At 45.3% G+C, this 576716-nt stretch overlaps 2 protein-coding genes across 6 annotated transcripts; one reads left to right on the forward strand and one right to left on the reverse strand.

The window, feature by feature from the left end:
• Nucleotides 80283-310439, forward strand: JARID2 (jumonji and AT-rich interaction domain containing 2). Of its 4 annotated transcripts, none has more exons than XM_018038767.1 (19): nt 80283-80399; nt 81179-81382; nt 185819-185954; nt 218347-218488; nt 252969-253138; nt 268387-268563; nt 284615-284850; nt 289005-290043; nt 293055-293557; nt 295854-295946; nt 298551-298669; nt 298768-298838; nt 299418-299532; nt 301524-301629; nt 302371-302553; nt 302947-303077; nt 303361-303544; nt 305664-305771; nt 308507-310439. In XM_018038767.1, exons 2-19 carry the CDS (start codon nt 81338-81340, stop codon nt 308657-308659), a joined length of 3711 nt encoding a protein of 1236 aa, XP_017894256.1. In that variant the 5' UTR covers nt 80283-80399; nt 81179-81337; the 3' UTR covers nt 308660-310439. The 4 variants fall into 4 exon arrangements, with proteins under 4 accessions (XP_017894256.1, XP_017894254.1, XP_017894258.1 ...); XM_018038765.1 differs by lacking the exon at nt 80283-80399 and adding an exon at nt 80489-80909; XM_018038768.1 differs by lacking the exons at nt 80283-80399; nt 81179-81382; nt 185819-185954 and adding an exon at nt 209560-209718.
• On the reverse strand, nt 310867-410644 carry DTNBP1 (dystrobrevin binding protein 1). Of its 2 annotated transcripts, XM_018038770.1 has the most exons (10): nt 410456-410644; nt 400243-400296; nt 399113-399163; nt 394035-394095; nt 385078-385210; nt 373515-373647; nt 358362-358384; nt 318324-318479; nt 312399-312542; nt 310867-311241 (listed from the first exon to the last, which is right to left on the reverse strand). In XM_018038770.1, the coding sequence occupies exons 1-10, from the start codon at nt 410509-410511 to the stop codon at nt 311027-311029; spliced, it is 1026 nt and encodes a 341-aa protein (XP_017894259.1). In that variant the 5' UTR covers nt 410512-410644; the 3' UTR covers nt 310867-311026. The 2 variants fall into 2 exon arrangements, with proteins under 2 accessions (XP_017894259.1, XP_017894260.1); XM_018038771.1 differs by lacking the exons at nt 394035-394095; nt 399113-399163; nt 400243-400296 and having other exon boundaries at nt 310870-311241; nt 410456-410540.

Consider the following 576716-nt stretch of genomic DNA (forward strand, 5'->3'; position numbering starts at 1 on the left):
TCGAGCCTGTTCTAAGTCAGCGCAACGTGTTTTCCACTCCAGCAACACCTAACATATGGCATGTGCACTGATGCTGATGAAAACAGTGATTCATCCTTAATCCTTAAAAAACACACACGCACAGTAGACCCTGTGTGGCCTTGGCTCCCCTCCCTGACTGCCCTTCTGTTCTCTGAAACGTCTGTGTGGTCAACCTGCCCGCACCTGGTCTTGCTTGCTCCTCGGCCTCCCTCTCCTGCAGGCTCCCTGCTGGTCTTCTGATCTCTGTCTCTTTCTTTTTCCATTGCTCTTTCTTCTGCTTCCTCACCGTCCCTTCTGGGGATTTCAGCTGCACGTCCTCAGCCTTCTCTGCCATGTAACAACCTTCCCTCTCCTGTCCTGGCCTCAGTGTCCCCAACCTGGTCTGCCCTTTGCCTTGACCATCCTCCCCCATCCTCCACCCCTTGGAAGGAATAGCTCCCTATCTGGGCAGAAGGGAAGAAGGTGAAAGAAAATGTCAGAAACACTGGGTGACGGGATAAGGAGGAGAAATTTGGGGGAAGAAGGGTAACAGGATGGAAACATTGAGAATCACCAACTTTCTCCTGCCCTTTTTTTTTTTTTTTTTTTTTGGAGGGGGCGGGTCACAAGACCCAGCATGTGGGATCTTAGTTCCCCAACCAGGGATCGAACTCAAGCCTCTGTAGTAGAAGCATGGAGTCCTAACCCCTGGACCACCAAGGATGTCCCTCTCCTGCCATTTTGATGTACTTCACAAGGTCTTTTGTTTGGTGCCCAGCAGGGCAGAAGGCACAGGTGTTATATTCTGGGAGAAGACCAAACTTCACCAGCCTTGTAAAAAAAAATAAAAGCAGAAAGAGAAGAATAGAGAGATAAGAAAAGATAAGAATAGAGAGATAAGAAGAAAAGAGAGAGGAAGCGTCAAGGGATAACAGGGGGGAAAGAATAACAACACTCCTCCATCCATGGGATTTTCCAGGCAAGAGTACTGGAGTGGGTTGCCATATCTTTCATCCAGGGGATCTTCCCAACCCAGGGATTGAACCCGGGTCTCCCACATTGTAGGCAGACGCTTTACCATCTGAGCCACCAGGGAAGTCTATCTCATAGCTTAACTCTATTTAAACCAAAGCAGACCTTCATCAGTAGTTAAGCAAACAAGGATAAAAAGAATCATACCTGGAGACAAAGGCAACCAGTCATTGTCACTAAGATTTGGGGTTTAGGCAACCTTGAATTGTGCAAGCAGGAGTGTTCCAAACATTGGTTATTGGTGGAGACTCAAAACACGGTTTCAAAAAAAGGCAGTATGATGCAGAGAAGTCAGAAAAAACTGGGTGAATCCTAGTTCAGTGTAACCTTGGTCAAGTCACAACCTTTCAGAGCTTCAAATAAAGATGAGCATACCTTGCTAGAAGTATATCTCTATTGCAGGATTTTTGTGACAAGTGACAATTTGTGTCAAGTGCCCTGAATACAGTGGATGCTCAATCAGTTGTGGTTGTTATTATTATCACTGTCATCAAAAACAAGACCAGGAGCTGACTGTGGCTCAGATCATGAACTCCTTATTGCCAAATTCAGACTTAAATTGAAGAAAGTAGGGAAAACCGCTAGATCATTCAAGTATGACCTAAATCAAATCCCTTATGATTATACAGTGGAAGTGAGGAATAGATTTAAGGGTCTAGATCTGATAGATAGAGTGCCTGATGAACTATGGAATGAGGTTCGTGACATTGTACAGGAGACAGGGATCAAGACCATCCCCATGAAAAAGAAATGCAAAAAAGCAAAATGGCTCTCTGGGGAGGCCTTACAAATAGCTGTGAAGAGAAGAGAGGCGAAAAGCAAAGGAGAAAAGGAAAAATATAAGCATCTGAATGCAGAGTTCCAAAGAATAGCAAGAAGAGATAAGAAAGCCTTTTTCAGCGATCAATGCAAAAAAATAGAGGAAAAGAACAGAATGGGAAAGGCTAGAGATCTCTTCAAGAAAATTAGAGACACCTAGGGAACATTTCATGCAAAGATGGGCTCGATAAAGGACAGAAATGGTCTGGACCTAACAGAAGCAGAAGATATTAAGAAGAGGTGGCAAAAATACACGGAAGAACTGCACAAAAAAGATCTTCACGACCAAGATAATCATGATGATATGATCACTAATCTAGAGCCAGACATCTTGGAATGTGAAGTCAAGTGGGCCTTAGAAAGCATCACTACGAACAAAGCTAGTGGAGGTGATGGAATTCCAATTGAGCTGTTTCAAATCCTGAAAGATGATGCTGTGAAAGTGCTACACTCAATATGCCAGCAAATTTGGAAAACTCAGCAGTGGCCACAGGACTGGAAAAGGTCAGTTTTCATTCCAATCCCAAAGAAAGGCAATGCCAAAGAATGCTCAAACTACCGCACAATTGCACTCACATCACATGCTAGTAAAGTCATGCTCAAAATTCTCCAAGCCAGGCTTTAGCAATACGTGAACTGTGAACTCCCTGATGCTCAAGCTGGTTTTAGAAAAGGCAGAGGAACCAGAGATCAAATTGCCAACATCTGCTGGATCATGGAAAAAGCAAGAGAGTTCCAGAAAAAACATCTATTTCTGCTTTATTGACTATGCCAAAGCCTTTGACTGTGTGGATCACAATAAACTGTGGAAAATTCTGAAAGAGATGGGAATACCAGACCACCTGACCTGCCTCTTGAGAAATCTGTATGCAGGTCAGGAAGCAACAGTTAGAACAGTACATGGAACAACAGACTGGTTCCAAATAGGAAAAGGAGTACGTATAAGCAGGCTGTATATTGTCACCCTGCTTATTTAACTTCTATGCAGAGTACATCATGAGAAACGCTGGGCTGGAAGAAACACAAGCTGGAATCAAGATTGCTGGGAGAAATATCAATAACCTCAGATATGCAGATGACACCACCCATATGGCAGAAAGTGAAGAGGAACTAAAAAGCCTCTAGATGAAAGTGAAAGAGGAGAGTGAAAAAGTTGGCTTAAAGCTCAACATTCAGAACATGAAGATCATGGCATCTGGTCCCGTCACTTCACGGGAAATAGACGGGGAACCAGTGGAAACAGTGTCAGACTTTATTTTTGAGGGCTCCAAAATCACTGCAGATGGTGACTGCAGCCATGAAATTAAAAGCCGCTTACTCCTTGGAAGAAAAGTTATGACCAATCTAGATAGTATATTCAAAAGCAGAGACATTACTTTGCCAACTAAGGTCCGTCTAGTCAAGGCTATGGTTTTTCCTGTGGTCACGTATGGATGTGAGAGTTGGACTGTGAAGAAGGCTGAGCGCCGAAGAATTGATGCTTTTGAACTGTGGTGTTGGAGAAGACTCTTGAGAGTCCCTTGGACTGCAAGGAGATCCAACCAGTCCATTCTGAAGGAGATCAACCCCGGGATTTCTTTGGAAGGAATGATGCTAAAGCTGAAGCTCCAGTACTTTGGCCACCTCATGCGAAGAGTTGACTCATTGGAAAAGACTCTGATGCTGGGAGGGATTGGGGGCAGGAGGAGAAGGGGACGACAGAGGATGAGATGGCTGGATAGTATCACGGACTCAATGGACGTGAGTCTGAGTGAACTCCGGGAGATGGTGATGGACAGGGAGGCCTGGTGTGCTGCGATTCATGGGGTCGCAAAGAGTCGGACACGACTGAGCAACTGAATTGAACTGATCATTAAAACTCTGCTCTATGGTATAGAATCACAAGGGAAAATTACAATAACCAATAACCTGCAATCTACCAGAAACAAAAGGCACGATCCTAAAAAGACCATAGAAATCCAGCCATTGTGCAGGTCACAAGGCTTTCGTTGGGGGATGTACAAAATTTAAGCACCAGTGGCAGGCTTCAATGCTTTTCCAAGAACAGCCTCTACTAGAATCTGCCCTGGAGGTGGGTGGAGAGGCTGAGTATCAAGCAGGTTGGGGGTAGAGAGAGTCAACCTTATAAGTAGTGGTCAAGTTTCTAAGCCTCCATTCCGCATATATAGAAAAAGGACAGTGATGTACACTGCACCGTATACAAGTTGGAAGATTAAAAATCAATCAGTATACCAAGCCTGTGTTTCCTAGAACATAAGCTCTATGGGATATTAATGTGTGTGTGTGTGCTCTGTCCCTCAGTCGAGTCTGACTCTGCGACCCCATGGACTGTAGCCCACCAGGCTCCTCTGTCCATGGGGTTCTCCAGGCAAGAATACTGGAGTGGGTTGCCATTTCCTACTTCAAGGGATCTTCGCGACCCAGGATCATACCGGTGTCTCCTGCATTGGCAGGCAGATTCTTTACCACTGAGCCACCTGGGAAGCTTAATAAGTGTTACCAAAGTGGGAAAATGCTGGGTCACAAGGAGGTCTCATTTGTCCTTGCGTGGACAGAGAAATGAAAGCAAATTTGCAGTATCTACCAGCATCGCAAATGCACAGACTTCTTGACACAGCAATCCTGCTAATGAGATGCGAGGGAGAGATTCAATTGATTTCTTATTGCAGGACTTCTTCAGACAGGAATGTGATCTGCAGCTTTTCCCAAACATATTTAAATCCAAGCTCCTTTTCTTGTAGAACATCTCCTGGGACTAGTGTTCCAAGGAAGACATTTGGAAACACTAAATTAGATCGTGCATGTGTGAGCTGGTACAGATGGTACTCCATAAGCCTTTTCTTTTCTTCTGATGGTCCCAGGCTTAGCCCGAGCCCTCCTGTCCCATCACCACCATCTGTTCCCTATGACCAAAGTCTCTCTTCTCCCTCGTCAGCTACAAAACACGACACGGTCCAATAACTTCTCCCGGATGTCCTGTCTCTGAAGTGTAGAATCCCTCAGAAGTTTTCTAAAGCTCTTCACTGTTTAGAGCAAAGAGAAATGAAGAATGAAAACATTCTCTCCTCCAGCTCCTTTCTCTGTGTTCACTTCGACTCTGTATGGACTGACAAGGCCAAATACAGCTCAGGCACTAGAGGTGAGCATCGGAGACTCAAAGAGAAATTCACTTGGCAAAGAAAAATTAGTTGATGTATCATGGGTTCTTCAACAGCCAAGTCATGGGAGCAGGGCCTGGGAACTAGAACACAAATCAGAACAGAGACTGGGGAACCGAGAGGGGTTGGACAGAAGCAGCTTCAGGAATGAGCTTCTCTTTCCTTTCTCCTTTTTTTAAAAAGATTTATTTATTTGTTTGTTTACTTTTGGCGGCACTGGGTCTTCATTACTGTGTGCGGGCTTTCTCTAGTTGTGGCCGGTGGGGGCTAGTCTCTAGTTGTGGTCCATGGACTTCTCGTTGCAGTGGCTTCTCTTGTGCAACACGGGCTCTAGGCCGGCAGGCTCAGTAGCTGTGGCTTGTGAGCTCAAGAGTGCTGGCTCAGTAGTTATGGCGTACCGGCTTAGATGTCCTGCAGCACGTGGAAGCGTCCCAGAGCAGGGATCAAACCCCTGTCCCCTGCACTGGCGGGCAGGTTCTTAACCTGGACTACAAGGGAAACTCTCTTTCCTTTCCTGAGTCATCATTAGGCTTTTCCCCTCGGGTCTGATGGGGTGCCAGTGAGAAAATGTGTGACAGGTCAAGGAAGGGAGGAAGAAGGCAGGGGAGTGGTGAGTTTTAAAAGCGGAACATGTTGTACACTCTACATGATGGCGCACAGGTAAATGAGTGGTTCCTCCACTCATGAAATAATTAATGGAAGAAGTACCAGCTAACTAGATAAGATTGAGTACAAATCAGAAAACCATAGTCACTGTTCTTCAAGTAAGAAAATAAAGTTCTTGGCAAGAATCAGATCCAGTTGAGCAAGACAGCCTGTTTGACCAGGTAAGCCGTTCTCCTGTCACAATATCAGTGGGATGTGCCATAAGAGAAACACCTAACTGAATCGCTTTTGTTCCAGTTCCTTCTCAGAGGTGCAGAATCCCAGCAAGGGGTTGGGGGAAGGCCATTCTTCTAGCCAGCATATGTCAATAGACCTGCATTTTGCCCTAATCTGCTCAGAGAGGCTTTCTCTTCCTTTGTTTGGCTTTTTCTCCCCTCTGAGGATTGCCTCATCTCCATCTAGATAGTAGAGATTTTCACTAACTACTCACCAGGGTTTGACACTGACTGTGTAATCTTTAATATTCCTTGAATATGAAACTAACACAATGGAGACTCACAGTATTGTTATTATCTTATTACAGACTGAAAGAAGGAAAAGAAAATTTAACTGTATGCACAGCCAAAAAGATCAATATTTACAAAAGACGCCAATTACTATAATAATTGTGGAGTATCTTATAGAAGACAGTAGAATGTCATACAACTGATGAAGGATGCATAAAATCTTAAAAGAACGTGCTAACTCTGACACACAGGACAAAAAAGAAATGTTGTTTGGCCAAGAAAGATAGATTTAAACGTCAACATATTTAAGGAAAATATTATCAGGAAGATAAATCTTTAACAAGTAAAATATGACCTGCATTCACAACCAAAGATAAAATTTTTAAATTATTCATTGATTTGAATTATGAATACAAATTTCCCCTCTATTTCACTGTAAATAACTGAGAGTTAACTTGAGAGTTAAAATGTTTTCAAAATAAAGGATTTTAACTCAAAAATTTAACTTTTGATAACTTTCTGCAGTACAAAGTGATGGAATTAGGAAAACTAACATTAAGAAATAAAAGCTAATAACAGGAAGAAATAAAATTTGAATGCATTCATGGGTAAATGATTGGAAATGACTGATGCTGGAAAAGATTGAGGCAAGAGGAGAAGGGGGTGACAGAGGATGAGATGGTTGGATGGCATCATCAACTCAATGGACATGAGTCTGAGCAAACTCAGGGTGCTAGTGAAGGACAGTCCATGGGGTCACAAAGAGTCAGACCTGACTTAACAACGGAACAACATTGGGTAAATGAAAGCCATGTTTTCCTAACTGAGGATGAATCTGAGAAGATTCTTTTTTTTTTTTTTTTTTTTGAGAAAATTCTGATTGAAAAGTAACACACACTTCTCCAGAACCTGCTCAATATTATATTTTTTCCTCTAATAACCTTTTGATCTGAGTTCCCCTTCTTCTTTACAAAAGATAACATCTATTCTTTCAAATCACTTCTGTTGGTTAAGATCAGTGAGTTGGAAAGAAGATGATCCTAAACAATTCTGCCTCCAGCTGTGGCAGATTAATTTGTAACAGAGTAACACTCCCCCTAAGAACAATTGAAAACTTCAAGATGGGGAAGAAGAGGCTGTTTGAGGGCATCAGAGTGGTACCAAGGCACCTAGGATCTGAGGGGGCAAAATTCCAGAGAAGTGGGACTCATTGGTTTGAACTTGATATCTGTCAGCTGAAGCAGTTTTTCTCTGCAAGGCATTTGATAATCCAGATCAGCAGAATAGTGATCAAGAAAAAAGAAAACCAGCAATCTGAGTATTATCAGTCAATGCAGGGATCTCACAAAAATGTCTAATTTCAGCTGAATGAAAGTGTCAGTGAAAAAAGCATTACCAACCTTTCCAATAAGCTCTACATGGATATTATGCCCAGCCTTCGTTGGAGTTATCAATTGTCTCCTGAGCCATAATCAGAAGTGAATATTTTTAGACCTTCACAAAATAAACATTATAAGTTAACTCAGTAAACAGTCAAGTTGACCAAAGGTAGAGAGCCTTATGAATGAATCAAAGACAAAAATTCCTTGTGGGTTGGGTTCCCCAGAGGAAGACACTGAGATGGAGTTTGCAGCATAAAATTTTTACTGAGGACCAGCACCTGTGAAAAGAAGATGGGACGATGAAAATGGGCAAATGGGGAGCTGAAGTGTGATGTAGGCTCAGAAACTCTTCAGTTTACCAGGCAGGGAGTTTTAGAGTAAAAGAGTACCATGTGAGTTGGACTCCATTGGACCAAGAGCCACTCTTACCTCCTCTTGTATTAAGTCACGGGATTCAGAATATGGCATGGCCTTGAGTAAGGAAGTCACATACAGATGTGAAAGCTGGACCATAAAGCAGGCAGAGAGCTGAAGGACTCTTGAGAGTCCCTTGGACAGCAAGAAGGTCAAACCAGTTGATCATAAAGGAAGTCAACCCGGAATACTTGTTGGAAGGACTGATGCTAAAGCTGAAGCTCCGATTCTTTGGCCACCTGATACAAAGTGCCAACTCATTGGAAAAGACCCTGCTTCTGGGAAAGATTAAAGGCAGAAGGAGAAGAGGGTGACAGAGGATGAGATGATTGGATGGCATCACCAATTCAATGCACATGAACTTGGGCAAACTCTGAGAGATGGTGAGGGACAGGGAAGCCTGGCATGCTGCAGTCCATGGGGTCACAAAGAGGCGGACAAGAGTTGGCAACTGAACAATAACAAATTGAGCAAGGTGGCTTTCTGCAGATAAAGCAGACCCTGGAGGAGCTGACAGTTGAGGACTTTCTTCTGACCTGTCAGTGCAGCTGGGCAGCAAATCCATCCTAGAAGGAGGAGCTCTTCCGGCACCATCCCTGTTTCCCAGAGCAGGGACAGCCAAGAAAACACAGCACAGGATACTAACAGGGGATGGAGTCAGGGGTGGTGTCGCCCGGGCATGTATCATTCATTCAACATTCCCCAGACTTTCACTGTGGACTTATTCTGAGCCTAGAACTCTACTTTGGATCTTTGGATCCAGCAAAGAAGTTCACATTCTCTCTATCCTCGAAGGATATCCATCCAGCAAGGTAAGGCAGTCCTCTGAGAACAGAAGGCACAGCACCAGGGGGTAAGGCAAGGAGGGCACCATGGGACAGAGGAGGAGCACCTCGCCCAACCAAATGGGGAAAGAGAGCAGGGATCTTCGTAAGTTTCCACGCAAGTGCTTTCTGGTCAGGAGTGTCTGCTGTGTAAGTAACTAAGCATAAGTGGCTGTCTACCGGGGAGCAGGAAATGGCACCCCACTTCAGTATTCTTTCCTGGAGAATCCCATGGACAGAGGAGCCTGGCGGGCTACAGTCCATGAGGTCGCAAAGAGTCGGACACGACTGAAGCGACTTAGCAAGCACGGGGAAGCAGACCCCGGTGATTTTATGGAAATAGTCAAACATAAGGGGCAAAGATGACTTAGCCATCATCCCCAGGAGTCACATGAAGGAGAATCACCATCAGCTTCCCTAGGCTTTGTTTATTCATCTGTAACAAAGGGGAACTCTATTTCAAAGAACAAATTAATTCCCGTGACCTATGTTCACTGTAATTACAAAACTTGGTCAAGATTATAGAAAATCTGAGCTTGGTTCTCCCAGTCGTGGAAGGCTCAGTCAGTTACATTTACAGAGTCTTCTCCAGCAGGAACTGAGAAGGGGGCTGTTTTGTCTTTTTTTTTTTTTTGCAAATGCAGATGCAAAGTTTATTATTAGAGACACAGCACGATGACAAGTGGGACAGCCCATAGAGAAATGGCTTACTGAGATGAGATAGAAGCAAGGCAACAGTGCATACCCAGAGAGAAAGGGTGTGGGCATCCCCTTTAGCAAGGAGGAGACCCTGTCTGTTCCTAGGGTATCTCAGCTTCTAGAACAAATGGGAAATTCCATATGCCCCCCTCCTCCCTTTTTTCCCCCTGCAAAAATCTTTATTGTTTCTGCTTGGTCCAGAGCTTGGCAGAGGGCTTCAAGATGATTAAAATGCTGCCTAGGGGCTGCAGAGAAGGGCTTCAGACAGGAGCCCTGGCCCCAGAAGGCCCACTCAAAGGTGGCCAGGCTCCAGAGGCTCCTAGTCATGTTGAAGGGAGAGCCTTTCCACGAGATACCTGTGCAGGTTGGTCACGTGATCGCCCATCTTCTCCGTGAATTTCTCCTGCTCATCCAGGATGCAGCTTTCCCAGAACCACAGAGGTGGGGGTCTGCTCGGGCAGAACCCAGGGCCCACAGGTCCAAAATGGCCTGGTTCAAGTTTTTCTCCGTGAGAAGGGTGGCTTCCATGGCATCCTGGATTTTCCTTGCTTGTCTTGAGAAGCTTCTGCACGTCCTGGAAGAGGGTGCGGTCACTGCGCTGGTTTTGCATTATTCAAGAGACACTGGGTGCTTCTTCCTGGCCAATTCATGGATAAAGGGGCCCACACCCTCCGGAGCTACATTGTCATGGTCAAAATAGAGCCCCGGGGAGAAAGAGGTGAAGGAGGCCCACAGATGCAGGTTGACCAGGCGGTTGACGGCAGTCTCCACCTGCTGCTGCTGCTGCTAAGTCGCTTCAGTCATGTCCAACTCTGTGTGACCCCATAGACGGCAGCCCACTAGGCTCCCCTGTCCCTGGGATTCTCCAGGCAAGAACACTGGAGTGGGTTGCCATTTCCTTCTCCACTGCATGAAAGGGAAAAGTGAAAGTGAAGTCGCTCAGTCGTGTCCGACTCTTAGTGACCCCATGGACTGCAGCCTCCCAGGCTCCTCCGTCCATGAGATTTTCCAGGCAAGAGTGCTGAGTGGGATGCCATTGCCTTCTCCGAGTCTCCACCTAGGTGAAATAATTCTGATGAATCTGGGAGCTCATGGTTGGTGGGTAATGAGGAGTTAAGCTCAAAAAGTGGTGTTGGCTGGTTCCAGTGATCGAGGACAGTTGAGTGGCTGATTCTGAAGGTTGCGAAAAGAGTTTGGAGTGTGGTCAGAGGCTGCAGCAAGGGGCATCCCTGGGTCCGTTCTGTCCAAACACTGCTAAAGTAGGAGACAGATCCATGGGACCATGGAGCAAAGCTACTGAAAGCTCAGTCTCCCTATGTCAGTTAGTGAGCACAGTAGAGACATTGCCAGTTGGCTAGTGAGCACGGCAGAGACATTTCCATTTGGCTAGTGAGCACAGTAGAGACATTTCCAGTTGGTTAGTGAGCATAGTAGAGACATTGCCAGTTGGCTATCAGCACACTAGGGGTGATTTCCGGGCTTCTCCATCTCCCCCCCACCCCCGGCCTCTTTCCTCCCCTCCTCGCCCTGCCTAGGACCACCTCTGAGCTCAGACTGTGGATTGGAACACCTGTGAGTGCTTCTCCAAGTGGCCAGGGCTTCCTTACCACGTGGCAGCTGGGTTCGCGAGGTGAGCATCCTGAGAGAGAGGGAGCCAGATAGAAGCCACATGACCCTTCGTGACCTCGGCTCAGAGGTCAAACCCTACCACTTCCACTGCATTCTGCCGCAGTTACAAAGATTTTCTCAGGTCCAAAGGTAGGGAACGTGCCCTCTCAATGGGGAAATGTCTACATCGCATTGCAGAAAACAAAAATGAAACGTGGTATGAATATGGCAGATTACATTTTACAAGGGACATCTGTATATATGCCACAACACTCCTATAATGCAGATATAAGGCCTTCCTTGCATTTGCGTCATCAGACATTCCTGACTCTCCCTGTACATTCTTCTCGAAATGCTCAGGAGCTCTGCGAAGAAAGTACATGAGCATATTGGCTCTCCCTTCCATTCCTGCCCAAACTCGGGAGCTGGCGGGGCGGGGGATGCAAAAATGGCAAATTGGGAGTGTTTATCTCAGCAAGCAGGGGACTCACTCTGGCCCTGGGTGACGTGGGAGCAAGGCCACACACAACTGTCATCACTACCACTTGTGTTAGCGTGTCATTTCTGTCCCTTTCATTCCTCTTTCTCATTATTTGTCAAGTATGTTTGGTTAATGTTCTAGGGCCTAAATCTTGGGAAAGAAGACATTATCCGTACAGCATTAAATCTCCACTTTCATTTATTTATGCCAAGGCTCATGGCATTATTAGGAATTTTAAGCTGAATTCATTTACGCCAAGTGGCCCATTTGACAGGAAGTGAATTTCAGGCTAAGTCAGTACTCAGGTAGTCAGTCATTCACCTCAAAGTCAGGATGCAAATCAATTCTTTTTTATTTCAAGGGATGTGTTCTTTAGTCAGAGTTAAAATAATCTAAAGAGAAGAGAAAACTGTCTTCCAACACTCTGAGTGGACTGAAATAAAATCCAGAATGCTTCAGTTCAGTTCAGTTGCTCAGTCATGTCTGACTCTTTGCGACCCCATGAATCGCAGCACACCAGGCCTCCTTGTCCATCACCAACTCCTGGAGTTCACTCAGACTCATGTCCATTGAGTCCGTGATGCCATCCAGCCATCTCATCCTCTGTCGTCCCCTTCTCCTCCTGCCGCCAATCCCTCCCAGCATCAGAGTCTTTTCCAATGAGTCAACTCTTCGCATGAGGTGGCCAAAGTACTGGAGCTTCAGCTTTAGCATCATTCTCTCCAAAGAAATCCCAGGGTTGATCTCCTTTAGAATGGACTGGTTGGATCTCCTTGCAGTCCAAGGGACTCTCAAGAGTCTTCTCCAACACCACAGTTTAAAAGCATCAATTCTTCGGCGCTCAGCCTTCTTCACAGTCCAACTCTCACATCTATACATGACCATTAGGAAAACCATAGCCTTGACTAGATGGACCTTTATTGGCAAAGTAATGTCTCTGCTTTTCAATATGCTATCTAGGTTGCTTAGATTGGGAAAAAAAAAAAAAAGGGGCATTATTCAATTTCCAAGCACAGTACCTCGAATAATGAGTTTAAAGAATTCGTTCTTGCTTTATTATCGGTGTGGCTTTGTAACTGTCCTTTCTGTTTTCTTTATTTCTTGGTGGGAAGATGGGGGAGAATAACTAATGCAAAGGCACCAACTTCTCTTAAGCCATAACTGCTTTCCTGTATCCTAGAGCCTCAAGCTTCCCTGGTGGCTCAGATGGTAAAGAATCCGCCTGCAATGTGGGGGACCTGAGTTCGATCCCTGGGTTGGGAAGATCTCCTGGGGAAGGGAATGGCCACCCACTCCAGTATTATTGCCTGGAGAATCCCAAAGGAGCCTGGCAGGCTACAGTCAATGGGGTCGCAAAGAATCAGACACAACTGAGCGACTTTCACTTTCACTTTCAAAGCCTCAAAAGGAGTTTCTGAAGAAAGTCGGGGGTGGGGGGCAGCGGGGGGAGGTGGGGAGGAGGCAAAAAAATCGAACCTTACCCAGTGGAATTCAGAGAGCTAGAAGTAAAACAGCCTTCAAAGCTGTAACAGATACCTTTCTGGTTTATGACCACATTCTCTAACAGCTGCTGAGGGACATTTTCTGACCAAAAGGCCTGTCAGTATCAATAAGGAAAGACGCGTTCCTCATTGTTCTAGAATCTACGGTGTCTAGGGTTATTGAAACAGATATATACTATAGTTCATACCAGAGGACAGAGAGGGAAACTAAAGATGGAGAAGGAAAAGGGAGCGTGGATTAAAGTGTGGAGTTGCTCCTGGCCCTGCTTTGAACTCTCCCTGGCTTTTTTGGAACTTAACCAAGATCAGACAGGCAATTGCAGCCAGCTCAAGGCCTCTGGTTCTCTGTATAAATTTGGGAGTTGATTTTGAGGTTAAGATTATGACGTTTGGTGGTAACGTTAAACTGGAAAGTATTGCACTCACCTTTTATATTCCCCAAAGAAAGGAGAAACGTCCAGCCATGTAATGAAACTCCTTTCAATCTGACCATTGTGTTAGGAACAGATTTCACACTGAGCAAGTCTTTGCAGCCAGACTCAAATGTTTCCCATTAAGGCCGTGCACGGGTATAAACGTGCAAGGGCCCGCTGCAGAGTGTGCAGTTCTCCAAGCAAATGCACACGCTTGGGGACTTGGAAAGAGTATCAAAACCAGATTCACGGTTGAACACTCGTTTGCACTTCTTGTTGCCATTGCTGAGAGCCTAGACAATGAGAAAGGAAATTCCCTAAACCATCTTGGTGGTGGCAGTAGGGGCGCTGGGGGTGGCAGGGAGACACCCATCTGATTAGGCAGAACATATGTGGCTCAGATTGTTGCAGTCTTAATGCCTGGAATCAGAATTGCTGGTTAGCAGTGGTTGCAACATATCTTACTAGAACCGTTCACAGTCTGGCAACTTGTGATTCAAGGTAAAACAAGTGCTCAAAAATGGAGGTTAGAATGATACACAAAATTTTAGACTATCAAAACAGGAGATTTCTATTCGGAAATCAACTTTTACTACAGTTGGGAAAAAAAACTACATTTTCAGGAAGTTTCAGCTTGTTATAAGATAGCTCTTGTGATTATTTGGGGGGGCTGGAGGGACTTTCCTTCCCTTTGTCTCAGAGCAAATGACAAAACCAAGCACTTCTTACAAAACTAACAAATTATGAGAATTTGTTAAGGCAAATTAACTCCGGGAGTTGGTGATGGACAGGGAGGCCTGGTGTGCTGCAGTCCATGGGGTCTCAAAGAGTCGGACACAACTGAGCGACTGAACTGAACTGAAGGCAAATTAAAGCCCCCAGGTCTAACTGCAGTTATGCTAATGAGAAAAGGGAGGATACTTGTAAGATGCTCTTTTCCTGATTTTAAGAAAGTTTGTAGATGGTATCTTATAAATCCTTTTTGAATAATGGGCCTGGTTATCTCCACTTTATCAGGGGGCATTCAAAGCATCCAAAGATAACTTGCCAAGGTCATAAGATTCCTCAGAGCCACCACCAGAAAAGAGAACCCTTAACAGTGTGTGTGCTGCTCAGAAATCAACTTGGTATGCGCACTGCTGGGAGTAACTTTTGCAGACAATGTACTCGCTGAAGGAAGTGCTGAAATAAGACAGGAAAAGAGAATAAAGAGAAAAATGAAGTCTGATCGGTGGTTCCTCAAAAAACGTTACTTCTGCAACTGTTCAAAAGGAGACAAATCAACTTTACTTCAATTTAAAAAAAGAGAAAGACCATGTTTCACTCTTACAAAGCTTTGACATAATTTAAAACAACTTGCATGACTCAAATACATATTCTAAAAGTTTTCTGTTTCTTTTTTTTCATTGACACATAGTTGATTTATAATATTGTTAGTTTCAGGTGTACAGAAAAGTGATTCAGTTACATATCATTTTTTCAGATTTTTTCATTATAGCTTATTATAAAACATTGAACTTAGTTATCTGCACTATACAGTAATCTACTTCTTATCTATTTTATGTACAGTAGTTTATATCTGTAAATCCCATATTTCCTAGTTTACCCTCCACCCCAATTTCCCCTTTCTAGTTGCACAACTTAAATTTACATTGAATAATTTCACCCAATGTTTCAAACTTACTGTAGTTGCCTTCAGTATTTTAAAGTAATATTTTAAATTGATTTCAATATGTATTATGTCGTGTGAACGTAAATATACTGTTACTTTCTTATATATTGATATAAAAAATATACATATATAGTAAAAAGATATTTACATTACTATTCAGAGTTTGGAGAATTGATTTGCAGTGCTGTAGAAATTATTTCTGTTGCCTGGAATTTATCCAAAGAGTCACTCCTACTTAGTTTGTTTTTTTGTTGTTATTGTTTTTCTGTCAACTTAAATTTTTTTATTTGCTAACAGTACAAATGATTAAGGGGGGAAGGGTGACATTTTTCTCACCTGAGAGCAAAACCAGCATTGAGCAAAACTCTCATTTCTTCTAACTTCTTCTCCCCATTCTTTTTGGTCCCAATTCCAATCATCTTAGACTCTCACCAAAAGGCTCACAGACTCCAGTTTCAGGTGATATTGACCCAGAAGTGTGTGCATTGTCACAGTGAGACTTTTTTGAGTCCAGCAATTTTCCAGGGTCCAAAGGCCATCATTTGTAATGGTAGGATTTCAGGTGCGCTGACAGATGGTAGGGGAACCATTTTTGAAACCAGAGTCGATTTCCCTTCATTCATGTTACTGAAGAAATCTGTTATGTGTAAGACAAGTTCTGAGTACAGGTTTTGATTATTTTTTAGCTTGTCTTAAATTTTAAAAACTTATCAAAGCTGGAATGAGGGTCACGGACTCTTTGAGTCCTTGAATTTCAAACCAGAGACGGACAACCCCCTTTGACCTCTGGGGGCCCCTCTTCACCCCCACTGCTACAGGGGGAAGGGGTGGGGCAAAAAAAGCAAGAAAAACTACAGGCCTGACCACAGGATTTTCCAGGAAGTTCTGCTCTACCTAGAACCCCTCTAGACATGTGGATGGCTGATGCCTATGCGTGCGTGCTAAGTCACTTCAGTCGTGTCTGACTCTTTGTGACCCTATGGACCAGAGTCAGCGAGGCCCCTCCGCCCATGGGGTTCTCCAGGCAGGAATTCTGGAATGGGTTCCCATGCCCTCCTCCAGAGGATCTTCCCTACCCAGGAATCGAACCTGCATATCTTATGTCTACCTGCATTGGCAGACAGGTTCTTTACCACTAGTGACACCTGGGAAGCCCCCTGTGCGTGTAGGTACAATTGAAAAATCCCTTCCTCCATCAATACAATGAAAATATCCTGGAAAAAAGGTTACATCTTATCCAATAACCTGACAGTTTTGTCTCAAGACCTTATACAACAGAAATCCTTAAGGGGTTTGATGAAACTACAGATCTCTGGACCTGAACACTGAATTACTGAAAGAGAACCATGGGCACCAGGGCCCAGGAATTTGAATTACTAACCCAAATTCTCATTTGGTCCTTAGGCGCAGTAACATGTGAACACCTCAGAAATGAAAAGGAAGCAAGAGCAGATGTGGGACCAGGGCTGTACATGGAACAAAGGTAAACATCATAAAGTATGGCCTATTTGACAATTTGAGCTGGTCTTGGAAGGCACGGAGAGGGCCAACAAGGAAAATCAATGAGAAAAAGGCAAGAAAGAGGGCACAGGTTTTATGGACCTGCTACGGGCCTCTGAAATGTTGTCCTGCTTTAACTAGGTCTCAGCCACCTCATCAGGGAAGTGTTGTCATTCTTCCTTTTTTTATTTCCTCTTAATATAAAAAGATTCCTCTCATTACTCAATACATAGAATTTTGCTGTGGGACCATGGGTTTTGTGGAGAGTGAGAAAGGTATTTTTTAACAAATGAATGCTTTGTACTTAATAATCCCCTATCTTTTCCCATGTTAGTTGCTTCAAGGATTTCTACAAAGATGGTACTTTTTTTTTTTTTAATACCACCTCACTTAAAAAAAGCAAAACATTTTAATTCACACAAATATCTTTTACAAACTCTACCCAATATTATTGTGGAAGCTTTGTAGGCTCCAAAGACTGTCATGATTAACCTTCTCTGGATGAAACTTCAGGGATGCGCTCTGAACCCACAAAAGAAATTAAATGCACAGTTAAGACTGATTTTCATCATCAAGTTGCAACAGGGAATTGTCTTTAAAGCCATCTCCTGCTGCCTTCATTAGAGTCTTGATCTCTTGCTGCAAATTTATATTCCTTTGTGGGTTTAAGGCAGATACTGGATATCCTTTTAATCTATATTTATTAAGCGAGCTATTGACGAGTCTCGTTCTGCCACAAATTCATGAACGATGTTCCCATGACCACCCTAGTGGGAGTCTTAAGTGAATACAACATCTTCAGGCTAAGTGGCCATTTTTCACAAGGTAAATGGATGTTTTTTTTAATTGTGCAAGTTAAAAACACATATCCCTTTGACTTGTTTGTTTCACAAGCCCCAATCAAGCAGTAAATAAAAATGTATGCCAATAATAGAACACCTGAAGAAATATCTGTGCTTCCCACCCTGCCCCTTACCCCCCACGCCCTAAACTCCCCGCCCTCTCATTTCCAGAGAGCTTTTCCCAATTAAGGATGTTCTATGTATATGTGAGCCAAGCTTCTGATTAGAAGAAACTCTAACTTAGAGAGGAGGGACGCTTTCCCTGGTTGTGGTCGGCCCTGCTCCGCAGTCTTCCCAGGTGGCTCAGTGGTAAAGAATCCTCCTGCAATGCAGGAGCCACAGGGGATGCAGGTTCGATCCCTGGGTTGCAAAGATCCTCTGGAGGAGGAAATGGCAACCCACTCCTGCATTCTTGCCTGGGAAATCCCATGGACAGAGGAATCTGGCAGGCTACGGTCCAGGGAGTCACATAGAATCGGACACATCTGAGCGATTGAACACGTGTTCTCCACCCTGCGTCACAGGTGAACTGACCTGCACAAACGCCATCTCTCAGGCCCCTTTGCCACTGGCATCCAGATACGTTCAGTCAATGGGGGCACCGGGTGGAGGTTGGGGAGGTGGAGGACAGAAGTCCGAATTTTCCCCCTTCACTTCCTTTTTAGGCGGCATCTTTGGCCATGGCTGCACCTCCCCTGTGGCTGCCGCTCCCCCAGAGCAGCCTCCTGTTGGTGGAACCAAGCTGGAAGGCAGTCAGCAAGGGAGTCTGGAAAATGCCTCTGCAGATCAGCCTGTTGTGCATGGTCCAGAGCAGATCAGGAGAAGTACAAGGCCTGGATCTGAGAACAAACAGAGCCCAGCACAGAGGGCTGACTTAAGACTCACCAGCATCCTCTTTAGCTTGGTAGGGCAAAGAGTGACCGCGACTCTAGTGCAACAGCATGTTGACCAAGTATCAGGAGTTGCGCTTGCTTCTAAGAATGCAAAGAGAAAGAGGATGTGGTCCCAGCTCTTACTGTCTTCAGTTCGAATCCCTGCCCTGCTCCCTTACTTGTCGTTGGCTTTGGGCAACTGACTGGACCGCTCCAAGCCACCTCCTCCTCTTCTGTGAAAGAGGGGAGGTCATAGTAACAACCCCTCCTGGGGTTGTGGTAAGTGTTCCTTGAGATCATTGCTTACAGTAGACATTCAGTGAGCATTTGTTAGATAAAACCGTGCCTAATAGCTAGACACTTAAGAAGTAAAATGGAGTTACACTTCACTGATTGCCCCCCTATTTTAACGCATGGTAGCCCACCACACTCCTCTGTCCACGGGATCCACCGGGCAAGAATACTGGAGAGGGTCACTTTGCCCTCCTCCAGGGGATCTTCCCGACCCAGGGATCGAACCCTTATCTCTTAGTCTGCTAGCATCACCTGGGAAGGATGCATACACCAGCAAGGTGGGGTAAACAGTTTCAACACAATGTGGTAAAGGGCTGTAATAAAGGCACCCACAAAATTGTGCTGGAAACGCAGTAGGGGATGAACCTGTAGAGACCTCACAGAGAAGCTCTGGGGGCATTCCTGGGGGAGGGGGGAGAAGGAGGCAGGGGCCAGAGAGTAAGGCCATCTCAGTAATAACAAAAGCTAACAGGGTTTGAAACTCACTCAGAGCCAGGCTCTGAGCCACTGCTCTCACTGAGTCTTCCTCCATGGAAAGCCCTAGCTCCCTGTGAAACCCATTTTGCAGAGAAAGAGCTGAAGTCTAGGGTTCTAAATAGCATCAAACAACTAGTAAAGGTTAGGGTCAGGATCCAAACCCATGTGCCTGACTCCAAAGTCAATGCTCCAAGGCATAGCAGGTGCCTTCCTGGCTTTATGGGTAGATCATTTTAGTAAGAGTTAACTATTCATAACAGCACAGCAACCACAAAGGACAAATCTGTGTGCTAACATCCGTCAGCCTGTCATCTTGGAGTAACTGCAAGGACAGCCTGACTCTGACAGCACTTAGTGGGGCGACTTTCCTGGGGATCCAGTGGTTAAGACTCCATGCTTCCAAGGCAGGGGGTGCAGGTTCACCCCCAGGTTGGGGAATTGAGACCCCACTGCTGTAGGGTGAGGCCAAAGAATAAAACAATGCAATTAAAAATGAAGACACTAATCCTTTGGGAAGGTCAGAGCTGCATAACCCCAGCTCAGCAGAGGACCAGGGGACAAAGGACTCCACCCTGGGGTGGAGAGAGGTGGGAGGGGGGGGGTGTTGCTGTGGAAAGGGGAAGGGGAGAGGGGAGTCTGTTCTCTAGAAGTAAGCCTAAGCCGGGTGGCTTTGAGAGGGAAGTTAGCCCTTTCAAGATGCCAGGCTAATATAGGGCTTAATTATCACTTCCAGGGTACTGAAGGTGCTCTGACAGTCTCAAGGAGCAAATTTCTCTCTCGAGTGGGAGCCACTGACCAACGCACTTAGGTGTCAATTCTCCTCTCTTTTCTCTTTTCATTGTATTTGTTTATTTTTGGCTGTGCTGGGTCTTCGTTGCTGCTTGCAGGCTTTCTCTGTTTACAGTGGAGGGGTGGGCTACTCTCTAGTTGCAAGTACTTTCTCGTTGCGGCGGCTTCTCTCGTTGCAGGGAACGGGCTCAAGGCCCCAGGCTTCAGGAGTTGTGGTGCACAAGTTGCCCGTGCATGTGGAATCTTCTCAGACCAGGGATCGAACCTGTGTCCCCGGCATTAGCAGTCAGATTCTGAACCACTGGACCACAGGAAGTCCCTTTTCTTTAAAAGTCCAGTTGCTGGATACATCACTGCTCTTCTTAAAAGAAAGTGGGGCAAAATCCTTAACACCTCCCAAGGTGGTATTTAATTTAAAAATTGACTATTTAATTATAGATATTTAATTAACAAATTTCCTGTTTCTCCAATCTTCTGTGTTGCTGCGGGGTGGGGCGAGGGGTGGGGATGAGATATTTTGCAAATAAAAGTAAACCTTTTCTTTGCATTTCAGAGCCACTCAATTATAAACACTGCCACCTGCAAAGCTGGAAATCAGTTCAGCTGCAATCTTCTTTAAAGGGTTTTCAATGCAACTGCTAACCTGTCTAGATGTTTAACTTTCAGGTTTCAAAACCTGTCAGTTAAAACTTGCTTACTGTTACTCCTTTTCTCTGAAGCTACAAGCCTGAAGAGAAATTACGTAGCAAATTAGAAACAAGGAGCTAAGACTTGATAGGAACACAAAAGACCAGAGGATGGGCTGGGGTACAAGAAACTGCAACCCCTGCTCTGGAAATGAATGAGGATTAAAGGGCTCCTCTACTCACCGCCTCTAATAAGGTTGTCCCTTCTCAATCCCGAAGGCCCCAGCCGATCCCTTCACAAGAACACCTGGGCTATTCCGAGAAAAAGACCTTAGTCAGCCTAGCTGTTGGCTGAGTTTACCAGCCAGTTCCGTTAAATGGTAGCATGGGGAGCGCAGGGTGGACTTGGCTCATTAGAAACCCCATTGGGGAAACCCTAAGGCCACCGGGGCTTGTCATTACTGAACCAGTTCTGTGAGCCTGAAAGAGTTAATTCAGCTCCTCAAGGGAAGCAGTACTTCCTGCTCCCTAGGATGAGCCAACCTGGCTCCCAGTTTAACACACTGAGGCTGTCTTTACCCTGCTGCCCCCAGGCTCCCCTCCACTCCAGGCTGAAGGCCCTCTGACAGCTGACAAGCCCATGATGGGCGCCCTGGGAGGGTGGCCTCTCATTCCCCAGTGTGGGCCCTTCTAGGCCTCAGACAGGCTGGGTAATGCTGCGTCAATCCACACACACAAGGAACGGCCAAGGCACAAATCCCTTGACTCTGTGTGCCTGGATTCTAAACCTCCACCCAGAACCTCACAGCACAGCCAGATCAACCTATCATCAAGGGTTAGCTGTGGGCTGGCTGATTTATATCCACTCTTCGCAGTGTATCAGTGGGCACAGAGAGCCCATGTAAGCAGTTCTGCCCAGACTCCCAGCCTGACCCGACGGAGAACACAGGCCATCATCCTCCCAGACCACAGATGTCCTCCTTGCAAGAGAGAAGAGAGCCACAGAGGACACAGAAGTGTTCAATGATTCACACGTTCCCTTCCAGATACTTTTTTAAAAAGCAATTTATTATGAAAAATGTCAAACATAGATCAAAATAGACATATTATACTGGCCCCCTATGTACCTATGACCCAGCTGTGACAATTAATAACTTACAGCTAATTTTATTTCAGCTGTACCCCCAGCCACTCCCCAACTAGGTTATCTTGGAGCGGATCCCAGACTTTCTATCATTTTATCCATAAATATTTCAGTGCATATCTCTAAAAGATAAGGGCTCTTTTTTTTTTTTTAACAAAGCACAAAATAGTTTCTACTCTTAAAAAATACCCCTTTTACATGAACCTTGAGGACACTATGCCAAGCGAAATAAGAGAGTCACAAAAGGACAAATATTTTATAATTCTACTTATATAAGTTTCTTATAGAAGTAATCTCATAGAGACAAAAAGTGAAATGGTGGTGGCCGGGGGCTGGGGGAGGCAGGAATGGGGGTTATTGTTTAATGGGTGCAGTTGCAATTTTGCAGAATTAACAGAGTTCTGTGGCTGGACGGTGGTAAAGGCAGTACAATGTGAATATACTCCACACTACTAAACTGTATGCTGAACTGAAAAAAATGATTGAAATAGTAAATTTTATATTGGTGTCTGTATTTTACCACAATTTCTTTTTTTCAAATGGTAAATTAAAAGTAAAGCCCTTCACATTATCAACTACCCACTAAGCATTTAATTATCTCTGTCATACATTTTGTTCAGTTTGTTTACTTGGATCAGAATCCGCACAAGGTTCACAGACTGTGGTTGTCAGTTCTTGTCTGTTCCCCTGCCATTCATTTTTTCTTTTTTCCCCTCACTGTAATTTATATATTGAAGAAACTTTTCCTATAAAGTTTCCCACAATGCAGATTTTCCAGTTTGCATCCCTATGATGTCCTCCTTTCCATTTTTTTGAAAATTGGAAGTTGGATCAAGAGAGCAGATCAGATTCAAATTTGATATTTGGGGCAAGATCTGTGAATAGATTTGACTATACTACCAAAATGTGAGTGCACAAAGATTAATCAACACACTGTCTTAACCAATTTGGTATGAGCTCTCCACTGCAATTGGCCTTGGGATGGGGACAGAAGAAATAAGAGGAAATAACAGAATCCTTGCCATCAAGGAACCTGCAACCTTGTTAAGAAGGCAAAACTGATAAAACTGAAACAAATAAGTTCAAAACTGTGCTATGACTATAAAAGCCATTTCATTCAAATAGTGAGATCATCTGAAAAAAAAAGGCTTTAGGTCAGATAAAGTTCCTGAAATTGTTCTTGAAAGACTGATAGATTTTGGAAGAAAGCAAGTATTTTAGGAAGTAAAACTATACAAAGAAAAGCAAAGAAGTTGCCTTTTAAGGGTGGGGGGAATGACGACAGAGGGTGATTCACGCAGGTTGGGAATGAGAGAAGAAAGACAGGAAAAGTCAGCAGAGACATGAGTGGGAAGAAATCTACTGATCTCTAGAGATTAAGGCCAATCAGAGGTGACTGGGTTTGGCGTGCTCACCTGGGCAAGATTCTCGAGGTGGGCAAGTGTCATGGGGTTTTGAGAATCTGATTTCCAGTATCTTTTAGTAGAAGAATTGAGGTTTCTCCTTATCCAAATCTTTTCCAACTGAGTTGACCCTTTCTAGAGATGAAACCCCTGAAAAAGAGTTTCATGAGAAATACAGTTAGGATTTGATAAGCTGTAGAGGATTAGCCTCAAATACTCTGGAGGGGAAGATGGGGAACAGATAGAGGGTTATTAATGGCAGCGGACTGACCAAGAGTTGACACTTGGAGCTGCGTGATGGGTCCATGCGGTTCGTGATGCTATCCTCCCTACTTGCGTGTATCTTTGAATCTTCCCATAATAAGAAGTTATTTGTAAACCTATTACTGCTGGGGTCAAGGGTCATTCCCACATCCCATGTTTCCCATGTTATATGAAAAGATTCGCTGGCCCAGAAGATATGGCGCTTGTCTCTTCTGTGACTAAGCTGTTTAACTCTGAGCCAATTACTTCACCTCTGTGGACCTCAATCCTGTCTCTGTAAAATGAGAGGAAAGGGCACAAGAGCTAACATTTATTAAATGCCTACTATGTACAGGAACTGGGCAGTGCACTCACTTTTCGCATGGATGGATGCCGTTTTCTCCATTGTCTCCAAAGTTTCCTTCTGGCCCTGCTGCTGCTGCTGCTGCTGCTAAGTCACTTCAGTCATGTCTGACTCTGTGCGATCCCATAGACGGCAGCCCACCAGGCTCCCCCGTCCCTGGGATTCTCCAGGCAAGAACACTGGAGTGGGTTGCCATTTGATCTGTTTCACTTTCATTTAGTTTTTTTGATGAACCCATGTGGCAGATACCTTGCTATAGGCTTTGGAGAACAGATAGCTCCTATCTTCAAGGATTTTATGATTTAAAAAAGAGAGACTAGTAGGAAAAGTTATAATCCAACTGGCAAATGTTATGGGTAAATGTTACAATAGCTGTTGTTTATTGAACAATAACTACATGGGTAAGATGCTAAATGTTTTACTTTATATATCCCTACAATATGCAGATAGTGATTGCAGCCATGAAATTAAAAGATGCTTACTCCTTGGAAGAAAAGTTATGATCAACCTAGACAGCATACTGAAAAGCAGAGACATTACTTGGCCAACAAATGTCCATCTAGTCAAGGCTATGGTTTTTCCAGTGGTCATGTATGGATGTGAGAGTTGGAATTTGAAGAAAGCTGAGCACCGAAGAATTGATGCTTTTGAACTGTGGAGTTGGAGAAGACTCTTAAGAGTCCCTTGGACTGCAAGGAGATCCAACCAGTCTATGCTAAAGGAGATCAGTTCTGGGTGTTCATTGGAAGGACTGATGCTAAAGCCGAAACTCCAATACTTTGGCCACCTGATGTGAAGAGTTGACTCACTGGAAAAGACTCTGATGCTGGGAGGGATTGGGGACAGGAGGAGAAGGGGACAACAGAGGATGAGATGGCTGGATGGCATCACCGACTCAATGGACATGAGTTTGGTTGAACTCCGGGAGTTGGTGATGGACGGGGAGGCCTGGCATGGTGCGATTCATGGGGTCGCAAACAGTCGGACACGACTGAGCGCCTGAACTGAACTGAACTGAACAGGCAGTTAGGGATAGTAGATGGCTCATCACCACTCCACTATCCCTAGATGTTGTCCTGCCCACATGGCCAAAAAAGGCTCACACCACGTCCTTGTTATAAGCCCCAGGGCAGAGAAAGATGGGATGAAGGGGTGTATCACCTCCCTTTAAGAATGCAACCCAGGAACGGCCAGAATTCATCACAAGGCCACTAGAAGGTACAGAGGTTGCAGGCACTGCCATCACCACGAGGAACGCTGGGGTTCCACGACAAGGAAGACGGGTGGAACATCTGTAGGGGGACCCCCAGCAATCTCTGCCACATCTGTTTTCTTTTTTCTAATTTGAAAATGGAAAACTGATTCACAAAGAGGGAAAACTCCCCTAAACTTACCTGGCCAACACCCACTCATCCCTCCTGTGTTAACTTAAAAGTCACTTCCTCTGAGAAGCCTGCCTGGGGTTTTCCCCTTCATTTCCTTCACCCCCGGTAGCTCCCATCTGAAGGAGACGTCCCTGTGACACTCTGTCAACAGCACTCCTTTCCGAGTGTTTCAACTTACCAGAGTTGAAATTAATGACTCACTGATGTGACTATGTGTGTCATGCCTGCCTCCAGAATGGTTCTCTGAGCTCTGTGAGGCTATGGTTTTTCCAGTGGTCATGTATGGATGTGAGAGTTGGACTGTGAAGAAAGCTGAGCGCCGAAGAATTGATGCTTTTGAACTTTGGTGCTGGAGAAGACTCTTGAGAGTCCCTTGGACTGCGAGGAGATCCAACCAGTCCATTCTAAAGGAGATCAGTCCTGGGTGTTCATTGGAAGGACTGAATCTGTCGTGGTCACATGGACCCTTGGTAAGCACTCAAAGCAAATTTTCTCAAATCAGTTCACAAATAAATGGGAAGGTAGGGGGTTGTGCTCAAGGTCACCCAATTAGTGCCGAACCAAGAATGAAACTGGGTCTTTAAACTCGTTTGTTCTTTCATGCCACACAGCTTTTCCAGGTAACAAAATGAGGACCAGAAGGACAAGGTCACTTACTTGAACTTGTACAGATAAAGTAGCAGGACAGAGCCTGGAATCCAGGATGTTTAAGGCTTAACCCACTTCTCTTTCCACCAAAATATAATAATGCTTTTATTTCCAAACCCATCGAGCTCCTATCTCAGAAAGACTCAGGGTATTCACAGATAGATTCTCCTTCATGGGCATAAACAATTTGCTTAAACTCATTTGAGTTTAAAAGTAAGTCAGAATAACCATATGTAACATGCGAACCTTGATGCGATTCTAGATGGTGGGGGGAATGAGAATAAAGCCTATAAAAGGTGTTTCGGGAACAATTGGAGAAATGTAAATATAGATTATATACTAGATGACAAGTGTTAAACACATGTCAGTGTACTTGGATGTGGTTGAGTAGAAGAATATCTCTTTTCTTAGAAGATGCAGATTACAGTATGGCATGGGATTGAGCAAGAAGTGTTCTGATGGCTACATCATAAGGGACGATCCTACCTCTGAGTTCAGCCCGGAAGACAGTGTCGAGGAGGTGGTTATCAACTCCTCCTGGGGAAGAATGGTCATCTTGACCATCATATAGGTTATTACTGATTGATCATAAATTATTATTTTGATCAGCAGAGACTAAGGCACTTTTCCCCCACAGTCCTGATTGTCTAAAAGACTTCACCTAATCCATTTAGTGACACATGATAATACAACTGCTTTTTAAAAATTCTCTTTACACATCCTGGGTTGGCTCTGTCAAGGAGCACATTACAAGAACATACATTATAGGGTTTCCTTGGTGGCTCAGTAGTAAAGAATCTGCCTGCTGATGTAGAAGACACGGGTTCGATCCCTAAGCCAGGAAGATCCCACATGCTGTGGAACAACTGGGCCCGTGCAGCACAGTTATTGAGCCCGTGCTCTGGGACCTGCAAGTCACAACTACTGAGCCCACGTGCTGCAATTACTGAAGCCAAAGCATCCTGGAGCCTGTGTTCCATGACAAGAGAGGCCGCCGCAATGAGAAGCCTTCCCTCGTACAGCAACTAGAGATTAGCCCCTGTTCTCCACAACTAGAGAAAGCCCATGTGTAGCAACAGAGACCCAGCATAGCCAAAAAAAAATAAAAAATAAAAATATGTTAGAAAATATTCTGTTGCTTTTAAAACATAAGGGACCTCAGCAAAGAAGGCCATGTACTCTTGGCATGCAGTCACACTCTGTTTCTGCTGTCTCTGAGAATCGTTTATGGTTAACACGTGCTGTTTTAATAGCAGGAACTCTTAAACAACTGAAGCTCTCATCTGTGATTGTCCTCTAGAAACAGAAATTCAAATCACAATATTCTAAACTAAGAATTTGTCATTGTTGTTGTTTAGTCACTAAGTTCTGTCCGACTCTTTTGCAACGCTATGGACTGTAGCCCGCCAGGCTCCTCTGTTCACGGAATTCTCCAAGCAAGAATCCTGGAGTGGGTTGCCATTTTCTCCTCCAGGATATCTTCCCGACCCAGGGATCGAACTCACATTTCCTGCCTTGGCAGGGAGATTCTTTACCACTGAGCCACCAGGGAAGCCCAAAGTAACTAATATGCCTCCCATGTGTTTTTCTTTTTCCTGCCTTCTCTTCAAACTTCAATCACCAAATCTGTTATTCAAAAGTTATAGAACTACAATTTTTAAAATAAAGCATTATTAAAGGGAAAAAAAAAACCTGTTAGGTTCTACAAAGATGGTAAGAAGACTCAAAGAAGACTACTAATGCTAATGTTTCACGCTGGTATAGGCAACAAGGGAAGGTCTATAACCTCCATCCCTAGAGAGCACTGAAATAGATTGGACCAGCGCACGCCTTGCACGACTTATGTTTCAGATGTTCTGGGGCAAAGGTCTTAACCACACTTCTTGAAATATCTTCTAGCATTAATATTCTGTTAAAAAATTAAAGCAGACCACAAAAGTGAGGTCAAATTATGTTTGTAGCATTTCTGTGTATATAACAATCAGAAGGAGCCAGATTCAAATATCAAAGTGGGTGACCTTAGGTCGTCTCCAACCATGAAAGTGAAGTGGGGAAAGGGCAGGATGTTTACTGTTGATTAATCGGGGAATAAGCATGAAGCAAAGTAGCCCCTGATGTCTACTGACCTAATGTGTTTTCATCAACGTCTTCAAGATGGGCCCACCATATTACCTTTTATTTAATAAAGCTCCTTAATCAAGATGTGAGCATGAGGAACTTCAAATGTTCCCAGAGAAAGTGAGAGAATGCTGGTAGAATTTATCTGAATGGAAATACCCACTGCTGCTTGAGAAAAGCTTCCAGGATATGACCAATACCCACTGGACCCATCAATTTATGGCCACTCATGAAGCACAAAACCTTAAGATTAGCAATATTTAGGGAGTATAATATAATTAGTATCAGGGAACATCCAGAGGAAAAAGCCATAAATCATTTTAGAATATTAAAAAGTCTAATACAGGAAGTCAGTTAGTTTTTGCCCTCATGTCAGGGACAGCCTCACCATGAATGAGGGCAGACGCGAGGCACATTTTGCAGCAACAGCTGGGAGCAAAGGAGGGAATGGAAACTATCAGCTGCTATGGATTGTTTGCGGAGAAGGCGAAGGCACCCCACTCCAGTACTCTTGCCCGGAAAATCCCATGGACGGAGCAGCAGGAAATGGCAACCCACTCCAGTGTTCTTGCCTGGAGAATCCCAGGGACGGGGGAGCCTGATGGGCTGCAGTCTATGGGGTCGCACAGAGTCGGATACGACTGAAGCGAGTTAGCAGCAGCAGCATGGATTGTTTGTCCCTCTTCAAATGCAGACGTTGAAACCTATTTCCCACAGTGTGATATTATTAGGAGGTGCGGCCTTGGAAGGTTATCAGGTTGAGACCTCTAAAAGCTTCCCTTCTGATGGGGAGAAGGGATAGTTAGGGAGTTTGAGATGGACATGCACAGACTTATATTTAAAATGGATAACCAACAAGAACCTACTGTAGTGCACAGGGAAGTCTGCTTGATGTTATGTGGCAGCTTGGATGGGAGGGGAGTTTGGGGGAGAATGGACACACGTGTATGTATAGCTGAGTTCCTTTGCAGTCCACTTAAAACAGTCACCACATTGTTAATCAGCTGTACTCCAATATAAAATTAAAAGTTTTTTTTATTAAAAAAAAAAAGCTTCCCTTCCCTTCTGCCATGTTAGGACGTAGCTGCAAGACGATTGTCAATCTCTGAATCAGGAAACAGGCCCTCACCAGACACCAAATCTGCTGGTGCATTGATCTTGGACTTCTCAGCCCCTAGAACTGTTTCTATTATTTATAAGCCACCCAGCCTATGCTATTGGCTTATAGGTTCTCAAACGGGCTAAAACACCAACAAATTTGGAAGCATTCTCCTTACACACAGTCGCCTGCATACAGCTGGGCTGCTGACATTACTCTCCTCTATTTTCACCCAAGCCACCCGGGTTAGTTTCCGAAGGCTGCTTTAACAAACCACCGCAAACTGGGTGGCTTAAAACCACAGAAAATATTCTCCCAGAGCTCTGCAGCCTAGAAGTTTGAGATCGCATTGTCAGCAGGACCATGCTCACTCTCCTAACTTCTGCAAACTGCCAGCAATTCCTGGTGCTCCTTGATGCCGTGGTCTGAGTCTTTGTGGCCCCCTCAAAATCCATATATACTGAAACCCTAACCCCCAAAGACAATGATATTGAAGGTGGGGCCCTTGGGAGGTGCCTCCATCCTGAGCATGGAACTCTCATTCCAGAAGAGAGCCCAGAGAGATCCCTACCCCTTCTACCTTGTGAGAATATATAGGCGTCTGAGACCCGGAGAAAAGTCTACAGCCGATCAGCCTCCAGAAATGTGAGAAACGAATTTCTGTTGTCTACAGTCGACAGTGAAAAGGCAATGGCACGCCACTCCAGTGCTCTTGCCTGGAAAATCTCATGGGCAGAGGAGCCTGGGAGGCTGCAGTCCATGGGGTCGCCAAGAGTTGGACACGACTGAGCCACTTCACTTTCACTTTTCCCTTTCATGCACTGGAGAAGGAAATGGCAACCCACTCCAGTGTTCTTGCCTGGAGAATCCCGGGGACGGGGGAGCCTGGTGGGCTGCCGTCTATGGGGTTGCACAGAGTCGGACACGACTGAAGCGACTTAGCAGCACAGCCAACGGTGTTCTGGGATAGCAGCCCAAGTCAACTAACCGGCCAGGGTTGCAGCTGCATCGCCCAAACTGCCTCCAGCCACATGACCATCTTCCTTCTGTACACACAGAAGGTACAAAATATGCCAAAAGGTTGGCCACAATTGCCTCTGTTTAGTGGGATTATGAGAGGTTTTCTCTCGTGCTTCTTCACATAGTGTTCGCCTCTGTATTGTCTGTTTCTGTGCCTTTCCTCTTCTAATATAGACACAAGATATATTGGAGTTAGGACCCACCTTAATCCACTCTAGAGGCTTCCCTGATGGCTCAGATGGTAAAGAATCAGCCTGCAATGCAGGAGACCCGGGTTTGATCCCCAGGTCAGGAAGAGCCTCTAGAGAAGGGGATGGCTAATCACTCCAGGATTCTGGCCTGGAGAATTCTATGGACAGAGGATCCTGGAAGGCCACAGTCCCTGGGCTTGCGAAGAGTCAGACACGATTGAGCGACTCACCTAATCCACTCTGGATGACCGCTCTCTCCTCTAATAGAACTTACAATGTGATCAAGTTCTTAAGTTACATCTTAATTATATCTGCAAAGATCCTAATTCCCTATTCACAGGCACCAGGGGTTAGAACTTCAACACGTCTCCCCACCGCCACCCTCAGCATATTTACTGAGCATCTACATAACTTAGTTAAAAAGAGAAACCTAGGCCAAAAGATTTTTTTTTCTTGCAAGGATTTGGAAAAGAGCAGTTATTATAAAAACAACTCTAAAGACCATTAAATGCTAAAAAAAAAAAACCAAACAAACAACCACAAAAGTTTACGTCAGTGCCGTTTACAAAGTTAGAAAATGCCAAAAAGACGAATTAGCCAATTAAAAGGGTATATAAAAGTAGGATGACCAACTCAACCCTGGTTTGCCCTGGACTCTCTTAAGTTCTGTGTCCTGAGAACCCTCTCCAGACCAAGGCAAATGGAGGTGGTTGGTCACCCTACGGCAATATAGTAGAATACTATGCAACGTTCATTTTTAAAAATGCTAATAAGGACTTTAAATGAGATCAGAAATATTTTTAATATAATGTCAAGCCACGAAGAAAAGCAGAATTCAAAATGCTATACAGCAGTAAAAAATCATAAGCATGTAAATTACAAAAAAACTGGTACAAAATATGCCAAAAGGTTAACCACAATTGCCTCTGTATAGTGGGATTATCAGGGGTTTTCTTTTGTGCTTCTCCATACTTCAGTATTAAATTTTCTATTGATGAATATGTATTGCTTAATCAGGAAAAAAATTAAGGAAAATTTAGAAATAAATTTCTGGATGGAAATTAGCCTTCTAAATTTCTACTACTTTTACACTCACAGAGTAATTTTAAAACAACTATTAATAAGTATTTACTTGGTGCTGAACACTGCTACTCTTTTAATCATTATTCTTTAGAATAAAACTACAACGTAAGTACGGGTGTTATCACCACCTTTGAGATGAAGACACTGGGCCCCACAGAAGTGAAATAATTTACCAGATGGAAATTGAAAGAACTGGGACTCAAGCCCCTAATCTGGACAACTGCTCTGTCCTCTAAGAGAACTTGCAGTGTGATCAAGATCTGTAGCAGAATGTTTAGGCGGTGGTGGTGATTTAGTTGCTCAGTCGTGTCCAATTCTTGCAACCCCATGGACTGTAGCCCGCCAGGCTCCTCTGTCCATGGAATTTCCCAGGCAAGAATACTGGAGTGGGTTGCCACTTCCTTCTCCAGGGGATCTTCCCGACCCAGGGATCAAACCCAGGTCTCCCGCATTGCAAGTGGATTCTTTACCATCTGAGCAACAGGGAAGCTCAGAATGTTTAGAACACCCCAATGTTCCCCCTAAAGTGTTCATGTGATGGGTTTCCCTCGAGCTGCCAAAATATACAACTGAAAGCAAGTTTGATGTGAAGCAGTATAAGTAACACAGAAAATGAAGAGGAGCAGGGACAATTATTAACAGAAAAAGCAAACTTTGTACCGGGAATGAAAACCTATCACATTATACCATATGGCCAAGTTATGATTAACATTTACATAGTAATAACACTGCACATACTTAGTATTGATCCAAACTAAATGACAGTTAAAAACCATATTTGGAGAAAGTACGTGTATCCTCTACTGGGCTGAGGGAGAGACATATGACCTCACTCCTCTATTGGTAAGTCAACTAATAACTCCTGAAACTGAAAACTCAAGAGGCAAACATATGGAAAAACTTATTAAAAATGATGAAGATGAATGTCAAAATAATCAACTAAAATTGTTGGAAGTATCTGTTAGTCACCCAGTTGTGTGTGACTTTTTGTGACCCCATGGACTGTAGCCCACCAGGCTCCTCTGTCCATGGGTTTCACCAGGCAAGAATACTGGAGTGGGTTGCCATTTCCTTCTCCAGGAGATCTTCCCAACCCAGGGATCGAACCTGGGTCTCCTGCATTGCAGGCCAGTTCTTTACCATCTGAGCTACCAGAGAAGCATCTGAGGAGCAGGAAATTGGTAGAGTTGTTTTTAGTAACAACTATTTCATTCTTAAAACTATGTGCATGGATAATTTTAATTAAAATAAAAACTGAAGACAAATTAAAATAACAGTACACATTCATGTGCATGTCTTTGCACTTATGATAAAAGAGTTTATAAAAACTGAGATTTGGAGGTCAATGAAAATGTGTATTTTAAATTTTGGTGCATATTGTACAACCAGGTGGAGAGAGAAATGGCAACCCACTCCAGTATTCTTGCCTGGAGAATCCCATAGACAGAGGAGCCTGGCAGGCTACAGTCCATGGAGTCCCAAAGAGTCGGACAGGACTGAGCAGCTAAGCACACACATACAGCCAGGAACCAGAAGGGTTAGATAAATTTCAGCTATGATCAATAAATCCATGATAATAGTCATTTCTCAGTCTTTCATCAATTTTTCATCCCTGATAATATGATAGAAATATGACATTTAATTTACATTCTTAGATTATTAAAGCTACTTCGCTCAGTAATGATTATATAAATGTGATGCTTATCGGCTATTTTGTTTTAATTCTTTAGTGAAATTGCCTATTTATATCCCTTGCCAACTTTTTCTTTTCTGCTTTCTCTTGTTGATGGGTAAAGGGCTCATTGTGTATGATTAACCTTAAAGTTTGTCACATATTTTGCCAAAAATTTTCCAAATTTGCTTAAGCATTGTGGGGCATAATTAGAAAAACTTTTTCTCTGTCCCCCAAATTATTTTTCAATCATCCATATTTTATAGTACTTCATATTTTATTTGTAATGTCTATCTTTCACCTGTGTGAATTAATACTGTTGATACTGATAAGTCATTCATTTTGAATTAATTTCTGAGTGTTTTACGTTGGCAGGAGGCCCCTGGATCCCTGAGATATATAGCAAAAGCAAACACTGTAATTGTAGATTCCAATTTATTGTGTTTTCTCCATTTTTAGTGGAATTAGAAATACCTTACCCTTATTTTCAGTTTTGATTGCATTCCAATAGCAATCAGTTATCTTAACAGATGAATGACTCTAATTACTTAAACTAAGATTTTAATAATTTTTTGGCATTCAGACTGTGTGCTCATTTTGTGTTCTTGCTGCCATAGTTTTTGAAGTCTCAAAATGGTAAGCATTTTCTAGAAATTGATAGCAAGATGAGGTTTAGAGAAGAAGGAATTTTAGGTGCTTTTTAGCTTCTGTTAGTTATTGATAGAGTAGAGAGAACAAAAGGGTGGGGTGTAACAAGATTTCCTTGCTCTCAACTGCAACTTTCCAAGAAATATTAGAAGAAACAGTGCCCTCAAAGTAATGATGAAAGAGGTGGAACCTTCTCACTAATTTCTGATGTTCCTCATCTAGGTGTGAGCTGTGTAGAACTAAATCGTGTTGTAAATAAATTAGAAATGCCCAGAAACATGAGGACAACTTCACAGACACATACATGCATGAAAGAGAAACTTAATGAAGTCTGTAGACTTAAGAAGGAAATTGCGTTTTCTTAAATTAGAGACAACTTAGTAAATGAAAAAAAAATGTCTACCCACAAATTTTAGCAATCTTAATTGATTTAGGGGGGAGGATATATAAAAATTGTTAAGAGAGGAAATCCTAAGAGTTCTCATCACAGGAAAAAAAAACTTTTTCCGTTATTTTGTATCTATGAGATGATGGATGTTTACTAAATTTCTGGTAATCACTTCATGATGTATGTAGACCAAATTATGCTGTACACCTTAAACTTATATAGTGCTGTATGTCATTATACCTCAATAAAACTAGAAGAAAAAACATTTTAAAAACTGAATATGACAGAATAAAGCACAATAGCTATCCTGATTATTCCATTCACCTGTGAGTAAGAGCAATTCAGCTTAATATAAAAACATCCGTGGAGTGTCTGTTATGTACTAGACACTGGGCTAGGTCTACGGTGATAAAAATAAATGTAGCATGACCCTGACCTAAAGGGACTTACAGTCTGGAAGTTTCCATTAGTTTCGATGCAGATAGATGCACAACGTTCTCTGCAGGTGAACATTCGAGAAGTCTTCTGGGAGGAGCTGATGACTGAGTAAGGGTTAGTCAGGAGAAACTCGCATAGGCAAAGCCACCAAGACATAAACCACAGAGTTCACAGAAGTATTTACAAGAACTTTGCTCTGACAAGAGCGACAGAAGAGAGAAGCGAGTAGGTGAGAAGTCAGTCTGGAAAGTGGATAGAACCTGGAGAAACAGCACCGTATCTTTAGAAGTTATTCTGTGTGTACTGAGGAGGAGCCAGGAGGCAAGGGACAGGAATGGGCAGGTTTCTGAGTGCCCTGGGCCCCAGGTGTCCCTCGTCAGGAGTAACTTGTGTAGGAATCATTAAGTTCTCTCATACTTAGAGGCCTGTAATTCTATAACAAGAAACATAATTGATGTGCCTTATCAATTGATTTATTTTGAAGGGATCAGAATATGCCACCCCAAACATGCTGGTTTGACACAAGGATTGTTTTGAGCTGAAAGCAATTAAGCAGTGGCAAGCACAGAAAGAACACTTGGCCCTCCCCCACCTGCAAAGCAGGTCATAAATTTCCCTTTGTGAGGGTGTCCCCCTCCCCTTTCCTGTAGAAGGAGGAAGAAAACAACTATTATCACTAAAGACAAAGCCGGCACTGAATAGGGTCTGTGTAAACAAACCTTATTAAAATGACCCTTATCTTCTATTAGTTCTCCACCCCTGGCCAACACAACTACCTTCCCACAATTTACCAGCCCGAGGAGCCCAAAGGTCCATATAGTCAAAGCCTTGGTTTTTCCAGTAGTCATGTGTGGATGTGAGAGCTGGACCATAAAGAAGGCTGAGCGCTGAAGAACTGATGCTTTAGAACTGTGGTGTTGGAGAAGACTTTTGAGAGTCTCCCTTGGGGCTGCAAGGAGATCAAACCAGTCCATCCCAAAGGAAATCAGTCCTGAATATTCATTGGAAGGGCTGATGCTAAAGCTGAAGCTCCAATACTTTGGCCACTTGATGGGAAGAACTGACTCATTAAAAAAGCCCCTCATGCTGGGAAAGACTGAAGGCAGGAGGAGAAGGGGACGGCAGAGAATGAGATGGTTAGATGGCATCCTGACTCGATGGACTTGAGTTTGAGCAAGCTCTGGGAAATAGTGAAGGACAGGGGAACCTGGCATGCTGCAGTCTATGGGGTCACAAAGAGTCAGACTTGACTGAGCGACTGAACAACAACAGGATCCCAAACCTTTTTCCTTTGGCTTCCCTGGTGGCTCAGACGGTAAAGCGTCTGCCTGCATGGTGGGAGACCTGGGTTTGATCCCTGGGTCAGGAAGATGCCCTGGAGAAGGAAATGGCAACCCACTCCAATATTCTTGCCTGGAAAATTTCATGGATGGAGGAGTCTGGTGGGCTACAGTTCATGGGGCGGCAAAGAGTCGGACACGACTGAGCAACTTCACTTTCACTTTCACTGCTTCTCCATAGATTTATCACCCTTTGTTAAGAGGGTATAGAAGCCCCATATTTTAATCGCCCCGAGCCACCCATCACTGAGTATTCCCCCGTGTATGCATGTTGCGTGCATACACTGTGTTTATTCTTCTGTTAACCTGTCGTTTGTCAGTTTAATTTGTAGGCTCCAAGTACTGGGCCTAAGAGTATAGAGGAGAAGTTTTTTTCCTATCCAATAGTTCCCACATTTATCCAGGCCTCATACAGGGGGAAAAAGTAGGTATCTTTTATTATTAATATTATTTTATTTGGCGTCTTAGTTGCCTCATGCAAGATCTTTCATTTCAGTGAAGGCCTAGTAGTTCTGACACATGGGCTCACTTGCCGTGCTGCATGTAGGATCTTAGCTCCCCAACCAGGGATCAACCCCCATCCCCTGCATTGCAAGACAGATTCTTTTTTGTTTTGTTTTTATAACTTTTTACTTAGCATTGGGGTATAGCCAATTAATAATGTTGTGATAGTTTCAGGTGAGCAGTGAAGGAACTCAGCCATACATAGACATGTATCCTTTCTCCACCAAACTCCCCTCCCATCCAGGCTGCCACATAACATTGAACAGAGTTCCCTGTACTATAGGTCCTTGTTGGTTATCCATTTTAAATATAGCAGTGTGTATCCATTTTAAATATAGCATCTCAAACCCCCTAACTATCCCTTCCCCTCATCCTTCCCTCTGGCAACCCTAAGCATAAGATGAATTCTTAATCACTGGACCACCAGGAAAGTTCCTGAATATCTTAATAGTAACAGTGGAATTGTGATAGAGACTTAGGGGAAGAAGACTATGTGAAAATGGAGGCAAAAATTAGAGTTATGTTACCACAAGCCAAGGAACACACGCAGTGTCCCAATAAGCTGGAAGAAACAAGGAAGTGTTCTTTTCTAGAGCCTTCAGAGGAAGCATGACGCCGAGGTCACCTTGACTTCAGATATGTAGCCTCCAGAAATGCGAGAGAAGGAATCACTCTTATTTTAAGCCTCTCGGTCAGTGGTACTTTGTTAGGGCACCCTAGGAAACTCACACCACCTCTGTGCTATAACATTATCTTTCCGAGAGGAGGGAACTATGAAGGGAGTGATCTCAGGGAATTCTAGGAGGAGGGGTAGGTTCTCAGGATTGGGGGAGAGTAGAATGTGTGTTTCTGGATCATGCTAGAAGTTTCTTCAAGGTACAGCAGCCAGCACCAGATCTGGGAAAGGCTCATTCTCACCCTCTCCATACCAAGGCGGTCACAAGCCCCTGACTGTGATGAGAATAGATCACTGCCGCACTCAACTCGCCCTGAGAACATCATCCATGGCGGAGAGACACACACTGGTGTGTGTCAGGGCCTGGGGGCTGTGGTCGGGCTGGAGGACCAAGTGGAGGATATCAGGGCAGGCCCCGCTCACCAAAGGGCAGCTCCCCCGGGCCCACCCTGGGTCCTGGGGCCAGCTGTTTCCTGCCTGAAAAGGATGCCTGTCTTGACCGAGCCTGTTAGTGTGGTGTTAGTCGCTCAGTTGTGTCTGAATCTTTCTGACCCCATGGATTGTAACCCATCAGGCTCCCCTATCCACGGAATTCTCCAGGCAAAATTACTCGAATGGGTTGCCACTCATTCCCTTCTCCTGGGGATCCACCCTAGCATCCATAATAAAGTAAAAAGGAGATATCAGGACACTAGAGACTGGTTAACACCCTGAATAGCAGCAGCAAATAAAGTACAGCAATCGAAACAGAGACTTCTCTAACAATTATTTTAAAACACTATAAAAGTGGAACTGTAACATAACAAGAATAAGAATTCAGGTTGAGAGTTAGGTAACCGCCCTGCCCAAGTGGTTATAAGCATGATAATTAACCTCTCTAAACTTCAGTCTCCTTGTCTGTAACACGGGGTTAAAATCCAATTGAAGAATTGTTGAAGGATGAAATGACATCTAAAAGTGCTGTACTGATCATGACTCACTTGGTTCAACTATGCGAAGCCAAGTGAAAGCTATTTTTTAATTTTGACTGCATGGCATAGCTCACAGGATCTCAGCTCCCCAACCAGGAATTGAACCCCAGCCATGGCAGTGGCTGAGTTCCAGAAAAACATCTACTTCTGCTTTATTGACTACGCCGAAGCCTTTGTGTGGATCACAACAAACTGCGGGAAATTCTTAAAGAGATGGGAATACCAGACCACCTGACCTGTCTCCTGAGAAATCTGTATGCAGGTCAAGAAACAACAGTTAGAACTGGACATGGAACAATAGACTGGCTCCAAATCGGGAAAGGAATACGTCAAGGCTGTATCCTGTCACCCTGCTTATTTAACTTATATGCAGAGTACATCATGCGAAATGCCACGCTGGATGAAGCACAAGCTGGAATCAAGATTGCTGGGAGAAATATCAATAACCTCATATATGCAGATGACACCACCCTTATGGCAGAAAGTGAAGAACTAAAGAGCCTTTTGATGAAAGTGAAAGAGGAGAGTGAAAAAGTTGGCTTAAAACTCAGCATTCAAAAAGCTAAGATCATGGTATCCAGTACCATCACTTCATGTCAAATAGATGGGGGAAAAAGTAGGAACAGTGACCTGTTTTCTTTTCTTGGGCTCCAAAATCATTGCAAATAGTATAAGTGCAGCTATGAAATTAAAAGACACTTGCTCTTGGAAGAAAAGATATGACCAACCTAGACAGCATATTAAAAAGCAGAGACATAACTTTGCCGACAAACATCCGTCTAGTCGAAGCTATGGATTTTCCAGTAGTCACATATGGATGTGAAAGTTGGACCATAAACAAGGCTGAGTGCAGAAGAATTGATGCTTTAGAACTGTTGTGTTGGAGAAGACCCTCGAGAGTCCCTTGGGCTGCAAGGAGATAAAACCAGTCAATCCTAAAAGAAATCAGTCCTGAATATTCATTGGAAGGACTGATGCTGAAGCTGAAGTTCCAATACTTTGTCCACCTGATGCGAAGAACTGACTTATTAGAAAAGCCCCTGATGCTGGGAAAGATTGAAGGCAGGAGGAGAAGGGGATGACAGAGGATGAGATGGTTGGATGGCATCACCAACTTGATGGACAAGAGTTTGAGCAAGCTCCGGGAGTTGGTGATGGACAGGGAAGCCTGGCATGCTGCAGTCCATGGGGTCGCAAAGAGCTGGACATGACTGAGCAACCGAACTGAATTGATGTCAGTGAAAGCACTAAATACTAACCACTAGACGAGCAGGGAACTCCCAAAGCTATTTATTTGTTTTAATGGAATTGATTGGCTCCTGCCAACTGGGAGGATATGACTGGGATATGACTGGCTTGAGAAGATACAGGTGCTTACGTGTGAACAAGTTTTCACTTGGTCTACTCTCTCCCCTTCTTGGCTGGCCTTTGTGTATTGTATTTCATTATCTTTCTGTAGTAGGTTTCTTCTATTGTGAGAAAAATGTCTATCACTACTGCCAGGATTTCACAGCCCAGCCCTGCAGTTCAAGTTCAAAAAGGAAGCTCCGGAGTCTTTCTATTATTTCCTGGGAAGGACTCTGATAGGACCTGTTTGGGGCATGTACCCACCCGCATTGCCAGAGTGATTGGCAGTCTGAGTGTCTGGCAAAGGAAAGGGGGGCAAGATAAAAGCAGTCCTCTGTGGAGGGAGAGTTTTTCTGTTTGTTTGTAATTTTATTTGTTTGTTTACTTTTGGCTGTGCTGGGTGTTCACTGCTGTGCAGGTTTAGTTGTGGTGACCGGGGGCTACTCTTTAGTTACAGAGCAAGGGTTTCTCACTGCAACGGCTTCTCTTTGTTTCCAAGAGCCCCTCTGCAGCACGTGGGATCTTCCCGGCCTAGGGATCGAACCACAGCTCCTGCATGGGCAGGCAGATCCTTTATCACTGAGCCACAAGGAAAGTCCGGTGGAAGGAGAGTTTTCAGACTTGTAGGTAGTTTTATGCACAGGGAAATCACACATAGAAAAAAAGTCTACGGGTGTGGACCAAACTACTTTATGTCTAGTGGAGTTATGGTATGTTTGTTTGCTTCTTCACACCTTTTGGTATTTTCTCAAACATTCCTCAAGGAACGGTATTAATCTGACAATAAGGGATTAAAGTGACAGAAACTCATCAGAAAAAGAAACTGTGTTCCTGAGGAAGGGAAGTAGACGCTATACTCCCTCCCAAAATGCGCCGCTTTGGCATGTGGATTATTTTGAGCTGAAGGCAATCAAGACCCAGCAGAACCAAGAACAACTTTCACCTTTCCCTTAACTGCCTAAAAGAATTTAGATAGGGGGCCCTGGCCCAGAAAGAGAGCTATTACCAGAGATAACTCTTTATCTGAAAGACTTACCAGCATGCTAGGGTAAACATCTGATTACCATCTTATCTTCCTGTGAATTACCCTCCTCCCCTTCAGAGCCCCAGTTTCCTCTCCCATTTCTGAGCTCAGGATGGCATAGGAGCCTCAATTGCCTGACTCCCTTTGGGTCTCACATTCTTTTGGGGCTCCCATACATACGAATTTAAATATTTTTCTCCTGTTAATCAGCCTTACATCACTTTAAGTATTAGACCAACCAAAGGACCTAGAAGGATAGATGGAAGTCTTTTTCACCCCGACACTGATGAAACCAGGAAATGTACAGTTTCCATTGGGGCGTCTTGAATATGTGTCAAACCACGAGAAACATGGGAAAATGTAAGTGTCATTTCCAGTCTATAACGTGACTAACTGTAATACATCAAAGACAGAGTTGTCCTGACATGATGGAAGTGGGGAGGGGGCACCCCTCAGAGAAGGGAAAGGTGGTTTTCTGAAGTTTCCACTGGAAAAACAAGCCAAGAACACCCTTCTGTCTCAAGTCAGCTTGCTGTTCCAGGGAGAGTCGCAGTTCCAATGGGCTTCATGGGACTGGATCTGCAGAGAAAGGTCTCTGGAGGGAAGAAGGGGTAGGACCTGTGCCTTTCAGGGATCTGTGTGCTCCCTCCCCGCTTTGCTCTCCTTCCCTGCCTCCCAGCTCTCTCCAGAACCCTTGGCCTCCTCCCTGCACCTACTTCTTCTGGAGGTGGACAATCCTGGTTCTCTAGCCAGGATAATTTCCAGCTGAAATCTGCAAACTAGTGTGGGGAAGAAAGATAATTTTCCTTCTATGCTTCTAGGTTTGGAGGTTGAGACCCCTCCTGAAATAAAAGACAAATTAACAAGAGAAAAACACAGCTATAATAACCTGTATCCCTCCTGTATGGGCCTCCCCTGTGGCTCAGTGGTAGAGAATCCACCTGCAATGCAGGAGGTGCAGGAGACATGGGTTTGAGCCCTGTGTCGGGAAGACCCCCTGGAGTAGGGCATGGCAAACCTCTCCAGCACTCCTGTCTGGAGAATCCCATGGACAGAGGAGCATGGTGGCATACAGTCCATGGGGTCACAAAGAGTCAGACGCAACTGACTAAAGCGACTGAGCACACACATGAATCCCTCCTTTATACATCGGGAAGACCCAAGAAAACCAGACAGCTCCCTGAAATGGGCCAAGCCATCATCTTAAATAGCATCTCCAACTAAAGACGAAAGGAAGATGGGGGATTGGGGAGGCCTGTTATGGAAGATAACCAGGAAAATTATGGAATATTGTTGCGCAGACTTAAATCTGGCACCCTCTTCACTGATGAAAGTCTTTTGGTGATTGAGAGTCCTCTTTCTCTTCCTGGTACAAAGAAGAAGATACCCTACAAATGGAGATTTCCCCTTATAAATGAACATACAAATACTTATGTGAACTTCTGCTGTATTTAGAGCTTCTCATCAGTTCATGCCAAGGACTCACATTTGGGGCGGCATGTTCTACTCATCTTCAGAGCCATTTTTATTTTTGTATGCATTAAAGAAACTCAAAGGGAGCCATTGTGCCTCCAGGGAGGCCCAAGGAGGGAGACCAGAACGAGAGGAGAGAGAAGAGGGGAGTAGCGGCTCAGTGGCACAATGAAGATTGTTCCAGTGAAAGGGAAAGTTCTCGGAGGGACCCTTGGCTTGTGTTTCCTGAGAGAGCAGAGCCTGAAATGAAAACTTCTATGAAAGCGGTTTACATGAAAAGATCTCAGGAAGGAGGCAAGACCAAGAGATTAAGATAAAGAAGGAGGAAAACCCAAATGTCACTTTGCCACTGGGATCAAAGTACTGGAATGTCTTCCCTGTGTACGTGGGCTCAGCCATGTCCTTACTCTTTGTGACCTCATGGAATGCAGCCCATCAGGCTCCTCTGTCCACGGGGTTCTCCAGGCAAGAATACTGGAGTGGGTTGCTGTTTCTTTCTCCAAGGGATCTTCCCCACCCAGGAATCAAACCTGCATCTCCTGCGTCTCCTGCATTGCAGGATTCATTACCTGCTGAGCTTCCAGGGAATTGTGTATTCCCTGTTGCTGCTGCTGCTAAGTCGCTTCAGTCGTGTCCGGCTCTGTGCGACCCCAGAGACGGCGGCCCTCCAGGCTCCCCCATCCCGGAGTGGGTTGCCATTTCCTTCTCCAGTGCATGAAAGTGAAAAGTGAAAGTGAAGTCACTCAGTCGTGTCCGACTCTTAGTGACCCCATGGACTGCAGCCCACCAGGCTCCTCCATCCATGGGGTTTTCCAGGCAAGAGCACTGAAGTGGGGTGCCATTGCCTTCTCCTGTGTCTTCTCTGGACCTCCTGAAAAGAATAAATCGAGACTCGCAGAATGGTTGTGCTGATAAAATTAGAGTTGGGACTGTTTTATCTTTTGCTTCAGGCTTCTTAGTGGATTCAAATTTGGAGAAACCCCCAGGCAGGAAGCAATGTCCCCCCTCTAGGTGTGCACAGCAGGTAGCCACTGTCCTATGAATTGACTTGAAACTCACCTGGGGTGGCCACAGCTGAAAGCAGAAGTGATTCAGAGGGAAGGATATAGAGGGTTTTAAGAAGAAAAATCACAAGGCCCAATTTGTGTTTTTTAAAACTATCACGCTGGCTGCTACTTGGAGAATAGATTTGAGCACAGCCCGGGGGGAAATGGAACCGGTGATGCTGTGGTCAAACACCGACTTTCAAACACAATCTGTTGATGAGACAGAGCCAGGTTTATTGCTTTCTGTGGGGAAGCAGAATGGGATTTGGGCCGTTTTTTGGAAAAGAAAAAGCAAGGTCGAATTTTATGGAGAATTTGAATTGTGACTTAAGATACGCCTTTCAAGCATGGAAGCTCGATTAGAATCATGATATAGCCATTTAGGATTGTTGAAAAATAGCAAAATGAGAATTTTAAAGCAAGGGGCTCATAGAATTCGGGGGTATAAAATGTCTGTTTAATTTTTTAAATTTTATTATTTATTTATTTATTTTTGGCTGTACAGAGTCTCTGTTTCTGTGCGAGCTTTTTCTCGAGTTGCAGCGAGTCAGGGCTACCCTATTTCCTGTGTGTGTGTGGGGGGGTGGGGTTCTAGCTGCCCTGGCATCTCTTGCTGCGAGCACAGGCTCTAGGGCACGCAGGCTTTAATAGTTGTGGCTCCAGAACACAGGCTCGGTAGTTGTGCTCCATGGGGTGTGGGATCTTCCTGGATCAGGGCTCGAACCCATGTCTCCTGCGTTAGCAAGCAGTTTCTTAACCACTAAGCTACCAGGGAAGCCCTGTTGATGTTTTATAGCCAAAATTCAATGGATCTTCCAGGAGGTTCCTATAGGGAACAATCAAATTCTTTGCCTGGGGCAAATATCTCCTGGAAAAGTAAAGTGAAAGTGAAGTCGCTCAGTCGTGTCCGACTCTTTGCGACCCCCTGGACCATAGCCCACCAGGCTCCTCCGTCCATGGGGTTCTCCAGGCAAGAATATTGGAGTGGGTTGCCATTTCCTTCTCCAGGGGATCTTCCTGACCCAGGAATCCAACCCACGTCTCCCGCATTGGAGGCAGACGCTTTAACCTCTGAGCCACCAGGGAAGCCCTGGAAAAGTAGTTATGCTAATGAAGACAAAGGAATAGTAAATTGATAATAAAGTGGACAATTCTGGGAGGGGAAGATTCTTTCCGTTCTCTGAGTCCTGGCTCTGAGTGGAAGGTAAATGGCTTCCTTCCTTGTGTCTTATTATAAAGAGGGAGCCCTGAGGATGGAGAGGAGTCAGTGAATTCGCAGCATATTTGAGGAAGAAAACACAGGACTTCCTGTTGGACCAGATTGTGATATATAGAGAAGAAACCACACCACCTAGAAATCTCCTTAAGACCTTGCAATGAAGGTGCTAAGTAAGCTTGGGCTAGAGGCATAAATTTGGATATCAGTCCAGTTCAGTCACTCAGTTGTGTCCAACTCTTTGCCACCCTATGGACCGCAGCATGCCAGGCTTCCCTGTCCATCACCAACTCCTGGAGCTTGCTCAAACTCAAATCTATCCAGTCGATGATGCCATCCAACCATCTCATCTTCTGTCATCCCCTTCTCCTCCTGCCCTCAATCTTTCCTAGCATCAAGATCTTTTCCAATAAGTCAGTTATTCGCATCAGGTGGCCAAAGTATTGGAGCTTCAGCATCAGTCCTTCCAATGAATAGTCAGGTCTGATTTCCTTTAGGACTGATTGGTTTGATCTCCTTATAGTCCAAGGGACTCTCAAGGGTCTTCTCCAACACCACAGTTCTAAAGCATCAATTCTTCGGTGCTCAGCATGCAATTATTGCTTAAAGCTAAGGGAGAGCCGAAAATCACCTAGTGAGGGCTGCCTTCTCCCAGAGTGTGTATGTCATTATATATTAAAAAAAAAAACAAACAAACAGTCAAAGGATGAAAATCTGGGGTGTTTCTAAGATTCAGAAGCACAGTTCAGTTCAGTTCAGTCGCCCAGTCATGTCTGACTCTTTGTGACCCCCTGAATTGCAGCACACCAGGCCTTCCTGTCCATCACCAACTCCTGGAGTCCACCCAAACTCATGTCCATCGAGTCAGTGATGCCATCCAGCTGTCTCATCCTCTGTCGTCCCCTTCTCTTCCTGCCTCCAATCCCTCCCAACATCAGAGTCTTTTCCAATGAGTCAACTCTGCATGAGGTGGCCAAAGTATTGGAGTTTCAGCTTTAGCATCAGTCCTTCCAAAAAACACCCAGGACTGATCTCGTTTAGAATGGAGTGGTTGGATCTCCTTGCAGTCCAAGGGACTCTCAAGAGTCTTCTCCAACACCACAGGTCGAAAGCAGCAATTCTTTGGTGCTCAGCTTTCTTCACAGTCCAACTCTCACATCCATACATGACCACTGGAAAAACCGTAGCCTTGAATAGACAGATCTTTGTTGGCAAAGTAATGTCTCTGCTTTTCAATATGCTCTCTAGGTTGGTCATAACTTTTCTTCCAAGGAGTAAGCGGCTTTTAATTTCATGGCTGCAATCACCATCTGCAGTGATTTTTGGAGGCCCCCAAAATAAAGTCTGACACTGTTTCCACTGTTTCCCCATCTATTTCCCATGAAGTGATGGGACCAGATGCCATGATCTTCGTTTTCTGAATGTTGAGCTTTAAGCCAACTTCTTCACTCTCCTCTTTCACTTTCATCAAGAGGCTTTTTAGTTCCTCTTCACTTTCTGCCATAAGGGTGGTGTCATCTGCATATCTGAGGTTATTGAGATTTCTCCCAGCAATCTTGATTCCAGCTTGTGCTTCTTCCAGCCCAGCGTTTCTCATGATGTACTCTGCATAGAAGTTAAATAAGCAGGGTGACAATATACAGCCTGCTTATACGTACTCCTTTTCCTATTTGGAACCAGTCTGTTGTTCCATGTACTGTTCTAACTGTTGCTTCCTGACCTGCATATAGGTTTCTCAAGAGGCAGGTCAGGTGGTCTGGTATTCGCATCTCTTCCAGAATTTTCCACAGTTTACTGTGATCCACACAGTCCAAGGCTTTGGCATAGTCAATAAAGCAGAAAGAGATGTTTTTCTGGAACTCTCTTGCTTTTTCCATGATCCAGCGGATGTTGGCAATTTGATCTCTGGTTCCTCTGCCTTTGCTAAAACCAGCTTGAACATCTGGAAGTTCACGGTTCACATACTGCTGAAGCCTGACTTGGAGAATTTTGACCATTACTTTACTAGCGTGTGAGATGAGAGCAATTGTGCAGTAGTTTGAGCATTCTTGAGCTTCCCTGGTGGCTCAGAGGTTAAAGCATTTGCCTCCAACGTGGAAGACCCGGGTTCCATCCCTGGGTCAGGAAGATCCCCTGGAGAAGGAAATGGCAACCCACTCCAGTATGAATGGTCTAGTAGTTTTCCCTACTTTCTTCAATTTAAGTCTGAATTTGGCAATAAGGAGTTCATGATCTGAGACACAGTCAGCTCCCAGTCTTGTTTTTGCTGACTCCATAGAGCTTCTCCATCTTTGGCTGCAAAGAATATAATCAATCTGATTTCAGTGTTGACCATCTGGTGATGTCCATGTGTAGAGTCTTCTCATCTTGTTGGAAGAGGGTGTTTGCTATGACCAGTGCATTCTCTTGGCAAAGCTCTGTTAGCCTTTGCCCTGCTTCATTCCATATTCCAAGGCCAAATTTGCCTATTACTCCAGGTGTTTCTTGACCTCCTACTTTTGCATTCCAGTCCCCTATAATGAAAAGGACATCTTTTTTGGGTGTTAGTTCTAAAAGTTCTTATAGCTCTTCATAGAACCGTTCAACTTCAGCTTCTTCAGCATTACTGGTTGGGGGCATAGGCTTGGGTTACTGTGATATTGAATGGTTTGCCTTGGAATCAAACAGAGATCATTCTGTCATTTTTGAGATTGCATCCAAGTACTGCATTTCAGATTCTTTTGTTGACCATGATGGGTACTCCATTTCTTCTAAGGGATTCCTGCCCACAGTAGTAGATATAATGGTCATCTGAGTTAAATTCACCCATTCCAGTCCATTTTAATTCGCTGATTCCTAGAATGTTGATGTTCACTCTCGCCATCTCCTGTTTGACCACTTGCAGTTTGCCTTGATTCATGGACCTGACATTCCAGGTTCCTATGCAATATTGCTCTTTACAGCATTGGACCTTGCTTCTGTCACCAGTCTCATCCACAACTGGGTATTGTTTTTGCTTTGGCTCCATCCCTTCATTCTTTCTGGAGTTATTTCTCCACTGATCTCCAGTAGCATATTGGACACCTACCGACCTGGGGAGTTCCTCTATCCTATCATTTTGCCTTTTCATACTGTTCATGGGGTTCTCAAGGCAAGAATACTGAAGTGGTTTGCCATTCCCTTCTCCAGTGGACCACATTCTGTCAGACCTCTCTCTCCACCATGACCCGCCCATCTTGGGTGGCCCCACACGGCATGGCTTAGTTTCATTGAGTTAGTTAGACAAGGCTAACTGGTCCATGTGATCAGATTGACTGGTTTTCTGTGATTATGGTTTCAGATGCCTCTCGCAACACCTACTGTCTTACTTGGGTTTCTATTACCTTGGATGTGGAGTATCTCTTCACGGCTGCTCCAGCAAAGTGCACAGTAGTAAGTATCAATGGTGGCACAGTAGTAAGTAGTAAGTATCAATTCTAAATGTATTTATTGATGGCAAATAACAGGAAACTCTAGTTGACTGTGTGTCTTAGATGCAAGTGTATTCTGGTCACATAACATGAAGACTGGAGCTGGACAGCCCAAGAATGAGGCAGCTGCTCCGTTTTTACTTTGGGGACCCAAGTTGTTTTATCGTCCCCCTTTAGAACGTAGATTTCTGTCCTCAAGCTTGTGGCTTTGTGCTCACAAGATGGCAGCTGTATCTTATAGTAAGCAGGAGGGGCCCAGGGCAAGCCTGCCCCTTTGAGCCAAGAAATGAAAACTGCCCAGGAAGCCTTTACTCAGCCAGCATCTTCACTGTCCAGAGTGCGTATCCTCCCAACTCCAAGTGAGTCCAGAAAAGGAAGCCTTAACAGCTTGGGCACTGTGCTGACCTGAACAACACTGGCGGTATATTAGTCGGGATGAGAGAAGGATCAAGTACTGTGTACACAGCTGGTACTATGTGCCACCGGCAGATAATAAGAACCCAGGGGCTTCCCTGGTGGCTCAGTTGTTAAGAATCTGCCTGCCAATGCAGGGGACATGTGTTCGATCCCTGGCCTGCAAAGATCCCACATGGTGCAGAGCAACGAAACCCGTGTGCTGCAACCGCTGAGTCCGTGCTCTAGAGCCCAGGAGCCCTAGGGCCCATTGTCCTCGGCAAGCGAAGCCACTGCAATGAGAAGCCTGCGTACCACCACTAAAGAACAGCCCTCACTCACCACAACTGGACAAGGCCCGCATGCAGCAAAGAAGACCCAGTGCAAATAAGAATAAATAAAATAAATAAAGAACCAAGGAAGGGGGCTGAGGGGTGGTGAGAGAAGGGAAAGGGAAACACTGAGAGTGTACGATGCTTCACAAACCAAAAGAGGATGTTCTTTCAAGGAGGGATCGAGGGGGTCAGATATTCCTCAAGAATATGGGAAAGATGGGGAGGGGGAGAGTACAGGATTTGGGAACATGGAGGTCATTGGGGACAGCGACAAGAGGTAGTACTACAGTGACGTGGAGCCCAGGGGAAGTATACAGAGGAGAAGATGGGAAGTGAGGAAGTGGGGGTTAATTTTATTTTAGAAGTTTTGTTAACGCAAGTTCGTGTGCCCAACGCTCAATGAGGTCAAACAAACTGAAACATCAGAGTTTGTGGAGCAGGGAAAGGCTGACTGCAGGGCCATGCAAGGAGACAGGTGGCTCATGCCCTAGAAAGCCTCTAGCTCCCCAGAGGGTTTCAGCCGAGCATTTTTAAAGGGCAGGTGAGGGAAGGGGGTTTGCAGGGTCTGTGATCAGCTTGTGCACAATTCTCTGATTGGCTGACGGTGAGGGAAGAGGGTGGTGTCACAGGGGTTAGCATTATCAGTCCTTGAGTTCCAGAAGACCTGGGACTGTGCTCATGGTCTTCAAGTACTTACCATCTTCCATTTGGTGGGGATTTTCACATCTGCAAAACAGCTCAGGAAATGTGCATCAAATACTATCATCTAGGTACTTCAGGCTTCTAGGTGGCTCAGTGGTAAAGAAGCCACCTGCCACTGCAGGAGACACTGGTTTGACCCCTAGCTTGGGAAGATCCCCTGGAGAAGGAAATGGCAATCCACCCTAGTATTCTTGCTTGGGAAATCCCATGGACAGAGGAGCCTGATGAGCTGCAGTCCGTGGAGTCGCAGAGAACTAGAGATGACTGAGCGATTAAACAACAGCAACAAGATACTTCAGAGAGGAGCTAAAAAGCAGAGGATATGGGGGAAGGCCCGACAGAGTCCTGCTCAGTTACAGTTGGGCTTGAAAGGGGTAGTTGGGAGGAGAAACGTGTAAAAAGGGAGGGATGTGTTAAGATGGAAAATATTGCCATCTATCTCACTAAATGGCCTTCAGGATACAGCAGATATTAAATAGTTTTAAAACATTAAGTTTCAGGGCCTCCTAAGCCCATTTCTTCCCCAAACCATACAGCATGGTACACAGAATAGGCTTTGGAGGCAGAAAGAGTTAGGTTTGAAACCTAATTCTGCCTAGCTGTGTGATCTCAAGCCAGTTGCTTGACCATCTTTTTGCTCCTGTGTAAAAAGGAACAATCACGGCTCGAAAGCCACGAAAGGATATAGTGAAAAATAAGTAAATAAATAAAGGATATAGTAGCAGTGTTAGTTGCTCAGTCGTGCCTGACTCCTTGCAACCCTGTGGACTGTAGCCCCCCAGGCTCCTCGGTCCATGGGCTGCTCCAGGCAAGAATACTGGAGTGAGTTGTCATTCCCGTCTCCACAGGATCTTCCCAAGTCAGGGATTGAACCTGGGTCTCCTGCATTGCAGGCAAATTCTTTCCAGTCTGAGCCAAGGAAAATGAAAGGATAGAAGCCTGCAAAGTACACATCACAGTGCCTGGCACAGAGTAAATTATGAATAAGAGGCACTCGTATTCTTCTTGAAGGCCAGATCCAGCATTTATATATCAAGGGGCTAAATGAAATTCCCATGAGACAGAAATAACAGACGCTTAATAACGTTTTGTAATTTCCTTTGAGCCAAAGCACAGGAAGACAACCAGGCCCCAAAAGCCGCACTCCTTAATGCATACAACCCAACTCACTCCTTTATGTTTCCCCATTTGTAACTCCGCAGAAAATCATGTACCTGCTTGTCTCTCTGAGGCTCAAAGTATAGCCAGAGGGCTGAGCAGCAGCTGAGCATCTGCCTCCTCCTTGAAATTCAGGGTCAGCAGGAGGACAGACCCGCAAGAACATTTGCAAGGGGAGAGGGTTCTTTGCAAGGCAGATGGAAGAACAAATACTAAGCAAGAAGACACATGGATGCGTACGGATGAAAAAGTGTGTGTCTTGAGAACTCTCAACGTGTGAGCTAACTTCATATTATTCTGACTTTATCATCATTAGGATGCTGTTTACCTTTATTTGCCTCAGTTCTTTGGGGGAAGCAGCATGTGGGGAAGGGGTGGGTCCCAGAAGGAAATTCGGAAGGCATTTGTAGAGCAGAATGAAGGATTCTAATGTCTCTCTCCTGCACACCACCCGGAATGACTCTTGGAGCTCTGATAGAATTACTGAGGATTGATGAAGATGCTTTGGTTTCCGGGGCTTCTGGCAGGAAACAGGGCCCACTGTGCTGCCTTTCCCTCCTCCGGGCAGCCCCAAGAGCCCAAACACTGGAGTCCAGCAGTTCATTTCAGCTCAGTCGTTCAGTCGTGTCCAGCTCTTTGCAACCCATGGACTGCAGCATGCCAGGCTTCTCTGTCCATCACCAACTCCTGGAGCTTGCTCAAACTCATGTCCATTGAGTTGGTGATACCATCCCACCATCTCATCCTCTGTTGTCCCCTTCTCCTCCTGCCTACAATTTTTCCTAGCATCGGGGTCTTTTCCTATGAGTCAGGTTTTCGCATCAGGTGGCCAAAGTATTGGAGCTTCAGCTTCAGCATCAGTCCTTCCAATGAGTACTTAGGACTGATTTCCTTGAGGACTGACTGGTTTGATCTCCTTGCAGTCCAAGGGACTCTCAAGAGTCTTCTCCAACAACACAGCTCAAAAGCATCAATTCTTCGGTGCTCAGCTTTCTTTATAGTCCAACTCTCACATCCATACATGACCACTGGAAAAACCATAGCCTTGACTAGACGGACCTTTGTTGACAAATTAATGTCTCTGCTTTTTAATATGCTGTCTAGGCTGCTGCTGCTGCTGCTAAGTCACTTCAGTCATGTCCGACTCTGTGCGACCCCAGAGATGGCAGCCCATCATGCTCCCCCGTCCCTGGAGTTCTCCAGGCAACAACACTGGAATGGGTTGCCATTTCCTTCTCCAGTGCATGAAAGTGAAAAGTGAAAGTGAAGTCGCTCAGTTGTGTCCGACTCTTAGTGACCCCATGGACTGCAGCATACCAGGCTCCTCCATCCATGGGACTTTCCAGGCAAAAGTACTGGAGTGGGTTGCCATTGCCTTCTCCGGCTGTCTAGGCTAGTCATAGCTTTTCTTCCAAGGAGCAAGCATCTTTTAATTTCATGGCAGCAGTCACCATCTGCAGTGATTTTGGAGCCCAAGAAAATAAAGTCTCTCATTGTTTCCATTGTTTCTTCATCTATTTGCCATAGAGTGATGGGACTGGATGCCATGATCTTAGTTTTTTTAATGTTGAGTCAGCTTTTTCACTCTCCTCTTTCACTTTCATCAAGAGGCTCTTTAGTTCCTCTTCACTTTCTACCATAAGGGTGGTGTCATCTGCATATCTGGGTTTTCCCAGCAATCTTGATTCCAACTTGTGCTTCACTAGCCTGGCATTTCACATGATGTACTCTGCATATAAGTTAAATCAGCAGGGTGACAACATATAGCCTTGACGTACTCCTTTCCCAATTTGGAACCAATCTGTTCTTCTATGTCCAATTCTAACTGTCGCTTCTTGACCTGTATACAGATTTTTCAGGAGGCAAGTAAGGTGGTCTGGTATTTCCATCTCTTGAAGAATTTTCCACAGTTTCTTGTGATCGACACACTCTAAGGCTATGGCATAATCAATAAAGCAGAAGTAAATATTTTTCTAAACTCTCTTGCTTTTTCTATGATCTAACAGATGTTGGCAATCTGATCTCTGGCTCCTCTGCCTTTTCTAAATCCAGCTTGAACATCTGAAATTTCACCATTCATGTACTGCTGAAGCCTGGCTTGGAGAATTTTGAGCATTACTTTGCTAGCATGTGAGATGACTGCAATTGTGCAGTAGTCTGAACATTCTTTGGCACTGACCTTCTTTGGGATTGGAATGAAAACTGACCTTTTCAAGTCTTGTGGCCACTGCTGAGTTTTCCAGACTTGCCGGCATATTGAGTGCAGCACTTTCACAGCATCATCTTTTAGGATTTGAAATAGCTCAACTGGAATTCCATCACCTCCACTAGCTTTGTTTGTAGTGATGCTTCCTAAAGCCCATTTGACTTCACATTCCAGGACATCTGGCTCTAGGTGAGTGATCACACCATCTTGGTTATCTAAGTCATGAAGATCTTTTCTGCAGAGTTCTTCTGTGTGTTCTTGCCACTTCTTTTTAGTATCTTCTACTTCTATTAGGTCCATGCCATTTCTGTCCTTTATTGTGCCCATCTTTGCATGAAATGTTCCCTTGGTATCTCTGATTTTCTTGAGGTGATCTTTAATCTTTCCCATTCCATTGTTTTCCACTATTTCTTTGCAGTGATCTCTGAGGAAGGCTTTCTTATCTCTCCTTGCTATTCTTTGGAACTCTGCATTCAAATGGGTATATCTTTCCCTTTCTCCTTTGCCATTAGTTCTCCTTTCTTCTCGGATATCTGTAAGGCCTCCTTACACAACCATTTTTCCCTTTTGCATTTCTTTTTCTTGGGGGTGGTCTTGATCCCTGCCTCCTGTACAATGTCACAAACCTCATTCCATAGTTCCTCAGGCACTCTATCAGATCTAATCCCTTGAATCTATTTGTCACTTGCACTGTATAATCATAAGGGATTTGATTTAGGTCATACCTGAATGGTCTGTCGTTTTTCCCTACTTTCTTCAATTTAAGTCTGAATTTGGCAATAAGGAGTTCATTATCTGAGCCACAGTCAGCTCCCAGTCTTGTTTTTGCTGACTGTATAGAGCTTCTCCTTCTTTGGCTGCAAAGAATATAACCAATCTGACTTGTGTATTGACCATCTGGTGATGTCCATGTATAGAGTCTTCTCTTGTGTAGAGTCCAGCAGTCTAGGTTCAAATCCTGGCTCGACCCCTTAGTAACCAGGCACCTTCAGTTAACTGTCTTTTTTGTTTGTTTTTGTTGGTATCCCTGGGTGGGCTCAAACCACCTAGGGCAAGTTGCTTAACCTTTCTGAACCTTAGTGTCTTTACCACTAAACACAGTAGTAAAACCAACATCAGTTTCATTATGAAGACTAGAGGAAGCCTCCTAGACAGAGGGCCTGGTTCAGTGTCCAGCACGTAACTGGTGCTCAGACATTCCTTGGCCTTGAGCCCTTTTTCCCCACTGTATGTCGTCTGCTCCCCTTTCTGACACATACGTGGTTGTTGCTTAGTTGCTAAGTCCTGTCTAACCGTTTTGTGACCCTGTGGACTGTAGCACACCAGGCTCCTCTGTCCATGGGCTTTCCCAGGCAAGAATAGAGGAGTGAGTTGCCATTTCCCTCCCCAGGTGATCTTCCAGATCCATGAATTGAAACCGGGTCTCCTGCATTGGCAGGCGGATTTTTTACCACTGAGCCACCTGGGAAGCTCGATACATATGTGCCCCACACATATGGCCTTAGGGATGGGGTGCCCAGGAGTGAGGTTTCTTGTGTTCTCTGGGAAGAAGATGCTGGAATGGGGTTGCGCAGGGAACCTGTGAAAGAAAAGAAACAGGAGCAGGACTGGGCAGCAGGAATCTTTAGACCAGAATGAAGATGTGTGACGAAGCCTGTGCCAAGGGAGCTGTGGAGCAGAGAACGCCCACTAGAGGGTCCCTCATGGGGCAGAAAGAGCCGAGCCCACACGAGGCTCTGTCAACGACCGTGGGCTTCCCGGAGAAGCTGGCTGCCAGCTGAGCTGAGTCCTGCCGACCATCCTGCCTTAAAGGTGCATCTCTGGTCTGTCATGCCTCTGAAAACAAAACTTATTTTTAACACACACTAGTAAATTCATTTTTAAAAGAAACACTAGAAAACTGCTTCTTGGCCTTTTGGCTAAGATCAAATGTAAAAAACATGAAGGAAAATATGTTGGAGGATTTCCTAGCATTCCCAGGGCTGGATCACTGAGTGCAACTGATGGAGAAGGCAGGAGGGAGGAAGAAGAAAGGAAGATGGAGGAGACAGAGCAGGGTCAGAACAGTAAAACAGGAGGGGTGGGGAGAGGAGCCACAGTAACCAGGCTTCTCTGATTCCCAAGCAGACCTAATCTGGGCTCAGGGGAGCGAAGAACCCTAAAGACTTGCATGACTCTATGTCTCCCAGAGTGGATGAACTGTCACCGTGTACACCCTCACCATTGCTGGACTGGGGATGGGAGAGTCTGGGAAAGCAGGGACTCCTTGGCAAAGAAAGCTATCTTACTGAGAAGGAAACAGACAAGAGACGGGGTTTGGAGAAATGCACACATCCTTTACCCTCTAATCTCATTTGAATCTCTAGTAAGGAAACTATTGGGGCTTCCCTGGTGGTTCAGATGGTCAAGAATTTGCCTGTAATGCAGGAGACCTGGGTTCCCAGCTGAGGTTCTGTTGCAATAGAAAGAGCACAAGCAAGCCAAAAGCCCTGGGTGCTAATTCAACTCTGGGTCAAGGAACAGTGCTCTGAGCTGGTCTCAATAAATCTTATCAACCTTGTTTTTTCCCCCTTTATCTTTGAATTGACATGAAATCAAACACATGAAATGATCTCTAAGATTCCTTCCAGCAATGCAGTCCTGGGAGTTATTCATTATCAAGGGGGAATAACCCCCAGAGAATTCCAGATGTCAGGACTAAGTACATAGCCCAAGGCACTTGGACACATATCATTTTCTAAGAAGAAAAAAGGGCAAATATCACAGCAGAGTTGCATCAATGCAGGCTATTAATAGAGAATCAGAACAGGTTGAGTTTGTTTTCTCATGATCATGAATAAGGCCCTTCCCGCACTAGAGGCCGATTTGACGGTTGTCTTTTTGAGAGCCAGGCCTCTCTCCCTTAGGAGAACACAGTCATTTCCCCCTCCATAAAGGGAAAACCTCACACACCCAAACCTGAAATCCTTCCAGTTTAGATGTGTTTTGGGCCCACGGAGGCTTTTATTCCCTCCTTCATGAAATGAATCATGATTAATAATAGCCAGAGGGTGAGGAATTACAGTCATGCCTTATTACTGAAGATGCCTCTTTACCCCAGCCAATGACGAAGCGTTTCATCAACTGGAAACGAGCATCAGCCCCAGAATTTCGCTCTCACGTTCCCAGAGAAGGGCGGTTACTAGGTGCTTGGGAGAGCAGGGGAAGCAAAGTCCAGTTACTCAACTGTGTCGGTCCTTCCCCCTCCTACTTAACTCATGATTCAGCTCTCAGCCACCCCTAAAACCATCCTCTTTTTTCTTTCTCTTTCTTTTTTTTTTTTTTTTGAGCAAGAGAAAATCCAAAAGTTGGTAATGTGAATCAAAATTTCTCAGATGGAAACCAGAATGGATAAAATAAACACTAATTTTCAACAAATTTCCCCTTCTGGGCGTCTGCCCAATCAAATAATCAATAAAAGCCACTTATAGAGAGAGGTGGATGGAGGGAGGCTGAGTGGTTGGTTCTTTTCATCTTGGTTTCACTGCCTTGATTACTTCTTAGGTAGTAAACCAGTAAGTCATCTACAGGCACGGGGGTGCAGGAAAATCATATACAAGAAAGAAAAAAAGAAAAGGGACTGAATCAGCATTCTTGACATATTATCTCTCCAGCCCCAACTCTTCCTTCTGGTTTGAGAACTACTGTTGTCACCACAAGTGCAAATGAGGCTCATTCATTCAGGAGAGCCCGGTTGAGCCTGACCTCTTTACTAACTGGAAGCAGTGGATTGTTAAATTTAATAAGCATATGCACATTTGTTCTAGGAACAAATAGCTTTGGGGTACAATGTAAGATGACCTGCAATGAAAATAAAATATTAAGTGCTTAACATTTTACCATAAAGAGCTGTCTAATGTCAAATTGTGTGGGATTTGATGTCTTATCATTTTGTCCAGCTTCAAATATGTTCTATTGTTGATTTCAGCACCCCACCCCCATCTTCACTGCCAACCGCCATTACCCAGCCCCCCCTTGATGGGTCTTCCTGGTGCCTTTAAATGACTCTGAACCCCCACACAGACAAAAGGAAGTCCATTTTTGATTCACAGAACTGCCCCTTCCTCTCTTTAATTACAGTATATCCAAATGGTAAATGATTTTATTTGCATTTGAAGGAAAAATTCAAAAAGAATTGGGGCTGGGAAGTGGAAATTCTTAAGGGCTTTCCCTAAATATTCTGACAATATAAACCGAAGAGAAGAGGAAGTCTCCAAGATTAGCAAAGGTAGTGATAAACAAAACAAAATAAAATAAATGACAAAAAATTCCAGGATCAGCAGGACATAATGAGAAAAAAAAAGGTGGGGAGACTATCCCAAATTGTTTTCCTCCTTGGCTTCTTTTGTTAGGCGTTCTCCAGATATCGGAGGACAAAGAAGCGTGGTGGGCTGCAGTCCATAGGGTCACAAGATGACTTAGCAACTCAACAACAGCAACTCCTTCTGGCCCATAGGTAGAGCCTCTGGGGCGTCTTTCAGAAAACAATGGTTATTCTCTAAATTCTAAGCTATTCCTTTCATCCTAAAGGCTCCTAAAGACAAACAACGCGCATCCCTCCCTGTTCCACCCTCAGGCACTTTCTTTTAGTCCTGCTATATTTTTAATTCTCCCCAGAACTTTCCAAGATGTGTCCTCTGTAACTTGTCTACCATTAGCGGGTATCGCTTTTGTACCTCGTGCTTTTCCTCCAACGTTCAGGTGAAAGCGAAGGGGGATATCAAACTCGAGAAAGGTTAAACAAAACAAAAAACCTTCGGGTGCTCCAAAACGGGTCTCCAGAGTGACAGGCAAGGTAGTCTGCCTTATCTCTCTGTCCAGTTCAAAGGTATCCATTTAACCGGAGAGCTCAGTTCTGGAGCCTGGATTGGAGTCTTGGATCATTTCTTTCCCTCGTTTATTGGTTTATTTAAAGGTTTTTTTCTTAATTGGCCTAAGCACCTACAATCTGCCAGGCACAAGGCATTTTGCACTTGTAGAGCTTATATTCTGCTGAAGGAGACCAACAGTAATACCAAATATATGTGTATATATATATAGCTGTAATGAAGAACATCTTACACAAAGTAATGTATGAGAATTGGGGTAGAGGTCAGAGACGTTCCTGCCAAGAAACTGACTTTTATGCTAAGACCTGTGGGAAAGTCTCAGATGGGGGGAATCTGAACAGTCCTTCCCAGGAAGGTGAAAATGCAGGAGCTAAATGAGCAGGAACAAGGTGTTTGCTGATTGGTTAGCAAGGTCTTTTGGCTAAGATCAAGTACAGTATGGGGGTTTCCCAGGTGGCACAGTGATAAAGAATACAGCTGCCCATGCAGGAGACAGAAAAGACGAAGGTTCGATCCCTGGGTTGAGAAGAGCCCCTGCAGTAGGAAATGGCAAGCCACTCCATTGTTCTTGCCTGAAAAACTCCACGGACAGAGGAACCTGGTGGGGTACAGTCCATGGACTTGCAAAGAATTAAACACGACTGAGCAACTGAGCACGTACAGCAAGGTACTTTCCTCATAAGGAGCAAAGGGGAATCTTGAGACTTGTGCTGAGCAAACAGGTGTTTGTTGGTTGACCCAGGGATTCCTTTTCTGAAAAAAAAAAAAAAAAAAAAAGCTTAGAAACTTAGTGAATTTTGGTTTGCTGATTCGGGACTGGGCATGAGCGATTCCGTCTTGGGCCCAGTTTGGTTACTTTAAACAAGTACTGTGGGAATTCATTTTTACTCAGATGAATTACATCATCTGACTTACATTTTTCAAAGCCCTCTTTAGGAATTCCCTGGTGGTCTAGTGGTTAGAATTTGGCACTTTCACAGCCATGGCCTGGGTTCAATCCCTGGCAGGGCCAAAAAAAAAAAAGACCACTTTGACCATCAGTTGAATAGAGTCAAGGGAATAGTACCAACTTGGAAACCAGGAATCCAGGTAAGAGGTCAATTAACTAGGTTACTAGCAATTGAAAGGAGTGGACAGTCTCTGATTCCGGGTATATTCTGGTGGTAGAGCCAACAGGATCTGATGAGATTGGCTGCTGGGGTATCCAGAGGAAAGAAGAATCAAAGATGTCTCATAGGTTAATATCTGGAGCAACTGCATAGAAGATGGAGATGTTTACAGAGGTGGAGGTGAGGTGATGAAAAGTTTCTGTGCTTGGTTTTCTCCTTTGAAAAAAGGAGATAATAATACCTACCTCATATACTTGAGGATTCATTAAAAGAAAAAGCTAGGCTCCCGGTATGTGCTCAATTAACTTTAGTTGTCATTGTTCTGTGGCAAGCATTGTGCTGGAAACTGGTTTTCCAAGGTAGATATATCTGCTTTAATGAAGCTTAGAGTTCAATAAAAGATGTTAAATGTTTGGAGAAAGGAGCAGTGAGGGCAGTCAATTTATTCTGGATGTTTACTGCAGAAGGTACAGAAAAACATCAAAAAATGTTTTTTAATTTTTTAAAATGTTTATTTATTTATTTGACTGTGCTGGATCTTTATTTGCAGCATGTGGGATCTAGTTCCCTGATCAGCAATGGAACTCGGTCCCCCTGCACTGGGGGCATGGAGTCTTAGCCGCCGGACCACCAGCGAAGTCCACAGAAAAACATTTTTTATATACAAGAGGAGTCCAGATTGCAGAGTCCAAGACCAAGCAGAGCATTTTCTGCATTTACAATAAATGGTGGGAGCCAATACAGGTTTTGTGGGGTACAATAACCAAACGTGCTGGGACTGTATTTAACACTGTGATCTGATTTACAGCATTTGCAAATTTCTGTGCTATTAATATTCTTATCGTGGCCAGTTTCAGTCTATCAATGTCAACCAGCTCACAAGGCCCTTCCCTGGTGTTCAGTGGTTAAGAATTTGAACTTCCAGTGCAAGGGGCACGGGTTTGATCCCTGGTCAGAGAAATGACTGCCCGCATACAGCACAGTACAGAAAAGAAAAAAAAAGGCAGTTCACAAAGTTCACGAAAATTTAGCAATTGACTCTTGTAAAGCAGTATGAGCAGATTTTAGCTCATCACTGATCATCTAGCGTGCTCAGTAAAGAAGGGAATGATGACCTTTTAGGAAGACAAATCTAGTCTTAAGTGCGCTTCTTTTGTTAGGGGAAGCACACTGATTGAAACCGCCTATCCTGGCCAGGCACCATAGTAACTATTTGCATGAGTTGTTTTCTGACAGGAGATCCTGATAAGGAATACGGAACTGATTAGCCACCACCAACCAGAAGAGTTCGGGAAAGGTCTAAAGGAGACACCGTGTGTCCGTCCCCTAGCTAGCATTCGTCTTGCCTGAGCGATGTGTGCGCCACCAGGAAAGACTGAATTAGAATGATTGGCCAAAAACCACCTGGAAACTAATCCCAACACCATAAAACCCGAGACTGCGAGCCACATGGCAGAGCAGTTCTCCTGGGTTCCCTTACCCTACTGCTCTTCACTCGGGTGCCCTTTCCCAATAAAATCTCTTGCTTTGTCAGCACATGTGTCTCCTCGGACAATTCATTTCCGAGTGTTAGACAAGAGTCCAGTTTCGGGCCCTGGAAGGGGTCCACCTTCCTGCAACACTTTGATAAGAAATAAAGATTGGAGGAAGAAGTTCATTTATTTACTCATAATCCAAAAATAATTATTGAGTACGTCCTATATGTAGGAGAATATGCTATGTACTAAGAATACCTTTATTTGACCATTCGGTAAACAAACAAGGCACCCTAAAACTTACACAGAGCTTACAACCTAGCTGGAGTCCACTGTGGAAATTCAGACTGAGTTGATTAAGCAGGAATAAGTGACGAGTCTGAGTTCTTTAGCAGGATTCATGTCCAGATCTATGATGTGGAAATAGAGGCGGCAAGAAGGCGAAGATCTGCCCCAGCTACTTGTGTGGCAGATGTTTTCCATTAACTGAGAAGTTAGAAGGAGAAGCCTCTACAGGGTAGATGCTCAATAAAAAATTGCTGAATGTGGAAGTGTTTAATATTTGTAACAGAGTGTTCACAGAGTGTTCTAATGCATTTAATTTGCATAGATGAATTGTATGTAGTTCATTGTATAGAAACATACTTTTTTATGTTCATAAGGATGCAGGTGTACTGGGGAGTTCTATAGGATGAGCAATTTGATTTCTCCAACAAATAAATGGTGGGGAAATAAAGAGATTAAAAGAGACATAACAAAAAAATGTATATGTGGAAGTTGTTTAGATTCTGATCTGAATGAACCAGTTTAAGAAAGAAAATCCCAGAAAGATTGAATATAGACAGCATACTAGCTGATGTTAAAGCATTATTGCTGATTTTGGTAGGTATGAAATGGTATGAAGGTTTATGTTTTAGATGGAGCAATAAAGGCACCTTATCTACTATATACATATATATATGGTGGCTCAGAGGTTAAAGTGTCTGCCTGGAATGCAGGAGACCAGGGTTCGATCCCTGGGTCGGGAAGATCCCCTGTAGAAGGAAATGGCAACCCACTCCAGTATTGTTGCCTGGAGAATTCCATGGACAGAGGAACCTGGTGGGCTAGAGTCCATGGGATCACACACAGTCAGACATGACTGAGCAACTAACACAATCTAATTTATTCATGATTCTGCAAATGGAGCTCCTCTTTACTCCCTGGGGTGGCTGTGGTGGTTTACTGGAATGGCAAAATCTGAGATTCCCAAGGTTCAGAATGTGCATATGGCCTCGCTCACTCCTCTGGGCTACAGCCTACAGGGGCTGGCTGATCCTCTGTCTCTCCAGCTGGTCTGTTATCATCTGGTTATCTGGCCCAAATTTCTTTCCATGGCAGCTGACTCCCAAGTGAGGAAAAACAGAAGCTAAGCTCTTAACTTCTGGGTTCAGAAGGCCCAGGATGTCATTTCCAAGACTAATGACACTCTGTTGGTAGAAGCAAGTCATAAGACCCAGACTCGAGACAAGGAGAAACAGATTCCACCTTTTCCTGGGAAGATCACATGTGCAGCGATGGGAGGAGCTGTGGGTGGCCACCCCCGCAGACGATCCTCCACAGGACAGAACCAGATTTGGGCTGTGGAAAGACCAGACTCTCTTTACTGGATGGTAGCTGGGCAGTGTGTGGGCAGAAAGGCCACTTTGGAGGGAATTACCATGGAACAGCAAGAGTCAAAGGTCTAGGTTAATGGTGAGGATGGAGAGACATGGATGAGTTTGAAGGATACTTTATAAGAGGAAGAGGCGGGTGACTGCTTGGCAGTTGGGGCCAGGAGAAACAAAGAGATTGGAGTCAGGAATGACACCAGGGTTTCTCCTTGGTTTTACAGCAGCTGGCCCAAGTTCCCTGACATCCCAACTTAAGAAAGTTATTCTTTATTTATTTTTTTGTTAATTAGCTTTATTTTTGACTGCTCTGGGCCTTTAGTTGCTGTAGTTGGGCTTTCTCTAGTTGCAATGAGCAGAGGCTACCTACCATAGTTGCAGTGTGCAGGCTTCTCATTGCAGCAGCTCTCTTGTAGAACATGGGCTCTAGGGCACACGGGTTTCAGTAGTTGAGGCACATGGGCTCATTCGCCCTGTGGCATCTTCCCGGACCTGGGATAGAACCAGTGTCCCTTGCTTTGCAAGTCAGATTCTTAACCACTAGACCACCAGGGAAGCCCAAGAAAGTTATTCTTATTCCTAAAGGAATTTTGTCTTTCAAAAGTGCTTTGGTCCTGCCAAGGAAGTCTACCAGGTAGGGTTAGCGTGACTCTACAAAATCAAGGTAAACATATTCTGGTTAAAGAGGTTCGGTAGGGTTGCTCTCCATTCGGGCAAGCGTCGAAGAGGCAGCGTGTCTAGTGGCTTGAAAGAATCTGTAGGAGACAGAGCTGGGTCAGCTGGCCCCAATGCAACCTGCTTCTTCTCTTTCCTCTGTGGAGAGGAGTCAGGGTCAAGCTATCTGTCCCTCCTTGACCCTACACCATGGGGCTTTCTCCACTTCATTGAGCAGGAGAGTCAGGCTGCCCTATTTCCTCTCTGACAGGTAGCGCCAGACACCCGCCAGAGCAGAACATGAAAATACCTGAGGTCAGGGAGTGTCTATGGAGACCTTAGTTGCTATTCCTAGAGAGCCAGAATCAGTTTAGAATGCTTTTCAGCATAAAGAATCTTCCTGCAGTGCAGGAGACACAGGTTCCATCCCTGGGTCGGGAAGATCCCCTGGAGAAGGAAATGGCAACTAACTGCAGTATTTTTGCCTGGAGGATTGCAGGGACAGAGAACCCTGGCTGGCTACAGTCCAGTCAGTTCAGTCTTTCAGTTATGTCTGACTCTCTGCGACCCCGTGGACTGCAGCATGCCAGGCTTCCCTGTCCATCACCAACTTCTGGAGCTTGCTCAAACTCATGTCCATCGAGCTGGTGATGCCATCCAACCATCTCATCTTCTGTCACCCGCTTCTCCTCCTGCCTTCAATCTTTTCCAGCATCAGGGTCTTTTCTAATGAGTCATGTCTTCGCATCAGGTGACCAAAGTATTGGAGATTCAGCTTCAGCATCACTCCTTCCAATCAATATTTAGGACTGATTTCCTTTAGGATGGACTGGTTTGATCTTGCAATTCAAGGGACTCTCAAGAGTCTTCTCCAACACCACAGCTCAAAACCACTGATTCTTTGGCGCTCAGCTTTCTTTATAGTCCAACTCTCACATCCATACATAACTACTGGAAAACCGCAGCTTTGACTAAACAGACTTTTGTCAGCAAAGTAATGTCTCTGCTTTTTAGTATGCTGTCTAGGCTGGTCATAGCTTTTCTTCCAAGGAGAAAGCATCTTTTAATTTCATGGCTGCAGTCACCATCTGCAGTGATTTTGGAGCCCCCCAAAAATAAAGTCTGTCACGGTTTCCATTGTTACCTTGTCTATTTCCCATGAAGTGATGGGCCAGGGTGCCATGATCTTAGTTTTCTGAATGTTGAGCTTTAAGCCAACTTTTTCACTCTCCTCTTTCACTTTCATCAGAGGCTCTTTAGTTGTTCTTCACTTTCTGCAGTAAGGGTGGTGTCTTCGGGGTATCTGAGGTTGATATTTCTCCCGGCAGTCTTGATTCCGGGGCTACAGTCCATGGGGCCGCAAAAGCGTTGGGCAGGACTGAGCACGCACACACGAGGAAGCTGAGCCAGGACGGCCTGGGATGACAGACCCACGATCTCCTCTGACAGCTCCATCGGGAAGTCCTGATGCTTTGAATAAGGACTCCTGAGAAAAACAAAAGCCAGACAACCATGTGAGGGGCCCAAGCCTCCCTTCCCCGGTGGCTGGGATGACAAGACAGAAACATCGGGTAGCACTTCCACCGTGCAGCTCCTCACCTTGGCACCTGGCGCTGAAAACCTGGAACCACTGGGTTGTTCATTGATCCCTTCGGCCCTTGGGTCAGTTTAGGTTGTATAAATAGATTCACCTCGATCTTGCACAAAATACAAAACTGGGCTCTTTCCCCCCTCCACCTCTAAGCACTGAAACTAAGTTTTAAGGGAAGAAGAAACAGCTATAGGAACCAAACAAAGCAGCGCAAGAGAACAAACAACGCGTCCAAAAGTGAAACAATCATCTTTCCCCCACCCCCGATTTCCTCCCCAAAACCGGTTTCCCCTCTGAGCTTCCCTATTTCTCTCAGCAGTAACAGCGCTCTCTGAGCCGCCCAGGCTCAAAAGACTACATATTTCATTTTGTTGCTGCTGTTGTTCACATCTACTTATTTTCGGTTGAGCGGGGTCTTCAGAGCTGCTCTCCGACTTTCTCTAGCTGCGGCACACGGGCGTCTCATTGCAGCGGGCTCTCTTGTTGCAGAGCACAGGCTCTAGGGTGCGTAGGCTTCAGCAGTTGGTGCGCATGGGCTCCGGGGTGGTGTATGGGCTTAGCTGCCTTGAGGCATGTGGGATCCCCCCAGACCAGGAATCAAACTGGTGTTCCCTGCATTGCAAGGTGGGTTCTTAACTGATGGACCACCAGGGACGCCCCAAAACTATGTATTTTAAATGTTGGCCCTTTTCTGTTCCTCCACCCACATAACCCTTGACACCAAGTCTTGCTGGTTCTTCCGCTTAAAAGCTCTGTGACATTGCCAGAGTCTTCTTCTTGCCCAGGGTCTGGCCTTTCACCCTTCACCCCTCTAAATGCCCTGCTAGCCTGTCACCTCAGTTCAGACTCCCATAAAAGTAGCCTCTTCAAACTGCTGTCCTGGCCACGCCCACCCATCACTCCATCACGACCTCACGCCTGTCTGTCCATCTTTCTAAGACTCACATCTGGTCAATTGCTCATATTCACCTTTGCCAAAGACAACTGACTGGCTTGTAACTTCTGCACTGCCCCCTGCTCTGTCTTGCTTTGGTGCCTCTGTGTCTGCTGTTCCTCTGTCCACTTTTGCACCTGGCTAACTCCACTCAGTTAGCCACTGAGGGACTCCACTTATGGTGTCCCTTCCTCCGGGAAGCCCTCCCTGATAACCCAGACTAGAAATCCCCACCTCTGCTCCGGTAGTTTTGATGGCACTGCGTGAAGTAGGATATTTGGCCTCGCATCACTGAGCTTCTTCAGGGAGGAGCTGCGCTCTTCCATCTCAGGCCCATAAATGGGACCAAGTATCCTTTCCTTCTCTCCTTCCCAACCTCCAATTCCTTACACACAAGGCTCGCAGTCTACCCCTATCTGCCCTGCCTCCAAGACAGAAGAAATCGTACACCGAAGGGAAAAATTCTTAGCCGAGCTGCCATTCTTGGCTCTGTAGTAAGGAACTGATTAACTCCAACTCTGTCCACTCTAACCCTCTCCCAACTGCGCAGGCACCTGTGGGGCAGGCGCTCACCCTGAGGCTCCTAGAATCTGTCCACATCTTGCCCTAGGCCATCCAGTCCCCTTTGTTCCAGCCCTCCTCTCCCTTTCCCCATTTCTGGGCAGCCCAACCCTCTCGGTGGGGTTTTCTGAAACCCTGCTTGAGCTCTACCCCTCTCCACCCACTGGATCACTCTCTGTCCTTTTCTGAATCCGATGGCCTTTAATCTAATCTAAATCTTTATTTGTACTTAGCTGTCTGTTGCCTTGTGCTGTTCTTTAATCTTTCTAGAGGGTATATTTTTGTTTCAACTAGATACTGGGGCAAGGGTCATTTTTATGGGACTTTTTACTCCTGTCACTATCAATTATCAGGCACATTATAGGCCCTTAGTAAATATTGGGGGCTTGCCTGGTGGCTCAGATGGTAAAGAATCTGGCTGCAATGAGGGAGACCTGGGTTTGATCCCTGGGTTGGGAAGATCCCCGGAAGGAGGGCAAGGCCACCGACTCCAGCATTCTTGCCTGGAGAATCCCCATGGACAGAGGAGCCTTGCGGGCTGCAGTCCACAGGGTCGCAAAGAATTTGACATGACTGGGTGACAAAGCACAGCAGCACAGTATATATTTAGAAAATCATGGGGAAGTATAACATCATGGAAATATACAATCCAGCAAGAACTATATTAAACTTTTATCTTCAGCATACAGTCAAGGGATGGGCAGAAACTAGCAAAGAAGAAACTGCCTTCATGGACTTTACAGCTTAATGAAGAGAGCTAAGACAATCACAAATAAATGTCGTTTTTTTAAAGTTCATTTATTTATTTTTGGCTGTGCTTGTTCTTCACTGCTCCATGGGCTTTCTCAAGTTGTGACGTGTAGACTTCTCTTGTTGCAGAGCACAGGCTGCAGGGCAACCAGGCTTCGGTAGTTGCGACACGTGGGCTCAGAAGCTGTGGCCCCCCGCCCCAGGCTCTAGAGCACAAGCTCAGTGGCTGTGGTACTCGGGCCTAGTTGCTCCTTGGCATGTGGGATCTTTCCAGATCAGGATGGAACCTGTGTTTCATGTGTTAGCAGGCGAATTCTTTACCCCTGAGCCACCAGGGAAGCCCAAATAAACGCCTATTAACACAATGATCTCATTTTTTTCTCTTTTTTTAAACTACAGTTATGGGGTGGGAGGGAGGCTCAAGAGGGAAAGGATATATGTATACATATATAGCCGACTCACACTGTTGTACAGCAGAAACTAATATAACATTGTAAAGCAATTATACGCCAATCTTTTAAAAATTAAAAAAAAAAAAGTAATGAGGTCAACACAATAAATTATGTTTTGAGATCTTGCCAAAAGCAAACAACACACACACCAAAAAAAAAAAAAAAAAAAAAAAAAAAAAAACCCACTACAGTTTTAGAGAGTTATTTATACAGAGATTTACTAGGTAATTTGGGAAACTGAAGTCAAGAAAGGAATTGACAGTTCATATCCTTTTCCATTTTCCACGTTACTCTCCCAAACTTCTGGGAAGTAAAACATCTACCCAAGAAGATAAGCATCACATCCACTGAAGGGCTTGTTAAAACACAGATTGCTGTGCCCTGCCCCTAAAATTTTCATTTCCTGGGATAGGGTAGGGAACCCAGGAATTTGGGATTCTTCTAAGTCCCGAGTGATTCTTGTAGGGCTGGCCTGGGACAGCATGCAGTGTGTCACGGCTGTCGCTGTTTAGGCACTAAGTCCTGTCTGTCTCTTGCAACCCCATGGACGGGCTCCTCTGGCCATGTGATTTCCCAGGCAAGAATACTGGCGTGGGCTGCCATTACAAGACCGTGCTCAAAACCTAATCATGGGGACAATTAAGTTTATTGTTGACAGTTTTTTTTTTTTTTTCTTGTGTGCCTATCTTTTCTTTCAGATAGACTGCAATCTCCCACAAGACAGGGACTATTTTATCATTGTTTTTCTAACCTCCTCAAATCCTCACACAGTTAGACACAGAATGTAATTTAAAACATCTGTGAAAGCTAGAGAAGAAAGAAAATTGGATCCTTCACAGCCAAAATAAAGGCAAAAGAAAATATTTGCATTCTTTCAGGCCTTGGTCAAATTAAAGGAAATAAATAGGACCAGAATTCAGACTAGTGTCTTCCAAGTCGGTCCATTCTCCTCAATAGCATGGAATTCTCGAATTAAAAGGATCATGAGTGAGCTCTACACCTCATGACTCATCCACTCGTTCATTCACCCCAACCCTGAACCAAGCTGAATCAGTTTAAACATGACTGAGCAGCACTCTGCAGGATTTATCACATTTGCGACAGGAAAAACAATCCATTTGGCAGGGAACAAATGATATTACAGGGCCCAAAGGTGAGTAATTGGCCCTAATGACTTGGAAATAAATTTGAATTCACATCGGGTAGGCTGTATAAATATCTACTATTAATATACATCCTAATGCTTGGTGCTTTCAGGAAGGAGGGGAGTAAGTGAATGGGGAGAGGCAGGGGTGAGGAGAGCAGAGAGCATTGTTGTCAGCTGTCCTCTAGCCCCTGGTGCTGTCCCCACTTTCTTCTCCTCCTCAAGCAGGTTAAAACAACTTCTGAAGCGAAGAGAGTACAATTCACAGCCTATTAACCTTGGATTTGGGAAGGTCTGCCACTCCCATGATTCCCCTCGGCAGCTGGTTTTAAAGTCCCAGCTGTGCAGGAGTCACCTCCAGGTCAGTTCCGAGACTTCTGTGTTTGGCTAAGACTGACAAGAATTGCAAGAGTTTCCTGGGGGTCCTGGAAAGGTAATACAGTTGAAGAAAGACTCCTTTGTGGACCAGAGAGGCCAAAGGAATGACACTCCCTGGTATCTGGGATTTATGTCACGCTTTTCCCCGAAGTCTTCAGAGAAATGGGTACGATGGGAATGGTCTTTGTTCAGGGACATCCATTGATTGCATCATAATGAAAATTTTGATTGAGGAACTGTTCCACCCTTCATTTGCATGTATAGTCAAGAGGAGAACAAAATTTCTGCCCTCTTGGAGTTTACGGTCTTGACTGTCTTTCTAAGCTGGGGTGACCCACCCTTGATGGTGGGCCCAGCACTTTCAGTGATAATACTGGGGAAGTTTTAGATAAACCAACCTGAAAGGTAGACTCTTTCCTGGATCCAACCATTCCTGGTCAGGGCTGTCACTCATGAACTTAGGCTCAAGAATCCATAATAGAACTTCCCTGGTGGCATAGAGTGTATGATTCTGCCTGCCAATGAAGGGCACATGTGTTTGATCGCTGGTCCAGGAAGATCCCACATGCTGCAGAGCTACTCAGCCCATATGCCACAACCACTAAGCCTGCGCTCTAGAGCCCTGAGAGCCTCAACTACTGTGCCTGTGTGCCCACACGCTGCAACTATGGAGCTCTCGCACCTAGGGCTTATGCTTCACAACCAGGGCAGTCGCTGCCATGAGAAGCCCATGTATCACAACAAAGAGTAGCCCCCGCTCACTGCAACTAGAAGAAGCCCAAGCAAAAGCAATGAATACCCAGTGCTGCCAAGAGACAAATAAGTGAACGTGTTGTGTGTGTTAGTCGCTCAGTCGTGTCCGACTCTTTGCAAATCCCCAGACTGTAGCCTGCCAGGCTCCTCTGTCCATGGGATTCTCCAGGCAAGAACACTGGAATGGATTGCCATTCCCGTCTCCAGAGGATCTTCCTGACCCAGGGATTGGACCCTGGTCTCCTGCATTGCAGGCAGATTCTTTACCATGTGAGCTATGGGGAATATATTTTTTAAAAAAGAATCCATAATAAATGACTTTTCTTCCTAATACAAAGGACTCTTCTTTCTGTGTCACGTACTACAGGAGGTCTACAATGATATCTGTGTTTCTATGTGGTTTTTCCTTTCAGTTGGCTTTTGTATTTCTAATGTTTGCCTCTCTCAAAATCCATAATAGGGCATAGGACGATTTGATCCATTTTGTTGATAAGAATGATGTGTTATGAAGGATACTTTATTGAAAGTATCATACATATCAACATTTCCTTATTTTGTTTCCTTTGACCTTGCTGGAAGTCTGGTTTGCTAATCTCTGATACTTAATTTATGATAACATATTAATGACTGACAAAATAGTGTAATAATTCTCTCATAGAATCTTTGTTTAAAAATAATAGATCCCTAGATCTTAGAGTGCCTTATCCCAACAGGAGAAATGTTCTTTTCTTTTTAAGAATGATATTCCAGGGACTTCCCTGGTGGTCCAGTGACTAAACTCTTCACTCCCAGTGCAGGAGGCCCAGGTTTGATCCCGGGTCAGGGAAATAGATCCTACATCCTACAACTAAGAGTTCATATGCCATAACTACAGTCATGTCTGACTCTTTGTGACCCCGTGGACTGTAGCCCACCAGGCTCCTCCGTCCATGGGGTTCTCCAGGCAAGAATACTGGAGTGGGTTGCCATTTCCTTCTCCAGGGGATCTTCCCAACCTAGGAATCAAACCCACATCTCCTGCATTGTAGGTAGACGCTTTAACCTCTGAGCCACCAGGGAAACCCGTAAGTAAGACGTAGCTCAGCCAAATAAATAAATATTTTCTAAAAACATGATATTCTAATGGTAGTACTCTAAAGTATGTGGGTCAATTCACTACCTAAAAAGGGCAGCAAATGATCTGTGGTCAACCTTGACCTTAGATTTAAGAAGGGAGATATTTTAAGTGCCCTCTCTTCACCTAAATAATGATTTGGGCCCTGGATAAATAACAAGCCAGTTACCTTTGTAAAGCATTATCTTGGGCTTTCAAAATGATTATTTTTTCTAAACTATATATTAAAAAAATTTTATTTGATTTTTTTAGCTGCTCCACTCACCATGCAGGATCTTAGTTCTCCAATCAGGGACTGAACCTGTGCCCCTATGGTGGAAGCACAGAGTCCTAACCACTGGGCCACCAGGGAAATCCCTCAAAATTATTGATGACTGTTATAAAAATTGAAGTTGAGCTTACATAATCCTACTACAATATAAACCCATCTACGAAACCAGCAGAGTCAAATTCTTTGGCTGCTTCTTTATTTAAAAATTGGGGGAAGAGAAGAAAATTTTTTAGGCAGAAAAAGACATTCAGTGTATTTTTGAAACTCGTCTTTCCCCATTCTTTAGGAGAAGAAACTCTCAGCCAGTTGCAAGTGCTAGATCCTGGGGAAAAGCAGGAACCTAGCATGAAAGCTGGAGGGGACAGGCAGTTTTATAGAAGGGAGGCCCTTGTCGCAGCTGTGGATATCGGACCCATGCTTGGGCAGCAGTCCTGGAAGCCTGAGACGCCTCATCCCTTCTCCCTACCCTGCCCCAAGCCCCACACTTGCGTACCCCAGGAAGTTGTAAATCTTTGGATCCAGTGGGCTGTGGCTAAGAGATCAGGTTCTAGGAGTGCCATCTATAGCGTATCTTAATTTCACTTACTCATCTTGTAAACTCATGTCACAGGGGAAGTGGATGCCACCAGAGAGCCTTACGGCCTATTGCCATTACAAGAAAAACAACTCAACCTCAGGCCCTTTGGGGCACTGGTCATTTTCATTTGAAAGGTAAAATTTACAAGGTAACTATATTAATTTGCTGGGCCTGCTCTAACAAAGTACCAAAGACTGGTTGGCTTAACAACAGAAACGTATGTCCTTATGTGTCAGGAGAAGGGGGCGACAGAGGATGAGATGGTTGGATGGCATCATCAGTTCAATGGACATGAGTCTGAACAAACTCTGGGAGATAGCGAAGGACAGGGAAGCCTGGCGTGCTGCAGTCCATGGGGTCACAAAGAGTCGATACAACTGAGCAGCTGAACAACAACAACATCCTGGAAACTAAAAGTCTAAGACCAAGGCGTCTGCCCACATATTCTCATCGTCTTCTTTTTTAAAGCATTTACTTATTATGTTTATGTTTTTGGCTGCGCCAGGTCTTCATTGCAGGGGATCTTTTTCAGTTGTGACTTGTGAACTCTTAGTTGTGATAAGTGGAATCTAGCTCCCTAACCAGGGATTGAGCCTGGGCCCCCTGCATTAGGAGAAGAGCATCTTAACCACTGGAGCACTAGGGAAGTCCCCAGGGTGTCTTCTTCTGAAACTCTCTCCTTGGCGTGTAGACGACTGTCTTTTCCCTTTGTGTTCACATGGTCTTCCCTCTTTGTATCTGTGTCCTAATTTCCTCTTCTGATAAGTACACCTGTTTTGCTGGATTGGGGACCACTGTAATGACCTCGTTTTAACTTAATTACCTCACTTAGGTTCTATCTCCAAATACAGTCACATTCTGAAATACTGATGATTAGAACTTCAACATTGTAATTTTTGTCGAGGACACAATTCAGTCCATAACAACAGCAGACAAGTATCATTTGTCAGATGAATATATCCACACCGATCTTGAGTTTTAGACTCGCTTTATGAAAATGTCTGGGCGTGTTATATTACTGAAGGAACATGAAATGTTTCATTCCGTCCTCTCTCCTCTTTGGCCATTTCACAAGAGAAGTGCTGGCTGCGAAGTAAAATGGAGATCTCTTAAGTGGCACTTGTCAATCAGTTTCACTTCCTCAATAATTGCAACTTCTTGGTGCGAGCTGACCTCTTTTGAAAGAGCACTCCAGATGCAGAGAATTATTTGTGAACAAAGCGATCGCTGGCACAGTGTCAAATTCCATTCATTTATTTCAGAGGCATTTATGTACCATATGGAGGTACTTAGCTAGGTAAGGGCTAGGTACCTTGTAAGTGGGTAAATGGAGAGTATAAGGAAGGAGATTCTGATCATGTCTCAGGCCTGGAGAAGCCTGGGACAGCTGCAGGCATATTAACATGGCTGAGGGCTTCCCTGGTGGCTCAGCAGTAAAGAATCTGCCTGCCAAGGCAGGAGACACAGGTTTGATCCCTGATTCAGGAAGATTTCACATGTCTCAGAGCCACTAAGCCTGTGTGCCGCAACTATTGAGCCTGTTCTCTAGAGCCTGGGAGCTACAACTACTGAGTCCACGTGCTGCAACTACTGAAGTCCTCGCACCTTGAAGCCACGCCAGTGAAAAGCCCCACACACCCCACCTAGAGGGTAGTCCCTGCTCCCCACAACTAGAGAAAAACCCACAGGGCAGTAAAGACCCCGCACAGCCAAAACTTAAATCAATAAACATGGCTGAGAAATTTCCAAGGGTCTGTGCTGTAGTCATTTCAGAAAATCTAGGCTCTTTCCTCCTGGTTTTTCCTGCCCTCTAGGTTGAGAGAATTTCTTGGGACCTAGTCTGGGTTCCAAGTCGCTTGGGTGATAAGGATTCTCCTATCAGTGGGGACCCTAATCTCCTCTTCAAACATACTGACCCAAACAGAGTGCCTTCAGCGCGACCTGTGACTATCTACCAACCTGTCAGTCTGTCTATCTTTTCATAGGTTTTTGATAAGCATGGCTGTTCATATATCAGGAATACAGCATGACCTGTTGCTCACAATTTTTGCAGTGTGCATCTATGTAAGAATTTACTGCTGTACTTAAAATTTTCAACATGAACCATGTGTAAAATTAGTCTGATTATAAATTACTCAGATTAGTATTGATTTGTATAGAATCATAGAATAGTAGATTTGGGAGGGCATTTAACCCACAGTCTCCTTCTTCACAAGAAAGTAAGGCCTAGCAAAGTGACTTGTCCAAGGTCACAAAAGAACTGAGACTGAGCCCCAAGCCTTCAGATTCCTAGTATAATCTCACCTGTCAGTTCTACTATATTAAATAATCACCTTGATGGTATAGTTTTTCCTCTTTGTCTTTGTCTACAACTATAAATGCCTAAAACCTTCCAAGATACTGCACACTGTTTGAAAGCCCCTCACCTCCCTTATCTCACGCACATGTACACATGGACACAAAAAGGCACTGTCATTCTGTAGTAATAAAGGCCAGATTCTGACAACGTGGGTCCCTTGTCCTTGTCCTGGGTTTCCTGGGCTTCACCTGGGTTCAGCGCCGCCTCCCTTTTCCACACCCCAGGTGCCTTCACATCTGAGGACTCTTGGGCTTTACTTGGCTCCCTCAGGAGAACCGCAAGGAATCAGAGAGGGGACAGCGCAGAGTCAGAGGAGCAATCTAAGCAGGCACTGGGTACTCTTTGGGGGAAAGAATGAACAAACGAGTGAGTCAATCAATGAACAAGTGAAAGCGCAAAGGAAAGGGGGAAATAAAGGGAGGGGAGGCCGACCTGGATTCTTGAGGATGGAGTGGAGTTAAGGAACGGGGTCTCTTCTGTAGTTTGCTGGGGGGCTCAGGACCTGAGCAGCTCATGGCCAGCCCTCAGCTGAGTAGAGCCCAGAAGCCCCCTACTTCCTTCAAATGTCTCCCCTGACATTCCTTTCATGAGGGAAGACTCTTAGTGCTTAGTATGTGTGTTTTGAGGACAGGGTTCATTTTATTCAATTTTATATCCTTTGTTCAACAAATTTTTTTTTTTTCATGAATGCTTGACAACTGAAAGACAAATAACCTACTAATTTCTAGTCACAATGTAACTGCTGATGTCCAATTCTCTTCTATGTGTGTATGTGTGTACGATCAGAAAGAAAAATGGTCCTGGGTTTCTGCAAAAATACGGATGAATCTGGGATTTTGGAAACATTAAGATTTCAGAAAAGAACATAATCTCTGCAGATGTTACAATTTTGCAGGAGATAGGATCTGTTTTTGCTTAGCAGCACATGGAGCCGTGGGCAGAGCGTCTGATATGGATATTAACCAGCATTTCGACTATGTGTCTGTGAAAACCTCAAACTGTGGAAGTTGGGGTGAAGGAGAGGATGTAGCCTGGGGGCTGAGCTGGACTGGTCTCGAATCAAATGCACCTCTAGGTTTCTGATGGTGAACTGATACTTTTTTTTCCTACCTCCCTCCCTTCTGCAGCCCTGACAAAGCGAAGAACTGATGATTCCTTTGGTAGGCTGTGATTGCTACCGCTTTTCTGCCGCCCAGAATGTTTTTCTCCCACCTCTCCTGATAACACATCATGCTCCAGCCCATGTCCATGGTGAGAAACAAGTTTTCTTTGGAGCCATCTTCACCAACTGCTGAGAGAAGAAAGAGCTGCTGAGATGAATAGAGGGAGAAGAAGCAGGAAGGAGGCAGGGGAGATGAGAACATCATTAGTAGCCCTGAAACTAGGAATCTGGACACCTCAGTCAGATGAAGCAAACCCCTCCGCCCCCTTTTTTCCCTTAACTTTTTCATCTGGGCTTCATTTAATTGCAACAGAAGGGATCTTGGTTAATGCAATTCCTTCCCTCTTTCCCTGCCTACTTGTAATTCTCTCTGCCTCAGTTTCCTCATCATGATTCCCTGTGGTTTCCTTGATCACCAATATGATTTCTTCCCCCCAAACACAGAGTGCACTATTATTATAAACAGTAACTTCTATTTTTAGGAACTGCAGGTTTCCCGTCTTGGCTGCCTTACCAGAGAGTTTCTGAATCGGGGCCAGCTCTCTTTCAATAACACAAGACATAATCTAAGCAGAATAGTAATGATAGTCCAGAATTTTTTAGAAAATCCAAAGAACCAAGGACTTTCAGTGATTTGTCTAAACGAGGTCCACTCTCAACCAGGATAAAATATCATTTTATTTTGTCTGGTTTGTGCTCTGGCATTTAACTGAAGCTTAACAAATAAGACTGTAAATTCAGGGACAGGAAGCAGCGAATAACAAAAAGAACTAATGTCTCCTTGACATCACTCACTCTTAAGAAGGCTGGTTACTTCTCAGTTTACCTCCCAGTGTGTTTTAAAATACTCTTGCAAATCTCAGCTTGAAATAGCTGTTCTACCTTCTCTCAATAGAAGCCCCCACCTTCTAAGTACACTGGCTTATAGTTATTTATAAACCTGATGTCAGTCAAAGATTATTTTGTATATCCCTCCTCCTAACTCTCTTCTCCCTACATACCAAGATAGACCTATATAAAATTAGAAACTTCACATAAAGGATTCAGTCACTTAGATAAGAATTATTGTCAGCAATCACTTCTGAAGCATAAATTCATCACATTGGGTGAAGCATGTCTCTGAGACTGTTACATGGATACCAGCTCCTTAAAAAAAAAAAGAAGGCTTCTGTGGCCAAGGTAGTTTGGAAAACTATATGCCTCTTAGGGATTTTAAACTCTACAATAAAGTACCTTTGGGTAAGTTAGAAATTCCAAATCTTTTCCTCAAAGAATCCTTTGCTTTCAGTACCTGGTAACATTTCATGGAATAATGTGTCTTGAATCACATTTTTGAAAACGAGGGAGGTGGCCTACACACAGGATATGGAGGCAAGAGGCCAGGGTTTGACTCCTGGCTGTACAACCCTACTCGTTATATGACTTTGAGCAAATCCGAACCTCTTAATATTTCATTTTCACATTGGAAGAGTGAAGATGATAAGACCCATGTTAATCTGGGTTGTTTTATGGGTTAAACTATATTATTATTGATTGTTCTTTAAGCACTATAACAAGCTATATAAATGAGGTATCATCAGATATCACAGAGAAATATAAGGTTGTATTAGCCAATTAATTGTGTATAAGTATATAAAGATATTTGCCCTAGTAATCCTTACCTAACAATGTATTTAAGTCTACCTGGGGGGGCCAGCACTGAGAGGGGAACAAGGAAGCATAGTCCAAAGGTCAAGGTAGGATTAGAGCAGGTTGGATCCAGAAATTTCTTTGGTGATAACTGAATTTAACCCTTTCATTTTATGTATGATGAAGTGAAGGCCCACAGGGGTAAAATGAATGGCTTAAGGTCACTCAGGATTAATGTTAGGAATATCTGATTCCCACCCAGTGATGGACATTATTGCCCAACGGCTGCCTCAGTATGAGACAAAACATGGCCCCATGAAATTTTCAGTCTAATGAGGTGAGACATACAAATGATATAATCAGAAAACAAGATGATGTGGAGCAAAATTTAAAAGCTCAAAAATGGGGCTGAAGGTAACCATTTGAGATGAGGGATATGTTAATTAGCTTGACTGTAACGGCCATTTCAAAATGGATTTGCATACCCAAACATCGTCTCATACCTTAAATACATATAATTATTATTGTTTTGAAAATAATTTATTTTGGCTGCGCTGGGCCTTAGTTGTGGCACTCAGGCTCTTCCGGGCAGCCTGTGGACTTTTGTAGTTGTGGCATGCTTGTGGGATCTAGTTCCCTGGCCAGGGATTGAACCCAGGGCGCCTGCATTGAGAGTTCAGAGTCCTACCCATTGGACCACCAGCAAAGTCCCTGTAATTTTTATTTTTAAAAAATGTGGCTGAAGTAACAGGGGCAATGAGAATTCAGGAGTGAGGAAGCCCAGGAGCCAGGCTCAACTGGAGGTAAGACGAGCTGGGGCCTTAAGGAGTATACAGCACTATGTTGAATTTGGATACTGAAAGAGGAAAAACAGTGGTGCTTCAAAACAGAATTGGAGATGATAAGTCAACAGACTAAGTGGCTGCCAAATTTTAAATAGTCAGGCATAGTTTGGGTGAAATATACATTAGTAAGCATTACTGGACACTTCCAAATTCTGAGAAGTTTCCTGAGCTTTAGAGAGAATATGAGAAGTAGACAACATGGTCTCTGATTTTAAAAAGCTTATTTCTTTATTTGGAGAGGAGATGGGAATATAAGACAAAATTGGAGAATCTAAGCATGTAAGTATCTTATACAGAGGGCAGTAGGGGAAGATGGGCTGTTAAGGCAGGATTTCTGCAGAAGATAAACCCTGAGTTGTTTCTTAGGAGAAACTTGGAGTTGATTCATGTTTGAAAGCACCTAGGATAACTTGTGTCATTCCTTGCATTAAGAGGGAAGTTTCAATATGCATATAATGTAGGACTGTGCATTATTCTTCTGTCCTTGGTCTTTATTAACTTTTTAATTATTTCCTTGTCGTTTCTTATAGGAAATCAAGTGGAGGGCTAGACTGCTTGATTCAGTATGGTTGCTCATACAGATGTGTACCCAGAATAGTAAGGGCCTGCTTCTATTCCTGTCTGATTTGTTACCTCTTCCTCTTTCACATCCATCATGTTCCCAGTCTTCCTATGATGGATAATTGACCTAATTAAGAGTATAAAAGGTAAGATTAAAGGAATGATATTTAGACTCTGCCCCATTAGTCACCATTCCCTCCAGCTAACCAGTTCCCAAGTCCTGTTGACTTTTGACATTCTAAATATTTCTCAACCTGTTCTCTGCTCTCTCTGCTCTTTCCTCTGCTGCTCTATTCAGATCATAACCATTTCTCATCTTATTTATACTAGTACATTGCAACTGGTTTCTAGCTCTTCCTGCCTCTCTTTTCCTCAATCCTCAACTTCATCTCTCACAATCAGAATCACTTTTCAAACACGCAAAGCCGCTTTATCCCTCTAGTGAAAATCCTTCTGAGCTTCTTTTTAGCTTACAGGCAAAGTCCAACGTGGCATGCAGATCCTTTCTCGTTCAGGCTCCTCTTCACCTCTGTTTCCTCTTTGGTTACTTCTAAAGAAAACTGAGTCCCATGCATGAGTGTGGTGTTTTTTTTTTTTTTAGATCTCAAGGATTTTATTTTTTTAATGCAGTAAAGTTGCTTAGCATACTTTAAACTGCTGAACTCCTACTCATCCTTCAAAACTCCTTCATTCCTGGTCACCTCAGTAATGTATTCCCTTTACCACCTTTTCATAGTTCAAATACAGTACTTTTCAGAGGTATCATAGTCAGTCATGAGTCTGCCTTTTCTACTGAGCCGTGTGCTTCTTAACAAAGGACTTTTGAGTGTTCTGTCTTCAGATGAGATCAGTGGGGGCATGTAGGTCCTGTAGCAACACTGTACCTAGTGAGGTCTTCCCCCACCCTCCTATCCCTCACACCACGACTTGAAGAGGTCAAGATAAGTGCTGGAAGAGGTTAAAATCATCAGGAGAAAGAGTGATAATTCACTGATAGAGGACGAAAAAGAGGGGTAAAAAGACAGGAAAGGTAAAAGGAAGTTCATCAGGAGACAGTTGCTTCCAGAACAGGAAAGGCTTTCAACCCCTAAAAAGACCAGTCTATTTTCCCTTTCAGGGAAAACAACATGAATGTTATCCAAATCTTTTGGAAATGAGCAAATTCCTTCCTTTCGCTTGCCCTCCAGCCTCAACTAGAATGGTTTTTATGTGGTGACCTGGAGTTGGTAGCTCAGCAGGGGAGTTCTCCGCCTGGGGATGGAGAAGCCTAGCCTCAGAGGCTAGCTGAGAGAACCTAGAAGAAACCCACCTTTGTTCTTAAGAATTTTGCCTGAGGAAGGGCAGATCTGACATTAAACCTCCTGAGAGCTGGCTAAAACCCTGAGTGTGAAGTGGAGGCTGCCAGTATACAGGTCATAATAATCAGAAAGTCTCTTGAAACCACCTCATTGTAAAAAGTCACTTGTATAAAGTCACTTGGGTGGCCAGTGTGGAAAAATGGAATCTGTTCTATTGGGTCCTTCAGGATATGTGCCATATGAAGGCACAGAAGGTCATTTATTTTTATGACTGAAATCAACATATGACACATTATTTCAATTTTGAAAGCAGATCTTTTAAAAAAAGGTAAAGTCATAATTAAAAAGCATTTTAAAATAGCACTTTATTGAGAATTCCCCTGCGGCCCAACCGTTAGGACTGTGATTCCACTTCAGGGCCACGGGTTCCATCCCTGATCAGGGAACTAAGATCCAGCATACCATGCTGTGCAGCAAAGGCAAAACTTTATCTGATTTACGGAAATCTTTTAATAACGTGTCTGTTTTTTAGCTGGGCTAACACTATTACATAATCCACTCCATAAGATGTGATGACCACTAATTTGTTGATGAGGAAATCGACCAGCTCAGAAAGGCCATCCCGTACCTTTTAGGAAAGGGCCCTGGGTGGTGTGACAGGTCTCCCAGTTTCTGAGACCTTTCTAGACACTCCTCAAACACTTCAAACACTGCTGCGGATAAAACCTAACGATTATGATACTTCCGACATAAGGAGAATCTAGGGGATGGGAAGGAGAATTGAATGTATAGGAATGAGTATGAAGGCGTACTTAATTTCACTTCTCGTTTCTTAAAAGAACTGCCCGAGAGGAGATCCTTTAAAACATCACTGCTCTACATATACGGTGCGAATAAGGAAATTAACAATGCAGACTGGCTAAGAGAGACTTGAAGTAGCTAATAAAGCGAAGGCCGAAGAGATACACCGGGACCGCCTCCTTCATTTAGATCAACGATTAAATGAGCACAACAGGGGGCAGAGGCAGGTAGAACGCGGGTTCTCGCGTGGCTACCGCGGGTGGTATTCCCGGCAATCGGCGTTCCAGACGCTTCCTCGCGGTGTGCGGGTCTGTGTGGCTCGGACTCCATATTCCACTCGTTTCCCCTCAACGTTGTAGCCTCGCTAACAGGCACTCCAGACGCAAGAGACGCCGGGACCAGCCAAGATCCAGCGCGATCTCTTAAAAGACGGTGATTTTTTTTTTCGTAGGAGGCGGCGGCCGGGGCTTCCCTTTTGGGGTCCCCCCACCCCCGACGCCGTTCTCGCCCGCCAGGCCGCGTGCCGCGCCGGGAGGTGGCCTTTCCGCGAGGTGACCTCGGGCTCCCCCCGAGCCCGACCGCAGCACGCTCCGTGTGGAGACGCGAGGCGGTGTCCTGAGGTGACACCGGCTGTGCCGCCGAGGCAGCAGGCGCCGCCGATCAACTAGTTCGCACCGAGGATTCCTCTTGGTGCGTGGCCCAGTTTTCCTCAGGACGGGCTCCAACCCCTAGCCGACACCGCCCCCCGCGCCGCCACGCTCCGAGGCCTTCCCCCGGGACGCGGCGCGTCCCTCCCCCGCCGCTCGGCGCGGCGCGCGCGCGATTCCTCGATTCCACAGGCGGTTCGCGCCGCGGGTGGGGGCGGGGCGCGCGGGGAGGGGGCCGGCCGCCGCGGGGGAAGGGGGGCCGCGGTCGGGGGCGGGGGCGGGCCGGCGTGGGGAGTTCCTCGCTCGCGGACCACACGCTCTGCGGGCCAATCCCGAGCCAGCCTCGCTCAGTGTCACACGCGGGACACGTCCAAGCGTTTGTTGGCAGGGCCGGCGAGGGGGGCGGGGGCGGGGAGGAGGGGAGGGGAGTTGAGTGACAGGCTTGCGGGGCAGGCTGGGAATTGTAGTTCCCAGCGCTCATGGCCATAGCCATTTTGTAGTCGGGGGACTACAACTTCCAGAAGATCAAGGGGACCATTCTAAGGTGCCCCGGGAATAGGCGGCTCTCCCCGGGGCCAGGAGTCCTGGGGCACTGGCACCCAGCAGCCCGGCTACAGGTAGACACGAGGCGTGGCGGGGGCTAGCGTTGTGGCGGCCGAGGGGTGAGCGGCAAGCTGGGGAAAGGGGGTGAGGTGGAGCGACCGAGCGTGCCATGCATTGAGCTAGGGAGCCTCTCTCAATTCCAGTCTTAGGCTTGGCGTGGGACCGATGCCTGCGGGGTGGCCCTGGAAGGGTTTGTAGAGGCCTCTCGGGTATCTCGTCGACGGGGCCGTGAGGGTCCTCTGGGCTGGGCCAGGGGCGGTCGGCACCGGAGTAGGCGGGCTCCTGGTGGCCCAGCTGTGGGAGTTTTCGGCTGGCGTCCGGCGGGGAATTATCCGAGGAGCCCTAACTTGTATAAAAGCAGAGTCCATTTAAAGTTGGGCTGGATAGCCTCTATCTCATTGGTTAGGGGGCTTGGAAAAAAGAGACTCGGCGAGCCCTCGCTGTGGTGCTGCCGCCGCCGCCGCCGCCGCCGCCGCCGCCGCTGGAGTTGACTCTTCTGCTCGCACTGCTGCTGCAGCACAAACGTGACTTCCAACATTTTTTATTTATCTTTCCCTTTTCTTTTCCAAGATGTAACTACAGCTCAGACACTAAGGACCTTCACGTTTCGCTGATGTAGTTTTTGGAGGAAAAAGGGGGGGGAGTGAAGGGCGTCGGTTTTTTTTGTGTGTGTGTGTTTCGGGGGAAATTTTCCATTATGAGTGTTTTACTAAAGTGATTTTTTTTTTTTGTTTGCTTCGTCTTTGGCTTTTATTTTTTTTTTTTCCCTTCCCAATTTCGGATTTATTTCAAGGCGAATCGGGCTTTGGGGAAAGAGGAAGAAAAGTCGGATTACAAGATCAGCCTCCACCAACAACAATAAAAACCACCAGGATATTTTTTTGCAAATTTCTGACGGCTTTAAATTCATGAAGCAATTGTCCCCTTTTGCAATCAGCATTTGGATCTCAGAATGAGCAAGGAAAGACCCAAGAGGAATATCATCCAGAAGAAATACGTAAGTGCTCCTAACAACACATCCTTTGACTTGTAGTTTTAAGCAATGGCTGTGAATGTCAAGTTTATAGATAATTCTGCAGCTGAAGGGTTTGAAACACAGCGTCCGATAAGGCTGTTTCTTTCTTTTCTGAAAGAAGGCTTTTCAGGCAAAGTCGTGTCTGCCTAGTTTGGATGAAAAAACAGATTGGTGTAGCGATACCTCCAGTGAATAAATTGACCTCGAATGACACAACCATAATCTAGTTTTAGATGAAAGGCAGGGGATTTTGGTGGAGCCTACTCGGGGAAGTGGGGGCTGCGGTAATATAACTAAACTGCATTCTCGGGCGGATTTGTCCCCATATTGCACTTTGCATGCAAATGAGTCTGTTATTATTATTAATGTTATTTGGGAAATCGTGTAACGCGTGTGTGTTGGAAGACCTTTAAGTTGCAATCGAGGGTCCGATTATGGCGATCTTGTTCCTTGCACTGGCACATCAAATTTAATATATGTGGTCGTTTTGGCTTATTTGGTTCGCTACATAAACCAGTTGGGAATCATGTTACAGGGAATGCATTTGTTGGGATTGACTTTAATAATGGGACTGGTTTTGTTTAAAAATTCATGGTTTCCAGTTTTAGGGGGAAAAGACATAGAATATAGTTAACGTTTTTAAGTAGGCATGTGAATGTAAATGTAAGTGACTACAATTAATTTCTCCCAGTTAACTGGGCTTCTGAAATTTGGTGATTATTCCGAGATTTAAATGGTTTGGAATAGTTAAATTTGTTTTGTGCATAGTACAGCTACGTTTTGATTGGCATGGGGAGTGTTTTTGTTTTGTGTGTGGTGGCTTTTTTTTTTTTTAAGTTTGGGGGGAGGGAGAGGAGAGGGGGGACCGAGGATTAACCAAATATGCACTCGAGTGATCGGTGATTAGCTGCATGCTTTAAATCAAAGAACCCATTAAAAAAAGAAAAGGCCGAATGAACACATTAGGAATAATGCAATGTTATAAGAAAGTTTGATTTAACTCGGGTGGACAAATTGGTGTTAATATTTTTCCTTTTTGAGCAGTGTGATGTGTGTAATGGGAGATGACCTTCGGGGCACTGGTTTTGTAAAAAATAGATTTAATGGAAAAGCTGAATACCTCTTCTTGAGGGCTGATCCTAACCTAGACACGTAAACTTCAACTATGAAAGAAATGCAAGGTTAAATAATCAAGCCCAACTTAAAACGCTGCTCCCTAAAGAATTTAAGAATTAAAATACATCCGCATTGCAGAGGGCTGAGGAGAATGCAAAAGACTAGTTTAAACTCGGGCTGTAGAAACTGCAGGGAGACAAGCTTGCCTGCGAGCGTGGACGCCTTCCCGGGGCACGTCCGATCCGGGTGCAGCCACAAAGCAAAAAGGGGGTAGAACTTGGACCAGAGCCACCCCCGCCCCCACCCCAGCCCTCGCTAAGTTGGGGAGCGGCGTGGGGTGGGATTTTTTGTTCCCGGTGGTCAGCGGATTGTGTCGATTCCGGGCGTCCGGCTGTCTGCCGGTGTCTGGCGGCGGCAGCAGGAGGCAGAGCACGAGTTAACGTTCGGGGAGCGGAGCCCGTGTTCCCGACGTGCTTAAGGCGGTGCGGCGGGGGCGGGGGGGGGCGGTGCGCGGGGGTCGCGGCGGGCTGGGCCGGGTCCGGGGCCGCGCGCGGCCTGTAGGGGGCGGGCTGCGGGCTGCGGGCTGCGGGTTCGGGGCGGGCGGCGCGGGCCGGCGGGCGGGCGGGCGAGCCGGTGGGTGGGTGGGGCGCGGGGGCGGTGCGGCCGGTTCGCCTGGGGAGGGGGCGGCGCGGGGCGGGGGCGTGGCGGGGAGGGGGCGGGCAGCGCGCGGCTGCGGCGGGCGCCCCCCAGCGCGCGCACGGCAGAGCATGGCGGCGGCGGCGCGGCCGGCTCCCCGCGGCCTGGCCCGCCGGCTCCAGTGCGGGCCCGGGAGCAACAGGTTAAGCCGGCTAGACGTCAGCGCGCCCCCTCCCCGCCCCCCGGTTCCTCCCCTGCCTCGCGCCGGCCTCCGCCCCCTCCCTCCGCCCCCAGCGGCTCCGGGTTCCCGGACTCTCCGGCCGGGTTCTGTTGTCATTGTGACGTCACAAAGGGACGGGCCCGGGTGGAACCTTCTCCTCCTCCGTGACGTCAAAAGTCGGGCGGGAGGTTCCAGCGCGGCGGGGCTGCGGGGGCGGAGGGAGCGGTGCGGAGGCGGTGGCTGCCGCCGCCGCCGCGCGGGGGGAGGAGGAGGAGGAGGATGCGATCGGCCTCGGCCTTCCGCCCCGAAGCGCTGCACTGCCCTCCAGGTGAGCGCTGGGAGCCTCTGGTCCCCTTGCGAGCGCCCCCGACCCTGCTCTGGTTCCATTTCGGGGGTGGGCAGCAGGGTGGAGACGCCTCCTGTCTGCGAAAACGTTTTCACTTCCTCTGTTTCCAGGTCTGCTGACGGCTGTGGCATTATTGCGGTGGTGGTCGTGCTTTCTCGTCAATGCTTTTGCAAAGCAGGGGAAACTTAAGTGGGGCAGCTTGGCTTTGCAGGAGAACCGCGTGATGGGTTTGGCCACCTTGTCACTTTAAGTCGTGTTGGGGATGTCACGGCAGGACGTGGCGGGGTGATGCTACACAGCATCAGCTGTTGGTTTTTCTGGAAGCCTTGAAACACCAGAGTGGCACTTGTTCGTTATGCCAGTTCTAGGCCTATGGAGTAGTTTAGGGCTTGGGGCAGATTAAGACCAGTCATCGGTAGGTGTGCTTGGAAGAGCACTGAGCTGCAAGTCTAAGGTGTCCTGGGCTCAGTTCTTCAGAATGAGAGCACGAGGGGCGGGAAATCTAGGTTTATTTATTCATATGTAAAATAGAAAAAGTAATACATGCTTTTGCCTTTTCACTTTATCTGAGATCGAGTGCGTGAGATGATGTGCGCGGAAGATGTAAAACTATGCTGTTTCTATGTAAGATGAAATCATTACTTGAGCTGGTGGAAGGCAGCGCATTTCCTACAGTTGGTCTCAAAAGCCTTAGTTGCCTGCCGCGTTGCCATTTAGCTTATTTTAGCAAAACAGAGTTTGGGGGTGGGATTGTAGATGGCAGGCTTTGGGGAAAATGATTATTATATTTCATATTAAATGACGTCTTTGAAAAACTCATAAATTGTAGTGTAATCCTGTCTTAATTGCTGGGCACGATTCCCACTACAGTACCTCAAATAACTGAAAACATTTGCCTTTCAAAGCCCCGATCCACTTGGACAATAAAAAGTTACATGTTTTGCTCTATGGTTATCTTATGCCATTCCTGTCACTCCACTGGTTGGTTATTACTGTCGAGTGTAACAGATAAGATACCTAGACTTAAAAACTATTTGATTATAGAAGGTGTGAGCTTGAAATAAAAATCTATGCCACATGAAGATATGATTCATGCAGTTAGCAGGAAAACAAATTATCAGTTTGATTTCTAGGACAGCTCAAGAAGAATTTGAAACACTAGGCTGTAAATTTTAGGTATTTAATTTTCTGATTTAAAAGTGCAGTATGATTGAAAACTCTGGGAAAAGTTGGTGTTACAAGATTCAAAAGCAGAGTTTACTATAATTGCATAAAATGGTAAAGAGAAAAAGTAGAACTACACCAAAGTGCAGTGGTAGGATTTATAAGTTGGTTCCCCCCACCCCCACCAGTTTTACACCCAATTGATTTATTTATGGTTCTGGGGGAAAAAACGTGCATACCTTATTTAATTGCTGTATTTTTTTCTTTTTTGAGCTGTTTAGGTGGCTTGCTTTTTGTCTGTCTCTAGTAGTAGAGAAAAACCATTCTCTTTTTCACATAAGTCTTTGAGCAGAAACAGTTTAGCAACAATCGTCGTGTGGAGAGATTGTGGAAGGAATACTGCTGTCAAGAGTCCAAAGTGTTACTGAGATTTAAAAAGGAAAAAAAAAGTCTTTAAAAGATGATCCAATTGATGATTTCCTGGGTTATTATTACTTTACTGTAGACAAGTATCTGACTTGTGTGTCCCCCACAGCCATTGGCCCAGAGGGCCAACTAGAATTACTTGGTGCTTAGATGGTTTCATGGCTGTTTCCTGTCATAAGAGGTCAGACCAGTTCTTGTTGGTTGGCTGAGGGCTGTTGACTCACTTCCAGATGCCTTGGAAAGAACTCCAGTGTTAATCTTAATATATATCCTGCTCCAAAGGTTATTTAAAATTTCCTCCTTCAGAAAGAGACAAATTTTTTGAGTATGTAATCAGTGTCTTTCAGATTTTAAATAGAACCCTTCTTTTCTGAGAGGATACGGGAAAGTCATGTTAAGCCTAACATTGAAAAGGCTAAGCTGAACTTTTTTTTTAGTTTAATGAGAGTTTTATTTAACCTAGTATATTGAACACATGATCATTTTGACATATAATCAATACAAATAGAAATCTATACAAATCTACCTTTTTTTTTTCCATCTTGTGTCTTTGAAACCTAGTGTGTATTTTTGATCCTCACAGGACAGCTCAATTTGGACAAGCCATTGCTTCGTGTGACTGAACATACGAAGCTGTCCTACTGAACAGTCCAGATCTGTGTAACCAGAGCTGTATCTCACGTAGCATGGTGTCTTTGTTGGTGAAGAACATCAAGTCCTACAAAATCGAACACTAAAAATTACAGGGCTAATGGAAAAATAAGAATGAAACATGTCACTCAAAACATATGCAACTTTGGTAAAGCGAACCATAATCAGTTAGTAATCTGAATCTGGGAAAATGACATGAAATGCTCAGGTAGGCAGCTCAGACTCCAGAGTGAATTGTAAAAATTGAGAGGTGTTATACTGGCAGTATTTTTATAGAGTACAGCTCATGTTGCCAGGGCAGTATGGATGGAACGATGCTGTTAGCTGCAGGTAGGCATTGTTGTTGGTTTTTTGTTTTTTTGCCTTATGGGTGTTTTTTTTGTGTGTGTGAAGATGAACTTTTGAGTTTTTTGGTAGATGCACACTTTTCTAGTTTACTCCAAGTTTTTTTTTAATTGTAAATGGATGCTGAAGAGATTCTTTAGGTTTATTTTTAAGGTCTGTAGGTTTATTTTAGGGTTTTTAGGTTTATTTTTAAGGTTTGCCCTTGGTCATACTGGTCTGAAGACCTGGCTTTTTAACACTCAGCCATACGTTTTTCAGTCTGAGTAGTTTCCTTTTTGGAATTCTGCTTGTATGGTTCTGGTCTTCCTGTTACTGGTCTGTGTCTAAATCTTTCCCAGGATCGTAGCAACAGGTCTTGCACTAACCACCTTCCACCCGCCCAGCCTACCCAGTTCTTCTGGCTGAAGGACATCCTGGCCGTCACGTCCCTGCATGAAGCTCCCTGCCAGTGGGCAGGCCCGGGGAGTGTGTGCCTCTGTCCCCTTTGGCTCTTACCCATATAGAAGGCTTGCCAAGTGCCAGTTGCTTGTTCCCAAATCTGGTTATTCCAGTTAGACTTATTATTGCAATTTCAGTTAAATATTATATAAACCTTTGAACGAGTGTGACAAGAGAGTTGGTTTCAATGAAAACTTGAAGGTGAATGTTTGGGAACCCTTTATAAAAGTGAATTACTGTAAAAACGAGATTGTTAAATTACATGTGGGCCTGCCATTTAAAAGACTTGGGTGAAATCTGTTAAGATTTCGCACCCATACTGCTTTGCAAGTGGGTCCCTTTTAAGAACCAGGCTTCATTAATGGCTGAACTCCCTTCCCAACAAACAAAAAAGCTTGACGTGGAGTACCACGAATTCTCAAAATTATCTGTAACAAGAACTTCCCTGGTGGTCCGGTGGTTAAGAATCTGCCTTCTAATGCAGAGGACGCTGGTTCGATCCCTGTTCAGGGAACTAAGATCCGACGTGGCCTTGCGGCAGCTGAGCTGGGGCACCACAGTGGATGCCCTTGTGCTGCAGCTGAGACCTTGCCAAATAAATAATCAAAAAAAATCTGTGACTAAAAGCATATTTACGTGTTCATTACGTTCACTTGTATGTATATATGTATATGCTCACCCTATATACATATATATTAAAGATTTACTGCTTAACAGACTTTACGTTAGCTAACCAACTTATGGTCCTTATGAGCTCTAAGAGTGCTTCCATTATATGTAGCCTTAATTCCCAAATATTAAACTAGACTTCTTATCTGGTTATGCCAGGTAGCGTAGATAAAATGCGGGTCAGTTAGTGCGGCCCTGCTGAGGTAATTGTAACACTTTCAGAGTTTGTGTCGTTCTCAGGATGGTGGGGGTTAGAAAGATGAATGATTTTACACTTCATTTATGTGGAGTTCAGAAGCTTGTATCTTGTAATCCAGCAACCTTAATTATTTTGTCTTATTTAGGAGATACCGTAAAGGTCTGTTCCATTTCAGATCCTTAAGCCTGCCTGTTAATGGAAACGACGCATCGAGCTTCAGTTTTTCCTGTATGAACCAGTTTCTCTTGCTTCTTTCCATCTCCCATGTTTCTAGTCTCTTCACACCTCTGACTGCCCGCCCTTCCTCTGCGAACCTTGCTTCCTTTTCCAGGCCCCAGACTTGGTGTTTTGGGTCCCTTTTGTGTATAAAGCCTTCTCCACACTCGCCCCTTCATCTCAGACCACTTTCGTTCCAGGAGGTGGTAACTCGGATGTCTTTGGTCTCCTTTTTTTAAAAAGACAATTTGAGTGAGATTTCTCCTTATCCTTTTAGGATATAATTTTTCTTGACTTCTGACAACCCCCTGGCCTTCTGACAGTCTCCCACTTTTCAGTAAGGGTTTTCCATTCATTTTTGATTCAGAATACAATTGTCGAAAGTAGAGCTGCCCCTGCTCCTGGTTGATTGATCTGCCTGCTTCTGGCACGTCCTGTCCTGCCACCTCTTGCAGGTGGCTTTTGTCTGTCTTGTTCTCTTGTTCTCTTTGTCAGGATGTGTGGGGTGAGGAGGGGCCCACATTTTGCAGAGGTGGATCCCGTTCTCAAGGGCCGGGTCTCGGGCCCACCTGAGTGGGCAGCTGGGCTCTAGCCCAGGGCCCTGTGTTTCTGTTGGGCTTGCTTTCTACTTCCACCTGTCTGTCTGGCCACAGACTTTACTCTTGTGAGGGGCCTCTCCCATGCCTCTTAGGACTTTTCTGCCATTTGAAGAATTGTACCAGAAGAGCTTGGACTGTAGGAAAGACTAGCCTCCTGAGGAGAAGCCCCAGTCAGTGCTGAAATAGCCGCCCACAGTTATTGTTTCTGTAGTGAGCTCACAGGAGAGGAAGGAACTGTTGAATCCATTTTTATAGAAGGGAAAACTGAGGCCAGCAGACCCTGGCCAGGGAGTGAAAGGCTGGATCTCCTCCCCATATTTTAGTCCAGATGAATTGGAGGTAAAAGGAATGATCAGAGTAGCTCCAGGAGGTGGGGAAAAGGACATCATCGAGGCTCTTGGCAGCCTTTGGAGAGGTTTTTTTTCACTGGAGAAAGTTGGGGGTAAGTTGAGGCAGTTTGTCAGCCTCCCCAGCAGGAGTGGATCTGTTGCAAGTGAGTGTTTGTTGTTTTTTTAAACACCAGTTGGTGGAGCTACCCCCCTCTCCCCAGCTGCCTGTCTCCTTAGTCCCGATTGGAAAAAGCCTTGAGGTCCCAGATGCCCTGGGGCCTGGCTGGTACTTGCTCCCTACTTTATTAGGGCCGCCACCCCATCCTCTCCGGTGTGTCTGAGAGCTGACCTGGGCTGTGTTTGCTCTCCAGGCTTCTGAATTCATTTGCTTTTGTAGGGTCTGTGACAAATAGGCTTCGGTGCTTTTTCTGGCAACTTTATTGTTGCCCCTGATTTTTGCTGCTTAGGGGACCACGGGGCGCTGGGGGAAATCATTTCCCCTCAGATCCTCACCAGGGTCTGGGCTGGGCAGTCAACAAAGGCTGCCCGGATGTGTTAATGAGGCTGCGTGAGTAATGAGAACATTACACGTAATTACTCACATAGTCATAGGACGTATGAAGGCCTTAGAAAGGGGAACCCTACTGGCAGTTCTTGGGAGCTGATTCTGAGAGCTGGTGCGGCCTAGAAGGCCTAAATTGGATTTTAAGTTCTAATTTTGTAAGTCTGTCAGGCTCCACCACCCATGAAGAGGTAGGCAGTGAGCACTGAAATACTGGCAGCAGTGTTTAGTTACCAGGAGTCTTAGAAGGTCATCTTGTTCATAGCCACACATTTTGCCCCTTTGTATTCCCTCCATGGCTCTTGTCACGTATTTTCTCTGGGACAAGCAGCAGTATTTTGGGGTAAAGTGTGGGGTAGGTGTTTTCCATCAGGAGACCCTCTGGTTGATGGAACTGAGTCACCCAGGGGGAATGTTGGGAGACTTTTTGGCACCCTGTTTTTGTGGCTCTCTTCTTAAATCTGGGTGGTTCTTCCTCCATTTTTTTTCCCAGCCACTATTTGGGTTAGAGCTTGATCTACAGTGGTTGTGTGTGCTATCTCTTGGTTCTCATTTCTACCAGCTGTTAGAAGTGTTTGGTGCCTGTGGGGGCAGAAACAGGTGCCAGGAGGAAATGAGAAGGGATTAGGGCTGTGCATGTGTTTCTTGCATTTATTCCCTCCCTGGGTTTGCAGGAGGGGCGCTGCATGAATGCGTACTCTGTTTAGCAGCAGTTGGATGTCGACCTTATTAGGACTGGAGTGTTTTGTGCTTTGTGTCCATGCCTCATTGCTTGTATGTGGGCTTGGGGAATTTAATGCCTCAGATTGTGAGGGGCTTGTTCTGAATGTGTAGAGCACCTCTGTGGTCATAGTGGGCAAGATTGGGAATATGAGCCGAGCTCAGGGTTGAGCCCTGTGTTGCGCTGGCTGTGTGACCCTGGGCAAGCCACATAACCTCGCTGAGCTGCTTCCTCACCCGGAAAACTTGTTCCATACACCTCACAGGCTTGTGGCTGGGAGGGTCAGTGAGATTTTTGATGTGAAAGCACTTTGTAAACTGCATGCTATGCACAAATGCTCAAGAAGGTATGATTACACAGTTGGAAATCACCAACCTAGAGATATGAGGCCTGTCAGCAGCCTTCCAGGTTGACTCAGAAATGAATAAATCATATGAATTCTGTGCCTCTTAACAAGCCAAATGAAGAGCAACAACAGAGGCTCTAAAGTCCGTTTTGGAATATAGAACAAAGCTTTAAAGATTAGAAAGTGATTATATTCAGTATCTTGTAATAAACCTGTAATGAAAAGGAATCTGAATAAAAAAATTAAAAAAATGTGTAGCAGAATCACTTTGCTGTACACCTGAAGTTAGCACGGTATTGCTGTACACCCGAAACTGAATCACTTTACTGTACACCTGAAATTAACACAAGGTTGCTGCACACCCGAAACTAACCGAATCACCTTGCTATACACTTGAAACTAACACAATCTAATTAAAAAAAATTTTTAGACAATGATGTGATCTCTTCCCACCCCCCACTCTCTGGTGGTTGAATCTCTTCTGTATTATCCAGCTCTTGATTTCTGAACCTGACGGGGTGGTGAACCAGAGTGACAGATTGAGAATTCAGGTTAGAGGGGCACTGAAGCTTTCCACAGAGATGTTCATCCTGGACCTTGGAGCAGCATTCCTTGCACTTGAACGGTGACTCATCCATCAAGTCTCAGCTAAGTGTGTCCTCAGCACAGTATGCAAAGCCCCTGCTCTGCCTTGAGCTTGGGGCTGCCCTTTCCACTGCAGCTGACTCAGCCTCCTGGTCTTTGCACATCCTGGTTGCTCAGCTTGCTCTGCGGCCGATTGCCTGCCCAGTCCTGCTGAGCCCACCTTGACCGCTCTTGTGACCTGATAGGACAGCTTGCCACTCTCTTCCTCCCATCAGACAGAGCCAAGTCCCCTTTCTGTGAGCCTGCCTCCTCAAAACTACCTCTCTGGAATTGGTGTTTACATGCATCTCACCCTGTTAACGCCACATGAGTAGAGGCTGAATTTTCTGTCATCACACAGTTTAGGAAATATTTACTGGGTATTTAAAATCCTATCCAGTGGTGGGAGGGAATTGGTAAGGATCTAGTGGAAAAAGGTGAGCTTCACTAATCAGAATTTCACAGCTGAGAAAGCAGGTGTCTAGGAACACAGGTTGCGCATTTTACCAGTGACACCGCCAGGGCATGAAACCCAGCCCCTGCTACAGTGGAAGGCCCTCTGGGGATACTGCCTTTGGACCCATTTTTCAGAGATGCGTTCGCCTGCCAGGTGTATCCTCAGTTATCCATGATAACTGCAGTCATTGATTCATTTTCATGGGAAAATAAAATCCACTTGTAATCCCCATATGCAATTGGGCCATTAATGTTTGCCCCTGTTTGAAAATGATTAATTTGTCCTAGAAGTCATTCATTGCAGACAACAACATGAAGGTAAAATCTATTGCAGTCACCTACGGGGCATTCCAGAGAAGGCAATGGCACCCCACTCCAGTACCCTTGCCTGGAAAAGCCCATGGGCGAAGGAGCCTGGTGGGCTGCAGTCCATGGGGTCACTAAGAGTCGGACACGACTGAGCAACGTCACTTTCACTTTTCACTTTGATGCAGTGGAGAAGGAAATGGCAACCCACTCCAGTGTTCTTGCCTGGAGAATCCCAGGGACGGGGGAACCTGGTGGGCTGCCATCTCTGGGGTCGCACAGAGCCGGACACGACTGAAGTGACTCAGCGGCGGCGGCAGCAGCAGCAGCGGGGCGTTCTTGGACTTGTGCAAATCTCGTTTTACATACGTGGCTCTTACTCTTAAGTGATAGTCTCTTCTGGGCTCTTTGCATTTATCTCTCATTTCAGTTACCAAAAGAGGATTCTGCATCATCATTGTTTTAAGATTGTTTATATTTGGTTGTGCTGGGTCTTTGTTCCTGTGCTTGGGCTTTCTCTAGTTGGGGACCAGCAGGGGCTACTTCTCTTGGTGCTGAGCGCGGGCTCTGGGTGTACAGGCTTCAGTAGTTGCCACACGCCGGCTCATTAGTTGTGGCCCGTGGGCTCAGTTGCCTCGAGGCATGTGGGATCTTCCTGGACCAGGGGTGGAACCTGTGTCCCCTGCGCTGGCACGAGGACGCTTATCGACGGTACCACCAGGAAAGTCCCCTGCACTGCTTTCCAATAGCTGCTGGGCACCTGGTCAGCCTGTAGCACAGTTTTCTTGTCTTGTGTGTTCTTGAAGGCTTCTTCACAGTTTGGGGGCCGTTGTCCACAGTGACGTGTGCACTGTGCTTTTCCTGTATCTTTTTGTACTTAATTCCAACTTCCTCGAAGTGAAATGATCACTTTGTGTTACTGGTGTTTATGTTCAGATCCCTTTTAATGGCTGTTTTCTGAGAGAAAGGCTGCACTAATTTATGGCCCCCCAGGTAGTGCCAGGGGGTTTGTTTGTTTGTTGTCTGCTTTTAAAAACCAATACAGGCGCTTGTAACAAGTAGTAAAGATGTCAGTTGGGTTTTATTTAAGTTTCTGTTTTCTTTCCTTGTCCTCTCTCAGGGCATTAGAACTAAATGAGATGAGATATGGGGAAGCACTTTGTAAAACAAAATTGCTCTGAGAACACAGTGTGTTATTAGTTAGGATGACTGTAGCTGTGAAGGGGGAAGGGTCTGTAGGATTGTACAATTACATATTTCTTGTTTAGGAAATGGTTCTTTTGTGAGAACACGATGTAACTTTAAAATGACCCGAAATCCCATTATTTTTACAAGTGATTTCAGCCTTGTTTTGAAGGTGGGCTTTGTATGGTTACAAAGGTCCCACTGGGCTCTGGCTTGAAAGACTGCTGAGTTAGATGCAGCCGATGTGTTTTGGCTGTGTACCATGCTCTCACCCTGTTGTTGTTTAGTATCTTAGTCTTTTGTGAACCATGGACTGCAGCCCACCATGGGATTCTCCAGGCAAGAAGACTGGGGCGGGTAGCCATTGCCTTCGCCAGAGGATCTTCCCTCCCCAGGGATCGAACCTGCGTCTCTTGTGCCTCCTGCATTGCAGATGGATTCTTTACCATTGAGCCACCAGGGAAGCCTCTGACTATGTTAGGAGTTAGAAAATATGACATTGTCCTTGTCCTTAGAGAATTTACGGTTCAGCTGACAGCAGGGATGCCAGACTCTGGGAAGAGAGCAGTTGGTCTCAGATTAATCACTTCCCCTCAATCTCAGTTTCTTCCTGCGTGAAATGGGGAGACTCACACCTTCATTTATTGGCCTCTCAGGGTCATTTTGGGGGAGGTGGAGTTGGATGTTAACATGTGAAGTGTTATGAGCTAGCTATCTAGATCAGATTATTCCTATTTTAGGTCCCACGGGTCTTTGTGGCTGTAGTTCTCTAGCCTCAAGGTTGAAGAGGGAACACCGTGTTTCTGGGTCATCCTTACTGATTTCAGGCTGTCTGGGTTGTCTGAGAAAGGAGATAGAAATGAAAATAACATAGGTGCTTTTCCTTTCGCATTTATGATAAAATGCAGTGTGATGATTTTTATGGCAGACATACCTGTTGATTGTTCCAATGATGGCTTTTTACCGATCTCCCTCCCTCCTCCCCCCGTGTGAGAATGAGGTGGTATCCCAGAACTGCTGAGAAGCACCATTGACAAGTACTTCTGGGTGAACTTGTTTGCCTTCTTTTTCATCCTTCAGTAAAGATGTCGCTTTAGAGATAACTTGGGACTTCGATGTTTATCGGCATTTCCTCGGTTGCCCCTTCTCCATCCTCTGCACAGAGCACTGAGGCACCGTGTGTTCTCTTCGCGGCTTGTGATAGTATCTTGGTGTTGGAGGGGAAAGAGGCAGCATAGTGGGGATGAGCCACGGCCTGGACTCCCAGTTAAGTGGCTAGCACGTGACTCCTACCTGCTGGAGCCGCCGACCCCCGTGCTGGTCCTTGGCTCGTACCAGCTGACTCCTTTCCAGCCTGATCACCCCAAGTGGCGAAGGGGTCTGATACGTGCCAAATGGGCAGTCAACCTGGTTTCTTTTTTAAAAATTTTTATTTACTTTTCAATGTGGCTTATTAATGTGTGAAAATGACGAGACGCTTGGTGTTGCTCAGTAAAGAGCCCGTTCCCGACTCTCACGCGGCCTTTGTCTTCGACATTCAGTTGCATTCACTCCGCAGCCTTTTCGCTGGGGCTTGAGTCGGTGACAGTGTTCTGAGAGGGGTGTTTTTCTGATACAGTTACTTCTGTACACTGCACCTCATTCCGAAAAGGATTCAAGGCCATAATGAGCAGTCATCCTGGGAGCGGACGGTTTTTTCTTTGACCCAAGTGTATTCACTTTCTAAATGCCCGGAGTGACAGCCGGATTAAAATAATGGACTGTGAGCACTAGTCCGCAACCCAGCAGTGTTTGGACTGAGTGGCTTTTTGTTCTGGCTCTGTAAACTTGACCTAAAAATTTAGGTAAAGGTGAGGTTTGTTAAGTAATACTGGTATTGACACCCTGACAGAATTTTTAATGTGGAGGAATTTTAAAGTTCTTTAAAGAAATTTAAAGTTTAAAAAAGAATTTTGAGGTACTCCCCAGTGGTGAGCACATCCTTGAATAGCCGAGATCAGATTTCTGTTTAAATGCCAGTGCAGTTCAATATCACCTTTTCCCACCATACATGGTGCCAGGGAGAGTCTGGATCTAATAAATGTTTTCTTGGGGTAGCAGTTGGTAGATGTGAGTGACTGCATGATTCTGTTCTGTGTCTTTAACAATGTTTGAAGAGTCTCATTCTGTATCATAATCCTCAAAACTGCTGTTAGGATTCCAAACCATTGTGGTTTAAACTTTGCTGGAATCTGAAAGGTGGCGGACGGAGTGAAAGGAAACCTCCTCTAAGTGAAGAACACTTTTGACTTGCCTGCTTGTCCCAGACTCTGGGCGTGTCTTAGCCACAGGCCATGTCTCCTGGTGGAAGAAGGTGGGGGATACTTACTTCTTTCTCCTGGACGGTTTCCCCCCACCCCTACCCCCCACCCCTTGCTCAGCTCAGTATAAACACCATCATGTAGTCCTGCAGAAACTCCTAATACAAATATGGACTTGCAAAGCCCGGAGAAGCGCACGGAGAAGCGCACGGAGAAGCGCACGGAGAAGCGCACGGAGAAGCGCACGGAGAAGCGCACGGAGAAGCGCACGGAGAAGCGCACGGAGAAGCGCACTCTTTTGTACTTGTGATAAGTAAAAACCTCTAATGAGGCCATGAAAATGGGTTTTCTTTTGACTCTGGTAAGCTTGGAAGCACTGGGAGGTGGGAAGGATGGGTCTGACCTGGAAATCTGAGGCTGAAAAGTCTATATGCTTTTTTTTCCCTCCTAACTCCACTTCCTGCTCCAATTATATGAAGCGCTTGCTACCCAGACACTGCTGCTGCTGCTAAGTTGCTTCAGTCGTGTCCGACTCTGTGAGACCCCATAGATGGCAGCCCAGCAGGCTCCCCCGTACCTGGGATTCTCCAGGCAAGAGCACTGGAGAGCCCCAAATGAAACACACTTTCTACTTTTTTTTTTTCCTTTCCGTCTAACATGAGACTTGCTGAAGTTGTCATGTTATTTCTTTCCAGAATTTATTGGAGCACTAGGCAAAACCTCCTGGGAGTATAAATAATGATGATTGTAAAGAACAGTCAGTTTACCAAGGAAGGCCATTATCTTTGACTTGCAAAGGCTTTTACAGCTGAACATTGTTTGCTTACAGTTTAATACAAATGAAGACCTTAATGGTGCCTATTGTAAGAGGAGTTCTTTTACTGTATTTGTACACGGAGGTCATCTCAATAAAGAACAGAACCCCTTGCTCAGTCCTAACTGCCTGTTTCTCCAGATAGGCATTGTTTACTGTCCAGGGAAACCTGGATGGTGCTTCGTGGCTGCCTTTTCCCTCCTATCCACCGCACAGAATCCTCCCTGCTGAGTGTGAAAAGATTTCTAAGGCTGACAAAGTGATTCCGAATGTACTTTTAGAGTCTCTCCTCTAACTGCTTCCTTCCCAATTTCTGAATCCAAAGATGGTTTTAAGACGAATTTACGGGACTAGTCTAAGTAGGCACTGACATCGGATAAATATACTTAAATGGTAGGCTGTCCTGCTCTTGATTAAAGCCCACAGCATAGCTGCAGGGAAATGGGAAGACTGCAGTTGCGCTTTTTATTTTGGGGAGATTAAAGTCGCCCCTCAGCACACTCTTCAGTCTAACTGCAGAGTGTGTATATATGCTTGGCATACGTTGCTGTCCTTGGCTGCTACATCTCTAGCAAAGTGTCAGCCCCTTTTAGCCTTTCTTTTTAGAAACTCTCATATCCTCAACTTATTCCAGTTCTTTTGGCAGTTCTTCAGCTATGTTTCTTTTGGCGTTCCACTGGTGGTTCAAGACGAAAGGCATCCGAGGCATCTCAGTCTTCCCTGAGTGATCTTGGATGTGAATGTGATTTTTTTTTTTTTCCTCCCCCTCTTAAACAGTTCAGTAGTTTTTAGTATATTCGGAGTTGTGCAGCCATCACTGCGATCAATTTTAGAACCTTTTCATCACCCCCAAAGAGAAACTCCATACCCACTGGCAGGCGCTCCACATCTCATCCCAGTTTTTCCAGTCTCTGGCAACTACTAATCTACTTCATGTCTCAGTGAAGTTGCCTATTCTGGACACTTTATGTAAATGTAATCAAACAGTATATAGCCTTTTGTGACTGCCTTCTTTCACTTGGCATGATGTTTTTGAGGTTCTTTCACATTGTAGTGTGTATCCACAAAAAGGACTCAGTTCCTTTTTTTATGGCTGAATAGTACTTCATTTATTTACTGCTCTTTGACCTACAGCCTGCGTCCCTGCACCTCCTGTGTTCTACTCAGCAGAGGGCTGCGTGGGGGCCTCTCCTTTTGGGGTGGCTGCCTTGCCTTTTTGGGGTGTGGTTCTCACTTTCCTCCCTGCCTGACTGCCACTCTTCACTGTGTGTGGGTGTCTCACTGCCTCTCCCCCTTGGCAAGCTCCATTAGGCATGAGGAAGGGGTGGGGCTTGGAATTTCATCATGGGTTGATTGGCTCCCTGTGGGTGCTCAGGTGTTTGGGGTTGTTGTTTTGGCCTTCGGGTGAATCTCTGCATGGCGTTTATCACGTGGTTTTGGGAGGCGCCAGGACTTAAAAACCCTGGCTCCTCTCTGGGAGCCGGGAAGGACTGGGGACCTGTTTTCCTGCATCACCTTTGGTTTTGACTTTGTCCTGGTTGCTGATGTTGATGTTCTTTGCTGCAAGGTACAGGAAAGAGAGCTACTGTCTGCCTAGAAGCTCCCCTGATTTTCTTGCTCCTCCCAAGCCTAGTTTTCCCTAAACAAAAAAATGCTTAAAAAAATCAGAAAAGGCTCTCAGCAAAGTTGTTTAAGAAATGGGAGTTCTTTTAAGGAAGACGGGTGGTGCCATGTTTTGATAGTTCTGATCCCCCCTCCAAACCCCGAGAGTTATTTTTCCCACATTGCTGTGAAATAAAGATGAGGTCAGTTTCCTACTAGAGTCAGGCAATTTTTACTCACGTTCAAGTGCTCATCGAAAGTATGAGGCGATAGAATGGTGGGGACTGAGAAAGCCCCATGACCCAAGGGTGCTGGAGCCCTTTGGTGGACTTGGAGGGTTCTAGTTCTCTGGAAGTGATGGAGATTTGGGGTGGGTGTTTGTGTCTTTCCTGGAAGTTCCTGGTAAGAGGAAGCCAAAGACCAGCATGTTAAGAGTTTGGGGATCTTATTTATCACATACTCCTCAAGTTCAGGGTCACAAAAATTCCTTAGTAACGGGATTAATCAAGCTTTTCACACTCCCTGGTTTTTCTGGTACAACTCAGGTCTAGATTGACTCTTGTGCTCCGGTCATCGATGTTGGCTAAAGGGCAGACGGCTGTATTCACTGTTTTCTCTGTAGTGGCTCAATCACGAAGAATTTGCGAGGTAAGACACCCACCCACCTCACTTTAGAAAGTAGGTGTGAGTGTGTGTGTGTGCATGGATATCTAAGGAGTTGCTGTTTTAAACTTTGCATTGTTGAACTGGAAATCTGTGTTCTGTCTGTCAGCCTGCCTTTGTGTGGTGTACCTATAACCTACGCGCACACTTGTGCCATTTCTAAAGCAAATGCCACTTCCCTCCTCCTAAAATTGCTTATTAGAGCTAATTTTACGAATTGAGTTAGAACTGCCCTATAATATAATGCAGAATATTTCCCAATAATGCCTAGGTTAACAATGATCGTCTTGCTGTATTGTGCAAAAAAGGCTTCTGTTCAGACCCAGCTGGGTTTCAGGCTTAATTCATTGCTCTATGGTGGGATCACCACAGCTGCTGTGGGGCCTTTACAAATGCAAAAAAGCTGTCAGTGTTTGTTTCATCAGCTGCATAAGTGATGAGGCCAAGTTGAGGAATCCATTCCAGTGCGCAGTGTGCAGGCTGTAGCCATTATTGTTTACAGAATTAGTGTGTTGGAGCTTTAAAATAGTTGGCACCTCGACTGCCCTTTAAAAGCACAAGACAAGGGACAGGACCAGTTGGTTGTCCTTGTAATGCTGGCCGGATCCAGCCTAGCCCCTGTCTTGGACAGTTGCTTGCTCCGGGCTGTGCTATGGGACTGACCCTCTTTTGCACAAGGTGGGGGGCGCTGAATACATGTCCATTTAACTCTGCATCTGAAACTTAGGTTTCTATTCTTCTTTTTTTCCCTCATTATTTTCGTGTGTTTTTTCTTGTTATTTTAGTGTTCAGTTGTGTCTGACTCTTTATGACCCCAGGGACTGTAGCCCACCAGGCTCCTCTGTCCTTGGGATTTCCCAAGCAAGAATACTGGAGTGGGCTGCCGTTTCCCTTCTCCAGGGGATCTTCTCCACTCATGGATGGAACTCGGGTCTCCTCCTGCATTGCAGGCCTGTTCTTTACCGTCTGAGTCAGCAGGGAAGCCCACCTGTTACCGTCCATAATTGTAATTGAATTTTAAAGCCTTAGGAATCCTCCTAGCTCCAAAGAGGTGTAGGCCTGTCAGCTGGGACCTCAGGTATCCCTGCAGTAACGTTCCGTTCAGCTCTGTGGGACTCCTTTTGTGAAATGATACTGCTTTGGGAATATTCTCATGTCTCTCTGTGGATTCCGCAGTGAAGGCTACCTCTTGGCTACAGAAGGAACTACCGGACAGGTCACTTTGCAGCCAGCTCGGGGGTGTCCTCAGTGGATGCTGACCCCCTTCCCCAGGGAGCTGGTGTAGCCATGGCAGCGCCTCCAGTCGCTTTTGGGACCCGTGCCCCTGGCATTTCACTGATTTTTGGTTCCCTTCTTGGTTCAGGGGTCTGTCTGAAAGTCATGCCTCAGGGAATTGGAAGGCAGCACTAATGGTGGCCAGTCTGTACAGGTTTTCAAAGTGGAGCTTGTCAGGTCTCTGAGCCAGCGGGGATGACTAATGGTGCTTCTTCCTCCCAGCTGGAAAGGTCCCAAAGTGCTCTCCCATATTCATAAAAAAGATGGCGTGAGGCTCAGGGTCTTCAAATTAAAGGTCAGTACTGCTCAGCTTTATCTCAAATAACTGTCACTTGCGTTCTCCCTCACTCCTTTATGTCTCTCCATTTTTCCCCGCGGGGCATCTGGAGCCGGGAGGACAAATGGGTCCAAGGAGTTCTGTGTGGCGTTTGTGCTGGTGAAGCAGTTTGAGGATCCTGGTTTGTCCTCCCTTGAAGGGAGCTCTCTCGAGGGGAGAGGGTGGTCTCGGACAAGCATGTTTTAACTCTCAGAGTGAACTTCAGTAAGAAAACGCATTCAAACATCCATCTAGATTTTTTAAAAAATATTTATTTGGTTGCGTCAGGTCTTAATTGGAGCTCATGGACTCAGTAGCTGCACAGGCTTAGTTGCTCCATGGCATGGGGAATCTTAGTTCCCCGACTAGGGATCGAACCCATGTCTCTTGCGTTGCAAGGCGAATTCTCAACCAGTAAAGCACCAGGGAAGTCCCCATCTAGATTTTTTTTTTTCTTCCTAAAGCCCCTCCCACTGACCGTGACACTCTTCCTGGAACAGCAGTGGTGAAAAGGAAAATAGCCAACAGTGAGTTCCACTCCTCTGCCCCTGGGGGAGGGGCTGTGTCCTGGGCCTTGTTCCTGCTTGACTGCCCTTCAGGGACCGCACTGGCCCACCTGTTTCTCCTGGCTGGGGCGGGTGTTGTGTATTTTGGCTTTAGGAATCGCTTATCAAAGCCCCTTCTGCTTTTACTATCTTTGTGAGGCAGAAACATGTTCTTGTGTTGGTTTGTTTTAAAGTAACTGCATTCTCTCTGAAAAGTTTTGTGAATGTGTATCTCTGACTCTGTGTGTGTGTGTGTGTGTGTGTGTGTGTGTGTGTGTGTATCTGTATGTCTTCACGTGAATGTCATCTCACCATTCCTGGAGACCTCAGTTGCCTGCCTGTCAGGTAAACTGCTCTAAATGGCACCCTGCTTCGTACCAGCTGAGTCCCCTGGGAGATCACGAGGCCTCAAGTGCTGTGCACTGTGAAATGGGCTGCAGATGCTTCCCTGCAGGAAGCAGAAACTATACTCCCTACAGGATAAATGGGGAAAGCAGGGAAGGTGTGACTGCCTCCCTTCTGCCTGCGCATCAGTGTTTCTCTCTGATGCTGACATGCTGCAGCCCGCTGGATGGCAGGTAGTTTGATAAATGGTTCTCCTTTGACTTTGGGGAGAGGTGGTGAGGTCAGCACACAGCCTGAACTTCCTGGAGTGTCATTCTCCTGACCTCCGGCAGCCCCCAGCCTTCCATGCAGACACAGACACACCCTCAGGCGAGCAGCTTACTAGCACGAGATAGAGAATCCAGTGCCTTTCCTTTTCCCATGTAAAGGTTCAGAGATCTGTTTGAGGGAAAGCAAAAGGTCCGAGGATGCCAGCCACTGGGGATGGAGCCTCTGATTCCTAACCAGCTGGCTGTAGGTGCCCAGGAGGTGCACCCGGGAGGGGTGTCAGCAGTGAAATTGTCGAAGTAGAATGTTGTTTTTAGAATCAGGCTTCAAATGATAGTAAAACACAGAGGCCCACGGGGTGGGCCGAGTCTGGTGAGTTTTCTGGTTGGTTTCAACCCCTGCTGTTGAGTGTCTTTTCGGGAGCCACGTTTCAGGGGCTCTCCTGCCTTCAGAAGTCCGCTGTGATGCAGGAGTGAGATTTCTCCATGGTTTCATCACTGGGACAGTACCTCGCCTTGCGGCTGTTCGTCTGACAGTTCTTTGTTCCTGTCCGCCACCTGGATGGGCCTGGAGGTTGCTGGGCTGCATGCAGGCGGATTTCCACGGGTCTGTGTGTTTCACCTACATTCTGAGGGTGTGGCCTTGTTACTTGGGGCCCTGGAAATAAACCCTGTTTGTCCAAGGGGTCACATGAGGAAAGCTGTTCTGAGTGCATACACGGCCTCCCAGAAGGTTGCCAGTTCAGAGCTCCTCCCTCTTGGCCCTAAAGCCCTAGAGGAGGGGAGGTTAGTCCTATACTCTCTACAGGATAAATGGGAAGTGGACCCCTCCCTGCCCCCGAGGGTGGGGGTGGAAATGAAAGCCTTGCTTATGAAAACTGCTTAACTGCTCCCTGGCCCTTGTGCTGAGGGATGGTGCCGCCACTTTACCCTCTGGAAAGCCCAGACCTATCCCCTGATGCAGAAATTTCATCCAAAACCTCCAGACCCACTCAGGTGACCTGAATTAGCTTTTTAAAAGGGCACAGCTAGGGTTTCGTACACGAGGGCTTTAGCAGCACAACCAAAAGGCTCATCAGCTTTGAGCTCTGCTGCTGACCGTGGTTATTCTGCTGCCAGTAATAGAAACGAAAAAGTTCACTTGCCAAAGTGACTGTCCCAGGAGTTCAGCTTCACTCCGGGCTTCAGTGGTCGGAGGAAAATGGTCGCTACCTCCATGTTCCATTTCTTGCCGACATCAGCGGTGGCGGGACTGCTGGGGGGAGGCCGGGCGAGAAGGGGGTGAAAGAGAACCGCTGAGCAGCGGTTGTGCAGGATGTGTCTGGAAAGGCCCCTGGCTTTAGAAAGGGGGTGGCAGTCACTGAAGCATGGCAAGCCTCCAGAGGCCCTGGGGCTTCCAAACAAAAAAAGGGAGCTTTCTGCTGATTGTACACACACACACACACACACACACACGCGCACACACACACACACACACACACACACACCACACACACACACACACACACACACACACAACACACACACACACACCACACACACACACACACACACACACACACCACACACACACACACACACACACACACACACAACACACACACAACACACACACACACACACACACACACACACACACACACGTCTTCCTCTCCTCCGTCCATCTCCCCTGCTGGTTTGTGAATCTCCCAGTCGGACATTTTTAACATGGGAGCTCTTCTTCCTGGCTCCAGTTGGCAGGATGCTCACAACGCAGCTGCAGAGAATTTTTGTCTCCTTTTCACAGCATCTCACACTGAAAAGTAGTTGTGGGACTAGAAAACAAAATGAAAACTAGAGGGGTTTTCAGACGTGGAAGCCAAGTTTAATTAAAGTCAAGGAAGTTGGGGCTCTGCAACTCTTTTGTTAAGTCTCTCCAAGTCAGGCCTGTGCCCCAGGCAGGCAAGGTGGAAAGTGCCCAGTGGCTGCTCCCAGTTGGGAAGTGGAAGGCCTCCTTGTCTGATCCTTACTTGGGGAACCTCGGAGAGCAGAGTTTATCAGAAGATGTGTGACCCGTCACCTCTTGGCGGCCCCTTTGTTAGGTGCTTGCCTCCTCCTTGGAGGAAGAAGACCTTTCAGGGGCTTCTGTTTCCTCACACTGTCTGAGCCTCCTGCTTCACCTCCAACCCTGGACCAAGCCTCTGGGCTGTAAAACTTGTAAAGAGTAAGAGTTTCTGATGGGGTAACTGCCTTCTCACACTGGCTCTTTAATCCTTTAGTGTACTTTTGGGGGTACCCCTCAGCATTTTCTTGGGTGATGGGTCTTGTACTTCTTGGAGGTTTTATACATAGTCACTGACCAGTGCGTTTGCGAGGATCTCCTCCCTGTTGTCTGCAGTGGTGACTGTAGATGGGGTGGAGCCCAGGCAGGTCCAGAAGTGAGCTGTGGTCAGGTCACCACCTGGATTGTCAACAGGAAGGAAACTGAGAATCTGTCTCACAGATTGAAGAGGCGCATTTAGTATTTGGTGACAGGGCTTTAATTTGAGTTTTGCCCGGAGACTGTTGTACTGTATTTTGGAGTAGTTACCTAGAAACTGTGTAATTGTGTGTTTTATTTTTTTAAAGATTTTTTGTGTGCGTGTGTGATGTGGATCAATTTTTAAAGTCTTTATTGAGTTTGTTACAATAGTGCTTTTTTGTTCGTTTGTTTTGGGCTACGAGTCATGTGGGATCTTAGCTGTCTGACCAGGGATCTAACCTGTACCCTCTGCATTGGAAGGCATAGTCTTATTAATTACTAGACCACGAGGGTGTTTTTATTTTTAAATTTTTTATTGAAAATTTTTATTGAAAATAAAAATTTTTTAAAGATAAGGAGTTGGCACAGGCTAGCTCTGTCAGTAGAGCATGATGAGACTATTAAAGACATAAGGAATTGTATCTTAAAGACACAAGGAATTACATACAAAAGGAACATACTCGTGTTTTTCTGTAGATTCTAGCACTTCTTTTCCAGCTGAGGAAATGATATACTCAGGATCTTTCTTGGGTATTTTCGTGCATTTGATCCTAACCATTTATTAGGTATTCTGACAGTCTTCTCTCGTTTTGTTGGTGTAGAATTGTTGGCTGCAAGGCTGATGTGTCCTGGGGCCTGGAACTTGGAACTGTACTTTTGGACTTGGCAGTGACTGTTGTAGAGGTGTTGGGCTCTGGTTTGGGGTTTTGCTTTGCCTGGAAAAGCTGAAAGTTGTCATGTATGGTGGGAACATTGTGACTTCTGGTCTTCCTAGACATTTGTAGCTCGACTTCTCTTTCACTTTATTCAGCTTTAATTCTGCGAATATTTCTTATTTACTTTGTGTTATTTGTCCAGTTGTGTCTTTTATACTCTAGCGGTGAAGGATGTGGGAGGGAATCCAGGATTGAGACCACGTAAGGTTCTAACCACCTCATGCGAAGAGTTGACTCATTGGAAAAGACTCTGATGGCGGGAGGAGAAGGGGACGACAGAGAATGAGATGGCTAGATGGCATCACCGACTCGATGGATGTGAGTCTGAGTGAACTCCGGGAGTTGGTGATGGACAGGGAGGTCTGGCATGCTGCAATTTATGGGTTTGCAGAGTTGGACATGACTGAGCAACTGAACTGAAGGTTCCAGGAGATTTTTGGCCACTTCACGCCCATCACACAGGGATCTAGTTACAAGGCAGTTTCTCATCCAGTGGGTCTGTGGTGGGCCCGGAGATACTGCCTGTCTTGCAGGCTCTCAGCGGACGGCCCTCGCAAGGGTTTTGATTTTGCAGGTGGTTTGTGCAGTGGTTCTCTCTTCTTTTTTTTCTCCGTGTTTCTGTCTCAACCAGAGCAGCTGGGGAGTTCTCATATAAGATCTCCTCTACCAAAGAAAAGTTTGAAAACTCACCTTAGGGGACGTAACAGGGACTGAAGACCATGGTAGTCATTTTGCTCCAATCGAAAGATGTTTTCAAACAGTGATGGGATTATAAAGCCTCATCATCATTTCATCAAACAGCCTCTTTTGGCCCAATGTCCTATACGCTCTCCTTCCTGAGGCCTTTAATTTTCGCCCTGGAAGGAAGCCTGGTGTTTCCTTATAGACAACTAGTTATAATGCACTGTCTCTGTCATGCCATGTGTTTCCCTAAACTCTGTCGTGTCTCATTAGGTAAACACAGGGCAGGCTCAGGGATTTCTGTGTAGGGCCCTTGCAGTTTTGCTGGGTTCTGTCCAGAGTTCATCCTGAAAGCTTACGTATACATATATATATATTTTTTTTTCTTTTCTTTTTTAAAGAGAAGTTTTTTATTGGAAGGTACCATGGATTCGTACCTACTTAGATGTTTACTGTTAGGGGTGTTTCATCCATTCACACCTTACTGCCCTGTGAAGTGGCTGTTTTCCCCCAAACTGCAGCTGAGGGAGGAAGCAAGGCAGAGGAAAGGGCCAGGGTTGGCCTCCCCGATGCCCAGGGGAGATTTGAATCTTGCTCTGGTTTCACTTGGAAGGCTGTGCTTGTCTTCATCCAGGGGGTCAATGCTGCCTAGGTGTTAGGCAGCCCTGGGTTTCAGTTCTGACTCTTGTCGTTTATGTAATCTGTCTGTGTCTCAGTTTTTTAAAACTGTAAAACCGGAGTCATAAAGAGTGTAGTATATACGTCATGTAATTTTGAATGTTTGGCTCAGATACACATTTTTTTTTTTTACTGAAATATAATAATTATTACTGCTTCCCTAGTAGCTCAGCAATAAAGAATCCGCCTGCAGTGCAGGAGATGCCGTTTGATTCCCGGTCTGGGAAGATCCCGTGGAGAAGGAAATGGCAACCCACTCCAGTATTGTTCCCTGGGAAATCCCATGGACGGAGAAACCTGGTGGGCTACAGTCCATGGGGTCACAGAGGAGTCAGACAAGACTGAGCAACTAAACAACAAATTATTACTACCACACTGTCCCTGGATTTATAAGCCCAGCTCCCTGTGGTTCTGTAGAACGCGTTCTCTCAGGTGTTAAAACCGAATTTTAATGATTTTTAATGATTTAAGTGATTTTTTTCCCCTCAAGATAAAAGATATGATACTAGATTATCATTATATTACATACTGTTAACAGTGTATGAAGCAATACCTAGTAAGTGGCTATTTACAGAGAAAGATGATTCAGAGTTGCTTACTAGATTTTGGCCACTTCACGCCCATCATACAGGGGTCTAGTTACAAGGCAGTTTGTTATCCAGTGGGTCTGTGGTGGGCCCGGAGATACTGCCTGTCTTGCAGGCTTTATTGTACTTGATCCGTTTTGGTGGGTGGTTGGGGGTGGATTCCTTCTGCTTGGGAACATTGCAGTCTCCTCGTATTATTTAATTGTATTTCCTGGTCTCTACCACACTCATGTTCAAAAATCATTTTGACTTTAAAAAATATTTTTAATTTGCTAATAATATTGAATACACATGGTGGGTTCTCTGTAAATTAATTATGTGTGCTGAATTGAATAGCAAAAGGATTAAAGCTTTTAAAAGGGATGTGTTTTATAATCCTTTCTTCTCCTATTTTCCGTCATAGTCGTGTCCACTACTCCCCGTCCCCGTGTCTCCCCTGGGACCAGCTCTTATTTAGAAAAGTAAGGAAGTGATTTTTCAAATAATGGTTGTATTCTTTAAAAAATTGTTTTTAAGGACTTTTTATTTGAAGCATGATTCTTTTAAGGAAATAATGTAAATTAGTAGGACCCTGGTTTTGAATTTCTGAAGATCAGCTTCATTCTTGTGGGGCTACTCACCAAAGAACTTACTGTTGTTTTTTGTATCTCCTTCAGAATAGTCTTATCTTTTCCCTTTCCTATCTTTAAAAAATATTTTTAGACATGAAGTATGTTTCTTGTATTTTATGAGTGTTTAAAGGGATGTCCTTACTGTTGTGCATATTTCTTTAAAGGTGAATGAAGAAACTATTTTTTTTTTGGTTTGTCAAGTAGAGAATGTTGTGATTCTGTGTTCACAGAAAAGCTAAAGGTTTCTATGTATTATCTAGTATTTTGTTCTGAAGAAATGTGTGCTATTTGTAAAGCAGGAAATGTGTGGAGAAAGGGTGATTCAGCAGTGAGTTGGGGTCTGAGATCCAAATTAATTTGCCTTCATTCAGATAATTTAACACAGCCTAGTAACTGATTGTTCCAGAGTCGTTTATTAATGCAGAGCTCAGGATGGGAGAGGGAGAGTTTTAGAACTTGCATCTTTATGTGTGAAGGGGTGATTAGTAGACCAGAGCCAGCAATTCAACTCTTGATTCTGGATTTTTTTTCCTCTTTTTGGTGATCCTTGGCATCTTTAGTCTTTGTAGGGTCTTAGGGTCTAAGAAGGAGATTTTAGAGGTTTCCACTCCTCCTCTTCTTGTTTTTTTTTTCTTTCCTCCCCATTCCTCAACCTCGAAAGTGGGACCCTGAAAAAACTATTGACAATCTGATGGTCTAAAGCTCCACCTGCAGTTAGAAGCTGGTTGTCCTTCTGGAATGTTCTTTGCACAGGAGGCTGCTGGTCCTAGTCTCTGGGCCAGAGGAGGTTTTGGATAGGCCTTTGATTTATGGTCTCCGGAGAGGCCATCAGACTGCAGGAGCCTGTCAGACTTCCCAGTTTGTGTGATAGGGTTAAAAGTGGGTTTTGCGGGGTTACCTGGATCTCTGTGACTTGGGGTCAAGGAAGTATGCAGAGAGCAGGAAGCGCTGTTGAGTCTGCCTTACGGAGATGAGTCTGGGCTGGGCGAGGGTTCAAGAACGGGATGCACGGTGCAAGGGCTAGCACAGACGTGAGCCCTTGGCGTCAGAGGCAGAGACGAGAACAAGCTGGAAAACTCTCCTGACCTCGAAAGAGCTTCTGGAGACAGGCCTTTGGATTTTTGGCGTTTTCTTCTTTCAGAAGGTCTAGTGCGCAGCTGAATTGGGAAAGTGTCCTCCATCCCCAGCTTCTTCATGAGATGCTGATACCAGTTAATTCAGAATCACTTGTAATTGGAAGCAGCTGCTGTTTCCCAGCTGACTAGGTGTTTGAGTCAGATGCTTTGAATTAGCTGGACTTGGATTATTCATATTTTAATTAAAGTCCATTTACCCCCCCCCCCCCCCCCCGGTCTCTTGTCTCTCCAATGGCCAGGCTTTTACAGTAACACATTTGAAATTACAAGCACATCCCAGTAGAAAGGTATAATGTAAGTTCAAGGACTTGCAGTTGATTATGGTCTTGTATTATTAAGTAGTGAATTTAACTGCCCTGCAATTCCCTTTTCTTACCCACTGAACCTTGCTTCTTTAGTGGGGAGATTCCGTTCCGTTTAGGAAAGTTGAGACTTTTGTCTCTTCCCCTCCTCTTGGAACACTGACCCGTTAGCTTAATTGCTTCTGTCGCTGCCATGGGGAAGGTACTGTGAGAAACGGGACGAGCAGTTTTCTGGTGTTTCTCGTCCAGTGGGGTTTGCAAGTCAAGACATGAATAGTGGGGCTTTGGGGCAGTGGGGATATTTTCTTTAAAGGAGAAAAGTTAATGAGTACAGTGGTGAGGCTGTTTAGTGCTTCTGTGTAGATACAAAATGTTCAACAAGGAGCTTCTAGGGGGATAAAAACCAACTGCCTTAATTTTGAGACAAAAAAAGAAAAATTGGATTTCTCTTAGCATTGATGCTGATGAGGAAGAGAGGCAGGAGAGGAGGAGGTGGATGGATTTTGTCTTCATTTCTGTTTCGGTGACTTAATGTTCGACTTGATAAATGTCCTAGTTAATTTAATTTTGTGTCAGTCCCTCGCCTCCCCCTTGAATGTCCAATTTTAGCTGACTTGCAGAAAAACCAGAACAATGCAGACCCATTCGATTTTGCATACCTGTTAAAATGCTTAGGCATTCTCTGTGGTCAGGGACCTTTAAAAGGGCGTAAGAGATGCAATCACTGTCCAGAAGGAGTCCAAAAGTGTCCCTGGAGACAGAAAGCATACATTTGCCGATGCCTTTAGGGAGCTGTGTAAATCTGTGTGTCCCATTGGACTTGGCGAGGTCATATACATATCGAGCACTAGGAGAGCTGAAGGAGGAGGACTGCTAGCTAGGGTGGGTTGGCTCTTTGGAGGCAGAAGGTCATTCCTAGAACAATGAAAGGATCCTTCCATTCCCCTGTCTTTGTGGAGGTGGCCTGAGGATGTCCGCCTAGTTGACAGTCCATTGACTAGAGGTCCCACATCTGCCATCATTTTCCTCTGTGCTTACCCTGCACCGGGGCAGAGATCTTGGGCCCTGTGACATGGAACAAGGGGTTCTGTTGGCCTGTGTGCACGGTCAGGGACAGGAACAGGTGTGCTGGGCTGTCCCTCTCGGGCAGTCTTTGTGTTCATCCATGCCACCTGGCATCTCTGGTGGCTGAGTAACATGAAGTTGCTCTGCTAATTTCTTGGTAATAGGCTTGACACAATTTGACTGTTTTTTGAACTTTCCCCCAACTTAAAAGGCCATCAGCAGGCAAGCCCTAGGTATACTTTTAAGGAAGAGGGAACACATTTGACAAAGCCAAAATTTTGGTACCATGTATTTCATTAGAAAACCACAGTCCCTTCAAATGTCCGTAAGTAAGAGGTCTTTGTGGAATTCTGTTCATGGTAGAAAGCACCACGCTTTGAACTGCCTGGCCTGCTAAACAACAGATTTAAGTATCTAAGAAGATAAACAGTATATATTCTGACATATATGTGAAGCACAATTTAACCTTTTATTTTTATTACCGCTCTTAGCTTTTGAGAGAAGTGTCTGAAGCTGTGTGGGATATAGGATATGGGCTAGAATTGAGCCCATTTCTCTCCATTGTGCATATTTTTGATAATGAGATGATATTTCTGTACCCCAAGATGTCTAGGCGTAGAGATTTTGACCCATTTCTCTCCTGGGTAAAGGTCTTAAGGGTTGTCAGCCAGCCCCTTTCAGGGTACTCAGATGAAAAGAGGAACCACTACTTCAACTGAAATCTCTAATCAAGGTCCAGCAGGCCTCATTTTGCATTTTAAGGTATCTGCTGAACACAATAACTTAATAAGGTAAAATAGTGATTGTTATAAATCAAGTAGCTATTACCGAAGCATCACACATATCTATTTCATGAAGAAAAAGAGGAAGAATGTATATTATATAGCTTACTAGTAGATAAACAAGGATTCCATCTAGTTAGAAATGCTTGGGGAAATTTCAGGAGAAAGTTGGCAAGAACAATATGGATAAATGGAGAGAGCGCAGAAACCATTTTTTTGGGGGGGGGGGGCAGAGTACTGTTGGAGCATGCTGCGGAAGGTGCAAGGGTAAAATTAACCCCAGCAAGAAACGAAAGACCAGTCAGTGTGGCTGGTGATCGGTAATTAAGGGAGGCGCAGTACAGGAGTGGAAGGGTCCACCCCCACGGTCTCATCTGGCAAACCTGCCAGCCTGCTGCAGGAGGGTATTGGTGTGGAGGAGTGGATGGGGCAGAGGTTAAGCAGCTGTTGTAGAAACTCACCGCGGAGCCCAGATTGCTGGGTGCTGGGGACTCCTGGAGTTGGTAGCAGCACCCCAGGCCTAGTCTAGCCCTGGCTGCTGAGTTTTTCATTTTGTGTGAGGTTTTCCCCTGATGGGACTGAAGCCACATGGGCAGAGAGGAGGGAGAAGGATTTTTAAGGAAGGGAGGGGAGGGAGAGAAGGGAGGGGGAGGGATAGAATATTTCTGAATGCAAAGAGTAGGAAAGGGAAATTCTCAGACTGTAAAGAAAAGTGTTCTCAGTCATGTCCTTTTGCCACCCCATGGACTGTAGCTTCTGTCCATGGGATTCTCCAGGAAAGAATACTGGAGTGGGTAGCCATTTCCTTCTCGGGGGGATCTTCCTGACCCAGGGATTGAACCCAAGTCTCTTGCATTGCAGGTGGATTCTTTACCATCTGAACCACCTGAGTATAAAGAAGGCATTCTAATTAAAGGATAAAAAAGAGTTGAGAACTAAGTTTTCAAAATTTGGGAGAGAATCGAATCACCTAGACTTACCCCACTGATGCCCTGAGATACTGGTCCCACCCTGCACTAGGGGAGAAGGACACAGCTGGGATTAGAACCTAGCCTTGTGGGCGCTTGTATTTATTAACTTAAAAAAAGGTTTTCCTTTGCCTTCTCACAGCAGGGATACAGGAGGCCTTGCTGGGTGTGTGTTGAGTGGGGGCTAGTGAAGGATGCAGAAGAGGGGAAGTGGAAAGTGTCCAGGCAAAGAAAAGAGAAGCTGTAGGGCTAAGAGCTGTCTCCCCGAGAAAGCGAAAAAGAGTTTACATTTGGAATGGGACCCAGGGAGGAAATGCTTTGAGATTGGATATTTTTCCCCCGAGAAAGCCTATTTAATTATTATACTCCTGTTGCTGATGGATAGTAAGCTGCTTCCTTTTTTGTTTTTTGCTGCTAACTGTGACTGACCCTCATTTTTGTATCTCCTGACTCATATCTATCGGAAGTTCTCTTCCTGCACAGAGCTAGGGTTTCAGTTGTCTGGTCAGAGGGTGTGTGATTTTCAGTGTTAGTAAGAACTAAAATGTTCTCTGAAATGATTGGTGCACTGCACTCCTACCAGCAACATCTGTGTCCTTGCTGAGGTTTGAAATTGTTAGGTGTTTTGTTTTTTAAAGTGTCCTGAATCTGACTTGCCATGTATATGGATTCATAGTTGAAGTTCATGGCACACCATGCTTCCTATTTTCAGTGGTAGTCTGGGGTCATGAATGTTTTTTTAGCTTCCTTCGTACTTATTTATAAACGCCTCTGTTGACTCCACTTGTGTTAAAATTCTGCTGTCACGTCTCTTCTCCCCCAGCACAACTTTCTTGTACTTAAATTATACCATATTTATCTGCACTTCTGTGTGTTTGAGGTTGTTGCTCATTCGCTTAGTTGTGTCTGACTCTTTGCGACTTCATGGACTGCAGCACACCAGGCTCCCCTGTCCTTCTCTATCTCCTGGGATTTGCTCAGATTTATGTCCACTGAGTCTAGCTAACCATGTCATCCTCTGCCACCCCCTTCTCCTTTTGCCTTCGAAAAGGTGAGATACTGTCTCCTCTAACTTCCCTGTTGCCACAGTCATCTTTCATGGAGAAAAGAAAAAGTTACTTTCCTGCTCAGATCTTCGATAGCTCTCCATTGCTTATGGGAGAAAATCTTAGCTCTTCAAGCATTACCTGAAACCCTTTAGAGCATTGTTAGGCCGGTCTCATCTGCAGCATACATTCCTGTTCATTTTCTGTGCCTTTTCCCGTCAAGGTCATGGTCCTTTACAGCCCTGACTGTGTTGACCTGTCACCATTGGTGAGCTTCTGCTTCCTTGAAAGACGGCGGAGCTCCCGCTGTGTGTTGATACTGCTGATGAGTATCACTAGGTGCCGGTCCCTTGACCTTGTTCTGGGAGAACCTCATGGGCAAAGGCAGTGTTGTTGACAGGCAGATAGTTCTGTGGCGCTTCTTCCGGTGTACTGGCCTGAATGGGTTTTCAGGTCTGCTGGCAGGCAGTTAGTCAGTGTTCATTCTCATTCGCATTTTTAACCTTATCTCAAGGATCCTCCAGTTAAATCTGATTAAATTTCTTGCCTGGACTTCTCATATTATGAGAGATTTCACAGTAGAGAAGTTGAAGGAACACGTGGTGAACACCAGGACCCTCTTCACCCAGACTGCAAGGTGGGCTTCGCGTGACGGGTGTGTGTATTACTCAGTGTCTGCTTCCCTCCTCTTAACTCTTTGACTTTGGACAACTTGAAGGTTGCTGTTGCTTATACATTAAAAAAGGACTTCAGTAGTGTAGCACTTTCAGAAGTATTAAAGAAAAAAAACTTCAATGACTTTGGCTTTTTTCTGCCAAAGTAAATGTTGGCTCTAATTCAGCTGTAGTAATGTAGCTCCTCTCAAATGTGTTCGAGTTAAACTACAGCAGGGCCAAGTTGAGAAATTAGTTTCTCAGTTTTTTTCCTTCCAATTTAGAAAAAAAATTAGATTTTGGATTCTCTTGTTCCTATAAACTTCTTGGTTCTCCCTTCCTTCTCCGTTAAAAGAAAAAAATCACAAAGAATCGGTTGTCAGTGGGAGAAATGACGATCCAGATTCCTAGGAGATTCTTGGTGACAGTCTTCAAATGTGGTGTTTGGACCTATACTGCAGATAGATCATTGAGTGCAGATTCTTCTAAGCCATTGAAGTGGGATACAAAGGGCCAGAACCCTTTGGGTTTTTTTTTCTTTTTTTCGCCATGCCAAGAGGCTCAGGGATCCTAGTTCCCTGAGCAGGGATTGAACCCAGGCCCACAGTAGTGAGAGTGCAGAGTCCCCACCGTTGGACTGCCAGGGAATTCCCAACCCTTTGGTTTTAACTTGTGATCTTTTATTTTCTGCCACTTATGTGTTATCATGAGCTTGGAAATCCAAGTGCTGTGAAGTTACGCCACCAGGTGAGTGATAACTCCGCTTCGTCATGCGTTAGCTGTTACTTGAATGTCTGGTTTGGATGTAGGTTAGAGTTTTAAGTGTGACAGTGTTTGGTTTTTGTAAGTGCAAGAGAGCTGAATATAATCTGCATGTGGGGGCCTTCCCTGGTGGTTCGGTGGTTAAGACTCCAGGCTTCCAACGTAGGGGATGTGAGTTCAGTCCCTCGTCAGGGTTCTGCATGTGGGAGGTGGCTCCCAGGCACTCTGCACAGATGACTTGTAGGAAGTGACTGGTCTGCCAGGTGACCTGTCCAGGACATTTTGTCTTTGGCCCAGATTGTCTGTCTTTTCACTCTGCACTGAATTGTGACTCACGTGGTGACCAAAGGGAAACAATACGAATGCATCATGGATGCAAAATTCAAGTTAATTTAGAGTTTAAGTTTGACTTCAAGGTCAAATTGAGAAGTGTCAAGAGCAAAATGCGTCCCTTGTGCATTCACCACCACCCCCCCCCGCCCTTTTCTTCTCTTTGGCCCGTTTTCAATAGTGGGATCGCGGATCCTGTTGTGTGCTCTAGCCTTTTCTCACGTAACTGTGTCTGTCAGTGTCTCCATGTCATGCTCTAACGCGGTGTACTTCGGACAGGACCTGTGTGCTGTAGTGTATATAGCCACTTGCTCATGATTACCTTCCCAGAAGAGTGCCTGGCATTTAGGAAGCACTCGGTAGACGTTTAGGTTGTTAACTCTGTTTTGTTTACTTAAAATCAGATTTCTTTTGGTACATCTTTCACACACGTGGGCATATTGGCATCGATTTGCTAGGGTATGTGCTCAGTTTTTATAGTTGGACGAGATTATTTTTTTCCCCCTTCGGAAAAGGCTTAACTAATTTATATTTTTACCAACAGTGTATAGAGAATCTTTATTTCCCTTCCTTCTTGCCAATACTTGGTATTATAAAGCTGATTTAGTTTTTGCTAATGAATTACATATGACTCATCACTGTTGGATTTGCATTTCTTTGTATTGAGCATTCTTCATCGGCCTGCTGAGTGTCCATATTTCTTTTGTTCGTGACCTGCCCACTTTTACATATTTTTTCTTACTGCTTTTTGTCAGAGCTCTTTCTGTTCTTTACTTTCAAACATACTGTGTGTACTTGTGCCCTTTGCCCTTCAAGGGCCTCTTTTCTCGTGCGAGTTTTAAACTCCCCTGTAGTCCAGTTCGGCTTTACTTCGCGGGTTTTGCGTCTTGCATAGGAATGCTTTTCTGGCCTTAAGAATGTGAAAGCATTCTGTAAGAAATCATCCTCCTTTTATTACCTCCCATCTAGTTAAATACTACCCTCCAATTTTTTAATCTTCTCTGTACTCTCACATCAGCCACTAAAATGGTATGAAACCTCAGTTCTCTGGGATCTTCCAGTAATGACTTTTTCTGACAGCCACATTTTATGGATATGTTAGGGTTTAGCCCTACTTACATACCCAAAGGCTTAAAATGCACTTTTTAAAGTGTTGGTACTTAATTATTGTCGTGACTCTCATTATCTTGTATTAAATAATATTTTAATGTTCCCATGGAGGTATAGGAAGACAGCTTTGGCCTATGCATCAGTTTCTGTATTCGAAATCCATTTAAATACATGAAAATTATGAGTTTTTTTTAGTTTTTTTTTTAACAAGAGGACGAAATAGAGGGTGGCAGTTATCGTACCATTGTGCTATACACATGCAAGGGAGAGAACTGATAAAACTAGCAGATGAAACTAGGAGCTCTGCCCCTAAATGGCAGCTTTCTCTGCAGTCAGATTCGCTCTGAGAACTGGCTGTGAGTTGCTTGCCTTCATCGGTTGAATGCATTTGCCATCCACAAGGTTTCTTTTAAAGAATGGAACTGCTTTAAGAACTTTTTACAACAACTGCTTTATTTAGCCTTGTATTTTCTCCCATATTTTGAGTTTTTCTGATTTCTTTTGACACTTACTACTTACTGTTGGTACAGTGAATGTGTCTTTCAATCTGTTTTCATCATGTTGGTAATTATAATATGGGAAAGCAGTTAACTAGCCTATTGCTGCGGGAAGTAAAGCTGAAAAGTCCTGATTAAGGGACTGGGCCCCTGTGAGAAGTAAAGTGTCATTTTTTTGGTCTATGAACAAAATGACAACCCATGAAATGGCAATCCATTCCAGTCGTCTTGCCTAGGAGATTCCATGGACAGAGGAGCCTGAAAGGCTATACAGTCCATGGGGTTGCAAAGAGTCAGATATGACTGAGCATGCTTGCACACGCACAGTGGTGTGTTTAATTATTATTATTTCAAGTTAGCAAATGTCTATTGATAACATAATTTACATCATCAAACACCCATTCCAAGTATACAGTTTCTTGAATTTTGACAGTCAAATTCATATTCCCATGTAACCACTACCCAGTTAAAACAGATTTTCATCACTGTAAGTAGTGCCCTCCTGCCGTTTGTAGTTGTCTTCTCTAAGATAAGCATTGCCTGTTTTAATTTTTTTTAACTGAGGTATAATTGCTTTACAGTGGTGTTAGTTTCTGCTGTACAACAAAGGAATAGAGTGTGTATGTCTATATCCTTCCCCTTCCCTCTGAGCCTCCCGCCCCCCACACGCCTTGCCTGTTTTGTACAGCACAGTCCCTTTCAGATTGACCTGTGTTGCTGCATTCATCAGTAGTCCATTCCTTTTTTTATTGCTGAATAATACTCCACTGTATGGACACACCACAGCTCGTTTCTGTTCTTACTGATTGATGCACTTTTGAGTTGTTTCCAGTTTTTGGCTGAGAGTATCTATGAACATTTCAGTTCAAGACTTGGGTGTACTCGGTAGGGTTTCATTTCTCCAGAGTCAGCCAGTCCTTAGGTATGCAATCGGGGTTATAAGTAAGTATGTATTTAACTTCATAAGAAAGCGCCGCACAGCTCTCCACAGCGCTTGCGCTGCCTTGCCGCCCTGCGCAGTCCTGTGGCTCTTGGTCCACTGTCAGCCTTTCTGCTTTCTTTCAGTGGTGAGTAGTGCTGTAGTGCCTGGCCAGAATCAAGTTCTCTAGGTTACTGTAAGTTTGGTTTCCAGATGAGTTTAAAATCAACTCGCATTAGGTTGAGCTTGTACTAAGTAGCATCTTGGCTAGAGTGTTCATCTTCTTTTCTTAGGTTAGAAATGCTCCTTCATTCATGTTCTTGAAGTTTTGACTCTGTTACCAAACCCCTCTTTTCTATGGGGGCGGCAGAGGAGCGGTTATAACTGCTGTTCTCAGGAACTTAAACGGTCTACTTTATCAGCCTGTATCAGACATGAAGTAGCAGTCAAGCAGGAATTTCTTGGACTGGAGGAGGGAGTACTGACCCTCAGATGAAGGGGTGTAGCTGACCTCCTGAGACACCCCAGATCACAGTGGCCTGGGGCAGTGCTTTGGGTGGGCAGGCAGCCTCCTGGCTCTGGGTTGGACTGCTGCCTTACTGCACACACGTGTATATTTTAAAACAATTAAAAAAAAAAAACTTTATAAGCAACACAGAAACTAACCATGGAAGGGCAGAAAAGTTAGCCCTAGCTCCACTGCCCCACACAACTGGTGTAAATGTTTCGCTGTTTTGTTTTTTTTTTTTCAATGCTGTTCTTTGCCTATGGCATATACAATTTTGTTTCTCTATTTTTTTCCGCTAGATATCATCATAAGCATTTCCTCATGTGATTTTCCATAATAACAATTTTTTGGTGCCACTTCAATGCCAGCTCTTCTGAATCAACCCCTTCACTTTAGGTTTTCATAATGAGTGAGTCTGAGGTCTTCCCCAGGTTTGCCAATCCTGTGAGATGAGGCTTTTTATGTTTGTTCTTTCTTCCATAATAACAGTTTAATGGGAAGGCAACTATTGAATGTATTTGTAGCTGCAATTTTCCAAATTTTGTGACTATTTTAGGATATATGACGAACTACACAATTACTAGGTCAATGGAAATGGACATCTTAAAAATATATCTCTTGTGTTTTGCCAAATGACTTCCCAGAAATGTGATACTGCTGCTCCCCAGCAATTGTTGCTCCAAACAGCACCACAGAGCCCCCTGGAATACTTACATTAACACTGTGAAATCCAGAGTCACTTGGAAGTTAGGCTGTAATGTTAACTCAAGGTAGGACATCATTTTAGGAATACTTCCATGTGCAAGTATCAACAGTAATCTGGTGAATGCATTCAGGACTGTTATTTGTGACCAAGCCTGGAAAGTAGTTTGTGTTTGAAAGCTGTGTATCCCTAAAACAGTCTAAGAAACTGGTTAAAAGAAGGTTACCTAGCTACTTCTAGGCTTGTCGGTTTTTAAATTTCTACTGCCCAAATGCTCAGGATTTTGAAATAGTTGAAAATAGAGAGCCATGCCTTTCCCTTCCTAGGCCTGAAGTATGTTTTAATGCTTTTGAACCTGCCCTAGTTCATTCACTTGGGGTCCCTGGACTGGAGTGTCCTGAAGTGTCATTAACCTTTGTGATTGCTGATCTGTGTTTGGGTTTAGGTCACTTGCCTTTTTTCCCCTACAGGTATTGCAGTGATCAGTAGTAATGGAGGACGTGTGTGTGTGCGCGTGCGCGCGCGCGCAGTGATCAGTAGTAATGGAGGACGTGTGTGTGTGCGTGTGCAGTGATCGGGAGTAATGGAGGACGTGTGTGTGTGTGCGCGCGCAGTGATCCGTAGTAATGGAGGATCTGTGTGTGTGTGTGTGCACGTGCACGCGCGCTTGTGCACACGCATGCTCAGTTGTGTCTGACTCTTTGTGATCCCATGGACTGTAGCCTGCCAGGCTCCTCAGGCCATGGGATTTCCCAGGCAAGGATCCTGGAGTAGGTTGCCATTTCCTTCTCCAAGTGATCTTCCTGTCCCAGGGATTGAACTTGTATTGGCAAGTGATTCTTTACCACTGAGCCCCTAGGGAAGCAGGGGAGGCAGGTACACAAACTGGCTATAATACCTCCGGGAACTTAAGGACCACACAGGCCATATTGGAAGCTTTCAGGAAGGAGGTGCCTAACTCTTGTGGGAGTGGAAGTGAGACGGTGGCTTGGGGAGGTCTAGAGGAAGGCAATGTCTTACAAAGGATAAGCAGAAGTTAGGTAAAAGGCTGGGGCTTGAACAGTTAGATGAGCAGGGTCAGGAAAGTGTGTGTCTGTGGCTCCATTCCCCCCTGGCCCCCCGCCAGTCTGCTTTTCTAATCTTGCTGTTTTCAGTCCATAAAGAGAAGTCTTCTTTTGTCTTTGAAGTAACCTATAAAAAGAAAGGCTTTTGTCAGTAACATTTTCACTAGGTTGAAGTGAATGCTGTCTTTTATTATTCTTGGCACACTTCTTGGCATAAGTTAGTGCAGTTGGGCATTTTTAGTGTGTGTTCTAATGGTGTCATTTTTGGATTATTTGAGCTTACAGATTTTGCCAAAGACGATAGCAGCAGCATATCTTTCTAAAGGTGGGGTATTCTGATATCCTCCCATCTCAGAACTCCAAGTGACTCTTTCTCACTTAGTTACTTTGTGGTAGGTTTTAAAAGTTATTTTTAACTGAAAAGTTGTAAAAATAGTACAAAGAAGGTCTGCCATTTACTGTTTTGCCATGTTTGATTGTATTTTTGCTCCTCTGTCCCCGCCCTCCCTGCTGCTTCCTCCCCCCTCCCCATTCTGAACTATTTGGGAGTAAGTTGAAGGTATAATAACGCTTTATCCTCAAGTACTTAGAATATATTTCCTAAAAATAAGAACGTTCTCTTAAAAAACCTTAGTACAGTCATCAGTGAGGAAATTTAATTTTTTTGTATTCAGTTGCTCAGTCGTGTCCAACTCTTTGCAATCCATGGACTGCAGCACTCCAGCCTTACTTGTTCTTTACTATCTCCTGGAGTTTGCTTCAACTCATGTCCATTGAGTCATCCAGCCATCCATTGATGCTGTCCAAGCATCTGATCCTGTTTCCCCCTTCTCTTGCCTTCAGTCTTTCCCAGCATTAGGGTCTTTATCAGTGAGTTCCTCTTTACATCAGGCGACCCAAGTATTAGAGATTCAGCTTCAGAGCCTTGTAATTTCCTGTTCCTGCATCCCTGTAACACATCCCCATAATTCCTTAAGCACTTTCTTTCTTGTTAAAAAACATTTACACTTTTTATTGGAGCATAGCCTATTCACAATGTTGGGATAGTGTCAGGTGCACATCAAAGCGACCCAGCCAAGCACTTTCTTACCTGCTGATACAGTGAGGTCCTCTAGCCTCCTCTTGTACGTTCCTAGTGCTTTATGTATGTTGACGGTTTTATGATTTTCATGCTCTTAAGGTTTAAATATATATTTTTTCCATTTCTCTTTACACTGCAGCGTTGATAGTATCCCAGGTGTCTCCATATTGTGGCCGCTACTTACATCCTCTGACCATCTCCATTTTTGAAGTGTCTCTTCCCAGTTTGGGTAGCTGTAGCAAGTCTCAGAATTCCTAAACTGTGTTAGACTAAAGCATCTTCAGAGGAGTTTCAACCTGATAGTTCTTGTCAGCTGTCCTCACCTACTGTTGATCTGCTTACGCTTTATACGTTCCGCCCTTCCTTGGGCTCTCCTTCTGCATATGGCACACAAGTCTTGTTGGGGGATACTTGGCCTCTGCTCACCAGGGTCAGTAAATACGCTGCATCCCTGTTCTTCCCTCTGGATTGCAGCTGTGGCAAGTCCTAGCCCTCTTTGATTGCTTTTCGGAAGCCTTTCCACAAGTACTAGTGGTAGCCCTACTGATCTGTAAGAATTGGCAGGGGAGTTAAAAAAAATCAGGTATTAGGTTATTTAGTGAACCTTGTATTTTCTCAGTGAATGTAACATGTTAATGTTTTTCCCTTTGAAATGAGCATATATGTATCACAGGAAATTCAGAAAGTTGGAAAAGCTAAGTGACAAAAGAGTAAGTACTGCAAAATTAGTACTTTCACGGTTATTAGACCTGTGCACAGATAGATCTGACAGTTAAATCACGTTTACAGTATAAGACTTTTTATCTTAAAGGACTCTGCTCAGGAACCCTCTGCAGAAACTTATTAACCAAGAGGTTTTGGGGGACTTGATCAAACTTCTCTCTCATATATGACAACAGGAAGTGATGTGATCACAGTGTAATAAAAGATAAACTGTATTTGAATTGTAGCTCAAATCATTTTTTTCAGCTCGTTAATGTGCTTTATTGGATAGCCTGTCTGGGCTCCCATCTATTTTCCCAGTAGTTGAAATATTGTCTTAAAAAGTAACTGCTAGTTTTTGTTAGACAATCTGTAATGGAGCCATATTTCTGTTAAGGGTCTAACAGTTCACTACTACAGTGAGAACTTGACATCCCATGAGTTTCTCTAGTTGTGTTCTCTTAATAACTTAATTGAACACTTGAAACCTCCAAGGATAATAAGGACAATTGCCTTTTTTCAGTTTCTCTGAGCAGACGCCTGTTTTTACCCGATGCACTCAGTACTTTTACAGTGAACATTCATTCACATATTACTTAGAAAAACACCTTCCTCCCCAAACGAAGACCTGACTCAAACCACCAACAAAACTGAGTGAGACAAAGCACCATGGTGTAGCCCACTTGTGTTCTGAGAAATCTGTTCTGTTTTTGGGGGAGCAGGGGAAGGAGGCGTCTGTGGTCAGAATTCTTAGAGAAGGAGAATCACAGTGCACATGAACAGGGCTAAAGGACAGAAACCTGCGTAAGGCCGACACGCCTCACACTTAGTTGATCAGTGAACCCCGATTTTGCATAATATCCCTGGACCTAGAGTTCTCTGGAATGCTCTTTGGGAAAGACCAGAGTAGTGTGTAAAGTGCGTCAGCTGTGTTCTAATCACCCCTCTGCTGCCAGAAACTCACTTGTGAAAACGAGGGTGTCAGTAGGATAAACCAGATTTCAGATTACTCTGCGAGAGGTCCAGGTGTGTGTGACACCAGGAAGATACAGTATTGATCTGTCTCTGGGTGCAGTCATGAGGATGTGGGTCTGTGAGGGTAGCGGGTCAGAATCCCTTTTTTGGGAAGGGGTCAGGTGGTGGTTTTAGAGGGAACAAAACGTGTTGAGGCCCAGCTTTCTGCCGTACTCCCTAAGCCTGCCATCAGCGCTCTGAAGTTGGTATTCTCCCCTTTGCTGTAGCAAGGAATATTCTGCTTAGAGAAGGGATGGAGTGGCGTTCAGAAGTGCGGTTTCCTGGTCTGCGAGGGGGAATAAAAGCAAGTCCACCTCGTTCTGCCCAGACCCGTGGTCTTGGTGTCTCTGTTCCCTTTTCTTTTCCCCCATTGCACTGAAGCTTGGGAGCCATACGGATGGCTCTGCTGTAGTTTCCAGAGCAATCCTCATTGGGCCGGAAGTTATTGAGGCAACCTCTGCTAGTTTCCTCACTTCAGAGGTGGGCGTGGGCGTGCGGGAATGAGATAAGGCGTTTTGCATTGAATCATATTTTCTGTTGGTCTGACTCGCTTGCCTTGAGGCTGATCACTGAGGCTTCTCTTGATCACTACTTGGCTTGCTGCCCCTTAAGAGACTGGAGTTCAGTTCTGCCCGGATCTCAGGTCCTGTGGGCGTGAGCTTCCCAGTAACTCCCTAGGGTGGCTGTCCACACCACCCCCATCACTGCCCTCAACCTGCGGGTTCTGAGATGTCCATACACAGAATCCCAGATTGTTCTGAGATGTGATGTCTAATTTAGTCCAGCATATGTATGGAAAAACCCACTGAGTCCAGAGTGTAGATGTTTATACCTCCATTTGAGGTTTGGATAGTCTGGAACTGTTCTATGAGGACTAAAACCTGTTGGAAAACTCGTCAGGAGTGAAGGTTGAATGTGCTTTTCCTGATTATCTCATGAACATGTGGAAACCTTTGTTTAAAGATAGTCGGCAAGGTCTGATGCAAAATACATTTTAGGGGAAGATGCCTAATAGACGGGTAAAGATGTCTCCATCTTAAAGCTGTGCTCTGTGCAGTGACGGAGGCTGGAGGGCTTGGGAGCAGGAAGGACTGTTCCACTGGGATGGGATAAGTGACACTGAGCTTCAGTCCATCTGGGCTTGCAGCTGACCTCCTTCCCCTCCTGGCTCGCGCTTCCTGAGATGCTGTGCTGCTTCTGAGCTCATTGAGCTCATAAACTGGACCTGTAATTCACCAGCTTGCAAGGCCTTTTTTAACCGCTTGCAGCCAGAGAGTAATGACAACCTTTAAGATTACAGATTGCTCATTTTCAGCCCTTTCTGTTTCAAGTTATGAATAAAATTTATGAACCAATTACTGGATGGTGGAGCCTGTTTGCGAAGACCAGGCTCCCCTATGTTGTCACTGCTGCCGCTCGTGTGTGAGAGAGAGGAGGAGAGACGGGGACAGGTGGAGAAAGGGAGCAGGCCGTCCCCTGGTGTTTCCCCACATCTTGCATTCTTAATTTGAAATAGTTTCTACAGAAGACTTAGGGTTACCCAGACCCCATCAGGGATACCAGTTAGTAGGTAACTCCTCAGTGAGTGAATTTGGGTAAAACAAGAAGCAGACCGTATTGGGGTGGAAAGATTCTGGGTGTAAAAGAACAGAATTACTCCCTACATAGTCTCCCTGTAAACTGAGGACTTAGAGGGAGACATTTAAAGCTGTGTATAGGTAGCTAGGTTTTCAGTAACCATTTCTGAAATGGCTATAATTACTCAAATCCCAGGTCTTTAAAAAGTCCAAAGGCACAGCAGGGTGGTGTAAGGAGGAAAGCTTACAAAATGACAGGGTGTGACTTAAGTTAGCAAATTGGAACCTGAGCCCTTTTTTTACTTAAATTTTTTTCTCTGCAGAGACCAGTGAGAATGTTAGCGTAACTTTAATGCATTTAAAATTAAAAGTAAGTCCATATTAATCACAGGCATTTTACTTTCTGTCACAAGTTCTAGACATTTTGGCTTGAAATCAGTCATCAGCGTGTTCCTTGGATATTTACAGAATCTCATTTATATCTTTATTTCTTTCTAGCCTTTTCACTCAGGATTCATCTGAGTGACAGGGAGTGACATTTATTTATTGACTATGGAGGGTAGGTTACATTAATGGATAATTGCAATCCATCTCCCGTTGTGAGAGGATCACATTAAATGAGGGATGTTGGCCAAATTTTATTTCTTGTATAGATTTAACTGCAGCCTGTAAGCTCTTGAGAGTGGTTTGTGTGGGATGATGCTGTTTTCTTTCCCACCATGGTTTAGTAGGAAGAAAGAATGCATAGTTTTTCTGAATGTTTGCAAGGTAGGGGAAATTACATGGATACTTGAATATGAAATTCAGATCAGGAAGTGAGGCTGCCCCCTTGGTGTGTTGATGGACACGTTTTATTATTAGCCTGTGAAGGAAATGTCTGGTTTGGTGACTTAGGTTGTAATAAGGAGAGTTCCTTATTTTTCTGGAGTAGTAAAAATCTGATTAACATAGATTGTCAGTGTTGGTGAGCTGTATGTTGATGTGTTCTTTTGAGTTACTGGTAACTTAAGGAAAAATATATCTGAAATAGGGAAAAATGGCTTATAAGTTCGCATACATAAGGTAACGATTCATGACATCCAAACATCTATTCATGACATGCTTCATTTTATAATATTTACAAATATGTTTAAGAGTGATGAAGAAAGCTGTTCGTTGCAGCTTTATTAGCTTGAAAACCTAATGCCCCAAGTTCTGCTTTTGCCTCTGTGATATTTAGCGTGGTATGTGTATATGCTTTAGGGTGATTCGGAGGTGGTCCCTGTTTCTTTACTCTCTATATTTTAAAAATTTTGTTAGCTTCATTCATTTTTTTAGTGATTCACTTTTTAAGTTCAAGTAGAATTTCTTATACAACTGAAATGGGGCTTCTTGCTCATTGCCCAGGATGGGGACAGTTTTAATGCAAAGAGAGAGAGAACATCAGATAGTAGTAGACACATTGTGCTCACAGGATTTCTGGTGGTTACTTTTCAAAATTGGTGGCAGTTGTGAACCACAAAGAATTTTCAATAAATTTCCTCTTGCTCACACTTGGCAGAATAAAAAGGTTAATTCTAATTTTTAAATGAAAATTTATAGGAATCTGTGGCAGATCTTTGACTGATTCCTTCACTTCCGTGCCTACACTTGTTTTCTGGTAGAAAGTGTGATGCTGTCCTGAGGCACACAGACGTCCTTATATAGGGCAGCACTTCTCAGACCTGCATGGGAATCACCTGGGGATCTTATTTGCCATCCCTGTTATGGTTCAGGGCTTGAGAATGCCAGGCGGCTCCCAGACTATACTGAGCAGGGCGCCTGGGGAGGGGCCGGGTCTGAGGCCCAGCAGCTGCTGGCGTTGGCTCTTTATCCTTAGGGCTTGATTGTTCTCAAGTTCAGCCCTTTTGCTTGCTTTGCTAACATATTGGAAGGACCCATTTAAAATGTTTGTCACCCTCTTTGCCCAGTCAAATAAGATCTATTGGGAGAAAGTTACCCCCTAAATAATTGTGACTAAAATCTTTAGTATTATTTTTAGTACCGGCCTCAACATCCTGCCCTGAAGAAAGTCCCCAATCCCGTCACCATTAAACTAGGTGATCTCATTGGACGGGCACTTACTGAAGGGAATAGATATTTCTGACTTTGGACACTGCTGTTTCAGGTGCAGACACTACTATGTGTTGTTCATGTTGCTGCTGCTGCTAAGTCGCTTCAGTCGTGTCTGACTCTGTGCGACCCCATAGACGGCAGTCCACCAGGCTCCCCCGTCCCTGGGATTCTCCAGGCAAGAACACTGGAGTGGGTCGCCATTTCCTTCTCCAGGGCATGAAAGTGAAAAATGAAAGTGACGTCGCTCAGTTGTGCCCGACTCTTAGTGACCCCATGGACTGCAGCCTACCAGGCTCCTCCGTCCATGGGATTTTCCAGGCAAGAGTACTGGAGTGGGGTGCCATTGCCTTCTCTGGTTGTTCATGTTAGGTGCCTTCTTTTTGGTTTGCCTGGGGTGAATCCCAGCTGTATGTTCAGTGATAGGTAACCTTGAACCCAGCACTGAACCCTCAGTTCACAGTTTATGGTTTGGAGCACTGGGTCTCAATCCTAGCTGTGCCTCTTATTCAAGCTGGGTGACTTCTAGCAAGTTGCCTAAGTTCTTTGTGCCTCAGTTTCTTCAGATGAGATGATCATATTATCTCCCCAGTGGGGTTAGTCTGTGTCAAGAGCTGTAACCATTGCTAAGTAAGCAGGAGGCAGTGCCTACTCCCCTGGGTAACCAGCCAGCCTGGCTCTCTCTTCATGTCTGGCCCTTGCCCTCCATGCCTCCTTTTTCCCGTCTCCTGAAGTCGGTGGTGGAGGGTAGACATGGTTTTTGATCCTCACTAGAGTTTGAGGGAGATGAGCCTGTACTTCTTGGGTAGTGTCCCAGAGAGCTGACCATTCATTCATTCTTTAGAGGAATAACATGAAGCTGGAGGATTCCCAGTCTGCAATAGCCTTTCCCAGGCTGGCAGGTTGCAGACCCTGGAAGAAGCCAGCTGTTGAGGGTATAGCCCTCTCTGCAGCAACCAGACCATCATCAGATTGCCCTTTACAGAGATGCCTATTTCTGGATGACTGATGCTTTACTTTTGACCTTTGTTCCCTGGCCTTTCCTCCTCTAACCCTTTAATCTTCTCTTAAAGAATCAATCAACGGATATTTTATTGAATATTTTCCCTGTTGGTCCACAGGCTTCTCTGTGGATTTCTGCCCTGAATCCTGCTCTTATCCCATATAAGGATAAGGATCCTGTCCTCCATGGTGGCCCTGGACAGTTTCTTGGGCTTACATTTCAAATGTCTGTGTTCCTAGATGACGGCCGGCAGCCAAGCAGGCTCAGCTTCACCTTGAGTTGTGTGTCTACAGAGCACGTGCTGGTGGCGACAGCCTGGTTCCAGGTGTTCCTGGTGCGGTGCAGAGAGTGGGCCAGCAGCTTGTACACTGTATTTCATCCCCTCAATTGGCTCTTTTCTGTTAGCTAAAGGCTTTTTCAGACCACTTTGGCTGGAACATCAGAAATCTGTCCTGGGGTCATTGCAGCCTCTTGAGTGCCCCTTGGGAGCGAGCACAAGCCTGGGGGTTAGTGGTCCAGGGTTTCTTGCCCATAATTTCCACCTGGAAAATAAGCCCGTCCAAGGATATGGCTGCTCGCTTTTGTAAGGCCTTCTGTCTTTGGAACAGTAGCCATACTGCTAGCATTGCTTATAATAGTTTTGAGGAACTACTTAAAAACTGTCTACTTAGGTTGGCTAGTCCTCTTGAACACACCCCCCTCTGTGAGGTCACTGCGATGGGGCTTCCTCTTATGGTTGAATCTGGGTGCATTCCTGCAGATTTCGCCCCAGGGGCCTGGCTGGGAAAGGGGGTTGCAGGCTGGTGACATTGCTTTACTCTGGAGATAGAGAGACCTCACGGTGCCTTGGGTACTTCCTCCGTTTCACCGCGTTCCAGCCCCTTCTTCACCGTGGTTCAGCTTAGAGTTAACACTAGTTTTCTTCTCTGGTGGTGTTTCCATCTTGGGAGGAGGTTAGGTTGAGGCCGGGATGGGGAAGGGTGAGTAAAGCAGCTTATTTCCCCCTGGACCGTGACCTCGCTGTTGGCTAACAGGCCAGGAGCAGATGTCCTTGTTGACTGAGAGTAAACAGAGTTCAAGGGGGTCTTATGGGTTCCTGGCCTTGGTTTTCTCCCTGATCTCTCTGGATTATTCCCTCAGTACCTAACATTCTGTCTCTAAGAGAGGTGCTTACATTTCAAATGAAGTCTCAGGAATTACTTGGGCAGGGTATGAATGTTTACAAAGAGGTCTCACCATCTCTCTAGGGTACTGTGCTGTGCACAGTATATACATATATACACATACACGTCATTTTGAACATTTTCAGGTTAAGAATTTCCTAGTATTCACCAGTCTGTTGGCAACATTTTTTAAAATGCAAAGAAGAACTCAGTTTACATTTCTCGAGGCCCACTTGTGGGACCAAATAGATTTCTTTTCTAAATGTCAGGTTTTTGAAAGCTGTAGCAGTTAGCAGCAGTTTCTGAAGGCATTCAGTGTTCAGAGTTTCTGCTGGCAGCTAACTTCGGTTTTCATACTTGGAGATTCACAAATGGCAGACACTCTGGGTGCTTTGCAGTCAGGTTGTTGTATTTGGTGTGTATTTGTATGCTGTGTCCTGAGAGTTTTCTGAGTTGATGTACTCAACTCCAGCAGCAGCGACCACAAAATTAAATTACAGCGAGGCAGGGACTTCCCTGGTGGTTCAGTGGCTAAGATTCCAAGCTCCGAATGCAGGGGACTGGAGGTTCGATGCCTCGTCAGGGAACTAGATCCCGAAGGTCGTGACTAAGACCCAGTGCACCCAAGTAAATGAATAAATAAATAAAAACAAATAAATATTTTCTTAAAAAACGAGGCAGGAGTTGTTGGCTTGGCTTAAGGACCTTAAGGATCATTCCATTTAGTCCAAATTCTGAGAAACTGAAAAGAATGCTACCTTCTTTAAACTAGTTTTCAGATGCTTTAAAGAAACGTTGAACTTTCAAGTTGAATTACCTAGATCAAGAAACAATCTTATCAGCCCCTCCCAAGAAAAGTTACCTGTAGTTTAGTTTTGAATTGTTTGGACTTTTAAACAGACATAGGCCCAGGAAGACCTTTTACAAGGGGAAAGACAGACAGCACAACGGTGTAAAGGAATATAGAAGCAAAAGCCGGAGAGACAAAGGGGGTGGAGAACAGAATGAAGGTGGGGAAGGTGGGCGCCATCCTTTCTCCTCACCTCATCCTTCTGCTTTGAATTTTAAATGTCTATTTTCTTTGTTCTGTTTTTAGTCGATGGCAGTTAACTTTTACATTCAAACTTTAAAATTCCTTGGAGCTCTGCCTGGAGGAAGGGGTTGTGGTTTATACAAAACACTTGTGTCTCACCCACAAGGAAATTGGACTTGTCCATTCTGGAATTTCATTATGTAGTATTTATTTGAGGCTGGAGGTTGCTCTAGGTGTTTCTCCTTTTCTGACAGTGGCCTGCTGTGAATCCAGAACACTTGTTTATGGGAGAGGGGGGAGATTTTGTGTATTTCTGTACATTAGCTCATCTCTCGCTTTGATTCTGTGATTAGTTGACTTTCAGACTTAGCACTAGTAGCCAATGAGAAATAACATCCATTGCCCAGATATCCTAGGAGAGCAGAGCCTGGTTTTAGTTAATATGCCCAGTTCATTATAGTGCATAATTCATAAGGTCCAAGAAATCCAGACTCCCAGCCATTGTGGTTTAAAACTTGATTATTTTCTCTGGAGCCAGTAGAGTGACGGCTTGCCACGCTGGAGGCGCTGTCACAGTTTTCCTCCTTCAGAACAGTCTCTGTCCAGTGTCCCTCCTTGAGGTTTCCCAGTCTTTTGAATTGGCACAGGGAAATGGTTTTGTGTTTTGTTTTTTCCCCCATAATGTCCTTTGGCCGTTTCCAGTCATTTCCCTGAAATCCTAGTGAGTCTTGTTGAACTCTTTTGTGTTGCTTTGGGAACCCAACCACCACTTGAAACACCCTTGTTATGATGAAATGCATCCTGAGTTTTAAACAGCCGGTTATAAATGAACTATCAGAAGGTGGACTGCTTGTATTTTTAAAGTCATCTCTTCACCAGCCTTTTTGTTTCCTTGAGTCCTGCATTATTCTCATGAGTTTTGTCCCTCTCTTTAAGTACACATGGAAATGACGACACTGATGGCGTGAAGTTAAATGGCACTTCCTGTGTGCTGGGCGCTTGTCTCAGTGTTGTCCATGTGTTAACCTGTATGATTCTTACAACATCTGTGTTGCATGGTGCTGTGAACTCCGTGATAGGAATGTGGAATATGGAAACAAAAGTCAGAAGGGGCCAAGCTCACAGACTCCTGAGCCTTTTTTTATTGTCCCCCAGAACTTGATGCTGGCACTCAGCTTGTCACTTCACTCATCCCCCTGCCTTTCTAAAGAAACTTTTGTTTAAATAGAAACACAGCATTATTTTCCTCCTTCCTCGACTTTCCTTTTAAAAAAAAAAGGTATCTTTTAGAAACTTACTTCATTTACATATGAACGTTGGTAAAAATTGAGGAAGAGATAATCCTGTCCCCTTGTGGTTAAATAATGACAGTTGATCTGTTGAATACCTTCCTTCTGTAAAAAACAGAGATTAGGCAATTGCAACAAATGTTTTCATTAGAGTCATTTGCTCTTATTACATATATTACAGTGAGGGCCTTAAGCTGTGAGGCTAAGTGAGACCCTCCCCATTTCGCAAAGACAAAATGTCACTGCTGTTGTCGGTGACTGAATCCATCATTTGGTCGACTGGGACTTTTTTGCTTATTGGGGAAATTGATTCTCTTGGGAGCATTTTGTGTGCAGTCGGTATGCTGTGTGCTCTGATAGTTAGGGCAACACAGGAAAAGTTTCGTGGCTTTTCTCCGGTCTCACTTGAAGAGCACTGTGCGGAGCCCTCCGGAGGGCTGACACAGTAGTAGGTGAACACGAGTGACGCCGACCCCGTCTTTCCCCTGCCAGGATCCCTGCCTGCCTCAGCCTCAATGCTTAAAGCCACACAGGGTCGTGTTGGATAGCTCTTTGGGAAGATTCCATGCTGTTGCCATTTCTTTCTCAGGTTGCTTTCTTATCCTCAGAAGGAGCTAAATAAACATAATTCCTATCTAACAGACTTGGTGTTCATCTTCTCTAGGCTAAACCATCTTCTCTATGTTTCCGCAGCCAGTTAAACGCTCCTCCTTCTGGTTGTGGCGATCCTGTCTGAATCCTTCCAAAATCGATAACCTGCATTTTCAGCTTTCTCTGTGTACTAGAGCTCGTGCAATATTTTGCATACCGTTTTGACTCAGCCTCTCTGCTTCTAGGAATTTATTTAGACTTGGCCACAGGGTTGTATCAAGTGTATTTCACTGTGTATCACAGTGAAAAATTGTAACCAGTGGGGGATTGGTTAAATTAGTGAACATCTGTTCCATGCAATCATTAAAATGCTCCGGTAGCAAGAATATTTAATGACATAATGTAGTAAGTGAAAAAAGCAAGTGACAAAATAGTATGTAGAGTTTAATCTTTTGTGGTTATAATAATTCAAATAAAGAGTGTATTTGTTTAGGAAAAGTACTGTAGGAGGAAACACACACAAATACATGCACACCAAAACCAGCAGTATTTTGTCTGAGTGATCAGAATAAGTTTAGTTTAATTTTTGTTTGTTTATCTGAGGAATATTTATTGATCTACCATCTGCCAGGCACTCAGGAGTGAACAGTGGCTGTGACGTTATTCTAGAGGGTGGGGACAAGTGCTTTGATAGACTAGGTGTCCAGGATGCTGTGGGCACAGTTTGGAAGGACAACTCAGACTTCCTGGATGTCACAGTGTAGACACCTGAAGGATAGGAATTCAGCTGATGAAGATGGGATTGAGAGAGCAGTGTCTTCAAGAGTGAAATGGAAGGTCTCACTGTGAAAAATCATGTAGGAGTTTGGGAAGAGGGAGCAATGGTCGAGATAAGGCAGTTTTGTATTTTTTCCAAGAAATATGCATTGCAGTGTAATTTTTAGAAAAAGGCATCTAAAATTTTGGGAAGAAAGAGAGTTGCCGTTTCTTACGAGAAGCCGCTTATCCAGCTGTGGATTGAAACAAGGGAGGGTTTCCACAGATGGACTGGTGGGGCTGGGCTGGGCGTCTCTGGTGAAATGGATGAATACCAGATAGCTAATTTAATTTCTAAGAGTGCTGCTTAGATGCCTTTGCCCCCTGCTACTGGTTAGAGCAAAGCGAGCATGTGATTTATGTAAAAATACATGAAAACGAGCTTTTATCGTAACCCTGCAGAACAGTGTAAAAGCAATGCTTCCTGCTGTAGCCACTTTACAGAATAAAAGTAACAAAATCGGTATTCTTAACAAATGACTAGTCACAGTGGAAAATACTGTCTGCTGAACTTACCATTTACAGATAGCATTAATAAGTGCACCCCTCATCCCCCCATGTTACCCCAACCAAAACTGAAATGGTGGTTTACATGCAAAATGCAAGGCGAGTGGAACAGAGTGGTTCAGAGCCCTGAACTCTGGTGATGGGGTTCTCAGGACGCCATGAGCCATGCTGCTCTCTTTGTACTTTTTGCCAGGTGGTTCTGGAGAGCTGGGGATGGAAATGGGCCTGAGTCTTCTGACTGATCCTTCCCAGGAGGTGGGATTTAACCTCAAACACCCAGGACTCTCTGACCAGATTTAGACCACAATTATTGTCTTAAAAATAGCTCTTGGATGTGACGCCTGCCAGGATGATTTGTAAATCATTTTGTGCCAAAAACTGAGCTGACTTTGGTTTGTGGGCTGCTGGGAACAGGTTCCGATGCTCTGTGTCTCCGCGGGGCCGCCTGCCCTGAGTCCCCTTATGAGACCCCTCGTGGAGTTCTTGTCATGGGAGTGCCAGGGCTGGGTTCCTGTAGGATGCCGAGGTTTGCCATAGCACTTTCTGGAACTCTGGTGGAGTAATTTCTCTCAGACCTTTCCCCGTGGGGCATGGACTGGGGCAGGGGTTCACATCCCCCCACCCCCAGTTGGATGGCCTCCCCCAGGGAAGAGGGTGCTGGTCTCCTGCTTCTTGCCCACCTTGTGGGGAGCCTCCTTCTGTTTGAGACCTCACTGGATTTGAAAAAGGATGAAGACATCTGAGCAAGCCTTTTTTCAGCACAGGTCAATACTGGATTTGCTTTTCTGCCCAGCACAGAAACAAATCCCTTAACATAAACCACAAATCGTATCTGATTCAGCTTGTACAAAGGTGACTTTCTCTCTCTCTTTTTTAAAAGGTGAAATCTGCTTTTTCTTTAAATATCCCAAGGCCTTACAGGGACTTTCTATCATAAATATTTCTTTACTAAGTCACTTTTCACAGCCTCAAACTTGGGGGAATTTCCCCACATTTGGACCCAGTCCCTGAATTGTGTCACCCAAGGTGTGGCTTCTGGCATTGACTTGTGTTTAACACGGGTGGCTGCTTTCCAGAAAAATCAGTTTAACCCAGTGAGTTGTCACAACTGCACCTCCCCTCTTCTTTTTGAAAACAGTTGTAAATTAGTTCAAATGTCTTAAAAGTTTCTCAAAGTTCAGTTTACAACTGCAACTCTTGCAGGCGCACGTTTTGGTAAGTTTTGGTGACTGCCCACACCTGGTATTGTATGTAACACTTCTATCCCCTCAGAGAGGTCCTGCTGACAGATCCCCCCCGCCGCCAGGTCTGGGCCAGTGTTGTAAAGGTTCATGAGAAAGAAGCAATCCTGTGTCTAGGTCTCCTCATTGGAATGCTTTTGAGGTTCATACATGCTGTTTGTACCAATAAGTTCTACCCTTTTATGGCCGAATAGTCTTTTTTTCTTTGTGGTTTTCTTTCTCTTGTCTTTCCTCCTCAGAGGGTCTGGCGGTTCCATTATTGCTCGGAGAGTCCATTTCTTAACTGGGCATTAAGACAAGCTTTAGCATTCACAGACTGAAGAAGCTGAGTACCTGGGGAGCTGATCCAGCCAGATTCCATGCTTACCCCTCCAGATGAGGGAGAGAAACAAGCAGACAATTCAGCAGACCCACACCTTGTTCCTTAGCCTCAGAGCTGAGAGGAAGCACCGGACTTCTCGCTCTTCTCTTTGGTGTCTCTCCCTTAACACAGGCTGCAGCGTGCAGCTGCACAGAATATGGACATTTTTGTTTGTGTTTCATGTTTTGAAACTTCATTTGTGGGGAAGATAATTCAGTGCTGAATATCACAGAGCTCAGCTTGGGTAGCTGTCTCTTTCCTTGGTAACCTCTTTATATCCCCCCCTTTTTTTGGCCGCACCTATGGGATCTTAGTTCCCCAGCCAGGGATCGAACCCATGTCCCCTGCATTGGGAACACGGAGTCCTAACCACTGGACCACCAGGGAAGTGCTCTGCCTGCCTTCCTTGGGTCAGAGCGGGAAGGTGGGCCAGAGCGACCCCAGGTAGGGAAGAGTCACGGAGTCTGGGGTGCAGGAGACTGTCTCCTGGTCTCTGCTGACCTAGCTTTCATCAATGGGAAGGTCCCATCCTCCTGTCCGAGTGGCTCTGTGTGCCTGGTTGGTGTCTGCTGTAACTTCTCTCTTTTTCTGTATGAAGAAAGTGCTGTGTTTAGAGCAGGTGTCCTGGCTGGGGTGTGGGCAGGATGGTGGCTGGGTTGGGAATCCGGGAGTGTGCCAGCTCCACCTCGGCCCAGAGGCTCTGCGTAAATCCTGGGAACCGGGGCGCAGTTTCACAGAGCTGGCCTCTGGGCCTCTTCACTGTGGCCTCACGTTTTCAGGAGAGCCATCTTTCCCGAGAAAACCTGCTGTCCCCACTGAGGTGGCACCAGGGTGCTGCTCAAGTCAAGAGCCGGGCGGGTCCTCAGTGCTTGGGCAGAAGGGGGCGTGTCTGGGGCATGTCCGGGGGCGGTGCTGACCGTCAGTGTCTAGTGTATGGGGTGCTGCACAGCCTCGCAGAAGTGCTGTCTTTTCTCCGTGGCGCTAGTCTTTTGACTTGCAAATCTGGGGAGGAAAGTAAGTGGACTGAAAGTAAGTGGACTTGGTGGGAACAGTCCCTGGTGATTCAAGAAACTTCACTGCATGTCAAGAACCCGTCATTAGAAGCTCATCTCTTCCCACTTGGGATTTCTCAAAGCTGCGGCTTCAGTGCCTTTGCCATCCTAGCCTTCCCCCAACTGGCTGAGCCGGCAGGTGTGGGGCGTGTGGTTACCTTTGTCTTTCTCTTCCCAAACAGCCCTAGGCCCGCTGCTCCCGAAGCCCTCAGGAAGGGCTCAGGCGCTCTTCAGTATCTTGTTTGGGGGAAATAATACTGTGTTTGGGTCCAAGGTATAGCCAACAGAAGTGACCGGTTCTGCATAGCAGCTATTCAGGTGATGGGGTTCACAGGCAAGGACGGCTGTGGGGCCTCCTGAGGTCCAGGCCTGGCTGAAGGGCTGCGAGTGTCCCGGCTGGGCTGGAATCCGGGCCCTGTGGCCCCTGGCTGGCCCGCGCCGCGCTCGCCTCACTGCGCTGCTCTGCTGCCAGGTGCTGTGTTAACGCCACCCTCTTATTTCTAGCGTGTGCCACTGGCTCAGATACCACGCTTGCTACTGCCTCGTCGGTTTAGAGTATAAACTCCGTGAGAGCAGGAAGCTATTTATTCTTGCTCACAGATCCTCCTCAGGCACCTAAAGCGGTGCTTCTTAAGTATTTGTTGAAGGAGCAAATGAGTAAATAGTACTTGGAGATTTGCTGTTGTTCCCTTTCTGACTTCTGGTGTAAGATTTCTCATATGCGTGCTAAATCGCTTCAGTCATGTCTGACTCTTGACGACCCCATGGACTGCAGCCCACCAGGCTCCTCTGTGCATGGGATTCTCCAGGGAAGAATTCTGGAGTGGGTTGCCATGCCCTCCAAGGCAGAGCTTTAGTTCAGTGAATGATACTGAGAGGTGAGTGAAAAGCCATGCACTGGATGTATAACCCGTGCAGTTTCTTTGGTTCTTGTGTGTTGAGGCTTAGAGACCCCCGGAAATGCAGTGGAGGCCTCTTGGATTAGAGAGGAAAGAGGAAGCTTTGAATTCGCAGAATGGCAGAGGGGAACCCAAAAGTTGAGGGGCTGTGAAACAAATGGGCAGAAAGGATTTGTCAGCTGTCATTCTTGGTTTCTGGAGTGTGTTGGTAAAGCAGAATGTCTGCACAGCTGGCCTGCTTTGTTCACTTCTGGCTGCCCCGGCAAAGCCTTTCACAGGAAACACACGAGTGGCACGCTCGTCCAGAGACTGTCACTGTCCTGCCCTAGGTGGATTCTGTCAGAAAGAAGAGTGCAGACTTGTTTTTGTTACAGTCGTTGCTTCCTGAAGACGCCAGCTAGTGGACAGTTTGCAGGATGACAGAGCGTCGGGACTGGCGAGCTGGTCCCTTAGGACTTAGTTCACTTCACTCCATTCTGGGTGGGTTAGCAAAGCTGATGCCTTACTATCCTCCCCCCGCTGCCTGATATCAGCTAGCTTCCCAGGGCAATGAGAGGGACTGTGTGAAGTTACATCTTAAAGCATTACATTTTCAAATGTATCTTGGATCTTAGCAGGGGAAGCATAGCAGAATCAGTTTGACCCTTCAGTTTGCTCATTCTGGAGCCGCCATGCAGCTGGAATACCTTCACGCTTAGGATGGGGTTCGTCCAAGACAGATAAAGTGGCTTCTGGTGCTCCAGGGCTCCCATGAGTCATGCTGGTCCTGAGTTCCTTGAAGAAACGAGTGGAGTTTATGCCCAGTTCCTTCATGTCTTATTCAGTTTGAGTCTTTGAGTCCGGTACTGTAATTGGAAGTGGGAAAAGCAAGTCCTGTGGGGGGGGGTGGGGGTGGGCGGTGTGCCAGCTGGGCCTGGTATCCTGTCCCTACACCAGCACTTGCTGGTACTGACTTGGAATCAGATTTCTTTTTGGCTCCCAAATCTATAAAAGAAGAATGTAATGCTTTAAAAATGAATCTTCTCTTTAGATTGATTTCCTAGTGATGGAAGACTTAGTTAGCTGGAGCTGGAGCTCATTCCCAAGGGCCCTGCCTTTGTTTGATTCTTTTCTGTAAATGTTTAGTGTTTTCTCAACTAATGCCACAAATACAACTAAAACGGTGACCTCTGCACATTTTGAGTCTAAAAATGGAGCTGCTTGCTTGAGAAGCTCTATGAAATGCAGATTCTGTTGTTATTTAGCCAAGGTTCCCAGTTAGGAATCTTTTAAAAGAAAGATTGCATCTGTAATAATTTTAAGGGTTGTTGCTGAGGATGGTAGAACTCCTGATGCTTGGTGCTGCTTGAAAGTGAAGATGTCTTGGGCTGTCGTTGGCAGTAATCAGTATCACGGGAAAAGTGAAAAGCCACCTTGATTTCTTTCCCCTTTTCGAGCACTGGAGGACTGTGAACGATGCTCCCAGAGAAGCAGCACTTATTTCAGTTGGCTGTGCCTGTGGGCGAGGTGACAGAGGGAGAGGATGCTCAGTGAGCTGTGCCTGGGGCGTTTCTCTCTAGACCAGCACCTCAGGTGAATTTTGGGGTGAACCCAGAGGCCCCAGTAGTGTCATTATGTGAAGCACTTGAAGTCCGTGAGACTCCTTGTTGGAGACGTGGAAAATGAATTTCCTCATTGCACAGATTTTCTGTCTGTCTTGGAATGCCATCATCAGTCTCTTTAAAAGAGCCCAGCTCTTGTTCAGTTTTGAACAAACGTTTGAAGCCGTGTGATCAGTTATAAGGATTGCTTGAAGCCTTGAGTTCAAATCTCAGCTCTGCTTCTAGTGGAATGACTGTGGGCAAGTAATTTAGCTTGCCAGCACGTCAGTTTCCTCACTTGTGTTAATAAAAAGAGGATAATAGTAGCTTAGAGTAGCTGGGGGCTTTAGATGAGTGTGTCTGGTCTAGAATGAATCCCTGTAGGCACTAAGTATTAGCAGTTGTGATTTTTATACATTCTTTCCCCACCAGTTATTTATAATTAGAAATGGCACGTTGCCTTAGCATTCAACTTGTTCCTATCAATTTAGCAATAGAATTTTCAAAGTCAGAAATAATTTCTTCCTGTCCCCCTTAAGAAACCCCCTTCAGAAAAGGGGAAAAAACAACTCAGAACCAGTTCAGAAATAAATCAGTCTGTGAAACAATAGCGCATGTCAGTTTTTTCCCCCTTTTACTTGAAAATGCAAATCTCTCAGGATAATAACAATAGTTTGGCTTCTGAGGTGGTTGTGGTTTGGTGTGACTTGGGGAGTCATTTAAGGGTGATGAATGGATTCATAGTAAAGATATGCTTTAGTTTGAAATCTGAGATATTCAGCAGACATTGCCCCGAAAGTCATTTCCCCCAAAACTCCCCAGGAAATTTTTACCTTTACTTTAGGAAACCTAGAGGTTTGCCTCTTGATTTTGCCCTGCTTGCAAGATCAGTGTAGGCGAGTTTTTCCAAAGTTAACCAGTGGGCCCAGAATTCTTACTGGATCATTTCCTCTGAATCCCTGAGCTTTTGGCTTGGCATGTATCTTTTGGATTTTTGTTTGAATTAATTTCTCTTGTTGAGTCAGCTGTGATTGCCTGGGCATTTGTTCTGGGCCCCTGCACTCCAGGCTAGGTGTGTCCCTGGCAGGGGATGAATTACCGTCAAGGACCACACAAAGCTCGGGTGCACAGAGGTGTCTTGGGGTAGGGAGGTGTTGATCCTTGTCAGGGCTTTCTTTTCAGGACCAGCCCTGCTCCCACAGAACTTGTGTGTTTAGGCCTCTCTTCCCCGCAGCACAAGAGGTGGGCACGCAGAGGGAGGCAGAGGAGTTCTGCTGGTGATCCTGGGCATGGAGAATGAGAACGATCCTCAGATAGAGCTTGCTCTGCCTTTGTGTTTTAACCGAAAAGGGAGAGCTGGGCCTGAGGACCAGTGGCTGTAGCAGCATTCGGAGAGGGGAAAAACAGAAGGGAACAGGTTGGACGGAGCTTTGCCCTGGCTCTCTGATCATATGTCCTTCTTGATGTCTGCTGTAGGGTACCTGGGACCTCTTACATGTTCAACAAGAACGTTTTGTGTTTCCTTGTCAACAAGCTTGCTGTGCGCTGGCCGCACAGTTGCTGGGAAGTAGAGGCCAGTAGTCTTGTGCCCTCGTTCCCCTGGAGCCACCCACGCCCTGCTTTTAACCATAAGGCATCTCAGAGGAGCATCATTTGGGGCAGGTCTAATTCCTGGATGTACCTGTGCCAGAGTTGGCTAGTGTCGTTAAGAGAGTATTTTGGGGAGCAGAGACAATGAGGGATGGGAAAGGTAACAAAAACCTCTTGGGATTCCTGGATTGCTCAGGATGTTATAAACAGTAAGTGCTGCCTTTGATCTTAGAGGGTGGTGTGGGGCAGGCAAGAGAGGGGGTGGTGGTTACTGAGAAGAGAGCTGGAGCCAGACAGCCATAATGGCCTGTCCAAAGGCTGCCGTGAGTCCCAGTGGCAAGGAGCTCTGTGCTTGCCACTAATTTCTGTTTTCTTTGCTGTGGTTGGCTTTATTAAAAGGGCATAAGGAAGCAGCCTAGACATTCAGTTCTAATCAGTTTTCTGAGCTAACAGCAGGGAGAACGAAATCAGGCCTTTGGTGATGTCAGAAAGGATGACGGACTGGCTTTAGGGCTTATTCCCTTTCTTGGGGGAGGAGCGATATATATGGAATGTTATAAATCATCAAAGAGATTCAGGAGACAGAAACAGCCTTTTCCTTTTTTTGGAAACCTGGGGTCAACGAGGGGCTGCTGCCTTAAATGTAATTTTCAAAGGATGCCTCTGACAGTCATTGTGTGTAATTTTTTCCTCTACTCAGTTCCAAACTTTTGTTGTTATGTGTGTGAGTGAGATGGATTTACCTGGCTTCCGTTTATGCAACAAAACTTGGAAGTGGGGTCTGTACTGGAGGATAGGAGGGAAAATAGAAGCTGCAGATGGCCCTATAACTTTCTGTGAGGGTAAACCTAGTCAACAGCTGCAAATTATATAAATTAAATTCAATAATCAAGCTTCTGGCTCTCTTGCCTCGTCTACATTTTGATTTTAGAGAAGTTCAGCCCCGTGACTCTTGTCTTCTGTGAACTGGAGGTCAGCACTGAGGTATTTCAGTCACACCCCAGGTAGGCAGTGTGTCTGTGGAAATAGAAGTTGGTGTAATAATTTCAAGTAGGCATAGCTATATTGCTAGAGCCTGGTTAATTTGAGCTCCCCAGATTCTTCCATCCTCACAGTATGTTTTTCAGTATGTTTCAAAAAGATTAGAACTTTGTAGCTGTCCCCTTATCAGCATGGTTCACTTATGATCCTGTGCACGTGTGGATATACAAGGAGAAAGACGCTGGGAGGAAACTTGGGCTGTGCTTGGGGAGGCTTGTGAAGAGAATGGAAAATGCATTGCTATGTTAATTTCCCCCACAACCCCAGTGACTTAATATTTAATCAAGACACAGGTCAAGTCTTGGTTATGTAGCAAGAGTCCAGGCTAGGCTAATCCTGTTGTGTTTCCACCAGAACTGACTTAGAAAGAAAAAGGAAAACCTTGCTTTTAATTAGGCAGCTCATAGGATGTATGGGTGAAAATAGGAAAAATGTAGTTTAAGAACCTCAGTGATTGTACTCTATAAATATTAATTTAGAGTGGATTGGAATCTGGGGAGTTGGACGAGTCTTACTGTGTAAGTAGGTCACAGGTAGAAGGTCAAATGTTGACTGTTCATAATCAGCAGGCTACACAAATGTGATTTGGAGGTTGTTTGGAGCCCTACTGTACTTTAAACGCATCTGGTATTCATTACAATGCAGTTTCTCAACAGGACGAAACTGTATAGCTAATGACATAAAATGTTTCCTCCTTGTCTAATCAGGAATCTTTCTTGAGCAGCTAGATTAGATGTTATTCAGAATGGATAATATAGGAAATAATTACTCACTGTATTTCATTTGTGGAATTAACCACATGGCCTCTAACTTACATATAGTGCTTATGGAGAGAAAGCCAGTGAAGAGCAGGCTCTGATACTTTTAGCCAATGGCATACAGGAATATGATACTGTTTGTGTTTTTTAAAAAACTGCATATGAAATATGATATGTGATTTGGAATTACTTTATGGTTTTGGTACATTTGCCCATCTTGCTTGTGGAGTTTTATGAAATTGCGGTATGTGAAGCTTGGGGAGGAGAGGTGGTGTGTCATAATGAGTAACATTAACTCAAGAAAATGTGTATTGGTTGTATAGGGCAGTGTGCTGGGAACTGGCTTGCCTGCTGTGAGCACATGGAAAATGCCGGAAACTTTCTTACAAGATAACTAGATTTCATTTGCATTTGATTTCTGAATCTTGCCAGTTACAGAAGACCTAGGCCTGTGCCAGTTCATACCCTGTTGAGTTTTACTGTCATTGTTGCAGTTACCCACCTTCTTGTAGGGATAAAGGGCAGTGCCACCTTGTACCTCAAGAAAAAGGAGGTCGTAAAAATTCTTAATCGTTCTTTGTGAGTTGTCTGCTCTGTGTGCTAGCTGAGGCTGTGCCCACACGAGTGTTCAGAATATTAGCTTCAGAACACGCTTCATTCCTCAAAAATGCACGCTTACCCAAGGATTAAGTCACTTCAAATGATGTTTAACAGGGAAAATCAGGTTTGAAAATCTTTTTGGTTGGCTCACAAGGCACTTGGATGTAGCTTTTTATTACTTCTGCTTTCTCTTCACATTCAAGTATTGGAGGCAGTGAAACCAGGCTGTCTGTTCAGAACCAAAGACTGTGAGCAACAGCAGAGTTAACTATTTCATAACTTGCCTGCAGAAGACATATTTCTTCAGCATCTTACGAATAGTTCTTGTCTTTACAGGTTAATTGCTGTGTTCTTTGGGTCAATGGCTAAGCAAAGTAACAACAGCCAAAATACTTTCCTTGATGGGAGAAGTTAGTCAATAATAGCATGAATTCAAACTCCGATCTTATAATTGGAACATTCTTGATTATTAAAATTGGTGTCCAGGAGTTGATGGAAAGTTGGGAAATCTTCAAGTCTGACTGGAGTGAAAAACATGTAAGTGTAATTTGAGACATGCCAAGAAGTATATAAATACAGTGATTGCTCGTGGGACCTGGGCTTTCAAGAAACAGTAAGGACAAGGGGAAGGTATGTGTAGGACCTGTGGTTGTGGTCTTCTACCTGTTTAAAGACAGGATGCTCAGAGTAAGAGCTGTGTTCATTACTGTGTGGACTAATCGAGCATTGCTTTGCAGTGGCCCCTCAGTGTGCTTCCTGGTGCCCAAGAAGGTCCGGAGAGATGCTGAGGTGTGTGTTTTGCATAACATCTTTCTCTTGAGTCCTTATGGGCTCAAGTCCCTGTGGCTCAGACAGTAAAGAATCTGTCTGCAGTGCGGGAGACCTGGGTTCGATCCCTGCGTGGGGAAGATCCCCTGGAGGAGAGAAGGGAAAGGCAACCCACTCCAGTACTCTTGCATGGGAAATCCCGTGGACAGAGGAGCCTGGTGGGCTACAGTGCATGGGGTTGTAAAGAGTCGGACACTGGACACAACTGGGCGACTAACACTCTCACTCCCTTGAGTCCTTGCCTTTCTTCAGAATGGGAGATACGCAGCACCTACCAGGTAAGGATTGTGTTTGAATCACACGAGAAATGCTTGGATAGCCTTGGCATATGTTGAAAGTGTTCAAGGACTGTTTCTGACCTGAAACTCTGGGCAGCATTTTCAGCCAGCACGCAGGGAGTGTCTGTCTGCATCAAGCTGCAGGCTGAACCAAACTTCCTGTGTGTGTGTGCGCGCGCTCAGTCGTGTCCAACTCTGTGTGACCTCACGAACCCACCAGACTCCTCTGTCCGTGAAACTCTCCAGTCAAGAATACTGGAGTGGGTTGCCATTTCCTTCTCCAGGAGACCTTCCCAGCCCAGGATCGAACTGATGTCTCTCGCAGTGGCAGGCGGATTCTTTACCATTGAGCCACCTGGTTATCATTTAGCTGAAAAGATAGCTTTGTCCGAGGTATCTGCAGCATTGGGGGTTGGTGGCGGGAGGAGACTTCAGGGTAGAGAAGGACAGATGATTTCTATTTCCAGATTATGCCCTGAAACAAAACAAAAACTCTCCTCCCCCTGAATTCCAGCATATCAGACATAACCATAATATAAACATAGCAGCATACTCTTAAACCAAAGAGAAGAATTCCAAGCTGTTCTGAATTATCTGGTTCATTTGAGATTGGACTGTGTGATTTGGTCGTTGACTGGGTTACATGCTAAGGTAGTATGCACCAGGACTGTAGTTTGATTTTCCCCACTGCATGGTGGTTGTATTTTCCCCAGCAGATTCATTCTCGTTTTTTCCTTTTCTGCTCCCCTGGGCTGTGGTAAGGAACCTCTTAGATCTGAGTAGGCGGTGGGCTTTTGCCTGCTTGCTGGGCAGGCAGGCACAGCCTGGTTTTCCAGTTGGATTTCTCCTGCCTTCCTTTCTGCATCCGTTGGGTGTCCCTGAGTTGTGTAGGAGTAGCTGTTTTGTGTGTTTTGCCTTTCTGTCCTTACACTCCGACGAATGAGCTGGGGTGTGTGCGCGCGCCTGTATGCACGGGTGCGCCTGAAAGACTCACTGGCTGCAGCACCAGAGAAGCCCAGTCCCAGACTCGGCAGCTTTCATAGATCTGGGGCGACTCTCTGCCACCCCCAGCACCTTGCCTTTCTTCCTTCTGTGCCTTTTCCTTGGGATCATGCTTAGTCCTGCTCTCTAGAACTCAAACCTCAGATGTGACCCTGTCCTCTAGCCTCCTGTGAGCAATTGAAGCATGCCTGGTCTGTATTGATATGCACCATCGATGTGAAATACACCCTGGATTTCCAAGACTTAGTAATATGAAAATAAAGCTAAATCACTTGGGTTTTTTTTTTTTTAACTGAATGAGTCTTTAAATTTTCAATAGTTTAACACACATGATTTCATATAGTCCCATAAAACCCCCTTTTCCCCCCCTACCCCTATGTGGCACCCCCTTTGCCTCCCCACAAAGGCAATTTGTTCTCTAGATCTTAAAAGTCAGTTGATTTTTATATTGACTGCATGTTTAAATGATAATATTTTGGGTATATTTAAGTAAAATATTTTTTAAACCTCACCTGTTTAGCAGTTTTAATGTGACAATTTGGTAACTTAAAATTATTGTGTGGGTCATGTTTTATTTCTGTATAAACAGCACTGGTCTATTGTGTACAGGATTCTTGGGCCCTGAGTAAAGTGGAACATGTATTGAGGTATAATTAGCTTGCAGTAAAATTCATCTATTGTAAGAATTCAGTTCTGCAGAGTTTGATAAATGCACTGAGTCAGATAACTCATCACAGCAAGTGCCCCCCTCTCTAAACACTGAGTTCTTTTCTGGATTTTTTGTGGTTTTTCCAGAATGTCTCATGCAGAATCACACAGCATATAGCCTTTGAGTCGAGTATAGTACCTTCACATATTGGAGATTCATCCATGTTGTTCACACTAGAAGTTCATTTCTGTTTTTTGCTGAGTGGAATTCTGTTGTTGACTTTACCAGTTTCTTAATTTGTGACATTTCGTTGTTTGCAGTATTTGATCATTGTGAATGGAACTGAGACGCACACACACGCGTAACACATGTTTTTGTGAGGTTATCGTGTTTATTGCTAGGTACTTACTGCTAGTGTATGTTTAACTTTATAAGAAAATGCCAGTCTTTTCCAAAGTGACTATATTCTTTATGCATTCCACAAGGAGTGTATGAGGGTTCATGTTTTGCCCTGGAGGGTTCGTTTGTATTTGGTCTTGTCAACTTTTCAGTTTTAGCCATTTTAATAGATAGGTAGTAGAATTTCACCATGGTTTTAATTTGCATTTCCCTAGTGACTAATAGATGTTCAGCATCTTTTCATGTGTGTGTTTGCCCATTTAAAATTGGGTTGTTTTCTTATTATCAAGTATTGAGAATTCTAAAAATGCTGTGGATATGGATCTATTAAGTATGTTTTGTACCTACGTTTTTATTCTGTATGAGTTTGCTTAGGGCTGCTGTAACAAAGTACCACAGACTGAGTGGCTTAAATAATAAGAATTTTCACACAATTATGGAGACCAGGAATCTGAGAACCGGCTGTTTCTCCTGAGGCCTTCCTCCTTAGTTTCAGGTTGCTTTTGCCCTGTATCTTCACATCCTCGTCCTTCTGCACAAGTCCAGACTTCCTCTTTTTATAGGTACGCCAGTCATCATGGAGCAGGCCCCACCCCAATGACCTCATTCTAGCTCGGTCTCCTCTTTAAACTCTGTCTTCAGATGCAGTCACATTCAGAGGTACTTCGGGTTAGGGTAATTGAAGTTTGGGGAGGGATCACAACTCACGCCATGACATTTTTGAACATTTATTGTCATCAGTAGAACAGAACCATTATTATTATTTCAGTGAACTCAACTCCTCCTTTTTATATCCTAAGAAATCTCATGGCAAGGATCATCTTTCCTGTGTTTCTTCTAGGAGTTCAATAATATTTTCTACATTTGCACTCTGACCACTTTTGAAGTTTTGTTTGGGGCAAAGTGTGAGTCAAAGGTGATTTTTTTTTTTTTTTTTTTTAAAATGAGTCTCCTTTTATTTTGGTTTAAAACTCCGAGTCCTTTGGCAAACTCCATGCCCTTGTCTAGGCATTTCAACAACACAGAAGGAAATAAAGTTATAAATTCTCCACCTTGTCCAACCTCTTTCTAGAGGAAATACCTGCAAAGTTTTTCTTTGTAGTGTGTATAATTTCGTCTTCCTCCTCCTCTAGTTTTGAAACTTGCTTTTTTCACTTAATCACAGAAGGCCTTTGAGTCTGTTGGGTTACTTTCCCAAAGGTTGAGAGGGAAGGAGAGAAGGGAAATTCCACAAGGAGAGGTGCTTGTGTGTCATGGAGACCTCATATAGGGGGCATGGCTCAACTTTCATCTTTTTTTCAATAGCTTAACCTACTCCCCCCCCCCCGCCCCCGCTCCCCCATTAACTGCCGGGCTTCCCGTTTTCAGCCCTTGAACATCCTCGTGGATCTGTTTGTGTAAATCTATCTTGTGTCTTTTAAGTAAATGGCTCCATAGGGTAGATGCTTCCAGAGGGAGCCGTGCGGGTGCCTGCAGAGCCAGTCTCCTCTGGGTTCTGTCCCTCTGGTCCCTTCATCCTGTTGGGTCTCCTGAGAGGTTGAGTTGTTTCCTATTTACTTAACAGCGCCCACCTTCCCATTTGGCTTCCTCTTCTAATGCTGTTTTTCTTCCTGTCCCTTTTTTATGAAGACTTTAGAACCTATGCCTTGCACCTGAGCACAGTGCTTTTTTTTAAACTTTGACTTTAAAAAAGTCAAAGAAATTTCTGTGCTAAGAAATTTTGAATGACACCCAGTATCCCTGTGCACTAGCATGTAGCTCAAAACGTTTCGTGAAACTTGGCCTCGTGTTCATTACCATCTGTGAATGTATTTGGATCTGTCCAGTTTTTTTCCTGTTTGATTTGAAAGAAAACTATTTGTCAGGATTCCCCGTGAATTGATCTTTTAGGGGTCAGCAATCTAGAAGGCAGTGCATCCTAGCTGTTCGCCAGTTGCATTGGATTTGACCGTGCGAAGGTTTACGTCTCTTGCCCCTTGCCCCAAGTTCCTGCTGCACAGAGGCTCCTCCTCCTGAGAGTGGTGTGTGCGGGAAGGGGTTTGGGGGACACAGTGTCCTTTCCTGACAACTTTATGCCTCTTTGCACTTGACAGGAGTAGAGGGTCTTTGCTGTGCGTGGTCGCAAGGGGGAGGTCTGCCTTTTGTCACAGACTTTTCTCCCCATCTCGGGGGTTCTGAGAGTCCCTTCCTGGGGAATCTGCAAGGTGAAAAGTATTACTGGCGTAATACCATGGCATTGCATTTCTTTTTCACTCGTTTCCCTCAGATGGGCAGAGGTGAGATAAGGCAGCAGATTGAATTCTTTCATGAGAATCCAGGTTACACCAGACATTAAGGAGACTTCCCGAAGTGCAAAACAGTGCCACATTTTTCAGTAAAATTTTTTTATTTTGGAAAATATAACTTTAATAGGAATGTTATTTATGTTAATGTGTAGTAGTTTAGGTTCTAGGTGAATTAATGTATATTCAAATTTTTTTTCAGTTTTGAGTGTCAGTTTCTAAATACCTGTGTTCCATGTGGAAAACAGCTCTCTGGGTCCTGAGTTTTTCAGAGATCCAGGAGATCCTGAAACCTAGCAGTGTGAGAATTTGGTGGCTCTGCCTACAGTCTGTGTGGTTGAAAACCTTTCTTTCTAGAGGAGCCAGCACCTTCCCTGCTTTAAAGAACATTTGATTATAGGAAATTCCCAACCTACGCCAAAGTAGTGAAAATCGTCTCCTGCACTACCACACCCCCATCTCCTGGCTCCAACATACCCACTGTGTAGTCAGTGTTGTTTCATTTGTAGTGTCTACTTCCACCCCTTGGGTTATAGTAAAAGCAAATTTCAAACACCATTTTTTGTGTGAACATTCCGTTATTAAACTTAAAAGATGAGGATTTTGTTTACAGAAAACATACCCAGCATACCGATCATAGAAATAAGAGGTTTTAATATGAAAAAACTAGTCAGTGTTCAAGTTTCCTCTACTATCTCTCCTTTTTTTTTAAAAGGTTTTAAAATAAAGTCTGTACACTGAGATTGCTTGATAAAACTTCATTATAAATACTCTAATACCCTTACTCCCGCCCTGTAATTTGTTGAGGGACAGGGTCCTCTGTCCTCAGGCCACAGCTGGTGGGTGTGTGTGTGGCCTCATCTCCCAGCAGCCTTTGAGAGGGATCTGCAGGGGTGGACGAGGATTTGCTTCGAGGAGAGACCCAGCCTTGGGTTCACTTCCCGTCGCCACTTTATCCTCTGTGCATTTTTACATTGCAGTCCCTCAGCTGCACTTTTCTTTTGAGTGGATGGGGGTGCATATCTGTGGTATGTGTACTGTTCAATTGGTATCTGGAAACTTCTGCGAGGTCCTTACCTCCCGGGGTCTGTGAATACCCATATGTGGTTGTGGAGTGTGACTGAGCGAGTGGACTGTCTAACCCTGACTGCCCACCTGGAGGGTAGGATCGGACCCTGGGGTCTTAGGTGGTGCAAGTGGGCGCAAGGCTGAAGGCCGTGGCTGCCTCTTCTATCCTGATGCAGAAGATCCCTGGAGCTTGGGAGGCTGCGCTGGGAGGAGGGCAGGGTCCAGGACTTGGAGGAGCTTGTAGAAACAGCCCCCGTGCAATGGTAGAAGATTGTTTCTAGGGCAGTTTTAAAAAAAACTCGGAGTAACACACCTGGAGATGAGCAGGGCCTCAGAGTCTTCTCGCCTCCACTTTTACCTTCTTACCCTTCAGGATTCAGTGTCATTTCCTTTGTGAAGCCTTCTCTGCCCGTGCCCGCTCCGCCCCTCCACCCCCCCGCCCCCCATTAGATGCATCCTCAGTAATGGGGTTACCTCGGTCTTGTTTTCTGTCTCACAGGCCCTTAATTGTTTTCAGAGGTGCCTTTCCCACTCTGCTACCCTGGCCCCTGTTGGTCCATCCTGTTAGAGGGTTGCTGGTGAATATTTGTTTACTATAGGCTGGGCTGCTCAGTAAATGTTGGCGGAAGAAAAGACTCACCCTGAGTGAGAGTTCACACAGGGAAAATTCCAGGAGGTGTAAGGGTCAGCCTCCTGCAGGGAGGGCCTTGCCACAGGATGCCGGCCCTGGTAGGTCCTGACCAAAATGTCCACGAATTTCGCAGTGTTCTGGGCTCATTATTTGGTGTCGTTGGAAGGATTAAATGGTCATACGTGTACAGTGCTAAGAAAATAGCTAAAATCCACTGAATGCTGACTGTTTTTACAGAAGAAGGAGTCGAAGCATGAGGCTGTTATCCAAGTTGCCTAGTGAAGTATTAACATCACCCCAAAGCCAGGACTGTGAGAACGCAGCACACAGTCATAACGAGACTGTGTGCTTTGTGACCTCAGAGCACGAAATTCAAATTGTCAAGCCACCTCGTCCCCCCATTTCACACCGATAGCAGCGTGAGTTTTATGGGGGGTGTGCTGCTGTAGGACGGTTACCCATTGGGCATGTAGAGTGTGAGTGTCCATCACATCTGTAGCTTGAGAGGCCCTCGCCCAGTGAGGATGGGCTGGGGGCGCACAGGCGGCCGGCGTGCAGGAGGCCAGCCAGGAAGGTGACTGGAGGCCCCCAAGTGTGATGCCCTCAATCAAAGTGGGGTTCTTGGTAGGCTCTCATCTTTCCCTTGGGACCAGAGAAGTATCTCTGCACCCATTGTAAATCCGTTGACTCAAGGAAGCATGTAGGTCAGAAATAGTTTTGGAACCCAGAAAAACAGACTGTGTAATGGTCCTAGAATTTAATGGGGCAGAAACAAGTGTCCTTTTGATGCATTTGGTTGCATTATTTGGGATCCCTTAGTCCTGCAGCTCATTTCTTAATGGTCCTCTTACTGTCCCTCATGACTCTGGTCTGGGATCCTCCCAGGGGAGGGGATTGAAGGGAGTGGGTGTGGGTGGGACTGGGGAGGGGTGGGTCTGAAGCCAGCTGCCTCCAGGTCTGCAGGGCGGAGAGGGAGAGTAGACAGCCTGCCTTGATCTAACAAGGGCTTGAGCACGAGGGAGGTGATGTGTTGAACTCTTTAGAGTTCTGCCTTTTCACTCATGGCAGGCTCGCAGTCCACCAGGAAAGTGTGTGTGTGTGTGTGTGTGTGTGTGTGTGTGTGTGTGTGTGTGTGTTGATGGCCTCTTTTGCTGTTGTTTCCATCCTCATTTGGTGGTGTGTGTGCCTCCCTTTCATGAATGAGTTTCCATCTCTAATACGCAGGTTAAAGCACACACTCTGTCTACCTTGTGAAGGTCAGACAGCTTGATGGAGTGTCTCTTCATTTGTCTTCCCAGAGTTGTTAGCCAAGTTTCTGAATTTTGAGATGTTTCCTTCTTTCTCTCACCCACGGAGTACCTTTATTCTTCTTGAGTGTGGGAAATAAAGAACATTGTGTTAGGTTGCAAACGTTTATCTTATTTTTTTGGAAAACATTTTTGTAGAATGCTGGTGGAGGCTTGTGTCATTTCATAGTCCTGATAATCTGAAGCATTCATGTTGTGTAGTTGTTGATGTACATCTCAGTGCAATAGATGGTTAGCAGCATCTTGTCTTTTATACTTCATTTTTCCTGAGTTTTTTACACTTTTTTTTTTTTTTGAGCTTTACTGTAATTAAACTTGGCATTGTTTAAGGAATAATTTGTGATTTCTTTGGCCATGATCTGGAGAAAATGACATGTCTATGCTCTGGGAGTGAATTCTGGTTGAGAACCTTTGTCCTTTGCCTCGCCTTTTTTTTAAAATTTCACGAGTCAGACTGTAACTTTAAAAGAAACTGTAGGAGCTGTTCCCCAGGTTATTCACAAAATGAGTCTTTGTCTGCTTTTTCTTTCACCATCTGGTTGCAAAGCTAAATTGGAATCGTGCTTGTTTTAATTATTTTCTACTTGTGTGGCCAGGAGGTTATTTGGTCTGGCGAGGTTACACTATAAGCTCACGCTCTCATTAACACCACCGCATCCACATCCTGCCCAGCATCAGAATGGTTAAGTTGGTCCACTTGTGTGGCCAGCGCTTGATACAACACAGTGGTCACGACTTAAAATTACCGGAGGAAATGTGGTGTCAGTGTGTGGGTTTTCTTTTTTTCTTTCCCTCCCTCTCTCTCTCTTTTAAATCTCCAATAATGTTAATTAAGTACATTTTTCTTCCAACAGAAATACGATTATAAATGGCTTAGGTTGGCAGTCTTAAGATTAGTGCCTGGTGGTGCTAAAGGGCTTGTGCATCTCAAAAAATTCTATAATAAAGTATTCAGAGCACTTACATTTTGAACACTCCACAGCATGAATAATGGAACTGGGTAGTCAGAAGCTTCTCCATTCAGTCACTTTCTTTTGATGAATCAGCCGAAAGATTCTAATATTGCAGAGAGGTATTGTTTAATACTAGGAAGGTGACATCAAAAGATCTCTTAAAAACATTAAAATATACTGCACTTTCCTGCTTGGGAAGACTGAACAATTCAAAGCTTCAGTGTTTTTAGAAGATGGCTTTATTCAAAGTTCTGCGAAATCCTGTTTGTAGGTTACGAAGAGTACATGTTGATTGTCTTGAGAAGTCAGTAGTGGTTCTGTCCTTCCTCCATTTAAAAAGCACGACAAACATGTAGTCTAGAACAGGGAACGGAGAGCAGAAGAAGCTCCTACAAGAGTGCTCAGAGCTGTCCGTGCAGGCAAGACTTTACCCAACACCCTGCAGTTTGGGAGCGTAGCTGCTAAGGTCACCCATTACAGATGTAACATTCTGCCATAAGAGCCCGCGTCAGGTGAAATTTGGAAAGGCTGGTAAACAGAAGTACTGCCAAACTTAAAGCCAGTAGCTCTGACTTAGTCTTACATCAGAGTGTAGGAGGAAGAAGGTGGGAGGCTTAAGATGGGTAGGAAAAAAAAAAGACCTGCCAAGAAGGACGAGAATATGCCTGTGAAGTTACTTCACTGATGGTTTATTGGTAGTTTACAGGAGGGGATTAAATGATTATTTGAGAAAAACAAATTGTCCATTTGCCTCATGAGTTTAATTTTTAAAGATACAGCTGAGTAGTAATTGGAACTCAAACTTGTCTCATGGTTCTTCCACTAATGAATCAAAATACATGATGTAATAGTGTCAATGTAAGAGAATCACAGTTAAATCTTGAATCTTTATTTTTCTTGAATTAAATCGATGGTCTTTTACAGCAGCGCCGTGGAGAAACAGTTTTATTATCTGGAAAGAGCAACCTGTGAAACCTCTCTTCTAAAGTACCCATAACTTGTAATGGAATATGTGTGGTAGAGAGCATACCTGCCTTGAGCTCCAGGAGAAAAGACCAGAGTGTTAGACATGTAGTGGGTGCCTTGATCTTCTGTCAGCCTGGTAGGCCTTCTGAGCTTAGAGAAGACTTTCTGAGGGACAAGACCCTGCAAAGTTGAGACACAGAACAATTCTTTGCGTGGAGTTGCCCTGAAACACAGACAAATCCAAACTGAGGAAATAAACTTGCGTTCTTGTATTTTACATTGAGTACTCACTTGCAAGCACATTTCCTAAGCTTCTTCCCACTATCATCATCATCTTTTTTTTTGCATAGCACCTTTGTTGACATATAATCCATGTACCATAAAACACACCCTTTTAAAGTATAAAATTCTGTGGTTTTTAGTATGTTCACAGAGTAATGCAACCATCACCACTATCTAATTTCAGAACATTTTTGTCACCCCAAAAGATAGACTTCATTCCTGTTAGCTATCAGCGCCTCTCCCCTCCCTCCCGCCAGCCCGGTAGTCACTGCTGTCTCCTCTGGTGCAGTGGATAGGACTGTTCTGGACATTCATCAAAATGGAATTGTACGACATGTGGCCTTATTTATTGTCTGACTTTTTTTTCCCCCCTTTTTTAACCCATCAGTGTTTTTGAGGTTCATCCACATTGTTCCATGAATCAGCACTTCGTCCCACTTTTATTATTATTATTATTTTTATTGATGTGTGGTTGATGAAGCTGGTAAGTTGCTGGTGTGCAATACAGTGATTTGTAATTTTTAAAGCTAATACTGCATTAATAGTTATTACAAATATTATCTATATTTCCCTTGCCAACCCCTTTACTTTTTAAAATTTTTAGAAAATGTACCTAGCAAATTTTCCAATTTTAGTCATTTTCAGAAGAAAATTCAGTGGACAGCATTCACAGTGTTGTGCAATCATCACCACTGTTGATTTCCCAGAATTCATTCTTATTGCCAGTAATATTGTATTATGAGTAGACCACATTTTATTTAGTCATAAATGACATTTGGTTGTTTTCATTTATTGCACATTATAAATAATCCTGCTATGAGCTTTTGTATACAGGATTTTGTCTGGACAAAGGTTTTCAGTTGTTTTTTTTCAGTTAGGAGTGGAATTGATTGGTGATATGGTGACTCCCTGCCTTTTTTACGTCCTTATTGGAAGAATGTGTATTCCTTTGCCTATTTTTGGATTGGGTGGTTTTTATTGTTGAGTTGTAAGAATTCTTTACGTATCCTGGATACAGGTCCCTTATATGATAAATGACTTAACCAATAATTCCTTCTTCTGTCGTGGAAATGTGGATATATTGGATATCCCTTATTTTCTCAATTCCCTGTGCAATGGTATTAGCAGAAAAGATTATAGCTAGTTTAGCATCCAAACTTGTTCAGGAATGTGTAAGTGGAAAAAAAAGGAAATAAGGTTTATGTGTCACCAGAAATGAGATTCAAAGTTGATGCCATAGCTTACCAAGCGATCAGGGAATCTTGGGCTGAGGCAGGCAAGCCACTGAGGTGGTTGTGCAGAGATCAAACAAGCACCAGAGGAATCTGTTACCCTGCAAGACTTTGTGGAGAAGAGAGGGGCTTTCCTATTGTGCTTATTGGGATGGAAGGACACACAAAACCCAAGTGGGCAAACCTTTAAAGTATGACATTTTACAGCTTGAAGACCATAGCCCCAAAGGAAGGCAAGCAGAGGGGTTTCTCAGACCGTGTGTAAGTCTATACAATGTGCAAACAGGAATTGATCTGACAGCGATGGCGGCCGCCTCTAATTAGAGCCTCTTGATGACATTAGACTGTGTCGCTTCATTACACTAAATCATATATTGACAGACGGCGTCTCTGAAGAGGCATTGTCAGTGTGCTGCACGATGGAGCGAGACTTGACCTTGTCCTTGCAGGGGTTCCGTGGAGGCAACTCTTGTTGCCCAAGGGGGTGTGAGCCCCACTGGAGTTACTTTGAAGTAACTCAGGTCTTAGAGAGTGCATCCCGATAATTCTGTTATACAGATGCCGACGCTTTCTATATTGGATACAGACTTGAAATGTAAGGACTGTTTCCTATTGAAGGGAATAGAGTTTTCATTCCCTGTTTTCACAGCCATTTCTTTTCTGACCCCCTCTTAATTTTCAAGCTGGTCTGGGCTTGGCTTGACTTAACTTCCACAGCAGTTTCTACAGGCTCATTTGGCCAAGTGCTAGTTTCTTCTTCCCTCCTTAAGCCAGCATTTGGAGAGCCCATTGACGACCAGATGGGTCAAGCAGGTACTGGCTATCTGTACCAGTTGATCACCTGGCAGACATTATGTCGTGCTCTGTACGTCTCTTTCTTAGATTCTTAATAGTGAAATACCTGGGGTAGTGTAGAATGTAGAAACAGAAGACCTGTTTGAAACTCTGAAGTAATGATAAAATAAATGTAAATGTAAGACTGGGAAAATTGTAGTTCCTGTGAAAAATCGACTCCTACTGCCCGTTCAAGACCCGGACCATAATAGCATACGACACCACCTAGGATCACGAGGGCTGCTATTAATTTATTTTCATTGGTTTAATTTTCAGAAGTTAATTATATTAAACCAGTGGGGTATATTTAATTTCTCCTTGATGCAGACTATTAAGCACTCACCAACCTTTTTTTCTCTCGTGATTTTGTAAATGGTAATTGAAAGTCAGTACATCTTAGCTCTGTACAACCAGAAGGGGCCCCGGGGAGAACTCTGTCCACACCCCGCGTGTTGTACACCACAGCATCAGAGACATCTGGGTCACCTTGCTCTACGGCGGAGGTCTGCTTTGAACCCTGATGTCTTAGGACAGTCACTGGAGACGTTTGACTGTTCTCCTACTGTTTGCTCCTCTGCATCTTGGGCACCGTTTTCCTTTGTTCTCTTCCTGTCTCTGAGCGCTCTCTAGCGAGCTGCGGGTCCTCTTTCTCTGCTCGCCCCTTGCTGTGCAGGGGTCCCTGCGCCTCTCTTGTCCCATGGGGTCCCCTGTCCTTGTAAGCCACACCCCCCACCCTGTCCCCCCAGCTGTCCATCCACAGTCTGTTGTCCAGGCTGCAGCCATTCCTCCTCGACTTCCCCCTGTTCCTGTTGAACAGCAGTGAGAGCCGCACCCCCTTCTCTTGGTGGAAGTGCTTGTCCCAAGCATGGCCCCTCCATTGTCCTGGAGGACACTGCCAAGGTGTGGCTGGGCTTCTCTCTCTGAAACTGATAATAATAATAGGTGGGGGGCAGTGGGTAGATTGCCTCTGGATGGGGGTGGGGGAGAAGTGTGTCAACTCTGACTTCTCGAATTGTGTTTTATGACCATGTCTCTACAATTTTAGTATGTTGTTAAAAATAGGAACCTGAGGATTAAACACTTTGGCTTTTCCAGTTTTGGAATGAACCGTTACTGTCAGCCTCAGAATTTAATAATTGCTAACATTTAGTTAGAGCTGTAGTGTATACTTCTTAAGCATACATTTAAAACAACATTTGTTGATTCCTGTAGACAATGATAGATGCTAAGGCTTTTGTAAGGGAACCATTTTGCCTGGGGGAAGAATGGTGTACTAATTCCCAAATGTTGAAAACTGCTTTCTGGAGCTTATTAAAAACACCCCCCTCCCCGCCCCGCTCTGTGTTCTGTTAAGCATTGGTTTACTAATAAAATAGTTTTTTCTTTTTTTAATGGTGAAGTTAAAATTTTAGGTGTCAGTTTTCTGCATTTTCAACACAGAACTGCTTTTTCATGCTGTCTAGGCTGTAATGTGCAGTCAGGATTGGGGACTTCTGCCAGGCAAAGGTGAACTGATTTTCTGTATTGATTGTGATTCATGTAAAAACCAAATTAGTTACTTTTAATCACTCCTCTTCCATGCATTCCAAATAAGAGTTGCCTTAATGCAGATGCTGTGTTCTGAGGCAGTGGCTGTGAAGTTGTTAGACTCACGCCTGACTAATCCCCCGTGCCTGTGAGTGCCTGGCCCGCCGTTTCCTCTGTGTCTGTGTCTTCTGTAGCTCTTCCTTCGCAGAGGAAGGAAGGAAGCTGATGACCACTGAGATCGTAGCAGATAGAAGCCATGGACTGGTTTCTGAGCCTGATTCTGACTGTGTGACTTAGGTGACGAGAATGGGGCTCCATTTTTGCCGTGCTGGGTCTTCATTGATGCACAGACTTTTCTTTGATTGCAGTGGGCAGGCTTCTCATGCAGGGCTTCTCTTGCTGCAGAGCACAGGCTCCAGCTCTCTTGGGCTCAGTCGTGGTGGCGCCCCGGCTCGATAGTTGAGGCGCCCCGGCTTGGTTGCTCCAAGGCATGTGGGATCTTCCTGGACCAGGGATAGAACTCGCATCTCCTGCATTGGCTGGTGGATTCCTCACCACTGAGCCACCAGGGAAGCCGAATGGGACTTTTGATTCTTTGCTTTCGTTAGTTGGGCGTGTGCTGTTCCTAGTGTGCAGGAGGAGGAGGTTATTTCCTTGTGAGGATGTGCCAGTCCCTAGGCTGTAAGGTTTCCTCCCCGTCTGGCTGTGAATGGTCATTTTAGTGGGTGAGTGTTGGAGAGTGGTTGATAGATATGTAGGAAACATCTGATTTATCTCGATTTCCATTCATACTACTTGGTGGTGTCCTGGTATGTTTATTGCAATTCCAGCTGTGATAGGGAAGGTAGATTTACGGTGCTGATGCCATGACCTTTATTCCAGCCCTTCTTAGTTCCTTCCAGGTCAGAAATGTGTTTCCTGTGAGTGTGAATGTTGAATAGCTTTAGGTGACACTCCCGGATCTCAGATGATCTTGTGACTTGTCTAGTCCTGAAGTTACCTGTGGGATCTTAACTGAAGTTTGCTTGCAGGCCGTGTGTTGGAGCGTGTCCGTCTCTTTGTGATAATTGAAACCCTCAAAGTCCAGGTCACCTTCAGCAGGCTCCAGTGCTGGCGTACTTCACATACACACCATGACCTTTATAGCTCTTAAAAAAAAAAAAAGGAACAAAAGAGGCTGTTTGCAAAAGGAAGTCTCCTATACCCACGCTATTCTTCCTGCCTGTGTGATGTTACAGAAGTGTTATTTTCACTGTTATGTAAAAGTTCTTGATGGTTTCTTCTCTGTAGTTGTGAGATGTTTCCTATTCAATGGAAAAGTGTGAAATATTCAAGCGGAGCTAGTACCCCCCCTCTCACCCTTTGCCTTTTGCTGAATGTACATATCAATTTTACACGAAGGATTCTCCCTCCTGGGTGCTCTTCCCAACTCACCCACATTCTGAGTGTGGGAAAATTTAACTCCTTTTAAATATAGTTGTGAATTTTCTTTGAAACAGTGGATATAAAATCAACAAAGGCTTCCTTTAAGCAGACAGGCTTTTATTTTCTCTACACCACATGGGGAAGTGGTCACAGTCTGGGCAAGCCCCAGCCCCAAACCTGACATAGGCATTCACCAGAAACGCCTGCTCTTCCCGGGCCCTTCAGAGTTACAGGTGCTCAATAAACAGGACTTAACCACACATCATTGATGGGGCTATCTGTTTTGTGTTTGGGAAAGTTTATATTTACATATAAAGTATCTTCTTTGGGGTAATACTGTATTCTAGGAATTACTGAAGGAGTGCCAATTAATTTTGCCACGAGATTGCTGAATTAGTCATTATTCTTTGGTAAATAGAGATGAGAAATCACATTGAAAGGCTGGGTTTGGAACAGTGCCCAGGCCTGGGCAGAATCACAGTCTCCTTATAGTACCTTCCCTGATAGATAGTCAATAAATGTTTTCAACCAACACAGTTATGTAATTAAATATTATCAGGAGGGTGTGCAGTGCTGAGAATGTCTAAAGTTAGGAATTGCAGAAAGAGGAAGAGTGTAATTTGCTAACAGTTGGACATCCTATTTTGTGTTTGATTTATTTAAAGTAGCTTTTTATATCACATCAGTAGTTTTTATTTTAGAACATTTAGAAACTCTGGTTACTAAAAAACAGAAAAGAAAAATAGCAGCATGTGTACCACTCTGATAATTATTAACATTTTGTATGTATCAGTTTTTCTTTCTTTTTCAGTTAGTGGGCTGAAACATGGAGAGATAAAACAGAAAGAGCCCCCAAAGCATATTGCACACAAGATTTATACAAGTCTTGGTTTAAGGTAACTCCCTGCATGTTTCTCTGTAACCGGCTGCACAGTGTTCCAGAACACGGGGGATGGAGTCGCCCCTGGTCCAGGCTTTGTGCAGTGGGCTCTTCCCCACCTCTCCTTTCCTTAACGGTGCCTACTGGCCCCAGTGGGGGGTGTGGCTGTGCGCGCTTGAAGTGGCCTGACAGATCTTCAGCCACGCAGCTCAGCCACTCTGCTGTGTCTGTTAGGATTTACTAACACCTGGCTTTGGAATAAAGTAGTGAGCCCTCCTCGGAGTTTAGTGCGTCTTCACACTTATTGCCTCAAGTTTAAGAGGAGTGAAGTACTTGGTCGAAAAAGACCCTTTAAAAAAAGTCTTTGGATGCGTCTCCCTGTATAGCTCTTATTCACGGAGACACCCTGTGAAGTTTCCTGGTTGGTTAAAATTATAGACGGTTTCTGTTGACAAAGTGTTTTGTTGACAAAGTATTAGCATCATTCAAGTAAACCCTCATGCTTCCGAGTGAACATTTCTATGTACTGTGCCCTTTTTCTATCCAGATATTTGATTTGTATCCTTATTTGCCCATTACTTAGGCATTTAGCACTAAATTAGTCATTATGTATATGCTTTGATTTTATGCCTGCATTCTAAGATGTGTTAGCCAAGGCTGGGCAAGAAAAATAATGAGATTTCTTGTGAATAACTGCTTCAATTATGCAGTCCTAGTTAGGATTTAAGAAATGCTGTTGTGCATGTTTTTCAAATTTGATTTTCTGATCTTTTGTTTTTTATTCCACTGAGCTGCAAAGGATAGGTGTCATTAACTTCTCCTTATATGCAGCCAGATCAGTCTTACTACCATTTTGGTGGGAATACTTAATGCTGGTGGGATTCAAAGATGGTGAATATTATATTTAAAAAAACCCTCCCGACGCTGGGCTGAGATTAGAGTGAACAGCTGGTTGTATGTTGGAGAGAGTGATCTCTGTGTGTGACACTGGGAGTGTACGTCAGAGAGATGCGGCGTGTGGTTCCGCGAGTGCCTTGGAGCAGGGCGGGCAGCTATGATGTCCTGTCACTGAGCGCTGCGCCAGTTAGCAGATGTTCTGTGAGTTACTGTGGGCCTTCCATTGTTTCTGACTGAAGCAGGGTCTGGTTAAGATCAGAGTGTTTAGACTAAGGCACGTTGATCTTGGCAAAGTAATCGGGAGAGACTGTGAGCCAGGTAGACCAGGAAAAGCCAGTGGTGATTAAAGGGCAAAGCAGTTCACTCCAGTATTCTTGCCTGGGAAATCCCACGGACAGAGGAGCCTGGCAGGCTACAGTCCATGGGGTCACAAAGAGTTGGACACGACTGAGTGACTAAACAACCACCAGCACGATTTTTTAAAAAAAACTAAACATTTAATTTTTTGTAAATGCAAGATTTCAACTTTTATGTTCTCCTGAAATGCAGTTCGGAGCATAGCAGAAGAAACAATTACCGCTCACTATCTTTTATCATATACCTTCATACTTTGCCCCAGAAGCGTTGTTGTTTAACCATTTTTTAGGAATCACATCCTTTCAGTTGAATAATGGATTTTGTAATTTTGAAAAGGGAAAAAAAAAAAGGCAAAGCAGTTAATAATTGGGGAATGGCTTTGGTGTCCTTGACTCATTTTCTGGTCATTCGTCCTGATGTATGCCGCTTTTAGATTTACCTGGGAGGACCTTTTAAACAGCTTCAGAGTATTAAGCCCCATGGTGCTGACCTTGCTGAACTGGGCATCAGAGTTCCCGCCAGCCCTCCTTTCAGCTCCCCAGGGAGATCCTGGAGACAGCTAGCCAGGGGGTTGTCCAGTGGGTTTTGTAGCTTACGCAGCACCGCACTCCTTAGCATTTGTCCTGGAGCTTCAGTTTAGCATACTGTTTGCATGGCTGTGTACTCAGTCTTCTCCGACGCTTTGCGACCCCGTGGACTGAGCCCACCAGGCTCCCCCGTCCTTGGGATTCTTCAGGCAAGAATGCTGGAGCTGGTTGCCGTTTGCTCCTCCAGGGCATCTTCCTGACCCAGGGATTGACCCCGCGTCTCCTGTGTTGGCAGGCCCCTGGAAAGTCCCACCACTCTGTTTACCTAATATTAACTTGATGCATAGGTATACAGAATTGAATTGAAAGTTTAAGTTTTAGGGGAAGTAAATGAAATTCTATCACACTTGGGGAGTAAGTGGTGATTTTATAGTTTCCAGTGGTAGCTGTGAAACTTGCTTTGACTGTAGAAAGTAGTAGTCAAACCTAAAGCACTTTTGGAAAGTAGAAGAAAGAGGTGGCACTCACTACTTCTGTGTGGGTTTGTTTGTTTTTCTTAAATTCAGTGGGTGGTGCTTGATTAGTTAGTTTCCTCTCTTCCATTCTGTCACATGTTCCATGTAACAAAGATGAAATGCTTTGACATACAGAGATTTCCCTGGTTACATTGGAGGTTAGTAGTCAGCCTGGAGTATGTGTAGCTCTGGCTGACTCAGCAGTTGTAATTGAAAACTAGAATTTTTTGGAAAGAGTTTTTTTGAATAAAGTTTATGTGACAGTCTGATGAACTGCTGTTTTCTTAAACAGCTCTATTGAAATATGTTACATACCATACAATCCACCCATTTAAAGTGTGCGTTTCAGTGGTTTTTATAAGTTCTGAAGGCTCTGCATTCATCTCTATAAATCCAGAACATTCCTAGCCCTCAGAAGATCTGATTTTAGAAGTAAACTTTCTATGAAGATAGATTATTCAGTGTTGACTGGTGTTACTTTGATAGGTTCTGTCCTATTTAGCATGTATCTATCTTTATATGTTCTCAGCTGAAAATTTTTAATCTCAGTTTGTCTATCTCTTCTTGGTCTGAAGTTTTCTGTAACACTCAACTGTTAATTAGCTATAAACAGTGTAACTCCCTGCTTAATGCTTTGGACATCGCTCTTTATTTTCATTAATATCATAATTTGTAAGCTGCTGTTTATATCACTGGAGAGTTTTGAAGACTTGGATTATGTGCTGTTTTGGATTATCATCTTCCATCTTCAGTGTTAGTTGAGGATCCATTAATTTTTTGGGGGGCGCAAAGCCTAACTTAATTTTTGATAGAAAGGTGAGTTTGCTGTTATTGCAGAAATCATAAAATGCATGTCAAATGTGACTTCTCTGTGTGGCACTGTTGGTAATTTGGAGTTTTACTATTATTATTAGTAGTTTTGAAGCTTCACTTGTCTTCCAGGCTCAGAGATGCCAGTTGATGTGTGTTCCTACTGCTTTCTTGCTGTGCTTGTCAGAAGTTTCTAGTGTGTGTTCTTGTAGTTTTGTGCTCTGGAGTAGTGACTTACACAGTGCTTATCTGTATAGATGTGTTTCTTTCAGGGTCTTTTCAGGAAGGCCTAGAAGAGATTCAGAAATGCAGTATGATGCAGTGTTAACCATGGCTGTGTATCTGACCCCTTTGGTGAACTACAGAAGTTCAGCACCGTGAGCTCCACCGCCTGGCACTCTGGTTTGGAATAACCAGAGTGGAGCCCCGCTATCATGATTGGAACTGCATCCCAATTTGAGATTGGTTTGTCTTTGGACCGAAAGTCTCAAGGTCGAGCTTATCAATTGATGCTGGTCTGGTCATTGTAGTCCTGTTTTTTTGCCTGTGCAGCTGAGAAAGAGCTTTCGATGGAAATTCGATGGAAATTAGACAGGTGTTTGGAAAAGTAGTCCGTGTCTGGGTGAGGGATAGGATTCAGCTGAAATCCAGTTTATAATTAAATATAGCTGGTGTTTTATTCACATCCTGTTGGGAATGGCATAAGACCATCTGTGCATTTCGTACATTTTATAGCTTTGGTAAACTTACTCTCCCTTATAACTACTTTATTCCCTTTAGAGACAATTTTCTGAAGAGGATTTCCATTTTCTTGTGTTTTCCTAGAGTAGCATGGGGGTAAGGTTCCGGTTTAACACAGCACTCAAGAGCGGCTGTGTTCCTGTTGGGTCCCATCGCGCTCTGGGGAGACTTGCTTTGTGGATTGCTGGGAGATCTGTGTGGGGTTGAACCTCACCCCTCCCACTGCCTCACTGTGCAGTCTGGATCAAGTTAGCCTTCTCTTCATGGGGTGGTTCTGAGAAATAGTTGTGGTCATACATGTAAAATGTATTCAATAGATGTTTATTATTGTTGTTGTTGTTATTCAGCTGTTTGTATTTGAAATAATGAACTCTTATGAACTGAATTTCCTATCTGGTAATGCTACATTCTGTGTTTTGTCAGATGTAGCCGGGAATCTTTGAAGAGGGTCACAGTCTTTCCATCCTGTTTAATGTGCATTGAAGCATCTGTTTGGTGAATGTTACTTTGGTGGCTCAAAGGAGTTTAAATGCACTTCTCAGAGATCCTGACTCACATTAATATATTTGTTTATTCACTAGGAGAATAATTAATTTTTTATTACACAGTAGCTTATAGCAGGTGTTAGAAACTCCTGTCGTTATGGCAATCAGCATTGAACTTTTTTCCTTCACTGTCTGCTGTCTTGTGGTTTTCCACCATTCTTAATTGTCATATATGGTGGAAGTAATTAAATCCATGATTCTCCTCCTCTTGTTACGAATGTCTGCACCTCTTTTAAGTTTTCTCAGCTTTCCCAGATTCTGGTTTCACTTAATGTGCTGATGGTTTTCTGGTTTGTGGGGCAAAATAGTTTGCTTTGGTGTGGCTTTTTTTCCTTCTTCCTTCCTGCTTTTCTGCATTTGGTTGGTGCACCTGTGCACGTAACTCTTAAGGAAAGATTTCCCCTACCTTTATCTGGGAGAGATGTAGAGTCTTCGCCTAAAGAAGCCTTCCTGGCTACCTCCGTGAGCATCACTTGGTATCATTTGTCCTGAATATGCTCCAATGGATGTAAGCATTTGGATGTTTGTAATTCCACATAGGTTTTAAATACGGTTGTCAAATTTATGTAATTGAACCATTTTATATCAGAATAAAGCCAGGTAGAAGAATTTCCTAAAGCTGTATTTGTTACCCGAGCCATTAGGTGATGAAATAAGCTGAGTACACTGGGACACATGTTAGGCAATTAAACATCCAATAGCTACTCTGTTCAAAGATTTGGGGCTCAAGAGTCGAGTGTGTTGATTTAATGCAAGATTTCAGGAAAATGTATGTAGGGGATGTGGAGAATAAAGAAGAGAGCTGCATGCTTCTCATGAGAGATGGTTATTTAAGCAAGGAAGCATTCTTCTAAGTAGTTTAACCTTTTAAGCCTGCAGAATCCATTTTACCTTCCCTGATTATTTATGTGGTTGCTGAGCATTTTTCAGAAGTGTTTCAGTCCTCACGCTGTGTGTATATTGGGAGGAGGTCAATGAAAATGGGACAAAGAGAGAGATTCTCTGATTACACAGATGTCTTTTTAAAAGATATATCATACTTTTATTGTGGTTTAAAAATTTACACATTGTATATGTTGGTGGTAGGGGCTTGAAAATCCATTTTACAGGACAAGGGAATTGTGCCTCAAGTGTGCTGTTTTTCTCTCTGAGTCTGCTGTTTTCTCTCTGAGTCTGCATTTTAGCAGGTTATTCTGTGTGTGTGTGTGTGAGTGTGTGTGTGTGTTGGGGGGCTAGGTCAGTGCTTTTTCTAAAATGTATTTTGGAAACTTCCATTGCCTAGTTCAAGCTTTCCATAAGCTCACAGAACTGGTTTAAAGTTTTAATTTGATTTAATATTTTGTTCCAGATGTTAACCAGCAGATTTTCTTTTCCTTTTGAGTTACACTTGAAAGGGCAGAGAAACTTGCTCTTGCTTTCTACTCAAGTATAAAAATGTCAAACTTCGCATTATCCTTTATTCTTCATTGAAACCATTAGAGGGTAAAAAAGCCCACAGCCAGGCCTCTGCAGACAGGAACAGAGTCCATCTCGATGAGAAGCAGCTGCAGCGGGAGGAGCGGGCTGGGAGAGCCCACCAGGACACACGGCGCTGCTGATGCTTAGTGTTGACTCTGGCCCACCTCGTTGGGTGGGTGGGTGGTTGAGGGGAGTTAAGCCAATTAATGAAACAAAACATTGCTTATTTCAGCAAAAGAGCAGGTCATAGTAAACCATGTGAAGCACATGAGGTGAAAATGGAAGATTTAAGGGCCACAGTTGAGAAGGTTTTTCCATGTCGTGTATTAGGAATGAAAAGCATTTTCAGTGAGATCGCTTAGACCATCTTGTAACATGAACTTCCCCTTCGACCTTGCAGTTGAGATTGCTCTGCTTGTCAGTTTTTTTTTTTAAATAATCCATCCAGGAGGCCACCCATGAGTGATGTGATAGATTAGTACCAGTTCTTTCTGAAGGACCTAGTTGTTATTTTAGTTTTTATTCTCTAATCCAAGATACGACGACTTCCTTTGGGTGATGGAAGATACTGAGCAAAAAAAATGTGAAAATGTTCCGTCTAAGGAATGGAATTTTGTGGGCGGGTAAAATTTTAGTGTCTCCATCCACAGCCACAACCACATCATGTGCCCTAATTACGTGTGTGTGAGTGAAGTGGGTCTGCCTGGGTTATCCAGAGAGAGTGACTAGAGAGTTTTCAGTCAGAACTATTTCCAGCTTGGAAAATTCCCATTTCTATTTCCAGGGTTGTTCATTCTGGAAGTAGAGGGCAAATTAAAGAGCACAGTTTTAGAAGTGGGATTGGGTTTTGGCCCTGGCAGCTTGGTAGCTGCAGTTTTGGCAAAAGATCACCGATGGGTTTGGCCCAGCTCCTGAGGAAATGCTGGAGAGAAAAAGGAAGGGATGGCGTAAAGCCCCCACTCGGCCGCCTCAGGCTGCAGTTTGGTTTGTTATCAGTGAGACTGAGGGAAAGTTGAAGATACAGTGGATCAAACACAGCAGTCATCGTTTCCTGGCCTTCAGCTTTTCTCCCTCAAATCCTGGATGGCTGTGCTTTTGGAGACAAGACACCATGTGAGGCGACCAGTTGTTGCATTCGGCCGTTCGTAAATTTATCGGCCTTTGGATGGTGCAGGTTGTAGCTGTGGTTTCAGAGGTGGTGACGGGCCACTGCATCTGAGAACTGAATGCTGCTTAAGTCTTCTGTATGGTATTCAGTTCTGTGATGGACAGCCTCTGTTCTGATAACTCAGAACTGGGGAGAATTGGGGGAGACGGATCACCTCTGGGCACAGACGGAGTTAGAATCGACACCAGCAGCCGGTCTCGCTTCTGTGCTCCCCGTGACCAGGCCCCTGAGCTGACCGTCTTCCATGAAGAAGGCAAAGCTGTTTGTCTTCGTGCTCTCGCTCACCTGGTTTCTCTCTCTCTGGAGGCTTTCATAAAAATTTGTATCAAGTTTACTGTCTGCCCATCAGATATTCCTTCACTGCAAACATGGAGACCATGCAGCTGTTAGGGTGATTTTTGTAATTACCGTTTTTCTTTGATCCTAAGATGTATTTGGTTTTCATGTTTAGAACAAGAAATACCCAGGTGGCATCTGTGACATGGTGTCCTGGAGCCCGAGCAAGAGCGGGTTTGGGCCTGGTGCTTTATCTTACAACCATACCTTTAATCTATTTCTACGCTCTGTTGGGTGTTGGAATTAATTCCTATTGAAACAGGATTCAGAACGACTTCATTTCAGTGCTGGATCACATCATGAAGTTACTTTCAGTAAACAAGGCACAGAAGTGAAGCAGCAGGCTGTAAATCTGATATTAGTGAAAGAAATAGTTGTTGTGGCCAAAACCTGTGGCACCTAAAAAAAAAAAGAAAGGGGGCCCCCCAGTGGATGAAGTTCTGTTAGGTCCAAAAGGATTGCCTGTTCCAGGGCATCCAGAGATGGGGTGAACAACTGGACTTAACATTCAGGGCAAAACAGTCTGGTATCTTGAGGCCTGATTAGGGGATTGTAAATTGAGAGTGCTGTGTTCTGTCCTAGTGGTGTAGAACGTAATGGGAATTCTTTACTTTTTGGTAAAGAAAGAGGATGCTGCTAAATATGGATGATGAGGAGACTTGAGCTTGCCTTGTGTGGTCAGGGAGCCGAGCATTGGTTAGAGTCTCTGAGTGGGCGTGTGGTTCTGATAGGGGAACCACGTGCTGATACTGAGTTGGAAGAAAACTTTTCCTTCCGGGGCGAGGAAAGACATCTTCAGCCTATAGGGGAAAGGTGACTAGGGATTAGGGGGAATGCGGGCGGGTGGAGCTGTCACACAGACAGCGGATGGTCACACAGACCAGCAGCCCTTCTCCCAGCGCAGGGTGGCCTGGGGGCCTGGGAAGACGTTGGCCTCATGAAAGCCGGTAGTCTGGGTCCTCATCCTGCCTTTCCCGGTGGAATCCAGACAGCCCTTTCTGACCGTTATGTCGGGTTACGTATGTATGTAAGACTGTTTCTAGTTTTCTCTGCTGGCCTCATATGTACATTTTGTGCAGGTGTGTAGGAAGGAGGTACGTTGGTATCACTGAAGCCTGCTTATAACTGTGACCTCTGAGAAGCTGCTATTGCTGGGGGCATGCTGTTGACCACCAGTTTCATATTTGCTGATTTTTTTTTTTTAAAGGAGTGACCATTTAATGGGTTAAACTTGGAAGTTATTCTAGCCTCCTGAAAAGTTGCTGTGTGGTCCCTCTGTACACACGCTTTTGTGCGGCATTATAAATGGGATGTTTTGGCATCGGTGGCGGCTTCATTTGGCAGGGAGAGAGGCAGCCTGAACCATACTCCTGCCGCGGCTTCCAGACTCCCTGGGCTCCTCACTTCGCTCTGCCCATCTCCTCCCAGGAGGCTCTACAGACTCAGCTGGCCTTGGCTGGAGAGTTGGTTTAAAAAAAAAAAAAAGGCAGATGCTCCTGTAGATAAGTTTCTTAAAAAGGAGAGTCACTGCTGAATCTTGAAGCCAGAGGGTATTTCAAGTCCGTGTTGATTTTTCATTAACCCCCGCCCCACCATGAATGGTCTCCCTCGATGCTGTCACAGGGGGCAGTGGAGTTCAGTCTGCCTGCCGGCCCCTCACTGGACAGACAGGCAGGAGTCCCATAAACCCAGTGTTTACCGCCCCCTTATCTTTCCCAGCTCCCCTCCTCCCTGGAACGCTATTTGTTTTCTTACACTCAAATTAATTTATTGACATGTAGTTCTTTGTAACAGAACGCATTGAAGGCTGCTGTAAATCTGCCTGATCGTACTTAGCCGAGACCCCGTGAGGCTCCAGTTCTGAACCACTGCAGCTCTGATTCCCCTCCCCCCGCCTTCTGGTTGCATTGTCCTCTATCTGCGAGTTGTCTCCTAGGAACACACGCCCTGCCGCTGTCCCAGCTCAGGACTCCGGAAGCAGCGGCTTCGAGGAGGGACCCACTTGCCTCTACAGGGTCATGGCTCACTGTACCGAATGGGAGGCCAGTGTCTGGGGCAGGACGCTGCCTCGTCTTGGGGTTTTCTTCCCTTCCCCTGGTGCGTTCTGTCGCTCGGCTCCTCTGACCTGCGGTACGCCTGATGTCTGAAAGTCTGTTGAGTGGGACAGGGGCCCTGTCACATAGGGAACGGATGTTGGATAGAGTGCTTCCAGCTGATGGAGCAGTAGAAAGGTTTTTCCATCGTTTACATCGCAAGGTCTGAATTTTCTGTAAAATACCCATCAAATGGACTGCTTCCCAGGTGGCTCAGTGGTAAAGAATCCACCTGCCAGTGCAGGAGAGTCGGGTTCAATTCCTGGATTGGAAAGATCCCCTGGAGAAGGAATGGTAACCCACTCCAGTATTCATGCCTGGAAAATTCCATGGACAGAGGAGCCTGGCAGGCTACAATCCATGGGGTTGCAAAGAGTTGGACTAAACAACAACCCGTGAAATGTGCAAAGTAGGGCAGTTTTGCAAGCAAATGCAGTGTAGCACAGCAGAGGTTATTTTTTTTTTTTTTTTTAGCAGAGGTTATTAATCGGCATAGGGCACCTTTATTGAGAGAAAGGAATACTTTGTTTTCATTGCTGAGCAGTTCTATTTGTAGATATAACACACTTTTATCCACTCATGATTTGTTGGACGGTTGAGTTGTTTGCACATTTAGCCATTATACACGATGCTGCTGGGAACAGGTCTGTGTGAGTTTTTGTGTGGATGTGCGGTTTCACTTGTGTGTTGGGTATGTATACCTCGGAGTGAAATTGCTGGGTCCTGGGATAACTCCGTTGAACCTTTTTAGGAACAGCCAGGCTGGTTTTCAAAACCATTGCCCCATTTTTCACTCCCACCAAAGTGTGTGATAGATCCAATTTCTCCAGTACTCGCTGCTGTCAGCACTTAGACGCTCGTCTTTTTTGATTATAGCCATCCTGGTGGGTGTGAAGTGGTGTCTCATTGTGGTTTTGATCTGCAGTTCCCTCATGAATGATGCTGTCAAGCATATTTTCATGTGTTTATTATCTATCCGTTCGTGTATCTTGAGTAGAGATCTTGAGGTTAATGCATATCATCTTCTTCTGAGAAAGTTTCAACAGATTCATATGTTAACTTATTTAAATTTCTAGTTTTACTTTGGAACAGAGCAGTCTGGAGATTTCAAAAACAAAACAAAACACCCATCTCTTTCAGAAACAAGACTATCTAAGAAGGGCTCTTTTTGAGTAATAAAATTATTTTTAAAATGTAAAGTTTTAGTCCCAGATCTAGTGCCATTTGATAAGGTAAATTAACAGTTGAAATCCTAGCAGAAAGGGAAGCTCCTGTCACCTGAAATGATCCTCTTCCTAGTGTGCTTCCGACGCTCCTCTTTGTTGAGAAATCAGAAAACCCTTAGACCAGCTTGCCACTCGCTTACCACCTGTGGTTTTAGTACAGAAAAAAGTTTTTAACCAAAGGATTCAGTTACTTTGCTGTTTCTTGGAAACTTTGAGATGGTAGTTCCACCCACTGTTCTTGATCCACTGAGGTTTTCTTGTTTCATTAGCACAAGATCCGAGGACCTAGTTGAGTCTTTCTTTACACTTAAAAAAGAAAAAGCAAATGGAAAAAAAAATTCCCGAGACCACTTTGAGCCTTCTCACCTCTAGCGTAAGATAATGGAGGCGCCTGAATATATTCAGGTCCCCCAGCCTGTTACTTTAAGTGGTAAATGGGGGCGTGCTTAAGTGAAGGGTCTTCAGCAGGGAGATGGGCTGGGCTGGGCTGGTCCAGGTGTGCCTGGTTTTAATCACAAGCATTCTTACATGAGAGAGGTAGGCGCTTCAGAGGCAGAGAGAGAAAAAGGAGAGGGGAAAACAGAGCCTTAGAGATCGGAGTGATGATCTTTGAAGATGAAGGGGCCACAAGCCAGAGAAGCCGAAAAGGCAAGGCATTGGATTTTCCCTTCACAGCTTCGAGAAGAAAACAGCCGTACCAAACACCTCCGCTTTAACCCAGTGAAACTGATTTTGACCTTCTGGCCTTCAGAATCTGTTGTTGTTCAGGCGCTACGTCCTCTCCGACTCTTTGTGAACCCATGGACTGCAGCATGCCAGGCTCCCTTGTCCTTCACTATCTCCTGGAGGTTGCTCAAACTGGTAAGAAAATAAATTTGTGTCTTAAGACACTGGTTTTTGGTAATTGTTAGCATTGGCCATACAGAATGAGGCTGTGTTAACCTTGTTTCCTTGTCCTCATTAACAGGGGTGGACTTGAATTTGTTAGCTTATATGAGTTAAATTACCCCTTTCCTCCTCCTTATTTATTTTTTTATTGTTTTTTTTTGTGATAAAAATAATTAACTGTATCACTGTCAAAAATCAAAGTGTTGAATATATGGAATGCCTCATATATCACCATTGAGTTTTTGCCCCATTACTGGTGGATTCAGCCAGTAATTTAGTTAGGAAACCATATAATATGTGTTCCTATCAAATACGAATTTTACGGGTGATAAATTCTTTGAAGAAAGTCAAAGCAGGTTGTGTGGTAGGGTGGTCGGACAAAGCTTCTTGAAGAAGGTGACATTCAACTGAGACAGGAGCTTTGCAATAAGGGAAGAGCCAGAGAGCGAGAACAGCAGGGGCAAGTGAGCTTGAAGGAGTTATTTGGAATATGGTTTCAAACCATTGCAGACCACAGCAAGAATGCAAAGGAAGAAAATACTGAAAACCGGAACGAATGTTGTGATTATCGTGTCAGTAATTCATTGTGTCCCTTTCTGTGTATCTGGCCTCTAATGTTTGTCGGAACAAGGCTCTGAGGATAGAGGGAGCAAACCCCATGCGCACACATCCTGCCCTTACAGTTAAGAAGTTTATCGGTCTCAGAACGTAATGTAAAGGAATTGTCTCCGTGCGCATTTCACTGATTTTCAGTCTCAGTGATGCATGATGAGCAGTTCCTAATGAACACAGTGGCATCAAAGAAGCTGATATTTCGCTTTGCTTAGGCTGCAATATAATGATATATTTTGTATTTGGAAATTGTTGAACTTTTTACTTGGTGAAAAGTGGTTATGGAGTTGTTTCAGGTACCAGTGGATGGTTTTTACAAGCCTTGTGACCCAGTTTGCCAGTAAAAGTATTTCTAGAACTTTGACATAGGAATGCAGTATTAATAATTTCATTGTTCTCCATATCTCTATTGAGTGTCTTGCTCCTAACATTCTCCATTATGCAGCAGTTCAGAAAGATCTGTCAATCCCGCACCTTCCAACATGGTAACAAGGGACTGCTTTTAGCCTGAGTTGATGATGAAACACTTAAAAGGAGAAGCAAAAGACAGGAAAAAGGACGGAGTTGGGGAGGAGAGGTTATCCTCTACAAAACAACTCTCCTTTTTTAGGTACAGTTAGGGTTTCACAGACTTTTCAGACCATTTTACAAAAACCTTGACCTCAAAGAAAACACTTTAAAAATTACTTAGAATTTGTTTTGAGATTAGCAAATTTAATATTATCAGTTTTGGTTGTTGTGGTGAAATTCACATATTACAAAACTCATCATTTAAATTATTTTAAAATGATGGTTCCAGAGATTCAGAGATTTCTTTGAACAGGTGAAGATGAGAGGGGAGGCTCCAGACTGCTGACTGCTTGGTGTCCTGAGACAGTGGTGCTGGAGCCACTGACAGGCCCTCCCTCTTGCTGTCTGTGTGAGGCAAGCCGCCTGCTTCCGCATCAGTCCGTTATTTCACCTAGAAGGTGAAGGTTGCCTAGAATATGGTCAAGCTCAAAGAGGACGACCCTAAGTGTAGATCACGTGGGTTGCTCTTTGGTTACTGAATCCTGTCCAACTCTTTGCTACCCTGTGGGCTGTAGCCTGCCAGTCTCCTCTGTCCATGGGATTTTCCAGGCAAGAATACTGAAATGGGTTGCCATTCCCTTCTCCCAAGGAGATAACTTGTGATTTTGCAGTAATGAATGTACTATTTTTCCTAGCAGAACATTTCTAGATTAGACTCGTACAGTTTACAGACTGGAGAGGGTTATAAGGCAGGTGCATGGGCTTATTTTTATCCTCTTCCTTCATTATTAGTGTTTTCTGTACTGCCTATCATTGTGGATATGATTTAAACAGTGAACTCAAATTATTGCAAACTGATCACATCGTATCACAGTGGGAGCTATGGTTAGACTGATGGACAAATGCCTTCTAGTTTGTTTGAGAGGGCTTTTTTTTCCCCCTTGGCCTGCGCTGGGTCTTCGTTGCTGCTTAAGGTCTTTCTCTAGTTGCTGCGAGCGAGGGCTTTCTCTAGTTGCTGCTGATGGGCTCTGTCTAGTTGCTGCGAGCGAGGGCTCTCTCTAGTTGCTGCTGATGGGCTCTGTCTAGTTGCTGCGAGTGAGGGCTCTCTCTAGTTGCTGCTCACGGTCTTTCTCTAGTTGCTGTGAGCAAGGGCTCTCTAGTTGCTGCTCACGGGCTACTCTCCAGTTGCTGTGAGCGAGGGCTCTCTCTAGCTGCGGCACATGGGCCTCTCTTCCTGTGGGGGCTTCTCGTGTTGTGGAGCATGGCCTCAGCTGTCCCGTGACATGTGACATCTTCCCAGACCAGTGATCGAGTCCCTGCATTGCCAGGTGGACTCTCAACTACTAGACCACCAGGGAAGTCCTCTCAGGCTGATTTTAAGGAAGAATCTCTCAAAGCAACTTTATTTAGTGATTCTTAAATCGTCTAAAACCTTGGAGTTGATTGGGAAATTTTATGCCAAATGTATGGGAAAGGATAAGTGAGAGTGATGAGAAATAAATCCGTTCTCAAGTATTTTCGTTAGTAATATTTTGTGGGATTTTCCAGAAACTTCAGTTTGTTCTGCAGAAAATGTTCTCTTTGTATTTAAGGGCTACACCCTCTTTGCCTCGGCTGGCTAACCAATGTGTTCCCTCCCCTTGTTTGAGCATCTCACAGATGTGTTTCTTTGCATCTCATTGAGAAGCAATTCCACTTTCCTCCCAGTTTATTGTTGACTGTGTAATTTTGTTTATGATGTTTTTGTTGCTGGTGGTTTTTCTCGTCCCCTGTACTCTGACTCAGGAAGCCCATCTCTTTCTCTATTTATGGTAATTACTAGAGAGCATTTTATTTTGGCCCATGGGGAGTGCCTGCTGTGTTTCTTTGTGTGGGTATGTATGTTACAATTGGAAAGTGTTTTCTGTGAGGTCAGGGCTTTTGTAAAATGGTCTGAAAAGTTTGTCAAACCCTAACTGGCCCTAAAAAAGGAGAATTGTTTCGTAGAGGATAACCTCTCCTCCCCCACCCCTTCTTTTTTCCTGTCTTCTGCTTTTCCTTTTAAGTGTTTCATCATCAACTCTCAGGCTAAAAGCAGTCCCTTGCTATCATGTTGGAAGGTGTGGGATGGACAGATCTTTCTGAACTGCTGCATAATGGAGAATGTTAGGAGCAAGAAGGCAGCAGACCTTCTAGAGACCTCTTACCTGGAAGGAGAAATTGAATTATGTATTAACATGGACAGGAGATCTGACACAGTAGAGCTTGACAGGCCTTGTTCTGAAAGCACAAGAAGAATAAAAGCTTCATTTGTCTCCTACAGGTGACTTAGGGCTGGAATTATTCTGCAGCGGTTGGAGTTTGGGGTTAAGGAGAAACTGAACAGACAAAGGCTTTTCCCTTCTCAGTTTAGTTTTTAGGCCTCTCTGGCAGCTCAGCTGGTAAAGAATCTACCTGCAGTGCAGAAGAACCTGGGTTCGATCCTTGTGTTGGGAAGATCCGCTGGAGAAGCGAACAGCTACCCACTCCAGTATTCTGGCCTGGAAAATCTCAAAGAGCCGGGCACATCCTCCCAGTGATGGGGTTTTAAAGATGATCTGCTTCTCCAGACTCTCCCTCCTGATGTGATTAAATCAGTGAGCAACCATAACCTAGTTTCCCAGTACTTTCACTGAGATAACATTTTGAGCGTTTTATTGGCAAATCAGAACTTGGCTCTGACTCTTGGATATGCAGGGTTGGTTTTCCTCTTCAGTTGGAGGCAGGGAAGCTTTGTGTGGTTTATTCAGTGAGTCAGTTCCTTGAAGGTAGTATGGGTTCGGTTTGTGTTTACGAGAAAGGAACGCTTTAGTATCAGCTAAAACTTTTTCTCGGTTTTAGAGAATACCGAATCCTCAATTTTAGAGGATTAATGTCAAGAAAATAAGTGTATTCAAACATGCTGTGTGTTCTATTTAAATAGCTAACCTGGTTTCCTTAGTTACATGGTTTCTTCCTTTTTTTAAGCTTCATTTCCTCAACAGTTGCTTAGTAAGCTCCTAATGTGCCAGGCTTGCTGTTAGGGAGTTGTTAGGAAATGGGTGATTTTAATGCATTGAGACCAAGTCCATCAAAAATGGGAGTGTCGATGTATGGGTGGTGCCCACACGGAGTTTACCAAAATCTCTGGGCCCCAGCCCTACCCTGGCATTGACTCAGAGCTTGGTGCTGAGGTCTGTCCTTGACAAAGCTTCCCAGGGATTTCCAGGGTGGCTAAGCTCCTGTGCTGCCCAGAGCTGGAACGGCAGTCCACCAGCAGTAGAGGTGGAGGGCTGGTTAGGAGGGTGGAAATGTAGGTTTCCAGGAACCCCCGTTCAGAGTGCTTTTCAGGAGAGAAACTAGGAATTCAAAGAGGAAAAGCACAGTGTAGGTCTGGCAGTGGGCTGTGACTCACAGGTGGGGGCTCTGATAGGAAATAGAATTGACCACGTAGAGGGAATTATTTTCTGTGTTCTTCCTCCCAGTCTTCGGGGCATCTCAAAGAAGTTTCTCTGGATCCTTCCATGATTTCACCTGAGAGCTCACCCGTGTGCAAGCCTCTCTGACTCGTCACCGCTTGAACACTTACCTGGGAGAGCGGGTCTCAGGCCTGCCGCTGCTTAGGGCTAGATGTCATCATTTCCTCATTTGCATGTGAAGCTAAATGTAAGAAGGGGCGTCTGCACCTGTGTTTAAGTGCGTTACGACTTCATGTGGCTACATGGAACTTTCTCACTAGCAGCAGCCCTGGGCCTGCGGTATGGCCCATGCTGAGCAATGGGTTTCTGAGGTCTCCTCTGCCAGATTATTGAAGTTGAAACAGGGCACCATCCAGTGCACATGTTTCTAGAAAGCCTCTGGAGTATGTGAAACATTCCTTTTCTTCCTTCCAGTGTCAGTCCTCTGCCTTCATTCACTGTTTATTTGGAAGCATCATTTTTCCTAAGTCTCTGAAAACCCTTTTGGCCATAAAATGACTTGTCCCGGTCAGGCAGCCTTTACCTGACTTCACCCCTTACTTTCAGCCAAGAGGTGAACTATGTTTTTCTGCCCTTTTGATAAGACTGGAGTCTAGGTTTGATGTTTAACTGAGAGCTGTATTCAGATCCCTAGCTTTGACACGCAGCCTGAACTTTGACCTCTCGCCCACGGTCCGTGTGGACAACTCCGGTTGAGTGTAAGAATGAAGCTCTTGGTTCCTTCCTCGATACTTTGTGTTCCAAAACACTGTTTTCAGAAGTGCTCCCTTTTTTCCTCCAGAAAGGAAAGGAAATGTCCTGAGATGAAAACTTGGGGGTTCACCTTTTGTTTATTCCTGGTTCCTCACATGTTGTATGTCGGCTCTCAGGCAGTTTAGCCCTCACTGCCGCCTGCTGCCTCCTTGGTCCTTACTTCCTGTGGGCAGTGGTCACACCTTCCTTTATCTCCTCTGCACCTATCCCCTCCACCCCCATTCTCCTGTTTTAATCTCAACCCAGCAACCTGTGCGAACTTTTAAAAATATAAATCAAATTTTGTTACTTCTTTGCTCAAAACTTTTCTGTGGTTTTCCATTTGGAGTAAAATTGTCATCTTCCCTCTTCTGGTTTATTCACACACATCACATGAAGTGTAAATGATAAACTTTTACTTCACATCCACTGTGCTCACAACATGGGTTTTCTCTTAGCACTGTGACATGCCAACTTAGGAAGGACTATGACGTTACTTAGAAGGCCTATTTGCTATTCCTAACAGCTGTGCTTGAAAATGAAACTGCTTATATCACCTTTTAGGGGGTCAGCCCTCATGACTTTGGAGGAGCTCTGTCGGTCTGTAGGTAAGCATGAATCTTTGCATTGAATCATTCACTCGTCTATCAGGCTATTTTTATGGAGCTGAAAAAACTGCAGGAAATCTCATTTTGCATGAAAGAAATGAGGGAGCCAGTGAAGGTTTCTGGTTTTGTTTAGGTGGCAGAAATGGTTGTGATCGTCAAAAATGGTTGTGAAATAGTGATATGGTTAAATCTTGTCATTGGACTAGGAACTGAATTCACTGATAGTAAATATCTCAGTTTGAATGAAATTGACATCTCGTACTAAGGGTCCTGGTCACATAGATCATGCATTCTTTGCATTATAAAGACCAAGAGCTGGCCGGGGGTGGGGTGGGTGGAATACTAAAACAGTTGATCATTGAGCCTAATTGTTTTATGTATTTCTTGGTATTAGAGGTTTGAGGTTATACTTTTATCTGTATGTGTTCAGTCTGTTCTTTATTTACTAGTGAGTTATTATTGAAGTCATGATTAATCTTTAGTTAATAAACACCAGTACTTCTGTTTTCTGGTGTCTGTTTTGAGATGGGGCTGCGAAATGAGAGCTGTATCACTGGTCAGTTGTGGGGGCAGGTGTTGGGAGCACTAGTGGGACAAGGACTTAACAACTCTGTGCTAAGTTGGGTAGATGATCATTTTGTAGGTCATACTAGGAAATTTGGAAATGCCCCCTGTCGTAGCCACTGGGAACCTCAGAGGCTTTTGAACTTTGAAAGGAGCCCCAAGGATTGATGGTTTTAGAATGTAAGTGGATGCACTTATTTCCATCATAATCAGAGACTGGGAAGGGCAGAGGAATCAGAGTTGAACGTTTTCAGTTCAGTTGCTCAGTTGTGTTTGACTCTTTGCGACCCATGGATTGCAGCACACCAGGCTTCCCTGTCCATCACCAACTCCAGGAGCTTGCTCAACCTCACGTCCGTCAAGTCGGTAATGCCATCCAGCCATCTCATCCTCGGTCATCCCCTTCTCCTCCCACCTTCAATCTTTCCCAGCATCAGAATCTTTTCCAATGAGTCAGTTCTTCACATCAGGTGGCCAAAGTATTGGAGTTTCAGCTTCAGCATCAGTCCTTCCAATTAATATTTAGGACTGATTTCCTTTAGGATTGAGTGGTTGGATCTCCTTGCAGTCCAAGGGACTCTAAAGAATCTTCCCTAACACCATGGTTCAAAAGCATCAATTCTTTGACTCAGCTTTCTTTATAGTCCAACTTTCACATCCATACATGACTACTGGAAAAACCATAGCTTTGACTAGGCGGACCTTTTTTGGCAGAGTAATGTCACTGCTTTTTAATATGCTGTCTAGGTTGGAGCAAGCATTTTTTAATTTCATGGCTGCAGTCACCAGCTGCAGTTCTGAAGTCCCCCCAAATAAACTCTCTCACCGTTTCCATTGTTTCCCCATCTATTTGCCACGAAGTGAAGGTTTTGGGGGAGAGGAAACAAAAAAACCAGCCAAGAGTCAGGTTTCTAATTATTTGCCTTAGGTTTGGCAATTATAATGTCTTTTCTGGCAGTGAGAACAGTCTTCATGCAGGCGAGGTGGGAGTCAGGTCCCTGGTAGGCTGTATACCTATGATTCTCAGTGTGTTCTCTGACCAGCAGCATCACCTGGGAGAAACTTTGTGGGTGGAACCCACGTATGTGGTTTGTTAAGCTCCAGTGTTTTTTCTCATAGATTCTCAGGTTGGTGGCAGCTCCTTGGTCATATGTTTGTACACAAGGAAACAGAATTCCATAACTGAAATCCAGGTCTCTTACCTCCTGACCACTGTTAATATGTGTTCACTCTATTGAAGAAGTATTGCTGTTGTGTACTAGACTCAGCCCTAGAGGCTGGAAACATGAAGATGAAACAGACCTGGCAAAGCCTCTGGAGTCACATAGACTAGTCTGTCTTAAGCTCCTGTGCATCATTCGGGAATGGTTGAAACGTGGAGTTATCAAACGTGGAGGACAGAGGCACAAGAAACAGTAGGGTGTGACCTGCCACATGCTGGTCTGCATTTTCCATTAGTGGGAAGCGCTGTTTGGAGGGGTGACAGTGTAGCGTGACCAGACAGCCAGTCCCCTGGGAAAGTGTGGACGTTCGTGCTTATTTCCTGGGTGGAGGTTATTTCTGAGCCAGAAAAAGCCAGCAAGTCAAATAAGTCAGCAGGTATTGACAGAGCTCAGCACGTCACCCAGCAGTGTCCCAGGGCCTGGGGGGAGCAACAGAAGTATAAAAATCACCCTAGCCCTTGGTGGCTCAGAGGCCCATGACCTTGGCTGGTCCTGGCAGGAGGCAGGGCAAGTGGTCAGTCTCAGAAGTTTGGGCCACCCGTTGGTACTGGGAGACCGGCTGGTGGGGTGCTGGTTTTTGTCTGTTCTTAAACCCAGAGAAGTTATTTTGCAGGGAAATAATTTAGAACATGATTCGAAGGCATCCTAAAGCAGTGCGTGTCTTTAGGGCTTCCTCGTAGACTGAAGAATCTTGTATTTCATCCTCTGAGTTTCATGTACATTCCCTGCAAATTTGAAAGGTGAGATGTGGCAGAACAAATTGGAACCACTTCCTGAGAGTTATATGGGTAAATGTCAGTTCTTGCCTACTTTAGACTCTGGTTTTCTTGTGCAGGGTATTCTCATGTTCCAGAATTTTCTTGTACCTGTTTTGAAGAGTCTTAGGGCCACAATCAAATGAGTTAGCAAGGAACACAGCCAATTGAAAAACTCCATCTAGTTCATTATCAGTGCTGATCTAGAACAGGAATGAAGGAAACATTCTTTAGCCGGGCTGTCCATTTTGAGAAGCGCGTGGCTGATGAGTTCTTGAAATGTGTCCAGTACAACTTAAGGAACTTAATTTTTAATTTTAATTAAGTCAGTCGTAAATAGCCGCATGTGGCTGGTGACTGCTCTGTTGGATAATGCAGCTTAGAATATGCCATTTGGGGGGTTTGGGGGTATTCTTATTAACATAAAAAGGCTGTAAGGATGAAAAGATCCCAATCAGTCAGAATGCCCTTGGGAACCTACTTGTTAATGATTTATTCCCAGATGAGGCTGTTGGGAGTTGCTCGTTGGCATTGCCGACACAGAATCGTCTCTCATTCTGGTTTCTCTTTCCAAGACCCATGTCAAGTATTTATTTGTAATTTGACTTAATTTCTTCCCCATTTCCTCCACCGAAGGGAGATCACCAGTCCGATTTCTGCCAGTTTCTTGGAGATAATGCCCTCTGGATCGCGAGTCCTTTTTGATTATGTTGAAACAACAAACTGTCAGACCAGGAATTGCAGGGGGTTGAACGCCGTGTGGCATGGTCCCTGCCTGCACCGTTTAACCGTGAACGTGCGCTGCCGCTGCCTTGACAACGGCGGGGTCTGACATGCTCAGACGCAAAAAAGCTGACTTGGCAGCTGCCCAGCAGATTTTTATAAAGGCTCAGTTGGTGGCCGGAGATTCAGGCTGTCAGAGTTGTGTTATGCAATAAATCGTTTTCAGCAGAAGTTCTTAATCCAATTTTGGCTGTAGCTTTTTATTTTATTTTTTTTAAATAGGCAGTAATCAAAGATAAGTACACATTATTTAATGGGAGTTTGGAAGAAGTAAAACCCTCCTTGCATAAGCATTTTCAGTCCGTTTACTTTATCCCTGGAAGCTTGTCTTTCAGAGGAAAATTTCTGCTTGAAGTGCTTTTAATTTAAAACCAAGGCAAAGGAACGTCATTCTCAAGTTCAGTAAGTCAGTGGCTTCCTGGCCATTTATCAGATTTCTAGGTGTGAATGTTCCCCCATTTCTCTTTGATGTTTGAATATTGACAGGTGAACCATTTTATGAAATTAAAAATGAAGATCGAGTTGATTTGAGACATTGAGTTGATTTCCAGTGGAGAAAATATTTTGTTAAAAGTAGAAGAAACAGTAGTTTTAACCTCTTTCTCTTTTCTTTAATATTTTCTCTCTCTCTGGCTCTTTAAATCCTTGTTTGTGTGGAATCGGTGCCAAGAATCAACATCCCTAACAAATTATTACTGTTATTATTTTGGATGCTTTCATTGTTCTCTGAAACTGTTGATGGAAGAGGCTGATATTTCAGACAGCAACAAATTGCATTAAGTAGGGTGATTTAACAGCAGGCATATGCAAAACTTGGGCTCTTGAAAATAAAAGGCATTTATGTAGAGGTTTCCAGACATTCTTCCCTGGAAGGAGGAAAGGGCTATGAGTTTTCTTTCCGCCTCCCTCCTGGAGCCAGTCTTTCACAGTTTTCTTATTGGTAATATCTTTTCAGTCATCAGCGCGCCCCCCCCTCCCCATGTGGCATTTCCGGTTACTGCACCCAGCGTGAGACTGAGCGCTCAAGTTGGGCATTACTTTTCTTTCCTTTTTTTTTTTTTTTAAAAGGAGGTGGAAAATCACAAATTGCTCTACTCTCAGAGCCTTGGCAAAATGAATGGAGATGGAATATATCCACGTGGTGGTGTTGGTAACTCATCTGGTGGCTACTGTAATCCAAACACTTAATTGTTTTCTTAACTCCTGTATCAGTTTTAATGAAGGGATGTCATGTCAGGAGCAGGTCTTTCTGCCTGTGAACATGCATGCTCTCTTCTCTCCCATCCTGCATGCCCCTGTCTGCTTGGTTTACTTACCAGAAGCTCTGACAGGAGCATCTGACTGGCTGCTCCCTCCCCGTGGAAGCAGAGGTGTTTTTTGTGGAACATGGTAGTGTGTGCACATGTCTGCATCCCACGCCCCCCCGCCAGTCCCCACAAGCCATTTAAAATGTTGGTGGGAGGTTCTGGACTTCATTGTAAAATTTATGTCTTGGATACTGGTTTTATTTTCGGTGGTGGTGATGATGTTAAAAATGATCTGCATGGTAATGAAGACCTTTGCTGGAAAGAACCTAGTCCTTGGTTGACTTTTGTCCCAGTTTCTACCAGTTGTCCTGTCATCAGTATTAACAGCGCCCTTGGCTGTGATGATAAATTACTTGGTCATTCATAATGGATGAGGCTCTTAATGCAGTTTGCCCACAAGTAGTGGGAAGTTAACTCTCTTCCATGGGAACTGGTTTCATTTTTATATAGTTGTAATTGTTAGAAAATGTGTGTGTGTCTGTGTTTAGATTGATCAGAAATGGGCTTCCATAGAACCTGGCACCGGAAACCAACCAGGACTGACTGACCTGGAAACCCCTATTGCTTGCACTTCAGTATTTGAGTGCTCGGAAGAGGGTTGGAAGACTCTGCCCAGACCTATGGCTAAGTGGACGACATGGCTTTTCTGTATCAACGACCTGATCAGTTTTGAGACAGTCAATTAGAAGAACTCTTGGTGCAGTTAGAACATGTTAATTCAATAGTCCAGGATTTTGAAGCGAGGGCCATGGAGAGAAAATTTGAATTGTTAGCAAATTCATTTTATATTAAGGCCCTTTGGGGCTTTATTGAAACTGACATTGGTAAGAATTTACGCCATCAATGGAAGTTGGTGTAGGCACTCGAGTACATTTAAAATAGTCATGCATGCCCATGTCTGCAGCCCCAGCCCTTCTCCATGAGGCTGAGTTTGTAGGAGACGGTGGCAATCTGCACCCAACCTATCATGTACCTTCATAAACCTGGCTAAGGAAGAAAGCATCTCATGTTCTTATGTGTCTCTCTGTGTTGGTTTTGGTTTTTGACCAAAAATCATAGAAAAATAATTTGCAACTGGGAGCCGTGAGTTTTGTCGGTTTGGGGCCTTCTTTGGGTTTTGTGGCATGGTAATGGGGGGTACACCCCTTCACCCAACAAATAAAGTCACCTTGGGAGGCTATGGTTAACTGCAAGCTTAATGAGATCCTACTGGGTGATGTGACTACTGAAATATATGCCAACTTTCAGATGGTGCAGAGAAATAGAAATGATCTTATTGCATATGCTGGTCCTCTTCTGGGATATTATTCATATTTGTGTTTAATTCTGTGTCACCTTTAAAGGGAAGTCGTCCCAACGTGGGTAATCGGGGAATGAGAGCTTGAGAGATCACGTCACACTGATTCAAGGAACTCACCACTTCTCAGTGTCCTAACTTTTTTGTTGATTTCATTCTTGCTCTTTGGTCACTTGTTTTTCACTCAGTTACAAGAAGTCAAGGAAAGAGTTCTCAGTATATTAATACAGACTTCTTATTTCTGACAGTAGAAATGGCGACAGTTAGATGGTGGTTAGAAGCATTCATCTAGGGTTTCACCTCATCTTCATCTTTGCCTGTTTTCTGATGGAAGGTAGAAAGTGACCGGAAATGGGCAGGATGGGGCTCGTCTGAAAGTTTACAGCAGAGCTTCTGAAACTTTAATGTGCGCGGGCATCACCAGGGAGTCTTAACCTGAGCCTGCGTCTCTGCAGGCTGCCGAGTAGTTGAGGCGCTGGCAGTCTTTGGAGCGCCGTTGGGTCTCCAGGCTGGCCTGTGGGCTTTGGAGAGCCCTCGGCGGGGCTGTCTGCCGCACGGTGTGTGGTGTCTTCACGCGCTTGCTTTCTGTGCCCCCTTTTCTTACACGTCTGTTACAAAGCTTGGAGCAGCTAGAGGTTATGCTGTCGTTTTTCCTTTCAATGAAAAGATTATGATGAGATACATTCTACTTTAATGCCTGAGCCCTTGCCGTTTTCAGACTTTTTTCAAACAATGGTAGATGTTTTGCAAATGAAAACAAAACCCTGTCACTTGTACTTTCAAAGATCTTATTACTTAGTCTTCCATTTGCCAAAGAAAGTGATTTTTCGAAGTCAGTATCAAAGCAGATCTATGTGATGACTCCCCCCTCCCTCCCTCTGTCTGCCAGCAGATCTAATTTTTTTTCTTTAAATTTCAGTGTTTGCAGAGCATTTTGGGGGGCTTGGTGGGGTAGGAATGAGGATGGGTGGTGTGTCATCTGGGAGTTGACTCTTAAGATTTAGATGGTCTGTTAACCTGGAGGTCTTATCATGGAAACCCCAAATGACAGGAGCTGTTTTTAAATCATTAATGCCATTCGCTCACCAGAACTGGCCACACACTCTGGGCAGCTGAATTTGCATCCGAATGAGACGGCTGGACGCTGGATCAGTGGTGTGACTTCTCCTGTATCTTCCTTTATTAAGCTGACCAGTAAAGCAAATGGGCCGGGGCTGGGTGTGGTGGAGGAAGCCTGCTTTTGTGGAGAAGGGCTTGCTCTCTGCTCTCAGCGCTGCGGTGCAGATCCTGGGTGATTCCCTCTGAGGAACGGGAGAGCCACTAGGCCCACGAAGGTCAACAGGGGATCGTGAGGCTTTTGAACACTGAGGCACCACTGGCTTTTCAGTTGATTTGAAGATAGTGATTTGGGGCTGAATAAGTGAATAGAGAGGTGCGAGGAGATAGAATGAGGGGCTCCTGGGAGACAGGAAGAAGGAGCCTGCAGAGATGGGTGGCAGGGAGAGGAGGAGAGAACCCAGAGGGTCGTTTTGTGAAGGAATCTGGGTAGCGTTTAACTGAGGTGAAGGGACTGTGGGGCAGTGGATTTGGGCTCTGTTAGGCCACGTGGACTTGGAGATGGGCGCTGTCTTCACAGGGAGCTCGCTGGTGGCAGAGGGGTGGTGCATGGGTGTTAGGTCGATGACAAGCTTACCACTGAGAATGCGAGGTGTTGCCCGGCCCTGTTGGAGTCGTCACTGTGGGGCCCTTTTTACGGGGATAGTGTGTTTTCAGTCAAGGAAACTGGAGTGATTTCAGGCCCTGGAAATTTGGCACCAACAGGCTGGGTGTGGGTGGGTGACATGGGAAGCATGATGTTGAGGCAGTCCCGTTTTCAGCATCCTGAGCTCTCGCCCAGTGACGGGAGCTGGGATAACACTGTGAGGAGCAGGAGAAATGACTCTATGGCTGGTTAAATAAGACAGCTACTGGAAAAGGGAAAAGAAGACGGAAGGGCTGGACTTAAAAGGTCATGGAAGCTCCTGGGGCGGGGGCGGGGTTTGCCTTTGGAGTTCCTGACTTCTAATGAGAGAATTAGGCTTGGGCTATGTTCTAAAGCACTCAGTAGAACTTGGATTGTTCAGAACTACAAGAAGGCAAGTGTTAGGCCCCTGAAGTACCTTCTTCTTTCCAGCTTCCTAGGACACCTGGCTTGCAGGGCCCTGTGTGCCTCGTGGCTGGCTGTAAGCCCACCTTGCCAACCTCCCACTAGAGAGGGGTGTGCTCTGAATGTGGGGATTCATCATGACTGCAGCTGTGAACAGCATTTTGAGTTCTAATTTCTAAATCATTACTTAACCCGCTGAGCTTTTGGAGACTCAGCAGAGTTGACTTCTTACCTATTAGGTTTGTGTTTGGCATCAACACTGAGGGAGGTGACAAGTCTTGACCAGCACTCTAGATTCTAAAAGAACTCTTGTGTGTGTGTGTGTGTGGTTTATTTTTTATTTTTAATGTCTAGAAACCCTGTATTCTGAGTCCTAGATTTCCTTCTCCTATATTCATAAGTATCTTGTTGGGCTTCCCTGGTGGTTCAGAAAGTAAAGAATCTGCCTGCAATGCAGGAGACCCGGGTTCGATCCTTGAGTTGGAAAGATCCCCTGGAGAAGGGAATGGCACCCCACTCCAGTATTCTTGCCTGGAGAGTCCCTGGAAGCCTTACAAGTCCATGGGGCTGTAGAAAGTTGACAGGACTGAACAACTAACGCACTATCCAGGTAGGTGTCACGGAGCTGCTGATGCTACTAAGTGAACGTTAAATGTGTCTTCCTTTGCAGAAGTTTTCCTCTCATCAGGTTTGTCTAATTAGACATCAGTCTTCAGGGTGTTTAATCCTCCCTTTGGAAGGCCTGGAGTCAGAATGAAGGCTGCAGTCTGAACAGGAAGCAGTAAATCGTCATAGGAATTTTACATTGAAAGCTGTTTTGGGGGCTTTACAGTTTATAAACTGTGTATGTAGGACATAATCATTTATAATCATGGTCTGGTTTGTTGTGAAGACTTAATTGCTGAGGATAGGAACCTGGGGTGGTGAAGACCACTCTGTCCTGCCTTCCCTGTGCCCTGGAAGGTGGACTTCAGCCCATGAGCATGGCCTCTTCCCAAGGCTGAGACTCACTCAGTTGAAACTGATATGCTAGAGGCACGTTCACGCACACTCAGGGGACTTGCTTGCTGCCAAGAGTGAATTCATTGTGCTTTTCACCTCTTGTGAAGCTGAATCATTGGCCTTTTTGGCAGGTTGGTTCCTTGGGCTCCTCAAGTGGGGTCTGGTCAGAGCACTTGGTTTTCCTGGTTTTCAACCGTGTAGTTGGCTGGCTTCTGGTGACTTGCAGAGTGGTGGTTAAGAAGCTGCGTGCGCTCCTCTCGTGGCATGGAGGCAGAGTCTGCTGGTCGCTTGCAGTCTTCATGTGTGAACTTGAGCACCACCCTGGTCTATAGATGCCTTGGTGCTTTCAGGAGAGCCACTGGGGAGAGAAGGTGTGTCTTCTTCTCCTGGAGGTAATGGAAGGGAAGTCTCGGCAGGTGTGAGGCACAAAGGACACCCCAGGAAAGGTGGAAATCCTGGCTCTTTGCTACCAGGCCTTCTCTTCCCCTTCTTACAGAAGATGGAGAATCACTGTCATTCTAGGAAATCCTGGAAGATTAACAGGAGCACAGCTTCCGTTATGTGGGTTTTAGAGACTGTGTGGTTGGATTTCTGAGATGCAGTGTGTGTTTATGCAGAGTTTAGGAATTTACGAGCTGGAGAATATTTTGGATAATCTACCTCCCTTATCTCTGCGGGAGGAGGCTTTAGTGACTTTAGTGGCAGGGAGTGAAAACCAGTTCTGTAGGGTGTGGAGTGCAGCAGCACCGGCCTGACCCTGACATATTTGGCCTCCTGTTGAACAAAAGGAACCCGAAGAACCAGAACCCCGCTTTGCTGTTGCTCAGTTGCTCAGTCGTTTCTGACTCTTTGCAGCCCCCACGGACTGCAGCATGCCAGGCTTCTCTGTCCGTCACCATCTCCTGAAGTTACTGGGGTGTTAATGTCTTACTTACTTGCTTAAGGCCCCAAGTACCCAAGAAGCCCACAATCCTTCTATCTCTAAATTGAACTCTTAGAAAAATGAAGTCTTGAAGTAGGTGTGTGACTGTAAGCACTTCTCAAATTAGCAGATGTCCACTGTAAGCAGATGTCCACAGGAGAGAACCTGTGAGGGTCTCAGGCTGTGGGAAGCAGCTCTTTAAACCTTGAGAGCCTTCTTGCTGGTTCCCTGATATCAGCCATCTCCAGCCACCTCCATCTTCCCAGACTGGGCCCCGGTCCTGCCCTCTCCCCGCTCGTCTGCAGTCTGTCTTTGCTCTCGGAATTGCCGGAATGGTCCCTGAGTGGGCTGCTGGTTCTTGGTTCCCCCGTACTCCCAGCCCGCCCCTTGTCTTGGTCACTGCTCTCTCAAGCGCTTACACTGGATCTGATACAACAGACTGTTAATTGAGACCTTTGAGACCTGATGGTGTCTGTATTCTTCTTTGGAAAACCACACCCCACCCCGCCATCCCATTTGCTGTTCCACCAAGATCCATTGCCCCTTTTCTGCAGTGGTCTCTCTCCCTCTCACTTTTTTTTTTGTGAATCATTCCCTTAAAAGGCCGGTGCAGATTCAGTTTCATTTCTTCTGACTGAATGGTAAATTCCTTGAAAGCAGCACCAACTCCCAACAACAACATTTCCCAAAGAGTGGGGCACGTGCTTGTGAGGTGCCTACGCTCTGGAATTGCTCACTCTAAAGAGCTCCAGTACAGTGATGCATTACTCTTCCTGTTGTGGCTGCTGTAACACTCTTTTCTAAACTTTGCCAAGAATATAAAACTTCAGTATTACCAGTTAATGACGGGATTTGGGCACGGGGCATGTGAAGGGAGATACTCTTCCAGTCCCGTTACAGCCTGAGGGGTGGCCCTCCAGGACGGACCAGCGCCCTCTCTACAGCATGTAGCTCTCATCTCCGGAACTGGGTCTCAGTTCCGTAATACTTGCTTGGGATTTTTTTTTTTTGAAGTTTATTCTCACTCTTGAACATTTGCTTGCTTTCTTTGAAGTAACGTCCCTCTACCCATTCTTCCTTGTTTCCCCAGGATGACAGTGATGGGATTCCGTGGTCAGAAGAAAGGGTGGTACGTAAAGTCCTTTATTTGTCTCTGAAGGAGTTCAAGAACGCCCAGAAGAGGCAGCACGGGGAAGGCATTCCTGGGAGCCTGAAGGCTGTGAACGGTGAGTTGCCTGTTCTTTCGGGTTGGATGCCGTTCTGGGCCCGGCCTTGTTTCTGAAATGGATGTGCTTGCTCAGGACGGCTTGTGCTCCTCAGGCTGGGCCCCTTAACAGCAATTACCCTGGTTGGGTTTATGGACTCATTTCTCCTTTATATGCTGCATAACATGATTGGCAAGGTGCCTTTGTTAGTCTGTGTCCTGTAGACAAGACCAGGGCTGCGACCTGGTTTCTGCTGTTTGCTGGGTTGTGTGTAGAGCTGGATATACAGGTTTTTCTGGGAGCATCTGTCTTTCTATCCAAGTAGGAGAGCAGAAGCAGCCTTGGATGATCTTGCTGAAATGTGGCCCCTGTTCACAGAGGAAGCAGCGTGAGTCTGTGCTTGCTGCCTGTCTCGCTGTGTGTCTGGCTCGGAGCCTCCCAAGGCCCAGGCCGGTGGCCTGCATGGCAGCGGGCAGACAACACAGGCAGCGCTGCCGTGCATCCAGTGTCCCTCCTCCTGGGTGGTGTCAAGTGGATCCCCGAAGCCCGGAGGGAAACTCGCCCCTGAGTCTGAGTCTGATGTCTCTTTTTGACAGGGTTAGTGTGACTCAGATGGCATCAGCCAGTGAAGGCCGTTTCGGAACAAGCATTTGGTTACTGTTCATATTTTATCTCAAGGGTTGTGGCTGTGGTAGCAGCATTCCACAGCCTCTCTTGTTAATTTCTTAGTTTAAACATGAGTGAATTGACCATGTTCTGCTTGTATTTGAAGTAAGGAAACAAGGAAGAGGAGAACCTAGTACTCTCTCTGCGTCGTCACTGTGATGTTGGAAGTAGTAAAATCATGGCGCATGCTGCTGAGTGACTTCAGGTTGACTTTAGGCTGTGGAGTGTTTTTCCATCCTGCTTAGTTGTGAGGTGATGGGAGCGTCTCGTTGAAACCGGTGCTTCCAGACAAGACCTGCTGGCACTCTCTTCCCGTAGGCGATGGATGGCCTTCCTGAATGCGCCTGGGGTCTGCCCTGCCACCCACTCGTATTCTCCTGGCATTGTGTGACTGAAGGCCAAGCCAGTGTAATGGGGAAAGGCCCTTTCTGAATCCTGCGTGTGTGCGTAATCAAAATAATATGAGTACTCTGTTGCACAGTGCACCACTCAGACCCCCGTTTTGGCATGGGTCTCCTCCAATGGAGGAACCCCACTCATGCCTTGACTGCCTGGAATACAGTAAACGCTAAAGCCCACATCGTTTTAAAGAGCACTTGCGATCAGTCTTGCTGTCATTGTTTCACACTGAGCGTACTGTTCTGCTCTGAGTGTTGGGGAGAGGGTGATTGGGGTGGCATTTTATTGGGTCTGGGGTCGTGGTAGACCAGTGGCTACTGTGGTGTTGAATTTCACTGCTGTGATGAGGCGCGCACTCTCACACTGCTAATCAGGAGTGGTGATGCTTTGGTGCCTTTGGAATTTTTTAATAAATAAAGATCAAACTAACTGGGAAAAAATCAACCTCTAGTACAGAAAGGTAGCCCGGTGTCTGGGATTGAATAGTGGTGAAATTAGGGTAAAAGAACAAAAACTGCAGTAAGGCATTCAGGAAGAGACTAGCCCTGCCAGCTAGTCGGCCAATTGTAGCTCTTGTTTTCATCGGCATAGTCAGGGCTTGACGGTAGTGAGGAAGGAATTTTAAGAAAAGCTGACCTGTGCGTCTTCTCTATTGGGATCATTGAAAACTTTAATTCCGTTGCCTTTCACTCTGATAAAGACTGACTTAGCTCTTTTCTTTCTTTTCCTTCTAAACACCCAGACATCGAGGCTTCTGTCCTTCTGTTGTGAAGTTGCTGTGAGCATGCCCTTTTCTGGTTCGTGTTGCTGTTTGTGCAGGCCGTGTTCCAGGGCCACCTTTTTGCTCTTCCTCATACTCTGTTTCGATAGCAGTTCTAAGTAAACGCATCGCCGTTTTAGAACCTGTGTGTGTTTCAAGAACCCTTTTTTTAAAGGCAGTTCGCATGTTAAACAAATGTGCTTTCTTATTTAGGGGCTACTGGAAAGCATCAGCATCCCAGGTGGCGCTAGTTGTAAAGAATCTGCCTGCCAATGCAGGGGATATAAAAGACGATGGTTCGATCCCTGGGTTGGGAAGACACCCTGGAGAAGGACACAGCAACGCACTCCACTGTGCTTGCCTGGAAAATCCCATGGACAGAGGAGCCTGGCGGGCTATAGTCCGTAGGGTTGCAAAGAGTTGGACGTGACTGAAATGACTTTGCATGCATGCATGTACATAATGGAAAGCATGGAAACTAGACTTGTTACCATGGGAATAAGTCTTTCTGTGTAGGTCCCAGAGTCTGAGTGCTCTTCCTAAGGGGTGTGATTCAGAGAAAGCCGAAATAGCAGGCAGCCTCCGAGACTCTTGGGGAGTAATAAGGATTGTAAGCAGTGTTATCTCTGAATGTGTATATACATATGCTTCTGTGTGTGTGTGTGTGTGTGTGTGTCGAGTTTAGTTGCTCAGTCATGTCCGACTCTTGGTGACCCAAGGACTATGCCTGTACCTGCCAGGCTCCTCTGTCCATTGGTCTCCAGGCAGGAACTCTGGGGTGGGCTGCCACGCCCTTGAGTGGGTGCTGAGTAATCGGCATTCGTGTGCAGTGCAGTGACCTCGTCTGGACCTGGGCCTCACTGCGCCTCACAGCAAGCACTCTCTGGGATTCCTCATCGTGGGCGGGTGACGTTGGGGGTCATGGTGGCGGGGGAGAGTGGTTTCAATAGTCATGCTTTTTCATTTTTCTTTTTATTGTCTCCCATCTTCTCAAGATTCCCTTTCAAAAGTTGAAATAGTTGCATTAGTTTAGTGTTAGCTGTGACAGAAAGGTATCTGGTGGTAGAGTTTGAAGCGGTCTAGTCCTGAACCCTCGCTGGGAGGTGTGGTGGGAAACGGGATGGGACAGCGGGGAGGGCAGGTGCCTGCACCCCGTTCTGGGGGGGTGGTGGTGGGGGAGCTTCTGTCCCCTGTGCTCCCTTTCTCGTGCTTCATGGCGTGGGGGTCATGGGTAGTGGGGTCCACTCTGGGACCCGTGGCATTTGTAAGGGCAAGAAGACGTTCTCGTGGGGGCTGTTTGAGAATTTTCTGTGGTCATGACTCGCTGATGGCACACGGTTCCTTATAATGCAGTAGCAGGATTGTAATTACAGCTCAAGCCACGTAACTTTTTATCCAGTACTGATTTTTGAACCCAGAATGGAAGAGAATGGAAGAAAATGACACCTTATCCTTGCAACAGTGGTATGAGAAAGACGGTGTTTTGTTTTACCCCTGTATTTAAGCAAAGATGTTTCAGAATTACTGGTCTTGCCGGAGTTTCCTGGGAAAAAGCAATTTTAAAACGATTATTTTGAGTTCACAGAATGGGCTTGACATAATTTTTATCTAATTGGGAGGCGAATTGACATCAGTTCCGTGAAATCACGGGCATGCTAGGATGATAAACAAGCAGCCCCCTGCCCTGGCCTCTTGTGTGAGGGGCGCTGTTTGCTTAGAGGGTACACGTAGCAGCTCATTTGGGTGACTGAGCTCAGCTGTCCCACTTGGGCAGGTCTAGTAGAACAGTAAGCCAAGCAGATGTAAGATAGTAGTTCAGTTCAGTTGCTCAGTCGCGTGTGACTCTCTGCAACCCCATGGACTGCAGCACACCAGGCTTCTCTGTTTATCACCAACTCCTGGAGTTTACTCAAACTCATGTCCATCGAGTCAGTGATGCCATCCAGCCATCTCATCCTCTGTTGTCCCCTTCTCTTCTCGCCCTCAGTCTTTCCCAGAATCAGAGTCTTTTCCAATGAGTCAGTTCTTTGCATCAGGTGGCCAAATTATTGGAGCTTTAGCATCAGTCCTTCCAGTGAATATTCAGGACTGATTTCCTTTAGGATTGACTGGTTAGATCTCCTTGCCGTCCAAGGGATTCTCAAGAGTCTTCTCCGACACCACAGTTCAAAAGCATCACTTCTCTCTAACGAGAGACTTCATAATTTATGTCATAAAATCTATGTTTGCCATCAGTCTTGCTTTTGACAAGGGATGATTTTTTTTTTTTTTTCTTTTTGTCTTCCTGGAGGTGGTGAATGTGAGTCTGGGACAGCCCAGTGGGTTGTCTGTGTAGGAATTGCACCCGAGGTGACAGCTTGTTGGCTGTAGCCAGGCTGCTAGGGAGGCAGTGCTCAGATTTCTGCTGGATGCGAGCCCTCTGTCTCCTCGGTGCTAGAGATGGTGCCACTTTTCCCGGCGGTAATAAATTGACAAAAGCTTCTGAGAGCCTGGCAGAGGCCTTGGCCTCGGCCACTCTTTGAGGGCCCTTGGCCCTCTGGGGCTGAAATTAGGGACATTTAAATAATAACATGCTACACCCATAATGAGTACACATAATTACACAGCCAGGGAGGGGAGCTATTAGCTGTCTTTCAATTTCATTTACTTTCTATAAATTTCATCTGAAATCCAGCAAACCCTCTGGCCAGCTAAAGCATCTTGACTAGATTTAAGGGAAACTGGATCTTTTTTCTTAGAAGCTGACAGTAGTTGTGAGAGCGGGAACTTGTATTGCATGCTTGCTCTTTGCCGGTTGTTTATTGTTTTAGCACTTTACCTGTATTTTGCTCATTTAATCTTCAGAACTCACCATTTTATAGACGTAGAGGGAACTTTTAGGGTGATCAGCAATTTGCTTCCCCGACTAGTTCGAGACAGAGCCAGGATTTAAACCCTGGCTTTCTGCATTGAGCTCCCCTGCTTATAATCACCATTGAAATAAATAGAAGTCATTTTGAGACCTGTAAAGATAGGATTCCAAAAATATGAAATCGTAGGAGTACGGTTTTTTTCAAGTAGTTTTTTTTGAAGGAGATACTGTGAAGTCTTTCATGAGCAAGGCTTAGTCAGAAGAGGGGGCAATTCAAGTATTTATTCATGTGAGGGTGGTTCTGGGCTTTATTAGCACTCGTTAGTGAATTGATAGTCAGTGGAAATTAAAAAACTGCATTCCTCCTGACTAGTCACCCCTCTTACATGCAGCTACATTCATTATTACTTTGTGTTTCTTCACCTAGGGATACAAATTTGTAACGTTAATATTGTTGTTGAACCAGCCAAGTGGCAGAGGGCTGCCAGTCGTGTGGAGGATGTGGGGAGACAGGGGTGTTGGCCTTGCTTGTGACAGCCGAGGACCAAAGGTAGAAGGGCAGATTGGGACCCCATCTACAGCCACGCTGCCCTCATGTCTTTTTTAAAAGAGTAGGGTTTTCATTAGACTCTCTTAAAAATCTGAGTTTACTGATGTCTATGGAATGAGACAAGGGCACAGCTCCTGCAAATTCCCTATTTACAGGATGAAATGAAAAAAATGACCTGAGTCAAAATCAAAGCCAGGGCACCTTGTCTGATGAATGAAAGTTTCTTTTTGGGCACATTTGAAATAAATGCCATGGTTGTATGTCTGCCTTCCCCTGTCCTGAAGCTCTCAGATCTTCCACTTCTCAAGACAGTCCCTGTTTCAACAGGAAAAACAATTTCTCCCTCCCTGGTGGCGGTTTTGTTGTTCAGTCACTAAATCATGTCCGGCTCTTCGTGACGCCATGGATGGCAGCACGCTAGGCTTCCCTGTCCTTCACTGTCTGTCTCCTGGACTTTGCCCATTCATGTTCAGGTTGATGTCCATCGAGTTGATGAGTCCATCCATCTCATCCTCAGTTTTCCCCCTTTTCCTCCTGCTCTCAATATTTCCCAGCATCAGGGTCTTTTCAGATGAGTCAGTTCTTCGCGTCGTGAAGGGTGACCAAAGGGTTGGAGCCTCAGCTTTAGCGTCAGTGCTTCCAGTGAATATGCAGGGTTGATTTCCTTTAGGATTGACTGGTTTGATCTCCTTGTTGTCAATGGACTCTGAAGAGTCTTCTCCAGCACCACAGTTTGAAAGCATCAGCTTTCTTTATCGTCCAACTCACATCTGTACATGACTACTGGGAAAACCACACCTTTGACTACACGGATCCTTCTGCTTTTCCAAATGAACTTCTGTGGGTGGCCGTGCTCTTGGGCAGTGAGTTAAACTTTCTCTTAACAGTCCAGCGTCTGAGACGTTTCTCACCTGGGTCCCCTGACAGCACTCCTTGGAAACGAGAGCTGCTTGCGGTGAGGGCAGATAAACCTCTTGAAAACAGCCTACGTTTATTCTTTGTTTAAAAACAAAGCTGCGTGTGTCTTGGAAAGTGGGACAGTTGAGCAAGCGTGATTTCTCTCTCATAGGTGTCCTGTCATCAGTGTGTTCGTGACCCTGAGTAATGCAGGTGGGATGTTTCTGGATAGAGCTCCCATCTGATCAACATTTGATAGGGTTCTTAGTACGTAGGAGGTATTGTAAGTAATAAAGTGGAACTGAAGTTGCTTATTTTGGAGGAGTCAGAATAGCTTATTTTATCTCATCTAAGATGTCATTGAGTGATGGCATTATTATTTTATGAAAGAAAGGAAAAAATGCTTCTAGTTTATCAGTGTAAGCCATCATAATTGTGAGGTGCTTTCTAACAGAAAAATGTCTGAGACTTGGTATCAGTGAAGCACAGCAAAATACAACAAAATGCTTTAAAAAATCAGAGGTGCATGTGACCAACTTGGTGTCAGGCCAATAGGGAGGCAGGTGATGTAAAAGACCCAGTGTTGAGCTCCTGGGAAAAGCTTCTGTAAAGAAGTTGCATTCTGACAGACCTTGAAACTGAGGGCTGCGAGGGCTGCAGGGCGGGACAGGGTGGAGAGGACCAGCCAGTAGACTCGGTCGGCCGGGAGGAGTGATGTCAGTCCAGCAGGGAACGTGGCAGGTGGCAGTGGACGGCCTGCTTGCCCTGCTCTGGCCCCAAGGCAGTGGCGAGCCTTCCTTGGCTTAAGTTAGGGATGGTGAGAGCCAGAAGGGACTTCTGGAGGTATAGAGGTCAGCCGCCTCATTTTACAGAGGAGTAATTTTGAACCTTGCTGGTGAGCTTAACTGGAAGGGATGGATGATGCCGAAGACTGATCGGAACCAGAAATCTATTTTAAATGATGGTAAGACACCAGGCTTCCCAGTCGGCAGGGCCGTGTGCAAAGATTTCACGGAGAGGGAGGGATGGCGGTGCCTGTGGAGGTTGCTGCGTCCTCTCCTGTTTCCCGGCACTAGTGCGTGAGGTCTGCTGCCTCTGGCAGTTCTGCAGCCTCTGTGCTCGCTCCCGTTGCCTCCAGGCCTCTTGGCTTGGACCCGCTGGTAGCAGGAAGAGCACAGCTCATAGGTGTGCCTCGGGGGTGGGGGCACAGGCGTGTGATGTCTGAGTTTGAGAGAGTCCCACGGTGTTTTCCTGCCTGGCCCCGTCCTTAGAGCATCTACCTTTGAGGGGTGTGAAGGCCAGAGGATGGGAACCTGCTGTTCCCATCTGGGATGTTCTTTAAGGCTCTTCCTCCCACTAAGAGTCTGTCTGGTCAGCACCTCCGTCTGCGCACCAGTCCCCTTTTCTCATTGCCCCAGGGACAGCACTCCGGACTGTATTCCTCCTTTCTTTGTCCTTTATTTACTTCTTTACTAGATCTTTCCCATCAGTAGACAGAGCATGTTGCATTGATAGTTTCTCCTATTAAAAATAAACCCTCAGATAATCTATCTCCTTCCTTCTATTCATTTCTGTTCATTCATTACTTTATAGAATTCCTCCAAAGAAAGTGTTCCAAGTCTCTGTCCCTCTGTTACTTATATTCACTTTAATATTCTCTTCCCACCCATTCTGTTTTGAACCCTTAAGAGTCGGGTCACTTTCCAAGGTTGATGCCCAAATCCATTTATCATTCAGTTAGCCGCCCATGTGGCTGCGTTTGACATGACGCGTCTCACCTGAACTCTAGTTGCCTGTCCACCTTCCGGACTTTGTTTTGCTGGTAGGTCTCGTGAGCTTGGGGTGCACCAAGCCAACTCTGTTCAGTCTTATGTGCTCCTGCCTTGCTAGTCAATAAATGCACATTCCATTCTTCTAGTTGCTTTGATCAAAAGCTTGGAATTACCTGGTACTTCCCTCTCTCTTCTTTCCTCCAGATTTCACAAAACCTGTTCATTCTAAGCTCACAGTATCTTCTGAAATTGATTTTGTACCACTGCCACTGGTACACCACCTCTGGTTTGGGCTGAGACTCCTAAAGCTCTCTTTATGAAGCTCTTCTGCCTTTTCCTCTCTCTAGGCAGCAGCCAGTTCCTTGTAAGCAGGAATCGACATGTGCCATGTCCCGCGTTGTGCCCCCATCTCAGCGTGGAAGGCAGACATCCTTACCCTGGACACCGGATGTGGTCCTTCAGCATCTCTCTGGTCCTGTCTGCCTGTCTCTCCCTCACCCCCGTCTCACCTAGTCTAACCTTCCTGCTGCAATTAGTAGTGTACTCTTGCCCCAGAATTTTGTGCTTGCTGATGCTTCTATTTAGAATACCTGTGTGACTTTAAGTACTTTGAGGTTCAGGGTCTTGGTACTGGAGATTTCTTCAAACGTCATTCAAAAATTGTGCCTTTGCCTGTTGCCCTTTAGCTCCTCATCTTGTAATGTTTTTTCTGCGTCGACTCTCTCCCTGCCTGGCATTGTATTGTTTGTTAATTACAAGCTCTCTCCCTGTAGTAGATGGTGAGTTCCAGAAGGGAAACTCTCCGTCCATGTTGGTGGCTGCTGTGTCCACAGCTCCTGGGTGCTCTGCAGAGTGTGTGCTCACCTACACCCTGGACGTGCTCCTCTCTGTTGAGGATTCTCCAGTTCTCCAGACTTCATTTTTGAAATGGCGTGGACCTTGACTTCTAACTCCCTCGCCCCAGATCACAAGCCATGTTGTTTCCTGTTACCAAAACGCAGATTTATTCATAATTGTGATGTGTTTATAAGTCTCATCATCATAATTCTTGGAATTGGGTCGCCCCTTTACCCTTTCTTTCTGAACCACAGTTGTTGAATGCTTGCCTAGGTACAAGCTACATTGATTGGTTATTTTAACTTAAAATTGGGCTTTCTTAGGAAATGTTACTGCTTTTAATTCTCATACAAGTGTTTTACTATCATAACTTCGCGGGTTTGTTTAGTGGGCCTCATATATGGAAAGCAACACCTGTAAAGCTACGTAGCTGAGAATTGGTCAAGTCAGGATCTGAACCCAGGACTCCTGGATCCAGATCTTGCCCCCACCTTTAAGAAAATAAATTTGAGGCAGTCTTTACACTCAGTGAAATCACCTCTCTTAGGTGTGCAGTTCAGTGAGCTGCCAAATATACATACATCCATGTGTTTAGTGTCCATTGTTGATCCAGGACTTTTCCAATCACCCCAGAGAATGGCCCCTCCAGTTCATTTGACTTCTTTAAAGAGTGTATGCACTTGGTGGTTTGTCAGCCTGGCTGTCTCTGTATTTAGAAGCTTCTATGACTTTATATGAGTTTGTGACTTTTACCCAGAATGTGCCAGCTGCTGGACAGTGTCTGTGGAGACTTGAAGGTGCCTCAAAGCCAGAGGCACATGTGTGTCCAGTGAGCAGCTCTTGGAGGTCTTGAGCTTGAATAGGGATCCCATGGTCAGACCGGCTCACGGCTGACACTCACCATCTCAATGGCGGTGCTCGTGGAGTCAGATGCCCCACCCTAAGCCAGCATCACAGTTTTCGTCCGAGCTGCCGTGCATGCCCAGATCAAGTGGGCTTTGAAATGCTTGCTTCTCATCCTCTTCCCTGTCACCTTTCTCTTGTGGCGCCCCCACCACCCGCTTTGTGACACTGTTTTTAGTCTGAGTATTAAGAATACTCAGCCTTGATGTTAATAGTTTAAGACATTCTGGAACTTGCTTTCAAGACCTGGCTTTTCTCCAAAAGCAAGCTAAAGGGGCGTCTGTAAGTCATGTTCCTTCTCTGCTAAGACAGTGTGTTTTCAGTTAGATTTCTTGTGAGGACCCCGTGACCTGCCTGGTGGCCGTGAGGATGCAAAAACATACAGTGGCAGCGTGGTGAGATGGCTGATTGCTGTCTGTTTCCTTGTGACTGTGGTGTAAGCCTGTGTATCAGTCATCCAGTGCTGCCTGAAGAAAATGTCACAGTCTGGGTGGCTTAAAAAAACACAGAACTTTAATTCTTAAGGTTCTGGAGGCTGGAAGTCCAAGATTCAGGGTTCCAGTTGCTTCAGTTCTTGGTGAGAACTGAAGTTCTTGCTTCCTGGCTGAGAGAGAGAGAGTGCTTTGGTTTCTTCGCTTCCCCTTTTTATAAGGACATCACAGCCCAATCAAATTAGGGCCCCACCCTTATGACCTTGTTTAACCTTTGTCACCTCTTTACAAACTCAGTCTTCAGATGGAGTCACATTGGGTGTTGGGGTTTCAATTGGATTTTACGGGGGAGTCACATTGGGTTTGTAACAGTCTCGTATTCGGTAGGGATTTGTGATGGTGACAGTTCTTTTATTTTAGATTAAGTTAATTTCCATGTTAACCTGCACCATCTTTCTCTTCGTGAGACTGGAACAATTTCCTGGCAAGTCAGGAACCTCTGAGGGCTGCTTGACCTCAGAAGACACCGCTCCTCTCAGTTGGGTGGAATTCTTGGACATGCACTTACTGAGTGTTTACTCCTGTGAGACCACGTGGATTGGCCCAAGTCCTTTACTTCACTGGGGGTTGAAACATGGCTCACCTGCACCAGGAGCTGCCTTCCAAGGCCAGGGGCCCTTACAGAGGGCAGACAAGATGTTCTGTAGGCTCTGAGGGATTGGGAGGGGACTGGCAATTGAGATGGCTTAGCAAGGATGCTTCTATCCTTGAGTTTGAAAAAACTCATAGGATAATTTGAAGTTGGGGGGTTCCTGTTCGTAGTACATTTATCCATCCTATGTGTCTGAATGTTATGCCCTAAGTGTAATTTAGGGCAGTGCTTTCTACTCATGTTAACTTCTCAGCAGGTATGGAAAGGAAGGCCCTGCGCGGTCACCAGGTAGGGCTGCACTCGGCCAGAGGACATTTGCCCATGTGAGTTTTCCTGTGTTCATTCTTGGCAGGCAGTGATAGCACCTACCTCTTGCTGCTTGGAGAAAGGCCTCGTGCATTTTCTAAATCTTACATGTTTCATGATTCGAATCCTGTGATATGTGAGTTTATGCAGTTTATAATTGCTATCAGATCAACCACAGTGGACTCTTGCAGTTTTGCTGTGCTTGTGAATTTCTAAGATCCCATTTTCCCCAGATTTAGAGGACCTTTTAACTTGGTTTTTGAAAATAACCTATTATTACTTGAGCCACATAAAATGAGTCCTGTCCAGCATATATTTAAAGCCAGGAGAGTGATAACTGGATATGCTTTGAGGGAAATTACCCTACAGGCCACAAATCCCTTAATTTAGAATTTGTTACTTAATCTCACCTGCTGCCAAATCTCATATATCCTTCTGGCTTTCTCCATGGTCTTTAAGGTCCTTCTGCAGAGTCCCAGATTTAGCTTCCTCATGACTTCTTTCCAGAAAATTGTAAAACTGTGCAGGTTTCTCATTCAGGAGGTTTGGGGACAGTGAGGGAAACAGGAACTGTTCCGTAACCTTAGTCCTGCCTCTGCAGGCAGCACGTCACCAGCGTCAGCTTGGCCTGTCAGCCAGGCTGTCCCTGTCTTGTGCCAAGGAGAGTTTTTAGGGCTCCTCGTGCCAGACATCCTGGGACCTGGGTCCCCCTCTCTGCACCGTCCCTTGGCCTGTCGCTAGTGCCCTTGGCTCGACACGGACAGGGCCTCTTCCCAGCTGCCCTGCCCTGCCCTTGTCTTTTGGGTTATTTCTTAACCAGGTCTGCGCCTCCCTTTGGCAGGTAGGTGGGCATCCTGGTCACGCTTGGCACCTGGTCTTGATGACAGGGGACGCCATCTGGGCTTGAGACTCCAGGCCAGCTTGTGGCAGTGTCTGAAGTGGCAGCTTCCTTCCCATTTTCCAGGGCTCTGCCTTCTGATGCGTGAAGGCAGCCCAAGGTCTCCACGTCGGAAATGTTGAACTGTTGTTTCTGATGCTGTCCTCCTTTCCCATACGATTGGGTGTTTGTGAAGGTGTCAGTTCACTGAATGCAACTTGCTCCCTATCTTCTAGAGGGCTGAGGAGTCCTCTTCAGACATCATCTGGGTGGGTGACATGCCAGTGGACATACTCCAGAATATTCCATCTTGGCATGCAGGGGGGCCTGCTGGTTTCTAGCAGAATCTGAGCTGCAGATTGCCCAGCCTGTACCCGAGTGGCTTTCCCCATCTCATTCGGTCCTTGACCTGACTTTAGACAACCCAGGCTGTTTGGAAAGGCCTTTCCAGTGCTGCCGTTGTAAAGGGTGAGCTGGAAGCTTCTCAGCTGGCACTTTCTGAATTCCTCAGAGGAAAATATTGGCACACACTTCACTCTCTGCCTGAACCCTCCTTATAAATCGAGACGCCAAGAGTTAGGAAGCACAGGGCCAGGTCGAAGTGAGTATGTGTTTAGGGGTGGGGGGAAGGTACTATGTTGTCATCCAAGCTGAGAGATCTGGCTGGTTCCTGATAACAGTCCCATATACTTCCTCCTTCTCCCCATGTTTTGATGTTAATTTTCCTGCCACTGAAAATAGAAGTGTTTAGTGAATGCAATTTACAGTGTTTTTCTTTTTCTGGAGAGCCTTTTCTGCCGAAGATGCAAGTAGCGTTTTTGCTTTGTTTTTTCCTTCTCTTTTACAATTTAAAAAGGAAGGTGGTAGGCTGCTTTATTCAACAAGTGTTGCACCTTTTAAGGAAAGTTTCCTTTTTTTCATTTTTGGCTTTTTTTCCTGTGGTTTTAGGGGACAAGGTGTGGAGATAAGAGGCAGGCACACCATTGATTTATTAGCTTGTTTGTTACCATCTGTCTGCCTCGCACTTCAGTCTGTTGATGGAAAGCCTGATGTGAACGTGCCATGGGGTTGGAGAGATTTCCATCTTCCCAAGTTGTCTGTCTGAATGCAGAGCCTGTGTAATCACGTCTAGCCAGGCCCCCACAGGAGCCTGTGATGTGGCAAGTAACACTTGGGAGAGCATTGGCTTAGTTTCTCTATCCAGCCTTGGACATTCCTACCGCTGCAGACGAAGGTCCTGCAAGGACACTGTCTCCAGCCCTGTCCACGGGGTCAGCCAGCACACTTCCTCCCTCCTGGGGTCTCCCTTTATGGAAGAATTCCAAGGGAACAGGTTAAGATTGCCATCAAGTGGCTACTCTTGGTAGTGATGGGAGGCTGCACCGGCCACCACCACCAGCTGACTTGTCAGACAGTCTCTTCCGATTTCTTAGCCCTTTTGTGGAGCAGATGCGCAGTTAAGAGTGCTTCCCGGCTGAGGAACTGACTGGGTTTCTTGGCGGGTGGTGGGCAGGGTGCGCTCCGTGCATCTGCACATGGTACACCCCCAGTGAGAATCACACGTCAGTGTGCCCCACAACCACGCCGTCCCGGGTAGACGCTGAGACTGGAGCAGGCCCTGGTCTGAGCTCAGGGCCCTGGGGCTGCGAATGCACGCGCTCCAGAGACTTCCTGGAGAGAACTGTTGGCCATTCATTCTCCCACCAGTCTTCGGCCAGGAGGCCACAGCCCTCCAGCTTCTCTCGTGGAAATTGGCGGAAGAGGGTCATGCCGTCGTCTGTGAGTGGGTGGCCCACGGTCCTGCCAGGGGTGAAGGAACTAGCAAACGCGCTTTGGCCACTCTCTCTTGGCTCCTGCTTGGTTGTTTCCCAGCTCTGTCAAGTGGAGGAATAATTTTTTTTCTCAGAGGCAATATTCTCAGGAGTAATGGGATGATTTATTTAAAGTCCTTAGTCCCTGGCAGGAAGGAAGCATTCAAAGGGCAGTTGTTATTGAGGTTCTAGATGTACATTACCTAACCACTTCTCATAAAAGCTGTAGCTGGGTCATAAAACAGCATACTTAAGGGACTGTGTTAAAATCGGTTTGCTTTGTTCCCTGGGTGCCAGCATCCTGTAATTAGACCTCTCCCTAGAACTTGGAGAGTAGAAGCCCTGACCAAGCTTGAAGGAAATGATCCCTGTTTAGTTTCCCCCAGCAGGTCACTCCGCACTGGTGGGAAACCTTGTGTGTGTATGTGCTCAGTTGTGTCTGACTCTTTGTGACCCCGTGGACTGTAGCCTGCCACACTCTTCTGTCCATGGGATTTTCCAGGCAAGAATACCGGAGAGGGTTGCCCTTTCCTTCTCCAGGGGATCTTCTCCGACCCAGGGATCGAACCTGTGTCTCTTATGTCTCCTGCTTTGGCTGGTGGATTCTTTACCAGTGAGTCACCTGGGAACCCCATTGGGAAGCCTGCCTAGTAGGAATAGTGAGAGTTTATATGGGGGGGGAATGCCCCTACCTGGGCACAGAACGCTGGATTCTGTAGTCCCTGAGAGGGCTCTTCCTCAGCTGGCACTTGATAGGCAGAAGAGAATGGATCTATGCCAGCTGTGTTGGGGGGCAGGCAGAGGGAAGATGACTGGAGTGTTCCAGCATGGCGGCTAAACTTAGGGCAGAGTCATGGGAGAAAACTCTCAGGGCTCTGTATTTTCGTCAGCCTTTTAGAAGAGATAGAGGTTATGTTACACTGCAGTCTGTCAAATTAGCCCCAAATGCCTGGATTCCAGCCATTGGACGCAGTATTGGATGCGGCAGAACGCCAATTGGTTGTGATATGCCCTGTCATGGCCCTGTCATTCTGGTCCTACCAGTAGCTGGGTATCGCTGTGAGCAGTCATCCTTCCTCTGGTTTCCTCCTTCAGTAAAAGAAAACCCTTGCCACCCCTTGTCTGTCTTGGTTCTGTTTTAGCGATGGGTGATGACAGGATGTGTTTATGGCAGGCTCATGTTCTTCCAGCTCACTCGATGCCCTGTGCTATTGGGTCACAAGACATTTGGAAGTCTTTGTAGAATTTGGAAGGATGTGGATCTCAGGTAGTAATGTGGAGGAAATGTGCTGGTGGGTGGGGTGTGCGTCCTTCCCCGCCCACAAGAATGCAGGCTGATGGTTTCTCTCTGGAGGTGTGTGTGTGTAGGAACTCAGGCGGGGAGCCCAGAGTCCTCTGTGGGTTCACACCTCTCAGTGCCTAGAGCCTGGAGGGTAGCAAGATTTGAGTCTTAACTCAGAGCCGTTTCATGTGACACTACTTTGTTCCTGAGTCTTAGTTGATGCTTGCTGACCTTTCACCCTCAAGCTACAACAGGATCTCCTAAAACCATTTGTGATGAAAAAAAATCCCCCTTTGGTGCAGTTGCTTTGCACAGAGAAAGTTTTTCTACAGTTCTTAGTTTTCTGAATAAGCTTGTGGCTTTTGAATAGTTCCAACCTCGTTTTCCTTTCTCCCTCCTGCAAGAGCCATCTGTGCTGCCTTGGAGGGGGTTTGTCGGCTCCTGCTCTGTTTGCCCCTCCCCTCCTTGTTGCCTGAAAAGAAGTCCCGTCTGTCTGCCATGCCCTGGGTGTGCTGGGCCTGTGTACTTAGCTCTTAGCAGAGAACAGCACAGAGACGCAGGGGCTGCTGCTGCGTCCCGAGACTAAATGCATGGAAATTCTACAGATCAGCACTAGCCAGCAGAGTTCTCTGTGATGATGGAGACGTGTCATCTCTGCATAGCAGCCACTAGCCAGTTCTGACTCTTGAGTCCTTGAGACCTAGCCCTAGCTGGTCTGGCTAGTTTCAGTTAATTTTAAAAGCCGTGTGTGTGTGTGTGTCTGTGTGTGTGTGTGTGTGTGTCTGTGTGTGTTTAATAGCCACTTGTGACCAGAGTCTACCAAATTAGACCATGAACTTTGGAGAGAGGGCGAGCACAGTAGTGAATTTCTTCTGTCTTCCTGCTCTTGTTGTTTTTGGCTGAAAGCCTTTTTACATACCCCATGTCATCAATTTCAGAAACACTCCCAGCAAAGTGAAATGATAGTAATATTTGTTTCAGATGCCTCTTAGTGTTTTGGGCAGCTTCAGGAGGCCCTTGCCCGTGGTATTGTCATAAAATTCATGTTGTCCTTGACTTCAGTGCAGCAGGTATTCCACTGGCTCCAAAACCCCGCTCTTATTCTTACCTGCCTCTTATCCAGGTTTTCTGTTAGCATCGCGCGTAAGTGATGTTTAAAATAGCTGCATTTTTCCATTAATCAACTTGTTTCGTGGTTGGGTACTGCGTCTATGATGGCAGCGTTTGTATTTAAAGAAATTGATTTTGACTGTGGAAATTTCAGAAATTTATGAAGATTACCTCTGGGGAGAATACTGCTTTTTGTTACTAGTTTGTTTTATTTTCTCTGGTCTGCTTTCTGGACATTTATATTTTTAAAACACAACTTATTTAAAATTGTTTTATGTATGCAATGGAATCTCTACAATTCAAGTTACATTTTCTTTCTTCATGTTCCTAAGTGTTTGAAAATGTGATTTAAAAAAATCCTGTGTAATATTTAATACAATCATGTTCCATATTGAGCATTAGTCTTTAGTATGATACATGATACCTTTAAGGACAATACCACGAAGAATATAACAAAACTGTTAATAGTGATTGATGTAATTTCACGTTGTAAAAAAGAGGATTATAGTTGTGGTTTTTATGTAAAATTATTAGTCACAAACCAAGTTTATCAAAATTAGAGTATCAAAGATAAATAATTTGAGGAATACACAGAACAACTTTACAGGTGTAAATAAATTATTGTCTCCATTTTGTTAAAATCATTAAAAGATTAAATATGTATAAAACATAATGTGAAGGTTAGTGTTAAATTTATGAAAGCTCTAATTTCACCTGAAAACTTGAAGTTAATTCTCAAGAATTCTTTAATTTTGATTCATGAATGCCAGCAAATCAAGTGTATTATAAATTTCACGAGGCATTCCTAGCAAAATACTTTTTTTAAACACAGAGATAAGTATTTGACATATTTTCCTTTCTAGGAAGAAAAGTGGAGGGTTGCCTTTGAAAGCTTGGTAAGATGCAGAATGTGGCCCTCTGAGGTAATAAAGAGTGCTTCAGGCTTATAACGACTCTGAGATGGCCTCAAAAGAAGCACCTTATGTTTTCGACAGGATTCATTAGTCCTGAGCCACTTCTCTAGGCTTATGCTAGATTTTGAGGGTTATTATGAGCAAGAATAAATCCTCTTGGTCAGGAACCTGACAGTCAGGTATGACATTGAATAGCACCTGTAGAGCAGGTGACACTGGCGCTAAAGGCTGAGCAGGATGGGCTGCAGGACCTCCTGGGCAGACAGAGGAGAGACTATCGCCAAAGAAGGAATGGTATGTGCAAAGGCACTGAGGCTTGAGAGTGCAGGGAATGATGGGAACACATCATTGGCTGTGCGTCCCCCCCCCAGGCCAGCTACTCCAGTGCCGTCATGGACCATCATGGGTCGTCCACGTTGCCAGGTTTGAAAACCAAAGCACTGATAGCCAGTCTGTCTATTGCATGGCTTAGAAAGCTGATACAGGAAAGCTTTGTTTCTTTAAAAATAAAAAAATTTAAACCAGTAAAAGAAGCAACGAAATAATAAAGATGAACTACATTGAAATCCTTGCACAAAAATTCTTGTTTCTGTTTAATTTCTTCGTACTACTTCCTAGAAGTGAAATCGCTGATATGAAAGTTGCCATCCCCTTATCAGTATGTTGCCATTCTTGCGGTGTGTGAGGCTGTAGGCTTTGTCAATGTTGTGACCTGCCTCTGTTCTTGGTCTCAGTGCTGCTGTTCAAACAGCGCTTTCTGTTACTTTCTATCCTTAAGGAGGTAAAGTGCCCATGTTGTGATTCTCATCGAAGTCTACTTAATACTACTGTGATTAATTTTCAAAACCACAGTTTTGATACTCTAACTTTGCATCATTTCTCTACCTTTTCAAATCCATTATCTGAATCATTTAAAAAAAAAAAAACATTAGGGACTTCCCTGGTAGCCCAGTGGTTAGGGATCTGCTTGCAATGCAGGGGACACGGGTTCAATCCCTGTTTGGGGAACTAAGATCCTACGTACTGCAGAGCAGCTAAGTTCTTCTGTCACAGTTAAAGATCCTGCATGAGGCAATGAAGCAAAATAAGTTTAAAAGTATTAAAAGCTTGCATATATATGTATCTTCTGTTTCTTTTTACAATCAAATAATTAAAAAGTAACCATTACCCACAAAAATTGTATTTCACTAGCACCAAAGTTTTATTAAGGCATAAAAAGTGAAAGTCACTCTGTCACAACTGACTCTCTGTGGCCCCATGGACTGTAGCCCAGCAGGCTCCTCTATCCATGGGATTCTCCAGGCAGAAATACTGAAGTGGATAGCCATTCCCTTCAGCTTGAACTCGGGTCTGTTGCACTGCACGCAGATTCTTTACCATCTGAGCCACCGTGGAACCCTTTATTAAGGCATGTAGGTAGCCCTTCATAAAGCACTCATCATGTGTCATTGGTACTTGACATCTTAAACCACTGTTGTCCTTATGGCCATTTAACAGATAAGCAAAGTGAGGCACAGAGAGCTTTCATGAGAGCTTAAAGAGTGTTAAAGTTCTTCTTAACAGTTAATGGGAAGTAAAACTAAGATTAGAACCAAGCAACCTTGTCCAAATTATGATATATGTGCTGTGAATAAGTAAGGGTTTTAGTGGTTTAGATGCCCAAATAAACTTTTTTTTTTTTTTTTTAAGTCTGATGGAACATTTTTTCTGATAGCTTATCAACTTGAACCTCCTGGTTTAATTGTAGTTACATTTCAGTGGTATTAGTGAGTAAGTCCATTGTAACCAAGTTTGTTTCACTAGTTACTATACAGTCATCCAACCCAGTTCTCCCTTCTGTGTTCTTGTAATTATTGGTATTATTTTATAATTGTACATTGTGGCCTTGAAGTCACGTTGGCTGTAGGGCCAGCCACATGCATTACACAGTTGAGCGCTGTTGGTGCTTCAGGAATTAGCAAGCCCTCTTGGAAGGGGTCCAAGTCAGACTCCGTATGTACTTAATTCTGGTTGGTATACTGCCAGTGTCTTAACTTTGATTTAAATACAATTTTAACAAGTAATGTTTATTATTAACATAATGACTGCTGCAAAGTGCCCACACTTCAGTAGTATTTTTGAAAGTCAGATATTGGCACAGTGGATCATTTTTCTGTATTGGCTTTTTAAAAATTATTATAATTTAGGTGATATGATCCATACTGTGTGAGTCAGCTCAGCTAACAGAGAAATATCTTTGGACACATGGCTAATGCAGCGCGCTCATTAAAACCCTCTTATTTCCTAGACTTCCTGGACACCGCCACCTTTATTATGCCTTCCTCTCACAGGGAAACCCACTCTACCCTGCCTTCCTATTTAAGTAGCTTTGGTAAATTGCTGTTCATAGCACGTAGCTCGGGCAGTAAGGTGCCCCTGTCACGTGCAGTGGCTGGTATAGGTCGGGAGTTGCAGCGCTTTTGGAGGTTGATCATGGGTGGTAGGGAGAACCCCAGGGTTTGCTCTAACAAAAGACAGGCTTGTCTTTCCTGTTTGAGGTGGATCCCAGCCCTCAATATCGGCTGACTTCCTCGATTGGATACATGAATAAAATAAGGTCTTAATGCTTCTGAGGCAGCAGGTTCTCTTAATTAGCACAGGGTATTATTAGATATCCAGATTTGATTAAGGCAAGCAAATGAATTGTTCTTTCCAATTTTGTCCACCTCCAAGATTTGGGGTTTGCTTCAGCTGTGTATTTTTTAAAATGCTGAGTGCAGCTGGTGGGCTGCTGGAGTTGGCCCAGCTCATTTTGGTTGTGCACGTAGGTGGGTCTTTAATTCTGAGACCTCAGATGTCCTGGCATTGAGGTGCAATAATCAAGTGGAGGGCAGCCTTGTACCTGGCCGGCTGCAGAGCATTTCTTCAGATAGGACATCCTTTCTGAAATTCTGATCTCTTCTAAAGTAGCAGTTGAAGTGACTAGTATTCTGGAGTCTTGAGTAATAAGAGGTCTTCATATTTAAACATTTGGAGGTTCAGTGATACATTACTGGTACACAAGCAAAAAACTGACTTTGGAAACCAGTTTGCTGTTAACTTATAAATTCGAGTATTTGCATATCCAAGAATTTCTAGTAATTTTTACTCTTAGGTGTGTATCTCAGAGGAACCACAGCACTTGCTTGGTAGGGGACAAGCAGAATGATGTTTGCAGCATGGTTCATGATAGTAACAGATCAGCAACACTTTAAATGAACAAGAGAGTCAAAATAAATTGTGAACTGTCCATCCAGTGGGGCTTCCCAGGTGGCATGGTGGTAAAGAGCCTGCCTGCCAATGCGAGAGAGGCAGCTTTGATCCCTGGAGGAGGAACTGGTAACTCGCGCCAGCCTTCTTGCCTGGGAAATCTCATGGACAGAGGAACCTGGTGGGCTACAGGTTCCATGGGGTTACAAAGAGTCAGACACGACTGAGTGAGCACACACACATACACCATGCAATAGAGTGTGATAAACCATAGGGAAAATGACGGGACAGAGTATAAACAGAATCGTGGTGGGATCTTAGTAACCTAATGTTGAGCTGGAAGAAAAATCTTTCTGGGCTTAACATGATGTGATAGCTTTTTTGCGAAGCTAGTAATTGTGCACAGTAAAATAATACACAACTTAGGCATGCATATTTGTGCTGTAACTAAAAAAATAATGAGGCAGGGGGAAGCACAATAGAGAGTGTTTTAGTGATTGAGTTTGCAGACTTTCTCTATTTTATCCAAATCTCACAGAAAAGGGGGCTCGACAGAGTTGCCAGTGTTGGGGGGAGCCTTGTCTTCATTTAAGAATTGAGACTTCCTCAGATCTTTGAATGTTGCAACTTAGCTGGTGATGCTGTCAATCATACTTCGTTTGAATAAAGAAGCAGTCATTGCCAGTCTCCCTTTCTACCCTCCCCTCTTACAGAATTTCAGTACTGAAAGTTGTGATGCTACTGTGAAGCTGAACTTCGCTCTCAGTGTTCTTGTGTATCTCCTGGAGGATGCTGGTCCTTCCAGTCTGTCTGGTGCTGAAGATAGCTTTCCTCTTTGGTAAGACAGTGTTTTAGCTGAACAGTTCAAAACCTACTGAAGTTCACAGCCAGGAGTTCTCCCAGGTCCTCTTCCCGACCCAGCAGCAGAGCACAGGTCAGAGTGGACACACAGGGCTGGCTACGCACATCTTTTAGGGGATAAATCCATAGTCCATAGTCTGATGAATTTGAGCAAATTCTGGGAGAGTGGAGGACAGACGAGCCCACCATGGTGCAGTCCATGGGGTCCCAAAGGGTTAGACACAGCCTGGCACCTGAACAACAAAAAGTGCGTCGTCAGAAGCTGCTCTGCTTTTAGAAGTACGAGCAGCCTGGGGCCCAACATCCTGTTAAAGTGAAAGTGTTAGTCTCTCAGTCATGTCCCACTCTTTGGCTCCTCTGTCCATGGAATTCTCCAGGCAAGAATACCGGAGTGGGTTGCCTTATCTTTTTGACTTTAAATACCTTGTTACTTTTACAGTTGATTGGAAGAGGAAGCCTGGGAGACTAGAGATAGGGAAAGAGCAGAGAGCCCTTACCCACAGGGGCTGTGTCTGAGTGGTCAGAGTGGGGGTGTTAAGCATAGCCATTATCCATTCATGACCGTCAAGCTTCATTTCTGACTGATTGGTTATGTCTTGTGGTTTGTACTTTCTTACTAACCTTTTTTCAAAATTTCCATATATCCCAAACATACCTGCCTCATATCTCCTTTGCAATTCTCCCTTTTGGGTGCTTTTGATTAGGGAAGGCCACTAAGACAAGTCCCAGTACAAAGAAGAGGGACGAGCCAAACAGTCACCCCTTAAATGCCCTTTAATGGACTGTGTATGACTTATGCTGCGGTGGGATACACGCCAAACAGTTGTTCAGCATAATAGGAATAGATTGCACTGGAGAGAGCTGAATGAGGGTCTGTTCTGGGCTCACACTGGGCGTGTAATGGTTGCAGAGGCTTTTCCGGCCCTCTGTCCTACAGGGAGTTTGCATGAGGTTGTTCTGGCGTGTTAGCTTGCCCCTGGCCCCAGAAACCCCAGGTTCTTGGATGGCCTTCTGCTTGTTGAGGATTTACTCACTGTGCTTTTGGTTAAGAACCAGGCCTGCAGAAGCTTCGGTTGACATATCTGTAAAGTGGGGGATTGTACTAGATTATCTCCAAAGGCCTCGCCTGTTTTGGTTTTAAAGTGGTGGAAATTGAGTAGAGGTTTGGGCCAACCATCACCTGCCTCCTGACATTTTTTTTGTTTGAAAGTGAGGCAGGTAGAGATGCCATGGTCATTTAGGAAACAGAGCGGACAAAATGCACTGGCCCTGCAACCAGGACAGATGTGCTTCTAGGGTTTTTTGAAGTCTGAATAACTTGACCTGTGTATGTAAAGCCCAGAAGGGGCTCAGTCAATAGTTAAACAACAACAGCCACAAGCTGAAAGTAGGAAGGCATAAGGGGCATTCCTTCCCCAGCTCCCCTGGATGAGCCTGCTGGTGAAGCTTTCAGTGCCATGTGGCCTCTCTGAGGGTGTCGACCATCTTCTTCCCCTCTGGAGAGGCATAAAGAGGAGAATGTGGACTGGTGTTCAGAGCATGTGCTTTGGACGTGATAATTGCCAGCTGAAGTTCAAAAGCTTCAAAAGCTTTGACTTTAACAATCAAACAGCTTATGACATAGGGAAGGAGATGCGAGCTGCAGTTATCCGGGGCCCAGGGAGCTGGCCAGCCCTGCTGGAATCCTGCCTTTTTCAGACCCCTCTCGGCAGCTGCCAGGCCACAGAGCCCGTTTTGTGAAAGATCCTCAAGGAACAATGAGGGAAAACAGCTTCTGTTTTATTAGATTAGATGAATTTATGTGCCTGGGGGCGGGGTGTCCAGGCGCTGGGGGCGGGGAGGGCAGCCGTGGCCCATGCGGTCATCACTGAAGTGATGGAGCACCCGGGCTGCAGGAATGGGAGGGAGGGGGCGCGCGGGATGGAGGAGGAGGAGCTTGTGGAAAGAGATTTCTGCAGTCTGTCTGGAGAGCTGCCCAGGTTTCCCAGCCAAAAAAACAAATAAAAATAAATAAAAAGCAAGTGCTGAATGACACAGATTATGATATTAAAAAAAAGGATGCCATTGAAAATATGCTAGGACCCCGCGGCTGGGCTGGGGAGGGGGAAGTGTGTGAGCGAGGGTGGGGGGGTGGGGCGGGGGCGAGGAGGGGGAGAGCAGTCTGACCCTGGGCCCAGAGAAGGGTGGACAGTTAAACTGCTCCCATCCAGTTGGGCGCCCCCCCTCCCCATCCCGCCCCACGCCGTGTCAGAGATCCTAAAAATAAGGATTTGTCTGCATTGCAGGTTGAGGAAATTACAGGGTGAAAAGCTATTTGAGCCTTTCCTTTTTCTCATTCTAATTCATCAGGAAGGGGGGGAAAAAAGCCCCAGACCCCTCCTCTTTGGTGTTAGAGTCTCTCGCAGCCACATAAATAACCTTCCCTCCCGGCGCCTCCCCTCCCCCCGGCCGCGCGGAATCTGCACTGGCGGAATCCGCAGGCGCCCGCGTTACGTGCAGGGGAGGATTGTTGACAAGTGCTCCGAGCCTGCCTCGCGCGCGCCTCCCCCTCCTCCCTCCCGTCCTCTGTCCTCCTTCCTCTCTGTCTCTCTGCAATGATCCGGCTCTGAGGATGGCTGCTCCACGGGCCTGTCAGGTGCAGTTTTTGGTGGCTTATCTTGAGGAACCTGGGATAGAAGGTCTGTTCCTATGAATAAAATAAAAAACCAAATAGCTCTAGATTTGTTTCAGGCTGCTGTGGCTTTTGTTGGAGAAATAGGCCTTTTGTGGGTTTCCCTGCTGGGGTCCTGATTAAATCCATTATGGATGGCAAGGTGCTGTATATATGAGAGTATGTTTAAGAAAAAAAAGTGTTGTGATTTGCTTAATATTACTATTCTTTTGGCTTTGGTATCCTCCTTGGGGGCAGTGGTGGTTCCTGCAAAGGCACTGTGGAAATTTACAAGAGAGAATTCATGTCGCTCTTAAAGCATTGAGCTCTGTTGACCATTTTGGCCAAATCTGCAGTTTTAGTCAGGCTTGTATGGATCTCGACCTTTCTCTGGGGACTGAATTGCCATCCAGTGATGGCTGGCCCCCTTTATTTTATTGCTAGTTTCTGTGATCATTTCCCAGCATTTAAAAATAGGTGTTTGATTATAAATTAGTTCATCTTCTGCCATAGCTTTGGTCCCCTTTATAAACAGTATGCATGGTTTTCATTTCCCTTCCTACTTTCTCCGCCTCTGTTCTCTTTCCTTGAAAAATGGAGGAAACTGAGGCCTGTAAACAGAGACTCAGAGATGCTAGGCTAGACCTCAGAGTGTAACCTTTGAGTGCTCTCAGTTCTGCGCCCACGTTTCGTGCATTCACACATGTTTGCATGAGTATAAACAGGTGAATTTCAGCAGCCATCAATTTTAGGTGCCTCGAATCTTTGCCTTGTTGCTGGAGTTCTGCTTTCTGTACTGTTTCCATTACATTTCCACCCCGGAAAGAAGGCAGCTCCAGGAGGCAGTAGGCCTCTCTGAGCTAGCTGGCTGTCTGCAGATTTTTGTTTTTTCTTTTGGGCTTTGAGGATCCCACTTAATCCTTTGTTACAGTCATCTGAGAAGTGGGTGCACAGTTGACTTATCTGCATGTAGCGAGGTACGAGTGCACCGGAAAGCTTGTAACAAAGAGTTGAGGACTTCCATGGGGTCTGTTTTATGGGCTTAGGGAATAAAGACTGCCAGGGATGTTTGGCGTGAGGATGTGGCTGTTTACCTTTCTGAATTAAGTTGTCAGGACACTCAAGTGTTTGGAGTTGTTCCTGTAAGCTAATAACTTTATGGGATTTGTTGATTTGTGTTAAAGCCAGCTTTGTTTAACTTTGTAGAGACTTGTTAATATTGGAGAACTGGTTTCTTTGGATGACTATATTTCGTGGGGTAAATGTAATGACTATATGAAGCTTTCCTATTCTCTCTCTCTCCAAATACACACACACATAGACACGTTTTAATTATAGGTAGAATGTCACTATCTGGGAACATGCCCTGCTTATGGAAAATCTCCCTTTGAGAAGTGCAAATTACAGGATTTATAAAACCAGATTTTGGCGTGTCACCTTATTGGAACAGAAGACTTTGGACACGCTGGTCTTGTTTATCTAAAAGAATTTTGATGGAAATGTGCTGGGTTCTGTTCCGCTGTGTCTGCCTCTAAGTTCCCAGGCTCTGCAGTGGTCCATTGTTCTGCAGCTCATTTTCCACACCAGCCTAAGCCCAACACTGCCTTTAATCACTTCTTTTGAATGTGGACGGCAGTCTTCGACCTCGCGGACGCTCAGCACTGGGCCACTTGTCCAGCACACCCTTTCACTTATCTGGCAAGAGACCTGAGTTTCATGTTTTAGAGGATTTCAAGGATTTGTGCTTTTGATGGACAGTTACAACTAGGTTGACTGGTTGGCCGGTGTAAACACGGCGAGGTCCCGGGATGGGGGCAGGGACCAAGAGAAGGTGTGAGCCTGAGGTGGGAGACTGAGGGCGGCGACTGGACGCAGGTAGAGCTTCTCGTCGCAGAGCAATGAGAATGCTCGTATTTCAGTAATCATTTGTGCTCAAGACACGGCACCTGTTCTGATTGTTGTAGGAATCATTTGAAGGGTGAAGGGTGGGAGGATGGAGAGTGTAGGGAGAAGAGCCTTTGCCCTAAGAAGTGGAGGAGTTGTGCTGACACACACGGGCCCTGCTTACAGCATCGTCACCAGAGCCTCAGTAGCTTCTGGGCCCAGTCAGACATCTTCCCTGGAGATCCCGGGCCCTTCCGGTGGAGGCACTTCTGAATCCAGTGAAGCTCCACTGTGGCATTCTGGTCCTTGCTGGAGCCTCTTCAGTGGCTCCGGTCGGGGCTTGGGGAGGAGAAGCCTCTTGTCTCCTGGTGGTGGTGGCCGCTGGGGTTTAGTCGGCGCAGGGATCTGGCCCACCTTCTGGTGTATGCTTATGGCCGGTCTGCGGGCTTGTTCCCTCTGTGCCTGGAGGTGACGAGCTGCCTCCTGGGCTAGGGTTTCTGTTTGTCTCTCTTCCTGTTCACATCTCTCAAATTTAGTCATTTGCTTGATTCTGAAAAGAGGAGAAAAGGATGAGGGTCAGATACTTTTCCTTGCCTGCCCAGTGGCCCACCTTTTCTGTGACATTATCCCTGTCAGGTTTTGAATGAACATCCTTTCTGAAAAGATGTCCAAGAAGGTTTTGTGGAGAAAAAGTCTGGCTGTGAAGGGTTCCTGGGGGATTCTGTAACCTTCCTGCCTCTGTCTGTCGATTTATGTGCCTGCCTGCCTATCTATCCATCTATCTTATCTATTTGTCCATCTGTCTGTCTCTTTTATTTATCTATCCATTCTTCCATCCATACCGCTCTTGCGCGCGCGCGCTCGCTCTCTCTCTCTCTCTCTCTCTCTCTCTCTCTACTTTCTGGGTGCACTTGCCTCTTGGGGGCTCTTTTGAGGGGCTGCTGGGGCTGTGTTTTCTTGGCTGGAGTGCGGAATCGCCATCGCTGATCTGAGAGCAGACAAAGGGGCGCCCTGGCCTGTCGGGGGCCATCCTCCTGAGGGAAAGGGCTGCGTATCCTCCATGAGCTGAAGGAGTAAACCCTGCTCATTTGTGCTTTGTTGCCCACGAGTGTGGCAGTGACACCATGCCTCACGACTGTGGTCTGTTGTCAGCCACCTTGGTGTTTTGTGGTGGAGAGGGTGTCAGTGGACCGGCCTGGGCTTCGCGTTGCAGACCCCTCTGCCCTGCTCACCCCCTTCGTGGGACCCCAGGATTGCTCCAAGGCTCAGCTGCTGACCCGAGTGTATACAGTTGGGTTTGAACTACATTTTCATGTTGACTCTGTGAAGCTGGCCCCAGCCAGGTTTTCCCCGGCATCCACATGTACAACACAAACAATCTAATTTTTCTTTCAAAATTTGAGTGAAAATAGGCTTTGTTTTCCACTAATCATGGCAGCAAAACAGACATTCTAAGTACCTCAGAGAAGGTCCTACCTCGGCCAAGGGGGCTGCTTTTATGTCTTGCCAGCCCCCTCCCTCAACACACACGCACGCACTGCTGCTGCTGCTGCTGCAAATGAAAGCTCTCTTTGGATGCTTGACTGTTTAATATGTAATGTGATACCTTGTCTCGCAGTGACAGGGTGACAGACGGGCATTGGCTCCATAATACAGAATTACCTTTTGTGCATCTCTTCTTCAACAAAGCTGAATACACTGACTCTCCCTAATATGCTAATACGTTTGGTGTGCTCCAGATGTTTTGGAAGCTCGGGAACAGCTTCAAAGGTCTCCTAGTTTTTCTTTCTCTTTAACCCTTCTCTAGGCCTAGCTTTTGTGAAACAAGAGGCGTTAGATTTTTCCTCCATTGTGTATTTCGTCCTGTATGGGTAGCTAACAGGAGGACTGGGAAAACTTCTTTGTGTCTAAAACATCATAAAATTAGAAGCACCGCCCAGGCTCACCCCCCCTTTCAGAGGTTGGGACAGAGTTTCTTCTCTGCGTATGTTTCTGTTCTGAAATCTGTAGCTGTCATCACCGTTTAGCTGAAGGGATCTTTGGCCTCATTTGTGTTTCAAATGTCCCAGCCCGGTTTATGTTACAGCCAGAGGCAGAAGTTCACGCACACGCACAGGCAGCCCCCAGCTCGGAAGCCCCCTTCCTCTTTGCTGCTGCTGTTCCAGGCTTAGCAAGGACCCGTTCAGGTATATTGCCTTGAAAGCCTTTTCGTTGCTGGCTCACGTGGGAGGTGGGGTGCAGAGCTGCTGAATTCTGTTTCCTCTGGGCTCTAAGCTCCTGAGCACGGGCACTGCCCTCAGGGTGGCCTGTGACTCGCCGCCCTGTCAGCTGATGGTGACTTGCCAAGGTTGGAGGCAGTGCTGAAGCCGCCTTTACCGCAGTGACTTGGAATTTTCAGCTCATATTTATTGCTTTTGTGAAAGACAATAGACGTGGTTTAATTTAAGTTCAACCTACTGAATATTAATAGAGGGGAACGAATGCCCGAGTTGGGGGTGGCGCAGAATGTGTGGGCCTTTCTGCTTCTCCTCTGTTTAACCTCCTCTCCCCACAAAGGTTTGTGTTGTTGAGGGGAGGGGTTTGGAAAAATAAAGCCAGTTTGTGTGTTTGAAGAAGGGGATGCTGTTTGATTCTTTCTCATGGACTAAAAATCATTGTAAAAATTGGTGGCAGGGCTTTGTTCCATCGGGGAGAGGAGAGGCAGCCCGAACTGCTTGCCTGATGTTCTTGTAATGGCTCTTCTGCCCCATGGCGTCGAGATCCATCTTGCTGACCTGGCTCTCCTGGATTGGCAGGTGGTACGAGTTGAATGAAAACCTTCAAAATGAAATAGGGTAGCCGGCACACTGGAGATGTGAAGGGTGGGGTGGGGGTGTGCAGAAAAGAAAAAGCCCAAGTTTATCCAACCATATAGACTGTCTCACTGAAAATAAATGAACATTTTCTCAGTGCTGATGTACAGGCTGGGATACTCAAATCGAAACAGTCAGTCATATGCAGAACACATCAGTTTTACCCCCTGAAAAGGCTGGAAACAGCTGACATCCCCCAGTTCATAGAATGGGCAAGCAGCACCTTTGCGTGTCCCCTGTTTTCCTGATCTGGAAAGTGAATGACAGCCCATCCCTCCCCTAGTTCGGTTGATAGACTTTGTTAATCCTTGAAATGTGGGAAACTTCGGTGTTCTTTCAAGATATCAGTCTGATGAGGGCGTGGAACAATGGACTCAGTACTTTGATTCTTTTTTAATGGAGCTTAGTCTTGACATAGCATTTCAGAGCATTCTCTTCCTCAGCCTGACATTGAGCTCCCATACAGTCAATTAAAATTGCCCCTTTTCATATAAGATTTCATAATTCAGTTTCCTTGAATTTGTGCTTGGGCAGGTTTTCTGTTGTTGTTGAGAAAAGAAACATTAAATCTTTGTTCTGTATGATGTCTCTGAGATGGTGGTTGTTCAGTCGCTCAGTCGTATCCGACTGTTTGTGACCCCATGGACTGCAGCACACCAGGCTTCCCTGTCTCCCGGAGTTTGCTCACACTCATGTGCATTGGGCTGGTGATGCCATCTGACGGTCTCACCTCTGCTGCCCTCTTCTCCTTTTGCCTTCAAATCTTTCCCAGCATCAGGTCTTTTCCAGTGAGTCATATGAACACTTCTCTCCCCTCCCCATTATCTGTTCCCTCCCCATTATTTGTTCCTTTTTAACCATATTTACCATTAGCAGACTTACCAGAGCCTTGTGGTTAAGTATTGTAAGCAGCCCTCTTCCCCTTCACAGAATTGATGATCAGAGGTGAAGAGTGAATGCCCCCGCGGCACTTTGGGTTTGGGTGCCTTACTGTGAGTCGTTAGGACAGCACAAACATAGTCCGTTTCCTGGGATCTGGTGCGCGCTTCCCCAGAGCTTTACCGTGTCTTAGAGCAACTAGATCTCTTGCTGACTGACTCTTGCTTCCCCCTGCAGTAGTGGATCTCAGAATGTGGTCCCCAGAGCAGACAGCATCTTCTGGTGTTAAAAGAGCATGTTAGAAGGGGGCCCTGTGCTTGAACCTCCAGGTGATTGTAACTAGCGCTCCAGCTTGAGGGTCACCGCTCTTCACAGTCTACTGAGGTTCTCCTTGTCACTGAACAGCTGAACTTCTCTCTGCTTTCCTCATTCCTTCACTCATTCACGCATGGGCTGCCTGCTCGCTCAGCAGACCCTTGAGACCTTGCTGTGCACCAGAGGGGAGAGCAAGTGCTTGTTCCCCGACTTCACCCAGCGGCGCCTCCTTCCTGTCTCCTCCTTGTTCCAAACGTAGCTTCAAAATGACCACCTCTCCTTCCTCCTGCGCCACCAGCACCGCCACTGCCTTGGCTTTTGTTTTTAGGCGAGTGCAGATGCCAGCTTCGCTCTCCTGGCTCTGCCGTTGCAGGTTTGCTGGCTCCGGTGATTCATCTTCACTGCCCTCCCCTCTGGCTCGCCCTGCAAGTTCAGGGCTGCACACTGCTGACAGACACACACTGAAATTTAGTGACACACACACTAACTGACATACTGCTAACTGCATGCTGCTAACTGACACACTACTAAAATTTAGATTTGCTGGATTATGCGTCTGTCCCCAGTGCCCTGGCATATGGTAGGTGTGCAGAAAATAGTTATATTTCCTTCCTCCTCTCCCACTTTACTCTCCTTAGAGTCCTTTTGTACTATTGAAAAATGTGAATTCAACCAGGAATACACTTTTTTATTTTAGAGATATATGCCCCTTAAATGTTAATTTCATACAGGTTCCTTAACCAGAGTTTTTCTTTCATATTCAGCACCCTTTTAAGTGTGGTGTTTCATCCACTGACTTATATTCCGTCCCTGGGCTAGTTTGCTAATCTGTGTGTATGAGGGTGCTTGTGTCCTTCTGCTGTCTGGGTGGGCCGTTTGTGTGGTCGTGTTAACACGTCTGGCGTGGAGAGGGGACCAACTCCAACCCAACCCGTTGCATTTCTGCAGGGCTCTCATTCAGTGCTGATCATAGAGATGTTATTTCAACCACATATGTAGTGTTAGTTTTTAGAGCTGCATTAGAAAATCTAAAAGAAGTGGGTAAGACTAATTTAAATGTGTTTGATGTAACCTAATAATTTGTCCAGAATACTTTTAGAATTAATATGAAATTATTTTAGAAATGTTAGTTATAGTGAGTTTTAAATGTGGTTAAATAAAAATAATCATTCATCCTCTTACCCACACCAGCTATATTTCAAATGCTCAGCAGCACCGTGTGACTGGTGGTTACTCTAATGAATAGCACTGCTCTCATCTTTGAAATGTTGGGCACACTTCAACCCTCAGACCCATAGATTTCCCTCCAGTTATGTCTCCTGATTGCCTCATGGTGCACACTCCCCACATTTTTCTCTTTCTCTGGGAAGTTGTCTGTGTTTTCATTTCCATACTGTAGTCATGACTCCCAAAGCCCCAAGTCTAAGTGACAGCCATGGGATTTTATTTACTGCATTGTATTAGATTTCCAACCTTATGTTATTATTCATACTCTGAAATGATGTAAAAACAGATAACTGGGGAAATGCATAAGCAGGCCACGTCCCAGGGTTTCGTTGCAGGATACTGCTTTCTGCCTGCAAATCCGGCTCAGTGTGTGGAATATAGTGTTTATGGCAACTAATAGGAACCACTCTTTAAATGCTTAAGCTAGAAAGAGATTTAATACAGGGACATAAATGCTTACAAACTTGCTCAAAGTGTTGGGAGAACAAAAGACTCCTGCCCTTTTGGCTTTATATAAAAGCCAAGCCCTGTTGCTGTGAGAATGTAGGCACTGTTAGCATTTCTGCCGATGCCCAGAGGCTGGTGACTAGGCAGTGAAAGTGGGGGCCAGTGGCTGTGGACGCTTGGACGGGTACACGCCTCCCATTGGTAGAAACGAAATTGCATCCAGAACCCTGGACTGGATGGAAGGATGTCTGAGCTCTGGAAGGACCAGGCTTTTACTCAGCTACCCATTAGCGTGACCTGGCTGCCAAACAGCTTCCATATCACTTGGTGCAGGCCCTTCTCCAGCTCGGGTTACTGGAAGCACACCCTGGGGCCCTGAGACCCCCTCTTCAGCATGGCACCATGTATGCTGTCATGGAGAATCTTTGTCCTTTTAGACGGTCAGATTCAAACATGGCGACTCTGATGGGAAGGATTGCTATGAAGAGAAAGTTGTCCAGTCAGATTTCTCGTTAGGAACCGATAGATGGCTACAAAGCAATGATTGATGCTTTTTCTTGGGTGGTAGTTACTGTTTCCTGAAGGCAATTCCAAAAAGGGTTTTAGTGTTTCCTGGAGTAAATACGTGGTCCTGGAAGGATAACTAGTTTGAATTGGTAATATGTGAAGTACTTTACTTTCCCCAGTCCTGAAAGATGCTGATGTACTTATGTCTCCTGCCTTGGCAGGCGGGCTCTTTCCCACTAGCGCCACCTGGGAAGCCTAGTTGATGTACTTCAGAAAGAACCCTGTAGTATATTATTATGATAACACATTTCCGCTTGAATCGCTTGCTGTTGGCGTTACTTCTTTGGCAGGCCCTCCAGTCCTGTGTAAGGCCAAAGTAGGGTGAGGTGGGCTTCCCCCTTCCCTTCTCGGGGACCCTACCTCCTGGTTCTCTCCTGCCGAGTTCCTCGTCTGCCCCCATCGGCCACTGTGCAGGGTTAAACTGGGGTAAAGTGCTGCTTCCTGTGACATGTGTTTAAGTGTTTGTCCCCTTTTTTTACCTGTAGGGCTCCTTGGTAATGGCCAGTCTAAGGGATTAGGACCAGCATCAGAACAGTCAGAGAATGAGAAGGACGATGCATCCCAAGTGTCCTCGACTAGCAACGATGTTAGTTCTTCAGATTTTGAAGAAGGGCCGTCGAGGAAAAGGTTAGTACCCAAGGCTGAACATATTCGTGCCTTAAACCAGGGACTTCAAACTAGGTGCCAGTTTTGTCCAAGTGGGAACAAACTTGGCCCCACTCACCCAATCTCCTGATTTTTTTCACATAGGAGCCAGAATTCTGGATTTTTGTATCAAATATCCTGGTTTCTAAATATTGTCCACTAATTATCATAAAAGATGAGTAAAACACACAAAAAATGGTATGAGCCAAACAAAACAAGTTCCTGCTGTAAAAATTGGCCAGAGAGTTGCCAGTTTGTAATTCCTGCCTTTGCTGTTCATTTTAATTGATTTTCATCTTTGTATTCTTTAGTATATTAGATGGTATTTGCCACTACTACAGAGGTGTAAATATGAAGATTTAAATGCGGTGTTTCTAAAAAAAAATTTTCCCCTTGTCAGGAAAGCAAAATCCATTTGGTGTTAACCAAATAAGGAGGTGTGAAATCGGTTCATAGAATTAATTTACCAGCAGGTTTAAAATTTTTTTTTTTTAGTGACTTTCCTAAATAAGCTTAAGATAGCTTGATCAGGAAGTTGGCTATGGTAGTTGGACAAGAGCTGTGGTTTCATGGTCAGACGGTGATAGTGACATTATATAATAACACTTTTAATTGAGTGTTTAAAAAACCCTCTTTTAGTTATCTGCCTTATTTCATGTCTCGTGTATGATGTGATTCCCCCCTGCCCCCATTTAGAATTTATATTTCATTTCATCCCATTTCCGTTCTCATACTCAGTGTTTTCCTGGATGACAAGATTAATTACTTGTTCTTAGAATCTGTTTGTTGGAGAGGATGGGAAAAGGGGAGGAAAATAATCCCCGGTCTGGACTTCTTTGTGTACCCTTTCTGTATACAGAGTTATAGTTAACTTTTCAGAAACCATCTTGATGTGTGTACCTAATGAAGAACTGAATTTGGCAGCAAATAAAGAGGAAAAGACAGTGGTAGCCATGTGTGGATACTTAAAAATCTGTAATAGATCTGCACTTTAGATCTGAAATTGGAGAGCCTTTCGCTGCAAGCCTTTGTTTTCCTGTCGTGCAGTGCCTTCCTTTAGAAAACTCATGGTCTAGAGTCTGTGTTAATTTCTACCACCTTTATCTCTTGCTCCTCAACACTGCATCTTGGAAGGTGTCCTTGGATTTGTTTTTAGTACAGTTAGCAAGTGTGTGTTAGAACTGTCTCTGCCAGTGTCCTGGACCTTGTATGCTTCTCTTTTTAAAGACACTTGGCTGAGTGTCTTAGTGGAAGCCTTTTATGTTTCAGATGCTCTGCGACAGAGATTCTGCCTCAATTTGAAAAGTGCACCATCACAAGAGCAGGGGGTTAAAGGATATGTTTTTATTTTTTTTAAATCACATTTGTAAACATATTGGAATGTGTAATAATACTATCCATGTTTCCAAACATGGGTGGGGTGGGGTGGGGTGGGGTGGGGTGGGGGCAGCTGTGTAGCTAGTAGCATCATGTTCATCTGTGTTTGGAGAACAGAATTCTGTGATTGTGGTTGGAAGTGACAGTGACCAGTACTTTAGCTTTGTGGCTGGCCATCACCTTCACCTCTGCTGGGATTGGTCAGCAAAGGGGTATGAAGACAAGGTCATTGAGCTTCATTCTCTTGGGGTGGGGGTGGGGGGCCCTTTGTCCCTGGCCCCGGGTGCCTTTCTCAGATGGTAGTGCTGCCGGCTTCCTCTTTGCACGGGACTGCGGTGCTGTGTGGCAGCTGTGTGCAAATCAGTCAATTAGCTGTAATTCTCCAGGGGACCAGAAAAGAGAAACTTTGTTCCGGGGAACTTAGGGAAAACTTAACCCATTGCTAATCTGTTTAATTATTAGCGTGCTGAGTACCCTGTTTTACTGAATTAAGGATTCCTGACAGCGTTTTGGGGAGTTACACTCACACTCTACTAGTGAAATCTACCCAGGGATATAGGATAGATTCAGGTTTGACAGGTTAAGCTACATTCAGAGCTGGTCTGGGGTGGCCTGCGTGGCAGAAGGGAGCTTTGTTGTTTATGAAGGGATAGTGTAGGTAGGGTATAAATGTCTTATTGTGTTGCAGGGTACACAGCAAATAAAAAATAACTTTTACTACTTCCTGGCTTTAAAAGAGCTCATTTTGATTGCTTGTTGGTATTTAGCATGAACATTTAGTATAAACTGTATGGTACATGCCCTGCCTTGTCAGGCAGATCCTAGGAACTGGAGTCCGAGTTCCTGAAGCTTTGTCAGTTACTGTCAGACTTCAGTGCCAACCTTCTTAAACATAATATACCTTTTTAAAGAAGCTATGTTGTGTCTGCTGATCCCAAGCCCAGAGTACCTACCTAAACGGTAATTTTGAAATGTTGCTTCAAGCCCTGGGCAGATTGTTGACTAGATTCTGCTTTTTACCTCATGTCTAAAATTCCCCAAAATACGCATGCAGAGAACATCTTCTATGATGGACTTTCTGCGAGAGAACACTTGAGTCCTAAAATTCCAGAGTCATGGTTTATGTATTTATTTCAGAAAAAGTGTTACCTCTCTCTTTAGAATGATAGGAATGCTTGCTTTTTTTGTACAATTAATTGCTCTTTTTAGGTACATGTTTTTAGGGTCACCAGTTAATAATGCCTTTTGTCTTGGTTACAGCGGGGGAAAGAAAGGGAATTTATGTGTTTGTCTTTCTTAAGAAAAATTGAAATCTTAAGTGTAGACTATGCCAGCCTCAGTGTAGACCTTGCCCTAAATTTCCAGCCTGCAAGTTGAAGCAATTCCATTATCTGATTGATGCTTGTAACATGTTTAAGTCTTTAGTCAAAACATCTCATATGTTTGCACTGTTAATTTTCTACCGGAAACCCCTTAAGCTATGTTTGCTCCTGTGTAGTTGCTGCCATTGGATTTACTTAAGTTGGGGGTTTTTTGGCACATAGAAAGCAGTAGAATCTAGAGTTCCAAAGGACTTATTTTCCTGTATTGAGGCAAAAATAAAAGGAATCTCTTAGTTATTAAAAGGTCATCATCTGAAATTCCTCTTTATGAAAGGAGAAGCCAGCCTCTCTAGAAGGTCTTTGCCTGTTGGACGGGCAGAGCAGCCCAGCCATTGAGGGTCTGGAGGACTTGGCACTGGGGGGCTCCTGGGTGTTGGTCTTCTGTTTCTTTTGATCATTGTGGTAGGTGAATTTGATAAGTTATGTTTAAAAATGATACAGTGTAATTAGTTCTTACTGTGTAGAATGGAAACATTAGAGAGACTTTCAGCATTTAATCAACCCCTTTGAATTTGTTGGTGGCCATGCCTGGCTCCTTACCTCCGCCACCTTAAATGGCTTCTCCCATTACACTTGATTATCATCACATTTGGGTTTCCTGCAAGAAGTATCTGAATATCTTTTAGAAACCAGAATGGACAGCTTTTGTCAGTCAGATGTGGATGGACTGTGAGAAAGTTGGAATGGTGCTTATGATCAGGATTGGGGGTGTCTGTGGTGGAAAGGTGTACAAAGAAGTGGATCAAGTGAAAGTGAAGTCGCTCAGTTGTGTCAGACTCTTTGCGACCCTGTGGACTGTAGCCCACCAGGCTTCTCAATCTGTGGGATTCTCCAGGCAAGAATATTGGAATGGATTGCCATTTCCTTCTCCAGGGAATCTTCCCGACCCAGGGATTGAACCCAGGTCTCCCACATTGTAGGTAGACACTTTAACCTCTGAGCCACCAGGGACGTTGGTCAAGGTGTACCTCTAAATGATGGTTCTCAGGGATGTGTCATGGGAACCTTGTATGTGGCTCACTGTCTAAGCGTGTGCGTGGGAGCTGTACCACGTGCCTTCTTCTGGTTTTGTTATCTCTTTGTCACATGCTCTTGGGCAGGCTCTGCAGTGTCACTGGGCCTCGGTTTCCTCATTTGTGAGATACCTGTGATGACGGTAACCACTCCATGAGGGGTTTTGTGTCCTGAACAAGTTGATTCATGAAAAGCTCCCAGGTATATAATAAGGACTGTGTATGAGATACAGTGCTAGCTATCATCAGCCCCTATGACACATGAATTGCTGTATGGGAACATGCAGACTCATTGAAGACTTCTCAGATGTGTTTTAGAGAGAGAGTTTGATTTATGCAAATTGTGATTCATGTCTTTTCTCCGTGGCGCCACCTTCACCACCGTCTGTGGGTTGATGGGAAAGTGTAGGAGTGTGTCCCTCTCTTTTTTTTAAGTTACTGAGTCACAGGAAGGACTGTAATGGTAGAGTGTGAATTTCTTCCATAAAGCTTGGTGTGACCAGGTATTTGCCTACACAGAGCAGGCATGAGGGGGCCAGGCTATAGTTTGTGAAGCCCTTTGGGGTGGTCCCTATTTTTAATAGTACTTAATAGTAAGATGCCCTGACACACTTAGAAAAGCAAACTACAGAAAGAGTAGTTTTTTTGAAAGAAGTGTGTACCATGTAGCTTTTTTTTTTTTTTGAAAAAAGTATGGACCACGCCTCTGCAGGGACAGAAATGTTTTCTTTTTGTTAAACAAAGAGCTGCTGTCTTTTAGTTACTTAGGCCTTTGGTAGTATAACAGTTACGGAGTTCAAAGACAGCCCTGCTCTAGGAGATTGGAGTTTGAATGTGAAGCATTATTTTAAGGCTTAAGACGTGGTGATGTTTAAGTTTTGGAGATGAATATATGTTCAGGGTGATGAGAATTCCCCTAGGCTTTTAATGGGTATTCCTTTTATAGCTGAATTGTCAAGTTTTTCTTATTTCTGTTCTGAGTTACTGTGTTAACATAAAATACTTTGCTACCTCCAAGTTTAGGAGGAAGATAGACCCAAATGCATAGAATACTTGCTTGGCAGCACTCAGTGGTAGAAGTAGGAGTTACTCAATGTGACCCTCTGTAAGAATTAGAATTTTCAAAGCCTTGGTAGTTTCTACATATTTGTTGAACAGAATGCACAAGTAGTATAGCTTAATGTCAAATGCACTATTGAATTCAGAGCTATCTTGACTGAAACATATTTTCTATTTACAGAAAGTAGAAAAGGGGCAAAACTGAGGAACTGAGTGTTATGTGGCACCTTTAATAACCACAGAAAATAATCTGTGGATTTAAATAAATGTAAATAATGTAAATAGAGCCAGGTCTAGCCTGCTTGCTTGCACAGTTTACCCACACAGTTCTCATTTCTGGTGCTCCTCTTCCCTTCCTTTTGATCTAAATTGATCACTGTGGATGCCAGTCAATCCACACCTGACTGACAATACCTGTTGTTTTCCATTGGGTTCTGGTTGTAGGGCTTTAACATTTCTAATTTCTGCTGGTGTTGGATGAATCTTTCAGGTTTTTTATGTCTGATATGGTGTTTCTTTCACCCTCACTTAAAAAAAAAAAAAACTTTTTACTGGGGTTGTAGAATCACATACAATTGTAAGAAATTCTCATTCATTTTTGGAAGGTATTTTTGCTGGGTATAAAATTGTAGGTCAATAGTTCCTCCTCCTCCCCTCCCCGTGGAATTTGTTGAAGGTACAGCTCCACCATCTCCTGGCTTGTAGTGAGTGTCTGGCAGGAGGCCTGCTTCTAAAGGTTATTTGTTTTTGTTTTAATCTATCATGTAATTGGAGAAGGCAATGGCAACCCACTCCTGTATTTTGCCTGGAAAATCCCATGGACAGAGGAGCCTGGTGGGTTACAATCCATGGGGTTACAAAGAGTCAGACATGACTGAACACGCACACAATCATGCAATAGTTTCATATAGTTTTCTTTGATTCTTGTGTTTGAGGTTCATGGAGCTTCTCAGTTCTGGAAAAGATTTCAGTAGCTACAGTTTGCACGTGTGTTCACCTGCTAGGATCTCAGGTGCATGTGTATCCAGGCGCTCCAGGGTGTTTCCACAGCTCATGGATGCTCTGTTCATTTTATTCCAGTCATTTTTTTTCTCTGTGTATTTCATTTTAGATAATTTTGGTCTAAAATCTGCAGACGTGTATTTTCCACCACAGATGTTGTAGTCTTTTTGTCTTTATTGTCTCTCATGATACAGCTTAATCTTTTCTCTACCTTCTTAAACATAGGGAATGGAGTTATAATACATGTTATTAGTGTCTTTGTCTGCTAATCTATCATCTGTGTCACTTAGGGGTCAGTTTGGCTTAATTGGTGTCCCTCCACTCAACGCAGGTCATGTCCTCCTGCTGTTTTGCTTGCCCTAGGGCTCCTTGTTGGATGCCAGGCATCATGAGTTTTCTTCTTTTGGGTTCTGGGTATGTTTGTGTCTCTCTGACTCTTCTCAAGCATTGCTCTAGGGTATGATTAGGTTACCAGGAAACTTTGAGCCTTTTATGCTTTGTTAGGTAGGGCCAGAGAGCAGTATTTGGTATAGGTATAAGTTTTCCCAACTGCTCAGGGAGAACCCTGTGAGTTATGTGAGCCATTTTGGCAAAGCATGGTTCTCAGCCCTGTGTGGGGTTTGGAGAGTGTTCCCTGTGGTCTTTTCTCGTGGAACTTTTCCTTGGGTACTTCTGCACATGTGTTTTCACTACTGCTGCTACTGCTAAGTCACTTCAGTCGTGTCTGACTCTGTGCGACCCCATAGACGACAGCCCACCAGGCTCCCCCGTCCCTGGGATTCTCCAGGCAAGAACACTGGAGTGGGTTGCCATTTCCTTCTCCAATGCGTGAACGTGAAAAGTGAAAGTGAAGTCGCTCAGTCGTGTCCGACTCCTAGTCCTCAGCAAGTACTTGAGGAGGGTCCTCAGCAGATTCCAGAGTTTTCTGTCTGGCTTTGGCCTCTTCAGTGCTCCATCCTGTACACTTTGTTCCTCCCCAAAATCTCAATTCCTTCTCCCCAACTCAGGGATTCCTCTGGATTCTTTTTGCGTTCCCCTTCATGTACTCTGGCCTGAAAATTGTCTCTGGGCAGTCATTTATGTGTCAGGAACCACAGGGTTTAGTTGTGTGATGCCCATTGTCTCGTGTGGATTTTCACTTCTTCAGGCCGGAAGGGGATTCCTGTCCCTATCGCTCTGTCTTAGCCAGAAGCAGAAGTTCCTATCTGTTCTTTGAATGTTGACTGAGAGAAACAGCACAGGAAATGTAACTACCATGTTTGCACTTTGTCTTAGTCACAGTCACAACCTTATGTTTAATTAGTCATCAAAAAAGAAAAAAAAGTGAATTGCATAAGGAGGCCCTCATGCAATCAAAGGGAAGATTTCAAAATAAAGAAGCAGTTGACTTATAAATAGAAAATCTAACTCCATCCAGAGCATGTTGGTAGTAGAAATTCATCTGAGGCCCTAACTGGCTTCTGTTTCAAGTGACTGTTCCGGATAAATCCATGATGACTTGGTGATGATAGTGGGCCCTTCCTCCATCCCTCTGAAGGTTATGCTTTTCACCTGGTTGTTGGGTTTCAGAGGCAAAGGAGGTGGTGCCTGCTCAGGGCATTCCTTCTCCTTTCCTGCTGTTCAAGCTTGGAGGGGAGATTGCATCTCTCAGCTCTACATACCCTGATTAAGTGGCCACCAAGGTGAACCTGAAGGTCGGCGACTCCACTTGAATGGTGGAGAGCTGCAGGAGCCAGAGTTCTCACTGTCCACTGCAGGGTGGCATGTGCTTGGCCCCCCCCTTGGTCATGATTAGGTTCATTCTTCCCTCTAGCAGCATCTCCAGGCTTTGTTCAGACCTTTCCGATCCCACTCAGGATACTGGCAGGCATACTCTCCCGCATCCTCCTTGGTGACATGGGGCCTGGCCCTGGTGTCTGAGGAACCGTGGAAACTATTTTAATAATCAATATAACGTCTGACTGGTTTTGCACATGACATCATTTATGGAGGTTTATGGGATTCCCTGTTGCCTCTTTCTCTCTTGGAATTTTAACTGGCAGATTGTTACCTGTGTGGTGTGATTTGGGGGTTTCAGAACAATCTTCTGCATTGCTTTGGTTTACAAGAAGCAGACCCTTTTCTCATTTAATGAAGCATTTTGTGGAGTCCGCCCGTGTGTTGCTTGTCCATGTTAGGCCCTGTTGACTTTGCACATGACTAATGTCCAAAAAAAGTGTATACAGTCTGTGAAATTCTCCAGGCCAGAATACTGGAGTGGGTAGCTGTTCTCTTCTTCAGCGGATCTTCCCAACTCAGGGATCAAACCCAGGTCTCCCACACTGCAGGTGGATTCTTTACCAGCTGAGCCACAAGGGAAGGCCAAAAAAACAGGGAACGCTTCACAAATTTGCATGTTATCCTTTCACAGGGGCCATGCTAATTTTCTCTATATCGTTCCAATTTTAGTATATGTGCTGCCAAAGAGAGCCATCAGGGAAGTCCCTCGCCACACACTTTATGGAGGTGCAGCCCAGATCTGCAGGAGGATCTGGGTGGCTGGGGAGGTGGGGTGGAGCACAGTTGGAGGAGGCAGCAGGTGGAGCTTGGAGGAATCTGGAACTGGGTGGGGATTGAGGTTCCTTGGTGACTGAGCAACCTTGGGCTCATGTTTTCCAGGACCCTTTTGTGGAACGTACATGGATTTGTTTGGCCTAAATGGCAGGGTGGGTGGCAGGTTCCCTTTGGAATGTTTTCTTTGGACCCTCTACCCTGTGCTTCTAGCAAAGGCACACTCTCAGCACCCAGACCCGGATAAGCAGGGCTGAGGGTGCCTGTGTGCTTTACTGCCCCCTGGCCTAAGCCTCTGTGTGTTATCCTGGATCGGAGAGAGGGGAGGCGGAAGCTGGAGGAAGGGTGTCGTTTCTGATCCCCAGCTGACTCTCACTGGCCTGGCCTTCTTAGGGCTGGGGTCGGGAGGCCTGGGAAGTCAGGAGTGGAGGAGAGTGTCCCAGGGCTCCAGCCTCCTTACCTGCTTCCTCCAGCCCATCCTCTCCTGGGAGAACCTTTCTGCTGCTTCTCTCTGTTTTCCCCTTTCTGGCCCTGTGAACACGTGGCTTTAGCCTCGTGACCCCAACTCCTGACTTCACCTCTGGCCCAGCACTGTTCCTAGGTGTACTCCAGCACCAGGGCTCTCATGAGGCCACCATCCCCAGGACCGGAAGGCAGCCTCTGAAGGCCTTGGTGTCTGTGAGATTTTCTAAACTGTTGGAGTGATGCAGAGTCCCTGCTGCTGCTGCTACTGCTGCTAAGTCGCTTCAGTCGTGTCTGACTCTGTGCGATCCCGGAGACGGCAGCCCACCAGGCTCTCCCGTCCCTGGGATTCTCCAGGCAAGAACACTGGAGTGGGTTGTCATTTCCTTTTCCAATGCTGCTGCTGCTGCTGCTAAGTCGCTTCAGTCGTGTCCGACTCTATGCGACCCCATAGATGACAGCCCACCAGGCTCCGCTGTCCCTTGGATTCTCCAGGAAAGAACACTGGAGTGGTTCGCCATTTCCTTCTCCAATGCGTAAAAGTGAAAGTGAAGTCGCTCAGTCGTGTCCGACTCTTTGTGACCCCATGGACTTCAGCCTACCAGGCTCTTCCATCCATGGGATTTTCCAGGCAAGAGTACTGGATTGGGGTGCCATCGCCTTCTCCAGCAGAGTCCCTGGGTAGCACGTAAATATGTGGAACTGTTGTGTATGCATGCCTGATGGCAAGTGACACCTCTTGATCTTATCAAGTGACAGCTGGGCCTGAGACATCACTAATTGATCCTCTCAGTTTAGATGGTTTAAGGTGAGACATGTTTTTTTCTGGCGTGGTCTTTTAACTAGACCAACTGAATAGACTGGCAGCTCAGGCCCCTTGGAGAGCCTTTCTGTTGCTTGAAAGTGAAAGTGAACATGAATTCGCTCAGTCGTATCCGACTCTTTGCGACCCCGTGGACTGTAGCCTATCAGGCTCCTCCATCCATGGGATTTTCCAGGCAAGAGTGCTGGAATGGCGTGCCATTTCCTTCTCCAGGGGATCTTCCCGACCCAGGAATCGAACCTGGGTCTCCCGCATTGCAGGCAGACGCTTTACTGTCTGAGCCACCCCCAATTTTTCTTCTTAACTCTCCATGCGAGAGACGATCTTCCAAAAGAATTGGCCCTTAGTAGGGCAGCAGTGACAGGTATTTATGTGGCACTTACGGTGTGCTGGCTACTATTCTAAATATTCTAAATTGTTTCCATGTATTAGTCCATTTGATTCTCTCAGCAGTTCTTTTGATGGGTCTTTGAACCTCATTCCCATATTATGAATGAGAAAACTGGGGCACAGAGAAGCGCTTGGGTGTGCTCTGCTAAGAGATGAAGCTCCCAGGTTATTTCAGGATCCAGTCGATGGTTTCTACACCTTGAGAGGAGTAGTAAAGAGCCCACTTGGACTGCTGGTGATGAAGAGAGGTAGACGAGCTCTGCTTTCAAAATACTTGGAGAGGCCCGAGGATGCTGTGTGTGTTAGTCACTCAGTCGTGTCTGACTCTTTGAGACCCTGTGGGCTGTAGCCTGCCAGGCGCCTCTGTCCATGGGATTCTCCAAGCAAGAATACTGGAGTGGGTTGCCGTTTCTTTCTGCAGGGACGTTCCCGGCTCAGGGACTGCACCCAGGTCTCCTGCATTGCAGGCAGATCCTTTACCATCTGAGCCACCAGGGAAGGATTCTGAGGGCTGGGCAAAGTGATGCCTTTGTAAACCTCAGAGGAGTAGGAATCTCAGGGAAGCAGGGCCCAGAAGCACTTATTTCTTCAAGGTTCCAGTTGTTGCCAGGTCCCAGGTGGATCTCAGAGATGGTAGGTTCAGCCTTATTTTCTGCTGCAGGAAATCTCTACACCAGAAGGAAGCAGCAGATCATTTCAAATGCAGCATGTGGAGCACTGTGGAAGACATGACGTCTTTGGGACACTACGGGGTGTCTACGGGAGTTGGGCCAACCTACAGCAAGGTGACACGAACACTCATTAGTTTTTCCTTCTGTAGACTCGTCACTCTTTTAGGCTGTAGATAGATCTTGTGGGGGTACCCCTGTAACTTCCAGACACAGGGTGTCGGGAGCCAGCTTCTTGGCCGAGATCACAAGGAGAGACAGTCCCAGTGCCCCGAGGGCAGTCAACCCCCCCGCTGCTGTGGTGGCGGAGCGTCCATCCTGCGCCAAGCACGCTGGGTGGAGGGCTGTGTGCTGGCGGAGCAGACCTGTGGAAGCAGGGCGAGGCTGAGCCTTGAGGCCTCCTGGGGTCTCTGTGCTCTGTAGCAGGCTGCTTCTGGAAGGCCTGACATGACCAGAGGCCTGCAGGGGGCAGGATGTATTTACTAACTCTTCTGTGCTAACACTTCCTAATGTTTCTATACCAACACGTTTGAGAGAAGAGGTTAGTTGTTATTTTGAAGGGGTCCGTGTGGTTGTGGGGGTAAAATATCAGGCACCAGTCCAGTTTTTCTGTCTCACAGATGCCTCAGGATTGCCACCATCATAGTAGATCTAAGCAGTCATCTGTACTGAGAGTGGGGTGCACCCCACACCCCACCCCGCCTTTCCTGGGCCCACAGAGAGGATGCAGTGGGCTGAGGGTGGGTGGGCTTCACCTTGGAACAGCCTAGGGAGGCAGCCTTGCCCTTGCAACAACTCAGGTGGTTCTTTGAATTAAACACAGTGATGTATCATGGTAATGTAGGTGGGCGCCTGCTGAGCTTTAGCTCTATAAGCCAGGATATGCTGAGAGTCGGGGAACGCATGTCAGCTGGGTGCAGGTTGAACCGACAGCTTGGCTTCTCTCGATGAGAAGAGGGAGCCCGTGGCCTCGCTGTCCTCACCGCCTCCAGGGCATCTTGCTGACCCTCGGGTGGAACCCAGGTCTCCTGTGTTGCAGGCGGGTTCTTTACCACTGAGCCTTCAAGGGAGCCCTAGTTCTTGTTTTGAACCAAAGGAAGAATGGACTTAAACCTAAGAGGGTCTTGGCTAATCGGAAAGGGAGTTGGAGGTATTTGAAAGATACTACTGTTTTTTCTGGTTTTGATTAGGAGACTATTAGAATAAATTAATGTTGGCTCCATCCTTTCTTAACTTTTAAAGTGATGATGGAATTTCCGCTTTGAAGCGCATGTTAAAGCACCATGTATCTGGCCTGGGTAATTTGGGGTGGGGCAGCATTTTGCATTTGGAGTAATAGAGTGTGGAAGTGTAAAGCAGGGAGAGGTGCGTCTTTCGGGCAGTGTGCAGTTTATTTTCAAATTTACTGTTAACTCTTACTTCCTGGGGAGAAGCGAGTGGCGACCCACTCCAGTATCCTTGCGTAGAAAATCCCATGAACAGAGGAAGCTGGTGGGCTACCATCCATGGGGTCACAAAAAGAGTCAGACATGACGTAGCATACATGCAAACGCTAACTACCTTCCTGGAACTGTGTATTAAGCTTTTTCATTAGTAAAACTGGGCCCCTCTTTCCTTAATTCATTATTTTTCCTGCTAGACAGGCGTTCAGTGTAGAGGCGTGTTTGTAGATGCTTAGTTCTTGTGAATGAGCGCGTTCCTCTCTCCTAAGAGGTCAGTTCACGTGGGCTTCAGTGTCAAGGAGGAAATGGGAACACGGAGGCTGCCCCAGAGCATGTGTGTCCTCTGCAGAGTTAGAGATGGACAAGACCCCTTTGATTTAATTGGTCATTAGTTGTTGCCCAGGACAGATCATTAGATACTTGTGGGAAGGGCAGCTGCTCCCAGAATTTTCTTGAGGTTTCTGGTAAGCACACAGGTTTCTGCCGCATTTATTTGTTCTAAGAAAACTGGTAGAGCTTCATTTGAGGCAGTTTTATTTTGGCTGTGGCCATTTCCTTTATCTGTTACCTCGGAGATCTGATTGCTCGGATATCACTTCCACCTCCCATGCAAATGATGGTTTAGCATGCTTTGTGGTTGCCACGGAAACTGGGTACCAGTTTCCTTCCTTCCTCTTCTAGGGACTTAACCTATTTTCAATAGGAATATCTCTGTCACGTGCTTTTCTCCTCCTTGCCTTTTATTACCCCCAAAGGGCAAATATAAACACGCCCCTGATCTTTTCAGTGGTATCTGACCCTCCCAGAAACATCTTACCAGTTCTTAAGTTGTCCTTGATGAAATTGAGAGCAAACACGGAGACACTGGTTCCAGATGTCTCACATGAAAGGCACTAGGTGCTGGGTTTGGAGCCACCTCGTTTGCAAAGGGGGTGACAGCCATTAGTGTCACTTGTGGTTCACACGTGAGTGCTTGTGCAGGGGTTGTCAGACACGGCTTTTTATGCAGAACGTTCCTTGATGTCAGCACCTTACTTGGCTGCTTAGCAGCTCAATTAAAAGCAGTGCACATCATTGCGGCTGAGATGAGAATAGCGTGCTCTTGTCCCCCCCGCCCTTCTCTTCCCCTCCTTCCTTCCCTTTCCTTCATTTGGAGGGTGAAATCGACTGGGTAGAGAGACGCTTGGCTGGAGGGATTCTCAAATACAGACCAAGGAGGGAAGGCAGCAGTTTCAGTGACTTGTCAGCAGCAAGCTTTTGGTTTGTTTCTGCTATGAGAAATTCAGAAATTTAAAGAAGAGATCATAATAATAGATGGGGCTTTACTTCCTGGAATTAGGTAAATATAGGGCAAGAAATTAGGCTCAGTTGCGTTGATCTGAAAACAGAATCTTTCCAGAGTGTAAGCCTCCTCAAATGACTTGAGAGCTTCTCCCACTAGCTCAGAGCCCATCCTGGAGGATGAGTGTGGGCCCAGCAGCATCTGTCCGAGGTGGTGTTTGGGTGGGGGTCAGGGTGGGCACTGGGCGATCATTGATGTCTTCCTGCACTCACTTGACGTTCAAGTGACTTTCAGAGGGTTTGGCCCTCGGCTCCCTCACAGATGGGCCCGTCCTTGTTCATCTTTGTGTCCCAGTGGCTGGCGGAGTGTCTGGTATGTTTTTGCAAAGGTAAACGCATTCTTAAGAGTAGCCAAATAGAGTGTATGGAAAGGGAGTCTTCCTAAAGGAGTCGTTCTGTTCGGGGAGCAGATTGTCCTATTTGGATTATCCAGATCCTTCACGTCCTCTCGGCATATTGGAAGGTAGGTGTGTGTGCTTGTGTGTCTGTTCCTGTGTTGTGTGTGTCTGAAGTGCTGCCCATATGTATTTGGTTTAAAGGGTCAGGAAAGACGAGAGCACACGAACGACCCTGGTTTGTGGTAGTCATGTACTATTCTTTTGTCCCCTCCCAACTTGTTTCTCATCCCTTCTTATTGCTCCTCTGGTTCCATAGCATCTCTTGGGTCCAAAATTCTACACCTATCTATACAGAAACCGACCTATAACTTGTAAAAATGGCTCCTCGGGGCCTCTCTTGTGACCTCTGATGAGGATATAAGCAAGTGCCTTAACTTGTGCTTTCATGGCAGGCTCTCGGATTACTGCGGTATTCTGGTGACTGCATTTATGCCAGCAGTTGTTACTTGGTGATGCCAAGTGAAGGGGCAAAAATGCTGTCTCGTCTGAAGGCCCTGTGGCTCTAGCTTAGTGTTGACTACTATTTCCTAGGATCTTTAGTATTTTAAGATACTTCACTGGATCATCGAATTTCATGATAGTGAACATTCTCTCAGTGATGGTGATTAATATACCTGGCTTTTCCTTACTCTGTTGTCCTCTCCAGTCTTCGCTTTCCCAGAGGTTGAAGACTTAACTTTCTGTCTATTTGTGTTCTAGTTTTTGAAGAAAATTTACTCTGTAAAGCTTTCTATAATCACTTTATAGAAAGCTTCAATTACATGGAATTGGCATTAATGTTAATCCCTGGTGTTGACCATTTATAATAAATGTAGAGAGAGTGAAAACAGAAAAGGAAAACAAGAGCTAGGTCTTAAAAATGAATCTTTGTCCTATTGTTCATACGTGGTTTCAGACATATTTGGAGACGAATGGAGAACTTTTTGAGATGTTGCTTCTTTCATAGGAAGTACTTTTGCATAGCATGTTCTTTGTGGAGTATATAACAGTATAATAGGCAGCTGGTTTACTGAGTCAAATAAATTGTTCTCTGATAATATAACTAAAAAATAACATGAAGCAGGCATTGGCTCTGGTGTTTTCTGATGTAAATCCATTTAGTGGTTATTGGTGGTTATCTCGTGGGAAGGCCGTTTTTGTCATTGCCTGCTTATCTGGCAGTGATAGGATTCCTGGGCCTTCTTTCCAAGCCAGAGCCCACTGGCTGCTGTAGCCTCTCGGGAAAGGAGTGGTCTGTAGAGGGTGCTTCAAGTAGCCATGGGCACAATTCTGGCCAGTCTTGTGGGGAGGGGAGAACTTTATGATCACCCTAGGCTGTATCCATTAACTCACACTCTGCTTTCCCCCGCTATCTTGGAACTGTGCACGATGGGAATCTAGCAGTTTTAAAATGTATGCTGTTTTCAGTCCTTCTTTCTCTAGAACGTTATTGCAGATTTGTTCAGCCTGTTCCTCTGCCCCCAAGAACCACATTGGCATCCGTCGTGACAGCCTGCAGACCATTTGCACTGTAGTCAGCTTGCTCTTCTGGCAAATGCCGTTGTGTAATGCGGACTGGCACTTGGCCTTTCTGGAGCTTGTAGTTATTCCCCTTTGGAGGGGTTGGAGCTCTTTGGCTGTAAAGTCTCCCCTGATTCTTCATTTCTCAGGCCTCCTGCCTTCCAGTCTCGTGGAACAAGGCCGGGGGTAAATAGAGCCCTTCTGGATCATCTGAATGTCAGATCATCCTGGGCCATAGATGAAAAATCTGAGGCTTCGGAAGGATTAGACACTGGGAATCCTCACGGTGAGAATGTCTGGTAATGTTTGCATTGATTTGGAAGCGACTCAAAATGTCCATTGATCTTGTCCTCACAGCCGGATTCTGTGTGCCTCCTGAAAGGTGCCCTCCTGCCCTGAGTTCGGGCTGTTGTTGAAGCGAGAGGGTGAGGCCGTGCAGCTTTCTCTTGGTGCTGGAGGCCTCTGTGTTCTGAAGGTCGTGGCAAGAGATGCCAGCGAGCACGGCAAAGGCATGCTCGTACCTGCCTTCTATGGGGCCCTTTCCATCACTGCCACCGCCTCTACGCCTACTACCTGTGGGGCAAACAAGTGCTTTCCCATGTTGTGCAGATTCCTTTGCTCAAGCCTCAGATGGGCCTGCATGCTGAGTTGCTCAGTCATGTCCCACTCTTTGCAATCCCAGGGACTGTAGCCTGCCAGGCTCCTCTGTCCATGGGATTTTTCAGGCAAGAATACTGGAGTGGGTTGCCATTCCTTCTCCAGGGGGTCTTCCTGACCCAGGGATCGAACCCACCTGCATTGCAGGCGGATTCTTTCCCTGCTGAGCCTCTGGCGAAGCCCGCTGAGATGCACAGGACACACTTCAGTATGTCGGCAGTTTGGGGATAGGAACTTGCTCTTGCTCATGTTCATCACTCTGCTGTGTCTGCCCAGATAGATTCTGTAAAATCGATACTTTAAACAATGAAATTTGTGCACAAAGGAGGTATTGAAAATGGCCAGTATAATTTTCTTTTTCACTGAAGCAACGTGAGAAATGAAGGGACTTAGAGATGTCAGTCCGGAGAGTGACACCCATGGGTTTCCCAGAGAGGTTCTGTCTCCATTGTTGATCCTTAATCTAGGAACCTAGAAACTGCTTTTGTTGAAAGCCCCTTGAGCCAGTAGCTGCACATGCCAGAGGGAAGGGACACACTTCTCTTAGCAAATAAAAGCAGTCAGGAGCCTGTTCCCAGGCATGCCTGGCTGAGGCAGGCAGGCCAACCCTGCTGGGAGCAGCGCCCATTTATGGTGCCACCTTTGAATGGAGAGTTTATCAGAGTGAGAAGACAATCCAGAATTAAAATCACTTTGGACTCAATCTGGTCTTGTTCATTTAAAATAGGAAGTAGATCTTCGATGCCAGCTGCCTCACCATTTAAACGGGCTTCCGCGTCCAGCACCACTGACAGGATTCCCCTGTAGCATGCTGCGGTGGAGAGAGCCGAAGTGTAGGAATCATGGAGATAACTTGCTACTGTGCTGTTGACAGCCACCTAAAGTGTCTGTGCCTCCCTTGATTGTCTGAGCAGTGGTGACCACAGTACCTTACAGGGCTGGCTCTAACCCACCTGAGTGTGTAGGGAACCACCTGCAGGACTTGTTGAAACTCAGCTTGTGGAGTGTCTCCCTCCTCCCCCACCAGTTTCTGATTCCATTGGTCTGAGGTTTTGCATTTCTAATGAGTTCACAGGTGATTCTCCTGCTGCTGGCTGGCGGATCAGTCCGATAGCCACTATACTAAGTGCTTTCCATAGTTTAAAGCTCTGGGCATATTACTGTCCTTCACCAAATACTAAATAACTGTTCTCTGTGGAGTCACTGTGTGAAAGGCCAGAGGTGAAGCCCACGATTCAGAAATCTGAGAGCCGCTCGCTGTCATTAGGTAGATTCAGCCTTTGCTCCCAGAAGTCTTGAGATCTCTCAGCTGTATTCTCCCCTGGTCGCCACTTGATAAGTCTGTGTGACTCCTTTAAGAATTTCAGTGAATCGGATTTTTCTTTCCTTTGGTGAGCTGTGATCATCTTGTTGCTTTCTGCTTTGGGTTCACCTTTGAACAAACCTTTACTCAGCCCCGTGGGTGCAGCGTGGTCCGAATTTGTCTTTCTGCCCTCTTTTTCCCTTTATAGAGAAAGCTGGGGCCTTAGCCGCTCTTGCCATGCCTGCTTGAGATGACGGCTTTTGAGGTCTTTGTCTTGATATGTCTCCAGACAGTTCCTTTCTCAGTTTGTTCATCTGCCTTGTGCAGAAACAGAACCGTGATGTCGTTCCTTCCCTTGCGGTTTATTTGAAATTATTTATAGACAGGTTGCTGGTTGCACGCTACCTCTTCCCCACCCCCACCTCTTTTTTTTTTTTTTTTTCTGGTGCAATTTGACTTTAGGTAGTTGTTTCTTTGTGGTATGTGTGCCCTACCTGAGGGCATACTGAGTGGAAGTGTTTTCCTGCTACCAAAACACTCACCAAAGTGGACAATGGGCTTCCCTGGTGGCTTAGATGGTAAAGAATCTGCCCATATTGTGGGAGATCCAGGTTCGATCCCTGGGCCAGGAAGATCCCCTGGAGGAGGAAATGGCAACCCACTGCAGTATTCTTGCCTGGAAGATCCCACAGACAGAGGAGCCTCGCGGGCTTCGAAGCCCATGGGGTCGCAAAGAGTTGGACACGACTGAGCCCCAAAACTGCCACCACCCCTGTGTTTCTGCAACTGATTTCTTCTTTTGTTTCCTACTTGGTATTCACGCGTGGCGTCTGGCTGCCAGGCAGACAGTGCGATATCCGTCCCATCCCTGTTCTCATGATTCTACCAAGCCTTTTCCCTGCAGCCCTTCCAGGGCCTGTGTGTGAATGTGTGTGTGCACAACAGCGGTGCAGTGGGGGTGAGAATATGTACACGCGGAGGTGCCAGCGCACCTCTCGTTCTCGCCCTGATTCCACATGTTCCAGCTTGCATAGGATTTAATTTAATTTATACCCAGCGGGGGAATCTGCCCGTAAAACACACACACACCTCCATGAGTCTGTCTCCGCCGTTCACTGTGTGCCCAGCAGTTTCTGTGTCTTTAGAAAACATGTTGTGTTTTAGATCAGAGGAGGAGAGATGACACTAACCCTGTCGCTGTCCCTTGGAGCACAGAATCCATGCTTCTAGTCACGTTTGCCGTGAAAGGCAGTGCTATATCCTGATGTTCTCATTTCCATTTTCTCAGTGGCTTTATCTTTTAAAATGATATTGTTGTGTTTTCGGCTCGCGGGTTTCTTTTTGGGAGCGGCGGTGCCTCTAAGCAAGTGTGCACCGAGAGTGGGGTGGAGCAGTTCCCCAGAGGAGATGACTGGGGAGAGGGAATGTCACAGGATTCTTGCAAGGGCAAATAGGGTCAGTTCTCATCTGTGTTTATTTTAACCACTGTCAAGTGTAGAAAGGAATGCATTGGTTTACAGTCACCATGACAACAGAGGCTCCTTCCCACTCCCTGCCCCTCCACAGGCAATGAACCCATTCATTTATCCAAGTGCCTCAAAATTCCATTATGTGCATTCCATGGGCTGTTAATTCAAGCATTTTGAAAGAATGTTATTGTGCATTCTCTAAGAGTATTCAGTAGTGGCTTAATCCTGCTCAGGTCACCAAATACTTGTCGTGAACCACTGTTTCCTCATCTCTCTGGGGGCCATGAGAAGATGGACGGTCAACAATAGAATAGGGCTCCTCGGCTTTCTGTATCTGGGACATTTCTTTGACGTTTTGTGGTCTGTCTTAAATTTTTTCTTTCTGCTCCATGAATAGATTTGGGTTTGTTTTAATAGAAAAATGCTTGATTTAATACCAAGTTAAATCTTTCATTCTGGCTAGTTTAAATTTCTGGGATGTTAGGTTACATTTGAATGTTAGTCATTGGGTCCTGTCTTGTCTCTCTCTCCCCACCCCCACCCCCCAACTTTATTGAGATGTAATTGACATGTAACCTCGTGCAGAGTTCAAGGTGTACAGCCTGATTTGGTGTGTGTATATATTATGGAACGATTACCACAGTAAGGTTGGTTAGTGAATTCGTTGCCTCATGCATTTTCGTTTTTTAATGCACTTTTATTTTTTAATTTAATCTTTCAAGTATATGATATAATATTAACTATAGTCGCCATGGTGCACATTAGATCACTAGAACTTACTCATCTTATAACTGGAAGTTTTTACCTTGGCCACACACGTGCACACACACACACTCGCCAATCTACTCTTGTTTCTCTGAGTTTGGTTTTTTAGATTCCACATGGAAGGATCACACAGTGTTTCTCTTTCTCTGTCTGATTTAGTGTGATACCCTGGGCGACCATCCATGTTGTCACAAATGGCAGAGCTTCCTTTTTTATGGCTGAATAATATTCCAGTACACGGGTCGCACATGTGTTCTTTATTCATACGTCCTGCACATAATGCTGCAGTGGATATGGGGTCACAGGCATCTCTTTGCGATAGCGGCTTCATTTCCTTTGGGTAAACACCCGCACATGGAAGTGCTCGATCACCTAGTAGCTCTGTTCCTTTTTTGAGGAACCTCTGTGGTGTTTTGCAAAGTTAGCTGCACCCATCCACTCTCCCAGTGGCAGTGTGCGAGGGATCTCTCTTCTCCTCAACCTTGCCACAGAGTGTCTTTCTCAGGACGTTTTTCCCTGTCAAGTATTTGTACTTTGTTTTCACAGCCACTTAAAATGAGTTAGGTTCCTGGAAGGATGAGAGCCTGGAGGGCTGAGAGTCCCCTGCTGTATCTGTTTCTTTAAGTTCCACAAAGGTCTGCCTTCAGGCTTCGGGACTGTTTAGTTCAGTTCAGTCGCTCAGTTGTGTCTGACTCTTTGCGACCCCATGAATCACAGCATGCCAGGCCTCCCTGTCCATCACCAGCTCCCGGAGCCTGTTCAAACGCATGTCCATTGAGTCGATGATGCTATCCAACTATCTCATCCTCTCTCGTTCCCTTCTCCTGCCCTCAATCTTTCCCAGCATCAGGGTCTTTTCCAATGAGTCAGTTCTTCATATCAGGTGGCCAAAGTATTGGAGTTTCAGCTTCAGCATTAGTCCTTCCAATGAACATTCGGGACTGATTTTCTTTATGATGGACTGGTTGGATCTCCTTGTGGTCCAAAGAACTCTCAAGAGTCTTCTCCAACTCCACAGTTCAAAAGCATCAATTCTTTGGCACTCAGCATGTTTTATGGTCCAACTCTCACATCCATACATGACTACTGCAAAAACCATAGCTCTTGACTAGATGGACCTTTGTTGGCAAAGTAATGTCTGCTTTTTAATATGCTGTCTAGGTTGGTCATAACTTTCCTTCCAAGGATCAAGTGTCTTTTAATTTCGTGGCTGCAGTTACCATCTGCAGTGATTTTGGAGCCCCAAAACATAAAGTGTCACCTTTTCCCTATCTATTTGGGGCTGTGGGGGGCTCTAAAGGGCCCCCACTCAGCTCTCGGGCCCATGGGAGCCTGGCTGCTCCCCACACCTCTGCTCTCTAACCTGCTGGTTTTATTGTTTCATTGTGGAGCTAATCAGCCCAGAAGCCCAGGGGTGTGAGGTTGTCTTTGTAGTTGTTTGCTTTGAACAGGGAGGTCAGGAAGGAGTAAACTGTACCTTTCTTCCTGGAAAGTTGTCTTCTGGTGAGTGATTGGTTCCCGAGTCTGTTTCTGTCCCAGAGGGAAGTGACTGTGGGGCCGGCTGCGTGATGTGGCCCAGGCCCTGTGGTCAGTTGTCCTGCTCCAGAGGCCTACACTTCAAAGGCAGACGTGGACGGCAAGGCGTTTGCCAGTTCCCTGGGAATCTAGAACACGGAGGTCTGACTTACCTGGTGGCATCAACAGTGCCAACAGTGCATTCTGTTTCTACCTGTAGAACTACTTCATGTAACAATTTCTGTGTTTAAACTTGTGTAACATGAAAAAAGAAAACAATAATTTGTGAGCGGAACCCCTGTGGAAAGACCCTGACGCTGGGAAAGATAGAGGGCAGTAGGAGAAGGGGGTGACGGAGGATGAGGTGGTTGGATGGCATCACCAACCCAGTGGACGTGCTGCTACTGCTGTCGCTTCAGCCGTGTCCGACTCTGTGACCCCAGAGACGGTAGCCACCAGGCTCTCTTGTCCCTGGGATTCTCCAGGCAAAAACACTGGAGTGGGTTGCCATTTCCTTCTCCAGTGCATGAAAGTGAAAAGTGAAAGTGAAGTTGCTCAGTCGTGTCCGACTCTTAGCGACGCCATGGACTGCAGCCCACCAGGCTCCTCCCTCCATGGAATTTTCCAGGCAAGAGTACTGGAATGGGGTACCACTGCCTTCTAAATTATTCCTGCTGCTGCTGCTAAGTCGCTTCAGTAGTGTCTGACTCTGTGCAACCCCATAGACGGCAGCCCATCAGGCTCCACCGTCCCTGGGATTCTCCAGGCAAGAACACTGGAGTGGGTTGCCATTTCCTTCTCCAATGGACGTGAGTTTGAGCAGACTCTGGGCGATGGTGAAGAACAGGGCATGCTGAACCAATCACTCACCAGAAGAAGCCTGGCATGCTGCAGTCCATGGGGTCATAGAGGTCAGGCGTGACTGAGTGAACAGCAACAACCCCTGTGAAATTAGATTGCTGTACTCTGCATCTCAGATGAACTAACCCATTTCAGAAAGCACTGGATAAAATCTGGGATATCTGGAATTGTGTGAAATAGACAAAGATGAACCTGGGGAGGAGCACAGATAGGGACTAAACTGAGGAAGTGAATTGACCATCTTTCTGCAACCCAGTGGGTTCCCAGGGTCAGCTGCTGGCTGTCTTTGTGAGGTTGTTATCACTGGTCTTTGAGGGTATTTTGGAGTCGGAGGGGAAAGGCTGGAAATGTTCTTCTACAGGCTCATTTACAGATTGGTGGAGGTGGGGCCTTGCAGCCCTTCCCAGGGCTGATGGATGGCTGGGAGGGTGGTGTTTGGCATTGTATTGACACAGTGGAAGACCGATGGCTCTTTGATCAAAGAGCATGTTTAGGCTGGTGGAACTGGAGAGACTCCTTCTGAAGTGATTAGCTCTGCACCTCCTGGCCCCCACAGCCTGCCACCCGCATCTTTATGAACAGGATTCAGGTCCGTCCAGCTCACATCCTTGGCATTTTGCTAAAGCCAGCTGTGGTGGTGGGGTGGGGGGAGATGCTTGCACTTTAGTAGCTTCTGTTTCTTTGAGTTAATCATCTGGTTGCAGAGACGGGAAGGATGTCGTTGGTTTCCATGATGCCTCGGCACATCACGTGTTCTGACCATTTGGGAAAATGTGACAGTTTTTCTCTTCTCTACCCCCTCCTTCCTGTCATCCCCACAGCACCCTCCCTTAAACTGCGCCTAGTGTGTGCTCAGTCGCTCAGTTGTGTTCAACTCTTTGCAACCTCATGGAGCCCGCCAGGCTCCTCTGTCCATGGGATCCTCCAGGCAAGAATACTGGGGTGGGTGGCTGTGCTCTTCTCCAGTGGACCTTCCGAACCCCAGGATCGAACTTGCGTCTCCTGCATTGGCAGGCGGGGTCTTCCACTGAGCCACCAAGGGTGCCTTAACCTGAGCCTTGGGATTCTCCTCCTCTCCAGAGGTGGCTCACCCGTGGTGGTGATGCAGCCAGTGAGAAGCAGCAGAAAGGAAGTTCCCTTGGCCGAGTGTTTCATCAGTCAGTCGCAGAGGTTTACTCGTCTCCTGGCCGCGCAGTGGAGTGGGAGAGAGCGCAGGAAGACGGCAGACCCACTAATGGGAAGCATCACAGACACTGATCTTCCTGGTGCGGCAGGACCCGCGGAAGTTAGGTTTGAATTGAGGGTTAAAGAAGACAATCTCAAGGGTTAGTCACTTTTTCAACTTGTAGCTCATAAATGTTGTTGACAGTTCGTTTTATTTACTATTGGTGGTTTCTGGTTTCTATCAGTTAAATTATCTCTACTCAAGCATACCCCCCACCCTCAATTTTCACAATTAATTAGGATCACGTAGAAACTTTGGATTCTCTCCATTTCTTTCCCTTCTCTCTCTCCTTTCTGTTCACTACCCTTCTCTTTTGTAACACCACATGGAGAAAATGAGTGGAACCTGGCCTCTTGGAGGCCTTGTGACAGCGCCTGGGACAGCAAGCAGGTGTACATGCGGCCTTCCTTGGAGGAGATGAGCCGCACTGCAGGCAGCTGCCCTGTGGCTTCATTGTTTCCTGTTTACAGACGGGGAAATGGGCTTGAGCAGGAAGGATTAATGAAGGGCTTAATTGAACTGGAAGTCTTTCAGTCCTTTGGAGTTGCTGAAGTGATGAAGCATACAGCTTGGGGGTTTATCTTGAGTCCTGCCTAAGGAGTTGGACTTTCCTCTGGTTGTTTCCTGGAGCTCAGTGGGAATCAGAATTTGTCAGGGTATTTGAATGTCCCAGATGGAAAGGGGATAACTAGTCATCGACTGCACCCGGTGAAGGAAAGGGCTTGTTAGGATATTTGTGTACCCCGAATCTCGCCTCTTGGGGTTTCTGCTGCTGGCTTTGCTCAAATCCTTAGAAAGCCCTTTGAGCTGCTTTTTTAGCATCTCAGCAAATACAAATGTAACATCTTTGAAAAGGCATGATTAGTCATTCGTCTTATTAACAGCAGGTTGTGTTTGTTAAATGGATATAAGATGACATAGTTGATGACAAGGCTCCTTGTCAGACTGACTTTTCCCCTCTTGGAGAAATTTTGTGATGGAAGTGAGGTCTAGTCAGCAGACACTGTCGCTAGACTCCTGTGAGGGTATGTGTGAGCCACACACATTTATGGTGGGCCTGTGTGTCCTGTAGACGTTTGAGTGCTTGTCATCTGCCACCACCCACAGACGTGACCCTTACCACCTAGCACCCCCTGATTTCAGGTGTAGAGTCAGTGGGCTTCTATCCTGCAGTCAGTCTGGGACTCCCAGGTGGCTGGCAAGGAAGAACTGAGGTTGGCTTTTATTCTGGAAAGGGGCGTCTTAGACCCTCCCCCAGTGGGTTGTTAGGAGTGTGGATGAGAGAGGCTTGTATCTGGGTTGGAAGGTATGAGTCGGCCTCCATTCCCCTGGCCTGTCTGGCTTGAGAGGTCACTCATCTGATTTGATACAGCAGTGCCGGTGGGAAGTGCTGCTTCCTGAGCTGCCATGGGGCGCTGAACGTTGGTGGAAATTCAGCGTGTGTTCAGGGTATTCTAAGCCTTGTTAGAAGGGACAGTGAGTTCTGTGCCATGGCTCCATCTCAGCGCCTCTGAGTTGATACAGTTTCCTGGGTGGTGGTTTAAGCTTCTGGGCCTCTGTTGTGTCTGCGTGTCCCTCAGACTCTGAGCCTGGGCCGAGTCTGGGATGCTGTCAGCTCCCGTTTCTCACTCCCAGCTCGCAAAGCACCAGCGCCGGGCCGGGGTGGGAGTGGGGAGGGTAATGGCTCTCGCGTGCGTTAGTGCTACCAGATTCTTTCATTATGGTCGTGTTTTCTACGTTTAGGCTGCTGTCATAAATCCAGGACTTCTCTTACAGACATTCAGAAGGAGAGTGTGTGGGTTAGAGTGTGTCGCTTCCTCACGGAACAAACTCTCCTCGGCACTCTGGGTGGCGAAAGCATAAGTGACGCCCGTGTTTGGAAAACTACCCGTGACTGTGTTTTAGCCTGCTAAATAAATTTCTGTCAGAACCCCAGAACTGTGAGAACCACGATACGTTACTTTAGTTTTGCCTTTTCTTACTTTTCTGAGTGGTAAAAATCACTTTTAGAGCAAGGAACGTATTTCAGAAAACAGTCCCCTGGACTTTAGCCCTAGGTGTATATTCAGTATATAAAATGTTGAGTTGTGAGTTGCTATGTATTTTCTATATACAAGCAGGGAGCTTGAGTTGTAATTGAGTTGTTGGGTGAAAGGGTATTGCTAACATTGTTCTTCTCTTACTTTCTATAAACAGTGGCTGGTTTTTTAGCCTGCTGTTAGATTTTAGTGCAGGTACTAAACATTGGTTAATGCCAGGCTTGTCATAAATCTGCGAAAGTCCAAATTCCCTTTTCAGAGTTGAGCCCAGACCTGGTGTCTGAAGACTCTCTACTGCCATCTATTGGTGCGTGTGATTGCTGCATGGCATTTCCAGCGGGCGGGGAAGTTGTCCACAATCCGTTTCTGTTTGCCATCCTTTAAATAAAGCAGATCCCTGTCCAAGAGGCAGAGGATGTGTGAAGCTGAAGGAAGCCTACTCCGTGCTTTCAGGGACTAGTTAGAGCTCTGAGCACTGACTGCTTTTGTGCTCTGGTTTGTTCTGTGCTGATGGAGTTTCTAGTCTCCCCCTCCCCCCCCCCCCCCCCCCCCCATGCAGCTCCATGGAGAATCTTTCTTGTGGGAGGTTTCCTCGGGATTGACTTCCCAGTTGCAGTGCTAGGAGTCCGCTGGACTCTGTTGCTTAATGAATGCACTGTGTAGCATGGCAGCATGAATTTCTGAGGGTATTTTTGCTTTCTCTTTCAAAGAAGAAGTAAAACACGATTCCTCCCCTCCCCAGCTGTCGTCTCTGCCAGGACCCGAAGAGTGTTCTGGTCGTTTGCAGCTGGGTATTGAGTAACCTAAAATTGAGAAATTGTTGGGTTTTTTTTGTTGTTGTTGTTGAAATAGTACTTTTAAAAACAGTTGGCAATCCCACCTCAAAAGAGAATAGAAAGGCAGACCTGCGTTTCAGTTGGCTCGTTGAGGCTTTTACAGCTGACCATCCTTTCGATAATTCGTTTGCACCCTGTAACTGTAATACAGTAGTGTATTAGGAATTTCTTTGGCCAGATTCTGGCTGGATTAAGACTTTTAACATCCTTGTGTTGGTCTTCTGACTGGTGTTTATCCTTTTCTTACTTTTGCTGTAAAGAAACAGTTTTTGCTCAAGACTGCCCTGAATGGGACAGACTGTGGAGAAGAGCATTTGCAGCGCCTGCATCCCGGGTTAGGGGTTAGGTCCCCGAGAAGGCGAGGGTTACACCGCCTGAGGGTGGTGAGACCCGTGGCTTTCCATTGGTGGTAAAGTGTAACACATGTGACATTTGTGACTGACAGAACAAAAGGTCTTCGTTGCCGCTTTAATTGTTGATTAATGTTGATCCCTCTCAAATTTGACATGGTTGCTTTCGAGAGCACAAAAGAAGTCAGTGTCAAATATTTTCTTGATCATGACAGTCAGGATTTCCAGGCAGCCTTGGTTCTTTGACATTTGAGGATGCCGCATCAGACTTTAAAAAAAACCCCAAACCCGTAATTGCATCATTTTATTAATGGGATCAAATGTGGGCCTGCATATTACTTTTCATACCATCTGTGTGGGCTCCCAGCCTGAGATTCATGTGCCCAAGTAATGTTTTGCTTAGGAAGACGCTGTATCTTGTAGTTATTTATTCTCCTTTCCCTCCTCTGACCCTTTCCGCCTGAACTAAAGAGAACGGAGGCTCACTTTTCTCGCTGATGCCTGCTTTTTGAGAGGGTGCAGTGTTTGTGAGCATCTGGAGTGTCCGCCTACGTGGCAGTGGTTTGGGTTTGCAGTGCGTGCCTTCTCCTTGGTCTGGCCTTTGGGTAGAGGTGATGAATATACTCATGAGTAGTTAGGTTAGCCTTCCTGAGGGTGTCTCAGGGTTCTGAAGGAAGTTCATGTGTTTTCCTGAATGAGTGATTTACTCCTAATTGGGAGGACTGGGTCTTAGGAAAGCAGAGTGTAGATAGTATTGTTGTTACTAGTTCAAGGGAACTATGGAACAACTTTTGGCACTGTGCCATCTTTTTTTCCCAGGTGGGGAGTGGGGTGAACATCTATATTTAAAATTTTATATTCCTTTCTAAAGTGCAAGCCAGTATATACATCTCAAGATCTGAAAGTTACCATGTTTGCTGTTTTGCCTGACAACCTAGTTAGGAAGTAGGTGCTAACAGTCTTTAGCAGCACAGGCATTTTTGGAAATGTAGGTTTGTGTTTCCCACTTGGCACAGGCAGAAGATCAGAACTTGTCACCTAGGATTATGAAATCATAGATGCAAGAGGATTTATTACAGGAATTACTATATTCACGTTTTAGAGGTGAGGTCAGAGGAGACTGGAGCTAGAAAGACCCTTAGTTGGCTCCTTTTCCTACGAGGTCTGTCCTCCCCCTCCGCTGCCCCGCTTTCCCCAGCAAGGAAATAGAGGCTTATTTTGCCCAGGGTCGTAAGTTGACCTGAACCAAAGCAGCCCAGGTTTTCTGATACCACGGTTCTTTCTCTTGGACCACTCTGACCAAGCAGACCTTTTAAAGATTCATCTCGAAGGAGATTCAACCAAAAACAAGTTTCTTTAGGTAAATCAGGTTCATAGCAAATTTTTACTCTAAATAGCTGCTTGTGTAATTTAATTAAGACAAGTGCTGCAAATATTTAACATCCTGTGGTTTTTAGTGTAAACAAACGATTTCGTCTGTTTCTGTGTGAAGTAGGGCCCCTGAAACCAGTACAACACGATCTCCAGAAGTACCAGAAAGCAGGCATTCCAGGTAGCAAACCTCTGGGAGCCGCCGACCTCCCTTGACCTCCCTTTCTCCCTTTTGGTAGCTGAGACAGAGCACACCCCAGTTGGTGAGACAAGCCCCCATTGTAAGTGTGGGGCTGGGTATGTGAGCGCAGGGGGATGGAGCCGGGGCTTTTTGTCTCTGAGTTTTCTCTGACTTGGTCTGTGCTAGCCTCTGGGTTCACTTGAGGATGTGTTTATTTTCTCTTTACTATACAGGATGTTTACAGCCATCCTGTGTGGTGTGCCCACAACTGCACTCGCATTTGAATTTGGTGGGCAGCCTGCCCTGGGCAAGGGGATATCCCCTGCCCGACCCCCCACAGTCTCCACCACACATACACACTTGGCCAGACACACCCACCCTTGTTTCTTTGACTGGCTGCCAGGTCTGTAGTGTGCGTGTGTGCGTGTGTGTGTGTCTGGGGGTAGAATAGAGTGGGTACTTATTTTGGGGATAGAAACACGGGAATTTTTTTTTGTTTGTTTTGAATAGGCCTTTCAGCAAGTTGGCAAGGCTTCAGGACCAGCTCCCACACTGCCACAAAGAGCCCGGCTATGCTGGTCACTCCGCATTTGCCAGACATAGCATGGCGTCTTTTTTGAATGAACACACAGCCTCCCCTCCCACCCAGGCCTGGCTCTTTGTTTAGAATTGGGATGTAATCTAAATAATTGGATTTACCAGCTTACATTTTTAATATTGGAAAATTAAGTTAATACGACAGTCTCTGGCATACATGGCCCTCTGCGAGGGCAGGCTGGGCATTGCTCTAGACCTAGTGCCCCCTGCTCTCTGCCTTGTCCAGCTGAGTCGTGCGCATACCCGCATCCTCCTTGGGTTTGTAAACCATCAGAAATCCTGGACAGAAACGGAATTTAATTAACCTAGAAATTGCTGTTGTGCCATATTTAGGGCTGCCCTAGAGATTGAGTGCAGATAGCAATAAGCTGGTTAACTCTATGCTGCGGATAACCCCAGAGGAGACTTGGAGACATGCGTCCCCATTCCTTCCCCCACCCCCTTCCCGGGGGCCACTGATGGCAGGCTGCCCTGGAACCTTCTCAGTGCAGGATTTGGGAGGGGGCAGAAGGAGACACCGGCAGAGTGTTACAAAACTAAACAATGTTTGGCCCAGGACGTTGGCAGCTATCAGTGGGTTTTCTTTATAAGCTTCGCCTTGCAATTTATTTGAGAACTTTGAAAATAATGATAGTGTTTATTTTGGTCTGCTGCTTTATTCCCATAAAGGTGCTCTACTTTTTTTCACCTAAGTATGAAATCTATTTGTTGATTTATTTGGGTCAATTTATTTTAAGTGACCAAGCAAAACATTCTTTGGGCTGTTGACCCCCATGCCAACTAATCCCACATCAGAGAAGGATTCTTCTGTGTCCCTTGGGGCATGGAAGAGAAAAGAGAAAGAAGATGGACCCTCTGCTCCCTCCCGCAGCTCATCAGAAAGTACACACAGCCTGAGATGAGTAGTGGTGTTCCCGTGTGCAGGGGTATGTAGCAGGGCCTTCCGCCTGGGCCAGCAGATGGTGGCCTGAGGCCAGCTGTGCTCTGTGTGGATGCGTGCAGTGCAGCGGCACGCCTTGGGGCGGGATGGCACCTTGTAACGCAAGCACAAGTTGACAGACAGGACCTGGTCTTCATCTGCTTTTGTAGACGATGCTCCTAATGGGCAAGTTGCTGCGTAAGTTCTTAGTAAGCAGTGGCAGTGGTTGTGATCAAAACTGACTGCTTCAGCAGACCCTTATGAAACTGGAATAGCGAGACTGAATTCCAGTGGACTTTGGTGGCTTCCCTGGTAGCTCAATTGGTAGAGAATCCACGCGGGAGACCTGGGTTCGATCCCTGGGTTGGGAAGATCCTCTGGAGAAGGGAAAGGCTACCCACTCCAGTATTCTGACATGGAGAATTCCATGGACTGTATAGTCCATGGGGTCGCAAATAGTCGGACAAGACTGAGTGACTTTCATTTTGGTAGCTGTATCCTGGGATGGCCAAGAACTTTACTGGGGGCAGCACCACAGGCGTCTCCTGTAGCTCTTGGGTTTGTTTCACATCCATCCAGCTATCTCCCCGCCCCTCTGGACTGCTCTGCAGTCTGACGCTCTGATCAGAAATGAGGGTAATTCTTGGAGAATGAATGATGAGTTGAGCCGAGCGGTGTTCCTCCCCTCCCTCTCAGCACCTTCGGAAAGCTTGCCCTCAACACACAGCATCCCATACGTGCAGAAAAGGCCATAAGGGGGCGACTGTAGGCAAGCCCGCTCTGTAGGCCCTCGAAGGGCAGAGGGATGAGCGATTGGCCGTGAGGGGCACGGCATTGGAGAGTGGCTCAGTCTCTGTGAGGAGGTGACTTTTGAACAGAGACGTGGGAAACGTGACTTGGTGAAACGCAGCAGACGGGAACGTTCCCCTCGCTGGATTATGGGAAGAAACCAGCCCTGGTGAGATGAAAGGGAAGAACATTCCAGCTGGAGGGAGCAAGGGCCCCTGGGAACCTGGGAGGTGTATTTCTGCATGGAGCTACACTCTGGGGGATCAGATCAGTAAAGCGACTTTCACTTCAACACATTTTCCCCCCTCCCTGTTGGGGCATGTTTGTTTAAATGGGATTCTTAGCAGCAGGGCTGAACTTTGTCGTGACTGGGTTGCCATGGGAGCTTCTGTACCCAGGAGCTTCTAGAGAAGGGACACCCCAGATGGCCTTAACCTTGACAGGGGTTCAGAAAGCAAGCTCTGTGTTTTCTGAGCTTGCTGTCTGAGTTGTTTAGTCCTTTATTTGACTTACCCACATTTATGCCATGAAGGTGAGGAACAGCGATGATTTGATCCAAAACCACGTCTGTACCCTCACCCTCACTGCCTGTTGACTCTGGATTTTAACACACCGTAAATAAGAGGTTACCCTCAATGCGTTTATCTGTATATGCATGTATCTACTCTTCCTCAGTTGCTTTGGCTTGCTGGCAGGTTTGGTTTAGTTGGTTTCGTTGACCTTCCTGGCGCAGAGGACTTTTCTGTAAGGAAAATTTCTTCCTTGATGAGTTAATAAAATATCAACACAGAAGTGAGTCTTGCTCCACTTGACACGCCTGTGGTTTCTGTGGGGGACAGACGCCCTCTGTATTTTCTGCGTTCTGGCTCTTCGTGCATTATCAGTGGGCAGTAAGGACCATCCTGGCTAAACTTCAGCCTGAAAGCCTCTGGCGGTCCCACATTCTGCTGTTTTCTTCCCTGTGGCTCCAGGAACCCCCTGGATAGCTCTGTACTCCCTTAGTTCAACCAATAATTATTTTTGGGGGGCTGCACTGGGTCTTCGTTGCTGTGTGCAGGCTTTCTTTAGTTGCAGCAAGTGGGGCTACCCTCTAGTTGGGGTACGCAGGCTTCTCACTGTGGTTTCTCTTGTTCTGGAGCATGGGCCCTAGGCACAGAGGCTCTGGTTGGTAGTTGCGTGTCACGGGCTGGGTTGCCCCACTGCATGTGAATCTTCCCAGACCAGGGATCGGACCTGTGTCCCCTGCACTGGCAGGACTCTCAACCACTGGGCCAGCAGGGACAGCCTAACCTACATTTTCATTTTTATGTGTTTTCACCTTAGTAATGAAATGGAAGGTGTTCTTGGTCAAAATGTCGCCTGGTGGAGGGGTGAGTGGGTGCCACCTTGTGGTGCCCGGCCGCTGAGTGCTGGCCCTCCTGGAGCTCCACCGCCCTTGGTGGGGGTCTCATCCTGCCTGCCCTCTCCTGCAGCCCAGCCTCCTCCTTTGCACAGCACCTCTGGAGGCAGATAATGTCATTCTTCAGCACATCTGCACCTGCCCACCCTGCTTTCTGTGCTGATTTAGTAACATCCACTCATTTCCTTGTATCAGACATTCTGGAATGAATCGCCTGTCCTGCAAACGTGGCCACGTGGCTAAGAGCACCTCCTCCATGGTTTCCCTGAGTTGTGTCATTCAAACTCTCTTGTCCCGTGGAGCCTGCAAAACAAAGTCACACCTCTGTTAATCCCCCGGGACTCTGCACACAAAGCCAGACCACAGACCTGCCCTTTCTGGGAAGCACAGATTCTTCTGGTCTCTTTAAACAAGATATTGGTTTGTCTGGTTCTTCAGTTCCTGTTTTCATCTGGGTCTCACAAATGCTTAATCACTTGGGAGCTTGGCTTATTCCTCTGAGGAGTAATTTATTTTACTGCTGTCTTTTAATCTCTCATGCCCTTATTTTTCATCGCCTCCCTGAGAAAGTCATCAGGCAAGCAGTGCCTTTACTTGAACAGCGGTCGGCGCGTTTGTCTGTGAGGCTCTGAAGCTGTAGCATGTTCTGCTGTGTCCCGCTCTGCCATCTCTGTTTCGTGTTTGTTTTTCATTCAGGCTGGGCCAGCTTCTCATGATAATGTGTGATATTTGTCGTTGCTGACTTTTGAAAAAGCAACAAACAGTGAACATCCTGTTCATGCACGGGCGGTATTTCTGTAAAGCCCCTTTAATCTGCCGAGCGTGAGCTGTGTCCATTTAAATAAAGATGTACACATCATAAAGTGGTCAATTAAAACCCCTTTCAGCAGGAAAGCATGGTGGGGGTTTTCTTTTCACATGATGGGAAGGTTGGCAGAGAGGAGGAGCTTGTCTGAAGAGGAGCTAGTCGTCTTGGGCTCAGTCCTGCCGAGGGTGCCAGGACCTGGAGAGCGTGTGGCTTGTTGGAGCACTGTCTAGTTTCCTGTATCCTCTCCTTTCTCCAAAGTGATGCTGCCGAGGGCACAGGCTGTGTGCTGCCTGGTGCCAGGGAGTTGAATATAGCAACTGAGTGAGTGGTGAGCACATTTAAATGGTTGAACAGAGTGATGTCTGTTGAATAAATTTGAGCTTGTAGTTCATGTCTTTCATTTTTCCTCTAGAGTAATTTATCTTATAAAAATACCCATTTGTAAAAGACAGAAAATCTAAAGTGATCTCAGTTTGAGAAACACAGCTCTTCTCTGATTTTGAAGCGAACTCTAGACATAGTATCATTTTATTTATAAATACTGATATTTCCTTTTGCGTTTCTAAAAGACAGGGTTTCCCCATTTCCGCATGATTACAACATTATACTAGGAACACCCCCCCCCCCCCCCCCCGCCACACACACACAGTTCCTTTATTTTGTCACATATCCAACCCACCCGCAACCTCCACCCCCAAAAGAAACAGCTCTTAAGTCTCTGAATCAGTCACCCCTTCCCCCTAGCTGATCCTTCTGGAAGGTCAGTCCCTTGGCTTGGTAGGCAAAAGCTAATAGGCAATTTATGATAAAGGTCAAACCAGTTATACAGAGGGTAAAAGTCCTCAGGTGGAGAAAGAAAAATTAACTTTAGAAAAGAAGTAAAGAAACCTTTGCAAAGTTCACTAGGATTCAAGTTAATAGATTGTCTGGCATGTAAGGGGCTAACAGTGGCAGTAATTATCAGAGAACCCACCTGTCAGTGCAGGAGAATAAGAGATGTGGGTTCGATCCCTGAGTTAGGAAGATCCCCTGGAAAGGGCATGACAACTCACTCCAGTATTCTTGCCTGCCATGGAGAAGCCCATGGACTGAGGAGCCTAGTGGGCTACAGTCCACAGGATCACAAAGAGTCAGACATGACTGAAGTGGCTTAGCAACACGCATGCATGCTGACTCATAAAATTGTGTAAATGAACAAGATCGAAGCTGTGATTTGTAGATACCAAGTGGATAAATTAGGGAGTTGATGTCTATGTAGGATGGTAATAGGGAAGAGGCCTGAAGGTAGGTTAGTTAAAGCCAGTTTTTTGAATCCCTCAGGATTTTAGGCTTTCTGTGCAGGCAGAAGGTAACCCATGATTTGGCCATGAATGATGGGTTTTGAATAGACTAGGAAAGTAGATCTCCCCCACCCCCGCCTGTATTATATGCTTTAATTAGTGTAGGGAATTCATGTGGCTGGATTGGAGTCACGAAAGCCTAGAGGTTAGGGCGTAAGACCAGGTGGGTGACAGACCAAGGTGGGTGGAGTGTCCTTACACAGTATGAAGGGGGTCATGCATGTGTTTGTGACAGTATCCTGTGAGTTCAGACTGTTAAGTAAATGTGGCAGGTGGTATACAGAAAGCCGTTAATCCCATATCATCTAATACGGCGTGCTGGTTTTGAAATACCCAGGCACACACATGGTTTGCACAGGCATGAGCTTGTGTGCACACATACACACATGATCATGGTGTATATTATATGTCAGTTTAGAAAACGCAGCCTTTTAAGCAAATTTATTGCCCTTTAAAGCAAGCTTGTGGTTTATTAGAGTGTGTGAGATATACAGAACCTTAATTAGAAACAAAGAATTTGCTTGAAACAAAGAGTCTTTCTTCCCTTTGTGTCATGATTTTATTGCTGCACGTAGATCTATATCTTCTGATCTCCGCTTAATTTCTTTTTAATTTTTTCTTGCTCTTCCAGGCCCAGGCTGCAAGCACAAAGGAAGTTTGCTCAATCCCAGCCGAATAGTCCCAGCACAACTCCAGTCAAGATAGTGGAGCCATTGCTACCCCCTCCAGCTACTCAAATTTCTGACCTCTCTAAAAGGAAGCCTAAGACAGAAGATTTTCTTACCTTTCTCTGCCTTCGAGGTAAGACTCTGTTGCCAGTGTGAGGGGGGCGGCCTGGTTGAAATAAAAGGGACAAGGTGTCACCCCGGGTGTCGGCGTTGACTTTGGTCTCTCTGCTGCACACCTGCGGCTCCCCAGCCTGGTTGACGTGTGAAAGGAGGGGCTCCACCAAGAAGGTACTTGAGTCTTCTTTCTCTTTTCCTCTGGTTCTTTTTTGTTGTTGTTACTGTATTTATTTATTTGGCTGCACTGGGCCTTAGCTGTAGCATATGAGATTTCCTTTCCTGATCAGGGATTGAAGCCAGGCCCCCCGCCCTGGGAGTGTGGGGACTCAGCCACTGGACCACCAGGGAAGTCCCTCCTCTGACGCTTGAATCGCCTTTTTTTGGCTTCTTAGCACACACTGTCGTCATGTGTAGGTTCACGTTTTTATGATTGGCTTCTCCCTGACATCCAGTTAGCACCTCTGTCACCTCACCATCACACACATGCTTTTGCTAACTCGGCTTTCTGTTCTGTAATTTTTATTATTATTATTATTGGTGGGCTGGTTGTGAATGGGTGTGAAGTCCCTTTTCCTTTTGTGTCCTGAGGTCTGGGAATAAGCCACGCTATGGTCGGAGGGTTTATTCCCACGTGTGCTGGCGCGCCGCGGGGCCCCCCCCCCCAACGCCCCCCCATCACACACACTCACTCCTTGGGGAGAAACAGCAGTAGAACCTTCTAAGCGTAGGTAAGAGTGGAAATACATAGGAATGGGACTGATGAACAGGAGGGCATGGTGACGATGCAGTTTTGTAATGAAGGATGAGTTTGGGTTTACATGGCCTCATTTTGGAAACGTGTTTACTCCGGGAACGCAGAGAGGAGAACACAGGGAGGGAAAGGAGGTTTCGGAGTCTCCATTTCGAGCAAGAATATCATAGGAGGGGATTCTTCTCTTAATCCTGCTTGGGGCAGTCTGTCAATCTGTCCTTTGATGGTGCTCAGGTTGGTCACTGATTGCAGGGGAGTCTGTCAGGCTTTTTCACTGTAAGTGGACCCTTGGCAGCCTTTGCAGTTTATATGTACTTCATTGGGAGACTCTTTGAAACTCTATTTCATTTCTCATCAGACTTGATATACTCATTTTTTGGTGTCTGTGTGGACTCATTTCCTGTTTTGTTTAGAAGGTTGTAATTTGTTACTCTCCTTTATTTTGAGATTTGGGTTTCCCAGATCCCGTCAGTGGAGCCCCTGCATGCTGGCACCCTTGCCCTTTGATGTTTTCCTTAGATCCTCCCATCCTGGCCCCCTGGCACAGCAGAGGTCCCCGGGCTCATCTAACGTATCCCCTCCCTCAGGCTTGCCTGGGCCATTTCTCCAAGGAGCCCTGTTTACTCTAAGGAACATCTGCTCTCCTGAAGTTGGGGTCTGGGCCTGAGGTGTGCTCACAGCTATTGGAGGGAAATGCATTGTGTGTGTTTGTGTGTGCTTCCCTGGTGGCTCAGCTGGTAAAGGATCCACCTGCAATGCAGGAGACCCCGGTTCAGTTCCTGGGTTGGGAAGATCCGCTGGAGACGGGATAGGCTACCTACCCCCTCCAATATTCTTGGGCTTCCCTTGTGGCTCAGCTGGTAAAGAATCTTACTTGCAGTGTGGGAGACCTGGGTTGGGAAGATCCCCTGGAGGAGGGCCTGGCAACCCATTCAGTATTCTGGCCTGGAGAATCCCCATGGATAGAGGAGCCTGGCGGGCCGCAGTCCATGGGGTTGCAAAAAGTCGGACACAACTGAGTGACTAAGTACTCATGCATGTGTGCAAGGGCGTGTATGTGCACATGTACACATGTGCTCATTAAGTATATATATTTGTGTCTCTAGATCTGTTAAAATCCACGAGTGAGCACCAGTACCTCTGGTTTTAGTTTAGAACCAAAGGGTTCACTCTGGTTTTCTTTCTTCCGTATTAAACTTGGATTAAGCTGGCTCCTGTTATATCTACAAATTACTTATTGACCCATTTTTTTTTCCAGAGTGTCCCGTGCCCATCTCTGCCGCCACCCTCCCCACGGAGTTCACTTAGCTCCGACCCTATGAGTGTGCTGCCCCATGTGTGAACACGTCTTCACCCTGTTGGGGCTCTCACAACCCACACCAGCTTCTCTGGTTGTTCTTCACCCCCACCCCATCCCACTCAGTTAGCTTTCGGACTGAATTGTTGGCCAAGGGAAGATAAAGGGCTGCGGTTTTTGTTTGACTTTACAGGCTATTGTTAGTCCTGGAGACTCTCAGGACATACAGGAGGAGGGTAATCGTGTTCCGGTGTGGACCACTTGGCCCTCATGAAGGGGAGGTGGGGTGGTAGGGCCTCCTGCCAGCATCTCCCTTGGGTTTGATGTGGCTGCTTGCAGATGGAGCCTAGTGATCCTGAGTGTTGAGAGTGGACAGTGTGAAAGCCCAGCAGGAAAGAGGTGCAGGATTGGCTGTGAAGGGTGAAAGGAAGAGAAGAGGCGAGGGTGACGGGCAGGTGGTGAGGCTGATGTGGGGTGGTGTCATTGGTGATGGAGGGTGAGTGGGACCAGGTGCTTAGAAGGAGGAGTTTGAGCTGAGGGGATCTTAGAGGGGTCAGCAGTGCCTTCAGCAACCAGATGACTCAGGTCACTAATTAAAGCTCTGCATCAGTAGAACTCTTCTGCTGTGTCTCTAATGCCACTGGAGCCAGATCTGCCCTGGAGCCATGCCTGAACTCTTTACTTTCCTACAGGAAGATTCACTGATCGTGCTCTGTTCAGTTCAGTTCAGCTGTTCAGTCCTGTCCAACTCTCTGCGACCCCATGGACTGCAGTACGCCAGGCCTCCCTGTCCATCACCAGCTCCTGGAGCCTACTCAAAGTCATGTCCATTGAGTCGGTGATGCCATCCAGCCATCTCATCCTCTGTCGTCCCCTTCTCCCGCCTTCAGTCTTTCCCAGCATCAGGGTCTTTGCCAGTGAGTCAGTTCTTCGCATCATGTGGCCAAAGTATTGGAGTTTCAGCTTCAACATCAGTCCTTGCTCTATTAGGATGTCAGAAAACTGCTCTGCCGATTATGGGTTTTAGTTCTGAACATTTCTTCCTGTGGAGTGAGTGTGACTTGTTTTTGGAGAGGAATTTGTGTGTGCAACGTGCACCTGTTTGTGCACAATTTTGTAAAATCGTATTTTCTGTGCTTTTGGCGATTGGGGGAGGACCTTGCTCGGAGAGACATGCTTATTATTCAGGTACTTGGCATCTAGGGAAAACATCACATCTGGGGTCTTTGGCATTGACAGACTCTAGACGTAGGAGAATCCTATCTTTTCATAGAGTTTACTTCTTTCACTTGTCAGATGGAACAAACGTTTCAGGAAATGAAACCTAAGATGTTTTTAAAAATAATTTTGGAAAAATGCTCTGAGGCTGGAAAAATATTCCTACATTGATGAGCCAGACAATAAAACAGGTTTTGTTGTTCGTTTTTAATTGATACACAGTAAGGTTCTGACACAGAATGTTGTACTCTCTTATTCCTCCTGAGCTTTTTAGGTTTAAGGTGTTTTGTTTTAAAAGCCTTGAATTTGTGAGGTCAAGTGTGTTTATCTGATACGGCTTTCCTTAAAGCCTCAAACGATAGGTGACACACCGAGTGCCTCGTGTTCCTGGAAATGTGGTGCTTTCTGTGGTATTAGCCAGCGTATTTTAATATGGAATTGTTTGAACCAGTTAAAACTTGCATTTTGAAGTGTACAAGGGTTAAATAGACAATGTCTGTTGTAGTGGCACTTCAATAATTTCCTTTCAGGTTCAAATGCAAAATCAAGTGTTAAACTTTTTTTAGTCATAAAACTACTTCATGTTCCACTAGGGAAGATCAGTGGAAAAGAGGGAGAAATAGGCCAAAAATCAAAAAATCAAAATACCCTTCTCTCCAGTCTCCTAGAGCCAGGCACTGTTTACCACCTCCTCAGTGAAAATACCGCTGAGCCTTCTATGTGCGTATATAAGTCCCACACCCCAAATGGAATTGCATTTTATTTTGGCAATCTGGTTTCCTGTTTCAGTAGCACATAAATACCCATTCCATCGTGTGGGTGACCCATCATTTATCTGATCCTCGACTTACATGTAGATGTATTTCTAACTTGTAGATATCAGCTGCTGGTGACACTTGAATTTGATTAACTTTTTTTTATACCTGCAATCTAATTCTGTTACTGCTTTTCTGGCTGGAGTTCCAAGCCAGACAGAGCTTGTCTGAGCCCCAGACTTCACGTTCAGCCTCAAGAACCGAGCCGCTCTATCACCCTTGGGTGGAAGCAAGCACAGATCCAGTAAAAGCTCAGTATTGACAGGAGAGAAAGCCCAGCTGCAAAAATCATGCCGGAACCGGAGACCTGGAAACGATGTTTGTTGCCAGGGATTGCACATCATCCTTTTCTGTGGTCTTCAGTTATCCAGAAGAGCTTCAGTGCTGATTTGAAGTATGGAAGAGAATGGATCTTGGGATGGAGAGAAAGCTGGCTCATGGAGTTCTTTAAGTCTCGGTGTTTATTACCCATCAGTGACCCCCAGCAAACCCAAGACCCTCCCTTCTCCCCACAGCTTCATTGAAAACTGGGGTGAGGAAAAAACTGTGCCATTAATAATTCTGAGAAGAGTGTGTACATGTCAACACACCAGCCAGTTGTTCAGAGATAAGCTTTAGAGATTAAAAAAAAAAATCTGTCTTAAGGCAGGTAGGGTCCTTTCAGCTGAGTTTGGTAGGACTCTCTTATTTACTGCTACCCTGGTCCCCTGAAACTTCCAAAGAATAAGCAAGCGTGATGGTGCAAGCCAGCCGGTGTGTTTGCTTGCTGTGTCTTTATCTTTAAATGGCTGCTTTGGAGAGGGTCTGCCTGGGTCCTGCCAGAGGCATAATTAGTCTTTTTCTGGGGGTGTAGATCCGCAGAGAAGGGGGGTGTACCATCGCTGCATTTTTTGTCAGTGTTGTTCTTAATGAGTTCTGTCATCTTCTCTTTGTTCTATGACTATTTGCAGATTTGAAAATCGAACAGTGGAGCAGTGGCAGGCTAAATGAGTCTCTTACTTATATTTTTCTCTTTTGGGGGCAGTGCAAATAAAGAGGATTCCCAAAGAGGATCCCTGAAAATACACACCTACATGCTTGCTTCTTCTGACCCTGGGCATCACAGGCCAGCCTCACAGGGAAGAAGAGAGCTATTTTCCAGGAGGAGTTAGTAGGGAAGACACCCCCCCCCCCACCCCCGTCAGCCCTGGTGAAGCAGTCCTTTCTGTTTGGGGACCACTTGCCTTTTGTTTCCCAAGTCCTAGAGAATCTTCAGCAATCACTTGTCATTCAATTGCTAATTACCTCGGCCTCTATTGATCTGTTTTTCAGTGCCAGAAACTAGAAAACAGAGATTACAACAGGAAAGCGTGATGGGGGCAGTGGACTGGGCTGGCACGCAGGTGTCAGGGTGGCTGTGCTGGGCAGAGGGGGCACAGGTGGAGTGGAGGGAAGGGCACCCTGCGCAGGCTCTAGCGGGGAGCTGGCCTTACAAAGAAAGGTCTGCAGAAGCCCCTCCCAAGGCTGGCCGGGTGACTTTGTGGCTTGGAGAGCTGGCCCCTCGTTAAAGCAGGGAGTCTGATGTGTTAGGTGCTGTGGGCCCAGGCTGTGGGCCCGCGGTTCTTTGGCTGACGGGGAGGCCTCACCGGTCTAGACCTTTGTTGAATAAGTTGATCATGGCAGCATCGGAAAAATGGATCGAGGTAACCGAAGCCTAAGCAGTGGGCTGTTGCAGGAAGACAGGCAGGAGGCCGATGGATGCTCATGGATCCTGGGCAGGTGACTTAAAGCTTTCGGCCTCGGTGTCCTCTTTTGTAAAATGGATGTGCAGTCAGCATGTGGTTGCTGTGGAGTTAGACTAAATTGCGGGTGCGAACCAGGCCAGATGGGGCCTGTGGTACCATCCAGCCCCTTGGCATTCCCTGGTAGATTTAGGAGATGAACAGGGAAGGGGAACAGGTTCTTCCAAGTGACACGGAGGAGGGACAGTTTAAAAGACCAGCCAAGGAGAATGCAGGTACCAGAAGAGACAGGCCACCCATGGAACTTTCTCTAAAGACAGTCGCCAGCTTTATCAGCAAGGCATGTGTATTTCGATAGAATTCTGACTTTGGGTATTGAGGTCAATAAATTGTAAGTAGGGCAAATGCAAAAGCCTGGGGTGATTTAGAGGTCACAAAACGAAAGGGGATTAACCTGCTAGAAAGCAATTAAGTAATCCTCCGATTGCGAGGAGCACCATGGCTCTGATAATGAACTTGCTCGAGCGAAATGGGAGTGCTTGATGGAAATCTTTGGGGAGCAGGGACCTTTGTCACAGTGGTACACAACTCTCTTCTGGATGAATCCTTTTGGGGAGGTGTTGCATCTTAATTTTTTGGGAGGGGTAACAGACAAAGTGATGTTCTCGCTACCCTGAGGATTCCAGTGGCTGTCCTCATGATTCTTCACACTAAACCAGCCTTATGTTCCTCATACGCTTGGTTTTCCAACAGAGTCTGTACACTTGGCTGAGTTGTGCTGAGCAAGCAGTTTATTTGCCAGAAGAGTTTATCAGGCTCATTATGAAGAAATATGAAACCATCGGCTCCTGAAGCGCCCAGGAGGGGAGGGATGGGGCCCCTCTAATTGCTCTGTGACCTCGATCGGTTGTTCAGACTCCAAGACGTTTTGCTCAGAGGGTTGGCCGTGCTCCAGGCCAGCTGGCCCCTGACCAGGCTCTGCCCTCCCTGGGGATGAAGCCAGTCCTTGCTCCCTGCCTGTGGCTGCCGGCACCGAGTCAGTGTGCTTCTCAGATTGTCTCCGGCCTCTTCCCTACTTTCTGCTGATTCCCTCAGTCTTTCTCATCCTTTCTGAAATCCCATTTAGAGAATGTCGATGGGGGCGGAAATGTGGAAGTAAGGTTAGTCCTGTTTTGTTTGTGGAGCACCTGGCCGACAGCTGACAGCACTGAAGGGGCCAGTATCCACATCCTAAGGGCACGGTGCCCCTTGCTCTGTATTTACGTCTCTATTAAGGTCCGTGGGCGCTTTCTCCGTAGAGAGAGCACACTTGAGATGGCCTCTGTGTGGCCACAGTGAAGTGAATTTCTGACTTGTTTCCCGCCGTGTACGTGATGGGTGGAAGTTACGTGGGTTGAGCCCACTGCGCTCTCCGTGTGGTGTGACCTGTGCGTTGCGTTCATTTACTTCAGAGAGATCCAGAGACCTTGTTCCATTGCACCAGATGTGTGTTCATGTGTGTTTCAAGCCATGGGTATAGATGACAAGGGGGGAAGGTAGTAGTAAGTCGATTGTTCCAGCTGCTAATCAAAGGCACTTTCTCCCGTCTCTGTGCTCGGCTGGGTCTCCCTGTGAGCTGCGTGTCAGGAGGGAAGGTGGTTTGCGTTGCCGAGTCCCTCACGTCAGGGCTCTTGCAAAGAGAACACGTGCCAGAGAACACGTGCCCTGCTCTGGTGGTGGCGGTGGCGGCTCAGTCGTGTCCGACCCTTGCGACCCCATGAACTGTAGCTCACCAGGCTCCTCTGTTCGTGGGATTTCCCAAGCTCTGCTCTGCTGGAAGGCATTGCCTAAACGTGGGGTCAGGCACCCACACCTGGGAGCTCGTAACTGAAAAGGAGGCCTCTGAGAAGACAGTCGCATCACCACTTCCTCCGTTCTTCCTGGAAGCAGGCTCCCAAGGGCTGAAGTTTTGCAGCCCTCGCAGGTTGCTCTGCCACCTGTTCCCAAATTCCAGACTAGCTACTGAGTTCATTTTGTGTTTCCGTCCTCTTTCTGGGTCCCACCCCATCCTCTCCCAGTGGCCAGTCTGCAGACTCTCCCATTTAGGAAAGCAGGTAGGAAGTAAATCACCTTTGCTCTCACCTGTGGAAGGGGGCAGCCTGCTTTCATAGTTGTGGGTTGTTTTGTTCCTGAGCCGTGTGTCACCCTAAAAGTGGCACTGCCACGTGGGTGTCGAGAGAGCTTTCTCCTTTGTTACCTCACAGCCTTCAGGGTCATCACAGTTGTTACATATGAAGATACTAAGCCCATTGTACAGGCAAGTAAACGTGAGTCTCCCGACAAGTGGGTACATGACTGCCAAGCTGGCATGTCGCCCTGGACTTTCAGACTCCAGGTAGTCCAGTGATTGGCACCCTTGTTTTTATGTGTGTATTAAAAGGAAGATCAGTTTGAGTAGAGGCTCTGTTATCCAGCCTTCTCCGTGTACCATAAGGAACTAGGGGCTCCCTTTGCGTTTGGGCTTTGGCTGGAGGGCTCTTGCCCGAGTCCTGCTGCTTGGTGGTTCCAGAAATGAAGTAGGGTGAATGTTGAAAACTTTGATCATAATATTAATTACCTTTTCTTTTTAGGGCACATGATATTAAATTTCTACTGATATAATAGAGAAAAGTAATTTAAATCATGAAAGTAAATCACTCTAAAGAAAATAGCAGATGGATTTAGTACCCGATCTTAAGAGTTATATGGGAATGGGCGGGGCTTGGGAAACCCTGGTGGAAATTCTTATTCCCTGGTCAATCGTAAAGGCTGAAGTGGAAGAAAGAGACAGACCATCACTCCGTGTGTCACAATTGTCCTGGGCTCTCGCGGCGCTTGTATTAGGTGTGTGGGTGCCTGAGTGTGCAGGGGGAGGGTGGGCCACAGGTGCTTGGGTCAGTGCTGGGTATGTAGACGGTGGGATTAATGGGCCAAGGTTGCACCCACTTTCTCTGATGACTGTTCAGTTTCAAAGGATGGAGCTCTCCTCTCCTAGAACTCAGAAAATCAGTGAATAACTATCTCCCCACCCCTTGCCCAGACCCTACCTGTTCGCTTTGAAGTTTTATTTTTTTAATATGATAAGGGGCTTCCTAGGTGGTGCTGGTGGTAAAGAACTTTACTGCCAGTGCAGGAAACGGAACATCCCTGGGTCGGGAAGACCCCCTGGAATAGGAAATGCAACCCGCTCCTGTGTTCTTACCTAGAGAATTCCATGGAAACGGGAGCCTGGTGGGCTGCAGTCCATGGGGTTGCAAAAAGTTGGACCTGACTGAGCGTCTGAGCACGTGTATAGGGCCTAATTGCTTCCATTCTCTGTGCCTATCCTGAAGATCCATCACAAACATGCCAAATCCGGGGCACAGTGTGTGAGCTCAAGCTACAGAATTTGACTCTCCAGCTAAATGACAGCGGGCGGGGAATCCCTTTAGGGTCTTTTCCAAAATCTAGCAGAACGGGCTATGTTTAGCTTGTTAAGATAAAGAACTGGTCGGGGGAGGGAAGATAATGAGAAAGAGGGCTTGTGTGTACATGATTCACAGAGAAGAATCCAATTTTACAGAAACCGCAGCCCAAATTAGAGAAAGCAAGCTTTTGGATTAAAATGATTTCTGTTGTGGTTGTAACATACCACAGTTTGATTTTTGTCCAGATGAAAACATTTGGTTTTCACTTCAGTAAATATTGTGGAGACATTGCCAACTAATTCTGAAAAGTAATGAAATACGGCTTTGGCAAAGCACAGATGCGTTCTGCACTCCCGATTCCACCGACTGATCCAAGTTCAGACTTTTTTTTTTACGTTTGCTAATGCGCTTGAATAATCAGGAGAGAAAAAGCTGTCTGTGATTTTAATAGAAAACTGTAATTATACGTGTATACCCCCTGCCCCTCATTCCCTATGCCATCCATGCTGCTGGTGCGACCCCATAGACGGCAGCCCACCAGGCTCCCCGTCCCTGGGATTCTCTAGGCAAGAACACTGAAGTGGGTTGCCATTTCCTTCTCCATTGCATGAAAGTGAAAAGTGAAAGTGAAGTCGCTCAGTCGTGACCGACTTTTAGCGACCCCATGGACTGCAGCCCACCAGGCTCCTCTGTCCATGGGATTTTCCAGGGAAGAGTACTGGAGTGGGGTCCCATATCCTTCTCCGATGCCATCCATAACCCTCTTAAAACATTAAAAGCATTCACCTTTCATTGATGACTGCTTTAAAACTACAGCGTTTGTACAGGAGATGTGCTTAGCCGCTCAGTCGTGTCCGACTCTTTGCGAGTCCTGAGGACTGTAGCTCGCCAGGCTCCTCTCTCCATGGGATTCTCCAGGCAAGAATACTGGACTGGGTTGCCAAGCCCTCCTCCAGGGGGTCTTCCCAACCCAGGGATCGAACCCAGGTCTCCTGCACTGCAGGCGGATTCTTTACCTTCTTCTGAGCCACCAGGGAAGCCCATGGCGGAGATAGTAGGAGTTATTCTGTGTGATGAGGTGACCTCTCTGACTTGCTGATTAGCTTCACAAGAGGGGCTGGTACCTACGGAGGGGAGTGAGCCCACCCCAGGAACCAGGTGGGGCCACTCACCCCTTTCTCAGACCCCTTGTTTTTACCGTAGTGGTCTGCCGTGGGAGGGGATGATTTCTCTTCTGGAAGCTTTTCCTTGTTGTATTTCCCATCTCTCCCATCCTATTTTCATCTCTGTAGATCCATGCCCTGTTTTCCTGAATGCTAGGCCCACAATGAGCTTTTCAAAAGTTTACCTCACCTGATGTTTGGAGGCAAAAAGTTTCCCTAATAAATTTTCTAGAGAGGAAGTTTGCTTCTTGAGTGTGAGAATCTATGAGTTGCAGACAATTTTTAATCAAAAATTGTAAAAACACGCAGAGTCTTCTGTTTTCAGATGCTAAATGTTAACTTTCCATGCACACAGCTTCAGTTGGATTAGCAAATGGACCCATTCACCCATTTTATAAGGAGGAAGCGGGTGATTTTACCAGTGATAAATAGTCCAGACTACTGGCTGTTTTCAAGGCTTTGAAATACCCTTTCCTTCATCTGTTTCTGTGTCTAACAGATTCCTCCTCCTTTAAGCTTATTTGTAAAGTAGCTAATCGAGCTTGTATCTTGGCTAAGAAGAGAGAAATGCTCTCTGTGAATGTCTGATCAGTTTGGTTTCTCAGATGCTTTTGGCTCTCTTTTATTTGAGGATCTCCTGCAGTTACTTTCTAGGTATCTAGCAGTCTTTAGCAGTCTTTGTTTCTCTCTCACCTTGGTCATGCCATGTGAGATGATCTTCCTGGTTTTGTGTCAACAACAGAGAAGGAAAAGCTGTTTTTGCTGCTATTTCCTGGGTGCTGTGGTTCCCCTTGATCTGGAATGTTGGCTTGACCCTCTCCATCACTTCTAAGTGGACATGTCAGCGGGTCTTAGAGGGATTACCAGTAGCTGTGTGGTGACTGAGGTTTAGAATATTCAGTGTTGTTGGATTTAGTCTTTTCTGCATGCTTTAACTTGTTAGCAAGGTTAACAAGAGGTACAGGTATGCAGATATCCAGAAAAATTCTGAAGGTGTGTTCCTTCTGGGGGAGAAGCTATAGTTGATGAGGCCACTCCTGAGATTGGCAGTGGCTTTTTAAATGAAACGTGGAAGGTGGTAAGGTTCCACCCAGGCTGTGATGCAGAGAGGAGAATTGGCACAAGCTTATTATTTGAGCCAAGGGCATCCTGACTCTGTTAGTGCTGACCTTTCTGCCCAAGGCTCCTTATGATCAAGCACTGGTCTTTTTCCTCCACTAACCCTTCTTTCATCACAGGAGTCTCTCCATTCCTCTTCTTATTTGAGTACCTGTATTGTCTTTTATTTTGCTGATGCTTTGTCTTTAGGCCCAACCAGCAAGTCATTTAGGAGAGAACCCACATTACTTTTTAGGGTGAAAGCAATCGCTTTTATCCCGTGTGCGCCGCCCGCCCCCCCCCCTCTCCCCCCCCGCCGCCATACTTGTGTCTTTTCCACCTCTTGACTGCAGAGCCAGTCCCATCAGAAAAACCTTATATTATTGTAAGTTTTGCTTTAAGAGTGACTCCCTCAGGGAGCACGCTCCGCACCCCTTCCCTGGTGTTCGCTTCGTACTGCACGTTTCCCTTGTAGAATACGCATCAGGTTACATCACTGTGTACACTTGGCTGAGAAGCTGTTTAAAGAAATGGATTCATGAGTTTGGTTGCTTTCTTCTTTTGTTAAAATTACCCTATTTGCTTTCTGTAGGATATTAATGAAACTTGGGTTCTGAACTGAGCTCCTCAACATTTCCTCTGTTTTAGTTCTTTGGCATAAATTTAGTGCTCACCCCTTTCTCAGAGTCTTGAACATAAGGAATGTGATGCTTCATGTATTGGGTGGCGATTACCTCTTAATTTCTCATGTGGTTCTTGTGGATTTTGCCCAGAACTGGGCAGACTTGCTTTGCTCCCAAATGGCCTCAGTTGCAGTTTATTGCCTTCTCTCCTGATCCTGGTGGGGTGGAGCAAGGCGAGGGGGTACTGGCTTACTTTCTGAAATTCCATCCTGCAATCCTGCTTCCCTCCAATGGAGGGCAGAGTGAGCTGTGGAAGTTACTGCAGGGTCTACACACACACCTGCTCTGTGTGGGACTGTACAATCTGCTTTCTGATTTCAGCTGCTGGTCAGTGCATCCGACACAGTGTGCAGGGAGGCCTTTCTTTGAGAGAAGTTAGGTGTGGCTATTTTGATCTTGAAGGAACCTGAAGAAGTATGTTTAACCTCTTTCTTCTTTTCTGAAGAGGAAAACTTAATGGCTGAGCCTGTCGCTTCCAAGTGTTGAGTCCCCAGCTCTGTCTGACAGCATGTAACGTGTTACTTGATGTCATGTTACATGCTAGAATGAGTTGGCATTTATGGGAAATTTCCTTTCCTTTCTTTATAATTTTTTTGTTAACTCAGAACCTCTTTTTGAGTGCTGAAATAAGGTTTCTTGGTTTTTTTCTTAAATACTTAGATTTATGGGACTTCCCTATTGGTCCAGAGATTTAAGACTTCCCCTTCCAGTGCAGGGGTATGGATTTATCCCTGGTTGAGCAGCTAAGATCCCACATGCCTCATGGCCAAAAACAAAGCATAAAACAGAAAGCAGTTGTGTAATAAATTCAATAAAGATTTTTATTTTTTAAAGTTAGATTTAGGAAGTGACCCTGGAGAAGGCGATGGCACCCCACTCGAGTACTCTTGCCTGGAAAATCCCATAGACGGAGAAGCCTAGTGGGCTGTAGTCCATGGGGTCGCCAAGAGTTGGACACGACTGAGTGACTTCCCTTTCACTTTTTACTTTGATGCATTGGAGAAGGAAATGGCAACCCACTCCAGTGTTCTTGCTTGGAGAATCCCAGGGACGGGGAGCCTGGTGGGCTGCCGTCTATGGCGTCGCACAGAGTCGGACACGACTGAAGTGACTTAGCAGCAGCAGCAACAGCAGGAAATGACCCATCGGTGTAGGTACATTTGGCCTTGGAGGTACTTACTCTGTGTCTCTGTGAATGATATGTTCTGACTGGAAACTTTTTAAGTATGAAGCTGGGAAGGATGGTGTCACTTCTTTTTCTGTTCAACCTTGTACTAGTTGTAAAACCACTTAGTACAAGGGTAAATATACTGTTCTAGTGGGAAAAAGGCCAGCTATTTCCTCCTCCTCTTTTCTTTTTTTTTTTTTAAAGCTGCATCTTCTAACTTCTGCTTGATCAGATGGTTTTCCCCAAAGCCTCTGACAGACCTTCCTTCTGTGGAGAACCTGCTTCTAATTGGAAATGATCAAAGGGGAGAAAACAAAGGAAATGGCTTTGGTCGGAGTGTCTCCAGTGCTTGTCACACACATCCCTTTGGAGTTTCGATTCCATTCAGTGCTGTGGCCCACATAACTTGCGGGCTGGGGTGTTTGAGTATCAGTAGGTCATGCTGACAACAAGTGGAAGGTGCTGTCTTTGCGTTTCCGGGAGCTGGGCAGTCGTGGTTCGCCACTTCAGTGCTCTGAGGCTGCTCGTTCACGTCCATCTCCGTGTTAGAACAGGTAGCCCTGATGCTGGAATGGTTAAATTAGCGATTGTGGTTGAAGTTTGAGATCCAGTTTGGGTAGGAGAGCACGTTCAGTTACTTCAATCTTAACAGATACTCCTGAAGTGTTAGCTCATTCACAGGATGCTGGCAAGAGAAGAAATGAACTTACCATTTATTCTTCTGTTACTTGGTAGCACCTCTCCTCAGGATACTTAATGGGAAAGAAAATGAAAGTTATTCCCAGAAATTAACTCAAGGGTTTCAAAAATTGATCGATTAATTAACCAATTAACTGACTAATTGATTATTTTTTAAAAAATGAACAGCCTTTGGTCCCAAACAGTGTACCAGTGAATGGACAGATCTCCTTCTGAAAATTCATGGTTTAATAAACAACGGTATTGTGCTTCTTTGTAATATTGAGCTTGTTCTGTCTTAGGTTCAGAAGCAAAAACATTTGGAGATGAGGAGGTTAAGGTGTAAAAGGAGTAGGGGATTGGGTTCTATGAAGAGGTTTTTTTGATTTTTAAATTTATTTAAGCCAGTCTTCTAGTTAGTATTATTCAGGAATTTATTTTAATAATTTTACATGTTATTAACCTGATCATAATATCAAAGTAGCTTCCAAATATATTGTAAGTTTGGAATCCATACCTGTCACTCACCCCCTATGAATATGAGACAGATTCCTTTTATAAGGAAATGTCATATTTTGTTTTTATCACTTGTCTCTCTCTCGCTCTCTTTTTTCATTTTACATTCATTTGCTTAAGTTCATACTGTTTAAGTCTAGACGATGTAACCCAAAATAGTCTCATGTCCTTGACACTGTGGGTAGGGTTTTTGTTTGCTCAATTCAGTCTTTGGTGTTTTCCCTACTTCCTTCTCAAAAAGTAGTCAAATGAGATTTTAAAATTTTTTATTTGTTATGTTTGGTGAATGGCATTGTCCCTCCTCCCTGCTGGGGGATTTTGCTTGAAATCTGTTAAAGGGACACAGATAGAGTTCTGTTTCCTGGAGGATGTTTGAAAAATAAAAATGGCAGTAGAGATGAATTCCTTTGTTTTATCTGCTCAGTCATGAGGATTTAAGTTTGTAATTTAGTACACGGGCCCACTTGGGCTTCCCTGGTGGCTCAGCTGGTAACGAATCCGCCTGCAATGCGGGAAACCTGGGTTCAGTCCCTGAGTTGGGAAGATCCTCTGGAGAAGGGAAAGGCTACCCAATTCAGTATTCTGGCCTGGAGAATTCCACAGAGTGTACAGTCCATGAGGTTACAAAGAGTCAGACCCCACTGAGCGACTTTCACTTTCCACTTGAAGTGGGCTCTGGAAGGGGTGGAGACTCAGGCCCGTGTTTATGCCCCTCCTTTTGACCCCGCCAGGTTCTCCTGCGCTGCCCAACAGCATGGTGTATTTCGGAAGCTCTCAGGACGAGGAGGACGTTGAGGAGGAAGATGATGAGACAGAAGACGTCAAAGCAGCCACCAACAACGCTTCATCTTCATGCCAGTCAACCCCCAGGAAAGGGAAAACCCACAAGCATGTTCACAACGGACATGGTAGGTCCACTGTTGAATTTGGATTCAAGATAAAATCCAGAGCTTTGAGTGAAAGGCGGAGTAGGTCATATGTTGAGAAGATGATGAAGGTGCTTTGCATACTTCTTTAAGTACCAGGCACTTAACGGAGAGATTGGCGGTATAAAGTGGTCCAAACAGTTGTGTTCGAGGTAAATAGATTGTTGGATACATATTCTTAAGTTTGTGAAGATGATGGTAAATTCCATAAGACCACAGATGTAGGTGTTGGAGGCGGAAGATATGGCATCCGAACAGGCGTGGTCGAGATGAGTTCATGAAGATGCTGTTGTCATTCACTTACTGTTGTGGTTCCAGCAGTTATCCAGCTTGTGAAATCAGGGGCGTGCATGTGTAGTAGAAACTAGACTCGTTTTCTTCCCCCTGACTGTTAACATTCCAGAGGCAGGACACATAGCCCCAAAAAACAAGAATGAAAGATCGACTGTGAGAAAGAGAAAAGTATAAATGAGTTGACCATGGAAAGTGCCCAGTGGTTTTTCAACAGGGAGCTGACTTAATCAGAGTTATATTTTGAAAAGATTAAGCTGGCATCAATTAAGAGGATTTCATAAAGGGAAATGATTTCAAGAAGAGGAAACCCATCGAAAGGCTATAATTGTAGGCAATTACCTGGCTCAAGGTAACAAGGGACTAAAAGGTGGCAGTATAGATGGGAGGATGTGAGTACAGATAGAGGAATACTGCAGGGGAGGGGCTGAGAGAACCTGAGTAGTAGCTGGATTAGTGTGGGGTGTGGCGGGGGTGGGAAAGGAAGTGAGAGGTGATGGCAGCAGAGGTGATGGCTGCTTTTGGTGAGCTCTTACCCAGGTTCTCTGCTCGAGAGCGTACGTCCCTTGCGACTCACAGAGACCCTAGAATGCAGAGCGTCCTCATCTACAAACGACAGAAAATCGGTGCTGCCAGTGAGTGATGGAGGCAGAGGAAGGTGCGTCTCTTTCTTTTCCTTCATGGCTGAGCACTGGGCTGCTGCTAGTCTTTCTGGACTCGATGGACCTGTAGGACCAGGATCACTTGGGTGCGATGGGAATCTGGCCACCTGCACTGTTGCTGGCATTTCTGCCTTGACAGTTGAATGAGTTTTCATTTGTCCTGCTTCTCATTTAGGTGGCGTAGAGAGATGGCAGGGATGTGACTTAAAGACCTTAGAATTTGTTGAGGAGATGAGGTTAGTAATCTCAGTGTATTGCTCAGTATTTCTCAGCCTCCTTACCTGTAACGAAGGCACTCAGTGAAGTGTTTGTATAGCCTCTGTTAGATAGCTGTGTGTAGACATGTTCATATTAAGGGGTGGCTTCTCTAACTAGTGGGTGGTCTCAGAAATCTCCTTTGTGAGAGACTAGAGAGCTGTTTTCCTTATGATAGATTTTAGGGTGTGTTCATCTACGTTATCTTTTGATCCCATCTACTTCTCTCCAGCAGAGTCACTGGGAGGTGGTCAGGGCAAGAGACGTTTCTTGCTTTATAGTTGAAGAAAGGGAAGACCTGATGTCTTGTACCCATCACTAAAAGTGGCTGATTGCTGCTAAGAGTCAAGGTTTTAGGTGCCCCTGCCCCGGAGGCCGCCATCGTTGTGCAGGGGGCGCGTGTGGATGGTTGTGCTCCGTGGCGGCTCCGGTCTGTGGCGCTGGTGGGGCTGCGCTCCTGTCCGGCTGACAGCGGTGAAGAGCCAGTGCCTGCAGCCCCTGGCTCTGCGTGGTGCTTGTGGCTCTGGAGGGTTTATGTGAGGCCAGTGGAAGGAGGGGGCTGAAGCCAGCTCAGAAATACACAGGCTGTTAGGAAATCTCCTCCAGTTTCACGTGACTCAGAGGAAGTTGTTTTGTTTGTTTTTTTTTTTTTTAAACGAGAAGTCCACTTTGGAAAAAGCCAATTTCAGCCTCAGGTGCAGTATTTTAGAAACATGGTGAGCTTTCAATACCTATTTAGCTGAGCTTATTTACCTACATCCTCTGTGGCATGAAGAAGGCCCAGGACAAGGACACGAACTGCCAACGTCACGTTATTAAAGCGTGACTTAGTGATGCTGGGGAGTAGGTCCCCAGCAGGAGGGTGTAAGGAGATTCCTTAAAACACTGTCTTTACCACCAGAGAAAGGAGTTACTGATATCACAGGGCCATGGCCCCAAAGTGGTGAAACTAGAATGCAGTCATCTTTGAAAACCGAACGTTCAGCTCTGGGATACTGTTCCTTTCACAGCCATTTCTTGATCATTGAAATTATACTGTGACACCAAATTGCGAGATGCACGCTTTTGTTCCCCCACCCTCACCTTTATCCTTTCCCGTAAGGCCTTTATCAGCATCAAACAGTCGTCATGAGCTTCATTTCCTGACCTTTTCAAGGCTTAATTAGCTGTGTGGTAGGCATTTAATTTCTCTGATTCTCGATTTCCTCTTGTATGAAACGAGCAAAGTAGCCAGGATGGGCATTCACTTGTTCCTTCCCTCACTTATTTTTGTTGTCCAGTTGGTCAGTCGTGTCCAGTTCTTCGTGTCCCCATGAACTGCAGCTCACCAGGCTTCCCTGTCTTTCACCATCTCCCGGACCTTGCTCAAACTCGTGTCCTTCATTTATATCCTAGAATAAAGAAATAATCATGGCTGGTGTCTCATGATTTGTTACCGTGGATGTCGGGCATTGCTGTCTGTTCAGGGGAAGTGGCTTTTCCAAGAAGACCCAATTAGCTGGGTGAAGATCCCTAAAATTTTTTTTTTCTCCTCTGAGACAGTAGTATGTTTTTCAGATGAAAAATGTTTACATCCCACCCTGTTTCCATCGGTTTTCCGTCCTCATCCATTCTTTGTCTTCTTGCTCCTGTTTTGACCCATAGGAAACTTGATGCAGGGTTGTGTCCTCTAGAGTGTGAGCTACAGAGAGTGTCAGCAGTGAAGCCCAGGACTCCAGTGGTTCTCATAAGCAGTCAGGACCAGACCCCCGAGAACTCTGTTTCCATGATTAATACATACAGATCAAACATGGCACGATTCCCAAAGCAGTTTAAGCTTGTCTTTCCTGCTTTGTGGTTTTGTTTTGTTCTTTTAATTGAGACTCTTTCTTTTGTAACTATTGAGGAGAATTATTTGGAATTCCTTGTAATGGGATTTAATTATGGGTACCCATCAGTTGCAAAAGTGAATGTTTATTTAAATGTGACGTAAGACTACAGAATGACACAGATATTCCTAAAGAGGGCACGCTTGGGATAGAAAGTTTCCACGGGGGGAGTGCAGGTGGTGTTTACCTCATCTGTTGGCGTGGCCGTGGGCTGGTGGTTGTATCTGTAGAGAGCAGTTGGACGGTAGGTGAGGTGTATGAGGCCGTGGTTCTGGCTTACCCAGGACCAGCGCCAGCCCACTTGTTTCTTCTGTCTGGGGTTCAGAGGAGGCCTCCTTCAAATTCAGAAAAATGGACTTTTCTGGTTCAGGTTCTGAGAGCACCGTCAGGGCCCCAAACTTGACTAGGTGTGTAAGGCACTAGGGCCTGGTCGCCTTTCAGTGAGCAGCAGGCTGGTGCCAGTTGCTGAGCCTCGGGCCGGACCACGTGGACTTGTCCGTCCGCAGCGTGGTGAGAGCGCTCGGTGCAGCGCCTGTGCAGGAGGCCGTGGTGCTCTCGTTCGACTTCCTGTGCTCTCCCGCCCCTCAGCCCCTGCTCCCTGCCTGTGGAGGGTGCTTGGGGAGCATGAGCAAAGAATCATTCTCGAGGTTAAAGTCGGCTCTCTGAGTGCATGGAAAGAGACGATGGGGTGCAGCCTGTGGATGAGAGGAGGGCGTCCCTTTTCTCTGCCCTTCCGTTTTGATCGATTCATTGATAACTTGCCTTAAGTTAATGCCCTCGTTTTCCCAAAAGAAAAATCTACAAGACCGATCATCTCCATTTCCTTTTGATTTGTGACTCAGGTGAGAAATGTGCAAGTGTTAGAGCAGATTTCCTAAACGGGAAGACCTGGGTGAGGCCATCATCACCGGGTAGTCGGGCAGGTTCTCGGGATTGTGGACCTCTTCGCACAAGAGAGTAGGCTGCTGTTTCGTTCTCCATGACACCGGGTTTCTCTCGTCTGGTGGTGCTTCCCGCTGCTTTGTGAGCTGGAGATGTGAGGTGTGTTGGGAGATCCGGCAGCTGTATTCTCCTCCCAGGAGTGAAAGTAAATGCACAGAAGACGTGGGGAACACTTTATCATGGGGGTAGGTTTGGCCCCAAAACCTGATCTGCCTGCAGATCCAGAAAAACGGTTTTATTTAGGCTGTGCTGGTTTGAAGGGAGTAGAACCTAACCAAGCTGCTGGCGGCGTTCTGCTTGGTCTCGTTTCTCCCCTGAACTTGAACCTGTGTGGGCAGGAGCAGGGCCCCTGGAAGCCGATACAGGAGAGCCCTCTCTCCACCTCCCTTCCCCCTCCGTGTCTAACTGGCCGGGCTGGGGCACACCCACATCCCTGGGGGTCTGACCCCTGACCACAGCAGTCCCCTGCAAGAGCCTGGTGTCCTCAGCACGTGTTTAGTTTTGCAGACATTCCAGAGGACCCTGATGTTCTCATTTAATCCACTGGGCATCCTACTGGAAACAGATGTGGTTTATTAAAATACGTGATCTGAAGTGACACGGACGGCATCACGTGTGCTCGTAGCCTCAGCTCCACGAACTCGAAGGTCACAATAGCAACTTCTATTTTGAGGACTCTTCTTCAGTTTCCAAAATACCCCTCCATCTGCAGAGCCTCAGATGATATCCTCACAGGAAAGCACGTAGGCAATCTCTGTATTTGGCCACCAAACACACAATCAAAACTTGCCTCTGAGTATTTGTGTTGCAAGTTGATATTTGAAGTGACTCAGTGTTTGAGAAGTTCTTGTCATTGGTAATTGTTCTTCATCAGGATAAGTGAGGTAGGGTAGAGGAATTAACAACGTTTGTCTAGAAAGAGTCTGGCTTTGGTTTTTCTTATCCTTTCACAGGAGAACTCAGCGAGAGTGGGTTGCTCAGATCAGCCCTATATTGTGTATTCTTCTCATGCTTTTCTTTTTTTTTGCACTTAATGGAAAATGGAAGGAATAGCAGAGACCTCTCTCTTGGTGCGCCTCTGTTTCTGAAGAGGGACATTTCTCACAAGCCTTTGTAAACAGTATGTCATTAGATTCCTAGCTGGAATGATTTCATTGCTTTTGAATTGACACTGGGTGGGTTTCGGGGGGCAGGGTAGGGTGCGGTGCGTTATGTAAGGGCCAAAAATTGGTCATTTGGCCGACTTCACTCGTGTCTGCCCTGGGATCATCTTCGAGGTGCATTCGGCCCCCTGTCTGGGTGGTGGAGGGGTGGGTTGTGTGCGCAGGACCAGGGTTCCTCTGTGTGCCACGAGGAGATGCTGTCCAGCTGTGAAGAGCTTTTTTTCTTTAACTCATGCTTTTGTGGAATATCCTCTTCACCTTTTTTTTAAACCTCCTGCAGCTTGATTATTTTTTTTCCTCCCAGTTGGGGCAGCTGAATCTCCTGAGTTGGAGTATGGGTTCTCCAACAGGTTCTCTTAAAGCCTGTTCTCTTTAAGAGCAGGAGAATATGCAGAGCGGTAAGTGTGTTGCTAGCCCTCCGCTGCCCCCTCATTTGGGGCCACTTGGCCTAGTGGCTGAGAGCAGGATGCCGATGCTTGTTTGCCCAGATGGAGTCACTACTTGAGGCCATTCTACTTTTCTTATCTTTAAAGAGGTAGTAGGCATGCTTTTTCATAGGTTTTTGTGAAGGGTAAATGAGTCGGTGTAGGTTGTGTTTCTCTCTGGTAGAGGGCACCATATTGGCTGTTAATGCTTCATGAGACTGTAAGATCTGGAAGTCTAGAAATAGCCTTGTAGTTGATAAGAGAATCTCAGGAAGCTAGTATGTTTCAGATACCTGGCACACGGTGAGGGCTGCCCCAGAGGGACTGTGAGCACTGAACGTGACTCATGCCCACCCTCAGCACCAGGAGCTGCTCCATGTGTGATGGACAGACCCCACTGAACCGTCCGCCAGGGTGATCAGCTCTCCCTCGTTTCTTGTTTTCCTTCAGCGTTTGCTCTGAGGGTCCACGCAGGCCCTTGGGGGCATGCCTACACCAAGGGCTGCTCTGGCACCTATTTATTTAGCATGCAGATGTCTCTTCCTGGGAATGGCAGGGCCCCTGCTCTGTGGTGAGAGGCTCAGGCAGATTTCAGAGACGGGTGACAGGGGAGATGGGTCTGGTGGTGGAAGAGAAGCTTCTGGCTCGAGTCCACCTTCCTGACCAGGTGTCATTATCCAGTGGTTTAATCTCTTTAGGCCCCAGGTTCCCCATTTGTAAAATGCAGAGAGCACCTGACTCCATTTGGGTTCAGGACAGGCAGGGATGGAATTTCATTTTGGGTTGATGGGGACTTTAAACTTAGCCGTGATGACGGTTGCACAAGTGTGAACATGCCGGAACCCACAGGATGGTGCGCTTTGAATGGACCACATGCTAAATGAATAGCGGCTTACTAAAGAGGAGCAAGTGTCTGTTGTTACTCAGTGAATGACGGATGCGTTCCGCATGGCACCTTGCACTTGGTAGGTTTTCAGAAACAGAGTCTGGATACCATTGTGTTGCTGGCCTCAGGTCTGATGACTCTTCTAAAGAACTGTAATACTCTGCAGTGCTGAAGAAATTAAGACAACGTATTAGATTTTCAGACTCTTTAATCAGTTTTGTAGTTCATGCTCGGCTGGGGTGTGTTTGTATCACATACGTTGTTAATTAAATTGCTGAGCTGTTCACCCAACTGGTCAGTGTTCAGTGTTTCCAGCTACACTCATCCAGCCTGTCTTGAGGGCACGCTTCAGTCACGGGGGAAGTTGTGCTGCTCCCAGAGATTTTAACGTGTGCAGGTAGGATGCCCTTTCCTTTCCTGCCATTCCTTTCCTGGCTGGGGGGCGAGTGGAAGTGTGTGTGGACAATGGCAGACCCACAGACTTTATTTGGAGAACCTTGAAAACAGTCCTTACTACGATACCGATACTGCTGTATTTGGTTTTCTGTACTAATATTTTTATTCTGCATTTTTATCCATTCTCTTATAACTTGTAGAGTTGATCATGTGTATGGAATGCTTTCCAGTTTGACTTCTGTGCACACTTACTTTCCATTCACAGCAGAACCTTAAGATTCCTTGTTCAGGTCCAGAGGTGGGCCAGAGGTCTTGCCACTTCAAAAGTGGTTGACCTTTCAGAATTCATCTCCTTGAATGTAGGGCTTTAGGAAACACCAAGCTGCAAAAAGCACTTTTTTCATTTGCTCTTCAGAGTTATTGCTTATCCCCTGCTGGAGTGTATCTCGTGGCTCTGTGCTGTGTCTCGGTTCTTGAGGGTGACAAAGCATGAGGTTCCTCTCGGCCCACTGCCCCCACTCCTGACGGGTCCTCCTGGGTGTCCTCTGGTCCCCCTGTGGCATGTTGGAGAACACAGGTGCCTTGAGCCAGCTGGTGCGGGGACAGGCGGGGGTCAGTCACCATCCGGCCATTCGTCTTGTCCTTTGCTCTGCTCCTATGGGGGCCAGGTGGGCCAGTAAACCCATTTTTCAATGACAGAAGCCGTTCATCCTGATTGATGGTCTTTCTGATGCCCTGACCTTTATATTATCATAAAGGTCATCTGCTCTTTTCAGACTGCGGTATCTGCAGTTATTAGGATCCTGTGTAAGGAACATGTTTAATTGGCAAATCTGTCCAACTCTGTTGGGTATATTACATTATTGCCCACAGTGTATTCACATTTCTAGATCTTGGTACCCTGGTAGCCAAGTTTTGATTGGAAAAACATTCCGTGACTTACAGATTCAAGTGCTTATAGAGAGAAGAAAATCAGGTTGGCTTTAAAGATTCTTTCAGCAGGTTTGTTTTTCCTGTTATACAATGTAGCCAAAGTGGTAGAATTTGACTGGGTGGAAATTCCAGAGGGCTTTCAGAACATCAAGATAAACCAGGAGAGCTTGCCCGTGACACCAGATCGGGGTGCATGTGGGCTGCCGTAGGTTCCAGCTGTTGCTGGAGCCTCCCAGCCCGAGCAAGACCCTGATGGAGCCGGAGCCGACCTACACATTCTCGCTCTCCAGCTTGACACGTGACTGCTCCAGCCAAGTCAGTGGAGCTGTTTTGGCCCAGGCCAAACCGGGTTGCAGCACTCACACAGCCAGCATTAAAATCCTTTTGAACTGTTGGCACAGGTTGGCGGACACATTCCATTGTTTTCAGACAATAGTGACTCAAAGTTGAACTGGCTCCAGGGAGCAAGTGCGGCTTTTGTACAGTAACAAGGATCTGATGCCAGCCGATTGGTGGGGCCTGCCTTCCCCGAGTCCGGACGCCTTGTAATGACATGAAGCTTACATTTAAATATCTGGCTCCCGATCAGGAACTTGGTGTGTTCCTCTTTTCCTTTCCATAGCACAGTCTTCTCTATTTATAACGATTCTTTTTTCTTTCTTAATTCTTTTGTCCCTTCCTGTTTTGGGGCTGACACAGGGAGCAAGCCTGACTTTATGTAATTTGGGGGTTAGTCCCATCTTCGACCTCCTGTTTCTTTCCTCGTGTGTGTCATGTGGCTGCTGGCAGACCTTCCCGCCCAGCTTTCCATAATGGCTTTTGTCTGTGTTTCTTTTTCAGGGTGAAGGTTAGACACTGGGTCATCACAGGGAGTCATAGAACTTTGGCCAGATGCCATTCACAGGGTCTTTTTTTCTGTTCACCTGATAGAAAAAACTTCCTGGTTTTCAGATGAAGTGCCTTCCTGGTGCTAATAGGATGATTGGGGCTGTACTCTGCTTACGAGGAAGGACTCTTTTCAAGTCTTGTCTTTGCTCTTAGAGCAGGAGCTTTTAAAAAGATTGTGGACTGTAGCCTACCAGGTTCCTCCATCCATGAGATTTTCAAGGCAAGAGTACTGGAGTGTGTTGCTATTTCCTTCTCCAGGGGATCTTCCCAACCCAGGGATCAAACCTGGGTCTCCTGCATTGTAGGCAGATGCTTTACTGTCTGAGCCACCAGGGAAGTCACTAAAAAGATCAACTTTCTTCTGTTTGTCCAGCTTTTTTCTCTGAAGAATGGATAGTGTTTCATGGACTTTTAAGTACTTTAGTGATTCCTGGAGGGCAGATAAGCAGAGGCACCGGTTTGTTCTTCTGAGAATGGAGGCACAGATGGGTTGCAGATCTGGCAGCTAGGAGTCACAACCAGCTGGTCTGGTCCAGCTTGTGTATGGAGTGAGGGTTTTAAAGGCCTGGAGGATCCCCTGGGAATTTTGTCAGGATCTGACTATGTGCACAGAGTCAGATGGGGGACGTGGTTTAGTACAAACCCTCTGGAGGTGTGAGGTCCTCCTTGGAAAGTATGGCTTTCCGCCTTTCACGCAATCAAAGTTTGCTAGTGAAGCTGTTTCTATAGTGACTTCTCTTGCACATTTCTTTTTCATCCCCCATTGGGAGCAAATTTTACCTTCTCGGGCCTGAAGTGACCCTCAGTCAGAATACCCGCCTTTGGATTTAAAGGTTTTGCTTGCCGTGGTATGGAAACCCTTGCTACAGGCCATTTAACTTTCAGAGTGTGTATACAAATCAATATATTTGTTCATTAATGCAGAGCTGTTTGTATCTGAGTATACAGTATAATTTCCTAATACTGTTCCTGGTGATAAACACTTTTTTTCTCTCCTTAAAGTAATGAGTCCAATTATTCCTTTTAATTGGAGGCAGCATGTGTGTGGGTCCTCTGTACATTGAACTTTCTGTCTCATCTTCACAGGGTTTAGGCTTTTCCTGTGAGAGTGGATATTTTTTCCTTTCCTCTTCTGGAGAATCTTACAAGTTAAGACAAAAGATAATTACTTGGAGGAGTAAAACTGCAGGTTCCCACGACACTTAAAATTAATGAGCTGCTGATAACAAAATGCATCTCATCTGAAGCGCCATCATCTCCCCCCCCCCCACCCCCTCACCCCCCCTCACCCCCCAGTTACACTCGAGTTGGCTTTCTGGCTGTGTCTGCCATTTGGGTGGACAGCTGCTCTGAAATAGCGCAGTGGTTACAGGAGTGGATCCTTCAAGAACTCTACCTTTGTTGCAGATCAAAGTCAATGTTGCTCAGTTGTTTCTTTTCAAAATTTTGAAAACCTTCCCCTTTCCCAATTATCTGGTCGAAATGGTCTTTAGCAGAAGCCTGTCCTGTGGTGGGCACTGCTGCCGGTTCAGTTACTATATTCAAGGCACGTGCCTCCCTCCCTTCTGCTGTGATCAGAGGCCACCTCCCCACTCCTGGGGAGGCAGCTTTGGTGCTGGTGGTGTCGGAGCTCCCTGGGGCATTAGAACAGAAGCAGAGCTGTGCTTTCTGTTTCAGAGACATATAAGGCCAGTGAGCAATCCATGCCCCTCACCCCTGGATTTCAGAAAGATGGTGCTGGCTAACCAGTGCCACTCTGAGTTCTTGAAGTCTCCGTCTGGTAACTGACCTCGCCCCATGGTTCACTTGGAGTGGAGCCATCAGCTGTGCGTGTGCAGTGGGCCTCCGCTGCCCCCTGGCCATTGACTCCATCATGGTGTGGTCCATCCCTGCAAACTAACGCCTGCCCAGTGCTCCCTCTGAGGTCCTCTCTAGATTAGTGTTTTGTCACTGAATCCTCCAAGCAACCCTATGAGATAAATAGTAGATTGGAAAACTGAGGCTAAGACAGGAAACCAGTCCAAGGTCAGATGGATGATTTCTCTGGATTTAAATTTAGGTGGCATCATTTTGGAGCCTGGGGGCTTCTCTGGGCGTTCAGACAGTAAAGAATCTGCCTGCAGTGGTTGAGACCTAGATTCCATCCCCGGGTTGGGAAAATCCTCCAGAGAAGGGAATGGCTACCCATTCCAGTTTTTTTTTTGCCCGGGGAATTCCATGGACAGAGGAGCCTGGTGGACTTCAGTCCATGGGGTCACAAAGAGTCAAACACGACTGTGTGACTAACACTAACAAAATTTTGGAACCTGAGCTTTTTGCGGGGTGCGTGGCTATAGAGGTAAGTTCAGGGGCCATCAGAGCTTCGGGAAACCACAAAGTGGTTTAGCTAATAACCAGGGGAAAGACGATCCAGTCTTACTGGTTTCAGGCATCTTGGTCTCGATCTGTTTCTACTCTTAACAACCATTGTGTGGCCTGCAGAAGGCTTTTATGTTGTGGATTTTATTTATTTATATTTACCATATTAAAAGTGCTTCCCTGGTGGCTCAGACGGTAAAGCGTCTGCCTGCAGTGCCGGAGACCTGGGTTCGATCCCTGGGTCAGGAAGATCCCCTGGAGAAGGAAATGGAAACCCATTCCAGTACTTTTGCCTGGGAAATTCCGTGGACAGAGGAGCCTGGTAGGCTACCGTCCACGGGGTCGCAAAGAGTCGGACACGACTGAGCGACTTTACTTACTTACCATGTTAAAATTAAAACTGAGGTGATTTAGAAATATTTACCTATTTAAAAATAACACACATGCGTTCCATGTTGATACAAATAACATTTTCATGTAAAGAAAGGGACTATATTTCCACACCCGAAAAGTTGTAGGCGAGGGAAGTTGCATTGTTTGACTTTTTTGCAAATCTGTTTAATGTCTGACTTAAGAATGTACCTGTCATCTCCTAAGTCCGCTTCTGCGTTCAGTCATATACAAGAAAATCTGTTTCAGACGAAGAGGTGGTTGGAAGAGGGAGGTGCCTTTGTGACAGTTGCATCCTCTGATTTCACACCCAGACCCAACCAGTGGTAGTCTCTTCAAGGTCAGTTGTACTCTGAACCCCGGTTGGTGCCCTGTTAGGTTAGCGTCCGTTGGCTTGCCTTCCGCCGTGAATGGCTGTCTTAGTCACACACAGTTTTATAATGTCTTCGAGCGATCGTTTGGGAATGCCGGTTCACTGGGTTAGCCACCCCCCCTTCCAGTCGTGGGCACCTTCTGGTACGCTGTATCAAGAGTCTCCTCTGTACTAAACTCATTGGGAAAGTCTTTAAGTTTTGAGAGGCTTTTAGACTCATGGTGGCAGATACAGGTTTTCCAAAATTGTCATTTTTGCCTGAAGTCATGAATTCTGTCATTTGACAGCAAAAACTGTTAGTTACTTTATCCTTGACAGGCTCACTTTATTTGTTTTTGAGAAAATAGCTGACAAATAACTATATCGGTTGTCCTTTCAAATAAAAATAGCATTCCATGAAAAAACACAGCTAGCTTGCAGCTTAATCTCAGAAGTCCTTTTCCCTAGAAATAGTCGTCACTCTGATGTTAAGGAGAAGTGCCTCTGTGCGCGCTTCCATTGTATCTCACAGAGTGTGTGTATACTCAAGAGCTGAGATTTAATGCTGTGAACAATTTCTATGATCACTTTCTGAAGTGAACTGACTTTTTCTTTTAAACTGCTGGTAACTGTAATGAGGAATACAGTATTTATTCATATACTTTGGTGCTGCTGCATTGATTTGTGTTAAATGTTGCCACTTGGTGCTGCTGTTTATATTTTTTAAAGTTTTATAGAGATGTAATTTACGTGTCATAAAATTGAATCACAGTGAACAATTTAGTAGTTTTTAGCATATTCACAGAGTTGTGTGGCCATCACCATAGTCAGCTCGAGAACATTTTCATCGCTTTCACCCTGAGAAATCTGTACCCGTTAGGAGCCGCCCCCAGCGCCCGGCAGCTGCTGGCGCTCGCTGCCTCTCTCGCTCACTTACTTGGCTGTGCTGGGTCTTCGTGGCTGTGCAGGCTTTCCTCCTGCACTCAGGGCAGGTGCTCTTTTGTAGGGTGTGGACTTCTCATCTCAGGGGCTTCTCGTGGTGGAGCCCAGGCATTCCTAGGCACGTGGGATTGTCCTGAGCAGGGATCCAGCCCGTGTCTGCTGTCGGCTGATTCTTTACACTGGACCATGAGGGAAGCCCCTCCTTTCTGCCTCTTATGTGTTGGTCTGGTCATCTCATATGAATGGAATCCTGCAGCAGGTGGCCTTTCTTTCTCTTCCCGTGATGTCTCCAAGACCCGCCCGTGCTGGAGCATGCGTCAGTACCCAGCTCCTTTTTACAGATGGGTAGCACCTTGTTTCGTTTAGCTAAATACCAGTTGATGAACCTTCAGATTTCTTCTCCAGTGTTTATTTTTCATATTTGTGCTCTGACCATTTGTATGCACGTTTGTATGTGGACATACTTTTCATTCCTCTTACGTTCATATCTGGGAGTGGAGTTGCTGGGTCATATGGTAACTCTGTTTTGAGGAACTTCCAGACCATTTTCCAGAGTGGCTGCAGCAGTTTGCATCCCTCCCTGCAGGGAATGAGGGCTCACTCTTAGTCCTCACCGGCTCTGCCTTTACGTATCTTTGTAAGCACGGCCCTCCTAGGGGATGTGAAGTCGTGGTTCGTGGTCATTTTGATTTGCATTTCCCTGATGGCTGATCTGTCATTAACTATCACCATCATTGAATAACCAACACAGTGAAAAAGGGAAATACTTTCAGTATAATTATGAAAACATTTTTGACCTAGGAGATCACATGAAAGGGTCTCTGGGTCCCTCAAGGGTCAAGCCGTACATTAAGCTGGTAGAAAATGCTGTGCTTTCAGCATCCTCTTTCTCCTTGCTTGGACAGGACGTTGGCACCACCTCTGTTTGCCCATGAAATAGATACTGGGAGGCAGCCGGGGTCCAGTTGGAAGTTGTGGGAGGTCTGCTCAGGCTTGCTCTTGGGCTGTGTTGAAGCCCATTCTTCTGCGTTGTCAGGGAAGCAGGAAGAGGTCTTGTCCCAATCTGAGAGTACTAACCCGAGACAGGCGTTTTCCAGAAGCAACAGGTAGGTCTTCCCAGATAGTCTCCATTCAGGAGCATGTGGTCCCCAGCCTCTAAGGAAACCAAGGATCCACAGTTTGCCCACACGGCAGGGCTGGGAATTGAACGGCTCACACAGCCTTGTGAAAAGGAACTAATCCCCAGGATAAATTTTTGTAACCAAAATTTTTATAACTGGAGAAGTCAATTCTAGAACTGGTACTTCTGTAATAGCAGACTGCTCATCTTTGTGGCAATAACAAAGCTCAGGAAATACAAAATATTTAAGATTAAAAAGAAAGATGAAACTTCTGTACTGTTTTTCAATAAAGAACGTGCTCACTGCCTAGAAAATTGGTGAACGGTCAAGAATTGCCTGGATTCATGTTCCTTGGCTTGCTTTTTAATCACGTTGAAGTATGACTTATGGATGTTGCTTCTAATTTGTCTGGAAAGCAAGTGCAGATACTGCCAGCTTGGGTATGAAGGATGGATTCTGACAACGTGTAGTTACTTTCACTTAGAATAAATGCCAGCCATTCAGAGCTCTCCATTTTTCTGAGAGTATTGGACAGAGCCTTACACAGCACGGGTCATATACCGTGGTTCAATGCGTCCCATGGGCTTTACCTCTGGATTGAAAGCCTAGTTAGAGTGTGTGGTCGCTGGAGGGTGGGGGAGATCAGGGTTTACATCCAGTCCAGGTAAGGAAAAGGTGAATCTTTTAATCATGCCATGTACAGTGTAATAAAACATGCACTAAAGAAGCAGATCTAAATCAAATCAGAAAACAATTAGGAAACTTCGAGGATTATCTTAACCATCTGATAATATAGGAAAGACTATCTAAGCAAGGAAAGTTTAACAAATGGGTTAGCCGATTTAACAACGTAACAGATGGAAAAAGCAAATGAGAGGAAACTGTCTGCAGTCTGCGAGGCATGCTGTACAAATGGGGGCGACGAAGAAAGTATTCAGAGCCCTGGGAAGGGCATCTCAGAGAAAGACATCATCGTCTCGTGGCCCTGCAGGTTGAACGTCCATGTCTTTAAGCTTCAGAAGAGTTTCAGCTCGGAGGAGGGGTTTTCTCTTCACAGTTGCCTGGCCCCATAGTGCTTTCTGCTGGGGTGCGGTGAGGCAGCCTGGCACGCAGGTGCTCGACGGGCAGGTGGGCACAGGGACCTTTCCAGGACGCTCTGTCAGGAAGTGCTCCAGGAGCCTTTTTAAGATAACAGCTAGGAGCGCCCACTGGCTTCCCCAGCTGTTCTGCCTGGAGCCCACGGGGCCTGGCAGGCCAAGCACAAGTCTGTCCAGGAGTGGAGTCCCAGCTGTAGGCAGAGGAGAAGACTCAGGGCAGTGTTGCCATAGCATTGCCTGTAAAGACCTGAGCGTGCTCTCCGGGGTCTCAGCTCCCTGGGGATGGTGGTGCAGTGGGCATGTGGGGAGCTGGCTCTGAGCGCCATCTGGCGGTCAGGGAGGTGGGCTTGGGGCACAGCAGGACCTTCCAGTGGTGTCCTCTGAGAAATGGGCTCGAGGGCAGGACTGGTCCCTTTGGGTTCAGAGGCTGAGTGACAGCTTGAGTGCGGTCCCTGGGCTGACAGCAAGCACTTCATACTCGCAGGTATTGTGGCTCCTGGAGTAGAAAGGAGCTTGGCTCAGGGCTCTGGAGCCCTGCTCCCCCTCTTCTGTGGGCACCGAGGGGTCAGGAGAAGCAGCTGCATCCTGACCCATGTCCACCAGCCAGATCGGCAGCCTCCCATGCCTTAGTTTAAACTCTGGATCCCTTGTGTCTTCACGCGTGAGGTGGTCATGCTCTTGGAATGTGACTAGTTGGTTTTTTCATTTTAACTCTTCTCTTTTTGTTTAAGGTGTGACGTTGATACTCTAAGGGCTACTGTATATTTGTGCGTATGCTTACCTTTTTGTAGTGATTTTTAAAAAATGGATTTTCTCATTGTTTCAACCAAAGCTCCTAATTCCTAAGCTGCATTGATAACTTTTCTTTGGGTTTCTCTGTGTTTAGGATTATTCCTCTCCTTTGTGGCCGTTTTGTCTGGAGGCTGGGCCTTGAGAGCCTGTGAGATGGGACGCTTGCCCAGCGTGTCTCCCTTCTCCTCCTCCTCCTGTCTGCGGGGTGCGGGGCGCCCAGCAGCAGGCTGCAGCCCCAGCGACTCTGTTCTTCCTCCCTCCCTCCTTTGCAGTTTTCAATGGTTCCAGCAGGTCTTCCCGGGAGAAGGAACCTGTTCAGAAACACAAAAGCAAAGAGGCCACTCCGGCGAAGGAGAAGCACAGCGATGCACGGGCCGACACCCGGAGGGAGCAGGCGTCCGCAAGCCACCCCCCTGCCGCACCCCCCGCGGGCTCCTCGGCCAAGGGGCTCGCCGCTCACCACCACCACCCCCCTCTGCATCGGTCGGCTCAGGACTTACGGAAACAGGTGAGGACTGGCCCTTGCCGACCAGGGACCAAGGCCTGGCCCAGAGGTGCCAGCCTTCCCGCCCGAGGCCACCTGTCTGCTTCACCAAATTCACTGAAGGGGAATGTGAGGAGTAGCCCGAAGCAGTGCGTGTTTCCAGGGCTCGGAAAGCAGGAAGGGACGATCAGAGGTGAGAGAGCCGTGGCCTGGACAGGGCTGCTGGTGCCCGCGCCTCTCCTCAGGTGAAGACAGAGCAGGGCGCGTGGCTGGAGTTGGTCGCTCCCCGGAGGCTGCTGACAGGTGTCCTGGAAGGGCAGCGAGGGGGCGTCCCCTGCCCCGCACTGCGGAGGCCGGGAGCCACACGTTGCCTTGAAACAGGTCTGCAGCCGGCCTACATGTGAACTGTCCCTGGTGGACACCTTGGCGGCTGTGGCAGGACTTCTGAGTGGCCTGCAGGTGGTGATGAGATGGGGTGTGGCCACAGGGGACATGCTCCCCATCCCTCGCCCCGAGGCCACACACTCTGCCCTCCCTGCCCTCACCCCCACCCCCACCCCCCAGCAGATTTCAAGGTGAGATCCAGACCCTTGATCCAGTGGGGGACCCGGGAGGGAGACAGTAGGGGTGAGAGGGGCCTGGAGGCGCGGCGAGACGGGCGCCTGGACCTGGCGGCATCTCGTTAACCCCTCTGCTGCTGCTGTCACTGCCCCTGGAAGGCGGTGAGCTCGCCTCACCAGGAATCATGTCGCAGACAGTTAAGTTGCCCTTAGTGGTACGGGTGGACCGGAGACTCCCTGGCAGGCAGTGTGCGTAGTGACTAAAAGACACTCCTTGTCATGTGAGGGTTGGAATTTCTCCTTCTGCTGAATTGTTCTTTCCCTGTGGTCTTTCTCATTCTTGACAATGTCAGGAACCGTTGTCTCCAAACATGGGGCTGTTCACATGTGGCACGTACAAAGGACTGTGTGTGTACGCGAGTATTACCAGTCTTAACCGTGCGCTGGCAAGCATCACTCAGTTGTCAGTTGGGTGGATGAGGCGAGCATCCTCGTTTAGTTTCCACGGTCCTGAGATCGCCACCTCACGCTTTGACATGTTACCCTGAGATTAAGCAGGTGGGCTTTGCATACTGCCCGCTGAAGTTCCTGCAATACAAACCTCAGTTTTCCTCATGAGAACACTTGAGCGTGGAATTGGCCTTCCTGAGCTGGGTTCCCAGTTTTCAGGATGTAAAGTGCAAGACACACTGTCCATTTGGAGTCCTCATTCCATTTCCAAAGCCGTTGTCCGGACTGGTCCTTGTGCAGAACTTCCCTCCAGATCATTGCTTATGAAAAAACAATTCTGAAAGGGTCCGGAGTGGACAGGGACCTATCTCTGGAGCAGGAATCTCAGGGTGGAATGAATATCTCTCTCAATATCTCTCTTTCAATTTCAGACTCATGAGGCTATGTTGGGTAACCCCCCATCTCGGTTGGTCCAGACTCATCCTCAGCCCCCAGTGCCTGCCTCTGAGTTCAGGGTTTCCCTTTGTCATTGAACAAGAGGGGGTCATGCGGTTGGAGGTGAGAATTAGGGAGTAGCAGGTTCTCCCTGCCTTGGGGTGGCCCCAGCCCCTGTTCCACAGCAGGCTCTCCACCTGGAAGTAGGTGAGAGACCTAGGCAGGCAGACTCCATCATCTGCGTGACTGCAGGAGCCTGGCTGGTTTGCGGGTTCAGGTCTTGTAAGAGGGGCGTCTCCTGCCCTCCCTCCCCTGTCAAGTTCCCCAAGTGGGATGACCCAGGACTCCCAGTTCTAGCTGGGCTCTGAGCGTGACCTTCACCGAGACTTAGGCTGTGATAGTCAACCTGCCTGGGCCCTATTGTTGATTTCGAGCCAGTGATGCCAGCTCCTCTCCCAGGGATATTGTGGGACATGAAAGGGTAATTTTGATACCATCAAATCCCATTAGTTAAGTACTCTGGGGGGAGGAAAAAAAGGGTCGCTAGAAGCCAATTGTAGATTCCTTTGTAACAGCCTGATGCAAGTGATTAGAACCTGACCTTTCATCTTTTCAACTGCATAAAAGACGGAGGCCCGGAGAATACTCGGATCTGTAATCTCAGATATGGTTAATTTTTTTCTGTCGGCCTGAAAGAAGAGATCAGGGGTTGTATGAAATGCAGGTGATGGGGTGAGGGACCTCTGCGTGGGGGTGCCGCTGCCTGTCGGCCCCGGCGCCCCGAGAGCTCACTCTGCTGTCAAGGACGCCCCCGGGGCGCGTGTGTGCTGGGTGGGTGCCTACCCTCCTGAGAGCCCTGGCCCCCGGGGCTCGGGGCATGAGAACTTGGTGTGCGGGGCCTTGCCAGCCTTCCAGGTCCTATTCTCCCAAAGGTGTCAGGTGACACAGGCGTGTGTAACAGCCCTGAACTGCTCCCGGCTGATGATTTGGACGTATGGTAGGTGTTCAACAAAGCAGCATTTCCTCAGCGTAGTGCTTACGTGGTGTGCAGCAAGATAGTAATGGATTTAGGATGAAGAAACAATGGTTCTTACACCTGGCAAGGGTATGGAAATGGTTTCTAGACGCGGTGAGGAGGGTTTTGCATCCGGAGGGGTGTGGGCCAGAGGCCAGGATGCGGCTGTTGTGCATGGTGAGGCTGTGCCCAGCAGGTTGCCCCTGTTCTCGTCTGGGCGCTGAGACGGGCCGTCATGGGAAGAAGAGAACCTGCTCACAAGGGCAGGGCGGAGGGTCTGCTGAGCTGTGGGGCCTCTAGGAGAGGTGCTCACGATCACACATACGGCGGTCGATGGCGCGAGGAGGTTGAGCTTTTCAGACCAGAGGATGAGGAGTCTTCTTCAATATTCTGGAAAATAAAAAGCATCCCGGGAAAGATGTGAGAGGCTCGCCTTGGCTGGAAAACATTAAGGTCTTCGTCTGGGCTTCGTTAGGTCCCACAGGGAGTCCAGGTTGCTCTTTGACCCTGGGGTGTGACTCAGTTGGGAGCCTCAGGAGGGGGCAGGTGCTGTGGAGACCTTGGGCCCTGACCAGGCCGCGGCAGCCTCACCCCTCTGCTCACTGACTCCCAGGGGCCCGCCGCGCCAGCAGGCCTGCCCTCCCGCCCGTAGCCCTGCTGCCTGCCCAGCGGATTCTGTTCATTTAGGCTCATGTGCTGTTTGAGTTGAATTTTGAAGTCCAGATCCCCCAGCCAGCAGTGTTTCTCTTGGGCTCCTTTGCTGCTCCCAGAGCCTGGGCAGAGCCACTCGACTCAATGGCTCCCTCTCGTGGGAGATGGGAGCATGGCAGTTGAGTTCTGGTTGAACTGAGGACAGCTGCGTGTCTGTGCCCCTGGGGTAACCTGAGCTGCAGATGCCAGGCGGGTAGCGGTGGGCCAGCACCTCACTTTCTGCAGAGCTGGGTGATGCGGTATCATTCCCCGCCCCCCAAACCAGCCCGGCAGCGGCTCCTCCTGTGGGCCTGTCATCATTCTTCGGAAATTAATGCTTTTCGGGTGTCTACCTTTGTCACCCCCTGGCCTCTCTTTATAAATGAGGGTGACTTCTGTGTGTCACAAAATTAGTGTGGTGTCCAGGCTGTAAGACAGGTGAAGAGCGACTGACCATTTACCCAGTTCCCACAGAATCGACTGTGGACATTTACAGAGGCGGGAGATGGGTGCCTCCTGGGCAGAAGAGGCTGGGGTGCCAGAGACGTGCAGGGTGTCCAGTGAGGCGCCAGGTGACACATGCCCGCTGCTGGCAGCTGCCCCTCTGGGCGTGGGCATCTGAGCCCCATGAGAGAGCTTGCTCTTTTCTTCCTGTGGCATTTTCTATTTCCCTCTTTACTTATTTAGCGTGGATTTTACCGTCCTGTGGGCAGATCATGCTGAAATATATGGAGCAGAGGGAAAGAACAACCATCTTTTCTCGGAACGGGGGTGTGTGTGTGTAACCGTGTCTTTTCTTGGAACAGGGGTGTGTGTGTGCACGCGCGTGCACCTGTCTCCTTATCAGCACAGCCTTGTGATTGTGTTGGGTGACTGGCAGATAACGTGGAGGCTGTGGTTTGTATGCCTTTGCTGGGACCCCTGTGCCTGCTCCTCACCAGCGGGCGCGGCTGTTGAGCTGGGCCTGGGTGCAGGGTCCCCTGCGCGCAGAAACTGATTGTGCTCTCTGCTCCTCCTGCTGCCCCCAGGTCTCTAAGGTCAACGGAGTCACCCGAATGTCATCTCTGGGTACAAGCGCAACCAGTGCCAAAAAGATGCGCGAAGTCAGACCTTCACCGTCCAAAACTGTGAAGTACACTGCAACGGTGACGAAGGGGACTGTCACATACACCAAAGCCAAGAGAGAACTGGTCAAGGAAACCAAACCCCATCACCACAAGCCCAGTTCCGCTGTCACCCACACAATCTCAGGGAAAACTGAAAGCAGCAATGCAAAAACCCGCAAACAGGTGCTATCCCTCGGGGGGGCGTCCAGGGCCACTGGGCCCGCCGTCAGTGGCCTCAAGGTCAGCGGCAGGTTGAACCCAAAGCCGTGCACTAAGGAGGTGGGGGGGCGGCAGCTGCGGGAGGGGCTCCGGAACTCCAAGCGGAGGCTGGAGGAGGCGCCCCCGGCCGACAAGCCGCAGTCGCCCCCCAAGAAGATGAAGGGGGCCGCGGGCAGCGCCGCCGAGGGCCCCGGCAGGAAGGCAGCCCCGGGCCCCGCCGAGAAGGCGCCGCTTGGCGGCCCTGGGAAGAAGGAGGCGCCCGAGCGGAGCCTGGAGAGGAACCGGCCCAAGCGGGCGGCAGCCGGCAAGGGCCCGCCGGGCAGACAAGCACATGGCAAGCCGGACGGCGGCGCCCCCTGTGAAAATCGTTCTACCTCGCAATCGGAGCCCCTGCCTCGGCCGCACGAGGGGGCGGCCAAGGCCGAGAAGGGGGCCGGCAGGGCCGGGTGGGCGGCCATGGACGAGATCCCCGTGCTGCGGCCGTCGGCCAAGGAGTTCCACGACCCGCTCGTCTACATCGAGTCGGTGCGCCCTCAGGTGGAGAAGTACGGCATGTGCAGGGTGGTCCCGCCCCCGGACTGGCGGCCCGAGTGCAAGCTCAACGACGAGATGCGCTTCGTCACGCAGATCCAGCACATCCACAAGCTGGGCCGGCGCTGGGGCCCCAACGTGCAGCGGCTGGCCTGCATCAAGAAGCACCTCAGGTCTCAGGGCATCGCCATGGACGAGCTCCCGCTCATAGGTAAGGCCCGCGGCGGCCGGCTCCGCACCAGCTCCTCCGCGCGCGTCCGGGCCTGGGGGGAGTCTGAGCCCCGCTTTTTGCAGGTCAGTGTGGTCCTGTGCGCCGCGCCACCCCCCCCCCCCCCCACACACACATACACACCCTCACACACACACACACTCGCACACCCACACACAGAGCCACACCCACAGACAGCCTCACACACACACTCACTCACTCACTCACTCACTCACTCACTCACTCACTCACTCATACTGGGCCACACCTGCTGGCTGCCTGGCTGAGTCCATAGTGGCGTCCAGAGAGAAGGCAGGACTGCTGCACCCTGCCTTCGTCTGCTGGGGCTGCCTTAAGCAAGTACTGCAGTTGGGGGCTAGACCTGCAGGGAGTCGCTTCTCTAGGTCTGGAGCTTGCAAATCTGAGAGCGAGGTGCTGGCAGGGTTCCTTTCTCCTGAGGCCTGTCTCCTTGCCTTGTGGGCAGCCTCCTTCTCCCTTGTCCCCACCTGTTCTCCCCCCCACACAGATTCCTGGCGTCCCTTCTCTTGTTAGAAGGACACCAGTCGCATGGGGTCAGGGCCCATACAGTCGCGTGGGGTCAGGGCCCACCTGATGGCCTCCTTTTGCTGTGATCACCACTTTCAGCACTGCCTCTAAACAGCCACACTTAGGGCCTCCATGCAGGACTGTGGGTGGGTGGCGCTTCAGCCTTCTCTCTCTCTGCCCTCTTCCTTCCTTGCCTCTCGGTTTTCCTGGTGAGAATCAGGTCCCGGTGGAGCCTGTAGCTCCTGGAACCCTGTGGACCCGAGCCCAGGTGCAGCTCTGTGCTGCAGCCGCGCTCACCTCAGTGACTGCTGTTGTGAACAGGTCGGCTGGCATGGTGAGGCCCCGGGCTGGGCACACGCACGGCCCGCCTGGAATCCCCGTCTCCCTCCTCCCCTGCGGGTCCTTGCACCTCCAGGATTAAGGCCTTCCGTCGGGGTGAGCCGGTACCATGGAGTGGTGACCTCACACACCTCTCTTCCGGCTCAGGACCCTGGACAGGAGCAGCGCGGGGCCCACCTCCAGGTTGGAGCAGCCTTTGGCAGGCAGGGAGCAGAGGGGCCGCTGCGGTCACTTAGGTGTCGGGGTGGGCAGTAAGATAGGTTTCCTTGCACCACGGAGGTGTTGCTGTTACTCTCAGCAGATGAGACTCACGTAAATTCAGAGAACGCTTGGCTTGTGGCCCGCTGTCACGGATGTGATCGGAGGTGACGCGGGCTTGGGAGCAGGCTGAGGCGTCGGCATCTCGGGAGTGCGGTGGGGGCTACGCGGGAGACCCAGAGCTGCAGTGGGGCAGCGGATCTTCTGAGCAGTCAGGGCATCGGGTGACGTCAGAGTGGGTTTCCTAAACCTCGGTTCCCACGGCACCAGAAGCCTCGATGTGACTGGGTGTGTTCACACCGTTGCTGTTGGCCCAGGTGTGAAGCCCTGTCCGCGTGGGGGAGGAGCTGGCTGGCCTGCCACCCGCCTTGGGTCTCAGCTCTGCGCTCAGCCTCCTTGCAGCGTGAGGGACTTGGTTTTGAAGGAAGTTTCCCAGCGTCCACAGACTGTTTGCCCCTTCTCTGGGAAGGTGGCGCTTTGTCCCGCAGCGTCCTGTGGTCCTTGAGAGTGCGCTGGTGAGAACAGGAGAAGGGCAACGTGATGCCTTTGCAGAGATATGTCAGGGTGTCTGTGCTGCTGGCTTACAGCGGTGACCTCCTTTCTGGTCAGTCTCTGGTGTGACCCACCTCCCCGTCCACCTCGGCAGGTCCAGGAGGTGCCCAGACCGAGAGCAAGGCCTGCCGCGCGTCTTGGAACCTTGGGCCTTAGGCCCCGACGGCCAAGGTCGGGGCAGGTCTCCTCCTCGACGTGGCCCCTGCTGGCCTCAACCAAGCAACCAGCCAGCGTCCCGCCTGGCACAGCAGGTGGGCTCGGGGTGCCGCTCGCCCGTCCCCGGACATGCTGGCCGGCTGGGCCCGTTGGCGCATGGCTGGCTGAAGTGGTCTGATGCTGTTCTCAGGAGCCCGCTGCTCTTCCCTTCCTTTATTTTATACCAAGGTGTCCCCCCTTCTGAAGATTTGCTCACCTAGCATTCTGTGGGGTGTTTGTCTCCTCACAGCCAGTGGATGATTATTCTGGAAGATGTTTCCTTTTTATTGGCCCAAGGGTGGTTGCTTTTCCAGTTCCCATTGAGACAGTCACTGGGCAGCACTCGCACGTCTGTGGGTCTTGTGCCGTCTCCTGCCTCACGGTTTGTGCAGTCTGATTGAGAGACAGTGAGAAGCAGCCCACACACCTTCAGGGATGAGCAGGGGTGTGAGCAGTGATGGGAGGAGCTGAGGGGCGGACAGAGTCCCGCCTGCCCTCAGGGGGGCCTTGCCCGCTGCCTGGAAGTCTCAGGGGCTGAAGGGAGGTTACTGTGCGTGTGTGTGCGTGCATGCGTGTGTGTGTGGGGGGGGAGGGTTGGGAGGGGAATTGGAACTGATGGTGCGTGCTGGGTGTGTGCGGTTCCCATCCCACAGCCGTTCCAGGCGATGCTGGGCTGCAGAGGTGGCCGAGGGCATGACCTAGGCTCTGCCAGCCCTGCAGAGAAGCCCTGCTCCTTGAGCCGTCCCCCTGCCTCCTAGGGCGTGAGGGGGTGTGCACCTTGCCCCTGCTCCAGCCATGCTGGGTCCTCTCTCCCCAGGGACCGCCTCTCCTTCCTTTCAGGCCTCTGCCTTAAGTGCCCCCTCCTCGGGGCTCCCTGCCCAGGCCACCCTCCTGTGTCAGTTGCTCCTCGGCCTGTCCTGGTCTCTGCCGTCTTAGTGCTAAGATGGTCTCAGCCTTGTCTCTCTAGGCTGGGCGGCCCTGTTTGCTGCTCTGACCCCTGGCCTGGTGGCCTCCCTGGCGCGTGGTGGGCACTGGGTGCCTGTGGACTCTCAGGTGACGGAAGGCGGTCTCGTTCACAGTCCCTTTTACCCGCTGTCGCTGTCTTTTCTCCCCTCGCATCCCAGGAGGCTGTGAGCTCGACCTGGCCTGCTTTTTCCGGCTGATTAACGAGATGGGCGGCATGCAGCAAGTGACGGACCTCAAAAAGTGGAACAAACTCGCAGACATGCTGCGCGTCCCCAGGACCGCCCAGGACCGGCTGGCCAAGCTCCAGGAGGCCTACTGCCAGTACCTGCTCTCCTACGACTCCCTGTCGCCCGAGGAGCACCGGCGCCTGGAGAGGGAGGTGCTGATGGAGAAGGAGAGCCTGGAGCGGCGCAAGGGGCCCCTGGAGGGCCACACGGAGCAGGACTACCATCGCTTCCACCCACTGCCCCGCTTCGAGCCCAAGAACGGGCTCATCAATGGCGTGGCCCACAGGAACGGCTTCCGCAGCAAGCTAAAGGAGGTGGGCCCCGCGCAGCTCAAGACGGGCCGGCGGCGACTCTTTGCTCAGGAAAAGGAGGTGGTGAAGGAGGACGAGGAGGATAAGGGCATCCTCAGCGACTTCCACAAGTGTATATACAAGGTAGGGCCTGCGGGCCTGCCGTGTGCCCTCGCGTGCATGTTGTGGGCCGTGGGACCCCGAGACCCCTGACAGCCGGCCCTGGTCCCATCCCTTGTAGAGAGCCATCTGCAGTCTGGGGCGGAATGAGCGTCTGGACCGGGCTCCTGGGCGCCCAGCTCTGGCCTTGGTGTGGTGCTGAGTTGCTTCAGTTGTGCCTGACTTTGTGCAGCCCCATGGAGTATAGCCTCTCAGGCTCCTCTGTCCATGGGATTCTTCTCCAGGCAGGAATACTGGAGTGGATTGCCTTGCTCTCCTCCAGGGGATCTTCCTGACCCAGGGATCAAACCTGGGTCTCTTACATTTCCTGCATTGGCAGGCAGGTTCTTTACCACTGTGCCACCTGGGAATCGGGCTACATTAAATGTGTGTTCTTGTATACGTGTGCCCACATGCCAGGGACGCAACCTGGGAGGCACAACTCCTCTTTCCGCAGGCTGGGTCTGGGGCTTCTCGTACCCACAGGGACCAGGCCCCCTGCCGCTCCCAGTCACACCCCATGCCACTCGGCACAGCTCTGCTGCTGCCTGCCTGTCATGCGGATCTCCTGGGGAGAGAGCAGGGGTGGCTCCCTGCTTCTGCCCACACCGTGTACCCATCCAGGTATTCCAAGACCCCTTCCTCCGGGGAGCGAGGGGGCATCTCGGTGTCTCCCTGCTTGGCAGCCTGGCTCTGTCCACGGAGGCTGGGCTCCCCCCTCCCTGGCCCTCCAGGGCAATTGGGCCCTAGGCCAGGAGGGGGCACAGGACCCCCAACCTTGATCAGTTCTGCAGGCTCCAGGAGGGCAGGGCCCCTGCGGAAGTTTTGGTGGCCATGCCCACCCACGTGAGCCTGGCCGCGGTGCAGAAACGTGATGCGTGTCTGTGCTTCTGCCCTGATTCGGGCCTCTTTCCTCTGAGTCTGTGCTTCGAGGTCCCTCCCGGCTTCCCTCTGTGTCCTCGCCTCGGTTGGAGTCTCAACCTCCTTTCTGGGGAGAGATGCCTGCTTGCCTGGAGCTTTCCCTGTGACTGGACCCAGGGAAGGTTGGATTTGTGTACATGTGGCTGCAGGCTGGTGGCCGTGGAGGCTGTGTGCACTGAGAGCCGGCCGGGAGCTCATGGTTCCAGATTCTGAGCCCGCTCAGCATCTGGCGATTGACTGTTGGGTGCTGGGTGTCGTCATGTTGAATTACAGGCACCCTGCTTTAGTTGATAGAAAATCAGGCTCTTCCTAGTGGTTCCAACTTTATCTTGTGAGGAATGGCAGGTGAGAAGTTTGGACTTGCGCAGACGTTTCTCTTGGTTAGGAGCCTCAGTTACAGAGCTGATGATGAGATGAGCAGGGTCTGTGACATGACTGTGCCCACTGTCCCTCCAGAGGCAGCTCTGTTCCTGGGGCTGCTCCAGCATCACCTCGTTAGGGGCCCGTCTCCTCTGCCTCTGGCTCATCACACTTGGTGCCATATCCCAGCTCCATTCTGTGCGAGGCCACATTCCCCAGGCAGCCTGAAGGTGCCTCGAGGGCAGAGACACTGTGTGTTTTGAGCACCGCTCCATCTACAGCCCCTTGAATCAGGCCTGGTACATAGTAGGTGCTCAATAAGTACTCCGCAGTCAAGGGGTGAGCGTGCCCAGTCAGGGAGGAGTGGAGGGCTTGCCTGTAGGACGTGCCACCATTCATCCCAGTGGGCGTGTCGTTGGGAATGTTCCTGGGGCACGGTGGCAGAGGTGGGCAGGTTAGGTAATCTGAAGACCCTGCGGGCCCCCCCAGGGGCGTGGAGGGCAGGGGCCTCCCCTGGCGGGAGGAGGACTGGATCCCTCTGGCCCCTACAGATCCCCGAGGCCAGGCTGGTCGCCTGCCCGGTTCTCAAGGGAGGACCCTCAGGGCGGGTCCAGGGTTGCCCCAGGTTTCTCTCCCAGCGTCTCCGGTCCCGAGTTCCAGCCAGTGTCTGTCTGGATGTTGTTGGCTTGTGTCCCGACCAAAGCCTTTCTCCTCCCTCCTCCAGGCTGTCCCCATTGCTCCAGCGATGTTAGTCTTCGCTGAGGCGCCTGGGGCAGTGCGTCCTGCGGGTGCCGAGGGGTCTGGCCGGGGCTGTGGTGGTTGGGGGGTCGCCACCTTCTTGGTCCACACTGAGGGTCCTTCTCGGGAATGTGGTCCCTGCTTCTGTGTTCCTGTCAGCTAGGGACATGGCCCCTGGACACAGGGACATGCGCACGGGGCCCTGACGGGGTAGCCCTGCTTTGTTGCTCCAGCTTGACTCTTGCTTTTGTTTCCTTTCCAGGGAAGGTCTGTTTCTTTAACAACATTTTACCGAACAGCAAGAAATATCATGAACATGTGCTTCAGCAAGGAGCCCGCACCAGCTGAAATTGAGGTGTGTGAGCCAGGCGCCCTCTCTCTGCCTGGAGCTGGGGTGGAGCCCCCGGGCCTCCGTCCCCCGGAGGCAGGTGGAGGGTCCCAAGTCCATCCTCTGGGTCCCGGGCGCGGCCAGAACTTTCAGCTCGGGTTGACCCAAACTTGTTCCGGGTCAGAAAGGAGGTAGTGGAGTGAGCGTGTCCCCCGGGTCCTCCCTGACTGCCCTGTTCGCCCCAGGCAGGCCCCGTGCCGCGCTGGCCGCCTCTCGCCCCTTCTCGCCCTGTCCTCCAGGAGCCTGTTCAGCAGGAGGATGTTTGGAGCCCTGAAACCATGGCTGTGCTTTTTCCTCTCCTGGTTTTCATTTAATGGGATTGGCAGGCTGCCATTTTTGTGCTTCTGCCAGCCCTGTGCCGAGGTGTGTGAGGCTGGGCAGGCGAGCGGGGCTGCGCCCTGGCCCATCAGTGGAGGGGGCTCCGGGGAGGAGGGCAGAGCCCAGGTCTGTCCCCTGGGGGCTCCCGGGTGCTGACGTAGGTGGGCCTGTCCGGGGGCGAGCCCCGACTCCTCTCCGGGCTCAGGGCATGCTGGACGAGCAGGAGAGGGCGCGGGCTGCCTTGGCTTTTGGCCGACGGTGGGTTTCAGACCGCTTCTCTCTCTCCGTGGTCCTAGGCTCCTTTTCTCAGCATGACCACGCTGATGGCCTCGGCCCCTGGCCCTGATGTGACCTGGTGTCCTGGGAGTGGGGCTCGGGGCCCCCCCCCCGGTGTCCATGCCTCGGGCTGCCCCGCCTCCGATGGTGGCCATTGGGAGCCCACGAGGCCTGGCCTGGTGCTCGGGCCCGGGCTCAGTGTTCGGCGTTGGCGCCGTTGTCCTCTCGGTCCCAGGTTCGCACTCTGGGCTGCATGTGTGCCGACCACACGGTGGCCCCTCGGCCCTACCAGAGCCGCGTCCCGTCCCCACAGCGCCGGCGGGTTCTGACCTGGGACGCGTGTGCTCGTCACTGTGGCTTTCGCTGGTTCGCGCTAGTTTCGGGAGAAGTGCCAGAGGAGAGGAGCATGACTCCTGGGGGTGGGTGGTCGTCTGAGCTAGAGAGAGAGGCCTTTGCTTTACAACATAGGTCCTTGTCGGAGTCCCCGAAGGTGGAAGATTGTTGCTGCCTGTCGCCTCCTGCTGGGAAGTTAATTCTGAGGGTCCTGGGTGGTTTTGTTTTCATCGGCGGACGCTCGCTTCACAGTGTGGCGTTGCCTTCTGCCGTGCATCAGCACGAATCGCCGTAGGTACACGGATGTCCCCTCCCTCTTGGACCTTCCTCCCTGAGTGTCTTGATTTTGCTTTAATGTTAATAGTTGCATAATATTTAAGCACAAAAGGAAGATTTGCTAAAATTGGAACCTTTAATCTGTCTGGCTAACTTCTGGATCCTATGAAGGGGCTGGAGCCTCTGCTTGGCCGGTGCTCACCAGGGGAAGGGGCTTCTGGATCCTTCGAAGGGGCTGGAGCCTCTGCTTGGCCGGTGCTCCCCAGCAGAAGGGCCCCCCTTGTGTTGCACGATCCTTCCGCCCCCGCTGTCTTTCTTTGCTCAGCGCACGTTGCTGTGAATCCCGGCAGGCGGCCGACCTGACTGGCCTGGACTGTCTCTGGCCCTTCGGGACCCAGAGCGTTTAATGGTCCAGTTTGTCCTTGAGGTGGGGCCTCTGGCTGCCCCCAGCCTGGCCCCTCGCTGTAGCAGCCGCACACGCAGCGTGGTGGGGGCTGACCCTGGGTGCTCCCTGGAGAGGCTCCAGGAAGCGGGGTTGGCTGAGGCGGGGAGGGCGTTGCTGAGCTTTTGCACTGATGGTTGAAGACGGAACCCTCTCTCCTGTTAGCAAAGCCCGTCCCGACCTGGCGTTTGCCCTGCAATTTTTCAGGTCGTGCCCACCCTTCCCCCGTCTGTTTCATTAGCTTGAGTGGCAGCCTCGGGGGTAGGATGGTCACTTCCCTTGTTTGGGGCTGAGTAGCGTGTCTGCCCAGACGCCTGTCTGGGGGCACTGTGACCACACCTGCAGTGGTGGGGGGGGGCGTCTCCCCTTCCTTTCTGAGTCACTTTCTCCCTCCCTTTCACGGAAGTGATCCTTGATTGCGGTGACGTACGCGTGACATGTGCCACTCAAGCCGTTTTTAGGTGCAGTTCAGCGGCACCAAAATCCTTTGAATGTCATCGTATGACCCACTCCACCACCCGTTTGCAGATTGTCCATCCTCCCAGACTGGAAGTCAGCTCCTGTGAATCACCGAGTCCATGCCAGCCCCTCCGTTCTCTTTTTCTGTCTGACTTCGTCCCGAGTGCCTCACGGGAACGGAATCAGTACTTGTCCTTCTGAGACTGGCTTCTCCACTTAGCGTCATGTCCTTAGGATTCCTGTGTTGTCGCGCGTCAGAATTCCCCTCTCTGAGGCCGAGTTGTATTCGGACGACACCGTACCTTGTGTTGATCCATCTGTCGGTCATGGACCTGACCCCGTGACGCTGGGCGTGCGGTTACTGCCTGCAGCCCCGGCCACCTGGGAGGCCACGGCCCCTAGGTCGCAGGCGGCGGCGGGGCTCTGCAGCCCCGGGCAGCACGGTGCTGATGCCCCTCTCCCCGCAGCAAGAGTACTGGCGGCTCGTGGAGGAGAAGGACTGCCACGTGGCCGTGCACTGCGGCAAGGTGGACACCAACACCCACGGCAGCGGCTTCCCGGTGGGGAAGTCAGAACCGTTTTCAAGGTACCGTTGGACGCTCCTGCCTGGGTCCTGTGGGCCGGACGGCGTCTGTCCGCACTGGTTCGTGCCGGTTCGTGACGCCCCTGTGCTTTCCCCTGCAGACACGGATGGAACCTCACCGTCCTCCCCAATAACACAGGCTCCATCCTGCGTCACCTCGGTGCTGTGCCTGGTAAGCCGGCTGCGGGTTGGAGGGCTGGGGACCACGGTGTGCAGGGTGTGCAGAGACCTCAGGGATTGTTCGAGAAGGGAGAGGAGTCGGGTGTAGTTGGAGTCGATAAAAACGTGGAAAGGTAAACCAAATGCCGATCTGGAAGCTGGGGAGACACCTCCGCTTTCCACCTGGGAGCTTTCAGAGCTGACCTCTGACCCTCTGGGGCTCCTGCCTCACCCGGTAGGAGCGAAACCAGGCGTCCTGTTGGTGCACTGAGGGCCGTCCCCTGGCGGAGGGGCTGCTTTAGACACGGTCCCCTTCCTGGGCCCCTGGCCTTGAGGCCCCACGGGCCACCGTGGTAGGCGTGTCCCTCCTGCCCTCAGTCACTAGTCAGGGTGTTTCCTCACTATTGCTTTGTAACTGTGTCTTTGGATCTTGGTTCCTATATCAGAAGCAGGAAGGAGCACGCGCCTTCTCATTGAGTTGGCCTGGTTCTGATCGCATTTCCTCCTTTTTCTGGCTGGGGAGGCGATTCGATGTCTGTCGCCGTCGCCCTAACTCACGGCTCTCCGTGCCTCCCTGTCCCCTTTGTTCCAGGAGTGACAATTCCCTGGCTGAATATCGGCATGGTCTTTTCTACCTCATGCTGGTCTCGAGACCAAAACCACCTCCCCTACATCGACTACTTACACACGGGTGCTGACTGCATTTGGTGAGTGTGCCGGCTCGCCCCCCTCTCACTCACCGGGGCAGGCGGGCTCGTGCGAGCGCGTCCTGTGCTCCCTGTCAGAGTCTGAGGAGCGCGCTTGGGAGGCGAGCTGGTGGAGAACGTTGTAGTTTGCTCCGGTGATGAGCACGGCCGCGAATCTCTTCCTGGCCATTGTCCGTTGCAGTTGCGGGCTCATACGGGGCTGTCCCTCTCTGAAGTGTCCCCCTCGGGGTTGTTGATGGCCAGGAGTTCGTGTCCTACTGGCGTCAGAAACGAGGAGAGATAGAGCAGGAAGCGGGCCAGGCGTGGCGGCTGCATGGGCTCACGTGAGCGGGCGTCCTCAGCGCCTCCCGGCCCACTCTCTGCACAGAGAGTGGTCTCCCGGAGGTGGAGCTCTGCCGTTGGGGATTAGGAGTTGGTCTGGTTCCCCGGCGTGATCCTTCACTGTCAGGCTCCTCAGTCCCTCTCCGAGCTGGCTCTTCAGCGCCTTTGTTGATGGCGGCAGATGGGAAATCACTGCAAATGATCAGATGTCTTGTTGTCTGACAGGCTACCGGCATCGCATCCATCCCACACTTATTCAGTTTATTGTCCTAGTAGGGTGATTAGCTCCTATATTAAAGTCCTAGAGCCGATGTTCTTACTCCAAGGAGCTGGTGTCGGCAACAGTCTCATCACGGCTCCTCCTGCCTTTGGGCTACCTCGGGGCAACGGGCCGTCGGTATCGGAGCAGGCAGGCCCTCTGCTGGGTTTCCCGTGGTGGGGCCAGGGTCTCAGGCAGCATGGAGGGTCGAAGAGCCGCATAGACTCGGGGTGTGAGCCCCCCGCCCTGTGCCCCTGGTCCTTCATCAGAAAGTGGGGCCACGTGGCCTCGGCCCTGCAGGGAGACAGGGTGAGAGGCTGCGGCCTGCGTGCTGAGTGACTGCTGAGTGAGAGGCAGGGGACTTAAGGCTCTGGAACCTCTGTGCTGCAGGGACAGGTTGCCGGAAAGGATCAGAGGACTTTACGGTGTGGTTTTTCTTAAAACGTGTGAGCGAGGTTAGAAACTCTGGACCTAAGTCAGATCAGCAATAGAATATGTTGGTGTTGAGACAACAAGCCTCTCCAAGAACCTTGACTAGGTTAGTAGTAGTGAGGACCCCCGCCCCGTGGACCGCTCATCACGGGTGCCCTCCCCACCCGGCCTAGGGGAGGTGGGGACGGGCAGCCTGAAGCCCTGCACGTAGCTGTGGGGAGGGCAGGGGGTGGTCAGCTGTCCCCTCTAGCCTGTGGACGGCAGGGCTGAGAGTCCCAGAGCAGGAGGCCAGGGGGAGCCTGCCTCTGTGCAGACCGCTGCCACCAGTGTCTCGAGCGCTGTAGGCGACAGGTGTGTCCCCAGGGGTCCTCCTGGGACCCGAGTCGTCACTCCCTCCCTCCTGCTCCCCGGCCCGCACTGAGGGTCCTGGTTCTTCGAGCTGAGCTGAGGCTGCGTCCTCTCCCACCGGCCCCGCTGGGCTCTTTGGCCCCAGTCAGCGGGGGCCGTGTTGTCTGAGTCCCACCCTGCAGGGCCGCTCCCTCTACCTTGCACAGGCCCTTGGTGTGGGTGGGTTCCACTCTGAGCCCTGGTCCCGCCCCGTCCTCCGTCTGCTGGAGAGAAGGGTCAGGTACCAGCCCAGCAATAAGTCCTTGCTCTGGAGGCTCACAAGAGGCTGTTGAAGCTGCGGACATGTCTGGATCTGATTTATAGGGGCTTTAAATGTCTGGTTTTGGTCTGAAGGCTGCATGGCTTGGGCGTAGGTCGGACCTGCATGCAGGTGGGCATGCTTGTCACGGGGCATAAGTGGCAGAGCTGCCCAGAGAGACCCAGGGCCACTGGGCACATGCCCACCTCCCTTCCTGCAGCTGAGGCCGGTCTCCAGGCAGCTGTGGACCCCTCTCTCTGGGGGAGTATGGAGGGCGGGCTCCCTGGGGAGGGGCCTTGTCAGCAGCCTCCGCCCTGATTCCAAACCGCCCAGGTATTGCATTCCTGCTGAGGAGGAACACAAGCTGGAGGATGTGGTGCACACTCTGCTGCAAGCCAACGGCACCCCCGGCCTGCAGATGCTCGAGAGCAACGTCATGGTAGGGGCTGCGGGCTGGGGCGGCGGGGCCACAGGCTAGGGCGGCGGGGGCCATGGGTGGGGGCCGCGCGGCGGTTTCATTTCCTCACCCCTCGGCTGACCTGCCCCGCAGAACTAGAGGACTGTGAACAACCAATCCAGGGAGCCATCGTAAAAAACTCCTCTTTTATGGAAACACAACTAAAGCACGCTCCTCTCATTGCCCAGGACGTGGGGCCCTTTGACTCGGTTTCGGGCCTGGTGGGTTTGTAAGTGGCGACTGGGGTCGGGCCGGGCACCTGGCACGCTGGGCAGGATCACTGAGGGCTGAGCGCAGAGGCGGCTGGCCTGGCTCTCAGAGCCTGTTGAGTCCTGCTGTGTTCTGACAGCCTGATCTCGGGTCTTCTCTGGCCTCTGCGGCCCTTGTCGGGGTCTTCTCTCTCCCAAGCCCATAGCCGCCGTGCGGTGGGGATTCAGGGCTCTGCTTGTGAGGGTCCCCGATCACCGCTGCCGTGCCCTTATCTCAGGCGTTGCTCCTGGGCCTTTATCAGTTTAGAGCTTCCTCTTCCTTCACTTAGGGGTCACGTCTCTTTTATTTTCTAAAAGAGAAACAGAGAATCTGTAATACAGGACATATTCCGTGTGGGGAGCAGGCTTAAGCCCCGACGCCCGTCTGGAGGGCCGGTGTGGTGGGCCGCTGCCGCAGGCGGTCCTCACGGAAAGCGGGGCAGGAGGCAGGTGGCTCAGCCCCACGTCTCCGCAGATCTCCCCGGAGGTGCTGTGCAGGGAGGGAATCAAGGTGCACAGGACGGTGCAGCAGAGTGGCCAGTTCGTCGTCTGCTTCCCGGGATCCTTCGTGTCCAAAGTCTGCTGTGGCTACAGCGTCTCCGAGACCGTGCACTTCGCCACCACCCAGTGGACGAGCATGGGCTTCGAGACGGCCAAGGTAGGCGGGTGGCCACTCCGCATGTGGCCTGGCGTCCCCCAGTGGGGGTCTTGTTTGTAGATACAGCCTAAGGCGGCTGAGAAGCTCATCTGGGGAGGGAGAATGGCTCCAGGCTGGCTAGCCTCCTGTAAGTTGCTGAGTTCTCTTGCTCAGTCCTGGGCCGTCGCTGCAGAGGTGTGAAAGGCGAACCCTGCCTTTGGCTGGCGGAGGACCTGGGGTCTGCGGTCTTCCTCGGGGGAGACAAGATCATCGTGTGTCTTTTGCATTGCTTTTCATCCAAATGGAATTCAGAATTTGAAAATTCAGATAGCACTGCCTCCCCAGTAAAGGAAACCCTTGATAGCTGCCTAGAAATGAAAATCTGCCCTGAAGGGATGTGACTGCCTCTTTCAGGAGATGAAGCGTCGCCATATAGCTAAGCCATTCTCGATGGAGAAGTTACTCTACCAGATCGCACAAGCGGAAGCAAAAAAGGAAAACGGTTCCACTCTCAGTACCATCTCAGCCCTTCTGGACGAGCTCAGGTAACACGAGACAGTTCTAGGCCGGCCCATCTAGGCTCAGCCAGGCATGGTGAGGGTGCGGTCCGTCCTTTGTGGGGAAGCACTGGCCTCCTGTTCCTGGGGCTCGGCCAGAGGCTGAAGGCTGCAAGTGGTGGCTCTTCTGCGCTTGGCCGTGTGCCCCGCGGTCACAGCAGGCAGAGTGCGGCCGTCCAAGAGGCCTTGGGGCAGGTCTGGCCTTTTGACTTGGGTGCCCAACTGAGGACCCCAGCCCCTGTGGGCCAGCTGACCCCCGGTGTCCTGGCAGGGATACGGAGCTGCGGCAGCGGCGGCAGCTCTTCGAGGCTGGCCTCCACTCCTCCGCCCGCTACGGCAGCCACGACGGCAGCAGCGCCGCGCCCGACGGCAAGAAGAAGCCTCGGAAGTGGCTGCAGCTGGAGACCTCAGAGCGGCGATGCCAGGTGTGCCAGCACCTGTGCTACCTGTCCATGGTGAGCCCCACGCGCGCCCCGCCCGGCCTCCCCGCGGGCTGACTGTGGGCACTCGGCTGCCCCTGCCCGGCCTCCCCGCGGGCTGACTGTGGGGACGTGGCTGCCCCGCCCGGCCTCCCCGCGGGCTGACTGGGCACTCGGCTGCCCCTGCCCGGCCTCCCCGCGGGCTGACTGTGGGGACTCGGCTGCCCCTGCCCGGCCTCCCCGCGGGCTGACTGTGGGGACGCGGCTGCCCCACCCGGCCTCCCCGCGGGCTGACTGTGGGGATGCAGCTCCCTGGCTTTCCTGGCCTCTCCTTAGCTTTCCTGGCCTCTTGAAGCTTCTGTTCAGCTGCGCGGTTGCTCTGATTGCCCCAAGGACTCTGAAGTCTGTCTGGTAAAGCAGCACTTCCTATTCCCAGCTTTCCGTCCCTGGTCGTGGCTGGAAACCAGCGCAGTCCAGCCCTTCTGCCTTCTCTCTTGGCTGTCCCGCAGCCTCCACGACGGGCTTGTCTGACCCAGCCCAGGGCTGAGTTACACGCCTCACGCTCCTACACCCAGCCCAGCCCCCTCCTGCCTCCCTCAGGCAGTTGGCCCCCGCACAGGTCTCTGTAGCTGGTGTTGTAGTTAGCCAGGGCTGCCGTGAACAGCAGAAACGTCTCATAGTTGTAGAGGCTGGGAGTCCCAGGTCAAGGTGTCAGCAAGTTGGTTCTCCCTGAGGCGTCTCCTTGGCATGTAGACATCCACTTCCCCGTGGTGCTCACGGGGCCTTTCCTGTGAGTGCTGCTGTCTTAATCTCTTCTTGTCTTTGAAAGAATGTAAGTCATACGGGACCAGAATCCACCCTACAACCTCATTTTCCCTGCTTCTGTCTCCGATGCTCCTGCTCAGGACCTCCTGAGTTACTGAGGGTTAGGACATCTGCATTTGGGGAGGGGATAATTCAGTGCATGACAACCATGTGTCCCATTTTATGTATGTATTCTATTAGTTTTGTTTTCCCAGAGGCTTTTTAAAAAATACAAATTAGAACCACGCTGTCTTTAAAACAAACAAGCCATAAGAGTTTCACCAGATTTTAGAAATGTTTTGTGGACATCACTCATGAAAGCTGCATAGTTCTGGGTTTGTTCGTCTTGCATTGGAATGGGGTTATACTCGTGGGAAACCATCATTGTAGGTTTCCCATGAGCCTGGGTGACTACTATGACCTTGTGTGGCCCTTGTCCCTTCCCGTGGGTTCCGAGGATGGCATTGTCCCTCAGAAAGCTGACTTTCAGAGTGGTCACCAGTATTTCTTAGCCTGTTATTTAGAAAGCACATACCCTGAATTCACGGGTTAAAGTTCAGGTTTTATTTGTACGTGCTTTTCATTACTTAGGTTATTTACTAAGGGATTTGTGCATTTCTGTTCACTGTTTTGTGTTTTTGTGTGGTTCCATCCTCAGCTTTGAGTCATGTGTTTCTGCCAATAAGCATCATTTCCTTACACCTGCAGCTTGGTTTCTTGTCTCTGCTTAGAAACCTCAAAGACAGGAAACAGGTCTTTCCCAGAGTCCTTCTGAAAGAGCCTGTGATGCTCTTGTCTCTGGTGTGTTAAGGCAGTGTCTCCCCGTTGGTCACACAGAGGGAGGCCAGGCCAGGCCAGGGTGGGGGCGGCACGCAGAGCAGCTCAGGCCAGGTGCAGCTGGGTCCCTGGGATCGGGAGCCGTGCAGGCTGGAGCGTGGACAGAGGCCGGCTCCTCGGGAGGCGCGACTGGCTGGGCTGCCCGAGCCGCTCAGGAGCAGGAGATACTGTCACGAATGTTCAGGGTGACCCTCCTGGCATCTTTTATCCTGCGGGAGGTTTTGAACCAATAGTCTCAGGAGCCCTCAAACCCCGCAGCCCCGGCTGCCACGCTCCGACTCGGGCCAGGAAAGCGCGGAGAAGCCAGAGGGCCGAGGCCGCCGGGCCGCAGCTCCAGCTTGTGATGCCGTGACGTTCAGTTGCTTTTGCAGCAGCATCCTGTGTTTCTGGGCCACAGATGCCTCCAGCCCAGGCAGTGGGCTCCCCTGCTCTGCTCTTGAGAGCCTGCCGCCCTCCTTGGGGCGCCCTTGCCTACCTCGCATGCCTCAGCCGCACTGCCTCTCGCCCCACACAGGTCGTGCAGGAGAACGAGAACGTGGTCTTCTGCCTCGAGTGCGCGCTGCGCCACGTGGAGAAGCAGAAGTCCTGCCGCGGCCTGAAGCTTATGTACCGCTACGACGAGGTCAGTGCCTCCGCAGGGCGACCGCCCGCCCGCGTGGCCCCGCATCCAGCCTGCTTCCAGGCACCTCTGGCCCGATGGGGCTTGATGTGGTGGGGAAGCAGCTCGGTGGGCCGAGACGGGGCTGCCCTGGCCTGGAGAGGCCGGCAGCTGGGGCTGGGGGACTGGCATCCTCGTCCATGCCCCTCACGTCTCGGCACACCCACCCGCAGCGCCCCCAGCCGGCCGTTCACCAGCAGTGTGTGTTGACACGTGGGCGCCCCACTGTTTGCTGAGGGCTGTGCCGTCCCCTCTGGTCGGGGCAGATCCAGGGGGAGAGCGCAGGACTTGGCCCGAGTCGCCTTCCTGCTGGGGCTCCAGGAGTGTCTGGGACACACCGTGAGGATGTCCATGTGCTTCTGCCCACATCGGGGTCCCTCCGTGCAGCGGCTGGGGTGCTGCTGTGGTTTGGGGTATGGTGAACCGTGGGGCCCACGGCCACCCACTGAGCTGCAGGCAGAGCCCGAGGGGGTGGTCCTGGGGTGGTCCTGGAGCGCCCGGGCCCTTGTCGTCACCTGGGGGCCTTGGCAGAGCCAGAGTCTTTTTGCTCCTAAAGCTTTCACCTTCTGAGTAAGTCCTAGTTGCACCCTTTCTAAAAACCCGTCGTCCCCAGAGGTAGGTACAATGTGCCGTCTGTGTGGCCGGTTTCTACCCTTCATTGGGTAAGGGCCGGGTGCTGCCTTCAGCTGCGAGGAGCACCCGGATCTCTGCCCCCAGAGTGGCTGGCACGTGGCCCCCCCCGTCGGCTGTCCACGTGCTTCCAGGCTGCCCTGCGATTGTGGTTTCGGGTGATGTACATGTGTAGCTCCGGGGCACACGGCCCTGCAGTATTTACTCTGCACTGACCCAGAGCCCTTCTTGGGGTCACCTTGGGAGACTGCTGCCGGGACCCCTTTGCCGCTCCTGTCCAGCTGTGAGCCCCGCCTTCAGCGCGGAACCTGCTAGCTACCCCCCGCCCCAGGGAGGCGCATCCCATAGAACACGTCAGAGCCCTAGGTGAGCCAGGCCAGATGCCCAGCCAGGCCTGATTCAGGAGGTTCTGGGGGCGCCCTCATGGGCTCAGGCTGTGGTCAGATTTGATAAGAAGCCTTTGGCTAAATTACAAGATTAGAAAGCTGGAAATAGATCTCTCTGTATCTTCTTTGTCTTTAAAGAGTATGCTCAGCAAAGGCAGTAACCACTTTGCCCTCCCTGCTTCTTCACTTGAACAGCAAATGTCAGAACACGGTTAAAAATAAACCCTCATGTCTGAGTCAGAGCATCTCTGGCAGCGCGCAGGGTGCATCTTAGATGATTCTGAAGCTCGACAAGACGTGGGTTAGTTTCCACCTCCGGCCCATTTTGGAGCTTGGTGTTTTGATGTGACCAGAATCCTGGAAAAGAATCACATCTGTAGGGTCTGTCAGTCTGAAGCTTAATCATTGGTTCTCATGAGTAGGGAAGAGAAGGGTTTTTATAAGCCTCCCACTTTGCCAGTGGCCTAAATTTATTCTAGTAAATGAAAATCACAAATCAGTTCCCTATTGAGCTGAACTATATTATTAATATTTTAATTGGGGAATTTCCAGCTCTGGGTTGGATTCCAGAAGTTGCTCATGAGACCAGAGCCCTTGTTCTGAGCCCTGGCACCCAGCACTCAGGTCCCTGCTGCCCAGCCTTCTGGTCACACAAGCAAAGGTATGACCTCTGGCTACACAGCCTTGCTGCCAAGGCGGCTTTAGCCAAGGTAGCTGATCTTGAAAGCTCGCCTGCTCATTCTTGGTTAGCGTGTGTATTGTAAGTGATTTAAGTGGTGTGCAGCACCCAGCCTGAGCCAGGACTAGGCTGACCCTCAAGCTTGAATGATGGAGTGGCCTCCTGTCCCCGTGGCTTCCTGTTCTGTCCACCCACCCTTGGCTCACACAGGTGCTCTGGAATGTATGTCAGGACACAGCCATTCGGATAGTCTTCCCTGTGGCTCCTTGTAAACCTGGATGGCTGTAAGTTGAGTTGTGTTAACAGTTATACATGGGTTTTTGATGCCAAACAGATAACTGGTTCTCCTGTCCTGTTCGCTCTTTCTTCCCTTTGTTGCGGAGGGAATAACAAGCATTTGTGGACAAGTGTTTGTGTTTATGTGCACGAGTAGGTCAAATAGGTTTCAGTGTAGCCAGAGAAACAAGCAGCTCAGACCCATCCCCATCCAGGGTGCGCGAGTCTTTCCTCACTTCCCAGCTGCCCCCCACCCCGCGTCCCCGATAGTCCCGGAGGCCTCTAGGCCCCTGGAGGTGCACAGGGGCGGCTGCAGGAAGCCCTCTGCTGTGTTGTTTAGGGGGTGAGGGACCTCGATAGGAACACAGCCTTCAGCAACCTGTCCCAGGGTGTGTTGGTTATGGGGCTGCAGAAACTGTTCCCACTTGACTGCCATGGCAGGGGCGGTGCTCCTGGGCTCCCTGAAGGCGGTGGGGGGGGAAGGGGTGGGAGGCTCTGTGCGCCTCTCTGGATTCCACATGAGAAAAGGCAGGTTTCCCCCAGAGAAGGAAAGTTTAATTTAGGTGCCTGGTTAGGGGCTTCCGTCTCAGGAAGTATCGTCCCAACCACAGGCCACCCTGGCCCTCGCCACCCCTGGGCACCGCCGCTGCCGTTTGATGAAGCTGATGGCCTGGGGATGGCGCTCTTCCACCTGCTAATTCTGTGTCTCCTTTTTCAACCCAAAACAGGAACAGATTATCAGCCTGGTCAATCAGATCTGTGGCAAGGTATCTGGTAAAAACGGCAGCATTGAGAACTGTCTCAGTAAACCCACACCAAAAAGAGGGCCCCGCAAGAGAGCCACGGTGGACGTGCCGCCCTCCAGGCTCGCATCCTCCTGAAGACGCCAGCGCCGTGGGCGAGGGATAGACGTTATTTTGTAATTATTATATTCTAGTTTGGAGTACTTGCTGTAGGATACAAGCTGTCTTTGCACTAGCTCTAAAGAAGATTTTCTTCTGGTTTTAGAGAACTAATTTTGTTTTAGCATTAAACTGTTGAACTTTTTTTTGTACTTAGAATACCTAGATACTGCAGTCAGATTTTTGAAACTGCCGTATATTCACTGTTTTAAAACCCTTGAGGGGCTGTATTAATTTGTATCGCCCCTTGTGGCTGACAAAAGCCTTTCTGTTTGATTTTTTTGTTTGTGTTTGTTTTTTTGTTTGTTTGTTTTTTCTTTTGTAATTGTTGGGGGAAAAAAGGCTTTTTAACCCATTTTTGAAGAGGGTGAAGTTTGGAGAACAAATTTTAAAACCATCAGTCATGTGAGCAGATTTTTTTCTAGAGAGGAAAAGGGATAGACACACACACACACACAAAACTTGAAAGAAATGGCTTTACTTGGCTGTCTTCTCTTCTGTCACGTGCAGGATGAGTTTGTAAGTGTAAAACCGGAGAATCCCCATTTTGTTTCTTGGGGCGGTCATGGCAGCTGAAGGCGGACGTTGTTTCCTAACCATAGGCAAAATGAGGAGGTCGGAGCCACTGGGCGCCCTTTACCAGCACTTCACTATGCATCTGTTTAAGGAGAAAGGGGAAGAGAAGAAAGACTGCCTGCCTTGGAGGGGTCACGTGAGGGAAACCTGTGCCTGATTTCATTAGGAAATCCATTCTGTTCTTTTTTGGTGCTGTTGGCTACTTTATCAAAAAACCCTTCAATAGCATCCTTAAGAAAAAAAAAAAAGGAAAAAAAAAGTGATTGAAGCCGGAAGTGCTTCTTTGTCATGGATGTGCAATCTTTCTGACATTCCATCTTCATCTCACCTGTTTGTTTTACACCTTCACAGGTCAGCATTAATTTTTCTTTTTAAACTCGTTTCGTTGGTGATCACATCTAGAGCCACTCGGAGGTCTGCGGTTCTTTTTGAATGTGAAAATGCATCTGCGCTCATCTGGTCTATTTTTTCTCTTCATGTTGTAACAAAAAGAAAGAAAAAAAGGAAAAAAAAAAAAAACCCGTCCCTTTTGTACATACGCCTGTAAATTGTTTCAAATACTTGAGCCTTTTTCTGGGTGGGGGAGGGGAGGGCGCGAGGACAGATGAAGAAAAGCCTTACACTTCCGTTTCTTCATCGGGTGGACTGGATGCTTACAGGGTTTTTCTTGTAACATTTATAAGTGCTGCTTACATCACTGAACAACAACAACAAAAATAATAATGGAGTAGCTGTTGCCCTTCTCCGGTTGTGTGTACAGTATGTGTGGAATAAAAAAGGGAAACTGTTTTCACAAGCTGTTCTTTGTTTCGTGATTGGACTCAGCGATCCCGCAGCTGCCGTGTTGCACTGAGCTGGCCGGCGGGGCCGTCAGCAGCGTCCTGTGGTACTCTCTGTCGGTTGTCGTTGCCGAAGACTGAACTGTGTTGGCGTGTTTAACAGTGACATGAGCAGAGTCGTGGTTCCCAGTGTGCTTGTCTGCTCCATGGCCTTGCTGTGTGCTGGCCCTCTTTTGGACAGTGAACTTCCGCCTACGGCTTGCGGTCTGACGTTTTAATTTATTAGCGCTGCTCTGCACCCTCCCTTGGGAGGGAAGACTTTTCATGTTGTTTATTGCCAGTTTTTTGTTTACTTTTCAGGTTTGTACTACAAGGTTTAATAATAAAACAAAGTTTTTTGGACACCTGTTTGTCTTGTGGAAGATGAGTGAATGAAATCAGCTCTTTTCTGATCAGAGGGCTAAGGGTCCATCCCCTTGGCCAGGGAGTGGTGTGAACACAGAGTTTTAAAATCTCATTTTCTGACAGTGGTGAGTGGTGGTGGGGGAAACACACCGCTCTGTGACCGGGGTCTGGTGAGGAGTGAAACGGCGTGGGGACTGGGCCCATGTTTCCTTTCTCCCTCCCTGCCAGGTGTGCTGTGCTATTAAATAAACTAGGGACTGTTGTTGGACTTGACCATTCTGCCCGAACTCTGTTAGAGCTGAGAAGAGGCCCGATTTCCTACCTGCAAGGGGCTTAGCTCGCCAGCGCCGAGCTGCTGTGGATGCCAAGCTCCCTGGCCCCACCTGCAGGGCGTGTGTATTTAGCAGCCTTTCTGTACAAACTGGCTACGTTTAAAGTTCTCAGACTTTATTGTTAGCTGTTGCAGTCACTTGCCTCACGTCAATTGTGTAAAAACCAAGAGCCCCCCCAGTCCACCCACCTTCACCACGGGTCTCTGTGCACGCTGCATCGTCCTTCAAGGTGGTCGGCGCACAGGCGCCCAGGCTTAGGAGTCGCTGTCGGTGTGTAAGGTGGCAAGGGCGGTGTCCACCTCCACGCCCTCCTCGTCAGACTGGACCACGGGTGACTCCCCGCCTTCACTGGAGTCTCGGGAGGCCGGGTCGGTACCAGGTGAGGATGAGGAAGGTGGTGTGGCTGGGGACTGGGAGGGACTGGGCACCTCGAGAGTGACTGCATCCTGACCGGGGCTTGCCTCAGGCCCTGGGGGAGAGAGCAGAGGAGAGCCCATCACGGAAGTCCTGCATCTCAGCGTTGTTGGCCACGACGAGCATTTGAACTTGCAGCGAATCCAGGGGGCGGAATTTCTCTGTTCCTGTGACGTGCAGGAAGCTCCTGTAGAAGGTGCTGAGCGTGGTGGCTCCCCGAGGCCACCTGGGGCTCCAGCTGACCCTTCTTGCCACCTGTGACAGGTGGAAAGATCCTGAACCCTTCCCACAGCCTCCGGTGATTGCTCAAGACCCAATGGCAAGTTCTGCAGGTGTGACTTGCGTTGCTCATGACCTTGACAAGCCAGGTTTATCTCTTTATAGCCTCTGAACTGATTTCAAGGAAATGGACCTTACGAGAAAAACGCTTGTGGAGCCTCTTACAGGAACCAAAACCTCACACAGGTGATAGGAGTCTTTTCCTGCCACTGGGGAGGGGAGGAAGGAGCTGCTCTGTTGGAAACACAGGTCAAGGGGAAGCCCCCAGGCCTGACTGAGGACATGGAGCCCGTGGTGTGGGACCACCAGGTAGGAGGCAGGTGCTGTGAGGGGCTGGCCTTCCCATCTTTCGGAGTATGGAAGAAACATGTTCTCCATGGCGACAGCCTCAAAGCCCACCCACCCAGGAGGAATGGTCTGAAATTTACAGAGAGGCCAGGTACAGTGCCGGAGCACCAGTAAAGATCTAAATGAACGTGAGATTATGGTAAGTTATTAAATGGAGAGAATATGCCCCCAGGATCGCCACTAGCTTTTAAAACGTAAGCTGACGGCTGAACACACGCCTTGGCCTTGCCCCCAGCATCAAATACCATCTACTGAATAGGGAGGGTGGGGAGCCACACAGACCTCCACCTCCCCAAAATCTAGTGCTTTTAACCACAGAAACCCAAGTCAGACTTTGCAGACAGAGGAAAAAATTAAAATGCAATTTTAAGAAAAATGCCCTGTTTGCTGAAGGTATCTGGGAAAAGCACTGAGAACCTTTGAGAAATCCACGGCTGCGACCGCCAGTGTGTCGTGTGTCCACGTCTGTGACGCCAGACTCTGGGGGAGAGTGGAACAGCTTAGCACACGGTGTCTCACCAAGCCAGAGGGAAATCACGGTGCTTAGAGTGATTATGATTATGTCTGCAGGCTTTTCACCCCTACCTGAGATAGGGGACAGCAGGGTGTTCTCCTCGCCACCAGAATTCAGGAAGACGTCCAGGGCCTCCTGGTCAGAGATATCCATCAGATCCATCTGCTCCAGCATGTCCACGTTCACCTCCATGGACGACATGCTGCCCATGGGCTCTGTGGGGACCGCCACGAGAGGAGGTTAGGTTTGCCCTGGGTGAACTTCCACTGCATTAGGTATTAGCAGGTGGTGTTTTCTGGGTGTAAAATACCTTCTACCTTCCAAATTGATTCTGGAGTAATGTAGTAGTGACATGTCCCAGTTTGGTGGTCTTTAAATCCATCCTGGCTTAACCATGGTTACTGTCACCTCTTAGACCTTCCACAGAAGGTCCTCTTTTCATGCCCAGCCGCGTGCTTGCATGTGCTGAAGGCCACCCTTTCTGCATTAGACAGCTGCAACTCAAAAGAGGCTGACATTCCTGCCAGACACCTGACGGTGGTCGCCTCTAACTTTATTACAGTTCCATTGGGCACCTTCCCTGCCCTTAGGACATTTCTCAGGTCTTCCATCTTAACAACAGATCAAGGTAGGGTCTGCTGCAAGCCGGTGAGTTGGAACTAAGAGCTTCCTGCGGTGAAAGCACAAACTAAGAAAATAACTCAGCCCACCAGCATAAAGACGCTACAGGGCAAGGAGTCTGAGCCTGGTGAGGGGTGTGTCCAGGGTCTGGAGTTCTGCGGTCCAGAAAACTACAAGCCAGGTAGCTTAAGTAGATGGTGCCTGTCACAAGCAGATAGAAATTTCTGGATGTGGACCCATCTTTAACCTGGGTCTCAACAGGAATATAAACTCCACACAAAAGCCAGTCCAGTCTAGAACTTTAACAGCACACACATCCCTGAGAAACAAAGATTAGAATCAGATAAGGAACACTGTCAGAAATCATGACAGGCGTTTGAAAAGAGCCAGATAACTTCCAAATAGGAAAAATCACCGAAATTTAAAACTGTGGCACAAGTTAAAAGTTTTGCTAGTAAACGAGAAGACTGGATAAGTTCTCCACTACATAGCAAAGAAATAAACAAGTGGAAGTATGAAAAAGTGCAGAAGTTTCCCAGTTCAAAATCCAAGTGGAGACGGGATGAGCAGTATTCTAAGCGGCTGATCTAGACTTGCTGCAAGGTCTGACATTCCAGACTAAGGAACAAAATACGTTCCAAGCAAGGCAGATAAACCGTCACCTGAGCTGCAGTGAAATGATGGGCATCAGAGAGAAAAGGCAGATCAGGAAAGAGGAGGAAATGCTGGCGGCTTCTCAGCAGCAGGAGGCAGACTAAAGACCATCTCTTAAATTAGGAGATGTGTGAAATGCCCCCTGAGCCTGCGCTCCGGAGAGGCCAGACCAGCGGAAGTGGCGGGTTCCAGGAGGGAGGGATGTTCAGTGAAGACAGTGTCTTCAGTGTGAGTAAACATAAAGCTCTGAATAGGAAACGCCTAACTCAGGGCATTTACTCCAGCCAGGACCTGATGATGCCGGTGGGACGGGGCACGAGGTGAGAGCTCTGTCCCGTGGGAAGGTAGGAATCTACTCGTCTCTGGGCCCGCAGTGCCCTGCTGGCACAGGTAAAAGGCTGGGGGTGGGGGTGGGGGTGACCCCTGGGACAGCGGAGACGGCCACCCGAGGTAGCAGAGTGGGTGGCACCTGCCATCCGCACCACCCTTGGCTGCCAGAAGTCACAGGGACACCGGGCGGTGCCATCCAAGGGCTCCTGCAAGGCTGGCCTGGCAGGCGAGCCTGCTCCCCTTGGGGCTGCCTCCTGGAGAAGGTGGGGGCACTGCTGGAAGGGGAAGGGGCACACAGGTCTTCTCTGGGGCTGGGGAGGCCTTGGTGGCTCTGGGCTTTTTTTCTTCAGTTTTGAAAGCAGTTTTTTTCTTTCTCTGGCTGTCCTCTTACAAAGGGGAGAAAAAAAAACACTGGACTGAAAAGCATAGGAAACATTTTCAGGAGAGTAGAAAGCACCAGAAAAGGTAGTAACGAAGCCAATTTGATAATTTGTTCTGTGGCAAACCTGGTTCCTTTACCATTTGCTGTGGCCACTTCATCACCGTCTCATTAGGTGCTTTCTAGTTTCCTGAAGATGGAAAATGTTTCACTGGTGATAAAGGTCTAGTTACATTCTGTTTATAGGAGACACTCTTAAAATATTAGAAACATTTAAAATGTAAGGAAAAATAGGAAGTCAGCAAGCAAATAATTAAAGGAGAAAGCTGATATGGCTGTATTACTATCAAACAAAATAGATTTGAAGGGGAAAGAAAAGTAATATTGGGGTAAAGCATAGCATTTAATAATTTTTTTAATTTGATTCACCAGGAAGGTAATTCAAAATTTGGGTGACTATATATTTCGTGATTTTTAAAGTAAAATATGGAAGCATGACAAGGAAAATGTAAGGAGTCCGTAATTGAGGGGGAAAGGAAGGTTTAATGTACCTCTGATAATTAAGTAATCCAAAAGATTAATAGGAAACATCTGAACAGGCCAATTTACAAGTCGTCTGAAACATACACCTACAGATCCTCATGCCCGTCACCTAGAATCTTGTTAACTACACACACAACATGTAAGAGAATGCTCTAAAAGGCCATAGTGTCAGTCGAATCAAAGAAGAAACCTCCTTTTCTAGCCACAATAAGATTTAGTATTTAAAAAACACTTCTAAACAACTTCACAAGTCAAATAAATCTTGATGGAAAAAAAATTAAAAAACCCAGGAGAATATACCAAGAAGAAAGATTAAAGGCACAAGTTAAAAACCTGAGAGATGCAAAATACAAACCTGACCCCAAGGACTGCAAAGACTGTAAGGTATGTGGATCTGAAGATTAGAATCTAAACAAATCCATCGGAAATTCACAAAAGCAAAGCAAACCTCTAGAACCATAAGAGAAAAATAGTTGAGCTCTTCCCCCAGGAAAGCATGGGTCCCTGACAGTGTCAGAAGTAAATTACACCCAACACAGGCCAGATAAGTGGAAGAGTGGGACAGAAAAGGGCCTCAGAAACAGGAATGTACTGAGGCCTCAGAAACACAGTGAGTGGAGGAGAGAATGGTGCGGAGACAGTCACTGCTGTGAAGAACTGCAGTGAGAGCCTTCCTTCTCGATGGACACGGACCAGCTGGCAGTGGCTTGAGGCGCCAAATGGAAACCAGTTGAACTTCTGGAATAAAACAGCATGATGTTCTTATAACATGGAGGGAAGGGCTTCCTAAACAAAAGTGGGCTCAGCTGGTCACATTAAGAATAAACGCGTTTTGCAAAGGCCACATTAGAATACCCACAGATATAATCAGAAAAGTCTGGTAAGACTCTTTAGGTAGACAACCAGTAGAAAGATGGACAGTCAAGGAAATGCAAATTAAAACCAAAATAGAGTGGCAAAAGTTTAAGTATCTGACACAACTAAGTGTTGACAGAGCTTACAGGGCAAGCGTAAACACGTGGGTATCCTGGGGAGCACTGTGAAGGCACCCACTATGGCTGGATAGACGCTCGCCATATGGCCAGGTAATCACTTGCCTAGCGACATACCCTAAAGAAGCGGGTCTCAAGCTGTGGACCCAAGCTGCGAGCTCCTGACAGGACTTTCAAGGTCTCTGCCTCTGCTGCGGGTGCCCTGAAAGTGCTGAGCTCAGCTGAGTGGCGGCACGCAGCTGCTCGTAGCTCCCCTCCCCTTGCGGCCTGCTGTCTCATTATGCTCAGATCTGTGGTGTTTGTCCCTTATGGACTGAGTGTGTGCCCTCCCTCCCAGATTCATACCTTGAGGCCCTAACCCCTTTGGGAGGTGGCTCAGCTGGTAAAGAACCTGCCTGCAATGCAGGAGACCTGGGTTTGATCCCTGGGTGGGAAGATCCCCTGGAGAAGGGAATGGCTACCCATTCCAGTACTCTGGCCTGCAGAATTCCATGGACAGAGGAGCCTGGTGGGCCGCAGTCCATGGGGGGTCACAAAGATTTGGACACGACTGAGTGACTTTGCCACACACACCTTGCAGGGAGGTGATTATTTGAGATGAGGTGCTGAGGGTGGGGCCCTCGGGATGGGAATCACTGCCCTCCTGAGAAGAGACCCCAGAGCCCTCACCAGAACCAAATAAGCTCCAGAACGGCGCGAGAGCCTGTTGTGCATAAGGTGCCAGTCTGAGGTGGAGGCACAGCATCCCGGGAGCCCAGGCTGGCGTCCCTCACCCGTGCCTGCTCCTGAGGACACGCCACAGGGAACAGATGAAGATGACGGCGGGACTCGGGGCAGGCGGACCATGCTTTATCTGCACTGTTGGGCTTCCCTGGTGATACAGTGGCTGAAGACCATGTTCCCAGTGCAGGGGGCCTGGGTTTGATCCCTGGTCAAGGAACTAGATCCCACATGCCGCGACTAAGACCTGGCACAGCTCAGTGAACCCATCAGCACCCAAACGGCACTGCTCCCCTCAATTTATGTCCACACCACAGCCTCCAGTGCCTCTGACACATTCATAACGTGAGTGTCTTCTCTACATGCTTTTCCTTCCTCATTCTTAACCTCTCCTGCAGGGGCACAGAGCTGAATGATGGGGGCCGGAGTGAGGGTAACATTAATTGGGGGCTTCAGTGAGGGGGCAGGGTATGGAGAACAGGGCCAGGCAAGAAGAGGAAGGCTGCGCGCAGACGCATCTGGGAGGGAGCAGGGCTTTCCGAGGGGCTTCCCCGGTGGCGCCAGTGGCAAAGAATCGCCTGCCAGGGCAGGAGACATAAGAGACATGGGTTTGATCCCTGGGTTGGGAAGATCCCCTGGAAGAGGACATGGTAACCCTCCAGTATTCTTACCTGGAGAGTTCCATAGACCTAGAGGAGCCTGGCGGGCTACAGTCCACGGGGTCACAAAGAGTGGACAGGAGTGAAGTTACTTAGCGCACAGGGGTTTGCAAGGCCAGGAAGCCCAGGACACTTATCCACACTGCCCGCTGCTCTGGAGCCGGCCCCTCCACGGACATGAGCATTCGCACATCTAGATGTATAGCACAGCTCCGATTTTTTTTTTTTTTTAGCCATTCTCTTCTCCAGGGGATCTTCCTAACCCAGGGATTGAACCCAAGTCTCCTGCATTGCAAGCAGATTCTTTACCAGCTGAGCCACCAGGAAGCTCAAGAATACTGGAGTGGGTAGCCCATCTCGTCTCCAGCGGATCTTCTCAACCCAGGGATTGAACCAGGGTCTCCTGCATGGCAGGTGGATTCTGTACCAGCCGAGCCACTGGAGAAGCCCCTTACAGAGGCCAGGGATCTTAAATGTCCAATTAGGAAACAGCTAGGCTGCGTCCCGACCGTGCAGATGCCACTCTTAAACTCTTGGAAAGGCTTTTTCATAATGTTGGGGAAGGATCCCCATGCAGCATGAAGGAAGATTAGATACACACAAAAACACCACCCTCAAAGGGCTTCTCTGGCGGCTCAGACGGTAAAGCGTCTGCCTGCGATGCGGGAGACCTGGGTTCAATCCCTGGGTCAGGAAGATCCCCTGGAGAGGGAAATGGCGACCACTCCAGCACTCTTGCCTGGAAAATCCCATGGATGGAGGCGCCTGATAGGCTACAGTCCATGGGGTCGCAAAGACATGACTGAGCGACTTCACTTTCACTTACTTTCACATGGTAATAGGGATTAGTCTGTGCTACAGATTTATGGCTACTATTTGTCTCTTTGCTTTTAAAAAAAAAACAAAAAAACACGTATCCCAGATTTTACCTTCAATGAAAGCCTAGAACTACCTGGAGAGGCAAATACAACAGCAAGACAAGAATGGCAGGTCGCATCCAGTTTAGGTTCTGGTGTAACAAAAGCCCCTGCGGCCTCACCGCAGCCCCACTCCGGGGCAGCACCCCGTGTGCACCCCTCTAGGGGCTCCCCGACTTGCCTCGCCTCTCCATGACCTGCAGGTAGCCCGTGGAGAGGTACTGCTCCATGTCCTCCTGGAAGGCTTCCTCGAAAAACTTCTGCCGCTCCTTCAGCTTCAGCTGCTGGGTCTGCTCCATCTCCAGGACCTTCTGGGAGTGCTCTGCATCGAGTTCAGCTGAGGACGCAGAGAGATCGGAGTCAGGGTTCAGGAACGGATGTAAATACCCACTTGGAGGGTCAATCTCATTGATGAGGCCACCTGCGCATCTGCCTTGACCTCACCCAGCTTGGCCCGGCACACAAGAGATGCCCAGCAAGCATGGGTCACAGCAAGCACGTGGCCACCAGGGTCTGCAAGAAGAGCGCCTGGCCGTGAACCAGCCTCTTGGCTGAGGGGGCTAAGCTTGCAGAGCCTTGTGCTAACTCGTCTGAGCAGAATGGAGGTGTGAGCGGACTCCACACTGGTCCTCATGGTGCAACACAGTGTGTCAAATCAGCATGACGTGCGTTCAACTCCTACAATGTTATATGTCAGTTATATAAAAAAACTCTTCAAGAAAGTACATGGTGTTACCAAGTGATTTTAACCAAAAAGCAAGACCAGAATTTGCAGTGAACAGTGGTCTGTGAGGCCCCACAGGATGGACCTTAATCATTCCCTCCATAAATACTCAGCACTGTGTGCCATAGCCCCCAGGTACAACATGATCCTCTATGCAGAGACTGTGAAAACTTGGTAATGCTGTATATTTTTAACCCCTAATCAGTCGTCAACATTTAGAATACTCTGGATATTCCTGTATCCTGACCATATATGCAATGAATGCGAACCAGTACTAATAGGAAGGTGAATCTTCCCGACTGTACTCACAGGGAAAGGCGACGATGTGCAGTCCCTCACTGACAGTCACTGCACACTCCCGGAATTTACCCTCACCTTGATGTGCGCCTCCTGCCCCCAAACCTCTCTCCCCACAGGGAGATGGTTTGGAAAGAGCACGGGGCTGGCTCGGGCCCTTCCCCTTTTAGCAGATGCTTCTGCACACTACACCACCCCACTTTAGCCCACCTCTGGTTTCTCTGTGAGCTCATCCGTACACCCACGAGATCTTCACTCGAGGTTCATCTCACATGTTTCAAGTTCTCAAGCTCAGGGGGCCTATAAGCTGGCCTAGCACAGGAGTTTCTGGGAACGGAGGCAGCAGTCAGGGCATGCGTATCCTGCCTCCCAGCCGCTGGGTGGGCAACTCTGGAGGCATTCTGAACATGTCTCCGGGATCTTGGTGGGGCTGCAGTGGTGGCCAGCAATGCATCCCTCTGTCAACATTTCCTCCTGGCCCTCTCACCCCTACATCCCTGGATCACCTCCCAAACCACTTGTAGCAAAATCCTCGTCTCAGGCTCTGCTTCCCAAGAAACCCAAGCAAGGATGTCTAGTACCAGCTACAACTAACTGGGCCTTGCTGGGCCTCAGGGAGAGAGAAACTTATTTCATACGGGTGTTGGCAGGATTAAATAGGAGGTAACATGAGAACCACCAGGCACACAGTATTGACCAAGAGCTGATGGCTAATGTTATGACCAGCATTACTATTAGGAACAGGACATGATAGGAAATAGTACCAGAACCTGGATGAGTACGGCATCCCATACTCATGGAGTCACCCCAGCTCTCTCAGCCCTGTGCAGACTCTTCAGAACAAGTCACCTATCAGTGCCCTTAATTAAATGTGCAAGGAATTGAGAGTGTACTTGTAAGAGGGAAAAGGGAATTCAAGAGGATGTCTTTTCATTTATTTCACTTCAGCCATCACCCTATCTGCTCAAATGCTTGAAGACTGCCAAGTGCATTAGAATAAGTCAACCCTCGAATAGATTAAGTATGCTTCAAACACTTCAAACGAAGTTCAATAACTCTTAAAAAAAATTTCCAAAACAGGCAGCTCAGAAACAAAGATCAATGCAGAAATCATCAAAGGGGTTTTCATTAAAGAGTATCTTTTTTATCTTAAGATTTTCTATAGATGTATAATTACGTAACTTGAAAACTTTCTTCTCAAGACTTCTGCCTCAAAAGTCCAATTCTCTCGTGTTTCTGAATGATAAGTCCTGTAGTTTTTATCATAACTCTTCTATGTTGGAATGAAATCTAATCACGTTCCAGCCCTCACAAAAGGTAGGGGATGGTTGGATTAGCAAACTTAAAATGACTTAAAATAACCACTGTTTTAAGTTTTAAGACATGTTCCTAGTTATTTGAAACATCTCCAAGCTCCCTTTGTCATTTCCCACTTTGCTGAATTCTAAGCCAGATTCACTGAGAACTAAGTACATTTACACCAGCCTTGCACTCAGGACAGTCACGACGAAAGCACACAGCAGATGCTACAGATGACCGTCCTGCTAAGCGGCTAAGGACTCACCCCCAGCTAGGTGCCTGAGCAGACGTGTTCTGCTGTGCTGTTTGTTCTGGAATTATCAGTTCAGCTTTTGCCAAGAAACAACTACATTTGGGAGTGGAGAAAGGATGGAAGAACACCAGGGAGTATTTCAAATCTGGAGGTTTAATATCACCTGAATTTGGGAGAATGACTATTGGAAGACATAAATTATAGAACATTTTCTACAAGGAAAAATGACCGCTTGTTCACATCTAAGATGTCATTTATTATACTCGGGAAAACTTGACAAAGATTTAAAGAACTTCAACAACTAGCCTAAAGATTAAAAAGAAAAAAAAAAAAAACCCAAACATTAAAAGATGCTGCCGTTTTTCTACCAGGAGTCAGGCGTAATCGTTTAATTCCATTATCAGCCCAGGCCCGGGTCTCCTTTGATTTCACCTCCAGGTCATTGCTCAAGCTTTATCTGACTGCAACTTCCATTCTAGCCTCCACTATCAATTTCAAACGGATAATTTCTCAAAACAAGAAAAAAAATTCCATTACCAGCAAAGATATAATCAATTCTCAATTATAGGTTTCAATGGGGCATAAAGTGAAAGTGAAGTCGCTCAGTCGTGTCCGACTCTTTGCGACCCCATGGACTGGAGCCCACCAAGCTCCTCCGTCCGTGGGATTCTCCAGGCAAGAATATTGGAGTGGGTTGCCATTTCCTTCTCCAGGGGATCTTCCCAACCCAGGGATCGAACCCGCATTGCAGGCAGATGCTTTAACCTCTGAGCCACCAGGGAAGGGTAGCACAAAATATATCAAATATAAAAAATCCATCAGGTTCATTTCAGGAACAATTTCAACTTATTCCACGACTAAGTCCATTTAACAGAGCTGATAAGTAATAAAAGACAGTGAGGTGTTAATGACTGAAAAAGCCCAGGGCTGCTGGGAAGAAGGAAATGGATGATACAAGGAAAACCAGGACAAACCTCTCTGGTAAAAGGGAGAGTCTCTTTAATACAGAAATGTTAAAAGAGAAAATGATAAAATTTAATATGAGTTATGGAAAATTCTGGCAATCGCTACTTATTTTTAAGATTGAGAACATTTTTCATTCAATATAAATAATTAAGACTAAGAATAAAATTAAAATCCTTTTTTTTTTCCCATTGCATTGCACAGCAGGCGTTCAGGATCTTATTTCCCCTACCAGAGATCAAACCAGTGCCCCTGCATTAGAAGTGCAGTTTTAACCCCTGGAAGCAACTGACAAGAGATTAATTTTCAGAATATACAAACAGCTCATACAGCTCAATATCAAACTAACAGCCCAATGAAAAAAATGAGCAGAAGACCTGAATAGCCATTTCTCCAAAGAAGACATATAGATGGCCAAGAGGCACATAAAAAAGATGTTCAACATCGCTCATTATTAGAGCAACGCAAATCAAAACTACAATGAGCAATGCAGATCAGAACTACCTCACACCAGTCAAAACGGCCCTCATCAAGAAGTCTACAAACAGTAAATGCTGGAGAGGGTGTCGGAGAAAGGGAATGGGAGTTGGTGCAGGCGCTATGGAAAACTGTACGGAGGTCCCTTAAAGAAAACCAACAATAGAACCACCAGGTGACCCAGCAACTCCCTCCTGGGCACACAACCCAGAGGAAACCATAATTCCAAGGGCTGCAGGCAGCCTCGCGGCCACTGCAGCTCTGGTACGCCCTGCAGAGCTTGTTCAGACCTCACCAGTCATATGTGCGCGCATGTGAGTGTACGGGGCGGGGGAGCTCTACGCAGGCTCACGAATAACCACAATCAGGATGTTACTATTACCACAAGGCTCCTCCTGCTGCCCTCTGTAATCACACCCTCCCCCCACCCAAGTCCAAATCTATGATCATCTCATAAAGGTTACGTAAATGAAATCATGTGGTATATATAGTCTTCTGAGGTCGGCTTTCTTCAGCTGGAATTTCCCTGATTCACCTCAGCAGTTGCTCATGTTCATAACTTGTTCCTTTTTGCTGCTGAGCTGTGTCCATGGTTGGGGGGGACCACAGTTAAGTTGGACTAGTCACCCACCGAAGGACACCTGGATATTATGAGTGAAGTTGCGATGAATGTTTGTGTACTAGTTTCCGGATGAAAATAAGTCATTTGAGATAAACACCCAGGACTGTAATTTTTGGGTCATATGGCGAGTGAGTGCACCTTTTGGTTTTGAGAGGAACTGCCAAACTTTTGCAGAGTGGCTCCCATCCCCAGTGTCCGGGTGACCTCTTGCCTTGACATCCTCACCAGCATTTGGTGCTCAGGGAATCATTTCCTTCCCTTCTCCTTCTCCCCAGAGTAGGTGTCTGTCAGAAACAAGGCTTAACTTCCTCTTAATTACTTTCAATAATGGCTACTATTTCAATAGAAAAACATTTGGTTTTAGAAAAATTCTACACAGGAACTGGGGGCTTGTTAGATGAAGACAAAAATATACATGATTTCCTTCCAGTTTTAAAACCCCACCTCTTCTGTATTTTTACCATTTAACAGTTAACTTTTATTTCTATCTCAAATAAGTTTTCACAATAAGGCACACTCAACTATTTTTAAAGTCTCCCCAACCTTCTGCCTCACCTTAAATGAATGCAAATTGTCTCAGATTGGACAAATAGAGCTTTAACTAATACTGTCCTAGAACGGTAGGTTTTAAATATTCATTTAAAATACCAACTTCTCTGCCCTATGTTTCTACAGTTTTTAAGAGTTTTCTGTCTAGCCTTCATCAATAATTAGCTTCCAAGACAGATTAACAGTTATTTTATACCATATATTATTTCTATGCGCATTCAAAAGTATTATAAGAGCTCTTCCCTTATTCCTCAAAATAAGTCTTTTGGGAAAAAAATTCTGTGTATGTTAAAGTCAACATATTTTTAAAAAGCAAGTGAAATGACTTTACAGAACTTTTCTTCACCCTCCCTCCAACACACCCAAGTATGTGCATGTATGCACACACATTTATCAAGAACCAAATGGCACATTTCTTTTACATGCAACTAATAAAGGATAACTCTTACCTCAAATGTAGTAGTTTAGAATAATGACTGGTTTTTCAGACAGAGTAACTCAGACAAGTCATGGCAGTTTGTAAGGAGACGTCACAAAGTTCAGTCCTTCAGGGCAGCTACTGCAGCAGCTGTTTCCTAAACCCATGTCACAGGAAACAGACACTATTCTAGTATCTAAACTTCTGGAACACCTAAAACAATTCAATCAATTACCCTGAAGGAAATGACCACTGTCTAGAGTATTAGCAAAATGGACACTGCAGAGACAGCATGTTCCAGGTCTGCTCAAAGCAGGAAGCTAGAAATGCTCAACTGTACCTTATCTTTAGTGCAGGAACAAGGCAGCTTAGAAGACCCTAGCCTGGCTACTGCTCTCCGCTGGTCACCCCTCCAGGCCTCCAATTTCCCATCTGTTAGAAAGGGGATAGGGTTGGATGATATCCATAAGAAAGTCACTTCCAGCTCTTAAAGAGTATAATTCTATTTTTACTTACTTTTGATTGGGACAGGAAGAAGTCTCCCAAATCCTATCTTTCTTTTTTTGAAAATCAGATTAGCAGTAAGGAATTTAGGACCTTTTAAGACAGTGACATTTCAAGAAAATCAGATTCAACTATTAACAATTTCCTAGAATTTTAAAGTCCTATCTGACAGATTCCTTCATTTTACTTAAGAGTTGTGACCTACTTAATAATTATTGGGGGGTGGGAAAGGTTTATATTGCTATAGGAATCCTTCCAAACTCCACAGTTTGTTGTTGTTGTTAGTACAATTAAACACTCTAGACAAAGTACAAACCAGCTGCTTGTGTCTAAGTATCGAATCAACTATTACAGAGTTCATTCAAAGGCGTGATGGAGATAGTAGGCCTGTAGTGTCATCAAAATCAATTCAAGGGCTGGTGGCAGAGGCCGCTGGATGACTGCGTTCCAGCACTGACTTCCTGACTCAGTACCTGGTCGGGTCAGAGAATTTACATTTCTAACCAATTCCAGGGCGATGCTGCTGCTGCTGGTCCAAGGACCAGACTCAGGGAACCACAGCTCTTGATGAACTACTTCTGTGCATCCACGCTATTCAGATTGTGTACTCTGTACAACTATTTATACAACAGAAAAGAGTAAACATAAGATGGGGAAGCTGCCACAATTCATGGAAATGACAGAAATGTCCTCTCCTAAACTCCAAATATTTACAAAGTCATCTAAAAAGGAAAGTCTCTAGCAGCATAAACATATAAACAACCATGACTTCTCATCAGTCTTCTTCCCTGATGAGACAAGCACCTTCAGAATCAGAGAATGCTATTTTCTCATTCTGTGGAATCCCTTACCAGGCCCTGGCTCTTCATACAGGCCCTGGAGCTTCATACAACAGGAGACAAAAAATGTGACCCTCTGCTCGTTGTCCTGAACCCAGGTCTGACCTAGGGGCGGCGGGTCCTCGTCCTCTCCGTTTGCAGAGACATCATCTCCATTAGACATTCACGTACACAGCGTCATATTACATCTGTGTTTAAAATGATAAACTCTGACAAATAAAGATTAAGAAGAAGAGCATGCACGCAGTGAGATATGACAAAGGGTATGGCAACGCAGGCAGAAGAGATGAAAAATACGTGACAGGTTGGGGTTCAGGACTTGGCGTATGGACTTTGAGGAAATAGAAGCGGGCGCTCGCTCTGACCCCCCCTGCTCATGCCCTTGAAGCAGGTCATAAGGTCCTCATGGGGGGGTGTTCCCTTCCCATACCTACAGGAGAGGAGCATCCTTACCCCCAAGTCACAGAGAAGACTCCAACATGCAGGCGAAGTCTCCTCCAGGTCACTCAGAGCCTCTGTCCCAACAACACTTCTCCCCGAACGTCCACTCTTCATCAAACCTGGCTCAAAAACACTCAAGTCTAACTGTTTCTTCAGGTCTTCATTTCCTTATGAAGGCCCCCAAGTCATGTTAAATTTAACATTAATCTCTATACTTTCCTCCTGCTGATGTTGCCGTTTTAATTTTCAGACTCAGCCAAGGACCCTAAGAGGATAAAGGGAAAACTTTTTTCCTCCCCATACTAACTATCATGCCCAAATACAGGCTAACACATTTTGAAGCATCAATGAAATGAATAATCTGATTTAAAATTACAGGTTACAGACATTAGCACAAGAAGTGAAACTGTTAAATATCAAAATCTAATGGACAAACAAATTATTTCAAGTTTTCAAAGTCCATGGGTATGGAAAAGAATCAAAAGCTAGTTGATGGATTTTTCATAGTAATTCTGGCATCGAAACTTAATCATGTATTTTTTAAAAGGAGGGGCTGAGGGGAAGCTTAGGTAGGTCCCACCAGATTTTAAAACACTTCACAAAACAACAATCTAAACATTATGAAAAACAAAAAGAGATGGGCTGATTATTGGAATGGAAAACCCCCAAGAGAGAGTTGATCATATGCTAAACAAATATAATTCAGGATATATTTGGAACAAATGAGGAAGTAAGGCATTCTGCAATAAGTGACATTGTGAAAATTAGCTCGTTATTTATAAAATCAATTTAAGGGCATACGAGATGAACTAAATAACTGAATACCAAAAACGACATGGAAAAATTAAAAGAAAACCGAATTAAATCTTTAAAGTTACAAGTAAGGGACCTTACACAGTATTGAAGAAATCCACAGATCCTGAGTCACATGAACAGTAAACGTTCTTGGATGTTTAAAAAAATACAATGAAAAGGGAAACAACAGACTGAGGAGAAAGCTGCCGCAAGTGGCAAAAGGCCGTCATTCTTACCATAAACAACAATGACAACCTACTAGAAAAATCAGACCTCAATAAAATCTTTTCAGCAGAAAAAAGACAATTCACAGAAAAAAACTGCTCAGCACAGTATTTTATCAAAGATGAAATACTGTTTTTATCCAACTGCATACTGGCCAATATAAAAACAATTCTGACAAGAGTGAGGTGAGACGCTTTCATTACCAGTGTTTGCATGAAATGAATTGTTAAGAAGACTCGTAAAAAGCAGTCTGATTTTAAAAATCTATACTTTCACCTAAGGGTACCACTTCTGAAGATGCACAGTAAGGACATAACCCAAAAGAGTAAGAGAGGTCCTTCCTTGGTGGTCCAGAGGCTAAGACTCTGCACTCCCAATGCAGGGGGTCTGGGTTTGATTCCTGGTCAGGGAACTATGTCCCACCGTGCCACAACTAAGACACAGTGCAGTCAAGTAAATAAACACATTTTTTTTTTTTAGAATAAAAGGGTTATCTACATAACGAAGCTCATTTCCGCCCTCAGTAGCTTGTGTTACCTTTCCTACCAGCGTTTTTTAAAATTTACTTTTAATTGGAGGATAACCGCTTTGCAATATTGTGCTGGTTTCTGCCATACAACAGTATGAATCATCCATAAGTATACATATGTCCCCTCCTTCTTGGCGCTCCCTCCCACCCCTTGGGTGTCACAGAGCACCAGGTTGAGCTCCCAGTGTTGTACAGCTAGCTAACAGAACATCTTCATTTTAATAGGACACAAGGAAAAAGCAAAGTTGAGGAACTGCTCTTCATCTCCTGTCCCCTGACAGCCCAGGTCAGAACACCGGAATCCGGCTCCCATGGGGCTGACCCCGCCTCCCCCTTAGGAGCTGTCCTGTCCGCAGGGGAGGGGACCCACTGGATGGACAGGCATTTCCCTGCACTCCACTGGTGCAATGCTGGGAGATTCAGATCAGGTTCAGTGTGATGTTACACATTAGCATAAGGATTCTCTAGGCTGATAGAATAATTCAGATGTTAGGTTCTTTAGGCTAAATAACACTGAAGAACACTCAGTAATAGTCAAAACAATTACCTTCAGACATGTTTTCACTTGCGCTGCCTTCATTTCAAATTAAGTAGTTGAAAAATTATAATCTAGAACCATGGTTTTGAACCTTTTCAAGTTTAAGAGTGGGTGCACTTTTATTGCCAATTTACTGAGAGAATGCATGACAACAGAAATCTATTATGAATTCAGGAATACTTTTGAAAGGACTCTGAATTTTATTTCCCACAATATTTACAACAGAAGAGTGCATATATTTCAACTATAAATAGTTACCACACGAGACCCAAAGCTCAACATGCTTTTGGATACCAGCCTCTTATAAAGGTTCCTGTGCCCCAAGGTGGAAACATTCTGCCCTGTAAGGGTCAGTGACAAATCTCAGCACGCTTGAAAGCCCATCATACCTCATTATTTCCAGAAAATACTTTAGAAATGGGGATTTATCACTTTCAGTTATGAGCTGTTGGAGGCTTATGAATGAGTGACTTAACGAATAGATTAGTCCTAGGGATGGCTACCTCGGTCCCCTCCCTCCCTCCACTCTAAGCCCCTCCATGCCTGGAAGCTCAGCTGGGTCTCCTGCAGTGCAGGAGACCTGGGTTCAGTCCCTGGGTTAGGAAGATTCCCTGGAGGAGGGCATGGCAACCCACTCCAGTACTCTTGCCCGGAGAATCCCATGGATAGAGGAGCCTTGCCGGCTACAGTCCATGGGGTGGCACAGAGTCGGACACAGCGGAGCGCCTAAGCACAGCACAGCCAGCTACCAGGGTGGGGCTGAGACATGGATTCCCTGCTTCCCAGACAGGCTGGTGGCACAGCCAGGAGCAATGGCGAGGGATGGGCCTCGAGACCCCAGAGTCCAGAAGGGGAGGCAGAGGCTGCATGAAGAAGGGGCTCAGCACACGGGGCAGCCTGCTTTTCCTTTCAAACTGCTTCCTAAAATTTCACCATTAGAGTCACATATTTAACATTTCTCTTTTATAGAGTTGAGACTATTATGTTTAGGAGTGTTTAGAAATTTTCAACATTCAAAATTTAATGTGAATTAGTGTCTTATGTTTGCTCTCTTCCTAATGCTTCTCTCAGATTAATGGCTCATGCAGATGGGGGGGAAATGGGTAGAAAGACAGATGATCATGAAGAAAGGGGAGTGGCAGGGCAGCCGGGATGGTGGCCTCAGGAGGGAGGCCACAAGGGAAATAAACACCCAGCAGAAGGAGGGACCAGAAAGTGAAAGAGACAAGTACGAAGTGTCAAAGACACACTGTCTTGATTCAAAACTGTGTTCAGAGGTTAGCTTATGCTCTGCTCTTCCTGCTTTCTCTTCAACTATGTTATGGACAGTGAGGACTACTGTCAGAACAGCCTGGAAACTAGACCCCTACTGAGGAGGTATGGCTGAGAAACTGCCTCCCCACTTACACAGGACTTATGGTCAACATCCTAGGGCTCCAACCAACCACGTGCTCTCCCCTGCCCTGTCTGTGACCTGCAGGGCCCCTGGCTCAGAGGTGCTCCACAGCCAACCTCTGGGTTTCAGCTCAACTGCAGCCCCCCTGACAAACACAGGGCCTTTTCAGGCACTCTTTCCTGCTCCCTCCTGCTCTGAGGCATGAGTTTCGCTTGCCTCTGTCTCCCACACCGGACACTAGGTTCCTCGAGGGCAGACACAATGTCTTTTAAAGGGCTGTGGGTATACCACCCCCAAATACACCACCCTGGCAGGGGGATTATTTCCAGCTACGGCTAAAGGCAATATAGAAACAGCGGAAGTGAGAGAAGCTCTTTGGCCTTCCCCTCTCTGAAAGCAGGGTGCAGGGTGCAAAGGAAGCATTTAGTGTAAATTTCCACTTGTAAAGCAGGCTCCCCATTTTCCCTACCAGGCATCAACAGATAAGGCAGCCACTGGAGTCTGCGCAGCAAACCTCACTCAGCGATCCCTGTCTCCCACGAGGTCTGCACACACTCATGTTCCCTGAACTGAGTTTATCACACCCTTTGTTAAAATGGTATATAAACCCCTGGGTATAACTGCTGTTCTGGGTCTTCACTTCTTTTCTACGCAGGCCTCCATGCACACATACAAATTAAAATACTACCATCACATTTAAAAAATATCTGTCCTTTGTCAGGCTGATGCTCATGGTGTAGGTACTAAACCTAAGAGATGGAGGAGACAGTTTCCCCTTCATGTTCAACCTGGTGCCCTCAGTGCCTGGCTGAGTGGTGAATGACCTGGGAACCACCCTGGCAGGAAAAAGGGGCACATGCACAGGTGGATGGTAAGCAGGCTTCCCACTGGCTGCTTGCTGGCAGAGGCATGGAAGGCAGTCACAGCAGGCCGGGTGTTCAAGGCACAGTCACGCAGGAGAAAGACACAGTAGCCCAGGAAAGAGTGCTGTGGCTGAAGGGAAAGACTGGCATCTCATCATGTGTGCTAAGAAGAGACATGCATCGCCAGCAAGGCCAAGAGTGTGAGCCAGGAGTGCCTGCAGCTGGCTCTCGGGGGCTGGCAGTGGACAGTGACATCAGATCAGCCCATAAAACCAGTGCAGCACACATTCAAAAACACCTGAGCTTAACAAGATTCACTTTAATACAGAAATGCCATTACCCAAGGACTACGGAAAAGTTGGCCGAGAATCCTGTAAACCATTAAAAATGGCATTCCAGAGATTTCCCTGGTGGTTTAGCGGCTAGGGCTCCACGCTCCCGACGCAGGGGGCCTAGGTTCGATCCCTGGTTATGGAACTAGATTCCACAGGCTGGGTGCAGACAGGCATTCCAAAAATAATGCCACCCCTAAATGATCAATAAAATACAGCCTCTGAGCCACTCCTTAAAATTCATATTTACAAAATGATGCAGTGAACTTTCCCTTGGGGCTGACAACTGAGAGTGGGCCGAGAAACTGAAAGAGAATTGAGTTTATTCAGAAGCATACAACCGTAAGGATATTTATCCTTTTGATGAAGAGTTCAACATATACATGAGATTATGGGAATTCCCTCATATGTACTCGATGATAAGTACTTAACACAGCAGCACAATCTATAAGAAGCCTATTCTTTTTCAAGAAAAGTCCATAAGCTGAGCTACCACTCCTAAAACAAGACCTGGAGGGTTCTGAAGCTGGGATGACATGACAGGGTCCTTTCCGTGAACTTTCCAGGTAATGGCGATATTCCTTAGAATGAAGCCTTGCCCACCAATCCACTGCATAGAAATACTGTTTTCTTAGGGAACTTCCCCTGTTCTAGGTACAAAGCAGGAACTTAAGAATGATTGTGAAAATAGCAAATGGATGACTAATTACAAGACAGGAGTAAGAAGGCACAGCACTCGGGAAACACCCACTCCAGAAAGAAGTTTAAACAAAAACAGAACTTATTTCAGGTTATCACTTTATTTTTTCATAAGCAGAGGAGAAAAACCAACCAACCAACCAAAAAAGCCTCCAAAGCTTGCTATCTTATGAAAAAGTCTGCCTGAAGGTATAGTAATACAAACTGAATTGACTATATGAAATAGTGGAGCAGCCCTGGGTTTCCGTATTCTTTGAATACATTAGCATATGAACTAAGGCCTTGGATAGAGACATAAGATTTTTAAACCCTTAAAAACACAAACTTCATGTTATGTGTGACGGCACCATACAGATACATGTACATTCTGTTCTCAGTTTGGGTGAGACAGAACCACACAGCGCCTCAGAGGGACAGAAGTGATCCGATCAGCACTTTGCCTCACACTGCCCAGGCCTTTCTCTGTCCTACACCTGCCTTCCCTTGTACACAGGGGGACTCTGATCCTCCATGGTCAAGGCAGTTAATGACGACGCTCTTGGCAACAGGTAGCTCTGCCTTTTCCGCTCAGACAGCTTTGCCAGGACTTAAGTTTGCTTATAAAAACCTACGTGTCCCAGAATCTGATAGTTCATTTCTTACGACGTTTTTTGTTTGTTTGCTGTTTTTTTAAGCCCCTTCTTAATCCTAATTCTTTCCCATTTACCGTCATGGGTATGCACATGAGATGAAATATTTTCAAATTTTCTAGAATTGCTAAATTTTGAGGGTCTAAAAGGTCCTACACTTACCACGTATGCCCTTAAGAAGCTAAAATGACCTGGCAAAGGGATTTCAGCATCACACTGTCTTTCCTTCTTTATAGCAGCATTTCATTACCTCTCTTTCTCTATAACTGAAGTCAAGAGAAGCTTTGGGTTTTCTGTACACTTCAGGAAATTGTAGAAGAGGAAATTTGTTAACAGGTATCAATTTCACAGACAGAATGGAAGCATGTAGGAAAAAATCTATGTTTTAGTTTTCTGAATAAGATACTTCTTACCATCAGGCTAGAAATCCCAGTGCTTTCTGTTGTATTTTGAAAGATTAAGTGAATTTGATTTTTTTGTAATCCCTTTGAGAAATAGTAATTTGCTTCTATTAATTCACTGAGTCAATTAAAGGACACTCTGGAAAAATCAAAGAAAAGATTCTTCCACATTTCGTATTTTAGAACTAAAATTAAAGCTCAGAGTTCAAGTTGATGCTATAGTCCCTGAAAACGTCTCACAATCATCTTTTGTTGAATTGCGGGTTAGAGCTCACAGTTTGTGGCACTGTGATTGTTCTCTCATATTCATCAGACTCAGCCACATTTCCCCTGATAACTCCCTGAATTAACAGTACAGGAGGGTCCATCTGAGACTACTCAATGCTAGACTATAAGCCACTTTTCTACAACAAAGGGACTTGATCTTATGTGTGTGTAGCGTTTAATAAGTACTTACTTTTTTTTTTTTAACATGAAATGGACATAGGAATGAATAACCTGCTTTTAATTTTTTTCCAAAACCTTGTGAAGTAGAAGGAAAACAGTGAAAATGTTCAAACTAAATTGCCGTGTGTGGGTTATTAGGACTATCTCCTTCTGGTAAAGAAAACCCAACAAACAGAACCCAGAAGAGGTGTCTGCTAGGGAACAGAGTAGAAGCCACAGACACTGGCTTACTCGTGCTTTATTATAACCTCCTGGTTGGGAAGCTCAACCATGCAGAGTTTAAGGCAGGTAAGCCCACGAGTGTCCCTAATAGTCCTAATTTTCCCACTTCCCCTGGGTCCAAGCTACCACCATTTCTCACTAGCTGTTCAAGAGCCTCCTAGCGGGTCAGTCAGATCTTCAACAGTCCTCTTCCAATCCTTTCCTGCACAGTAGCCAGAGTGATTATTCTGCATAGCAAACACGGTCATGTCAGAAAGCCTCTGGACACACCTGCTTCACATGGCCTGAACGACCATCACCTCTCCAGTCTCACACGCACCACTCCCTGCCCCTAGCCCGAACGGTCTCCTTCCTCTACCTCCTCAAACTTGACACCATCTCAGACCTCAGCTCTGCACATGCTACTTCCTCTTGCTGGGATCTCTCCCCTCCCCTTTTAGTTCCTACTCAGCTTCCAGACCTCAGCCTAAGTACCACTTCCTCACAGAAGGATTCCATGACCTCCACAATTAAATGAAAGCCACTATATGATAAAACTTCTAGAAGAGAATAAAGTCTCATGGCCTCGAGTCTGGCAAAGAATTCTTAGATATGACAACAAAAGCACAATTCATTACAGTTTTTTTTTTTCAATAAAAGAGACTTCACCAAAATTAAAAACTTTAATGCTTCAAAAGAAATAAATAAGGGAATGAACAACCACAAACTGGAATATTGGCAAACCACATATCTGATAAGGAGCTTGTATCCAAAATACAGAACTCTTTCAACTCAATAAGATAACCTAGTTAAGAAATGGGCAAAATATTTCAGTCGTCATTTAATCAGAGAAACACGAATAGCTAATAAACGCATGAGAAGCTGCTCAACATCGTTAGTCAGTGGACATGTTCAAATCAAAATGATCTGACAGGGAACATACATGTCCTCCACGAGGCAGCGGAGCAGAGTGGACGGAGCACAGCCTTCAAGCGCAAGAGGACAGTGTCCAAACACCTGCTTCACCACTTACTAGATGGGTAATTTTAGAACTAACACCCCCAAAAGATGTCCTTTTCATTATAGGGGACTGGAATGCAAAAGTAGGAAGTCAAGAAACACCTGGAGTAACAGGCAAATTTGGCCTTGGAATGTGGAATGAAGCAGGGCAAAGACTAAGAGAGTTTTGCCAAGAAAATGCACTGGTCATAGCAAACACCCTCTTCCAACAACACAAGAGAAGACTCTACACATGGACATCACCAGATGGTCAACACCGAAATCAGATTGATTATATTCTTTGCAGCCAAAGATGGAGAAGCTCTATACAGTCAACAAAAATAAGACCAGGAGCTGACTGTGGCTCAGATCATGAACTCCTTATTGCCAAATTCAGACTTAATTTGAAGAAAGTAGGAAAAACCGCTAGACCATTCAGGTATGACCTAAATCAAATCCTTTATAATTATACAGTGGAAGTGAGAAATAGATTTAAGGGCCTGGATCTGATAGATAGAGTGCCTGATGAACTACGGACTGAGGTTCGTGACATTGTACAGGAGACAGGGACCAAGACCATCCCCATGGAAAAGAAATGCAAAAAAGCAAAATGGCTGTCTGGGGAGGCCCTACAAATAGCTGTGAAAAGAAGAGAGGCGAAAAGCAAAAGAGAAAAGGAAAGATATAAGCATATGAATGCAGAGTTCCAAAGAATAGCAAGAAGAGATAAGAAAGCCTTCTTCAGCAATCAATGCAAAGAAATCGAGGAAAACAAGAGAATGGGAAAGACTAGAGATCTCTTCAAGAAAATTAGAGATATCAAGGGAACATTTCATGCAAAGATGGGCTCGATAAAGGACAGATATGGTCTGGACCTAACAGAAGCAGAAGATATTAAGAAGAGGTGGCAAGAATACACGGAAGAACTGTACAAAAATGATCTTCACGACCCAGATAATCATGATGGTGTGATCACTAATCTAGAGCCAGACATCTTGGAAAGTGAAGTCAGGTGGGCCTTGGAAAGCATCACTACGAACAAAGCCAGTGGAGGTGATGGAATTCCAGTTGAGCTGTTTCAAACCCTGAAAGATGATGCTGTGAAAGGGCTGCACTCAATATGCCAGCAAATTTGGAAAACTCAGCAGTGGCCATAGGACTGGAAAAGGTCCGTTTTCATTCCAATTCCAAAGAGAGGCAATGCCAAAGAATGCTCAAACTACTGCACAATTGCACTCATCTCACATGCTAGTAAAGTAATGCTCAACATTCTCCAAGCCAGGCTTCAGCAATATGTGAACCGTTAACTCCCTGATGTTCGAGCTGGTTTTAGAAAAGGCAGAGGAACCAGAGATCAAATTGCCAACATCTGCTGGATCATGGAAAAAGCAAGAGAGTTCCAGAAAAACATCTATTTCTGATTTATTGTCTATGCCAAAGCCTTTGACTGTGTGGATCACAATAAACTGCGGAAAATTCTGAAAGAGATGGGAATACCAGACCACCTAACCTGCCTCTTGAGAAATCTGTATGCAGGTCAGGAAGCAACATTTAGAACTGGACATAGACTGGTTCCAAATGGGAAAAGGAGTACGTCAAGGCTGTATATTGTCACCCTGCTTATTTAACTTCTATGCAGAGTACATCATGAGAAATGCTGGACTGGAAGAAGCACATGCTGGAATCAAGATTGCTGGGAGAAATATCAATAACCTCAGATATGCAGATGACACCACCCTATGGCAGAAAGTGAAGAGGAGCTAAAAAACCTCTTGATGAAAGTGAAAGAGGAGAGTGAAAAAGTTGGCTTAAAGCTAAACATTCAGAAAATGAATATCATGGCATCCGGTCCCATCACTTCATGGGAAATAGATGGGGAAACAGTGGAAAGGGTGTCAGACTTTATCTTTTTGGGCTCCAAAATCACTGCAGATGGTGACTGCAGCCATGAAATTAAAAGACGCTTACTTTTTGGAAGAAAAGTTATGACCAACATAGATAGCATATTCAAAAGCAGAGACATGACTTTGCCGACTAAGGTCCGTCTAGTCAAGGCTATGGTTTTTCCTGTGGTCATGTATGGATGTGAGAGTTGGACTGTGAAGAAGGCTGAGTGCCGAAGAATTGATGCTTTTGAACTGTGGTGTTGGAGAAGACTCTTGAGAGTCCCTTGGATGGCAAGGCGATCCAACCAGTCCATTCTGAAGGAGATCAACCCTGGGATTTCTTTGGAAGGAATGATGCTGAAGCGGAAACTCCAGTACTTTGGCCACCTCATGAGAAGAATTGACTCATTGGAAAAGACTCTGATGCTGGGAGGGATTGGGGGCAGGAGGAGAAGGGGATGACTGAGGATGAGATGGCTGGATGGCATCACTGACTCGATGGACGTGAGTCTGAGTGAACTCCAGGAGATGGTGATGGACAGGGAGGCCTGGCGTGCTGTGATTCATGGGGTCGCAAAGAGTCGGACACGACTGAGTGACTGAACTGAAATGAATTCTGGAAAGTTACTTTCAAACCTTTCAAATTCGTAAAACAGGGACAAGGCCGCTAAGGCTGCTTTGAGAATTAACGAGACGTGTCCAACATGGCTCACGTCCCCTTCACGCCACCAAAGCAGCTCTCCTCGTGGGGACCAATGGTCTGCGTGTTGCCAGTTCCAAAAGACCTATTTTAGTCTTCCTATTTCTGAGAAGATGACAAAGCTGCCCACTCTCTCCAAGATCTAGTTACTCCAAATTCTGTTTCTGCTTCCAAAATATCCCGGGAATCCACTTTTGTCTCTTCCACCCCCACAGTCTTCATCCTAGTCCCATCCCTCATCCTTGTATCTGGCCTCTGCTTCTTAACTTAACCCTTCCCATGTGCCTAACCAGAAAACAACAGTCACTTCCCCACATTCTCACTAAGAGTCATCATTTTAAGTTATGAATCCGATGTCACTCCTTTCCCCGGATACGCACACCCGCTACTTACTCTGTCGGCCTTCCCTTGCAGTACGAATGACATCCAAGCTCTTTCGAATTCTCTGTAAGATGCTCTGGGGTCTGGCTTCTGCGGTGGCTCCAGCCTCCGGCAATCTTCACACCTGCCAAGTTCTTTACTTCCCCGTAACCGCTGAACACATGGTTCCTGCTGCTAGAAATTTCTTCCCCCTCCTTTATTCATGTTGGTTTTCTCTTTCTCATTCTTCTGGCTCAGATGATAGTCATCCTTTCCACCCACCTCACCAGTCTAAACTGTGTCCCTGTGATAATGACGGTCATTGCTTGTAAACTGCCTGTCTCTTCCTGCTGGACCCCCCTCCACAAGGGCCTCTCTCCCATCTCTGATGTGTCTGTCTGTACATATGTATGTATATTGTGTATGAACACATGTGTGCATACACTTATTATATGAACATGTACATACTGATACATGTGAACCTACTGGCAAGCAGAGTGCCAAGCACATAGCGGGCAATCAACAAGTGAATTCTAGTATTTACTTTTTGTTAAGGTTTACAGAATAAAACAACCATTAACCTAGGCTTCCAAGTATGTTTCCCAACAGCCTTGAGACAACTTAGGGATTCCCTTCTGTTCCAAATACATTTGTACACCCTGTCTTACTATTTTTCTATCTCTTCCTACTAGACTATCGGCTCCTTGAAAGTAAAATTCTTTTCAACTTCAACTTTCCCAAGCTTAGCAAAGAAACAGGCACAAGTCTTTGTTGAATCAGCAAACACTGATTATAGCAGAAATTTATCTTTCAAAAACCTTATTTTTATTTGGATAACCTTCATAGATACTGATATGCAAATGATCGATTTGGTTTTACTTTGAAGCTTTAAACAGACAGTTAATCAGAAACAGAAAGCCAAACCAGCTATATCATCTCCAAAGAGCCTGATTTCACTTTCCATAAGATATATCTGAACACAAAGGTAATTTAAATTCAAATAATTATTTTTTTAATTAAAAAATCTAAAAGTAAAACACATGGGCTATATACTCTTTCCATGCATGCAGCTAAATCGCTTCAGTTGTGTCCAACTCTGTGCGACCCTATGGACTGCAGCCTGCCAGGCTCCTCTGTCCATGGGATTCTCCAGGCAAGAATACTGGAGTGGATTGCCATGCCCTACTCCAGGGGATCTTCCTGACCCAGGGATAGTACTCACATCTCTTATGTCTAATCTGCATTGGTAGGCAGGTTCTTTACCACTAGCACCACCTGCGAAGCCCCAAAGTGAAGGTGTTAGTGGCTCTTTGTGACCCCATGGACTGTAGCTGGCCAGGCTCCTCTGTCCATGGAATTCTCTAGGCAAGAATTCTGGTGTGGGTAAGCCTTCTCCAAGGTAAGATTCCCTTCTCCAGGGAATCTTCCTGACCCAGAGATGGAACCCGGGTCTCCTACATTGCATACTTTCATCAAATTATATTTTGGTATTGTGACCTACTCTGACTTAGAGATTGACTAAATCAATTCCTGATTTACTAACAATAATCTCGTGGGAATAAACTAAAATTTGAAGCTGATGCAGAAGCCAAAAGAAAAACACACCTCACGCCTTGCCGAGAGACACTCCCATGAAAATGGATTTCCTATTTTCAAATAAAGGCTTACTGAAACAAGGATTTAAATCACTTTTCTGCAAAAACCAGCTCCATTCAAAAATGCATTGTGATGTACAGAATGCTTTCTTTGGCTGTCTCACATTTTTATTTGATGACTGAATAGAGTATTGATAACCAAAATATCCTTTTCTCTTCATTAAAAAATCAATTCTACATATTTGTAGCAATAGAGTTAATAACATTTTTAAGGTGGAAACAGTTGCTCCTCCTTTGCTGCTAAACAAGGACCCGCAGGTGTTTAGCTATATTTCACAGGGTAGCACATGCAGCAACTTGAAATACCAAATAGGGGACACTACTGGAATTTTTGTGTGACGTTTATGGCCAACTTTTGAAAAATTATTATAAAAACAGCAGAAACCTGCTCATTAGCCTAATCTCATTGCCCAAGAGAACAAAAGGAGGACGAAGCAGAGGAGCCTGCAAACATGCCATTTCATCAGCTGCGTGAGGACCGTGGACTCCCTGCCATAACCAAGCCCTATGTTTGCACCTGCCCACTGCTTCCTCTCTGGGCAAGCACCAAAACTCCACCCTCTAAACCAGGGGGCTCACTGGCAGACAAAAAAGTTTACAAATTCTTTCCCCTTTCAACAGGTCCCTGAGACATGCTGATTCTGTCTGTGAAGTAAACACTCTATAAAGTGATCACTGTGTTCTTCCTTGGAGTACTTTACATAAGCTGACTATGCTCACAGACTTTTAGAAATTTCCACTTAAAGAGGGTTAAAGTTTCTGCATAAAATAATAACATTTTAATGTGAACTAAGGCAGTTTGTGAACTGAATGAGACAATATGCAAATAAAGAATAATTCAAAAGCATACTTTTAGTAACCTAGAAATTAGTAAACTAGGTATTACAGAGATATATGTACATACAGAGATATATGACTTAAACTATTCTATTAATAAGTGAAACTTCTATTTCACTTATTAACCTAAAAAACTAACATTACAACCTCTCTATCTTAATGGTACTAAGAAGTTATAACTACTTTAGGTATGATAATCGTGTTGTAGCTAAGTCTTATTTTTTAGAGGTATACATTGAGATACTAATGGAAGAAATTATACCATGTAAGGGAATTTGTTTTCAAAGGATGGGCTGTGTGTTGGCGCTGAAGCAGGGCGATGGGGACGTGGACTTTCACCATGCTCTATTCTGTATATGTCTGATAACTTCCATAACAAAAAGGGGGTGGGGAAGCATAATAATTCTTTTAACTGTCTACTTGATCAAATGAAGGATTTCAGCTAGTCCCAGTTCAAATTTATTCAAAGAACTGTCAATCTAAATTAAGAGACTGATGAGGTCTATTACCTGTCATATTAAACCTCACTGTAATCTCTTTAAAGACTGTAAGCCACTGACCCGTGAAGAAGCGTCCCTCCCCTTGTTCCCTCCACTGTCTCTCTCCTAGTTTCCCTGCCAAGTACTGCTCCCGGGGTTTCAGTAGCCACGTGGGATCCTTTTCCAGATCAGTGCGTACTCACAAGACAGGTGCCCAGAATGCCATAAGCTTAGCGCCACGTGATTGCAAGGAAGTCTGACGGCCTTCCTCTGGGTGCCCTTCCATGTCTGGCAGGTGCCCCCAGAACCCCACACCAGCCGGCGCTGACCCCACAGTTCACTCCTGGTCCTGCAGCTGCTCACTGTCTCCCGGCTACGCTGTGAACTTCCTGATGGGAGCAGACATGAAGTCCTATTCATCTTTACATCCTGCACTTGGACTCGACAGGAGCAGAATAAATGAGGGATGAGAGAATAAATCTATAAATCTCAAAAGTTAGTAGCTCGTTTTAGAACTCAAAATATTCTGTTAGTTTTCTATTGTAATTTCAAGACATTTTTCTAAAAACTATTTTAATACTCTAGTTTAATCTTACTAACACACATTTGTTAAACTGTTTCTGAAACCAAAGTTTTAGTCCTGAAGATACACTTATGATAAAAATAGCCAACTCATATTTATATATGAACAATTACCTTAATCTACAGAGCTCTGCCACTGTTTTCATTTAGAGAGACAGCCCATGGCTAATCAAAAATGGAGAGCTACGAGTCCCATCAATAAGAATTATGATTAGTATGAACTCATAATTAGAGCTTAACATCATTCCAAATTTATTATATGGCTGGTACTATTATTATTTCACTTATTCTCATAAAAGCCCGATGAGATAGGTACCACTATTATTCCCATTTTACAGGTAAGCAAACAGACTCAGAGGTTAAGTCACTTCGCCAAGGATATGCAGCTGTAAGTGATAAAAGGATGCAAAAACCCAGCCCGTGTGCTGAACTGCTGACAACCCCTCCTGTATTTATAACGTACAGAAACTCAGCTCTGTAACCCAGAGAGTTGGACTTGATTCTTCCCTTCTGTATCACTGAGCCTTTTAAGTACAACACACAGAGAGCAAATAATGGAAAACAGGTCACTTATTCTATCTGCCTCATCTCTGCAGTAACAGCAGCTAACTCTTATGTAAATGCCAGGCAGTGCTGAAAGCCCTGTACATGTACCAACTCAGTTAGTCCTTACAGCAATTCAAGGATGTAGGTCCTGCTCTCATCTTCATCTTTCAAAGAGGAAATGGAGGCTCAGAGAGGCTACATAACATGCCCAGGGAGCACGCTGAGCGGCTCCAGATTCTGTGCTCTTAATCACCGGCTCCCGTGCCCAAGAGGAACACGCAACCTGGGCTAAACTAGAATGTGTGCTTTAAGGATTCAGCTTTGTATATCCTCTCTGGAGCAAAGTTACCAGTTTTTATTTGTTTGTTTTTAACTTTGACTATTTTTTTCCAGGTATATTTATTTTATAGTCTAGTTTCAATACCCAAAGTTTCCATCCTGCTACCATATAGGAAATGTCTGATACATGGTACAGAATAAGAGAAAACGAAAGCAAAGGTTTTTATAAATTCAAGAATTTTGGTTTATCAAATCAATAACATGTCTGAGCTAGTCAATGCTAATGAGCTTTTAATATAAGTCATCATAAAGAGTCAACTTTGGAGGAAATGATGTTAACTATCTTGTAATAACCTATAATGGAACAGAATGTAAAAAACGAATATATATTTATGTAGAATTGTAGTGCTGGAGAAGACTCTTGAGAGTCCCGTGGACTGCAAGTAGATCAAACCAGTCAACCCTAAGGGAAATCAACCCTGAATACTCACTGCAAGGACTGAGGCTGAAGCTGAAGCTCTAATACTTTGGTCACTTGAGGCCTACCCATTGGAAAAGACCCTGACGCTGGGAAAGATTGGAGGCAAAAGAAGAAGGGGATGACAGAGGATGAGATGGTTATACAGCAACACCAAGTCAATGGACATGAATCTGAGCAAGCTCCAGGAGATAGTGGAGGACAGAGGATCCTGCCGGGGTACAATCCATGAGGCCGCAAAGAGTCGGACACGACTTAGGGACAATATGTAGATATGCACAACTGAATTACATTGCTGTATACTTGAAACTAACACAACACTGTAAGTCAACTATATTTCAATAAAAAATCCAAACCCCAAACAAATAAATAAATATTGAAATTAAAAGATCTGAAGAGTCATTTTATCAAAGAAGACATCCTAATGGCAAATAAGCACGTTAAAAGATGTTGAATATTATTAGTAATAAGGAAGTGCAAACTAAAACTGCCCCCCAAAACCCTGCCATATTACATACTCACTAAAATGGCTAAAATTTAAAAAGTGGATAAAAATAAGTGTTGATAAGGATGTGGAGCAATGGAAACTCTCATATATTTGACGGTGGGATTGAAAAACAGAAGAGCCACTTTCAAAAGAGTGTGGCAGTTTTTTAAAAAGTAAACATATACTGACCATGAGAAAGCAATCACCGTCCTAGATAGTTCACCCAGAAGAAATGAAAACAGAAATCACAAAAACACTCATCCAAAAAAAGTCAACTTTGCAAAATTCTTAAAAGTGAAAAAACAGAACAGTCACTCTGTAAACAGTTTCTTCTCCTGTACGCAGTTAATGCAAGTTCTCAGCATCATTCTAAAGCATAAGAGAGAGTCTGTCGCTATTGCTAAAAATGTTTTCACAACAGAAAGATGACAAACCCACGTGGTTAAGCACTTCAAAGTGAGCTTGTCTCAGGAGAAGCCCACCGTTCTCCAGAATCTGAGCACAAACTCCAAGGCAGAACCCACGCAGACCGCCTCATCACAAAAACAGAGTTAGAGAAGACAGAGATGGTGCATAAACGGATGGCTGTCCCCCTCCCTCCCTCCCGCGAGCACGGGCCGAGGGCCTGGTGGGTGCCAGGCGCTGCATCAGCGGCGGGGGATGCCAGCACTGGCGGGCTCTTCCTTGGTGGGCACATCCCAGGTATGCAGAGAGTAGATGGCAAGAACAACAAGCACGGGTGTTCACTAAGGGAACCAGCATCACTTCCAGCCCTGAGGGGTTGTGTGGGGGAACCCAAGGCCCCTGAGACAGAGGAAATTAAGTAGGTGAGGGGAGGCAGGTGTCCAGGTCCCAAGACCCGAGGGAAGATGCAAATACATCACTCGTACAACATGGGGTGTCTCATACTGTGGATCTCATTCTGCTCGGAGCATAGTGCTTTCACCAAAAATTATTAGAAGTGAATCCACTGTCATGCTCTCCAACGTATCAATGCTCAGTTGTGTCCGACTCTTTGCAAACCCCTGGACTGCAGCCCGCCAGGCTCCTCTGTCCATGGGATTCTCCAGGCAAGAATATTGGGAGTGGGTTGCCATTGCCTTCTTCAGGGGATCTTCCTGACTCAGGGATCGAACCTGTGTCTCCTGCACTAGGCAGGTTCTTTACCCCTGCGCTACGGGGGAAGCCCAGTCGCGCTCTCCAATGAGCACAGAAATAAGCATCCTCTAGCATAGGGAGCACGGCCCTCAGCAAGCATTCCACCCAAATGCTCAAAAGATGCATGTCAGGGAGCAGGAGGAGAGCAGCCACTCTAAGGAGATACTTGGACATGAGAACATGCAATTCCGTTTGCCAGTTAGCGATGACACCTAGCGATGGCAGCCCAGAAAGAGGAGAGGGGGTTCTGATCTCAGTCGAGGGCTCTCCACCATGGGGCTCTAAGTACTCATTTTTCTGAACACATCATTTAAAACTGGTTTATTCTACAAACACAGTTTTCCGCTATGTGTTCTCCCCTAATACAAAGCACAAAATTTTGCCAACCTAACAGAACCATTTTACTCTAGAAAACAGTAATATCTTCACCCTTGACTCTACACCAACCAAATTAGCGATTTAAAGGCATAGCTCCATCTGACTTTCATGGACTCTAACACTTCTTTGGGCTTTTCCAGTGTGAAATTTGTAAAAAAAAAAAAAAAAGAGAGAGAGAGAGAGAAAAGAAAAGGGGGCAGACACTGTAATATAAGCTTTCTTACCCTAGTTGTGAGAAAATGCACTTGCTCTTTAGATAGAATACAGCAGCCTCTCACAGTAATTACTGACGCTGCACGGGAAATGTGAGAAGACTGAATACGAGAAGATCGAAAGAGTGAAAGAGAAACCCGGAGTCTGCTCACCCTGCAAAGCGGCCGCCACTCTCCAAAGGCACGCGTGCGGGCAAGAGCCCACAGGAGAGCTCCTCCTAGATCCCACGTTGCCGTTTTCCGGCTGGGACTGGCGTTTTCACGTTGGTCTCACAAAAGTGCAAACGGTGGAACTGGCAAAAGTAGCAGTGAAGAAATGCTCCTGCCAAGAGGACCGGGGCAGGAAGGCGGGGAACGATTGGCCATCAAGGTTTGCCTCTCGGCAAAATTGCTTTCAGTGTGACAGTGTTTCTTTTTGAAGTGCTGTTTTCTTTTTTCTTTCTTAACAGATCAGTGAGAAAAACACTTTTCAAAAAACTGTCTGGTTCAAGATAAACCAGCAAGTAATAATACATCCTCAAAGTTTTCAGTACCAAAAACAAACAAACAAACTGTGACGAAGCCGGAGAGGCAAGCATCGACTTTTGGGAAGAATTTTATTGACTCCGTTAAAGAGCCTGCACTTAATCCTGAAGCTCAGTTTTCCAGAATAGTGCATGCAGAATCATCTGTGGTGGCAGAAGTCTTTTAACAGTTATGTATTTACTTGCGCAGTTTCTGTTTGTGTCAAGTGATACTCGTTTTCCATTTATAGTAAGAAGAGTATTTTACTAAAAACGTTTTTGTTGTTGGCTGTGCCACATGGCTTGTGGGATCTTAGTTCCTTGATCAGGGCTCGAAAACCCTGGCCCCTGGCAGTGAAAGTGCTGAGTCCTAACCCCTGGACTGCCAGGGAATTCCCTAAGAAGTGTATTTTAAAATCTCTCTTTAAAATGAATTGACTTAGAGAAAGAAAGTCAGAAGCGGTACAGCCGATATGTGGGTGTGACAAAGTCTGTGACTATGACGCTCTCGTGACTAAAGCTAGGAAGCGGTGCTGGAAGAATCAGGGGCCAATTCGAGGTCTCATGATGTGACTGATGGGAATTCTACCTGAATATCTGAATTTTTAGATGGCTAGTTAGATGGCTCCGCAGTGTTTAGAAGACAGAGTTAAAAGGAATCCAAGCCAGAAGGCAAGGGGACAGGATGCTGCCCTGGGACTCCATCGAGCCAGTGAACACTCGCCGAGTCCTGGGTCAGTCCCTGTCTCTGCGCATGGTGCGCAGCAGAGAAGGGCCAGGTAAGTGAATATCAGGTTTCCATGGAAGAGAAAGAAAAGAAAGGTATGTCATAAAAGAAAGCCAGGTAAAGGGAGAGAGAGAAGAATGCACAACTGAAAACACGGATACCTTTGAGAAGGTAGCGGAAAGACGGGAGCCAGGACTCTGTCTGGAGGAGGAGCAGAGCAGGCAGAGGCCTCAGGAGAAGCCCCAGGCACAGGGGGCGTGCTGGGCCCCCGGGAGGAAGAGTGGGTGGCTGGCGGGGCTGGACGGAGGAGCCGGGAAAGAGCGGGAGGAGGTGAGGTCAGGGGTGGGGGCAAACAGTGGGCTGAGCGAGCAGAGAGAAGGGCACTGTTGTCAGTGCGACGAGAGGCTGCAGGGCATCTGGGGCAAGAAGGCGATACTGGGTGGGGAGGGAGGGAGACAGGAGTGGCAGGGACTGGGCGAGGATGCCACCGGAGCTTCTGCACAGGACTGAGGCAGCCTGGACCTGCTGGTAGAGACAGGAAGATCCGGTCAGATCTGGGATCCAGTTTGGGCTGTTTGGATTTATTGAAGAATCGGATGTGAGGTGAGAGAGCAAGCGCGAGATAAGCAGCATCTTATTTTTCGGTCGTGTGTCTGTCGTGGTCAGAGCCCCAGGAAGAATGAATGGTGGTGTCACTGGGATGACGGAGCGGCCAGGAAGGTGGAAAGATGGGTGTAGAGACCAGGCTCTGCCGTGCTGGGTTGAGGGTTCCTATAGGCACAGCTGTAGAGATCTGAGCTGGTAGTTGGCTATTTCAGTCTAGAATTAAGGGGAGAGGCAGGTGAGGAGCCATTTCATCAGGGAGTCATGAGCATCAGATGGTATTTAAAGCCTTGGAACAGATGAGACCACAGAATGGTGAGTGAAAAGCCCGAGGATGCAGCCCAGAGGTTCTTTCCACCTGGGGTGGGTGGGGGAGGCAGGACAATGAGGCAAAGGAGATGGAAAAATAAGAGTGAAGCCTGGGGACCATCAGAGTAAGCGCGGGACCGTTTACAGCAGCCGGGACACGGAAGCAGCCTAAATGCCCACTGACAGCGGGGAGGATAAAGAAGACGTGGTAACATACATAATGGAATATTACTCAGCCATTAAAAAGAATGAAATAATGCCATTTGCAGCAACGTGGATGGACCTCGAGAGTGTTATACTGGGTGAAGTTAAGTCAGACAGAGAACAGGAAACACTGTATGACATCCCTTATGTGTGGGATCTAAGAAGAAATGATACAAATGAACTTACAAAACAGAGACTCACAGACTTAGAAAATAAACTTGCGGTTGCCTGGGTGAAGGGACAGTTAGGGACTTTGGGAGCGTCATGCATGTAGTGCTATGTTTTAAAACGGATAACCAACAAGGACCTCTTCATCTGTGCAGCACACACTGAGCTCTGCTCAATGTTACACGCCAGCCTGCATGGGAGAGGGGTTTGGGAGAGAACGAATACACGTATATTTATGGCTGAGTCCCTCTGTTGTTCACCTGACGCTACCACGACATTGTTAATTGGCTATATACTCCAATGCCAAATAAGCAGTTTACAGTTCAGAGTAAGTGCTGGAATGATTCAGCAGATGACGCAGGAAGAAAGAGGGAGAAGGTGCCAGAGAAAGGTCCACTGGCTCAGTGGTAAAGAGTCCGCCTGCCAATGCAGGAGACACAGGTTCGCTCCCTGGTCCGGGAGGATTCCACATGCCACAGAGCATCTAAGCTCATGCACCGCAACTGCTGGGAGCCGCAGCTACTTAAGGCTGTGTGCCCTGGAGCCTGTGCTCAGCAGCAAGAAAAGCCAGCGTGATGAGACGCCTGCTCACTGCAACTAGAGAGTAGCCCCTGCGCGCTGCAATGAGAAAGAAATCCGTGCAGCAATGAAGACCCAACACAACCAAAAATCAACAAATAAAAATTTTTAAGTGTAGCCAACAAAATTTGGCACTAAGAGGCTGAGGACTGCAAAGGATGATTTCATAGTACTAGAAAAATTGATTACTTCTACGGCAAAAAACTGATGCTTACTTCACGCTATACGTCAATATAAGTTCCAGATTTGTTAGAGTAAAATCAGCAAATGATAATTAAGCTAGAATAAAAACCAGAAGAGATTACAAGTTAACATTTATTTCTTTGGATTGGGAGAGATCTGTTTAGGCATAAAAACAATGGAGGATGTCATTTTAAAATACCTGTCTGAATACATAGAAATATGAAACTTCCATGTGTAAGAAAAAAGCAAACAAAATTAAAAGGCAAATAACCAAGCTGAGATTTTAAATATCTGTAATACATATGTCAACAATTTGATATCCTTAGTATGTAACATCCTCACTCAAGACCATTAAGCGCACTGAAATCCCACCTGAAAGTGGCCAGAAGCATGAACAAAACAACTCACCAGCATCTATTTCTGTTTATGGCATGAGCACATCTCTCCAAGGAAAGCCACGGCTGACTTTCCTTGGTGACTAGATGGCTCTCCTGTAGGGCTCAGCCAGCCACTTGATTGGCCCTGGCAATCCATAAAAATCATTAGCTATGGACCAGTCTTCTGCGAAAGTGCTAACTCCATCACCTGCCCAAACAGTTTAAACAGCAGAGCTACAAGGCCCTTTAGGTTATTTTCCAGCACGAACCTTCAAAAAACTAAGAGAAAATCATAAGGCTTCATATGAATTCAACACATAAACTCTCTTTTTGAGCCTGACAGGTAAAATCTTCATTTACCTCTTCTTTCGTGGTGCTGGAGTTTAGTTTTACTGGAATCTAGTTTTTCTGAAAGGTATAATTTTTGCTGTCAACTTTATACAGTGTTCCAGCAAAAAGGTAATGAAACAGAACAGCTGTATTTATTCATGATACCAAACACACATGATATACAACGGAAAGTTGTCCTGATACATTTCTAAAAAGACTCTATTGCTATAATTATTGTTTACAGAAGAGTGCTATATACTCATTATAAGAAAGCGCAGAAAGGTAACATTTAAGCACCACAACCCTGATCAAGGCTCTACTTTTTTGCAGTTTAATATCTACCTAAGCTGTTAGAATTACAATCTTCTTCAATATAAAATGTCATCTTTGAGAGTTCTAGGTCATGCCACAGTGTAACATCTTATGACAGTTACTAGAATAAAGAATCAACTAGGTCTTAAAAATAAACTGACTTAGAGACAAAATCGACAGGCAGAATATGAATATTTCTGTACCGTAGGATATAGATACTAACTTTACTAAAATACTAAGCTACATAATATAAATCATCTTTTTAATACACTAACACATATTGACATGTGGAAAAAAAGGAAGCAGAAAAGGAAGCAGGAAAAAAAAAGATCTAGCCAATATTCACCAAGAAGTCAAGATTTTCAGGGAGTAATTTCTTAAAGAATTTAAAAAAAAATTTAATACCAGATTATATCTACATTCAAATATTTACTCACAACCACCATGTTAAGACAGTGTAACTGAGGGAAGAGGAGAAAGTGTCATTTATCATATATTACTGATAAATACTTAAAAAAATAAGCCCTAAGGTTCTCACTCTATTCTTACCAGTTTATCCCTGAACACTTAACAAATAATGACCGGGAATGCAGGAACACCTCAGGGTAGAGTTTCATGAATGCACCAGTGTTAGAATGAATTTCTGAGCTATGATTTTGCTTTGATTAGTGTGTCTACCCTGAGCTTAAAGAGTCTGCCACACTACATGCAAGACAGACTTAAGAAAGGGAGAAGGAAGTTACCTTTTAATTCAAGTTCAACTTTAACATGTAATCTCAGGAACAGAAAAATCACAATAAAGTAAGGAAAAGCTCAGACGACATGTTATTTCTTTCATTTTTTTCCCTTTAGAAACAAGTGGGATCCATCTGACAGGGAATGATACATAACATGTCATAACATGTGCCACCTTAGAGGCATAATATGGAGTTTTTAAAAATGCAATAATTATTAAAAATTATTCTTCAGTAATCTCCATGGGTAGAATAACAAATTACTCAACTGAAAAAAAAAAAGCTACCAGTTAATTTTTAAGGTATAATTTTTGCAGTAAATTCCACAAGTTTAATATCCTTACATGTGCTATTTATTAAAATAAAATATCACAAAACCATTACCAACACATGACAAGAAACACCAAAGTTCTGTAAAATTAGGAAAATAACATAGAGGTTTTAATCTGTATGAAGCATTATTACCTTTCCCAAACCCATTTGGAAAATCAGCCATTTTAGTTGAGCCCAACGCAGCGGCATGCAAGGAACTTTAACTTCACATCGTGTTGGCTATGGCTCACATGTTTAACTACAGTAGCCACTTCTTGGGAAATGCACATACCAGCAGCGAGAGAAGCTGAGTTGGTTTTACGGAGCTGTATGTCAGAAATGGACTCATTACTCTAATGCCTGGCATTTTATATTTATCTTTCAATTATAAAGGTGCTGCCTCATAAAGACGACTGGTGAATTTCACCCGATGGGGCTAAGACACAAAATTATAAGAGCAAAGTCCCAGATTGCCAGGAAACATTTTCCACTTGTTTTAAGTATTAATTTATAGTGACTATCCCTTCTTTGTAATATAAAGAAACAAATAATGCTTTCATTAACACGTTACTAGTTAGAGGTTTCAATCGAGTTGAAATTTTATTTCTGCTTTTTAGTGATGAATCACCGGCACACCACGCAAACACTGCGATGTACCCAAGCATGGAGGTAAACATTTTAAAGGAAAGCAGTGAAGGAAAAAAGCATAAAGTAAAGTTCCACCTACAGGGATTCCTCTGACTATTTTCGGTGAATCCTGGAGATGACATGGATGTGGGCACTGAGCAAGTAGAACTGAGCAGAAGCTCAGGCTGGTCAAGTGAAACCTCCAGTTTACCAGGCAGCTCCCCTGCTGTGCATCTTCTGGGAGCAGAACAAAGGAAGTGAGGCTGGAGCCAGAAGCAGGTTTTTCCAGAGAAATTCTATTAAGCCTGTTAGTTTTCTGCTGATGACTTCGGCAGACATGTATCAGAATCTACTGCCTCTGTACAAGCCAAATGCAAGCTCTCAGGGCTCTGGTGTGCAAAGATGTATGCACGGATCTGGGGCCATACCAAGTGCTGCTCAGAAGGTAGGGGAGAGGCTGAAAACACACTAAACCCGTCTGAGTCCGTCACAGAGGCACAAAGACGCCTTAGTGACAACATACCAGACGAGAGAAGAGACCCAGTGCTCCGCAAGCATTAAGATAAAGGCGAAGAATACAGCTTGCCTCCCAACACAAAGGTATCTTTAAACTCCCCCCAATTCACTTTCAGCACAGCTTTAGCCTAAAGGTTCCTTCAAATTCAGCCACACTCACTGGTAGCTTGGAAGGTGCTATGTATTTTTAATAAGTATCTCAAATCCTCACAATTCCAATAGTTACAGATACTTGTCGACAGTCTCTTCCTGTTTCGAAGTCGTGTGCTCTGAGCCCCCTCGCCGTGGTCCTCTGCACCACAGCTTCACTGTCAGCCACTCTGTGCCCTCAGCCCCTCCCCGTCTGCAGCCTCTTTTCTCCCCCCTTTCACACAAAGGCACTCAAGTTTCTCAGAAATCAATAAACCCTCCTCCCCTCCAGCCTCTCCTCTCTTTTCTCCTCTAAGCCTGTGATTTCGAAAGCCCCGCTCTACTCCCCCATTCACTCAAATGTTTAGTCAGTACCAACGTGCCAGGCACCCGGGTCACACGGGGAATGCGACAGAACCTCCCCCTGGCCCCCTGTCCTCCGCCAGCTGGGTTCTCCTCCCAGCCCACACGGGAACCTCCGTGCTGCTGAAATCGCTCCCAGGACCGTCACCAGTGAACTTTAGTTGACAGACCACATGCCCCTTCTCAGACCATCTTCCCTTCTGTCCTCTCTGTAACAACGTGGCACTGCTTGGCGCTCCCTGAGACACGCCCCGAGACACGCATCCCCACCTCTGCAGCTGACTGGACCCCGCCCCCGACGAGGGGAGCTAGCTCTCTTCTTAAGCCCGTCAGGTGAATTCTAGCGCTTCCTAGACTTCTACCCCCCTCTCCTTTGTTTTCCTCTGCCTGGTCTCACCGAGCAACTGCACCCAGACCCAAGGCTCCCCACCCCCACCCGGGTCAGGCTGCTCCCAATTCCAGCTCACGTCTCTCTCCTGACGTCCAGCAACCCACTGGACACTTCCATCTGTAATGACATCTCAGATTTAATATGCTCAAGACTGAATTCACTCAGCAAGAATAAAATATTTATGAGTAAACTTAACAAAAGAAGTGAGACTTTGCACATTGAAAATAACAGAACACAGCTCAGGAAAATCAAAGCTACAAACATATGAAGATGCATCCATGTTCATGGATTGGAAGACACAATATTATGAAGAGAGTGATTCTCCCCTAACTGAACTAGAAATTCAAAACAATCCCTATCAAAATCCCAGCAGGCTGCTTTTTTTTTTTTTCCCCCTTTGGTAGAAACAGACAAAATGATCCTAAAATTTATACAGAAATGCAAAGGACCTAAAATAGCCAAAATGATTTTGTAAAAGAACAAAGTTTGAAGTTTTATACTTCTCGATTTCAAAACTTATTACAAAAGCTACAATAATTCAGGCAGTGTGGTACTGACAATAAGGAACAAAACTGAAAGTCCAGAAATACACTCTTCTTTACATTTATGGCCACTGGTTTCCTGCGACAGTGCCAAAGCAGTTCAATGGAATGGGAGGAAAAATCTTTTCAAAAAATAGTTCAGAGACAATTGGATATATGTGAAAAACAAAAGCAAAAAAAAACTTGGACTTTTACATTACACAGACACAAAAACTGACCCAAAACGGATCACAGAGCTAGACACAAGAGTCAAGGATATCAAGTGTTAACAAGGGTGAGGAGAAACCACAACCCCTAGACAGCTGGTGGGAATGTAACTGGTACCACCGCTGCAGAGAACAGCTTGGCAGTTTCTTAAAAAGTATAACCTTATCATAGGGCTTCCCTGGTGGATAAGACAGTAAAGAATCTGCTTGCAGTGCAAGAGACCTGGGTTCCATCCCTGGATTGGGAAGATCCCCTGGAGGAGGGCATGGCAACCCACTCCAGTATTCTTGCCTGGAAAATCCCCATGGACAGAGGAGCCTGGCAGGCTACACACCATGGGGTCACAAAGAATCTGACATGACTGAGCAACTAACACACACAACACAACCATATCATATGATCCAGAAACTCCAGTCTTAGTTATATATCCAAGAAAAATGAAAAGATACGTCTACACACAGACTTGCATATGAAAGTCTATAGCAGCACTATTCACAACAGTTCCAAACTGGAGACAATCCAAATGTCCATAAACCAGTGAAAGGATAAACGAACTGCAATAAATTCATACAATGGGACATTAACTCAGCAATAAAAAGAACTGTCTACTGATATATGGCACAACATGGATGAACTCCAAAAATTTAACATGACTAAAAGAATCCAGAAGCAAAAATACAACACATCGCATGACTGCATTCGTATGAAAGGTCCAGAAAAGGAAAGTCTATGGAGATAGAAACTGATTAATGACTGCCTGGGGCTGGGAACACAAAAGGGTACTGAATGCAGAGAGGCAGAAAGGAACGGTTACGGGTGATGAAAATGTTCTAAAACTGTATTCTGATGATGGCTGCACAATTCTATAAATTTACTAAGATTCACTGAATCGTACACTTAAAAATGAATGAAATTTGTGATATGAAAGTCAAATCTCAATAAAACATTTTAAAAAGCATTTCTCTATCAGATATCAAACTGCACTTTTGTGGGGTTACTGGGAACTTGCTTGCATTAATAAACTGATTAATTATTATTATTAATCAACTGATGCTGTACCTCTTCCTCCCAAACCAACAGAATCCACTATGATTCCCTCCCAAATCTGCTCTTCTGCCCGTATTACATTTCCTGGTAAAAGAAAAATCCACCCACATGTCCTAGCCAGAATTCCAGTCATCCTAGACTTCTCACAAGAGTGATGAAATTCTTGATTCTTGAATCTGGGCCTTTCTCTCCATTCTACCACTGCCTTCATTCAAGTAGATGTAGCAGTTTCTCAACGAACCCTTCTTGCTCTAGACTGCTCTTTTCCAATCTGTCTTCAGAAAACCTATGATCCCAGAAAACCTGCTCTATAATGCAGACTGCCTCTTGCTACCCTAAATTGAAACTTCTGGTTCTCCCATCCCTACCTCGTCTCTCTCAGCTACAAGAGTGATTGCTGAGCAGTCTTGCCATGAACAAAAGTGTTTAACATGCACCCCCAAATATGTATATTTATGTACAGGGAGGCCTGGCGTGCTGCGATTCATGGGGTTGCAGAGAGTTGGACACGACTGAGCGACTGAACTGAACTAACGTATACATCAATACCTATCCTTGTTTCTTACAGAATATGCACAAAAATTGAATTATAAAAGGATGACATAAAAAAAGAAACAGGGGTTCCAGTTTTCTTCTCCACTGACATTACTCTGCATACTCATGGGCCTCTTTGGAGACCACTAGTCCAAAGGAAAAAGCCAAAGCTCCTCTGCGTGACATACGAGCTGTGTGGCATGTATGCCCTGCCCACGTCTCAACTTCACCGCTCACTACTGTACCCACGCACCAGATGCTTCAGCACTAACTAACTGCAGTCTCCTCATTGAACAAGAAGTTAAATTTTAACTTGTGCTCTTGAAATAAGCTAAACGTCCCAGCATCTTTGCAGTTGTTCTTTCCTCTTCCTGGAATGTCCTTATTATCGGTTTCTGCCAGCTCAGCATTCGAGTGCCTCTCTCTAAAAGACTGATTACTCCCACCATGGTGTGCTTATTTCTATTTTAATATTTTTGTCATTGTATTAGAATCATATATTTGCCTTTCTATCCTAGAAGCTTTGCCACGGTGCTTTAGCCCCTTGAGGACAGAGGACAGCGGTGTTACCCAACCTGGGTCTCCACTGCCTAAATATTGCCAAATGGCAGCAGAAGAGTTTTGCCTTACGTGTTAAGCTAACTCTTGAATTAACCCAACATGTTCTACCCAAGTTCTCCATCTATCTGTCACATCTAAATTCATGACCTGCTGTGGCTACTGAGCCACTGGTATGGATAATTCATATCTGAGTCACCCAAATAAGCACGACTCCTAATGGCCTCAGAATTCCCCAAGTCAGATGACATCGTCATTTTATGCCTTTTTTTTCACTCAAATTTAGCCATGATCATCACTGGGAACTGCTCTATCTCAACGATGTCAAACTGAAATTCTTTATTTGACCACAAGAAGCGTGGTCAACCATATACTCAACTATCCAAGTGTTTCCCATCTTTAAGGGGAACACCATCCCTGGTACCTCGTATCTTGCTCATTTGACTGGTCTCTTCCGGCCTCTCCTTTCTGGCCTGAATTCCATCGCCAATCATTTTAGTCATGATCTCATTAGCACCCAAGATTACCGTGCTCTGCTGACCCACCGTATATGCTCTTTAATTCCCAGCTTTGTGTTAAGCAAAGCATTATTTGTTTTGGTTTATATTTCTACTTCTGAGCCTAGCCTTGCAAGTTCAGACAGTCTTTCCTTCCACAGATTTTTTCCCCTATGACCTGCCATCCTTTCCTTCTCTAAAGTCTCAGAAAAAGAGATATCCTTGGATCCTCTCCAAGGACAACCTATCTGGGTATTTTTTCTCCATCTTCTCTAGATCTTAATCAAGTCCTTAACATCTTCAACTTCACCTTCTTCCCTGACCTTGACCCTGATTCGATCTCAAGTGACCTTTTCATTTCTTTCCTAAATGCCTCACGTGCTTCTGATTTGCACTCTGGAGTCTCCCTTCACCACTTATCTATTCACTGTCAACTCCAGTGGGATTTCCCCATTCTGCTCAACCTCCCTACGTTACTTCTAGCACTGATGACCACTTCTCCTTTAAGCCTTCTCCTCTCTGGACCTTCCTGTCACAGAGCTGTCTTGGACAGTTTTGATGAGTGCTCTGGCCCTGTACCCTTCATTGGCTTTACTGCAATGGCACCCCACTCCAGTACTCTTGCCTGGAAAATCCCATGTACGGAGGAGCCTGGTGGGCTGCAGTCCATGGGGTCACTAAGAGTCGGACACGACTGAGCGACTTCACTTTCACTGGCCCTGTATCCTTGATTGGCTTTGCTTCCCAGGACAAAGCCTTAAGTGGGATCACACTCCCTCAGGCTGGTCTTAGCCACCTCGCCCCACATTCTCTGGTGACCCACTCACTGTGACAGTGATAACCACTACATCCTGACATGTTTTCACACTGTCAGTCACATTTCTGACATGGCTGGGCAGTGCTATAGTAAAGAGGAGATTACAGTAGATGTCCTCTTATACAACACAACTAGATCCCATGCTGCTCATCTAATTTTTAATAAAGCAGTTAACATAGGCAATCATTAAAAACACACACACATGCAAGTGCTTCCCTGGTGGGCCGGGGGGCGTCAGTTCAGTCCCTGGTCTGGGAAAACCCCACAGGCTGTGGGGCAACTGCTGAGCCCAAGCATCCTAGAGCCGAAGCTCTGCACCCAGAGAAACTGCCGCAATGAGAAGCCCGCGCACGATGACTGGACGGCAGCCTCACTCGCTGCCCCTGCAGACAGCCTGGGCACGGCAGTGACGACCCAGAGCAGCCAAAGCGGAGGCTTTTTAAAAACACAGATACAGACACTTTAACTTAGAATATAACCATACTTTTCTCCTGAGTTCTTTGAGTATAGGTCCACTGGTTGAAAAAAATCCTCGTATAAGCCACCTATTCAGCACTGGATAACATTTCCAGCCTATTTTTAAAAGCAGAACGGGAATTTAAGATGTGAAAAACAATTTGTGTATGGACTCTTTAAGAATTTTTATTATTTTCCCCCAAGTCTTTTCTAATTTCTAATTTAACATTTTACAGTAATTTTTTAAAAAGCTATTTACCTGTATTAGGTCTTCCAAAGCAGGCAACTTAATTTTCTTAAAAACAGCCTCCTTAAAACGGAGGTTTCATCACTTTATCTGGTATTTAATTAAACTGCATATTAAATGCTGATATTTAATTAAACTGCATATTAAATCCTGGAGAAGGTATGGAGAAAAGATCCCCACTGTTGGTGGGAATGTAAATTGGTATAACCACTAGGTCCTTAAAAAAATAAAATAGAACTACTATATGATCCAGCAATCCCATTCCTGGGCATATATCTGGAGAAAACTAATGTAAAAATATACATGCACCCCAATTTATTTACCCTACATGTAGTTATAATAATGGGGTTCCTTCTCACTGAAAATTAAAAAATTAAGACTTTAAAGATCTTACCCTTTTCATATTGTATAATATTCAAGTGACTAACACTAAAGAGTTTAAAGAAAGGCAATATTGGGGAGAAAAGAAAAGACCTTCCTGCTGCCAATATTAAAAAAACAAAACAAATAATGAACTGTTTCAATAATACTGTAGAGATTTGCTAGATATATCTCAAGTGCAAGATAAAGATGAACCCATTAATCTCAATGGAGTACAGAAGGAAGAATCCAGAACTCGGTGGATCACACTGATCTATGTTACTAACCTTGAGGGTTACTAATTTTGCCCCAAAAAGTTAGTCCTTCCCCAACTTAGCAAAAAGCTTCTAAATATAACTACAACTTGAATAAAACAGTTGGAGGAAGCGATGCTTTCTGTTTTCCTGAAATGTAAAAAGGAAAAACAAAGGCAAAAGCAATGTTCAAAAAATAACAAGTTATTATATCTTTGAATGAATTCTCTTCTCCAGTAATGTCTTGGAAGAATAATTATATTTTTTTATTGTAAGCTACACATGCTTTTGAAGTATTAGCAAAATATTCAAGAGGAAAGAATTTTTAATGAATATTAGTTCTTTAAAAAACTAGATATGATACAATAATCCATTTAGGGTTTGTTCTAACTGAGAGCTTTAACTGGCCTGTGGGTGGGTTGGATGTGCTGTTCAATGCTGTACATAATTAGGGATATATGTAAAAACAAGATATTTCTGCATGAATTGAATTATTCTATCAGGTATACACAACACTGTCTATCCTCTTGCAAACTGCTGGTCTCTTTTTCTGGAATGCTGTCATACAAAATGGAAAAAAAAAAGCCTCAGTACTGAGATGCAAGCAAAGTTGACATGTTGCATAATCTGGCTCTCTGCCTGTCTTTTAATATTAACTTGATTTTTTTTTCTTCCCCCAATACAGTATAAGAAGATGCTAGTAGACTAAAAGAAAGGAGGAGAGAGAAAATAACACTTTATGGGGATTTCAAATCTTATTTTAAACCAGTGATGAAAAATACTGTACATGAGTGTGGTTCACAAATTGATTAAGAATAATGATAACCATGATAATACATCAGATCATGATCATTTAACATGGCCCTCAACAAACTGGTGAACTAAATAATTCACTATAACTGCAGCCAAACAGAAACCCAGCCAAGTCAAGATGGTTTAATAACAGATGTAGCAGGAATAAGCCTTTATACCTTTTATCTCAAGTATTAGTTGTTTTCTCTGAAACATCCAAACAGATCACAGAGATAAACAATTCAACTGTAAATAATGTTCTGGAAAATCTTTAACCAGTAACTCAAAAAGTCAATACTAGTTTATAAATGAAACATAATAAACAACAATTCAGAGTCTTCTCAGTTACTGAAATTCTCTGAGAATAGAAATTTCACTACTCAACCTCTAAAGCGTAATTGAAAAGTGGCAAGCTGGAAGGGCTTTGAGCTTCTGAAAGTCTGTGGTTTTCCCTATTTTTCATGAGTGTTTCCAAGAGTCAGCACGACCAAGAATTATTTCTCACACTCACTTGCAAAAGTTCCCTAGAATTAAAAAGCAATGCTAGGCACTTTTAGTGTCTCAGAATATAGCTCAGCAAAGCTTACGATTTTACAGATAAGCTTGAAAAAGGTAAAGAGACTTATCCAAAGTTACAAGACGGTGGCTGAGCAGGACCAGCACTGAAAACCTTGCAGGCAGTTCAGGGGACTCTGGGTTGCCTGCAGGCCACCTCTATCACCATCATCTCTCCGTGAGGCCCAGACTCTCTCTACGCAACAGAAACCAGAATCTTCTCCAATTATGATTCGCAACAACCTCTAAGTCCGCATTATGTCATCCTAACATACTATTTATGATGCCATTAGCAGAAAATCTCACTTGGTACATGTGTTACAGCTGATATCAAAACCACCGTGATTAAATAAATTGACAAAAACGGTATTAAGCAAACTTGCATTTTCTGACGTAAACTGTCTGATTTAAAGAAAAAGGAATGCATTCTTTCATTATCATCAAGAGAAAACATCTGACATCAATTAACTCTCATCTACTTTAAAGTGAAGAATTAAACACAAAATTACCTTTGAAGGTTTCAAGTTCCTTCCTGTAGGAAAAACAAAGAAAACATACATTTATTAATCTACTCCCAATGGAAACTGCTCTTAGATTATAATAAAATATTAAGTACTTTAATTGCTGAGAGTGGTATTTCTGGATGTTCACATGGAGTCCATTACTCTTTGAAATTACCAATACAATTAGCCTAAAGCTACTATTCTCAGTTTTTCTGCTATTACTCTACTAATGGTTCAAAAAAGTTCTACCAAAATTTAAACTATTAAAACACTGAAACACTTAAACAAAACAAAAAAACAGCAGAGTATTTTAATGCCAGCCATGAACCATCTAATATATTTAACTACCAGTTTATAAAAGCAACTTACTTTTCCTTTCATGGATAAATAATAGATTTTTAAAAAATCTTTAATTAAAAATCATTCAAAAGAGGAGCAGTTATTTCCTTTTCTAAATGAAAGGGGAAATCATATATCAAAGGGTTGAAGTCCACAGACCATCCTGTCACAAAAGGGCCAAGCCTCCAGGAAACACTCTGGTGTGTGATTTCGTGTCACTTAGGAATGCTGAAACACAAAGTCTCCTGGGGAGATGTACAGCCACGGAAGATAGATGAACAGTTGTAAAACATTTTTGACAAAGAAGTCAAAAGCAAGTTTTTTTCAGGTTTTCCTTAATAATTTTATGATTATATTTTTCTCACTATCAGTACTAATTAAAAGTAATTTTGAGGAGGCAAATTTATTTGTAAAGGCTTATCCCACTTAAAACATGAGATGTTTGTCTTTTATTTGCAAAATCTAGAGCTATTCTGGATTCTCAAATCAGAATTCCTCATTGCTAATTACAATACCGCTCATGTTCCGAAACAGTTGACTACCATGAACAGCTGGCCAGGAAGGACTGGCAAGCTGCCCGCTGAAAAGCCAGTGTTCTTGAAACAGCCGAGTGGAGGTTCTTAAATCACGTGGTCATATCACTCCTTTTTTTTTTTTCCCCTAAAAATACTAACTCATGATAACATTACTCCAGCGCCAGAGTTCATTAACTAAGGAGTAAAAAAGTTACTTTCAATCCTGTCTTTAATAAGGGTGCAATCATCTCCCTTTGGCCAATAGCCCAGCTTCATTCTTAAAAGATTAGGTAGAAAGTAAACCTGCCTGAAACCTATTTTACATTCCAGTACTTTGGCCACCTCATGAGAAGAGTTGACTCATTGGAAAAGACTCTGATGCTGGGAGGGATTGGGGGCAGGAGGAGAAGGGGATGACCGAGGATGAGATGGCTGGATGGCATCACTGACTCAATGGACGCGAGTCTGAGTGAACTCCGGGAGATGGTGATGGACAGGGAGGCCTGGCGTGCTGCGATTCATGGGGTCGCCAAGAGTCGGACACGACTGAGCGACTGAACTGAACTGAATGAGATGAAGATGCCTGGAGAAGGAAGTGGCAACCCACTGCAATATTCTTCCCTGGGAAACCCCACGGACAGAGGAGTTTGGCAGGCTACAGTTCATGGGGTCGCAAAAGAGTCAGATGTGACTTAGCAACTGAACAACAACAAATGGGATGAATGCTGAAAAGGCCGAAGAGAAAGGCAGCACGTGCCGAAGACAGCATCCTGAGGGGGCACCTTCACGTATCCCTCCAGATGCCCTTGTGTGAGCCACTCCCCATGGCCACCAAGGGGTGGACAGGATGACAGAACACCTGGCTCAGTATTCTTATTTTTTTTTAAATATTTATTTGCCTGTGCCAATCTTAGTTGCAGCATGGGAACGCTTAGAAGTGGCCTGTGGAATCTAGTTCCCTGACCAGGGATCGAACCTGGGCTCCCTGCATTAGAAATGCCGAGGCTTAGCCACTGGACCACCAGGGAAGTCCCTCAGTTCAGTATTCTGAACACTAATTCTCTCTTCTCTGATTACAGTCTTCAGAGAGCCTCTGCTTTCCTTCTTTTGGAACACGAAGCAGTGAAATTTCAAAAAGGCACCTCCTGTTTTAAAAAAAGGTGAAACTGGGAAGAATGATTTCACAGACACTGCTCTTCCCTACTGCTACCCCAAATAACAACCATGGAGCCAAGAATCCAGTGTCTGTGTTAGTAATGAGTCAGTGAAGTGAAAGTCGCTCAGTCGCGTCTGACTCTTTGTGACCCCATGGACTACACAGTCCATGGAATTCTCCAGGCCAGAATACTGGAGTGGGTAGCCTTTCCCTTCGCCAGGGGATCTTTGCAACCCAAGGATCGAACCCAGGTCTCCCTCATTGCAGGCAGATTCTTTACCAGCTGAGCCACAAGGGAAGCCCAGTAATGAGTCATTGCCCTAAGAGCTTTCATTGGAGTTACTGTGCCCACCTTCCAACCTGCTGGCTGCCTCATCAAAACAATGGGAAGTTGCTATGAGAAAAGAGTAAAGGTGAGCAGGGTGCCTCTTTCTAGGCCCTTATTTGCAGAATATCCTGACCCATGGCAATTCAAGAAACTTCCAAGTGACTTTCTTTTAGAAAGTAAGAGAGTCCTGTACCCTATTCCTTAATCAAGGACAGTGGAGGTTGGGGTGGTACAGGTGACTGTGGTTTAAGGTAAAGATCACTATGACGAAAGAATTTTATAAGTTTAAAGACTGATAAAGAAAAGCAAGAAGTGTTGTAATTTTTAGGGCAGACTCCATAATGCCAGAGGCAACAGCATCCAGCAATACAGAAGGTATAAGAGAAGGGAGGGAAGGCAGTCAGGGTCAAAGTGAAGGTGTGGAAGCTGAATGGTGCAGGTTATCTTCAGGAAAGAGCAAGCCCATCAGGACAGCAGGCTGAATGAAGAGAAAGTAGTGGGAGACAAGGTTGAAGAGGCAGAGGCTTCTGAGTGCCAGGCTGAAAGGATCTGCTTTTATTTTTAGCAGGAGAATATCACGAGCAAAGCCATGCTTCAGGAAGAATGTTCTAGCTGTGACGGATAGACGTACTGACAGCGGGGAGAATGAAGCAGGAGTTTGAAGAAGATCTAACTAGTGCCTGGAAAGAGCAAGTGCAGTGGCACCAGCAACAAAGCGTGCTCAGTCATATTCAGCTCCTTTGCGACCCCATGAACTGCAGCCCACCAGGCTCCTCGGTCCATGGGATTCTCCATGCAAGAATACTGGAGTGGGTTGCCATTTCCTCCTCCAGGGCAATGAAGGGAGGGGGTCCAATTCGAAAACGCTGGGGAGAAGAGTCAACAGACCATGGCAGTTGACCCCTGGGGAGAAGTACATATAACCATGAGGGTTCCTGTCTGCATCACTGGAAGCAAAGGGAATTCATCAGCAGAAAACAGGAAGAGGAACAGATTTTGGAGGGCAATGTGTGAGTTCCATTTGGAACATACGAAATAATCTGGGAGGTTGGAACCTAAGGCTGGCGATGTTGAGCCATGACTCCCAACCCCTGTAACCCACTCAAGGACTTAGTTCCCCCACTTCCCACTCAGTCCTGAACCCACTCCAGCTTGGCTTCCAGACCCCAGCTCTGCACAGCGAGACCACCGACAACCACCCTGCTGCCAAAGGCGATGTTCGCTCTCACTTTTCATCCGAATCCCTCAGCAGCAATTGACTCCGCTGGCGATTTCTTGAGAGCATTTTCTCGAGTTTTCCTCCTCCTCTTCCAGTTCCTTCTGCTACTTCCCTGCCCCCTCCAGACCACAAGACGCCAGAGCTCTGCCAGTTTAATCCTGGCCCCCTTCTTAACTTACTTGCTCTCACAAGGCAATTCATCCAGCTCCATGCCCTTAAATGCCATCCACAGGCTCTCGATTTGTACTTCCTGTCTTTATCTCTTCTTGGAGCTCTAGACTCATATGCAACTGCCCATCTGATACCGCTCGGAAGTGAAGCAGGTGTCCCAGCAACACTTGCAAAACAGCCTGTTCTTCCCAGTCTCCCTCACCTCACTCAGGCCGTCACCACTCCTCAAGCTTTGGTAGATCCATCTCCCTCCTTCGCCACATCCAATCCATCAATACAACCTGTTAACTCTATCTCAAAACATGTCCCGAATCCATCCATTTCTGTCCATCACTACTGCTGTCATGATGATAAATGTCACGCCTTGGATAAATACTCATTTTCTTGTACTGAATGTAACCTCTGAGTTTGATCATTCACTCAACAACAACAACAAAATGTATTGTGCCTTAGACACTAGCAATAGTGTTAGCAATAGCAGTAGGAATAATGCTAGGGTTGAGCTATATACGCTCCACAACCTCAAGGAAATTTAGTGAGGGATACAGAAGTAAAGCAACAGTCAGAAACTGGTGTCATAGATAGCACTCTGCTAATGCCAGCCATGCTGAGGATTCTCTAGGAATACAGAGGAGGGGATGACTCACACACCAAGGACCAAGAGGAAAGGCTTCCTGGAGAAGCCAGGGCTGAACTGAGTCTTGAGGGAAAGTGTAAGTGAGGAGGACAGGTAACACTGATGAGAACACCGCAGACACTTTGCTCTTGACCATTAATGTCACCTTCTCGGCTCACCCAAGTGAAAAGGCACAGGTGAGCAGGAGTTTTAAGTTCTGGTCACTCTCCAAACTCTATCAGAAATGGTTAATGGTAATAACCAATATAAAACAGTATCCAAGTTAGTCTTTTCCATGAAGACATCCATCACACCCACATGGCCGTCTCCTCTCATCTCACCTCCTACGGGACTCACGTCCGTCAGTGCAATAACACCTCCTACACTGCCTTGTAACACCATGATTTCCATACAGGTGTCATCCCTATGGGGCTTCCCAGTTGGCATTAGTGGTAAAGAACCCACTGCCAATGCAGGAAACGTAAGAGATGCAGGTTCGATCCCTGGGGCGGGAAGATCCCCTGGAGGAGGGCATGGCAACCCACTCCAGTATTCTTGCCTGGAGAATCCCATGGACAGAGGAGCCTGGCAGGTTATAGAACATAGGGTCGCCAAGAGTCAGACACAACGGAAGTGACTTAGCACACACGCCATCTCTGCAATCACACTGCCGAAATCCTGCAGTGCAAAGGTGATGCGTCATCTGCCCTGACCACACGTGTGCACAGGGTCACACATGACACACACTCAGCAGGCCAGGTTACCAAGGACTCTGGCTGCAGAAGGACTAAACACACCTCTTCTTAAAAGAAGCCCTTATTCTAACTAGGGAGGATTTTACTCTATCAAAAAATAAAAGCTTGGCCATGCAGTAATTCATCTGATATGATAACAACTTGTTTGCCTTTTGCAATTTCAAAACTCTGAGTCTCTTCGTTTCCAAAGTTTAATAATATTTTCAGAAGATCAATTAAGTAGGAAGAATTGAAATACCTCCTTTTAGGTTTTTACTATATTTTAAATTTTACTCAGTTCAGCAAATCCTATCACAAAATTTAGCATGACAAACCCTGAAACTAAAACATTCAACAAATAACACTAGACTCAAAATCTAATAATATTTCCAAAGGGTGAAGCTGCTATTTTATCATTTTATCCACAGGGGTTGAGTTATGAGGGCAGAATAAAAACAAAAAAAAAGCATCATATTAACAAATAAATCCATGGAATGTTGCAAGAAGTATATTAAATCTGTGCATGTATAGAAGTCAACTAAATCAGACCCACAGATGCACACTTAACAGATTGGAGCCCTGGATAAATGTCTCCATAAACACAATCATCTCAGAGATGGAAGGATACTTTCTTTAAACACTAAACTGCTTCCCCAGGACAAACCCATGTTAAAAACCTAACACAATGATTCTAGATGGCAAAATACCATTCAAAATGTAAGGTGCAAGATCAACTCTTTTTTTCCACATCTGAAAATATTTAGGGGCATTTTTTTTTATTGACCAGCAATACTTTTTGCATTAAACACAGTAGAAGAGTGTCCCTTTGTTATGACTGATGCCTGGGAAAGATCTTAAAGATTTCTCTCCTGAAAGACCAGCTACTATCCACTCTTATCTAATCTTTTGTAATCTTTTAAGCATTCTGTAGTCCTGAAGATGTATACCCTTCCTGGCTTGGTAAGTTTGTGGCTGAGAAGTTGGATAAAGTTCTTGGGCTTCCCTTGTCGCTCAGATGGTAAAGAATCTGCCCACAATGCAGGAGATCTGGGTTCGATCCCTGTGTTGGGAAGATCCCCGGAGAAGGAAAAGGCTACCCACTCGAGTATTCTGGCCTGGAGAATTGTCCATGGGGTCACAAAGAGTTAGACACGACTGAGAGACTTTTACTCTCAAGGGCGAGAAGACCTGGCCCAAGTGCTTGAGGTAATTTTCTCAAAACTTTTAGAAGCCCTGTTGTCATCTGCTCCTTACACAGATCCTGCGGAGGGGGTACGTTACAGAATAAGACATCTTTATTACGCAGAATGAGAGGAAGCAACAACCAATAACAGAACCCAAGAGAATAACCAAACTACAGCATCTACAATGGCAGTAGAGAAGAAAACTTAGGATGCCAGTGTTAAAGACAGCTTCAAGAGGCCAGGAAAATAAGGACTGATTTGTCAATGGGCATAGTTACCTAAAGAGTTAAGAAGAGAAATACAGGTTAAATATTTAAAGTGCATCATGGATTTGATCTCCAGAGAAGTCTTAATATGACACAACCTGTAGACCATCTTTCTCTGGCAACCTCAGTTGAACTTTGGTGTGTCATGCATCTTGTCCATTCACAAGCAACCTGTTAGAATGATCGACCTTGTTGACTACTAGCTATTTTTGTAGTTCTAGAAACATTCTTGCTGGGATATGGTTAATTTATTTGGAAACAGCTTGATCTCTTTGATGCTTGCTTTTATGATTAGTTAAGCAGGTCTGGAACGGGGCTCAGTCAAGGGCTAACTGTTGAAGGAAGCTTTCACGAGGAATTTCCCCAGGAATTCTCAGTCTCTGGCTGATGGGCACTGCTAACTAATCCTACTGGGTGTTGGTCCCCTCCTCCTGCACCTCCCTGGGTCGTTTGCTCATGTGAATGACCGGTCCCCTGCTGAACTTTCCGGGGAGCCCTCTGCAGATTCTCAGTATTCCTGCTCTCTGGTTCTGAGCCCTGTAAACTCCAGCAGTCTTGGGATTCCAGACACTCAGCTCCACTCTTCAACTCAGAGGGTCTGCCAGACTCTACCTGGTTTTCCTTCCTGCACGCAGCCTGGAAACTCCTGGCAGAATGCTGGAGCCACCACCGGGCTTGTCTCCTACTGATCAAGGATCACTTCTCTCTGCCCAATGTAAAGTGTCCCAATGAGTGTTATTTCACTTATTGCGTCTGGTTTTTGGCTGGGTCAGGGGGAGAGTCAGTCTGGTTCCATGCTCTTCCACCTGGGGAGGACCCTTTACATAAAAGCACTGCCTGAGGGGACACTCTGCTCATCTATTTCCCATGCAGCACCCAAACCACCCTCCACACAGAACCTCAGGGGCTAGTTAGTTACTGCCTTCCTGCCCGTCTCCACCAGACCTCCTCTTCTGGTTCCAGAGTCACCTTCACCTTGGAGAATGCCACTGGTTCCTCCTTGTCCTATTCTCAGCAAAGCCAGGCCTGTGGCAAGTCTGCCCAGCACAATCCTCTCAACTCTCTGAAATGGAAGAACAGGAATACCCATGATCATGACCTGTCCAGTGGACAGTCATTTCTTGACGCTCAGGAGTTTGGTGGGTTATTCTCTAGAATTTAAGCTGGTCAAATACTACTAAAGACATGCCATTAACATCTCAAATCTATCATTCTTTGCCTTAAAGATTTTTCTAAACTTAGTCTGCGTAATTTCAGATGTGCAGATGACACCACCCGTATGGCAGAAAGCAAAGAGGAACTAAAGAGCCTCTTTTCTAAACTTAGTCTACATAACCTCAGATATGCAGATGACACCACCGTTATGGCAGAAAGTGAAGAGGAACTAAAGAGCCTCTTGAAAAAAATAAAATAAAAAAATAAATAAAGAGCCTCTTGAGGAAAGTGAAAGAGGAAAGTGAAAAAGCTGGCTTAAAACTCAACATTCAAAAAACTAAGATCATGGCATCCAGTCCCATCACTTCATGGCAAATAGATGGGGAAACAATGGAAACAGTGACAGACTTTATTTTCTTGGGCTCCAAAATCTCTGCAGATGATGACTGCAGCCATGAAATTAAAAGACACTTGTTCCTTGGAAGACAAGCTGACTAACCTATACAGCGTTTTAAAAAGCAGAGACATTACTTTGCTGACAATAGTCCAGCTAGTCAAAGCTATGGTTTTCTCAATAGTCATGTATGAATGTGAGAGCTCGATCATAAAGAAGGCTGAGCGCTGAAGAACTGATGCATTTAAACTGTGGTGTTAGAGAAGACTCTTGAGAGTTCCTTGGACTGAGGAGATCAAACCAGTCAATCCTAAAGGAAATAAACCCTGAATATTCATTGAAAGGACTGATGCTGAAGCTTCCATACTTTGGCCATTTGATGCCAAGAGCCAACTCATCGGAAAAAACCCTGGTGCTGGGGAAGATTGAAAGCAAGAGGAGAAGGGAATGACAGAAGATGAGAAGGTTGGATAGCATCACCAACTCAATGGACATGAGTTTGAGCAAGCTCCAGATGATGGTGAAGGACAGGGAAGCCTGGTGTGCTGCAGTCCATGGGGTTGCAAAGAGTCAGACAGGACTGAGGGACTAAAAAACAGCAGCAACAAAACTTAAGTCTACAGTCCACATCAACACAAAGAAGAGCATAGTTCCTTAGCTTTAGCTGTAATACATAAAGGAAAAGGAACAATGACTTTTTCAGAATATGCCTGGACGCTAAATCATATCAACCGAAGCCATGCCCCCCACTCACAAGAGACAGTTTATAAGGGATGACAATTAAGTTTCAAAGCCTAAATGAATTAGTGAAAAATGCTTCTAGAGTTCAGTATGCCCCACAGCAGATTTTAAGTCCAGTGGAAGGCTGTGTTAAAATTATGAGTCATTTATAATTAAGCTAACTTACTAAAATCACACTGTTCTTTAAGATGCAGCTATTTTCAGAGAAATTCTGACGGTATGCTACAAACTGAAGGGGAAAACAAAGGATCTAGAACTCTGGAAGTAAAAAGTATTTTAATTACCTCACTAGCTTATGTATGATTTTAATGTAATTATTATGAAAGAATCTCAACAATCATTCTAAGGAATATTATGGTGGTACTGAAAAGATCACAAACTTAGGGAGGTCTGAATTCTACCTTTCCATTTAGCGCCTCTTCTTCACTCTCCTAACCTTACCTGCTGCTACTCTGCAGGGGAGGGTGTCCACTCCATCCCCGTGCGCTTGCCTCCTTACTCAGGCCTCAGTCCTCATGTGTCCTCCAGGAAGGGCCCTCCCTCCCTACCGTTGTCATATAACCCTGCTTTATTTTCTTCAATACAATTGTCTGAAATTATCCTTTTTTAAAAATCATGTGCACATTTACCGTCTATTTCTCCCTACATCCGTGACTACAAATGCAAATGTTACTCGCTCAATCACGTCCAACTCTTTGAGACTCCATGGACTGTAGCTCACTAGGCTCCTCTGTCCACAGAATTCTCTAGGCAAGAATACTGGAGTGGGTAGCCATTCTCTTCTCCAGGAGATCGAACCCAGGTCTCCTGCATTACAGGCAGATTCTTTACCATCTGAGCCACCTGGGAAGTCAAATGCAAGCTTACTTCCACATCTCAAGTCCATTTCTGTCACTGCTAGCTTAGACAAACCCATGGAAATGGTCTTATGTTCTTTATTTTGGCTCATATAGTCAATATTAATGCTTCTTACTTGGTGAAAAATATATTTCCTATTGGTTATGAAAACCTACACAAGGCATCCAGCAGTTACACTTGTAATGGCTAGCTCGTCTTTTGAACCATCTGACGACCCAACTACTGCTGGTACCAGTACTTGTCTCTCCCTACAGCCATGGTTTATCCACTCTCTGATGTTTTACTACTGATCAAGGCAGTGTCTACTCCTGCCCATAAAAGCAATCAGTCATACTAATATCACTTTATATGCAGAAGAGTTATTACAAAAGCTATTTATGGGTATTTTCCCCCACAACTATACAGCCACTTATATGTCATGTTCATTAGACAATCAGCTAAAGTAGGATATCCTCCTTCCATGCAGAAACACTTAGGGCAATGCAGGCGGGTGCTCAGCCATATCCAACACCATGGACTGTAGCCCCCCAGGCTCCTCTGTCCATGGGATTCTCCAGGTGAGAACACCAGAGTGGTAGCCATTTCCTTCTCCAGGGGATCTTCCTAACCCAGGATTGAACCCACACTTCCTGCTGTGTCTCATGCACTGTGGGCAGATTCTTTACCACTGAGCCACCAGGGAAGTCCACTTAGGGTAAACCACCTATTCAAATGTTTTTCAAGGGTGGATGTACCCCAGGAGGGTTCTAAAGCTCTTTCCCTCTGCCCACACTGAGAATCTGCCATGTAACCCTCATAACTGTTGGGATGGGTCACGTTCCTCCTTTCACAGGGGGCGGGAATTTATCCTCTGTGCCAAGAATGCTTATCAAATACATGATGAAATATCATATATCCACTCTCAACTACAGATGCACTAACACCTGGGATGGATTCTGTTTGTTCCAATGCAACAGTCAGAAACGGACCTGGCCCTAACCTTGGCCCTTAGGCAGTTACATGAGTTCCTGTACTAATAATTCACCCTCTGTCCCAACTCCCACAGCTGCTGCGCGCCCAGTCCCAGTCCCTGATGGGAGTGTGATGAAACAGTGCACTATGGACACGACCAGCGCTGGAGGTGAAGGGGACCTTACCTTTCCGTCCCCTGCTCTCTCCAGCCTCATCAAGTTGTCCGATCCAGATTTTCTGGGAAGCTATGTAGTGGGCGAACACTGTAATGCCCTCACATCATATAGCCAACCCTTGTATTATATGTTATCTCCTCCAGAGCCAGACAAGAAAAATCACTAGTTTAGTTTGTAGGGCTGCTTGTTAAAGAGGAAAGAGGTTTATTTCTAAGGGACTCTTTCCGTGGACCACAGATGTTTAATTTGGGGTTTTGGAAAATTTTTTCAATGGTATACTATAGGATACCAACTCACAGAATTTTAATATACATTACACACAAACTGGTTCTGTAAGCAAGTAGGTTGTGAAGCAGTGAGTCAAACCTATTTCTCTATCATAAGAATTCTCAGAACCCTTAATACACTGACATGTACTACGTGTAATACATTACTATACGTACATGTACTACAAAGTTAAATGAGGCAAATTCAGGGTAAAGTGTTTCTGGAACTTATTTGATCATGGACTTTTATCAGAGGTTATCTTTTCAGTTCTCTGTTTCTGCAAAATACATCAGGAAGTGCTGCAGCTAACAAAAAACAAAAAAATTATGTTTATCAAAATAGTACATGTATATTCCTTAAGTCAAATAGTACCCACAAGGATTCATGATGAAGCAGATTAGTGCCTCACTCAGTGCTCCCCATCTTTCTGTCCCGTTTTTTTTTTAAACCACATCAGGCAGCATGCAAGGTCTTAGTTCCCAGCTGCTGCTGCTGCTAAGTCACTTCAGTCGTGTCCGACTCTGTGCGACCCCAGAGACGGCAGCCCACCAGGCTCCCCCGTCCCTGGGACTCTCCAGGCAAGAACACTGGAGTGGGTTGCCACTTCCTTCTCCAATGCATGAAAGTGAAAAGTGAAAGAGAAGTCGCTCAGTCGTGTCCGACTCTTAATGACCCCATGGACTGCAGCCTACCAGGCTCCTCTGTCCATGGGATTTTCCAGGCAAGAGTACTGGAGTGGGGTGCCACTGCCTTCTCTGTTAGTTCCCAGACCAGGGGTCAAGCTCATGCCCCTTGCACTGGAAGAGCAGACTCTTAACCACTGGACTATAAGGGAAGTCCCTGTCCTGCTTTTTTGAAAGCAGCTACAGTCAGTTCTTCCAGTATTTACCTTCATTTTTTCTAAATAACATGTCAACACTGATATTTATTCATTTTTTCCCATTTTAAATATTGCTTACTGATTTCCTGCTGTGGAAGCTGAGGACTAGCTTCCTTAAACCTCTCCCATCCCTCCACACAAACACACCTCCACTGCATCTTCCCAATAACCTACAATTTTGGCTTGAATCCATATGCCACATTTAATTATTATCAGAATATATATATATATAATCTATAATTGAGCCATGCATTCTTTCTTTTCTTGTAAAACTGCATTTTCTTAGTGTTAACAGTCACCTTATTTGCTTAGTTTTTTAGAAAACATTCCTATCACTAATACATAATAAAACTCTCCAATCAGAGCTTATAAACCCAGCTCAACATGCTCAAGCACACTAGACAGTCTTCGCTGGAAAACATTGCTCCTGGAATCCTCTGGGGGCTCCTCCTGCTTCCGTTTGGGCTGCTCTCCAGACCTGCTGAAGCTTTTCTTCACCCTCATCCTAGGAATTCTGTTTCTCTCCTGAACTGGACAGATGTGCTAAGAGCAGCTCGTCTCTCTTCCACACTCTGTCTTCCTTCTTACTGGTTTAGTCCCTCATTTGTAGAGCATATCTTCCAGCCACCTCCTGATAAAGTCTGCACATGAGCTAAACTGGAGCCCTTGTATGCCTGAAAGTTACTATTTCTTCACACTGGGTGAAACTTTGGCTAAGTAAATAAAGTGAAAGGGAAAGTTGCTCAGTCATATCCAGCTCCTTGCAATCCCATGGACTATACAGTCCATGGAATTCTCCAGGCCAGAATACTGGAGTGGGTAGCCGTTCCCTTTTCCAGAGGATCTTCCCAACCCAGGAATCAAACCCAGGTCTCTCCCCTTGCAAGCGGAGTCTTTACCTGCTGAGCCACAAGGGAAGCCCAAGAATACTGGAGTGGGTAGCCTATCCCTTCTCCAGCATATCTGCCTGATCCAGGAATTGAACCAGGGTAAGTAAATATACAATAAAAATCATTTTCTACTTACAGGGTTGCTGCTGAAAAGTTGCAGTTCCTTAGGACCTACATGAAGGCTTTCGTGATTTTTTATTCTGATTGTAGTGAAATGTACAAAAGTACATACTGAAGATGGCTCTCCCTACTCATTATGTCCTTGGTGGACCCTTTCCAACTCAGTCATATCCTTCAGTTCTGAACAATTTTCTTGTATTACTTCTTTAGTGAATTTGTCTCCTCTTTTTCTCTTCCCTTTCTTTCTCAAGCTCCTAGTATAAAGGACTTAAAAATTAACTCTAATTTTCTAAGCATTCTCAGCTTTTCTAAGTCTTTTTGTTCTCGCATGTAAAGGTTTAACATTATCTTTTGTTCTTTTAAAACAACTTTATTTTTAAATTATTCTTGACTGTACTGGGTCTTCGCTGTGGGGTGCAGGTTTTCTCTAGCTGTCGCGAGAAGGGGACCACGCTTTGCTTCAGGGTGCGGGCTTCTCACCGGGGCGGCTCAGGCTCTAGGCTTCAGCAGTGGGACTCCCCAGTTCTGAGTGCGGGCTCAGCAGTTGTGACACCGGCTTAGTTGCTCCATGGCATGTGGAATCTTCCGGTACCAGGGATTGAACCCGCGTCCCTCCATTGACAGGTGGATTCTTTTCCATTGTACCACCGGGGGAGTCCTAACATCATCTTTTAACGCTTCCCTTAAAGCCTTCTACTTCTGCAATCATGTATTTGATGCCCAAGAGCTGTCTTGTTCTCTAATTATCCCTTCTCTAGAGCATCCTCTTTGTGCCTCATAAATGCAAAATGGTCTCCTGTAAGATACACCTGAGGTTATTAACTAGTTTTTGTTCTTAAGTTTTCTTCTGCTCCCATCATAGTGTCTCATTCCTCTGTGGGTCTTTAAAAATAATTACTATTTTTAATTTATTTTGGCCCTGCTCATCTTGGAACCTTTCTTCAATTGGGTATTACTCCTTAGCTGTGCATTCATACTCAAGAGTGAGGCACCACCAGGCTGATGAGAAGCATGTAGAGAGGGGTGGGGCCCATCATCAGGGGCACTAGGGTGCAGACCCAACTGTTTCATCAGAGACTCCCCAGTGTCCATCCCTGCAGCTCCTTTCTCACAGGCTGGTCAGCTTCTCAGATGACCTCTCCAATTCTCTGCCCAGGGGAGACAAGTTTGACTGCCAGGGGTCTGAGAGGCATCAGAAAGAGGCCTAACGAACGATGTAATCTTTTAAGAAGTCTTTCAAATGCTAGTCAAGAAAAGTTTTACAACAGGATAGAGGAAAGCGAATGGCTTGCCCAAGAGCACAAAATTAGTAGCAGATGGAGCCAGGACTGGGGTCTTCCTACTCTATCAACAGTGCTCTCTTTCTATGACACCGCCGCAGACCTAAAATGATATTTCCGTTACATGACACGTTAGACTTGCCCAGTACACTCTGGCTTTTACTTAAATTACAGATGAGGCTGTTCTCCATACACTTCCTTTTCATTTTGTAACATATAAACTATAATGTACTAATATATCTACTATATCTAAGTCACTGGGTGGGAGTGAAGAATGACAAGTAAAATTTCAGTGTTCCAAATCTTACTCCCCATCTCCAGCTCTGGTTCGCCCAGTGAAAACAGTGGCCATGATAACCGCTATGGCAGGGCACACAGCGCGTCTGGTAAGGGCCGCCTCACGGACTCCTCACCACCATCCAGGAAGCGGGGACACTGCTATCATCACTGTGAGCTACACACGTTGAGGCTAAGAGATTCGATAACTTCCCGAAGGTCTCACAGACAGGAAGTGACAAAGCTGAGCCCCTCTCCACAGCCAGCACTCAGGTTCCTTTTCCTCCTGCTCTAAAGGAAGACAAGAAAAGGAAGCAAAGGGAAAGGGCCACCCAGGATCTGCCGCTCGGAGGACACGAGGTCAGGGGTTCTCCTCTTTCGGACGTTCTGTCTGTTGCACTGCTCCCTCCACTGTTTATCCCATGCTCAGCTTTTCAGAACTCATCTCCATAAAACGGCAACAGGTAGTGATACCAACAAAACAAAACAAAACCAAGCAAAACATGTTTTGGAAAGCTTATTAAAGAGCTTCACCTGAAACCCCTGTCATTTATCACTCCAAACTTATAAAGAGTGGCATGTAAGGTACTGTGGGAAACTTTGAGATTGCACATGAATATCAGGGCCAGTTCCCCAAACTCACCTCTTATTTTTCTTGTAATTTTCCAGTTGTTGGGACTGCATATGTTTGTGTCTCTCTAATTCACACTGTCCACATAAATCCTCCAGATTCAGCAGGTGGTTTTCTACCTCCTCAAAACTAGCCTCTAAATGAGCTGAAAGTATACAAGGTCAAAAAAGGAAATAAACGTCAAAAATCAGAACCCTTGATCATGGAGAAAAGAAAAAGTGTCTAAAAGTTAAAAGTTTGAACTGTTGAGATTATTTTGCATTTATTTAAAATTTTTATTAAACTTTCTTGAAGCAAAATAAAATGTACCAACATTAAAATATATTTCAAATTATTTTTGAGTATATTTTTATATCTCGAACATTTTTAAGACACAACTTCCCAAAATACTTTACACATCATTAACCAGGATAGGGAAACAGAGTATTTTGATTAATCTGATGTTGATATCTTAATGATTGCATATACCACACATGAATAATCAATTTCCAAATAATAAGAATATATAAAAATATAATTAACACAAATTATGCCAAACATAATTTAATATTTGAGATTTGTTACTTTCGCATTGTTTTGCCTTGAACATGATAGACATAAATCTCCAAGGCACTGAGCATGCACTCAGGAAGCATCGCTCACTGTTCACTGCCTTCAACCACTCTACATTGCCTCTAGGCCACAGAACTCGGCAGACGGAGATCCTCTCTGTCAAATCCTTCATTTAGAACACTGAAGTCACAGCCTGCAGAGATTACTTCAGTACCCTGCCCAAGGTCACCTAGCTAGTGATGAGCAGTCAGGGATCAAAACTGAGTCTCTCTTTCACACAATGATTTCCAGTTGATAGGTGCTTAAGTAAACCAAGATTTCACGGCTGCAGGGGTGAGGATCGGTTGTTTTCTTAGACAACAGAAAAGTTTTAGGGGTCAAAAGTTTTAGACCTCAGACAGCATGATGGCCGTCTACCAGGCACTCACCACACGTCCCAGACACTGGGACACAAAGATGAAAAAGGGAAACCGTGTGCTCAGAGAGCTCAAAGTGGCGGGGAGGCATGTTTCAGAGACAACACAGCCTGACAGAGGGTAAGGGCCTGTGAAAACCAAAGGAGAGGCATCTGCCACAGACGGGTGAGTGTGAGACTCGGCAAGAATGTGTGTCATTGGGATCGGGGCAGGGGGAGCAAGCTGGCTGTGCTGCTTTGCAGCCTCAGCTTCATCAAACAGCTAAGATTAAAGGGCGCTGGGTCTAATTCCTTCCCTTAGCCGCTAGACTGCCATGTGACTTTCTAAGTTAGTTTCTGTAGTACCAACATAAGGAGCAAGTTTCAAATTCCATGGACAGAGGAGCCTGGTGGGCCACGGTCCATGGGATCGCAGAGAGTCGGACATGACCGAGCGACCAACACTTTCACTTTTTCTTTTCCAGAATTTCAACTTGCAGTTTTAGGTTTACTAAGATGCAAATTTTGCCTGTTTTAAATGAATTTGTTTGACCCACAGACATTGAATCCTGAAACATACACATTAAAAAAATTTTTTTTTAGCCACATGGTATGGCATGTGGGACCTTAGTTCCCCAGTGAAAGTCACTCAGTCGTGTCCGACTCTACAATCCCATGGACTATACAGTCCATGGAATTCTCCAGGCCAGGATACTGGAGTGGGGAGCCTTTCCCTTCTCCAGGGGATCTTCCCAACCCAGGTCTCCTGCACTGCAGGTTGATTCCGTACCAGCTGAGCCACAAAGAAAGCCCTTAAACTTGGGGGGAAAGTGAAGTTCCCTCCACCCGGTTCCCCAAACAAAGATCAAACCTGCACCCCCTGCATTGGAAGGCAGAGTCTTAATCACTGGACTACCAGGGAACTCCCCACATTTTTTAATATCCTAAATTTTAACTCTACTAAATATTTGTGCTTTTGTACTTGGTAGGGTTTAGGGCTTAAAAATATATGGATTTAGGAGGAAAAATTAAATTTTACTAGAAAGTTAAAACGTTGTAAGTAGTTTAGCACTCCTCTTCAAGAACATTTTAGGTAATGACTTTTATCATAATTGATACATCACTGTAGATCAGTGTAAGTCTGGAAAAGACTGATAATGCAGTTCATAACAGTTTTGAATCTATCTTCAGGGGTCGCATACAACAGCTACTACCTGTGACTATGGAAAGCCTAACCTGAAACAGTAAAAATCTAAGTTTTAATCAATGAAAAATTACATCTAAGATTTTCAGAAATGTCATCAGTGGTACCTGAGGAGTATATATTTGGAAAGGAAAACAGGAAAAATGGTGTTAATGTATCAGTTGCTGTACAGATTATTTTTTGTTATTAAATGGAAAAACGAGTGGGAGCCTCAGCCTGGGAGCTTGTGCTACTGGCCCTAAAGAAGGAGTGTTCCGCTCACTCTGTTAGAACTAGTTTGACAGGGTCTTACAAGACGATCATAGCTAACAGGATTATTTAAAGGCTATTTCACTTTGATTAGTGATAAGAACTAGAATAATTACATTTAATACGGAATCCATTTAGCTCTAAGCTACTTGGTTCCTTTAGCATCATGCATGTTATCCTCAGCATACAGGGGGCTGGGTAACAGAGAGGCTTTGACGTATAGGCCAGCAGTGTGTCCTGGAGCGGGACGGCAACCTGAGACTTAAAGTGCTTGGGAGAGTCCGGGGTCACGTTAGGGCTCCTGCCCAGCTCCCAGTTCTCCCCTTTAGAAGTTTCAAAGGCTCCTGAGGACTTACAGTTTAACTCCCTACCCGAGCATTCAGGGAGCTCTCCCTGCTCAGAGACTACTCTTTTGGCCTCACCACCACCTTTCTTCACGACCACTCATCACTCCAAGGAGGGTCCCGCATGTGCCTGCTTGTCCTGAGCGGTCTTGGCTTCCCCCGCTCCCCAACCCCACATCTCCCTGGCAGGTTCATGTCAGAGCTCTCTCTCCCTCATCTGTGCTTCCACTGACCTATGAACCCTGCCCAGGACTCATACTCTGACATTATACCACTATTTTGCACTCTCATATTTCTCAGCATTCTGTAAATACCTTAAGGGTAAAGACTATATCTTTGCAACATCCAGTCCCATCACTTCATGGCAAATAGATGGGGACAAAGTGGAAGCAGTGACAGATTTCAGTTTCTTGGAGTCACTGCAGACGGTGACTACAGCCACAAAATTAAAAGATGCTTGCTCCTTGGAAGAAAAGCCAGAACAAATCTAGACAGTATATTAAAAAGCAGAAACATTACTTTGCCAAAAAAAGGTCCATTTAGCCAAAGTTATGGTCTTTTCAGTAGTCATGTATGGATCTGAGAGTTGGACTAGAATGAAGGCTGAGCACCGCAGAACTGATGCTTTTGAACTGTGGTGCTGGAGAAGACTCTTGAGAGTCCCTTGGCTGCAAGGAGATCCAAGCAGTCAGTCCTAATGGAAATCAATCCTGAGTATTCACTGGAAGGACTGATGCTGAAGCTGAAGCTCCATACTTTGGTCACCTGATGCAAAGAGCTGACTCACTGGAAAAGACTCTGATGCTGGGAAAATTGAGGGTAGCAGAAGGGGGGCGACACAGGATGAGATGAATGGATGGCGTCATCAACTCAATGGACATGAGTTTGAGCAAACTCAGGAGATGGTGAAGGACAGGGAAGCCTGATGTGCTGCAGTCCATGGGGTCACAACGAGTTGGACACAAATTAGCGCCTGAACAACAACAAAACACCTGGTCTGCTGAATTCAATTAAGAAGGATTTCTGGAGATACAATGATTCTATCACTCTAAAACAAAAAATAATAACCAAGAAAGCAAATCTATGATTCATATTCATCTAATTTACATATGAGGAGGTTATGCTAAATTTTGTCAATGAGCAAATTAAACATGGGCAGAGAACTTTGAAAACACTGTTATCAGTATATTAAGTTAGGCCCCAGTGAGTTAAAGCAGAAGCAGCCATGGAACTTCTCCATTTTAACTCTTATCAGGCTTGAGGTCAGTAATAAAATATATAAGAACTGTACTGATGAACATGAATTTTCTTCCCTTTTTGTATGAAAAACTTTACAAAAATCTGTTTAAATAATAAGCATATATATGGTATGTACTCTGAATATTTTATATTGAATTTAAACAGGCAGAGATTTAATCTCCCCATCATACCCGGCTCATCTGCTAGGAAACAGTCACAGATGTGAGTAAATCTGGTAACTAGACTTAGAACGCGCGTGCATAAGACACTAGCAGGCCTCCACGGACACAAAAGTACCTTCACAAGAAGTTCCGGCCTCACCATCTCGCTCACTATAACAACAGTATATGTCTCAGTTAGCGATCGGTGGGGAGGATGGGTGGAATCTTACTGGGAAGGGCCATCTGGGAGAGCCTGACAGCTGTGCAGGAAACAGCGTCACGGACCCTCGTGTGGAGACCGCCCCAGAGGAAGAGCCGTGCTGTCTGGAATTTTCCTTTGTGCCATTTTCAGATGCATACTATGTGTAGCGTGACCACTGACATATGAAGAGTGGAGCAGCACATTAAAATTCATAACTTCACATTTAATGAGTATTTTCTAGCAAAAATAATTAGCCTCAGGGAACAAAGAAATCTTTGCAAACCCATAGGTCACAGGAGGCCAGGTACTAAACGACCACAAGAGTCTTCTAATGCTTTTGTCACTCTTCATGTGATAGGGTAATGATGGTGTGGTAACAAGGAACTTTGAAGAGTGCATTAAAAATCCATCATGGAACAAATGAGATCTGCGCAGTATATACTAAACCGTGTCGAAAGAGAGCTAATATGCCCCTTGAAGGGTCTAATCTCAGAACGTAACCTGGACCATAAGATAATCTGTTTCATGAAACCGTAAAAACTGTGATAGTCTCCTAGCTAGATGCACTCTCAAATTCTGTTCAGAGAAAGCAGAACGGTAATATATCTGGTCAGGTCAGATTGAAATGAAGAGGCAAGCAAGCTCAGTACAAGGCTGTCATTCTCTTACAGAACTGTGTTATCTAAGAATTAACAGAATCTTCTGTTCTAGATGAAGGTGTCTTTTTAAGTAGCTCATACAATAAACTAAACAACAGAATTCAGAAAAGCTCTTGACAGTTTAGACTTTTAAAATAGGAATAGGATTAGACTACCCTCTAGTGGAAGTTCAGAAGAACTCAATAAATATGTTCCAAACATCTTAACCAGTATCACAGGAAAACGCACAGAACAAGTGTTGTAGGGAAAACCACTAAGCCATACTTTCTTCAGTTTAAGTCTGAATTTTGCAATAGGAGCTCATGCTCTGAGTCGCAGTCAGTCCAATTAGTGACCTGGATAACCACAATGGTGTGGTCACTCACCTAGAGCCAGACATCCTGGAGTGTGAAGTCAAGTAGGCATTAGGAAGCATTACTATGAACAAAGCTAGTGCGTGTGATGGAATTCCAGCTGAACTATTTCATATCCTAAAAGGTGATTCTGTAAAAGCGCTGCACTCAAGATCCCAGCAAATTTGGAAAACTCAACAGTGGCCCGAGGACTAGAAAAGGTCAGTTTTCATTCTAATCCCAAAGAAGCGCAATGCCAAAGAATGTTCTAACTACTGTACAGTTGTACTCATTTCACAGGCTAGCAAAGTAATGCTCAAAATCCTTCAACCTAGGCTTCAACAGTATGTGAACCAAAAACTTCCAGATGTACAAGCTGGATTTTTAAAAAGGCAGAGGAACCAGAGATCAAATTGCCAACATCCATTGGATCACAGAAAAAGTAGGAGAATTCCAGAAACACTTCTATCTCTACTTCATTGACTACACTAAAGCCTTTGACTGTGTGGATCACAACAAATTGGGAAATGCTTAAAGAGATGGGAATACCAAACCACCTTACCTGCCTCCTGAGAAACCTGTATTCAGGTCAAGAAACAACAGTTAGAACCCAATATGGAACAATGGACTGGTTCAAAACTGGGAAAGGAGTACGTCAAGGCTGTCTGTTGTCACCCTGCTTGTTTAACTTACATGCAGAGTACATTGTGCAGCTGAACAACAAGAAAGCGTTGGTGGGTCAGTCGGTACAGAATCCACCGGCAACACAGGAGAGCGTCTGCAGTGCAGAAGACCCAGGGATCAAACCTGGAAGATCCGCTGGAGGAGGAAATGGCAACCCACTCCAGTATTCTTGCCTGGAAAATCCCATGGACAGAGGAGACTGGCGGGCTACAGTCCACCGGGTGGCAAGAGTCGGACATGACTTAGCGCTAAACCAAGAAAGCGTACAGAATCTGGAGGACAATATTCCATTCTATCCTTATACACTATTTTTCAATATACAGAATACTACACTGTTCTTCTCACATTTCACACCAGGGTTTTGTACTCTTAACTACTGTGTTCAGTTCAGTTCAGTTGCTCAGTCGTGTCCGAATCTTTGTGACCCCATGAACTACAGCACACCAGGCCTCCCTGTCCAGCATCAACTCCCGGAGTTCACTCAAACTCATGTGCATCGAGTCAGTGATGCCATCCAGTCATCTCATACTCTGTCGTCCCCTTCTCCTCCTGCCCCCAATCTCTCCCAGTATCAGGGTCTTTTCCAACAAGTCAACTCTTTGCATCAGGTGGCCAAAGTATCAGAATTTCAGCCTCAGCATCAGTCCTTCTAATGAACACCCAGGACTGGTCTCCTTTAGGATGGACTGGTTGGATCTCCTTGCAGTCCAAGGGACTCTCAAGAGTCTTCTCCAACACCACAGTTCAAAAGCATCTATTCTTTGGCACTCAGCTTTCTTCACAGTCCAACTCTCACAGCCATACATGACCACTAAAAAAACCATAGCCTTGACTAGATGGACCTTTGTTGGCAAAGCAATGTCTCTGTTTTTGAATACGCTATCAAGGTTGGTCATAACTTTCCTTCCAAGAAGTAAGCATCTTTTAATTTCATGGCTGCAATCACCATCTGCAGTGATTTTAGAGCCCCCAAAATAAAGTCTAACACTGTTTCCACTGTTTCCCCATCTATTTCCCATGAAGTGATGGGACCAGATGCCATGATCTTCGTTTTCTGAATGTTGAGCTTTAAGCCAACTTTTTCACTCTCCTCTTTCACTTTCATCAAGAGGCTTTTTAGTTCCTCTTCACTTTCTGCCATAAGGGTGGTGTCATCTGCATATCTGAGGTTATTGATATTTCTCCCAGCAATCTTGATTCCAGCTTGTGTTTCTTCCAGCCCAGCATTTCTCATGATGTACTCTGCATAGAAGTTAAATAAGCAGGGTGACAATATACAGCCTTGACGTACTCCTTTTCCTATTTGGAACCAGTCTGTTGTTCCATGTCCAGTTCTAACTGTTGCTTCCTGACCTGCATACAGATTTCTCAAATCTGGGCAGGTCATGTGGTCTGGTATTCCCATCTCTTTCAGAATTTTCCACAGTTTATTGTGATCCACACAGTCAAAGGCTTTGGCATAGTCAATAAAGCAGAAATAGATGTTTTTCTGGAACTCTCTTGCTTTTTCCATGATCCAGCAGATGTTGGCAATTTGATCTCTTGTTCCTCTGCCTTTTCTAAAACCAGCTTGAACATAAGAAGTTCACGGTTCACGTATTGCTGAAGCCTGGCTTGGAGAATTTTGAGCATTACCTTACTAGCGTGTGAGATGAGTGCAATTGTGCGGTAGTTTGAGCATTCTTTGGCATTGCCTTTCTTTGGGATTGGAATGAAAACTGACCTTTTCCAGTGTAGGACAAGCTAAATTGTGTAGCATCCATCCAAATCCTCCTGTCAAAGTCAATGGTTTTGTAAATCTGCAAAGGCCAGAGAGACTCCCAGGAGAAAGTGAGCATCCTGGCGGCAGCTGTCTGGTCTTGTCCACTGCTGTGTCCCCTCAGCCCACAAATGGCACACGGGACCCACAGACGCCTAAGACGTACCAGGCACCCTCCCCTCACTACGGGCCCTCCAGCTACCCTGTGAAGCAGGTTCTCTCATCTTTAATCCTAAAAGCAAAGAAACTAAAGCTTAGAGAAGTCAGGAAACCTGCATGGAGTCTCAGTTAGGAAGCTGGGGAACTGTGGTCCAAACCCAGATCTGAAAGTCAGTTCACAGCCCTTCTTTCCCAATTCCCGGTATACCTTTATTTATTATCTCTTTTTTTTTAAATGACAAGCCTCACCAGTGATTATCTATTACACAGGCTTTGTAAGTTGGATGGATCACATCCCATTAAAAAAACAACATGAGTGGATTATCTGTTCTTACTTAATTCCTGAGAGAGCATGTAATCAGGAGCCATATTTATTAAGCCACAGGATAACACAGCTAAAAGCATCATCAAAGGTTCAAATTGCTCACATCATATTAATCCCTTATTCTTTAATAAGGGCAGACCCTCTAGAGAGCAAGGCAAGACTAAAAGAGTTAAGTGGCCTAGGAAATACAGGGACTGAATGGATATGGTATTAGATTTGACAGAGAAAGGGTAAAAAGTTCAGCGAAGTTAAGAGAATCCTGTGACTACATATAGCTTAGTTACTATTTTCTTCTAAGTAATTTTTATTTTTCATTATTGCTTGACTAAGCCTTGCAGTACTATATTAAAGTAATTAGGTAATGACAAGGAGCATTCTGAGGCTACCCCGCAAAAGGGAAGCTATCAGGGCTCCCCTGGCGGTTCAGCTGGTAAAGAATCTGCCTGCAGTGCAGGAGACCCCGGGTTGAATCCCAAGTCATGAAGATCGCTGGAGAAGGGAAAGGCAGCCCACTCCAGTATTCTTGGGCTTCCCTGGTGGCTCAGCTGGTAAAGAATCCGCCCGCAACACGGGAGACCTGGGTTCCATCCCTGGGTTGGGAAGGTCCCCTGGAGAAGGGAAAGGCTGCCCACTCTGTATGTTGGCCTGGGGGCACAGAGAACAAAGCGGTGGTCGCCAGAGGGGAGGGCGGTGGGGCAGCTGGGTGAAGCGGCTGAGGAGGCTCAGAGGCACAAACTCCCAATTACAGAGCAGCTTATGGGGCGCAATTTACAGTGAAAGGAATGCCACTAATATTAGAGTACCTGTGTGTGGTGGCAGATGGCTACTAGACTTAAAATGGTGATCAATTCATAATGTATATAAAGGGTGAAAAAAAGGGAAAGTTGCTCAGTCGTGTCAGACTCTTTGTAACCCCATGGGATAGACAGTCCATGGAATTCTCCAGGCCAGAATGCTGGAGTGGGTAGCCTTTCCCTTCTCCAGGGAATCCTCCCAAGCCAGGGATTGAATCCAGGTCTCCAGCACTGCAGGAGGATTCTTTACCAGCTGAGCCACCAGGGAAGCCCAAGAATACTGGAGTGAATAGCCTATCCCTTCTCCAGAGGATCTTCCTGACCCAGGAATTGAACTGGGGTCAAGCACTATAAGATACAATGTACACACAGCGTTCATAAGTGTACACTATGTTGTACACCTGAAACTAATATAATACTGCAGGTCAACTATACTTCAATGAAAAATAAGAATTAAATTATTTGGAAGTGACTGTCAAGACTGATACTTCTGCTTTAATTTAATTTGCTTTAATTTAGTTTTAATTTGTCTTTGGTGGTCGATGTTCTCAGATTAGTCAAGACAGAACTCAAGTGAGCATTTGGGAAACCCATTGCATTCATTTAAAAAGTCAAAATGAAAAAAATAATAATAAATAAAAAATAAAAAAAATAAAAAGTCAAAATGCAGTTTCTGAAGACAGTATCACATCACTAAACATCACTTCTTCAGGATAGTAGAATCCTAACTGAGAAGGAAAATACACTATATTCTATCTTAAGTAGAATTAACTATGAGAATAATTAGAACTGAGGCCAAATGCATTTAATCAGCAGAGTGGCATCAAACAAATAACATTTATAAACAGAATTTACTCTTGGCTGGAAAGGAAAGCGGGATAGTATCATAGGTGGATGTCTCTGCAAAGAAATACACAACCATTGAAAAACAAAGACTCAAAGAGATACGGGAAGAGATGCTGAACAGAAAGTGGCTAAAAGGAATATTCCCCCAGTGTCTTGGAGGCTTTTCCTGTCAGTTACCAAAGGCTTGAGAAGGACCATTCCTATACCTACAAGAGGGAAATAAGGCCAGAGGGCCTTCCTCCTAAACCCAGAGTCTCTTTTCCCCTACCCTGCTTTCAGAAATAACAGAACACTGATTCCAGGGCTTCAGGAACGTGAGTCATGGGGTCTGCTGACAGGTGCCACTCCAAATGCCTCATCCTCCATGGAGTACGTCATCACTGCGGCTGGGATCCTGGATGCACACCTTACTGTGTGTGACCCTGAGCAAGTCTCCACCCCTTCCAAGCCCAATTTGCCTAAGCTGTAAAGTGGGATAACAAAAGCTACTTCTGCAGGGATCTTGTGAGGATTGTAAATAATGTCTGTAAAGCACCTAACCATCTCCGACATATAGTAGGCGCTACGAACGTTAGCTTCCCTGGTGGCTCAGATGGTAAAGCGTCTGTCTACAATGCGGGAAACCCGGGTTTGATCCCTGGGTCGGGAAGATACTCTGGAGAAGGAAATGGCAATCCACTCCAGTACTACTGCCTGGAAAACCCCATGGACAGAAGAGCTTGGTAGGCTACAGTCCACGGGGTCGCAAAGAGTCGGACACGACTGAGGGACTTCACTTCACAAACGTTAGCGGCATTCCAAATACCAGTGGGGTTCATTTTATTCACACACACAAGTTTTATGCTTTGTTAATTACTTGCTTTGTAAATCAGCTTTGTTTTGCTTTTAAAAATGTAGTACTGAAAAACAGAAGAGATGGTGGAGTAGCTTTACACCTTCTTAGCTATTAAGACTCAGGTTATTAGCTCAAGAAAGTCATCTCCTATGTAGGTAGTCCCTACCTCTTACTTCACTAAGATCTTAAGCTTGGTTAGAAAATAATAAGCCACAATGTTATACTATGATGTGGCCCTGTCTAGCATAAAAGTCAATTTTCTGAATATAAGCCCAAGAAACAAATATCAGCATGACTCTTCTCAATAAAAACAAAAAATTAATATATAATCTTCCACAAGGTATAAAGTTAGCCTAACAGGTACCCTCATTTAATTGTATCTGTTTAATATTTTATCAGTTTAAGGAGAAAAAAAGAGCGTATTTCAAGACATGAAGCTCTGAGCAAACCCAGTATTAAAAGCAACAACTTCCAGAGTACAGCCTTTAGTCATAACAAAGCCACCATAACCCCTTTCATTTCCTACGTTTACACTTTTAAACAGAGACTTAAAGTCAGAAAAACAACCCCGAGTCACTTTAAGAATCAACAAGAGTATGTTTTCTGAGCAGAACAGAGGCAGAAAAAGGTAGTGGTGTATTTTAAAAATCATTTCCACATTTTAAATCATCGTTTTTTTGTCAAATCATCAGTTAATCAGAATATGAAATTAATTAGAACTATTTCCCTCCAAATCCTGTTAACCAATAAGATTAATGTATTCATAGAAAGCTTTGGACTCACGCCAAATTATTTTCCTTCCTAGAAGCAGCGTCTAGAGGCTAACGGGTAACTTACTCAGACTTGCCGTCAGGGACTCTAAGTCTGCGATGAGGCCTGGAAGCTGCTGAAGCTGCTGCTGCAGGTCCCGGAGGCTCGCCTGCTTCTTCTCCCAGTGCGCGGAGAGCATGACCACCTCGCTGTCCACCCGCTGCAACACGGAAGGGGAGGGTCAGGCCCACGGGACTGCAGACACAGAGCTCAGACCGGCATAATGAGAGCCAGCCCATGTTATCTTTAAAAACCCTTCCACTGGGGTACAGACAACACAATACTCTGAGGAGACTGGCGTTGTTTTCTTTCTTAGAAAAGAACCACCTTAATATCCAGTGCAGAAAAACCTCAAATTACGGGTTGTATCGGTGCATCTTAACCCGGGAAAGAGAAAGTTCAGCCACGACCTTAGAAGTCACTTCTAACTACACCCTGTTTTTAAGTAAACCATGTATTTGCACAATTCAAATCTAGAAGAAATAAAACCGAAAACAGCCACTAACAACTGAAAAGAAAACAAACAAAAACAAACCCCAGACATAATGAATGGGTAATTATTTGCCTTACAAAAGGACTTCTTTTGAAAGAAAAGTTCCCTAATGCATTTAGAATATACCATGATTCAGTTTCCATTTAAACAGGAATGTTCACTGAATAAAGATAAATGGTACTTGTATACGAAGGAATCCCTGAGGCAACTGAACAATTTCAGAAAAAAAGGAGAAAAGGATTTATACTAACAAATTCAGAAGTGAAAGGTTCCTAATAGCAGGGATGTGAGATGCTAGGCTAGCCTAAAAGAATTCTGACTTCTTTTCCAGAAGACTTAAAGAAAATGATAGACAGCAGTTTCTCCCAGACAGTTTTGTTTTGGTTCTAACACGGTGAGAGGGGCAAGGGCCTAGGATAAGATTTGGAAGGAGCATAGAGAGGTCATTTTTTGAAAACATCACTAGTGATGAAGAAGAAGTGTGGAAGATTCCGCATTTTGTACAATAAAGACTGCAAAATTCATTATATAACAAAAGGAAGTATATCTGAACTTTATCTGTAAAATATAAAGTTTTAATATAAAAGAGTTCACAATTAAGTTATATTAAAAAGGGACAACTTACACAACCCATGATGAAGATTCTTCAAGAGTTGAAACACAAATATAACTGATTTTTACTGAATCTCACTAAGGAAAGACCTTTCAGAGGAATAAAAACAGCAAAATAAGATACAAAATCATTTGCATATGGCGCCAGACTGTTTTAGCTTCTACATTTTAATATTCCAGGAATTCATAACATTGAAATAAAAACAACAGAGAGATCAGAAAGCTGCCCTGTTTCCTCACTTTACCCCCACCTCACCCCTCTCCCCATTGTCAGTCAGTCCACGTCGGAGGAGTAACACACACTGTCTCACACACAAGCCTCAGCTGAGCTGGAGAGGCAACACCAAGTGCTCCTCCAGGGGCACGATCATCAATTCTGCATGCTTAAAAATGCCTGTGCCAGCCAGCTTTATAAAGATCCCAGAGAGCAGTTTAAAAAGTACTGAGCATTGCTAACAGATTAATGTGGCTAATACAGCTTCTCTGTGATGCAATAGTAAGAAAATTAGGGCTTGAAATAAGAACCCGTGCCCATAGGATTCATCTGTAATATCCAACAAGCTCCTACTGAACACCTGCTCTTTGCCTGGCTCTGTTTCAGGCACTGAAGATACTGTGGTGAACAAAAAAGGAAAAAAAAAACAAAACAAACTGTGCTTTAGTTTGGAGTAGGTCTCACAAATTCTCTAAGCCTCAGTTTTTAAACACTAATAAAAGAAAAAATAATTTCCTGTATCACAGGGCTGGTGATGATAAAAGGTATTTTTCCTGGTTTATGACATATCTTTTAAAAAGTTTGTTAAATCTTAATTGCAGTGGTTAATTGTGTTAATAATTTGAAAGATCCAGAATAAACGATTTTCAGATATTAATATTTATTACTGAAAAGTAAAATGAAACATAAATATTAAAACTTAAGTACAGTATAGTTCATGCCTTCCACAAAATTCAAAATCATATTCTGTATATAGAATATAAGAAGTGTACATAAGAAGAATCTATCAAAATACATTCAAATATTACTTTAATTTAAAAGAATGGGATATTGAATGGATTTTTCAAAATCATTATCAACAATTATGTAACAAGAGGAAAGCATTTTGAGCATTTTCTATGTGCCAGGTCCTGTGTTAAGCAATTTACATTAAAAACAGAGCAACCTTGTAAACAGAGCAATATTATTACATTCATTTTACAGAAGAAGAAACTGAGGTGCAATGAAGACAAGTCACTTTCTCAAGAGCCACACAGGACCTAGATTGAATCCCATTAATCTGACACTTAAGCCCACACCCTTAATCAATCTTCTAGGGACTGTGTATGCAGGGACACAAAAGGAAGAAAAGTAAAAAGGAGTGAAAGAAAAGGTTCTGAGAAACTGTACTTTAGCTTTACTTAACAAGGAAGGAGCCATCTTCAGAAGGCCAATTTTTCTCCTCTAAGTAAACAGTTCTGAATAAATCCAGATTTAACACCAGAAAATCAAGTTTAAGTAGCAAGACAAACCCACAGTTTGGGCTTGTTCCCAAAGTTACAAATCATCGCAAAAGTCCTTCTGGTAGCCACTGAAGTTAGGGAGAACAAAGAAAAGGCTGGGACCCAAGTGATTTTCAAAATGGGTAATATTGGGGTAATAAAACAATATAAAACCTTTTATATTTGTTAAAAAACAGTTCAGCATTTTGGGGGAATGCTTTCCTGATAGCTCAGTTGGTAAAGAACCCGCCTGCAATGAGGGAGACCTGGGTTTGATCCCTGGGCTGTGAAGATCCCCTGGCTAAGGGAAAGACTACCCACTCCAGTATCCTGGCCTGGAGAATTCCATGGATGAGTCCATGCAGTGGCAAAGAGTCGGACACGACTGAGCGACTTTCACTTTCACTTAGTTCATGTGATTTTGAAACAACTCTGTTTGCTAAGCAGGGTAAATGGTGTTATACCATTTTATGTGAGTCAGCTAGAAACAGAGAGACTCCGTTTATCTGCCCAAGGCCAAAACGTATTACTGCAGAAACCAGGCATTCCCACAACCAGTTCAGTCCACTCCCCACCACAAGCAGAAGAGATCCAAGCTGGAATCCAAAGAGAACGAAGCATGCCTGATTTAACCAGCTTACATACCAAGTTGTTAAAGCATGAGTCTTAAAAGAGTTCAATCTGAAGGCAAGCAAGTGTTTCACAACAATAAAAAGCATAAGCAAATAATGCACTGGAAGTCTAACTTTAGAAAGTTACCCTCAGAATCTAACCCCTAAGTCACTATCAATTTATGTGTTTATTTACCTACTGAGGGAAAAACAAATCAAAGAACTTGTAAAAAAAAAAATCTTGTAGAAAAAGTCTAGACAACAAAGTTACATTGAACAAACTGTTTGCTAAAGCAACATTGCTCTAAATTTTAAGACTATAAATAAGAATTAGCTTTATAGTAGTTAAGTATAAAATAACTTGTCAAAGAAGACTGAATTATCCCTAAGTATATTTGCCCTGGCAGATTGACATTGACTAAAGGCCACTAAAGACACATGAGCATGGCCTGACAAAATACACAATAGAACAGTTTCTTAAAGATATACATTTAAGAAATTTACAGATGTCTCAACAATACATCAGAGAGATTTACAATAAATTTTCATTTTTCAATCTGAGAACTATATTTCTGGAAGCCAATAGTGGCACTTTTGATAAGATAGGGATCTTACAATAAAAAAGTATACAACTATGAAAATATTATGTATTCCCCCCCATATAATACATTCAGCAACAGAACCCCCAGGAAATTCTTTCTCCAACATATTTTAATATGAAATGCTTCTTACAATCAAAAGAACCATCTTTGTTAAAGCTCCTCTATAGGATACAGTCTTCACTGAACATTGTGGGATTCATCCAGATTGATACACGGAGGTATAATGGTTCACTAACTTTCACTGCTGCATAGCATTTGATCTTTTTGCAGCATTTCCCTGAACAGGGATGGAACCTGGGCCCCCTGCACTGGGAGCGTGGGGTCAGCCACTGGACTACCAGGGAAGTCCCTGATCCCATAAATAAAAATTACTCTACAGGGAGACTTTGGGACTGTCTAAAGTTTCAACAGAACCTGCTATAAACATTCTGGAACAAACCTGGTGCACACAGGCAATTTTCGCAAATTAGGTTCCAACGCGTCCCAGGTATTGAGCTCCTCACTGCACCCTCCTTCCCCACCGCCCAGTGGCTCAACTGAGCTGGACCTCCTCCAGCCTAGCCACCTCTGACTTCAGGGCCTCTCATCTATTTGTCACACTTAATGAACAGATGATACCATACCAAAACATCACAGGGCAAAGCGGGGGACACAATGCTACAGAAATCTCCCTAGGAGAACTGTGGTTTCAAAAGCTTTGTGGAATTTCAATTTTTACTTCACGCCAGCTCATTTTTCTAATGTCACTGTGCCAATCGATTTACGCCCCCTAGTTCTAGCTGTTCCCCATCATGCTGCTGGGGAAGGGAAAACTGTCATCAGTGAATAATGACTGTCTGCACAGAAAATTCAAGGCTCCTTAAATGCTTGATAATCTAATGAGTGTAAATCTGAGGTTTTAATTTGTATTTCCTTGCCTTCTAATTGATTTTAAACATGTTTTCACATTTACTGGCCACTCATGCTTTTTGTTCAGGGTAATGTCTGGTCATACCTCTCGTGCACTTTTTAATGGCTTACTGTTCCCTTTTTTTATTAGTGTGCAGAGGTTTTTCATATTTTTTGAACCCTAGCCCTCTGTTTTGTGAACTGCATAACTTTTTCATGGTACTGCTTGATGAACAGAAGATTTGATAAAAATTATCAATATTTTACTTTATGGTTGGTGTTTATTATGCCTTGTTAAAGAAACCTTTCTCTGCCCTGAGATCTTAGCTTGTCCACTATTGTCTAAAAAATGTAGTTTTCCCTTTCACATTTAAATCTGATGGAGCCAAAATCTGAACCAAGATCTTCAGCTTTTATTCAACACTATATTGGAAGTCCTACCCACTACAAAAAGATGAAGAATTGAAAAGACTGGTAGGTTTCTGTTTCTTCCCTTCCATCTTCACAAAACTCCCATCCCAGATGCAAATTATCAGAATAAGACGATTTAGTAAGATGATTGACTATGAAATCAAAGTACTACAAGTCAAATACTGCAGGTTTTGGTAGCTATAAGGACAAGAGTTCCCACTCCAGTACTCTTGCCTGGAAAATCCCATGGATGGAGGAGCCTGGTAGGCTGCAGTTCATGGAGTAGCAACGAGTCGGACACGACTGAGCGACTTCACTTTCACTTTTCACTTTCATGCATTAGAGAAGGAAATGGCAACCCACTCCAGTGTTCTTGCCTGGAGAATCCCAGGGACAGAGGAGCCTGGTAGGTTGCCGTCTATGGGGTTGCACAGAGTCAGACACGACTGAAATGACTTAGCAGCAGCAGCAGAGGACAAAAGTTACCATCTATTAAAAACTTGCTAAAATGTTTTACTCTGAATTAATTTTATCGAATGTATTTTCTGCATCTGATGATCATATATTTTTCTCTTAATTTATTAACATAGTCAACTGCATATAAAAGATTTTCTAATGTTAAGCCAACCTTTCAATCCTGGAATAAACCTGTTTTTTTTTTTTTTTTTAATGCAAGGCTGGATTTAGTTTGTCAACACAGCCATATATAGCAGGTTGTTTCCCAGACAGAACGCTACTTGTTATCATCCAACATTTACAAAGTAAACACAAAGTTCTGGCTCATATTTATATAGGAAAGCTTTACATTTAAGCTTGATATAGATTTTAAAACAATGTGTGAGAAGATTCTCAAATTAAATTTCAGACAACACTGTCAGAATACGAGAATCAAAGACAGCACGAGGAGCCCATCATGAAGGAGAGGCAGGCCCTGCACACTGTGGGGATTGAGGGGCCACAACACTGCACACGAGGCAGCTGGGTGTCAACCAGTGCACATCACAAGCTTGGAGGCGGAAGGCTGTGTCTGAAGCACCTGATGTCCTAACAAACTGCTACCATCTATAGATGTTTTGCTGGTTTTAAACAGAAATATTTAAGAAAGCTGGTGGAGGGCTTGGGGTTGATATGTAGCACATAATGACTTTTCCAATTTAGAGCGTGTCAAGTAGGTTCCTGGATAGAGCGCACAGAACATCTGATTTCCAGAAACAGGCTGCTGAAGTTAAGTGAGAGCTCATATCTCTATTCTGTTTATAGTTTTTGTGTCTGTACTCATGAATGGGACTGGACTCCAATTTCACTTTCTCATACTTTGCTTGTTGGGGTTCAGGATCATGCCCATTGCATGACTGATTCTAGCCTCATGCAATGGCAGGGCAGCTTCCTCTTGTTTCACTTGCTGCACGAGTCTGTCTAACATTGAGATGGTGGATTCTCTGAAAGTCTCATAGAACTCTCCTATATAACTTGGTGGGCCTGGTGCTTTCCTAGTGAAAAGATTAATTATTAACAGTTTCTTTAGTGGCTATAAGATTATTCAGGATTTGTACTGCTTTTAGAATTAGTTTTAGTAAAAGTTTCTGGGCTTTCCCCATGAGTCACAAAATAAAGAATCTGCCTGCAAGGCAGGAGACCTGGGTTCGATTCCTGGGTTGGGAGGATCCCCTGAAGAAGAGAATGGCTACCCACTCTAGTATTCTTGCCTGGGGAATTCCACGGACAGAGGAGCCTGGAGGGCGGTCTACAGTCCATGGGGTCACAGAGTTGGACACAACTGAGCAACCAAAACTTTAGTAAAAATGTCTAGTATTTTGCCATTTTGCCTCTGTTTTCAAATGTGTCCTAGAGTTGTTCACAAACTCTTATCTTTTCACTTTCTGCTATAGCTATAGTTATATTCTTTAATTCTTAAAACTATTCGTCCTTTTATTCTTAATCAATATAATCAGATAGCTACCATATTTTATTGGCTTAGATGGTAAAGCGTCTGCCTACAATGCGGGAGACCCAGGTTTGATCCCTGGGTTGGGAAGATCCTCTGGAGAAGGAAATGGCAACCCACTCCAGTACTCTTGCCTGGAAAATCCCATGAACGGAGGAGCATGGTAGGCTACAGTCCATGGGGTCGCAAAGAGTCGGACACGACTGAGCGACTTTACTTACTTACTTACCATATTTTATTAGTCTTCTAAGAACTTGTGACTTTGTCTAGCGTCTATTGTATTTTTACATTCTATTTCATTTACTTCTCTCATCTTTGTCATCTCTTTCATTCTTCCTTCATGATTTATTCTGTTCTCTGATTCTTAAGTTACATTAGCTCATTGACTTTCAGTCTATGTTTCATCTATAAAATTTCCCTCTAAGTAGTTTTTGACAACTTACACAATACACATGTAGTAATTATTGAACCATAAATGATGCATAATATACATATTTAATTTGCAAACAGACGGATTTTTCAAAGTTCTTTTCCTATACCAACTTTCAGGGTCATTTGCACCAGAATCACAGAATATTCTGTATGACTTGATTTACATGAAACTTGTGAGAACTGCTTTGTGGCCCAGTACATGGTCAGTTTTTAGGTGCTCCAGGTGTACTTTAAAGAATTTATTGCCTCCTTTTGCCAACAGGTAGCTTTTCTTTTCTTTCTTTTTAAAAATGTCCTAAATTATCCTTTCACCAAGAGTATCTAGAGTCTAGGAGTCTAGGAGTCTCAGACTCAGTTCCCCATAGACAAAAATCTCCTATCCCAATAAATCTCTTACTAAGACATTTGTTTTACTATTTGAACCCTGCTTCCACGTTTTTTTTTTTCAACCACTCTCATTTCAGTTCCCTGCTGTTTTTGTTTGCTTGTTTTGGCCCTTTAGGACTTCCCTTAATTTTTGTAAGCTTACTGCATTTAAATTAAAAAAAAAAAAATCTATCCAGCATTTAAGGGTTTTACACTTACAGGACTTTTCACAGTATTCAGTCTGCCTACTGACAGAAGCCTATAGTCTTCCTTTTCCGTAATTTCTAAAGTGAAAGTGAAAGTGAAGTTGCTTAGTCATGTCCGACTCTTTGCGACCCATGGACTCTAGCCCACCAAGCTCCTCTGTCCATGGGATTCTCCAGGCAAGAATACTGGAGTGGGTTGCCATTTTCTTCTCCAGTAATTTCTAAGAGAAACACTAATGCCTAAATTTTATCATGTGTATTACCATGTTCTATGTAACTATTACAGCTTCACTAATTCAGGTAAATGGTAAAGTCAGTTTAAATTAATTAAAAGTCAGAATCACAGATGTGTTTTTAGAAAGAAAGAAAGTTTGACTGACATCAGTAGCAGAATATTTGATCTTGGCTAAAAAAGCTTTAAGTATATATACCAAATAATTTTAATTATAAATCACTTTTATTCATTACACACTCTGTAGAGCTAGAAAATAGGTTGTTTCTCTAAGAAATTAAGGTTGACTCCTGAGATTTTTATATTTATTTGCTAATAAGCAAACTAATGATTTTAAGTAGACTGAGCAAAGTTAAACTGTTGTCCCCACCAAAGGAATTCTTAAATAGTGAGTAGAAAGAAATGACATAATTTACATAAAATGCAAAGGTACCAGACCTCAAATTCAAAGCATTATACCTCGATGAACCGAAGAGTCACTTGCGACTCTAGAATAAAAGTTATAAACTCTCTAAGCTAACTAAATTACTTGACTGAGAAATTACAAAAAAGTGCTTTATTTAGGGTGTTTCATAATCAACTACAAAATTCACTTTAAGATATCCTGTCAAACATTTTAACACAATTATAAATTTAATTTCTTAAAAATAAGCATTTAAGACTGCAAAAGTATATTTTCCCTGTAAGTATAAGACGAGCTGATTCTTTACCTCTCCAGCACTTGCACATTCCTTGGCCCTCCTGTGGAGCGCAGCCCATGTATCTTCATACCTAAGAAAGGCAAAAAATAATAATAATAATAATTCAAAATAAAAGCCACACATTAAAAAAATCCTATCTAAAATACAACCTGTGGTCTCAGAAAGGAAACGCTCAAAAAGTAATGGAGACATTCTGCATACACACAGACATTAACTTGAAGGGGCTTCTAACTGCCAAATCTGGGACACCAGATTTGGTAGAAAAAATAATGGTAGAAATGGGTTAGAGCTCATAGATGAAAACCAACAGCCATGAGCTTATAGTGATTTAAATAAACAAACAAATAAATAAATGGGGCAGACGGGGGAAAACCTCTTCCTTACAGTAGAATTCCAATAAATAATGATAGAAAAAAAAATGAGAAAAATAGAAAATCACCATTTGGTAAACACAATGAATTATTTCAGGCAAGAACTGTAACAGATGCTAAAATTAGTGGGTGAAAATATGAAGAGAAACAGGATATTTTCATAAATTCATCATAAAACTCATAGGGGAATATCAAGGGATCCTGAAAAGCCAAAATAATCTTAAAAAGAAGAACAAAGTTGGAAGACACACACTTCTTAATTTCAAAACATACTAGAAAGCTATAATAATCAAAAGTATGGTACTGGCATAATGGGAGACATATAGGCCAATGAAATAGAACCCAGAAATAAACCCTTGCATGTATGGTCAAATAACTTTTGACAAGTGTGCCAAGATCATTAAATGCGGAAAGGATAGTCTTTTCAACAAATATGCTGGTGCTGGGAAAACTGCATATCCACAGGCAAAAGAATGAAGCTGGACTCTTAACACCATATACAAAAATTAAACAAAAATGGATCAAAAAATCCAAACATAAGACCCAAAACTATAAAATTTTTAGAAGAAAACATGAGCTTCTTGCCATCACATTTGGTAATGATTTCTTGGATATAACACCAAAGGCATAGGCAACAAAGAAAATAAACAAATTGGACTTAATCAAAATTAGACACTTTTGTGCATCAAAGAATACAATCAACAAATAAAAGGCAACCAATAAAATGGAAGAAAATAAATACAAATCACATATTTGACAAATGATTAAAATCCAGAATTAATAGAAAACGCCCAACACTCGACAGTAAAAAAAAAAACTCTATCCAAAAACAGGCAAAGGACTTGAATAGATATTTCTCCAAAGAAGATATATAAATGGCCAATAAGCACATGAGAAGCTCACCATCATCATCATTCAGTTCAGTCGCGCCCTACTCTTTGCGACCCCATTAATCGCAGCATGCCAGGGCTCCTTGTCCATCACCAACTCCTGGAGTTCACCCAAACCCATGTCCATTGTGTTGGTGATGCCATCTAACCATTTCATCCTCTGTTGTCCCCTTCTCCTCCTGCCCTCAATCTTTCCCAGCATCAGGGTCTTTTCCAATGAGTCAGCTCTCCGCATCAGGTGGCCAAAGTATCAGGTGTTTCAGCTTCAACATCAGTCCCTCCAATGAACACCCAGGACTGATCTCCTTTAGGATGGACTGAATCAAAACCACCATGAGACACCACTTCACACCAATGAGAATGGAAACAAAAAAAACTCGGCAAGCCCCAAAACAAGATTTGGTGAGAATATGGAGAAATGGCAACTGGAAAAATGTGCACTGCCCTAGTGGCTCAGATGGTAAAGAATCTGCCTGCAATGCAGGAGACATGGATTCTATCCCTGGGTTGGGAAGATCCCCTGGAGAAGGAAATGGCAGCCCACCGCAGTATTCTTGCTTGAGAATCCCGTGGACAGAGGAGCCTGGCAGGCTGCAGTCCACGGGGTGGCAAACAGTCAGACACGACTGAGCGACTAACACACACACGGGAATATAAAATAGTGCAGCTGCTCAGCAGTATATTGGTTCTTCAAAAAATTAACGTACAATCACCATCTGATTCAGCATTTCCTCTTCTGAGGATACACCACCAAAAAACTGAAAGCTGGGTCATAAAGAGATACTTGCACACCCATGTTCATAGCAGCATTATTCACAACAGCTAAAAAATCAAAGCAACTTGTGCCTATTAATGGATGAAGGTATAAGCAAAATATGGCATATTCATACAATAGGATATTATTCAGCCTGAAAAAGGAAGGAACTTCCTTTGAATTAGTGGTGATGACAGCGGTGATCACTGTGTAATGTACATATCAAATCACTGTGTTGTGTACCAGGAACTAACAAAGTATTGTAGGTCAATTATACTTCAAACACAAGCAAGCAAACAAATAGAGAAAGAGATTAGATTTGTGGTTACCACAGGTGGAGGGACAGGGAATTGAATGAAGGCAGTGAAAAGGTACAAACTTCTAGTTTGTAAGATAAAAGAGTACCAGGAATGTAGTGTACATTATTAATATAATTAACAATACTGAACATTATATATGAAAGTTGCTAGAATAAATTCTGAGTTCTTATCACAAGAAAAACATTTTTTTCTTTTTCTTTTTTATCTATATGAGACGGTGAATGCTCACTAAATTCACTCGTGGCAATTGTCTCATGAAGTAAGTCAAATCATTATGCGGCAATAACTTAAGCTTACATAGAGGTGTATGCCAATTAAATCTCAATAAGACTCGAAAATATATTAAGTGAAATAAGCCAATCACAAGAAGACAAGCGCTGCATGATTCCACCTACAAATGGTACCTAAAGTAGTCAGATTTATAGAAAGAGAACAATGGTTGCCAGTGGCAGAGGTCTGCAAGATGAAAAGCCTCTTGGAGACTGGATGTACAACAGTGTGAATGCGGTTGACATTAGTGTGCTGTACACTTAAAAATGGTTAAGATGGCAAAATTTTATGTTATCGTATTTACACAGTATTTTAACAATCTAAAAAAATTTTATGATTTCGATATTTAAAATGGTCTCTCCTCCACTCAGCACTAGTTTCAGAGAGAAAATACTGTTTCAGTGCAATGAACAGACACATTATAGATATGGCTGTAAATTTTTCAGATAAAGTCCCCAAAAGTACCCCAAAACTACTACACAGAGAAGTCTACACATCTGAAATAAGCAACTTTCAATGAAGCTGTTTCAATTAAATCACTAGATTAAAAAAGTATAAAGATAACATGCAAACAGTATATCACGGATTGATTTGTATTCTACCTCCTTTCAAAGTCACTTGTCTTCCTCACTCAACAAAAAAAACAAGCAGGAAATTAATGTCAAATTAAGCACCTAGAGAAGGAAAAAAAAAATGCCCAGATTCAGCAAGCATAAAAAGAAACTGAATATAAAGCTAGAAAACGGAAAGCAACGGGCAGGCATAGCTGATTGTGCCATGACACACGCAGATAAGGCGAAGGAGCGTACCCTCTGCTGCACACACGGCTACCGCTTGGCCATTAGATGCCACGTCACTAGATACAGAACTGCAGATGATAACACATGCAAACCATACACTTATTTTCATAACAGCTGAGTTTTAATTTAAAGCATAACATTCATGCTTTTAAAGTGCATAATTCACAGCATATTCACAGAGTTGGGGCAACTATCACCACGGATTCCAAAACATTTCATCATCCTGAAAAGAAACCCCATATCCATTAGCAGTCATTACTCATTCCCCTCTCTTCTCCAAATCTTGGCAAACACTATCCTTCTGCCTGTTCCGGACATAGCATATCAATAGAACCATACACTATGTGCCTTTTTTGTTCCATCCTCGCATTTAGCGCAATGTTTTTAAGTTTTATTCAAGATGTGCAAGATGTAGTGTGCCTCAGCACTTCATTCCATTTTGTGGCTGAATAATGTTCCATTGTGTGGAGACACCAAATTATTCATTCATCCTTTGATGAGTATTTGTGCTGTTTCTACTTTTTGGCTATTATGAATGATATTGCTTTATGAATGATACTGGGCTTCCCCTGTGGTTCACGTGGTAAAGAATCCACCTGCAATGCGAGAGACCTGGGTTCGATCCCTGGGTGGGGAAGATCCCCTGGAGGAGGGCATGGAACCCATTCCAGTATCCTAGCCTGGAGAATCCCCATGGACAGGGGAGCCTGAATGAAAGATACTCCTATTATGCACATTTGTGTGCAAATTTTGACATAAATGTAAGTTTTCAATTCTTTTGGTGTGAATTTGCTGGATCACATGGTAATTCTACTCTTAACTTTTTGAGAAAACTAACAAACTGTTTTTCACAGCAGCTGTGCCATTTTACACTCCCACCAGAAGAGCATAAGGGTTCTAACTTCTCCACATCTTTGCCAACACTTGTTGTTTGTCTTTTGGATTATAGGCATGCTAGTGGGTATGAGTGGTATCTCACTGCGGTTGTGGTTTGCCCTTCCCCTTGTGACTAACGACGTTGAGAATTTTTTCATGCGCTTATTCACCATTTGCCCATCTTTTTTACAGAAATGTCTATTCAAATCATTTGCCTATTTCTTCACTGGGTTGTTTGTCTTTTTACTGTTGAGTTATAAAGGTTACTTATAGTCTAGATACAAGTACCTCAAAAGATGTGTAATTTGCAAATATTTTCTCCCCTTCTATGGATTGTTCTTTCACTTTCTTGATAGTATTCTTTAAAGAGCAAAAGGTTTTAATTTTGATAAAGTCCAATTCATCCTTTTTCCCTTTGTCACTTATGCTTTTGATGTCATCTAAGAAAATCATGTACTTGCACATCAACAGAAATGGATTGGAGAAGAAATGGTATAAAATTAAGAATCAAAGTAAGAAAATTATTGAGGACTCAAATCCAGAGTCAATTTTCTTGCAACAAAGAAACCACAAACATAATACAAGCACATGATAAAGCTATCGGTTAGTATATATAATAGTGATCAATATGCTCAAAATCTGAATGGCTTTTGTATTAATCAGTGAAATAAATGTAAAAGCCCCTGAGGGACACAATCTCTATGTTAAGGTAAAAATTTAGTTGTTTTAAGGTGTCTATCTCTAGAATTATAAAACACTTTTAGATAACAGAAGCATACCCTTTTTATTTAAATGAAAACACTTACCTGCTAAGTAATTCTAGTCCAGCAGAGTACTTCGGCAAACATGGGACAGTCCTGCCAAAAGAAACACTTATTTTTATTAAAAACTGATGCTGCTTTAGGCCAACTTACAAAAAGTTACACACAATAATTTTGATGCTGTCAATCATAATGTGGAATATTTTTAAATCGTTAATGACAACTGATCTAAACTTTTAGAAAAACATACTATTATTCTAAAGTTGTTGCTTAGTCACTAAGTTGTGTCCGACTCCCTGGCAACCCTATGGACTGTAGCCCACCAGGCTCCTCTGTCCATGGGATTTCCCAGACAAGAATACTGGAGTGGGTTGCCATTTCCCTCTCCAGGGGATCTTCCTGAGCCAGGGATCAAACCTGTGTCTCCTGCCCTGACAGGTGGGTTCTTTACCACTGAGCCACTGGGAAAGCCCCTATTCCAGAGTTAATATACTGCAACATACTATTAGCCATCACTTTGCCCTGCAGATTTTTAGCACACTATAATACAATAAACACTTTAACAGAATTCTAGCTAACAAGAAAATTTCTTTAAAGCTCCGTATCTCTAGGTTTTTAAAAAAAATTTTGGCTGTGCCAAATGGCACGCAGGATCTTAGTTCCCTCACCAGGGATGCAACCTGTGCTCCCTGCACTGTCAGCGTGGAGTTTAAATCACTGCATCACCAGGGAAGTCCCCACTGCTAGTCTTAAAGTGAAATTTAGTAGTGTGCATTATTTATTTTAAAAAATGAACAAAGCACTGCACAATACTAGTGTTTTCATATAAAACAGACAACACAGCTGAAGAGGCTCACTTGCCAAGTACTGTTTCATTAATAATTTGCTTCTCAACAATGGAGAACTTTTACTTTGCTCTTAATATACAAATAAAAATGATTAATTGTGATCAAATAATCACCGACTGTCATAGAGTAAAACAATTACCTGTCACTTTTTCAACCATTTTACAATTTTATCAGAAAAATTTCCAGGGTTAGAAAATTTAGAAAGAATCAATAAACTGTTTAGTCAGATGCACGAAACAGATGTAATACATTAATTATGCTATCATGACTATAACCAAATATTGTATGAAATTTAAGTCATAGTAAATTAAAACAGCACATGCTTACCTGGGTTTGTTTTTTACTTTAGCTTCTCTTGACTTGTCACTTAAAGTCTTCAGCCTATAATTCAACCAGTATAAAATATCACATTTTTACAGTTTAAGAAATTTTCAAATGCAAATTTCATAGCTGGTAAAATTTCTGGTTGGAAGTCAATACTTTTTCAAGAAAGAATTAAGACAACAAATATTTGTATACTGTACATAAGACACAAGTGGAAAATTCACAGCAAATATTTTTATATTTTTCTTGCCCCAAATCCCTTTTCTAGAAACATTTCCTAAATATGACTGGACTAAAGAAGCATCACTACTCTGGAAACATCAGAAAAAAGACAGTGGCCCCCATATGTGAACTTGATCAGTAATAATACTATCTAAGCAGCACATTTTACAAAATTTATTTTTACTTGAAGGATCATTGCTTTAGAGCATCATGCTGGTTTCTTCTATACATCAACATGAATCAGCCGTAAGTATACACATGTCCCCTCCCTCCTGAACCTCCCTCCAACCTCCCACCCCATCCCAGCCCTCTAGGTCATTACAGAGGCCGTGGTTTGAGTTCTCCGAGTCATACAGCAAATTCCCCGTGGCTAGCTATTCTACATATCCCAGAGTGTGTTTCCACGCTACTCTCTCCATTTGTCCCACCCTCTTCTCCCCCCAACTCCACCCAGCCCCCTCTATGTCCATAAGTCTGTTTTCTTTGTCTAACCAACACATTTTAAAGTGATACTATACTAAGCACTCTCTAAGTGCCAACATTCTGAGCAATTTTAGCTATTGATAAAAAGTTTCTAAAATACATTACAAACCTCTTTCATTAAAGAGGAGTTGGTACATTTTCTGATAATTTAGGGTCATTATCATGAACACCACTGACTGCATTTCACAACAAAACAGTACATTCCTTAGATGTTTCTGAGCTAGGAATGCCTCGTCATTTGCCAACCTGAAACCAATCTACAGTGGTTTGGGGAGTCTGTTCAGGATCCTATAGCAGTTTTTTAAAAATTTAAATTTTCTGTCTCTACCACTGGTCATCGTATCAGCTACAATTTAACTGCTTCTGCTAGCTATTCAACTATAGCAGCCTGTGTGAGTGCTAAGTCGTTTCAGTGACTCTTTGCGACCCTATGGACTGTAACCTGCCGGGCTCCTCTGTCCATGGGATTCTCCAGACAAGAATACTGGAGTGGGTTGCCGTGTCCTCCTCCAGGGGATCTTTCCATCCCAGTGATCGAACCCGCATCTTATATGTCTCCTGCATTGGCAGGCAGGGTTTTTTTTTTTTTTTTTTTTTTTTAACCACTAGTGCCACCTGGGAAGCCTGCTGCTGCTGCTGCTAAGTCGCTTCAGTCATTTCCGACTCTGTGCGACCCCATAAATGGCAGCCAATCAGGCTCCACAGTCCCTGGGATTCTCCAGGCAAGAACAGTGGAGCGGGTTGCCATTTCCTTCTCCAACGCATGAAAGTGAAATGTGAAAGTGAAGTCGCTCTACTCCCCTTCTATTTGCTTTTTTAAATTATTGGCTGGAAAAACTAAATGGGCTAAAAATGCATATGTAAGAAAATTAAATAAGCTTTTCTATATGTAAAACCTGAAGGTCATAAACTTTGTATTATATATATGTGTGTGTGTATATATATATATAATTTGTGTCTTTTTTTAAACTTCACCAGCCCATTTTTACCTACTTTTGACTTGGACTCTATCATATAACAGTCAAAAAGTGAGAACTCAATTACGAGATATTCCCGCATACAATGAAGACATCTGGACATGTTCTTCTTAATCTGATTACTTCTACAAATATTCACTTCTAAACAGTCTGAAGCGTAGGCCACAGTACCCCAGCTAGCCCCACAAAGCCTTCGTAAAGCGGACACAGGAGCTGCCTCTTTACGATGCTCTACTGCAACCTGCCAGAAGCTGTCCTAGCGTGCCAGCTGAGTTGCCCTGTCCCAGCACACCAGCTGAGTTGCCCTGTCCCAGCCCACCAGCTGAGTTGCCCTGTCCCAGCCCACCAGCTGACTCTCCTAGAATGCCCAACCCTCTGCTGTGCACAGCTGTACATGTACGCCTGACAGAGTCGTCCAACTTTTTGGTCGACGGTGCCTAGCTCAAAACCAGAAAGGGACTTCCAATATCAAATGCCATTTTATATTTTTCTTGCCCCAAATCCCTTTTCTAGAAACATTTCCTAAATATGACTGGACTAAAGAAGCCTCACTATTCTGGAAACATCAGAAAAAAGAGAGTGGCCCCCATTTTTCAACAAGTTGTAGTATCAATTTCACACCAAGACTTTTAAAATTATTCTATGCTTTTTCAAAAACTAAAATATTGATGAGATCAATTCCTCTACAATGTTAAAAAAAAAAGACTTAGCAATCTCTCTAATACAAAACTATGTGTAGACATCTCTCCAGATGAGCTGAATTTAGAAAGTCTTACCTGTCCTAGAAAAACAATAAAAAATTTCGAGCTTAGCTTGGAAACCAGTAAATCCAGTTTAGACTAAGATTAAGCAACAGCTCAAGAAAGTTATTTTGACAGCCATTCAACCATTTCCACTCCAAAATCCGAGAAAGGCACTTGGTTGTGACATCTCAGGTAGAATTGTATTAGAACAAATGGACACAGCAGTGCATTATAGTCAAAATGACTCTAGGATTATTTCCAGTGATTTGGGACAATTCATATGGTAACAAGCATATTGAAGCAAACTGCTAAGACCATCTTTGGACCATTCATTGTACAACCGAGAAAATCTCTAGGTTAGTATTTCAAATATTTATGTCTGAAAAAAACTGTAAATTCTCAATTGTAATGTATCAAATTTGGGATTCTCCTCCACACTTCCCCAAAAGAAAAAAAAAAATTGGTTTGGAGTGAAACAGAAAAGAGGAAGCTTACAGGGAGCTGAAACTAAAATTATTGGAAGGGTGAGTAAGCTTCCCCAGGTGGCTCCTTAACAACCATCTGCTTTAAAAATTGGTTTTTAACCAACTATAATGTGTGGAACTTATTTGATCTGGATTTGAACAAATCAACTGTAAAAAGATACTTTTAAGAACCAGGAAATTTGATTTTGGACTGGATAATTGATAATATCATAGAATTAGTATTAATTTTGTTAGGTATGATATTGGCATTGTATTTATATAATGTATTTTTTTAAAGATGAAAATTGATTTATGAGAGAGGTGAGAACTAAGTCTGAGGTTTACTCTATAAACAGTGTTAGTCACTCAGTCATGTCCGAGTCTTTGAGATTCCATGGACTGTAGCCCACCAGGCTCCTCTGTCCACAGGATTCTCCAGGCAAGAATACTGGAGTGGGCTGCCATGCCCTCCTCTAGGGGATCTTCTCAACCCAGGGATTGAACCCAGGTCTTCTGAACTGCAGGTGGATTCTTTGCCATCTGAGCCACCAGGAAAGCTCATACTCTATAAATAAGGGAGAGACTGAGTAAATGTGATAATAATTAACTGTTTTAAATGAATAATGTATATATGGGGCTCACTGTACATATTTTTGTAAATGTTTAAAACATTGTTTAAAAAAAAGTTTGGGGGTTCCCCTGGACACTCAGTGGTTAAGAATCCGCCTGTCAATGCTGGAGGCATGGGTTTGATTCCTGGTCTGTAAAGATCCCACATGCTATGGGACAACTACATCCATGCGCCACAACTACTGAGCCTGCGCTCTAGAGCCTGGCAGCCGCAACAACTCAGTCCACGCACCGCAACTACTGAGCCTGCGCTCTAGAGCCCGGGAGCCACAAGAGAAGCCACCTCAATGAGAAGCCCGTGCAACTTGAGAGTAGCCTCTGCTTGCCGCAACTAGAGAAGAGCTCGCATAGCAACACCCAGCACAGCCAAATAATAGATTTAAAAGTTTTTCAAAGTTTTCATAACAAAAAACAGTCTTGTAGACATTCATCTTTTCTTATCACAGCTTTTCCATGTAAATCATCAATATGCCACATTCAGAATAGAAACTGCTGGAGAAAACAAAGTAGCAAGAAGAAAGTTGGAAACAGTGAAAAGTTAAGGAAAGGATAAAAATAGTCAATGTAACACTTTTTAAGTTGAAAATGTAACAAGTAATCTTCCCAAAAGCAAAAAGGTCCTTTCTGAAGTACATACTCCAAACCCAGAATTCAACTGACAGGAGCTTACCATTTTTATCTGGGGAGAACTCTTAAGTTTCTCACAGTGATTCTGGGCTGGAAACAACCCATTAATCAAGTCCCACAGTGTCTTGCCAAGCTGAGAAGGAAATACTGGTCTGAGTGCAATTCCCCAGTTTCCTAAACCATAAAATAGAAGTATTATACTGACCATTATGATTTGCCACAAGAATTAAAGGAAATTCCGAATATGACTCTGGCAGCAGGCTGTAACTGTAAATTACAGAGGCAATTCAAACAAAAAGTATAATAAAAATGATCACCAAGTATAGTAAAACTGGTAACCATCAAGAAAGCAGCTATGTACATTACAGGGCCAAGGTAAAATAAAACAGATCCCCCAATCCACCAGTTCCCATAAAAGGCTTCTCCTCTGTTCCTAGCCTTCTTCCCAACACAGCACAGCCTCAGGGAGACAGGCTTGCCACAGCTTGAGTGTGTTCACACACAGACTTCGAAGTGAGCCACCTCTCAATTGTTTCCCACTCAAAGCAACCAACGTGCGCTTCAGAGTCCGAAACACTTGCTTTCAAATTCATCATCACACTACAATATTTTGAGATTGTTTCAAAGACTGACCTTTGTTTGACCATAGCACATTTATTTTCTTTAAGCTTTACGGAAAATACTAAGATGGAGACATCTTCTTGAGAAATGGAGATAACTAGCAAAACCTCTGACAAAAAGCTTAAAAAGTAGTTTCACAGAATGAAAGGTGGAGCTCGGCAATGACTGCTGAGCAGGAAATGGCTTTCTGGGCCTGACTCGATGGGATGGGGGACCTCGATGGCATTCCACTTATTTGCACTTCAATGTCCTACTCATCTAAGCCCATCAGCTATTATGAAAGGCCAGGGTGACTGCTTTAAAACACCACAACATGTATTAATTAGCATATTTTGTCCTATAACATTTTCACGCCTCTATTATTTTGAATTTAAATTCTATTTATGAATACAAATCCAATCTATTATATTTTCCCCATTAACTTTTTTTTTTTAACTCAAAATCGGGAAACACAAAAGCATCAATCACACCTAAAAGTGCACAGGACCCCAAAGCTCTGGTGGCTGAGAGACTCACGCAAAAGTCACAGACTCAGGAAGGGGCGAGAACTGTACGCTGTCTCTATCCTAATCACCCTAGAATGCACCCAGTCGGTCCTGACCTCTTTCCTCAGTGTTTCCTGAATTTCCTGCTGCCTCTTGGACTTCGAGACACACTCCCTGTCAACTGCTCCTTCTCTCTCAAAGCTCCTCAACGTCTCTGTTGGTAAACGACATCACTATCCTGGGGGGCTGCAGTCCATGGAGTCGCTCAGAGTCAGACACGACTGAGCGACTTCACTTTCACTTTCACTTTTCACTTTCCTGCATTGGAGAAGGAAATGGCAACCCACTCCAGTGTTCTTGCCTGGAGAATCCCAGGGACAGGGGAGCTTGGTGGGCTGCTGTCTATGGGGTCACACAGAGTCGGACACGACTGAAGTTACTTAGCAGCAGCAGCCAGTCGAGTGTGGGCAGGGCCACTATTTGCTGTCTGGTGTGCATTCTCTGCTGTAACCCCAGGACTCACCAACAGGTGTTAAGTGTTAGCTGCTTACTTGCATCTGAATCTTTGTGACCCCATGGACTCCAGCCCACCAGGTCCCTCTGTCCATGGAATTCTCCAGGCAAGAATGCTGGAGGGGGTAGCCATTGCCTTCTGCAACAGGTCTTCCCAACTCAGTGACTGAGCCTGGATCTCCTGCATTGCAGGCATAGTGCTATAGCATGTCAGCTACTAGGGAAGCCCCATCAACAAGTAAGTGCTCAATAAATATTTTCTAAATGAATTAATTTGCAAAGTACTGATGATGCTCTATTATCAGACACTAACCTTCCATTCCAGGTTCCTCTCCCACAAGAGTTTCATCTCTGAAATCCCTCAGCCAAATCTAGCCTCATCTCTCCTCATTCTTCCAGGCCAGTCTAGAAGTCAGCTCTTCTTTGAAGCATCTCAACTAATGACTCCTCTGAGCTCACAATCCATATCACCTGTATCTTCCACGTTCACTTCCTTCTGCTTTGCTTTGTGTTACCGCCAGGCTAGGGCATTTGGAGAGCAGACACAGTTTTTGTCAAGCTTGTAGCTCCAGGATCTGGCTAAACACACAGACACTGGCAAAGAGCAGGCAAAACTGGGCATGTGGCCTCCTCTATCTTTTTTTTTTTAATAAAATGAAAAAAACTTCTATGATAAGACTTTGACTTCCTAGACTAGTGTCTGACACTTGGTAGGAACTCAGTAATAAGTCAAATTGAATATTAAGGTTTTTTTCCCTGTTTATATTAAAAGGTAAGTAATCAAGGAAGTTGATTGGACTTCCCTGGTAGCTCAGACGGTAAAGCGTCTGCCTACACTGCGGAAGACCCAGATTCAATCCCTGGGTCAGGAAGATCCTCTGGAGAAGGAAATGGCAACCCACTCCAGTACTCTTGCCTGGAAAATCCCATGGACGGAGGAGTGTGGTAGGCTATAGTCCATGGGGTCGCAAAGAGCTGGACACGACTGAGCAACATCACTCACTCAGTCAAGGAAGAGCCAGCATTAAACCTCACCATTTTACCACACCGTGAACTGGACTGTTGGATGCTCTCCTTTGACGTTATGATACTACCGGAGAGGAGAAGAGAAATGAGCACAGCGGGTAGGGCCCGAGGTCAGGGCAGATGGGGCTCAGACCAGAGAGAAGGAAACACCCACTGTCTAGTTGCAACAAGTAACAACTGTGAACTGCTATTCCTCCCTATCCAAAAGCACCCAGAGCATTACAGACAGGAAATGCCAGCCAGTGACAGGCAGCTGTAAACCCTTGGTAAATCTGATTTTCACTTTCCTGAAGGGGTTTGCATGCCTGAATACATCAATCCTCAGGCTGTGGGTCATAACTGCTCTGAAGGTTTTTTTTTTAAAAATCAAAGACCAGAGCAAATTTGAAGAAAGTGCTGCAGTGTGTCCAAAAGTTTCCCTCAGAGTTCAAGCCAGTCCTTAAACAGCAGAGGTTCTCTGTGAACTCTCCAAAAGGCTCCCAGAGCTCCGGGGGACATAAACCCAGGTGAGGATGCACGTAGGTGAGGGGCAGACAGTGAAGCTGGGAGCCAGTCCCGTCTGTCCCTCAGCCCCTGCACCAGATAACCGCCCAGTTAGCCCAGAAGGAAAGCAACATAATTTCTAGGCTATTTTGACTTTGACGTAACTATCATGATGAATAAAATTTGATGAAAAAAGATCTTGAGTCCATGGACAACCTACAGTCCCTTGAAGCTGACTTTTTCCTAAGTTTGAATGGAAGGTTGAAATTCAGTGTTCACACATGCTTTAACCACTAATGTGGCATTCTCCCGGAGAAGGCAATGGCAACCCACTCCAGTACTCTTGCCTGGAAAATCCCATGGATGGAGGAGCCTGGTGGGCTGCAGTCCATGGGGTCGGGAAATTGGGCACGACTGAGAGACTTCACTTCCATGCATTGGAGAAGGAAATGGCAACCCACTCCAGTGTTCTTGCCTGGAGCATCCCAAGGACGGGGGAGCCCGGTGGGCTGCCATCTATGGGGTCGTACAGAGTTGGACACAACTGAAGCGACTTAGCAGCAGTAGCAGTGGCATTCTCTTGTAAGCCTGATAAAGAATATTCCTATTATACTTGAAAAACAGTAAACTGCCTATTTTTCAGCTCCAGTTATATGAATTTCCAGAAACTAAAAATTAGCAGAAAAGTCTCTGAAGACAGGCTGTTGCTCTGGGCTACCGTGAAGCTCCACAGTGAAAGGGCTCAGGGAAGCACCCACCTTTCCCCTACTGAGTTCTGAGGGCAACCCTAATGGTAGACGTTCCAGTTATTTTGTAAGCCAGCTGCTCTGGCATCTATGGGCACCAACAGCAAGTGTTCTAAAGGAATGCTAGGTCCAGTCTGGTGGTTTTGAGAGGCAAGGGCCACGTTGCTTTCATCTCTGAATCCCTCAGTGCCTTCATGCAATATACATGTACTGCTGTGTTTAATTTCACCTTGAGCAGGAGTGATTTCTCTGCCAGGTGACAGGCTCACGGCACACACTGCTGGTCCAATGGCTTGTCGGCTCAGAGTGACCTGTACAAGGAAGCCCATGAAGGGCCTTCACGGAATGGAAGCCCTCTCAGGATTTCCTATCCCAAACTGGCCCCAGTTTCCGTCATGCGTCAGGTAAATTCAGTTTTCAAGAAGGCGTTCTAACCAGATCCCCTCCACCCTTATCTGTAACTCAACCCTCAACTGAGGTTTTCCAGATCTCCCAGGATGGTCTGGGAGAATCCATATTCCTAGGTGAGTTGAACCTTCTCAAGCAAAGTTCAAAGAACGAATGGGTTCAGAGGCAACCACCTGACCTGTAAAGCTTCAGTAGCTGTAACTCTCAGAAGATAGACTGTTACTCATCACGGAATTTCTTGAGGTAATGACAGGAGGGCTGTACCAGATGGGCTTATCTGCAACGTACTGTTCTCCTGCTACCACTGAAGCATTACACCCCAACGTTTCAATAATTCACATTCTGAAAATAAGTTTTTAAATTTAAAAGGGGGGGCGGGGAATCAAGCATGCAACCAATCAAGCACAGGGTCAATCAATGACTCCTAGGACATCTACAATTACCATTCCTAAGGACCCCAAACCAAGACCACCAAAAATGCTTTACATGTAAGTGCTCAAGTATTCGCCTGTCTGTTACTGCTGCTGCTGCTAAGTCGCTTCAGTCGTGTGCGACCCCACAGACTGCAGCCCACCAGGCTCCCCCGTCCCTGGGATTCTCCAGGCAAGAACACTGGAGTGGGTTGCCATTTCCTTCTCCAATGTTACTACTCAGCACCTAAGAGGTAAACCATATAAACATTTTTGTCCACTAAGACACAACTGTAGCTAACATCTTTCTCATCAGAAACGTAAACCATGACGGAGAGGCCCTCATAGGGAGAGCTTTCGTCAACGGATCCGTAATCTAAAGGGGACAGACTCATCCTTTATCAAAGTGACACCCTTTGGGAAGAAATGGAAAAGTTGAATTAAGCACTAATAACAACAGTGACGCAACGTGAGTGCGTTTTACACGTTAGTTCATTCATCCTCACAATAACCCTGTGAGATGAGAACCATCTTCATCATCCCCGTTGTTTTACTGGTCGCAGAGAGTGAGGCAGAGAAACTTGCAGAAACGCGTTGGCTTAAATGGTAGATAGAGGTAAGATCCCAGGGCCCCTGGCGTTAGAGTCTACGCCAAACTGGAATCACCTGGGCGGGGGTGGTCTTTCGAACCCCCATCCTCAGCCTGGTGTAGCTGGTAGCCTTTGCCACCCGGGCACGCACCGGGATGGTTGCCAGGAGATTCCAAGCAAAGTTCAGGAACCGCTAGGTCCGCGTGCGTGTCACCACCAGGGCATGAACAGGATCGCCAGTTCTGGCGTTTCTCTGGCCCGAGAGTTTCTTCACTGAGGCGCTGAACCCGAGGTAGAGAGAGAAATCAAAAGGGGAAGAAAAGGCGCTCAGCCTCCGCGCGCGGGGGCGGACAAAACGCCCGCCGGGCCGCGGCCGTCTGGAGGGGGAGGCGGCCCGAGCCGGCAGGGGTCTCGGCGGCGTGGGAGGGGGCGCAGGGTCGCCGTCCCTCGTGGGGGCGGGGGCGCGCTCGCCTCTCACCCGACCCCTCTCGGGCCGGCCGGATCTGCTGGGGAAGGGTCGCCCGACCCTCGGCCGCCCGCAGCCTTCCGGACCCGCTCCCCGCCCCGGCGCGCGGGTCTGAGCCTGCCCGGCGGAGCCGAAGTTACTTCGTGCGGCCGGGCCGACGCCGGAAAGTTGGCTACTGTCCCCGCCCGGGCGCGGATGGGAGGCCCGGGGTTGGGTGAGGGGAGTGGCGGGCGCGAGATGAGACCCCGGGTGCGCGGAGGCGGCGTCCCGGCTCCCCGGCCCGGCCGTGCGGGCCCCTTTCCGTCCCCCACCGTGTACCCACCCGGAGGTGAAATCCTGCTGCACGCTCAGCAGCCGCTCGCGCAGGGTCTCCAGCATCGCCGCCGCGTCTCCACTGCTCAGGCCACCGCCGCCCCCCTCACCTGTCACCTCACGCCCCGCGGCCCGGCCGGCCCCGCCCCCCGCCCTTGCTCGTCCCCGCGGCGCGGCCCTTCCGCGTCCCCGCCCCGACCCCGCGCGCCGGCCCCGCCCCCAATCCCGCCCTTGCTCGCCCGTGCGGCGCGACCTTTCCGCGTTCCCGCCCCGCTCTTGCTCGCCCCCGCGGCCTGCCCCGCCCCCCGCCCTTGCTCGTCCCCGCGGCGCGGCCACTTCCGCGTTCCCGCCCCGCCCCACGCGGCCCGCGCAGCCGCAGTGGGGCGCGCCGGCTCGGGCTGCGGGAAAAGGGGGCGGTCCTTCCCCGCCGGCGGAGACTGCCCGCCGCTCTGACGCCTTGTTCTCGCCCGAGGTAGGCCCGCTGCCTTTCCTCTTTAAAACAGACGCGGCCGCGTCAAAGAATGCTTTACATTCAGCGGTTCCTTGAGGGAGTGGACCTGTCGCGGACACTCTTCTGGGCACTGGTTCCAGGATCTGAGCCCGCTGGCTCTGACCTTGGATGATGAAAGTTAACCACTCAGAGCTTCGGTGTTTTCGATGAGAAAGTGGCGACTGTTCCGACCGCCTGACTTTCCATTCTTCTGGTCAGCCTGGCCCAGCAGGCTTTCGGGCCTTCGCACCGAAGGCGGCGGCCTTTGTCGTGTCACCCGTGGCTTCCACTTGTTACTCCTCTGATTTTTTTCTCGCCCTCTTGGTGGTTCTCATGCCATTCCTTATCCCAGTCTTAAGACTCCATACTTGCACGCTCTCAGTCCGTTCCTCCTCCTCCTGTTTTAACTGCTTCTCCAGAGGCTGCATCTGCAGCCTCCCCCCCTTCTTGTATGCTCTCTGCCTGGGTTTTTCTATCCATTACAATGCGGTAAATTCTATCAAGGCACGGGCCCGAGATCTCTATCTTCAGCCCAGTCCTCCCTCCCCCTCCTTCAGTTCACACCAATTAACTCCACCTATATCCAACAACCATCTCCAAACCCAAAACACCAAAAATTGAAAATGTGATTGCAAGCTCACTTTCGAACCTAATCCTAGCCTCTTCCATTTCATTAAGTGGCACCACCATCCACCTGGTAGCTCAAGTTAAGCCACCCGAAATTACTCAGTTCTTTTCCCCATCTGCTGAATATTAATTCATCAAGTCCATTCAACTCTACTTCTAAAGTATTGCTAGAACCTGCTCCTCTTTCTCTGTCTTCACTAAAATCACCCTGGTCCAAGACACCATCATCTTTCACCAGGAATACTGAAGGATCTGATTCTCCTCTTTCACCATGAACACCCCCGTAACCCATTCTTGACACAACAGCCAAAGAGAATTATTTTAAAAGAGCAATCAGATCATGTTGCTTTCCTACTTTAAATCCTTCTGTGCTTTTAGGAAAAAAGTCGAACTCCTCACTGGGCTTACAAAGTCTGAAAATTTGAACCCTTCCTGACCTTCTACCTAAAGTACTACTCACCTGTCATTCCTTGACACTTAAGCCACACTAAGAAACTCCAGTACTTTGGCCACCTCATGCCAAGAGCTGAGTCATTGGAAAAGACTTTGATGTTGGGAGGGATTGGGGGCAGGAGGAGAAGGGGATGACAGAGGATGAGATGGCTGGATGGCATCACTGATTGATGGACGAGAATCTGAGTGAACTCCGGTAGTTGGTGATGGATAGGGAGGCCTGGCGTGCTGCGGTTCATGGGGTCGCAAAGAGTCAGACACGACTGAGTAACTGAACTGAACTGAACTGAATCTTTGGTGTGTAGTGTGTTCCCTGAAAATCCTAGGTTCATTTCTTAGGCCTTTTCACATGTTTTCTCCAAACTATCCCACCACTGGCTCTTTTGTGGCATTCGATGTCAGCTTAAATATCATCCTCTAATGTAGATCTTTTCTGATCATTCCAGTTACTGGCCCAATCACTGCCTATACATCCTTTTTCCCAACGTAGTACATAACACTATCTGACACTTTATTTAGTAATTGCTTAATTAAGAAAAAGTTATCTGGGGCTTCCCTGGTGGTCCAGTGGTTAAGAATCTGCCTTGCAATGTAAGGGACACTAGTTCAATCCCTCGTCCCGGAAGATCCCACATGCTGCCGGGAAACTGAGTCTGTATGCCAGAACTACCGAAGCCCTTGAGCCCTAGATCCCATGCTTCACAGCAGGAGCCACTGCGATGGGAAGTCCATGGGCCACCACCAGAGAGTAGCCCTTGCTCGTCACAACTAGAGACAGCTCTGGCTCGCTCAACAGTGAAGACCCAGCACAGCCAAAAATAAATAGATATTTTAAAAGGAAGAAGTTGTTTATTTGCTCACACATTTATTTTAAAACGGGGTCTGAGACTAGGGTGAGGTGGGTAAGGCAGGTGTAAAACTTAAGGGGGAACTAAAAACCTTAATAAATCAAGATAAATAATATTTAAATGCAACATTCAGAAAGTTTTAAATAACGAAAAAAAATTGTGATGAACAAAATATCAACATTTTAAAGACAGGATCTACTAGGGGCTGAGATTGAATGAGGCAAATGAGAGGGGCTGTGTGAGGATAGGCTTTTCCTGGCGGAGCCGTGGTGACTATTCTGATTAGTGGTTTAGGGAATTAGGGACCTGGCACCTTCCTCTCTTTTTCTTGGGTGCAAACATCCAGTAAAGAACAGCCATTCTTCTCCATAAGGACAGGCTGCCGGGCAAGGAGACTGTGGTGACCTGTCCTTTCTGTGACTGGGGAGACAAGTCTTATCCTGAGGTTCTATAATAGGAGTTTTGCTTGTCCATGAACATATGTCTTGTGCTTCATCAGCCTTACCAGAAATGAAAGGGATGGGTGCTTTATGCTGACTGTCTTCTTTCTTAGTTAGTTGAGACAAGTAATAGAGAGGGATGCTGTTTACTGAGTCTCCACCACCCAGAAATAATACCTGGTATAGAGTAAGCGATTGAATGATCCGGGCTATAGAGACAGATTCCTCAGTATCTAGTAGATGGGGAAACCACTGGTACTGAGGAACAATACATAGTTTTCATTTTATTCAATTTAAATAAACTCCTCTGCTCATAAGCTTTCAATTTACTAAGTTTTACAGATTTCAATAAGGCACCAAATCAGATCCAAAAGAGTCTGCCTGTCACTAGAAAATAGCTTTACGCGTGCCCAGTCATTTTTGTCTTGACCACTGCATGGTTAGTCCTTCATTTTGAGATGTTTTATGAACATTCTTAATCCTATCATATCTGATTAACCTCAAAACAGAAGTTTTAAAAGTGCTAAAAAGAGTTATAAGGAAACAAAAGTAAATAAAAAAATTAATGAAAGTAGGAAATGACAACTATGACACGAGTTGTTTTATAGGAATGATTAAGGACCTGAGTTGAAGCATGTGACAAGCTGTGTCAATTTAAGAAACAGTGGTCAGAAACAAGGAAGACTGGCAAAATGAAAAAACAAAATTTTCAAGTACAGAGAACCAACATCAATATTGGAGGCTGTTGTGTGTTAGTCACTCAGTCGTGTTCGAATCTTTGTGACCCCATGGAATGCAGCCCACCAGGCTCCTCTGTCCATGGAATTCTCCAGGCAAGAATACTGGAGTGGGTAGCCATTCCCTTCTTCAGGGGGTTTTCCTGACCCAGGGATCAACCTGGGGTCTCCTGCGTTGTAGGCAGATTCTTTACCACTGAGCCACCAGAGAAGCCCAGGGGGCCATTGGCTTAATCCTATTTCAGCAATTGGTTGAGAGTTGATTTGAGAAGATGATAGCTAAGCATGGAGAAAGTTGTGGTGGTAAAATGTTTGGGGCGAGCACCAAAGCTGCTTAAGGAACTCCCTGTGGCAAGGCTTCCCTGGACCAGCAGCAACAGCAACCCCTGGGAGCTCATAGCCAACTCGGAATCGCAGGCCCCACCCAGACCTACTGAACCAGAATCTGAGGTTTAACAAGATCCCCACGTGATCCATATTCATTTAAATATGAGAAGCACAGCTCTAGGACACGGCAAAGGAAAGGGGCTTCCTAGTCTCAATGGATTCTTACTATAGACAAAGTGATAAATGAAGATTTGGTGGAACTGGAACTAAAGAAAAGATGCTTTACCCAGCAGACTTCATACCACTTTATTGGCAGAGATCTTTCAGAGTAATGGGAAAGGCACTAATGCCATTTGAGTTATAAGAATCTAAGTTAGATTTGTAAAGGTATCTAACTTAGGTTTATAAAGATACCTATAATGTGCTGTTATCGACTTACTTATAATAAAAAACAAGATTTTTGACATCTTTAGTTTCTAAGAATTTAAAGATGCCAAAAGAAAACAAAAACAGTAAATTTTCTTGTGAAACAATTAGTTGTTCTAAGAATAAAGTAAACTAAATAAAGCTAGAAGGTAACATTCTCATGGCATGTTGAAAAAGAAAACAGGAACCAGAGGTGGAGGAAGGGAGTTCCGACAGGAGAGCGAAGATTAGAGCCCAGGTGAACGTAAAAGAAGAGGGACTGTGTGGGAGGGAATCAAAGTTTGAAGGAGGGAGATCACAAACCAACAAGGCAAGTACTGTGTGGAGCAAGACTCCCAGCAAAGTAGGGCATGAGCATTTTCACCATGAGCCACATTGAAAGCAAAGTGAAGGACAGCTCAGCTGCATCAATTTGTTTTGAAATCTCACTGTAAATAAACGTCATCAGGCGCCTAAGCCCATCTTTCCTGCTCACAGTACGTTAGAGGAGGAAACTTCTTTTATTTTTTGTCTATGTAAGAATCTTGCCTGGAACATCCCATGGATGGAGGAGCCTGGTAGGCTGTAGTCCATGGGGTCATGAACAGTCGGACGTGACTGAGCGACTTCCCTTTCACTTTTCACTTTCATGCATTGGAGAAGGAAATGGCAACCCACTCCAGTGTTCTTGCCTGGAGAACCCCAGGGACCGGGGAGCCTGGTGGGCTGCCATCTATGGGGATGCACAGAGTCGGAGCAGCAGCAGGAATCTATATGATATGAAATATTCATTAATAACCAAGTAACTCCATTCATCCAAGTGTAGGGAGGGGTCTACACGAATAGAGGAGAACACATTCTATACTGTCGACAAATAAGTGGTTTTCCCTGGAGAAACTACATCTCAGAAATTACATCTTCTGAACCACTATAGAACAGAAATCTCATCGAGTGGGAGAATTTAATTCAAATTGAAACTTTAAAATAAGAACTACTTACAAAAAAATGATTGAGACAGCTATTATCTATAGTTAAGGATCAGCTTAATATAGGTGGGGGGAGGGGAATCTCAATAATTGAAAAGCACTGAGGAAAAGGGCAAATAGGAGGCCCCAATCCCTAGGAGTCCTCTGTGTCTACAGGAATTGCCCATGTCAGTGGAAACTGATAGGGTGAAACTGATTCTAACAGGAAACTAGAGAGAGCCCTTTAAATGCAGGTAAGTGGAGGATTCTCAACCCTGGCTGCTTTTGAGAATCACTTGGGGAGCATTTAAAAAATGTCAGTGCCCAGTCTCTGTACCCAATCTCTGGAGATGCTGGTTTAGCTGGTCTGAGGCCACACCTCCTCAGCCACAGTGTTAACAGACTTCCCTGTGGATTCTATCTTTGAGGACAATCGAGCTGAGCGCTGAAACCTGAGCTGCCTGTAGGGAACGGCAGCAGAAGCTCTGGCTGGAACAGCAGCTGTGACCTCAGAGTCCCCTGACCTCCCTGACTCCAGGATTCCAGGCTGAATTCCATCCTCACTCTGCCTCTCCTTCAAACAGGCACCTGCCCCATCACTTCATTTGCAACATTTGGGGCACAAGCCACAGGGCTGGCTGGGGGCTGACCCTGAAGCTGTGTATGAAGGAGAGAGTGAGTCCAGGCGCCTCATGGGGGAGGCTGAGGCTCTGCCCAGGTGGATGGAGAACGGGTTTGCTCGAGCTACCCTGGGGCATGCTGCCCCTCAGCCGTGCGGTAAGAATGCTGCACGGTAAAGGAAGAGAACCTCAGGAACTGCCCGTGTTCTGAGACTCGGCTCCTGGAACTGGAAGGTTCCTGCTGTCTTTGAGGAAACCACAAATGTTCTAGTGTCCTGAGCAGCTCTTAGTAGCTGTCATTTCAGAGAAAAAATGGCCCCTGTCCCCTCTCTTGGCGAGTCTTCCAGCCCCATTTATTTCTCTGACCCCTCCACTCTCGTTTTTCACTCTTTCTCTGCCTTGCTCTACCGCAGGACACCTGCCACCTGGTGACTTCAGCTTGGTGCCCTCTCTTTATGCCTCTCCCTCTCTGGCATAGCTGCCAACTGGGCCCCTCCCTGGGTGACCAGAGGAAGGTTCAAGATCATTTCTCCAGTTCTGCTTTTAACAGAAAATGCCTCAGATAAGCAAAGCTCTTTGTACCAGGCAGCCTCATGCTTTCTTTGTCTGCCTGTAGCCCAAGGACCACTCATAGCCCAGTCTACTGTGACCCAGGCTGCAGGGTCAACAGTATAGAACAGGGGCAAGGATTGTTTTCAGCCTCTTTTTCCCCCTAATAGAGGATTGTTTCTTAGACCTAGGAAAGGTGGAAACAAGCTTATAATAACTAAATTAGAGACAAAGTATCCAACGTACCTGGTAATGAAACTTGAGTGCGTGCCTGCATACTAAGCTGCTTCAGTCCTGCCCGACTCTTTGCGGTCCTATGGACTGTAGCCCGCCAGGCTCCTCCGTCCATGGGATTCTCCAGACAAGAATACTGGAGTGGATTGCCATCCTCTCCTCCCGGAGACCTTCTTGGCCCAGAGATTGAACCCAAGCCTCTTACATCATCTCCTGCATTGGCAGGCAGGTTCTTTATCACTAGCGCCACCTGGGAAGCCCCAGTGAAGCTGGTATCGCTTCAGTTCAGAGGTTTACGCATAGTAAGTGATAAGTTTGCAAACACTGCCTTTATGATGTGCTGAGAATCTCAGTGAGGGGAAGGGGGGAGTTCTCCAGAGTTCTCATGGACAAAAACACGGGCCTTCTCTGCTGTAACTACTGTATAATCTCCATTTATATACAGAAATGTAAGTAAACAGATGTATTTGTTGTCTTAATAAACCGTCGTACATGCCAATGAAAAGCCCGGGGCGTACACTGAATGGTTTGTTCCTCCATGATTGGAGTTCTGTTCCTGAAGTGAGTCTAATCACTGTGCTTTATGCAATCCTAATCAGCCGCTGCTCGTCACCTGGCCGTCCCCAGCCAGGGAACACGGCACCAAGCTACAGTGAGCTCACCGATGGAGAACTTCTCATGAAGCCTCAACTCTTTTAAACAGTGGAAATGTCACAGGAGGAAAAGTACTCCTAACAAGAGCCTCATTCAAAACCTCTGAATTGAAGCAACACAAGCTTCATTATCAGGGACACTGGGTACTTTGTCTCTAACTTAGCGATTATAGGCTTATTTCCCCCTTTTATAGGTCTAAGAAACAGCCCCTCATAATCTCCTTCTAGGGAAAAAAAAAAGACCAAAAGCAATTCTTGCCCATGTTTGATACCGGCTGACCCTGCAAGTTGGGTCACAGTAGATGGGGCTGTGACTGGTCCTTGGCCAACCGTGAAGAAGGAAACACTGGGCTCTCAGGCTGAGCATCCGATGGGTTTGGGGGTTCCTTCTCCTGATTGCCCACTGCTTCCTACCATGCTGCCCTCAGTTCTGTGAGGCTGAGTCTTCGGGGTTTTCTATAACATCGTCTACTCAGCAAGTGACTGCTGAGGCCCTGCCCGTGCCCAGCGTGTCACCTTAATGTGACAACAAGGATGGCTGTTACCCACAGAGGCCTCACTGAGGCAGGATTCTAAGCACGCTACATGCATTATTTTGCCCATTTTACAGATGAGGAAATGACGGACAGTAAGGCACCTCCCAACAGGTGAAGAGTTCCTAGTCTAGAGTGGAGGCGGTCAGTGTTTACATGTGGTGATGACAGACAGGTGAAGGGTCACTCGCCTTGACTTTGCTTCAGAAGAAAGAGTCACAAGACGGGGCCTGTTGTTGAGGCTTCCCCCACCACAAGACATTTCAGTCTGGGCACATTGGTGCAAACTAACTCCTGGAAGGTGCACCTGGCTGGTTGGTGAAGTTTGGCATCTGGCCCAGCCTGCCCAGGAGGCTCCTGACATCGGCACCTGGCTCTGTGATGCCTACAGCTCTCCCAACAGGGCTGAGCCCAGCTGGCCTGGCTTCACAGACTGGCAAGACACGAGAGGGAGGGGGCAGAGGAGACAGAGAGCCCGCCTGGGTCAGGAGCAGAGTAAGGGAGCGGGGGGACCTGCCCAGGCCAGGCCCCCTTGCCCTCTGCCCTCTGGAGAGGAATGGGAGAGGGTTACACAGCCCCTGCCTGGGATCCACGATAGAGACTCCCTTTTGTGGGAATAAGAGGATTCCCAGGGTAAATGTGAATCAGAGACCTGGGAGGACTCCAGGCAGGCCTGAAGGAGGGGAGGAAGGCTCAGGTTGGGGAACCCGTCCTCCCCATTGGCCAAGCCGACATGCTCTGCTTCTGTGTTCATTCACAGTGAGTCACCCCAGGTCATTACCAGCCTCACTTCCTCAAACACAGAGGACTAAGGCACTGCCCATCTGAAGTGCAGGAGGACAGACAGCATCTCGAGTCCGCTCCACGACATGGGGGTCTGAGCAGGGCACACAGAGCCCACCAGGGTTTGCCGGTAGAAACAGCCTTTCGTGGGGTCCTAGCTGCAGCACGTGAGATCGTCCCTGTGACACGCGGGGTCTTTTGTTGTGGGGCAAGGGTTCAGCAGTTGCTGGTGGGCGGGCTTGGTTGCCCCGCAGCTCATGGGATCTTAGTTCTCTGACTGGGAATGGAATCTGCGACCCCTGTGTTGGGAGGCAGATTCTTAACCACTGGACCGCCAGGGAAATCCCCAGAAACAGCCTTTCCAAAGCCCCATCTGACTTTTACCCACTTCACACTGAGAAGTCGGACACGACTGAGCGACTTCCCTTTCACTTTTCACTTTCATGCATTGGAGAAGGAAATGGCAACCCACTCCAGTATTCTTGCCTGGAGAATCCCAGGGATAGGGGAGCCTGGTGGGCTGCCATCTTTGGGGTCACACAGAGTTGGACACGACTGAAGTGACTTAGCAGCAGCAGCAGCAGCAGCAGCAGCACTCTCTAAGAAAGGATTTTCAGGAGGGGCGGGTCACACTTCGCAAGGGTCTGTATCATTTTACTGGGAGGAGCACACAGCAAGGTCCGAATGGTGGAGATAGCAAGTCATCTTGAGCAGGTCTTCTGGAAGAATCATTTGCACGACCCCTTATTTTATGTAGGTCAATGCAAACAGGCATCACTTGTTTACAGAGGAAGGGTATAATACGCTTTGGTGGGTGGATCTTAAACCTTGTGGGGAAGAGGTTCACAAATTTGCATAAAATCTGTGCAGATACAGTTGAGTGTCTAACCCCTTCCTCTTTGAAGTCACCCAACATATAAAATATCTCAGGGAGGGTGAGCTGTCTCACTGAGGTCAGACGACAGGAAAACTTCAGGCTAGAGGGACCTCAGGGAGATTACCTTGGAGGAAAAGGGAGTGGGGGAGGTTGGGGCAGACAGGTTTGTGCTGGTCACCTGGGCCCCCAGTGCAGCTTGAATTCTATCAAAAAAAGGCTACTTTGGGCGAAGTGGAGGTTGCATGCATGCATGTGTGAATGTGTGCATCTGTGTGTGAACAGAGGTCTGAGTCACAAAGCCGATCTCGTTGGGAGTCCAGCTGCCTTTAGCAGGAAATAACCAATACCTAATAATTAGGAGTTTTCCTCTAACCTCCTGGGGTTGAAGGTGAATTTTGACTCCAGCCAAGATAAAGCTAATCTGGCTCTTTGAATTAAGACAATCTCTGGGGTTTGGGATTTATTATGGGGGAGGGACCCTACAGAGAGAAGAAAAACCATTCAAGTGATAGGCGAGTTGGAGGCTAATTCGAACAATAATTTTATCTCAAGCTGGTGAAGCAGAATATTCTGGCATCTTGAAGGAGATAGTAAGTCAGAAACGGGTTAGGGCCCCCACCCCTTGCTTGTACTCCTGTGAGGTACAGTCTGGGAGACGTGGGTCCCGAGGATGATTTTTTGAAGTGCCTTGTCTACCCTTGGGGAACCATAAACCATCCTGTCTTCATCTTTTAATCCAGGGCATCGCCACTAAATGTTTGCAATACCTTATTGCATCTTCATTCACGCAGCCCTAAATCAAATCAGATCCGGGAGCTTCTCCCCCAGGCCAAATGGAAATCGGCCAAGGATTGGATCCAATCTTCAAAACGGTCCTCTTTTTTTTTTTTCTCTTCACTGTCACGTCCTTAAGTGCTATTAGCATTTTACCCAAACCTGATGATGTGTTTTGAGTGGGGAGAGAGTTTCCATTAACTCCCTATTTCACCATCACTAAATTTAGCCTTCGATATAAAGTCTCAAGATCTTTGCCCTAAAAATAGCTTGGGGCTGAAATGGAAGCAGAAGTGAGGATCAGTGGCAGCTATGTGTCCTCAGAAACCCACGGATATTCAAGGTCAATAAACTCCCCTGGTCCTGCCTCCGCTTGGCCTTCACCTCCACCCTCTGGGAGTTCAGACACATCACTGCTCTTCCCAATCAGAACTCACCCACGTCAGTGAACACCAGAAAGCATGGACTGGAGGGCTGGGGGGTGGGCGCTACTCACTTTCTGAAACTTTTTGGAAAACTGGCCAATTTTCCTTTGGAATTTTGACCTTATAGTTGTTATTATTATTATTTTTTTTTTTGGTGGGAGAAGAAAACAAATATTTGTGATAGACTTCTTGTCAATAAACTCTATACATAAAGTGCTTTATCAACTACTTTTAGTAAAAATGCTAAATGACAATGGTTGATGTTAAATATATCCTTTTGAGGGCTTCCCTGGTGGCTCAGTGGTAAAGAATTCACCTGCCAAAGCAGGAGACATGGGTTTGGGAAGATCCGAATGCCGCGGAGCAACTAAGCCTGTGCAGCATGACTATTGAGCCTGCGCTCCAAAGCCCAGGAGCCACAACTACTGAAGTCCCCGTGCCCTCGGGCCCGTGCTCTGCAACAAGAGAAGCCACCGCCAGGAGAAGCCCGTGTACCAGAACTAGAGGGGAGCCCCCTGTGGCCACAGCTAGAGAAAAGCCCGCTCAGCAACGGACACCCAGCACAGCCAAAAACAAGTAAATAAGATTATAACATACTTATATATCTATATATATGTATGCATGTATCAGTTCAGTTCGGTCGCTCAGTTGTGTCCGACTCTTTGCGACCCCATGAACCGCAGCACACCAGGCTTCCCTGTCCATCAGCAACTCCCAGAGTTTACTCAAACTCATGTCCATCGAGTTGGTGATGCCATCCAGCCATCTCATCCTCTGTCATCCCCTTCTCCTCCCGCCTTCAATCTTTCCCAGCATCAGGGTCTTTTCCAGTGAGTCAGTTCTTTGCATCAGGTAGCCAAAAAAAAAAAAAAATATATATATATATATATATATGTGTGTGTGTATATATATATATAAATCCTGTTGAAAACTTAAGTTCCAGCTATTAAAATAGCATATCAAAGTGTTTTTTGTTCATTTTTCACAAAACTGAAATTTCCAGCATTCTTAAACTATACACACACACACACACACACACACACACACACACACACACAATTTAAAGACACGGAGAAATGAGTGGGTTGCAGTAGAGTTCCCTGCACTATATTGCAGTCTTATGGGGTCGAGGGGGAAAGTCTGGATTTTAGACTTACTGCCCATGGATACTTCAGTTCTATGTCTTCTGTTTTGCTGAGCAGTAAAATTAGCTGGTTTATTTTTAGATGGTACATTAGAGGCACAATTCTAGGTCGTGACTTTAGCCTAGAGTTCATTTGACAGACAGATGACTCTGGAGAACTCTCCTATTAGCAGCCAATTTGTGAAGAGTCGACGGCAAACAGTCGACGCTATCTACGGTTCTCTTGACCTAAGTCGCTGTAATGCCAGATGGTGAGCCCACAGCACCCTTGCTCTCTCGGCCCGGAGGCTGGTGGTCTGGAAGCTACCAAGCTTCTTCACAGCAGTACTGTTCTGGGGTTCTGAGCTAGGATGATGTGTACAGATGAGCTGACACGGCTAGGTGCATAGATGCCAGCTTCCAAAAACAGCTCTTCATGCTTATTTTCAAAATCTACAATGTTTGCCAATACAAAAACATTGAGGCACACAAAGATTGTCATAAACTGGACCTTAAAAAATTATCACTCTGCAAAACTGGAGTCATTTTTGGCTGAATTTCCAAGTACTGTGTCAATGTTATTTTTTTCTTTTTTCATGTCAGTGTTCTGACTGTTCTTAGTGAACCTCATAATTAGTCATGTGGATGATTTAAGGCCAAAATATATCAGGCTGTATTCTCCCCTTTTACAGTTTTTTAAAAAATTAATAAAGCAATAAGATAAATTAACTGAAGGAGGCACACAGTCTCATTTTCTTACCTTGTAAAGGTGTCATGGGTGTGGCTTTCTTGAAACTTTTATGATACAGACACACGCACAAACACACATACACAGTCCAGTCCAGCTTAACTCTCCACCCTCCGGTCCTCCCCTCCAGGCACAGGCCTGGCCCAGGCTCTCTGGACCCTCCGAGGAAAGAAAGATGGGCAAGTGGATGAGGACTGGGCTGGGCTTTCACTTTTGTTCCTCTGCCCTCTTCGGCTTTTAGGTTCTCCTGGGGGGTGGGGCAGGGAGCTGGCGGACAAACTAAGGGAAAAGGGAAGGATGCTCTATTTAACAGGGCACAGGCAGGATCCTCTGCGGAGACCCGGAGGCCCCCCGCCCACCCCCTGTCCCCAGCAGTGCTCTGACCTGGGCAGTCTGACTCCCCTCTTTTCCCCTTAGCCTCCAGCTCCCTGGCAGACAGCCCTCTGACGGGACCACCTCAGAGGAACACCCCACATCTCTCACGGCCCCTCGGGAGACAGTAAGGCACCCCTTGAGTCAGTTAAGCCCTTGTTTATCTGTACTCCACAGAGGCAGGGGGTTTGAGCCAGTTAGTTAATCAGCCAGACTAAATAAAGAGGCGAGGCAGACATGATAAAGGCCATTGTGCCTCATTAAGGGCTTAACCAAATTACATGCATGAGAAATGAATGTTTGCTTCATGTTGGAACTCCTCAGGTCGCTCAGAATAAATCCCACCAACAAAAAATCACAGAGTCTAAATGATGCGTTATAGACAACACCCCGGCTGAAAAAGCCGTGCTCCTAAGGTTTATGTCAGTGTTTAGAAACCCAAGATGCATCTTCCCCCAACTGCAAAGTTACAAACGGTCATTTAGCTCGAGGCCTCTTCTACAGGTTGCTGGTTTAACCCTTAGGGTGGCTGAATGACAATCGGAGCCCAAATTCTGGTTGGGGAGTGGGGAACCGTTATACGTGTGTTGAGGAGGGTCAATCCTAATGGCCCTCCTCCACCTCAGGGCTCCTCTTCCCCAGGTCTCTGAACCTTCATTTGCCCCAAGCTCTTGCACTTGACCTAGGTCAGCCTGACTTAGCTGGTGCATCCAAATCACCAACCTCCTTCTCCACCTCTTTACTCAAACCCTCACTGAGATGAACAGAAAAGCAAGCAGAATTAATTCTTTAAACTAACATTGGATTTTCTAGTGGCCCTTTCCTTTCTAAGAGTGCTTAGGTCTTTGGAAAAGAGTGTCCGGGATTTTTGCACTGTGTCTGGGACTTCACCTGGCCGTGAGAGTCTGCAGGATAAAGCAGGGTACAAGAAAATTATAGATTATTCTCAAAGGTTGTCTCAGACTGTAATTATTCCTCTTTCTCAACTGCCTTTTAGCCTCTTGGGGCAAAACAAGCCATTTTTGGCAGCACAGCAGCACGCTACTGCCCAGCCCACACCCTGCCCTCCAACCACCTGCCTGATTATTCTAAGACAAGACCCCTCATTTCACTACAGGTATTATTCTTCTGGCGAGTTAATGTTGACTTTTGTAATAGATATGTGTTACTTTCAGCAGTCTACCACCCTTTTACTTTCGTGGGGCAAAACCAATCATTTGGAAGAATCACCTTTCTCCCACTGGGCATATTCATAATGGGATATGTTTAAATAGTGGTCATCTTTTCTCCTGCCAGTGGCCGAGCAAACTAACCCATGCCAGGATTGTTGGTGTCATTCTCCTTAGTGGTGAAAAGACTGAAATTGGTTGGGCTGGTTCATCCTTTCTCGTGGGGATGTTCAGACAAGACCATGTAGTAATCTCTGCTAGCGAGGCCTTCTGGAGGTGACTGGGCCTATCTGTTCGGAATCAGCCCTGTATCCTGCTGAAAGATCCCTTCTGTTCAAGTTGGCCAGAGTTGATTTCAGACACTTGACACAAAGAACCCTGACTAACACAGCTCTCTTGCCCTTCACATGCTCTATCTGTATCATGAACCTGAGTGGGCGTGCTTGCTTAGTCATGTCCGACTCTCTATGACCCCATGGATTGTAGCCCACCAGCCTCCTCTGTCCATGGGGATTCTCCAGGCAGGAATACTGGAGAGAGTTGCCCTGCCATCCTCCAGGGGATCTTCCCAACCCAGGGATCGAACCCAGGTCTCCCTCATTGCAGGCGGATTCTTTACCAGCTGAGCCACCAGGGAAGCTCCCCTAATATCCCACCCGTGGCCAAACCTAGGAAGTCTCTGGATCCCTTTGATGTTTCTGTTATTTGATTTCTAAATGTTGGCTGAAAGACTAGTGAAACCTGTCTGTCTCCTCCCTGTCAACATTTGGTGAGCAGGGTCTTCCACTGCCTCTCAGGCATTTCAGAAACCAGTCTCCCCAGATTCTATTCACTCCCCCGGCCCTGCCTCCCAGAATTACTTAGCAGATTTTATTGCGTTTGTCTGCAAAGCTTTGGTTATATTTGTGCACTCAAAAGAATATGTTATTGGTTGAATTCATACTAATATAATAAAGTGAATTGAAAAATTTAAAGGCAAGTTGGGTGCCATTTTGCATTCATATCCCAGTGAAGCCAAAGACAAAAAGATTGGAGATGCCACAAGTCCAGATAAATGTGGGACTTCCCTGGTGGTCAGGTGGCTAAGACTCCGTGCTCCCAATGCAGGTGGCCTAGGTTCGATCCCTGGTCAGGTAACTAGATCCTGCATGCAGCAATGAAGGTTTCCTCGTGCCTCATCTAAGACCCAGCATAGCCAAAACAGAAAAAAATAAAATAAAAAATCCAAACAAGTGCAAGTTTCATTTGCCCATAAATTCGCTTGCCAGTAAACTTCCATTTATTCACTATGTCCACATTAAAAACTATGCTCCTTATGCTTTTTGAAACTACTGTCAACTGTCTACAATTCCTCAGTGAGCTTAAGGTGTTCCCTTATCAGAGTGTCTTGTCATAGTTACAGGCTGGAAACACTAGGATGCAAAACCAGCTCAAACTAGAGTGTAGGGTGGAGTCAAGAGTCGAATTCAACAGCCCGACTTTAGGGCCACACTGTCTCTCCAAGAAGGAAGGGACTGGGTGTCTTCACACTGAACTTTGCTTGCTTAATATAAGAGGCTGCCAATCTAATCCAAATTCTCCATTCCTCAGTGAAAGTTAACTGTAGTGTGAAACAGAATATTTCTAAATTTCCAAAATGTGGAAAAACTGTTTTGGGGAGTTGAGTGGGCTATGTTCTAGGTGGGCTCCAAACATGGCCCCCAATCCACCACGCATCCGAGTTTCCATGCCCTTGTGCAGTTTCTTCCCCTTGAATCTGGGCTGGTCTTAAGACTTGCTTCTTTTAGCTTGCAAGCTTGGTGCCTATGTAAATTCTGAGGCTGCTTCATAAAGGGGTTTGTAGCTTCTACCTGGGTCTGACCCCCCTCCCCCCGAGACAGTCATGCTGGGAGGAAGGCCAAGTCAGTCACATAGAGAGACCATATGGAGACAGACAGACAGACAGCTGGCCAGCCTCTAGCTCTTCCTTGCATCCCAGTTGAATAGAAGAGGACAAACTAGTGTTGCGATTTTACTTTGTGCCAGACCCTGTGCTGGGCTTCCCTGGTGGCTCAGTGGTAAAGAACCTGTCTGCCAATGCAGGAGATGTGGGTTTGATCCCTGGGTTGGGAAGATCCCGTGGAGAAGGAAATGGCAACCACTCCAGTATTCTTGTCTGGGAAATCCTATGGACAGAGGAGCCTGGTGGGCTACAGGCCACAGGGTCTCAAAGCATCAGACACAACTGAGGAGCACACCCTGTGCCTCTTTCTTTACATAAATTACAGGTGAAAATTATCAGCTTGGAATGCTGGCCGATTTTCTACCACATCACTCTCCCATATTGACGAGGAAAAAGCCCATAATTTCCTGCTTCATTTAAACCTTCTTATCTGCCAACCTGATCTCCCAAACCAAACCACTGGTCTTTCTTTTTCAGAATGGTTTCTCAATACTTGTGATGCAGAATGACCAGAGCAACACAAAATTGGAGAGACTGGAGTTAAAGAGAAGGGTCTTTTCAAAAGAAGTTAAGTCACTTTCATAATAAAGTCTGGGAAAGAGATGGGAGGTGGAGTGGGAGTGACAGAAAAAGCAAGGCAGGGTGGAGAATGTTCTTTGGTAGGAAATGAGAAACTCCAGATGCCAAGGACGTAAGTGAATCAGGTAGAAAAATCAGGCAGCTATGAGAAATACTGCAACTGGTTATGACCGGACTGTCTTTAATGCTGGAGAAATGAATAAAATTGGAATTACTTTCCCATGATGTTTATCCTTTAAATTCTGTTTCTTCCAGAACTGAATCACGTGGGTGAAGGCTTCAGTTATGGCTGCACGTATTATCTCATTTAATTCTTTCAAGAATCTCACATGGTGTGTATTACTGTCCTTATTTAATAGATTCAGAAACTAAGGCTCAGAGAAGTTACATGACTTGTTTAAGGTGATATGGTGTTAAGTGGTAAGGCTGATTTTTAAATCCAGCCCCTCTGACTCCCAAGGCCATGATTTTCCAGCTCACCATCCTGGAGTCAGCTCCCCAACACTATAGCTTCTCTTCACGATACTGTTTCCTTTCTTCTGCTCCTGAACCCACTTTATTGTATATCACAGCATTGTCACTGGGGATCCCGAGGGATATGAAAGTGGAGAAGATGACACAGTAAATACTTATGTGAGTTTTACATGTAAGTTACCTACTTTAAAAATTAGAGACAGCCTGTACTTCCCAGTATTTTGTTAATGTACCACAGCCTGAGTTTATTTACAGTTTCTAATAGCAGGTTTTAAAAAAAAAATGGCACACGTGAGTGTCAGATAATGTAATTGCTTAAAACTTGGTTGTCCTTTATCATTTCAATTCGGTTGGGATCTACTGAGTTTTAAAGCAACAAATTTGACAGAATCTACAGGGAAGATAATATCCCAAGGCTACCTTTGAAAGATACTTTTTAACAATAAAGGCTGCTTCTGTGTGTTACAAAGTCAGATACAAAATGCTTGACAAGAAATGCTTGTCAAGAATACTTGACAAGAGAAGGAGATTGGATTCTGATTCTTTCCCTCTCTTTTTGATGCCAGCAGTTGCCTGCTAACCTTTCCTGATCAGCTTTGTATCTATGTTCCTTTAAAAAGGAGCAAAGCCATTTAGCATTCTCCCGGCACATTTGTGTCTGTCATAATGCAGGTATGCTCTGGGGAAAGAAATGAGAGATGTTAGTCTGTTAGATGAATCAAAACATTCATCCTGAACTTTCATGACCAAAAAAAGAAAAGATGATGTTGCTTCCTAGTGGTATTATGGATTTCCTATTTAAAATGTAAAATTATGATGTTTGGAACGTCCTCTTCAAACAGGAGCCCATATATGAAAGCAAATCCTGATCACACATGAACACACTGCTGGGTGTGTCGGGACATCCACCTTTCGGCAGTGTTCACCTCCAGCAGAGCGGAGGCGTGTGGAGATGGGGACTCAAACAAGCCAGTCTGACAATGTAACAGTCTTGCTTTTCTAATTAAAGATCTGGCAGGAATACTACAATAAGAATTGGCAGTAATCTGTGAATTTTTAACTATTCGTATTTTCTCATGCCTGTTTCTAAAATTCCCTGATGGATGTCAGAATTTTTTTTTTTTTTTAAGGAGTAAGAGAGGTGGGACAGAAAGGGTGGGATAAGCACAGGCTTGGCTTGACCTGGGTTTAAACCCTGGAGCTGAGATTCTTCAGGGGAGTAAGGCTGGGAAATTTCCTTAATGTCTTTGAGATTCTGTTTTCCTGCCTGTAAAATGGAGATAAGAACACCAGCCACAGGTGCTGTCGTGAGGGCCTGAATGACACAACGGGTGACAGTCTGTGTCCGGCCCCGAGACATACATAGGAGGACAAGAAGCCACGAGTTCCCTTCCTTATAACTTCAGAGGTAGAGAGGAAGATAGGGTAGCAAGTTTAGCCTGAAGTCTTAATATCTATATCTGATATCTATTCTTAGATATGTATCTTAGATAATCTTAGATATTCTTAGATATATATCTAGAATCTAATAATATTAGATATTATTATAATTATATTATAATATAATATCTAGATATGATATTATATTGTCTAATATCTAGATATATTATATAATATATAATATCTAGATATATAATCTTATATATCTAATATCTATATATAATATATTAATATCTATATCTAATATATAATATCTATTATATAATATCTATATCTAATATATCTATATATAATATATAATATCTAGATATAATATCTAGATATATAATCTAATGTATATCTAGAATCTATAATATATATATAGAATCTAATATCTATAATATTATAATATCTAGATATTATATAGATCTAATATCTAGATATATAATCTAATATATATCTAGAATCTAATAATCTTAGATATTCTTAGATATATATCTTAATATCTAATATCTATTCTTATTATTTTCTTAGATTTATTAGTAAATGATCATCTTCAAGGCCAAAAAAGTACACTGGGCTTGGAGCCAGAGACCAGCGTTTAATTTCAGGGTCCAGTTAGGACTTCTTAACTTTTTGAAATGTTAGTCATCACAGGAAAAGAAAATACAAATATCAGCATTCATCTCCAAACCACTTGTAGGGTGGTTGTAAATATTAACAAGTAATCAATTACCTTTAAATGCTTTGGAGAATTGCTCTGCACAAGTTTATCATCATGAACACAGAGGAAAAGGTTTATTTGTAAAGTGCAACAATTCTTATGAAACATTTCACTGAAGCTTGAAATATTGTCACCATTGTGTTGAGACGGGAGGGAAGAGGGAAGGGCACGACCTTTGAAGACAGAGCTGTTGAGGATGTGACATAAACTGGTTAGAACCACTGGGCCCCAGATGGCATAAGATTCGACTTCCAGTAGAAAGTTGAAACTCATTATACACTCATTATAATGCATTAGCTAAATGACACACCCAGAGGCGCCAGGACAGTTTGGAGGCCAACCATTAAAAGGCCAAAGGTAGACAGTGGCCCAATTCCTAGAAATCCTTGCCCTTTTCCCAAAACAGTTGAGATAATCCACCCACTTGGTAGCCTGTGAAATAAGCAGCCCAAGAAAACTAACCAGCCTATGTTTCAGTTTTCTCACCTTCTGGGATGGCCCACATTCTGTCCATGGAAGGTGTAATCTAAGTAAACTTGCTCTCTCTTTACTATGGCTGATGCTTAAAGTCCTCCCTGCGCAAAGCCAAGACCCCTCAGCCAGCAACCTGTTCCAGGCACACACCTGAGACCTGGGACATGACCGTTTTCTCGTGCCCCATTTTCCTGCAACATAATGTCCAGTGACATTTGACACAGGGCCATAACCTTCTGAGAAACAGTTATATTAGAAAGAGGAAATGATTCCAAAGCCAGGGGTCCTTGGTGGTGGTTTTACTGTGCTCGTTGAAGCTGTTAAGCTTACGGAAGCTTGTTCTCTGCTTTGACCACAGGATAGCATAAAAGACAGCTTTAATTCTTCTTGCCCACTTAGGACAAATTTTCAAATTTTCAGGGCTTCCCTGGTGGCTCAGATGGTAAAGAATCCGCCTGGAATGCTGGAGACCCGGTTGGATTCCTGGGATGGGAAGATCCCCTGGAGAACGGAATGTTTACCCACTCTAGTATTCTTGCCTTGGAAATCCCATGGACAGAGGAGCCTGGTGGGCTATAGTCCAAGGGGTTGAAAAGAGTCGGACGCGACTGAGCGACTAACACGTCATCTCATATCAGCATTTTCTTAGAGTTGTGTTGCTATATTAAAGTCAATCTGCTGTGGTTCAGTCTTAGAGGCAGCAGGGTGGGGAGGCTTGGAGTCAAGCAGATTTGAATTCCCAACAGTGTCCAGAACTGTGTGGTCTCAGGCAAGTCACTGAGCCACTCTGAGCCTGTTCCATCAACTGCAAAATGGAGGTAATAGTACAGCGTCTTGCAGGAGTTTTGCAAAATTAAAGTTTTAGATATTTAAAGAAGTACAGCACCTGACATACAGTGGGTCCTCATAAATGTTTAGGGGTATAGAGAACAGAAAGTGAAGTCGCTCAGTTGCATCCACCTCTTTGAGACCCCATGGACTGTAGTCTGCCTGGCTCCTCTGTCTGTGGGATTTCCCAGGCAAGAAAACTGGAGTGGGTTGCCATTCCCTTCTCCTGGGGATCTTTCTGACCCAGGGATTGAACCCGGGTCACCCGCATTGTGGGCAGGTTCTTTACCATCTGAGCCACCTACTCACTCATAAGGATTGTTCAGGAAGTTAAAAAAAAATCAAAAGATAAATTATGCTAATGTTAACCTACCCACATTGTGGATGATAGTTTGGATTCAGGATTAGATGTGAAACATCTTTTAAAACATATGCAGAGCAGATAAATTAATATTCACATGCCTTGAGACTCTTAAATTTTCTATTTCCTGACTTCTGGTGTAAAATTTGTAATAAACTGTGTAAGCTTTCTGTATGCTTCCATTTTCCTTTCCTTTTATTTACTTTCAATGAACAAATAAACCCACAGCATTTTCAACCATACTGGTAATTAAAGCTGCAGGGGGATGAGCAATAAAAATGAAACATTGACTCTAGTGATCAAAGGGAAGCCAGAAGCTAGGAGATGCTATGATGAAGCTTCCAGAAGTCATTTAGGCTACTGATATTGCTGGGATGTTATTACATGGTTATCTAGTGGGCAATAACCTCTTCATATATATATATATATATATATATGTACACATATATATTATATATATCATAATAATATAATATATATATGGCATAACTACTTCACCCTTTTGCTAAATCGAAATTGGAGAAATTACCTAGGGCATTCAGCTATTCTCTAGAGAACATACTATTTCTTAATTACCTAACTAGAAAACTTGTGTTCCTCTGGAGAACTCCTGGGACACATTATAAACTGCCTCTCGTGGTGGAGGCTCCAGAGTGACTCTCCCACAGGAAATCAGTTCTCAGGTCCTGATGTGGCCATTTCTCCCTTCCCGGGGCTCCTCCCTCCTGTCCCTTTCTACTCCCACTCATCTAGCGGACTTCCCACCTCCTGGCTTCCATCTCTCCAATTTCTCCCCACATTCACCTGCGTGCGGTCTGCTGACAGTTACCTTCATAAAGCATAAGTCTAAACAGCCAGGGTCTTGCTCAGACACTCTCAGTGTCTCCCCACATCCGATACCAGGTCCAGCCTCCTGCAAACAACAGTTAAGGCCTTCCATGATTTCAGCTCACTTGACACTGAAACTTCAGTTCCAAGGTTTCTGTTATCCCAGCCCCAGTACCTTAGCCTCATACATTCACTTAACCAACATTAAAAAGGACTGCAGATCCCGCACTGGAGGGATGCTTCCAGGGGGCTCAGAGTCTGCAGATGGGCTAAATATTTACAAAAAGTTACTGAATAATGTGCTGTTATACTTATTTACTAGATACTCTGTGAAGATTTCACAAATTCCTATGACGTGCCAGGAATGAGCAAGGCATACGGCCAGAGTGTCTAACGTTCCCTAGAGTCTGCAAAAGCTTCAAAGGGGAAGAGGCTTGAACTGAATACTGAGAGAAGAGCAGATGGCCTCCAGGTGGGGAATTTCAAGCAAGGACAAAGGCCACATTCAGAAAAAAAAAAAAGGGTCTGAGGGTAGGGGGCAAAGTGCACAGATCTCGCTGGGATGGTTCCTCTGGCTGGAGCACAACTTTAACCGATCCCCTTCTTTCCTGGCTCTAAATCCATAGCACACGCGTCTATGTCTGTTGAGTACTAATCATCCTTCGGGCTTCACTGGTGGCTCAGATGGTAAAGAATCCACCTGCAATGTGGGAAACCTAGGTTCTATCCCTGGGTTGGGAAGATCCCCTGGAGGAAGGCATGGTAACCCACTCCAGTATTCTTGCCTGGAAGATCCCCAGAAACAGAGGAGCCTGGTGGGCTGCAGTCCATGGGGTCACAAAGAGTCAGACATCACACACACACACACACACACACACACACACACACACACACATCCCACCCCCCACCCCCATCCCCCCACCCCTCTTCAGGCTCAGCTCAAGGGTCACCTCTTCAGAGAGGCCTTTCCTATTGGTCCAGTCACCAGTCATTTACTCTAACAATGCCTTGTACTTTTTCCTCCTAACACAGGTAACTGTAAGAAGATAATTATTTAGGTAATTATTTAAGGTCTGTCTCTCCCACTATTCCTGGCCCTGACAAACCCCTTCCTGTTATGAAAACCTACCAGTGTTTCAATCAAGTGGATTGCCTACGTCTCACCAGAAATCGTACTATCCTGGTGTGGTGAAGGGGACACTGTATTAAGTGGCAGAATAGCTGGGTTCCAGGCCCTGCTTATCCCCTAAGACGTTCGTTCTTTCCAGCATTCTCTACTGAATTCCTGTTATGTGCAAAGCCCTGAATTACAGGAACAGATCCTGCTTAGGTCTTAAATCAGTATCATGGAGAGAAAACCTAATTTTCCTGGTAGATGAGGATAGTGTTTATCTATTCCAACTGAAAATCATTCTGTGACTATGAATTTGAAAGGTGGGTTGGAACATTGGTCCCTGGAAGGAGAGGTGTAACAAATGAGTAAAAATTTCTAAACCATTTAGGAGATGACGGGGGACGCTAAATTACCATTTACTATCATCATTTGCTGACGCGCTCCAAATTCGGCAGAACGAAAATATTAGAATGAAAGTCAGTCCTTTAACTCAAATGCATGTTTGCTTTCTGTTATTAGCCTTATGTTTCTAATTTCTAGAGAAGCACTAGCTTAGAGGAGGGGCATCCACAGAAGTGGAAACCCAGTCTCTCACCCACGTCTCAACGACCTGTGCTGTCTGACCTGTTTCTTGTTTCCATTTCCCTAGTTAACTTCTTCAGCTACTTGGCGCTCAAAGTTCTCCCTCCTGCGGGAAACAAGCGGAGAGAAATTAGCATCTGCAGCCACTAGAGGGCAGACCTCAGCCTGAGGAAGTCCTTTCCTGGGATGCAGTACCAGTCACATCGCGGCATCTCCCCTGAGTGTCCCCAGAAGGCGCTGCTGCTCTCTTAAGCTGCTTAACACCTGGTCATTTCTGTCACCAGTCCCACAGTTCGTTCCCCGTTTGAACTGCAGCAAAAGCCTACATTATTATAGAGACAAAGTTGGGAGGGGCACCTTATCTTCTTCAAGACACTGCCCTGCATCAGAAGCCTAGGAGGAGTTTTTTTTTTTTTTTTTCCTTTGGAATAAAATTCTGTAACTTGAAATCATCATTGGCATAAAAAGTCCTTAAAAAGTCCTTCAGGGGTGCTGTATTCTTCTGAGCATTGAACCAGAAAGATTAACCAGGAGACGCTGGCCAGTCAAGGTTGAGTGATCTATCAAGAGATGCCAGGGATATTCTCCTGCTATTAGTCAGTTTCTTCAGGGACAGCACGGTGTCAGCGGTCCTTTCCTTTCTCTAGAGAGACAGGCATGATATCAGCTTTGAGATTATACTTCTTACACATACATTCTCGTTGTGTCCCTCGGTTCTACGACAGAGGACTTATGATCATCACAATTTCATTATCTTAAAACTCAGTCTCAGTTTTTTTCCCATTCGATTTCTACTTTAACAATTATAAAATTTCCAAAGGAAGGTGGATGTTAAAAACACGAAATGTTTGATCTGATCATAAGCAGCAGCTCTCCCTCTCTACCCCTCCCGACACTCACCCCTCGTTCTGCAACCCAGAGGTGATCATTCGGAATTCTAAATGACCAGGTCCCCCACATACCTCTAAGGAATGTGCTTATGCTATTGGTTGTTGGTTTATCAAGTCTAAGTGTTAGAGTCTGAATTTCTCTTATAATAGATGAGAATTTAACTTTTTAAAGGAAGCCTTTCACGCAGATGAAAAAATCAAAGCTCAGGAAGTTTAAGGGACTTGTTCAAATTCAATGCCAACAGAACTCACACACCATTAGAACCTATAGAGTAGAAATTAGGGCCTGTGTCTTCTAAGTTAAGAATCCGTGTAATTCCCACCATGTTGTGGGAGCCACTAAAACAGGGCTGACTACCTCACCCTCACCAACCAGGGTTGCAAGCACTTGGTATTCAGCTGCTGAGACTGATATAAGTCCTCTTAAAATGGAGTTGCAAGATGAAATACAAGATGCCCTGTTAAATGAGTTTCAGATAAGAAATAAATATCTTTAAAATATGAAAGTGAAAGTGTTAGTCGCTCAGTCACGTCCAACTCTTTGTAACCCCATGGACTATAGCCCACCAGTCTCTGTCCATGGAATTCTCCAGGCAAGAATACTGGAGTGGGTAGCCATTCCCTTCTCCAGGGGATCTTCCAGACCAAGGGATTGAACCCAGGTCTCCCATAATACAGATTCTTTACTGTCTGAGTCAACAGGGAAGCCGAGTATGTCACAGACATTGCGTGTGTTATGCATGCTGAATTGTTATTTATACTTTTATTTGCTAAATCTGGTGATCCTACCTTAAAAGTATGAATCTAGGCCTTCTACTTACTCTGATTTTAAAATTCTAGAACTATGGATATAGTAAGAAGTCTATGATTAATCCATGACAAAGAAATTTTTCTGAGATTGATATTATTCATGGTTTCCAAATAGATAAAATAAAAGCAAACAAAACAAAAATATAGTGTTTAGGGATATAGACATATAAAATTATTAGAAGAAAAGAAAGCAATTTAGTGACAAAATTCAGGAGAGTAGCTTTTTGGGAATTGGGGGAGATGCCTTAAGGAGTAGTACATAGGGGGCTTCTAAGATAGACCGACAGGGCAGTTGTGCTTATTTCCTGATGGTACATATTTCTATGCACTGTTTGTGGGCTTCCCAGTTGGTGCCAGTGGTAACCAACTGGCGCCATCCCTGAATCTGGAGGATCCCCTATAGAAGGAAATGGTAACCCACTCTGGTATTCTTGCCAGGAAAATGCCATGGGCAGAGGAGCCTGCTTACAGTCCATGGGGTCGCAGAATCAGACATGACTGGGCATACACAGACACACATTTTATTAAAACTACAAAGAAAATAAAAGCATGTTTAGACTCTGGAATGAGACAGACTTAGGCTCTAAACTTAGGCTTAGATTCTTAGCCTCTCTGAGCTTTAGTTTCATCTATAAAACGGGAATGTAGAGAGCAGCATAGAGTATACACACCCCATGTCCTTAGGAAATGTTATTATTAATCAAGTACACATGGGGTAAAGTGGAGCACTGTGCCAGGCCTTCTGCATCCCACTGGGTAAACTTTGGCCAGAAATTGTCTTAGCTTCTGTTGGCCATTGCCTTCTTATCCAAACTCTTTCACTAGGGTGTATTTAAATTCTTGAAACTTGACATCATTTTAATGTTGAAATACTTCTTAAAAATAAACTTCAGCCTGGTAAGAAGCAGACTTGTGAGCTAATGAGATGATGTTTGTAACTAGAGAGTTAAGAAGAAAAGTCAATTCTCTGCTAATGTTAAGGTGTAGCTTCAAAGCACGGGAGACATGTAGGAGAAATCAATGAGGAAAAAGCCTGATTGAAAGAGGCCATCATTGCCACGGACGTGCAAAAAGCAAATTATTTTCCTTAATTGTATATTCACAGAAGTCTTTCCTCTGATATTAAAATTATTCCTCCCAGTGGATAAGTACATTTCTGCAAAACTATGAATCATGATTTTTTTTTGGCATCTCTGAGTATATACTTCTATATTCACTAATATACTGAAGTCTTTTTGACTTATAAAAAGGACCAACTGTCCTTATCCAAAGGTTTAAGATATGATTTAATGTGAAATAAACAGTTCCTTTAAAAAAAAATTTCTGTTTTGGCCATTCTGTGTGTCTCGCGTGATCTTAGTTCTCCGACCGAGGACTGAATCTGGGCCACGCAGGTGAAAGCCTGGAATCTTAACCAGGAAACTCCCAAACAGTGATTTTTTTTTTTCAGTCAGAGAAAGAAAACCTTCAAGTTTAAAGTGATAAATGATGTATTTTTCCTATGTATTCAGAATAGGAGGATTTGCCAATTTAGCAGGAGGTCTCCTACAAAAAATTTATGTTTGTGCACCTTGCATTGAGTTAAAATGCTTCGGGAGTAAAACGTTCAAATACAGATGATTGCTGAGAAGTCATTTCACCTTAAAAAAATATTAATACCCAGTGTTGCCAAAGACATAGTGAAGTGGGCCTTCTTGAACTTTGCTAGTAGAGTGTAACTTGGGAATATTTCTGGAAAGCAATTTGTTAGTATATACTAAGGCCTCTAAATTTTATAGTCTTTGACCTTATAATTTTGCCAGGACTATTTCCTTAAAAACTCTTAAGAGAAATGGCCTCAGTCAACAGGAAACACCCTTCCCTCCTCAAAAGTCTGGGTCCCAGTTCACAGGATAAATGTGCCTGATTATTTATCAAGTATTTCTGATAACAGAGAAAAAGTAAATCATCCACACCTTCCTCAACAGAGAAATGATGAAGTAACTTACTGAGCAGTTATTGTGGAAGACAGACTCACTAAAAGTGTGCTTACCAAGATCTCTATGAAAAGAAAACGCTCACAAGGTTATGTTAAATGAGAAAAGCAGTGTACAAAGGGTACAAAATTATCTCAGCTATGCAAAATATAAAGCTATAGGAATTAAATAAACCAAAATACTATCAAGTGGTAATTTTTAGGTGGTGGGATTCTTTATGCTTTTCTCTGTGGTTCCAATTTTTCTACAGTGAGCACTATTACCATTATAACAAAAACCAAAAAGGTATTTCAAGAAATTCCAAGATGGCAGCATATTTCTATGTTGGTTATACATGAATTGACTCTTGCGTAGGGAGAAAGAAATATTAAATGCATGAATATGATACACCATTTTCAGTTCCTTAAAGCAGGGATAAAACAGCATTTTCTCAGAAAGGATTTGTGCAGCCTATGTTCCTATTAAATTGTATCATTTCACTGTATTGAGAGAATGTCAGTACATGGGTTAAACAAAAGTCATGTTTTCATATTGGTATATGAAGTGACATAAATCTCTTGTCTCTTGGGAGAACATGCAATTTGTAATGCCTATTATTTTTATGTTATTAAACCCATCTCTGTTAATAAGATCTATAATTACTAAGCAGAAAGCATAATGAAGTTGGCTGATTACAAAGGGAGGAGAAGCCAAGTGTTTCAAACCCTCTGACATTTTCTGGTGATGGCCATTGACTACAGCACTGTTTAAAGTAATTTTACTGAGAAAGGAATGTTTACAGAACATTAATTGATGAGCTTATATTGCTTAAGAGCTTTACGTTTCTGAATTTGGATCTCCCTCCTGCCTTGCCATCCCCTACTGTTCAGAATTTTGAGGTGGAAATGGGGTAAAGCAGGAATCCATATCCTAAAATAAAGATGTCAGGTTGGACTTAAAGGGCTGAGATCTGGGGACCCACTAAACCGGGTCTCCCCACAGAGAAACCCTTTACTGGCGGGACTTTGTTGGACTTTTAGGAAGCTTTTTGCTGGGTGTGACTCTCTCACATTAAGTAAATGATGACTTTATAAAGTTTTGCTATTTTTGCATTCCGATTTGAAATGCAGTCTAATGTTCTTATTGAGTATTAAGAAAAGGAAAAGGCCCTATCTTGTATTTTTAAACCTTTGGAGCTTTTTATTTTGAAGTCAATCAAATCAACAATGTGTAGACCCTATGAGTTTCTTTTCCCTTATTCCTTTACATAGAACTCGTATGTGTGTGTGCGAAGTCGCTTCAGTCGGGTCTGACTCTTCATGACCCTGTGGACTGTAGCCCACTATGCTCCTCTGTCCATAGCATTTTCCAGGCAAGAATACTAGAGTGGGTAGCTATGCCCTCCTCTATAGAACTCATATGGAATAGTGGAATTCTTAGTGGCATCTATAGTGGTATCTCTTCTCGTATATTAATAAAAAATCATTTCAGAATTAATCTATTATATCTTACATCATGGCCCACAACAGTCATCATTTCTAGCTACCATTAAATTTGGACCCAAAGACTGAACATCTTAAAGTTACTTCTGAATAAGTAACCCATGCCTTTGTCAATTTCCTAGATAAGATTTCACCCTGAGAAGCTTAAAAATTTGAATCCAGTAGTATACAAGTCTTCTGTTTTCGTTTAATTAATAGCTAATTTGACAAATGTGTTTCATGAGTGACATTCCAAATGATTTGAGGATAAACATAAAAGGGTCATTTTTATGGAGATACGCATGACAGGAGGGAGGGACACAGCCAAGAAATAAATGTGACTATATCTCATATATATGTATATTTATGAATTCCACTCAAATAGGAATTATTTTGAGAAAAACAGAATTTAATTGCTACTATTGTGTTATTACGGAGAAGGCAATGGCACCCCACTCCAGTACTCTTGCCTGGAAAATCCCATGGATGGAGGAGCCTGGAAAGCTGCAGTCCATGGGGTCATTAAGAGTCGGACACGACTGAGCGACTTCTCTTTCACTTTTCACTTTCATGCATTGGAGAAGGAAGTGGCAATCCACTCCAGTGTTCTTGCCTGGAGAATCCCAGGGACGGAGGAGCCTGGTGGGCTGCCATCTATGGGGTCGCACAGAGTCGGACACGACTGAAGCGACTTAGCAGCAGCATTGTGTTATTAAGCTAGTGTCTTAGCTTTAAACTCACACTTCCATTCTTTTATTGACGTGTAGTTGATGTATTAGTTTCATATGTGCAACAAAGTATGACAGTGACACCATTGAGTACATTCTAAAATGCTCACCGTGACAAAGTCCAGTAGCAATCTGTCACTATACAAAATCACTGTAGTATTATTGACTATATTCCTTATGCTGTATATTTGGGAGTTTGCATCTCTTAATCCCCTCCACCTCTTTTGCCCAGCCTCCCACGCCCACCTCCACTGCTCTGGCAACCACCAGTTTACTCTCTGTGAACTGTTCCTGCTTTGTGATGCTGTGATCTACAAACTGCTTTGTCCTTTACTGGCTGGCTCCTTTAGACTCTGCCAGTGGGCAATAGAGGGAGACGATGAGGCTGGAGAGGAAGAGGAGATGCTCCCTGTCCTGTTTGGTTCCTGCTTCTGTCAGGGGCACCGTTGCAACCCTACTTCACCCCCGCAGCAGCAGCTCCTTCCAGAAGCAGCAATTGAATCCAGATGATTCTAGTTTACTGGTTTTCTAAACCTTGGAGAACCAGCCTCATCATGCGCTTTTGGAGACATGACCTCCGTCAACAGGGAATCCCCCTCCTTCCTTCACGGGTCTGGGTCGCAGCTCCCTGTGGACCCTCTCCTAAAGTTTTGTGTTATCTCAACAACTACCCCTCCTCCAAGATCTGAATTCTAGTCTGAGGGACACACTCTGCAAGCTTCTGGGTTTAAATCATTCTGACCTTTTTCTTTAACTCCTCAGTCAGTCCCAGGGTTAGTTGCTGAGTCCTGTGGGGGCCATTGCCATGATACCTGACTCTTTTTGCTTTTTGGTTCTCCAGTATCTGGCTAGTAATTCTTTCCATTGCATTTTGTCTGTTAAAATAACTTGTCTGATTTCTGTCTTCTTTCTGGATCCTAAGAATACAGCTTTTAAAATAGGAAGAGTGGAGTCAATGTTATCCTCATGAAACACCCAAGGCAGGTTGCTGATTACTTCCTGCAGATAAAAAAAATTACTTCTTTGTGTCTAGCTCAGAGACTTTTCCTAATGCTCAACTGACAGGGCTATATAGAAACGAATTCAGAAATATACGTATTTAATCTGCTTCCTGACTGATTTAAAAAATCTGCTGTATGTGTTCAGTTGCTCAGTCATGTCTGATTCTTTCTGACCCCGTGAACTGTAGCCCACCAGGCTCCTCTGTCCTTAGAATGTTCCAGGCAAGAATACTGAGAAGGTTGCCATTTCCTTCTTCAGGGGATCTTCCCAACTAGCATCCCCAGGTGGATGTGTCCAGATTCATAGAATCCGCCTGCAATGAAGGAGACAGGGATTCAACCCCTGGGTCAGGAAGATGATCTGGAGAAGGGAATGGCAACCTACTCCAGTATTTTTGCCTGGGAAATCCCATGGACAGAGAAACCTGATGAGCTATAGTTCATGGGGTCTCAAAGAGTTGGAAACAACTTAGCGATTAAAAACCAAACAGAAAAATGTGAGCCACATATACAACTGAATATTTTCTAGTAGCATATTTAACGTAGTATATCAAAATATTACCATCTTGTCAGGTAATCGACATAAAATCACTGAGGTCTTGTCAAAGACTGAGTGTGTATGTTCCTTCCAAAACTCATATGGTGAAACCTAATCCCCAGTGTGATGGTATCTGAAGCTGGCACCTTTGGGAGGTCTTACATCATGAGAGTGGAGCCCTCATGAACAGGATTAAGGCCCTTTAAGAGACCCCAGAGAGCTCATTGTCCTTTTCACCGTGTGAGGGCACAGGAAGGAGATGGCCATCTATGAAGCAGGCCTTTACCAGACATTGAACCTGCAGGCACCTTCATCCTGGACTTTCCAGTCTCCAGATCTGTGAGAAATGAATTTCTATTGTTTATACGCCACCTAGGATGGCACCCCACTCCAGTACTCTTGCCTGGAAAATCCCATGGACGGAGGAGCCTGGTAGGCTGCAGTCCATGGGGTTGCTAAGAGTTGGGCACAACTGATCGACTTCACTTTCGCTTTTAACTTTCATGCATTGGAGAAGGAAATGGCAACCCACTTCAGTCTTCTTGCCTGGAGAATCCCAGGGACAGCGGAGCCTGGTGGGCTGCCGTCTATGGGGTCGCATAGAGTTGGACACGACTGAAGCAACTTAGCAGCAGCAGCAGGCTATTGTATTTTTGTTACAATAGCACGAACAGACTAAGATACTTTATATTGTTTTTTTCATGTGAAGTCTTCAAAATCTGGTATGTATTTCATATATAGAGAGCCTCACAGTTTGAACCACTAATACTTCATGTGCTCAGCAGACATATATGGTTTGTGGCTATGACATTTGACAGTACAGGTCTAGATTTGTATCTGAGTGGGACTAGAAAGTACATAGTCTTTTTTGCTTAGCTTCTTTCACTCGGCATAATTATGTTGAAATGTATCCATACTGTAGTGTGTATCAGTAGTTTGTTCCTTTTTGTTGCTATGTAATATTCCATTATTTGAAAATGACACACATTGTTTATCCTTTCCCCTGCTGATGGACATTTATTTCTCCCCCTCCAAGGTTTTGGCTATTATAAATAACTCTGCTAGGAATCTTCTTGTTCAACTCTTTGTGTGAACATATATTTTCATTTCTCTAGTGAAAATACCTAGGAGTAAGATGCCTGGTTCGTACAGTATATGTACAGCTTTTTATAAAATTGTCAAGCTGTTTTCCACAGCTGCTACACCATTTACCACTTCCATTAACAATTTATGAAGATTCAATGTTTTATATACCCTCTAATACTTGGTATTGGCAGTCTTTTTAACTTTAGCCATTCTACCAGATGTATGATAGCACTGTGATTTCAATTTTCATTTCCATAATGATTATGTTGAGCACCTTTTCATTTATTTTCTTTTGTAGATCTTTTTCAGTAATATGTCTGTACAAACCGTTTGTCAATTTTTTATCAGGTAACTTGTCTTCTTATTGCTGTAAGAGCTATTTATATAGCTATTTATATATTTATAAATTCTAGAAATCAGTCTTTTCAAATATGTTTTGCAAATGTTTTTCCCCTAATCTATGGCTTGCTCTTTCATTTTCATGGCATTTTGAAAAGCAAAAACTTTAACTTTGGATATTGACTTTAACAGTTTGTACTTTTCTACTCTTATTTAAAAAATCTTTGCCAAGCCCAGAGTTGCTAAATTCTTCTATGTATTCCTTTAGAAGTTTTGTAATGTTGATTCTTACATTTAAGACAAGGATATGTATTCAAATTAAGTTTGAGTTAATTTTTGTATATATTATGAGATAAAGATTGAGGTTCTTTTCTTTTTTTTAATGACTATCCAATTGTTCCAAAATCATTTACTGAAAAGATTATCTTTACCCCCATTGTATTACCTTGGAATCTTTGTTAAAAAATATTTTGGCCACAGATGTATAGAATTATTTCTAGAGCTTCTGTTCTGTTCCATTGATCTTTTTCTCTCTCTTTATATCACACTATCTTCATTATTATAGCTTAATCATAAGTCTTGAAATCAAGTAGAAAGCTCTTCAACTCTTTCTTTTTAAAATTGCTTTGGCTACTCTAGTTGCCTTGCATTTCCATGTAAATTTTAGAGTCAGTCAAGTTTTACAAAAATAAAGCCTAGTGGGATTTTGACTGATATTGCATTTATTCTACAGATCCATTTGGGTGATAACAAAAGACATTCTTACTTTGTTACATTAAAATGCATTTGGTTATCTTGAACTGTGAATAGATTTCACCCACACATGACTTTGTAACATCTTGCATTGGTCATTTGAAAAATATTGGTTCACTTGGTCATGCAGATCTTCCAAATGCTAACACATTTTATTATACAATATATTCATAAAACATAATTCTTTAGTAATTCCACCAATTTCATCAGAAAAGTCTATAAGTACCACGAAGCTGTCAAGCTCTTATCACTGGCAGATACATGCTTTCCAAAACTTCAGAATTTTGCTGGAAAGCATGAATTTTATCATTGGCAAAAAGCACTTTCAGTTGTTTTCCTTGAAGTAACAGGCTCCCTTGTTAGACATTAGAAAATATCTGTCAGATACCCGAGTCTGATAATCCTAGTTTGTCTGTCAGTCATTCTTTCAAATAAAAGTTGTGTTCTATGAAAAAAAAAAAAAAACTAAACTAAAAAACTGGCTAGCTCAGCTTGCAACTCAAACAAAGGTGCTTTTTCTTGTTACAACCCTTGTAAGTCAATCTGCAGCTGAAATGTTTTAGTTGCACTTCTCATTTCATCATATAGAATGCTAAAAAGTTGTGTATGCAATGGCTAAGATTTAATAAAATCAGTATTTTTTACTGACTCATCAAGGACAGTAAGCGCAACTTACTGTGTTGTTGGCAGTGTGTGGTGGTGAAGATGGAGAATTACAATGATGACCAGTGTAACTTGGTGTCACTGCTTTATGTTAAGATGCCAGTGGTGGTTTTGCTTACCATTGCTTTTGCACTATCATCACCAATATCAACATGGTGGGAAAGGCAATTAACATACTGGTATTATTATGAAAAAAAAAAAAAGATGTACACCCGCAGCAGATTCATGTCAATGTATGGCGAAACCGCTACACTACAATACTGTAAAGTAATTAGCTTCCAATTAAAATAAATAAATTTATATTAAAGAAAAAAGAAAAAAATGTAGTTTTGACCTTGTGGACCTCCCATGATAATGTAGGCAACTCGCTCCCTTCCAGGGTTCCTTGGACCAGACTTTAAGAACCACAAGGGTCGCAAAGAGTCGGACACAACTGAGCAACTGAACTCAACTGAACTGAACTGAGGGCACAAAAGGGCAACAAGGAAGGATGTGCCAGGAGGCTTTTTTGAGGGTGAGGCCTGCACTCAGGCTCCATGAATACACGTGTAAGGAGAGGCTTGCCACACAGACCAAGGGGAGAGCAGGAGCCAAGGCACCAGTTGGGAACAGCAGGTCCCCCACCTCAGTTTTGGTCAAGCAAGGGGCAGGGCCCCGAGCTAAGATGCAAGAGACGCAGTGGGGCTGGCCTGCGTGGGAGGAGCTGACCCCCTCCTTCAGCTGATGGAGTGCTCCTGGTGATTTCCAGCAGGGTGCAGGTGCAGTTAGGCGTGTCTGTCAGCTCCCCAGCTCCGCAGCACTGTGGTGAAAGATGCGGGAGGTCTACGCTGGAGAGAGGGAGCTCGCTTAAGAACCTGGGCTCCGTCAAGGTAAGAGATGGTTTAGCGGAACAGATGGTCAGCTAATTAAACACTCAACCCCCCGCCTCCTCATTAATTCCGTCAGAACATTCTAATGAGTGCGTTTGCTCAGGGGACACGATTATATATCCCCTCTAATTCGTGGATGCGGACTTGGACAATAAAGAAGAAAAGCAGCCTTACAAAGCAGACTTGCTGTTTCTATGAGCTGTGTCCTTCCAGGCCCTTCCAGAAATTCCCATGTCTCTTTAGTTTAATCACTTCCTGTAAACTGGGGAAGGGAAAGCAAAGGGCATGGGTAGAAGTGGGTTTACAAGCCACATTTAATTGTTTCCCGAATGAGCATAACTGGGATGCTATTATAGAGGTCCAAGGTCACAGAATTAATTTTTTCCTTGCTTTCATTACATTGTTTATATTTCTGTGTCTATGCAAGGGCACACACATGTGCTCGAGTCCATATACAGCATTCATTTGCACATTTTAACCCTGCTTTCCTCGGCTGCCCCCTCGTCCAAATCTCTTTTTAGCTCTTCTCAGCTTCTCCAATGACTGCTCACTACTCTTAACCCATTAAGACTGACCTCTTACAATCCATTTTATACACTATATCCATAGTGATCTTTTAAAAATATAAATCAGATTATATTGTTTGCCTGCTTACAATCCTCTAGTGACATCCTGTCCCACATAAGAAAAAATTCAAAATATGCATATTGTTCTTCAAGACCCTGCCTACCTACCTACCTCCCTCCGGCTGGCCTCTCTGACCACTTCTCTCCCATCATGAATTGCCTGGCTCACCAAGATCTCATCACCCTGGCTTTGGCGGGTTTCCATCTCGGGCCCTTTACACCCACTGTTGTCTCTGCAGGGCGTGTCATCCCCCTGCAGTTGTCCATGTCCCTCTGGGTCCTTGGCTTCCCTAGTGGCTCAGACAGTAAATGCCTCTGCCTGCAATGCAGGAGACCTGGGTTTGATCCCCGGGTCAGGAAGATCCCCTGGAGAAGGAAATGGCAACCCACTCCAGTACTCTTGCCTGGAAAATTCCATGGATGGAGGAGCTTGGTGGGCTACAGTCCATGGGGTCCAAAAGAGTCGGACATGACTGAGCAACTTCACTTTCTCTCTAGGTCCTAACAGATCAGAGGAAGCTCCTCTCCTGATCACCTACCTGGTGTAGCCTCTGGGTCACTCCCACCACTTCACTCTGTTTATTTACATCATCGTCTTTAGCTGTGCTAGTACCTGCAACACTGCCTGGCACACAGTAGGTTCTCAGTCAGTGTTTGTGGAATAAGTAGGTAAATTAATCATAGATAAGTTTTTCTTTTTATGTTTGCTTTTTATAGTTCCACGAAGTTGATCTAATATTGATGATCTGTTTAGAGCCACCTTTTGGTTGCCAAGGTTTTAAAATTTTTTGAATTTGGCTGCACCAGATCTTAGTTGTGGCACATGGGATATTTGTTGCAGAACGTGGTACCTAGCTCCCTAAGCAGGAATTGAACCCAGGCCCCCTGCACTGGGAGCATGGAATCTTAGCCACTGCACCACCAGGGAAGTCCATAATGCCAAGTTTCTTTTTTTGTTTGTTTTGCTTTGGTCACGGTTTTATTCCTTCTAAAAACATGAAGTGGAAATTCAAAGTATTTAGAGGGTAGATGACTTTCTCTTAAGCAGTTAGAGGTTTTAGTCACGGTTGTAAAACAAGAAAATTTATCAGTAAATTTATGGAAAAAGGCAATGTTTCCCTCTTCAGTGAAAGAGTAAATATAAAAACTTTACCATGTGGAGGACACCATCGTATAAATAAATTATTATAAAATGTAACAAATATTGTAATCAAGACACAGAGCTCCATGGGAACACAGGGGTAGGAAGGGCTTTCTGTGCCTCAGGAAGTTGGGGAAAACTTCAGAGAGGAGATGGCAGTTGATACAGGCCATGAAAGATGAAGGATTTTCTAAGTAGAAAGAGAGAGAAAGGCATTGCAGGTATAAGGAACAGCAAACAGAAAGGTCAATGTGAAGAAGAACACGGTCTGGGGAATTAAGTATTAAGGAGAGATGATCTTTTCTTTCCTTCAGTGATCCACAAATCAAGCGTTTGGGCTCAAAGGGGAACCTCCCCACCAGTAGCATTCCCTGAACTGTTTTGAAACTGTTTAGAATTGCCTGGTGGCTCTGATGGTAAAGAATCCACCTGCAATGTGGGAAACCTGGGGTTGATCCTTGGGTTGGGACGATTCCCCTGGAGGAGGGAATGGCAACCTGCTCCAGTATTCTTGCCTGAAGAATCTCCATGGACAGAGTAGCCTGGTGGGCTACCGTCCATGGGGTCGCAGAGTGGGACATGGCTGAGCGACTAAGCACAGAGCACAGAAAGCAGTGGAGGCTCCCAGGGGGCGCTAGTGGTAAAGAGTCTGCCTGCAACGCAGGAGACACAAGAGACTCAGGTTTGATCCCTGGAGTAGGGAAGGGGAACCCTCTCTAGTACTCTTGCCTGGAAAATTCCATGGACAAAGGAGCCTGGGGCTACTCCCGGAGTCCATGGGGTGCAAACAGTTGGACAAGACTGAGCGACTGAGCAGGCACACCGCACAGGAAGTGCTGGAGTCACTTTCCTCCTAAGGAATTCTTATCAATGCTTACAAGAGTAGACAGCCTCCTGGGTGGAGAAGGCCTGGGGCCTCTAAGTGGTTCCTGACTTCTGGTCCCTCCCTGTGTAGACTGATGGCCCACTTTAGGACACTGGAGCTTTAAAGAGAATAATTTAAAAGCTACCACCTTTTATTCTTGTTAAGAAAACCGCGGCAGCTATCACAGCCAGGAAGATGCACCGCCCAGGTCTGCTGCCGGGAGCGTGCGACATGGGAAACCCCTGCTCCCAGCACCCGGCAGGATGCTCCTGGCCAACGTCTGAGTGTGCAGGGGCTGCTTATGCAAGGTGGGGTGGGAGGCGGACTCCTCTGATGGGGACTTCAGCTCAAAGGCTGTTCATCAGGCTGGTAGGAACGTTCTTGAACCTGTGGGGTTAGCTAAGATTGCCTATCCAGCTTCCCCTTCCCACTTTCCTCGCATCATCCCCAGCTCCTGTCACCTCCTTCAGCTTCCCCCCACCTACATTTTCTCTCACTGGCATTTCCCTTGACAAGCTTCTTGTATGTCTAATCTTGTCTTTGCATCTGCTTCTAGAAGGACCTGAACTAACACAGAAACCTGTGGAAGAGAAGCAAGAGACTTACATTATTATCCCTATAATTGGTATATTTCCAGATTAGCTAAAGTAAGTGTTCCAAAGGGCACTGACTCTGGCATGATTCCAGTAAAACCCAAAGGAGAGGAGGAGAGGATTGAGAAAGGGACTCCTCGGCGCTCTATTGTATTCTTAAAGCTTGCAAATTAATCATGACTGAATTCCAAAATCTAAATATGGGCAGACTGGAAAACTTGAATAGATATTTAAACAGGCAAAGTAGAACTAAAGATTAGTTAATGGAGGCTGTTTTTACACCCACACAACCTGGCAGATCATTGCTGTACAGTCTTTGTCGCAAAAAATACTAGAGAAATATGGTTCTTTGAAAACATCTTCTGTCCCCGTATAAATCACATAGGATCCGGAGGCATTTCTGCAAATAATATGTTTTCCAATGCCAGTATATAAATAGCTTTAGAGTGCTGAGATTAAAAAGAAAGTTGCCAAGGCTCTTGCTACACTGACAAGATTAAGCAGCCCATTTGGAGCGTGCACTGTTATTTGCTGTTAGGCCTGAAATTTAATGAGACTGAGTACACTGTTATTGCTTCCGCTCAACCAGAGAAGAGGGCATATGCTGCCATATCTGACCACCTAGAAAAGGCCAGAATGGGGCCTTCCCAATTTACCTGCCCTTTTGGTGAGATTTACTTAGCAGGCAAGTACTTTTTTTCTATTGGAAAAAATTCGTTTTAAATGATGACCAAGCATTAATAGTTAATAGATGGAACCCAAAGGGATGAAAGTGGCCAAGTAAGCTCTTGGGTTAGGACAAATCCCTGGTGAAGAGAAGGGGTGACTTGGCAGTTGACACTAATGGGGGGAGACATCAAAATGTTGTAATTCAACATGAGACCCAGGAAACAGGCCATCATGAAAGTGTCTCAGTGACCTCCAGCATCTGTGCCGTATTTGTCTTCTTGCTCTGTGTGGTCTTGTCTCCCTACTGAAGACAAAGGGAAAGAGGTCTATTTCTCCTTCTTCTGGTTTATTAAAAGGTAATGGGAACATCAGTTTTTCATCTGTTCAATGTCTGAAACCTTGTCTCATGTTTGGATTGTCTTATCTTGTGTTAGTGAAAGGCAGAACACACCTTTCGCTGCTGCTGCTGCTGCTAAGTCGCGTCAGTTGTGTCTGACTCTGTGTGACCCCATAGACAGCAGCCCACCAGTCTCCTCTGTCTCTGGGATTCTCCAGGCAAGAACACTGGAGTGGGTTGCCATTTCCTTCTCCAACACATGAAAGTGAAAATTGAAAGGGAAGTCAATCAGTCGTGTCTGACTCTTGGCAACGCCATGGACTGCAGCCTACCAGGCTCCTCCGTCCATGGGATTTTCCAGGCAAGAGTACTGGAGTGGGGTGCCATCACCTTCTCCAACACCTTTCGCTATAGAAGTCGAAATATCAGATACTTGCTTTCCCAGTCTCCCCTGCGAGAATTAAGTATGAGTCATAGCATCCACTTCTGAGATGAAGTCAGGAAGTTGGGGGAGCCGTAAGAAACTCTGCATTGTCTCTCAGGGTCAGAGGCGACAGAAAGACAAGTCCTAGTGCAGCGGTCCTAGAGAGTTAGTAGAGCCCACAGCCCAATTAGTTTATTGACTATGCAAGTGATCCTATTCCTGCTCAACAGTGCATTTCCTGGCTGCCTCACTGCAAATCTGACTCTTTAACCTTTCTAGAGATTCTGTGAGCCACCCACTATCCTTCAGTATATTAATTTTATGCTTCAGTCAGACGGAGCTGGATTCTAGTCTTTGCAACTAAGAGCTATGAATGTTCCAGAGAAATATGGGATGTATGCAGAAATATGGAAGTGTTATCTGGCTTTGAAATTGAAGGCAACAAAAATCCAGCTCATATTCTTAAAGATTCTGGTCATGATCTAGTGAAGTGTTTAATCAAATCATCACCTAGGTACACCTACACTGAATTTCCACTGAAGGCAAAGTTTCAAGGGAACTGAGAGGTCAATGCTACTGAATGTGAAAGTTACAGGGAACTCAAGGACTATGGGATGAGGTGGTGGCACCTTCTAATGATAATTGACAGGTTAAATAAAAAGAAAGACACGCTCAAATTTCCAAATTCTCACTTCAAAGCGCACGCTGAAAACCAGAGGCTTCCGTGGCTTTGTCAGAAGAATTTATCACTAGCTACTGAAGTGGGCAGAGAGCCAAATGTCCAATGTATGGTTTGATCCTGAAGCTTTCTGCATGAAAAAGAATTAGAGCCATACCCTTAGCTAGTCTTAAGTCAGAGCACTGATTGGGGAAATAAGGACAGTTTTAGGGGGAAGACTTAGATTCATGTAGGCCATGCAGGGGATGCTGGACTGAACTCATGAGAAGACCCAATTACCTAATGCAACAGCAGCATGCAGGACTGTGTACCTGTGAACCATGAGAATCTCCTTACATCGTGAGGAAATCGACCCTTGAATGCTAATGTGTTCTTCCATGCCTCTACAAGAGCAAAACAGCACAAATGGTAGATCAAAATCCTTATCCATGGAGTCTACTGAGACTATCAAACTTTTTGGAAACTCTAAAATTTTGTTCTTTTTTGTATTCCTGCAGAATAATAAAGCCAAGTTAAGATAATTTCATCCAAACCTGAACAGTCATTCTCACTAGTTTTTAACCTAGGCCAGCCTTTGCAGTGTAAGCTGGCTTGCTCAGATAACCCTGAAATCCCCACTGAGTACCCTTTGCTTCTTCCCTCTCTCCCTATAGTAAGGGACAGCGTAAGAGATTTGCTTTCATTTGTCAGAGTCAGCAATGTGCTTCATCATGGGGCCTCAAGGTTATGCCAGTACTCTGGGTTTATATCAGATTCAGTCCACAGACCGTGGAGCTGGCTCATGATAATAATGACATCATATGGATAAAGTTGGAAACAGGAAGTAACATGTAGTCTAGGTGCCTTGGTATGTTCTGTGTGTCAAACGGGTAGACTAAATCACATGGAGTTATGGGGCTTGTTATCCTGTTACAGTTCCATGAGTTTGCAGGTGTGCTGGAGGGCAGGGAGAGGAGGGTAGAGAGAGAGAGTGAGCGAACATGAGTGAATGAGCACACTGGGGAACTGGGGAATGCTGGGAAATTTTCCTACAAAAGAAAAGACAAGCAACTGTCCATTGCACTTCTTGCCACTAAGAAAGAGAAGCATAAGTAAGGCTTTAAGTGCTGAGTCACTCCGTCGTGTCCAACTCTTTGCGACCCCATACGCTATAGTCCGCCAGGCTCCTCTGTCCATGGAATTTTCGAGGCAAAAATCCTGGAGTGGGTTGCCATGCCCTCCTCCAGAGGATCTTCCCCATGCAGAGATTGAACCCAGGTCTCCTGCACTGTAGCAGGTGGGTTCTTTACCGTCTGAGCCACCAGGGAAGCCCCAAGGCTTTATAGGCCTTCTTAAAATTTTAGAAATCGCATGCACCACATCCAGATGCTGAGGCAAATATTACTAATTCTCTACAAATATGGATTTCTCTGTTTTTGAGGGCACTCTAATTCTGTTTGAGTAGAGGAGCCTGGTAGGCTGCAGTCCATGGGGTCACAAAGAGTCAGACACTTACTGAGCGACTTCACTTTCACTTTCCACTTTCATGCATTGGAGAACGAAATGGCAACCCACTCCAGTGTTCTTGCCTGGAGAGTCCCAGGGATGGTGGAGCCTGGTGGGCTGCTGTCTATGGGGTCGCACAGAGTCGGACACGACTGAAGCAACTTAGCAGCAGCAGCAGCAGCAGCAATGTGTCCACTGAAAAATATTCAGATTCCCTTGTAGCTAAGAATCACCAAATATCAGAGTATGGCTAACTGGCTAGTAGATTTCTGGGAAATGTACCACCTCTGTTTCCCTACCTCTTCCTATCTGGAGTTATGGGAGCCAATCTGTGACCATGAGCCTGAGGCATATGTTGCAAGTAGAGGACAGTGGAGCCAAAAGACAGAAGGATCCTGAAACACTGCTGTTACTGGATAGTTGCTGCACCAGTCCTGGGCTGTCTACCTCCATACTTCTTACTCTGACAAAAATAACACCGCCCTCCCCTCATATGGTTAAACTGTTATGCTTGAACATAACAGTTGTCCCTAATACAATTCCTAGCTGATACAAATGTGTTGTGCTGCTCACTTATTGGGTGGCTAGAAAAGCTGCTATCTTTGAATTGGGGCCCAGAACAAATCTTTCCACCTTGTCAAGGAATTGGTCCAGATAGTTTCCCCTTTGGGCCTTATTTTCAGAAGATCCAAGGTGCTCAAAATGCTAGTGCCAGAAAATACATTGTATGGATTCTTCAGAATATCTGTTAGGAGAACTTCAGTGGAGGACCATTGAGTTTTAAACAAAGCCACATCTCTCTGGGCAAGTAATAATTCTTTTGAGAGAAACTGTAACTTGATACTGAATTCTAGTGCATGCTTCTATTTCTAGACTCTATTCTATTTCATTAGTCTGTTTATTAGCTCGGATGATAAAGTGTCTGCCTGCAATGCGGAAGATCTGGGTTCGATCCCTGGGTTGGGAAGATCTCCTGCAGAAGGAAATGGCAACCCACTCCAGTACTCTTGCCTGGAAAATTCTGTGGATGGAGGAGCCTGGTAGGCTACAGTCCATAGGATCGCAAAGAGTCAGACACGACTGAGCAACTTCACACCTATTCCAGTATTCTTGCCTGGAAAATCCCATGGACAGAGGAGCCTAGAAGGCTACTGTCCACAGGATTGCAAAGAGTTGGACACAACTCGGCAACTGAGCATGCATGCGCGCGTGCGCATGTACACACACACGCCCATATTGAAGCTTTCCCTGTGGCACAGTGGTAGAGAATCTGCTTGCCAACGCAGGTGATGCAAGAGACACAAATTCAATCCCTGGGTCAGGAAGATCCTCTGGAGAAGGGAATGGCAACCCACTCCAGTGTTCTTGCCTAGGAAATTCCATCAAGGAGCCTGGTGGGCTACAGTCCACAAAAACACGACTGAACAAATGAACAGCAATAACATCTCAACACTATTTATACTCTCTTGGTTAATATAGGTTTATAAAAACTTGTACATCTGGAAAAACTAGCCACTCACCTTGTTATTCTTCAAGAGGGTTTTAACTATTCTTGGCCTTTTGTACTTTTTATATAAATTTTAGAATCAACTTGCCAAGTTCTATGAAAAAAAAATTGTTGGAATTTTGACTAAGATCACACCAAAACTATTAAACTGGGAAGAAATGGCATGAGTATTACATACCATGAAAATAGCGTGCCCCTCTACATATGCAGTTTTTAAGTTTGTTCAAAAAATTTAGTTTTTTCCATAATAGCCTGCGTATTTTCTGATAGATATTTCCTTGACATCTAGTATCTTTGGTATTATTATAAATTTAAAAAATTATTTATTCTTAAACTATTTGATAGCTAATGTTCAGAAATATGATTGTATATATTAATTTTGTATCAAGAAAACTTGCTAAACTCTAATTTTTATAATTTCTTTGAGGATTCTTTCAAATTTTTTAGACATACGATTTTTTATCCACAAATTGACAGTCTTCTCCAACAGTTCTTAAAACTTCCTCTTATTTTACCTGTCTCACTATCCTGGCTAGCACCTATTATATAATGTTCAACTAGAGAAGTATTATCAAAAATCCTTGTTTGTCCTTTTTTAATTTCAAAGGGAGTGCTTTCAATGTTTTTTCATTAAATATGAGGTTTTCTATTTTTTTCCCCATAAATATTCAAAACAGGTGCTTGTGTATATTGAAACATAATAGATGCTGTCAGACTGATTTCCCCAAAAGCTGAAACAATTCACTCTTCTATCAGAATTTTTGCCAGCAATAGGTGTTATAATACTTAAAAATATGTGCCATTCTGTTGGGTGTAAAACGTGCCTTATTATTACTTTCATTTGCCTCTTCTCAATGGTTAGTGAATTTGACCTTTCCATACGTTGTTGACTATTTGAACTTGCCCTCTATGAATGATCTGTTTGAATCCTTTTTAGTTTATTGTTGTTGTCTCTTTCTTCCAATTTTAAAGAGGTTTTTGCAGAGTATAATTAACTCCCACACATTTTGTGCATTGCAAGCAGTCTCCTAAGCTTATCATTTGTTACTGACCTTATGTTTTTTAGCTATAAAATAGCTTTAAATCTATATGAAATAAAATATCTATTTTTTATTTTGTATGTCTATTTCTCCAGCCTTGTTTACATGATGCTTCTCAGATTTTCTTGTGGAATTAAAAAAAAATTCTACATTTATGCCTTCTAGTCATCTGACAATTTTTATATACTATATAAGACAGCAGCCCAATTTTACTTTATTTCTGTTGGATAACTATTTATATCACCATCAATTATTAAATAATATTTAAATAATATTAATTAATAATTTAATTAATTAATTAAATTAATAATATTAATTAAATAATAATATTTCCACTTAAATGAAATGGCAGTTTTATCATATATCGGATTATCACATATATGTATCTCTGAAGCCCTACACTTGCTCTTCTGTGTAACACTGCCTCCTTAATATTAGCAAATGTGCAATAAAAGCACATAATTATTCCTCTGCCATGTTGACTTAGGTATCTGTACAGTTTCTAGAAGATTAAGAAGTTATGGCTCTGGTACCATTATCACAGGAGAAGAGACCAGGGAAAAGATGACGTGAAATAATAAAGAAGATGGAACCGACTTTCTAAAAAGGATTTAAAACAGCTGAGAGGAACATACACAGCGTGTTAAAAGGTGAAGCAAACACCTAAATAATGAAGGAAAGTCAATAAAGAAGGGACAAAGAGGGAGCCAGATAGAAGGGTCCAAAAACTGAGCTATGTGTTTATAAAACAGTTCTGAGAACAAGTATGCTGCTTGACACTTATATATGGCTTGCTGGTTAATACTAGGAAACAGTAGTGGTACCGAGACAGAATAAAGGCTGGAGGAGTTTCATCCTGTCTGTTCAATGGATTTTACAGGATTCAACTGGATTAGACCTTCATGTTATATGCAGAGATTCATTTGGTACCTTAATTAGATGTTGTCCTAAACTATAAAATAAACCCACAAGAGTACAGTAGAATATAGCGTTGTTTGAGAACAATATCTTTCATAGACAGTTTTCAAAATTTATACTTTAAAGGCATTATTTGAGTTAACTCTAAGGTGAGAACAGCAGCATTTTCGATGGGCCGCAAAGGGGTAAGCAGGGATGACGGAGGGACATTCCAGGCAAGGATGAGAATTCAAGTTTTGGAGTCAGATAGACTGGAGTTCCAGATCTATTTTGGCCTTCGCATATTTTCAGGTTATTTCACATCTCCAAGCACATTTCCTCATTCACAAAATGAAATGAGGATAATTTCCACCTCACAGAATTTCTGTGAGGATTAAACAGCAAATGAAATTTAATGCCTGGTGATTTAATACCATTGACTCTACTGTTAATGGAGTAAAAACTACAGATTTTCTTCCTTTCAATTAGCTTATGCTTAGTCCAATTTCATCTCCATGTTATCTCAGTAGAGTTGTTAGAATTGTTAGTTGTGACAGACTAGCATCTGACGATGACAGAGAAGACAAAATTCCACAAGGATTGGCCTTCCTCTGTCCAATCAGTGACATCACTCTCTGTCACAGACAGGGCTCCCCAGAGTTTAGGGAGTCGGATGTACCTCAGGAGCTGTCCTTGGGAGAATGCAGCTGTGGGCTGAGGGAAAAACTGACTGTGGTGCAGGCCTCAGGCAGGCTCAGCTACTGAGAGTCCAGGAGCTAGAGGGCCCTTCAGAGTCATCCCGAGTTGGGCTGAGACGGCCCAGCGTTTATAGTCCCAGGTCCCTCAGTCAAGGCACGTGGGAAGGGGAGGGACCTTAGCCAAGGGGGTCTCCACAGCTAAGGAAGCCCTGACTTCCTTCCTCCACAGAGAGTGGTCTGGACCACACAGGACGATCTGTGCACTGATTCCTATGAAGATAAGCTCCATCTCTGATGGTTTCCTCATTCCAGACACAGAAAATGTCATATTATCAAGTTCCTTCTAACTCTTCTATTAGCAGTTCCCAGGGAAGAGTGACATACATTTGTAAGGACAGTATATAATGGCTTCCAAGGGAGGAGTTATCTGTGTTCTCAACTGAAGAGCGTCTCCCACTTCTGAGTGAACTAACCAGGGGAGAAGGACCAAACACAGACAAAGCGCCTACCACCCTGTCAAAAGAATCTGAGCAAAGGCTGAGGTCGACTGATAGGGGAAAACATGTGAAACTCACAAGCTCTGAGAGCTTTGAAGCCTGTCAAGTTCCACAGGCATGACCACATCCCAACATCTTCAAGATGGCGGGAGCAAATGAGGGCAGAGGTGGGGCCTTCTAGCTTAGGAATTCAGGGTCCAGCTTCAAATAGAGAAATTAAGTCCCTGAGCGGCAGAATGCAAATGACAACAAAAGAAAAGCTTCTTCTTGCAAAAGAAAAGCTTAGAAAAGTGGGGGTTGGGGGCACTAGACTCTTTAAATTCTCCCCTAAAAAGGAAACTTAGAAAACTTTAGTCCCCAGAGATATTACTAATGGAATGTACCTATTCTCCTTGTCTTAAACAAATTGAGGAGACCAAGAATTGACAAAATAACTATTCTTCCATGACTTTCATCTCCTTAAATGAGAAGGAAAAAAGAGTGCTCCTCAGGGTATTACATCCTAGAGAGAGTGAATGTTGTGATTCTCTGGAGAGGCTGCTAGATAACACATCCTGAAGCCCACGGAGCTATTAGAGAAAGGATGGATGTCCCTCTTCTACTGAAATGGATAGTCATCAACTCCTTGCATGTGTGCTAAGTCGCTTCAGTCATGTCCAACTCTGTGCGACTATACGGACTGTAGCCCACCAGGCTCCTCTGTCCTTGGGACGCTCGAGGCAAGAATTCTGGAGAGGGTTGCCATGCCTTCCTCCAGGGGATCTCCCGACCCAAGGATCGAACCTGCATCTCCTATGTCTTCTGCATTGCCGGGCAGGCTCTTGACCACTAGTACCACCTGGGAAACCTCATCGACTCTTTGTCCTTATTTGAATCTCCATTTCAAGGTTAGGAATCAGTAATTCCCCAGAGGAAAGAAGAAAGTAAATTTAAACCATGTTACAAAATAAAATACCGTAAAATAGCATGTACAAGAATGGCTAGGGTCTTTTCTAGAACTTGTTCATTTTGTCTGTTGATTATCACTTCTGGCCAGCACCAGCCTGGTATTTGTATCTGCTAGAGGAAGTTCAAAGAGGGCTGAAGAGGAAAACAGTAAAGTAAGTCCTGCCAACTAAATAAAAAGGCACCTGTCAAAACATCAATTTGTGTGAAATGGCAAGAGAACATCTAATATATGGGGCCTGTCAACGAACATCTAAATAACGGTGCTTTCCTCAGCACCTTCTGTGCTCAGGTTTACATTTAAAATACATACATCTAGGAACTCAGAAGAGATGAGGGTTGAGTTAGAGCTGCCACTAAATGTTTCTCACACGTGCACTTCAGAGCTGACACCCTAATAGCATACTCATCACAAGACCTGCCTTCATGTCATCCCAGTGAGGACAGAAAAGGGAGGCGAACTTCCCGCTCTGCAGACCGCCCATAATTATGAGTTTGCATCAAAAGCAAAGAAAGGTTAAGCCACTGATCTCATTTAGAAGCACAACAGAGTCTCAAAGGCTTTGAGGATGAAAAGCATGCCACATTGTCGGAGAGTATTTCCGTACAGAAAATTATCAAGCACGTGACTGTAAATGTCTCTGTTACCAGATCCATATGCGCGCCTCTGGAAAAAAACACCACCATCGAGTCTGACCTCCAGGGCAGCTGGAGATGTCTGTGCCACCACAGACCCTGAAGTATGAGAGAAAATCGGCTCAATGCTGGAGTGGCGTCCACCTTGTGCCAGACACGGGACTGACTGATCAAACTGAAAGATGACACAGGCAGTCAGCTCACCTTCCCTCTCAGAGAAGTTGCTGTGGAAGTGAAGGGACCCCTGGAAACCACACCGACTGACGTTTCCAGGTTTGCAGAGCTGAGGATTAGAGGCATAGGCAGGTGTGGAAAACATCACGTACCCTTTCCTTTTTCCTCCCCCTCTTCCCATGTAAAGTCCTGTTCAAACGAAGCACCAGGGGATGGCTGGCTCTCAGGGGTGCACCATTCCCTATGATGAACCTTCCAGCTCTTTCCCTTTGAGAAACTTACTAAGCTAAATCACGTGGCAGTGATCAAGAGATTTTCTCCTTTTACCTTCATTTATCTTTCCTTTATTTTTATTCTCTTACATTCCTGTTGGTTTCCTTGTTGCTGTTGTTTAGTCACTAAAAAATGTTGTGTCGGACTCTGTGTGACCCCATGGACTGGAGCCCGCTAGACTCCTCTGTCTGTGGGATTCTCCAGGCAAGAGTACTGGAGTGGGTTGCCATTTCCTTCTCCAGGGAATCTTCCCAACCCAGGGATCAAACCTATGTCTTCTGCATTGCCATTCCCTCCCCCACACTTAGGTTAGGGGTTTGATAACATGATAAAATAATATTGAACCTCTTAAATTATCCCTGAGAGAATGAAGGTAGACAAGTCTGTAACCACCCTCCTACCACACACGCTGGTTCCCCGCCACAACCAAGCAGCAGTTTTCATCTGTTGGGTCTGCCAGGACTGTCAACACCCTACATCCTTTCAACTGTTGAATACAGCAAAAACTCGCTCACACGTTTTCAGGGGAGGCTCCCAAACTCTGTTATTGTGTCACTTCTGGCTCCTCGGCTGTGTGCATTCCTGAACACGACAGCCTCTTTCTCCGCAAGAAAAACACACAGACAGTGAAAGGCCTAAGATGAGCTTTACTATGGAGAGACTGCACTGCAAGACGAATTGCCTTTTAGAGAGCCATTTCCGGAAAAGTAACACCATTACCATTTGCTGCTAAATAAGCTCAAAGAACTCAAGTGGGACTGAAACAGGCTGGCCGGTGGAGCTTGCTATTTCTTTTTGAGCGAGGCTTTTCTTTCTCTACAGAACCTCTATTTTGTGCTCCAGTCTTGATGAAATGCAAAGATGCAAGCGGGGTGCCTGCTAAAACTGAAACCATCAAAATTGCGAGTCCAGGAGCCGTGAGTTGCTGCCTTGAGAAGGCTGACACCTCCTCACTTCAGCTCTCTGGACCCACTGAATAATTTCTTCCTTAAAAAGCACACCATAAAGACTTTTTTATATCTACATTGACCACTAGAGTTGCAGACATGCAGATGTTGGAGCAGGAAGTGCCCTTAAGTATCCACTCTGCCAGTCATTAGCGCTGAGAGCATTTCTTAAAACAAGTCAGTGGGATGTCACTAAAAGAGCAGACAGAGCTGTTCTGGTTGAAATGGGGGAAGAGTTCCCCCTGCCCTGCACCCCCAAATTCCACAGAGCCTCATGAAGGCTCGATGGAACTCTTTGTGGGACAATGCTGGAGAACTTTTGACCTTGACCAGGGTCTCAACCTGGTGGTTTTCTAGCCATGGCTCTGGCCCCAGAGCTGTTTTTTTGTCTGGTTATCCTGGTGCTTTAAGCATTGTTGTATTCATTTTCAACACTTAGTGTCAATAGATTTTTGCATAAAGGCATGGCTTCCTTGGTGGCTCAGCTTGTAAAGAATCTGCCTGCAGTGCAGGAGACCTGGGTTTGATCCCTGGGCTGGGAAGATCCCCTGGAGAAGGAAATGGCAACCCATTCCAGTATTCTTACGTGGAGAATCCCATGGACAAAGAAGCCTGGCGAGCTAGTCTGTGGGGTCACAAGAGTCAGACACCACTTAGCAACTAAACCACCACCATGAACATCAGGCTTCAAAACTCAGGAGCTGGGGAGAGAGGGCGCTGGCAGTCCTTCATGGCCACAGTGCGTGGAAGACAAGCTGCTGCTCACTGTGACCCCTTACCCTCTCTGGGCACTCACCCATCGGGCCGCTTGTCCAGCCATTTGGGCTTTGTGGCCTCTGTGAGCGCAGATCTGGCTGATCTCGTTGACAACAGCCTGGACCGGTAGAGGCGATGGCAGGAGGGCCTGGGTTTCCCAGGTGCAGGTTTGGCGGTGCTCTTTCTAGTGGTCGTGCTTTCATTGCTCAGTTGTGTCAGACTCGGTGTGACCCCATGGACTGTAGCCCGATAGGGTGCTCTGTCCAAGGGATATTCCAGGCAAGAATACTGGAGTGGGTTGCCATTTCCCACACGTTGGCATTTCTCAAACTAGGGGTCTGTGGAGCTGGTCTTCGTGATCCAGGAGAATACTTTTCCTTAAAAACGTGTCTGTACTCGACTGACATTCAAGGAATCCCATGCTATACCCAGTTACCAGCAGAATGTCTGAGGTTTCGCAGTCATAAATGTGATCAGCTGCTTCTGCCTTGTTATCTGTCTTAGAAAAGCAGGACTCCATTATGGCCTGCCTCACTAGCATGCAATTCGGGATATACTATTAGCCAGATATATCCCCTGAAACATCACAGGGAGGCATAGAAAAGACCTCTGAAGCAGCCAGTAGTTTTGACTCCTCCAAGTGAACTTCGCAAAGCGTTCTGCAGTGAAGGGTTCAGAAGGAGAGGACTGCAGGAGAGCCCGTGGTGATAGCACTGCCTTTTACCCCAGTGAGGATAGAAGCATCTTTAACCTCACATTCTAACCATGATGTTAATATAGTAACTGTACTGGGAAGTAACTCAGCACTGTGGTAAAGGGGTAGGCTTTGTTGCCAGATGGCCTGGGTTCAAATCCCAAGGCCACCGTTTACTACCAGTATGATGCCTGGGAAGATACTTGAGTGTTCTGCCTCAGTATAGCCATCTGTAAAATGGCAATAATATTTATCCTGTGAAGTTATTGTGAGAATTCAATGAGATAAGCACCCAAAACTCCATGCCTTGCATATAATAAACATTGAGAAAGGCTTGCTATTATTAGCACAGCAGATTTATAGCTTATAAACCACTCTCACTTCCTTCCATTTCTTCCATATAATCAAGCTGTGAGCTAAACAGGAGGAACTGTACCCACTTTGACAGACGAGAATTCCAAAGAGCTTGAATGAGTCGTCCACGGTCACAAAGGCAGTGAGGGAAAAAGTGAGGACGTGAACCAGGTTTTCTGTCTCAAGATCCTGGGTTGATTCTACTACCACAATGCCTCTGGGATCCTCTAAGTGACAGAAATAATTTTCAAGGACTATTCTGAGGGTTAGAAGTCAACACATGTTCATATGTGGTGGGAGCAAATCATTTAAAAGGTAGGGCTTTGGAGAGAAGCGGGAGCAAAAACAGAATTTACATGGAGAAATGAAAACCTTCAGCACAGTGAGGAGATTTTTAATTGGAAATGAAAAACAGCCTGAAGGGGGATGGTTGCCCAGTGATGGGCAGCCCTCAGGCACTCGTGGACTTCTACATGATAAATAAAGGGCCTTCAAGGGCCCCCAGTGAACGTCTGCGTTTGCTGTGTGCCTCTGTGCAGGGATCCAGCAGAGGGGGAGGGGCACAGACCCTTCCTGGCCAGAGCATAGAGACGCTGGACACTGCTGGGGAGCCGCTTTAAGAACGGCAGCAGCCCACATTTCCCATGTAAAGCAGAGCTGTCAGATTACAGGACTTTCATTGGTTAAAGCCTCGGGATGCTTTTTATGGTGTTTCCTAAATTACTGCTTTGGATTCCAGAAATGTTATACAGGAACTAGGCACTGTGGCAAGCTCACTGGAAATAGATCTCGAGTAGTCTGCTTAGGAAGACAGCTAGCCCCAGAGGCAGTAACAGAAAATTGGCATTGGCCTGGATAGGCGTTTTTCCAGTTTTATTGGGATACAAATGGGCCCACAATTTCATTCACTTTAAGGCCAACGTGGGGGGTGGAGGCAGGGGTAGGGGGTGTGTAGGGGTGGTGCGGGAGGTCTCTTTACTTTGATTTTGATACTGAGGGCATCTGCTTCTCCCCCTGCACTCCCAGGTCCCCATGCTTAACCCCTGGCCCCCACACATTCACCCACATCTTACCCTTTCCTCTTCCTTCCTCCATAGGACTGGTTGAGGTGGGTATGAGGTATTTAACAGCTGCATTAATATCTTCTGAAATAGTTTAATGCGGGGGGTGGGGGGATGGGGAGGTAGGGGTCAGGGGGATGGGGAGGTAGGGGTGGGGGAGTGGGGGGATAAAGGGGTGGAGGAGTTGGGGGGTTGTGAATCAGGGAACTAAGATCCCACATGGCATGCGGGACGGTCAAAGGAGAAAAAAATAGCGCCCCGCCAAAAGAATATGTCAGCTTCCTGGTTTTCATAGTATATGATAGGTTGAAATTCGTTAACATTAAAGGAAGCAGGGTCAAGCGCAAGCAAGGTCAAGGCTATCTCTACCATTTTTGCGAGACTTTTGTCTCAAATTATTTCAAAATAAAAAGTTAAAACAGCAAGGAAAAAAGTCACCACCTTCCCCACTGTAAGAGGCCGTTTCATAGTTGTTACCTTTGTCTGTAACATTGAGTGTTACTATATGTGCTTGTGCAACGGTTATTTATACATTATTTCATGTAACCCTGCTTTGCGGTGTTGTCGCCTCCATTTTTCCAGGTGAGGGACCTGAGACATAGAAGTTATGCAACTTAAAAAGCGTAGGCACCAGGAGCTGGACGACGCAGGACGACAAATAGCCACAGCTCATGTCTGCTCCATGAGACAAGAAATCTTAGCCTCAGTAGTATGGGTGCCTAGTACAATGGCTGGCTCACTCAGGAAATGCTTTTGTTGGTTTACAGTGCTCATTTATTCACTAGATGACAATGTACTATGTGGAGTTACTTTACTTGGCTAATGAATGCTTTTTTGGTGACAGAGGGGCAGACCATTCTTTCTCAAGCTGGCCTAAGTCAGCGTGGGGCTCCCAGGCTGGGCTGCTCAGTCTATAGCCACAGGACACAGAAGCTCTGACTTTATTTTCCTAATCAGATCCAAGGCCATTATTAATTTCACTCCTGTAAGTAATGCCAGTTAGCATTTATTATATACCCACTCCCCAAACAGGACAGGCCATTTGTTCCTGTAGGTGCCTTTTGAGACACTGCCTTATAAAGGGTGGATTTATGGAAAACCTATTTTCTAAATGTCAAGGCTTTCAAGCACAGCAGAGAGTTGTGACCCCCTAAAAGGCAGCTGTGTACAACACCAATCCCACAGTCACCTGGACTCTCTTGTCTGCTGTCTGTCGTCCAGCTCCTGGTGCCTACATATTTTAAGTCACATAACTTCTATGTCTCAGGTCCCTCACCTGGAAAGATGGAGATGACAACACAACAAAGCAGGGTTGGATAAAATAATGTGTAAATAACTATGAGACAAGCGCATACAGCAGCACTTAATGAACGCTCGTGTCCTTGTTTCTTTCCGTTTCCTGTGGGACGCAGAGCCTCCTTAACCCATTAACAACAGGTGCTGGGGATTCACACTGAACGATGCTTGTGCAACCCCAAGGCTACAAACTAGATGTTCAGCCTACATGGTACTGTTCCAAGATCTATTTTCTTAAAAAATAAGATTATATAAAGTGCCCTAATGAAGTACAAGCTCTGTAAAAACGTTTTTAAAATCCAGTGTTATATATCTAATCAGTAGGAAATGTGCTAATGGCAATAAGCATCAGTTAAATATTTCCTATGCAGTTGTAGTTTTCTTTTACAGGACGTTTTTACAGAGACAGTTTGCATAATTCAGGTCTCTTAGAAACTTGTTAGTGAATATTTAGGATGATGACTTCTTTTCTCATTGATCAGTTACTCTGTAGCTAGTCATTGACCCTTTATTATTGGTCATGGTAATTAAGAAGATGATAAAGGTATTTCAAACTGATAAATTAATTTTAAAAGGATTACTGTGTGTTTTACTCTCCTTAACTTCTTCAAGTTAAGGAGACCAGTCCAAATTAAGGAGACTAGCCAAATGTTATTCTATCACTTTATTCTTGACTGTCACAGGTCCTACCTGATTTTGTGGTCTACTAACAAAAGAACGCTTTGTGTTGTGTTAAAAGCTCTAGCCATTTCCTTCTCCAGGGGATCGTCCCAACCCAGGGATCAAACCTAGGTCTCCTGCACTGCAGGCAGATTCTTTACCATCTGAGTCACCAGGGAAGCCCAATAATAAATATATCAAACTACTAAAAGAGCTGTGAAATTACCATCAGAGAAGTACTCAAGTGATCATAATATACTGAAGGCTTGTTTCCTTTTTCAATCTGAACATTTTGTTCAATCGTCTCTTATTTGCATCTGGATATTTGTGTGTATTTGTGTGTGTGAGAGAGATAGATTATGAGAGATTGAGAAAAAGCGAGACCAGAATCTGCTGTTGTCATCCATCTTGTACCAAGAGAGGAGGTGGCCCAAACACTGAGGAAGGCAGAGGGGAAAGAATCATCAAAAGGAAGAATTTTGATGACACAGTTGAGCAGCTGAGCTAAATCAATCCTGGAATCACCACACCTCTATTTTATCAGCAATAGTCTTATTGAGTAGGCAACTTTCACTTTGGATTTCTTTACCTGGAGCTGAAAATATCTTAACAGATACATCAACTATACTCATACTTTCCCACATATTTTTATTTCAACTTTTTTTTCTTGGTGTCCTCTTGAGAGACACACACATGCAGGGCACACACGTGCATGTGCACACACACACGCACACACAGAGGAGGTCTCACTATGAATCAGCACAGTACCAAACTATCCCCCCGTCTCAATGGCTTCAACATCACACACATTCCTTGCTCATGCCTCTTGCCTGTGTCCATTGGGAATTGGCTTTTTGTCATAATCCATCTGAGAACAAAGCTGAAGGAGAACACTAACCAAAAAACAGCATGTCCCTGGGGTAGGAGGAAAGGAGATGTCCAGAGGACCTTTTACTGGAGACTGAATGCCCTGGTCCAGAAGCGACACACATAACTTCTGCTTACAACTCACTGGCCAGAACTAGTCACACAATCCTGTCCAACCACAGGAGGGCCGGGAAATGCCAGGAGGGCAACGGGCCCAGGTTCCCTGAAGGAGGAGATGAAGAACAGCACTGATGACTACCAGAGCCCTTTCCTAAATAGGGTTATTCCCCTGAGGAGAGGAAGTGGGGGATGGGAGATAAGTGTGGGAAACGGACTTTTTTTTTACTGTACACCACTTTGATAGTATTTAGACTGTCTTAAATGTTTAAAGGCTGAAGTATATCAAAGAGAGATAAGCACACAAATCATAAAAGTACAGCTCAATAAATGATAATACTGAACTCAGTTGTATAATTATCACCTGGATCAAGAAATAACATTGTCTGCACCCTAAAACTCCACCTTGTGACTCCTTCAATTTCTCCATCTTTCTTCCCAAAGTTATCCTGGTTCTTAATCCCACAGATTAAAAATTAAAAAGAGATATTTACAGATTTATCATGAGAGAAGTGTAAGGTAACATGCCCTTGAGGGTTTCTCTAAACCCGGGGGTGGGGGCAGAATAAACAGACTGTTAGTTTGAATAGATTCTCTAAACGTAGCGGGGAGTAAAGAGCCTGTTAGTTTGAAACGTGCAGGAGGTAAAGAGTGAGTAGAGAAGTAGCTGGACCAGGGAGGACTGGGTGCTCTGAGGCTTAGAGGATGGAAGGTGAGTGGAGGAGACGGTACCTGCCCCCTGATCCCCTCAAGGTGTCAGGACCTCTGGTGATGCCGTACACGGCTCCTTGAAACTCACCTGGATTTCCTGACTTTGAAGCCTCTTCACCCAGGCAAACCAGAATGTAGAGAGGCTTCCTTGTGATGGCTATGCTCCACAGAAGACAAGTTCAACACTGCCACTAGGAAATCAGGTGAAGAGAAGGGACAGCAACCACTCTGGAGTAAGGGCCAGACCTCGTCCCATTTCTGAGAGCTTCAGGATTCCTGTTTCATACAATGGGAGGTGGTAGTGACAGCAGGTGTCCCAGTAGCAACCGCTTCTGGATGGTTTCCCAGGTCGGGAGGTGGGGGCCACAAAGCTGGATATAGTTTTAAAAAAGAAAACCTCGTCAGCCATCATCACCCCTGCCAGGTGGGCTGAGAATGCACACCTGTCCGCACAATGCAGCTTCACCTTCCTTCACGTTGTACATGTCCAGCTCTGACCCAAAGCTGCAGGTTGGCCCTGCGAGGTGTTTGGAGCCTCAGCACCTCCCTGAGTTCCTACTCTGTACCACTGCTGCAGAGTAAGCTGGGGAAAGGGCCCGTAACGAGTGCGTCACTCAAGGTTTAACCATGGCAAATATTTACATGTGTATATGACTGAAAAGATACATAAGGATTGCTAGGCGTTGGCACACACAATTAGGAAAACGATAAGACTGCTTAGTCTCCAGATTCCAGGGCTCTCTGGGTGCTCACCCAGGCCTGTAAGATGCCCAGTCCAGCCAGACTGGACTGTCTATTTACTTTTCCCAGCTCAGAAAAGTGACAGGCAAGCTCAGAAGTGACAGACAAGTTTTAGCATTTTTAACTCTTATGAACAGTTTAGCTTCAAAGAAAAGAACAAAAAAAATCTCTAAACATAATTCTTTAACAAATAACTTATAAAATTCCTACTATGTCCAGAGCACTGTACTGTCTTTTGGGACATGGAGGTAGAGAGAGATGAAACTTTCTGTCCTCACAGTTGCTTCCAGCCTCTCAAAACAGAGTGGGTGACTCTGCTAACTGTATGACTTTGGCAAATTACTTAATCCCTCCATGCCTCATAATTCTTACTTGCAACATAGGAAAAGTGATTGCACCTAATGCATAGTTAGAGCCATACATGGAACAACAGACTGGTTCCAAACTGGGAAAGGAGAACTTCAAGGCTGTATGTTGTCATCCTGCTTATCAAACTTATATTCAGAGGACATCATGCGAAATGCTGGACTAGATGAAGGACAAGCTGGAATCGAGATTGCAGGGAGAAATATCAATAACCTCAGATATGCAGATGACACCACCCTATGCAGAAAGCAGAGAGGAACTAAAGAGTCTTTTGATGAGGGTCAAAGAGGAGACTGAGGAAACGGGCTTAAAACTCAATATTCAAAAAACAAAGATCATGGCATCCGGTCCCATCACTTCATGGCAAATAGATGGGGAAGCAATGGAAACAGTGACAGACTTAATTTTCTTGGGCTCCAAAATCACTATGGATGGTAACTGCAGCCATGAAATTAAAAGATGCTTGCTTCTTGGAAGAAAAGCTATGACAAACCTAGATAGCCTCTTCTATGTAGGTTAGAATTATTAAAAAGCAGATGGTACTTTGCTGACTAAGGTAGTCATGTATGGATGTGTGAGTTGGACCATAAAGAAGGCTGAGTGCCAAAGAATTGATGAATTGTGGTGTTGGAGAAGACTCTTGAGAGTCCCTTGGACTGCAAAGAGATCAAACCAGTCCATCCTAAAGGAAATTAGTCCTGAGTATTCATTGGAAGGACTGATGATGGAGCTGAAGCTCCAATTCTTTGGCCACTTGATGTGAAGAGCAGACTCACTGGGAAAACCCTGGTGCTGGGAAGCATTGAAGGCAGGAGGCGAAGGGGACAACAGAGGATGAGATGGTTGGATGGCATCACTGATTCAATGGACGTGAGTTTGAGCAAACTCCAGGAGATGGTGAAGGACAGGGAGGCCTGGCATCCTGCAGTCCATGGGGTCGCAAAGAGTTGGACACAACTGGGCAACTGAACAACAACTTCTGTCCATTGACAGGTTTCTGTTAGTCAAGATGAGATTTATTGGGAGTAGATGGTGGCGATGCTTAGAGTGAAGGCTGGTTCCAGGGTGTCTAAAGGCAGGTAGGTGGAGTTGCTGTTTGCCTGGGCAAGTGGATTAATCTGAGGGCATTTCATGAAAATGTTTGGCTACGTATTAGTCCTGATTCCTGGGATTTATTACACATTTCTTAAGAAGAGAAAAGCAAAACTAATGAAGTGTTTGGCTGTAAAGGGGGAAGTCTGGGATTTGCTAAAGACAGGGATTCAGAAAATATAGGTCGAAGCATTTTCTGAAGTCTTTCATTCCTAGTCTCTGGAGAAATCAAATGTAAGCATCTGTAACAAATGAATGTAATGAAATGGAAATAATTTTTGCCGAGGCAATGAGGAATTGAGGATTGTTAAATTGTTAACTCCTGGAAGGAAAGGAGTTGTTTTTCTGAAGCCATGTGACATTTTAGTGGGTGTTGTACAGAACAGGACTTTGTAGCTCTTTGGTGGTGAGTCCACTGAATTTTGAGCTTTCTTCTACATAACAGCAAAAATAAACAAATTCACACTGATCATGTGGGGGCAGGGGTGAGGGGAATGAGGCACGGCGTCACCACAACCTGTTATTACTAACCTCACGATTATAACAGACAAGGTCCACTTTTGCAATAAGTATACAGCAATACGTGAACCGTGAAATTCCAGATGTTCAAGCTGGTTTTAGAAAAGGCAGAGGAACCAGAGATCAAATTGCCAACACCTGCTGGATCATGGAAAAAGCAAGAGAGTTCCAGAAAAACATCTATTTCTGCTTTATTGACTACGCCAAAGCCTTTGACTGTGTGGATCACAATAAACTGTGGACAATTCTGAAAGAGATGGGAATACCAGACCACCTGACCTGCCTCTTGAGAAACCTATATGCAGGTCAGGAAGCAACAGTTAGAACTGGACATGGAACAACAGACTCAAGGCTGTATATTGTCACCTTGCTTATTTAACTTATATGCAGAATACATCATGAGAAACGCTGGACTGGAAGAAGCACAAGCTGGAATCAAGATTGCCGGGAGAAATATCAATAACCTCAGATATGCAGATGACACCACCCTTATGGCAGAAAGTGAAGAGGAACTAAAAAACCTCTTGATGAAAGTGAAAGAGGAAAGTGAAAAAGTTGGCTTAAAGCTCAACATTCAGAAAATGAAGATCATGGCATCTGGTCCCATAACTTCATGGCAAATAGATGGGGGAAATAGTGGAAACAGTGTCAGACTTTATTTTTGTGGGCTCCAAAATCACTACAGATGGTGACTGCAGCCATGAAATTAAAAGATGCTTACTCCTTGGAAGAAAAGTTATGACCAACCTTGATAGCATATTCAAAAGCAGAGACATTACTTTGCCAACAAAGGTCCGTCTAGTCAAGGCTATGGTTTTTCTAGTGGTCATGTATGGCTGTGAGAGTTGGACTGTGAAGAAAGCTGAGAGCTGAAGAATTGATGCTTTTGAACTGAGGTGTTGGAGAAGACTCTTGAGAATCCCTTGGACTGCAAGGAGATCCAACCAGTCCATTCTGAAGGAGTTCAACCCTGGGATTTCTTTGGAGGGAATGATGCTGAAGCTGAAACTCCAGTACTTTGGCCACCTCATGTGAAGAGTTGACTCATTGGAAAAGACTCTGATGCTGAGGGATTGGGGGCAGGAGGAGAAGGGGATGACAAAGGATGAGATGGCTGGATGGCATCATGGACTCGATGGATGTGAGTCTGAGTAAACTGTGGGGGTTGGTGATGGACAAGGAGGCCTGGCGTGCTGCGATTCATGGGGTTGCAAAGAGTCGGTCACGACTGAGCGGCTGGACTGGACTGGATGACTGCGCGTGCGCTTCTCTTTCTCCATAATGCTCACCAGAGACGTTTCTGATTAAGCATAGGGTCCTCATCATGTTTACTCACCTGTGCAAAGAATGGGAGTCTAAATTCCTCTGCTGACCTTAGTTCTCAATTTTCTGGCCTTTGGGTCAAATCGTGCACTTTTAATGAGCATTTATATCATTTTCTCATTGAAAATACCATAAGCTGATTTGCTAGATCACTGAACCCTGTACTGATGTCTAATAAATATTGGGGAAAGGTCATCATGAAATAATCTCCTTTTCAGTCTTCGTGCCTGAAAGGAGAAACACAGACGCATATTGCCTTTGTTTCTTGTTAAACCAGGGCAATGGGGTACGACAACCATTCTTGCAGGTCCGGATTCCCTAGAGTGCATTCTTTTTACATGTTTACAGCTGAATAGGCCTCACATGATAATCAGGACCCATCGACCTCCTGATTGGGCTCACGGAGGTACTGAAGAGCAATCCTCTATTAGTTTCTGGCGAGGGCAGTAACTGTCTTGAAAGAACCTATTTTCTCCTAATTTACAGCAGTCTCCCCTTGGTTTAGTGATGTTTGCAGGAGTTTGGTAAACAGTCTGTTCTGACACACTGCAGCTGGTGGCTGCCTCCCTCTAGGACCCTCACTGGGTCTAAAGCCTGACAAGGGAATTCATGTCAATGTCTCCCAGGCAGGGACCCATGCTAGTCCAGTGGCATCAGGGCCTGGGATGAAGAACACACTGGGAAATAGCCTCAACCTTGGATCACCTGGAGAGTAAGCCCTTGTGTCTTTCCTACTGTTGGTGATGTCTCTCTTTACACGGTGTCCACTGAACTTCAACTTTCATAAACAGGCCTATCCATTTTGCCTGTAAAATGTTTCTCATAATCTCTCTCCTTTTCTGTCTCACTCTCAGGGCTTACATTCTGCTAGGTTGTACCACTAAAGCCAAATCCGTACCAGTAAAGCCACATCAGCCTCATAAACTGACTTCTTGGAGTCCAGTTCTTGCCTCTCTAGTCCACCCTCACACTTAATTTTCCTAAGTCCTTTGCACGTGTTTCAAAACTTTCCGTAATCGAGTCCTCTCTCCAACCAGCACAACTTTAGTTTCTGTTAGTAATAATGATAGTAGTGATAATGACCACTCAACTGAGTGCTTTGTTGTGCTGAGCGCTTTATAGACAGTATTGCATTTCATCCAGCAACAACCACACTGATGTGGGCATTATTATCCTTGCCAAATAGCCATAGTTGAATACCCCCTTCCTGTGATAGGTAGCTGACTTTAAAAGACAGACATGTAAATACCACCTTCAATGGCAAAGATGTGATCCAGGCAAGGCCCTTGAGATGAGGAGATGGTGTTGGATTATCTAGGTGGGCACTCAATGCAATGACATGCATCCCTGTGAAAGGGAGGCAGAGGGAGATCTGAGAGATGACACAGAATGGAGAGGCTTCCCGGGTGGTGCTGGTGGTAAAGAACCCGCCTGCCAATGCAGGAAGCGTAAGAGATGAGGGTTTGATCGTTGGGTTGGGAAGCTGCCCTGGAGGAGGGCATGGCAACCCACTCCAGTATTCTTGCCTGGAGCATCCCATGGACAGAGGAGCCTGGTGGGCTAGAGTCCATGGACTCTCAAAGAGCTGGACATGACTGAAGCTACTTAGGACACACGCATGCACAGAGAAGAGGAGACAATGTGAAGACAACAGAGGGGGAGTTGAAGGTGTTGGCCTTGACGTTTGAAATGATGTAGCCACAAGCCAAAGCTGGAGGTACCAGTGGCTGAAAGAGGCCAGGAACCATCCTCCCCTAAAGCCTCTGGAGGGAATCTGGCCCTGCGGACACCTTGATTTTAGCCTCCAGAACTATGAGGCAGCGCCTTACTGACCTTCTTAGCCACACAGTTTATCGTAACTTGTTACAGCAGCTCCAGGAAATGAAAGATACCATTTCTCACCTGCATCACATCAGCCTCACAACTGACCTCTTGGAGTCCAGTTCTTGCCTCTCTAGTCCACCCTGCACACTTAATTTTCTGTAACTCCTCTGCATGGGTTTCAAATCTTTTTATAGCCTGGTCCACCCTCCAACCAACACTGCAATAGTTTCTGTTAGTAATAATCATAGTAGTGATAATGACCACTCAATTGAGTGCTTTGTTGTGCTGAGCGCCTTATAGAGAGTCTCACATTTCATCCTGAGCAACCACACTGAGGTGGGCATTATTATCCTTACTTTCCAGATGAGGAAATTGAGGCCTGTGTGAGCAATATGTTTCTGCTCTCAGCCCCAGGCGTTAGTGCTCGGGGTGTGTCCCCCTGCTGGGACACTAGCAGGATGATCTGAGAGCCTTGTTCTCCCATCTGCTTGTGTAAAACTCACCCTCCTTCCAGACTCCATGTGTGTACCCCTTTCTCCACGAACTTCTCCCGAACACCCATCTGTCACCTGCCTCTGAATTCCCTGTAAATTGTAGGCAGAATCTGTTTCACAAACTGTAGAAATTAGAGTCTGCTTTGTAGTTTTAAAAATTCAAAACTTACTGGGAAATAATATACTGTGTAGAGGAAGATTTAAAAACAAAACACAAACCCAAAGTACCCTACTCAGTGATTCCTGACCCTGAGGATGCACTGATTCTTTTTACTGAGATTTCTCCCAAATTTTAAGTAAAATTAACTCACATATTTTTTGGCTAATGTGTCCAGTTAGAAATTCCCTGGGCTGTGTAGGTACCCTGATGACATTACCTAGAAAATCTGATTCCCATGTAGCCTGTATGCAGGTATTCTATCCGTCTATAGCAGTACTGTCTGTCTAATGGAAACACACTCTGGGTAGCAAATGCAAGCCACTCGTTTTAAAATGTTTAAAGTGACCGTATTTTAAAAAGTAAAAGAAACAAGTGAAATTAATTTTATTTGACCCAATACTGTATTTTGCTTAACTCAATATATCAAAAAAACTCAATACTATCATGTCAACATGTAATCAATATAAAAATTATTGAGACATCATTTTCAGTTGTTTGCACTGTCTTCAAAATATGACGTGTAATTTAAATTCACGCCATATGGAAACTTGGACTAAGCGAATTTCAGGTATTCAACAGCCAATATCAGATGATGCAGGTCTAGAATTACAACCTTTTTAGAAGGCTAGATTTCCAAGTTCTGTTCTTCTGTAAAATATCTAATTTGAACTCAACAAAATGAGATACCTTCTCTTGATGTCTGCAGTATTTTCTATTCATTGTAGAAAACTTGGAAATATAGAAAATTACAGAGAAGAAAATAAAGCTTCCCAGTATTACAACATTCCAGACATTTTTCCCTAAGCATAACCAAAAATGTACAGATTTTAAAAATTAAAAGCATTCTGTTAGTACTATTTCATAGTATTCTGATTTGGAAACTTAGTCCTCTCCTGAAGGCTGTCCCATGTATGTTTGGTTCCTAAGTAGGTTTTAAATCTAGAAAACAAAGATCATATTTCAGACCATTCCTACATACCTCAAAGAATATGATTGAGCACACAAAACTCAATAAACAGCTGAACTGACAGAAAAATATTAATCAATAAATATTTATAGAGTGGGAGTAGCTTAAAAACTGGATTTGAGTTAGTCTGGAATCACCCTCTGAAATTGGAGATAAGATCCTGTCAGTTGCTAGTGGCTAGGTATGGGGTGATATGTTAAAGCTCCCTCAGCCTTGTTTTTCCCTGTGGTATAGATGAGAAACATGCTCGCTGACCTTACTAATTCTGCCAACTCTCCCAGGGTCATGTGAGACCCAAATGAGATCATGTTTGAATGACATCATGCAAACAGCCCCACTCTGTAAAATCAACAAGCATGTTGCCATTCGTCTTTCTAACCTTGCTCCCCTGTGTGAACTGTGCTTTTAATATGCTTAGAATTTGTTCCTGGCCATTGACTCAATCCATGTTCTTGGTAATGCCAAGATTATAGACTTCAAATGACTAGTACTGTATCAGTTTTAAATCATTACTTTTTAACAATATGTAGCTTCTCCTAGAATTTTAACTATATTTATACCCAATTTTTTAAAATTTAACAACTGGTGCTCACTGCTAGTCCTTAGTCCTCTTTTCTTTTTATTAATTTTTATAGAAATATAGTTGCTTTACAATGTTGTTTCTACTGTACAGCAAAATGAATCAGCCAAATATATACATATATCCCCTCCCCTTTGGACTTCCTTCCCATTCATACCATCACAGTGCATTAAGTTCGCTGTGCTATCCAGTATGTTCTCATCAGTTATCTATTTTATGTATAGTCCTTAGCCCCCTTAAATCATGATTTTCTTATTCAAATTTTAAAATTCTATGAATATCTCAAGTAATTGTTTTAGAAAATATAGGGTGCTAAATCTTCTAGCTTATTCATGTCTGAACTATCTGACGCATAAAAGATTTTTTATATTGGGGTTGACAGATAAAATACAGGACACCCAGTTAAATTTGACTTTCAGGTAAACAATAAACATATTTTAGTATGAATGTATCCCCAAATACTTATACTAAAAACATACTGTTTATCTGAAATTCAAATCTGAGTGTCCTGTGCTTTTACCTGCTAAATCTGGCAATCTTTTTTTTTTTTTTTAAACTCCATATAGAATTCTTGGGTTATAGGCTTTTCCTGTCACAAATTTTATTTTGAATAGCCTAAATATTATATTGAGAAAGACAAAAAAAAACCTCTATGAATGAGGCACCATTATCTTCTGTTACTGTGGAGTCTGTTATTTCTCTTTGGGCAATCTTTTCTTTTTTTCCTTCTGAATGCCTATTTTAGGGAATTTTCTTTATTTTCATAATATTAAGTATTTTTGAGAACATATAGGAATTTGGGGGCTTTAATTAAGGCTCTCATATGGTTTTTGAGACTCCTGAAATTATATTGCATATCTGGTGGTTAATGTTTCTGATTTATTTTAAACTTTCCTATCCTCACCCTTTCTGTACAAATCTGAGCTTTTTGAGGGTGTCAGTTGTGTATCTGTACCGCTGAGTCCGTAATCCATGGAACCATGAGGGGGAGCTGAAGAAATGTTGGTTAAAAGACCAAATGAATGAGTAGGGCCTAAATACTAGGACAGGTGGCACAGTTTTCAAAGTCTCACACACAGGATAGATAAGGCAATGCACAATCCTACTGGACAATATGAAGATAAAGATAAACCCTGACAATAGCTCTCTGACATAAAGAACATCCTCAAGAATGAAGGAATGGACATGGGTTTCAAGGAAAGGAGAGAATAAAACAGGCCTTGATTCCCAGGAGGGTGGATATGATGCCAAAAAAATTTAGTTATGAATTGTAGGCCAATACGCTTTTACTTACTCAGAAGCAGAGTAAAACATGTTTCATTTTGTCACCCTTGCTGAGAGACCAAGGAGCATGAAAAAACAGTTTTTTCCACTTTCTAGAAAATGACAGTAAGTTATCTCCTGGTATTGAGAAGAGCAACATTCCAGCATGTGATGGAGCCAAGAGGCCAGTGAGATCCCTGGGGTCCGGTCCAGACAGCCTCAAGAGAGTGGCGTGAAGGGTGGCTGACTTGTGAGGCCATCAGCTGTCAAGGAGGGAATGAAATTTCCTTTGTTATAAGGGCTGCAACCCTGAATCAGAGACCTAACTCCTAGCCTCAGGCCTTCTCTAAAATTGAATCATAGCTGGACTTTGCCATGGAGCTCAGCTCCAAGATCCTCATTCTTTGAAGAGAGTAAAGAGCTCAGCATCTTTCACTTTATTACCAATCTCTCCTGTTCCTCCCTGATTGGAGCAATTACTTCATTTATGTCAAGCAGCAGGTAGATGCTGTGAATAAGACTTCTCTTGATTGCTTGTACTTCAGCACAAATCCATTTTCTTTAGGGCAATAAAAGTAAATATTCTTTAAATGATCAAATCCTAACTTAACCTCAGTCAGATCTAAGGAGATTCTAACTTCATTCTCTACCTCCTTACATTCCTTCATCTGCTTATGGTTTTTTCAGTCATGTGAGACTCCATGGCATCTGATTTCCCATGAGGTGCTATTCTTTAAGAATTAAGCAACAATCATGATGAGAGACAAGCTCCCAGTTTTCTAGAATTCCACCCTGGAGTCTCTTTCTTAACCTGAGCTTGAACTCAGCACCATGTTGGATGCAGCCCCTTAGATAGTGGTTGCTACCCCCAAGAAGTTCCCAAGGCTCTCTCATAATTAAAAAGGCTGAGTGACTCCAAGGGCCCAGAGCAAAGGTTCTCTCATTCCTAGAGTTGTGTCACCACTCTACCTGATAAAATGTAAGGTCAAATCCTTGAAAAGCACCATTGCGAGTTTGTGAATCTGAGTAGGGGGATGTCACATTAGAGGTTTTCAGTAGGCATACACAAGTATGTAAGCCAGTATATGTTACTGCTTTGTAACTAAGTTGTGTCCGACTCTTGAGATCCTATGGACTGTAGTCCACCAGGCTCCTCTGTCCACGGAATTTCCTAGGCAAGAAAACTGGAGTGGGTTGATATGTAGGCACGTATGCTTTTGAACTATGGTGTTGGAGAAGACTCTTGAGAGTCCCTTGGACTGCAAGGAGATCCAACCAGCCCATTCTGAAGGAGATCAGCCCTGGGATTTCTTTGGAGGGAATGATGCTGAAGCTGAAACTCCAGTACTATGGCCACCTCATGTGAAGAGTTGACTCATTGGAAAAGACTCTGATGCTGGGAGGGACTGGGGGCAGGAGGCAAAGGGGACGACAGAGGATGAGATGGCTGGATGGCATCACTGACTCGATGGATGTGAGTCTGAGTGAACTCCAGGAGTTGGTGATGGACAGGGAGGCCTGGCATGCTGCGATTCATGGGGTCGCAAAGAGTAGGACACGACTGAGCAACTGAACTGAACTGAATATACCATAGACAGCTATGAGTTGCAAATCATGGAAATGAGCAGTACAGCTAGAGAAACTGGATCAGACCCTGTGTAGACCTTTTCTCTTGCTTCTAGAGATTTGCCTTGATCAGAACCAAAGTGTTGGCATTTTTACCATTTATTGACACTGTCTTTTTGTTCTGGCCACACTGCACAGCATGCAGGATCTTAGTTCCTGACCAGGGATTGAACCTGAGCCCCTTGCATTAGAAGCATGAAATCTTAACTACTGACTGCCAGGGAAATCCCTCTATTTTCTTGAATTAAGAGATTTGATTCCTATGAGACACCAGAGAAGACAAAGAAGCACTTGTGTCTGCCAGCTTGAAGATATTCTGTAATATTTAGGAGAACTTCTTTCCTATTGCCACAGGGCGAAGAGGCTATTTCTGACTCTTTTGACTAAGTCTGCTTGTATGCAACATCATTTAAAGTGTGGTATTTTACTATGCAATTCCAGGTCATGGAGGACCCATTGATCTATCTTGAAGGGCATGGCCTCGCTGTGAATAACACCGTGAAAATCCACCAAGGGAGATCAAGCAGATGGCTCTGACATTAAGAGATAAAAGTCATCTTTAACGGATTTGACTGTGGTTACTGTAAGCAGGTGCCCCAAAGTAACATAAATAGACAAGATAAAATAGGTATAGATGGGTTTTATAATTCCCTTACCTTATTAAGTGGGATAAGTAATTTGCCACCCGATTAGAAGTGGGAGAAGATGTGTGCATTATACTGTGGCCCCAGACCACTTTAGCATAGACTGTCCTCTTTCTTCCCATTCCATTCTCCATGATTGATCCTGTTGAATATAAAATACTTGAGGAACAGAAAGCTAATAAATTTGGGAGAAATGTCATATGGTTTTTATTCCAAGAATCACCGTATAGGGTAATGAGATCTGAATGGAATGGATATCCTTTATCTGGCAAGGTAGGCTGGAGAAGCTGGAGAAGTGTGGCCAGGAATATCAATTCTAAATCAAGGTCAGGTTAATTCTTGAAACCAGGACTTTGAACAGAAGAGATTGGATGGCCTCAGAGAAAGCAGTGGTCCAGCTATGGTCATCACATGTTGAAAAGTCACAATATACCATACGGACGGAAGAGAAGGCTGGCTAAAGGGAGATGCCATGCCATATCTGATGTTAGACTGGGCAAGAGGACTCATATACAGAGCAAGTTCCAGATGTCAGGTCAGGTCTAAAGGGCTGAAATATGATGGGGCACCAGGGGGAAACCAAACTTTCTGGACTAGAAGCTGTTCTCTGACACAACAGGATGATCTGGTGGTGGAAAGCAAGGACCTACAAGGGAATTGAGGACATCAGAGTAGGATTCAGGCAAGCAAGGAGCATTTTAGGAATCCAGACAATAAATGATTGGGTAGTGGAGAGTCAGAGTCAGAGACCAAAAGTATTTGAGCTCCAGGAATAGTGCCCAGACAGACACCCAGAACACTATTACATGAAAACTAAGAAGGATCAACCGCAGGGTGATGATAATAGTATCAATGACAACACCCATAATCAACATGAATAACCATGGATAACAGGTACTGAGTAGTTACCATGTGCTGGGCTAAGTGCCTGACCCTTCCATGTCTTCTATCTTTATTTAACAGAGAAAGTAGAGAGATAAAGTACGTGTTCAAGGTGATGCAGGGCTAAGTGTCAGAGCTTGGATTTGAACCCAGATTTGTCTGATCCCAAGCTCATAAACTTCCCCCTCTTCAGGAGAGTTCCTGACAAAAGCTCCCTTCCTGAGACTCTGGCAGGGGGGAGGCCTGGGCCCACAGCAAAGATGGCTACACTTGACATCAAAAGCAGATCCGTGCTGCTCCCAAAATTTACATAAATAAATATCAAGCTTGGTTATGTAAAAAAGAAGAGCCTAAAAAACCCCTGAAAAGTAATCATTCTACCATGCTCAACACTAGTGAAGATCTTTATGGAAATCTATTTCTGCTTTGAGGCAGTTATCGCTATTGTTCAGTTGCTAAGTGATGTCCAACTCTTTGTGACCCCATGGACTGCAGCACGCCAGGCCTCCCTGTCCCTCACCATCTCCCCGAGTTTGCTCAAACTCATGTTCACTGAGTCGGTGATGCCATCCAACCATCTCAGCCTCTGTCACCCTCTTCTCCTGCCTTTAATCTTTCTTAGCATCAGGGTCTTTCCCAATGAGTTGGCTCTTTGAGGTTGTACATGATACAATTAAAATGTGAAGTGATATTGCTGGGGACCACAGAAGGAAATGGGGAACTCTCATATACACTGGCTGTAGATTGAATTGTGTCCTCTCAAATGATATACTAAGGACTTCCCTGGTGTCTAGTGATTGGGAATCTGCCTACCAGTATAGAGGAAATGAGTTCAGTTCCTGGTCCAGGAAGAGTCCAGATGCTGTGGGACAACTAAACTGTGTTCTACAACTACTGAGCCCGTGTGCTACAACTATTTAGAAGCCCAGGCGCCCTAGAGCCTGTGCTCCAAGAAGGGAAGCTGCCACAAGGAGAAGCCTGAGCAGAGAGTAGCCCCTGCCCAAGGACACCAAGGAAGACCCAATGCAGTCAAAAAAAATACGAGCAAACAAAAATCCTCCTAAAATCAAAAGACATGTTGAGGTCCTGATAGCCAAGAACCTGTGAATGGGATCAGGGTCTTTGTAGACACAATCATGTTAAGAGGAGGTTGCATTGAATTAAAGTGGTCCTACATCCAAAGACTGGTGTCCTTACCAGGAAACAGAGATTTGGAGACACAGAACACGGGGAGGAAGGCCATGTGATGAGGCTGAGATTGGAATTATGCTGCCATAAACCAAGGAACACCAAGAATTGCTGGCACCCACCAGAAACTAGGAGAGGCCAAGCTATGTGCTTCCTTGAAACCTCCGGAGGAAAGATGGTGCTGTCAGAACCTTGATTTCCGACTCTGGTTCCCAGAACTGTGAGAGACTAAATTTCTGTTATTTTAAGCCACCTGCTGCTGCTGCTAAGTCACTTCAGTCGTGTCTGACTCTGTGCGACCCCCTAGACGGCAGCCCACCAGGCTCCCCTGTCCCTGGGATTCTCTAGGCAAGAACACTGGAGTGGGTTGCCCCTTCCTTCTCCAACGCATGAAAGTAAAAAGTGAAAGTTAAGTCACTCACCGACCCCATGGACTGCAGTCTACCAGGCTCCTCTGTCCATGGGATTTTCCAGGCAAGAGTACTGGAGTGGGGTGGCGTTTCCTTCTCCTCAAGCTACCTAACTTGTGGTAATTTATTACTGAATCCCTGATGGGCAAAGGTAAATTGATAAAAATCTTGAAAGCAATTCAACAAATGTATTTAAACTTTAAAGATTCCTCTTCTCAAGATTCCTATTTCTACTAAACTATATTAAGATACTTTTTATAGATTGAGATCCATAAAAGATTTATTTGTATAGTTAATTGTGGCGTTCTATATAATATTTTTTCAAAGGAAGCAACCTAATAGTTCATATAAGGAATGATTAAATAGACTATTTTATATTCATAGCATAAAATATTATACAACCATTAAAACACATAAATGCTTTTTAGTAACATGGAAAAATATCTAACTTGTAATGTTAAATGAAAAAATTGGGGAAGAAAATATTCCAATCAATGTGATGATAACTAAAATATGCATGGTGAAAAACTGGAAGAAAATATATCAAAAGATTAATGGTGACTATCTTTGGGTTTTAGGACAATGGGTAACATTTTTTCCTTTAAGTCTTTAGGTATTTTAAAATAGTCTATAATGAGCATATATTACTTTGTCTAATGAGATGAAAGAACTTATTAAAAGAGGAATTGTTATTAGAAGGTTAAAAAGGATGTCAATTGAAAAGTCATGAACAAAGACTGGAAATCTGTTACTATTATTTACACTGATACTGTATAATGGGGTAGATACTTTTTAATGTCAAAACTATTGATGATGCTTATATTTCCACTGAGATTAATAGTACCATCCCAAGGTTACCATTTGCAAAACATTCTCATCTAACATCTGCTATCTCATTTGATTCTTAAAGTTTACAAAACATTTTCCTTCCACATGTGTTATCTCATTGGATAAGTTAACAAGTCTGTAAAGAGTAGGCATCGCTATGCTTATTTTGTGGAGGGCACTGAATCTGAGATGCGGGTAGAGCTGAGACAGGATAGGATGAACTGAGAACTGCCCGACAGACAGGCTCTCCTGCCTGAGGGGCAGCGCAGGGCCAGGCCGGCTGCAGGTGGCCTGAGTGTGACCTGTGACCTCTCATTGATGCCGGCTGCCACCTGGTCGCCCCCAGCTCCCTCCTCCACAGAATAATCAGCTGCCTGGAAGATCTCTTCTGGCTCTAAAATCCTATGGTCATAAAACCCCTGAGGTTTGGAGAGATGGAGAATTGCCTGGCAGTCTTTAACTTTCTGTTCTCCCTGATTTCTTCCTAGAGATGAGATAAATGCCCTCTCACTCTCTCTCCATTTTTTCTCCAAGAAGAAATCCCTGAACTATCCTCTATCTTTTTGTAAATGATAAATAAGCAGAATGCTATGGACACAGAGTTCATACTTTTCCAGCTGACCCCTCTTGTGTACAGAGGCTATGGAAACATTGACATATTCATAACCAGCAGTTTGTTTATTACGCCGTCTCAGGGACAAGGTGCAGGGCCACGATGAAACAGACTCTGCTATTTCAGCCTCTCTCTCCGCTCCCTCGGACCTGACAGTCTCACCAGATAGGCACTCCCCAAGTCTGGCTTTCTCCTCTCTCCTGCCTCCTGTTCCACAAATAATAGAATCATAAAATTGAAAGACTGGAAGACAGCTCAGTAAATCAGCTCATGTAGCTCTCAGGCTGGGGTGGGATCATTCCTAAATCACCTCAGCGTTCTACCCTTATTGAAACTCTCTTCATTTGATAACTGCTTCCAAGGCCATAGAAAAAGGAATCAGAATATAAAGCAAAGATTCCACTTTCCACATCCCATTTGTGTTTGAGTATAAATTATAAAGGGCTCTTTAATTCTACGTCCCAGTTTCTAGCAGTACAGGGACTCTAATGGATTCATCTGAAATTACATTAGCTCCAGCCTCATCATTCTTGCTCTGTTTCACAAGCTTGCCTGGGGGAGGCTGATAAATTGAGTCCTGCCAATCAGATCACTCGACTGCCTCAGGGGAAAGCTTGGAGGGCTTCTCTCAAACCTTGGTATTCATTCATAAACGTTTATTAAATGCTTACAAAGTGTAAGGTGAAATCTAGGGCCTTTCCTTTTTCTTTCTCCTTCCCTCCTTCATTTGGAAAAATATTCTTTGAGCCCCTACTAAAGTGTGACAGATGCAGTGGAGACACTGAGATGAATTACAGACAGTCAGTGCCAAGGAGGAGCTCATAGTCGACGGGGGCAGGCGAGGGGGAGGCCCTTGTTAGCCATGAGATCTTGTGATAGACACATCACTTCTCTATTTCCTTATGTGTAAGATACAGATAATTATTCCCTTCTCAAAGGGTAGACGTGAAGATTAAATAGTATCATGAATGTAAATCATCTGCTACAAAATTTGGGTCATACTAGTTATCAGTAAATATTGGTTTCTTTCTGCTTCTGATAATTACAATATAACATGACAAGTGTTAGGATAATCAGAATTGTATATTCCTGGAGCAAAAGAGGAGGAGGCAATGGCACCCCACTCCAGCACTCTTGCCTGGGGAATCCTGGATGGAGGAGCCTGGTAGGCTGCAGTCCATGGCGTTGCTAAGAGTCGGACATGACTGAGCGACTTCACTTTCACTTTTCACTTTCATGCACTGGAGCAGGAAATGGCAACCCACTCCAGTGTTCTTGCCTGGAGAATCCCAGGGACAGAGGAGCCTGGTGGGCTGCCGTCTATGGGATCGCACAGAGTTAGACATGACTGACGCGACTTAGCAGCAGGAGCAAAAGAGGGGACTTGGGCTCTGAGTTCCCACCTACTCAGGGGCACACTGAAGGTTGTGGTGGGGTAGGTGAGACATAGGGCACTGATGTCATGGGCTATGGGAGTTTTATGAGCTTCCTGGGCCATAGGGTGCTAATGTCATGGGTTATGGGAGTTTGATGAGCCTCTTCAGACAGACAATGATTGCATGGAGAAACTGGATGATTCTTTGGCTTCATGCTAAGATTTATAAGCAATTTACTTGCTGGGTGTTGCCCTTTAAAAAGAAGGAACTCACCCTGAGGAGGGAGTCAAAATGTGCGATCTGGTTTGAGATACTGGCAAGGGACTGGCGATGAAGAATGCATTTTTTTTGTTTTTTTTTCTGATCATACCACACAGCTTGTGGGATCTTAGTTCCCTAACCAAGGACTGAACCAGTACTCCCTGCATTGAAACTGTGGAGTCTTAACCACTGGACCACCAGAAGTCCCAGAAGAATGCTTTAGAGGGAAGTAGTCAAATGGTCTTTTGGTCTCACCTTCTGAATTTTTCAGGTGCCTTGCGAATGGGTGAGCTCTCAGGAAGCAAACAAGCAAATTAAAGGAAAACACTCATATCATAAGAAGTGCCACTAGAAACTCCCTTTTGTGGTCTACCAGGTTTTAGATGAGGAGAAGGTTGATCTCAGTTGGAGAAACACTGAGTTGGAGATGCTTCTAGGATACCACAATAGAGATGCTAACAGCAGTCAGAAATACCATCCTAGGTGCTTGTAGGTGGTGTTAGTGGTAAAAAAAAAACTTGCCTGCCGATGCAAAAGTGCAATCCTAGGATTCAAGAGAAAGCTGGGAGCAGAAGACGTAGATTCGGTTATTGGCCTGTATGTGGTTTACGTTATAGGAAAGCACAGGATCGTCAGAGAAGAGAACTGTGGTGGGCATAGCACAAGAGGTTCTAGGCTAACACCGATCAAGAAGAGTATAAGAGGTGGCAGTCTGAATCTATAGGGCCCACAGAGTTGAGGAAAAGCAAGGGATAAAGGCAAGCTGAACTATTTCAGCCTGGACTCTGTGAGATTGAGCCCTTTGCCCTGCAGGTTTAGAAACCTAACTTTATTAGTTCACCCAAGGGGTAAGCTGATCAAGATCTAGGGTTCAATTCATATAAACAAGCCCCAAAGAATCTGCTTTCCAAGTAAGAATGGGGTTGTAGTAATTCACAAGGGAGAAGGCAAAGAAGCACATAAGTAATCAGGTACTGATTACAGTAGGGGTCCCCAGCCTCCAGGATCTAATGCCTGATGCTCCGAGGTGGAGCTGATGTAATAATAATAATAAAAATTAAGTGCACAATAAATGTAGTGCACTTGAGTTGTCCTGAAACCATTTTGCATTAAAGGATATCCATTCCAAACTCTTACTGTTTTTGCATGCCATCTTGCTGCAAGGTAGAGAGAGTTCTATGATAAAACTAACATTTGCTGTCTTCAAAAGTATTCTGCAAAGGGCATTCTACAGAATAATAGTGTGACTGGAAGCTCCCTAAAATGTGTGGTAAATTTGATAAATAACCTAAAGAAGTTTGATAAACTTTAAATCCTTCTCTTGGATGTTCACAAAGTACATTTGGGTTAAAAACTAAAAGGTTGTAGGATAAAGCAACCCATTACCCCTAGCCCAGCATCCCTAAGGCCTTCACCGAGGAGCTCTCTCACCCATGATACCAGCTCTCATCTCTGGCCTGGTCTAGTCTATCTATGCCATAGTGTAATCAATAGCTCCTCTTGAGTATATAATAGACATCTCAAACCTAAACATGTTCAGAAGCCAACCCTTGACACCTGCCTCTTCAAGCCTATTTTGCATCTTCCCATCTTAGTAAAATGTAAGTTCACTTTCCAGTTTCTTTGTCCTCAAATCTCGGAGGCATCTCTAATACTTCATGTGCAAAAAAAAAAAATCAGCAAATCCTATTAGGCTTGTATTTAAAGCTGGAAATGCCTATATAATATCTTTCTGAACAAAGTCAAATGAGCACTCAAAATTCGATTCTATTCAATGCTTTCTTTACTCTTGCGGAAGAGAGCAATAGAATGTACCAAACAAGTGAAATAAATGCGGAGAGAAAGGGAGTACTGGTTTAAGTAAAAGGTCACATACTTACTAAAGGATTTGCAGAACAATCCAAGGAACTCAGCCTCATCACATGAAAGATGCTGGTTCTGTCTGCCCTCCCCCAGTGATAATCTGAAAGCCCATTAACCTCATTTGAACTGAGACGTAAACATAATCACCCAAACTCCAATCTTAATAATATCGCAGGTATCATAGCTTCCCTGCTGCTCCTCAAAGTTCTAAATCACCTTTAATCCACTTTTACATTCAATTTGATATTTTGTTCATAATGTGCTCTGATCTTCCAGTCGTACTACACCCCTAGGAAAAAGGGAAAATTTTTTTTTTTTAATGAGAAAGCTAATTTTCAATGATTAGAGTTAAGAAGAGAAATCTTGTAAACTTTTCTTCCTGAACACACACCTATACCCCTGAGAGGACCTTGGCTTATTCTGTACTCATGAAAAGAACATAATATCCTGCATGAGTCAAACCTGGAGATAGCAAATGGTGATACATGGACTTTTTAAGGAACAGAGAACCGAGCCAATATTTCCCTTTTGTCAATAAAGTGTTGAAGATCATCAGCATTGCAAGTGCTTCAGGAAGAGTGATAGAGTCACCAAGCATCTTTGTTATCCTTGTTTACTGGATTTGGGGCGGTTGCAGGTTGCAGGGACTGAAAGTCTCCCAGTGTAAATAATGCCAAGCGTATTGGTGTTCTTGGCTCCCCAGTACCATCAGTGTTGACATGCACAAGTATAAAGGCAAATGCTTTTTTAAAAAGTGGTTCCTCTTATTTTTCCACAGCACTCATGGCACATTTTTGGTGATTACAAGCAGAATGACTTCAATGTCCTGAGAAACTCTTCCTTCTACTCTTGATTGCCACTGTTTTAATAAAGGTTGCTGTTAGAAAAATGTCAAGAGAAGGGACGTTTCTAACTTCTCTGTATCAAAGTAAAAAAGGCAATGGTTTAAAACAAAATAAAAAATATATGTATATGCACAACACGTATATACATATATATACACACATATATTTCAGGCTTTACTTTTTAGAGCAATTTTAGATTTACAACAAAACTGAGAGGAAGGAAATCTGTATTTATTAATAATAGCAGTGCCTTGTATTAGGTTCCTGTGGCTACTGTATCAAGGCACCACAAATTTGGTGACTAAAAACAACAGAAATTTATACTCTTACTTCTACTTTGAAGGCTAGAAGTTCTAAACACGCAGAGCTCTGCTCCCTCTGGGAACTCTAGAGGAGAATTCACTCTCTGCCTCTTCCGGTTTCTGGGGACTGTCAGCATCCCTTGATTAGTGGCCCCAACACTCCACCCTCTGTCTCCGTGATCACATTGCCTCCTCCTTTTTCATCCATGTTCTCCTCCTAAGTCTCACTTTTATAAGAACACTTATCTGGATAATAGAGGAAGATCTCATCTCAAGATCCTTAACTTCATTGCATCCCCTCCTCCCTGCATAAGGTCTCATTCACAGGTTTTTGGGATAAAGGCAAACACCTATCTTCGTGGAGGGCCACTACTCAAATATTTGTTGTTTTCTGTGTGTGCCTTAAGTCAGACTTGCTAGCAGCTACAAAGATTTTTAACTTAGCATTCTGTCCTGAGATTTCACAAAGCATAACTTCTTTGGGGACACTGCCGAAGACAAGACTAGATTAAAATTCTGAAGAGGAGGATGGTTTATAGAGGGAGTTAGAAACTCATAATCAATAGTTAGATCAGAGAAAGGAAATTAACATTGGCTAAATATCTTCCACCATTTGCTTTGAAATGTGGTCTCTTTCAATACTCATTACAAATCTATTTTAAACCATGCTTTTGTAAGTGGGGAAACAGAGGTTCAAGAAACAATAACATTCCCAAGTCCTGTAAAAAACTAAGGGCTTAGATGAGATTTGAGGCCAATCTCTGGCTCTCTCTCACCAGGACTGCTGCTTCTCTAGCAGGAGAGGGGACCTCCGGGTGCATTTGGGGGCCTCGGAGTCAGCACACGCTCACGTCCTGCCTCTGCTGGGGTCCCCAGCAGGGAGAAGAGGGCCTAGAACTCAGGAATTTGGAAAAAGCTGAGTCCTTGGTCTTAGCTAATAATTCCTAGATTCTATATTAGGACAAGAGAGGAAAGAAAGACGTCTGAAAGAGGTCCTCTCTGCCCCCACCCTTTATGCATTATCACTATCATCATCTCTTCACAACCAGAGAACTGAACAGGCAGGACAGACCTGAAAAGTCAAAATGTGGCTTTCGGGGCAGGACACGGAGCAGGGGTGTTTGAAGGTATCAGCATAACGATTCTGTAATCAGTTTTTTCTTCAGTTTAAAACAAAACAAAACTCCCAAAGCCCCAAAGACTAAGTTTTTTGTGAAAGCTAAGTATGGCACTTGGGATTTAAAAATGAGTAAATATACCTTGAGAATCCCATGAACAGTATGAAAGGCAAAATGATAGGATATTGAAAGAGGTAGGTGCCCAATATGCTACTGGAGATCAGTGGAGAAATAACTCCAGAAAGAATGAAGGGATGGAGCCAAAGCAAAAACAATACCCAGTTGTGGATGTGACTGGTGATAGAAGCAAGATCCGATGCTGTAAAGAGCAATATTGCATAGGAAACTGGAATGCTAGGTCCATGAATCAAGGCTAATTGCAAGTGGTCAAACGAGATGGCAAGAGTGAACGTCAACATTCTAGGAATCAGCGAACTAAAATGGACTGGAATGGGTGAATTTAACTCAGATGACCACTATATCTACTACTGTGGGCAGGAATCCCTTAGAAGAAATGGAGTAGCCATCATGGTCAACAAAAGAGTCTGAAATGCAGTACTTGGATGCAATCTTAAAAATGACAGAATGATCTTTGTTCGTTTCCAAGGCAAACCATTCAATATCACAGTAATCCAAGTCTATGCCCCAAGCAGTAACACTGAAGAAGCTGAAGTTGAATGGTTCTATGAAGACCTACAAGACTTTTTAGAACTAACACCCCAAAAAGATGTCCTTTTCATTATAGGGGACTGGAATGCAAAAGTAGGAAGTCAAGAAATACCTGGAGTAACAGGCAAATTTGGCCTTGGAATACGGAATGAAGCAGGGCAAAGGCTAATAAGAGTTATACCAAGAGAACACACTGGTCATAGCAAATACCCTCTTTCAACAAGACAAGAGAAGACTCTACACATGGACATCACCAGATGGTCAACACTGAAATCAGATTGATTATATTCTTTGCAGCCAAAAATGGAGAAGCTCTATAGAGTCAGCAAAAACAAGACCAGGAGCTGACTGTGGCTCAGATCATGAACTCCTTATTACCAAATTCAGACTTAGATTGAAGAAAGTAGGGAAAACGACTAGACCGTTCAGGTATGACCTAATCAAATCCCTTATGATTATACAGTGGAAGTGAGAAATAGATTTAAGGGCCTAGATCTGATAGATAGAGTGCCTGATGAACTATGGACGGAGGTTCGTGACATTGTACAGGAGACAGGGATCAAGACCATCCCCATGGAAAAGAAATGCAAAAAAGCAAAATGGCTGTCTGGGGAGGCCTTACAAATAGCTGTGAAAAGAAGAAAAGCAAAAAGCAAAGGAGAAAAGGAAAGATATAAGCATCTGAATGCAGAGTTCCATAGAATAGCAAGAAGAGATAAGAAAGCCTTCCTCAGAGATCAATGCAAAGAAATCGAGGAAAACAACAGAATGGGAAAGACGAGAGATCTCTTCAAGAAAATTAGAGATATCAAGGGAACATTTCATGCAAAGATGGGCTCGATAAAGGACAGAAATGGTATGGACCTAGCAGAAGCAGAAGATATTAAGAAGAGGTGGCAAGAATACATAGAAGAACTGTACAAAAAAGATCTTCATGACCCAGAGAATCACGATGGTGTGATCACTCACCTAGAGCCAGACATCCTGGAATGTGAAGTCAAGTGGGCCTTAGAAAGCATCACTACGAACAAAGCTAGTGGAGGTGATGGAATTCCAGTGGAGCTATTTCAAATCCTAAAAGATGATGCTGTGAAAGGGCTGCACTCAATATGCCAGCAAATTTGGAAAACTCAGCAGTGGCCACAGGACTGGAAAATATCAGTTTTCATTCCAATCTCAAAGAAAGGCAATGCCAAAGAATGCTCAAACTACCGCACAGTTGCATTCATCTCACACGCTAGTAAAGTAATGCTCAACATTCTCCAAGCCAGGCTTCAGCAATATGTGAACTGTGAAATTCCAGATGTTCAAGCTGGTTTTAGAAAAGGCAGAGGAACCAGAGATCAAATTGCCAACATCCACTGCATCATGGAAAAAGCAAGAGAGTTACAGAAAAACATCTATTTCTGCTTTATTGACTATGCCAAAGCCTTTGACTGTGTGGATCACAATAAACTGTGGACAATTCTGAAAGAGATGGGAATACCAGACCACCTGACCTGCCTCTTGAGAAACCTCTATGCAGGTCAGGAAGCAACAGTTAGAACTGGACATGGAACAACAGACTGGTTCCGAATGGGAAAAGGAGTACATCAAGGCTGTATATTGTCACCCTGCTTATTTAACTTCTATGCAGAATACATCATGAGAAACGCTGGGCTGGAAGAAGCACAAGCTGGAATCAAGATTGCCGGGAGAAATATCAATAACCTCAGATATGCTGATGACACCACCCTTATGGCAGAAAGTGAAGAGGAACTAAAAAACCTCTTGATGAAAGTGAAAGAGGAGAGTGAAAAAGTTGGCTTAAAGCTCAACATTCAGAAAACAAAGATCATGGCATCTGGTCCCATCACTTCATGGCAAATAGATGGGGAAACAGTGGAAACAGGGTCAGACTTTATTTTGGGTGGCTCCAAAATCACTGCAGATGGTGATTGCAGCCATGAAATTAAAAAATGCTTACTCCTTGGAAGAAAAGTTATGACCAACTTAGATAGCATATTGAAAAGCAGAGACATTACTTTGCCAACTAAGGTCCGTCTAGTCAAGGCTATGGTTTTTCCTGTGGTCATGTATGGCTGTGAGAGTTGGACTGTGAAGAAAGCTGAGCGCTGAAGAATTGATGCTTTTGAACTGTGGTGTTGGAGAAGACTCTTGAGAGTCCCTTGGACTGCAAGGAGACCCAACCAGTTCATTCTGAAGGAGATCAACCCTGGGATTTCTTTGGAAGGAATGATGCTAAAGCTGAAACTCCAGTTTGGCCACCTGATGAGAAGAGTTGACTCACTGGAAAAGACTCTGATGCTGGGAGGGATTGGAGGAATAGGGGATGGCAGAGGATGAAATGGTTGGATGGCATCACCAACTCGATGGACATGAGTTTGAGTGAACTCCGGGAGTTGGTGATGGACAGGGAGGCCTGGCGTGCTGTGATTCATGGGGTCGCAAAGAGTTGGACACGACTGAGCGACTGAACTGAACTGAATATACTTTTGGGGGAGGGGTAAGCAAATACAATACAGGAGATGATAAAACAATTCTGATTTTCAAAATTAACATTTAAATATGAATCTTAAATGCTTCTTTTGAATAAAGAAAGTTTTTCATTTGAATAACAAAGAAATGGAGAGAACATGTCCTTTGTGGTCCTAGGTACTAACTTCATTTCCTCTCTTCTTCATTTTAAAGATAATTGAAGAGCATCTGAAGGCACTGTCCTTAATCTGCCTGAGAGGGACCTGCATTCACTGAGAAAGATCCTGACGGTCCAATCCCTGGTAAAAGCTGTACTTCCCCCTAGATGGAGGTTAAATGTTTAGAACAACTAGAGCAGTTTTATCTCCTTTGCAGCAATCATTAAACAGAGTAGTTCATTTTTAATTAGACTTATGTATATGAATCACTAATTGTTTAATGATAAAGAATAATCAATTTCAGTTCAGTTGCTCAGTCCTGTATGACTCTTTGCAACTCCATGGGCTGCAGCATGCCAGGCTTCCCTGTCTATCACCAACTCCCAAAGCTTGCTCAGACTCACATCTATCAAGTTGGTGATGCCATCCAACCATCTCATCCTCTGTTATCCCCTTCTCCTCCTGCCTTCAATCTTTCCCAGCATCAGGGTCTTTTCCAGTGAATCAGTTCTTCGTATCAGGTGGCCAAAGTAATGGAATTTCAGCTTCAGTCCTTCCATTGAATATTCATGACTGATTTCCTTTTGGATGGACTGGTTTGATCTCCTTGCAGTTCAAGGGACTCTCAAGAGTCTTCTCCAACACCACAATTCAAAAGCATCAATTCTCCAGCACTTGGGTTTCTTAATGGTTCAGCTCTCACATCCATACATGACTACTGGAAAAACCATAGCTCTGACTAGATCGATCTTTGTTGGCAAAGTAATATCTCCGCTTTTTAATATGCTGTCTAGATTGGTCATAGCTTTTCTTCCAAGGAGCAAGCGTCTTTTAATTTCACAGCTGCAGTAACCATCTGCAATGATTTTGGAGCCCAAGAAAATAAAGTCTGTCACTGTTTCCATTTTTTTCCCCATCTATCTGCCATGAAGTGATGAGACCGGATGCCATGATCTTTGTCTTTTGAATGTTAATAATCAAGCCCTTCATTTGTTCTGGAAAGCCTTAGATAATTCCTGGGATCCTCAATGAAAACAAATACTTAAAGACTTGGAATTTACTGATCTCAGAAGCTTTTCCATATAATCTTACAGACAAAGTCACAAACAGCTAATTCAATGATTGGCTGTCTCTTTATAGGCAAGAGATACTGTTCATGCCTTGAGGGGCCTGGGGACACACACCAGAGCAGAGGCTCTTGGTGGGGCTTCACTGCCTGTTCCCTCGCCTTCCCGGGTCCAATTCTTAGAAGTGTTTTACTTTTCACTGGACACTTGCAGAAGGTGTCAACTGATTTGGCACTCTGAGCAGGTTCCACTAAAGCTTGGAACCTTCCAGGCATATTGAAATTCTATTAGTGGATTCTTCAGAAGAAAGGCCTTTGAGAGCTAGAGATGAAGCTATAATGGTGGAATGACAGATGTGGAGTTCATACTTCCTGGCGGGAAAGCCTGCTTGGGGAGTCTCGGGTTTCACCAATGAAGGCAGGAAGCTGATAGACCTGGGAACAGTAGGCATGTGGCCGTGCCTGAATTGACAGGTTCACACGGGCTCCATGTGAGGACAACTCTGATCATTATAGTCATCTCCACACAATCATCAGTGTCTGCAAATCCCAAAGGGAAAAAAGTACTTGATACAATCAACCCTCCATTCCTTGCGCAGCAGTCTGCAACATTTTTGGCACCAGGGACTGCTTTCGTAGAAGACAATTTTTCCACAGACCAGGTGGACCATGATTTCGATGATTCACATTATATTTATTGTGCACTTTATTTCTAATCCATTGCTGCCCCTGATCTGACAGGATGGGGACCTGGAGATGGGGACCCCTGTTCTAAGGCACTCTGGAACCATCACTCACATGGCCGGGGCAAGCTCCATCTCCTAGATTTTACAGCTGTTAGACTGATGGTGTCTCCCTAAGGTGGAAAAACATTTCAAGACTTTATTACACTTTTTACAAAATACTGAGTTAAAATTGTGTAAAAGGAATTGTGTGGGCAAGTACTGTCATTGAGAGCCTACTTACATTTAAGATAATAGGTTCATTTAGTAATAATAATAGGCAACATTTATAGAAGGGCTTCCAAGATAGCACAGTGGTAAAGAAATGCAGGAGACGCAAGAGACAAAGGTTCAATCCCTGGGTTGGGACGGTTTCTTGGGGTAGAAAATGACAAACCACTGCAGTATTCTTATCTGGAAAATTCCGTGGACAGAAGAACCTGGTGAGCTACACAGTCCATGAGGTTGCAAAGAGTTGGATGCAACTGGGCTTGCATGCACGGCATTTACAGAGGTATTATCTGGTGTTAATCTTTCTCTCCAACAAACCTATGTGGGAAGTATTATTATCCCCACTTTATAGACAGGAACCCAAGACCCAGAAAGCTTAGTAACTTGTGGAAGACCACATAGCTGGTAAGTAGCTGGACTGGGTCCCAAGTCCACACTCTTACCCATATATATGCTAAGAATTCACATATGTCATCTACGTGATTCTTATTTTTAGTTGCATCACTGATTTTGCTGCATGGACAAAGACCTTAAATAAGGGCAGTGTGGACAGCAATGGGATATTAGAGCATAGCAGTCAAAGCATGGCCTTCCAGTTAGATGGAAATGAACTACTACTCATGTCTAGCAGCTATAGGAGCTTGGACAAATTACTTATGTCTTGGGATCTCAGTTTGCTTATATACAAAATGGGAACAATAAGGGTACATAACTCATAAGATTGTAATGGTTAAATGTGATAACTATGACAATACCAAACATTTGTTGAATGCTGATTTTTGTGTCAGCTATAAAATACATGGGAAGTGATTGGTTTCTCCCTTGACACAAGATAAATATTTACAGCTTCCCTGGTGGCTCACCAGTAAAGAATCTGCCTGCAGTGCAGGAGACCCAGTTTCGATCCCAGAGTCAGGAAGATTCCCCTTGAGAAGGGAATGGCTACCCACTCCAGTATTCTTGCCTGGAGAATTCCATAGACAGAGGAGCCTGGCAGGCTACAGTCCATGGGGTCGCAAAGAGTCGGACACGACTGAACTAACACTCCACTTCAAGTTTTTACTATTATCATTATTTTACTAAGTGTCAAGCCCATTTTGACAAATTTCAAGAGATCATTAACTTCTTTTAGCTTAATGAAATTCTGACCTCCCAAATATGGTTCTTAATAAGTGGGTCAGGGACAGAGCTCAGAAATCTTTGTTATGTGCAATTTCACCTATAATTTACTTTCCATTTTAATCTAATGTATAATTGAACACACTTTTTAGAATACACTCTCTACACTGCTTCTGTTATTCTGGGAAAGATTTTGTTTTTGTCATGGGGTATTACTAAATCTAGCTAAATCTTCAACTTTCTGAGGAACTGATAAACAGGCTCATTTTTATTCACAGGTTTGTAAGGAGCAGGGAATTAAGTCTGAATCCCAATTCTTATCTATAGTTTAGGACACACACAAAAAATCTACAGTTAAAGTAACTTGAAATTGTAGTTAATAGTTCCCTCTTGGGCAAAATGATGGGGTTACTCAGCAGCCCTCAGGGTTACTCGTGAGCTGCGAAAGAGTGACTATAAGACAGTTCCTCTATTTTCTGATTCATTTCACAGTCCATGCTTGGCCAGAAGCACTTTCTACCTTTTGCACTGTCAGATTCTTAGGCTGAGCAAATTGGGTACAGTTTTTCGATTACTCATTTCCTTCCTTCCCACTTTACAAAGTGATTTCACATCACCAGCACGATTTATCAAGGGGAGAGCCATCCTAAGACACAAGCCTGAATTACAGAGCAGCCCCAAGGTCTAGCAAAAGTACTGCAGAATCACAGATATAATGAAACGGGGTGAACCTGCTATTTCCTGTGCCCTAGATACGAAAGAGACTCATCTGACAGCTTGGGAAAGCTGGTGCCAGCCCCCATTTTATGATGGGGCTGCTGTTTCCACAATTCCACATCAGGGAACTCTATGTCTTAGTAACTGTCACAGTAGCTAGAATTGGACCCCTTAAAAAAATAGCCAAGTTTGGGTCACTATCATCAAGCAGTCAAGCATAGTCTCTTGATTGGGGTCACCCTGATGCTGACTAGTTGGGTAAAGTTTACTGTTTTTTTTTTTTTTTTTTTTTTGAGATAGTGTTTCTAAACCCTGTCTTCTTGTCTATCCCCCACTGGCCTTCCCACTTCCTTCCAGTAAAACCAGCTCTTGCTCCCTTTAATCAAATTTCAGTAATGGGCTTTCCAGGTAGCACTAGTGGTAAAGAATCTGCCTGCCAATGCAGGAGATACAGGTTCCATCCCTAGGTTGGGAAGATCCCCTGGAGAAGGGAATGGCAACCCACTACTGTATTCTTGCCTGGAGAATCCCATGATCAGAAGAGCCTGGCGGGCTACAGTCCATGGGGTCACAAAGAGTCAGACACAAATGAGTGACTAAGCACAATGTTAATATCTTGGTAATAACTTCCCAAAGCTCATATTCGTGTTCTCCCAACTCTTTCCATTGCCAGAGACCAAATCCTTGAGAAAAAGAATAGAGAGAGTGCGATGGAGGAGCTGCTGGATCAGGAGATTGAAAGTTAGAGGGCCGGCTTCTATCTGCTGTGTAGCAGGTCTATCACCCACCCAGGCACTCTGGGCCTTGGTTTCTTTATCCATCAAATGGCTAGATTGGAGAATCTGGATTTTTATAACTCATAGGCTCATGGGTCATTAATAACACTCATTTTGGAGAAAAGAAGAACAGAATTGAAAAATGTTTTCCCAACTCGATGCTCTGCAATTCTAGCAGTGAGCATTAGAATCTTAAACTCACGGAGGAACGTTCAGAGGGTGTTATCACAGCATCCCTAAGTACATGTCTCATGAAGAGGGGGAGAGAAATGGGCATAAATCCAGTGCCATTGTTAGTGCCCGTGTGTTACCTGCAGGACACTCTCCACGGCTCTCTGAAGATGTTGTCATCACCAAAGTGTAGGTGAGGAAACAGACATTCAGAGAGGACTTGTCCAGGCTACACTGCTAGCAGGCGGCAGAGTCGATCGACTTTCCCACTCTCTGCCTGCCACAAGACTGGCCCCGAGTATAATATCTGCTGTTGCTGCTGCTCCTAAGTCGCTTCAGTCGTGTCTGACTGTGCGGCCCCGTAGACGAGGCTCCTCTGTCTCTGGGATTCTCCAATAATAACTGAGGGAAAGATAATTCTGAGCAAATTCTCAGGATTCCAGAAGCGGGAAGTCCCAGCTGCTCTGTTTGCTATTCCCTCAACAAGTTTCAGATTTCAAAGAGCCAGGACTTTGCTAGAGGCTGGAGTCTAGCATGAGGCGTGCAGGTGTGCCCGACTGCCGAGGAGCACGTCTGACCTGGGCTGCTTTATCCATCGGTGGGGGTGGATGACCAGTCGAAGGGAACTCCGCCTCCTTCCAGTTGCTGAGAGAGGATGGGAAGGGCCTCTCTTGTGCCCATCCCTTCCCTGCCAGGGAGGCCAAGTTGTCCCAATTTGCCCAGGACATTCTTGGTTTCAAAACTGAAACGCCCAGGTCCAGTGAACACTGCAATCCCAGGCAAACAGGGATGGCTGGTCACACTACAGCCTCCCGAGCTCTGAATTTCTATATCTGGTATCTGGGAAGACAAGCCTTCTGTATCATATACAGTATAAAATCACATCGCTGCCTGTTGAGATGTTACCTCATCAAATTTGGAGGTTGTGTTTGAGATAGTTGGCTGCAAAGCAGAGATGTCTGTGGAGTCCTGCAGGAAGAAAGTTAAATAAAAAAAAAGAGCCCAGACCTAGATACGGCCAGAAACTTTGTGACTATTAGTAGCTACTAAAGCAATGACGCAGATACAGCCTCATGAACAAAAGCAGTGGACAATGGTCTCAGACAATCTCCAAACTGATACTCAAAAATGTAGTAGATTTACAATCAAACTACTTTCCACCTGGGTAACTGTTGGGTAAGAATCATGTGAGTAGCTGTAGAAAGCTGTTTATTTAACAAGAACTACAGTTAAAGATTCTCCTCAGCCAACATGGGAGAGTCAGATAGTAAAAAAAAAAAAAATTTTTTTAATTAAAAGAATTTTTTTTTTGGCCATGCCTCATGGCATGTGGGATCTTAGTCCCTGACTAGAGATCAAACCCATTCCCCTGCATTAGAAGTGTGGAGTCTTAACTACTGGATCTCTGGGGAATTCTCAGATAGTTAAATGGTAAAATGCAAAAATTAAAAACTGAACTTTTAACTTAAAGAGCTAAAAATTATAAAAAAAAGGTAAGAAACTTAAATGTACACAGAATAATTTACCACATCTTTGTTCTAACAAAAAGGAGGAGCAGAGATTCCCAGAATCCACATGACAGAAATGGGGGGAAAGAGGACTGCCATCTGTTGAAAACCGCGTCAGGTATTTATCAGATACCACTTGGCTCCTTCAGTAATTCTCCTTTTGCATTGCCATTCCACTGCCCACCCCCACCCCCATCCTTTATACAGGTGAAAAAGCCGAGGCTCAAGCCCTGGGAGGAAGCAAAGGCTTGCCCCAGTTCACACAACCGTCTGACTCCATGCTCCATTCTCTATGCTGATCGGAGGCTAGGACACAGGGAACGCACCCTGGTGTAAGAAATGACCGCTAATCTTTGTGAGCAGGGAAACTCACAGAAAGGCGCAGCTTCATCCTCCAGGAGACAGCTTGGGCCTGGATGTCATTGTTGTTTAGTTGCTCAGTTGTGCCTAACTCTTTTGTGACCCTATGGATGGTAGCCCGCCAGGCTCCCCTGTCCATGGGATTTCCCAGGCAAGAATGTTGGAATGGGTTGCCATTTCCTTCTCCAGGGTTTCTTCCTGACCCAGGGATTAAACCCACGTCTCCTGCATTGCGGGCAGATTCTTTACCACTGAACCACCAGGGAAGCCCAACCAAAGACCAAATGTGTCCAGACAGCACCTGGTACCAGGAGGCAGAGTGCCTGGAGGCAGCCAGGTGAAGCTCCCCCAGGACACCCCGAGCTGGGGGACCCAATTGTGACTGAACATCAGAAAAAGGGGAGTGATGCAGCTAACGATATCCTGTTCTCACCCTCTGGTGATTTGGATGCAGCGGGTCTGAGGCAGGACAGAAAGGGGAACTCAGCGGATTTAACCACTACCTGATTTGGGAACCACTGATTTACAAGGTAAGAAACACAAAACCCGGAAAATGAGGCCTGCATCCTCTTTCTTCCTCAGCTACAGACTCACCATTTTTTTTAAAATTTATTTAAAAATATTTTTAAATTTATTTTTAAAAATTATTTATTTTAATTGGAGGCTAATTACTTTACAATATTGTATTGGTTTTGCCATACATTGACATGAATCCGCCATGGGTGTACATGTGTTCCCTATCCTGAACCCCCCTCCCACCTCCCTACCCATCCCATCCCACCCCTCTGGGTCATTCCAGTGCACCAGCCCCAAGCATCCTGTATCATGCATCGAACCTGGACTGACTCTGTCAGTGGAGAGTCTTTTGTGATGGTGAGAAGGGATCAATTGCCTCCTGGGTGGCCAAAACATAGTTCAGCAGTCATTTAGCAACCCCGTGCCTCAGTTTCCCCAAATGCACCATGAAGTTGTATCTGAAAGTGCATTTCTGAACTCTTGTGAAGATAAGTTAAATGCATAACAGAGTACAGGGACTCATGGGAGGAGAGGAAATCCACCTATTTTTATTAAGACACCATTCACTGTAGCAGTTTAACGAAGGGCCACTTTTTGTTCTTGATCAGCTTGGAAAGGAGATACAGTTCTTGAGTCATGAAGCCCATGAAGAATCTTTTTTTCATGTGAAAACTGTCTGAAGCCATTGCAGGGTTTTCCCAAACTCAGTGAGGAAATAACCAACAAGAGTCCCCACCCATCCCACAGACAGTGATGGAACCCCCAGGTCTTCCCTTGTATATAAGTATATAAATTACTCACTTTGCTGTCCAGCACAAATTAACATGACGTTGTAAATCAACTATACTTCAGTTAAAAAGAAAAAAAAAAAAAGACTTCCCTGGCCTTCTTGGCAAGGCAAATCTCCTAATCGTCTGTCCTGCATTGTACACCCCTCTCCTTAGCAGTGGTCACATGTAAGCCTTCGTCTTGGTTTACAGGTGGTGGGATATTTTATGTTGACGAGAACTTATACCTCCTGTCATCAGGGTCACTTGGCCAAAAACCACAGGTGTTTCCTGTAAGGAGGTGACTTTGAGAGGCCTCGCTGATCTTCGGTTGGAAATAGGGATCGATCCCTATTTCTTTCTACTGTTTCCTTAGCTGACCCTCTTGAAAAACAACTGATGACTCAGAGACACTCCTTTGAGTTCTTGAGCTGAAAAGTCCAGTGGTAGTCTTTGGAAATAAGACATCTGAAGATATTTTTTTCTGGGTCAAAACTATCTCCTTTTCCCTGTTGCACAAATGAGAGAGTCATTTAGGTTAGCAGGATACTCTTCGGAAGAGAAAAATTCTCCTTAAGTGAATTCAGACTCATTGGTACTTTCATGAGAATTACTGTCATCAAGAAAACGACTTCTAGCTGACACCCTGGAAGCTGGAAGATTTGAAGTCTGATGGAAGGTTTTTCCAATTTTGTGTTTCTGAAAATTGATGTGAACATATGATTCGGTAATGTCTTTTTCTCCTCAAAATAAGCTGCCTTTAAATTGATGATGCAATTTTGATTTGATGGAATCTTAGCATCCTGTCAAACTAGGATTGTGGCTCAGCTGGTAAAGAATCCGCCTGCAATGTGGGAGACCTGGATTTGATCCCTGGGTTGAGAAGATCCCCTGGAGAAAGGAAAGGCAGCCCACTCCAGTCCTGGAGTCCATGGACTGTATAGTCCCTAGCGTCACAAGAAGTCGGACACGACTGAGTGATGTTCGCTTAGCAGTCTATCAAGCTAGGATGAAGGGCTGCAGGCCTGTGAGTGTTGTGTCAGGCCTGCAGAGGCTCGAGGCTGTCACGAGGGCACTGATCTCCTGGGGCTGGGCACCTGGGACAGTGCACGGGGATGCCTTCTGTCATTATGCAAATAACTCACATTGGGCCTTGTTGGTGGCTCAGTGATAAAAAATCCTCCTGTCAATCAATGCAGGAGACACTGGTTTGGTCCCTGGTCTGGGAAGATCCCGCATGCCAAGGAACAACTAAACCTGTGAGCCGCAACTACTGAGCCTACTTTGCTACAATTAGTGAAGCCCGAGCACCCGAGAGCCCGCGCTCTGCAACAAGAGAAGTCACTTCAAAGAGAAGCCTGTGCCCTGCACCTAAAGAGTAGCCCCCACTCGCCATAACCAGAGAAAACCCACTCACAGCAAGGAAGCGCAACTAAAAATAAAAAAGTAATAAAAATTCACACTTTCCCCAGGTCCCCAGGTTTGCAACAAGTCATCTCATCTGCCAGTACCTTTCCTAATCCTACATGGCTTTACATTTATCACTAGTCCTTCTCTGCAAGTCCTTTCTCCTGCTCCCAAAGCTGTACATTAAAAATTTTCTGGCACTGGGTGTGACAAAAGGCTTTATGAGTGATCCAATAATTTCACTCTTATCTTCAGATACCAAATATCTGGGAATTTCCACAATTCACCTGCCAAACCGCATCTCCCAAACTTCCTCTCACACTTATGACAAAAATACTACAGCAGATTTTAGTTTATGGAAAATATGGGCATACGAGGGCAAAGTCTGCCACCACGGAAAGTTCATGCTCACCTCTTGTGGGTTTACAGTGCATAGCACTCAGATGGGACTCCAAAGATGCTGGTTTTCAGACATTTGGGGAAAAGAAGCTGGTGAGGTGCAGTAGCAAAGCTGTGCAGAGTCCAGAGCCCCTCCTAACCCCTCAGCCTCCCCAAAGCTCACCCGTCACTCACCCGCACGGAGAGAAGAGCAGTGTCTATCTCACACCAGCGACACCAGCGTGTTCTGATGGATTTGGGGGCAAAGCTGTTTGCAAGCTGTGTGTGTTAGTTCATCTCCATTTGCTCTGCCCTCAAATCCCTTCCCTGCCTTGCTCTGCACCTGGGAGGGCTGTGGTCCCAAACAATCACATCACCTGGGCTGCCTCGTGCTCCATGCTCTGTTGTGATCAGTCAGTGAGAACTACCCAGGAGCCCGCAGTGGGAGAGAAGTTGGGGTGTTTCTTCTCTGTCCATCCCCGTGCTGGCCCCGCATTGATGACCATGTGACCACCCTCTCTGGGGCCGCAGTCCCACCTTCACTACCCTCTGCTCAGGCCCAGGGGTGGGCGGCTTCAGCTGTGGCTGGTCTCTTGGGGTTGGTCTCTTTAGTTCTGCTCACACCCTCTTTCAAGTCTCTGCAGGTGAACCACCTGAATGGAATCCTCTTTTCACGATCTCATCTGATGCCGCCTACTGTGCTACATTCAAGAGTATCTGATTGAGTGCAGTTAAGCTCCTAATATCCCTCTAGACTTTGTTCCTCACCACGTGCTGTCCCATTGAGACCACTTTGGTCACCAGTCCCACCAGGCCGAGGGGCAGACTCTGGAGTCTTTCCTCCAAGGCCCGCCTTCTCCCCCTCACCCACGCCCCTCCCCTCGACCTCTAACCCCTCCTTTCCTCTTGCCCTGCAGCCCACCTCAAACCCCAGCCCCCAACCCCAGTCTCCTTTCCGACAGGTTTTCCTCTCCTGCAAGAGTTTTTTGTAAAATGACCAGAAGGACTTTATCATCCCACCTTTTCTTTTTCTCCAGTTTTTGTTTTACGGAGTGGAGTCCTGTGTAAGCACCACCCTACCCCCTCATGGAGAAGGTGGATTTCGTCTCCCACAGTCCTCACTGCCCTTGCTCTGGTTCGCCTCTCTGCTGGAGCTCTCTGCGCCACCCCCCACCCCATCTCCAGACACTCTCCTTTCCCACGACCTTGGCAGTGGGTCAGGCCTCTGCTGCCTTGTGAGAGGATGGATTCTATGACCTGTTTCTGACCATCCCCTTCAGTCTGGGCTGTGTCCTTTGGAAGCACAGCCCCTCCACTGGACACAGTAGCCATGGTCCCTCTGTCTCTGGATTAGGGTCCAGCCCCCTCGGATGGGGCCCTGGCTCCCACTTCCTTGTCTCTTGCTGCTTCTTCTCACAGGCCTCCTCTGCTTAAGACAATTCAGGACACCTGATGGTCAACAAATCTCCCCTCTTCCTGCCTTTGCATGTGCTCTTTCCACCCTAAGGAATGTTCTTTCTTTCAGCTCAGCAAGATGGAAGCCTAGCTGATTTTGCTTCAAGTTAAAAACCACTTCCTCTGTGAGGTTTCCCCCAATCTCACCAGACAGAAGCAAGCTCCTCCTCCTCTTGCTCCCCGCCTATGACACTCACATTAGCCTCTGTGAACACATTAGCTCGTTTCAGTCTGTGAGTTGAGTCTGCCGGTCCCCTTGCTCCATCCTCTGTGTGTTGAGTCACTCAGTCGTGTCTGACTCTTTGCCACCCCATGGACCCCCTGCCACCCTCCAGGCTCCTCTGTCTGTGGGATTCTCCAGGCAAGAATACTGGAGTGGGTTGTCATTCCCTTCTCCAGGGCATCTTCCTGAACCAGGGATCGAACTTGCTTCTCTTGTGTCTCCTGCATTGGCAGGCAGGTTCTTTACCAGTGTGCCATCTGGGAAGTTTGCTCTCTTCTCTACTACCTAGTAAATAGGAAACTAGGGGGTGCAGGAGAAAGCGACTTCACTTAGAATGAGGAAATGGGACTCTGAAGTCAACCTGCTTATGAACTTAGGAAATCACTCTTTCTGGACTCATGTTTCCTTATCTAGAAAAGAAAGTTGTTGCACCTGCTCTCCTTGACTTTCTCTACCAGGACTGAGACTCTCTTGGCAGATTATCAGACCTCTAAACACACAGCCTACGAGATGCTCTTTATTTCTACTCCTTGCTTCTGCCCCTTCTGTAAAGTGGAGACAATTGGACAGCTGGGCGTTTTCTTAGTGACTGGTGGGCTACCCAGTGATGGGGAGGGTATTATGATGGTGACTAACAGCATGGGCTTGGTGGACACCAGGCTGGAGTTTGAAGCCAGCTCTATGCTTTGTAGCTTTGCAGATTCTGGCAACAATTTAACCTTTCTACGCTTCAGTTTTCTCATTTGCAAAATGGAGATCATAATAACATCTGCCCCACGGGTTGCTGACAGGTTAAATCAGGTAATTTAATTCATTTCTCAGTCTGCTCCATAACAAACACTCATTAAATGGAAGTCTGAGCAGTGGAGACCTGCCTCCTCTCCAGCCACTGTGGAAACTATTTAACCAGAAGGGAGACGCTAGACCTTCGATGCACATTAGACTCATTGCAGATCTTTGAAAACATACCCTCACCCGGGCCCAAGTCCAACTGGACTGAATCAGAATCTCCAGGGGTGGGACTCTGGCATCAGTATTATTTAAGAAGCTATCCAGGTTATTCTAACTTACAGCCAAGGTTGTGAACCATTTTTCTAATGAGTGTTTAATTGACTCCAGGAGAGGAAAATCCACATGTTGAATAACTAATTCTTAAGGCATGCTTCAGAGAAGCTCACGTTCTATGGACAAAGACAAGTCTTCTTTCCCAGTTCAGGGGCAGTAACAAAACTCACGTCTATCTCCTCGGCTCTCCCTGGTAGGCTGGATACAAAGCTGCCTGCCTGAGCGCAGAATGGTCCTGGTGAAATGACAAGTGACTCATCCTTCCCAACATGTGAAGTTATTCTGGAGGCGTTCAAATCCCTCAACACTCTCACTGATGATATGGATTTAAAATGCAGAATCTCGAGTCAACTCCTTTTTTCAGTTCCCTGTTCCAAACTATAACTTAATCGGATGTCACCATGGAAACAGGTATTTCTCCTTAAGGACCAATCCTCCCCTTAGAAATTAGTCTCGTCTATCTTTTGATTATCATCAATGAGTAGTGGTGAACAACCAAGATTTGTATCCATGGAAAATGTGTAAAGAATCTGGATTTAGATTCTAAGGTGTGGTTCAGCCCTTTCTCTGAATCTGGTAAGGTTTCATTTGTGATAATAAGACACTTACCCTCTTCTGGGAAGAAGAGAAAAAAAAAATCTCCACATTTCCAGAAGATTCTTCAATGTTGGGTAGACGTGGCTCCAAATACGAGAAGGTAAAATGATCGTTACCATCTGCCTGGCTCTCATTTTGGGGCCGAAGGGTAGAACCAGAAACCAGTCCAGACTTATTTCAGTCTATGTAGAGGGTGTCAGGAGCACTGAGTCAGGGGTCTGCACCCCAGGTTTCCAGCCCACTGAAGAGCAGTGGTCCTCACAGCCGGGTTAGGGAGTTGCTGGACCCTTCTTGATCCTAACAGTTTCTGAAACATCCAATCATCAAGCACTTCGAGCTTTATGGGCTTCGGAAAGCAGCACGGAAGGAACAGGATGGGAAGGGGACTGTGGAAGAAGGGGATGGGCAGGGGCAGGTTACTTCTGCCAAAGACCCTCCTAGCCCTGCAGGGAGGAGCTGCTCTCAGAAAGTGTGAGGTTTTGTTGTGTGTCACCGTGGTCCGTCTGCTCTGTGCCTCCCACACTCCCCCTCCCTGCATAGTTCCAGGTTAGGTGGCCCACAGAGACGTTATACACAAGACCAGAGGCATCCACTCTGCCTTTGCGCTTAGCAGCTCGAGCACATGATCACTCATCTGCCCGCACGTGTTGGTGTAGGACAGAGACTGACCTGCAGCTTCCCCACCTTCCCTCAGCTTCTCAAACAACAACAACAACAACAACAACAACACCTCTGGGTCAGGTGGCGGTTTAGCTCTGTGACAAAGGGTCTAGCTTCTGTCCCGCAGGACACCCCATCATCAGTTGGAGGCATTGAGAGGATGATGTGGGTTTCCATGCTTTCTGGTGGTTCAGGCTTGTCCTCAATGTCCTCAAACTTTGTAAGCAACTGTTTACAAATTGCTTCTGTGTGTGGCTCACAGCACAGTTTATAGCAACATCATTTCCAGCGGGCTTCCCTGGTGGCTCAGTGGTAAAGAATCTGCCTGCAATGTAGGAGCTGCAGGAGGCACAGGTTTGATCCCGGGATCAGGAAGATCCCCTGGAGGAGGGAATGGCAACCCACTCCAGTATTCTTGCCTGGGAAATCCCATGGACAGAGAAGCCTGGTGGGCTACAGTGTATAGGATTGCAAAGAGTTGGACACGACTGAAGTGACTTAGCATGCACACGTGCTTCATTTCCAGCATGCAGAGTATCTGCCAGCATCTCCTGCAGCCTGGGCAGTCTTCTGGGTCACTGTCATGCCTGCTGAGCCCCCAGGGATTTGTGCATGATTCTTCCATGGCTGGACTCTCTCCTGAACCAAGTGAAAGAGACCAATGTAGGTATCAGTCACAACAACTCTACTAACAATAGCAAGACACCTGGCTTTTCTTATTATTTGAAATCTTCCTTGGTGCTATAAAGTAAAATTTCTTCCAGAACATTCTATTTGCTTGCTATGGACTCCTTTTGCCTAACCTATACACTATTCATTAAAAATTCTACTCCCATATGACGATGTGTCATGCTCCCAGAAGCCCAGTCACATTTCAGCAAGCGTGGCAGTGAACCAGCCCATGTTTACGGGGCTCCTATTATAAATGAGGCCGAGCAGTAAGAATTGCAAGAGGGTCAAAGATGGTGAGACAAGCTCCCAGATCTGAAAAATCTCACCCTCTGGATAAGCTCAAGGACCAAGGCAATGAACTAGGAATGCACACCTTTGAGTCAAGGTCAAGGCATACTTTAAGTTCTGATTCAGCCCCCCAGCCGGAGGAACAGAAGCCCCAAATTGCAGCCAGCACAAGCATTTAAACAGCTTAGTTGGGTCTACAGGAGACTGGCCAGTTGGGCAAATCCATAGCTTTTACTTTCCCAGTGTTTACATCTTCCAAGTGTTTTTGATCAATTCCAAAACAATTTGGAGATGCCACAGGAATGAAAGCCACAAGTTGTTTGCTGTTGCACTGGTTTTAAACAAGTCACGTTGGATTCTCTTTCGATCTGGGCTCTGGGTGGCCTCTCAGTTTTCCCTGGGCCTGCTAGTAATCTGCAGTTGTACATGTATCTGAAAGGAGCTAAAAATAGGTACAGATGCAAGGCACTCCACTCCAGGATTCTTGCCTGGAGAATCCCAAGAACAGAGGAGCATGACGGGGCTATAGTCCATAGGGTTGCAAAGAATCGGACGCAATTTAGTGACTAAACCAACAACAACAGCAGATGCAGTGAGAGGGCCTGTCGAGTGGCTGCTGATACAGTTCTGTGTCTGGTTCTGCTTCAGTTATTTAGGGTAAATAGGGGCTGAATTACTGAGCATGGCCTGTTGCCTTGGAGGTTTACTACTAACCAGAGTAGTAAGGTAAAGGAGCCGTCACCTCTCCCAGTCTTCCCGGACTTTTTTCTTCTCAGAAAGAATTTCCCTTGACAGTGGCTATGAGGGGACAAGCTGGTGGGGACAGCGTCAGGGATTCCTGGGAGGGCGCAGTGGTATAGGCTCCACGTGGCTGTGCCCACCGCAATCAACATCAACCAGGTGTGCCCCTTCTTCTGCAGCCAAGTCTGTGAAGGTCCTGCAGGTGACGGTGATCGCTAGGGTTACTAGGGATCTTGGAGACAAAGACACTGGGATCTGCCTGTTCTCTCCTTTTTGTCTATGGGAATGAGGCCTAGCCAAGGGCATTCTTTGTCCCAGGTCAGACATACTGGTACTCTGAGCTGCAGTGGAGTCAGCAGGCTGAGATAGATGTGCCCATAGAACTGGCACAGAACCTGGGGCTTGGGGCCCAGGTCCACTTGCTCCGGGAGTGGCACCTGTGTGTGAGATGTTGGTCTGTGCAGATCTCCGGTGGAACAGGGCTTGGGGTTTCTGGGGCTCGCCACAGTGACACAGGCTCCAGGAGGCAAGGTGTAGCTGTGGCTCAGTGTAGCTTTACTCATTACGGGCCTGGGGCTGTGTGAGAGAAGGGACAGCTAGGGAAGATGTCTGGGTGTGGGTGCTCTAGACTTAGAGGCCAAGAAGGGAAGTAGCCTCCAGTGAAAGAGGAGGCGTGGCCAGCCAGGTAGGAGGACAACCTACCTGGGAGGTGGGAGGAGCTCATTGAGAACACTCTCAAGAAAGAAGTGATCAACCATCCAACACTGCTAAGAAGCACACCTCTGCTCTTGGATCTGCAACATGGAGGTCTCCATATAATGAAAGTTGGCTTGCCTTTGTCCTGGGTTCCTTATCCAACTGAGAGGAATGTCTCAGTTATTCACGGTTGTTGTTCAGTTGCTCAGTTGTGTCTGACTCTGCGACCCCATGGACTGAAGCACACCAGGGTTCCCTGTCCTTCACCGTCTCTCAGAGTTGGCTCAAACTCATGTCCGTTGAGTCAGTGATGCCATCTGATTATTCATGGTGCACCTAGATCATTTATGCTGAAGAGGTGACTCCTAGAAAGCTTATGCTAATGAGATGACTCAGGATGGGGGTCACCCAGGCCAGAAAGATGAGCCCTGTGATTAGAGAGTTGGGGCTTTGAGCCCTGTGATATCAGCCTAATTTTCCAACCTTGGGTGAATAGAGAGAGGCTGGAGGTTGCATTTAAACATGAGGCCAATGATCCAGTCAGTCATGCCTATTACTGAAGCTGGCTGGAACTTTCTGGTTGGTGGACACACCAATGTACTGGCAAGGTGACATGCTGTAATTCCACAGAGAGGGGCACACAAGCTCTGTGTTCAGGACACTCCCAGACCTCACTCTATGTATTCCTTCATTTGGCTTGTTCTGATTTGTATCCTTTATATAAAACTACAATCATAAGTGTAGTACTTTCCAGAGTTTTATGAATCCTTCTAGTGAATTATCAAATGTGCAGGTTGTAGGAACCCTCGAATGCATGGCTAATCGGTCAGCAGTGCAGGAGGCCTGGGAAGCCCTGGACCCGCAGCAGTCTTTCGAAGTACTGAGCCCTTAACCTGTAGGGTCTGCACTAACTGCGGGTGGTTAGAGTCAGGACTGCCCAGCAGAATGGCAGGCTCCCACCAGCAGCGTGGATGAGTGGGAGTTCAACAGGGTGCTAGGGGTGGAAGCCTGAGAATGGAGGATTTAGGAGAAAATATCAAGAAATAAGTGAAGACAGAAGTATAGACAACTTCAGGGGCATTTTGTTGGGAAGGGGAACAGAAAAATGGAATGATAGACCTATTTCCTGGTGGCTCAATGGTAAAGAATCTGCCTGCAATGCAGGAGATGTGGGTTTGATTCCTGGGTCAGGAAGATCCCCTGGAGAAGGAAATGGCCACCCTCTCCAGTAATCTTGCCTGGAACACCCCATGGACAGAGGAGCCTGGTGGGCTACAGTCCACGGGGTTGCAAGAGAGTCAGTCGGACATGACTTAGAGACTAAACAACAAACAAACTCCTCTTAAATATTGATTATTGGCTTATAAGGGGATAAAATCCTAGACAAGCATCCATAGGGTCGTTTTGAAAGGACTGATGTGTATTGCGTGCTGATGATGAACAAGTCATACCGAAAGATAGGAGGAAGCAGAGAAACGGTGCAGAAAGAGGCATAACAGTTGAGGTATTTGAATCGCACAGCTCATCTGAGAACACAAAACAGAGCCACAGGGTAGGAGCTGGAAGCAAGTGATCAAAGGCAGGGGTGAGGGAATGCGAGGAGTAAGGCAGGATGGTGAAGAGCTGAATGCCCACCATGGCTCTGAGGGATTCCAAGCAAACAGAAAAGCAATGGCAAAAGAGTTAATTCCCCAGTGGATCATCTGGGTTTCTCAGCTTTAACTGGCTCCGGGGTGACCAAGAGCTGGCAATTCGTGCTGAAGGGACCATGAGTTTATGTCTTTCCTTCAGTGGTCCCAGCACAGTACTTGGTGTAGATGTTCAACAAATGCTTGCTGAATGAATGAAACTTTATGCTATGACCTCTTTTTCCAACTTGAACTCCCAGTTTTCCCCCACCATGCCCTCAAATTGTGGAAACTGAACTATCAGGATGAGCCCCATTGGGTGGAGAAAGCGCTAGCAAGCCAAACTGGATGGTCACCTGCTCAGGACTTTTGAAGAGCAGTTCCTGAACGTAGTTGACACTCGAGTCCTTGCCAGCATAAGAATCTTTGGTTCCATGATCTCCAGAGAGGCCAAGAGAAATAATAATGAGTTCAACAATTAGAATGTCAATAGTTAACATACCCTGCCTTCTTATTAAGTCCCAGGAGCTGGAGTAAACCATCAGTATGCATACTTTCATAATACCTGGAGGTAGGTGCCGTGTTTATGTCCATTTTACAAATTAGAAAACTGAGGTATAGAAAGAAGACGTGACTGCTCAAAGTTGTCCTGCTGTTGGTGGTAAAGTCTTGACAAGAAGTGTGCCTTGACTATGAGGCCAGTGGTTCCCATATTTGGCTGCACATTGGGATCACCTGGGGAGCTTTGAAAACACTCCAGACTCCCAAGTGACACCCCAGACTGAGGAAATTAGAGTGTCTAGGATGAGAGCCAGACATCAGTGGTGTTTAAAGATCCTCAACTCTTTCTGGTATGCGGCAAAATTTGGGAATGACTTACTAGGCTACATTGACTCTCAGAAGTATTAGTAGGTTGAAGCGGCGAAGTGCTGGGCCAGGGTTTATAGGGAAGAATGCTCACCCCTTCCTGCTCCCTCCAGCACAGAGCAGAACATCCCAAGTGGGAGGCATCCTGAACTGAGAGAAAGGTGTTCCTGAGGCTGGCATGGCAGGTTTCCCTTTTAGTTTTAAGTTCTTATCCCGACCGCACAGACTCAGAGGAGGGCAAGCTGAAATATTACAGGAGACAGGATGAAATGGATATCAGATGTATTATTATTGCTAGTTTGGTCATCATTCTATAATTAAGATCAGCCAGGACAGTTGTGCTCATTTTAATAAGCTAATGAGTGCTGTAGGAGAGCCTCCCCCAGTGATTCATGGTGATGAATTACATTAAATGTTAATTGCCAAGATCAGAAAGTTAAAAAAAAAAAGACACCCACACTTTCCCTGTAATCTCCCCTGCAGGGAAATTCCTCAGCCTTGAGCTGGATATTCCTGCTGCACATTTAGCCTATCGATGCAGTCTTGTCCTACAGAGAGTCTGGCAAGAGAGACCATAAATGACTCTCGCTTTCTGACAGTGTGGAAATTCCAACAGGGAGGAGTTTGAAGGATAGGGCCTGTCTGGATGTTGCAGTGCAGCAAGGCCAGGCTGTCTATTACAACCAACGAAAAGGGCCACGAGGCAGTCGGCACCATCTGTGATATTTCAGGGCACCGAGTACCAGCCAGTTTTGGAGTGAGGGTAAGAGGCTATGCGCTAGATGATAGTGAGCATAAAAATAATGGATTGTTTGCAGAAAGCACATGATAGCCACACGCAGGGGGAAGGCAGGGACTGCAGGGTGATCCTGTCTGTCACAGAGCGGACTGGCCAGCCTCTTCCTAGCCTCACGTTTACTTGCCGTCTACTCTAAAGAGAGCTGTTATATTTCATATTTCCAGAACCTTCTCTGGCAGGGTTAAGAATGGAAATGGGAGTGAGGAGCAGGCTTGGGATATCAGTTCAGGCGCTCAGTCGTGTCCAACTCTTTGCGACCCAATGGACTGCAGCACGCCAGGCCTCCCTGTCCATCACCAACTCCCAGAGTCTACCCAAACTCATCTCCACTGAGTCAGTGATGCCATCCAACCATCTCATCCTCTGTCGTCCTCTTCTCCTCCTGCCCTCAATCTTTCCCAGCCTCAGGGTCTTTTCCAGTGTGTCAGCTCTTCCCATCAGGTGGCCAAAGAGTTGGAGCTTCAGCTTCAGCATCAGTCCTTCCAATGAACTTTCAGAACTGATTTCCTTTAGAACGGACTGGTTGGATCTCCTTGCAGTCCAAGGGACTCTCAAGAGTCTTCTCTGACACTACAGTTCAAAAGCTCAATTCTTTAGCACTCAGCTTTCTTTATAGTCCAACTCTCACATCCATACATGACTTCTAGAAAAAACATAGCTTTGACTAGATGGACCTTTGTTGGGGAAGTATTGTCTCTGCTTTTTAATATGCTGTCTAGATTGGTCATAACTTTTCTTCCAAGGAGCAAGTGTCTTTTAATTTCACTGCTGTAGTCACCATCTGCTGTGATTTTGGAGCCCAAGAAAATAAAGCATGGGGTATACGGGGACGGCAGAAATACCTTTTAGGGTAGGACTCACGAAGAGTCGGACACGACTTAGTGACTAAACAACAACGATAACAATCATTTAGGGTAAAGGATGGGGCTATTACCTATTAGCATCTGTTTGTTTCCTGGTGCTGTGTAAGAAATTGCCACACATTTAGCAATTTAAAGCAACACCCATTCATTAACTCACAGCTTCGCTGGTCAGGAGTTTGGGCAAGGAAGGCCTGGGTTCTCTGTTCAGGGTTTCACAAGACTGAAATCACACTGTTGGCTAGGCTGTGATCTCAGTAGGAGGCTTGTCTAAGGAAGAATCCGCTTTCAAAGCTCATTCAGGTTTTTGCAGGATTCAGCTCCTTGTAGCTGTAGGACTGAAACTCTGCTTCCTTGCTAGTGCTCAGCCAGGGGCCAAGTGCCTTCCTTGCCTGGTGCTCATGCCCGCTTAGTTGTGTCTGACTCTGAAACCCCATGGACTGCGGTCTGCCGGGCTCCTCTGTCCATGCAAGAATACTGTAGTGGGTTTCTACTTCCTCCTCCAGGCGGTCTTCCTGACCCGGGGATCAAATCCACATCTCCTTAACTGGCAGGCAAATTCTTCACCACTGAGCCACCTGAGAAGTCCTTGTCTTGTAGTCTCCTCCATTTCCAAAGCTAGGCATGGAGAACATCCTTCACGATGGAAACTTCTTTTGCCAAGAGTAGTTCCATCACACTGAAGGGATCACGTGATAAGGTCAGGCCCACTGAAGGTAATCTCCTTTTCCTAGGGTCAACTGACTTGGGATCTAATTGCATCTGCAAAATTCCTTCACAGGGGCCTTTCCTGGTGGTCCAGTGGCTAAGTCATCAAACTCCCAATGCAGGGAGAGGGGGACAGGTTTGATACCTGGTCAGGGAGTTAGATCCCATATGCTGCAACTAAGACCCAGAAGAGCCAAATTAATAAATATTTTTTTTAAAAATCCCTTCACAGCAGCACTTAGATCAGTGGTTGATCAAATAACTGGGAGAAGGGGTGTGTACACTAGGCCACACTAAGCTGTCTTAATGAAGTGTCAGTTGCTCAATCATGCCTGATTCTTTGTGACCCCATGGACTGCAGCCCACCAGACTCCTATGTCCATGGGGTTTCCCAGGCAAGAATACTGGAGGGGATTGCCATTTCCTTCTCCAGGAGATCTTCCTGACTACCCAGGGATAGAACCCGGGTCTCCTGCACTGCAGGCAGATTCTTTGCCGACTGAGCTATGAGGGAAGCCCTAAGTAGTCTTCGAGTGCTGCTGACAGAATCCTAGGTCAAGTTCTGAAAGCATACTAGCGAGCATGAGCAGTGTGTGGACCCAGCAGCTAGGCCGTTTCTGAGCACATCTGCACCCCTGAGGCTTCCTTCTCCGTGACTCTTGGACACTACAATGCTTGGTCTCTGGAGATGGTCTTCAGTTCAGTTCAGTTCAGTCTCTCAGTTGTGTTCAACTCTTTGCAATCCCATGGACTGCAGCATGCCAGGCCTCCCTGTCCATCACCAACTCCCAGAGCCTCCTCAGACTCATGTCCATCAACTCGGTGATGCTATCCAACCATGTAATCCTCTGTCAGAATTGGCAAAAATCTTCATAGAGTGTGTATTTGTTTTGCACATGACTATGGAAAAGTTAACATTAACGCATTAAGGAAACCTAAGGCTGACCTTTCCAGGCCGTTTTCTGTGGGACAGTTAGTGAGGGAGAAGAGCTGTTGCTGTTCAGTTCAGTTCAGTTCAGTCGCTCAGTAGTGTCCGACTCTGTGACCCCATGAATCGCAGCACACCAGGCCTCCCTGTTCATCACCAACTCCCGGAGTTCACTCAGACTCACATCCCTCGAGTCCGTGATGCCATCCAGCCATCTCATCCTCTGTCGTGCCCTTCTCCTCCTGCCCCCAATCCCTCCCAGCATCAGAGTCTTTTCCAATGAGTCAACTCTTCACATGAGGTGGCCAAGGTACTGGAGTTTCAGCTTTAGCATCATTCCTTCCAAAGAAATCCCAGGGTTGATCTCCCTCAGAATGGACTGGTTGGATCTCCTTGCAGTCCAAGGGACTCTCAAGAGTCTTCTCCAACACCACAGCTCAAAAGCATCAATTCTTTGGCTTTCAGCCTTCTTCACAGTCCAACTCTCACAGCCATACATGACCACAGGAAAACCCATAGCCTTGACTAGACGGACCTTAGTTGGCAAAGTAATGTCTCTGCTTTTGAACACACTGTCTAGGTTGGTCATAATTTTTCTTCCAAGGAGTAAGCGTCTTTTAATTTCATGGCTGCAGTCACCATCTGCAGTGATTTTGGAGCCCCCAAAAATAAAGTCTGACACTGTTTCCACTGTTTCCCCATCTATTTGCCATGAAGTGATGGGACCGGATGCCATGATCTTCGTTTTCTGAATGTTGAGCTTTAAGCCAACTTTTTCACTCTCCTCTTTCACTTTCATCAAGAGGCTTTTTAGTTCCTCTTCACTTTCTACCATAAAGGTGGTGTCATCTGCATATCTGAGGTTATTGAGATTTCTCCCGGCAATCTTGATTCCAGCTTGTGTTTCTTCCAGTCAAGCGTTTCTCATGATGTACTCTGCATAGAAGTTAAATAAGCAGGGTGACAATATACAGCCTTGACGTACTCCTTTTCCTATTTGGAACCAGTCTGTTGTTCCATGTCCAATTCTAACTGTTGCTTCCCGACCTGCATAGAGGTTTCTCAAGAGGCAGGTTAGGTGGTCTGGTATTCCCATCTCTTTCAGAATTTTCCACACTTTATTGTGATCCACACAGTCAAAGGCTTTGGCATAGTCAATAAAACAGAAATTGATGTTTTTCTGGAACTCTCTTGCTTTTCTGGTGATCCAGCAGATGTTGGCAATTTGATCTCTGGTTCCTCTGCCTTTTCTAAAACCAGCTTCAACATCAGGGAGTTCACGGTTCACATATTGCTGAAGCCTGGCTTGGAGAATGTTGAGCATTACTTTACTAGCATGTGAGATGAGTGCAATTGTGTGGTAGTCTGAGCATTCTTTGGCATTGCCTTTCTTTGAGATTGGAATGAAAACTGACCTTTTCCAGTCCTGTGGCCACTGTTGAGTTTTCCAAATTTGCTGGCATAATGAGTGCAGCACTTTCACAGCATCATCTTTCAGGATTTGAAATAGCTCAACTGGAATTCCATCACCTCCACTAGCTTTGTTCACAGTGATGCTTTCTAAGGCCCACTTGACTTCACTTTCCAAGATGTCTGGCTCTAGATTAGTGATCACATCATCATGATTATCTGGGTCATGAAGATCTTTTTTGTACAGTTCTTCCGTGTATTCTTGCCACCTCTTCTTAATATCTTCTGCTTCTGTTAGGTCCATACCATTTCTGTCCTTTATCGAGCCCATCTTTGCATGAAATGTTCCCTTGGTATCTCTAATTTTCTTGAAGAGACCTCTCATCTTTCCCATTCTGTTCTTTTCCTCTATTTCTTTGCATTGATTGCTGAAGAAGGCTTTCTTATCTCTTCTTGCTATTCTTTGGAACTCTGCATTCAGATGCTTATATCTTTCCTTTTCTCCTTTACTTGTTTCAGTGACAATGGTCTCATTACATGTGTCACTTAGAAACTGGGTCACTAAGTTGTGTTGGGCTCTTTGCGACCTCATGAGCAGCAGCCTGCCAGGCTCCTCTGTCCATGGGATTTTCTAGGCAAGAATACTGGAGTGGGCTGCCATTTCCTGTACCAGCGGATCTTCCCCATCCAGGGATCAAACCTGTGTCCTCCGCGTTGGCAACTGGGTTCTTTACCACTAGCCCCACCACGTGGAACACTGGATAAAGCACCTTGCTGGGTCCCATCCCTATTGGTCCTGACTGTTTCGACGGTCTGGGTGGGGTCTGAGAATGTGCATTTATAATGAGGTCCGGGGGATGCTAACGCTGCTAGGAATTTTGAAACCACCACTCTGCAGCGTGTTCTCATTCACCTCAGTGGATGGTGCTTGCAAAGGGTTAATAACACAACACATGGTTGGTAATTTTGCAATGGACATTGATGAATTGGAGGTTGGAGGCAACTCACTAGAGTGAAGAATGCCTACCCAGAGGAAAAGGCTTGAAGTTTTTTTTTCTGCCAACATGGTGAGTAGTGAGGATTTTAGGAAGGTTGTGATCAAGAAGGAAGCCATTTGCCTGCCTGTGACCTCCCGTGTCCCTCTGCTGGTGACAGAGCAAAAGATAAAGTGCTCAGCGTTACCCACAGTGACTCGGAAGTGATTAATACCCACAGCTCCTCGAACGGAAAGGTGGGCATGCAAGATGCAATTAAGATGATAAAGAACCCCAAAAACCCGTGCTGAGCAGCAAGCCAGGGATGCTAAGGTGATGGGGAGGAGAGTTACTGTCTGTCTCTTGCTCTGCAGAGATTGCTTCTGAGAGACAGCGATGGGATCCATGAGTCTGCCAGTCTCATCGGGAGAGAGGAGAAAGGTAATTGGAAAGGTTATTTTCAAGACATGGCTGCTTCTTTGTCTCCCTCCCTGGAAAGATGGAAGCTCCAGCAGTCACCGATAACAATGATGATGAGAATTTCAGTGGGTGTGGGGTGGAAAAAGTGATGGTGATTTGGCTGAAATTCAGACTGTGTCTGCCTTGGCTCATAATTGATAGAGGGAAGTAAATGACCCGAAAGAGGTACTCAGCATGTTCATAATTCTTGCGTGAAATTCCAAGGCAGCACAGGTTATATACACAGGGCCAGCCCTGCCGTGCAGGAGAAAATCCTTTCCAGCACTGCTTTGCCTCCCCCTTCTGTACTCCTTCTGTTTTTTTGGGACTCCCTGACCTCTCTTGAGGGCCAGGTAGAGGCTCGTATGCACCAGAAAAATTCTCATTCCTTCAGCAAACTGCTGAACAATAAATTAACTAGATTCATATCAAATGACAAAATGGTGATTTAATGCATCTACTTAGGTCACGGGCTTAACTCTAATAAATAATCCCATAATGGTGGAAGGGAAGCATAGAGGGGCAGAAGGTAGGGCCAGCCGTGTATATCCAACTGCCCATACAATCCTTGAGCATGAACGCGTAACAGGCACCCTGCTTATATGGCTAAATCTGAGCCAATTTTGTCCAACCCCTCACCTCGACATGCTCTGCTCCTACTCGTCTCCATTGCAATCTATTGGCAAATCCTTTTAAGGATTCTGATACATCCTTAATTCAATCCCCTCTCACCTCTGTGCTCCCACCCTAGCCCAGGCCACCAGCATCCCTTGTTCCAAACACCACGGCTTCCCCATTGGACTCCCTGCATCTGCTCTCTCCCCCCACCTGCTGCTGTGCACAGGGCAGCTGGAGTAATTGTTGAGAAAAAGAAAACTCAGATCACGGTGCTTCCTCTGACTTCAACCCTCTACTACGTGTGTGTTAGTCATTCAGTCATGTCCAAGTCTTCGAGACCCCATGGACTGTAGCCCGACAGGCTATCTGTCCATGGGATTTTCCAGGAAAGAATACTGGAATGAGTTGCCATTTCCTTTTCCAGGGGGTCTTCCTGACCCAGGGATCAAACCCAGGTCTCCTGCATTGCAGGCAGTTTCTTTACCATCTGAGCCACCAGGGAAGTCCCAACTCTCCAATGCCTTCCCCTAAAAACTAGCCTGAAATCCAGCGTTCTTATACCTCCGAGGCCCTGCCTGGTTCTTCTCTCTCTCCCACACTCACCATGCTCTGGTGATACCATCTCTCCCTGCTCCTCGAACACCCCTATTTCCACCCAGAGACTTCGTCCTGTTTTTGCCCCTAAACGGGATTCTTCCTCCCCAAATCTCTGTACAGCCTTCTCCTGCATTTCCTTCCTGCCCCTGCCAGACGTCACCTCTACAGAGACCACCCTGCTTACCCCCAGCCCTGAACTCTCTGCCCTTTCCCTCCTTTATTTTTCTTCATGGAATTATGTACAGGGACTTGCCGGGGTATTTCTCATCTGTCTCCTTAGAAGGTAAGCTCTTTGAGGACAGCAACTATGTTTTGTTCCTGGCCCATAGCGATCATAGGTCTGGCACATAGTAGGTCCCCATAGTCTTTGTCAGAGGAGTGAGTGCTTTTGCGTTTGCCTTGCTTCATCGCTGTGAGCCACACCCTGCAACGCAGGCACTGTTGGCATCATTTTGCACGTGAAGAAACAGAAGATCAGACAAGCTATGTGATTTTCCCAGGACGATGTCACTGGGGAATGGGCAACTGGGATCTACCTTTCAGCCCCACTAGGGTCCCCTGGCAGATTAACAAGTCAGATTTTCAGGGCAAAGGAGCCCTCCAAGCAAATCTCTAATGGTGGTATTGATAGGAATAGCAACTAGCACTTAACCACATGCCTGCCCTGTGTCAAATGCTGTTTATTTATTTATTTTTTTAACTTCAAGTGGACTTTATTCCACATAGATAAGACTTTCATTGTGTTAGCAATTATATTTCAGTCTTATGAGTCTTATGAGGGTTATTACTGGAACATGTTCTCATCAATTGTTTCAAGCATTTTTTCTTATAAGATATCCAAAAAAAGGATCAGTTCAGGTCAGTCGCTTAGTCATGTCCAACTCTTTGTGACCCCATGAATCACAGCACACAAGGTCTCCCTGTCCATCACCAACTCCCAGAGTTTACCCAAACTCATGTCCATTGAGTCAGTGATGCCACCCAGCCATCTCATCCTCTGTCATCCCCTTCTCCTCCTGCCCCTAATCCCTCCCAGCATCACGGTCTTTTCCAATGAGTCAGCTCTTCACATGAGGTGGCCAAAGTATCGGAGTTTCAGCTTTAGCATCAGTCCTTCCAGTGAACACCCAGGACTGATTTCCTTTAGGATGGACTGGTTGGATCTCCTTGCAGTCCAAGGGACTCTCAAGAGTCTTCTCCAACCACAGTTCAAAAGCATCAATTCTTCGGCACTCAGCTTTCTTCACAGTCCAACTCTCACATCCATACATGACCACTAGTAAAACCATAGCCGTGACAAGAATACACAGAAGAACTGTACAAAAAAGATCTTCATGACCAAGATAATCACGATGGTGTGATGAGTCAGACATCCTGGAATGTGAAGTCAAGTGCGCTTTAGAAAGCGTCACTCTGAACAAAGCTAGTGGAGGTGATGGAATTCCAGTTGAGCTATTTCAAATCCTGAAAGATGATGCTATGAAAGTGCTGCACTCAATATGCCAGCAAATTTGGAAAACTCAACAGTGGCCACAGGACTGGAAAAGGTCAGTTTTCATTCCAGTCCCAAAGAAAGGCAATGCCAAAGAGTGCTCAGACTACCACACAATTGCACTCATCTCACATGCTAGTAAAGTAATGCTCAACATTCTCCAAGCCAGGCTTCAGCAATACATGAACCGTGAACTTCCTGATGTTGAAGCTGGTTTTAGAAAAGGCAGAGGAACCAGAGATCAAATTGCCAACATCCACTGGATCATCAGAAAAGCAAGAAAAACATCTATTTCTGTTTTATTGACTATGCCAAAGCCTTTGACTGTGTGGATCACAATCAACTGTGGAAAATTCTGAAAGAGATGGGAATACCAGACCACCTAACCTGCCTCTTGAGAAACCTCTATGCAGGTCAGGAAGCAACAGTTAGAACTGGACATGGAACAACAGACTGGTTCCAAATAGGAAAAGGAGTACATCAAGGCTGTATATTGTCACCCTGCTTATTTAACTTCTGTGCAGAGTACATCATGAGAAATGCTGGACTGGAAGAAACACAAGCTGGAATCAAGATTGCCGGGAGAAATATCAATAACCTCAGATATGCAGATGACACCACCTTTATGGCAGAAAGTGAAGAGAAACTAAAAAGCCTCTTGATGAACGTGAAAGAGGAGAGTGAAAAAGTTGGCTTAAGGCTCAACATTCAGAAAACAAAGATCATGGCATCTGGTCCCATCACTTCATGGGAAATAGATGGAGAAACAGTGGAAACAGTGTCAGACTTTATTTTTCTGGGCTCCAAAATCACTGCAGATGGTGACTGCAGCCATGAAATTAAAAGACGCTTACTCCTTGGAAGGAAAGTTATGACCAGCCTAGATGGCATATTCAAAAGCAGAGACATTACTTTGCCAACAAAGGTCCATCTAGTCAAAATAAGGATAGAATATTAATAATACATATTTAGGTTGAAGCATTCTTTTCTTTTTAATTTTTTATTTTGTATTGGGGTATTGCCAGTTAACAATGTTGTGATAGTTTCAGGTGAACAAGCGCGAGTTGTTTTCCTGTCTAATCTTCCTAGTAACCCTTTTAAGAAGTATTTTTTATTATCCCTATTTTGTGAAAGAAGGAAAGGTTATCCAAGGTCATCTGGCCAGTAAAGTGGTGGAGGCAGGTTTTGAAACCAGGCAGTTGGAGAAGGCAATGGCACCCCACTCTAGTACTCTTGCCTGGAAAACCCCATGGACGGAGGAGCCTGGTAGGCTGCAGTCCATGGGGTCTGAAAGAGTCGGACACGACTGAGCGACTTCACGTTCACTTTTCACTTTCCTGCATTGGAGAAGGAAATGGCAACCCACTCCAGTGTTCTTGCCTGGAGAATCCCAGGGACGGGGGAGCCTGGTGGGCTGCCGTCTCTGGGGTTGCACAGAGTCGGACATGACTGAAGCGACTTATCAGCAGCAGCAGCAGTTGGAGCCCAGAGCCCTCGCACATAGCCTCTATTCTATCTACTGCGGTCATTGGTCTCCCCTGCCCCTGGTCTGAGCACACACAATCGTCCCATCCCTCATTCCCTGTCCCTCCCCCACGACGGCTCTGACTTTGTCTCATCCTTTTCTATAATTGAAGGGTCTAAGAGAGAACTAGATACTGAGTGGAAAGCGATAGAGGTTGAATAAATGAAGGAAGCAGTGAACATTTCAATAGGGAATTTTCCTGTCATCAAGTTGTTTAAAATTTCCTGTTGGAGCCAGTAAGTCTTTAACACATGTTGCTACTGTGAATGTGCTGGGCTTAGTCGCTCAGTCGTGTCTGACTCCTTGCGACCCCATGGACTGCAGCCCTCCAGGCTCCTCTGTCCATGGGATTCTGCAGGCAGGAACACTGGAGTGGGTTGCCCTGCCCTCCTCCAGGGGATCTTCCCAACCCAAGGATCGAACCGCGGTCTCCCGCATTGCAGGTAGATTCTTTACTGTCTGAGCCACCAGGGAAGCCTGCTAGCGTGAATGCTTGCTGTGAAAAAAGACTTGGCCTGTATGTTTTTGACTACAGAAGCTTGTGTTTATAAGAAGGAAAAGATGTTCCATCGTCTAGAACTCTATCACTTGATTCTTTCCAATACATTTTAGAATCTAGAAAGGACAGAGCATTAATGAGGGCCCAGGGAGCAGCTGCAGCTGGGACAAATTGAGGAAAGTGCACACATTTGCACACGAAAGGCACGTGCAAACATGTGTGTATTATTGTTGTTTAGCTGCTCAGTCATGTTCCACTCTTTGCGACCCCATGGACTGCAGCACTCCAGGCTTCCTGTCCTTCGCCACCTCCTGGAGCCTGCTCAAACTCTTGTCCATTGAGTCGGTGATGCCATCCAGCCATCTCGTTCTCTGTCATCCCCTTCTCTGTGTGTCTATACATGTATACACAAATCCCCACAAACAGTGTTGGTGCACAAGTGTGTGTGTGTGTTTTTTTTTTTGTGTGTGTGTGTGTATGTACTATCATGCAGGGTCTAGTCGAGAAACAGAATCCACATGAGTTACTCTACCAGAGAGCGATTCCTCCAGGGAATTGATTAAACAGCTGTTGAAGGCCAGGAAACACAGAAAGGGAACAGCGATGTGAGAATTAGCACAGAGGCGGTCACTGCAGGAAGCAGAGGCTTCCTGGAAACTCCAGGGCTGCAAGATCAGAAGGGAGAGGCTGGGGTCTCCAAAACTGAGAAGTTCTATAGGGGTCCCCAAGGGTGACAGACTCTGAGGAGGCCACTGTCTGACTGCTGCCGGTACCCCAGGGGCTGGAGGAGCCCCTGAAGCTGGGAGCTGGAAGGGGTGTGGGCTCTACCAGCCAGGTTCTGGGAGAGTGAAAAGAAGCTGGCAGTTGGAATCACCTGTGACCAGAACTGACCTGTGCATGCTGTGATGGGGGGTGGGGTGCACATGGGAACCGCAGCAGGCCCCTCTACCTCCCCCAACTTCTAGGCTTTATCCAGCCCCCTAACTGCTGACACCTAACGGGAAGGCAACTGGCAAACGATGAGCAGTCTCATCCCAGCATGGCTGAGCCAACTGTAGCAGGGAGTTAAGAGCTGAGAGAGAACACTTAATAACAAAGTTCCTTCACTTTCATTGGAACTTAGATTGTGTGCTTAGTGGTAAAGAACCCACCTGCCAATGCAGGAGATGTGGGTTCGATCCCTGAGTGGGGAAGATTCCCCTGGAGAAAGAAATGGTAACTCATTCCAGTGTTCTTGCCTGGGAAATCCCAGGGACAGAGGAGCCTGGTGGGGGACCGTCCACAGGGTCAAAAAAGAGTCAGACACGACTGAGCAAAAAAGAACAACAATAGATTGTGCACAAAGATGCTTATATCAACCTCCCGTGATGGTTCTACATCGAAGAATACCTTCCCCTGCTCCAGTGCTCATGAAGAAGCGTCTATCTAATCTCTACTCTCAATAATAGAACTCTCAGTTAAATAATGCAGCTGTGTTGATCCACTGTCTTCCAGGTATATAACTTTTACTAATATTATCTAATATAATCATTAAACTATCTCAGCACACATAGCTACATTTCCTTCACTTGTGAGAACTCTTAAGATCTGCTCTCTTAGCAGCTTTCAAATATACACTATTGTGTGATTAACTAGCCTTATTGTGGTTAGTATTTCACAATACATACAAATATCAATTCATTATGTTATACATGTGAAACATATACTGTTATATATCAATTATATCTCAGTAAAAATGTTAATAAAAGGAAATAAGCTGTACAATCATTCAGAGTCCTACCAGAGCAATTTTTAACTAATAATGCTTTTCTTTGTTCTTGAAGACTTATTATTCTGGTGGTTATTGGTTGACCCCAATTCAACTATAAGACCTACCTCTTCAGAGAGGACATGTAGCTCAGAGCTGTTCAAAGAGTGATTCCCAAGAATCATCTGGAAGCCCTGTTCAGATGGTAGAATCTAAGGCTCCATACCAGACATACTGGGGAAAAAAAACACAAAAATCCACTCTCAAATGGGTAATATTTTTAATCTTCAATTTATGGATGAGAAACTGAGGCATATGGAAATGAACCAACTGGTCTAATTTTATAAATTTATATGTGTCCAAGTTCTAGGACCCCTGCTCATATCTTTTCCATTTTATTGCATCTAATCCCTTAGTGAAGAAGTCTCTAAATGGGGACTCAGCTGCCTTTGGCATAGAACGGATGTGTGTGTGTATGTGTGTGCCCTCAGTTGTGTCTGACCCTTTGCAACTCCATGGACTGTAGCCCGCCAGCCTCCTCTGTCCATGGGATTTCCCAAGCAAGCATACTGGAGTGGGTTGCCAGGGGACCTCCCCAGCCCAGGGGTCAAACCCATGTCTCTTGCATCTCCTGCACTGGCAGGTGAATTCTTTACCACTGCACCACCTGGGAAGCCTTCGGCATAGAAGAGAGTTGTGGTTAGAACAGGCGCCTTAGAACCAGAGGGAGCTGGATTTATTTTTGAACTATAGTTCCAGCTATGTGGTAAGAGTGGCATGGATAAATGGCCTCTCACTAAGCCTTAGTTTCCTCACCTTGGGCCTGGGGATAAAGCTAGTATTTGCCATAGTGGTTAGTTTTAAGGATTAAAGGAGATAATATGTGTACATTGTAGCTCAGTCAGTAAAGAATATCCTTGCAATACAGAGACCCAGGTTCGATTCCTGGGTTGGGAAGATCCGCTGGAGAAGGAAATGGCATCCCACTGCAGTTTCTTGCCTGGAGAATCCCATGGATTCCTGGCAGGCTACAGTCGATAAGGTACCAAGAATTGGACATAACTTAGCAACTAAACCACCAATTCATGTACATCACTTAGGATCATTTGTTACATACAATTCCCTGATAGCTCAGTTGGTAAAGAATCTGCCTGCAATGCAGGAGACCTGGGTTCAATCCCTGAATTGGGAAGATCCCCTGGAGAAGGGAAAGGCTACCCACTTCAGTATTCTGGCCTGGAAAATTCCATGGACTGCATAGTCCATGGGGTCGCAAAGAGTCAGACATGACTGAATGACTTTCACTTCAACAATAACAGATAGCTTTTTTAAAAGTTACTTTTTTCTAAAGTAAAATTGGGAAATCCTTTGTAATTCTTTTTAGAACCTGAGGATGGTGGTGGTGGGTGGTCCACTGCTAAGGAAGATTGTTATCCAAGCTATAGAGCATTGGGTTGGCTGCATCACAGGCCCCTATGACCTTGGAGGAGCTGAATAGAGGCTGAAGCCACCTCCAGAGGTAAGGAGGGCAGCAATGGGAGCAGCAGCAGCTGAAGGGTGGGTCAGATTTGGAGGAGGCAGATAGGTATGACCTGGTCAAGACACAGCAAATGGCTCCACCATCTTTTGCTTGACATCTGGGAAGACATTTCACTGGACTCCACTCCCCTCATCCTACCTCAGTTCAGTTCAGGTGCTCAGTCATGTCCGACTCTTTGCGACCCCAGGGACTGCAGCACAAAAGGCCTCCCTGTCCATCACCAACTCCTGGAGCTTGCTCATACTCATGTCCATCGAGTCAGTGATGCCATCCAACCATCTCAGCCTCTGTCGTCCCCTTCTCCTCCTGCCTTCAACCTTTCCCAGCATCAGGGTCTTTTCCAATGAGTCAGTTCTTCTCATCAGGTGGCCAGAGTATTGGAGCTTCAGCTTCAGCATAATTCCTTCCAAAGGACTAATCTCCTTTAGGATGGACTGGTTGGATCTCCTTGCAGTCCAAGGGACTCTCAAGAGTCTTCTCCAACACCACAGTTCAAAAGCATCAATTCTTTGGCATTCACCCTACTTGGGGTAGGCTGAACGTTGGTACTGGAATTCCAGAACTCAGGAGTTCATTATCTTACATATAAAAGGGACTTGCAATTGTGGTTAAAATAAGGATCTTGAGATGAAAAGATTATCTTGAATTATCTGGGGTTGGGGGCAATACAATCACACTTATAAAAGGAAGCAGAGATCAGAAGAGGAGAAAGCAGAGTGGAGATGGAACCAGAGAGTGGAGGCAAGAATATATACAGCCTCTAGAAGTCGGAAGAGTTAAAGGATGGGCTTCTTCCCCTGGACTCTCAACAGGAAACAGCCCTGCCAACACTTCGATTTTAGCTCTATAAGCCTCATTTCAGACTTGTGATCTCTGGAACAATAAGAGAATAAATCTGTCTTGTTTTAAGCCACTTAATTTGTGATAATTTGTCACAGCAACCACAGGAAACTAATATTCTCCAACTGACTTGGTCATCACTTCATCTTACCTCTTTACTTTGTTCATACCTATATTACTGCTCAGATAGTGTCAGATCCTATTATGTCTTTTTTTTTCCTATTGTATGTTTTTACTTATCTCTCTCTCCTGCTAGATGAACTGCCAAATCCCTTGAGGGGAGGAACCTCAAGAGGACTGAGAACAGAATAGGCTACGCACACGTGGGTGACCAGACTAACATGTGGACGGATAGGTGTGTACTTGTTACTCTTCTGAGCCATCTGAAGTCTGTGACTATTGGCTTAAAAGCATTAAAGGTGGTGTCAAGCATAAATTAAGGAAAGAAACTATAGGCTGAACGTACATCCACGGAAATGACACACCTGTGATCTCTTTGATGTTTGCCTGGCTATGGTCAACTTAATGTTCAAAGTAATAATCTTCCACGGATGGATCAAGGCTAGAAAGAGTCGGAGGAGAGGAAGAACGTGCAGAGCTATTTCGAAGAGGAGTGTTAAACCAGACATAATTGAAGAAGTGATCAGAATATGCAGCACCTGTTATTTTAAGGAAAATAAATTCATGAGATTCAGATTTCAGCATGACAGAGAAGAAAGGGGATGTTTTTCACATTCTCCACAAGATGCTCCGAAAGACGAACCTGTCAAGAAATGGGGGAAAAGGTCGCACGAGAGCCAACGGGAAGTCATGGATGGAATTCATTCTGTCACATAGCATCATCTCAATTAAAATGCTACCAGGGGACTGTCAATTAGACTCTTTCCAGAATCTTTTTTTATAGAACATTGACAGGGCTTGTTTATTCAATAGGAGAACCTCTGAAATCTTCCCATTAGGTTTGCATCTGAGATAATTAATGTGTGAAATGGTCTGTTGCCTCTGTTTTGACAGGAGCTGTCTCAGATATGTGAGAACTTGATGGTAAACAAAGCAGTGAGTCCCGTGGGATGCCCAGAGTTTGTGCGATTCTACTAAATGGTACCACATCCGGGGTTCAGTTCATGCCCTACTGGGGTCACAAGGACCTGGAGACCAGACACACTCCCTTGGGTGAGGTCTCAGTAACAGGAAATGGGCTGCTGGGAGGGGCATAGTTAAGCGGAGTTGGCACAGACAAATCATGCCCAGGATGAGTGGTGGGTACAGGGTGGGCTCACAAACCAGCTCTGGATAGGGAGGTGCCGCAGGATTTATTTGTAATGGTTGCCAACTTCCAGGGTGTAAATATTCTTGCCGTAGCTGGTTTCAATTAACTAGCAAAATTCTTGAAGAGTTAAATAACTAATTCCTGTTAGCCAGTACCAACCAGCTCCAGCATACCACTGGATGGGTGTGGCTTGCAAAGGCAGACATCAGAAAGAATACTTGATAGAAGTTCAAACTGAGAAATTATAGGAATAGACCACAGGCAGGTCTAAAGTCTGAGCTCGTTCCAGGAGAGGAGGGAGGCTCCGTGTGTCTGGGAATTGTGTGTGTGGATATGTGTGTGTGCTCAATTGCTCAGCTGTGTCCAACTCTTTGCGATCTCATGCACTGTAGCCTGCCGGGCTCCTCTGTCCATAGAATTTTCCAGGCAAGAATACTGGAGCGGGTTGCCATTTCCTACTCCAGGGAATCTTCCTGACCCTGAGACAGAACTCGCGTCTCTTGCATCTCCTGCGTTGGCAGGAGGATTCTCTACCACTGCACCACCTGAGAAGCCCCAGCTGACCCACAACTTACCAGTCTTGCAATGACCTGCAGGAAAGTGCTGTGGTGGTTGCCAGTTTTTTGTATCTGGTAGGTGAGTGGAAATATGGTTAGTGTCTACAGACCTGGGGAAAACCAGGAGAGGACTGGATAAAATAATGGTGATATTTTATTTATTTTTTATTTTTATTCTTTTGGCTGCACCTTGCAGCTTGTAGAGCCTCAGTTCTGCAGTCAGGGATTGAATCCCAGCCATGGCAGTGAAAGAATGGAGTCCTAACTTCTAGGCCACTAGGGATCTTCTTTATACCATATGGGCTTCCCTGGAGGCTCAGACGGTAAAAGATTCTGCCTTCAATGCAGGAGATCCAGGTTCAATTCCTGGGTCAGGAAGATCCCTTGGAGAAGGGAATGGCAACCCACTCCAGTATTCTTGCCTGGAGAATTCCACGAACAGAGGATCCTGGTGGGCTACAGTCCATGGGGTCGCAAAGAGTCAGATATGACTGAGCGACTAACACTTTCACATATTATATTAAATTTTTGATGGTCTGCTGTGTATCAAATGCCATATTTGTGTCTGTTTCTTTAAATCCTCCTGACAACCTTGCAAAACTGGTTTGTTATTTGCCTTTCTTAGATGAGGCAGGTGAGGCAATAGAGGTTAAGTATTTGCCCGACCTTGTACTGCTGGTAAGTAGCAAATGCTTGCATTGGAAGCTGGGTGTTTCTGACTCCAGAGTCACTTCTTATAATTGAGCTGGAGATGGTCGGGGTGGGGGGTGGGGCGGAGATCTGGGGGTGGGGGTGGGAAGAGGTTGGACAGATCAACCTGGCTCAGGACTTCCTTTCTTGAGAAGCAGTGTCTCCAGCCCCTGTCAAAGCCAGGCTAGATTCCAGGGGCTATCACAGTCCCAGAGTCCAAATTCACTGGGTTCGGCCTGGGGCCAGTGTCTGAGGCCATCGATGGCACTCGAAGTTGGATATTAATTAAGTTTCTGGGCACTGAGCCCTTTTGCAGCACAATAATGACCCCCACAGACTGGGGTTTAGGGGGCTGGATGTGGCCATTTTAAAAGGGAGGGGTCCAGCCAGAAGGAGGCAGAAGGTCAGAAGCACAGCTGGAAAGAGTGGGTCTCAGGGCAGAGTTCTGGGGTGCGAAGGAACTGGACTGCAGGAGGGCATTTCTGGAATGTGAGATGGTCATAGAGGGGTGTGTCCCCTAAGCAGAGATTATGCAGTGACCCTGTGATCATCCAACCCTCTCTCCCAATTTACAGAGGCTGTTTTAAAGGAATTGTTATTGAACAAAAAGAATGATCAGAGCAGTGTGGATGAACACCAGCTCCAGGGTCCCTTGGGGACTGAGCTGGTAATGTAATACCACAATTACAGCCTTGGACACCCTTGGCAGCTGATCAAATCACCCTCACAAAATAGTTCTTGTGCCCTGCATGGCTCTGTGCAGAGTAGAGACAGAATGATACTATTCTGGCTGACAGCAGAGGTCCTGACCCTGTGCCCTGGTGATGGGAGTTTTGCAAAGATTCTGGGAATCCCTCTGTGTATATGTGTGTTCTCAGTCAGTGGCTCTGCAACATACAGCTGGTACCCTGTGGACATTTTACTGATATCTGAAACAAAAGAATTTTGAAAAAGAGGAGAACCAGAAGGTAGAATGTGAAGGCAACAATTGAGACAAACAAATAGTTCAAAAGGCAAGCCATTTTCATTAATTGAGACTGAGCACCGAAAACACTGGTGTGTGTGTGTGTGTGTACACGTGTACATATGCATAGGTATACATGTGTATGTGTGGTGTGTTCATGTGTGCTTGCATGTCCTTGTGTGTAAAGGGAGGGAGGGAGGGAGGGTGGGTGAGAGAAAGGGGGAAATGAAGTAGGTCTTGGCCATGGGACTACATGGAAGGCCAAGCAGGAGGAGAATGTTGGTAACACCGTAGGGAGAGAGCCAGATGGAGAGACGGTGAATATGGGCTGAGACAAGAGATGAAACAGAGCAAGAATTCAGAGTAAAGTCCAAGGACCTGTTGGTTGGCCCCCAAGGTTCTCTTGTTTCTCAACAGGCTTCTGATTCCAAGAGGCCCAGCTCATTAGGGACCATCCGGAATCCATGTGAGGTGTTGACATCCAGGAAAGAGAAGGGAGAGGAGGTGCTTTGTGTCTGAACAACTTACTCATAGTCTGTCAGGCTAAAGGGACCTTGGCAAGCTGCTGATCCCTGGTCGGGGAACTAAGATCCTGTGTGCCAAGTGACCAAAAGTTCCAAGGGAAGTGTGTACATCCCTAAGCCATCAACAATATTATATGCAATCATTGAAAAAAGGATTTTGCCAGTTTAGAGGCAAAAACACAGTATCTGGTTCTTTTTACTGCCAGTTAGTTAGTTATTAGTAAATCGGAATGCATCTTCAAGTGTTTACTGCCTATTTGTTTTTCTTCATTTGGCAATTATCTGTTCTTTTCTTTTGCTTACTTTTTAAAAAATCCTGAAGTTGACATCTTTTTTTCATTAACTTTCATGTTTAAGGATGTTAATTAGCCATCTGTTCATCAGGTGGGATACTTTCAGTTGCAACCAACAGAAACTCGAAGGGATTTATAGCAGCTCTGAGACTGGTTAATTCAGGTGCTCCTTGGCATCATCAGGGACCCTGGTTCTCTCTGTCCTTCCACCCTGCTAACTTTGACATATGGCTTTGCTCTCAGCCTCACATCTTCACGGTCTGGAGACGGTGGCTTGTAATCCAAAAATCACCTCCTCATCACAAAAGATCCAGAGACAAAAAGAAGCTCTTCTCTTTTGTGACGTTTCTTTTCAAGTTCGAGGAAAACTGTTCCCAGAAGCCTTCAAACAGAGCTGTCTTCACAGCCCATTAGCTGGAACTGTATCTCATGCCCATGGTAACAAGGTCACCGGCAAAGGAGAGCATGGTGATAGGCTTAGCCCAGTCACCACTGGACTCTGAATCTCCTGAGGGAGGAGTAGATGGATATCTAAACAAAACAGGGGTCTTTCTGCAAGGAAGGATAGGAGAAAGACCTTTGGATTTGCTTTAAATAGTATCTGCCACAACACGACTTTCAAATGAAGATTCTAACTTTGAAACAAAACTAGGAGCACACCTGAGATCTTTCTCAGAGCAGAGGCCACGATGCCAGGAAAGTCTTTCTGACGCTAGCATGCAGTCCTTGGAGGCGCCTGTATCTCATTGAAGGTCGGAAGACTTCTATGCAGAAGTCCCTCTAACAACTGCTGACAACTGCTTGGGGTTCCCAAGGATTTCATTTCCCTAAGGGGAGCATGAGGTATATACTGTATATCTAGTCCTCATCAGGACCAGTACAGACATCCATAATGTTCCCCTACTCACTTGGATGGCATATAGGTCTCCGATGGACATAAACTTATGGGCTTAAGACAACACAGATTTATCATTTTACAGTTCTGGAGGTCAGAAGTCCGCCTGAGATTGGTTTCACTGGGTTAAGATCAAGGTGTCCACATGACTGCATCTTGTCTGGAGGCTCCAAGAAGAATTGCTTCCTTGCCTTCTCCAACTTCTAGAGTCTGCCTGTGCTCCTCAGCTCATGGCCCCTTCATCACCCTACAAACCAGCATTGGCAAGTCAAGTCCTTCTCACATGGTATCAGTCTCACCTTCTTTTCTGTCTTTCTCTTCCACTTGAAGACCTCTGCAATTACACTGGGTCGACCCAGAAAATCCAAGGCAATCTTCCCATCTCAAGGTCCCCTGATTAGCAGTCTTAATTCCACCTGCAACCCTAATTCCACTTTGCTATGTAACTGAGTGCATTCTTAGATTATGGGGAGTAGGATACGGAAATCTTTGGGGGGAATCATTGCTCTGCCTCCCTTTCCTTCCTGCTCTATAATTTTTATTGCTGTCATGGTTTTGTAGTTCTCAGAGCATGGTAGTTAAGATACTTCTGGCCTCAAAATAGTCCAGCTTTGGTTTTCTAGAGGACATTTCATTTATCTCCCTCTGGGCCCATAAGGGCTGTGCCTCTGGTGTTTTGCTGAAGACACAAAATTTGAAATCATATTGAAGAGCAGAAATATCTCCTCTTCCAGGCTTTCTGAGCCTCCCTGTTCCTAGGAATTGCTATTTCCATCCAGTTGCATTTATAGAATCTCCATCCCACCACACTCTTATTTAGGGCTGTGCTCTGTGTAGTCAGTCATTCCTCTAGCTCATATGGCCTCCTTGTGGGAATAAATTCATTTCGGAGCAGAGGGTATGCTTACTCCCTTCTGGCTTCTTCCTACACGAGTCTGTGGAAAGCACATACTACCAAGGAGAAACCCAGCTCTAGGCTCCGATGGGTCAAGCAAGCTGTTCTTTACTTGAGAAACTGCCTTGGGTTATTTCAACAGGTAAGAGGTAATACCCTTTCACTCTTTCTTCCCTCTTCTTCCTAATCTCATTTGTTACACATCATATTTTCTCATCATTTCGTAATCCAAATTAATTGGGGAAAAGAGCACTTACAGATGGGGCCTTGGAGTAGCAGAGAGCTCAGACAAAAGGAAAACAAAGGAATATGTATATAGTCTGCCTGGCACTTAGCACTTTGCCCTTAGCCTCTGCAGATTATTGGTGATCTGGGAAATACTGAAGATACGAATTATTTCCCTATTTTTGACTAGTTCTCTGTTAGCATTTGGATCCCAGTAACATAAAAATGTCCAAATAGAAAGCTTACTGCACTCTGACTAAAAATTGTGTACCCTTAAGAGATCTGGGCTTCCCAGGGGGCTCAGTGGTAACGAATGAACCTACCAGTGCAGGAGGCGTGGGTTCGATCCCTGAGTCCGGAAGATCCCCTGGAGGAGGAAATGGCAACCCACTCCAGTATTCTTGCCTGGAGAATTCCATGGACAGAGGAGCTTAGCAGGCTACAATCCATGGGGTTGCAAAGAGTCAGCCATGACTTAGAGATTAAACAGCAGCAAGAGATCTGTATTTCCCCAGCTGTAGATATTTGAGGCTGGAAGCCTTAGAGGAAGCCCCATAACCCTCAGGTCACGTCTGAAACTTGATTTGGTATCAAATTGATAAGAATAAACATCTTTGAATGGTGCTGATTCAATTTTCTTTACAAACTGGGGTGGAATCCTTGCATCATTATCTATTTGGGTCTACCACCCAGCAATGGGGATGGGTACGGACCACATCTGGTATGCTGGATTCCAAAGATACTATGCTTGGCTGCTGAGGGCCTGTGTATTTTTTGAAAAACTGAATTCAATGAAGGTGTTTTCTTTTTATTTTTTTATCTCTGCATTTTAAACTAAACACCGAGTTTCCATGAAACCTCAGGTCTCGAAGGCTCCTTTCCAGCTAAATACTAAAGAAGGCACCTGAGGTTCTTTTTCACAACAGACAAGAAGAAGGAACAAGGGACTGAAAAGAAACAGCTAGAACAGGGCAGGCTTAGCCTCTTTCTTTTCGCTTTCTCCCCTTGTCACACTCAGGCGTGACGGGACAGCTCTGTGCTGTCAGTCAAAGCTGCTACCAGGCATTACTTTCTTACCATTTATTCTCCTCTCTTCCCATCACGTCATTTCTTACAGCCCTATAATTACCCAGCCATGTGCATCTGGGCTGTCAACAGGCTCTTTTGAGTGAAATGTAGCTAAATAAATGTCTGTAATGAGGAAGGGCCATATCCAAGGTGGGTTATACCGGTATCTTCTACCATTCTAGCCGGCCTCACCCCGGACTGCTCGTCATTGACTGCAATGCTAATCAGACATGCTTCCAATGAGGCTGAGACTCACACCTCCTTTTCAGATTAAATCCACACTCCCTGGAACCCCTGTGTTTGTGTAAGATAATGGAAACCAGCATTGAGAATATGGAGGGTGCTTTCCTCCCGGTCAGATGCTTATGTGAGGGGACTTTGCCTGTTTGCCAGGTCCATTCCCTCCTGTTTTCATGCGTTTAGAATGTAAGCAGCCCTCTGGAGCTGACTTATGACTCTGTGGGTATTTTGAGGGCTTGGTTTACTTTGCAGTCCTAAGGAGATTACCTCCTGTTCCCTGCAGTGGGCAGAATCATGGCTCCCCCTATCGGAGTCCATGTCCTACTCCCCAGGACATGTGACTCCATCACCTCATATGGCAAAGGGAATTTTGCAAATATAATTCAGGTTGAGGACCTTGAGGTGGGGAGATTATCTTGGACCACCCAGGGGAAGGTCTAAGGAAATGGTCAGGGTTCTCATAGGGGAAGAGGGAGGTAGGAGAGTCAGAGAAAGAAGTAAGGATGGAAGGAGAGGGTGGGTGATGCAGCTGCTGGTTGAGGTCACAAGCAAGGGATGCAGATGGCCTCTAGGAATTGGAGGCCAGAAAGCAAAGGCTCCCCTACAGGCCCTGAGGGACCGCAGCCCTTCCAACATCTTGATTTTAGCCCAGCAAAAGCCGATTCGGGGTCATGAGTTTGTGTGTTTTACTTTAGGTCACTTAGTTGAGGGTAATTTGTAACAACAGCAAGAGGAAATAAAGGCATCCCCCAACCAGAGCGTGCTTTCATTAGTGTCTTTTAGTGGTAAGATTTCCGTGCATCTCAGACAAGAGGATATTTATCCCAGGAAGACCTGTGCTCAGAAGCCCACCCATCAGGATGTGCAGGGCCCAAGGTGGGGTGGGGGTGGGGGTTCAGGAAGCCAGCGGGGCACCTGGTGGCTCTGGGCCTGACTCGGCCCCTTGGAGAGTCTGTTTGTCCCCACCCCACCCCCCTGCCCCATTCTCTGCTTTCTATGTTTTATTCCTGACCCTTTCCAGTTCTTGCTTCCTTAAAACTTAGCCCTGAGAATGATGCATCATGACCGCTACCCTACCCCAGAATATTCCCTCAGCCTCAGATTCTGTCATCTGCCCTGTTCTTTCAGCTCACGTTGCCCAGGAAGACCCTGACTAACCCGGCCCAGTTACCATCATTGTTGTTTAGTCACTAAGTCGTGTCCAGCTCTGCGACCCTGTGGACCGCAGTGCGTCAGGCTTCCCTGTCCTTCCCTGTCTCCTGGAGTTTGCTCAAACTCATGTCCACTGAGTTAGCATACTGGACCACGTCCTGGGTTGCTGGTCGGCCTACAAATGCCCTGTCTCTGGGCCACATGCCACCCCCAGTCCCGTCCTCTGTGGCCAGGGTTCAGAGTGTGGGGTGAGACACATGGCTGCCTGAGAGTGATATCCACTGGGGCATGGCTGCCTAGAAGGGACAGCAGGCAGCGGTGGGATGAGGAGGGCTGATGGCTATTGCAGCCAATTTAGGGCACAAATAATGACCTGGGAGTTGATTTTCTTTCTGAATCAAGAGTAGAGTGATACTATCATATGGAATCTCTTCCTGATAAACTCTAAGGAAGCTTGGAAACTATCGAGGTCAGCCACCTTCCCCCACTCCCTGTTGAAATATTCTAAGCAAGAATGAATATCAATTTTCTATCCCCAGGGAGTTGGGGTTTTCCAAGGCAGATAAGGCTAGTGGCAGAGTTTGGTCAATGGCATAAAATGTGGAAGGATTAGGGCCCAAGGGATAAAACAAACCCAGCATCTGTTATCTGTTAAGAACTTGTCACATGCCAGGCACTGTTTTAGGCACTTGGGTTACACTCGGGAACAAAGCAGCTCCCTCACGGAGCTGTCGTTCTATGGAGAAGAAGCCATAATGGTAGCCACAGTCTCCTGAAAGAAGATAGCTGTGTGCTCGGCATCCAGTTCTGGGCACTGGGGGGAAATCCAGATGCAAACATGGAGGGTCAGAGTTGCCAAGCAGCAGCTGGTGGGCGGGGCTCCAGGTCGGGCAAGGAAGTCAGGGGTGTCAAGGAGAACAGGCTCTAGGGGCTGCATGTGGAAGTGCCAGGGGGTGATGGAGCACTATCCAGAGGGCATCACATCACAGGCAGTAAGGAGGGGACAGAGCTGGCTGGAGGGCTATGGTGAAAGAGACCTGGTGGTGAGGATTAAGGTCCAGAAACAAGGGGCTTCCCTCATGGTCCAGGGACTAAGACCCCTCGCTCCCACTGCAGGAGGCCTGGGTTCCATCCCTCCTGATCAGGGAACTAGATCCTGCCTGCCGCAACGAAGATTGAACATCCTGAGTGCTGCAGCTAAGACCCGGGGTAGCCAAATAAATTAAAAAAAATTTTTTTTAATATTCAGGAACAAAATCTTTGTTTTCTGAGAAGTGGTTGTAGCTCTGGAAAATTCATAAAGCTTGCGTATGTGGGAACAATGCAGAAGCTAGCCTATGATTTGGGGGCTTGGCTTGTGAAGAATCAGACCTAACAAGAAGAGTCCAACTTAAGGGTCAGAGTGGAACTGGCAGCAAGATCTGCTCAGCAGCCAAACTCTGTGCTGCTGACCGCAGGCTCTCTTAATCCCTTTTCCAGAGCCTGGAGCAGGCGGGACTGGGACATATGCCCGCCAGGCCTGAAGACTCACCTGGGCCAAAGGACAACATAGGGCCACAATACAGGCAGGTGCTTACAATCAGGTCTGATCCCTGGGTGTTACTTTCATTGTGTGACCTGCGATCATTGGGTTCCTAGTTCCCAGTGCTAGGGATATAGAGAACAAGTCTACATCTTCTTCCTTATATTTAAAGCCCCCTACCTCGTCCTGCTCCATCATGGTACCCTGGGCAGTGAGCCTCCCCACTGTGCATAACCCCTCGCTGTGAATCTCATACTACCGTCCCGTATGTAAAGCAGATGAAAGCAAGACTCCTCCTTCTGAAGCTGGGCTCAAGCTTGTTGTTCTACCCACCCCCTCTCCGCTCCCTATTCTTGGCAGCTCCTTGGGCGTCTCTGTAAAAATACCAACATAGCTTGAAAACCACTTGCTGAAACATCTCTTTCTTTAGGCTAAATACCTCTAATTCCCTGCATGACTTCTCACTATATTTACAAGCTTCCAGAACCTTCATTAACCCAGCTACCTTTCCCCAGGTAAACTGTGTGGTCAGTGTGTGCTCAGAGACTCTGAATGGTCTAACCAGGACAGACATCCCCAGACTATCACTTTTTCTGATCTGGAATCCTGAAGGCACCCGAGGTACCTCCTCTGACGTGTATATCCACCCTGCCATCTACATTTTTGGAGCTCATTAGCTCATTCCATAAATACTTACTGAATCTTAACTATGAGGGTCAATACTGTCTTTTATGTTAAGGGTAAAAGGGACAAATGAAATGTAGGCTTCATCCTGAAGGCCAGTGGGGAGTGTGGGTGAGAGAGAAAGGGAGGTGTCATGGTGGTTTACTTGGCTGCAGCTTAGTAAATACTGTAGTGGACAAGAGGGTGGAGGGGACAAGCAGGTAATTCTCCCTGGGTAGGGGACAGGGGAGGCTGGAGAGGACTTCCTCTGATGAATTTGCTTATCTGGTCTCTCATCGAGCCCTGCATTCTAGTCACTAGCTGTGTGCATGCACACGCTCAGTTGTGTCTGACTGGTGGCTCAGAGGTTAAAGCGTCTGCCTGCAATGCGGGAGACCTGGGTTCGATCCCTGGGTCGGGAAGATCCCCTGGAGAAGGAAATGGCAACCCACTCCAGTACTCTTGCCTGGAGAATCCCATGGACAGAGGAGCCTGGTGGGCTACAGTCCACGGGGTCACAAAGAGTGACTTCGCTTCACTTCACTTTGTGACCCAGGGACTGTAGCCCACCAGGCGCCTCTGTCCATGGGATTTCCCGGGCAAGAGTACTGAAGTGGGTTGCCATGTCCTACCCCAGGGGACGTCCCTGACCCAGCGTTCAAACCCGTATCTCTTGTGTCTCCTGCACTGGCAGGTGGATTCTTTACCAACTGCGCCACCTGGGTGGGCGTGTGTGTGTGTGTGTACATGCACGCGTGTTAGTTGCTCAGTCCCGTCGTACTCTTTGCAACCCCATGGACTGTAGCCCCCAGGCTCCTTTGTCCGTGGGATTTCCCAAGCAAGAACACTAGAGTTGGTTGCCATTCCCTTCTCTAGGGGATCTTCCTCACCCAGGGACTGAACCCACGTTTCCTGTATCACAGGCAGACTCTTTAGCATCTGAGCCACCAGGGTAATTGCATAGCTCTACTAACTTTCTCTCCTTTAACACACTGGAGTTGGACCGAGTATTTCCAAGGCCACTTTATGTTTCATCATGGTTTTCCACAGTTCCTGATTTGGTTACTACCACCCTCCATCCAACTGGAGCTTAGAATGCATTTCTTCCTGTAAAAGGAAACTCAAGCAGGGGCTCTCTATCAACCTGGAGGGGTGTGATAGGTGAGGAGATGGGAGGGAGTTTCAAAAGCGGGGTGGGTGGGTGGTATATGTATGGCTGATTCATATTGAAGTTTGACAGAAAACAAGAAAATTCTGCAAAGCAATTATCCTTCAATAAAAATAAATTAATTTAAAAAAGAAAAAAGAAACATGTTTTTTTTTAGTAGTGATTAGGATATACAAAAACTTCTTGAAGTTCTGACAATAACATTTTTTAGAGAGATGCTTATGTTCTTTGGCTTCAAACCTTTCTTTTTCCAGAATTCAGAAAATCCCCCAAATCTCCATTCATAGCTTCAGACCACGCTTGCTTGGCAGTTTCTGTTTTGATGTGGGATGCTTAAACCATCCACTGATTCCAGCAACACCCCTGCTCTTGCATTCTGGATTAGCTGCTGCTGCTGCTGCTAAGTCGCTTCAGTCATGTCCGACTCTGTGCGACCCCATGGATAGTAGCCCACCAGGCTCCTCTGTCCACAGGATTCTCCAGGCAAGAACACTGGAGTGGGTTGCCATTGATTGGCACAGGCGTTCATTTCCATTCTGGCCTAAATCTCCATCCCACCCCCATTCCTGTTTCTTCATCATTTCAAAATCTCAACCAGTGAGGTGTGTTTTTACACTCTTAGTGCTGTGTGGGAAGAAGAACCAAGCTGTTGACACACCCTAGATCTTGTGGTCTAGGAAGTGGATTTGGAACACGGTCTCTTTGGAAATCCAGAACTTTCTAATAACTTTTCCATCAACTTTTGCTTACTGCCCATATTTTCCAGTTACGACATATTTCCATTCTGGCCAGTCATCCACTGCTCACTTTCTTGTTCATTCTCTCAGTCATGACTGACTCTCTGCAACCCCATGGACTGCAGCATGCCAGGCTTCCCTGTTCTACACCAACTCCCGGAGCTTGTTTAAACTCATGTTCATTGAGTCAGTGATGCTATCCAACCATCTCAACCTCTGTCACCCACTTCTCCTCCTGCCTTCAGTCTTTCCCAGCATTAGGGTCTTAATCAAACTTAATTCAAAAAGATTTCTAAAATTAAAAATACACGTTGACTTTTTTTTTTTTTTAAAGAGAGCTCTTTGTTTCCTTCTTCTGTTCACCTAAACGATATTTCATTTCCTCCTCTTCTTGGTAAAAATGATCTCTTTTTCCTTAATGCTATATATCTAAATTTCCCGTTAGTTAAATGTTGTTTGTCTTTAAATTTTCGAACATAAACTCTAAGAGGTCTTCATTATTACTGTTAATATCTCATGACCCTGACTCCCTCTGCCTGTCCTCTTTGACATGAGCTGTATATCCCTCTGGGATGCTGGAATTTCTAGATCTTATCAGGGGATTTTTGAGACTCTGCTTATTAAGCATCCCCTTCTGATCTCAACTTCTGACTTCCCTGGTGGCTCAGACGGTAAAACATCTGCCTACAATGCGGGAGACCTGTGTTCAGTCCCTGGGTTGGGAAGATCTCCTGCAGAAGGAAATGGCAACCCGCTCCAGAATTCTTACCTAGAAAATCCCAAGGACAGAGGAGCCTGGTAGGCTACAGTCCATGGGGTTGCAAAGAGTCAGACATGACTGAGCAACTTCACTTTCTGATCTCAAGTAGGGGTAGGAGTGTCTAGGAATTTTGTCTCTTACATTTATGAGTTTTGAGAACAGGGTTTGTTATTTCAGATTTCCCTTTAATTGTGTTAGTTTCTGATTTGGGAACTTTGTTTCTCTGAGCCCCGGTTTTCATCTTAAAGCCTCTCCTGGGCGACTTTGCACCTGCCCCTTTACGTGTGAAGAGCTCAAGGTTTCTGAAAAGAAGCAGAGGAAAGGGTCCACTCTCACTATATTCCTTTTGATTATGTCTTTGTCTCTTAAGCTTTCTATTCTTACCCATCTGAAAGGTTATTACGACCTTTATAACAACTTCAAGTGGAATCAAATATACCGTCACTACTGTTCTCAATATTTCCTTATCTGAACAGTAGCCAGAATATATTGATATGCTATGCTGATCACTGTTCTATAACAATAAACAACAACAATAAAAAATTCAGACTCAATAGAAATGGCTGGATAGCTTCACTGACTCAATGGACATGCATTTCAGCAAACTCCAGGAGGCAGTGAAGGACAGGGAAGCCTAGAGAGCTGCAGTCCATGGGGTCACAAGGAGTCGGACATGACTTAGCAACTGAACAACAATAGAGATGGTCTGACTGTACTTGTCTGAAAGAGAAAGTCACTCAGTCGTGTCCGACTCTTTGTGACCCCATGGACTATACAGTCGTGTCCGACTCTTTGTGACCCCATGGACTATACAGTCCATGGAATTCTCCAGACCAGAATACTGGAGTGGGTAGCTGTTCCCTTCTCCAGGGGATCTTCCCAACCCAGGGATTGAACCCAGGTCTCCCACACTGCAGGTGGATTCTTTACCATCTGAGCCACAGATATAACAGATATTTCTTTCCTAAGGCAGTAGAAATTCTATGGTGAGGTAGAGTCGGTTAGTCTGTTCCATAGAGACCAGCACTACTCTGCTCCTGGCGCTTTAAGTCTGTCTTTCTTGTTTGGTTATCCTTCAACACTAAATATGCTGCTGGATTTTTAATGGCTTCCTTTTCTATTTTCAGATAACTTTTGTGTACTCTTCTTTACCCTGAGAAGACTGCACACTTGAAAACTGACTTTGAATTCAGGAGAGGGCTCTGCTTGGGTATAGATTTCCCCCTTTGTTTCTCTTCCTAGAGAGAAGTGAACTGACTCCATCACCTAACCATCTAGCCTGTGAACTGTCCTTGGTCCTCTCAAGGCTCATTGCCAACATTTCACAGAAGGAGGAAAATATTAATATTTTGGCTTGGGCAGAGAATAGGAAGCTATTAACTTCCTACTAGTTCCCTGTAGCTTAAATGGTAAAGACTCTGTCTGCAATGCAGGAGACCAGAGTTTGATCCCTCAGTCAGGAAGATCCTCTGGGGAAGGGAACAGCAATCCACTCCAGTAATCTTGCCTGGAGAATCCCATGGACAGAGAAGCCTGGTGGGCTACAGTCCGTGGGGTCACAAAGAGTCAGACGTCACTGAACAACTAACACACACGCACACTCATTCTACAGGGCTGAGGATCATCTGAGATAGCAGAGTAGCAAATACAGGCAGCTTTATGGAAGAGGGTATGGTTTGGTGCCATAATAGTGTATCTATTCTTACGGTTTTATGCATAGTTAGACAACATAACTCTCTTTGTACATATTTTCTTCTCATTTTCTCTGTGTTTTAGGAATCTGAGACCCAGTTTTATCCAGGAAGGCTGTGAGCTGTGTTAGAGAGAACACAAAAATCAAAGTAGGAGACCCAACTACTAATCCTGGCTCATGAATTGTAGTCTACCACATAAATGTTAGTTATTATTGTTACTACTAATGACAATAGGTAGCAGTCTACTGAGTGTCTACCATAGGTTAAGCTTTTCTCACAGGCATTAGCTCATTTAATCATCACAACAGCCCTTTAAGGGAGTCATTATTATTGTCCTCATATAACAGGAGAGGAAACCAAGGTTTAGAAAGGTTAAGTGATACCCAACATCACACCACTAAACGGTATTTAAACCCAGATCTCTGTGATCACAGAGCATCCACTCTGTACCATCGTAACTCACATTTTTTCCAGTATTAGTGATAATTATAGTAAGAATAAGGGTTTCAAGAGGGAGGGGACATATGTACACCTATGACTGATTCATGTTGATACAGGGCAGAAACCAACACAATATCATAAAGCAATTATCCTTCAATTAGAAATAAATAAATTTTGAGAGAGTAATAAATAGATGCAAATTCTGCATGATCATCTACTTTGTCCCTCTCAAAACTTGTAGAACTTGTCACTTAACTTTGGAGCTAAAATGAATATAAATTGTTACTTAGAAACTGAAGCACCAAGAAAGGAAGTGCCTTTCCTAAGCTGACAGTCAATTCCAGAGCTGGCAACCTGAACTTCACAGGACCTTGACTGTATATGAGCCCCATTTCTGGCCTCTTGTCATTTATCATGTAAATTACTCTTCGGGGCATCATGGATTTCAAACCTTGGAAGGACACCATGGACTCCCGTGATTTTGAAGAAGGAAATCATGCCTGGCCTTATCTTTTTTTGACCCAGGTTCACCAGCTAGGGTGACTTCCACTTCACTTTTACAAGTTAAAGTTTCCTAAAGAGAATAAATTCATTGCACACTGTCTCCTTGCATTGCCCTATCGGACCTCTTGGATCACTGCTGGTTTCCACTACAGTCTTCGTGGATGGGACCAAACTGACACTGGAGATATACATCAAGGTCTTCAACTCCTAGTATCTGATCCTTGTATCAAATGGGATATTGTCTGCTTCAAGGAACAGCAAAGAGTCAGAAAACTCAGACCCACTGGGCTTAAATAGGATCTGTTATTTAAAAAATCAAGTGGTCTGTATGGAGGGGTATCATGATGATTGTGAGTTAAGGGGCACCAGGACAGGACCCATGTTCTTTCCACTTGCCAATTTCAGTAAGTCACCTAGGTCCCTTCATGGTTTCAAATAACTATAGTAGTTCCATGCATCCTATCCTCACTTTGGCCTACGTCCAGAGGCAGAAATGGGGACAATGGTAAAGAAACTGTCCCCAGGAATCAATTCTTGCTTACTGGCCAGAATAGGGTCATATGTCACTTCCTAAGACTATCCCCAATAAGGGAATAAAATTATCATGATTGGCTTAAACTAATTAAGCTTTATCCCTATAGAGATGAGATGGGGCCAGCCTTCCCAGAGGTTTTTTTTTTTTTTTAGCTAGTAATTTTATTTTTTTTTAATTTTAAGTTTTACTTTATTTTACTTTACAATACTGTATCGGTTTTGCCATACATTGACTTCCCAGAGGTCTTATAGAGGAATGTGATTTCTTAATGAACACTGGAGTTCTGGTGGCAGGAAAGAATGGGGAAAAGTTACTGACCTGGCCTCTTGACATGTTATCTATCATACTGAAATAATTTTTAAACTAAAAAGTCACATATCCTTGCATGAATAATTTGTCATTTTTCTTTACTCAGTTTTATTTAAAAGCCTATGCCAGAAAATAAAGAAAATTATATTAAGTTAGAGAAAAGGATCAGTGCTTGCAAAAGTCTATTAAAATACTCTTACTCCTTATTGACAACACCATAAAGGACATTCAATCTTTTGGAAATCCATTTGGCAATATGTATGGAGATGTAAAAATATTCTTGTGACCTAGTAATTCTGATTTTGGGTAGCTCTTCTATAACAAATCAATCCAAACTAAGGGGGAAACTATCAACACAAATATATTAATTACAACATTATTCAGAGTTTTAAAAATTGTCAACAACTGACTGGGAGGAGCCACGGTATAGTGGAAAAGCACTGACTTGGAATTGGGCAAAATTGAGTATAGACCTTACTTTATCATTACTTGTTGGTAGATCACTGAACTGCATTGAACTTCATCAAACTTGTAACGGTGATCATATATTTGCTATTTGGGATTGTTTGGGGATTAAAGAAAATGCATATATAGTCCTATTTCCTTGCCTGGAGAATCCCAGGGATGGAGGAGCCTGGTGGGCTGCCGTCTATGGCGTCGCACAGAGTCGGACACGACTGAAGTGACTTAGCAGCAGCAGTCCTATTTCATAGTAGCCACAGAATAAGTGGTGTACACATACCCACACACCCCATCTAAAACCAAGGAAATCAAGGTTATCTCCTTTATAGACTTAGGAAGCTATTAAAATTTATATTTTCTAAGCCTTTGAGCCAGCAGAGAAATTTGCTTATATAATAAGAGAAAATATAAAATCAGGATACAGAATGGCTACCAATTTTTTAAAAAATTCTATGTAACTGGAAATAAACCACATGCCAACATACTGATAGGGTTGTATTAGGCTTAGTAGGATGATGGATAATTTTGGGGGGGGGATTATTTTTTTTAATAATTTTTGCTCATTTCTCTGTATTCTGATATTACATTTACAGTGGAATAATGTTTTTCAAGATAAACCTATAAAGTTTAGTTGGATAACTCTAATATTTCCTTCTTCCTTATTCTTTTTCTATGAACATATCTGAGTCCTACAAACATAGTCTTCTACCTTTTTCTTGATGGTCTGGTCTAGATTTATCCAAGATTGAGCTTTGTTATTACCTTTTCTGCCTTAGTTGATGGGGTTTTGTATTTTTCTAAGAGTTTTCTTCTGCTGTTCCCCCCTTGCTAGCTTTCTTTATGCTCAATGGCCTCATGTTGTCACTGTACTTTCTCCTCCCCGACATTCCTCTGTCAATATCTTCTGTGGGATTCTAATTGGTTCTTCATCCCGGTTTTGTCTTTTAAATTGGCTCCCATTGATTCTACTTCTCACTGCCTCCTTCATGTCTTTTTTCCTACAATTGCCCATCAATTGTGCCCATCATGAAGGCTGAGAAGGACTTTCTGTTCATTAATTACTTGGCTTCCCTTCACCTGTTCTCCTCCTGTCTAAAAAATTATTCGTCTTCACACACACTTTCCAAGAACATGGAGACATGCTCAAATCGATGGGAAAACTGAAGAACAAGGTTAGAAAGCAAAGAACAAGGTCAGACTGCAGTTAGGAACCAACAGAAGCTGAACAGCTTGAAATTCAGGCCATAGAAACAGGTTAGTTAAGATGCTGCCATTGGAGAGAGCAGCAGCGAAAGTCCGCAGGGAACGCTGTCCCTGAGGGCAGAATGCACGCTGGCGCTGTGCTTGCCTTGCCGAGGATCAGATCTGGGGCTAGCGCATCGGATGAGCTGCCCCAGGTCAGGTGTCCACACTCACTGCCACGGTGGGAAGAAGGGCGGGAGACGTGGCTGCCCTCCCACGTCATACAAAGGAGGGTCCCCTCCAACGGAAGAAGTTTCCGTTTCTGCAGTGTCCTCTGCCCTGCTTAGAATCCCAAGGTCCCTACAACCTTGCTCTGGCTTGATACTGTTATTCTACAGAAAAGATAGCTTCTTTCAAGCAGAATGTACGTAGGCAGCACTTTCTGCCTATTCATGAGCTGTTCTCTAGCTCTGCTATTGTATTACCAGGTAAGATTATATCTTTCACCTTCTTTTATAATGACCTTGCTCCATGGAGGATTTTGATTGTATATGCCTGCACAATAGCAGTTTTTCCTGTAATGGCTCCCCTCACGCCCGGCTCTTAACAAGTGCATCTGTCGCCTGGCCCATTCCTTCCCTGACCCCAGCATGCGTACTACACAGCATGCATGTTGACTATTTTAATGGTAAACTGCATGTTAACTGCTTTCCCATTAAACTATAGCCTCCTTGAGGGTGAATATTGCCTTTTACTATTTTTATCCTCACAGATATAATGCATTCAATAAATGGTAGCTGAGTGAATGAATGAAAGTTGGTTCCATTTGTATCTTTTGTTCAGCATTTTAAGGTAACATATGTCCTATATTTTCTGGACCAATTAATAGTGAAAATTTCTTCTTTTCAGTAAAGAAGATTCATTAATTGTCTAACTGAATATGATTCATTTTGTACCACTGTAAAACTTTATAATAGCTTCTGAAACCATAGATGTTTCTTTGTCAAGCTGGTTCAGAAAAAGGTAATTCCTGTACTTACTATCAGAGCTATCACACACTTCTTGCAATGCTATAAAAAAGAAGGAAGGCACATCCGTGAAATTTCTTCTCACAAAGACTAGAAACAAACCCTCAAATGAAACTTTCTGGAATCTCACTTTTCTGTCTCTTTGCAATTTTTCTATTTGCAAGCACAAACATAAGGGAGCGAGGCTTCTAGTTTATGCAAGGCCAGGTTCACTGTCGGGGTCTAGCTCCTTGGCTGACTGTCAGGCAGGTCCCTGGTGGGTGTCCCTTCTATGGCTGCTCAACTTCTGTCAAAAGCTTAAGCTGAGAAAAATCGTGCCTGTGTGCTTTGCCCTGAAGGATGTGTACCATGGCCATCCGGCAGCCAAATAGTTCCCTACCTTATCAGACTGCCTTCCTAGAACAAAGCTTTATATTGACTCTCTTTACTGTTCTGAAATGAAATTCTTGGGAAACATAAGCCCTTTGCACAGAAAATTTTTAAAACTTCAAAATACTGTATTCACTAGAATATATCTCCAGGAAAATAGAACCAATAGTGTATACACACACACGTTTATTGTAAAGAACCGGCTTATGTGATTATGGGGGCTGCTAAGACCCAAGATCTGTAGCTGGCAAGCAGGAGACCCAGGAGAACTGATGATGTAAGTTACAGTCTGAGTCTGAAGGCTTGAGAACTAGGAGTATCTATGGTGTATTTTTGATCGGAAGGCTGGTAAGGTTCAAGATTCAGGAAGACAGTTCAAGTCTGAGGGCAGGAAAAACAGGTTCCGGCTTAAGGCAGGAGGAATTCTTTCCTAATCTTTTGGTCTTATTTAAGTCTTAACTGGAGATCCAACCAGTCAGTCCTAAAGGAAATCAGTCCTGAATGTTCACTGGAAGGACTGATGCTGAAGCTGAAGCTCCGACAGTGGCCACCTGATGTGATGAGCCAACTCATTAAAAAAGACCCTGATGCTGGGAAAGATTGAAGGCAGGAGGAGAAGGGGACGACAGAGGCTGAGATGGTTGGATGGTATCACTGATTCAATGGACATAAGTTTGAGCAAGCTCCGGGAGACAGTGAAGGACAGGGAAGCCTGGCACACTGCAGCCCATGGGGTGGCAGAGAGTCAGACACAACTGATCGACTGAACAACAACAATAACACCTTCAACTGATTAGATGAGGCCCACCTACATGCGGGGGGGGGAGGTGGTGGCAATCAACTCCACCCAGTCTGCCTGTTCAAATGTTAATCTCATCCAGAAACACCCTCACAGAAATACTCAATAATATTTGACCAAATATTTGGGCACCTGTGGTCCAGACAATTTGACACATAAAATTAACTGTCACAGCAAGGATCTCTCCTGTGGGTCCTGAAGACAGCATCTGGAGCCCTAGGTTTTACTGGAGTTTCTCCCTCCACCCTTCTTTACCTAACATTTTTCATTCCTTTGCTTCTGTCTGACTGGTGTTTGTTTTGCCTAGATGACTTAGAATAAGGAGAAGGCAATGGCACCCCATTCCAGTACTCTTGCCTGGAAAATCCCATGGGCGGAGGAGCCTGGTAGGCTGCAGTCCATGGAGTCGCTGAGAGTCGGACACGACTGAAGCGACTTAGCAGCAGCAGCCGATGACTTAGAACATTGGGTCGCCTAATACCCACAATACACCTTGGTCAGTTTTGCGACAATCATGGTATTTTCTGGGAACATATGCCCTTTTGCTCTCCAGTCTGCTGGTAATTTTATTGCAAAATCAAGCCAGCAGTTTCCTCTTATTTTCTATCCTAGAGATTTCTGTCCAAACACATCATTTATTGCCTTGTTTCCAAGATACATTTCACACTCTTCAATCTCAGAAATCTGAAATCTTGGAACATTTCTAGCAGAGAGCCCCAGGCGTTCTTGCTGATGTTGCCACTGGATTGTTGCCCCCCCCATACAGAGCACTGCAAGTAAAATAGAGCTTCCTGCCTTAAAGGAACATAGGACCTAATTGGGTATATTGAAGACCAAATCATGGCCTTCTGAAATCTAAGGGCTATATACAATGAGATAAATAGCTAAATTATTATTATCTTTAAATTAAAGGAGAAACTTCCCTGTCAGTGCAGTGGTTAAGAATCTTAGCTTCCACTGAAGGGGGTGTAGATTAGATCCCTAGTTGGGGAACTAAGATCGTGCATAACATGCAGCATGGCCAAAAGAAAAAAAGAAGTAAAGGAGTGTTTGCAGACAAGGCAAGAGGTTCTCCTGCAGCTAATGAAACTCCCTGAAATTGCACTGAAACCTGAAGCAGAAGAGATTGAATAAAACTAAGACCTGCCAATTGGCTCCCATCCTGAAGGCATTTTGATGGCATCAAGATAATGTTATCAAACTGATGATTTCATTGCTTGCTTTTCCTTGGATAGGAGATGTCAAGAGGGGAGTGGGCTTCGTATTTTGTAGGAGGGACAGCTATGGAACACAGCAGAAGCTCGCAACGGCCTCTCCTCCTGGTCTCTACACATAAGTGTGTCTCTTCCTCTCTTATCTGGGGACCTCAGGAGAGCTATCACCTCCCCGCAGTCGCCTCTGCCTGTCCAGCCACTGCCACCTCCCTCCAGGTACGCTGCAGCCCTCCTGGATGGCTCACAGGCGCACACGCCAGTGGGGGGACTTTTGTGACCTCCATAGCTAAGTACTGACTACAAAAAGCAAACCAGCTCTTCAAGTCACACAGTCCAACAGAGGACAATGTCAGAAACCCAGGTCAGCATAGAATTTAGCCAACTCTCACAAACCCCTGGTTTCCTTTTTGAACTTAGGTTTCATAATTTTCTTTTAATTTTCCCCAAGTTCTTCAAAGTATTTATTTTCAAAGAACATTCAATTTATTTATTTTCCAAAATAATGGGAGGAACTTGCCATGCAAACAACAACAAAAAAAATGTTTTCTGAAAATGAATAATTCTAGTACTGTTTCTAGGACAACCAGAAGGATAAAATAAAATGATAAAGCAGCAGCTGGGAAAATGGAATTTCTGTAATTCTAGAAACAGCAAGTAATTTTCAAGATTATAAGTTAAGAAATTGAGCTTTGGCATTTGAGACCTCAACAATTCAGGTAACATTCAAATAAATGCCTCGGGCACTTATTTGTTTCCAATTCAACATTGATAAGGTGTCCTGAAAGCATAAAATGGAATGCTACAGGAACAGAATGTCATATCCTCTTTTTTCAAGCTTAATTCAGTGAGATAATGGGTTGTGTCAGAATTTATGTATAATCTACTCTTTTTCTGGAAGTATGCTAGAGAAGTGGGCTTCCCCAGTGTCTCAGTGGTAGAGAATTCGCCTGCAATATAGGAGACGTGCGTTTGATCCCTGGATCAGGAAGATCCCTGGAGGAGGGCACAGCAACCCACTCCGGTATTCTTGCCTGGAGAATCTCAAGACAGCCTGGTGGGCTACAGGCCACAGGGTCACAAAGAGTCAGACATGAGTGAACCAACTGAGTATGCATGCATGTTAATTACCATGGGAATAACACTTACAATGTCTTTGCTGGGACATTTTATGAGAGCAGTATTCATTTTTACTTCTTAGAGAAATTATTTTGCAACCAAGATTCTTAAAACACACAAACACAATAATTAAATGGGATATATAGTAGAGGGTTATAGGGCTAAGTTTTGAAAACTACTAAGTTATCAATAGATTTTTAACAGGCAAAAAAATGTAGTGTCCAGTCACCACACTGTACACTTTAAACTTACACAATATTATACCTAATTCCCTGGTGGCTCAGAGGTTAAAGCGTCTGCCTCCAATGCGGGAGCCCCAGGTTCGATCCCTGGGTTGGGAAGATCCCCTGGAGAAGGAAATGGCAATCCACTCCAGTATTCTTGCCTGGAGAATCCCATGGATGGAGAAGCCTAGTAGGTTACAGTCCATGGGGTCGCAAAGAGTCGGACACGACTGAGCGACTTCACCTTCCCTTCCCTTCCCTTAAAGCTGGAAAAAGTACTTATTAAAATGAGGATACCAAATAATATTTAGAGGTATATTTCATGCTCAAACTAAATATTTTCTATTAAGTATCCAATTTATCGGACAAGCTCAACAGAGTACACGTAAGAAACTGCCATATTGTTTTCCACTGGTGCCTCTTTCAGTGGGTTTCCTCAGCTGACTCTTCCCTGCTCCTGAGTACAATCTTGGGTGGGTCCTAGAACTTTCCCAACCATTTCTCATAACCATATGAAGTACACTGGTCACATACAAGAAAGAAGTCCAGTTTCTGCAAAGTCCGGTAGAATTAAGCTCCTCTTCCATCCAGGACCTGCTCAGGGTTAGAAGACAACGTGGATGGGGGCAGAGGCATGACCAGCTGCTCCACCCTCCTCCTCATCCCCTGTCTCCCCTGCAGGATCTGGTTCCTGGGCTGCAGGCTGGGGAAGGAAGAGGTAAGCAGCACGAGGGCTCATATTTGCCTCGTACGATGGTAGTGTGATGTTGGGTCCCTGGGTGGCTTAGAATCCGAATGCTGATTTCCCTCCTATGGGGACTTGGGCTGTTCTTTTGGGGGCTTCTTCTATCTCCAGGAATCTCTTACCTCCTCTTACCTCCTCTGCTGGCAGCGGATGAGCTGCCCTTGTCCCCACTTTCTGCAGGCCTACTGTCTCTAGTGGTCACCTGGCCTCCCCAGGCACCCTCCTGGGAGGGGGCTCCTCTCCAAGTGATCCAGTCTGGCTTCCTTCTGCAGCGGCCATCTCTGCCCCATAGGATCTCAGCTGTCCTGAGCTCTCCAGTTTGGAAATGCAAGCTATTTACACACCAGCCACCTCCCTTCCCAATCAGGCATCAAGCGCTAGACACCCCCACAACACTGTTCTTCAATTCCAGGGACTGAAAGAAGCTTTCAGAGTGGTTCACTTGAAGGCCTCTCATACCAGCAATGTACTCTGAAATGGCTCAGGAAAAAGTTTTTGTATTATATCAGTAATTTTTCTGTACATTTGAAATTATTCCAAAACTTAAAAAGAATCATGTATATACATATATAAATACATGTTCTAAAAACATAATGAGGTTATATATCATATACAAAACCTATAACCCAACTTTTCACTTAATAGTTTGTTATTAACATAACTATATTAATATGTGCAATATGTATAATCGTTTTCAAAGCATATGCAGTTCATTGTCGGTAGATATCATAATTTAACCAACCAAGATTCTCTTCTTGTATTTTAAGATCACTTATATTCTTTTAGTATAGTAAATTTTTCTACAATGAAAAAATAGATTTGGACAAAGATACCACTGTTGCACATAATGAAATTCAAGGGTCTGGTTTCTCTGCAAATTTGGTAAACTGTAAGGAGGCTCTGAGCTTAATGTCAGTTACGGATTATTACTCCATCCATGAACACCAGAAAGGATTGATTTTCCCCTGCTTCAGAGCTCTTTCAGACTAGCCTCACTAACCTTGGAAGTGACATCTAGACGTTGTGAATTTTCTCCCACTTAAAAATCTAAAACGAAATTCCTTCCAACAGTGTCAGAGTGCATTAGATCCAGAATACAGCCATTGAGTTCACGATCAGAATGTTGCCAGTGCCACTGGGTTATACTGGTTATACTGGTTATAAGGAGGAGACAGAAGCAATGATACAGGTGGGACATGGCTGGATATTCAGCTTCTTTCTATGACTGGGTTAAGGGGAAGCAAGCAGATTGGCCAGGCCTTTCAAAAGTTATCCTTTAATGTTTTAGTAGAATTCTGTCAAACACTTAGTATATTCAGTGACTCAGACGCTCAGCCCCAGAGGTTTTGACAGTGATGATAATAATACCCAACATTTATTTGGTGACTTATGGGTTTTGAGGGCTTCCCTGATAGCTCAGTTGGTAAAGAATCTGCCTGCAATGCAGAAGACCCCGGTTCAATTCCTGGGTCAGGAAGATCCCCTGGAGAAGGGATTGGCTACCCACTCCAGTATTCTTGGGCTTCCCTTGTAGGTCAGCTGGTAAAGAATCTGCTCGCAATGCGTGAGACCTGGGTTCAATCCCTGGGTTGGGAAGATTCCCCTGGAGAAGGGAAAGGCTACCCATTCCAGTATTCTGGCCGGGAGAATCCCATGGACTGTGTAGCCCATGGACTCGCAGTCGCACGCCACTGAGCAGCTTTCACTTCATTAGCTATGGGTTTCAGAGCCTTTTAACATGGACTGTATAGTCCATGGGGTCACAAAGAGTCGGACATGACAGAGTGACTTTCACTCAAAGCCTTTTACTTCTATTATCTAATCTGATCCTTACAAACTCCCTGAGAGGTGATCAGGGAAGATATTAACATCCTCATGTCATTGATCAAGGGAGTGAGAATGGGAGTTGAACTTGTGCTCAAAGTCACAGTGATTGGAAGACCTAGAGCTGGGACAATGGATTCCTCACCATCTGCCCCACGTTCCTGGGCACTGAGCGCTCCCGCCCCACAGACTGCATCCTCTCAACTTTCCACCTGGTACTTCTGTCCACTCAGTTGTTCAACAGACTATTTTCTTCTTCTTCTTTTTTTTAAATCACCTTTTACATCCTGTTTACCATCATGTCCTGCCCATTCTGGGTTCCCTGGTGGCTCAGATGGTGAAGAATCTGCCTGCAATATGGGAGACCTAGGTTTGATCCCTGGTTCAGAAAGATCCTCTGGAGGACGGCATGGCAACCCACTCTAGTCTTCTTGCCTGAAGAATTCCATGGACACAGGAGCCTGGCGGGCTACAGTCCATGGGTTCACAAAGAGTCAGACACGACTGAGCAGCTAAGCACAGCACAGCCTGCCCATTCTACTTCCAAAACATATCCCAGATCTGTTCTGTTCTCTCCATCTCCACCATGTGCACCCCTGTCCATGTCAGCATCATATCTCACCTGGACAAGGGCAACAGCTGTCTACCTGGCCTCTGCTCCCACTTGTACATCCCATGGTCTCCACACAGCAGCCAGGGGGCTTTCCTAGACACACACATCACATTCTATTCCTTCCCTGCTCAAAAACTTTTAATTTCTCTTTAAATAAACTTTAAAGTCTTCACCCTGGCTGCTCACACACAGCTCCACACGACCTGATCTCTGCCTGTCTCTGACTTCCCCCACCCCATCTCTCATCTTTTCTTCTATCTCCTATTTTCCCCAGCTCCCATCTGCTTCATGTGACCCAGCCTTGCTTCCTCTGTTAGTAGAACACCCCAAGCTCACTCCTGCTTCACAACCTGAAGCATTCTGGCCCCAGACCCTGCCACCCACTACATCATCATGCCACCTACCTTATTGACTTATTTTCTATCCTGAGTCACTAAATATGAACAGTCCCATCTATGTAACAAGCATTATATTAATTACTACAAGCCTGCTTCTATGCTAAGTGTTTTAGCAATATTAACTCATTTAACCCTCATGATGACCTTTATTCACTTTTCTTAGATGAGAAAATGGAGGCACAGAAACTTCCTCAAGGTTATCCAGCTCGTAAGTGGCAAAATCAAGACGTGAATGTAAGCAGTTTGGTTTTAGGGTCCTTGCTCCTGGGTGAGGGTCTTGTCCATTGTGTGTAACCCTGAATGCCCATCACATAGATGGGTGCCTGGCTCAGGCAGGCCCTCAGTAAATATTTGTCAAATGATTGAGCGATTTCATGGTTTCTGTGGAGACCTTGACACTGGATGTCCCTGACCTTGTCCTGTGTAAGCCCACTTCATCTGTCTGATCCTCAGACCCTTGGTTTTATTCAGGAACTGGAGTAGTTAACACTTTCTGAGCTATTTCAGCATCCGCTTCAGCCATAGTAATGTTTGAAACTAAAGCTGTCATCTGCCTGAGATCTAACAATGAGAACTAACATTTAGTCAGTGAGACATCATTTCTATAGTGCTTTTCATGCACATCGTCTCATTAGCAGTGGTCAAAAACACAAAAACAAAACCCCGCCATTCCAAACCCCTCCAGGAGATAAGGTGAGACTGAAGCAGTCATTCACATTAGCTCATAGGGTCACTGTAATAGCTTTTCACCTGCAGTTAGGGCTTCCCTGGTGGCTGAGAGGTTAAAGCGTCTGCCTGCAATGTGGGAGACCTGGATTTGATCCGTGGATCGGGAAGATCCCCTGGAGAAGGAAATGGCAACCCACTCCAATATTCTTGCCTGGAGAATCTCATGGACAGAGGAGCCTGGACGGAGCCAGGCTACAGTCCACGGGGTCGTAAAGAGGCGAACACGACTGAGCAACTTCACTTTCACTTAAAATCAGACCAGAGAAACCATGTGCTATGAATTTTCCTGTGTCAGTAACGTCCCCAGGGAAGATTTATCTGAATTAGTAAGACTAATTTTGAGTTGGCAGAGTTAGACCTCACTGAGATCGTCTAAATATGGCAGGGCTGGGTAGAGCCATATTTATTTATTTATTCAGTTTTATTGATTACCTTTATTTATTAATTGGAGGAAAATTGATTTACAATGTTGTGTTGGTTTTTGCCATACAACAAAGCAAGTGAGGCATAATCATATGTATATCACCTCCCTCTTGAGTTCCCCTCCCTCTAGGTCATCCTACCCCTCTAGGTCATCACAGATCATGCTAAGCTGGAAGGCCATATTAATTAAATACTGGGATTTTAAAATCATCTTGCATCTTTGTACCTTCCCTCCTTGGTTTCACAGAGCATTCCCAATCATTACACTGCAGTTGCCCCTGCTCTTTTTGAAGCCCTCTCCTAGTTAGCCTATGCTCTAACCATTTCCAGGTGCATCCTTGCCTTTAAAATTTACTTTTCCTGTGTCCCATTACCTTGTGGCTTCACTACATGAGTCACTAGTTCTGATGATGGTTGTCTCTAGGCTTTACAGGAGAATCACTTTCTCCTTCATCACTTCTGTTAGTTTTTGCATGATTTTTCAGTCTCCCTGACTGGGTTACAGGCAACAGGAAGCTAGTCTGGTGCAGTATTAAGAGTATGGGCTTTGATGGCAAGCTGCCTTGGTTCCAATCCTTGCTCTGCCCCTTACTAGAAGTGCAAGCTTTTGCAAAGTACTTCATTTTTTCTGGGCAACCATTTCTTTTCTGTAAAATGGGACTAACACAGCTCCTGTGTGAGAGGGCTGTCATGTAGACTGTATTCCTATTATACTGAGAAAGTACTCAGAACACTATGTGGTAGGTGCTACATTAGTATAGCTATTGTTGAAACAGTGACAAGTTTTCTACTCAACATAGCTCTTATAAACATAATAAGCACTCGGTAAATGTGTGTTGGAGCCAGTCTTATCAGTTTTCTCATTACAAGTCTCAACGGGTTAAAGTAGTATTTGTCCTAAATAGTACTGCACCACAAGCACCTTGCTGCTAAGTCGCTTCAGTTGTGTCCGACTCTGTGCAACCCCAGAGACGGGAGCCCACCAGACTCCCCCATCCCTGGGATTCTCCAGGCAAGAACACTGGAGTGGGTTGCCATTTCCTTCTCCAGTGCATGAAAGTGAAAAGTGAAAGTGAAGTCGCTCAGTTGTGTCTGACTCGTAGAGACCCCATGGACTGCAGCCTACCTACCAGGCTCCTCCATCCATGGGATTTCCCAGGCAAGAGTACTGAAGTGGGGTGCCGTTGCCTTCACCAACAAACACCTTACAGACATTTAAAACAAATTTGTAGAATAATAATAATTTTTATAATAGTAAAAATAAGATGACTCTCCAAGCTGAGGGGAGCTGTAAGTCAAGGCCCACATCCAAATGTGATCTATTACCTTGAAGCTCAGCAGGAATGGTGGCAAGATTTGATATTCAGGATGTTCAGATCAAAGATGAACCCAGAAGTGATGGAAAGCTGACTCTACGACTGTAGTCCAGCCTTGCTTAGTTTAGTCCAGATTACATCTGTTCAACTGTAGGTTACCTACAAATATGTGAGTGTGGAATGAACTTTTTATTACTTTAGCTACTGAGATCTTGGCATCTTTGGATATGAAGAAATATTATAGTGAAACCGCTCTAGGATAGAAATCAGTACCAGAAGTAGAGTATTGCCTAAAATATATGTGGCAGTGGCTTTGAGCTGCATTAGCACATGGCAAGGAAACAGGTAGGAAATAGCAAGCCCCCTCCAGTATTCTTGCCTGGAAAATTCCATGGACAGCAAAGCCTGCTGGGCTACAGTCCATGGGGTCACAAAGGGTTGGACACGACTGGGTGACTAAGCACACACAAGGAAACAATAACAGAAACTGGAAAAATGATGACCCATGTTATGCAGTGGCAAAATATTTGGCAAAACTCTCACCTATAAAAATCTGAAAGACAAAAAATGTCCCAAAAGAGCTTGTGAAGAGGGTAAAGAGGTTCTGAGACAGAATATTGATGGTGTGAGCTGTTTGTAATTATACAACTTATATGTCATAAAATAATACAAGAAGAGATGAGATCTGAAAAGAACTGATCTGCAAGCAGAACAGAAAGGAAATATACAGAGCTCAAGAATTTTGGGAATTTCAGGGCTGACGAGCAAAACTATTTCATCTCCAATCAGTAAAAGAGAACATTGAGAAGTTCTTTGAGTATGAAAAACCTACTAAGATTCAGCCTCCAGGGAAAGGGAAAATCAAGCTTTTAAAAGTCATTGAAAAGATTAAAGAGGTGCCCAATAGATTTTTTTTTCCTCCTGCAGTAGAACGCAATGGTCCCACAGAAGCCTGATATATCAAAGTAACTATTAATAAGTAAATTGGATAACTCAAAAAAATTGTGACTATGACTTTTGTCACAAAGAGTTGTCTAAAATCAAATACAAAAAGCCAACAAAGCTTCGAGTGAATATCTTGTCCAAAGCACCATAGACTGGTTTAAAATAAGCTGATTTTTCAAGATGTAAAAAGATCTTGGGCCTCCAACTTTGTACAGGGAGGAAGCAGGCTTGAGAAAGCTGTCCAGCTGCTAAGAAGGTGGAGTTACCAACTCATCCTCGTTTGCCTGAGACTTCCTTGGTTTTGCTATTGAATTTCCTACAGCCCAGAAAAACCTTCAGTTCAGTTCAGTTCAGTCGCTCAGTCCTGTCCCACTCTTTGCGGCCCCATAAAACGCAGCACGCCAGGCCTCCCTGTCCATCACCAACTCCTGGAGTTCACTCAGACTCAAGTCCATCGAGTAAGTGATGCTATCCAGCCATCTCATCCTCGGTCGTCCCCTTCTCCTCCTGCCCCCAATCCCTCCCAGCATCAGAGTCTTTTCCAATGAGTCAACTCTTCGCATGAGGTGGCCAAAGTACCGGAGTTTCAGCTTTAGCATCATTCCTTCCAAAGAAATCCTCAGTCCTGGTCAAACTGGGATGGTTGGTCACCTTTCAAGGAGGGCATATTCTATAATGCTGTCTTTTATGTAGCTGAGAAACATAGTGAAAATGAAGGAACTCCAGACAGTAGAGTCAAGAGTCCTGGAGAACAGTGGGCTTGGCACCCGTTCCCAGGGAGCAGAACCAAGACTTAATTAAGGACCACTTCCTACCCCTTAGGGTCGGGAGACCTGACAGGATTTCGGAACTGTAGAATTTCAGATGCCCTTGACCACTGCCATCCTTCCTTAACTCGCCTTGGTTAAGAGTTGTGGTTTCAGTTGTTTCCCATTTTGTGCCAGAAATGTTCAGGCCCCATTTGGGTTTTTCCCAGGGACCTCTTATGAGCCAAATGATAGACTCAGACTATGAAATGAGGTTTATTTCAGTGACATATGGTTTCCAAGGGTCCACATTCTCCTTGTCTAGCAATAGGGAAAATTGTCAGTTGCATTTCAAGGCAGCAACCCGGAGTTGAAGGCCTGATTCCTCTTTGTTCGCCTCAGATCTATGATTCACAAAAGAGAATGTTAGATCAGGCTGTTTTCGAGCAGTTTGGTGTGAATCATCTCTCTTTGAATTGTTTGCACCAGCCCGCTCTGAGGTGTCTGAGTTGCTCACGCCAGTCTGTATGGATCACCTACGCAGAGCCCGCGGGTCTAATCTCCACGGGTAGGTGAGAAGTAGCTGACTGCGCTTCCCTAAGATGCTGAGAACATCCTGCCCACAGGAAGGAATGTTGAGTTATACTCCTTCAAACAGCCAACCTTTTTGGTACCAGGGACTGGTTCTGTGGAGGACAATTTTTTCACAAATCTGGGGGGCACGGTGTGCGGCAAGGAGCAGGGCGGTGGTTTGGGGATGATTCAAGCCCATTACATTTATTGTGCACTTTGTTTCTATTCTTATTACATCAGCCCCACCCCAGATCATCAGGCATTAGATCCGGAGATTGGGGATCCTTGCCTTAAAAGATGACTCTGGGGCTTTCTCGGTGGCTCAGTGGTAAAGAGTCCGCGTGGCAATGTAGGAGACATGGGTTCGATCCCTGGTCGGGGAAGATCCCACATGCCGTGGAACAACTTAGCGGGTGTGCCACAACTATTGGGTCTGTGCTCTAGAACCTGGGAATTGCAACTAGTGAGCCCATACTCTGCAACAGTTGAAACCTGCACGACCTACAGCCCACACCCCACAACAAGAAGCCACCATAGTGAGGAGACCATGGGCTGGAACCGTGAGTAGCCCCCACTCGCCGCAATTAGAGAAAAGCCTGAGCAGCAACCAAGCCGCAGCCCAGCCAGAAATAAATACAAGGTGACTCTGTCCGTGGTGTGTACTTAGACTCCTACCTACTCTTTGAAGTCTTAAAGAAAGGTATATTGATGTGGAGATTCCATATATCCAACAGAACTGAAGGTGTAGAATGTTTTAGGCTAGAGGGGTCTTTTAGCTGTTTGTATCACTCATACAGGAAAAACCAACAGAGATGTGGGAGCCACAATGTCATGGTTACCACATCTCATTTCATTTCCTTCTCTCTGAGCACATAGGAGTGTATCTTCCCAGCCTCTTTTATAGTTAGGTAAGGGCCATGTGACTTGGTTTTGGACAGTATGCATAGGACCCCCTGTGCCTCCTTCCACTTCTTCCATATTCTCTCTCCCTGCTCCAGAACTACCTTCCACGACTGGTACCCACTATGTTTTAATGGCAGCACCACAGGATGGAAGGGACTTTGGTTTCTTACGTTAACCGCTTGCAGGACAGCCTTCCAGGAGTGCTGCCTGGCCTCCTTTGGACTGTGATGCAGGAGAGATTTGGGGATTGTTTTATTCATGCCTGGAAAATTCCATGGACCGAGGAGCCAGGTGGGCTACAATCCATGGTGTCACAAAGAGTCAGACACGACTGAGTGACTTCTCTTCTTCTTGTTACACCTACTAGCATTGATTGCCCTGACTACTATAAAAAGCCAAAGAAATGAAAACAGAGTCTTTATCACACCATTTTTCTCTTACTTCAGATTCAACAGCTAAGTTTAATATGACATCACTTCACTGGCGTCAGGAAATGTCACACGTGTCATTGATTGGCCTCAGAGATTCTGGTTGAAGTTGGGTAGTCGAGAGAGGGGCTTCCCTGGTGGCTCAGATGGTAAAGAATCCGCCTGCAATGCCTGAGACCCTGCTTTGATTTCTGGGTCGGGAAGATCCCCTGGAGAAGGGAGAGGCTGCCCACTCCAGGATTCTTGCCTGGGAAATCTCATGGACAGAGGAGCCTGGCGGGCTACAGTCCATGGGGTCACAAGCGTCGGACACGGCTAAGCGACCAAGCCCAGCACAGCAGTGGAGGGAGGACATACTAGGATGCACTGTGTGTCACTGAATGTCCTTGTTCAAAGGATGTACCACAACTGAGCAGCAGAGGTCAGAGTATAAAAATATTTACATCTAAGAATCGAAAAATAGGACACCAACAACATAGTTTCTTTCCTTCTTCCAGGCTTCCGGACGGCCATTCACAGCCAGCCCCCTGGGGATCTTCCTCCCCATTCCTGTTACTGTTCTTTGTTAATTCTCAGAGAACCCATTCACAAAGTATGATGCGTTTATGTCTCTCTTGTCGGAAATAAATCCTAAACATGGAAAAGTTCATACCAGCCTTGATGGCATGCTGGGAGTTTAAATGAGCTCGGAAGTCTCGCTGAGGCAAAGATTTTAAATCTGTCTTAAAGCCCTAATAAGGTCCTTAACAAGCAACAGAAATGGACCCGCTCCCCCAGGCTTTGACCTGGAAGTGTGTCTTTGTTGCTTAAATTATGATTACAGCTTTCTGAACTCCGGTTTGTTAATGAGCTCTAAATGGAAGTGTTTATCTCAGGGGGAAGTACTGTTTCTTCATCTTGTCCCTGGTGACACACTAAACATACTAATTGATATGAAACTGATTTTTAGGAGACAGGAAAGCCCCCAGGCCTTTGTCACATTGACAGTTGTGGTGAGAACCACTACAGGACCTGTCACAGCGGGGCTGAAAAGAGGCTACCCTCATTTTCCAGCATCCCTGGGGTACGTGGCTCCACAAGGCTCTGGTCATTTACGTGCTCAAGCAAAGAGCTGTCTTCTTTTACTTGCCCTTATTACCTGCACGGGGACCTTCAGGAGTTCTGGGAAACACCCCTCTCCTTTATGCTTGATGAAAAATTCCATATCACTGTTTCACACTGCTTCCAATTTTATCCATTAGAGAGACATTTAGATGAAGAAGACCAGGTAATCTCCTCCTCAGAAATAGGAAAAACTGCAACGCAGGTGGAAGACAAAGGGTCCATGCGTAATGCATACAGAGAACATTCAGATCAAGGAGAGAGAAAAATGGACTGACTGGAAAAAAGGACGTGAAAATATGAAATACCAATGGTCAATGACCATCTTTTATTAAACAGGTTAACTCTACCAGTAAGTAAAGAAAAGAAACGAGATATAATATAAACACCATGGAGAGAAATAGCCCCTTGCTTTCAACCAAATTGGAAAGTATTTTATTCTTTATAGTAACACCTAGTGATATTGAGGGTGTGGGGAAGTAGGCATCTTAAAAATACTGCTGGTCATCGAATAGAGTAAATTGAAGGATAATTTGGAAATGTTTATCTGAGGTCTTAAATTTCACTTTTAAGAATTTATTCTAAGGAAATAAATATGAGTGTATGTCAAAAATTTATTTAAAGGGTTAATTTATTGCAGAATTACTTAAAATAATCATACTGAAAGATAACCAAAAATCTAACAATGGGGACTGGCAAAATAAAGTACATAGTGTCCATGTGATAGAATGCAATGTAGGTGTTAAAACTGGTAGTCTAGAGCACTTGCTGCTACTGCTAAGTCACTTCAGTCGTGCCCGACTCTGTGAGACCCCATAGACAGCAGCCCACCAGGCTTCCCCGTCCCCGGGATTCTCCAGGCAAGAACACTGGAGTGGGTTGCCATTTCCTTCTCCAATGCATGAAAGTGAAAAGTGAAAAGTGAAAGTGAAGTCGCTCAATCGTGTCTGACTCTTCATGACCCCATGGACTATAGCCCACCAGGCTCCTCCATCCATGGGATTTTCCAGGCAAGAGTACTGGAGTGGGTTGCCATTGCCTTCTCCACTAGAGCACTTAATGATATGAAAAAATATTCTGGCCATATTAAGTGAAAATAGTGAGTTGCAAAATAATATTATCCCAATTTAGAAAATTTAAAAGAAAAAAATATATTTACAGAGAAACCAGAATGAAAGGATGCACACCAGAGTGTTAGTAGTTGTTTTAGTGGGATGGGATTTTTTTCTGTATGTATTATGATTTTCTGTATTTCCTTCTCAAAAAATTTTAGTAAATTAATTTTTTTGGCTGCCCCGCATGGTTTGCAGGATCTTATTTCCCTGACTAAGAGTGGAGCCCATGTCCCCTGCAGAGGAAGCACAGAGCTCTAACCGCTGGACCCCCAGGAAATTCCCCATGGACATGCATTTCTTTAATAATCAGAGAAAAAGCCCCTTCTTTTTTTTTAAACGTGAAAACTTCACAAACGTTCAGGTGGAAAGTGACTTTCATGGCCACATGTACTTGCTTGCCTGGCTAGCATTTTGGTGAGCCCTCAGTGGGAATTGCTTGAAACTTTAGAGAAAGAGAGAAGAAAATCAGCTATCTTGCAAGCTGGAACATTTGGGAAGAAGCAGAGCAGAAGCTCCTGCAGACCTTGGCTATAAGATGACAAGAGGGAGAAAGACCCCCAGGTAGGAGAGAGATATAGGCAAGACCTTGGAAAAGGGCAAAGACAGCATCATCTGCAGTGAGCACCAATGCTTTCCCCTCTAAGTCCACCATTCAAGACCTCAGCTGTCTTCCCAATGCCCACTGGGGAGACAGGTCATGTTTTAGCTCTCCTTACAAAGGTATCCATAAAGAAGAGGCTTTACCTTGGGCTACTACTGAAGAGGAAATGTGCCTTTTTCTTTCCCTTAATTTTTGGAGAAGATTTATTAAAAATTGGGGATAACAAGGAGGAGGGACAGTAAACCATTTTGTGAAAGTGAAGTGAAGTCACTCAGTTGTGTCCGACTCTTTGTGACCCGGTGGACTGTAGCCCACCATGCTCCTCTGTCCATGGGGTGTTCCAGGCAAGAGTCCTGGAGTGGGTTTCCATTTCCTTCTCCAGAGGATCTTCCCAACCCAGGGATCGAACCCAGGTCTCCCACATTGTAAGCAAGACACTTTACTGTCTGAGCCACCAGGAAAGTCTTTGGTTGGGTACAAAATGGAACCAATAGAAAAGGTGATTCCTTACCCCAGATAGAGCAGATTGAGGTGTCAGCAAGCGGAGTGAATGAGCTGACCTGACAGGATCCTTTTCAGCCGTGGGGTGATTCTTATTCTTGGGCTTCAACTTCTCAGTGTTCCAAATCCCTTCTATACAAAGGTCATGTACAAAGTCAGTACTGGGGTTTGACTGATCCTGGGTTTCTGATACTGCCTATGGTGTACATCAAAGAGCTCTTTCAATATATCCAGTAGTAAGCAAAGAGATACGAATGAACTGGAGGGGTGAACAGGGAGGGAGGCAAGGCTGGAGACCCTGTCCTTTGAGGACCAGTGGAAGGAAACCGGGCTTTTTTGCCAAGAGGAAAAAAGTTTTAGTGGGCACAGAAGGTCATCCTATTCTAATTTAAGATGCTGCGAGGAACAGGGAATAGATTTGTTCTGTTTGGCTTCAAAGAGTAGAAGTGAGGACCCAAGATTACTGAGGGGTTGGTTATGCTTCCAAATAAGACAATTCTAATAGGTACAATAGCTAACCTGAGGATTTGTGAGGAAGAGTGAAAACCAGGTGTTTATCTTTTGATCCCTTGTTGCAGGTGGGCTTCCTGGGAGGCAGACTCAGAGATTAGCTACAGGAGGTTACTAGGGAGTGTTCTTGGGATCAATATTGTGGAAGGGAAGGAAACAGGATTGTGAAAAGGGAGGAGAGCAGGCCTGCAGTCTCACCAGAACCCTTAACTAATCCTACAGAGAGACTCAGACATAGGATGGTCTATGAGAGCCATTCTGTGTTTGAGTAAAAGGGCTCAGCCTGTATAAGACCTCTGCTTCAGTCAGGGGACCCAGGTTGCCCCAGGAAGGTGACATGGGTTTGGGAGAGAAGTCCCTCCAGTAAAGTCTTTCATGTTTGAACAGGGAACTGGGTGGCTCTCTACAGCAGTCTCATTATGACTTGGGAGAGGGTAGGAGTTTTAAACAAGACAAAAAAGGCTATGAATAGAAAAGAAAAGATTGATTTGACTATATTAAAAATCAGAATATCAATTTGTCAAAATATTTCATAAAGAAAATACTTAAAATCTGTGAGAAGATTTTAACACATATAATTGAGAAAGTATTAATGTCAAGATTATGTTAAGAATGTCTGCTGCTGCTGCTGCTGCTAAGTCGCTTCAGTCGTGTCCGACTCTGTGCGACCCATAGACGGCAGCCCCCCAGGCTCGCCCGTCCCTGGGATTCTCCAGGCAAGAACACTGGAGTGGGTTGCCATTTCCTTCTCCAATGCATGAAAATGAAAAGTGAAAGTGAAGTCGCTCAGTCGTGTGTGACTCTTAGCGACCCCATGGACTACATCCCACCAGGCTCCTCCATCCATGGGAGTTTCCAGGCAAGAGTACTGGAGTGGTTCGCCAGTGCCTTCTCCGAAAGAATATCTACATATCATTAAATAAACAATCCTGTAAGAAAATTGACGAAAGAAGTAAACAGGCATTTTATGAAAGAAGAAACATGTGTTGCCAATAAAGACATGTAGATATTTAATTTTACTAATGATTAGAGAAATGCAAGTCAAATCTACAGTGAGATATAATTTTATACACATTTGATTGGTAAAAACTAAGAATTCTGATGACACAAATATTGGAGGGCATAGACCAACAAAATTTCTTATACATTGTTGGCAGGGGTGTAAATCGTTATGACTGCTCTGGAAAACAGGTTGGTATGGCCTCAGAAATTTGAAAAATAACATATAATCCAGTAATGCTGCTGGATTCTGCATACGTATAATTATAGACAGAGAAGCACTATTTGTGAGAGCAAAATCCTAGAAACAACCTAAATGCCCACTGACAGGAGAATAAAAAGTAAGGTGTATGTACACAGTGGAATATTATACAGAAGCAAAGCCAAATGAACTCTGAGCAGCTGTATGGATAAGCCTGAGAAATTCAATATTCACTGAAAAAAGTAAGTCTAGAATATTAACTACAGTATGGTATCCTTTTTATAGAGTTAAAAGGTAAAACTAAGCAATAGATGTTGGGAACACGTAGGCATGTGATGGGCTATAGATATGTAAAAACAAAAGGATGCTCAACAATCTAGTGGTTATTCTTGGGTGAAGGAAGGCTAGGGGATGGGAAGAAAGAGGTACATATAGGCAACATATATTATGATACCAATTAATGTCAATACTGTAGTTTTTGTGTTGATTGTAGGTTTATGAATGTTCATTATATTATTAATAAGTTGAATAAATAAATTTTAAAATTTCAGAGGAAGCCGTGTTTGAACTCGTGATGAGAGTATATCAAGAACCGGGGATTACGATTAATTCAAATTGTGCATCTGAGGTTCCAAAAAAGGAAGTGGAGCAGAAGAAACAGGAGGGAGAGAGAGCTGCCATTGTTAGAGAGGCTCACGGAGAGGCCACAGGGACTGTTTGCTGGGGGTGTGGTGCTTGCAATTTCCTATAAAAACATACAGAAACATATGGGACTGCTTGCTGAACTGTATAGTCATTCCCTTCCCCGTGTGGAGACCCCAGGACCCCAAAGACAACTTAGAGTCCGTGTCCATCCATTCTTCAGATTAGTCTGTTGTCCTACAGTAAATGACCTTTCTGATGGAGATATTTGATTGATTGGATTATTCCCGGTTGGTTCACAACAATGATGGAAAGATCCTTCAGAGATTTTTACGGGAAAGTACCCTGCTGCCAAGTGTTTAATCCTAGGCAACAGCTCTGCCTGTGTTGTGATCAGAAGTCTTGGACGGTAGGAAGGTCTTAAAAGTGGAAGAAATGGGGAGTTGTCCAATACCGGAGGCATTTGAACAGAATTAAGAGGGCATTTGGGGAAAGTTACTGAGAAGACTTGAGCTAGATGACCTTTAAGATACTTTCTACCTCAGGCTATGCATCCAAGTTCAACCCTCTTCCAGGGGGCAATGCGGGCAGAGCGCCCTTTATTTAACTGAACTGCATTTTAGACTCTACCCATCCCCCTACCCTCTAGGAGCAATTTTGTCATAAGTTAATAGCCTGTCCTGTTAACTTAGAAATATATAACACTAATTAGATATCTAGCATATGGGAATTTGAGCCTTGAAAATAAGAATTAAATAATCACAAGGCCAGAAACATTTTTATTAAGCTTTCCCCCTTCCCTGTAACCAAATCCCATATCCACAGAGATAAAGATGAAATTAAAATATGGTTGGTATCCTTCATGTTTCCATATATTTCTTAAGATAACAAGTACCTTTAACTGATCTTAATAACTAGAGAAATATTCACTCAGATAGTTTTTTGCACACAGGCTTTATCTAGCATCTTGTTTGGATTCCAGGCTTCTCTGGATGAACTTGTGATTTGCTTGTCTGATCAGGGCACATTACTCATTAAAAATAAATGTGCAAAGAGCTTTGGAGATTGAAGTTTCATGTTTTATTTGTTGAAAAGAAAGAGGTCATGTCAACTAATCAACTTCAACATACATAAATGCAATTCCCAAACCTCTGTGTGCAGGGTTTAAAGGAGAGATTACGAAACCAACTTAATCACAAGTACTGAGGGAGATTCCTTGAATGTCTGGGTAAAGTTGGGTTCTGCTGAATACAGGCTGACGGGCTTACTGGCCCATTTAGGATGGGTCCAATAGAATGATTGATTTTGGAATATTTTACTCTAAGAGTCAGAATAGTTTAGCTGCATTCATTTAAGTGTTCTCTATGTACAGTGGATATGGGAAGTGACTCTAGGGAAAACTGTGAATTTCTACTATCTTTTTTAGTATCTTTTTCTCCTTCAACATACTAAGTATGGGAAGGAAGCATGGGGTTTTGAATTAAAAACGAAAAAGAAAATGTGTTTCAGACTAGCTCTGTTTCATGACATTGATATGATGTTAGTTGCTCAGTTGTGTCTGCCTCTTTGCAGCCCCATGGACTGCAACCCACCAGGCTCCTCTGTCCATGGAATTCTCCAGGCAAGAATACTGGAGTGGGTTGCCATTCCTACTCCGGGGGATCTTCCTGACCCAGGGGTAGAATCTAGGTCTCCTACATTGCAGGCAGATTCTTTACCATCTAAGCCACCAGGGAAGACCCATGACATTGATAAGGTATTGATATTTTACAGCTTTGAGGTTTATTCATTTTAAAAATGAGAAGCATAATTCATCTTATAGGGTTGCGTGAGAGTTAAATGAAACCAGTTATGTATGTGTTTTGAATATACCTTGATGCAAAGAGCTGACTCATTTGAAAATACCCTGATGCTGGGAAAGATTGAGGGCAGAAGGAGAAGGGGTTGACAGAGGATGAGATGGTTGGATGGCATCACCGACTCAATGGACATGGGTTTGGATAGACTCCGGCAGTTGGTGATGGATAGAGAGGCCTGGTGTATTGTGGTTCATGGGATCGCAAAGAATTGAACACGACTGAGCGACTAAACTGAACTGAACTGCTCTGGAAATTATTTAAAGTAGCTTATAATAAGGCTCTATTTAACACGCACATGCACATACCCGTATATGTCACACACAGATGTACATACTTACTCATATACTATTCACCACTGTAGCATAAATTAAAAACACAGATAAAGAATGAAAGGAAAACAAAGGTGGAAACACATTGAAGACAAATGAAAAATAAAATGAGTGGAATTTTTTAAAAAAGGAAATCTTGTCTATGAAATGCTTCACAGTGTCCATAATAGAAAAAAGGAAGCAGTTGTCCAAAGAACTGCCAAATAGCATTTGTACCCAGACCAGTCAGGAAATTTTTTCATGGAATAAAGACAGTGGATGTGATAATGCCAAAATCTGTGACAATGATCTTACAGTAAATCCAGTGATGAGCTTCATAGGACTGTTTGTTGTATTGGTTTTTGATGGCATTGCACTTAAGTAAACACTATCAGAAGGCCTCCCCGATGGCTCAACAGGTAAAGAATTCACCTGCAATGCAGAGATGCAGGAAACTCAGGTTCGATCCCTGGGTCAGGAAGATACCCTGAAAAAGGTAATGGCAACCCACTCCAGTATTCCTGCCTGAAAAATCCCATGGACAGAGGAGCCTGGTGGGCTACAGTCGAAAGGGCCTAAAAGAATCGGACACGACTGAGTGACTAAATACACAACACAATCAGAAAAACACAACGTGTTGAGATTGCACAGAATGGTATCTTCCACTTTGATGACCTGGCTTGCCTGCCTGGGAGAATGGATAGACTGTATGTTTTGAGCAGTTCTTCCTGAACAAGACAATATATGTCAGTGAGCATAGAAACAGCAAAGTACTGAAGAACAATGTGTAGCTGGGTGCCTCTAACCCTCACCAGGAATCTAGCTTGTGTCCATACTTGTGGGCCCGTCATGATTACAAAGCAACTCCATAGACTTCTCTCTGATAAAGCTGGCTCATAGAAACTTTAAGGGTCACTCCTATTAGAAACAGCTGCATTTTAATAAGCAATTCTGACATCCTAAACCCCTAAAGTTCCAAAGGAATGGGTCTTTAATGGGAGTGCTTTGTTCACAATGAAAGGAGGGGTATGAGGAGGTATTTTTTTCCTGATATTTTGTTATCTATATAAGTGATCATGACTCCATTATATAAACGACTTCCCTAAGCAGAGATTCAAAGCCTAAATCTAATGAACATTTTTTCTTCCATTTTTTTTTAAAAGCTATCCATTTTACAAGGCAAAAACTTTCATTGACTGCATCTTCCAAGACAATTGTTGCTTCCATTACGAAGCTTGTTCCTAACCTGTCCTTAATGATTCCAGGGTGATTTTGCTCTGAATCATCTTACTCTGTTCCCAAGAGCAACATGCCATTCACAGCAAGATCTGGTGGGAACAGTTTATTTTCAAAATGATTTTTCTTTCTGTAAAAAGCTCTTATCATCCATTTTATTTAAAAGTTTCTTCTAATTAAATCTCATTACTAAAAAATTCAGTTTCAATCTTTATGCCATTAGGTAGGAAAATGCTCTGAAAATCAAATAGCTTTCAGAGTCACAAAAGAAAATGAATTCATCAAATTTAGAGTTGCTTTGGAAAGAGCTTGCTAACCGGAAAGCTGATCAATACTTTCTGTGTATCAATTCATGAATGTATAATAATCAGTCAAAAGTGGAGGCTGTGTGTGGAAAGGGCCACCAAAAGCAAGATGACTTCTTTTAGCCTCTACACTCACAACTCACAAGGTCTTCAGGTAATGGAAGACACAATTACTCACCTGGCACTCAACAAACCCTTCTCATTAAAAAAAAGCCCACGATTATTTAGTTAGTTTAGACTAATAGAGTCTATGTATTTAGCTGGAGTTCCTCAACATGAACGGTGGCAAAAAAGTTACCATAAATTGGCTCTATATATCATTCTGGGCTTCCCAGGTGACCTAGAGGTAAAGAATCCATCTGCCAAAGCAGGAGGCTCAAGAGACTCAGGTTGGATGCCTGGGTCGGGAAGATCCCCTGGAGGAAGAAATGGCAACCCACTCCAGTATTCTTGCTTGGAAAATTCCATGGATATTAGGAGCCTGGCGGGCTACAGTCCATGGGGTTACGGAGAATCAGACACAACTGAGCACGCACGTGCACACATGTGCACGCACGTGCGCGCGCTAGCACACACACACACACACACACACATCCTTCTAGAAAAAAAAAGTTCCTTTCTTCCTTTCTTTCTTTTAAATGAAAGTATAGTTGATTAAAGAAGAGTTTCTTGGGGACTGAAACAGCATGTCTTTCAAGGAGGAGTGTTGTTTTTAACCAATTTGTTTTTGTCCACTTTATCTGAAGAAGTCATTATTCACAAAGAGAAGAAGGGCATCACGTTTTGAAAAGTTGCAAAACAATTAAGTAGAAACATTCACTTAGAGATCAATTGAACTCTTTCTGACCAGTTCCCTGGAGGCTTCGTGGGTGCAGAAAGAATCCAGAAAGGAAGTGAGGTTGAGGCTGGTGATCAAACTGATGGTCATTTGGGAAAAGGGTATATCAGTTGGGTTCTAATCAGGAGACAGAAATCACACGGTAATGTAAGCAGGGGAGATCGAATGTAAAGAATTATTAAGCTGTGATAGCATAACCATAAAGATAACTCTAAAGTGTATCATAGGGCTTAGAGAGAGTATCCAGGGAAGCACACACTTGGGAGGGTACCCTCCCTGAGCCTGAGGCTCAGAAGGTGAAGTTGAGACCCAGAGGAGGATTTTGCTGGGTTGCCAGTTCTAGAGCTCATCCTTAAGCGCCAGACAAGTAGGAAACATCCTTCTGGGATGCAGGTAATTTGGGCAGGTGTACAGCAATGTGGGCAGATGCAGAGAGAGTTGAGGTACCACTGTGTGTAAGGCCTGGATTGCTGGGTGTCCGCACTGGGAAGGCCATGGAAAGGTGGTCACCAGGCCCAGGAAGGGCTGCAAAGTCCTTGAGGGTCTGTAGACATGTTGCTGTGGCAGACACCACCAGTCGTCCCTGCACACATGTCCCACTAATAGACCAGGCAGTGGGAACACAAAGAGTAAAGTGCATATAACTCGATACCAGAAAAAAAACAAAAGTGGGCAGGAGATCTAAACAGACATTTCTTCTGAGAAGATACACAGATGGCTAATAAACACATGAAAAGATGCTCAACATCGCTCATTATTCAGTTCAATTCAGTTCAGTCGCTCAGTCGTGTCTGACTCTTTGCGACCCCATGAATCGCAGCACACCAGGCCTCCCTGTCCATCACCAACTCCCGGAGTTCACTCAGACTCACGTCCATCGAGTCAGTGATGCCATCCAGCCATCTCATCCTCTGTCGTCCCCTTCTCCTCCTGCCCTCTATCCCTCCCAGCATCAGAGTTTTTTCGTTCATTATTAGAGCAATGCGAATCAAAACTAGAATGAAGTGTCACTTCACACTGGTCAGAATGACCATCATCAAAAAATCTACAAACAATAAATGCTGGAGAGGGTGTGGAGAAAAAGGAATTCTCTTGCACTGTTGGTGGGAAAGTAAATTGATACAGCCTCTATGGAAGACAATATGGAGATTCCTTAAAACTAGGAATAAAATTACCATATTCCCCAACAGTCCCACTACTGGGCATATACCATGAGAAAGCTGTAATTGAAAAGGACACATGTACCCCAATGTTCATTGCAGCACTATTTACATTAGCTAAGACATGGAAGCAACCTAGATGCCCATCAACAAATGAATGGATAAAGAAGCTGTGGTACATATATACAATGGAATATTACTCAGCCATAGAAAGAAGCTCATTTGAGTAAGTTCTAATGAGGTGGATGAACCTAGAGCCTATTATACAGAGTGAAGTAAATCAGAAAGAGAAAAACAAGTATCGTATATACTGCATATATATTTAATCTAGAAAGATGGTACTGATGAACCACTGCAGGGAAGCAGTGGAGATGCAGACATAGAGAACAGACTTATAGACATGGGCAGGGGAGGGAGAGGAGGGGATGAATGGAGAGAGTAGTGTGGAAACATACACAGTATCACGTGTAAAATGGATAGCCAGTGGGAATTTGCTGTATGACTCAGGGAACTCAAACCAGGACTCTGTGACAACTTAGAGGGCTGGGATGGGGTGGGAGGTAGGAGGGAGGGCCAAGAGAGAGGGGACATATGTATACCTATGGCTGATTGATGTTGATGCATGGCAGAAACCAACACAATATTGTAAAGCAATTATCCTTCAATTAAAAATGAATAAAAAACAAACTCACAGAAAAAGAGATCATAATTAGGGTGTGGGGGAAATAGGATGAAGGCAGCGAAAAGTACAAAATTCCAGTTATAAGATAAAAAAATGTGTATATATGTGTGTGTTTAGTCATTCATATCTGACTCTCTGTGACCCCCACTGACTGTGGCCTGCCGGGCTCCTCTGACCATGGGATTTTCTTGGGTAGGAATGCTGGAGAAGGTTGCCATTTCCTACTCCAGGGGATATAATATATAATATGATAAATATAGTTAACACTGATGTATGTTATATATGAAAGTTGTTAAGAGAGTAAACCTAAGAGTTCTCATCATAAGAAAATGTTGGGTTTTGTTTTTCATTTTGTATCTGTATGAGATGGATGTTCACTAAACTTACTGTGCTAATTATTTCATGATGTCCATAAGTAAAGGCATTATGCTGTACACCTTTTAAAGTGCTGTACAACAATTATATCTCAATAAAACTGGACAAGAAAAAAGAAACGTTTTAAAAAAAAAAAACAAGAAACAAAGTGTTACTCAGTAGTGTCTGACTATTTGCAACCCCAGGGACTGTAGCCCTCCAGGCTCCTCCATCCATGGGATGTTCCAGGCAAGAAAAAACCCACTGGAGTGGGTTGCCATGCCCTTTTCCAGGAGATCTTCCTTCCTTTCACCCAGGGATGAAACTCCAGTCTCATATTACAGGCAGACTCTTTACCATTTGAGCCACCAGGGAAGTCCCTGAAAAGACAAAGGGCAGTAGCCAAATCCGGGAAGAGAACCCGCCTTTCTGCAGCGGTGTCCCTGTAGCGCCCTCTACTGATAAAACTTTACATTCAATGTAAAGAAGAAAAGCTTGGGGTCCAGTTCATTATGGCAGTTCAGTCACTCAGTCACTCACTCTTTGCGACCCCATGGACTGCAGCACACCAGGCTTTCCTGTCCATCACCAACTCCCGGAGCTTGCTCAAACTCATGTCCATCGAGTCGGTGATGCCATCCAACCAACTCATCCTCTGCCGTCCCCTTCTTCCGCCTTCAATCTTTCCCAGCTTCAGGGTCTTCTCCAATGAGTCAATTCTTCGCATCAGGTGGCCAAATTATGGCAGAGTAGGCAGCAGGTACTGAAGGCAATGGAGACCCACTCCAGCACTCTTGTCTGGAAAATCCCATGGACAGAGGAGCCTGGTAGGCTGCAGTCCACGGGGTCGCTAGGAGTTAGACACGACTCAGCGACTTCACTTTCAAGCACTGGAGAAGGACATGGCAACCCACTCCAGTGTTCTTGCCTGGAGAATCCCAGGGCCGGGGGAGCCTGGTGGGCTGCCGTCTTCGGGTCGCACAGAGTCGGACACGACTGAGCGACTTGGTGGCAGCAGCAGCAGCAGCATTAGGTACTGAAGAGTTCATTCGTAGTGAAGGGGTAATACACTGATAACCAATTCATTTATGGTGATACAGAGCTACTTACAATAGTGAGAAAGTAGGAAGGGGGAGTGAACCAGTAGTCCCACCCACCAAACGCGGAGGTTTGTAGAACGTGGTCTGTATGGATATGAAAGGATAGACAACAATGATGCTCTCCTTCAGCAAAGTGGTGCCACCAATCCATACATTTAACCATTTGCTTACCAAATAATTAATTTTATTCCTGATAGCATAAGTGAGTAGGTTCCACCCTGTGTCTGGCCATTGCAAAAAAAAAAAAAAAAGAATCAATCACATCAGCTAAGTCAGGGAAGAAATCAGATTGGTAGCTAGGGGTCGGGTATAAGGAACAATGGGTTGATCTTTCAGTTTTCAGACGGCTGATGGAGAATCCACCGACTCACCTTCGGCAACGGGTAAATAGGCCCCAGCACTTTGGGAGGGCTGTAAGGGAGGTGGAAGGGGACACAGAGATGACTCTGACAATCGTACTGGAACAGTCTAAGAATTAAAAATAGTAGCTTTTAACACCCCCTCCTTGTCTTCCCATTACCATGGCAACATGGGACCGCTCCACATGTAGCCCATTTGTAGACTTTCCTTGACATTTGCCTTAACCTATTTTCAATCTAGATGGCAATGCTCCAGGAGGAGGGAGTGGGCAAGGGGGGAGCTTATACCTGGTCCTCACATTTCCTGAGAATTTCAAGACCCCCCTCCCCGCTTTGGTGCATGGATTCAGGCTCCAGGTCTCCAGAGGCTTTCTCTGCTCCCCAGGAGCACTCAGGGCTTCATGTTTACTGTGCCATCAAGATATAAGTAGAAATGCATTATTTAATTTTAAATTAAAAATTTAATTTATTTATTATTAAATTAATTTTAATTTTAATTTTTAAAAATTAAATAGAAAAGGCCACCATGGGGGCCAATCCTGAGAACATGTGGGAAAACGCATTTGCTTAGGCAGCTGTGTGACTGCCCTTGGTTAGGAGTAGAGAAACAGCTAAATATGTCTTTCATTGATCACAACAGGCTACAAATAATTTGTTGAAAAAATAGTGCATCTCATGGGTCTTTTCAGTTTTACAGATAGAAAAATTCATCCAAAATTTTTTAAAGTGTGTTTGGTCTCAATGACTTAGTTTGGGTCTATAAAGTAATGGCACAGAGATGTGATCATTATTTGCGTAATCAACTTTAGGTAAATAATTTCAAATTACTAAATTAAATGTGTGTATATATCTATAGCTATATATCTTGCATATCTGACTACCCAAATAATTTCTGACTCTTCATAAAGCCTTACAACATGAAGCAGGTATGATCTGAATGAATAAAAGTGTTATTAAAATTTGGCTTTACCAGAGCTTATTTACAAGGAATGGTTGAGAATTTTAAAAGAACTTCATTATCCAACCATTAACAGTTACCAACAGGATGTAGACTGTGTGTGTGCGTGAGAGAGAGAAATCTTTAAAAATGACTTTTGCAGTGACATTCTGTTGAATGACCGAGTGACCTGACTGATAACAGGACTCAGTGGGGACATCGGAGTTTTTCCTAAGTGAATTACGGTTAGAAGATAATCATGTTTGGAAGACTTTTCTGTTTTCAAATTTTATTAAGCCCGGAGGGGTCTCCCAGAATTACTTCTCTGGAATCATCAGTGAATAAGAATAAATGGTAATTTATTCTGCATATTTCCCTCCTGAATCAAGAGGGCGACATGTAGGTAAGGGTGCTATGAAACCTCTGAGCGTGCGGGGGGGCCGGTGGAGACCCAGCTGGAGAAGTCAGGAGACTTGAGAGCAAGGCTGGCGGGGCAAGTTCGGATTGTCCCAGTTCTACATAGCAGGCCACCTTCGTGCCTGAAAATACCTGTGGGAGGAAGTGAAAAGCAGGAATTGTCATTTCCATTTAATCGATAAGGAAAAACTCAGAAAGGTCAAAGGATTTATATGCCCAGGGCCACACAACTGATGTGTAACAGAGCTGGGATTGAAAACCCAGTCTTCTAACTACAAATGTTGTATTCTTTCTACTTCATTACACTGACTCATATCCACCGAGTTCTCTCTCAAGTTCTAATTAAAAAAAAACATCCATGAGATAAATGCAAGGGAGTTAGCAGTGGATGGCTGGTGTGCTTCATTTTCTAAGGAGGAATGTCTTCCTTTGTTGCTAAATAATAGTAATAGACTCTAAATATTACCATGAAAATGTTTAGTAAAAATGCCTGAAGAGTTCTTTATAAATTGGAGCTAAATGAAATAGATTAAATCTTAAAAAGGAGGGCATTTGATCAGGCCTCATAGCTAAATAAAGTTTGGAAGTATTTTAAGGACTTGTTAAGTAAATAAGAGAGACTTTGTCTAGTAAGTCTAAGTGCTATGTCAAAATGTAACCAAAATTGTTCCTGGAAAATAAAATTTCCATGTCATGTACATGTGATGTACTTTGTTTGGGCTCTCATGGGATGGAGCAGGAATGGTGAAATAGAAAAGCATTTCAAAATTCTTTTTCGTTTCTTTCTTGCAAAGAAACAAAAGCTGGCAGCTTTAAGAGTGGTGCCAGGGAACAGAGTCCTGGGAACAAAGGAAACTGCTGATTTGGATTGTAACTGGAAATGATTCATCACTTTCCTAGCTAGTGATTTTTCAGCAACCTGGTTGAAAGTGTATGGTCATACTGGGTGAGCAGAACACTCAAAGCCCTGTTCCTAATAATACCGCCAACCAATAACCACACAGAACAAAGTACTTTACTTAGTGTTTCCTATGCATCAGACTGTTCCAATCACTTTACACAGAGAAACCCATTTAAGACTCCAGACCAACCCCAGAGGGGAGTTAATAGTATTTTCCCCATTCTATACAGGTTGAATCTTAGAACTGGCCTATGATTTCATTTTCTGATATAAACTGACCTGTGACTCTATAGTTGATTCAATTTTTAAAATTTCATAGTCTTAACAACTAGCCTCCAAGGATGTGGCAAAAAGATGTGTTTTCTACTTTAAAAGCTAATTTTAAAATATAAATGAATTTGATGAATTTCCTACCAGGGAGTAGAAGAATGATTATTGAATCTTAGGAAGGTGGTAAATTCTTTTCTAGAGGTCATTTCTTTAAAAAAGCCGAGATTTGGGGAGAGGGTAGGAAAAATCACGGGACTGAATCACCATCTCGTCTACGTTCCTTTAAAGACGTGCTGTTCTTTGATTCATAATGTTTTGCTCAGGATTAAAATCTAGAGTGAAAGGTGCTTCCATTTTGGTGGAATAAGTCTACTCTGAGCTCTTTCCTTGATAACCTCATATAGGATAAGGGTTTGAGAATTGAAGCTTGGGAAGAAGAGTTTGGTGAAAGAGATCTGAATGCAGTCTTGAGTGAGGGCAACCTGGGAATCTAATAATCACAGTCTGAAATAGCAAGGTCAGAGCAGACAGGCAGAGAGGTTGGGATGCTCCCACAAGCCAGTGAACTGCCATGAAGTCAGGCAAACCAAGTCAACTGGTTCAAACTGACAAAGAAGTAGGGTGGAGAAATTCTTTGAAGCAACATAAGGGAAGGTATGAAATACCATCAGCATTCCTGTAACTTCACTTGAGGACAAGGAAGGATTAGTTATGGGGACTCAGGTGGCCCAACATATATAGACACAAACACACAGAAACAAAGGTGTCTCAAGTGAGTTCCTTGTAATAACCATGCTCAACTTACTTGAACTATTACTGCTTTTCATTTTGGGAATCACCATATTCATCCTAAAATAGAACAGCTGCATAATTTTTTTTAAAGTTGAAATGACTTAAACTTGTTTTTGACATGGCTTCTGAGAATTTCAACATACCTTCCTATATATCTTGAGACAGACACCTTATAAGTTGTCTTAAAGCAATGGTTTTCTATCTGTGTTCTGGTCATGGTAAACCCCAAACTTTGTGAAGAATATCACTATTAGAAACAGTATAATACTCTGTGTGAAGTGAGTTGAAGGATTAAACATAATACCTTCTTTCACCACCTCTAACACCCTCTGAGGTCCCTGGGGTACCTCCTAAGGGAAATAAGTTTGAAAATTATTTCCTTGAAGAAAAAAGAAAAAACCTATTTGTTGATAGCCTCTGGAAAAGAGTCTGAAAAGTCATCTGTTACCTTGCCCTTAAAAATTATAGAAAATTGTCTTACATTTCATATGCCCAAAGGTATAATACATGCATAATTACGGATGAACTGTCTTTGCATAAATTTTAAACTATTAAAGCAATTAATGATTAATGACTAGATTAGGGATGATGCTTAGTCTCTCTTCTGGAATCTCAAACCCTTCAGCCCCTCCTGAGAACAGCTGATCAAAAGGACATTCCAGAAGTGTCTGGTTGAGGGTGGAGGACAGTGAGAAGGAAGGATTTCTGGTGCCAGTGAATTTATTGTAAGTTCACATATGTAACATTCAGTCAGTTCAGTTCAGTTCAGTTCAGTCACTCAGTTGTGTCCGACTCTTTGCGACCCCATGAATTGCAGCACGCCAGGCCTCCCTGTCCATCACCAACTACCGGAGTTCACTCAAACTCATGTCCATCAAGTTGGTGATGCCATCCAGCCATCTCATCCTCTGCTGTCCCCTTCTCCTCCTGCCACCAATCCCTCCCAGCATCAGGGTCTTCCCCAAAGAGTCAACTCTTCACATGAGGTGGCCAAAGTACTGGAGCTTAGGCTTTAGCATCACTCCTTCCAATGAACACCCAGGACTGAGCTCCTTTAGGATGGACTGATTGGATCTTCTTGCAGTCCAAGAGACTCTCAAGAGTCTTCTCCAACACCACAGTTCAAAAGCATCAATTCTTCAGTGCTCAGCTTTCTTCACAGTTCAACTCTCACATCCATACATGACCACTGGAAAAACCACAGCCTTGACTAGACAGACCTTAGTTGGCAAAGTAATGTCTCTGCTTTTTAACATGCTATCTAGGTTGGTCATAGCTTTCCTTCCAAGGAGTAAGCAGCTTTTAATTTCATGGCTGCAATCACCATCTGCAGTGATTCTGGGGCCCAAAAAAAGAAAGTCTGACACTGTTTCCACTGTTTCCCCATCTATTTCCCATGAAGTGATGGGACCAGATGCCATGATCTTTGTTTTCTGAATGTTGAGCTTTAAGCCAACCTTTTCACTCATCTTTCACTTTCATCAAGAGGCTTTTTAGTTCCTCTTCACTTTCTGCGCAGATGGTGTCATCTGCGTATCAGAGGTTATTGATATTTCTCCCAGCAATCTTGATTCCAGCTTGTGCTTCTTCCAGCCCAGCGTTTCTCATGATGTACTCTGCATATAAGTTAAATAAGCAGGGTGACAATATATGTACTCCTTTTCCTATTTGGAACCAGTCTGTTGTTCCATGTCCAGTTCTAACTTTTGCTTCCTGACCTGCATACAGGTTTCTCAAGAGGCAGGTTGGGCGGTCTGGTATTCCCATCTCTTTCAGAATTTTCCACAGTTTATTGTGATCCACACAGTCAAAAACTTTGGCACAGTCAATAAAGCAGAAATAGATGTTTTTCTGGAACTCTCTTGCTTTTTTGATGATTCAGTGGATGTTGGCAATTTGATTGGTTCCTCTGCCTTTTCTAAAACCAGCTTGAACATCTGGAAGTTCACGGTTCATGTATTGCTGAAGTCTGGCTTGGAGAATTTTGAGCATTACTTTACTAGCATGTGAGATGAGTGCAATTGTGCGGTAGTTTGAGCATTCTTTGGCATTGCCTTTCTTTGGGATTGGAATAAAAACTGATCTTTTCCAGTCCTATGGCCACTGCTGAGCTTTCCAAATTTGCTGGCATATTGAGTGCAGCCCTTTCACAGCATCATCTTTCAGGACTTGAAATAGCTCTAC

Source organism: Capra hircus, chromosome 23 (assembly GCF_001704415.2).
Source record: "Capra hircus breed San Clemente chromosome 23, ASM170441v1, whole genome shotgun sequence".
NCBI lineage: Eukaryota > Metazoa > Chordata > Mammalia > Artiodactyla > Bovidae > Capra > Capra hircus.

Bases quoted from the DNA above. Each gene is read 5' to 3' on its own strand.
- JARID2 (XM_018038767.1), top strand. From the start codon at position 81,338: ATGAGCAAGGAAAGACCCAAGAGGAATATCATCCAGAAGAAATAC. The intron at 81,383-185,818 runs GTAAGTGCTCCT...TTGTTTCCCCAG, and splicing joins ATATCATCCAGAAGAAATAC to GATGACAGTGATGGGATTCC. The intron at 284,851-289,004 runs GTGAGGACTGGC...TGCTGCCCCCAG, and splicing joins CTCAGGACTTACGGAAACAG to GTCTCTAAGGTCAACGGAGT.
- DTNBP1 (XM_018038770.1), bottom strand. From the start codon at position 410,511: ATGCTGGAGACCCTGCGCGAGCGGCTGCTGAGCGTGCAGCAGGATTTC. The intron at 394,096-399,112 runs GTAAGTGTTTTC...TGCCTTTCTTAG, and splicing joins GGACTAGAATTACTTAGCAG to GTATGAAGATACATGGGCTG. The intron at 312,543-318,323 runs GCAAGTCGGGGA...CGGTCCCCACAG, and splicing joins GCAGGTCATGGAGAGGCGAG to AGCCCATGGGCAGCATGTCG.